This window comes from Vulpes vulpes, chromosome 6 (genome assembly GCF_048418805.1).
Source record: "Vulpes vulpes isolate BD-2025 chromosome 6, VulVul3, whole genome shotgun sequence".
Classification (NCBI taxonomy): Eukaryota; Metazoa; Chordata; class Mammalia; order Carnivora; family Canidae; genus Vulpes; species Vulpes vulpes.
The window spans coordinates 33414344-33991059 of NC_132785.1; the positions used below are offsets into that span (position 1 = coordinate 33414344).

Genomic DNA, 576716 nt, shown 5'->3' on the forward strand with positions numbered 1-576716 from the left:
TCTGCTTGGACTTGGGCCATTGGCCTATTTTGTGTTTCCAGTTTTTGCAAATTGGAACATGTATTAAATTTCAGAGTTCCTAAGCCAAAAGTATATTAAAAATCCCCATTTGCTCTTTTCTAATGGAAAAATAAAGTGATCTCCAATGGAGAGGGACTCCCTCTTCTGTGAGCTTGCCTACAGAACAGGGGAGTATTTGTATGTGAGCTCAGAATCACTGTGCCAAAAGGTGGTGTGTTTTGATATATTCTATCAATCATTTTGTTCTTTTGTTAAAATTTTTATTTTGTGTTTCACAGAATGTAAATCTGGCTTATTGCCTTTAAATATTCATGCAGAGCCATATATTATCTTTAAAATTTCATGTTTTTCTTGGCATAATTCTTAAATTAGAATTAAGAGCTTCTATAATTTATGAGCCAATCAATTGAGTTTCTGAATATAAAATGGAACCAATCAAACCACCAGAGTAAAGATGCATTAAGTCAAGTTGTTCTGGAAATGAAAATATAGTTGAGAACTATATTTTTCTGCTGGAACAAAGCAGAGTATCTTTATGTGAGTTATAGAGTAATCCAGTCAAATAATCAAGCAATTTGTTTTTGCTGTTGTCTCTACTGTGACTTCAAATCTGGAATTCTACTATTATGAACTGAATGTTTGAAGCTGCCTCAAAGTTCACACATTGAAGCCCTAACCAACAATGTGATGGTAAATTAGGGTTGGATTAGGTCATGAGGGTGAGGCCCTCCTGATTAGTGATCTTATAAAAGAGAGAGAGAGAGAGAGAGAGATCTCCTTCACCACCTGTGAGAACATAACCCAGAATGTGGCACGCCAGGAAGAGAGTTCACATCAGAAACAGAATTGCCTGTGCCTTGATCTTGGATTCAGCTTTAAGAAGTGTGAGGAAATAAATGTCTGCAGTGTAAGTCACCTAGTCTGTGGTATTTTTATTATGGAAGTCCAAGCAGACTAAGACAAATATAGTAGTCCCTTAGCTGGCTGTTTCCTTGTTTCATATTCAGAATTTTATTTCATCCTTCATATTTCAAATGCAGACAAATCAATAAACAAAATATTCAGAGACTGTGGGGTATTGTATAGGACATAGACAAGGTAATGTGATAGAGAAGTAGAAGAATAATCAGGGGAGATCTCTTTTTGGATATGGCACTGTTGTCGAGAAAAAGGTTAGTTAGTGTTGTGAGGAGTAAGGGTGGGAGAGTATTTTAGAAAGAGGAAACAGCCATCTCATTGGCCCTGTGTGCACCCTAGATGCCACTCTTTTTGTATTATAAATATTGAATAGAAATAGCTGAAAAGAAGTAGACAAAGATGAAGTTTGTTTTGGATTTGCTTAGGGATGGAGAGGGTCTTTGATAATATAAATGTTTTACTGGCCATGTATGCAAATTATTTAAAGAAAATAATGTCTGTGTATTTAAAATTGGAACAATTATTGAAAATATTGTTAGTTTGCATTCTCATTCTTCCTTTGTCCTCTACTTTTGTGTACGTGTCTCTGAATTTTGTAGGATCTACATTCATGACTTTGAATGCCTCTCTACAAATGGACATTGGAAACCATGAATGAATTTGGGAAGTCAGTATAGATTTGCTGGAGTGTGGTGTCTTATTTCTACCATGTAAGTTAAAGTCTAACCTCTGGAGCCAGATTTCTGCAGTGATTTTCTGGCTGAGGCTCTACAAATGTGGTTGGCACCACGCTAGGTGGCTCAGGTAGCCAGGAACTGAGATTATGTTTACCATTTTCATAAACCCTCATGGAATAAATATAGGCTCCAGTCACCCTTTCTCCTACCCCCCACTATAACTGTTAGCAGGAAGGAAGTATCATTTCCATCTCTTGGTACAATGAAAGCTCTGAGAATCTAGTTACAATTTCTCTTAGCAAATGGAATCCCAGAAGTGTCTGTACGTAGCTGAAATGCACATGTAGTCTCCTCTTCGAGTTTTTTTCCAGACCATGGTTGAAAAATATCTGCTCTTTAAATTATTCCATTGCTTTACAGAGGAAGTATTAATTACATGAGTGAAAGCATAGATCAGGCTGGGATGTAATTACAGGGCTTACTTTGTCTCTGTTGTCCAACAGAATTAGTCAGGAAGTGTTCATGATGCCAGCAGTTTAAGGTGTTTCGGAGCCCATTATGTTTCTGGTTCTCTCAAGAAATTAAGCCCGGATCAAATGACATTTCTGTTGCCCAATTGTCTGGAAAAATGACAAAGCGAGTATTACCTGAGATACATTTTTACAAGTTTTATATTTGCACATTGATAGGAAATGCTGTGTGCAGCCTTAAAAAGGGAGTCTTCACTCTTGTTATCTGACTTTTCTCTCTTTTGTCATAGTTTGAGTTCATTACTCCGTAACTGGGTATCACATTAAACAATGGTGTAGCTATGAAGATAAAAATGTGTTTGTTATTATGTAGTTATGCCTTTTTAACAATACTTCTGTATAAAATTGTTTTTTCAAATGTCTAAATTCAAATTGGAATGTCAGAATGAAAACCAAGGTCTCTAAAAATTACCCTTCTATCTCATTCACCCTTTTTTGGTGTTATTATTTCCTGTACTGTGATTTTTCATAATTCTTGTAAAATTTGAACCTATTCAAGTCTTTACTTCTTTTCTTGTAAGTTTCCTTGCAATGATCATGTTTACTCTCAGCTTTTGAGCTCTCCCAATAAGTTAAAGAAGTGTTTTCATTTTGCCACTGTTTCCTGCCATTTCATCTTCTTAAAATTCTTCTAGTTACAGATTTCCCTTTACCCACTCTCTCATCCCAAATATTATATTCTTGGTATTTTTCTTGTCTCTATTGGACAATATGTACTACATCCCTACTCTTTCCTCAGACTTTCACACTATTATAATGCTTGGTTTCCTCATAATTGGCTCCAAATTACATTCTGAGTGTATGTTTTTTCTTGGAGCATGTGTACGTATAATCACTTTTAGGGTCAGTTCCATAACTCCTACCTTATTTCTGGTTTTACAATCACTGCATATACTTCCTAGTCAAGGTTTCATTTTTCATATTCTTATCCTTGACCTTTTAAAACAGGCTGCCAATTTCTATTATATATCAGAGCAGGAGAAATGAACTTCCAGAGTTGTACATGCTTTCCCCTTTCCTTTTTTTGATCATATCGATAGAAGCCATCACTCCAGTGGCACACTTGGATTTTGGTTAACATCTCCATCCATTGCTAGCAAAATAATGCTAAATTTGATTGGTCAATTTGTTTCAGAAGGACATGAAAAAAACACATTTAATATACATTGTAAGACTTGAAGTGTAGGTAAATTTATGTGCTAATAAATGAAAGAAAATATTCAATGAGAAGACCATGTGTTCTCAAAGGTTCTGTAGCACAACAGAAGGTATAGTGATATAAAGTCAAAAAGGCCTGGATCTGAATCTTGGCTGTGCATCTTTCTTTCTGTGTGATGTTGCTGGACACATCATCCAACTTATTTAGGTCATAAGTGTTTCACTTCAAAGGGAAAATGTAATTCATCTCCAAGAGTTGTCATGTTAACAACCAAGTAGGATTACTGATACGGAAATGCCTAATTTTCTTTTATTAGCTTCTTCCTTTTTTTCTTCTAGTTAGTCTGGGATTATTTTCATTAAATTGGTTCTTCGTTTTTAAACTTGTACTTATTGTTGAGTGAGAAACAGTGATGTACCTCACTGATGAAGGCCACAGAACATCACAAGTAAGAGCACAGAATCTAGTCAAGTAGAATTGTGTTCATATCTCAGCTCTCTTGCTTCCTGTTGGTGTGACGTTGGCAAGATGCTTAACTTCTTAAATATCAGCTTCTTTACCTGTAAATTTGGAGTAATAATAGTATGGGACAGAATAAAAGCACTTAAAGCAACAAGTGCCTATTTCATAAGTATTCAATCAATATTAGTGATCACAAGTCAACAGTTTCATTAATAAAAGTCATAATATTGGTCAGGAGTATAGTGTTATAGCTGTTTTCTTAATATCTATACAATGTAATGTTTTAGCATCACCTAGGTATGCAGTTTAACTCCACTTTATAAAATAAAGTTAGTATATTTCTCAATTAGTTCAAAGTACAAATGTTGGATTTGGTTTAAAGAAATGCGAATGATATATTTTATACTTAGTTTTCTCTATTAACAGAATATGTGGTGGGTATTTGTAATGAACGTGTTAATACAAATGCTTGTTGCTAAATAATTAAGAGGCCAGCTTATTACTTAGGAAATTACAAACTTCATAACGGAAATCTTGGTTTTGCAAATCATTAATTTCAACTTCTGATAGTGTGACCATATCCTTATGTGACTAGATTTCGATCTTTAAATTTTCTATATATCTGCCTCCTTGCATTTACCTCCTTGGGTCAGAGAAAGTAAAGATAGTTTTATTCAGAAAAAAAGGGAGACAGCTCTGAAATGCTCTTTAATATTTCCGGAGGAAGAATGTACAAATAAGTGACAGAAATGATGTAAAAATTTCTTAGATTTTATTGTACATAGTTACCTGAGTTTTAAGTAAGTAGTATAGGAGAAAACCAATATAAAGAAATGAGATGTTTCAATTATAGATTATTTTTAAAAGTGATTGAAATATTAGCACTTTCCATTACAGAGATTGAACTCTTAAATGAGCTTTTTAAAAAAAATTAGAAATTACTTATATTGTTTTAAATACTTGGGTGGCTTTTGGCATAAATTTTGAGAGAAATTTAAATAGGTAAGGACTATTTTAATAAATATGAATTTTTGATATATTCATACTTTCCCCTAATTCTTGAAAATGATTTGACTTACTTAACATTCAATTATAATTTGTTTATATTATTAGTTTATTTAAAATATTTATTTTGCATAAGAAAATAAATATTTGTTGTGAAAGAGATGGCTATTTGCCAAAAATGAGTTTTCTCTTCCAAGTGCAGAATTGTCATTGGGTAATACCTACCCATTTTCCCAGTGGGAATGCTTCCCTGCTCCAACCCTTCTTGCAGTCACATGACTGCAACATACTCAATGGAATGAGAGAAATAAACTATTTCTCTAGGCCTGCCCCATAAATCTCTCCCAGGATTCATTCCTTCCCTTCTGTTCCATTTCTGGCTGGCTGGATTGGGGAAGACCCCCCGGAGGGGGGTAACCTATGTAGAAGTTAAGTAGATGCTGAATTCCTGGTTGACTGGGTGGGAAAGGATCTCCTGCTAGCCTGGATTTCAAACACTTGCATTGGTACTGAGAGTTTTAAATTAAATTTCAGCTGTGTGAAACCATTCAGTTGTGGGAGTTTTGTAGCAATTTACATTGGTATGCTTTCCTGAATTGTTACAAGTTAATACAGTCAACACTTGAACAATGCGCAGGGGTTAGGGATGCCAACTCCCCCCCCCCCCAGTTGAAAATTGGGTATAACTTTTGACTCCTCAAAAACTTAACTACTAATAGCCTGCTGTTGACTGGAAGCCTTACCGATAACATCAAGTCAATTAACACATATTTTTAATGTTATATGTATTATATACTGTATTATTAAAGTAAGGTAGAGAAAAAAATGTTATTAAGAAAATAATAGGAAAGAGAAAGTACATTTACTATACTGTACTGTTTTAATAGAAAAGAAATTGAGTGTATAAGTAGACCCATAGAATTCAAGTCCATGTTTGAGGGTCAATCGTATAATCCAAAATTAGGATGTCATATTCTTTATAGCTCTTACACAATGTTTTAGGCTCAACATATCAAAAACGCTTTTCATTTAACGGTGGTTTCACTTCAATGATAAGGAATCTGCATTCATAGATTTAAGAAAAATATTTCTTAATAAACTATTAACCCTCTTCTCACGTCCAGTTCAATTTTGTATAAGCCTTAATATTGCAAAGATCTTACACACCTTTCAACTACCTAAAATTAAAGAACTGACACTTCTCTTAACCCAGAGAATAAAACTCTTCAAATCTTGAACTCTCAGAAAAGAGGTCCCAGAATGATGTTAATTAAGCACTCTTTTCCTGACACTACCCTGATTTTTTTTTGGTAGTTTGCATAACCCCAGAAGCAAATCCTGAAACAAGTACTCAAGTTCAAATTATTTATTTGAAAGAAAATTTTAGGAAATGTCAGTAGAGAAAAGGAAAGTGAAAGAGGGAAGGAAAGGCAGTCGATAACAAATTCATTAGCAAGCAGGTTATTACTGGCCATCACCACATTTTGCTTTAATGAGAAAATCTGAATGTATTTCAGAGTTACCACCAGGTGGGGAGAGCAAGCTGGAATATTTACGCACCAAAATCCCTTCTCCCATTGATTGGAAGATGTTCCTAGGGAGTGTTAATTCTTGGACCACAATGGCTTTGGTAGCCAGATAAAGTGTATAGGCAACAAAAATACAGGTGTAGGCAGCTAGGAGTACAGACAGCAGGTATTGAAATGAGTGTGAGAAGATTTGAGTGGGACACCAACAGTAATTGTTCCCACTTCAAAATATTACAGAACAGGAATACTGAAATGGAAACTAAAAAGTTTTGGCATTTTTGGTTACTATTTTGTTTTATATTATGTAAATTGTATACAATATGCACACAATTCTCTTTTTAGACTATTTTTTAGACTATGTCCTGTGACATAAGGGCAAACTTTGCATTTCTTTGCATGACCATTTCTTATAGTCTCTTATTTCTAAGATATACCACCTGATTTTGTTTCCTGGAGATCTGTTTTTTTTTTTTTTTGTAAATAAAATAAACAACAAAACTCTTAGTTTTGCTCAGTGATTTTGGATCAATTTCTTTACCATAATCTTGATTTAGACAGTTACATTAATTTGATTTTGCTAAAAGAGTAATAGAGTATAAATAGACCCTGAAGAGGAGGAAGGAAATGTATTAAAAATCATCATGATTTCATCATTCCCTTTGAGAATGCCCTGAGCTTCAATTACATTTGTCAATATCATTAGTCTTGTGTCATATTGCTCTTCCAATGAATTCTTTCACAATTAAAATCACAAACTGATCAATTCAACAGCCTACCTTCTCCTCATCTATCTCTAGGCTACAGAATGCTTCTGCAGGAAGAGACAACATTCTGTACAATATAATTACAGAAAACAATAATAATAATTTAAAAAGAATGCTTCTGCAGAAATATGTGCACCAAGCAAATGAATACTGTTACCATTTATCTTCCCCAACTTCTTTTGGATCCTGTGACTTGACAGTGTCTGGTAATGTTTAGATTCCTCCCTAGTCAGCTCTATTGCTACTTCTCCACTGAAACAATTTTTATGACTTACAACCATTTTATTGCAAGTGTCAGAAAACCAGCTCGGACTAGCTTAAGCATTTGGAGGAATTTGTTAAAATCTTTCTGGGGTGTCTCAGAGAATAAAAACATGGGAAAAGGATAGGTCTGCAGTAACACCTGGAAACAGGGGATTACATTCCATCTCTCTTTACTGTGCATTTATTATCTTCTTTGTGAATCCATTCATTTTTTTTTTTTGTTGGTGCAGGTCACATCTTTTCTATATGGTAGGAAACATATGGGAAAGACAATGAAGGGACAGTAGGGCACGGCGTTCTGGTTTCTGTCGTAAAACCCAGATTACTAGAAATACACTGACTTTTATGGCCCAGTTTCAGAAATTCTAGGTGGAGATTCTAACTGGTTAGACTTGAGTCTGGTGCTCAAATCTGAGCTAATCAGCTGTGGCCAAGGGGGCATATTTGTGATAGAATAGTGGGACAGTTCCAGTGGGAACTATATAGACGAAGCAGAGCAGACAGGAAAGTTACTGGACCTATGATGGTGATGGACAAATGCTGCCGTAGACATGATTCGTCAACCCCTTCTACTTTTCTTAAGTTGTAACCTCAAAATCTTGTCATTTGTGACAACATGAATGGATCTAGAGAGTATGATGCTAAGTGAAATAAATCAGATAGAGAAAGACAAATATCATACAATTTCACTTATATGTGGAATCCAAAAATAAAACAGATGAATAAACAAACAGACAAATAAGTAGAAACAGACCCTAAATACAGAGAATAAACTGATGATTCCCAGAGTGGATGGGGTTGGTGAAGATGGGTGAAGGGAGTGGGAGATTTAGGTTTCTAGTTATGGAATAAGTAAATCATGAGAATAAAGGGTACACCATAGGGAATACAGTCAATAGTATTATAATAGTATTTTATGAAGACAGATGGTAGCTACACTTGTGGTGAGCATAGAATAACGTATATACTGGTCGAATCACTGTTTTATATACCTAAAACTAATGTAACATTGAGTGTCAGCTATTCTTCAATAAAAGCAAGTAAACAAATTATTGTAACCTCAAAATCCTTAAAAAAATGACCTTGCTTTCTATTTTATGAAATTAATATGAGCATGAACCTAAAACTTCATTTGTTTTTCCTTCTAACCACCCCCATTTTGCTGATAAAATAGTTGCACTTCATATTTTTGCTCTGTCAAGTTGTCCTTGAAGTGGTCCCCACAATTCTTAACCTTCAACTCACATACTACTGCTAAATGAAACTTCCAAATCAGTAGTTTTCTCCATAATGCTTTCTTGGGATATTTATTCCAATAAAATAAGTAAAAAATAAAAAAATAAAAAACCCTCCAATCCTATTTAGTTCAGCATTCAGGGCTCTCTAGTCCATAATATGCTGCAATCTACTTCCCAGATTTACCTCTTATTACTCCCCTATAAATATAAATATATATATTTATACCTTGATGCTATTATGCTTTCTTTTTTTTTTAAAGACTCCGAGTTTTCATATTTCAGAGCCTTTCTCTTTTTTGTTGCCAATATCTGAAGTTCTATTTTTGCATTCTGAAACTTCATTTACCTTTCAAGAGTAACCATCTCCTCTGAAATGTGTTTCTTCTTCACTGTACTGAAATAATACCATCCTTTTACAAAGGCCATGGTCCTTTGGACTCTGCTTATGTTGTGGTCACTGCGGTACCTGAGATAGCCTGGTCATTAATCTAAAATTTTAACTCAGACATTACACAGAACTACCTTTCTTTGTGTTAAAAAGTTAGGCTTATTTAGGATAGGCCTGCATAGACTTTATGTGATCCAATGAGATATAAATACCTTTGCAAGTTTTCTTCAGTAGAGTCCACTTGAATACAATCTTTGCCACAAATAGAGACTTTACTGAAGATTACATATGGGCTTCAGTTGAGGGGTTTACATAAAAAAAAACCCACACAGCTTTTATGGACACCAGAATTTTGACACACTTTTTAGGTAATGCACACACAAGCAGTATGTTCTCCACATTCCATCCTGTACACTCTCTTCTGCTCCTTTAGTTATTTCAGAGAGCAAGATATCAACATCCTTCATATCTTCCACTTCCTTCTTGAGTAAATTCTCTCCTCTGAAGCCTTGTCATGGGCCAACATCCTTTGTATGCATTTTACTGAATTTTAGGCAGGAGCTGGGTCTTTATCATCCTTGAATCTCCAGCAGTATCAGTAAACATGCCTTCTGGATACTTGAATGTCTAGGTGGCATTGAGTGACTTAGATGCCAAATGTTCCATCAATTCAACATATAGAAGCCAGGGAGGTTCAGAAACAAAACTTGAATTATGGAACATATATCAAACTTTCACCTCTGTCCCCTTTTTTTTATTGTTTAAGATTTATTTATTTATTTTAGAGAGAGAACAAGCAAGCAAGTGAGTGTGGGGGAAGGGAGCAGAGGGAGAAGGAAAGAGAATCCTAAGCAAACTCCCTGCTGAGCATGGGGCCCCACGAGGGGGCTCAATCCCACAGCCCTGAGATCATGACATGAGGTGAACTCAAGAGTCAGCAGCCTAACCAACTTAACCACCCAGGTGCCCCTCAGTTCTGCCTTTTAAACTTATAAAGATTCTAGCAATTATGAATGTGTCTTTCTATGAATTTACATGTGTAGGATAGGGAGAAAGAGAAGGGAACTAAATATGTGATATAAATTAAATTAATAGCTTGCATGGGGAAATATATTGGGGAGAACATTCATATTCATAATTTTTTTTTAGCTCTGTTGCTGGTTTCACTCACCTATAGGAAGTGTCTTCACTGCAAGATATTTTCCTGACAACTTAAATAGTCTTCCAGTTCTTAGAATGATTTTAATGAGTTCTCTCATTTTCTCCAATATAAGAAGAATTAATTCTTTATGATAGAATTAGTGATTTTTTTCAATGGTTTGGATTACAAAACTCATCTATGTCCTAATTAAGAACATTGTTCTCTTGTGGCTGAATTAATTTTTGCATGAATCTGGCTTTCAGAATGGCCTTTGGAGATAATCTTAAGTTTCCAGTAATTTCATATTATTTATAGCTTACCTGTGGAAAACTGCTTCAAAAATAAAATTACTTAAAAGGATAGAAGCTTTGAAATATCAATCTAAAACAATGAATGTGGAATTTTCTTTTGCCACTCCATATTTTAGTAGGTTACATGAGATAGGTTGTTGAAGCATATTTTGGTAGATATTATCCCCTTGAATATAACAGATATGCATATTTTATTAGTTAGGTTTGGATTGAAGAAACAAAGCTACTAGGAATAACAAAGACTGGGGGGTTTATCATAGGGATTTGACCTTACACATTTGTAGGAACTAGTTAAACAGTTTACATAAGCTGTTTTTCTACACTGGCTGCTGAGCCCGAGGTCAGCAGGGCAGGGCACTGGGGAGGAAAGACGGTGAAGTTGGCAAGGGACAGGACAAATTTGTGCCCATGAGGGAAGTTGGAACCCATATAGGCCTCTTGCTATAGCCAAGCATCAACATCAACACAGCTGGTGACTTGAGTGTGGGGCTGGTGCACTTTACCATGGATCCAAACTCAGGAAACTGGCCCAAAAGTCAGAGAAACTGGAGGAAACCTGGCCTATGTTGGAAGAGCGGATGCTCCTGCTGCCACAGGAGCTGTACACACCACTAGGATTGGGGGAAGCTGAAGGAGGAGAGCCGATGGTTGCTGGAATTGCTGCAGGCTGGCTGAGGTCCACTTGGACAGGGTGAGCCAGCAGAGCTGAAACAATGTACCACCGTCACACCAGCACCCTATGGCTGCAAGGGCCTTTGCAGTGTAAAAGGATACGGCTGCTGTTTCTTTCCACCTTTCAGCTCTCACCCTAAATTGCTCTTGTGGTTCACAGAAACTCAGAACTTGGAAAGGAATTCTGAAAATTATAGTTTCAACATAGATGAGCTGACACAGTACAAATCAACTCTCATACATTAAAAACAAAACATGAAATAAAAATCCAAACAATCCATCTTTTCCCCGGAACAAAGATTTAATAATATCTTTTGGTCAACATTATATTTTCATCAGAGCTTCACTGCCTGCATCAGATAACATCTTCGGAAGTCTCATCCAGGTCACCTTTCCTCCAGACACACTGGATAAGATCTTAATTACTGTGGATATTAAGAGAAGATAATAAGATAATAAGGGATGCAACACCCATATGATGTGGTAATGTCAGTCTGGCCCTGGAAGCCTGAAGAAAGATATTGGGTAATAAGGACTTGGAGACTTGAATGTTTAACTTCTCATTCGTAGTGACCTGATGTGTATGTTTATATGATGGTAAAGATCTTATGTTCCAGTTCAAACCTCTTCAGAGAGTACAGGAAGACTATTTAAGTTATCAGGGTAGTCTGATAATGAACCAGGGCTGCCTACTAACCATTAGTGAAAAGTGCAAGGATACGTGTATCTCACAGGGCAATAAACAAAGAGAACTTTGTGGGAGTGTAAGAGCAGCATAATGTCTACAAACTGCCCAAGGCTTTGAAAGCAATTTACTGAGAAAGCTTTTACAGTGGCCCACTTTGGAGCCATTGATAATTAACCAAACAAATAATTCAAAGTAGGTCCAACTGGTTTCAGCAAATTTCCTTAGGGAGTTGTAATACTTTAAATTCCATATTATGATTCTGTTGGATCAGTGTCTTCAACTGCAGCATGTAAACACACAGAGCTTGATTCATGATCATATGGGTAATAACAAGATCAATATTTTAAATGATGTAATAGAAAAGTGGCAAGGAATCTCTTATAAGTAATAAACAGCAATTGAACCTTAGTTGTGGGCATATGGGGTCATTATGAACTCTGCCAAGCCTATAGATTTATGCTTACACAAATTATTGAGTGATAAAAGAGATAACATTTCCTCATAATAGCAATGTAGTTTCATAACTTATTAAATACTATAGATTTATTCATGTATGAAACCAGGAAACCAAAAATATTATTCTCACCACTTATTCGTATGGGGTCTGAGGTTAGCAGTTGATGTCTCTGCCTGACAGGAAATCTCTGTGTTTTTCTCCATCTTGATACAGAGAGAGAAAGTTGTCTTGCTCACACTGTGTGGCATTCGGGAAGAAATTTGGCCTTGAGAGCCAGGAAAACCTCTGCTCTAGTTTCTACCTCTATATAATGGGGAAGGAGGCACCATTGTTTCTCTTCTACAGTGTTACTCAGAAGGTCACTGAACATCATAGAAGGCAAGTGGGTTGTAGACAGCAAAGTACCATGAAAATCATAGTTAATTTCTGATTTGCATCTTAGGTCTGCGGTACCTTGAGGGCTAGTGACAAAGGACAACCATTCATGTAGAAGAGATGTCTCTAAATTGAGACGTCTCTGTTTTATTTGTGAAACATTCTCACTTTCTGCCATAAACATACCCTTCTGTTTGATGCTCACTGAAAATGCACATAATTTGATCTTTTTCATAGATTGACAGTCTTTTCTTTTTTGATGAGCTGAAAAATATTGGAAGTAGCATCATATTTTCTTTTTCCATCTTCTTCAGTATCCTAACTGCTCATGTATAGCAGAAACTTTGATTGCAAGTTGCACGCTACCCATTTCTAGAATTGATTCGAAAACTGTTTTGGGACACAGGGTTGCCTTTTCAGGAGATATAACCACCCTTTTAACTCCTTTTCTTCCACTCATTCACAGCCATTCAGTCCCCTTATTCTTTGGTCTTTCAGCAAACTTCTGCCAACACTACTTTTTTTTTTTTTTAATCTTGTCTGGATCATTGTATTACTTGATTTTCCAACATTCCTGTTCAGCTAATATGAAATCTTGAGTTATTTTACCTCTTTGCTTTCTTTGTTCCTACTCCAGGGCCTTGGAGATTGTTAGAGAAAATCATGCGCCCTGAATCCATGCATACCCTTGCAAATGTCCTGTCTGGACTTAGCTGGAACTCCCCTAACCACAGGCAAAATGAATGTAGCAGCCAAATAACTGTGTTTACAAAATACATTCTCCTGAATCAAGCCTCTACTGCCCACAGGCTTTGTTCTCTTCTGTACTGCTCAGACTATGACCCTTTGCCTCCTCATTCCATCTGTGTTTGCCCTATTTCCAGTTTTGGCATCTCTGCTTATTTTTACCAGCGCCATCTGCTAGCTTCAAGCTGATCTCCATGAGTTGTTATGTTTAAACTGATTATCCAATATTTTGAATACCCTAGCTTGGCCCCAGGACTATATTTTATGAACTTGCCCCATGGATAGTCTCAAAAAGTTAGTGTCTTCAAGATGTGTCCTTTCCTGAGAGGATCAACAGTTGGAAATTGGTTTCCAACCCTAATTGAACCCATATTCTCCTTGGCAATACTTTTCCTTCCTATTCTAATCAACTTTTTTTTTTCCCCCAAAGCAGATACTGCAAATCCTACCCTTTCCTCAAACTGGGTTGCTCTTGGCCTTTCACTTTTAATCAGTGATTTTTTCTTTTACTTCCTAGGGAAAGTAGAAGTCATGAAAGTACACACTCCTGTCATCCAGCCCCTCCTCCCATAACTCTTATATCCTCACCAATCCAACTATTCTTTTTCAAATCTCAGAGGCAGAAATTTTCATTCTCTCATTGAAGGGTGCCCTTCTCTTTTATCCTGACTGTCATTTTGAAGCCTTATTTTCAGCCCATAAGCATGTTGAACTCTTTCCTATTGATTATAGTACACACACATTTAACTACCTTTAAGCCTGTTACTCTCATTCTATTTTTAAATTTTCTTTTACTCCCTCAATTTTTATAGCTTCCCTTAATGCAGCTTCACCTGTATACTTACCTTCTCCAAGATGTACTTCTTTTGCTTATATCATTTTTCTTTTGCTCATGATCGCATTAATCTAGTGGTATTTATTGAGCTCTTGTTATACATCAGCCTGACTCCATATGCGGCTACATCCAGTTCTCCTTCACTAGCTCCCCAGTGCTCCTTAAAGTCCAAACTTCCTGCTTAGCATGGCTTGTGAGGCTTCTCATGTTCTGGAACTCAACCTCCAGCCTAGTGTCATCTCTGAACATTGTACACCTTGAACTCTGTACACCAGACAAAATGACTACTTTCACTAATTGTGCCGTGCTATCTATCTCTTGTTGGTCTCCACACATGCTGTTTTCTCTGCCCAGAACACTCAACTATCTTTCTCTCTTTTTGCCTTGTATATATTTTAAGAACTTAGCTGACATGCAGCCACCCTCAGGAAGCCTTTCTGTCCCTTCTCCAGCTGATCTGGTACTCCACCTCTGTAGTCTCTCAGCACATGGAGTTTCATTTCTATATCTTATTACTTACTCTTTTATTAGCTTGTTTACTAGCTTGTCTTCACAAGACCATAAACCCCAGGTGAGAAGCAACTTCTTTATTGCTTACTGTTTTATCTTCAGAATGTGGCAAAGCCTTTACTCTTAGGCATGCAATAAAAATATGTTGTTGAATGGATGAATAAAGAAATGAATGAATGAGTCCTTGAAAAAAATCAAACTGCTGAATGAGAATATCACTTTTGCACAAAATGTTATGGAAAGTTTGGGTGCCTGGGTGGCTCAGTTGGTTGAGCATCTGACTCTTGATTTCACTTCAGGCCATGATCTTAGGGTTGTGGGAATGAGCCTGGGGTCAGTGCAGAGTCTGCTTGAGATTCTCTCCGGCTCCCTCTGCCCCTCCCCCCATTCATGCTCTTTCTCTATCTAAATAAGTGAGATCTTTTTTAAAAAAAGAATATTATGGAAAGTTTAAAAATTACACATGTGAGATTTTAAAGAACAGAGCTATTTCCCTGAAGTAAACATTTATGGGAGGATTGGCTTTAAGGAATTTTGTGAAATAGTAATATATTGACAAACTTCCTCTTCCATCTGCTCATAATTCCCTTCAATTCTGGCATTTTACAGCCCAGAGTCTCATGTTCCTCATGATGCCATTGATGGTCTAGTTCCCTGAGTAACTCCATCTAGATTTTCCCAGGTGTGACCTCCCCAAATCCCTCTCTGCCATCAAAATCTGCTGTCCACTTCCCTTTAGCCTTTTCACAAGGCTACTTGCCCGATCTCATACAGACTAGCGTAAGTGTTTGGTAATGGCTTCATGTACAGTGCCTCATGGAGAACAGTATTTTAATAAATTCCCTAAAGTTCTTTAATCCCATTATTATTATTATTATTATTATTATTATTATTACTTGAAATCAACATAAAGATTCTATGGCAGACCATGGAAGAGACAGATTCTTGGTTTGTAGGGTTTTTTTTGTTTGTTTGTTTAATGTCTTCTTAAATCACACTGTAGAGGCAGCCTCTTAATTTGCCCACAGGTTAGCTTCTTCCTGAGAAGACTGGGGGAAATGCATTGAAGAAGAGGTATAGCAGAAAAAAATCATCATGTTAATGAATTCTTTTTTGTTGTTGTTGTCTCATTTCCCCCTTACTTTCCCTAATTTTCCTCAAATTTTATTTTCATTTTGTAACATTTATTTCCTAAATAATCTACCTTCATGACTACTTAGATGTATTATAAAGTGTACTTGACTTCTTAGTAAGGATTCTTCATGAGGCTTCATAGAAACCCTCCACTTCTCCTTATTTTTCTTCTAAATAACAGGTCTCTAATATATTTTCTTTTTTAAAAATATAGGAACAAAATTGCTGTAAACAAATATAAGTGATCAAAAAGTGATTTGTAGAGAAATAAAATGCAGGAAGCATCAGCCAATGGCCCATTTATTTTAGTTGTCAACATTATAGCAACATTTAAGGCCAAAAAAATGTGGATTAGAGTACCTATTGACACCAACTATGGTTTTATTCTTGTGCAATGTGATCTCTCTTAGATACTTTTATTCTCATTTGTAAGTCTGATGGGAATTACATTATGCATGTGAAATATGCTGGAGGAGATCTAATTGTTTCCAGTTTCAAAACTGAGGCACTGAAAGGTTAAGAAAAACTATATCAGTTTCTACTGACTAGTGGAAGCACCTCATGGTTAGAGGACATGCCTTATCACAACCTGCTTTCCTGAACACATGTATCTTTAAATAGTTAGCACTTGATAAAAGCTTGTGGGTTTTAAATGTCCCAGATTGGTTCTAGATTTCCTGACCTAGAGTTCTTTCTCTAACACGATTTTTCTGTTTAAAGAGGATATTACAAATTGGAAATGGGCTCCTTATTAAACTTGACCTACTGCCTGTAGCCTTGGGCAATACAGGATTAAACAAAGGGCTTTCTAAATAGGTACAGGGTTAGAGTGGGTAGGGCATTTTGTATCAATCACATCAACCTGCCTTTTGCCTATGGCACTAGCCACTCCAGTTGATGATTTTTGGCTCCTCTCATTCTTAACAGAATCCATGTTGTAACCAAGGTGTGGATTATAACTAACACTGCAAATCCCCAGCCAAATTTGCACTAGCTAATGAATTTTTGTTGCCACTATGTATCAGTTTTAGCAATTAGACATAGCCAAGTTCCCTATTGCCTTTAGGGAAATATGCTAGATGTTGAAATGGAAATAAGTGGTGGTGGGGAGGATTATGGTGTACAGGGGGCACATTTTGGAAAGTGAAGCTCAAGAGGCATATATATCATTGTGTTGGTACAAAGAAATCAAGTCATCAGGAATTGCTCATAAGTAACATGGTTAGAGATGCCAACCACGTGGGCATGATGGTGTATTCATGGTGACTATCCCACAAAACACCTAACTGCAGATATTCATTATATTTCATTTACATGAATCCCAGAGAGATTCTCTTTTAATTCTGTGTAATTGCCCTGATTGCCTAAAGTGTACATACAAAACTGGCTTATTAATCCATTCTCTCAAAGGGGGTATTAGTCATTTGTATAACTGATGTGGCACTTTGAAATTTTCTCTCTTTATACAGTAGATGTTAAAAAGGCAACAATCAGACATTCTGTTTTTAGCATTTACATATTTAGTTTATAGGATGGGAAAGATAGGTTTAGACAATAGTGAAGTTTTTTAACCTTTTCAGTCTAGGGAGACTTTTTGGATAAAATCACTCTCTAGGGATCCCTGGGTGGCGCAGCGGTTTAGCGCCTGCCTTTGGCCCAGGGTATGATCCTGGAGACCAGGGATCGAATCCCACGTCGGGCTCTTGGTGCATGGAGCCTGCCTCTCCCTCTGCCTATGTCTCTGCCTCTCTCTCTCTCTCTCTGACTATCATAAATAAATTAAAATTAAAATAAAATAAAATAAAATAAAATAAAATAAAATAAAATAACTCTCTATTTTCCCGAAGTACAAATTAAACTAAACATTGGCAATAAGTTTCTAGATAAAAGCTTTTTATTGACAGAGTTTTAAGATCATTAGTCTAGTGTGTAACTAAAATATGGAGCACACACAGTAAATTCATAATTAAAGTTAAGGTAAGAGACTTTCTATGGAACTGAGACAAAATTGATTAAATTATTTTTCACAAACCTATGTGTCATAATACAGTATATAAGATAAATCTTGTCTTTAGTCTTCCAAATGAGAAAAAAAGTGTTTTACACATAAGACACCACTTTTAACTCCTTGCCTTAAGAACTATTTCTTTTTTTTTTTTTTACTGGTGCCATCACCACTGAAGTTTAAGTGATTTAAAATTCAAATTTCTCATAATTTTGTGCTAGTATCTTCTATTTATCCAGTTAGCTTCCATGGCCAACAAACATCCCATTATCTTGCTCAAGTAGTCACATACTCCTTGACCAGATGATTGAAATATGAGAAGAAAGTAGAAATTTTGTTATATTAAGGAATCACAGTAGCTTGTCCATTTTAAGCTTCATATTTTGGAAACCAGAAATCTTTTAGAAACAGTGCAGGAAAATCTGTAAGGAAAGAAAACACAAATGCAGTGTAAAAGCTAATCAATTAGTAATCTCACTTTCTTAGGAGACAAACCAGTATCAACTGTCTAATCATTAATGTCAATAGCTCACAGGTATTCATGAAAACTGCAAAACTGGATCAAACAAATCTATGTCTATACAGAAAAATAGATTTTCTAACACAAGGATGCTTCTTACCACTTAGCAATGTATTTAGTATAACTAGCTTTATTTTAATATCCATTTTCATTTAATTTATCAATAACATATAATATATTTCATTTGGAATTTATATAATGTATAAAGATGTATATACTTATTCTTTCAACACCTCTGCATGCTTTCTTTCTACTCTTTCAAAAGAATACTATTATAAAAATAAAGAAAATCCTAGCTTTCCATGAAATCTTTTGGTTTTACTAGTAACTGGTAGCAAATATGCTGACCATCAAACTAACCAAGCAGCTAAATGATAAGCCAGGGAAGAGTCTAGCGAACAGAAATGTTAAGAAAAGGAACCAAAAGAAGTCTGAGGAAGTGACGCCACTTTTTGATTCAATCAAGAGGAGATCGCACACTCTGATGCTGTCAGACCCTTCTAGGAAGTTGTAAGGATAAGGACAGGAGAGGCAATTAAACTGAGCAGGTAAATGGCAGTCGTGGTTAGGTGAACTTTAACAACAAAACAGTGTAGAGGCACCTGGGTAGCTCAGTCAGTTAGGCATCTGACTCTTGATTTTGACTCAGGTCATAATCTTGGGGTCATGGGATCAGCCCCACACCAGGGGTGTGGAGCCTGCTTTAGCTTCTTTCTCTCCCTCTTCCTCTCCTCTGTCCCTGCCACCCCTCCCTATTTCTCCCTCTCTAAGAATGAATGAATGAATGAATGAATGAATGAATAAAAAAATAAATAAATATAAAAACAAAATGCAGTAGAGCTTTGACTCAGTTGCAACAAAAATGAGCTTATTTCATTTACACTTAATAGGATAAGAATTGAAGGAGAAAAGGTGCAAAAGGAAACTACTACCCACTGTGGATCTGTTAATTTCTCAACTGTGCTCTGGAGCTCTGGCTATATACATACCAATCTTCTGAGTTTATCCTCAATCTGTTGATATACATTGCCTGGATGGCATGGCCAGTTAATGGCCTCCATTAACGGCATTCTGCCCATGCTAATGCCAACTTTATTCTCAAAACAATGAAAAATTCCTGCACTTGGTTTCTAGACATAAGTATATTATTTAATGTGAGTTGTTATAACAGTGCCTGCAGTTCTATTCTCATACCTACATAATTTACATTTAAATAGGCAAAGTGGCCACCCAGGGACGCCTGGCACAGGGACAATGCCACCTGCATAAAGAAAAACACAGTGTTTTATGAGACAAATACATCAATTATTTCCAGGAATGTGTACAACATGCTACACTAAGTAAAACAATATGATTCAGATTTGAAGAAAATGAGCCAGAGTGGCCATAAAGGTAAAAGTAAAGGAAGTTTCCTAGCAAGAAGATAGATTTATATTTGAAAAGCTTACATAAAATAATAAAAATGTAGTTTTTTTTCCAAATTTCCATGATACTCTCTTCCAAATTTCAAAGTCAGATGAGAGTGAAAGACTTGGAAAAAAAATAATCTAAGTGAATGGCCAGTTCCTGTTTTCAAAACCATTAGATTGCTTAATATTGTGGATATACAACTATAACACTTGTTTGAAATAACATTCATTTTAATATAAAATATTTGGAAAATATTACAAAAGTCCAAAGAAATACATATGCACAAAGAAATAAGGAGTAACCTCTTGATGATTTTGTTGTGTACATCTCTTTTTCATCATTTCACTTATCCTTTTCATAAATGTTTGTGCAGTAAAATTGCATAATAAAATAAATCAGAATATTTGGGAGAAAATAAAAAGAGATTTTGGGGGCAGAGACCTCCCTTTATTTTGGGAGATAGTTTTCTAAATACTGGGTAGTTGTGGAGTATCTCTTATTGGATGTTCATAATTGAATGGATTCCTTGGAAGGCATATACTCCTTTGAAAGTCCTTCCACTCTATCTTTTGTTCAACATGTGGACTCCACAGATAATCTTTCTTGGCTACTGCATTTTCAAACCCAGACTCATGCCACCTTGTTTGTGGCTTGAGCTAAATTGCAGATACTCTGTTCTCTGTTTCTGCCCAAGTTTAGAATATTAGGAGATGTTGCTAGAAGGGGGAAATGCTTACTTTTCCAAAAATTTAAGCAATTTTCTCTATCTATATTACATTTTTTTCTGTCATAGTTCCCCAAATAATTATGGTACTAAAAGCATAAAATTTGATATTATTTTTGAAGCTGTACTGCTTAATACTTTGGTAACTTGTTTTTTAAAAAACTTTTATATATCTTCAAATAAATTGATTATACATTTAGTGGATATACCAGAAAAAATCTATGCTTTTAAGTGAATCGACTTTGCCCTTAATCTTAATGATTAATCTTCTTAAATTGTTTAGATTTAAGTATGCAGAAACATGATGGGTAAGACCTGAAACCACTGGAAAAATTTAATTTGATAATTGATACTGCCTACTTAATATCTTACATAATTATACTAGCAGCCTTCTAGATAGCAGATGTATCTCAATTGGGAATACACTTTTTCTTAAAGATTTTATTTATCCATTCATGAGAGACACGGAGAGAGAGAGAGAGAGAGAGAGAGGAAGAAAGGCAGACACAGGCAGAGGGAGAAGCAGGCTCCACGCAGGGAGCCCAATGCGGGACTTGATCTGGGTCTTCAGGATCACGACCTTGGCCGAAGGCAGCGCTAAACCGCTGAGCAACCCGGGCTGCCCTGGGAATACGTTTAAAAAATTTTTCAGGGCTCCCTGCATGGAGCCTGCTTCTCCCTCTGCCTGTTTCTCTGCCTCTCTCTCTGTGTCTCTCATGAGTAAATGAATAAAATCTTAAAAAAAATTCATTACTAGTTCATGCTTAATAAGTTATAAAGGGGTCATTTCTTTTTTAAATTATATAATACTTTCTTGAGGAAGCAGATGTATATATGCGCAGTCTGGGGAAGTTGGTTAGCAAATTTATAAGGCTATATCATATCATATTATATTTAAATGTCTTCTACTTAATATATTGAGTCCCAGTTTTACTCTCTTCTAAAATTAATACCAGAGTAAGAAATTTAAAAGGGTATATGCAAAAATATTCATGTTGGACATTTGATAGGAAATTTCAACCTACATCTAATATTTTGAAACCCTATACACTTTATGTTCTTCATCAGGTATAAATACATTTTATCCTTTCATCCTCAACACAATTTTTAAAAGGTCATTTCAGAAGAGTGCCGAGGCATTTCCAAATGTTTTCTATTGAATTTTTGAAAAAAATTAATATGTTTGTAAAGCCAGCTTCTTTATAACTGCCTTTGCTTTGGATCTTGGTTATTATTGATTTACAACCAGTTTTTGTGACTCTAAACTTTTTCACTATGACTTGCACAAAATTTTGTCTCTAAAGAATCACCCTCTCTTACATCAATAGAGCGTTATTTCTATTACCATCATAACATGTCAGTCATCAGATCATTTTTGATGTGTGATCTCAGTGACCAGAAGGAACTATTATGGGTGCTAGTGATTTCTTGGTACACAAGGCGTGCCAAGGCCCTGCCTTTACAATTTAGTGGGAGAGGCAACAAGAACAAGTACAATGTTAGGTAATATCAGGAGGTGGTAAGGGCTATGAAGAGAAATAAAGCAGGGTAAGAGGATAGAGAGTGAAGGAGATGTTCCTATAGACAGGGTAGTCAAAGGAGTTCTCTAGGTGGTGACCTTTGAGCTAGAACTTATAAAATGAGGCATGCACAATGTAAACCTCCTAGTAAAGGAAAGAGCAAGCACAAAGGATGTAAGGTGATGTGTATTTTACATGTCTACTAAGACAAATATAGCCAAAGCATAGGGAGAGAAGGAAAAGGGGTAGAATATGAAACTGAAGAGGAAATCTGGGGTTAGAACACCCAAGATCTAGTAAGCCATGCCAAATTCAGTCTGTTTGCTATGATACAACCAAACTTGTTATTTAATCAATGAAACACTTCCACACTATTGAGTGAATAGCTTCTACTCAGAACTCCTCATCATCTCCTTGCCTTGGCAGATGCACTGATCCTTCCCTCAGGATTGATTCACCAGTAAGGTGTGGGCTGGTGGTGCTATTGTATTACTTATTTAATGTTTTTAATCTCTGACAGTGAAGATTTAGGCCTCTACTCTTAAGTGTCATGGAAAGCTACTGGAGGGTTTTAAGTAATGCGCAGAGAATATGTGTGGCAATCTGATTTATTGATTTAAAGGATTAGAACAATAGACTAAGGGAATGGATGGAGTAGAAGCAAGACATCATCTAGAAAGCTAGTGTAGAAGTCCAGACGAAATGATAGTATATTAGATCGAGGTGGTAGAGTGGAGAAAGGGAGGCTTGTTAAGACTTGGGATATATTTTGATAGTTGTATTTGATAAGTATGCTAGACTGGGTAACGAATAGATTCCAAATGTATAATGACTTCAAACAAAGCAGAAATTTATTTCTGATTTATAGAAGAGTCTGGGTGCATAAAATCCACATAGGTTAATAAGAATACAAAAGTTGAGTGGAGTAAATGAAATTATAGAGTGATTGTAAGGTTCTTATATTGTTTGTGAAGTATTGAGATTGTTTGTGGGTGGATTGATAACCAAGAGATGTATATTATAATCTCCAGGAGTTAAATATCAAAATATATTTTGATAATATATCAAAATAAAAGATAAAATGAAATACTAAGGTAAAAAGAAATACTTGATTCATAGGAAAGACATAAGGAAAGTAAAAGCAGAGGAACAAAGAACAAATGGGCTAAATTGAAAAAAAAATACAGAATTAAACCAATATAGAACAATGATTATATTAAATAGAATAGAAATAAGTTTCAAATAAAAGCAGAGATTGTCAAAATTGATTAAAAAAAATGAGACCGGGGGATCCCTGGGTGGCACAGCGGTTTAGCGCCTGCCTTTGGCCCAGGGCATGATCCTGGAGACCCGGGATCGAATCCCACGTCGGGCTCCCGGTGCATGGAGCCTGCTTCTCCCTCTGCCTGTGTCTCTGCCTCTCTCTCTCTCTGTGTGACTATCATAAATAAATAAAAATTTTAAAAAAATAGAAAACCTTAAAAAAATGAGACCTAACTGCAGCTGTTTAGAAGTATAAAGACTCTGATAGTTGAAAGTAAAAGGCTGAAAAATACATACTTCAAGGAAGACAGCTAGTATGATTGTAGTATTATCAAGGAAAAGTGACTTCAAGCATAAAAGTATTGTAAGAAACATTTAACACTGATAAAATGGTTGTTCAAAAAGTTGTAATAACTCTAAGCATGTATGGATCTAATAACACAGCTTCAAAATACATGAAGCAAACATTGGCAGAACTAAATGAGAAACCAGGCAAGCCATGATCATAGATGGAGATTTCAGGAACCTTCTTTTAGCGATCGACAGAATGCCAGAAAAAAAATCTTAGTAAGGATATAAAAGATTTGAATAACACTATTAACCACCTTCACCTAATTGACATTTATTAAACCTTCTAAATGATTGTAAAATACACATTGTTTTCAGACACCCATAGGACATTTACCTAATTAGACCATGTGCCAGACATAAAATAATTCTCAATAAGAATCATCAAAGTATTGAAATCATATAGAGTATGTTCTCTGAGCACAGTATCATTAAACTAGAAATCAGTAACAATACTGTATCTAAAACCCTCTAATTATTTGGAAATTAACACATTTCTAGGTAACCCATGCATCAAGGAAGAAATTTTGAAAAAATTTAGAAAATCTTATAAATTAAATGAAACCAGTAGCACTGTATACAAATATTTATATGATGCATCTAAGCCAGGGTGTAGAGAAAAATTTATAGCTTGAATCAATTGGCATTTCTTACAGTGGAAATTTGCTAGAGATGATTTTCTGAGTTATGTTTTTCTAAAACTTTTTTGTGTACTTTTATTTGTTTCTACTAATATTTCATCTGCATTTAGGAGTAGAAGTTGATGTTTAATTTTTAGTTTTTGTACTCTGAAGATGTTATTTCATTGTCCTTTGTCCTCTATTAATGCTAATGAGAAATTAGACATCATTTGTATTTTTCTCCTTTATTTGTTATATATCTATGGCTATAGCTATGGCTTCTTTTAAGGTTTCCTTTAATCTTGCTTTTTAGCTTGATTGAATCTGATTGGTTTTATTGTATTTATTCTGCATGAGTTTCTTTTCTTTTTTTTTAGTTTCTATGTCTTTTGTATCAATTTTAGAAAGTTCTTAGATATTATCTTTTCAAATATTTCTTCCATTGTTTTTTTCTCTAGTCATTTGAAGACTGTAATTGTATGTATATTAGATCATTTGAAAGTGTCCCACAGATCTTTCTTGTTCTGTTGTAGTTTCTGTAGCCTAACAAGAGGCAGAGATCTGAAACATGAACTTGGGTGGCGGTTAATCATCGCTTCACAAAGATAAGAGCTAAAGGGTTCTTCTAATATGAAATGTACAAGAAAGAAGTAAAGATCCTTGAACAGCTCAGTGAATGGTGGTGCCTTTTATTGAGATGTGGAAGATGGGAGAAACATGTTGAAGATCAGGGAAGATAACTGATAGTTTGCTTATAAACATGTTAGGTTTGAAAACCCTAAAAGAAATGGAAGAGATGGCAAGCAGGCAGTTGTATACCTGAAGCTCTCAGTTTAGGGCTTATCAGGATATACATAATATTCAAATTTATTACAATTAATGCAAATACTTAGGAAGGATCTTATAGAAAGAAAAGATGTTGGAAGACTGCTCCATGAGGCCTGTTGATGTTTAGAAGTTGGAAGAGAAGGCGGATCTTTCATAGGAGACTGAGAAGCAGGAGGGAAACTAGGAGTCAGTTGTGTCCTGGAAGCCACAGAAGGAAGATGTTTCAAAATTTGTGTGATCAAACGTGTAAGATGCTGTTGAGGGGTTGAAAGGTAAGACAGGAGTACTGACTAATGTTTTTGTCAATGTAGAGGTCATTGCTGACCTTTATAGGACATTTTCAGTGGAGCGGTGAGGATGCATGACTAGTTGGTCCAGGGTCTGAGAGAACAGGAGGAAAGAAAGTGGAAATGCCAAGTATAGATCAATTCTTTTGGATGTTATATTAGTTTTCTACTGCTGCTATAACAAATTACCACAAATTTAGTGGCTTAGAAAATACAAATTTATTATCTTGCCATTCGGAACTCAGAAATCTCACTAGATTAATATCAAAGCTTCAGCAAGGCTACATTCCTTCAGGAGGATGTAGGGGAGAATCTGTTCATTGCCTTTTCCAGCATCTAGTGGCTACCTACCTTCCTCAGCTCATGGCCCTCTTTCATCTGCAAACAGCAAATGCATTGGCCTCTTTGTCCAATGTCACATCTATTTTTCTGATTCTGTTCTTTTTTTTTTTTTTATGAATGAAGCAATTTATTAACCCAGAATTTGTTCTAATGCTTCTTGTTTGCAGCTGCCACCTGTCTGGCGATTCTGTCCAGGTCCTGCTGTCCCTGAGGTGTCAGTTTGCAGCCTCCATCTTGGTCCTTTTCCACCACTTTCAGCCCCTCTAGTGCTTGGAGGACCCTGCAGGCCACACTCTTGGAGCTTCTGCTGAAGTGGCTGGGCATGACCCCGTTTCTCTGACATCCCCCATAGATCTTTGTCATGGAGCCGACCCCAGCGCCGCCTGGGAGGGACAGGTGCATGCTGTGGCAGCAGCTTGTATGTAGAACCAGTTCTCATAGTAGGGAGCAAGCTCTTTATGCTTGGCCAGCTTGACAATGTCCACCCATTCAGGGCCCTTCAGCTTCCCAGACTTTCTAAGAAAGGCTGCCAGAGCTCTGATGAACTCCTGCTGGTTCAACTCTTTTACAGTAACTCCAGGCATCCTGGGGCCTTCTCCCTGCCAGCCAGGGGAAAGCTGACTCTGTTCTTATTAAGACCTTTGTGACCATATTGGGCTCACCTGTGTAATCCAGGCTAACTTTCCCATCCTCAGAATCCTTAAATTAAATCACAGCTGAAAACCCTATTTTGCTGTATAAAGTATATTCACAGGTTTTGGGGATTAGGAAGCAGGCAGCATTTGTGTGTCATTGTTTTGCCTCTTACAGAGGGAGTGTAGATGCCTTATCTATGTGGAAATGTCCCAGTTTGCAGACAGTTACACTTGGCGATATATTTCTAAATGGGCCTTGTCAACATTTAGAGAATGATTATTTATTAAAAATTAGGATTTTCTTAAATGAGTAGAAAGTGGTTGAGTACAGTTTTAAGGACACCCTTTTATTTTATTTTATTTTATTTTATTTTATTTTATTTTATTTTTATTATTTTATTTTATTTTAAATATTTTATTTATTTATTCATGAGAGACAGAGAGAGAGAGAGAGAGAGGCAGAGACACAGGCAGAGGGAGAAGCAGGCTCCATGCAGGGAGCCTGACATGGGACTCCATCCTGGGTCTCCAGGATCATGCCCTGGGCTGAAGGCAGCGCCAAACTGCTGAGCCACCGGGGCTGCCCAAGGGCACCCTTTTAAAGTGGTTTTTCATTACTATTGGTTTAAAGCACCACTTAAATATTTTCTAAACAGAATTTTTAGAAAGATCCATTTATCTGTAAGTGGACATATTTTAGGTATGTATTATATATCAGTATCTAGTAGAGTTGTATCCTGTTTTGGAGCAAAGTGTGATCTGAACAAACAACTTTTTGAAAAAGGAACATGAAGTAACATGCATAAGATAATATCCTTACCTGTAAATTCTTCTTTTTTAAAAAAGATTTTATTTATTTATTTGAGAGAGAGAGAAAGCATGAGTGGAGGAAGGGGGGCAGTGGAGAAGTAGAGGGAGAGGGATAAGCAGACTCCTCACTGAGCATGGAGTCTGATGTGGGGCTCGATTCTACGACCCTCAGATCATGACCAGAGCCAAAACCAAGAGTCCATTGTTCAACCAACTGAGCCACCCAGGTGCCCTTACCTGTAAATTCTTTTAACCATCATGACCAGTCTATATAATTACAAACTGTATATACTTTAGATCTCCAGAGCAACTAATTATAGATTTAACAAAGCAGCAAAGATGTGTGTGTATATGTATGTACATATCTATGTGTGTGTATTTGAGAAACAAAGTAACTGGTTTTGTTTTTATTTTTGTTTTTATGATGTTAAGTCCTTATTATTTATTTGTTTAGCGTGTCAGAAAAAGCGCCTTCCAAAAATACATGTGGGAGTGCCTCAGTCAGTTAAGCCACTAACTCTTGATTTCAGTTCAGGTCATGATCTCAGGGTCGGGAGCTGGAGCCCCACAGACTCCACGTTCAGCCCAGAGTCTGCTTGTGCCTCTTCATGCCCCTCACCCCACCCATGCTAATGCATGCATGTGGTGCATTTTCTATCTCTAAAGTAAATAAATAAAATCTTTAAAAAATATATATGTAGAACAATAAGATAAAAAACCAGTAACTGAATGAAAACAAGAGTAGAATAATAAGATGAAGCCAGAGGATAAGTTATAAACCACATATAAGACCCTAGTAGGTATTAACATGGGGTATAATACACATGTCTAATCTGTGTGTATGCATGTGTGTGTGTGCATGTACATGTGTTCCTCTTCCCCCAGTTATAAAAAAAAGGTAAACAAGTGGCAAGGCTTATGAAAGTCCAGTTTAGACTCTTCAATAGCATTAAGGATTGAATTACTGACCCAAATCTGAAGAACATGACTGAGACTGATAAGGTCAGAATCAATTTTACAAATGGTATAGAAATTGGTATGCTTGTTGAAATAAGGTTTCTATTTAACTTCCTTGAAAAGGAATCATATTATAGAATTTCCTGGTGCCTTAAGTGCGGAACTACCATGAAGAGGTAATATGCAATTTGTTCTCAATTTAATTTGGAATAAAAAACTCTAAGACAAAAGAAACATTCTAGCTGTTAGAAAATGATTCTCCGGGAGACTTGTGGGAAAATATAATTTCAAACCACCCATTTGTGGGTTCCTGTCTTTACCAAAGTCTGTACTTAACAACGATTAAAAAAAAAAAAAGTGTGCTCTACTGGGAAAAATGGTTTTGAAAACTATCTTTGATAACAAATGGGAATAATCATCATAAACCATATTGTCTTCTCCATTGCTATCTAAAGTTGTCTCTTGCCTCCCTCTCCATGCTTTATGAGTTTTTTAGGGTCTTCCCATTTTCATCACTTTATATAATTTCCTTACTTGTGAGGATTTTTGAGACTCATATTCATAAAAGAAAAAAAACTTGAATGTATAACATCTATTGTGGTTTTAAAAAGTTGTAAATGTCTTGTTTGTTTTATTTTCTACATTATTATAAAGCATTCAATTTTTGTAGATTGTTCGTATTTTGTCAATACTCATGATGCTTGATTCATTTCTTTGTGTGCAGAAAATAATGGAATATCTGACCATTTCACAGTGTAGAACAAAAAATTCTACAGCTTTCTTTGTTTATTCTGGTCCACTGAAGTTAAATGTGTTACCCTCTTCTCTGCCATCTCTTCCATTACTTTAGAAATATAGTAGAATACTAGTCAACCCTCTACCATGGCTAAGCCTAGACCACTTCCATTTGGGAAAACACAATTGAGCATGTTCTTTCTAAATGCTGAGGCTCTTTCCTGAAGTAAATGCAAATAGAGAAATTCAGAATGTCCTTCACAGCTCTAGACAGGCTTAGTGCCTTCTGTTTCCTTGATTCTGGGCTCTTATCCCTGTGTCACTTCAAGAGTGTATTGGCTATCCTCTTGGCTAAATTTTACTTCTAAATCTATCTCCTTAGGACTCCCATGGTAATAACAATAACAATTAAAACAATAATAAAATGATTAACATACACTGAGAGCTTAATATACACCAGGTTTTATGCTTCTTGTAAACTATCTCATTTAATTTTTGTAGAAATCTTAGTGAAGTATCACTATTGACATTTTAAGTATGAGGAAAATAAAGCTTAGAAGACTGAGATATACTTCCAACTCTTCCCTTTAAGTTTACATGGTCAGTAAATGGCAGAGCCAAGGTTCAAACCAAAATCCAGGACTGGCTCATCCCAAAGACTTGCTCTTAATGATGGTGCTTAAACACCATTTTCCACCTCAAGCTTATCAAATTTGTAAATACCCTCATATTTTAGTTATAGAAAATGTAGAAGCTTCTTTCTGGAATTCAAAATACAAATCATTGTAGCTAACATGACTTAAACTTACTACAGGGCCGGGCAATTTTTAGTTCCTTACATGCATTTTCCCACTTACATTGCACAACTTTTAAGGTATGTCCTTTAAAGTTTATTTTTGTTTTACAATTGAGGAAACTGGACCTCAAAGATATTAAATAACTGTACAAATGCATTCAGCTGGTAAATAATGGATCTGTGATTTAAACGCAGACCTGCCTGATGTCAGCAAGGGCATATTTTCATGTTTCTGCACATTTAGGGAAATTGGAAGCTGGGTTAAAGGAAGTAAAAGATTACTGAGTAGATAATGAGAAAGCTTTGGAGAGAGTTGAAGATTTATTTCTATCTGTGCTTGCTTTTCCAAGGGGGTAAAACCCAGCTAAAACCTGGGGCTATCTGTTCACATTCCAAAGAATTGTAAAACATTAGGGAGCAAAGGTTTCTTTCCCTCTCAGACGAGGGGAGAGGGCACTAGGTAGCTTATACAACCTTCCAGATTTAGAGTTTGGGCTTTCTCTTCTGTGGTGTAAGAAATCCTTTTTGTGCACATACAGGGTCTCATACAGGGTCACATACAGGGTTCTCTTCCAACACCCTGAAGAGGGAAAAATAGGTATCCTTTTTGTGCACATACAGGGTATATCTGGTTTTCTTCCAACACCCCGAAGACAGAAAAATAGGTACAGGGGACACATGTGTTTACTGCTATAAGTAATAATAGGAAAAATGCTATATTTCCTTTCAAAACTTCATAATTTAACTCTATCCTATGACCATCTTATTTTCTACTGTTTCTGAGATGAAGTCTTGGTGCTGGTTCTCACTATCCCATAAGAATAGATATTACTATATTTGGATCATTAAACATTGTATTTATTCGTTGTTGGTTTTATTTTATCTTTTTCTACCTTTTGTATCTCTATTTTCAAAGTCAAGCTCAAATCCCAAAACATAAAAAATCATTTTCTGATCATTTTGCTTTTGAAACCCATCCTTGGATTTCATGTAATTCTTATCTCTACTCTTACTTATAATTATGCTATGTGATTTTCCTACCTATGTGCTAAGTCTGGTTAATAACCAATAATAAAGCTCCACCCCCCAAAAAAAAACAAAAAACAGGGCACGATTTTAGCCTTCTAGAGGCTGTAGAACGAACACCAGTACAGGTTTTAAAAATTGACGTTGATTCTTGAAAGACAGCAGTGCATCCTCCTAATGACCTGGGTTTCTTAGAATTCAGAACCTCTAATATTTCTCTACTTAGGTTCCCTTTGAAGTCCTTGACTACTCAATTCAGGGACACAATAGATATGAAGAAATAGCAGTTATTCTAGTTATTGTATAACTAGAATATTATATAGCTAGATGATTCTAGTCCTAGATATTTATTTTATTTTATTTTTTTAAAAGATTTTATTTATTTATTCATGAGAGACACACAAAGAGAGGCAGAGACACAGGCAGAGGGAGAAGCAGGCTCCATGCAGGGAGCCTGATGCGGGACTTGATCCCCGGACTCCAGGATCACACCCTGAGTTGAAGGCAAATATATTTGTATTATTTATTTATTTATTTATTTATTTATTTATTTATTTATTTATTTATTTATGGCAGATGCTTAACCGCTGAGTCACCCAGGCGTCCCTAGTCCCAGCTTTTTAATTCTTAAAAATTAATTACATTGAAAATTAATGCTTTTTTAAAGCCAAGGACAATCAACTATTTATTTTACTAATCTGTGTTCATTCAGAGTAACAGAAGTTACTCTCAACTCAATAACTTTTATACCCGAAGTTCTTTTATTCTCACATTTGTCAGAAGCTTTTTGTTTTCAATCGTAATAAGACTAATAAAATCTTTATTATATTTGCATTTTTCCATGTTTTGGATCTATGTTCATGCTTTTTATTTGAACTGAGAATTTTCTGAAATAAAATATTTTTATTTGCTGCCTAACTTTTGAAAGCAAAAAATTTAGTACCTTCTAAAGTGTTTCAAATATTTGTCTTAAATACTCTGTTTTTTAATATTATAACTTTTTATTTTGTTCTACTACTGGCATTTTTTTTTAAACTCAATTCCATGTTACCTTATTTTTTTCATCAAAAGAGCACTTTGATACATTTTTATAGTTAATTCATTACTGCTGTTATTCTCATCTTTTTTTCCTGTTCTTTTTATTTCTCCTAAAAGTTAAAATACATATATTTTTAATTCCAATTGTGAGCATGTTAACTTAAGTATTTTTTCATATTTCAAGTATGTCCAATATATACTTTCTTCCACTAGAAATTCTTATGTAATAAACTGCCTAGTTGTAGCACTATTACCTTTCACTTACTTTATTAACCATACTGATCAATTCTGTTCTTAGTGCTTGTATTTAGGAATAGATTACATTCATATACTTTCTTTTAGATGTATACTCAAAGTATAGCATAAAACAATTAAAATTGAGTGAATTAAAATGTCATTTTTTCTAGCACCAAAGAGCCAGTAATCAAATTACCTTAATAATTTATTTTTCTGGGGATCCCTGGGTGGCCCAGCGGTTTGGCACCTGCCTTTGGCCCAGGGCACGATCCTGGAGACCCGGGATCGAATCCCATATCGGGCTCCCAGTGCATAAAGCCGGCTTCTCCCTCTGCCTATGTCTCTGCCTCTCTCTCTCTCTCTCTCTCTCTCTCTCTCTGTCTCTGTGTGTGACTATCATAAATTAAAAAAATATATATATTAAAAAATTTATTTTTCTAGGGCACAGTATTTGATGCCACTGTTCATCTTTGTGAAATGATAAAAAATAAGAGTGGCTATTTTAAGACAATGATAATATTTTGCAAAATATTTGGTATTGACAAATTTGGAAATTACAGAATACATTAGATAGCAGAGAAATAAACAGTTTTTAGGCAAAGGAAAATGCTGACCCAAATGTTTGCAGTTATTATTAGTTTGTTTGAACACTCAGAAAAAGTCTTATTAGGGTAAGAGACCATCCTCTCACAGGGAACAATAGAAATATCTTGAGTTTTGATAGAAGAAACTTCCCATGAAGACATGAGAGAATGACATACAGAGAACGAGATTTATAAAAATGTTTTGCTGGAAAGCCACCTAAAGACATCAGCAAATCTGGGTGGGCCATTGTTCACTCCTGTGGGGTTGGGTTAAGATAAAGGATATTTTGACAGTCATAAGACTGAAAAAAGGCAAGCACTTTCTGGAGGATAAGTGCTGGGAATGGTGTATAAAATAAACTTTGGAGGGGCTCAACCTCAAAACTTGTTGTCTTATTTTGTCTAGAACCAACGCAGCCTTGATGGGGACAACAATATGCGTGCACATCATAGCATGATCATCTTTAAGTAACTGGCCTATAAATCATTCAAGTTTTGCCCATTCTTACTTCAGTTACAATAGACTATAAGGATTTGGTTTTAAAAAGACTAAGATGATTACTCTGACAGTTTAAGTTTAAAAAGGAATGAATGAAATTTAAATTGTGCATGTACCTGCTATGTGTTATTTATTGTCTAGTGAGAAGAGTTTGGTTCCAATATACCAGAATTGGAACTCTAGATCTAAATCCTAAGCTTGTATGTTAGCTTGAGGGAGGTACTTAATTTCCCTGATCTTCAGTGTTCATATCTGTAAAATGTGAATAATATTCTTTATGTGAAAATAGTGTAAAGGTTATATGAATTTATATACACAGAGAACTTAGCACTGGGTCTAATAAATACTAGGTGATCAGTAAATATGTATTGTTATTAAGATCATATTATTATATCTTGTTAATAATCACAAGATACAATTGTCTGTGAAGCTAATTCTTTATGTTTTGCCCTGTAATAATGTTATCTTTTAACTACTTTATCCATTATTCTTGGTAAAACATTAGATTCTGTTGTGTGTCTCAGGTTTCTTTGAGTCCCTGCATATTGTGCTTCAGGTCCAGGTCAGCTATCATAATACACAGTTAGTTAATTTAGGAGTTTAGAAGCTAATGGCCCCATTGCAAATCCCTTGACATTTTAAACCAAGCCAAATAAAGCAAGCAGGAGAGTATTTTACACGAATTCTCCAAATAGGGAGGGTTATCAAGTTCATTTACATGTTTACCAAGGCTGCCAGCCATCCTGACTTGTTTGGTGGAAACCTGTTTTTATATGAACTGAACTCTGTTTCTGATGGTCTGTTGGCAGTAAAACAGCATGAAATCTCACTCATCATTATTACTTACTCAGTGGACCTGTTTTTCATCAGTAAAGCATGGCATTTAATCAGAGTTTGGGGTGCATCACTTCTGAACATGTATTTGGTGCTAGAGGCAACAAAAATCATTAAAGTTTGGCTCTTGGTATAATGATGAGGTGCATGAATGGGGGTGGAAGTTGTAAAAGACTATAAAACTGTTAAATTTGGTGTGTGGGAGGAAGAAATTATTTGTAAAACCCACAAACTTCTTTAGCCAAAATATCTATTACATGCTATATGGCACTAATGAGCTGTTCTAAAAGTCTGGGTCACTAAAAAATATATATGCATCTCTTTCTGTGTAAGTGAACATTAAAAGAAGGAACTTCAGGTTTTCCTTACTATTTCTGTAGGGAAAACAAAACAACCTTATACTACAAATTTAAGACCCAGGCCACATTAAAAAAAAAAAAAAAAGTATTAGTTTTAGAAACTGTGGCTTCAAAAGTGAAAATTTCGCATAGAGTTTTGGATTGAGATCTTCTAAACCATTTCCTTATTTTCAACAATATGATAAATTAAAAAAAAAGAATTCTCAAAGAGCCAATGTTTTTTAAATATTAATGCTAAGAGACACTTAAGCATATCAGTAATCATAAATGAAGCATACCACTAAACACTAGGACAGTTTACAGAAATTGATAAAATAAAAAAGCAGTATGTGTATATCTATAGGTATATTTCTATCTCTCTCTATATCTCAAATCTATACCTATACATATCTGTATATCATCTATATCATATCCATATTTATATCTATTTACATCTACACCCATACCTCCACATCAATATTTATATATCCATATCTATCTATCTGAAAAGAAAGGAGAAATGAAAACCAACTTATTATCAGCTACACATATCCTATAAATGAATATGAAATAACCAGATAGGAAAAAAAAAAGAAATTAAAATTACCTTATCACCACAAAGCCACCATTCTAATTATTCACTTTAGTGTATTCCTTTGAATAGCATTTATCCAAATTGTAATGTTAGTAAAAGGTACGGTTTGAAATATGGATTGATACGAGATTATAATGGGCTTGACTTAGATCAGACTCAATATTTTCTTTAGGAAAGTTAAATCCATCCATCCAATACCATTAGTAAATTAGCACTAGACCATCGTAAATCACACAGCTACTGTCACAAACAGCTATTTATGTCAAGTGTATAAGGACAACTCTGGCTCTGTTCCAGTAAACTACCAGTAAACTGATTCCAGATCTCAAGACGGAAGGCTGAGTCAATCAATCTTTATTAGGCATAGAGTCTGAGCAAAATAACAATAGCAAACCAACACATTAATTAACAGAAAGAAATTAAAATTTAATTAAAATTTAATTTAACATCTCTATTAAAATTGGGAATGATGACCAATAAGGAGATGAAAAACATTTTTAATAGTTTGGCTTTTTCTAAATTCTGGTGTGAAAGAGTATACCAATTGATATCTGACTGTTCTAAGTTGCTAAGAGAGGAGATTGAAGACCATATAAATCCATTTTGAAAATCTGTTCCCTAGACCTTTAAAAATAGTTTCAGATGTTGGCATCTGCTTTCTTTTATCCTTGACTAATGAACTAACCTAGTAATGTAATAGGACCAAAACTCATATTCTGGACTTTGCCCCCCAAAATTCATCTATTTGACCTTAATGTGTTGAGTAACTACTAAGTGCCAATAACTCTGGCTGCCAGGTGCTGGGGCAGCTGTGATGCTCAAGACAGACACATGTCCTGTTCTTTCTGAGCTTGTAGGCCACATTTGGATTAGCAAAACCAATTCTAGTAGAGTGTTGTTTGTATCGTGATATGAAAGTTCAAGTTAGGGGATCAGGCAAGACTTCTGGCAGGAAAACTTCTTGGTTGAAACCTGAAGGATGAGTTTGAATTAGTTGTAGGAGGAATGGAGGATAAATATATAATTGGGGGGCTACATAGAGAAACAGACTTGGAGAGTGTGTGATATTTCCAAGTTACTGGACAAAGGTCTATGAAGTTGGGGTGGAATTTAGTAGAGGGAAAGTGACAAAGGAAAGCTGGGATCTGGTTATAAAAATATTGTAAAAAAGTTTTGCTTTTGCTATTGTAAAATCATGTCAAGGAATTTGAATTTTTTCAAAGGGTGAAGTGATGCTTTTGAAACACTAAACTGTTGAGAAAATAGTTCTAGAGAGATTATCCTGTAATGTGAATGATAGATTGGAAGAAATAGTTCATATTTAGGAAACTGGGCAAAAATAAGGGTTTAGACAAAAGAGGATAGTAGTCTGGATTAGGGAAGTAATAGTAGAAGCAAAGATGAGTGGATGTGTGGGTGTATGGGGAGAGGTTAATGATATATACAGATCACCAGATTGGGCAATGAGGTAGAAGCTGATGCTATACCCTGGTTTAGGGATTACAATAGGAGAATGAACTAATGGGAGAAGATAATAGGTACATATTTAGATAAAATTGATTTTAAGATGCCTGTGGAATGAATAGGCTGTATCCAGTTAAAGGAGAGGTCTGGAGTTCAGGAGAAAATTTGAGGCTGTAGATTTGGTTTATGAGTTACCAGCATATAGATGGTTATCAAAACCATAGAAGTAGCCTAATGTGTATTTACCCAAAGAAAACAAAATCACTAATTAGAAAAGATATATCACTCATATGTTTACTGCAACATTATTTACAATAGGTGAGATATGAAAGCAATCTAAGTGTCTATAAATAGATGAATGGATGAAGAAGATGTACACACACACACACACACACACAGAGAATTATGCATTCATAAAAAAGGATGAGATCTTGCAATTTGGGACAATATGGATGGACCTAGAGGGTATTATGTTAAGTGAAATAAGTCACCCTGGTTTTTTTTTTTTTTTTATCATATTCCTTTCCCATATGGTTGATGGGAAAATTCAAAAGGGACAAATATATGATGCTTTAAATTATTTAGAAGAAAAATTGAAAGAATACAAGCACAAAAAGATATTAGAAGACAAGGACCTGGGCTTTGATGAAATTGAGAGTTCTGTTCCTTCAAAATAGTGGTATATGCATGAAGGGACAATTAATTCCATGTCTCTGATAAAGACACAACTAGAAATGTTCCAGAATTGGTAATTAGTCTCATTGTACTTACGATCCTTAATGAACTAAAGACAATATTTTAGGGTTTGATTTACAATTTCTATAACAGCAGTAAAAAGCCGATTTGCCTTAAGATCATTTCCTAAAAGATTCATTCATTCATTCATTCATTCATTCATTCATTCATTCATCATTCATTCATTTTTCCTAACATTTAAAACACAGTATTTCATGTTTCATTATAGATTTAAATACTTCAGAATAACTGAAATGTTTTTCAATTCCAGAACATTATTTCCCCAGTTGCAATAGCTTGTCAGTTTATAGAAAACTTATTACTCTGTGATTTTTGGGAAGCCTACCTTTCATTTTTAGGAAATAACTCTATAAACACTTAGTAAACTAACATTTGCAGTGACAATAGAACATAAGTCATACAAATAATCAGAGTCCTGCCTTTACAGTGAATGCATTCAGTAAGAGAATGTAATTTATATGTTTTACTTTAAAGAAGCTATGATAGAAATAGTTTTTATGAAGACATTAGCAAATGTTCTCAGAGAAAGATTTTTGCTACTATGAGATCTTAGGCAATCAGTCTGAATGAATTAATTTTACCAACAAGTAAGATTTCTCCTGTTAATCAAGCTAGGATGAAAACAGCAAACAGGGCTTGGCCTATATTGGAGTGAAGTACTTTTGAAAGCCTCCATTACAATCCTCTTGTATAATCTCTTTGTTCTCTCTGTTTTTGTAATATAACATTTCTTATCTCTAAATGGAGTAGTCCCTTCCTCTCCTTCTACTTTTCTTTTAGATGAAAAAGCATAAAATAAGTAAAAATATTGTGTCATTCTTCTGTTTTTCAGGACAAAAAATATTGCCTGGAGAAGTTACTTGATTAGCCTTTTATTCATTGGCTCATGATTCAACAAAGGTCACTCATCACTGGCTAGGACCTCCCCTAAAAGCCTACTCATACTAGCTCCTCACTTAAATTGTCATGTGGGATGACTGGTAATCCTAAATTCCCATCTCAGAGATTCTAATGAGCTGAAATTGAAAATGATTATCCTATTAATTACAGTGTAAGCATTCATGGGTAAGTAAGGGAAATTTCTAAAGAAATAAATTCAAGTCATCACATGAATATCCCCAATTCATTTTGCTTTTTTTTTTTTTTTTTTTACTTAAATTTAGAGGATTTTTTTTCTTGGTATATGTTCTGTTCAGTTGTTTTGCAGTATTGGGTTTTATTTGGAATTGCTGTATAATAAATGTAGGCATCATAGAAGAATTAAATACAACCTATGAGAAATGTAACAAATACAAAAAGTTGCCCACTGCTGATTTTATATTTGCATAGGGGTACGCATATTATAGGTAAAAACTTAGGATATTTCCTTATAGAATATGGATTTTTTTCCCAACAGGCATTCGAACATTTTCCTAGGAAATATTCGTTCTATTATTTACTTAGTTGTGGTAATAAAAGCTTTTGAAGAAAAATAGGAAAATAAAGTGAAAACAAAGAAAAGTATCCAAAGGGATATGGCAGAAATGTTTTTATAGTTAGTTCACCCACACAAGTAGAGAAAGCATCTAATAATCAGGCAACCAAGTGAAATGAAGAAATAATTGCATATTATGTTAGCACTATGGGATAAAGAAAAGGGATGATTGCTCTGAAGATCTCTAAAGTGAAAGCAACTATTGCAAGAATGAAGAGAAAGCAGTCGTTCTATATGGAAAGAATATGAAGGCAGATTAATAAATTACAGTATGTGCTTCACTTAAATGGCTGAAATGTGTCTTTAAGAAGGGTGAATTCCAGTTGGGAAGGAAAGGGTGGATTTTAAAGGGAAGGGGCTAGATGTGATGTTGGGGAAAAAGCATGGCAAGTGTTGTGGCATAGAGAAAAAAAATGTTTTCCTGGAATGGCAAGTCTTAGTGAAACTGTAAGGAATGTTTCAACTATATATAATAAATGGTTCTGGTAAAATGCTGTAATTCTGAAGACATCAGTTCCTTCACCTTAGTTTTTAAAGAAGCAGGGGAGGGGAACGTGTCTTCATTGAAATTCCTCCTCCTCATCACACATCTGTATCTGAGTCCTAACTGTGTTTTCCTGGATAAGACCCCTCAAATCTATCATCACCCCAACTCCAATGTCCTACTCCTTGCTGGAAATATTTAAATGTTTTTAACTTTTCTGAAAAAATTCCTTTCTTCCAATTATATTCTAAAAATAGATTTGCTTTGTAAAATCTAGGCATCCACAGAATATAGAAAAATGAGCTCCTATAAAAAGTTTAATTTTCTATAAGAGTGTCAAAATTTTGTTTTTTATAGATGGAAGAAAAAAATCATAATTCTTGCCAAAAATAAGTGAGGCTAAAATGTACATTTTAGCTCTGTGAAATAATTAAATTATAAATTCAAGTTTGGTTTATTAACTTATTTTGACTTACAACTTTGACTTCTAACTTGAATGAGAAATCATGGAATTTCTCACCTCAATGTACTTGACACACATTATATAAGAATATTATCCATAATCTAATGAATTTATTCATAGAAATATAGAATAATTGGGCCTACCAGGTCTATTAGGGTAGCTCAACCAATGGTTCCCCTTGAGCATAATTTTGAATTCCTTATCAAATACATCACCCTTTTCTGGAAAAACTCAAATTCACTGATGTCTTTCTGAAAGCACAGTCCCCAGAGTGGACAAATATTTCAACAATGATCTAAGTGGAGTAGAGAGAGATTCTTAGCTTCCTCATTTTAGATGTCATATTCAATTGATAAAGCTCAAGATTATATTAGCCTTTGCAGAAACAACTATTTTATTCAGTTAAAACAAAATGCTTAAGTCTTTATCAAATCCACTTACATTACCTCAGGGAGAAAAAACAAATTGGATTCCTCTTAAAGTAAGTTTAGTTCAAAATATAATGAAATCCTTTTGAATCTGTTAAAGATTTGTTATAATTATATGCAATTATATGATATGAAAGGAAACAATCAGGGGAGAAGGTAGGCTTATAAGCTATTTTCAGGATTAAAAAATTCATAAGGAATATTTGGTGTTAATTGAGAATGAGGATGGAAAAAACTAAAGTGTCACGTCAAGGGTTTTCACTTTTAGCTGGAATTCTCGCAGCTCAATGTTACACTGCTCATTTTATGCTGTTCTGAGGTCATATGTGCATACATACATATATATCTGCAATATATATTTACTTAATAAATATGGGAAAATAATGAATTATCCTTGCATTTCTTCAAATTATAGCTAATTTACTTTCCTGCCTTTATTCAAGAATAATTCACTTATTTTCTCATGTTTATTAAGCAAATATATCTGCTGCATAAATTCAGTGGGAAACATTTTGGAATTGGTATCTTCAACATATAGAAATCTAAATATATTTAAGAATATTTAGTAAATCTCCTTCTTGTACCCTGGTTTTAATATTTCAACAGGTGTCCCTCATCCACTGTGGCTGGCGGAATGTGGACTGTAAGAACCATTTATAGAGCTTACTGCATTTGTGGCTATTTCCTTATAGGGTGTGATCAAGTTTGCCTTTGAGATTGTCATACGGATAAAACCTTTTCCACATGCACCATCTGCAACAGCCCCTAGCTCTCTTCTCCAGTTTTTTACATTTATGCACAAATATTATGATTAGTCCTATGACAGAAGAGCAATTTTCTTTTTATTGCCTCAAAAAATTATTTGCTGTCCTGTCCGCCCCTCCCCCGCATCTAGTCAGACCACACAATTCCGTCATACATAATTTAAATTTCAGGTAAAGCGAATGAAGAAAATTCTGTGAGTTTTCACTTTGGAGGCTTGCTATGCCTCTCCTGGCACTTCAGAATTCTCTTCCAGCTTTAGTGTCTCTTTGTTTCAGAATGTGTGTTCAGCAATTTCAGCCACCAGAGTTTCCTTGCTCAGGGCTCCTGCCTCCTGTGGTTAGGAGCCATAACATCTGCAATTCTTTTCTGCTATTGATTTGAGATGCAATCATCATTATTCTCTTTCTTTTTGGTATAAGCATATGCTTAAAAATATGGCCCAGTTATTATTCATTTTGTGTACATGTTATTACTCATATAGAAATTATTTGTTGCCTTTGGGAATAGTATTTTTTAAATGTCATCTTATCATTAATTACTCACATCCCCATTTTTTTTGCTATTATGTCAATTAAAACAATTTTATATGTGGGGTTTTTGTTGCATTTGTGTGTAATCTTTATGGAATACCAAGCAATGAGTCTCCTATTAATAGCATTAAGATATAATTAAAGGAAATCTTATATTAACAAGTTGCAGTTCTTTTCTAAAAAAAAAAAAAGAAGAAAATCATGTTTTATTAGAGAAAATAATCTCAAAAGTTGTCATCCTTTGACTTAATGTAGGCCTTCAAGCTACTCCTCCGACTGCACAGTTTGGCAAAATTTCATTTTGATTCAGAAGGAAGTGTGTACAATGCTCATAACCATTTCATGTTGTGGCAGGTGAAGAGAAAAAGTTAATGACAGAAACTGAGGGCAGGCACATAAAGTGATAACTGCAGATGGAGTCCTTAGGATGCCATAAGATCTTAATGCTATGAAGATTTAATCTCTCCACCCCTCCTGAAAGAATTGAACTGAATCAATTGGCTGGAAAAAGAACCCTCTCTTTTGACGTTTTTACACTAAAGCAAACTAAACTAAAATATATTTATTAAACAAGGGTCTTACGATTATATTGTGAGACTTTGAGTCATCTTCAAATCCTGAATTCTGTTTTAAATATCTAAAAGTTTGTGAGGCACTTGGTATTTACACTAACTTATATAGTAACATAGCATAGGCACCTGGTAGATTTTTAAGGATTTTAGGCTGTTGCTATGAGAGCAAAGAGTGGCAAATTGAAAATACCTGTGCCATTCATAAGCAGTAATAATTATTTTATATGAAAATAGAATATCATGTTTGTAGGTTCTGAATGGATTGAGCTGATCAGGGCAAACCCAGATTTCACTACCACTTCTGATTCTGATTCTTCTGCATGTTTTGGTTTTCATTGCTGAAGAACTGGGATCTGTAATTTTAATCCGTGTTTTTTATTCCACTTCCTTACTGTCTCAGAAATGTTGTTTATTTTTTGTTACTATTTGATGTCTCTGTCTGAGATGCAGGTTGTGGTGTGGTTAGAGTCCTGGTGTAGCATCAATCCATGCTTGCTGTAGCTATGTTAAATATATGCTAAAGATACACGGGAACTTTGTGGCCATTTAAAAGAAAGTTCAGAAGTGCATAATATATACAAGTACTACATTTTGTTTCTTCTTTCCTCTTTGTTCCTTTTGGAGAGTTACTTTAATGTTTGGTTCTTTGGAGACATTTCTCTTTCCTGTCCTTTGATACTCAAACTATTTTATATAAATTTAGAGACAATCCCATTGGCTGTCTTTATTTCATTTCTTTGGACCTGATTTTCTCTTGATTGTAAATTTGTCATTGGGGAATCCTTCCTTTCCTTTAGGCCAAACAGCTGTTTTTCATTGTATCTTTTTTTCTTCTTCTTTTTTTTCCCCCCACTAAGGAGGTCAAGTTCCTTTGGGGGAAAAACTTCAGCTCATTATGTTCTTTCTTTTACATAAACATGTACAACAACAAAATACAAATTGCTTTTGGATTCAGAATTGCTATAGTAGAGTTAGTATTATGAATTTAAATATCTTTGCATTTCCAATTAGTAGGACTACTTCCTACTCTCAGTTAATGCTCAGTTAACAACTTATTATAGCTAATTTACTTTTATCTGCAGATATGGGAAATGCATGCTAGGCATGTATTAGTGGGCTGCTGGAAAGAGTGGTATCTGGTTAGCTTTTATTCCTATTTTGCTGTGCTTTTATATTCCATTCATGAGTACCTGGGACTGGTTAACACAAATCATTATTCAAAAGCCTACTTCAGATGCTGTCAGTGGTTTTGGCATTACTGATTCCATCCATATCATACCCTGTATCTTTGAATTAAATGACTCATTACATCTCTGGTCTTGAGAAACAATGTGCTCTCTTACTATGATACTATATACTTGGAATAGTGATTGGGAATGTGGGTGCTGTTCAAATGCAGAGAACTGATAGCAAAATTAGTAAAATAAATGTTATTTTACATTAAACTTGACAAAAGGATAATATATAAATAGTATTAGAGATTCATAGGAATTTCTCATATGTTTTTGAAAGGCAGGATACGCTCCAGGCGTAAGTGATTTTAAGTCCCTTCTCTTTGTGAAAGAAAATAAGATAAATATAATACTCATAATAAAGCAATCTATTTGCTCTTTCTTCTTTCTCTCCCAAGGATTTGATGTATAGACTAATTTAATTAACTCAACTATGTATTATGGAAACACAAATAGTTCAGTTGTACAATGGGTGGGAAAGCACAGATTAGTTTCTTGTAACTTTACAATCATGGGCAGAGAAATCCTGAATGTGTGTTTGCTGTGGAAAAAAAACATTGCTTTTATTCTATTTTTTCCTTTTTCTAAGGTTTTAGAGATCTAGATATTTACTACTTTTAAAGTTTATAATTCAAGAGTTATGATGAGGGTGGGAACTTGAGGACATGTGTGGTCTATCTTCTCTTCTCTGAAATACAGAACAAGAGACAACTTGCATTTATGATTAAAATCGCAAAAGTCACTAAATTGACAGTCACTTTGAGAATTTCAGCCATATACCAAGTATATAAGATCAGGCTGGGGAAAGGCACCTAAGGCCAACATGCTAATCAGATGCCATCATTCAGGTAACAGTAATAGGTGGAGCCATCTCAACAGTGGTGTTCATCCCTTGGGAGGGATGGTTTATCAATGTGGCAACTGGCAGCCCACTAAATAAGGCTGAGTTTTGGTGGCAGAAGTTAGCAAAAGACATGGCCTCAATATCAGAGAGAAGAGTCAAGAGAGTGGCTCCAGTGAACAACTTTCACAAGGTAAATTCCATCTTAGAGGTGACAGTGCTCTTCTTATACCAGGGAAGATGGTGATGCAGAGTGATGCAGAGTCTGGAATCTGGCACAGTACTTCACAAATTGAACAAAAATGCACACATGAGAACAAAAGAGAGAGAAGGCCATGAAGACATGTAATCCCCCATCTAGAATTACCCATTTATCCAGCAAAAAAAAAAAAAAAAAAAAAAATTGCAAAAAAAATTGCAAAAAAAATCATTTACAGTTCATATCTGCAGAACAAAATACTTCACCAGGAACCAGGGAAACAAAATTAATAAAAATAGATAAAAACAAAGACTTATCTTTGTGGCAGTTTTGTAGAAGCTTATTAGTTATCTCTTTGCCTACCCTTGATTTCTTGTTAATTGAAATAAATGCACGGGTCAATTGGACATTTGAATATAGCCTCAAGTTATGTCTTGTTTGGAGGACATTGGGTGTTTCATAATTTCTTTTCTTTTTTTTTTAATTTATTTATTTATGATAGTCACAGAGAGAGAGAGAGAGAGGCAGAGACACAGGCAGAGGGAGAAGCAGGCTCCATGCACCGGGAGCCCAATATGGGATTCGATCCTGGGTCTCCAGGATCGTGCCCTGGGCCAAAGGCAGGCGCCGAACTGCTGCGCCACCCAGGGATCCCTGTTTCATAATTTCTTAAAATGAATTTACCATGACCAGAGGTCAATGAGAAATTCAAAGGACAAAAGAAAAATACTGTGATTCAAGAATATGTGTTAATCTAAATAATATTTCATGTCTGAAAGCAACAAAGAAGATTTTTTAGACAGGCAAAGACTCGGCACACCATGCAATTCGGGTAAGAGGATGAAGTTGTTTTATGTAAATTTCTGCCTGAAATTACTGAAATGATCAAAAACAATGAAAATTAACCTTAACTATAATAAACTAAGGCATAGCCACCTAATCAAACCATATAACATCTTTCAGAAGTAGTGACAACCTGAGCCTAAATGAAATTGGATGTCAAGAACTAATGTGTACCTCTCCAGAAACAACTCAGATGGCAAATTTCTTTAAACATAAGTATGAAGACCCTACAGAGTCCTAATCAAGATTTCTTTAACCAGGTACAAATCGTAAACATAAAGGGAATGGAAAAATAATTGTGCAACAACTTGTAATTATAGTATATATTTAGATCTTTCTGAAAAAGTTACTTGGGAGACAAAGCCCAATAACTGAAATATTAATTCAAAGGAAAATGAACTTGTAAATGAAACATCTTTATATAAAGATGGGTAGTAAGCATTATATCCAACAGGGAATGCATCTCTTTGCAAAGTGCTCTTACAACATTTGCAAAAGTAATGAACTTATAATAGGCCAAAATAAAAGCATAAGTACATTTAACATTTGAAATAATAAAAATCAAATACATTGAGTACACTATAATAAAATAGAAGTGAAATTAGAAACAAACAAAAATATCTAACCATCTGGACATATTGAAATGTTTTCCATCTTTGATTTCCTCTTGGCTCAAAAGATACAAAAAATTCAGAACAAGAAACATGATAATATACTACATATAAAAATGTGTGCCATAGATTCAGCTCTACAGAGATAAAATTTAGAGCAGTAACCATCATAACACTGAACTACAAAGAATGGGATTGAATTAATTAAGGACTAGAGGCTAGTGATTTAAAAAAGAACAAGAAAAATAAAATTTAAAATCTCTGTAAATAAATGAATAAGTTCTGAGGGTTTAATGTAAAATACTGTGACCACATTAACGCTGTATGGTAGAATTGAAATTTGCTAAGAGAGTGAAACGTAAATCTTCTCCCCAAATAAAAGAGAACAAAACAAAAAACGAAACACGAAAACATATGTGGTGATAGATGTGTTAATTAACTAGATTGGGGCAATCCTTTCACAAGGTATATGTATATCAAATCACTACAAATCACTTTAAATATCTTAACAGTTTTTATATGTCAATTATACCTCAATAAAGCTGATTTTTTTTAAAGAAAGCACTAAAAATTATTGTAATAGAAATGAGCTTAGGCTGAGGTAAAAGCAGAGATGGTGAGAACAGAGAGTCCAGATAATAAAGGTTTATATGCTTGGAAAGTGACTACTTCTGCATCCCGAATAGTAAAAGAAGGCTGGAAATGACTGGGAATGATAGGCTGAACAGATCTGTCCCTGGAATGAAATTAAATTAGTTTTATGGCAAAGAGTAGATTAAGGATGCTATCTTCTGACCCACATGATTTTTTTTCAAATGATTTCAAAGTGGCCACAATTAAGAGAGAAGTAGAGCATCTAGAAAAGAATTTTGTAAGCAGTAATTAGCAGATGGAACTGACTAGAAAGCAAAAGAACAGAAGTCTCATAGACACTTGATGGAATGGTATGAACTTTGGCAAAATAAAAACAATCTTTCACTGCTTAAGCCTTAAAATAATCTTTGGGCTTCCCAAATGTCTGTGCAGGAATATTTCATAATTGCTATAGACTAGTAATTGCTCTGTTTCTTTTTTTAATTATTTTTTAATTGCTCTGTTTCTTTCTTAAGTTTTTCCAAATGATACTTTTCTTTTGTTCCCCTTAAAGTTGTCTATCTGTGAAGCAAGAAATTAATGGTCTTTTTGGTTCACAGGTTACTAGACTGACAAGGAACCTCAGTCCAGATCCAGATGGAGAGAACTGCCACTCATTGAGAGACCCTGATTTTGAGATGGGCATTTTGGTGGTTTCCCTGGAAGAGGGAGTGGGTGTGCTCTGCCAAGGGTGTGCTCTGCCAACAGTACCATTTGGAGCTCCAAAGGGAGAATGTGGTGCTACAGCTTCAGTTCTTCACCAATGATTTTCTTTCATCCAGTGTATATAGCTCAGGTCTCCTTCCCAGAGGCCCTGGCTGTGACAGGTGGCCATCTGAATCAGCTCCTGCACACAGAACATGAACAGGAGGACTGACATGTAACATCTCATATGTATGTTACTCCAAAGACTTTTCTGGCTTTTGCTAGACAGAGACTAGCTTCACTGGAAGCCATGGATTAAAAGTAGCAGAGTCACATGCTGGAAGGAGCATGGGTACTTGGATCACAAATAAAGAGCCATCACTGGTCAGAAACACTTGGTTTGTACTAAAAAGAAATTCATTTATATTTGAAGCATTGTGTCTGGCAGTTGCTCCTTGCAGAAGCCAGTATTCGCTTGTCAATATATGGTACATAACTTTTATTCTTTCCACTATTATTAGAATGTTTACATTTTTCCCTTTTTTCTTCTATATAAGTAACTTATTCAGTACTGTTTTTGGTCCAAATATCTGATTATTTTCTTAAGGGTTCTAGACAGGAATTTGCTGCATAAAAATGTAGAATATTTTAAATGATTTGATAAATATTGCTGAAATTCTCTCTGGGAAGATTGTGCCAATTTTATAATTCCACCAGAAATGGAAAAGAAGCCAAGATTATCTAGATTAATATTCTATGTTTCTACTGACAAGTCTACTGACTTGTGATGGAAAATCATATTTTTTTCTAATACAATACATGGTCTGCTTCAGGGTAATGAATTCTGATTTCTGTATACTCTAGACACAGGTCCCACTGATTACTTTGAAGTCTCATTGTGTCTTAGCAATTAGTGATATGAACTCTCACTTTTTAAAAAAGTCTTATCTGTTTCTACCAACATGTTTTTTGATGACCTTTAGAAACACTTTCTTAAGATCCTTAAAAAGTTTCATAGGTAATATTATATGAGAAACATTCATCTAATAAATATTTTTAGGAAATTTAATATATTTACAATACTTAACATTTCGAACCAGAAAGACATTTTTATGTTTGCTTTGTTAATCCACCTCAGTAAGTTTTGTACTTTTTTCATGTACTCACATACACTTGCTATTTAAATTTAAGCCAAACTATTTTATTATTTATATTGCAAGTATGAGTGGAATGTATGAAAGCTTACAGGGAAGCCATGTGTTTTAAAAATCAGTTTTGCTTGGAATCATTTTCTATGTAAAAGATTTTGCTATTTTTTTCATAAGTTAATGGGAACTAACACTGGCTAAAAGGAGAAAAAGCCCATCTGTTCTATTTTTAGGTTGATTAATACAGCTACATAGTTTAAAATTAGTTGTTCACTATTAATAGGAATGAATAGTTTCATCACTTTTTTTAAAAAGAAGATTTTATTTATTTATTCATGAGAGATACAGAGAGCCAGAGACTTAGGCAGAGAGAGAAGCAGGCTACCTGTGGGGATTTGAATCCAGGGCCCTGGGATCACAACCTGAGTCAAAGGCAGATGTTTAACCACTGAGCCACCCAGGTGCCCCAGTTTCATCACATTTTTGCTAGTCAATATACTTCTGGGGACATAGCCATAAGATGCTATGCTTTTTGGAAAGGCAGACTTGCTTAGCAAAGAAAAACACAGATTGTGAAGATTCTGGAAATCATGCCAAATATGAAATCATTGCAAAAACTGGGCATGTTTAGTTCCAAGAAAGGAAAGCTTGATAAGAGATGTCACAAAAAGTTATCCTATCAAAAGAATGGATTTTTCAGGTCTCTGGGGTGTGTGACAACACTAAGACCAACAGGTAAAGGTCCAATGATAGAAATTTTGATACAAAGTTAAATGAAAGCTTTTGACCTCCCGAGATGTTCAGAAGTTAGGAGTGCTGTTTTCTGAGGTTTTGAGTTTCTGATGGAGCCAGGCAGGCCATCTGTCAGGGACAAGGGGTAAGACATTCTTACACAAGGTCAGAGCCTGGTCTCCAAGGCCCTAGGGTCCCGACCAGCTGTGATTTTGTCATATGAATGTCAGGCAATGAAGGTGGTCCCTACAGTGAGTGGAACCTCATTTTGGCCACTTCGGCATCAGTACTAGGGCCAACTCTGAGTTTATCCCTCTATCTAGTACTTCTGTGCTGTGAAAGTTCTGCCTGTGAAGAATGACTTCCTATTGCCTGCACCTGCAGGTGAACATTCTAGTTATACAACCAAGAGTTTCCTTCTTGTATTCAAATGGTTGTTCCAAAAACAACACGATTTTCTTTGCTACGGTTAAGGCTTTTTTTTTCTTCCTAAGAAAAAAATCTTACCATATTACTTGTCAATCATTTAAAAATAATCTCTAGCTCTAAATACAGAACATTAAAAAATTGTGAAATCCAGATTAAAAATCAGCAGAACAATAGCTCTTTATAAGTCAGGGCATCTATTACATCTAATCTTTTATACTATAATAGCTTATTTAAAAAGGAATCTTATGGGACCATTGCTTCTATATCTAAACTCATGAATTTAGCTTCACTTTAGAATATTGTCCTCAAAAGTAGAAGAAATATCATGGGACATTTGGAATACTGAAATGGGCTTAGAGGTACACTCCCATCACTGGGGTCTGAGGGCCATAACTGGACTAGATAATACCTTAGGGTCTCTTTCGGCTCTATCATTTGGTAATTTTGGCAGTTGGTGGCTAGCAAGAGTGTCACTTCTGCAGGCACTTATTAGGCATGTAAATATCAGGGTTTTAAATAGGGAGTGGTCATCTGCCCAGGGGGAGTTTTGGGGGTGGAGGTAAGCAACTGCTGCCTTACTTGGAGCCAGTTTCCCTCAGAGGTCATAGTCTCCCAATAGTGCTCATTAACCCTGAATGCTGCAGAAAGAGATGAATGCAAAGGATTATTGTGCTTTCATGGTAGAAGAGTCTTTAGAAATCATGTGGTTCAATACTCTCCATGCATCCCTTTTCTCCAAGTAATTTGTCCAAGATCACATATCTGCTTAGAGATGGAACTATAATAAACAAACTAACTTTAAGAAAAAAATGTATTGTAAGGATACCTGGGTGGCTCAGCGGTTGGGCATCTACCTTCTAGCTCAGAGGTGATCCTGGAGTCTTGGGATCGAGTCCCACTTTGGGCTCCCTGCATGGAGGCTGCTTCTCCTCTGCCTATGTCTCTGCCTCTCTCTGTCTGTCTCTCATGAATAAATAAATAAAATCTTTTTTAAAAACAAAGAAAAATGTACAAGGATATTATAACTGCTGTAACACTGTCTTTCTGTCCTAATTTCAAGCACAAATAAAAATGAGGATCTGAAGGAACTGGCCTCATAAGACTGGATGCAGCTTTTTATTGATGGGGAGAGTAGCATACTGTTCACCACAAACATATTCAGTTGTCATATGCTCACTATACTCAGAATTCATCAAAGCCACAGTATGGTGTGGTTACTTTAAAAAAAAAATTAAGAAAAAACAAAAAAAGCAGAAAAATATTTTTTAGGATTTTCTTGTTTTCTATTTCAGTGATTATTTAATGATTCATTAAATATTTTATTTATTTATTCATGAGAGACATGGAGAGAGGGGCAGAGACATAGGCAGAGGGAGAAGCAGGCTTCCTGTGGGGAGTCTGATGCAGGCCTGGGTTCCAGGACCCTGAGATCATGACCTGAGCCAAAGGCAGAGGCTCAACCACTGAGCCACCCAGGCATCCCAATTTCAGGGATTTTTTTTTTTTAAGATATTTATTTATTCCAGAGAGAGACAGAGGAACAGAGAGAGAAGGAAAAACCTGGTTCGGGGCTCAATCCCAGGACTTGAGCTGAAACCAAAAGTTGGACACTTAACTAACTGAACCACTCAGGCACCCCTACTTTAGGGGCTTTTAAAAGTCATTCTTTTAAGTCCCTGACATATCTGGAAAACTTTGGATGATGGACATTCTTCTTCATGGTGTGCCTTGTGCTAACAGACTGTCTTGGCTCCCCTAAAAAGGAGACTGAGAATCCTGAATGCCTGGACTGTTAAGTTTCCCATTGCCTTTCCTGGGAAGTCTCTGTAGCTCTTTTTCCAATCCTCCTTGCTCTAGTTTCTAGGACATATCCACTAGGTCTTAGCTCATCATTCCATTATTTTCATCGCTTTCCAGAAAAAATTTGGGGAACATGCAATATATCAAAATGCGTATGTTCAATCACTCACTGCGATCAGTTTACTTGGTATGTAGTTTATTCTGGAAGTGCTAAAGGTAGAAGAATAAATAATCTAATGTATCAACTTATTTTGATAAGGAATTTTTTTTTATAATGCCAATTTATTTTGGTTTATTTAGACTCTAAGGGTAATTTTGAGAAATAAGTTCTGATATCAAGGTACATGAGCTTGTTTATTTATTTATTGATTTTTCTCTCTCTCTTTTTTTTAATAAATTAATTTTTTATTGGTGTTCAATTTACCAACATACAGAATAACACCCAGTGCTCATCCCATCAAGTGCCCCCCTCAGTGCCCGTCACCCATTCACCCCCACCCCCCACCCTCCTCCCCTTCCACCACCCCTAGTTCGTTTCCCAGAGTTAGGAGTCTTTATGTTCTGTCTCCCTTTCTGATATTTCCCAACATTTCTTCTCCCTTCCCTTATATTCCCTTTCACTATTATTTATATTCCCCAAATGAATGAGAACATACACTGTTTGTCCTTCTCCGATTGACTTATTTCACTCAGCATAATACCCTCCAGTTCCATCCACGTTGAAGCAAATGGTGGGTATTTGTCATTTCTAATGGCTGAGTAATATTCCATTGTATACATAAACCACATCTTCTTTATCCATTCATCTTTCAATGGACACCGAGGCTCCTTCCAAAGTTTGGCTATTGTGGACATTGCTGCTAGAAACATTGGGGTGCAGGTGTCCCGGCGTTTCACTGCATCTGTATCTTTGGGGTAAATCCCCAACAGTGCAATTGCTGGGTCATAGGGCAGGTCTATTTTTAACTCTTTGAGGAACCTCCACACAGTTTTCCAGAGTGGCTGCACCATTTCACATTCCCACCAACAGTGTAAGAGGGTTCCCTTTTCTCCACATCCTCTCTAACATTTGTGGTTTCCTGCCTTGTTAATTTTCCCCATTCTCACGGGTGTGAGGTGGTATCTCTTTGTGGTTTTGATTTGTATTTCCCTGATGGCAAGTGATGCAGAGCATTTTCTCATGTGCTTGTTGGCCATGTCTATGTCTTCCTCTGTGAGATTTCTCTTCATGTCTTTTGCCCATTTCATGATTGGATTGTTTGTTTCTTTGGTGTTGAGTTTAATAAGTTCTTTACAGATCTTGGAAACTAGCCCTTTATCTGATATGTCATTTGCAAATATCTTCTCCCATTCTGTAGGTTGTCTTTGAGTTTTGTTGACTGTATCCTTTGCTGTGCAAAAGCTTCTTATCTTGATGAAGTCCCAATAGTTCATTTTTGCTTTTGTTTCTTTTGCCTTTGTGGATGTATCTTGCAAGAAGTTACTGTGGCCGAGTTCAAAGAGGGTGTTGCCTGTGTTCTCCTCTAGGATTTTGATGGAATCTTGTCTCACATTTAGATCTTTCATCCATTTTGAGTTTATCTTTGGGCCTGGTGCAAGAGAGTGGTCCAGTTTCATTCTTCTGTATGTGGATGTCCAATTTTCCCAGCACCATTTATTGAAGAGACTGTCTTTCTTCCAATGGATAGTCTTTCCTCCTTTGTCGAATATTAGTTGACTATAAAGTTCAGGGTCCACTTCTGGGTTCTCTATTCTGTTCCATTGATCTATGTGTCTGTTTTTGTGCCAGTACCACACTGTCTTGATGACCACAGCTTTGTAGTACAACCTGAAATCTGGCATTGTGATGCCCCCAGCTATGGTTTTCTTTTTTAAAATTCCCCTGGCTATTCGGGGTCTTTTCTGATTCCACACAAATCTTAAAATAATTTGTTCTAACTCTCTGAAGAAAGTCCATGGTATTTTGATAGGGATTGCATTAAACGTGTAAATTGCCCTGGGTAACATTGACATTTTCACAATATTAATTCTGCCAATCCATGAGCATGGAATATTTTTCCATCTCTTTGTGTCGTCCTCAATTTCTTTCAGAAGTGTTCTATAGTTTTTAGGGTATAGATCCTTTACCTCTTTGGTTAGGTTTATTCCTAGGTATCTTATGCTTTTGGGAGCAATTGTAAATGGGATTGACTCCTTAATTTCTCTTTCTTCAGTCTCATGGTTAGTGTATAGAAATGCCATTGATTTCCGGGCATTGATTTTGTATCCTGCCACGCTACCAAATTGCTGTATGAATTCTAGCAATCTTGGGGTGGAGGCTTTTGGGTTTTCTTTTTTTTTTTTTTTTTTTTTTGCTTTTGGGTTTTCTATGTAAAGTATTATGTCTTCGGCGAAGAGGGAGAGTTTGACTTCTTCTTTGCCAATTTGAATGCCTTTAATGTCTTTTTGTTGTCTGATTGCTGAGGCGAGGACTTCCAGTACTATGTTGAATAGCAGTGGTGAGAGTGGACATCCCTGTCTTGTTCCTGATCCTAGGGGAAAGGCTCCCAGTGCTTCCCCATTGGGAATGATATTTGCTGTGGGCTTTTCGTAGATGGCTTTTAAGATGTTGAGGAAAGTTCCCTCTATCCCAACACTCTGAAGGGTTTTGATCAGGAATGGATGCTGTATTTTGTCAAATGCTTTCTCTGCATCTAATGAGAGGATCATATGGTTCTTGGTTTTTCTCTTGCTGATATGATGAATCACATTGATTGTTTTACGAGTGTTGAACCAGCCTTGTGTCCCGGGGATAAATCCTACTTGGTCATGGTGAATAATTTTCTTAATGTGCTGTGGGATCCTATTGGCTAGTATCTTGTTGAGAATTTTTGCATCCATGTTCATCAGGGATATTGGTCTGTAATTCTCCTTTTTGGTGGGGTCTTTGTCTGGTTTTGGAATTAAGGTGATGCTGGCCTCATAGAACGAATTTGGAAGTACTCCATCTCTTTCTATCTTTCCAAACAGCTTTAGTAGAATAGGTATGGTTTCTTCTTTAAACTTTTGATAGAATTCCTCAGGGAAGCCATCTGGCCCTGGACTTTTGTGTCTTGGGAGGTTTTTGATGACTGCTTCAATTTCCTCCCTGGTTATTGGCCTGTTCAGGTTTTCTATTTCTTCCTGCTCCAGTTTTGGTAGTTTGTGGCTTTCTAGGAATGCATCCATTTCTTCTAGATTGCCTAATTTATTGGTGTATAGCTGTTCATAATATGTTTTTAAAATCGTTTGTATTTCCTTGGTGTTGGTAGTGATCTCTCCTTTCTCATTCATGATTTTATTAATTTGAGTCTTCTCTCTCTTCTTTTGAATAAGGCTGGCTAATGGTTTATCTATCTTATTAATTCTTTCAAAGAACCAACTCCTGGTTTTGTTGATCTGTTCCACAGTTCTTCTGGTCTTGGTTTCGTTGAGTTCTGCTCAAATCTTAATTAACTCTCTTCTTCTGTTGGGTGTAGGATCTATCTGCTGTTTTTTCTCTAGCTCCTTTAGGTGTAAGGTTAGCTTTTGTATTTGAGTTCTTTCCAGTTTTTGAATGGATGCTTGTATTGTGATGTATTTCCCCTTCAGGACTGCTTTGGCTGCATCCCAAAAATTTTGAACGGTTGTATCTTCATTCTCATTAGTTTCCATGAAGCTTTTTAATTCTTCCTTAATTTCCTGGTTGACCCTTTCATCTTTTAGCTGGATGGTCCTTAACCTCCATGTGTTTGAGGTCCTTCCAAACTTCTTGTTGTGATTTAGTTCTAATTTCAAGGCATTATGGTCTGAGAATATGCAGGGGACGATCCCAATCTTTTAGTATCGGTTCAGACCCGATTTGTGACCCAGTATGTGGTCTATTCTGGAGAAAGTTCCATGTGCACTTGAGAAGAATGTGTATTCAGTTGAGTTTGGATGTAAAGTTTTGTAGATATCTATGAAATCCATCTGGTCCAGAGTATCATTTAAGCTCTCGTTTCTTTGGAGATGTTGTTCTTAGAAGACCTATCGAGGGTAGAAAGAGCTAGATTGAAGTCACCAAGTATAAGTGTATTATTATCTAAGTATTTCTTCACTTTGGTTATTAATTGGTTTAAATATTTGGCAGCTCCCACATTCGGGGCATATATATTGAGGATTATTAAGTCCTCTTTTGGATAGATCCTTTAAGTATGATATAGTGTCCCTCTTCATCTCTCACTACAGTCTTCGGGGTAAATTTAAGTTTATCTGATATAAGGATGGCTACCCCTGCTTTCTTTTGAGGACCATTTGAATGGTAAATGGTTCTCCAACCTTTTATTTTCAGGTTGTAGGTGTCCTTCTGTCTAAAATGAGTCTCTTGTAGACAGCAAATAGATGGGTCCTGCTTTTTTATCCAGTCTGAAACCCTGTGCCTTTCGATGGGGTCATTAAGCCAGTTCACGTTCAGAGTTACTATTGAAAGATATGAGTTTAGTGTCATCATGATATCTATTCAGTCCTTGTTTTTGTGGATTGTTCCACTGAACTTCTTCCTAAAGGGGAATTTTAAGAATCCCCCTTAAAATTTCTTGCAGAGCTGGTTTGGAGGTCACATATTCTTTCAGTTCCTGCCTGTCTTGGAAGCTCTTTATCTCTCCTTCCATTTTGAATGAAAGCCTTGCTGGATAAAGTATTCTTGGTTGCATGTTCTTCTCATTTAGGACCCTGAATATATCCTGCCAGCCCTCTGGCCTGCCAGGTCTCTGTGGAGAGGTCTGCTGTTACCCTAATATTCCTCCCATAAAAGTCAGGGATTTCTTGTCTCTTACTGCTTTAAGGATCTTGTCTTTATCTTTGGAATTTGCAAGCTTCACTATTAAGTGTCGAGGTGTTGAATGGTTTTTACTGATTTTAGGGGGGGATCTCTCTATTTCCTGGATCTGAATGCCTGTTTCCCTTCCCAGATTAGGGAAGTTTTCAGCTATGATTTGTTCAAATACATATTCTGGACCTCTGTCCCTTTCGGCGCCCTTGGGAACCCCAATTAAACGTAGGTTTTTCTTCCTCAGGCTGTCGTTTATTTCCCTTAATCTGTCTTCATGGACTTTTAATTGTTTGTCTCTTTTTTCCTCAGTTTCCCTCTTTGCCATCAACTTGTCTTCTATGTCACTCACTGGTTCTTCCACCTCGTTAACCCTCGTTGTTAGGACTTCTAGTTTGGATTGCATCTCATTCGATTGATTTTTAATTTGTGCCTGATTGGATCTAAATTCTTCAGTCATGAAGTCTCTTGAGTCCTTTATGCTTTTTTCTAGAGCCACCTGTAGCTGTATAATAGTGCTTCTGAATTGGCTTTCTGACATTGAATTGTAATCCAGATTTTGTAACTCTGTGGGAGAGAGGACTGTTTCTGATTCTTTCTTTTGAGGTGAGGTTTTCCTTCTAGTCATTTTGCTCAGTGCAGAGTGGCCAAAAACAAGTTGTATTGGGAAAAGGAGAAAAAGAGAGGAGAGAAAGAAGGAAAGAAAAGAGAAAAAGAAAAAATAAAAAAGGAAGAAAAAAAGAAAAAAGAGAAGAAAAAGAGAAAGAAAAAGGAAGAAAGGGAATAAAAGGGTGGGGGAAGCAATCAGAAATAAATTAAAAAAAAAACGGGGCAGTATCTTCTGGTTCTGTATACTGTAAGTCCCTTGACTCCCCTGGAACTTGTCCATCTAGGTGGTCTTCTGGGGGAGGGGCCTGCTGTGCTGATTTTCAGGTGTTAGCCCTTGGGGGAGCTGCTCTGCCCCTGCCTGGTGCAGGGCTCAGTAGGGGTTGTTTACCCCGTGAGGCCCCAGGAGGAACAACCGCAGTGGCGGGGCCAGCTCTGCAGCCCTGGAGTCAGCCCCCGCAGTAACTCCGGGGCTCTCTGTCTGCAGGGCCTGGAGGCTCCGGGGCGGGGCCGCTGATCTGCTCAGCTCCGGGCAGGAGCGTCCTTGCTGTCCTGGGCCCTCCCGGCCTCTTCCTGTCCCGGGGGAGGCCGGATCCTGGGCTGTGTCCTGGCGCCCTGTGCCCCGGGCCTGTGTTGTTGGATTTGCGTTCCCGCCCCGCAGCCCCCTCCGCGGAGCCGCCGCCCGAGCCCCTCTGAGCTGCTCTGGGTCCCGCCGTGCGCGCTACAGCCCTTAGGGAGCTCGGCCACAGGGTGTGGGGCTCTCCCGGGGTGCAGGTGCCTGTTAGTGTCCCCGGGAGCCCGAGGGCATCCCCGCCCCCCTGGGTCCTGCTCTAACTCCCTGAGCCCCTTTCCGCCCGGGAAGGTTGGTGCAGCTCCTGCTCCTCCGGGACGGGGCTCTCCTGTCCTGGGGACACTCGCCCCGGCCTCAGCCCGGCTCCTCGCAGGCCCCTTCCCCTTGGAGGCCTTTTGTTTCTTTATTTCTTTTTCCCCGTCTTCCTACCTTGATAGAAGCGCGAACTCTTCTCACTGCAGCATTCCAGCTGGTCTCTCTTTAAATCTCAGGCCGAATTCGTAGATTTTCAGGATGATTTGAAGGTTATCTAGGTAATTTGGTGGGGACAGGTGATTTGGGGACCCTACTCTTCTGCCATCTTGCTCCTCCTCCTTGATAAGGAATTTTGAAGGCCTGAATTATATTGGATTGAAAACGAGACAATGAATAGGGATAGTATTTGGAAGAAAATATTAGCAGATACTGATGTTGTTTTATATTCAAGGAGGTGAGTGAGAATAAGCATATGGAAAGCTAACTCTGAGGAGAGGTATTAAGTGCAAGACACATAATGAGAGTTCAGGGTAGTGAACTTAACCAAGTTCCGGGGCAGCAGGAAGGTCAGGGATGAGGAGGCATCCAATTTAGTCACTTGAGTGTCATTATTAAGAAGCAGGGTCAGATGCTGGATTTTAGGGAGTGGAGGTAGGGACAATGAGGGAAGCTGCTTTGTAAAATACTTGGTAATGAAAGGAAAGGAAGTTGTGAGGCAAAAATCTAGGAAGGTATATGAAGCCATGAAATTTTTTTTTTTAATTTAATGGAGTGACTTAAGGATATTTCTATGTTAACGTAGAAGACCCATTGGAAAGTGAGATTAAGTGCACAGGAATGTTGGGATCCAATTCTGGAGGGGCGAGATTTCAGGTACAGATATTTCAATAGCCTGGACATTGCTTTCTCAGTTACAGGGTCAACAATGTAGGGAAGCAGGAATGCAGAAGTGGGCTCATAATCTCCTCTGACCTTTTGTGTGATAATGAAAATGAAGTCATCTGCAATGAGTTCAGCGTGTATGGGGACAGAGCAGGAGGGTGAGTGTGAAAGCTTGGAATTGCCACAGAAAGTACTGGGAGGGGGAGTTTATTCGGAATATACAATCGATGGCTACGTAGTTTTGGAAGCTCAGGTGAAAACGCATAATCTAAACCTTCATTGGAATAATCTAATGTTCTGCGTAGTTGTGCGTGTACATCTGTCTTTTTATTTTGAGCTGTGTTTAGCATCCTAGTCGCGGATGTTTTGCAGAGGCACCCTTTGGATGAAGATCAGGGTGAAAGGGTGCAGATCATCTAAGATCATCTAACTAGAATTGAAATGGACTACACAAAACAGGGGAGGGGGGGATCTATCAGGGGATATATTAGGCAAGCTAAGAGGGTTAAAAAAGTCTTAGCATAACAGGAAATTATTGTTGGAGGGAAAAAAGGATATTGGAGTTCCTGTTTGTTGAGGTGGAGAGCGCTTGTTGGTTGATGATGGCGGTGGTTGCAGAAGTCAAATGAAAATCAAGTCATTCCAGTTTAGGGGTCCATAAACTGTAAAGCTATTTGGTCTCAGAAGAGCCATCTACATGACTTAGGAGCCTCTCCAAATTACAGCAGGGAGGAAAATGACGTGGGAGATGCCAAATATTTGAGGTGGTGTGAATCTCAGAGGAAAATTTGCTTTTGAAAGGTTTTAGTTGTTAAAAAATAAAATGAAGTATAACATTCATGAAATAGTAAACCCAGGATTATTACTGTCTCCATGCCTCAGTTCTCTCATGTAACCTCAGGGAAAAAAAAATGTAGTCAAGAAAGGATAAGGAATGACAACAGATGCATTTGGTGAATGAATGGTGAGCCTGTGAGGGTAATGGAAAAAAGAGGAAAAGAAAGACATGAAGAGGAACTCCCACATTTGTCAAGCTTCAGTTTCAACCTCAGTTCTGCCAGTTTCTGATTGATACAAATTGGCTAAGCTTATCCGTTTAATCGGATTCCTCAGCTATAAAATGGAGATGATATAGCGACTACTGTCCATGGTAGTAATGAGAACTAAATATCACATTTAGAGTACTTAAAGTAGTGCATGTCCCAGTGTTTTAAAGAAATGCTAGCTCTTCCTCTTCTTCTTCTTCTTCTTCTTCTTCTTCTTCTTCTTCTTCTTCTTCTTCTTCTTCTTCTTCTTCTTCTTCTTCTCTTTCTTCTTTCTTCTTCTTTCTTCCTTCTTCTTCTTCTTCTTCTTTCTTCTTCTTCTTCTTCTTCTTCTTCTTCTTCTTCTTCTTCTCATCTCCTTCTCCTTCTTTCTTCTTCTTCTTCTTCTTCTTCTTCTTCTTCTTCTTCTTCTTCTTCTTCTTCTTCTTTCTTCTTCTTCTTCTTCTTTCTTCTTCTTTTCTTCTCCTTCTCCTTCTTCTTCTTCATTATTATTATTATTGATGTCTTTTAACTCATCATAATTAAGAAGTCAAACCTACAGGGAGAAAAGAAAATGGTTCATTGTAAAGCTAAAAATATATCAATATTCATAGAAATGTTCCCTTCAATTAGCTAAGTAAATAGGGTCTTGATACAGAGTCTCTATTTTCTGAAACTCAAAGCATTATTTTTGGATAGTCTCAACTCCAGCTGTAGGATCAGCCTTTGGTTGTATGTGAATCACCAGCGTCAGAATTACCAAGACCCAGCTGATCATTTCAGAGTAGAATCTTTCTGTTGGAAAGGGGAGGAAAGAGAAGATGTCATTTACAGTATCAATTTGGAGATAGTTCATTCATTTCAAAAAGATCAGGCTCTCTGCTTTCAGAAAATCTTGGAATATTTTCTTCTTTTACTATTGTCCTTTTTACAAAAGAATGAATGTATCTAGGAGAGGAAGTAATATTCATAAATAATTTTCAATCTAAGTGTAAAGCATTCACTGTGATTTAAAAATATTTTTGCTAGAAAAAAATTGTTGCAAATGTTCATGAAAGTTGAGCCTCAGATTTAGATAAATAAAGAAAAAACAATGGACTATTCTTGACACTTTCAACAGTCATAAGTATGCATATTGTTAAAAAGTTAGTGTTGTTATTTTAATTCAAAGGTAAGAAACTGATGAAATAATTTTATCCTACATCTGAGCCAAGTACTGCATTCACTGCCGTGACATGCAGTGCATCTAGAATTAACCTAGCTTGGCATGTCTTATTATTACCCAAGGATACATTCTTTACCTAGGAACATTGCAAGAATCTGCTTAATGTGGGAAGAACTTTTTCCTTTAATAATCAATTTATTCACCAGTCTTTAAAAATACACATACATTTTTGGATATCATTCTTGTTCTTAGAACACTGAATGTATCCTCCCACATTTAGCCTACATCCCTACCTCTCAAATCAATTGTATCATGTGACAAAATTGTTAAATTTCTCCCCATCACTATATTACTTTACATGTCAGGAAAGGTCATCTGAGAAGCTAGAAGAGGAAATCTTAAAAGATTTTACATTTTCACTTAGAACAGAGTTTTCCATGTACATCTAGTTTTCCATGTACAATCTAGGGGATTCTTTCTCTTACAAAGGCAGATGGTCTTATGATGTGAGTGTATTATCCCCAGAATAGCTACATTCTCCTCGACCGTGTATTTACTTAACAAAACCTGTAGAACTTACTAAACACCACCAAATATCACCATTGTGGTAAGCACAACACAGTAGAAAGTTGAAAATGTTTTGCCTCTCAAGGAACATACTGTCTGGTTGACCTCCAGTTTGGGGTAGCAGGGAAGCACACAGCAAATCATATTATATAAACTGATTAATGTTCTTTGAGGATTCATGCCAGCTGATCCACCCACTTCTGACTCCTCATTTTGTAAAATAATTAAATTATTTGTAATATTAGGGCTGAAAAATAATTTTTTGTGCCACTGCTTTCTAGAATTACAAAAGTTATGCATGAATACATGGTTGTAAAAATTAGAGTAATGCAAAAACAAACAAGCTAAAGAATAAAAAATTTCAACTTCCACTTTCCTTCCATCTGTCCAACTGTCCTTGCCCAGAGGTGAAAAGTACTAACATTTTAGGATGTTATCATTTGTAAGATTTATTTAAAAAAAATAAATATCTTAATATTTGTCTTCCCATCTAAGAACATGAGGTTTTTGCTGCATTTGGATCTTTTTTATTACGTTTTCTAATTTCTTGTTGCTAATCTGTGGAAAGGTTAATTTTTATTTTTATTTTTATTTTTATTTTTATTTTTTCCCTTAAGCAACATTACCATTTGCTCATATTTTAAAAATATTTCTAAATTGAATCTCTCTTGGGATGCCTGGATGGCTCAGTGGTTGAGCCTTTGACTCAAGTCATGATCCCAGGGTCTTGGAATTGAGTCCTGTGTCAGGCTCCCTCCCCACAGGGAGCCTGCTTCTGCCTCTGCCTGTGTCTCTGCCCCCTCTCTGTGTCTCTCATGAATAAATAAATAAAATCTTAAAAATTAATTGAATTTCTCTTTGTTCTAGATGGATATAAGCACCATCTTCACATAATCATTATATATTTATTTTCACTATATATTTCTTCTATTCATTTTCTGTCTGATACCAGACTCCTTGAGTCCTGAAAATAATATTGAGTAGTAGTTGATGATATTTCAGTCAACATCTTTTTGGTTGCAAATAATATACATTAACTTGAACACACTTAGGCATAAAAAAGTAAATTTTTAGGATATTCACACACAGTTTGCAGCTGGCCTGAAGGACACTCTGAACCAGAAACTGAAGCACAGCCAGGACACATGCTCTTGCTAGCTCACTTTTAATTTTCTCTCCATTTGGGCCTCATTTTCTTTACCTGTTGATTGTCCTCTCATTGAGAGGGACCCCAGATACAGAGAATTTTATATTTTATGTCTCAGAATGTCTGCCACTAGATGGAATTCAATTCCTTTGTTCCGCTTAAGTTGGGGAGACAAAAACAAAAACAAAAACAAAACCTAGGAAAGAATGATGACTGCCTTGGCTCAGCTCAGATTTTAACCCTTAACAGTGAAATTAAAGTCCTGGCCCCTTCATCTCTACCATATAGTTGTCTTACTGTGGGGAGCAGCTCCCCATAGAAGGGGATTATTTTTCCTAGAGCAAAAGATAACGAAATAGTGTTAAATTTTATGTATGTAATGTGTTTTCAGCATTTGTCTGAATGATCTCATAGATTATATTTTAAAATCTATTCATATACCTTTAGTATTTAAAGGATTTTAAAAAATAAAACAAATGACCCTTGCTTCAACTTTTGTCTCATTTGCCTTTTTTTTTCTTATTTCTTTTTTCTCTTCCCCACTCTGCACCCTCCATTCATTTTTGTTTGTTTGTTTGATTACTACTCCCCATCTCCTTTGAATCTTGATAGATTATGAGATTTGGGAAATCAGACCTTAAAAGAATTGATCTGATGGTTGTTGGGGTGGGATTTACCAGTGATCCCAAGCAAGAGGCATGAACAATCTCCAGCTGTCCCAGCCACAAGTTCCGTGGCAGGCTGAGGAAAAGTGCATCCTGGAGCAGCCCCCAGGGACACACGGATCCCCTCTTCTCCTTGCCCTATAAAACTCCAGTCCTGCTTTAGCTCAGGAAGTTACATTCTCTTCAGGTACTAGGAGATGCAGTATCTGAATAAAACCTTTAGCTTCTATATGAATCTTACTATCAACTTCATATACTTAATAATGATCAGGAGTGCCCTACAGATGAGCAATCCTTACATACCTGGGAAAATTCCTCTTGGCTACAAGTACAATTTCAATCCACAGCTGGACTGTACTTTAGATTTTATTTATATATTTATTCTGTTTTTTTTTTCAGTGAGATTGGCCTAAAATTTTTTATAATCCTTATTAAACATTTACATTTGCCATGAAGATGTTGCCAACTTTGAGAAGCCTCTTCTATTTTTCTATTTTTCTATTTTCTAAGAACCTATTTATGTCATAGAATTTAACTCTATTTTGATGGTTTTGAAAGACTTGCAAATAAAGCTGTTGGGGCTTGATGCATTTAAAGTAGAATGTCTTTTAGTTGTCAATGACTTCCATTTTTATTGGGCCAATCTAGTTATTTTATGTTTTCCTCACAACTCAATGTTTGTGTTTTGAATTTATCGATGGAAAGTTGCAGGTAGTAATCTCCTATAATTTATGAAGTTTCTTCCATATCTGTAGTTATGTTGCTTTTCCATTCTGAAAGTTTTTTACATGTGTTTTCTAACTTTTTAATGAGGCAAAAACTTGGTCTGTTGCACTAATTCTTCAAAGAACTAGCTGTTGTTTTTATTTATCTATTATTGGTCTTCTTACTAAATTTTTATTTGATTTGTTTGGTTTTTATCTTCATTAATTCCTTCCATTTATGAGTTGTCATATTTTATTATTTTCCCTTGATCCTTAAAGTGAATGTCTAATTTTTGTCAATCTTTTTGTTTGTTTGTTTTGAGTACCACTTTAGCCCTAATTAGCAGGTGTTGATATGTAGTGATTTTCTGAATAATCTCTAATTTTAAAATTGATATTCTCTGAAATGCTATTATAATATTGAATGTGTTTTATGTTTAAGGAGATGTTTATTTTGGATATCCTTTGCTTTTATTTTCTAACAACTCACATTTCGACAAGGTGTTTGAAAAAGTCTGAATTTAGTTTAAATAATCTTTCTTCAGCTTTCTAAACTGTATTTGAATTATTGTTCTATTTCCTTTCCTACATTTTCCATTTCCCCTCCTGGAACTATTATTATGTGGATGGATGTCTGAATTGAGCCTACTCTCCATTTCTCTCATGTTATTTGACTCTTCATCTTTTTTTTTTCTTTCTTTTTTTTTTTTTTTTTATAGAGGAGAGGGATGGGGGAGAGGCGGAGGGAGAAAGAGAGAGAGGATCTTAAGCAGGCTCCACACTCAACGCAGGCCTCCATCTCTCAACGCTGAGATCATGACCTGTGCTGAAACCAAGAGTTGGGTGCTTAATTGACTGAGCCACACAGGTGCCTCTACTCTTCATCCTTTTAGGCTGCCTTCCTGCAGTAATCCTTGGCTCACTAATTCAGTGTTTAGTTAAATGCATATGACTTCTCCATATCTATTCATTTTTAAATCTTAATATCTTTTGTTATTCTAATTATTTTAATTTTTTTTCTTATTGACAGTTTTTTTTTTTATTGGAGTTCAATTTGCCAACATGCAATTGCAACATACAATTGCATACATACAATAACACCCAGTGCTCATCCCATTGAATGCCCCCCTCAGGCAGGTCTATTTTTAACTCTTTGAGGAACCTCCACACAGTTTTCCAGAGTGGCTGCACAGTTCACATTCCCACCAACAGTGTAAGAGGGTTCCCTTTCTCCACATCCTCTCCAACATGTGTTGTTTCCTGTCTTATTAATTTTCACCATTCTCACTGGTGTGAGGTGGCATCTCATTGTGGTTTTGATTTGTATTTCCCTGATGGCAAGTGATGCAGAGCATTTTCTCATGTGCTTGTTGGCCATGTCTATGTCTTCCTCTGTGAGATTTCTGTTCATGTCTTTTGCCCATTTCATGATTGGACTGTTTGTTTCTTTGCTGTTGAGTTTAATAAGTTCTTTACAGATCTTGGAAACTAACCCTTTATCTGATATGTCATTTGCAAATACCTTCTCCCATTCTGTAGGTTGTCTTTTAGTTTTGTTGACTGTATCCTTTGCTGTGCAAAAGCTTCTTATCTTGATGAAGTCCCAACAGTTCATTTTTGTTTCTTTTGCCTTCGTGGATGTATCTTGCAAGAGGTTACTGTGGCCGAGTTCAAAAAGGGTGTTGCCTGTGTTCTTCTCTAGGATTTTGATGGATTTTTGTCTCACATTTAGATCTTTCATCCATTTTGAGTTTATCTTTGTGTATGGTGTAAGAGAATGGTCTAGTTTCATTCTTCTGCATGTGGTTGTCAATTTTCCCAGCGCCATTTTTGAAGAGACTGTCTTTCTTCCAATGGATAGTCTTTCCTCCTTTGTCGAATATTAGTTGACCATAAAGTTGAGGGTCCACTCTGGATTCTCTATTCTGTTCCATTGATCTATGTGTCTGTTTTTGTGCCAGTACCACACAATGACAGTTTTTCTAAGGGTGCTTAGTTCTCCTAAATTCTTTTGTGGATACTTATAGCTTTTTTTTTTTTTATAATCTCATCTGGTTCTTGAATATAGTCATTCTGTTGACTATATTGGTTATTTCATAATTGTGGTTTCCTGAAATATTTGGAGATTCATGGCTAATTCATTTTTGTATGTAACTGTCTGTATCAGTTTTAATAGGTGGAATATTTATTCTAAATTCCAATTAAAATTATGCGTTCCTAGTGAAAGAAATATTTTCCATATCTGTAGTTATGTTACATATGCTTAAAGCTGTGTTTTCAACTTCTTAAAAAATGCAATTTGGCAGAACTTGTGTGTTTTATTAGATTCTTTAAAAAATCCAGCTTTTGGTTTTAATGATCAATAAAAATAACCTAGTTCCTGTGCATGTGTGTGCCCTTACATGCAAAAGCACACATGAGCATGCATGCACGTGTGTATTGGTAGTATGTATTCTGGAATGGAGATTTCTAGTCTCTTACATTGTTTCTGAACACTAAGTGTTCAGATCATTCACTCAATTTTTAGGATTGTTTAGGTCATAAGAAATAGTTCTATTTGGAGTACAGCTTCTCTGGTCAGTTGAGGAGCACCCTTCCAAGATTTATAATTCTGCTATTGCTGATTTCTACTTTTATATTTCTTAAGTAATTTCAAAAATAGTTTTGATAGAGTAAATTCATCTCTTCATTTATCTATATTGCTAAATTGAATTGAGCTTGATGTATGATTTTTTTCTCTATGAAAAGTATTTCCTTTAGTGTTAATGTTTCCTTTAGTGTTTCAGCATGTTTTGTGTTATAGACTGAATGTTTGTGTTCCTCTAAAATTCATATGTTGAAGCTCTAGCCCCCAACATGTTGATATTAGGAAATGTGGCCTTTGGGAGGTAATTAGGTTTAGATGAGGTCATGAAAATGGGGCCTCCGCGATGGGATTAGTAGCCTTATAAAAAGAGGAAGAGACACCAGAGCTTCTTGCACCATGTGATGGTGGCCATATATAAGACCTGCGAAGGACTATCACTAGGAACTAAATCTGCCAACCCTCTGATCTTGACTTCCCAGGTTCCAGAACTGTGAGTAATAAATATCTGTTGTTTAAACCACCCTGGGTATGGTACTTTTTACAGCAGTCCTAGATGACTAAGGAATTCTGATAAACTTTTTTCCAAGGATTTCTTAAATGGCTTAAATTACTATAAATATATTTTACCTTATATATCCCTGGCTGAAAAACCCTTTATTTTATAGGAATCCTAAGGCTGACCTTAATTTTATTAGACTTCTTTTTTATAGTTATTTAGACATTAGGCTCTACATGAAATGATGAGATGTTCTCTTCTTACAAATGACCCCTAGATCATCAGCTGCTTGTGTTGGACAAGTTGCTAAACTCTCTGAACTTTAACTTGGCTCTTGAATTAGAACAATGCCCTTTAAAATTTAGTATGAATATCAAGTATCTGGGTATCATTTTAAAAGGTAGATTTTGATCTATAGGTAAGGGATAGAGCCTCATAATCTGGATTTCTAGCAAGCAACCAAGTCATGCTGGTGTTGTGGGACACAGTTTGAATGCAAAAACAAATGTTTTCTATTATCCCTTGAGCCATCTACATACATCAGTTAAATGAAGCACTTAATAATATATGAAGAGGCAGCTGGAAGCAATGACCCCAATTTCTCATCTCTCCAATGTTTCTCTTCTGTTTTCCAGGGGAGATAATATCACAGGGTAGATGTGGCTAGTGACAGAGTAATGTTAATAATGTACCTTGCACCATAGTTTAATTTCAGCTAGGCTCTTGCTATAGTTGTTTTATAGTTATAGTTATAGTTGTTATAGTTATAGTTATTGGTCTCCCAAAGGAGATCATCCTAGAATTACAAATGAGCTTCCATTATCATGGGAGAAAGCGGAATGTGCACTATTGTTGTCTCACACCATCATATTGTTTTTGGGAGGAGAGACTTGGGCCTTTATGCCTCTTCTCCTCTAAGTAGTTACATTAAAGCAGAAACTTATGCCTATTGACTTCTTCCTTTTATGGCCTGTTTATAAGAATGAGTGTTTTATTTCCTGATGGCTCAGCAGCTATACCTTGCTAAATGACACAGATTTTGATTACTTGGAAAACACTTGTGGTTATATTTCATTGACCAACTCAAAAGTGTTACCTGTTTTCTGATCAAAGTACTTCTTGTTTGTAAACTAACAAGATACTTCTCCTTTTCTTTCTTTCTTTCTTTTTATTTATTTATTTATTTATTTATTTATTTATTTATTTATTTTTAACTTTTTAAATATTTTATTTACTTGAGAGAGAGAGAGAGAGAGAGAGAGAGAACAGAGAGGGAGATAAGGAGAAGCAGACTCCATGCTGAGCAGGGAGACTGATGTAAGACTTGATCCGAGGACCCTGAGATCATGACCTGAGCTGAAGGCAGACATTTAACCAACTGAGCCATCCAGGTGCCTCTGTTCTCCTTTTCTTATCTTTTAATACTGGGAACAACAAATAGAAATTTAAGGCATTCCCTTTATAAGCAATAGAACTAAAACAATCATAATTTGGATTTTATAGATTTCCTCCAATATTGACATATATCCCTAAGTAATTTTAGGCTTATATATTTAATATATATATATACATATATATATATATATATATATACACACACACATGTGTTGGCAAGGATTATACCTTTGTGTCTTTGATACTTCTCATAGCTTCTGTACAATGATTTGTATACAGTGGCACTCATTTTGTATCTTTAATCAAATGAATTTTAAATTTAGGTTTAGTAAACATTTTTCAATGATAGTTTATTGTCTTTAAAGTACACAAAGAATGATTATCAATTACCTGACAAATTGGGCATAATAATGATTAGATGGTATTGTTAGGTTTTCTCTTATTTTAAATATTATGGATAAAAACTAGAATATATTGTATGGTGATTAATTGTTTCTACAAATATATGTATGTGTGTGTATGAGAGAGTTTAAAAACAGATAGAGATGCTTTAAGTAAGGAGAACTTTTGCAATAGCTTCCTAAATGATACAGAATACTTAAAGTGATAAAATGTAAAATGAGGTTAAGGTTGTAAACACTTAGAGTGTGGTAATAAAAGTTAAAATGAGGCCTCCAAGTTCATGGATGCCCAAAAGAGAGAATAGTAAAGTCGATAGCACATATGAAAAATTTTCAAGTAATAATAAAAAATAGAAGAGAAAGAGAACACGTCATTTTCATTGGGGAGAAAAAGAGTCTACTAAATCCTGCAAAGTTCTTGAATCACATCAAATTTATGATTCAAAACCTACATAGAATTTTCCTAGATCTCACATCCTATAACCACTCCTTAGAGAGCACAGAGATTGTTAGAAAATCTCATTCAGTTGGATAATCCTGTGTCCTAAGCAGTCTTTCACACTTGATGACCCAAGATAATTATTTTTTTTTATTTTATTATTTATGATAGTCAGAGAGAGAGAGAGAGAGAGAGAGAGAGGCAGAGAAATAGGCAGAGGGAGAAGCAGGCTCCATGCACTGGGAGCCCGACGTGGGATTCGATCCCGGGTCTCCAGGATCACACCCTGGGCCAAAGGCAGGCGCCAAACCGCTGCGCCACCCAGGGATCCCGACCCAAGATAATTATTAAGAGCACCTCTTTTACTACCAAAAAGTCATTAGAATGGATGATAAACTGTTTAATAACCTAACCTTAGACTGAAAAGGAAAGTAAATAGAACTAATAGAAAAAGAAACATATCTTTCACCACTAGCATCCATATTAAAGTCTATTTTGTTCTGATTTGGAGCAAGAGTGAATTTTCTACCAAGCAATAACAAAGCCTGTACCAAACGTAAAGGGCAAGGCAAAGAGGAAGGCAATGGGAGGAAAAACTACAATATTTGCTGGAATATGTCTTTCAGTGAAGTAGTCTTTGCTCCAGATCTCAGTTCTTGACTCAACACCTTCTTCTCTTAAAAACTTGGAGCCAGAGATTCTGTCTAGAGCAGGCGAAACTATGTAGAGGTCAGTGCAAATGGAAGCAGATGAGGAAATATACTCCCACGCCTTAATCGCCTTCATTTTTTTCTTTCTTTTTTTTCTGGATGAACATCTGTTCTTGTCTTAGAATCAGGAGAGCTAGTATCATGGGAAGCAAAGGCTATTTCCTAGACTGGTCTGTTGCCCAATACCACATCCTGAGGTGCTGGGAAGAGAAAGAACAGCTGGGAAGATATCAGTGCCAGCTGCTAGAAACCTGTTTCCATGATATTTAATGATCAGATGTAGGTAGCTGGGTATGTTAGAGCTGCGTGGAGACTTAAACTTCCAAAGGTTTCCTTAAGAAAATGAAAGGCAGAAAAAAAAAAAAAAACCACCATATATTACAAGGAATGTAAGAGAAAAATCACTTTGTAATGGGAAGAAAATCATTCCATTTTTCATTTTGCAAATTTACCAGATAGTGTGTAAACAGGATTTTATGCTGAGTATTTATGTTTTGCTTCTCTAATATTACTTCTCATACTCTTAGGTGATAATAGTCATGGTTTTTCCTACTCTACAGTTTATACATAGATCAAAATCTTGGAGTCATCTTTGACATCTTCCTCTGATACTTTGTGTCTTTTTTTAAAAAAAGATTTTATTTTATTATTTTTTTATTTTAATTTTTTAAAGTGATTCTACACCCAACATGGGGTTTGAACCTATAACCCTGATATCAACATTTGCATGCTCCACCTACTGAGCAAGACAGGCACCACTTAATTTTGTTTCTTTATCATTCTTTTGAGGTTCCTTTGATTCTATCCTCACAGGTATAATCATTTTCCTTGAAATAACTCTAGACACTGTCACTAACTAAATTTCCTTAAAGCAACACTCTCTAAACTTTCTAGCTCAAAATGAATTGTCCTTGATTTCCAGATAATACATGAAATGTTTTAGTATTCAAAATCCTTCAAAATTTGGTATCAATAAGTTTTCCAGTGGTATCTTTTACACTTCCTTTACATATAAGTCATTTTCTATGCAAATTGGAATATTTAATATGGCAGGAAACACTGTCACAAGTTCATCTGTCCAAGTATACCACATATATCTTTTGTTCCAACCATGTAAAACCATCCAATCTTCTTCTAATGCTTTCAGACGACTCATGTGTTTGTGCCTTTGCAAAATATTGCTCACCTAATTATCTTCTTGCTCTCAATGTTTGAATTCCAAGACTTAAGAATACCCTGGGGATAAAGCTCCATGCAAAAGAATGAGACTGGACCACTTTCTTACACCATACTCAAAAACTAAAAATGGATTAAAGACCTAAATGTGAGACCTGAAACCATAAAACTCCTAAAAGAAAATACAGTCAGTAATTTCTTTTACATTGGCCTTTGCAACATTTTTTCTACATGTATCTCCTCAAGAAAGGGAAATAAAAGCAAAAATAAACTATTGGAACTATACAAAAACAAAGCAACTTTTGCACAATTAAAGAAACCATCATCAAAATGAAAGGAAATGTATTAGATGGAAGAAGATATTCACAAATGATATATCCAATAAGGGGTTAATGTCCAAAATATATATAAAAAACTTATGCAACCTAAAATCAAGTAATCGAGTTAAAATGGACAGAGGACCTGAATAGACCTTTTTTTTTTTCCCAGAAAAGACATACAGATGGCCAAGAGACACATTAAAAGATGCTCAACATCACTAATTATGTGGGATTTTAAATGCAAATCAAAACCCTAATGAAAAACCATACACCTGTCAGAATGGCTAGAATCAACTGTTGGCAAAGATGGAGAGAGAAAGCAACACTTGTGCACTGTTGGTGGGAATATGAATTGGCACAGCCACTAAGGAAAACAGTATGGAGGTTCCATAGCAAATTAAAAATAGAAATGCCATATGATCCAGTAATTCTACTACTGGATATTTACCCAAAGAATATGAAAACACTAATTCAAAAAGATATGTACACCTTATGTTTATTGCATCATTATTTACAATAGTCAAGATATGAAAACAACCTAAGTGTCTATTGTTAGATGGATGGATAAAGAAGAGGTGAGATCTATCATCTATCTATCTATCTATCTATCTATCTATCTATCTATCTATCATCTATCTATCTACCTACCTATCTACCTATCATGGAATGTTATTCAGCTATAAAAAGAATGGGATCTTTCCATTTGCAACAACATGAATAGATTTAGAGGGTATTATGCTAAGTGAAATAAGATAGAGAAAAACAACATCTCTATCAGAGATGATCATTTATCCTTTTGGGCATCCCTATATTCAGTCTTTTTTTTTTACATAATATACCACTGTACTAGGTTTACTCTGGTGTTTCTCACCTTCCAGACTAGTGAGGCACTTGAGGGCTAAAACTCTCTCTTGTTCAGTTTTGAAATTCTCAGTATTATAGCAGAGTTCCTAGAATATAGTAGATTCTTGAAATAACTCTAGACACTGTCATTAAGAGTTAATGTTGACTGCTTGAGTATTCCTTATTTCTTAAAATGCACTTTCTCAACTCTGTGCTATTTTAGGAGCCATTTTCTCTTCCTGAAAGTCCTTTGACTCCCACTCTATTTGTGCTTTCAGCTTTTAGTGGTGAGATAGTGCATGGGCTTTGAAACGAAGCAGTCTTTTGTTTGAGAACCATGTCTCCACTCCTAGCCTGAGTTACATGCTTTCAGGACATTGTAGGCATAAATATATCATGTGCCTAGCACTTGACATTGTAATTCTTTCTTTACTTCACAGTCCTAACCACCTGGCTGATGACTACATCAATATAGGAACCATACTTAAAAACTTCTTTGCAATTTAATATTTAGTATTTTGCTTTCCATACGGGAGGTGCTCAATAACTGTTACTGAATATGAACTGATGGCTTTATTTCCATCAGCCTGACATTTCACTACCTAGAATAGCTAAGTGTTGCTGACAACATGGTGGATTCTGTTACACACTTTTTTTTTTTTCATTAGTTGCATAAGCTCTGGAGATACTCACTCTTTAGTTATTTACATCTTATGGAAGATCTTTTTTCCCACCTCAGTATCTTCTTAAGTCAATTCTCAATCTACACAATGTTTCCCTTTTACATCCTCTCATTTTAAAATTATCTTTCTTTTGGAATCATATTACAGGTCCTTTGAAAGTCTAAACCAGCTATCTTCACTGATTTCCTCTCAGTCACATGTTTAGTTATTTTCAAAAGAATCCACATGTTGTAAGCATGATTATTGTTTTTTTTTCCTTTTTTTTCTATAGAAACTATTTGCCTTTTGCATGCTTACTATGTTTTTTTTTTTTTTTCCATTGGCCCACTCAATATAAATTCTGGATATTTATTAAATAAGAAATTGATATTCATTGGCATATACTTCTCAGACTAACAATTATAATTTTTTATTTGGATATATTTAGCAATCTTACAGCCTTACAGTATGGTAGAAGTAGAGTAATAAATTTTACCTCTCACCTAAGATTTTTACATTTTCATCTTTGTATTTTTCAATCACTTTCATGGATATAATCATATTCTGGGAAATTATGCTGATATACATGGTTAATTTTACACTATGGCTTATTTTCTTGACTTCTAATAAATATTTAGAAATAAGCATCTGTTACTTTTCCTCAATAAAGAAAGACCAAAACATGTAGTTTAGTACCAGTCTCTACTGGTCCATCTCCTCTGTATTTTTCTTTTCCCCTTAATTTTTTTTTCCCATGGTACACAGCAATGTTTGGGTTAATAAATACCTTATCTATTGTCTATCTTTCCTCATTGAAATATAAGGGCCATGTAGGTGGGGACATGAGGCTATTTTGTTCATTGTTTTTTTTAGACTCATATTCTAGAACCTTGAAAAGTGCTTGATGTAGAATAGTTCTACAATAAACATCTGTTGAATAAATAATTCAACTAAATTCATTTACTTTTTGTTACCTTTATTTATTCCTGAGTATGTCTTCTACATATTGATCATTAAATGCTACTGTTGTCTTTCTCTTGCTGATGAACTAAATTTTTCATATTCATTAACATATTTCCCTGCTCTTCTTCTAGCTGGTTATTTCCTTTTTTCTCTATTGAATATTCCACAGCATTTTCATTATTTATGTTACTAGAAAGAAATTTTAAAAGGAATTTGGAACAGAGGAAGTAAGTTAATATTTTATTTACATCTTGTGAAGAAAAAGCATCTGATAAGATTCAAAAAATCTATGAGCCAAAAAGCATTGCCCATCTCAGAAATGAGCTGTTTCAATCCATTTTGGATTTAAGTAAAGCAGAGTGGAGTGGAACACCAGTTGGTACTCAAGCTGTGGAATTGTCTTTGGACTTATTAAACACAACCCTGCTTTCTCCTTAGGAACTATCATCCTTTTTGTAGTTCTAGGATATTTGGTTCATAATATGTTTTTCATTCACTACTTATAGTTTAGAACTGGTTATTTTCAGTTCAAATGTGCCAGATAAAATGAGCCAGTGTTTCATGGTTCTTAACGTCAAAATCTAAGAAATAGGGTAGACATTTCAAAAATAATTTTTATAAATGTTTATGAATATTAAAAAATTCTGACTTTTTAACCCTTGATCACTTTGAATGAGACCATTCAGTATTAGAAAGAATTTTTTTGACTCGATCCATTCAAAATCTTTAAAATTTAAATACCAGGATCCAATCAAATTGGTTTCTTGCAAATAATTAAAGAGCCACATGAGATTCATGCTCTCAAAGTATAGCAGAGGCAAATAGTTAAAGTTAGACAAATTTTACATGCATAGCCAGAGGTAACTGATCTTCAGGGGTGCAAGTATGAGACACAGAGAATTCCTATTTGTCTCTTTGCCAATTTCGCGCTATGTTTCTTCATTCAACCCATAATTGCATTGCTAAAGATTCCACTGTGGCAAGTGAAAAGATGAATGGAATTTAGGTCTCTTTTGTGAGCTCTAAGAGGAAAGAGAAAGGACACAGTAAAGCTTTTATTGACCCAACTCCAAATCCAGTGTGTCTAACTAGGAAATTGTTCATTCAGATGAAAGCTAAAAAGCATCTCAGCCTAATGTGGCTTAGACAGCAAAATCAATTTTGAACACAACAGCTCTGTTTAGTAAATGTTTAAAGGAGCAAAAAAGAGCCTGCATGAATTAATAAATGATATTTAAGAATAAGACACATATATTCTATACCACACATCCTTTTTTATAAATGCTATTTACTGGTGAAGTAAAAAGGAGTATTTTCTTCACCCATTTAAAAAAATGTTATCTTACCAAACAGTGATTCTCCTGTAACAGTTATTTTTAATATCACAATTAATTTATGTTTCTGACCTAACCTTTCTTTCCAAAGACAGGATGGATATACTCTCCCCATGAATCATGTTTTATCCCACTCCTCTAGCATAAATAAATCTTGCGCTTATTTAAAGATAAGTCTTCACCTTTGTTTTGTTTTTTTGCTGGCTGATATTTTGCTTAATGTCAATATTTAAAAAGTATAAACAATATTTAAATGGATTTTTATAACTCATTCTAGGAAGAAAGAATTTTTTTAGGAAGAAAGGATTTTTAAGTGACTGATTGCATGATGCTATGAAAAAAAAACACCTCAATGAACATCTATTTTTATTAGATTTTATGGACATTGAATTAGAGTTTGTTAATGATATTCTAACTTCCACTATGAAAATTTTTTTGGCTACAGATAGATGCAATTTATTTCCACTGTACATCTGTTTGTTATATATGTTTTGATAGATAAGATCTAGATTTAGTAATTGTCAATCAATATAAGCCTTTAAAAATACCTTTATCTAACAATCACTGTATCATATTCTATTTTACCGAGAATGCCATCTCACCTGATTATGTTTTCATATGACATACTATGTTCTATATTCTAATACTCTTCACTGGATTTATGTTAGGGAATGAGGTAAGCACTGAAAATCATGCTTTTTTCTATAAAAGCATAAAATATTTAATATATTCAGCTTGGTAAGTATTTCAGGTTTCAGTATAAGGTAATCAACAAGGCTTTAAGCATTTGTCAAATAATGAGTTTACATTTACTTACATTGGAAGGAATCTGTTTTATAGATGTCAATATCTTGTTAATTTCAATTAAATAAAGACTGATAGACTGGACTCTGGGATGTTGTATCAATAAAAAATATCACAACTGATTCAGTTGAAATATAGACTTAACGTGCTCATTTGCTTCTTTGCACATAAAGTGTAAATAATAGATTCTCTTGCCAGCAAGTTAATCTAATATTATCTCTAAAATCACCAACATAATCTGGACTATTCTAAAGTGTCCATCACATGATCATTATTGTAATTGAAAGAAATAATTTGATTGCTATTATTTTGTTAAAATCTATGGCAGAAACAATTGTGTTGTGCAGTATTGAGCTATTTATGCCATTACAGTATGTAGTTTTGTATTAATATGTTAGGAAATAGGAAATGAACATACATGTAAATTCATTCTATAGGTCATAATGGCATCTTTATTTCAAAATAGATATGTGCTATTTGGTCTTTTCCCATTATACCTTTTATGTTCCAGTTATTGGTTTATATAGGACTTCCACGCACCATGCTTTTGCTTTTTTGCTTTTGCCCTTACTTCTGCAGAACCTTCCTCATATGCGCTCCTGGGTAATTTCTTCTCAATTTAGATGCTACTTTACCCACAGAGTGTTAAGACTCTGTATGTGATCCTGGGCTATGTACTCTAATAACAGAGTATTTCCACTGTTGCATGTACCAGATTACATACACGCATGTATTTATTTCTTTAAATTTTATTTTTATATCTTTGAAAAGTATAATTGTTTTTTATTTAAAATGTTCAATATGATGATTAGATATACACAATATTGTGGAATGATTACCAAAATCAAGGTAATAAACATATCTATCATATTTAATTGATTTTCTAGTATTTCCATTTCATCCATCAGCTCCTCAAATACTGACCGTTTTAGTCACCTTTGTACCTCAGTGTTTATGATAAGACCCATTGGAACCAAATTCTCAGGAACTGTGTTATTTTACTTTTTTGTTTCATCTTTGTTTTTGGGTTTTAACATCTTTATTATAAAATGAAGCAAATACATGAGGCCATGTAAAATAAATAAATTCAATGATTTTTTTAAGGTTAAAAACACCCATAATCACTACCCAGATTAAAAAAAAATAGAATGATGCCAGCCATCCCAGAAGACCCACCATTTTCCCCATCGCAGACACAACCCCTCTGCCACTCCAAACCTAACAAGTACAGTATTGTTTCTGTGCTTTTCTTTATATTTTATTATACAGATATACATCCTTAGATGGTAGTTCCTCTCACCTATTTACTTTAAATTTTATTTTTTTTGGTATACACATTTCATGTTCATTTACTTATTTTTCTTTCAATTTATCTGTTCTAGAACCTGGACTGTTTATAGTTTCCCTCACCCTGGATTTTGCTGATTTCAAACTGTTGAAAGTTCTTCTGTCCTTCAGATTTCCTGTATCTAGATTCAGAGGAATCGTGTGCTTAGTTAGCTTAGAGGTTATGTTGTGTTCATTCGTCAGGAGGCATGTAATTTCTAGTTTTTGCACTTTTATTTTATTTTGTTTCTTGTTAGTAGTCACTGATACTTATTGCCTTAAACTGTTGGTTCATTGAAGGTTTCAGAATGCTCTTATATAATTCTTTAAATTATTACTTGGTATACTTTAGAAGTGTTCTTGGCATACTTTTATTTAGCAATTTTCTAGATAATATATTTCTTACCCTTCAAAATTGACTAATTGGATTTTTAATAGCATTATTAGTTCTACAACTAACAATAGCATTATTGGTTTTACATATTGTTTGTCACCAAATGTATGTACCTTCATATTTATAAAACAAAATGTTTAGACTATTTATTTTATAAAGTTGCTCGAAGGAGTAAGCACAATAAATGTTTTGTTTAATAAAAAGGCAAACCAATAATTATCAATATAACCTGTTTCAGGAACTAAACTGATATTTTTAAAACAAAAACCAAACTATTTCCTTCCTAGAGCCATGAACTTTGCTATTGGTTTTTATCAGGATCTTCTGGGAGGCATTTATTATTTTATTTTTTTCCATCTTTTTGAGATATAATTGACATATACCTTAGCATTAGATTAAGATATACAATGTGATGATTTTATGTATGTGTATATTGCAAAATAATTACCGCAATAAGGTTAGTTAACATCTCTATTACCTCATATAATTATCCTTTTTGTGTGTGGTGAGAGTATTTAAGACCTACTCTCTTAGCAACTTTCAAATATTTAATACAACACCATTGTCTATCATTACTGTGATGTATATTAGATTCCAGAAATTATTCATCTTATAACTGGAAAACTGTACACTTTGATCAACTTCTCCCTATTAGTCCCACCCACAGCCCCTAGCAACTACGAAGAGGGGAGAGGTGTGGAGGGTGAGGGAGAGAGAATCTTAGTTAGGCTCCTTGCACAAAACAGAACCCAGCAGAGGCCTTGATCTTTCAATCCTGAGATCATGACCTGAGCTGAAATCAAGAGCTTGACAATTAACTGAGTTACCTGAGTTTAGCTTTTTAAGATACATGTACACCAAGTATTTGTCTATCTATATCTGACTTATTTCACGTTAGCATGATCCTCTCAAATTCTATCCATGTTGTTACAAAAGACAGGATTTCCTTTTTTTTTCGACTGATAATATGGCATTGTGGCTGTGTGTTTGTGTGTGTGTGTGTGTGTCACATTTTTTAAATCCATTCATCCATTCATGGATACTTAGGTTGCTTCCACGTCTTGGTTGCAGTTGTAAATAATGTAAATAATAATAGCAAATCCTGTTGCAACAAATATGGAAGTGAAGATCTTTGAGATAGTGATTTCATTTCCTTCAGGTATATACCACGAAGCAGGATTGTTGGATCATATGGTAGTTCTATTTTTAATTTCTTAAGGGACCTCCATATTGTTTTCCACAGTGGCTGTACCAATTTATATTTCCACCTACATTTTAGATACTTGATTATATAATTAATACATAATTGATTTTAGATCATTGATGATTTTGGATCATTGATTTGAGACTTTTCTCCTTTTCAAATATAGGTATTTTGTTACAAATCCTCCTCTAAGTAATTCTTTAGCTGCATCCTGCAAATTTCAACTAGCTGTATTTTCATTCTGTCAATTATAAATATTTTCTAATTTTCTTTAGAACTTTAGATACATTAGTTATTTAGAAGTATTTTTGTTAAATGCTCCAATATTTGGGGATTTTTCTGTCATTGATTTATACATTAATTACATTGTGGTCAGAGAACATATTTTGTATTATTTCAATCCTTTATAAAATCATTGAATTTTTCCTTTTTTGAGGGAGGAGGGTCCAAATTATGATGTATCTTGATGAATATTTTATATGCACTCAAAAAAAGAATGTGTATTTTGCTATTGGGTGGAGTGAACTAATGTCTGTTCAATATGTAAATTATTATATCAGTTACTGAGTGAGGAGTTTTGAAGTCCTTGAATTGTGCATTCAATCCTATAATTGTTCGCTTCATGTTGTAGGAATGTCACTTGTTAGATGTATACATGCTTTGCATTGTTACAGCTTCTTCTTGAATTAACCCCTTTGTCATTAAGACGGGGTTTTCATGAGAGACTCCTAACTCTGGGAAACAAACAAGGGGTGGTAGAAAGGGAGGTGGGTGGGGGTTGGAGGTGACTGGGTGATGGGCACTGAGGGGGTACTTGATGGGATGAGCACTGGCTGTTATTCTATATGTTGGCAAATTGAACAACAATATAAATAAATAAATAAATAAATAAATAAATAAATAAATTAATTAATTAATTAATTAAAAAAGACTTTGGGTTTTCCATCTAGTTTCTCTAGATGGGGGAATTTTATGGGGGGATTGAAAAAAAAAACCTATAGGTAGATACCTTTTCAGAATATGCAGGAAAAACTTTACATGAATAAAATGACCAAAAATATTGTAAGCCCATAGGTTGCCTTTATAAGTAGTAAAGAAAAGATATCCTCTCTTACCAGGCACACATCTATGAATATACATCTCAGTAAGCAAATAATGTGTGAATTAGAAAAAGGTGCTTCTTCCTATGGATATGCAGCCCCTGGCCAGGCACACAACTTTGTGTGAAGCATCAGACTAATTTTTGCTCCCTAGTCACTTTTAATGCAGGTCCTCTTGTGCTTGAATAAATGACAGAGTTATATATAACCATATGCAGTGGTCCTGGTAATTACTTCCAATGAATAAACTGCAAATAGTTTATGCTTCAATGTTATATTTTCTGTGACATACCCATAAGATAATACATGAAGTATGGAAAGGAAAACTAAAAACCCTTAGGTGGGATCAAGCATAGCATAAAAATCTCTGTGGTTATAAGTGAAATAGAAATATATATGAGTCAGATGAATTCATGGTTGTGCTGTACTTTTAGCATCCTGTGGTAGTCAGGAAGTTACTCCTGCAGGGTCATATGAAGTAAGTGTTTTGTGTGAGATGGTGGATATGAGCCAAGTTAGCTACATGAATATATAGGTTTGGTTGGCACTGCTCCCACCTTCCACCTGTGAATGAAACCTGAAAAAGATTCTTCTAGTTGAATTCTGTTTCTATGGGTTATAGGAAATAGTGAGCCTGGGGACATGAGAGGAAATAAGACAGGATCACCATCAGGTCTGAAGCTTATTTGCCCTCAGCTCACTGACTTGATATCTACAACACCCACAATATCATTGTATTGCAGAAGAGACCACACTTTTTTTTTTTATAAGGAAATGAATGTTTTTTTTTATAAGGGAAACTTTTTAATTTTTTATTATTATTTATTTATGATAGTCATACAGAGAGAGAGAGAGAGAGAGGCAGAGACATAGGCAGAGGGAGAAGCAGGCTCCATGCACCGGGAGCCCGACGTGGGATTCGATCCCGGGTCTCCAGGATCGCGCCCTGGGCCAAAGGCAGGCACCAAACCGCTGCGCCACCCAGGGATCCCCAAGAGACCACACTTTTATTCTAAGCTCTCTTCCTGGACTAGGGATCTAAGGCTGGATTTCTATGACTTTGCAGGAATTTACTTCCAGCCTCTCTGGTTTCCTTTATATGCATAGTAGAACAGGCTTACAGCTTAAAACTATTTACTATTTTACAGTTTTATTTTGGGGATACTTGGAAAATTCTAAGTGTGGGTGATATATTCAGGATGATAATGGCATTGTGTTTATGTAAGACAATGTTCTAGTTTTTAGGAGATAATATGCTGAAGTATTTAACATTAAGGAGTCAACAATCTCTGCAACTCCCAGATGATTTAGCAGAAAAATCATCCATCTATCTATCTATTATAATGTATGCATGTACATATATGTATATTATCTATCGTCTATCATCTCTGTGGAGAGATAAAGAAATGTGGTGATATGTTAACACTTGATATATAAGGATGAAGATATATGGATGTTTATTTTAATATTCTATGTAGATTTGAAAATTTTCAAAATAAAATCAATGAACCCAAAATATAATCTCTAAGATCTTCTGACATACATCTTTTTATTTCATCTTTCTTCTGGCCACAGAAGACAGAATAATCAGGATTAAGTTCTCAGTCAATACAGTGAATTTCTCTTCCTGTAGGCTCAGTGACATGAGAAGCCCCAAATGACCATGCAGCACTCTTAAATTTCAGTTTAATGTAATGGCCATTATGCCCCCTGGTAAAAGTATTCTCCTTGGCATCTTCACCAATAGAAGACAACGCTCAATGAAAAAAAGAAGTGCTTTACTGAAGGGTTATGTAAGGGTTTTTTGAGCAGTGAATTCTGATAATGGGAATAAAAATAATACTATAGATCAAGTGCTGATTTAAAGCACAGATCATATCTTGAAGAACCAAGCCCTCTGCCATTTTCCTTCTTTCTTCTCTCTCTGAGACTCCTATGATGTATATATTGGTTTGTTTTATGCATGGCATTACCAGTTAGAATCCTTTTAGATACAATGTGCAATGGAAGAGCAAGAACTTCACAGAGGGATGAGCCAATGTGTATAGAGGATGATGGAAGAAAGGAGCTATAACCAGGTAGCAGAATTGGCTTATTCAAGGAATGTTATCCCTCTTCAGGATAGATGAACCTCAAAATGTTTGCTTTGTGTATTTTAGAATTTTACATGCCTCAATCTGCTGTTTATACCCCATCTTTATTTTTTAGCAACAGCGTTGTTTTTTGAGGTCATCTTACTTCTATTTCTCCATTTTGCATTGGATGTGTGTGGGTAAAATAACATATATTTTTAGTTCATAGATTTCAATTCAAGAGGGACCACTTCTGAATGAAACGTGGATAGCTATGAATCATTTCCTAACAGAGAGACTATCATTACTCATCCAGAAATCCTGTTCCTCAAAGTTGATGAAGTGACTGGATGGGACTCATGTGCTATCTCCATTGAGTATACTTTGAATGCAAGAGGAAGAATGTTCCAAATATCAGTGACCAGAACGTTAGACTGGAATTCTTTGGAGATACAATTATATTCCAGTTCTCTTCCTTTAAAGTATTGATTAGTATTGGGTTCACCTTTCTACATGAGTAGAAATGACATGTATCATTTAGGAGCCACTGCATTATCATTACCATCCCATTCTACTACTACAGTAGTTATGTGGGCAAGTATTGAGGTGGAGCCTCTATCAGACTGGATCTTTAGTGATATGGATTGAGTATTTAGTATAAGCAAGAAATAAATGTGTGTGGTAATAAGACATGGAGGGTTGATTTTTTAAAACTGTACCTAAAAATAGGCTCTGCTGGCATTTGATACTACCTAAAAGTGAATATGACCTCAAAGGGGTACATATGAATAAAAACCTTTAGAAACAAAGAAGGTATGGTAAAGGAGCTGGTGGTGAGCCTTGAATCCATTAAAAAAAACAGAACCAAGATTATATACTGGTTGAAATTATGGTTTAAAAAGAGAAAAATAAGTATTTGAAGCCTTAATAAGATAAAAATATGAACAAAATTAACAAATTTCATAAGATAAAGAAATAGTGTTAAAATATTAATATTTCATAACAATAAGTGAAATAATAATGTATAAATTAAAATGTGAAAATGACTAACTTCTTAATATTTGAGGATATCTTGTGTGCTGAAAGAATACTTATTAAAGTTTGCAAATTTCTTTGTGTTTAATTCAGTTCTTCTGTTAATTTAAATGCAATAAATTTAAATAAAATTTACTTTAACTATAATGGCAAATATAATATTTTGTAGGGTTTTAAAAAATATTTTATTTATTTATTCATGAGAGACATACAGAGAGAGGCAGGGACATAGGCAGAGGGAGAAGCAGGCTTCTTGCGGGAAGCCCCATATGGAACTGGATCCCAGGACTCCAGGATCACGCCCTGAGCTGAAGGCAGATGCTCAAGCCCTGAGCCACCCCATGCCCCAATATTTTGTAGGTTTTATGAAACTGTATCAATCCATCCATCCACCTATCCACCCATCCATATATCTGCCATCCATTCACCTACCATTCTTGTTGTATATCCTTCTATTTAGTATGGACATAATGCAGATATAGGCCTGAAACGCTATTTATAGCAAGATAATTATAGTAATTTATGGGTATTGGGATTTGTAGTGATATTTCCTCATATGTCTTGTACTTTTCTGTATTAGATGCCTTCCCTCTATCATTTTTTCAAAACCATAAACTCTTAAATCTTCTTTTAAAAAAAGACAAATTTCTTGACCTCATTAGTTCAAGTACCCTATTTAGATTACATGAAATCAAAAATTCCTGTTATACTTCAGTTTCTATCAAAATTATTTTCACCTCGGTAATTTTAACATACTGAAAAAGAAGATTTCTAGGGGAAGTAATAAGATCTGTTGGATAATGTTCAAATCCAGTGTTTTACTTGTTGAAAAGAATACATGGAAATAATCTAAGAAGAGAGTGGGGTGAATGCCCGCATTTGCTTGAAGTCACACAGTAACTCAGAGCTTGAAAATAACTATTCTATAAGGCTTCATGTTCTCTTAACTTCACACCTAATTTATCAATGAATATATCCATATTGGATTTGGGAAATCAAATTATTACTAGTCTGGTGATTAAACTGCTCTATCCATCTGCTGGTATATTATCATTATTGCTTGAACCTAGCTCCATAATAATAGACATTAAAAATCACTTTCATTAAATTTGGACAGTGATAGTATAACATCTTTAAAAAAAATAGATGCTCGAATCAGATTTTTTTCTGTATTAAATTTAAAACAAAATATAAAACGCAATATAATTAAGTTGAAATCAAAGTAGATTTTCAGAAATGATAGTGTCTAATGATGTCTCCAAGGAGCGGTGCTTTTTCTTGGATGATCTTCTGGTTGAGATTGAATCCAGAGAGCTTTCCGGCCTAATGAATAGTGAAGCACATGTGAGGTTGTGACGTTTGTTTAATTAATGTGACTTATTTTATGCCTAGAATAATCATAGTACTTTAAGTGCACTTGTAAAACTTTTTTATTCAGTAAAAATCTTTGTTATCTTAGAATACAATATTTATTCTTGAAGTCATAGAACAATTGTGGCTATTTTCTAAAGTTATAGTTTGATTTCTGTGTTATTTGTATAATCTGCTAAGAACATTCATGTAACTGAAATCAAGAAGATATGGTAAAGTTGTATGACAACATTATTATTTGCTTGCTATATCATGGTTAAAAAATAGAATGAAAAGCAATTTAGTTGAACAGTCTTTCCACTTCCTTATTAGTATGAACTGAACAAGTCGTTTTCTTTTAGAAATATCTATCCACTTCGTAAATATTATTTGAATGCCTCCTGTTTATGCAAGGCACTCAGGAGGTGCCATAGTTATGTGGTCTCTCAAGGCATTTGCCACAGCAATGTTCTTTCACATAAATCACACAAACATGTTAGCTACAAGCTTTCATAGTATTCTGTATCCACTTTTATGGTACTTATTTATTCTTCATTATGTACTTATTTTCAATTATTTGTTAAATGTCCACCTTTACAGCTGGGTTTTAATGTGGATGGGAGCAATGTCTCTTTTGTTGATGGCTATATCCCTAGGGCCTAATGCAGTGATAGCCATGTCATTAGGAATGCTAGCTATATATTTTTTGACTGACTTATGCGGATTATGGGAACTGTTACAGGAGAAGTATGATCAAAAGGAAGGCTATTAATGAAGTATGAATTACTATGTGGGATTTGTGCTAGTTTGGGGAAGTGGTTCAGATTAAATGCATTGAAATTGGAAGGAAGAGAAGAGGTAGGCCCAAAAGGAATAGCATGTTCAATGTTTTGAGGCAATTGAGGAGGAATGAGTATTTATGAAATGGTGAAGTACTTGGTTCCACTAGAACACAAGTTAGATGTGAGGGAGTCATGCAGGGATGCTAGTGGGCATTGGAAAGAACATATGAATCAGATAATTAAAATCTAATGTTTAAGCCTAAGAAATGTTAAGTTTTTATTTAATGAGATGCTGAGGAATTTTAGTAGGACTGTATAACTTAGGCTAAATGACTAAAATAAATTACATTTTAGTTGCATATCCATAATCTCAATTTTCTAAAAAAAAAATTTAAGAGCAGAAAGATTTTTTTTTAAGGGCAGAAACTATACATTTTATTGGTTTAATCACAGTAACTGACATAGTCCCTAGTTCCTTTCAGGTGTTGGGCATGTGTTTTTGATTAGATGGTCATTTGAATTTGTTAAGTGAAGTATTCTATAAGGTGTGAATGATTCTTGATTTGGACTATAGATAGATAATAGGTAGGTAACTAGGTAAATGGATGTGAAGACAAATGTTTGAAGGTTGATAGTTGGATAGATAAATATAAACACTTAAACACTTGAAAACCTATATATACACCTAACCATACGCACATAGACTCAGAACACATACAAAGGCATACGTATAGACAAATCCTCACAAGTACAAATATTTTCATACAAATACATATTCAAGTACACAATCACAAGTGCACACAGACATGTTTGTGAGAGATAATAGATAAAATATTAGGAATCTCTTATAGGAAACACAAAGGTTATGGAATTATCATAGAAAATAGTATCAGAAGAGCTGACAAATAACAGATGGAAGAGGATAAAAAAAAATTAAAGAATAAAGAATTTAGTCTCCGTGAAGAAGAGGAGTACCCTAAGTAGATTATCACACTGTAGGCAGATTTCCCAAACCCATATTAAACATTGCCAAAAACTTACTTGCGCATCAAATATTATCTACTATAGAATCTGAGTCTGAGGACGGATTGCATATCATATTTACCAAATTTGTCAATGTTTTAATTTTGTTTTCCTTCATAGAATTCCAATGTTTGTTTTAGAATGGGAAATATAGACAAATAAAAGAAGAAATAAATTCCACTGCCACAAATCCAAAATTAAATAATATAATATATATATAATTTAACTTTTCTTTTAAAAGTATTTAGCTGTAAAATCTTTAGAGCAAGTGTTTTGACCTGAAGTATTGGGGTAAACTCTCTAAGGTTTAACTGGTTTGTCCACTCTGGGTCTCAGAATTTGTAATTTGTGGTAGTTCAAGAAATTTATCTAATCTGGTTAGCTATTTGTGACAATACCAGGAAAGATTACTTAGAATTATACTTCATGAAAATACTAAAATAATTAAACAAGAGTGATAAAACCAACATTAAAAAAAATTATTGTTCATTTAAACATAAATGTGTACAAAGGTGCCTGTGTCTGGGTGGCTCAGTCAGTGAAGTGTCTCCCTTTGGCCCAGGATCTTGGGATTGAGCCTCATGTTGGGGTTCCTGCTCAGCGGAGAGCCTGCTTGTCCCTCTCCTGCTCCCCCCTTCTTGTGCTCTCTTTATCTCTATCAAATAAATAAAATCTTTTTAAAAAAAGTAAATGTATACAATCAATTTTATAGTGATGCATAAATAATTAAAGTTTCTGTGTCTTTTCACTAAGAAGAGTAAAAAATATTTCCCCTGTTTAGGTAGATTTTGCTTAAGTGGGATGTTGGAGAGAGCACTTGAAGTCAGATTATTAGTTTCTGATGTGCAGAGTAGGTTGGATGGCAATTTTTCTTAGTTTTTCTTTATTTGAAGGTACTTTGATTTTTGCTAGTATCCGACAAGATATTTCATTGGATATAGAATTTGGGTTCTTGGTGTAACAAGTAACAGTCATTTCTTTCAGGTCTTAAAAAATGTGTCACTTCCTTCTGACTTCCGTGGCTTCTGATAAGAAATCCAGTGTAACTGATTTTTTTTTTTTTTTTTTTGCCTAAAAATGACATGTGATTTTCCTTTCACTACTTTCAAAATTTCACTTTGTCTCTACTTATAGAAGTTTGGATAGGATGTATCTTGATGTGGGTTTCTTTGAGTTTATTATGATTCATTCAACTTTGTGATTATATAGGTTTATTTCTTCTGTCAAGTGTGGAAATCTTTCTGCCATATTTCTTTGAGTATATTTCAGTCCCTTCCTCTTTATCCTCTTCTTCTGGGATTTTAATTACACAAATGTTAGACTTTCAATTTAGTCCCACAAGTCTCTGAAACTCTATTATTATCATTTTAATAATAATTTTATTATTTAGCCTACTTTCCATTGTTCAGATTTGCTCATTTCTATGTTCTACCTTCAAGTTCACTGATTCTATCATCCTCCCACTTTATTTTGTCTTTGAACCCATCGTGGCATTTTTTATTTTGTCATTATATTGTTCTGTTCCATCAGTCTCCTTTATCTCTTCTATTTGCTGAAATATTTCTTTTTTATATTTTTAAATTGGTTTACATGTGTTCATAACTGCTTGTTAAAGCAGTTTTATGGTAGCTGTTTTAGTCTTTTCAGATCTTTGTGGCCTCATTACCTGTAAGAGCAGGTGAAAGTCTTAACTCTCCTTTAGGCCTCTTCTGACACCGTTCCAGCAGATGGAGGGAAGGACACTTCATTACTACCAGTTGGAATGGGTGCTTAGGCTCTTCATTCTGCCTTTGCTGGTGCAGATGGGGATTAGGCCACCATTTTTCCTGTGGTGTTTGGTTTGAATAGAGCCTTATTGTCTACAAGTGTTTACCTTGCTAGGCTGCCCATCTTGGTTTTTTGATTAGAGAGAGCAGGCTTTTTATGTGGATTTTTTCTTTTCCTTTTTTTTTTTTTGGTGTGTGTCTGTTGGCATTTCTGGGTTGCCAGCTTCTTTAACTCCAAGTCTGGGATATGAAACAAACAAAAGTTCACTAAACCCAGGGAACTCACCATTATGTCAGTCTTTGAGTCCCAATGCACCTAGTTGTTCTGCTTTCTTTTCCCCATTTCTCAGTCTTTTATGTTTGGTTTTGAAAATAAGGCTATGGTATTTAGATGAACGTAGTGCAAGGAATAAGGAAAAGTATGTCTACTTCCAACATGATGAATTTTGAGGAAATGCTTTCAGATGGATTCACAGAAAATCAGCCAGAAAGTTACTTAATAATGATCTCCCAGTCAATTCAAACTCTGTGCAGAGATTGGTCATCATTCTCATTCATCTTCATTAAGAATGATCAAAACATAGATTGAGAGCCATAGATTCGATAATACAATTATCTGACCTGTTTCCTTAAGAGATATTTCTTGAATAGTCTTTCTTGGGGAAATTCTTTAAAGCAGAACAGGTTTACATTGGATTCTGCTAAAAGACAATGTTGTAACTTGAGGGAATCTTATGAGGTGCCTTTCAAGTTTTTATTTACATAGATAATAATGTGGCTCCCAACATGTTATAAATGTGAAATAGGCATTTAGTTGTTTCACTAAAGATCTTCTATGTAGATAACATTTCCTTTCAAAGTAATAGTTTTAAGGGCAATTTTGAGCGTGTTTTATTTCCTCACATTTCTTTCAAAGAGTAAATCATTCCATCCCTAGAATAGAAATGCTTAATCTCCTGAGACTCCTCGGATGAATAGCCAAAGGGATAATTGCTTGGCTACATGGATTTCAACATAATTTTTAGCAAAATCACAGATATCCAAATGCAGATTCTGGCAATTTGGGATACGTTGTCAGTATGAGAAATTCCCAGGGGGACTCTGGAGCTCTCATGCAATTACTAGGTTACAGCAGTAAACATGGGAAGCAGAGTTTTTCAATAGTCAAAACAAGCTATGATCCACATAACATATTTTGTATAATAAGTAATACAAGCATAATACAAAACAGGTGACTAATATTGCTATACTATTTAAATGTACCATATGTGATAAAATATAGCCAAATGGGAATTTAATTATTTCCATGAAAATACAGATAAATTCCAACATTTAAAAGGCATATGACCTACTGTGTTGTGACTTTAAGGCTATTCATATGATTATTATTGTGATGAACTCTTCAGTTTGTAATATATAATCAATTATGAAAAAGTAAGTTAATATTCAAATATTCTGGGAAAAAATAATTGTCTTTTTTATGTGAAGAAAATAGTCATCCAAAAAATATTTCCAAGAATTATATGTTCTGTTATGTTGAGTTGAACATTGGTACTGTTTAATTCACTGTTAGGAACATGAGGCTTACCAACCAGATCCAACCCTTAGGTTCACCTTGAGCTGCTTCTCTAATCCAGGTAATGGAATATGCTCCTATCTGAGACTGTCTCATGGATAATGCACTTTGTGGGAACCAGATGAGAAAATATATTCGAATAACTGGAAAATGTAAAGTATTTACTCTGATATTGGATCAGTAGCATTAATTTTCTTTACTATAGAGAAGATTTAAATAATTAGAAGGGGTAGCTGAGACATATGTAAGTGATAAATACAATGATGGGATTAATAAAGCCTCTGTTCCTGATTCGTTTTGGGCATTTGCCCCTAGGATACATCCATCTGTATGAGATACTGTTGGCTTAAATCAGTATCCAAAACTGTAATATTATCTTCCTTAAAATCCTCCAGTACCAATGCATATTTTCACTTTACCTTGTTAGCTAGGCCTTCACAGTACATATTGTTAAGTGAACAAAACCTTTGTGAAAGGTTCATACACTCCAATTCCAACTTTATGACATTCTGGATAAAGTGATATACTATAGAGACAGGAAGTAGGTCAGGGGTTGGCAGAAGTTCAGATGGAATGAAAAGAGGGATGAATAGACAAAACATTGAGAATTTTTAGGGCAGTGAAACTACTCTGAATTACTTTTTTTTTTTTTTCCTGAATGACATTATGCATTTGTCAAAACCTGTAGAGCAGTACAACACAAAGAATAAGAATGTAAACTCTGGCTTTTGGTTAATAATAACGTATTAATGTTGGTTTATCAATTGTAACAAAAGTACCATCCACCCTAAAGCAAGATGCTAATAAAAGAGGAAATAGTGTTTAGGAAGGAGGGAGCCATATGGGAACTCTGCATACTTGTACAAGCTTTTGGTATACCTAAAAACTGTTCTGAAAAATAAAGCCTATCAATTAAAAAAAATGTGAATACCAAACTGAATGAAATTGTAGTGTGCAGTATTTAATATATAAACTTTTTATTAACTTTCCTACTCTAAGATCTGGGCCACCCCTCCCTCCCAACTCAATCTGTCTGGGATCTTAGTCTCAGGAGTGAAAGATCTTATCCTCAACCCTATGAACACACAGAGGAGAAAAGCTAAAAGCCCAACTTTTCTTGCAGCAGATTTTTAAAACCAAGCTCTTGATTTTCTACCTTAACAATTTGCCTCTTACAGACCTTGAAACTGAAGCTATTTGTAATTCTATCTAAATTTGTTCACTGTTCTTTAGTATCCTCCTGTTCAGAGAGTTTCAATGAAACTTTTTCTGTTCTATTACTTCACTTACTATTCTATTTTCCATCTTCAAAAACTTGCAATATCTTGTCTACAGTTGTCTCTTCTTTTAGTCTTTGTCAGTTTAAACATTCATAAAAAGCTTTTTCTTCATTTTAGAGAAGCTTCAGGGGTGAGAAGGAATAAGCATATAGAGCCAAACAACCATATTTAACTAAGACTGTAGTCGGCTTTCTGGTCCTTTCCCTCTGCTTTTTGTTTTTGTTTTTTCATAGTCCTCACCTTTTCTTTTCTGGATACAACCACTATTAAGTAAAATTAAACATCATCTTTGTCATTATACTGCATAGTGATATGAACTACTTTAAATTGAATAATGAATGTTTTTGGCAATGAATGAATTCAACTGAATCAGGAGACAGTGTTGGATGTAATTATTTAATTAATGGAAATAAAGTATTGCAATATTGAGGGACTTGAATATATATTGAAGGATACTGTGGATAAGAACTATGGCTCTTAGCCAACTGAGAGCAATTCACATTTTGAATAATGAAATGATGAATTTTCATTGCTTTTTTTTTTTTTCCTTCTGTAAGCTTGCATCCTGATTGAAGCAAAGACATCTGTCTTTTCCCAGATAGCAACTTTGGTTGCTGTGGCAACATGTTGACTGGGGAACTTAAAATAAAGGTGGCTCATTTCCAAATCACTTTCCTTTTTTTTCTTCACAAAAACAGCACACATTGGGGAAAAAAAGAAAAGCTCTACTGGAATCTTTATAATCAATAAACCTGTTGTTTGCTGAAGGATTATATCCCCAAACTTGCACATTAAGTGTACATTTAATGTGAATAAGTGTACATTTGGCTTTCATATACTTTTAAACTATGAAAAATTGTACAACCTCATGTTAAACAAATTTTTCTTCCTCGTTCCCTCCCTACCTATATTCCTCCCTTCCCTTTCTCCTCCCTCCCTTTTTCCTTTCTTCCTTCCTTCCTTCCTTCCTTTCTCTCCCTCTCTCTTTTAAATTGGGATAGTAGGGTACATGGGTACACGTAGAAGGAGGAGGGGCAAAGGCAGTGAAAGAAACTCTTCAAAGGCTTTTGCTAAAGCACAGCCTGGTTGCTAGGGCTTGAAAAGATTGTTATTTGTAGCTAACACAAAGTTATTCCAAAATGCACTCAGCCTTAGAAACAAACAAGTACTAAATTTCTTAAGAGAGGAGTGGATTAAATCTTCCAACATATGAAAATAAAATTTTGATACTTTAGGATGCACCTATATTTGTGTATTAAATTTCATGGAACATTGGGCAGGGGCGGGAGGATGGGGGGATGGAAAGAACGTTTTAAAAGAATTCCTTAAATTGAGGATGTACATCTTTAATAATTCATCTATTTAAAAACACTTGAATTTGTACACTATTTATTTCTAAAATATCATTTTCTTTTGAGTCTTGTTATAAAGTTGGGTTCATCAACAAGCTCACCTGACAAGAAAATAAATGTGTTATTCTACTTTATTTTTGTTTAGACTTTCTTCCAAACCCAGGGCCTTGTAACTTGTTTCTTTCCCATTTATTCCATGTATTTATAAATTAGTAAATGATATTTTATGGGTGATCTATTAATATGCATTTCTTTTAATATAAATTATTTAAATTAATTATATAATTACTCTAAATTTTGCTATAGGATCAGGCAGAGGAAATTCACATAGAATGAATGATTTTTTTAAAAGATTTTATTTATTTATTCATGAGACACACACACACACACACACACACACAGAGAGAGAGAGAGAGAGAGAGAGAGAGGGAGGCAGAGACACAGGCAGAGGGAGAAGCAGGCTCCATGCAGGGACCCCGACATGGGACTCAATCCCAGGACTCCAGGATCAGGCCCTGGGCCAAAGGCAACACTCAACTGCTGAGCCACCCAGGTCTCCCTAAAATGGGTAATTTTAACATAAATTCAGTAAGCACAGGAGATAAAAGTGATGTTAACACATGAATACTACAAAGCCATCCTGGGTATTGGAACGGGAAGTAGAGAAATGCTTTCATTGGTCTCTGTGAAGAATGAGAGACTTAGCTATGCTACACTTTGGTGAATTTTTAGTTTGGTGAGTTTTATGCGTTAGAAAAGGCCTAGGGACACCTGAGTGACTCAGTCAGTTAAGAGTCCAACTCAGTTTTGATTTAGGTAATGATCTCAGGATTCTAATATTGATTCTTGCATTGGGCTCCTTGTTCAGCCTAGAGTCTGCTTGGGATTCTTTCCCTCTTCTACTCCCTCTACCCCTCCCCAGTTCATATTCTCCCTCTCAAATAAATAAATAAATAAATAAATAAATAAATAAATAAAACCTTAAAAAAAAGAAAAAAAAGTAAAAGCCTAGATACTCATTGTTGATAAAACAGAGACTAGAATAGTTGGGAAGGTAGCCATAGTATCAGTTGATAAATAAAGTCAATAGATTAGTATTACTCAAAATAGATTCTAACTTCTTTTAGTGTTTATTTAGTTATTTTTTGAGTCAGAAAGACATACCTCTTAAAGATGCAAACTGCAGATGAACTTACATGGATGACTAATATACTCTGTCACCCTTCCAAATATCTGAATGTCCTCAGATTCTTAGATAAGGAACCAGTAGAAAATCAGAATCCTGAACCAGTGGGCATAGAAAAAAGAAGATTATGGAATGAAAAAACTAAAGGCACATATTCGAAATTAACTCTCTTGACCTTGTAAGGTTCATAACACAATCCCTAGAAGTGTTCAGTTTTGAACAGAATGGCACCCTGAAGACCCTATGGAATGATAAGCTTCTTCCCATCAGCAACACTGTCATTAGAGTATTTCTTTCATCACCTACTGAAACAAAGCAAAAGAAAACAAAAAAAGGGGGGGCATGTAACTTAATACTGTTGTTACCTAAAGCACACAGGGCAATTTTTGATTTCATAAAGTATCCAGGTAGAATTAATTTTTAAGGATTAATTAATTAATTAATTTATGGGAGAGAGAGATCCCACACACAATTGGGGAGGGGGTGGTGAGGGGCAGAGGGAGTGAGAGAAGGAGAGACATAGACTCAGTGCTGAGCTTGGAGCCCATGTAGGGCTCAATCTCAGGACCCTGAAATTCTGACCTGAGCCAAAACCAAGAGTTGTATCCTTAACTGACTGAGCTAATTGGCCCCACAAACTAGAATTAATTTTTGTAAAAATAGTTATTTGCAATAGTAATATAAATAATTGTTGATCGTTTACTCTGGGCACTGTGCTGAGCATTTAAAAAAATTCTCATTTTAATTTTCTCAGTGGCCCAAGATGTTGGTCATCTTTCAGGTGAGAATATTGAGCTATGGAAGTTGGCTAAGTGTGCACAGCTAGTATACTTGGTGGAAACAAGATCCATCCAGACAGAGGTTTAACTCAAAGGTTAAGTTCTAAACTACCATACAGCATTTTCTTTTTGAGCTGAAGACTTTTGGCTAGAAGAATTTAACTCATTTATTTATGTGGTCAAAAGTTAAAATTTCAGATAAATAAAAAAATTTATTATAAATGGGAATTCACTGAATAATTGTTTGTCTATCAGGAATAGTTCCACAGCTGAATCACTTCTATTAGTTTCTAAAATTAAAGACAAGTCCATTTTTTAAAAGATCCATTTATCTTTTGAAATATCACTTAAATATTAGGCCAGTCTGCCAGTTATGGTAAATTAAGAATAAAACTAAATTCAAAGTTACATAGGATTAGTCTATTGATTTAACAAAACAACTTCCTGATACTTTACTGAATGAGTGTAACAAAACTAGAGTGTTTGGCCAGTTTCTTCAGCATCATTTAAGCTGTCTTTATATTATAATTTTGAAGTAAATGGGATACTCAAGTATTTGGTTCTATGTAAATCAAAGTATAAATTTAGTACATAAATTGTTCATTTTCACCAGGTTTATATTTGAAATGAAAAGTAAATGGTTATGGCAACTTTTTAAAGAATCGGTTTTCTTGATATTTTGTCATCCTGTGGACACCAGCATGACAAGGAGAGAATACGTTTTCTACACAAAACACTTAAAGCCAAGGAAGGGGAGAAGAGTTAGTCACAGCCCTCAGGTGCAACAGCTGCAGACTGAGTTGGCATTATTAATGCACTTCAGAATATCTGATTTCTAAAGTAGTTCTAACATGCTTTGTACACTATGAATATATTTGAGAAATTGATTTGGACAGGCCGGAATTCAAACTTTATGGTAAGACTTATAGTTCAAGTATAGTAGTTATTACTTCTTCAAAAAAAAATTACAAGAAAAGTCTATGGTTTCAATGCAAATTTAGCTACTTTGACATCACTATTCATCTTCATCAACTGATAATTATGGTTCTTGGCATCTTTGTACGTGCCATTACACTATATTCAATTAGGATTCAATCTTGATTTTTTGAGTGTTATTTTTCATGAAATAAGTAGATTGTTATAAATAGCTGTTTTTTTTTAGTATAAGTGGCATATCAAGAAAAGAAAATGATGTACTTATAGACACTTATGACATTTTAAATCTATTTTTTGCAATTTGAATGCACTTATTCCTCTTTAAATCCATTACATTTGAAACCATTTAAATAGTTCTCTGCTTTTTTCTTGCTTCTTTCTCTATTGCATATCTAAAAAAATGATAATAACCAAATCAAATCCATATGTAATGCCAAGTATAAATTAAATGAATATATATAATTATGAAACTAATTTATTCTTCAGTTTCAGACATATTGACCAGAATAGAGATTTCTAGAAATTTTTAATGCATCTATTATTTTACGAATTTTTCTGTGACTAATTTCTAGGCTTGAACATTTAGGTTTTCATATTTAATATTTTCTTGTCCTTCCTCTCGGCAGCTGCACACTGAATTAATGTCAGTCACATTTATAAGTCCCATGATGGAGAGAATTGGATTTTTAAAATTCATTTCCTTTATGCCAGTAGTTCTTTAGCAGGGGCGAGTTTTCTACTCAGGAGACATTTAGCAATGTCTGGAGACATCGTTGGTTGTCACTAATATTGTGTGGAGAGATGCTGCTGACATCGTGGGTCGGGGCTGGGATGCTGCTAACTCTCCTATGATGCACAGAAAAGCTCTACATCAAAAAATTATTCAGTTCAAATGTTAATAGTGTCACTGTTGAAAAATGTATCCTATTTAATAATAACCTTATAGTATGATTTTTTAGTTCTATAGTTTGGTAAAAATTTGGTAAAATTAATCTTTTTATCATGAGTGGTATGTTGTTGAATACAAGACTTCAGAAGCCTCAAAAAGGGCACTGCATGAGGAGAGAAAATCAATAAGTGGAAATAACAAATGTGAAAATTGAAAACTAACCATGTTTAATACCAAGAGTCTGAACCCTGTGTCAGGTAGAGTAGATAAGAATGAACAGTGTCCACTTGAGAGGGATGCATGTTGAACAAGGTTTAACATTTTATAAGGGAAGTGAGGTTTTGATTTAGGCAAGGAGATGTGAACACGAAAAGACTGAACATATAGATGAAAGCTATGGGAAGTAAGCATAGGAGAGCAGATAGGTGTTGTTGAGAGACAGGTCCTCCATGGAGGGAGAAATCAGGGCACATGGCTTATTTGGGGATGGTCTTCTTGTGCTGCATAGGATGAGGCTCCAAGGACTAAAGAGGTTTCAATATTTCATAACTCCATAATGTCAATAAGAACAAAAAATAAATTACTTGGATCTTCAGCATCATATATAATATTAGCTTTAAAAAATTAGCTGACTCTTCTAATTGAGGCATTCAGCTCAGAGTAGGAGATAAGAGTAAATGAAGGGCATTTTGGCACATGGCTCAGCCTGAAAGAGATAAAGGACAAATCTGGTTGTGTTTGAAAATATGAAAGATTTAATGAAAAAACAAACAATTCATTAGTACATTTCCTATATAGGTTGGCTTCATAAATTTCATACCACTAATGGATGCAGAGCAGCTTAAGGATGCTGGAAAAATATAATTTTGGGATATTGTTTAAAACTAATGACACCTAAAACAAAACAAACAAAAAAAAAAACAAACAAAAAACTAATGATACCTTTATAGGCTAGAGGAAATTGTTGGGAAGAGTTTTTCTAAAATATGTATTTATTCACACCAGAAAGAAAAGTACAATTATTTTTGTAATGCAAATGTTAAACCTCTAAAATGAACTAGTAAATAGTCTTGAAAAGGTTTAAAGAACACTCATTATCTGTCCACGGTATTTTGAAAACTGCTAACATAATAGTTGCTGCAATAATACAATTATATTTCAGTGTTTGCTAATTCATTTATTCTTGGGAAAATCTATGCCAAGTGCAAAGTTCAATATAAAACAGATTAGCTTTAGGATGTTGTTTTTACCCTGTAAGGAGTAGGCAAATAATATAACGTCTAAGGTGGGCTGTGTTCCAGGAATCTATAGGAAAAGGCGGAGACCGTGGTGAAATGAAAAGCACATGTCCTGGCTAAAGGTGACACCGTTTGCTCAATGCCTATAGATGTTGCCATCTGTAAATAAGGAGCCGGTGTGACATATCTGATTTTTCAAGCAAGATAAAAATCAAGATTTTTCAATGTATAGTTCCTTATTTTTTAAGTTGGCAATGATTGAAAACAAGTACAGATTTCTCATTTTTTTTTCTTTTAGGTATGAAATAAGCATTTCTAAGAGGCAAAATTTTATATCATCTTTCCTCTTGTCAAAAAGATTATACAAAATTTTCTTGACTTGCAATGGGGTTTTAGGTCCCAATAAACCCATCATAATCATAAATTGAAAATATCGTAAGTCATCAACTATATTAAATAAAAAAATATATAAGTTGAAAATGCATTCAATATATCTGACTTAAGCAACATCATAGCTTAGCTTAGCCTACTTTAAATGTTCTCAGAATGCTTACACTAGCCTACAGTTGGGCAGGATTATTTAGCACAAAGCCTATTTTATAAAACAATGTTGAATATCTTGTGCAGTTTATTAAATAGTGTGCTGAAAGTGAAAAACAGAATGGTTGTATGGGTACAGAACCATTGCAACTGTATTTACTGGTTGTTTACCCTTCTGAATGTGTCCCTGACTGAGAACTGCAGCTGCCAGTACCATGAGAGAGGATCATAACACCAATCGCTAGTTGGGGAAAAGATCCAAGCTAAAAATTCAAGGCATGAATTCTACTGAATGTGTTTGGCTTTCACATCATTGTAAAGTTGAAAAATTTTAAGTTGAATAATCCTAAGTTGGAGTTTGTCTGTATATTGCTTTGCAGTCCAGAATTTCTGTTCTTTCCAATTAAAATTACATTTTTCTGAAATCATAAACAGTATATGTTTGTAAAATATGCTTAAATATTGTGAAATATGCTTAAATGTTCCTGGGTCAGAAAGTATAGTATATAAATACTGCCTATAGTAACATGTTCATGATGGCAATATTTGAATTAATTTAAAAAATTGGTTAATGATGATATGGTAGGATTTCATTCATTTAATTTTTTAAAGTCGTACTTCAGTTCTACATTGTTAACTAAGAAGATGCCAGCAGGATATTTCCAACTTTAATAAAAGAGTTGGAAACATATTCATCCTCTTCTTTCAAAACTTACCCTTGCAAAAAAGGAGAATAAGAAAGAACCACAAATGACGTTTTTGTTCTAATTTGTCAAAAATGTGTAATATCCCCCAAATTTATGAAAATGGAATTCAGAGACGGAAATAGCAAATGATTCAGCAAAGTGAAGGAGGGTCAGAATTAAATGCTTACAGAAAGAGAATCAAACCAGTGGCTAATTCACTTCAAAACCATAGAAAATAAAATAATAAACATAATGGGCTTTGGAATATAAGGTTAGAGGGAAGGCCTAGAAACAGGTGAATTGTTGAAAAGTTTTTATTAGAAACAGTTCAACCTTCCACCTCACACTTTTGCCACATGCACTGAGATTGCTACCACTCCTTCCTTAGGAAAGACCATGTGTCTTTTCTAGGGAAACTTCATTCATAATCCTTCAAACTTACTTTTTTCAGATCCAGAGAAAGGCAGACATAAAGGTTCAAGTGAAAATAAAAACATACCTGCACATTAAAACATACCAATGTCAAGTTTGCTGGTAGCTAAGCAGTATCTCAGACAGGCAGCTAAATGATCCTCCTCTGAAGAAACTTAGTGCTCAAGGGGAAATGCATTCAGATTCTGATGTTTGTAATCTTCCAAAGTAAAGTTCATATTACTTTCTAGCCCTCTGACATTTCCATGCACTTAGAATTTATGCCTAGCTTTGACACCTATTTCTTGCGTATATTTGACAATAAAGGGTTACCAGAGATTTGAAGGAAAGGCTTCACATGAAAAAAGAGAGGTCCATTCCTATCTTTTTTACCTTATCTTATCAGAATAGAATGTAGAAGCTCTGCTTCCAATTGAGGTTCCATGAGTTCCTAGTGGATCAATCTTCTACTGATATAATAACTATAAACTCTAGACAAAATATTTGCCTTTACAAACTACTCAAAGGCATTAGAAAGTGGGCAAGAGCAAGAAAATAGCATAGAAGAGCTCATATTTGGAAGAAGGAATGCCATTATTTTAAAGTGCCTTTAGTCTGATATCAGGCTGAAGTCTGCAGTGCAGGGTGATTTGTTTTGGAAAGTTTTTCTGCTTAAGGATTTTCCCTTTTAAGGAAGAGTAGGGTGGAATGTCATGCAGTGTAGCCAGGAAGTCCCCTTGCATAAGAATTTGAAAGGCAGAAGGAAACACAAGGAAGGAAATTGATTTGTTTGCCCAGATGTGTAAAGGATAGAGAAATGAGAGGAAGTTAATTCTATGCAAGATATAATTTTATAATTTAGTTTGAGTAAGAATTTGTAGGATACTGTGTGACATACTCTTCTCTAAATGGTTTACACATATTAACTCATCCAATCATCTTAATAATCCTGGGAGGTAGGTACTACTGCATACACGTTTTACAGATGAGGCTATGAAAGCACAGAGAAGTTAAGTAACTTCCGCCAAGGTCTCACAGTGAACAAGTGCCAGAGAGCTTGGCTCTTTGGCTCTATTATGAATAAATGTCATAACCAAGCAATACTGCCTCCCATTTCTTACATAGTATATTGTACATTAGGAGCCATGGTTTCAAGACAAAGATTTTAAATAGATTCTTCTTTACTCACTTCTTTGAGTAAACAAGGCTCCTTCGCTTGTTGGCTTCCACCCCACTCAGGTTAGAAGCTCAGTTAGAAGCTACCTGACATTTAATTAAAATGCCAGACTATTTTCTATGATACATCTTATTGCAAATGCACTTTGCATTCCTTTCATATACCTTATTCCCCTTAGTCCCAACTCAGAGGGGACTTTGCAGCAGCCAGGGGCTGGGCACTTGCCAAGGAGCCCGTGATCTCTGCTCTGGCCCTTGGGCCACACCCGCAGGTGCTTGGCTAATAGTCAGCCTCGCAGAACCCTCCTTTCTCTATCATCTTAGAGTTTGTCTGCCTTTCAGGATCTCTCCTTGTCTCCTGCCTGCCTTGAGGATTTCCTATATTCCTTTGTCTGCTAGTCTCTCTCTGAGAATCTCTTGCCCACCTCTTCCTGCTTCTTTTCTCTTCCCCCTTTTCATTTCTTTCCTCTCTGCCCGTTACCACATGGACTCCAAGGTGCCTGAAACGTGGCCCATTGCCGGCTTTGCTGTTTTCAGCAATACTCTAGCTCTCAACACTGCTGTGGTCACCTGCTTTACTTTATATTCATGTCTTTGGGAAAGCCATTGACGATGAGAAAATCGACTATATTTTTGGAAAAGGTGTTAACAGCTTTCTTGATAATACATTTGTGTACATGGCTTTGACTCGCACAAACGAGTAGAAGCACAATTCGGTAGAAAACGAATGAAAAAGAGCCTGTCTCTTATAATAGACATAACATAAACGATCATGTAGTTAACTCACACACACAGAATGAAACTTTAGACCAATTCTTCATTTGTATTATACCGTAAGGAAAATTTAACTGAATTTTCAAATTCCTATAGTCTAATGAGGAGGTTTGTCAGCTTTAAGTTCCCACGATTATTTTTTCAAAAACTAAGATACTGCTAGGTAAAAATGCAGAATCAAGGCTTTCTGCACATACGTTTTATTTATATAAAGCATTTTTTCCGTTTAATCAGTTCTTGTAATTGCCGACGATAGGCAAGTCAGGTATAATTTTCTCTTGGTTATTGCACTCATATACTCATGCAAAAATAATAAAATGTTTTATTTTTCTTTCTTCACTTTACTGAAATTGGTGGCTTACATCATACTGAGAGGCCCACATGAGTATTTGTTTTTAAATTAGGACCATATTCTCAATTCGCTACACAATAAAGGGATTATACATTTAAAAGAACTGTATGCAATCAAGAAGAAATTTTAATTAATCACAAATAGAACTGGCCCAATGGAAATAATTTGACCCGACAGTTTGAGGTTTGATCAGCATAACACAGAGATTAAGAAGACTTTTGACCTGAACAGAGTCGGAATTGGTTCAGTCTGGAACTTTAGAAAGGGAAAACTAATGGGTTCAAATCACACAATATCATTGTTTCCCATAATGCTACCGACCCATTAGCAAACAGTGAGAAACTTGCTTAGTTTCTGTAGAAACCATACAGAAGCATGTATAGCTCCAGTCCACAATGAAGCAACAGAGATTACGCCATAACAAACTATAATCTTTCTCCCATGTTCTCCATGTGTAAAACACTGAGCCAGCTCCTTTGAAGCTCTAATTGACTGTCTGTATCAATTAGTGGCCTGATCACTTTCTAGCTTACATTTATGTTTCCACAGTAACCGATTGGCATTTGGAGGAGGATGAGAGTACTTACTGGGAAGTACTTAAACTTGTACAACAGAAAAGAATAACTGAAATTTTTAGCTATTTAGAGGAACAAGATTCAGCAACTCATATTCTGCAACAGCAACTTGGTGTGGAAAGCTGAAAGTTTTACACAGTTTTACAAAACTGAAATGGAATCCTTTACTAAAATAGCAACATGATATAATAAATAAATGGATTACACAGTAACACTAAGAAAAAATTCATCAAGTAAAAGCACTGAGAGTGAAAGACTTTGGTGATGGGTTTGAGAATCCTATCATAAAAAGAATGAATAAAGAAGCAGGATACAAAAAAAGGCAGAGTATATGGTGGGGCAAACATAGCTTGATGTCAGAGAAAACTAAGTTTGCTTCTCGCATGCCATTTTGTAACTAATAAGATTTCTAGAAAGCGATGCAATTACTCTGAGCCTCAGTGTACCCATATGGTAAGTGAGGAGACTAGTAACATCTGAATGGGTCTATTGGGGGAATTAAATATGCTAATGCATATCAAAGACTCTTGATCATTCCTGTCCATGCTATGTGCTCTGTAAATACCAGATATTATTGTCATCACCATCATTTCAGGGGCTGAAAAAGAGAAAATGCAATATGATAACTAATGCTTAATATTAAAAATAAAAAAAAAACACCATCTCCCTGAAAGATTATAGACTTTTTCTGTTACTTCAAAGGGCCAAACCAATTTCATCCAATGCACTGAAGTTATGATGAGAAAACTTTAACTTCATATAAACAAGTACTTTTCTATCATTTGAATGAAATGAAACCTAAAATCCACCTGATTGTGGATAATAAACTATCAGATTGTTAGAGATGGGATGATGCCTGCATTGAGATAGTGTGGGCCTAGAGTTTCCCTGAGCTAAAATATTTTATACTTACAATATTGCATATTGGAGTAAAAAGAAATCTACAGATAGGCTGACTTCCTGAAATGTTAGCTGATAAGTGCCAGTAATTACAAAGGTATCACCCATATAACAATGACATAAAACTGCAAATATAAAAATTTCTAAGAAATGAACTTAACATAGGATTAACACTAATAAGATTATTGAAGTTAATACTAAGATGACAATAAACAGAGATCAACAATACTATTATAATTTGACATTCTGAAATCATACAAGTAAGTATCAGTTATGGTAGCAATTAAAAGCCATTCAGCTATGAAAAAGATGGACAAATAAAAATATAAGCTAGAGATTGCATATAATTTCCAGATATAAAAATAGATTAAATTTTACTGATAGTAAATTGGTCAATAATTATGATTTTTCATAATTTTATGTCATTACAGTTCTGGAAAGTATAGTTCTTTCAAAAATCTATGAATGACTCCATATTTTTCATAGTGAATAGAAGGAACACACATAATCACTACATTTACTCTATCACCAATCAAAACCTTTGGTAATAAACTTCCTTAGTAAACAAGAAGGTACACAATTAGAAATACGATGTTTCTTGTACTGTCATTAAAAAGCAACCATAGGATATCAGTGTGGTTTATTTCTTTACATAAGTCCAGGAAATTAAGCAGACATTTTCATATAACTAATACACAAGGAATAATATGCTAGGAACCATTACATGATTTATTGGAGATATTGATAATTGTGAAAGTAAGAGGCAGGGGAAAGCGTAAGACTAAGATATGAGGTCTAGTCACGATTTTGGCACTAATTAGGTGCAACTTTGGGAAAACTACTTAAACTTTCTGATTTTAATTTCTTCACAAAATAAGCACTAGTTCTCTCAGATTAGAAACTTTTCCAAATTAAAAAAAAAATAAATCTTCTAATATAATACATTATTTTCTCTGGGACCAAGTGAAAATTAATGTCCAACTTTAAAATATACTGTGTTGTTTTTCCTTACTAAAACCATGAGTGCTTATTTGGTATTTAGGGGTCTAATTTTGAGAAAGATCTTTCCTTTGGAGATTGAAAGCCCAAGGTTTCCAGGTGTTGTAGCTAGAAAGTTGCAGAGGTAGAACGATTGGTAGAACCATTTCCTGAGGTTATGTCAGTAGGGAAAGGAGATCCCTTGAGCAAGTTGGTGCTATCTTTTCCCCAGGTCCATTAAAAAGCAGCATGGTTTCACCTCTATGACTTCTCTGAGATCCCTTGTCAAATACAGAGCCTTCTGACTTCCTTAAATTTAAGGTCAACATTACTCATTTAGCCAACTCCGGATCTCAGTAAAATTTCCAAAACACAAAAGTTCACATGAGAGAAGACATGTTTTTTCCAACATAATTGATCATAATTGACACTGATTTCCTCAGAGCACTTTTTTTGTCTATGGGTAATAGGATCATTAGCAGGAAGCACTCTTAAATAAAAGAGAAAAGAATAGCAATACACATTAAAAATAGAGAAAAACTTATGACTACTTCATAGTTGAATTATATTTCTCCCCCTAAAAAATCCTGACACACTATCTTTTTAGTCTTTGCTGATTTCTTGTGGTTTATAATTACTTTGAACTCTACCTCTGTATAGATACCTTCTATAGGATTCACACAATGTAAGATTAATATAAATCTGCTTAGAATATTGTCACTGCCCAAGCTTAAACCAGTTTCAAGTATAAAAAAGGAAAAAATGTAATTGGTTTAAGATAGTTCTGGTTCACTCCATGGAACTGGGGTATTCTTGTTGTTTAGCAAGATATTGGCCCTGTCAAAGAGATAGAAATAAAGTTGGAAGGGAGAAAGTTGGGAATAGTTGTTGCACAGATGCCCAGTGTGCTTGTTTCTCAGTTGTGCAAGCCAGTGAAGAAAGCCCATGGTCTAACTGGTGTAAAGCATGTAACATCATCATTATCCACCTCTGATTTCACAAATTAGATATACCTTCCATAGGAAAAACAAACAGACAAACTAGCATTTAGAGCTGTGTTTCTCAAATGCTTCGTGATTGTAAATTACATGAGGATCTTTTAGATTGTGATTCATTATATCTGGGGGGTGTAGCTTGAGTTTCTCTATTTCTAACAGCCTCCCAGGTCATGTCCGTGCAGCTGGTCCAGAGACCACATTTTGAATAGGAAGGCATGTGATGTCAATCTAACTTCACTTCCTTGCTAATAAACACCAACTGCTCAAAGAAAGTAATCACAGACAGTTCTGGAATTACAAAAGAAAGCATGGTTCTTTGAAGTTTAAGATGAAATCTTTTGATATCACAGGATGTTGTGAACCAATTATACCATTGCTATTTATATGTCTGTCATTGAATAGGATATTCTTTCAGGAGCCCAATGCATATTATTTTTCTGTAATCAATGTAATTAGAACCAAGAACAATTTAATCCAATTTCAATAGTTCCTAATTCCTAGATTGTGGTTTATGTTACTCATGCAGAATAAAACATAAAGAATGTAGAGCTTCAAATTTCTGTTTAACAAAGGAAGAATGTGGTTAATCTGAATAGAAATTAATGTATATAACTATTATTTTCTGAATTTTATGAACAGTATTGAGCAATCATTAAATAACAGATTGGCTGGTATTTCTTGACAAAAATCTAATTCAAGCATTTGAACTATTTAATAACATTAGCAACACAATATCCTATGGAGTTTTATAAACCAAGCTCAGGCCAGATGTTTTAGTAGACTATATTCAAGTTTTCAACCTCTGGCTTTGAGCTACAATGCACAACAACTGGTTAAAAAGGAAATAATTTAGGCAATCAAGATAGTTTAGTAGAATTTATTTTTTAAAAGGACTTCATAAATGTTACATTGAATTTACTTTCATTTTAATATTGTGAAAACATATTCATACATCACAACTCAAAATATGTGGGAAGTGAAAGAAAAGACAGGAACAATGGCTTAGGACCTGGTACATAGAAACCACTAATTCTGTGTAGGATATCTGAAGATCGTTTTTGAGAAATGGTAGCAGATGGTTTTGATACCCCCATGTCACACTGGTAGGTCCACTTCTAATTTGAACTGTAGAAAGGGGGAAGAAGTCCCTGTTCATTGAATGCTTTCCATCTCAAATGTTTATCACATATTTTTCTAATTTTCTGCCTCAGGTTCTTCTCAGAAGTTACCTGCAGGAGTCTGCTCAGACTATGTGCAAATGCAGCCTGAAAGGTTGGAGAGACAATTTTCTGAAATCTTCTACAGATATATTTTGAAGATATTGCAGGTTCAGTTCCAGACCACCACAATGAAACAAATATGGAAATAAAGTGAAATAAATCAAAATAAAAAAGTTTTTGGTTTCCCAATGCATATGAAAAATTATGCTTACACTGTACCTTAGTCTATTAAGTGTGCAATGACATTATGTCTAAAAAATCAATGTACATACTTTAATTCAAAATAATTTGTTTCTGGGCAGCCCAGGTGGCTCAGCGGTTTAGTGCTGCCTTCAGCCCAGGGCGTGATCCTGGAGACCAGGGATCGAGTCCCCGGTCGGGCTCCCTGCATGGAACCCGCTTCTCCCTCTGCCTGTGTCTCTGCCTCTGTCTCTCTCCTCTCTGTGTTTCTCATGAATAAATAAATAAAATCTTTAAAAAATAATAATAATTTGTTTCTAAAAAATGCTAATCACCATCTAAACTTTCGATAAATCATAGTCTTTTGGTTGGTTGAGGGTCTTGTTTGGATGTTTATGGCTACTGACTGATCAGGGGTGGCTACAGTTATTTTTAAAAATAAGACAACAATGACTTTTACTGCATTAATCAATGTTTTTTTCTTTCACAAACAATTTCTCTGTAGCATGTAATGCTGTTTAATATTATTTCACCCACAGTAGAATTTCTTTCAAATTGGAGTGAATCCTCTCAAGCCCTGTTGTTGTTTTATCAACTAATTTTATGTGATATTCTAAATTCCTTGTAATCATTTTGCCAGTCTTCACAGTATCTTCATCAGGAATAGATTTAATCTCAAGAAATCACTTTCTTTGTTTATCCATAAGAATCAACTCTTCATCTGTTAAATTTTATCATGAGATTTCAGTAATTCAGTCACATTTTAGGCTCCTCTTCTTATTCTAGTTCTCTTGCTAGTTTCTACATCTGTAGTTACTTCCTCCACAGAAGTCTGAACCCTTCAAAGTCATCCATGAGGGTTGAAAACATCTCCCAAACTGTGGCTCTTACTGATGTTTTGACCTCTTTTAATGAATCATGAATGATCTTAATGTCATCTTGAATGGTGAATCCTTTCCAGATTTTTTTTTAAAGATTTATTTATTTATGATAGACACACACACGCACACACACACAGAGACTGAGAGAGAGGAGAGAGAGAGGCAGGGAGAAGCAGGCTCCATGCCGGGAGCCCGAGGTGGGACTCGATCCGGGGACTCCAGGATTGTGCCCTGGGCAGAAGGGAGGCGCCAAACTGCTGATCCACCCAGGGATCCCCCTTTTCAGATTTCCAACTTAACTTTTCCCAGATCCATTAGAGGAATCAATATCTATAGAAGCTATAGCCTTACAAAATATATTTCTTAAATCATAAGACTTGAAAGTCAGCATTACTTCTTGATCCATCGACTGTAGAATGGATGTTGTGTTAGGAGGCATGGAAACACTTTTCTCAGTTTTTCTCCATCAGAGCTCCTGGGTTACCAGGTGTATTGTGAATGAGCAGTAATATTTTGAAAGGATTTTTTTTTAAGGGCCCTATGATTTTAAGAATGGTCAAAGAACATTGGCTTCAATTTTAAGTCACCAGTTGTAATAAAAGAGAGTCAGAAAAAAAAAAAAAAAAAAGGAGAGTCAGCCTGTCCTGACGCTTTGAATCCAGGCATTAACTTCTCTTCTTTAGCTATAAAAGTCCTAGATGTCACCTTCCTCTAATAAAACGCTTTTTTTATCTGCACTGAAAAATCTTTCCTAAGTCCAGCCACCCTCATTAATTACCTTAGTCAGATTTTCTGGATAACTTACCATAGTTTCTACATTGGCATGTGCTGTTTGACCTTGCACTTCTACTTTATGGAGATGGCTTTTTTCCTTAAACCTCATGAATCAACCTCTGTTAGTTTCAAGCTTTTTTTCTGTAGCTTCCTTACCTCTCTCAAACTTCATAGAATTGAAGAGAATTTAGGCTTTGGCTTAAGGTAATGTTGTAGCTAGCTTTTTTTTTTTTTTTTTTTTTTTTTTAAGATTTTGTTTATTTATTCATGGGAGACAGAGAGAGGCAGAGGCAGAAGCAAGCTCCCTGAAAGAAGCCAGATGCTGGACTTGATCCCAAACCCTGGTATCACACGCTGAGCCGAAGGCAGACACTCAAGCTTGAAGCCACTCAGGCATTCCTGGTATGGCTAGTTTGATCTTCTATTCAGACCACTAAAACTTTCTCCACATCATCAATAAGGCTCTTTTGTTTTCTCATCATTCATTTGTTCACTGGATAGCACTTTCAATTTCCTTCAAGAACTGTTCATTTGCATTCACAACTTGGCTAACTGGCACAACAGGCCTGTCTTTTGGCTTATCTCAGTTTTTTGACTTTCTTTACTCACTAAGCTCAATTATTTCTAGCTTTTGATTTAAAGTGACAGACATGGGGATCCCTGGGTGGTGCAGCAGTTTGGCGCCTGCCTTTGGCCCAGGGCGCGATCCTGGAGACCCGGGATCGAATCCCACGTCGGGCTCCCGGTGCATGGAGCCTGCTTCTCCCTCTGCCTGTGTCTCTGGCTCTGTCTCTGCCTGTGTCTTTGGCTCTGTCTCTCCTTCTATCTCTCAAGAATAAATAAATAAAATCTTAAAAAAAAAATAAAAATAAAGTGACAGACATGTGACTCTTCCTTTTACTATGGACATATAGAGACCACAATTTAGTGTTATTAACTGACCTAACTTCAATACTGTTGTGTCTCAGAGAATAGAGAAAACCAAATAAAAGAAGAGAGAGGGGAAAATGGATAGTTGATAAAGCAATTAGAATACTCAAAACATTTATTGAGTTTGCTGTATGATAATGGTGTGGTTTATGGTGGCCTGAAACAATTACTATGGTAATATCAAAGATTATGGATCACAGATCACCATAACAAATACAATAATAATAAAAAATTTTGAAATATTGTGAGAATTACTAAAATGTGACACCGAGATATGAAGTGACCACATATGTGGTAGGCAATATGTTCCACAGCAGAACTCCAGAACTTTGAAACTTGATATTCATTGAATAACTCCTCAATTATTTAATTACCTACTCTTACCAGCCTTGGCCATTATAATTGTATCCTCTGTTTCTATGAGTTTGCATTTATAGACATGTTATATAAGTGGAATCATATAGTATCTGTTTCTTCTGTGACTGGCTTGTGGATAAACCTGGAGGACATTATGCTAAAGAAACTGTTCTCTTGATGTTTTATTCATGCAAAATTTCAGGTATAGATCATTCTTCATTGGAACTCATATCATTTTTCTTCCCTTATTATCCTTGTGGGCATAGATATTTCCTTTAATCTCTTTAAATGATTAGGAGATGATATATTCTATTTTACTAAGTATAATTTACACAATTCAAATTAGTGGAATTTTCTTTATTAAAAAAAGGTTTTATTTATTTGAGAAAGAGAGAGTAAGAGAGAGAGTGCACGGGGCATAGGAGGAGGGGAAGTGAGAAGGGGGAAAGGGCAAGAGGGAGAGGGAGAAAGATAGCAGACTCCTCCCTGAACATGGAGCCTGAGGTGGGGCTCAATCCCAGGACTCTAAGATCATGACCTAAGTAGAAACCAAGAGTTGAAAAAAAAAAAAAAAGAAAAGAAAAGAAAAGAAAAGAAACCAAGAGTTGTCCACTTAACTGAGCCACCCATGTGTCCCCAAAGTAGTGTAATTGTTTATGGGATGAAAATAAATAACTTTTATGTATTGTCCATATGTAATATTCATTAAATTCTACAAGACAGTCACTAAGTCATAGTTGGGTGAAAAAACCTAAGAGTATTTGAATATTTTTAACTTAACTTTTTAAAAAAGGTTTTATTTATTTATTCATGAGAGACACACAGAGAGAGGCAGAGACACAAGCAGAGGGAGAAGCAGGCTTCCGCAAGGAGCCTGATATGGGACTCAATCCCAAATTCTGGGATCACACTATAAGCTGAAGGCAGATGCTCAACCACAGAGCCACCCAGGAGTCCCTTTAACTTTACTTTGTAAGCTTTAATCTTATACATTGCCAATGTCTCTAGTCTAAAATAAAGCTAATATCCAACTCATAAAAGTGATTCAATGGTATAAGGAAACTGAGTTGAAATAGCAGTTGATAAATGATGATGCTCTTTAAATTTTCATTTTTAATAACTAACTTAATAAAATTTTATCTTTTTATTCTACAATATTTATCAATTGCTTTCTACTATCCTAAGTATAATATGACATCAAGACAGATAAATTCTGGGCACTTGAGTGGCTCAGTCAGTTAAGCATCTGCCTGCCTTTGCTCAGGTCATGGTCTCAGGCTCCTGGGATTGAACCCCATATCGGGCTTCCTGCTCAGTGGGGACTTGCTTCTCTCTCTCTTTCTGCTTGTACTCTCTCTTTGTGAAATAAATAAATATTTGTGCTTGTACTCTCTCTTTGTCAAATAAATAAATAAAATCTTTAAAAAATATATAGGTAAAATTCTTAATATATTTAATAAAACATACTCTTGTATTGGTGAAATTATTTCTGATTGTTATTTTCCTTGGCTTATCCACCTGACAGCACTACAGTATTGAAATTGTAAATAGGTAAAATAAAGATAGAATATTAAGATAAGGATGAATATTGTTAGAATGAACAATATATTACACAGAATTTATGCAAGGTATTTCCAGATGATATTCTTTTTGAGCAAAAAAAAAGGCAAATATTCATGATTTGTTCCATGCTACATTCTAGAATTGCTAACATAGAAAATTTGGATATGTAATTTGTCACACATTGATTATATTCCTTGTTTTGGCATTTTATAAATGGAAATCTGTTAAATTGAAAGGGTAGTTGAATATAATTTTGATAATGGACTGATATTTTGCACCAAGACTTGATTGACACTAGCTAATAATTAAACATGTACTCGTAAAATACTACATTAGGTATCGTGGAGCATATTTAAAAAAATCTAAGGCATTCTTCAACATTGAAATCAGCAAAACTCAAGGATGAAGGGAAAGATACCAGATTTGCAAAAACAGGAGGCAATTGTAATCATATATGTATTTAGTGTAGTTTTTGGTTCTGTGAATCTGATTTTCTTTTATTTTGTTTTGTCTTCCTGGAGATAGGATTTTCTAAGGCCAATAGACAAGCTTACTATAAATAGGGAAATTTATCAGCCTCTCATTTTCTGGAGCAGGAAAACCACACATTTCAGATAAAAGATCTCTAAGTTTCTGTACCTGATTCCAATATGTGACAGGGGTGGGGAGGTTTCCCCACACCAACAAGCAATTTTCAGACACCACGTAGGCGTCCTATAGTTTAAGTCAATTCTGACACTATCTTCTTGAAGATAGCAGCAGATTACTCACGTTGAGGGTTCAGTCCAATGAAACTCTCTATCCCCATTCAGATGCTAGTTGCAAGCCCAGGTTGTCTTCTTTGCTTCTGACCAACTAGCTATAGATTGGAGGTTCATTAACCCCTTAAATTGGATTAATTTGCTAGAGTGACTCACAGAACTCATAGGAACATTCTACTTACTAGATTTATCAATTTATTATAAAAGGATATAAGTCAGGAATAGCCAAGTGGAAGAGATCTAAGGGCAAGGTATTGGGAAAAGTTGCCGAGCTTCCATGCTTTTTCCAGGTGTGCCACTCTCTCAGCACCTCCACATATTTACCAATCCAGAAGCTCTCTGAATTCAGTTCTTTTGAGTTTTTATGGAAGCTTCAACACAAAGGCACGATTGATTAAATCATTGGCCTTGGTGACTGATTGAACTGGATCTCCACCCTCTTTCTTTTCCCCAGAGGTCATTGGGGTGGAACTGAAAGTTCCAACAGTTTAATCACATTGTTGATTCTCCTGGGCAACCAACTCCCCATCCTTAGGTGCAGTCCAAAAGTCACCTTATTAACATAACAAAAGAAACCTTTATGGCTCTCCTCATTTAGGAAATTCCAAGGGTTTGAGGAGCTCTGCGCCAGGAAGGGGATAAAGAACAAATACAGTCGACCTTTGAACAATGCCGAGGTTAGGGGTGCCAACCCCCATGCAATCAAAAATCTGGGCATAATTTTTGACTTCCTCCAAACTTAACTACTAATAGCCTAATGTTGTCTGGAAGCCTTACAGATAACATAAACAGTTGACTAACCTATATTTTGTGTGTTATATGATCCATTCTTGCAATAAAGTAAGCTAGAGAAAAGAAAATATTATGAAGAAAATTTTAAGGAGGAAAAAACACATGCACAGTACTATATTGTATCAAAAAAAAAAATCTACAAACAGGTGGACCCATGACCATGAATCCATGCTGTTCAAGGTTAATTATATGTATTTTTTATGATAAATCACGCTATAACAGATCACCTTTTCAGAAAACACAGAGAAGTTGGAGACACTGTTATTTTGGGAGCTACAGAAATTACTGTTAGAGGATGGCCTTAATACTCACTAGATGTTGCATCAATACCTTCCATGAAACAAGGTCACTGTTTATACGGGCGCGCAGCAACAAAACACAACAAAAAATGGAAGGAGCTTGTGTCAACAACAACATCTTTCAAACTTCTATATTAAGCAAGCTAGATTCATGACAGTCATTTGTTTAGAATAGTTCTGTAAATGGCAACAAAATGATTGGTACACATATGAGTTGTTTAATTTCAGCAGCTGGACTATGAACTATAACATTTCTTAAAGTGGTTTGGTATTTCTTGTCCTATCCAGATTGAGTATATATGTACAGTCAGATGTTAATAAATTGATTTTTCCTTTTGCTAACTTTCATTTCTGACATCATCAACTTTAATTTCTAACACATATTCAAAAAGAAAATATAAATGGTAACTGAAACAAGAAAAACACGACAAACTAATTAACTTTACCCCTTATTATTAAGCCCCATATAGGAAAGTTTGCTGGAGTCAATGGCTGTTCATAGCACACTCCAGCCAAATCTACAGCTCATTGTCCTGCATGACAAGGAGAAAACACTCCATCTGGGCTAAGGCAGAAAGCTGCATTTACCCATGTGACTTATTTATTCTTGGGCCACCTCTCAGCTTTCCTGTTTGTTCTGTATCTTACACAGCAAAATGTGGTCTCTGAATTGGCCATGAAGACACCACTGACACCACAAGGGGACAAAAATCCCACAGCTTTCATTATGAAGCCACTATCACTGGACAGACTCTGGTCAATGCTTCCAGAATCACATGACAGTTACGTCGAGACTCTGGTGCCACTGCTTTTACCAGATTCAGTTCTGGTAAAACCTTGCTTTTCCTGCTTTACTTGTTTCTATTTTGAAGTCTGTACTGAGAGCATCTGATTGATTGCTGATTTCATGTGACCATACCTATGCTGCATGTAGGTTACAAAAAGATCTGGCACTTTCAACCTTCAATTCTGGGATATGTTTTGTCATATCAGATGGAGGATTCCCTCCACACAACAAATGCAGCCCAAGATGATAAAAAATGACCATTGCATCTCCTTAGCATTACAATGAAAATAATATTGTACTGGAACAGACTTATTCTTTACACCTGGTGGTCAGTTCTTTGGTTTTTCAGTATGACTAGTTAATTTTATTACTTTGGGTCTTGTTTTTCCTATTAAAAAAATGGGGTTGAAGGACATACCTATTTTCATATCTACTATTGATCCTACTTTGATCTAACACTTGTGAACTTTGAAAAGGTCTTACCTGTCCACTATCCCCTTTTCCCATTATTGATGGCTTGGTAATTGAGAGGGTGAAATTAATAATCACAGTAATATATTTACATCATCCTGCCCCATTTTTGCCATGGACATAAAAAAAAAATGTCAGGCTATTGATCTTACCAAGTTGAGAAATAGAATATAATGCTTTATATTTGAAATATTTATTTAAATTATTTTATTTCATAGATATTCACAACACCCAAATAGAAGCAATATTACCTTGAATGAGTTATCAAAATTTAGGAAGAAACAAAGTTCATTATTTTGCATAAAACTCTTTATGATTCTTTTCTTCTCCATTCTCTCGCCCTTAAAAAAAAAGATTTTATTTATTTATTTATCTGAGAGAGAGAGAGAGTGCATGAACAGGGGGACAGGTAAAGAAAGAGAGAGAAGGACAGACTCCCCACAGAGCATGGAGTCCAAACTTAGGCTCTAACCCAGGACCCTGAGATCCTGACCTGAGCTGAAGTCAGACACTTAATCTACTAACCTACTCAGGAGCAGTCATTCTATCTCTTTATAACGCTTATGTGTCTAACAGTCTGGTGAGGTTAATTGGGGATTTAATTTAAAAATTGCTTTGCCTCTTTTCTTCTATTGTCCTACTGGGACTCAAGGATAGGAAATACATGGAATCCAAAGCAATGACAATACAGGACATTTTGTGCTGTTCATGTGTGGGTCTTAAACTAGCAATAGTGATTTGCCCGGACTGTCTACTCTGTTTTCACACATGAATCTGTAGGAGATATAGAGGACTTTGGGGTTTATGACCCTGGCTATCTATTTTTGGTCTTCCTCGACAAGGTTTATGAAAGAGACTTGCTCTGCAGCCTCAAAACAACACCTTACCCATGAGAAATTATGTCTTTGTATTAGAAATAGATTAGGTCCAGGGTGTCTAATTAATGAGAATCTGGTTTTGGTGATGATAGAAGATTTGTTCCTAGGGTCAAGACCAATTCACTTTAAAATAGGCATAGCTCCAATGTGTAGGATTTTGGATTTCAGATTGGTGGTATCAGACAGATCTGAATGGTACAAAACTGGATGCCTAGATTCTATCGCTTGAGTTTTAATTTTGTTTCATTTCAATATCTTCTTGTTCCTCATCATTATCTTCACTAACTTATCGGAACAAAGAAAAGACTTTGTCAGGATCAACATATAAGCTTCAATGTGGAACTTCTTTAACAACCAACACCACAATATACTCTCAAAGAAACTCTTGTTTTGTTTTGTTTTTGGTTTTGGTTTTTTTTGTGAGTTTTGGGGATTGGATAAGGAGAGTGTGAGAAGGAAAAGAAGTGAAGAAAAATTAAGCTGTAGTCATAGTAATTCTCTTGGCTTGAACATCCAGAGATACATTTTTTGTGTGTGGTGGTAGTCTTCTATCCTGAGGACCCCCAATGGATGTCAGGTAGTAAATATTAAGATTTTAGCAGTATCATATGAATTAACCACAAGAAGTGAGCAGAATTAGTTAATAAATAAACAAAGATGAAGGGAAACTCAGACATATACTACATGGAAGATTTTCCATCAACTGAAGGAAAAAATTAAGCATATCACCAGAAACAAAGCCTCAATCTTATGGAACCATCTCAATCTGGGAGACAGGTTTAATAAGAATAAGAAAGAAAACTATAGTTAGGAAAGAAACTTCACAACTTTGTGAGTGAAAAACTATTGCTGAAGTTTTAGAAATTAGTAAAAAAGTTCAGTGAGGCACAAAAGCATCTTCACACACAGGATTTGATGTAGCAATCAAATGACAACCCATGTGAAATAACAAAGATGAATAGCTAGATGTATTTGTCCTTTAGGTAAAGGAAAAGAGGACCAGGATAAAAACCATGTTGAAGTTTACAAATATGACTCACTTAAAGAGGTTAAGGAGAATCTCAAAGTAAGTCAAGCTTTTCTAATACAAGGATATGGCTTTTGCATTGAAGAATATTTTCCATTAAATTACAACAGTTACCCAGGACCTAAAATATTCAAAATTGAGAAAATAACAAAGTTTAGAGAGAGCCCAATTAATCCAGGTTGAGCCACAGAAGATGGACAGTAGTCTTGGGGAAAACAGCTAACAACTGCAGATTAGGTAGTACAAATTTCCACTTTAAATATCTGTCCTGGAGGATGCTCCAGATTGGCAGATGTATGGAAAGACGGTTAACTCAAATACAAAAAAGAAAAAGAAAAAGAAAAAGAAAAAGAAAAAGAAAAAGAAAAAGAAAAAGAAAAGAAAGAAAGAAAACACAACGAAGATCTGAAGTTTGTAATGTCTTTGCTCCTCACACCAAAATCCCTGGAAGTCCCCATGTCGCTCTGAAATTCATCTTAGGAACACAAGTGTAGGTTTTAATGATTCAAAGTTAAACGCCTTATATAAATCATTTATCCTATCATGCTGGTTACCTTCCATCAAGTGCCAAACGAAGTAACCAAAGATGGGTGAAGAACTAGAGGAAATTGAAAGGAAGGGACTCAAAAGCTCAAGGAAGAGCTGACGTCATCCCTCTTTTTCCAAACTGTCATAATGCCAAGTTCAGGTTAAGGGTGAGAAGGAGGGCAGAATAACACAAAAACTTGGCTTTAATTTACCTTGTCAGAAACACAAATAACTTATTAAGAAGGTAATAGTGGGGCAGAGGTGAGGAGAGAGCAATGCCATGTAGGTGTTGGTAAGAAATAAGGGATTATTTCCTAATAATTCATTATACATGGGTAAAATTTTAATTAAGCAGAATTATTAGAAACTTTTACTGGATTTACATTTTTATTAAATGTGGCTTTGGTAACCTGCAGGAATATTTTGCATATATTGGCATAGATTTTTTTGGTAGGATTTCAAAATTACTGTATGTGGCTTTTCATTAGCTATAGGCTTTTAAAGTTCCAAGTTATATTTGAAAACAAAGTAATATTTAAGGTAATTATTGACTTTTTAAACTGATACTTTGACAAAATGGAATTCCAGACTTCAGAAAAATTTGTGAAGTAAAGACATACCTAATAATGAAAGATTTAAAGAAGTGTGATGGAATCTAATGAATTTTGAGGTAAGACTGAGCAAACCTGTGACATGTCTTTCAAAGCTCCACCTTATGTTATACTTATATACATTCTAAACTGTTCAGGTAGACTTCTTACTTTACTTCCTCAGTGTTCCTCAAATCTCTTTCAGTTTTACTTCCAATCATACCTGCATATCCCCTATACCAGTATCAAACTTTTATCCAATGTACCATTATTCAGTGATTTCTACAGGCCAGTCATTATCCTAGATACTGGATAATTTCCTGGCCAAACTTGCAAATCTAGAGATAGAGTCTAATGAAATAAAAGCTGACTTATAAAAACTGAAATATTATTTCACCAACAAGATAAAACTTCTATGTTCTTGTGAAGTAGATGATAAAAATAATAATAATAATATATATATATACTACATACAGACAAGTTTGTTACTAATATGTGGCATATGAATGGGTAGTACCTGGTTCTTTTTCATTTCTCATCTTCGCCCACCATTCTGTAGCATGTTTTAATTTTTTATTCCATTTTCACTCATTTCCATATCTCCTTAAATATATGCATTTCTCCAAATCCTCTTCTCTCTCATAATCTCATTCAGCATTAGGATAAAACTAAAACTCCTGTATTTATCATCAACTCTATTTTATTAGCATCTCAAATGAAATATATGAACTATTATGTACCTGTTTCCCAGCCAAACCAACTCTATCTCCATGCTTCTATTTATCCATGCTCAACTTTAAAGCCTTATTTAACTTTTTGCTCTCTTTGGCTCTCACCATGAATTAGTTCTGTTTTCATATGGTTAAGTATTTTTAAAAGTTTTTAAAATACTTCTCATCTCCAAAATCCAATGCTGTGCAATCTTATTTGGCCTCTATTATTTCCATATTTTAGGACTAGTTTCCCAACATCAATTTCTCCCAGCGACCACCAACTTCTTTGCAATTCATTGTGTCTGGGCTTCCAAAGTACTTTTCTTGAAGCCTATCTCGTATCACTTCACTGCCCCCAAACCAACACAATCAGACTTCTTTTGATTCCTCACTTTCGAAATTAGAATTTGGAATGCATTTTTTTAATAAGGAAAATTGTTTAGGCATAGTGAAATAATGCAATCAATACTATATTTCTGGGCACATAGATTAAAGAGACTACAGAGGACTCTAGGAAGCAAATTATCATTACCGTGATTTCCATTGAGAAATGTTTTCTAAATTTCAAAAAAATATTTATGATAAGCTTTTTTACTACAACATATTTATAACTTGGATTCCAAACATGCAGCTGAGATAAATAAAGAGGAATTATTTTATACATGGATTATTTTTTAAAAATTCACCAAAGACTCCTATAATCAAAAATTTGCTGAAAATATTATGGATTTTATGTAATTTCAAAAATACTGCTTCTGTTAAGTTTTTTAAACGTGTGTTGTTATGTTAAGTATAATATCCTTACCTCACTTTCAATTTTGTAAGGTTCTAGTATCTAGCTTAAATATAATTTTTTGAATTTCTATGTCTTAGCTCATATTTAGAAATAGCTCTTTGCCTACAAAAATAGACTAAAAAGGTAATTGTACTTTTTAAACCTTTAAAAAGTTTGCTCTGACTTTTGTTTAAACTTGTGGCAAGAGTCAGAATTAGTTCCCTTTTGGTACAAAGCTCATACCACCTACTCATTTGTTATTTTTAATATTTTGTTTGTTTTCTTTGAGAATATCAGAAATATCAGGAATCATTTTTGTGAATAATTTTCCAGATGTTGCTCCACTAGTTATCGGTATAAATGCGTTTGCAGGAAAGTTTAATTGGTGCTGTTAATTCAACTCAGGATCCTGTTTATTTTCCTAATTGCTGCCAGACATTGAACGGGTGGTTAATATATTAGAAACCTCCTGTTTTCCTGAACCTTTGCCTTACCCACTGGCAATTTTGTTAGGGAGAAAATCTGCTTTTCATTTACTTTCCCTACGTTGAAAGCCCTTGCATAAACCCTGGTAACATTATTTCTGAAGATAATACTTGAAAAACTTTTCCCTCTTGCATCTGTCTATATGACAATACACTTCATCCCGTTTCTCACAAATGTATGACTACTATTATTATCATCGCACATGTATTATATAACAGCATTATTCTCATGACAAAAAAAAAGCACTTGTAAGCTTAATAATTTTCCATTGTGAGTTACTCACTATAAGCTATGTATCTTGATAGCAGAGATATGGTGCTGTCAGTTGTGGGGGAGTCAAATGTGTGAAGGGATAATTCTAGGGTGGGAGGAGCAATGTTGTATAGCGGTCGCATGATGCCCTGGAGGAGACTGAGGAGATCAGAGAGGCTCTCCAAAATATTCTATCATCTAAAATTTAACAATAAGAGTTTTGTTCCATGTTTCACTCTATAAATAACTGAGAAATTATGTAAGAAAAAACAATTTTGATACTTTTTTTTTTTGCACACATATTTCTCTTCATTTCAATGTTTTAATTTTGAAGTGGTACATTCAAAGAAAAAATGGTTTTCCCTTCTCCCTACCTGTCACCCAGTCCTGGTGGATAAATATTTTTATCACATATTTAAAAGTAATATATCAACAAAGTTTTATTTCAGATACTCAACATCTTTTATTGCTGTCTTTTTCATTCAGAAAAGGAAGTAAACCTGTAATTAACTACTGGGCTACCTGCTTTGTGTCTAGTCAATTAAGTTGCACCAATAAGTACAATGTTTCCTTAGATTTCAGAAAAGTTGTTTCTCATTAGAGGAATTTTAATAAATGATTAACTAACATCACATTTGGTTTTTGTTGATTTATTGTGATTTTGTTCTCTGGTCCTTTCCTATTTTCTGGGACCCAATATACTCTCCATTGTGAATTTATTATTCACCCACCTGCATCTCCAGGCCTAATTCTTCACCGAGTTCCCTTCCTTCTGGGACTATGACAATATTGCTCCTCTCTTACTGCTTCTTCTCTCAGTTCCAAAGAAAGTTCTCCATCTTCTGTTGCTAAAAATCCCACCAAGCAACCTTCCTTCCTGATAGTTCTAGCTCTATGACTTTGGAAAATCACTTCATCTTTATGGCATTTGTGATTTTTATTTGTAAAAATGGGGTTTGAATTGTTTGACATGTAGAGTCCATTCTAAGACTAAAGATCAATCTTTATCCTACATTTTCTGTCTTTTCCTATTTTTTATACACCTATTCTACAAGGCTAATATAATGATACTGACTTCAGTCAGAAATGCTGTCACTTTCATTAATTCCAATAGCTAAATATTTAATAACTAACTTAATCAGTGGGTTCTTAAATAATATAGGAATAATTTATAATCATCATTTCTCTTAACACATTTTTATTTGATATTTTCCTTAGTAAACATTGATTGATTCTTTCACCTCTAACATTTCTAGTTGATGGAAAAGAATAATTTATACTTTCCTAAGTTCCCTTGCCTCTCTTCTTATTTCTAAACTATTGGTAGAATTCTATGCTTATTTCAGAAAATAATTTTTTACAGGCCTCCTGTTTTTAGTCATTGTGCTAATTAGATTTTCAGAGCCCTGTATTATTGTGTTATGATTTAATAAAAATATACAATCTTTCTCTTAAACACACACACATATTATACAAGTCTTACAGAGACATATTCAGGTTGCACTTTTATTTTTGCAACAGTAACAATCTTAATATAAAATAAATCACTTCCTTTCCCCTGCATATGTCAGTGCTTACCACTTGAGTCATTTTCTTCACACCCTTTCACTGTAGAAACAGATGTTATATGCCAACTGGAAGAAAAAGTGCTAGCAGGCATTTGTAGACCACCTGGCTACCTGCACAGGGTTTTGCACTCCCTTGGCTGGTTTTTCCACTTTTGTGATTCACTTAGTCCTGTTTCTTGTTCAGTTCTCTAATAATTTCCAACAGTCAAAAACAACTGACTTTGTGCAGAGGAATTAAAGAGGAAAGTGATGGATTCTGTTACAGGACAACAAGTCATGTGGACCCTTCCCCATTAAACATTTAGTCTGAAGACCGATAAAATAAAGGTATGTCAGTAATGTTCCTCAAGATTAAGTGTATATTTACAGATGCAACTGGAAAATACTGCAAAGCAATAGGATATATCTGAAAATACTTTGTGAAATTTGTCTCTGACATATGCCCAACTACCTAAGTCGATTATGAAAACTACCTAAGAAATAGAATCAAGGGGCGCCTGGGTGGCTCAGGTCATGATCCCAGGGTCTGGGATGGAGCCCATTGTTGGGCTCTGTTCAACGGGGAGCTTCTCTCTCTGCCCCTCCCTCATATTCTGCTCTCTCTCGCTATCTCTTTTTCTCAAATAAATAAATAAAATCTTAAAAAAAAAAAAAAAAAAGAAATAGACTCTAGGAAGGCAGCTGATCTCTAGAGCATGGTTAGTTGTGCTTTGTATACACAACATGGACACAACATGTTACACAACTTCTCCCTGGTGACAGGAAGATTGAATATGATCTTATCTTCCCTCCACTCTCACCATCCTTTAGTCATTTCTATTTCTATTATGAAATCTTCCCAGTTTCCAAAGCTCAGATCTTTAGTGATATTTAAATCCTTTCTCTTCTGTTCTGCATGTCCAATTAGTCATCACATTCTCTTTGAAATTACTTTCATATCCTTTCTTACATTCATTGTTCGCCTGGAATATGGCTACTAATTCTCTAATTAGTAGTCCTCTGTCTGGTTGTGTGCCTATTCAGATACATATTGTACGTTGATGCTACCGTCTTCCCAAAGTGCAGTGCTGATATTATTTTATTACTTGAGAATTACGTTAGTACAGACCCAAGAGTCCAGGTGCTTGAGTTCTGACTCCATTAAATGTGACTTTAGGCCAGTTACTTGAGCTTTCTGTGCCTCAGCTTTTCCAACTGCAAAACAGGAATAGTAACAGTGTCTCTCATAGAGTTTGTTAGGGTTAAATGAGTTGTCATATTTAGAATATTTAGAATGGTGCCTACCACACACTGAGCAGTAGATCAGTCTTTTCTGGTATTGTTTAAAAACTATCAAGGAGTTCCTGTTGGTTCCAGGACACCTTAATAGAAGAGCCAAGATTCTCTAAGATTTGATTAGACATTGTGTTCCAACATACAGCTTTGAGTTTGGATGAGCGGAGATGTGGACTAAAGGTTAACTGCCTTTTAAGATATCTTCTTTAACTGGTGGACTGTACAAAGGAAAGATACAATGTTAATAAATACTTCTTTGGAAGAGAGGGAAAAAAAAGCTTGCTTACTAGTTTTTTTTTCCTCATTATCTGCATAGTAGTGTTTTATTAGGATCTCATTAGGAACTGTGTCCTTATCACAATTTCACTGAAACATATTTCCAGTGCTTACACCACAGTTATTTCAAATGTTTGGTTGTTTGCCTCTTCCACTACACTGTGCAAACTTACAGGGCCTGCACATGTAATTCCTATCAACAAGCCTATTGTGTAGCATTATGCACAGCATAGAATAAGTGTGTGGAGAAAGGCATGACTAAATATTTGAGAGAGCAGCCATTTAGGTCACCTTGCTAACCACTTTTTGGTTAGCTCTTCTACAAGTTGGTTTCATGTATATTTATTTGTGAGATGCAATGGAATTGATTATTAAAGGTACTGAGTAGGGGGCTCTTTTTCTTCTTCTTCCACTTCTTCTTCTTCTTCTTCCTCTTCTTCTCAGGAGGCATTAAAACAAGATTTGGGAGTGGGGATAGCATAATGACTATAATTTAAGCTACTGCATTGGTCCTTACGAAGTGTCCGTACATTTAACACTCCATATGGTAATTATAACTTCCCTAGAATGAGTCAGGGTTGTTTATGCTTTCATAAATCAAGCAGCTGCAGCAGAGCAGAAAGACTCCATATTAGCACTTCCTCCTAAGACCATGAATGTGCTTAAAAGATTTTTGCAAATTTCTCTTGAATTCAAGTTGTTTGTTCAAAGTGATAGTTTTATGAGACTGCCACATGGAAAATGTCCTTCTTTCTCAGATTTTCCATTTGTGATATAAATCCACGTGTAGTGCCATTTTTAGAAAGGCATTAAAGCTTATATAATAACCCCCAGCTGAGTTTGATAAAAGGAGAGCTTAATTTACAGGTAAAAGTATGGTTATATGAAATGACAGCTAGGGAAGTTATGAGTAAGACTTGGAAAAAAAATACACGCCTACTGGTTGATAACTTATTTCCTGTATTCAATCTTCTGACTATATGGGGAAAATCCTGCCATAACAAATGCTAGCCATCCAAGTATCTTCCTTAACATAACACAGACTATTTTGAAACTATATTGGTATATGTGAAATTACACTTGCTTTAAATATCTTTTATTAAAACTATTAGATATCTTGATGGGAATATTTTTAATAATGATACACATATGTATCATTAAAGATTTAACCTTACTTCCTCTGGTGAATTCTTTTATGTCTCAAGCTCAGTTTTATCAGCCAGAAAACGAGAATATACAAATTCTATCATGAATTTTCAGACAAGAAAATTTGGAAAGAAAAGTAGCTGTGTATATCATAAAAAAAAAAAAAAATTCTTTAGGAGAAAAAGAAAGTCTGGTCACAAAATTTCAACTCCGAGAGTATGCTTTAGTAAATAGGCAGTTAAATAATTCAGAAGATATTCAAGTTTTTCTTTCTTCTTCTCTTTCTCCCTCTCTCCCCCCTCCTGCTGCTCCTTTTCTTCCGCCTCTCTTTCTTCCATTTCTCTTAGATAGAAAGGATCTAAAAATAACTAACAGAATAATCTCTCCTTATTTTAGAGTTGAAAAAGTAAAAAACATAGAGGTTAAGTGAAATTTCTGTGGTCACTTGTCAACAAATGATAAAACTGAGATTTTAAAGCAGTTCTGACTTTTTTTCATTGCTTCATTTCAAGACCTGGGGTCTATGTTATTGTACATTTCAGAAGAAATAGATGAGTTTCTGAGAAATTAGTGAGATAGTGGTCAGAAAAAAGATAAGGAAGGCAAATGACTACAAAATGTCAAACTGAATTATAAATTTTATTATTTATTTTCTATAAAAATAATATTCTAAGATGCATTAAACTAGTTCTCATTTGATCCATTCTTTCACGTCTTTGTATTTTCAATATATTAAAATTATCAAAATGTCCATATCGAGTGTTATAGCAACTATGATACATTTTGATTGAAGCAAGCATAACATTTTGTCGGATTTTAGTTGTATGTCCCTCTATATGTATAGTTATATAATATTATAGTACTACTCATGGGTCTAGCCTCCCAGGTAGAAGTCAAATCCAGCTATGCGCCTCTTTTGAGAACACTAAATTGCTGAACTTTGGTAGTTTCAGTGCATCGCTCTATCACTAGGTGGCTGTTAGAACATCTTGTGGACGATATTCATTAATGACCGAAAGTGTACATTAGTCTGTATTCCAAATATTTATTTGGATGTATTGACACTCACGTGTAAAAATTGGGCTCTGGCAGTTTTCTATATTGTATCTGCTAGGACACTGACAGAACCAAAGCAAATCATTGCTCATTTCTTTTTTTTTTCTTTAATTTTAATTATCTATTCATGAGAGACACACAGAGAGAGGCAAAGACATAGTCAGAGGGAGAAGCAGACTCCCTGCGGGGAATCTGATATAGAACTCTATCCTGGGACTTCAGGATAACAACTTGAGCCAAAGGCAGATGCTCAACCACTGAGCCACCCAGGTGCCCCAGATCATTGCTGATTTCTTGACCCGTTTTTTTGTCAATGGTTTTACGCTGGAGTTTCATAAATTGATGAGTTACTGATATTCTTTGAATTACTTGAAAAAAAGTGTGTGCATATTGTGTGAATTCTTAAATACATATATTTATCTATAGATGTCTTTATCTATGTAAATATGTATGTATGTTAGTATGTTCTTTTTGTTGATACATTCATCAAATTTCAAAGTGGTCTGAGTTCTCAAATAGAGTTAACAGCTCAATGTTCAAAAATCCACTATTAAGTATAAATCAATTCTATCATTAGATTTTTTAGGTATAATCAAACAGCAATGAATTTACCAAGATATATTATTACTTAGTTGCCCTTTTCTTCTTTATGTGTTGATTATAGAATGAGCTCTTGAAGTAGTTGTATTTGGAATATTTGTGTGAATGTAAGTCCTCTCACATCAATTCAGGAATCTTAGTTAGGAAGGAAATGAGATTCTGTGACTGGAAGAAAGACATCCTTTCTACTTCCTGTACAACTAGACCAGGATGGTGTTGTATCAGTTCACTTAATCAGGTTCTCCTAAGTATTTATAGTATTTTCAGCCTCAGATCTTAGAATGAGTAGCAGAGATTTCAGAATTTGGTTTGTCAGATGATGCCAAGGAAAATACAATCACTCCACATATTGTGTGTGTGTGTGTGTGTGTGTGTGTGTGTGTGCATGTGTATGTGTTTCAGTGTAGGGAATGGAAAAAAGGGAGATATTAAAGTAGGTAAACAGAGAGAAGAGAAAAGATGGTCCAAATATCATTGCAAACAGGCTAATAGACTTCTACAAATAGAAATTAAATATTAATTTGTTTACTTTCTTAACTGAAGAATGAAATAATATTAACAACTAATACTTATTGGACTTTTACTTTGTGCCTATTAATTGTGCTAATGCAACATGCCTTATCTCATTAATTACTTATAACAATTATTTGAGGTGCTGCTACCATTTTACGAGTATGTGACCAAGATCATATAAGCAGTAAGAGGCACAACTCTGTCTAATTCGTATTCTTATCTAATTCTTTTCTTCATATTCTTCTGCAAATTCCTTCCAGCTTTCCTGCCTTTAGTGTGTGTTCCACACACAAACAACAACAATTCCTACTGCTACAATTAGTAGTGCTTGTTAGCTTATTTAGGTTAAAACTAGGGGAAAAGATTGAGTTCTCTAATTGTATGTATTCCAATACAGAGAGAAAGATTTACTTTCAGAGGTAAAGAAGGAAAAAGGATCTTAGCAGGCAGAAATTGGAGCCAGAAACTCGAAACCAGAGATGCACTAGAAAGTATAAACTCCTCTGGAACTTTCAGAAACCCTGTTGAGTGCTTGAGAATTTCCACAAGACATGGATCTTTACATTATGGTGGCATTGTGAACTTAGCCAATATCTGAGTTACATTTGGAATTGCACAACTTGACCTTTGGGAACTTGTGCTTATCTTTCCTAATAATCTAGTTAATAATCTTTTCTGTATTCATTATCTGGCAATTTTACATGAAAATTGTCTAGGTTACAGTTTGAGACATAATATTACTCTTTTCTAGGGTTGTAGATTTATATCTCCCATTTTGGGAAAGATGGTCATATTCCCAGTTGCTCAAGATAGTCTTGGTTTATCCTTCTCATCGTAGAAAAATTATTAATAGAGTCCTAGTTTATATAGTCAATTACATGATCACTCTATTTTTTTATGCCATGTCTATTTCCTATTATCTATGAAGGATTCCTAATAGCAGTCTGTCAATCCCACCTTCAAATTTTCTAAGGTCACAATGATGCAATCTAATTATATGGAAGATATGAACTCATTACTCTTAATGCAACATCTCAGAAGTATGACTGCTTAACATTTACAAGTGACTATAAGGCAGATGTGACAGAAACAATCTCCTATGCTTTACTACTAAAGAAAACAGTGCAGACTAATGGATAAAATGTGGGCATTGGATTCAATGATTCTTGGGCTTGATTCTCGGTTTTGGCAATAATTGTGATTTTTCAGAACTCAGTTTTTTTCTTTTTTTTAAGATTTATTTATTCATTAGAGAGAAAGAGAGAGAGCAAGAGAGCATGAGTGGGAGGGGCAGAGGAAGAGGGAGAGAGAGTTTGAAGCAGATTCTGTAGTGAGCATGGAGCCTGATGCAGGGCCCATCCCAAGATCCTGAGATCATGACCTGGGCCAGACCAAGAATCAATGGCCCAACCGACTGCACACTCAGGCACCCCAGGATTTACTTCTGAACCATTGTTTCTGAGTCCTTTTTTATTCTTTATTTTTAAATATTTTATTTATTTATTCATGAGAGATAGAGGCAGAAACACAGGAAGATGGAGAAGCAGGCTCCCTACCGGGAGCCTGATGCAGGACTTGATCCCTGGACCCCCAGATCACGCCCTGAGCTGAAGGTAGACGCTCAACTACTGAGCCACCTAGGCATCCCAGGCTCTTTATTTATCTTTAAACTATGAAGGTCTAATTTAAGACCTTCATAATGTTGTTGTAAATTCAGCACTATAAAAAATGATGAGCATTACACATGCACAAAGTAGGAATAGACTTTGAAAAATGGTCACTTTACTATTGTTATATTCTTTCAAGAAATGCCCTTCAATCCCAATCAGGTAATAGGTGAGTCATGTCTGGATCAAGAAGAAAATGAACTTCTGGATTTAAATAAATAGGACACTTTTATTCACTATGTTTTAAGATACAAATATAATTTTTTTTAAATCTAAAAAAGTGAGCTCTATCATTGAAGTAAATAATGGGTGACACATTTGAAAATTTCAGAAATAGAAATTAACACTTTAAATCTATTCACAAATTTTGAACTTTTTATCCATAGCTTGATATTTGTTGAAAAGCATTTTTCTTCCTAAAATTAATCTGCTTTGAAAGATAATCAGAATTTTGAAAACAATATTTTCAATTTGTAATCTCTGTCTCTCATTTCATTCTCAAATTTTCAGATAAATTAAGATATCTTTATTTCTGTTAGGTTTCTCTCTTTTTTTAAAAAAAAAAACACAAGTTTATTGAGGGATAATTCACCCACTTAATTATAGAATTTAATGAGTTTTAGTAAATTTACCAAGGTGTACAAGCCTCACCATATCCAGTTTGAGAACATTTTCATCACCCCAATAAAATCCTTCGTATCCTTTTGTAGTTAATCCCCACTCCCACCCCCCCCAACCCCAGTCAAAAATGTTGGCTTTTAAATAAGCAATTATATTGAAACATTTTCCTCATTCCAAGGCCACTCTGAATCAGGAACACCATTAGAAAGTGAGGATATGACTCTCAACAAGAAATGAATTGAGTTGAGAGCAAATTCACGTCTACATGGGACAGTAGAGAATGGGCAAGAACCGTGGGCAGGGGAGGTGAGGATGGCACCACTTGATTGGAACTCAGCAGAGACCTGTACTGACGCAGGAGAGCATAGACCTGAAGACTTTCAGGGGAAGTCCATGCCCCACTCTTGTCTCTTAATGCTTTGCATAACATTATGATTTGTAACATATTTCAAAATTCATTGAGCCTATAAATTAAAATTACTGAGATTGGAAACTTGTTGATTATTATGGCATAATTTTATCAGTCAAGAACTTGCCAGAAAGCAGTTCTGATTATTCAAATTGAGTGCATTTAATGAAGAAAATCAATTGCATGTGGATGACGTAAAAATACAGAAAGTAAACTAAAGACAGCAAGGCAACCCAGAGATTAGCTACTAGTAGTTGCTACCCTTGGAACAGAGGAACAATGGGAGAAGATGGTATTAACCCAGACACCAAGGCCATATAATGAAAGCTAGAACCACACTGAGGCCAGTGGGATAGACACTGGAACCACAGAGAGCAGGGTATCTTCTGGGAACTGGAAACAGATGCAGTAGAGAGCAAAGGCCAGAGACTCTCCACCATTCTCCCTTCTTCTCTTCCCTAGTCTTTCGCCAGGCCTTCTGACTGGCTGCTCCTATCAAGAATCCAGAGGTAAAGGGAGAGAACAGAGAAATATAGCTCCTGCAATGTATAGCAAAACTGGGGAGAGGTAGTGCGAATCTTGCAAATTGGCTATTGATTGGCACAATAGCCTAGGATATTCAGTTAGTGGGCTGACTTTTGGGGAGAAGGTGGGCACTCCTCACCTCTGAAAGACTCATCTTTGGCTTTGTCAAAGTGAGAGAGCCAGGGCCATACTTTGGCCCACTCAACTCTTTTCCCTTGAAAAGAGATAGCTGGAGGGGAAAGGTAGAGGAATATTGGAATGATAAGGAGGAAGTAGAATAATGTCTTAAACTCCTTTTGGAGGCCAATATCTTTCCCAGCCTTTGTTTCTCTTTTAATCCAATGATCATAATAATAATGCCTTCATGACCTAGGAATGCTGATATTGCTCTTGGGGAGAAAATATCAAAGAACTAGAAAACCAGGGATTAAAGAGATGGGGGACTGCATTTTGTAACAGAGACTGTTGGTCTGAACCCAACTTTATTCAGATTGTAAAGGCATGCAGTTGATGGACACATTGAGCTGGCTAAAAGCAAAATGAGGTTGCATGACTGACTCACTAATAAAATTAGGAAGAGCATGTAACAGGAATGGATAGCTTAAAGGTGGGCATGTTTATTCTTCAATTCTTCCTCTCTCTTGAAATGCTGAATCAATTCTTAGAGCTCCAGTGGCCTTTTTATCCAAGAAGTGAATCTCAATCTCTCAACAGGTGTTCTGTTGTTGGATGACAGATCAGAAAGACAAGAAATCTGAATGCCTGATAGACAAAGGAGACACCAAACATTCCACAGACTATGTTCCTCTTGAGGTCTGTGTAAGCAGTACATGTAAATGTTTCAATTCTTGTTACTTTGTTTTTATTCATTAAACACAGTCTAAATTAATTATTACTGATTTTTTCCTTCCCAGACCCATGCCCCCAACAGCTTCTATTAATTTTCTCAGTCCAAGAAGAAGAAGAAGCATATTTCAAGTGAGGAAATCTTATACTCAGTTTGGCTAACCCACAAAAGAGGTGTCTGAAACCTGCCACCGAGTTGAGGGATTTTTGAATGCATTGTACGCATGAATCTCTAATAGAAAAGAATGAAGCAGGGTTGGTTTTTCATATTCTGTGGTCAAGTCATGCATATTAACAGAATGTTTTCTTTTCACATCTCTCTCTGCCTGTCCTCTGTAAGAGTTCAGAGAGGAAGGCTTATCTAACGGACTGGCCAGTGATGGAATGGATGCTTCACAGATATTTCAAGCAGGCTACAAGAATCCTCCCAGTTGAGTCCTGCTACAAATCCATCATTGATCCTGGATCCAGGCTACAGCTGGCAAAGGAGAGGAAATACAGAGTTCAAAATAAGGTGAGGAGGCTCACGGCCAAAAAATCCCATCTGCAGCGACTACTTATGGCCTACCCTGGCCCATATGGAAGTTCAATGCTTTTACCATTTAGAGTTCCCAGGAGAGCCTGTCTGGAAGGAGAAATAAATCCCCATCCCCACTAACAACAGACCCTGCATGCTGCACGTGGGATAGTGCTCAGCAGGCACAGCTGCGCTTGCAGTTTTACATAAACATCCGAGGCCTTTCTGAAAGCGTGAGTTTCACTCTTCCTTTTGGAGAGTTTTTCTCCTCATTTCAAGTTCTCTGCACATATATGATTTGCAGAAACTGAGCCAAATGGAAATCACGTTAAAGGGTGAAAAGAGATGGCATTTGGGCCGGGACCCAGGATATCAACCATTGAATCCCTCCTTCAACCCACACTGCCCCACATGCCATGTGCCTGAGAGATATATGCACAGAGGGCAAGGCCAGGCCAGTGCAAATTCTTCATCATTGTGTGGCTTTTGCCCTGAATCCCAATGTAATATCACCTCCTCAGGCACTTACCAAAGGGAACTGGCCCCAGACTGGTCTCACCTGTCAAACATGTGGAAGCAGATCCCACCTCTACTGACTTGGGACTTACCTTCACACCAAAAACTCTTCACCCACTAGGACTAAGGCCAAATAATATTTCTTGCCTTGACCCATTCTTGATGGAAGAAAGATGAGTAAGGAGGAGGCAGGAGCTTGTCCCACTTGGTTGGTAGATGTAAACGAGTAGGACAGGAGTGTTAGCTTCCTCTAAAAGGCCAAGGCTAAGATGTCCTGTTCATGCTATTTCTGTACCTTTGGTGAAGTATGAAATCTATGCACATTTTAGCAGAAAACTCTTTGTGACAGGATAACATTCCTTCTTTCTTTTGTTACAGTTCTTTAATTTTCCTTACTTTTTCTAATTTTATGTTAATCCTACCCCTTTGAATCCAGATGGATGGATATGATCCAGGAACAGACAATTAGTGTATTCGGCCACAGTGATTCAGAGATGGCAGTGAGACTCAGTGAAGCCCATGAGTCTCAATACTGGAACATTCATTTGAGCCCTTGAGAAAAAGGTCATACTTACAACTAAAGTTTCTGGAATGGCTGGCAGGCATTTGTCATTGTTTAAATCTGCCAGCGAATGGAGCCAATGCAGAGGAAATCAATGTTATTTCTAGATTTTTCACTTTAATGAGGAAACCATTTCTTTTCTTTCCTTCTTTCTTCCTTCCTTCTTTCTTTCCTTTCTTAGTCCTTTTATTTTTTTAACTTAGGTTACACTTATGTCACTCTTGGCTAATAAAAGTTTGCTACACATCATGTTTACCAGATGAACTACCTATTTTAATTGCACATATTTGGAAAATGCTTTACATATTTTATTCACATATGCTATTTAGGGGAATCTATAGGTTATGTTGGGCACAGAGTCCAGAGCCCACTCTCAGTAATCAAGGTTATAGAAAAGAACTCTCATAAGTAGGGAACTGAAGCTCCAGAGTAGCATTCATTGATTTCAGGAAATTTACCCTGATGCATTTGTCATTTCTGTCATTCTTATAAGATTAATGTTACTTTTGTTACTCTCTTCTCTTTGAGGTTTTCTCTTCTATGAAATAGCAGAACTACCTGCATCTCAGTTTCATTCATTAACTGAATTTGTTCAATATAGCCCAGAGGACTGGTTTGCTGTCATTTGTGGTACAACCTTTGGAAAATGTTCCAGATTATTATTATTTTCTGCACTCTCTATTATGCCATTAAATTCAATCCTCTCATTATATGATCCACTCTGTGGGAAGCTTGGGACCCATGAACAAGCATTGGTATCTATATTGCTTTCCTCAGGCCTTGAACTTAGAGTTGGCAGGACATCTAACCAACACTTAATAGAGTATATGCCTGTGAGACATATATCCATGGTGAACAAGTGAACCTTAAATACGTGCTTGAAGCTTTTCAGTGAATTGGAAGCAAGAACTTCGACTTGTAGGTGCATTGAGTCCCCGGTTGGCAAACTGAAGGGATCCTAGAGGCATTGTTTTCTGAATAAAATGCTTCTCTCCAAAGCCTTGTAACAGCTTAAGTTGCTTTCTTGGACACAGGGGAAACGTAATGTCAGGAGTGAACTAAGTTATCTTAAACTCTGAAGACTTGCCTTTCTGTTCAGAATATTCTGCTTGCCAGGGTCACTTGCCACACTCTGCTCTCTTTGTCTGAGTGCTCTTCTCTGCCCTAATCCTGCTTCTCTCTGTTCCTACAGTTAATCTGACAGAGAGTTAGAAGCTTCCTCTCACTTTATAGAAAAGCTTCCCCCACAGACTACCCTAAATTTGCAGTAGAAAAACAGCCCAGCCCATATTATTTGCTCTGTAATAAATAACATGGGAATTCTGTGAGCTTTGGGGTTCGGTGAGTGCCCTGATACTCCAGCACCCTGAAAAATCAGCCAAAGTTCTCTCTTAACTTCCTACTAAGCCTGAATTTAGAACAGGCTAAATCATCAGTTTCCAATCTTTCTATTCCCCAGATACTCCTTGGGGGATTTTGGATTTCATGAGCTTAGAAAAATCACACAGAGAAGCATATGATTTTTCCATTCTTCCACATATTTGTTCATATTTTAGATATAAGATGTCAACACAGCCTGAAGCAGCCCCCTCATCACTGAATAAAGGGGCCCCCAAACTTGCTGTTCTGTGGACTTTGCATTTTCTATGTATACAAGTCCTCTAACAATTTAGATTTTATTTTGATATATCATGTCCTATTATCATACATATTGAAGGAACAATAAAGCTAGAATCACATATTATTTTAAAACTAGTAAGATATGCTTATCCAATATTGTCTTTCGTGAAACAAAAATGTAAAAAAAATTTAAGTGATTCATGCCTGTAAAAGTTAGTCATATGATTTTTTTTCATGTGTTATGTCATTAACCAGGTAAGATTTGAGTATTTCTATTTTGTAGCAAAATCTGACCTTTAGGACCCATTCTCTTATCTCAGAGTTTTACTATTAGGATTACATAGCATCCTTCAGGTTTTTTTTTTTTTTTTTTTTTTTGATTTGACTATGGAAAACTCTGTCCCCAAGTTTCCAGATGTCTGAGCCCATGACTATCTGCCCAGTAGTTTATGATGAGTAGTGACTAGATGATATGCCAAAATAGGAAATGGGCAAATCTTTCAGGCTGACTTTCTCCCACTTGTCACTGCATAAAGAATCTGTTGTGATCTAACTTCCTGATATTTCGTCTCAATTTACTAGAATCCAGCTGTTCCAAACACTGTGCCTTCCCATTGCTTACTTGGATTCTGGAGCTTAATTCAAAATTTCCCTTGGGAGCTCCTGGGAACTGAGATCATCCTGGTTAGTGAGGTGCTGCTATAAAATCCAAAGATGGAGTTGCACATCCCCAGAAATATGGGACTTTCATGTCTGAAGGGATCAAGCAATTCTTAAAGGCTAAGCTAGCTGCTAACTATCAGGACTGGCTTGATATCTTTGAACTTGAAATCAGTATGAACCAGATCACATGTGTTGCTTAAAATTCAAGGCCAGGCATCTTGGGCCTTGTGAAACTAGGTGAGTGTACTCTGTTCTTCATGCACACTTACTGCACTGGATTCTTCATCCTGGGGCATGGGATGGGACATGTGGATTTAGAGGGAAATGCCTAGTTGAAGAAGACTAAGTGTTATCAAAGATCCTTCCAAGTCTTAAGGAAATATGTGGGGTTATTTGGATACAAGTTGGAAAGATTTTAGAAACCCTTTTTTCTCATTAATAAATGCTCACTGTAGAAAATGCAGGGGGAAGGAGCTAAATCTCATTAGGGTGTATCTTTATTTTTTTTCTAAAAGAAAGAAAAAGAAAAAGCCTATTTCTTTCTTTTTATAGCCCACCTTGTACCCAAGAGGCAATGTTGTAGTGAAGAAAATTAATGTCATTGAGAATAATATGCTGAAGTTAGCATGAGTCCAAACTCATTTTATGACTTCAACCTTCATGTCCAAATAGAAAGAAAAGATACATGGACTTACTGCTCAGCAGTATCAAGTAAGTACTGTACATTGAGTTGTATGTCTAAGATGTAAGATATAAGTAATTTCTGGAATAAGAGTCACTGTTTAGTGTTTATTATTGGGAAATTATTGGGACATAGTAGCTAAAGCAGTCCTTGGAAAATCTGGTGAGCAGTGCTACCATATTGTTGATGAAAGAGATTCAGAGGGGTTGATATTTCTTTACCATAACACTACTACAGTGCAAAGTTTGTGATATTCTATTGGTTAATCAAATCTGTAGATCTAGAAGTGAAGTGTTATTCACAGAGAAAATAGGTGTCAGGCTTTGGTTTCCCTTTAATTTGATTTTATTCATTTGTTCTCATTCATTTGACCATTCATTCAAAAATATTTACTAAGTGCCTCTTACAAGGCAGATTATCTGAGACAAATATGCAGAAAATGGTCCTTAAACTTTGAAGGTGATCAAAATTCCCTGGGATACATGTTAAACATGCAAACACCCAGGTTCCAGATTTAGTATATTAGACATTTTAGGGGAGGGGATGCACATACCTTGACAGCAAACTCTCTAGTTGATTATGGATTACTATTACAGTAATAACATATTATAATCTCAGCAGATAAACAAAAATTTTACTAACATTTGAAATTTCATAAGTTAATGTTATCACAGCTCTTTAAGATGTTATAATATTTAATTTATGATATACAAATTTATGCTAGTTTCTCTTCTTGGTGAACTCTTTAGCTGATAGCTTTGGTGTTTCAAGCCCTCTAAAAATCTCAGTGCAGGGGCACCATGGTGGCTTAGATGGTGGGGTGTCTGCCTTCGTCTCTGGTCGGGTCATGTTCTCCGGGTCCTGGGGTTGGAGGCCCACGACTGCTCCAGTTCAGCAGGGAGTCTACTTTTCCTTTTCTCTCTGCCCCTCCCTCTTCTCATGCTCTTTCTCTCTGTATCTCTCTGTCTCAAATGAATAAATAAAATCTATAAAAAAAAAAACAACAAAAATCTCAATGCGGGAAGAGAGAAAAATCATGTTACTTGTAATTTAATAAGAATCAGATTTGCTTCTAACTAAAGACACAATTCTTATGTCTCCAAAACTTCTTAAGGAAGAATAAACTTCTTAGGGAAAAATATTTTGATCTAAAGTTTTATATTCAGCTAGACTAACTTTTAAGTGTGACAGTGTGTTTTACACACATTCAGATATGCAAGGTAAGATATGCTGCCTATTATTCTTTCTGAAAAAAATGACTAGTGTAGTTACCTCATAAATATCAAAAAGAAATCCTAAAATAAGAAAACATTACCAAAACAGATGGCCATGAAAATAAATCCTAAGGAGTTACCTGAAGAATACAGGAAAATTACATAATTTGTGGTCATAGCTCAGGTCCTTATTCCAAGGGATCCACATTTCCCCTCAATTAACATAGGACTAACTTATGTTTAGAAACTTGGTCCGAAGCTATGAATTTCCACTCTAGTGACTCAGGTCACTTTCTACTCATCAGACCTAGAGTTTTGTATCATATTTTTTTAAAGATTCCATTTATTTACTCATGAAAGACACGGAGAGAGAGGCAAAGACATAGGCAGAGGGAGTAGCAGGCTCCCTGCAGGGAGCCCAATGCAGGACTCCATCTCAGGACTCCGGGATCATAACCTGAGCCAAAGGCAGACACTCAACCACTGAGCACCCAGGCACCCTGGTTTTTGATCATATTTGTCAGGATATACTTGACATATCTTCTCATGTTAGATTCTTAGAGGCATAGTGGTTAATCAGCCACAAGCACAGATCCTTCCAGATCAGAAACTGTTTCTTCTATTACAGTAATTTTTCCTATTTTATATGTGAAAGTTAGATGAGATCTCTGGTCCCTGCTTCTGTGGGATTCTCTCACACCTAATGTAATCAGTGAGCTCGATTCAGTGGTAGCATCTCCAGTACGCAGAGGACAGTCACCACTAAGCTCTACAATGAGGCTGATGCCCCCAACCCAATGTCTTCATGAAAGAAGTCTCCTCTGAATCCTCTTGGATGGATATGATTGATGCTGCTGAATATGTTGCACATATTTGACTCACCTCAACATTTCCATTTTCTTGAGCCTTCAGATTTTCTCCTGTACAGGATACCAAGGAAGTTTCAATATCTCAGACACATTGAATAGAGGCCATTATTGAGACTAGGCTTCAATTAACCAACCAAACTGCCACTAATCGCTATTCAAAATTTACACCTAAATCTAGAATTGCAATGAGAGCACCTATGATTTTATTCAAATAAATTTAACCTTATGCTCCATCTCATTTGATTATAATTTTCAAAAATCATTCATACACATATTCCCCAGACTTTTGTTGATATATATTAATGAGGTCTTATAAGCTCTTTGGCATATTCACTATCTCTTACTGGATAGCATATGTACCAAATCCTTTCTCCTACTGGGATATACTAGAATATGATTTTTGGTCTTAACAAATCTGAGGCAGTGAGGAGTGGTGGAACCTGAATGAGAAGTTAGGATAAGGCTTTCTTTGGGGCACAACTAATGAAAGTATTTAATGAAAGGAAAGCAGTTTCACTTGGGCATGTGAGGAGGTGGCTGCTTCTGGCAAAGGTGGCTTGGATAGATTTGGGAGAAAATGTTTCTCAGACTTGTCTCTGACTGCCCAAATGTTCTCATTCCAAGAATAAGGGCCATATTCCTTTGAAATCAGCGCCCATCCTTGGTATGGAAGACTTGGTGAGTCAGACATTTAACAAGCTTGTAATTTTGCAAACTACATAATTATATTTGGGGCTTTATCCTTAGCCATTATGTAGATAGAATAATGGTCCTCAAAGATGTTCATGTCCTTATGCCCAAAATTTGTGAATTTGTTACCTTACCTGGTAACGGGATTTTGCAGATGTGATTAAGTAATGATTTTGAGATGTAGAGATTATTCAGGAGAATCAAGGTAGGCTCACTGTAATCATAAGTTCTCATGAAAGAAGGAAGCATGAAAGTTAAGGCCAGAGTCAGAAAGAGAGATTTGGGATGTGACTGGCTAACTTTAAAGAGGAAGGAAGTGGCCTCTAATCAGTCTGAAATGAAGGAGGTAATCTGAAATGAAGGAGGTGTTTAGAAGCTAGAAAAAGCAAGGGAACATATTTTCCCTAGACTCTCCAGAAAGAACACAGCCCGGCAAACACACCTTGATTTTAGTGCAGTCTGACACATTTCAGATATCTGATCTCTAAATCCATAAGATAAAAAATTTATATTGTTTCAAGTGGTTAAATTTGTGGCTATTTGTTACATAAGTAAAAGGGAACTAAATACCTCCATGCTTTCCCTGCAGGGATTATTATCAAGCCATCATAGAAATTTTTCTGCCTTCCCAGAAGTACCTTGAGTTGGTGGTTGAAGTCTGAGGCTATCACTTTGATTTTGTCATCTTTACCGGGATAGAGAGCCTATCTCTTCTCTCTCACAACATTTGTCATCACCATTGGTGCCATAGTTGTCTTAATCTTCCACCAGTTGGTCACCGAAAGCCTTGACCTCCACTGGTATTTTATCCCATACCAGTGTGATGATTTCTAAGTAATCACAATGCCTTCGTGCCAGAAATTTCTCATGATGCATTTTTTCTGGACAAGGGTGTCATCCTTGTGTTCACCATAAAACAGCCTTATCTTTTCATCTAATTTAAAAGTCTTTGTTTCATTCCTAGAGCCCCTCCTGATACCAAATACTATGCCATTCCAGGGCTTGGCAGAAAATAGAATTCAGATGTTTTGAATGGGCAATGTTAAGGGACAAAGTACTGAGAGAATAGAAATATCAGAAAGCTGTGGATGGATGGATAGATAAAGGAACCAGGAGAGAAAAAATAGCCAGTGGAATTCAAGGAAGACTGTACATGTTAAGGATCGGCTGGCTACCAGTTGGTTAGAGATTCTGGATCAATTTGGAGGGATGAATGGAGAGAAAAAAGTCAGCCTCTCTCTTTTCCCACCCACTGATCTCCATTGTGTTTCTTGTTGGCCAATTTCAACCAGAATCAAGTTGGCATTTTGGTTTAAAAAAATGCATTCATGGAAATCAGCTTCAGAGGGTACAGAGAAAGACAATAAAGAGTGGGAAAAGGATCAGAAGTGTATCTTGAATAACTAGAATATTGTATAAACATACTATTTAGAGTCCACATAGTAACTAATAAAATAAATAAAAACAAACATGGTAAATAGAGTGTCATCAAGAGATTGTGACTCAGAGGGTTATGGAAGCTTGAGAAGAAATGGAGCAGGGCAACTTTTATGCTTTATTTAATAGTATTCAGTAGTATTGAAAACTTTAGAAAATGCCAGGGAATGACATTTCAAATTAAGAAAATAGAAAATATAAAGGATAACTCTAGTAATATAAAAAAATCTGAAAAACACCAAAAAGCATAGAGAAGGTAAATTAAAATCATATGTAATTCTATTACTCAGAGAAAATCACTGTTGATATCTTGATGTATTCCTCCATTCTCTTCTCCTCTCACATATGTGTATATATATGACATATTTATGTACACATGTATAAAAGAGTCAATGCTGCTTTATGAATTTTTAAATTTAATATACTTTTTCAGATTTAAAATATTGTTAGAAAAGATATATCAATGACTATATATATTGTTCTATGACATATACTTCTCCATACACATATCATATATATATGCATGTAATATGTATTTCTTATATCATCTATATGTATATAGACATATAGATCACTTTAAAATTTTCAGTATTATACCTGATGATACAACAAATTCTCTTGTACATGAGTTTTTGTGTACATTGTTGTTTCCTTACAGAAAATCTCCATATTTGCTTTTTTGTTTTTTTTAAGATTTTATTTATTTATTCATGAGAGACACACAGAGAGAGAGAGAGAGAGAGAGGCAGAGACACAGGCAGAGGGAGAAGCAGGCTCCATGCAGGGAGTCGGACGTGGGACTCCATCCCAGGTTCTGGGGATCATACCCTGGGCTGAAGGCAGATGCTCAACTGCTTAGCCACCCAGGCTGCCCTCCATATTTGTTTTTAATTTCCCAGTCTCCAAATCCTTGTACTCATTAATCATTGGCTTAAAGTAATCAGTATTTTCTTCTATTGCTCTGTCCGACCCCACTTCCCCAAATTGCCTTTTCAATTTGCCCCCCAACCCCCAACTCCAAGGACCTTAGGGCCAGTGACTTCACTGTTCTTCCTGGCGTTTCTCACAGCACCGAACATGATTCTGCATCCATTCTGGTCTGGTCTTGTGGCGAGTACTGGCCTGGCTTGCCCTGACTGTCCTGACTGGCATCCTTTCTTAGGAAAATTGATATCTTTAGAGCTTTTGTATAGCCTCTGTATTTCAAAGGGGCATGAGAAAATTTCTAGGCACAGTGCTAGTAAGAAGTATGTCACATAGACAAACCAGACCTCTCTACCCTCACCTCTTCTCAACCATAATTTCTCTTTCAAAAACTTCCTGTTACTCCATAGTTCAGACACAAAAGACAAATCTGCCTTGTTTAATATGCAAGAGCTAGTCCACAATCAGATGGCTGTTCTCTCAGAAAATACATTTTTTTCACCCTCATTAAACCATTTTACTCTTTCTTGCCAGTGATGTTGAAATTAAAAATCACATTGTAAAAGAAACACAAACACGTATGTAATACCTAAAAATTATTTCAGATAATAAAAGAAATTTAAAAAAAGAAATCAAAGGTACTGGCAATTCTGTTATATTGTAGACATTGTGTTTCATTCATTCAACCTTGTTTCAAGCACAGTCCCACAGTCCGTCAGTAAGTTTTATTGATCTTTCACATAATCGAGCTTGAGAAGAGTTCTATTATAATTTCCAGAGCTTGGGCAATTAATCACCTCCTGCCTGTTCTGTGGATTCTATGGTAGCAGAAAGCTCACTTATATTGATGGTCATCCTCCCTTAGGACCCACGAAAGGAAGGCACCATGTACAAGGAGGTCACGACCGGGAAGGGAGGACCTGCCCTCAGCACCTGGGGGCCTTGTCTGGCAGGTGGTGCGGTGACCTCTGGTGGAGCTGAGGGCCAAAGAGCCATTATGCTCTGTAAGGAACAGCTGGGCTGGAACTGCTGAGGACTTGTATTTGCTAATTCCTTAAGATGCACATCCTGCAATAAAATTTACAAATTCCACTGAGGATGTATCCTATTGTATATAGTTATTTCAAATTTATATAAACACACCTGACCTCATGCTTTTCTGACTCATTGAAATAGCTCTTTTTCATGTGAGGAGGAACTTGTATATTTACTTTTGAATCATAGCAAATATTATTAATTTTGCTTACCTTTTATATTTTTTACACTTTCAAAGAGGAAACAGATATTGGCTATAAGAAGGGTACATATAATTATGGATTTAGATTAACAAGATCATTATTTGTGTGTGAAATACTTAGTGACTAATAAACTTACCAATTCCAGTCACCGTTGAAGCACTTACTAGATATGTGAAATCCAGCTGGTTATTCATTCAGTTTCCTCATTTGTAAAATTGGAATAATAGTCACTTGCCCCAGGGGATTGCTGTAAAGATTCAAAGAGATAATGCTGTAAAATTTAGTACCTAGCACATAGTAATTCTAGAACATGATTCTGCATCCACTCTGGATAAATATTACTATTATTTCTTCTTTATTTTATTTTCACAATTTTATTGTGACTATACTTGTGCATATCAATATGTTGACCAGGATTTTTACCTACATTGGGTTGTGTAATCTTTTTAAAAAATCATTTATGTTTATTATTTTCCTGATTACTAACAATAATAATAACTAATATAGATTTTTTCTGCTTACAGAGCATTTGTCTCATCCTCACTACAACTATATGATCCAGATATAAGCTTGAGTTTCCTTTAATAAATAAATAGAGATGGCTTAACAAGTTTATTCTCTGAGTTATGCATATACCTTAAAGTTCCAATACTAATAGCTTTTGAACTATTTTATGAACTTCCCCAACATTACAAGCAAGGAAGTAGCAACACTAATATTCAAATTATGTTCTTCTGAATTCAAGTCCCATACCTCCATTGCCCGTTGGGGCACCCCAAAACTTGCCAGCCATCCATATTGTGGCCATGTGAAGTAATTTCAACTCATTTCCTGACTTTAGATTAGATTGCTCATAAGCTCTCTCAGAGAGGTGAGAACCTAACACTTTAAAAAGATTTCCCAACACAATTTCACAACTTCCATAGATTCTGTGTTTTTATAAAATGCCTCAAAACCCTATGATAAAAATTGTAATTAGAGCAAACTAAATTCCTCATGCTTCTGTTTCAGTGACTATGTAGCATACCAAATATAAAGACAAATAAAGCAAATGGGCTAGAAAAAGCTGGGATGCTGAAGTGTTATTTTAGCCTGAAGACAGCGAGGGAAAGCATCATGCAAAGATCTGAAAGAATAGCACTCCCGGTAGATGGAACAGCAAGCAAAAGCTCCAAGAATGTTTGGAGGACAGTGAGAAGTGCCCTGTGTGGGGAGCAGAATGGATGAGGAGAGTTCTAGACCCGCTCAGAGAGTCCAGAGGGAGGAGCAGATTTTTCGGAGTCTTGGGACCATTGGGAGGATTTTGTCTTACGCTCTGAGCTGTGAAGACTTGGATGGTTCTGGGCTGAGGAGTGTTGAGATCCATGTAAGCTTTCAAAGGTGAGAGCCAGGGTGTAAGAAGGAGGCAGCTGCCCTGCCAGCAGTGACTTTCCTCACTCATCTAGCACTTTGCATAGTTCTTATTTTTTAGCAGTTGTAGAAAATAATTAAAACAAAATAGTTGATGGCCTACCAAAAGCTGGCCTTCTTGACCTTTTAGGAGAGTTATGGAATCAGACTTTCTGTATATTACAGATCTTCTGGATCTGTAAAACAGGACTCACACCACTCTCTAAGTTAGTGGTTCCCTGACTTCTTAAATATTTTACCCCTCATCATTGTTTTCTTGGTCTACTGAGAACATTATTATCAAAGACACATATGCCTATGTGTGCATTATATATACTCTTGAAAAGTAAATCTGTACTTAGTTTTTCAGTTAATATTTATTTTGTGCCATGAAGACATGATAATCTCATAGCAGACATGAAAGAAATTCTCAAGTATTGCTAACATCCAATTGTAAGCACTTTGAGAGCAGAAACCATATTTACCTAGTTTTTATATTTCTCTATCTACAGGAAAGTTCTTTGTACAAGAACTCCTTTCAAAATACCTATGAAGATCCTTTCATTAATGTGCTAATCAAATCCAATAATACTAATGACTCGATTTTGCATGAAGTGCCTTTCCAGTTCAGCATGATTCTCCTTTTTCCAAAGACTATCTCCCATCAGATGGATATCATATCTCATGTTACACTGCCCCATTATTTGGGCAGAAGATAACCTTGGCCTCTCCTTATAAATAACTGGATCAGGAGGTAGTACTGAAAGGTTAAAAATAGCCTCTCCCTCATATTTAGAAGTAAGACCAAAGCTGGACTTACAACATGGAAAATCATGATCCATTTGCCCCCTAAATAAGAGAAACAAAGAAAGTTAATTTGCTTGGAAGGAATATTATAGCAGATGTCATATGGCAGATATGCAGAGGTAGTAAGGAGTCTGAACACTTTATTATCTTCTGTTTGTAGAAACTTCAGAAGCATTTACTTATTTCAAGAGAACTTTTGTGTTCTTATATTGAATTATTACTTTCTACATAAGCTAGCTCTGGATGGTTTCTGTTGCTTGTCCTAGTCAATGTAATTTTCCATTCCTCTGATAGCCCACTTAAATGTTATTAGGTCTAGTAATATTACTGTAAGGACGGATAGAGCACACAGGATTAAACCAAACTTCAGTAAAACCAAATATATTTAATTTTTTACTCGTTTTATTTCAGAGGCAATTTCAAATGTAAAAACGGGCAATTAATTATAAGAATAGTACTGATGATTTACAAAGACATCCTGGTTTTTGGTTAACCCTTTGTCCTTGACTTTGTATCATTAATATAATATTAAAATAAATATTCTGATCTTATCAGAATCAAAATAAAAAACATTTTGAATACTATACATTTCTATGCAATAGTTACTCTATTTAAATGGCAATAAAATCTGTTTGAATGTGGATAAAGAAAACAAAACATGAAAACATCAAAATGTTAATCTATAATGCATTGTTATAAGTGGAATAAAGTGCAAAATAAAGTTATAATACTGAGGGGTTTTCTTTACTCATGAAATCTCCACTTTTGTGGGGTTTAAATGAAGAGCTAAAAATATTCCAAAATATTGGAATTGTAACTAAGTTACAAACAAATAAATGGTCTACTCCTAGAGATCAGGAGTCTAATTGGATTTATTGACTCTCCATGGAGAGTCATTCTGCACACATTTGTTCTTTAGTTATAGGGTTACAGGCAGTCACTGTGTAGGTTTTGGTCTAGACTTATAAAAAGTTTCAATAAAGCTATGGAGACATTCAATTGCTTCCTGTCTCATGGAAAAAGTTGTAGAACCCAAGTCATGCTGCCTGTTATGAAGGAATTTTTAAGTTTGTGGCCTTTCTTTTAATGCTCCATCTGAATCAAAGAAAGGAAATCAGGAATTGTTGCTATTAATGATACAGTGAAAGAATTGTCTAGAAAGTTTGTGTTGGAGAAGATTTGTATCAACTATGAAAGTGAGAAAATTAATTGTTTTATAATAATTGGCATTATTATGAAACAGATTTTGGTGTTCATTCATTCATTTTGTGGGAGTATCTTCATAACTGTAAGAAATAAAATTTCAGGGACACCTGGGTGGCTCAGCAGTTAAGCATCTGCCTTCAGCCCAGAGCGTGATCCTGGAGACCCAGGGTTGAGTCCCACATTGGGACTTCATGGAGCCTGCTTCTGTCTCTCTGCCTGTCTCTGCCTCTCATGAATAAATAAATAAAATCTTAAAAAAGAAGAAGTAAAGTTTCATGGTAATAATGCTAAAACATTACAATGGGTTAGTCAACTCAAGAGATCTGTCCTCTATAATGTTATTATTTTTTTCTGTGAATTTTTAAAGTTAATATATTCTTGGAGTTAAGATAGCATTTACACTATTGAAACATTCAAAGTAGATTACAGACAGAAGACAATTATTTCTATATCTTAGAAGAGTTTCTCATTTTACCTGTTGCACTTAATATTTTTATTTTGCTGGAACAGTTACAGTAGTTATAAAATGCTCAATTCTTAATAGTTACCAGGTTGGATTCATACGCTAATTTTAAAATGCCCAGGCAGGTGAAAATGAGAGTTTAGAACAACAATTGGCTTTGTTTCATCTTTAATCTCCAATCAAAACAATGTTGGGAATGAGGATATAACAGAGGTTATAGAAGAGCTCCTTAAACAAGCCTATGTGTAAGGAATGAAAACATAAGGATCTATTTCAAAAGGAGAAAAAAGTCTCCAATCAGAAGGCTGTGAAAGTTTATGAAGAATTTTCATGTTGCACAGCATGCAACGTAAAATCAATAAAGCTAAGTTCATCATCCAGATGCTAGATCAAAGTAAGAATTTTTATATAGATATATATAGAGTGAGAATTGAATATTTTCATCAAGAGTTAGTTTCCCAAGGAGGTGTCTAAGGACAAATAAGCAGAATAAATTGTAGGACCCCTCAGACAAATCATTGTTGCAATCATACAGAATTGAATAGGCCAATTCTAACGTATCTGAAATATGATCATAGTTGAGTCCTTTCTTTTCCTCCTGGCCTGGTAAGTATGAACAAATTGGCAGGACAATTCCTACCCATCGTGTATAAATGACTTCTTTTCTCCTTTATACCCTAAAAGCTATGAAAAATGTATATAACTAATATAGATGTCAAAATAAAACAACTAAAATTCACTAAGTGATTTTTGAAAATATTTCGCAAATGCCTAATATGTGTAAGGCATTGTGTTGGGTACTATATAAGATTTAAGGATATCCCTTATGTTCAATGATGCAAATGCTGGTAGATAAAACAAATATTTATTCAAATAACATAAGGTACTTGATCACTGTAGAAGTAGAAAGAAGGCAATCAATTGAAAAATTCAAGAAGCTAGCCTCAAAGGTAAGAACCCTGTTATCTATCCCATGGAGATCTCCCATAAAGTGACTGCTATTAACAAAGCTCCTGAGTTTGTCACCAATTGTCACCCTCAAATTATATCTACAAAATCAATTATGTCTGCCTCACTAGAGGATTCAATTTGTTTATAACCATTTGTGAAAGTGCCTGAAAGTATAGATAATTTCTGACCAAATGGCCACTCTCTTTATATTGTATAGATGTAACAAAACCACTGCTAGGAATAATCTTAGAAATTGACATTTTGCAACAACATCAAGCCACAAAATCCAAGAAGGATATTTTTTCTCTTTACAGACTTTTGACATTTTTATTTCTGTGATTCCTAACATAATAATGAGAAAAACTTTTCATATGATACCAACTATTGAAAATTTTAGTTCAAAGTATAATATTAAAATCATTACTAAAGCAAAATTATTGACTTATTCATCAGAGTTCATGTGCTATGATATAGCAGTTTTTATATTATCACCATTCCCTATAACAAGAACTAATTTGAATGACAGTATTTCTATTCAATATTTATAAAATATGAGAAACATGACAGAAAGATTATTATGAAACCCAAGCATCACCTTATATAATTTTTGATTATTTTTTTAAATTTAGATAAACATAATGTTAGGTGTAAAAAAAATCTCTTATGCTTTTAACATTGATAAAAATAAAAATTAAAAATTAAGTAAAATGAAACTATAAAAACAGAAAATTAAAACTGTCAACATTAATTTGGTATAATTGATCTTAGCAATGTGGTTTATATAAACTGCAGAGCACAGCTGAATGAAATGTTGACTCCTCCGATACAGGTATTTTAAATTTGACACACTTAAATAGCATGTGATTAGTAATGAGTAAGTTATCATGCTCTTCCACATTTCTTTTGACTTTGTGAAACATATTACAATTCTCAATGCCATTTAAATATTACTTAGCAAAAATATGTAATTTGTCCATTGTGTTTTTGTCTATTATTTTATGGTAGTATGACTTGTTATTAGCTCAATAATAAACCAAAAAGCCAATGTGTGCACTAAAATCTCGTGAAAATGAAGTGAAGAGTATCCACAATGCCAGAAAAGGAGCTCCAGAGGATCAGGCAATGAGGTAGATAAGGATCCTGAGAGAGTGTTGTTTCAAGGAGGGAGTAAGCAGTGGTGTCAAACACTACTGAGATGTTACATAAGAGAATGAATGTGGATTGGCCATTGAATTTGTAATATGGAGCTAATTCAGCAAACTCACAGAAGGCTAGTCAGATCTTTTGACCTAAACAGCATCCATCACGAGTGGCATCTGGAGTTTGCTCATACACTTTTTTCAATATATCCTCTTAGCTTCTCAAAAATGTGGAGCCTTTAATCTCAGTTCTCACACTCAGTTTGCCTGCCCACTCTTCTCCTTACAGGAAGGAAACCATACTTCATTCTCTTTTAGACCCGCCCTCTTCCCTCTTCTCCTTTTTAACTGCTATACTTCATTCCATTGGGGCTGCACTGCTTCCCCTTTTAGCCTGAAGTTGTTATTCGTTTTGTCATTTAGCTCCACTATTGGATGGATATAGGTATATAAGGGTAGAGGTATATAGGTATATAAGGGTAGAGGTATATAAGGGTAGAGGTGGTAGAGAGGCCATTCTGGGTCCTGTGTTTGGATCATGTGCAATACAAAAAGACTTCTACTTCTAAGATGAGCATATTTACTTTAATCATATATGCTGTAATGAAAGTGTCTCAACATTTTCTTTATTTTGAGCTACAATCTTTTTGTATCCTCTTCAATATCATTGCATTATAGTTAGTTCAGGCTCCTGGATGTGTGGTGGTGGTAATTTGATATTTTCCAGGAAGATTTAGGAATGGAAAATCTTCCTTTAGTCACAGGCATGCAACATACAAAACACACAAGCTTAGAATTAAAATATGTTTTTATATACACTATCCCATTTTGTTCTCGCCACAATCCTTTACTATTGGTACATATGTGCATTTTTTAATGTGGAAAATAAGACAAGAATGAATTAAATAAAAACTAAGATCCAGACCTTTGAAGGAAAAGCACAGTTTAAAGCAGATGCGGACAAAAGCTCACATATTTATCAAAGTATGTGGAGGTCCCATGGAAAATATATGCATAGATATTTAATATAGGTTATATATTTAATATTTAATATAGGTTATGAGAGTTCAAGATGTGGTAGACTCTACTTTTTACAAAAAATCTTACTGGTTTCTTATAAAGGATATAAATGAAGAGCCAGATGAAGTATATAGGAAAAGGTCCAGAAGGTCTTGAGTGCAAGAGCTATGCTGCCTCCAGCCAGGTGGTTTTGTTTGCTTGTCTATAGTTTAGTCAAGCTGAGAGGGACATTAAATTCAGCAGCTTAAATGAAGCCCCTCCAACTCCCACCCCAGAAGGCCAATCAACTGCAAGAAAAGAGTGGGACCTGAGTTACATTGACAAACATGTTTTACTGCAGTTACCTGTGTTAGACAATCCAGGCTATCTACTGATGATCTGCTTTCTTCTTACCGTGCGTACTTTAGAATTTTCAGTTTCCACCACTGGGTCAGCTTTCATTAGTTTATTGATAATATCTAAATGAATCTTCCCATACATTCCAGACAATTATTTCATATTTTCATGGCCTATCACTATCTCATATTCAACATTTTCAAGATCACATTTATCTCTTCCCATCCACCTATTCTGGCTTCTCTCTTCTGGATTTCAGTGAATATTAAGACTTGTTAGAGCCAGAAGATCGGGGATCATGCTGACACCTCCATCTCTTTCATCCATAAATCTGATCAGTCTACTGACACTAATGGAGGAGCCTTTTACTAAAGTCTTGTATTCTTGTGCATACTGCTTTGGACAATGGCAAGCTGTGCGAAGAAAATGGCTCCAAGAAGAGGCTAGTTAAATATGGAATTAAGTTTTATTTATTTATTTATTAAAGATTTTATTTATTTATGAGAGAGAGAGAGAGAGTATGAGCAGGGGGAGGAGCAGAGGGAGAGGGACAAGCAGACTACAAGCTGAATGTGGAGCCCAGTGTGGGGCTTGATCTCAGGACCCTGAGATCGTGACCTTAGCCGAAACCAAGAGTCAGACACTTAACTGACTGTACCCCCTGGGCACTTGTAATTAATTTTTAAATTAATCTGATAGGTAATGATCAAATACCTATCTTATGGTAGGAATTGTGCTATGATCTTAGCTACTGACTGAATAGGACATACATGTAAACTTGTACTACCAAGTAAATTTCAATTCACACAAGGAGTTCAATAAATATGAAATTTTAATTGTAAAATTCACATTGTCATTATTGTAACACAAGTATTGATCAATTAATATTGATTAATTAATATCAATTAATATTTAGTTGTGATGCTAGAGTTTTTTTTTAATTGGACACTGGTAGTGGCCCTTAATATTCACTTAATGGAAGATGTTACTGTTTTTTCAGAGAGGCAAGCTTGAGCCATCTGTGAGTATCTATTGATATGGTCAGCAAAGAGAAAGAAAGAAATTCCATCATATAGCTTACCTCACAAAATGAAGCTGACTAAGCTAGGCAGAGTTGGAGATGCTAAAAAGCACGGTTCAGATATATTAACTTCTACAAAATACAATAATGTTTAATCAGATGTATGATACAGATATATGTAAGAATGTGACTCAAAAGAGAAGGACATCCATTAAAGACTGGTGTAAACACCATCTCCATTTAGAAGCCTTTCCTGAGCCCATCTGGATTTAATCTCTTTCCTCCAAGTAATTAATCCTAACTGGTATGACAATGATTACTTTTTATCATGCTCCATCTCCCACACTGGACTGTGTCATTTTTTTTAAGTATTGTCTATGGCACCCAAAACTATACCTCATGTCATGGAAACATCTAAATACTCCTTTGTAACTGCAAAACAAATGCATAGAAATTTATTTGGTGCATACTATTACTGTAAGTAAGATGATAAAAATTCTTGCTAAAAAGTTTCTTTTTGTTTTTTGAAAAGCACAGATTTTAAGGTATTTTGCAAAGATTTTATCAGCTTTTTTTGTTTTACAGTGAACTATTAATAGTATGTTTTGTCAGTCAATTGTATTTACTCATTATGGCCTTAATAATTTAACAAATGGATGATAAGTGGTATCAATATAATATACTTTCTCATAAATATACACTAATCAATGACAAATATAAGTCAAAATAAGCCTGGATATAATTATGAAAAACAAAGCACACTTGTTATGAATGTCCATATATCCCTTGTGAACAATGTATACCAGAATTGTATCTCATGTCTCCTAGGTGAAATTTGTCAGCTTAATGAAGTTATAAAGGTCCAGAGTATGGCTGTCAGATCTGAAGGCTCTGACACAGGTAAAAGACGTATTTTCACCATATCATACCATGAACTAGGGACTGAAGAGTGAGGTATAATACAGAATCCTAGCAAATTAATTTGCAATGTTATGTTGCAGCCGTGGTAACTTGCTTCGATGGGCCTTCTCAGCCTCAGTTTCTCATATTTTCCTTTAAATATGCTCATTACCTCTCTAAGGACTCAATATATCATTGGTTAATATTCAACATACAAACTCAGAGCATATACCTAAAGAGTGATCAAGTTCATCTTTCCTTCCTATTATGTCAATTTTTTTGCTTCTTATGACGTCTTACATGACAATAAAGGATTTTGAGATAAACAAAGTAGAGGGAAAATTAAACTCCTAGAAACAGAGTAAGAAAGTGGTTGCCAAGGGCCTGGGAGTGGAATGGGAAAAATAGAGAATGCTTGGTAAAATGGTAAAAACTTGCAGTTATAAAATGAATCAAGTCTGAGGATCTGACATACAACTTGATAACTATAATTGGAATTGTATAATTGAAATTTATTGAGAGAGTAGAGTTTAAATGTTCTCATCCTCCCTATCCCCAAAGGTAAGTATGTAAGATCATAAATGTGTTAATCAATTTGTTTTTAGGAATCCTTTCACAACATATATGTATATCAAATCATCACATTATATAGTTTAAATATCCTAAATTTTTGTCAATTATCCCTTAATAGAGCTGAAAAAAAATCCAAAGAGAATGTACTTTAATAAAAAAATGTTAATGGAGAATAGATAAATGGGGATTATTTTTAATTTTATAAATAATTACCTTTTCCTCTCTATTAATAAAGGGAATTGTGGTGTCCAACTTAGTGATGAGTTACACTACCTTCCCTATAAAGGTATAGGGTATAATATTAAAAAATAACTTTATCTCGACTAATATTTAGCATTCTTGTGTACTTTCTTTAAAGTAGGAATAGGAGTAGGAAAGATTTACATTGAAAGTTTAGAGTTTATGCTTCTAACAATTTTGTATTAATGTGGCAATTTTTAAACCACTGATAACTAGGTGATGGTGTCAATTTATTTATGCTCAAATACCTATTTTAAGTAATAAAATTTTAGTTTTGTTCATAAGTGAAACAAATGAGATCATACAAAATGGAAGATTATCATGCTGAATTTTCCAGATCCTATGTGTTCTTAAATGTTTATTTAGTAGTTGCTTCATATTTTTTTATCTTCTTTTCTATTTTTGGAATATAACTTGGGCTCCAGAGCTCAATGGACTAAGCATATCCAGATTTCTCCTCTGAAAAGGCTACTGTCCTTGATAAAGAGACTTAGCCCTTCTGTGTCCCTATTTTCCCATATGTAGAATAGGAAAATAATAGCAGTCACCTCATTGGGTTATTGTGATATAAAAGGCTGAGGTAACACATATAAGCCATTTAGCATTATACCCATTATAATAAATAATGAATGTTAGTAAGTGTTGTAATGGTCATTTTCACATAGTTCACATTTCTTTTCTCCTCAGAAAACCATGTGAAATGGGCATGGTTTCCCATTTTACTGATGATAAAGATGAGAATCAGAGAAATTAAGTAAACTTCTGAATTCTGTCTAAGCCTAGTTTTGTATGATTTCAAAATCTATCTTCTTCCCTGGTATCTGCCACACTGTCTTAAACAGAGTTTGAGTCAGCTCTCTTCTTGAATATATTTCATATCAACTTTAATAATGTGCTTAATCTAAAGGATGCAGAATTCTATTTCTTGTACTGAATAAGTTATTTTATGAAAAAATGCCTACATTTCCTCTTCCTGGTACTTCTTGCCAAGGATTATAGACATTAACCAGGATTATGCTTCAAGCTATGTAAAAATATTATCATGAATAAAATTCTCTAGTTTCTACACAATTCTCTCTTATTTGTAAGGTAAAAGTAATAGAAGCAGAAATTACTATCCAATGAAGTATTTTTTTATACAGAGGATGGTTTAGCGGAGTTTATCTATTTTCTCCCTCAATATGGTAAACAAATTATTTGTGCATTCTAATAAAAACATTCTTACAATCATTCCATTTTCATTCATTATTTATTAGTTTGAATCACATGGAAGCAACTCTTTGCAATATCATACTGGTCAATCTAATATTTGAGAATATGAAGACTTCAGTCATTACATTTTAAAATTTCAACCTTTGTTTCTTATGGTAAGCTAATTCTCAATCAAGTCTGTGTTAGGATATAGTAAGTAGAGATACACAGACAATCATACACTCCCCTACTGTAGAACCACATTTTTGTCCCACCCATTAGTTACTCTCGCAGTAGATTCTGGTCTTCTCTGTTGAGTTTTATGTCCATTTTGAAAAAGACAGTAGGTACAACCATTAGATAATGTCAATAAAATTTAATAAAATGCTTACTTCATTTTGGCAAGCTAAAAATCTGTACAAGTCTGTTGGAGGCCATTGTTATTTATTTTTCTCATTTTCCAAGCTAACCCTTACAGTCTGTCTAAAATAATATTTTTAAAATCTTTGTCAGCTTTTATTTATCTAGCAAATCCACTAGTAATGAAGTGGTCGTGGTTAAATGGTATGAAAGTATTAAATAAGAATAGTTATTATTTATTAAGACTTCAATAGTAAACACTTTGTATTGACTCATGAAATTTCCACAAGAACTGTATCTGTTTTATAGTCAAAGAAACTGAGTTTAAGGAGTTTAACCTAACCTAAGATCACACAGCCAGCAAGTGACGGAGCAAGGGATTGCACCAGCTTTATTTGACTCTTCAGGTTGCTTTCCTGATTACTAAACCAGTGATTCTCAAGTTTGGGCAACATGATTGCTTACACAAGGAGTAAAATCATGATTTCTGGGTAATGGGCATACATCTCCTTGATTTTGCAGTGTTATCTAGATTGCTGGCCTCTATGTATGTGTCACTGAAAATCATTGCCAGTGTCTAAGAGGTTAAGATTGCATCGGGGACATAAACCAGATATTGTCCAAACTTAGTCTAGTTTCCTCTGATTTAAATTTACTATTACTCATAGCAATTCCCATTCTCAATCATTAAAAATGAAGGAGAACAAAGAAAGGGAGGTGATAAGTAAAAGGAAGGAAATTCAAGATTGGATATATCTTCCTCTCCCATGGCAATCCTCTGTCCATCTCTTTTCAGTAAAATATCTTCTGTGAAACTATTTTTAGTAAAATATGACCATACACTTATTTGGATTGTTATATTTCTAGAATATGTTTAGATGCAGGATTATACTGTGTAAATTCTCCCCGATGAGAGTTGATGCATAACCTATTTTCTTAAGTTAAAAAAAATAATAATCCATTGATGCAAATTTCTAAGGGCATTTTGGTCACTTAGAAATGAACAGATTTTCTTAAGCAACAAATTCATCCCAGTTTTCAGCAGATATGAACACAAATACTGCCACATTTATAGAAATGTATAGAAATTTCCCATGTTAAGTGAACATGATGGAAACAGATTGGAATGGTGGTTACCAGGGGCTGAGGGGAAGACGACCTGGAAGGTATTACCCAAGGGTACAGTTTCATTTATGCAAGATGCATAAGTCCTAAATATCTACTATAGAGTATAGTGCCTATAGTAAACAATGTCCTATAGTATACTCAAAATTTTGATAAGTGGTGAATTTTATATTAAGTGTTCCTATCACTAAAAAAATGTAATAAATAAAAGTGGCAGGAGGGAATTTTGGAGGTGATGAATATATTTATGGCATAGATGATGGTGATGGTTTCATAGGTATAGGCTTATCTCTAAACCCTTCAAATCGTATCCATTAAATATGTACAGCTTTCTGTATGCTAGTTATGCTTCAATAAGGTGGGGAAAAATTTAAATATAGGAATAATCCCAAACTAAAAGTCTGGAAAGAAGCCTGGTTTAAGGTAAGCAGAGACCCACCAGGTAATCCCGAGACTCTGCACAATGCAGGAATGCTTGGACAGAGAGCTCTAATGTGAGAGCCATTACTTTGAGGGCCCAGGCAGAGTGATGATACTCCTGAGGGAAAAATGCATCGCCTGTGCGCAGCCCTGCAGTCCCCCAGCTGTGCTCAGTGCCTCCACCCCCTGCTCTGCTGTCTTGTGTCAGTCAAGCTTCTAGCCTCTGGGGCCTTGACAGTCTTGGCTCTTCACAAGAGAAGACTGGAGTATGGTAGAAAGGGTGATGGATAGGGAACAGGCTTAAGAAGACAAAATTTGAAAGTCACGTTTGGCAAGGTCCAGGACATAAGTGTTTCATATTTTATTAGCTTCATTCATTTACATTTGTTTTTATCCTGGCACCTGTCATCTTCCCATAACAAACTTGAGATGACACTTTCTGACAGAGTGGATGGCCTCTGCAAAGAGCCAAATCGGGAGTCTCAGAAGTCGCATTATTTATTAATGACTTCATCTTCAAAAAGGAAATGCAACTCACTAAAGAGCATCTTTGGTGAGGGTTGCCTTAAATGGGATGCTACATCAGATGCTGTGACAGGAGACATTTATTCATTCACAATGACTCACTTTGATTTTTTTTTTTATTAATTCCTTGAAATAAGAGGTAGAAAAAAAAAGTTGTGTACCTGTTTTAAACTGTTCTTATTTGAGTTGGGAATTGTGTTGTAACATTGAATAACAAATTAACAAAATGCTTTAATAGTTTGCTAAACAAATTGATTTAACAATCTCTTAAGTTAACAGAGTGATTTAATTGGCCATACTATTTCGTATGTATATGTAAAGAATATGTAAAATACTATCTTTTTATGTATATGCGAGTGGGAGGGGTAGTCTTTATTTTTTTTAAAGATTATTTATTTATTCATGAGAGACACACAGAGAGAGGCGGAGACATAGGCAGAGGAAGAAGCAGGCTCCCTACGGAGAGCCCAATTCAGGACTTGATTCTAGGATCCCAGGATCAGGATCTGAGCTGATGCTCAACAACTGAACCACCCAGGCATCACTTTTTTTTTAAAGATTAAAGATGCAATTTTGCCAAAGTAGAACAGTCTGTTGTCTAAAGTAAACCAATAGTCTTAAAGCCAAATACTTGATGAGCAGATTCACTTGACTTGGGTAACAAAATATTGGAGCACATCGTCTATGTGATTAAGGATTATGACTTGAATTTAAACTGTAACTTTCAACTTTCCATTCATGATATGAAAATGAGGTAGGGTATACTCTATTTTCATAGAGTATATGAAAATACTGTTTGTATTATAAACATGTAGATAAAATCTATATTAAAAACCTACTATATTTTATAGGAATCTCTATTAAAAGTAAAATATGAATATTCTGTTAACAGCTTGGTTCATATTTATACTTTATTTTCTTACAACAGAGAGAAGCAAAGTTTTTGTTCACCTACTGTAGCTCAGATACTCTGTTAGGATGTATTGCACATATTACCTCAATAAATTCTCACAGGAACCCTGATAGAAAAGTAATTCTTCCTAACTATTCCAAGTGAGAGAAATGAAGCACAAGAAGAATATTTATTCATATCACTAAGAGGTCTAAGATTTGAAAATAGAAACTGGCTCTATATGACTCCAATGGTGGTCTTTTCTATTTGTCCAATATTACTTTCAAAATCTCTTCTCAAAATTAGCCCTTTGATTAAAAAAACTTTGATGACACTCAACTCCTTATTACTCTAAAATTAAGATTTCTTAGCATGCATTTGTTTTTTTTAATTTTCTTAAGTTTTTATTTAAATTCTAGCTAGCTAACATACAGTGTAATATTAGTTTCAGATATATAATTTGGTGATTCAACAATGTGGGTAGGGCTACAGAATATTATGCCAACTGAAATAAGTCACAGATAGCATGACATTTAATAGCTTATCCTCCTTTATCCATCTCCCTCCATGTTTTTCTAAGTCTCTCTACTTTTCTTTACTTGTCTTATTATCAATATCAATACAATATGGACTACTTGACATTTCCTTAACAGGCCCTCTTCTTTCTCTGTTTAATGGTTCATCCTATTCACCTCTAGTTGTATTGTTTTCTCTCTTATCTGTATCTGTTGAAATCCTATATGTCATCCAAGTCTCAGGATAAATGCCACCTTTTCCATGAAGCCTCATATTTCTTAGCCAGCCCTCATAAACTATCGCTTGCACCTCTGTTTCAGAAAGTAGGCAATCTGATCCTATGCTATAGTTATTTGTGCATCTATCTTAGTTCCTTTATCAGAACCTTAGAAGAAAGAAGCCTATCTTTATATTTTCCATAGTGCCTGGCAGTTCTTGATATGCAGTAGAGATTCCCTAATTATCTCTTGAAAGAGTGGGTTAGAGTGACAGGAAACTTAAGAGTAATTTAGATTTGATGCTTTATTAGTGAGATCCTTTTGTTGTTGATTCTCATAGTACTTTTCAGAATTGTTAAAATGAAACTTGCTCACAACACAATCTCCAAATGTTATCCCCAGGATAGGTTCTGGAATAGTAATATATAAAACCCTCTTGTAAGCTCATGGAAATCATTTCAAAATGTCAAAGATCCTGGATTTAAAAACAATGATGATGACATTAATATGGAAAACACATGCAGTAATTAAGGACATATATGTATGTGTGCATGCAGTATGTTAGTTTTTTTATTGGATTGATATGCCTGTTTACCAGAGTAGAACCCGTTTGTGACGCAGGATGTTAAGATAATTTGTCAGTAACACATGCATTGCCACAAGTTATAACAGTAAAAAAAATATTATAAATTAAGGCACCCGTGGGTCATTCAGCTCAGCTGGCAATACACCTGAATAAAAAAGGAGAGCTGAACTTAATCTCCAAGCCTGTCATTTATTTCTTTCACACAAAAAGTATGGGACACAGGTGGCCAGAAGTCAAAGATCATACTCTGCCTAAATGCTTCATAAGGCACAGTACAAATGTATGAGACCTGCTGGGTGAAATCAAGAAGTCACTAGAAAGGGGTACAATTTTAGTGACCCAGGTCAAAGGCCATACTGCTTTTGGTGTTTTACAAATGTTTGACAGATTAAATACCCACCTCCTACGGATAACGAATAGGCCATGGAACTCAAAGTATTCATAAGCAATAAAGCTTCATTCAGAATTCTCCTTATGAAGGATGTAGGTCACCTAAGATTAGTAATATAGTTACAATAATTTTTTCCCATTGTCAAAACATTATACTCTGGACAATATCCCTGAGTGTAATTGCAGGTCACCCAATACAAAGTAGGAAAAAAAAAATAAAAGAACAGAAAAAAAGTAACACTTCCACCCAGACCTGACCATCCCTGAAACATAGCATTACCTTTTATGCATTTTTTTTCATATTTGCCACATTTTTTTCTTATATGCAGGTCATTTTCCACTAATTGGTATAAATTATATTACTGATATTCATCACTTTTTATAGTTCAATATCTTTATAAAATTCATGTGTTATAAGGATTCATTTTGACAAATAATCTGTGCATGTTACCAAGGCAATAATATGTGGTAATGTATGGAAAAGTGCTTTATACATATTGCAAAAAGCCCTGAAATTAAGGTAGCATTTTTATTTATTTTCTAAAATTGATACTTTCATGATTTATTTTAAACATATTGGTATCAAATTGACAAAAAATGGAAATTTTATGCTTCTGTACATATCATAGTTACTGTTTAGCAGCTGTTACCACTGTGTGAGAATAACCAGATAATGCTACAATCATATGCAGAATAACAAATAATTGATTTTTCCAACTGATACCAAAGTTGTAAGTGGTCCATTATTCACCACATAATTTTTATTTTATTTGGCATTCTTTGTTTCATTGTTGTATCGCCTCTTCAAATTTAGCAAACATGGAAAATAAAAGTGGGACACTGATCAACGTAAAGAATTTTCTTTAACTTTTAAAATCTTTTCTTGTATAGGAAATTTAGCTTATTTTTTAAAATAGCATACAACTAATTGTATGATTTATGTTTATTATTTCATGTTTCAGTGATACAGTTTGGAAAAGTTCATGTCCTTTTTTTAATGTTTCAAGTTTTTGTTTAAATTCTAGTTAGTTAACATATACTGTAATATTAGTTTCAAAGTGGCATTTTTATTTAACACAGTAGCTCTTTATTCTTATTTGAACTTTTTGGGAAAATATGCTTACAAAATTAGTTTTTGTTGTAATATACCTTCTCTTTTTTAGTGTTCTTTTACAATTTTAAAATAATAATTTTACAATTTGAAAATAATTTAATTTCCTTTGTGCCTTTATGTAAACCAATGGATTAAATTATCGTTGAGTGAGGATCACCTTGAGGACTTCGTAAAATACCCACCCCAGGATGGATCCGGGTGGGCTCTAGGACCTGACATTTTTAATAAATTCCCAAAGGATGCCAATGCTGTTGGTCTGGAGATCATACTTTGCAAACCACAGATCTAAACAATGTGCCATCATAATAGCATAAAAAATGAAAGAATGCTCTTGGGGTACCTGGATGGCTCAGTTGATTAAGCATCCAACTCTTGATTTCAGCACAGGTCATGATCTCAAGGCTGTGAGATAAAGGCCCACTTTGGGCTCCATACTAGTCATAGAGCCTGCTTAAGATTCTCTCTCTCCCTCTCCCTTGTCCTTCCCCTCATCCCTTAAAAAACAGTGAAAGAATGCTGTTAATAATATGGATATGATCAAATATGCCAATATTTTCTATCTTGTAGATTTAATAGTAACAATTTAATTTCTTTTATCTTGATGTTTTATCAAATAATTTGTCTTTCTTCCTAGTTATGTATCACCAGCAACATTATTTTCTTTAATAGTGACTCTTAGATCTAAAAATCATTTTAAATTAATTTTTATTAATTAATTTTTCTGAATCTGAAGTTTGCTAACAATATCATTGTTATTGTTCTTTGATATCAGAGATGATACTGATTATATTTACACAAAGAAGAATGTGACTGAAAACTCAAGCCATCCATTTTCTAAATTAAACAATGTTTGCTTGTACTCTTACAGATTAATTACTGTTTTCAAGATTTTACCATGTGTAATTTCCTCTTCATCAGAAGTGGTAAGAGTCACTTCTGCCCCAATGCTTTCATTTTATATTGGTTATTGTCTGCTTTTTTCTCAGAAGACAATGCTTTTGTCACATGGACTTTACATATCTTTACAGTAATCCTAGGTTACTCTAATTTTAACACAGAATATGGGCAAGACTCAGAGAAACTGCCTACACTACTTACTTTTCACATTCACATTAGCAGAGGTGAGATGTATTGAATCTATTGTCAATATCAGATTTTGTGTACCAGAACCTATTAATGTTGTTCTATGCAAAGAGATTGACAGAAGGAAGAAGAGGAGCTAGAGATTTAGGATGTGAGAATCACTCTGCATCATATAAAATGTGGTAGTAGGTCTTGCTACTGATTTGTTAGTGCAATTTGACCCTTCATTTCCCTCCCATTATGTAGTTTTCTTTGAAGCTATTTCTCTGTTGATTTTTTTAGATCAAGAGATAGAGGAAAGTAAGTAATAGTCTTGGTGCTCAAGGTTTCTAAGTTACAGTAATTCTAATTCTCACCAACTTCATTGTAGATGAAAAGCTGTGGTTGTTAGCTATTATTTCTTTCTTATTTTTTTAAAGTTTTTATTTAAATTCCATTTGCTAACATGTAATATTAGTTAGCTAGTGTAATATTAGTTTCAGGTGTATAATATAGTGATTTAACTATTCTATACATCACCTGATCTTGTCATGTTAGCTATTATTTAGATGTGGCATCTATTTTTAGATTTTCAAACTGATTTTTTAAAAGATTTTATTTGTTGATTTGAGAGAGAGAAAACAAGCTGTGGGGAAGGGCAGAGGGAGAGAGAAAGGGACATTAGGCTTCCCATGCAGCAGAAAGCCCAATGGGGAGCTCGATGCCAGGACCCAGAGATCATGACCTGAGCTGAAGAAAGATACTTAACTGACTGAGCCCCCCTAGGTGCCCTTCAAACAGATTTTTATTTTTAATCTAATTTTTTATATACACATCCACTCCTATATATATATATATATATATACACACACACACACATATATATATACCTCTGTATATACACACATATAATATATATGTATATTACATATATATGTATGTACATATATGCAATATATGTATATTTGCAATATACAAACATATATAAATATATATTATATGTGTGTGTGTGTGTGTGTGTGCGTCCCCAAGGGGTAAAAAGAATGGAGCCATTATAGAAAAAGCATTATGTAAGGGCAAAGGTATGAGTATGAGAAGTAAAAAGTAAAACAAACAAAACAAAACAAAAATGGCAGAATCATTGTTGAATTTGTTCTTATTTTCTTCTGAAAATGTTATCAAATACCTCTAATCTCTATGACTATATCTGAGTTCCCCAGTCTCACTTTTCTACACTCACTCAGACTCTTATCTGTTCTGTCAAAAATTGTAGGTAAAACCCTGTTATAATATACAATAAGTGTGAAAGAATCAACTGGCATTCCTTTGAGATTACAAATAGTTTTTCCATAAATTAAAAAATTTCTTCTTCACTATTATGACTATGAATTTATATGTTTCCTTTTTCAAATGATTTGTATTTTAAACTTATCTAGTTAAAAAGTTCTCTTTCTAAGATAAGTAATTCAAAACACAAATGAGCAGAAATAGGAAAATCATAGTTAAACACAAAGGTGTGTATGTGTGTGTGTGTGTGTGTGCATGTGTTCATATGTGTTTAACTGTGTAGGAGGTACATTACTGAGAGGAAGTCAGGAAGGGATTGCTTGTGAGAAAAGCTGAGTCTCATAGTAAGCTCCACCCTGACAGCATATGATTATTTTTCATCAATAATATAAGTAATGCTTATTTATTAACACTTAATTTTAATATGCTCCATTTCCAAACTGTAATTTATTTCCTTTGTGTTTCTTGAGTATTTTCCTCCATTAGACAATAAAGCTTGATTCTTTTTCTTCTCAAAAAATCATAGATCCAGTATTACACATATGGGATCTAGGCAACAAATTTTTGACAAACAGAATTATTGTCCCATTCCAATCTTACAGTTGTATTCTTTAAGGAGATAACAAATAGAATTCGGTATTAGATGGTTAGATATTCTCAGTCAAAAAAATAGGTATAAGGAATAATGTTAGTAAATGGAATATTGGGCTATATTCACATCATGGAATTTCTCTCTTGCTTCACCCACATTCTTCCTGCATCCAGACATCCAAATGGATGGACACTTTTTTCCAAAACTTGAAAGTTAATGTTAAAACTGATTTAAAGAAACAGTAATGATTTTCAGATTCAATATTTCTTTAAAAAATATATTTATTTATTTTAGAGAGAGGGAGGGGCAAGGGGCAAAGGGAGAGGGAGAGAGGAAAACTCAGGCAGACTCCCGCATCAGCACATAGCACCACACAGGGCTGGATCTCACAACCTAGAGATCACAACCTGATCTGAAACCAAGAGTCAGATGCTTAATCAACCACCACACCCAGGTGTTCCCAGGTTAAATATTTCTAAGAAAAAATAGGGAATCATTTTTTATCTAACTCATGACTCAGTATACTATTTTCTAATAAAGAAGTTTCCTGTGAATCAATGAAAAATATTTGGAATGTGATATCATTTCATAAATTGGCTCTCCAAGCATGGGATTCCATTTTTCAAAATTAAGAAAATAAAATCTGCCTAAGTAGGAAGCATATTGACTACTGTTGTTCTTATATAGTATTCTGAAATATCACTCACTGAGGTTTGAATACCTAACTCTTAAGCTATCTTTTCTCTTTTTTCTGCTTCCTGGGTTGTTGTGAAAGACTGCACTTTGAACAACTGAGAAAAACTGAGAGAATTAAAATGATACCAAGCAAGGGCCAAGATGGGGTCAAAACTTTGAATTAGCTACCCTGCGGTTGCCTGCCTCCAGGTGAATTGTTATCTCCTGAATGCATTTTAAAAAGCCAGTTCTCTCCTGTTACTTGTCAGAAAGCAAGATTCAGGTTATTTCAGAATAATATGAGTTTGTTTGTATTTTTAAATCGATGACACAAAGCCAAAGAAGATATCACTTGTAAAATAAGAAAATAATCTGGAGTTAGATAAGACATACCAAAAGAGTAAAGAAATTTGCATTTGAGTTGTAGTGTGACATTCAGGCACAGAAGCAGATACAAGATTACGGCAGAGACAGCCTGCCATTGGTGAAAACAGTTGGCCTCAGCAAATCTCTGCACTTGGTAGCAGGAAAAGTTCTCCAGTTAAGGTGAAGACATCCTAAAACCTGATTTATTACTTTTACTTTGTTTTTTCTATGTTTCATGCTTCTATAGCTTTGAGCTGTTTCCCCCAATGAAAGCTGCCTAGCAGATCAGTTAAGAGCATGGGCTTTTGACCTCTGCTTGAATGGGTCCACTGGCTCTGCCATATTAGTAACCATGTGACTTTGACACTTCAAAAAACATATAGACAAGAAAGAAGCCTACTTTGTAGAATTCAATAGAAATGAAGAGAAGTAAATATAAATCTAAAGTATCTTATGCATAGTAAGCACTTACTAAATGTTAACTTACAGCATTATGAGGGAAAAGATATTCTATTATCTATTTATCTCTCATCTATCTTTGTATCTATCTATCTATCTATCTATCTATCTATCTATCTATCTATCATCATCATCATCTGTTCATTATCCATCTGCCTTCTACCTTGTTACAAAAGGTTTCAATGTGAACAAAGTCATTCTACCAAAAGAAAACCTATATGTGTTCTGAGAGCTATTAGGGTACTCAGGAATTTCAGGCAACCACTTGAATTTGATGCTACCTGTCTTGCACTCTGCTCTGAAAATGGTCTATGCACACTTTAATGTGAAGGCCATATAAAAATAGGAATGCATCTCCATGAACTGAATAAATTACAATTTCTTCTTCCTGTGCAAAGCCTGTGGTTCTCTCCTCAGTGGAGTGGAGCATGTTTATTGACTGCCACCATCTGGATTTGTAAGATATCAAGCAAATCATTTCATTAGGTCTGCATTTCTCAGTACAGTTTTGGGGAATCCTGATAACAACTGTGATACTAAGAGAGGAAAGACAAATCAGAAAATACAAAAGCAGCCACATTAAAGGGTAGCTTAAGAAGGAAGTACAAGCTCAACAAACGTTGAAATTAGTGAGAAGTGGTCAGATGATTTCTTACGGTGGGAATCATTATTATAACTGCAATTCCACATGACACCATGCAAGTGTATCTAGATGGATGACTTTAGATATTAAGTGAGGACATAAAATATTGAAAGAAGCAGCAAAATTCCAAAAGAACTTTTGTGGTTGTAATGTACTTTTTTATTTTTGATATTTTTATTTCATGGCTTGCATGTTATTAACAACTCCAGATGGGTGGATTTGCCTCAGAGCCACACTATAAATCATCATCAGAGTTGGTTGTGATAGTTACTATTAATGCTTGTTCCACACTAAAATGTCTTTTTTGTGCTGACTTTCTCTTCTTCCTTTGCATTCTACTGATCATCAATCACAAAAGCAGCTTGGCCATTTCTCTCTGTCTTGCCTCAGTGAACTTCGACTTTCCTTGACCGTTAACCCCTCCCTGGAATGCACATGGCCTGTACGCCTCTCTTGGCTCCTATTCACCTCTCCCAATGAGCCTCTCTTCCTGGTACTGAGCTGTAAGGCAATATTTTCCATCTGTTGAATGAAGAGCATGACACAGGCAGTTTGATATGGTTTCAGAGACCACAGCAAACCAACGATGCACAACTCACTTTTATTCCACAAGCCTGTGGGAGCCCAGAGAGATAAGAGACCTTTCTGCTAGGCTGAACACAGAGCCTGGTATTCAGAAACAAATATTTCTTCCTGAAACACTCAATATGTTTTATATGCAAGCCAGAAACATTGTGGGTTGGAATAATCTAAGGATAAATCTAATCGGAAGTTATCTTGAAATGTGTGAGCAAGCTTCTCTTTCATACACCAGCTGTTTTCTTTCCAAAGAATGTTTACTGGATGGGAGATCAGCCTGTTTATTATGCAGTAGCAAGAAAGTTTTGTCTGTTCTGAAAGAACCTACCAGGCCTCTCCAGGAAGGAGAGAAGAAGAATGGTTCATCATGAGTTCAGAGAAATTTTGGGGGCTCTGATAATATCACGTCCTTAAATATGGGAAGATTTTTTTCTTTATTAAGCACCTAAAATATGTCATGACCACTAGTTCTCAATATCAGAATGTTTGTGGCAGGATTCTGAAAATAGCATTGTTAAGGGTACAAAAATACTTTTTACAAACATTTTGGAATGCTATAAAGGATTTGTGATAATTGTTAAATATATGATTTCTTAATTTACACATTTGGGGAGAAAAACAAGGACCATTAATTCTAAAATTAAAAGGAACATTAGATTTAAAAAACAAAATAAGGAAGGCATAAACCTTGGGAAAGGAAGAAATGTTATTTAATAATGTTTACTTGTTCAAAACAGGCCAGTTGCTTTTCAGTGCATCAAGAATCATGTTATTTTTCCTGGTGTGGTTGCCAAGATTTTATGACCAGATTTAAAATCCACTTTGGTCAAACAGTACCTTTTACCCATATTAAAACTTCCAAATATTCTAGCATTTTTTTTCCACTGTTCTCTCTGAAATTACCTTTTCCATCAATTTTACATATTAAAATTCTAACCACCTACTGAGTATACTTCTATTAGTTAATATATCTAAGTCTTCCTTCTTTCATCAATTTTTTCAACCTTCTCCTCCAGAAGTAATCACAGTTTAATTGTTTTTGTGCTGTGAATGGCAGTTGTGTTTGTGTGTGTTTCTCTCTCTCTCTCTCTCTTTTTTTTTTGACAGTTCAGTTTGCAACAATGCGAAAGCTACTTTTTATTATAACTACTTTTAGACTCTGTGCTAGATATAACGCATGTATTGCCTCATTCTATCTGTACAACAATTTTTTAAGGTTAGTATTGTTATAACAATTTTCAAATTAGAAAACAGAGTTCAATAAAGGCTAGGAAGCTTACTTGAGGTTACTCAATATTAAGTGGTGAAACTGGAATTTGAACCTGAATATGCCTGATTTCAAAGTCAAATTTTCTTCATCTCTGCCCTAGTTCTGTGGGTGTTTTTATGGACATGCACCAACTGAGAGGCCTGGTCTTAATCTTTTTAGACTCCATCTAGTTCTGTACCGATGTTGCAATCAGTTTTACTGGACTAAATCAAATCTGTAAAATTTATTGAAAAATGGATTATAAAACTACCATTAGTTCTATTTAGATATTTGTCTCAGATTCCATAATTGCTATATATGAAACAACAATTCCAATGTATAGACACAAAATACCCAGGCAGATGAGGTTTATGTGTGCATATATAGGTGTGTGGTATAATCATCCACTGATTTGCAGGCAAAAGACAATTTATTCTTTTAATACCTGTCACAGTTTCTCTAATTCACTGAATTCTTTATGCTAATTTTGGTAGTTAAAGCACTGAACTATGTTTCTTGTGGACAAATAAGACTAAGATCTTTGAGAACATCAATGTAATCCTAAGAAGTACTGGGGCAAAGTAAGTTAGAGACTATGCCAACTATGGCTGTTGGACCAAAGAAATCTTACAAAATTTTCTCTACTGAAAGTCAATGTGGCATGTGGTGCCTCCCAGGCATTAAACAATTATAATTATGGTTACATGGATGCTTAATACATTTATTTGTCTTTTTTTATTTATTTTATTTTTTTATATTTGTCCTTTTAAAGTTTAACAAAAATGTACTTTTGTCAAATTCAATGTAACACGATATATGTGTATTGTGGGTGTTTAAGAAGGAAAGTTATTAATTGTCGAAAAACCCACAATATTTTAGTTCCTCTCCACTTGAAAATGTAATAAATAAAATTTATGTAGATAATCACAGTTTAGTATCTTTACAAGTATACTTACAAGTCACTTGGCAATAAAATCCTTACATATAAGATGTAATCTATTCCACTAAAATACCTGCAGGTTTTTTTTTTATATATGTATAATTATTCAAAGAAATAAAATATTTTCCCTGGCTCCAGTCTTTCTTTCTTGCTTCCAGTGTATCCTTTATTTTTCATTAGAGTGATTTTTCTAAGATACAGGTAACATATAATATGTTCTTACTCAAAGTCATTTACACATTCTATGACTTTCATAATAAAGTTCAAATTGATTGTGTCAGCAATCCAAATAGTTCCTGCCTACATCTTTAGCATCAATATCACTTTATACCCTCAATATCAAGACAAACATCTTCCTGCTTCCTGAATTCATGTTTTGGGGAAGATCTAGAGATACTTAATGAAGAGGAAGAGCTATGCATGGGCAAGTAGCAGAAGAGGGGGGTGGAAGTGTGCTGGGTATGAGGTATTAGGATGGCATGAGCAGAGAGGGAAGCATGGGTTGCAGAATAAAGAGGGAGATTTACTATGAAAGTAAGTGGAACTAAGAACTAGAATCTGGAGGAAGGGTAGATTCTGCTGTTTCCTAACACAGAGATCATTCTACATCTTTAGAGTGAGAAGGAGTCTCAGAAATTGAAGAGATGAAGGAAGAATAAAAAGAAAGGAGAAGGAGAAAAAAGTAAGCTTAACCCTCTAATAGAACTTATCTTTACAATTCATTCTATATTAACTATATTTTAGCAAAAATATTCTTCTGTTAATATTACATCCACCTGACTTCATTACACTTTTGGTTTCTAGGTTATATCCTCAAAGGCATGCAAATCGGTTCACACTCAGTGTTGTAAAACAAATATTTCATGCTTAATACTTGACAGTTAGTAAATAAAATTCTGGGTATTTATACCCTTAATTCTTATGATTAAAACATGTATCATAGTAACAGAAAATCACAAACCCATATTCATATTTTTAATTGCTGGACAGTGATTCAGGTCATGGTTTTCTTCTTCTGGGAATTATTTAGTATTGTCAATAGAAATAATGGAAATACATACTGTTTAAAATATAATAATATATTTCTTTCCCGACATCAACTTAGCATTACATAGCATCTAAAACTTCCCCAATACATTTACAAAAAGTCTTGAGATGGAACAGGCAAAGGAAACGCTGATTCTCATTACTCTTTTGAAGTTGAGACTAAAAACAAAAGATAAGAGTCGGAAATTACTTCTATCCGAGCCAGCTTCCTATCAGCATTAATGAAGTTATCTTTATCTCCATGAGTTGTTTATTGTTCTGATTTAATATAAAAAGTTGATGTTTCTTAAAGACACTGTTTTCTTTTGAGGTTAGTAAAAAGTAGATAATAAACTACCCATAAACCACAAAAATGAATATATGAATCCACTGTGCAGTTTCTATCATGGTTCAGACTTTTTATATTCCTCATGCATTGATCATGAACATGTTTCCATTAAACTATTTTTCTAGGTTTTGACATTAAATTGATATTTAAAGTAGAAAAGTAGAATTTTTCAAAGGAAATTTTCCTTGGAATTGTAGAAATTAAACATAAGAAACTTTTTTTTATATTTTGTAATAACATATTTATGTATTTATAATGCAGTTAGCAATCCAAATAGATAATATTATATTTTAAAAAGAGTAGTTAATATACAGTGTTTAAGTCACAGGGAATTCTGAGGGTGAATCCTTCAACCTATGCAAAAAGTTTGACTTTGTTTCAGAAATTCAACCCTCGTAAATCTAACCAAATGAGTTATTATTACATTTTGGTTTATCAACTAAATTGCGATAGAAATAAAGCTAAGATAAAGGCAGATTTCTTTCCTTTTTAAGATTTATTTATTTACTAGAGAGAGAGAGAGCACAAGCGGGAGGGGCAGAGGGAAAGTGAGAGAAAATCTCAAGCAGATTCTGAGCTGAGCTATTGGGGCTCGATCTCACAACCCTGAGATCACAACCTGAGCCAAAACGAAGAGTTGACAACTCAACCAACTGTGCCACCCAGGCACCCCTCAAGACAGATTTCTTAAGAGAGCACTGACAGCCACCTGCTTAACACTATGCCAGTATGCTGAGAAACATAGAGTTGCATTCTCATTATGTGAAGTTTACATACAGAAAAATATGCGGAGAATACTGATAGTATATCATCAGGTACTAATTTTTGTGTAATGATTTATCATTTCTAAAAGAATTGAGCTGAAAGAAGATGTTAAAAACTGATACTGAGGAAATCTGAACAGTTTCTAAAATTCCTCAGTAACCGAATATGAGACTTAGAGTCAAATTTTATCAAGTCCCTTTATTTTCAGTCCTGCCGCTAAACCCAATTTTTTAAAGAATATAAATATAAAGGGTCATAAGCATCATGTGAAGTGTTTCTGGGTGACTTCATAGAGATTTCTTTCCCAAACATTATCTTAACATTACTTAGAGCCAAAACCTTTCCCAATACATTTGCAAAGAGCTTTAAGAGGGAACAGGAGAAGGAAAAGCTTGTAGGAAGATTTTAAGGTTTGAAATAATTTTTGAGGAAGAAGGAAAAAAAAACTCCTTAAGGAAAATCAGAGATTTTTAAGAAGCACTAAATCCCCAGGTGAGTTGACAATCACCCACTTATGTTCAGACAAATCTGTACATTTGGGAGAATTTCTTGAGAAATTCAGCAGCTGTGGTATGATAATATTAAAATTCTAAGTTCAGTAAGTCAGTCATATTATGTACATTTATATCCCCAGCCTCTTTAACATTCCTGGTGCTCAATGATTTTAAAATCCAATTTGTTTTTTGATTTGCCTCTTCTCCAACCACTTAAAATCCATCCATCCACTTGGAGATTCTCAAGAAGCATCATTTTTAACACAGTAGTGTCTCTTTCAGTGTTGTTCAGATGGCATCCATCATCACTGTGTACGGGACGCAAGACAAAGAGAACTCTTGGAGACCTCTCACATCTCCTCCTCTCTTCTTCTATTCTTGCCTCAGTCTTCTACTGAGAATGTGCTAAAGAGAGAGCATCTGTCAATGTTTTGCAAGTGTAAAATAAGATAAGCAAAGGGCCCTTTGCTCAGTGAAACCTCTACCTGTTGGCATTGTGATAAATAAAAATTTATCATTTGAGGGGTATTTTTCATCCTTTTTTATAATTCAAATAGAGAAGGAAAGGACTAAAAGTAAATGTGAGGAGGTGTCTTTACTGTTGTGGGCTCATCCATTTGCTTGTTTTCAGATCTTTCTCCAAAGGCGTATTTTACAAGGAAAAAAGGATAAGACCCCAGAGTACAGCACCTATGTGTTGGGAGACACTGAGAATTGGAAGATGAGCACAGACATGGATGAGAACAGAGAAAGGCAACAGAGGCTTCTTGATATTGCTTCCACTGCCAAAGCCAACCTCTGCCACTTTTACTACATCTGCTCCATTCTCCGGTTGCTGGCTGCTCGGATAAAGGAAAGAATTCGATCTGAGGGTTGAGGAAGATCAATTATAAGTTTTGTCTGAAGTCCGAATTTGTTTGAAGAAAAGGTGAAGCATGTGGGAGTAGACAAGATGGGGCAGTATTGGTATAGAGCGTATCAATAAGGTCAGAGCAGTTGTAGACGCTGGAAAACACAGCAGCAGCTTAGGAAAAGTGCTAAAATTTGGAAACAAATCTGGAAAGCATTCACATCGAAATAACCTCGTTTGGGTGACGTATTCAGCGTTATTTCTGCATGGGATGAGAGGAATACTAATACTAACCGCTGTAATTTAACACAGCAATTGAAAACTCAGGTCTTGGTCTCTGAGAGTTTGCTGTTGATCACTGCTATCGATTTGTCACTTTGGGCAAACATGTCTTAGCCTCTGTCAGAGCTCTGATAACTGGAGATAACACTCATTTTAGAGTTTCAGTTGAGGACTAAATGGGATAATACATGTAAAGTGCTGAGCAGATGCCTGGCTTTTACTATGCCCTCAACTGTTCCTTTATATTATTATTAATGTTATCATTATTACTGTATATATAAAAATTGGCAGGCTTGTCTTTCACCAATTGTTGGTTTCTGAAACAACTATAAATCATAGTTTTCTCCATTGTATACATAGGATACTTGATAAAAACATAAGGGAGATTTATAATTGCTTTTTAAAAAAATGACTAGAGTCAGGAAAAAGCACCTGGTGAATGTTAGCATATTCACAGTCTACAGGAAATTCAATTCAATGAAAAAAGGAAATCCAACATCAGCCTGGAACAACTGTCTCTAAAATTGATTTTTGTGAGTGTGGAGTGATAATCTTTTACCCAAGTTTCTTAGGGCGAGGGCTTTACAAGGGGGTTGTCTGATAGTTAAGTCTGTTTTAAAAGATATATCTGTAAACATGCTAAAGTGCTTCCTGTCTCAGGCTAGCTCTTGCTGAATGACATGGCATTGTACAGTGTTTGTGCCTGGAGCTTAAAATGCAGGAAGCTATAGATCATTCTTAATGAATAAATCATGTGTGTTCCTGCTGTCAATTCCGCTAACGCTTTTGCAGAAGCTAAGGCTAGTGCTGTGGTAAACTATCAATAATTAGGACCTCCTAGGCCAGCTATTTAGTATCTTGATATAGCAGTAACAGCTGTTCCCATATATATTTCTTTCTTTTAAAGCACTAAAACACAACATAGAAAAAATTAGTTTCTAGTATGTATCTGGGTTTTTTTTTCCACCAGTTTTGTTTTTTCATACGAGGCAATAAAGCATCCATAAAAGAAACTATTTTTGAATAATAAAGATAACCTTGTTCAAGTCATTGAATTCTCAAATTATTTATTAGATTTGGGTTGAATGCCTTATATTTGAAACTTCAGTACTTACTATAACAGTCTTGTCTAAGCGTCTATGACATTAGTAGGAAAAGGAGAAATGAGCGGAGAACAACAAAAAAGGAAAAGAAAAAAACAGTGCTTTATAGTTCTCAAAGACATCTAATTGACCAGTCCATTTTGGAGGGAAAATAGATTATTAGGAATGTATAAATCAAATACATGATTATAGCTTACATTTGTTTTATGTAAGATTATATGAATTCTATACACATCAATTTTATATAAGCAATTATTAATAATCTCTAAAGTCAGGGATACAAAAAGTAACTAAACATATAATTGGTATCTTTTAGAATAATATTGAATGTCTACTCTTATTTTCTTCAAATCTTATGTTTATTCAGTGTTTGTTTAGTTCTTAATTACACCAGAACCTTCTTCATTTAGCAAGCATCTATGCACTTTTGAGAACTATGGCTTTAAAACAGATTTTTTTTTTCATACAGTAATGTCCATTTAACAAACATATCTGTGAAGCAACTACTGTAGTTTTTATGAGTCTGTTTGGACCAATAATTATGTAATCTTTATCTTAAGGAAAGTTATTAAACTAGACAACACAGTTAAGTGAATACATCTTTGCAATCTAGTGGGACAATAGCTATGATAAAAGCATTTGCAGGATGCTGGGTGAACACAGAAGAGAGGCTGTTGAATCACACAGACGGGTAAAGAAAGTGTAATCTGAATAAGAATTTAGGTAGGAGAGTAACAGGATATTAAATTAGAGTGTTAGGGTTCTCATCACTAGTGGCCTTGTGGGTTAAATTAAAGCACTTGAATTTTGACTAGAAAGTTAAAGACGGGATCCCTGGGTGGCTCAGTGGTTTGGCAACTGCCTTCAGCCCAGGGCGTGACCCTGGAGTCCTGGGATCGAGTCCCATATGGGTGCTCCCTGCATGGAGCCTGCTTCTCCCTCTGCCTGTATCTCTGCCTCTCTCTCTCTCTCTCTCTCTCTCTCTCTCACACACACAAATAAATAATAAAAATCTTAAAAAAAAAAAAAAAAAGAAAAAGAGAGAGAGAGAAAGTTAAAGTCATCAGTACAGGTTACCGAAAACCTCAGAGGAGAGAAGAGGGGCAGAAAAATCAGAGAGGCATCAACAACTGAAAGATTATAAAATATCCAAACCAAATAGTACAATCCATTAACGTACCCTGAACCTGAGAGGGTTTGCAAAATAAAGTTTATAACATATCTCTTTACACTTTTTAATCTGTTTGAACTGTTTCATGATAAAATAGACCATATTAAAGAGAAACCGCTAGTCTTTATCAACTTCCTACTGGCGGATTTTTTAAACTTTATTTTACTAATAACAACAGTTTACAGCTGAAGTAGTTTCAGCTGGCAGTTAAGCCTATCTTATTCAATCTATTATCTTACTGTTATATAAAATGGATCCCACTGTAGTTATCTAACTGTAAAACTACAGCCCTTGAGGACAAAGAACTAAACCTGTTTCTATTACATTTAAATCACACTTTGTGTGCATAACCTTTTGCCAGTGGCCCATCCTCTTCAGTTAGCAGTTCTAAATCTATCTTTAGCGCATAAACTTGTTTTTTCCTGCCACATGAGACAAGGGACACTGTTTACATGCAGACGACTTAATGACAATTATTTTAATACCTTTTTTAAATGATTCTCTGTGGATGTTCATATGTCTTTGTCTGAACCAAGCTTCCATCAACTTAACAACTCGAGTTCTGAGATGGAAGGACCCTGTTATATTGTGAGAGCACTTTCACCTAAATGCTACCCTCACCATAAAAATAACTCTTGGAAAGTTCTTGTTCCATAAGCCAAAAAAATAATGAGTCCATGTGGAATATGTATGTTTTTTGCTTGGCATTGGCTTATTAAGGTGAATCAGTTGAGGAATGTAATATTGATTTTTTTAACACCATGTAAGATTGCTATACTTCTTTTGTTTGTCACATCCAGTGATCCTGTTATATTCTTTAAAAGTCTAGAAACCTGCGTTTTACTATTATGTGTATTTCCTTACTCTGGACTTCTCATCTCTAAACTGGAGGCAGTAATACTTACTTGATTTCAGAAAGCTTTACAGTATCCTAATATCTCTGATTCTGACTCTCAGGTAACAGTCTTCCTTTTTAAAAGGAGATATAAAGCAGAAATGTGAAAGTATTAATTAGGCATTTATTGAAGAATTCAGGTCTCTTGACTTTTCAGTTAATAGTTACATAGTACATAGTAACCCTAAAACTGGTCTCTTATTTGGGCAAATTTTAACAAGTTTTAAAATTAGGCAAGATCCCCTCTCCACTGGAGGGAAGAAGATTTTGGAATTTAATGGCAACAGGTTTAGTAGTAGAATAATCCATATATATATATATATATATATATATATATATTTATATATATGGACCCTTGAAAGTTGATATGCTATTTCATCCACAAAGACTCATTCCCTGAAAAAATAATTTCAATCTTCTGGGTCTATGTTTCAGGGAAGTGCCAATATCTCAATACAAAACCTCTTAACATAACATTCTGTCATTGTGGAGAAAAACAACTCTAATCCACAAATATCATAAACAATAGCAACAACAAAAAATCAAGTGGTTTCCTAGAAAGAGCTATTTGGGGTAGGGTTTTCAGGATGGCAAAACCTGAAAACTTGAGCCAGATGTTTAATAACCTAGATTGATTTGGGGTCTTTGTAGTGAAACAAAACTCAGGTAAATTTTTCATGACTCAAGATTTCATTACAAACTTTGCTGCATCTAATTACTGACAGCTGTTATTCAATCACATATCATGCTATAAATTCATACCTTCTGTTCCACTATCAAAATCAGTACCACAGGAGAGAAAATGAAAGAGAATCTATTTTACACCTAGGTCCTTTTCAACCAAGGCCTTGTGGCATTATAGGAATATTAATTTCCCATCAAATGAAAGTGATATCTAGTAAGTTAACACTCATGAGAGAGGCCATAATTTGGACATTATTTACTACTGTAAAGTCTTGGAAGTGGCAAATGATGCTTTTGCCAGTGCCACATAGAAATTAATTTTATTTTTCCTTTTAAATTGTAAATAACATGAAAAATAGTTACATATGGATGATATCCATGCACACATATAGGTATATGTACATACTCTGAAAAGAAAGTAGTAATTTGCCCCCCTGAGACAGACAATTCTGAGAGAGAGAAAAATAGCTAAATAAAGTAGTTAGAGAACCAGAGGTAGGTGGTAAACTTTTTCTACTTGTTACTTTTTCCTAGAGTTATGTTTTTTTTAGAGTGCTAAGGATTCTACGGTTCTTAAAATGCCATAATGGGGATTAGGCTTATATTGGAAGTACCCCTTGTAATACATTTGGCTTTTCTACTAGCATGTTTGTACTTTTGGAGAACTCGATGTGGAAATTTAATTGCCTTTGTGGCATCAAAAATCCACTGACTATGGTTCACATTAAGGCAGCTAATGCACAGAGGACACGCAATGTCCTGTGCTTGGAGTAGAAGCAGTAATTGTGTTAAACAATGCACATTCAAATAAATCATTGTATTTCAAAGTTCTTTACCTGGCAGTGTCACACTTTTCTAGGCTTATCCTAGTGTCAAAGCATAGACTTTTGGATATCTGAACAAACCCTCTGCTGTAATTCTAGGTAATATAACATGGAGTAAGGAATATCAAGAAGTCTAGGAAAGCCATTCCACAGATTCCAAGCAATGGGATAAGTATTACCCCAGGGAGTCTTCAACACACCAAGATAACATTGTCTCCTGATGCAGTATGTCCTTGCTGGAGCCAGATAGAACCTGTGTCTGCAACTCTCAGTTTGAAGGAAAAAGCTATTGTGGTAAGAGGGCCACACTGTTTTCAAATAACTGGAGACAGCTTTTCTTTGCTTCAGTCCAGGGCTGTTGTCAAAGAAATAGGCTTCTCTCAGGACCAGGATGACACTGACTTGTGAGAAGGAGCTCTACATTGCTGTTTGTGTTACAAGTGAAAGTCGACAGGTGAGTCTCATCTTTTATCTTGTCTGCCCACCCAGTTAAAACTGTGACAATGTGTCTGGCAAGGACTGGAGCCCTTTAGGTAAACTGTCAATCTGATCCCTGATGCTGTGACCAAAACACTGACCATGTCAGACTGATAACCCAGCCCTTCCAAAATGCTGAGTTCTAAGCAGAAAGCTAACTACAGGCATGAATTACTTCTTTACGTACTGTGTTGAGGTTTACCAGAACATCACTCTGAGTAAATCAAACTTTAAAACATTTTGTTCTTGCTGCTTCAAATTTTTTTTTTTTCAAATCATATCAGTGTTACAGATCAACTTGAGTAACTTTGTCTAGCTTAGAACAAAATATTCTTGGGACGAAGTTAAGCCATTTCCATGTCTATTTCTGTGATAAGTAATTCTTCCCAATTCATCTGAGAAAACATTAGCTATGTGATCTATAGCCTTTCTTAAGGAAACACTTGCCAGTTAAATCTGTAGTCATTGAGGTAGAAATAGGGTACCTCTTAGAAATCAGATTTCAGGTGTAATCCATAATTACCTGATTATAATTGTGTGAAATAACCAAATACTATCAAAGGGGAAATAGACACTATTTGGAATAACTAGCCATTTGAATATGGGCATGACAAGCAATCATATTTGAAATGGCTTATTGGTAAAAGGTAAATGACTTTTAGACCAGTTTTGTTGTTGTTGTTGTTGTTGTTTGATACTTGGTTCCTACTATGTAGTAAAATTACACACAAAAAAAATTAAGGTTCAGTGAATATGGGTCCCAACCCAGACTTACAAAATCAGAAATATCTGAGTTTTAAAATAATACTCCAGTGATTTTTATGTATAGCCAAATTTGGAGACCCAATGACCAAAACCAAATGTGGAAGATAATCTTATTTCCATCAAAATTAGGTGAGTTAAAAACAAGTCTCATCACAATCATGGAGAGTATTTCTAGCTAAAAGAATTGCAGATATGCATGTGCCAAACACATTTTATACTAGAGAAGTTGTACCTCCTGGGTTTCTATTATGTACAAGGGCTTAAAATAGAATAATTAGGAGAATAATTGCATTTTGTATTTAAAACATGAATTTTTATCAACCACAGAAAAATTAGAATGTATCGTTAATAAGTATAGCAATTTATTTTTATTTTTTTTAATTTTTATTTATTTATTCATGAGAGACCGAGAGAGAGAGAGAGAGAGAGAGAGAGAGAGGTAGAGACACAGGCAGAGGGAGAAGCAAGCTCCAGGCAGGAAGCCTGACATGGGACTGGATCCTGGGTCTTCAGGATCAGGCCTTGGGCTGAAGGCGGTGCTAAACCACTGAGCCACCCAGGCTGCCCAAGTATAGCAATTTAAATAACAATAATAATCACTGAAATTTATGAAATGTGGGGCAGTCTATCCAGGTGGCTCAGCGGTTTAGCCCTGCCTTCAGCCCAGGGCGTGATGCTGGAGACCAGGGATCAAGTCCCACATCAGGCTTTCTGCATGGAGCCTGCTTCTCCCTCTGCCTGTCTCTGCCTCTCTCTCTCTCCCTGTGTCTCTAATGAATAAATAAATAAAATCTTAAATAAATAAATAAATAATCAAATAATCAAATACATAAATAAATAAAATTTATGAAATGTTTACTCTCCACAATAATAAACTCAAAGAATATCAAGGGTCAGAGTTGGCCATATAGGAGGTCCAGAAAGCAGCAAAAGAGAATCTGGATTAGTCCAAATAAAAGCTATTATGTTAGTTATTCCTGGTTGCACACTTCATTTTTTAAAGCTTATTAGTGAGATGTTGGTTTACAATAGAACTTTGCTGCAAGATTCTGATACATCATTTATTGTTTCTGTGTAATTTTTTATTCCTATATATTTACATTAGTTCTAAGTATGGTTTACTCATGCTTGATTAGCTGAGCATCCTTATAAATTACCAAGGCCTCTAACAGATTGTTATAAAAAAGAGTTATCTAACTATAGAGAACTTCTCTGACATTTAAATTATATAACCAGATACAGAAAATCAGATAAGCATGTTTCTTATAAAACTGTTTCTGAACAGTGTGCATTATCAATCCAGTGTGCTGCATTTTATATAAATGAAGATATCTTAGTGTTCCCCCAGGAGCAGTTGGATTTCCACCTATTCCCTTCCATCCCTCAGAAATGTCAAGCATTTTGAAATGATTCTTGTTTCCTCTCCTATGTAGTTCTGATAGGATTACTTATAACCACACCCCATAAGTCTCATGTTTAGAAAGTACAGGTAGATATATTTATCATTATGTCATTATTTCCATAATACTGTAAATAAATAAGGAATGGCAAAGAGGATGATGACAATGTTGAGAATAACAATGATGATGATTGCCAAAAGGATAGGGAGGGAGGGAGAAAGAAGAAAAGGGTGATGAGGGAGAAGAAAAGAAAATCACAGCTTTAAAATTTGTACTTACTGATTGGTTATTATGACATAGATTCAAAGCCAAGCATTTGATATAATCTATCAAGCAGGTGCTACAGATTCATGCTGCCATATGCAGAATTATTTATACATTTTGCTCTAATAATAAACAACAACAAAAAAAGAATGCTAGATTTCAAACGCAGATCTGGCCCAATTCTCTAGAATAAGTTATGAGAACTATATGCTCTTGGAAAAACTGATGAACAGAAGTAGAAAATCTAGTTTAAAAAAAATCATATAGCAATAAATTCAGGTCTCTGTACAATGGAATTCTAGATATCTGCACAAATGTTTTTCTTCCATGACATTTAATGACAAAGTAAACTGATAGCAATACTTGATAAATACTTACTTAATTTTCAGAAGGGAAGGTGCATGTCTATTGAAATTCTTGTTCCATTAATAAAAAGACATTGTATTTTGTTTTTCCATCATATAATATTATGAACAAAAATATTCTATTTTATGTGTTTTCATAATGTAATGTTAAAAGTGTTAACACTAAAAACAAGACTGTGAGACCTAGATCTTATTAAGTTGTATCAAAATGTATTATAATTTAAAGTTAAGAATGTGAATATTGTCAATATTACAGCGTACTGAGTGATAATCTTATTTTTTTAAAAAAAGTACTAGTATTTACATTTTTTAAATGCCATAGAAGAAGTCATTATAAAGTTTTATGTTTCTTTATACCTGAAAAGTTAGATATGCTTATTAGGTGTGCATTTAACATATATTAAAAAAAAAGAGAGAGATCCCAGATGCTTTTAAGAAATATATTTTTCCAAAGAAAACTTCTTTAACACAGAATGTTTTTCTCCCTTTCAAGTAGGTCTAATATGGTATCATTAAAAAGTAAATGGATTTTATGTTCAAACTCTTTATTTCTTGACTTCTATTTAGAAAATTCCCAATTATATGGTCCCTCCCTTAGAATTCACAGATACACATTATGGATGTCCTGCCTGGAGATGATGCAAGTGCTGTCAAGTTTCCTAAGTTGGGTTTTATTTCCTTCAGGATAAGAATTGGAAGTACATAATTTGGCAGAAAGCAAAGTGATTATCCTGTTGCTTAAGAGGCAAATGTTTTAGTGATGTGCAAAATAAAAAATCATTACAAATTCCAAGCGATATGTGATGCTGCTCTAAGTGTGGGAGGTAAGAATATCTGGGGAAAAGGAATTGTTTGTGAAGGACGGGTGGGTCTGAATGAGTGGGATGTTGTTTCAGAAAACTAAGATGCACAGATGTAATTTGAATTTGGAGTATGACTTAGAATGAAATGTGCATCCAGAAAAATCCACTGTCCCTCTATTTTTTCATTTTTTTGATTCATTCCCTAACTTTGTTTTTTGTGTGCTTTTTGTGTGTGTGTTGCACTCCTGACCTTTCCTTTGAACTATTTTTAAAAACAATTATGCTTTTACATATCTTGATTGCTTTGTCAAAATACAAGCACAAACTGAAGTGCCTCCTATTTATACATATAAAAGCGCTAATGAACTATGAAAGGTCCAAGTGGTAAAACACTGCAGCCTGGACCAGCTGGAGAGCTTTATCTTGCTCCAGGTTTTACTCAAAGTTGGAAGATTTTAGGGTCAGCTTGATAAATGAGTCTGTTCTGGACGGTATATCCAAAGTGGTATATGTAACTTCTCAAATCCAAAGAGACATATTTAGCTGCAGTATTCAAATGTAGTATCTGTTTCTCACCTTACAGCACCTAACCTATATGTTTGAACTATTAGAACACTAGCAATTTTACAAAGGTTTCAGGTTCCAGGATTTATCTCCTTATTCACAAATATAATTTACAAAGTCATCCATGAAAACTGGTCATTATGAGTTGCCAAGTCCTATTGAAATGATATTACCATTGCAGTGTTTGAAAGATCCGTAAATGAATAATAGGTCATGGGATCTGTGTTGATTTGCAAGTGGAGTAAACAGCTGATTAAGCTTATAATAACTGTCTGGCATATACTAGAAATAATCATCACCTACACTTGCCAATAGTCAATTTAAATGAGAGTGTAATAGGAATCCTAACTCTTGCATCTTTTAAAGTTTTAATGATGACATTAATCATTGATTCCCCCATGAATATAATATTGCTTTTAGCTTACAGTTTTGAAAGGTAGGATAAATACCAGGAACTTTCAGTGGTCAAAATTGCTCTCATTCCATGAATTGGAATGGCAACTTGGGAATTATGCCAGTTATTAAAATATCCATTTTAGAGAAGTTTATATTTCTGTCCAATATGTGTGGCTAACATGCAACTAATATGACTGGATTTATCCTCCTAAGAGAAACAAATAACTGAACAGAATAAAGCAGTGCTTTTCAAAATATTGGCCACGAGGCAACAGGAAATAGAGACTTTTGAGATAGAGAAAACAAATGAGGTGAACCCTAAAATTGCCTAAGTTTACTTATTTGAGGGAACTTCCAGGTTACAGAGTGAAGAGAAAAAACCCAGGTAGAACTAGGCAGACTTCCTGAGTTGAGGTGACAGATCAAATAGTCCAGGGAAAACAAGGTAGCTAGATTTCACAAGTTGAAGTATTGGTATAGCAAAGCTGCACACAGAGAGAATACTATAGATCTGTAGAGGGATCCCTCAAGGTTCATCAGAGTGCTGATCAATGCAAGCATGTAAAAACTACCTGAGGCTTGGAAATGAACCACCTAAAAGGATTAGAATAGGGTAACTTGAGCTCACCCAGGCCTGAGAATAAATTCTATTTCCATCAGCCAGATTGGAAACCCTCATAATTCATTGAACATTTGGTAGTGTATTCAGAAGAATCTTGCCTTAATGCTGGGGAATAATTAGCTATAGACTGAGCACTGTTCCAGACCTTACCAAATCTCAAATATAAGTTTCTAAAGTCTCAAACTAGTTCTTAGAATCATAAACGTGTCTAAGAACAAAGATTGAGAATATAGGATTACAAAAATATCCAGCACCCAACAAGGTAAAATTAACAATGTCTGATATCCAATAAAAAATTATCAGGCATTCAAATAGGCAGGAAAATGCAATTCATAATGAGGAGAATATGAGATCAATTGAAACTGACCCAGATGTTAGAATTGGCAGACAAGAACATTAAAACAGTTATTACAACTGTATTCCATATGTCCAAAAAGCTAGAGGAAAAAATGAATATTTAAGTCGTGACAGAAAAGACATAAAAATATAGCCAAGCTTCTAGAAGTGAAAACTACAGTGTCTGAGATGAAAAATGCATTGAATGTTATTAACATCAAAGTATACATTGCAGAAGAAATGATTAGTGAATTCGAAAACACAGCAAAAGAAATTATACAAAATGAAACACACAGGGAAAAATATATAATTAAAAAATTAACAGAACATTAGTGAGCTTTTGAATAAATTAAAAAAAAAAAACCTTAATTATGATTGCAATTGGAAGCTTGAATTTGGCTGAGATGGGGAAAAGGAAGTGGCAGAAAAGAATAACTGAAAAATAATGACATAAAAATTTCCAGATTGATTATCCAAAAATTTTTATAGTTCCAAAAATTTCTACTAACTCCATGCACATTGCAGAAATATAGTCCAGCTAAGTGAAACATTGAAGCATCAGTTACTAAATCATCTTAGCACCATAAGTTAATGATTCGAACACTGAGTGCTTCAGATACTAAATTTTATCCTGATAGTTTCTAAGGAGCAGTTAAAAGCTTTATAATAAGTAGATAGTAATCTTAAGATTATAATTAACATTTTGGACACATAATTATATCTGTAAAAATGTTACCGGTCTTCATTAAAAGTAGAATATTTGATTTAGGATATTTCAGAATAAGTATTGATTATATCATTTTTGAAAAAAGTAAATCACAATTAAATTGGACCAAAGCAGTGATAAAGAGAAAACCTTAAAAGTAGACAGAGGGAAAAACACATTATGTTCAGGAGAACAAAGATAGTTTGCCAGAAACAAAGCAAACAACAAAGCAGCTGGGAAGGGGAGGTGACAGTGGAGTAGGACCCTAGGCTCACCTTGTTTCATGAATACAATTGGCTTGGAAAGTGAGAGAGGGTCCAAATTTTGTGAGTTCTTGCAACCAGCATGGCTTAAAGCTTGGAGTTTTAAAGGTCAGCATGCCTGGCTCTGGGAGAACTCAGAGGACATTGCAGCTGCTCTTGGAGAAAAGACAGGGCAAACAGTGTGAGACATACAGTGTGGAAACAGTGAGCTGAAGATCATTGGAGCACACATATTAGTTGATCATTGTGGAGCATGTCCCAGAAAGGCAGAGTTCACAGACAGACCCCACTGGGAACAAATGAAATGACACCAGTGCCATTTCCCTCCCTTGCCTCTCAGCATAAGCACAAAGACACTTGCAGGGACCAGTGCAGCACAGACACTGGCTACCTAACTTGCCTATATCAAGTCACCGCCGCCCCCCCCCCCCCCATCCTGTGTTCCAGAAGAACTGCCCTTCCTACTCATAGTTGCTTCAGCCCCAATGCAGTGGGCCCCCTCCCTGGGAGACTGACCTAAACCCCTGCCAACACTGTGTTTCCCCACCTGGGAGTTTTGTGAAGCCTCAGTTCCAGTGGCTGCAGTGACAGGTCTCATTTCACAAGCAAATTAGAGTATACCTAGTTAAAACTTGCCATATTCAGGCCAGGGATCAAACACTCCCCACAATAGGCAAAGTCATCTGCAAATGACTGCCCTGAAGGATAAAGGGGCCAGGAGAAAACAACAGAGCACATGCAACACACATTGGAGATACTCCTAGAAGCACCAGGCCTTGGGGAACAGGGGACACTACACAGCAGGGCACTGCAGTACTTCATCATAAAGCCATTACCCTCAAGAACAGGAGATGTAGCTGTCTTTCCTAAAACAGAGAAACAGGAAAAGAGACTTAGATAAAATGAAAAGACAGAGGAATTTATTCTGAATGAAAGAAAAAGACAAGGATGCAGCCAGAGATATAAGCAAAACAGATGTAACTGACACGACTGATGGAAAATTTAAAGGAATGATCATAAGGAAATTCACTAGATTTGAGAAAAGAGTGGAGGACATTAGTGAGACCATTAATACAGAGATAAGGGATAGTAACATGGCAGAGGGCTTAATATAAAAAAAAAAGAAGCATACTTTCTCCAAAGTAATCAAACTGAACAAAAGAGAGAAAAAAGAATTATGCAAAACACGAATAGACTTAGAGAACTCAGTGACTCCATCAAGCATAATAACATTCATATTATAGGAGAAAAGGAGCTAGATAATTCATTTGAAGAGACAATTTCTGAAAATTTTCCTCATCTGGAGGAGGAAACAGATATCCAGATCCAGGAGGCACAGAGAACCCCCAACAAAAGTCAAGAAAAGCCCATGCATACCAAGACATACTGTAATTAAAATGGTGAAATATAGTGATAAGAAATATTAAAAGCAGCAAGATGAAAGAAGAGAGTTACATACGAAGAAATCCTCCCCCCTCCCCTTCTAAAGCTATTAGCAGATTTTGGCAGAAACTTTCTAAGCCAGAAAGGAGTGGCATGATATATTCAAAATGTTGAATGGGAAAAACCTGCAGGCACAAATACTCTATCCAGCAAGGCTATCATTCAGAACAGAAAGAGAGATAAAGTTTCCCAGACAAACAAAAACTAAAGGAGTTCATGAACACTAAACCAGCCTTGCAAGAAATATTGAAGGGATAGAAAGGAAAGACCAAAAACGACAGTATGAAGCTAGGAAACACAAAAGCAAAAAGATGAATATTTCTGTAAAAAATCCATCAAGGAATTCACAAAATAAAAAAATATAAAATATGACACCATATACATAAAGTGAGGTGAAGAGAGGAGCAAAGAATGGGCTCAAACTTAAATGACCATCAACTTAATATAGACCACTTTGTGCAGATGTTACATACAAACCTAATGGTAACTGCAAAGCAATAAAATAGTTAAATAACACCTTTAAAGAAATTTATAAACTAAAAAACAGAAAGCTTCTCAGCCTAGAAACTATATATCTAGCAAAAATATCTTTAATAATAAAGCCAAAACAAAGACAACAGAAGCAAAAAGATGTTTAAATCTTTGTTGGGATCCCTGGATGGCTCAGTAGTTGAGTGTCTGTCTTTGGCTCAGGGCATGATCCCGGGATCCTGGATCAAGTTCCACGTTGGGCTCCCTGTGAGGAGCCTGCTTCTCCCTCTATCTGTGTCTCTGCCCTCTCTCTGTGGCTCTCATGAACAAATAAATAATATCTTTAAAAAATAATAAAAATTAAAATTTTGTCAACAGCAGTCTGAATTACAAGAAATGTTAAAGAAGTTTTTTTTTTTAGGAAAATAAGAAATTTTCTTTTTATTTAAGTTCATTTTAAAGATATTGAATGATTAAAGAAAACATAGTAACACTGTATTTGTGAAGGTTATGAAAAATATATAAGTAAACATATGACAATAATAGTGTAAAGGTCAGGAGAGAAAAAATGGAATTAAATCATTGTAAGTTTCTTATATCATATATGACATATTGTGTGATGTCAGATGGTAAAGCTTGAGACATATAAAATAAACTGTAACAGAACCACTAAAGTAACACAACAGTTACAGTATATAGAAGAAACAAAATAAAATTAACCAGGAAAAATATTAAGCTAAAAGAAAGCACAGTACTAAAAAAGAGGAGGGGGGATGGTTAAAAAGGCTATAGAGGAGACAAAAAGGAACATAGAACAGATGGGACAAACAAAATAAACAAGAAATTTTTAGATTTAACTCTAACCATATAAGCGTTATGTTAAATGTAAATAGGATAAAAATAACATATATTGCCAGATTGGATAAAAAGGCAAGACCCAATTACATACGCCTATGAGAAATTTGTATTAAATAATAAGTACACACGCATCAATACTAAAAGGATGAAAAATTACATGTCATACTAACATTAATCAAAGGAAAGTTGGAGTGGCTATATTGATATTGCAGGTTGAAGAATATTACCAGGGATTAAAGAAGTTCATTTCAGAGTGTTAATGGGATGACCTAACAAACCTAAATGTTTATGTAACTAGTTATAGATCTTCAAAATATATGATACTAAAATTGAAGAATGTCCAGGAGAAATGGAAAAATCCGTAACTACAAACTACAACAATAGTCAGAGATTTTAATATTCTCATCTCAATAATAGAAAAGTAGATGGAAATCAATAATCCTATGTAGGACTTGAACAACAGTATTAAACCTATTAACTTAATTGATACAGTAGAATATTCTATCCAAAACCAGAAAAACATGTACTCTATTTTTATTTTCATAGAAAATTTACAAAATAACCTATATCCTAGGCTATAAAACAAGTCTCAATAGATTTAGAGAGTCAAGTTAGATATTCTCTGAACAAAATGAAATCAGACATTATTAACAAAAATTTCTGGAAAATTTCAGATATTTGGAAACTATATAACATACTTGTAAATAATTCATATCTCAAATCTATTTTATTTTATTTTTATTTTTTTTTATTTATTTTTTTTTTAATTTTTTTTCAAATCTATTTTAAACTAAATAGTTCTTTTGGGGTGCCTGGGTGACTAGCGTTTGAGCGTCTGTTTTCAGCTCAGGGCATGATCCTGGATCCAGGAATGGAGTAGTCCCACATTGGGCTCCTGTGAGGAGCCTGCTTCACCCTCTGTCTATGTCTCTACCCTCTTTCTGTGTCTCTCATGAATAAATAAATACAATCTTTAAAAAATAGTTTTTTAAAGGTATCAAAATATATGGGATATTGCATATTTAGCACTTAAAGGAAAATTTGTGGCACTAAATGCATGTATTATGTGAAAAAAAATTGTCTCAAATTGATGGTTACAGCTTCTACCTTAAGAGTGTAGAAAACAGGGCAGCCTGGGTGGCTCAGTGGTTTAGCGCTGCCTTCAGCCCAGGGCGTGATCCTGGAGACCCAGGATCGAGTCCCACATCGGGCTCCCTGCATGGAGCCTGCTTCTCCCTCTGCCTGTGTTTCTGCCTCTCTGCCTTTCTCCCTCTCTCTCTGTGTCTCTCAGGAATAAATAAATAATTTTTTTTTTAAAAAAAGTATAGAAAACAAAGTACAAATGATGCCTACTGTAAGCAGAAGAAAGGAAATCATAAACATCAGAGGAAAATACAATAGATAAGAAATAATTTTAAAACAGAGAAAATATGACGCTGAAAGATAGTTCTTTGTAAAATTAAAAAATAAATGTCTAGCCAGAGTAATAAAAAAAAGAAAAGGTAGAAGAAACAAAGTACTCAAACCAGAAATGAGATAAATAACATTACTAGAGTTTCCATGAATATCCAAAGCATAATCAGGGATAGTAGAAACAACTTTATGAAAAGAAATTTGACAAAAACAGTGAAGTGAATAAAGTCTTGGAAACAGGAAGAAAACTCCTGAACTGAATGCGTTTACTGGTGAGTTAAAACAACAACAAAAAAGGGAAGATATAATTATTTTTTTAAGATTTTATTTATTTATTCATGAGACACACACACACACACACAGAGAGAGAGAGAGAGAGAGAGAGAGGCAGAGACACAGGCAGAGGGAGAAGCAGGCTCCACGCAGGGAGCCCAACATGGCTCTGGATCCTGGGTCTCCAGGATCAGGCCCTGGGCTGAAGGTGGCGCTAAGCCGCTGAGCCACCTTGGCTGCCTGGAAGATATAATTCTAATTCTACACACAATTTTCCAGAAAGTTGTAAAGAAAAGAATACTTTCCAACTCATTCTATGAGGCTAGCATTACACTGCTATCAAAAGATGGCAAGAAATATCCCTTATAAACATGATACAAAATTCATCACAAAATTTTAGAGAATAAATCCATAAATATATAAAGCGCAACTTATTCCAGGAATGCATAAATAATTTACCATTCAATAATCAAATAATACCACTGAATACATCAACGAACTAAAAAATGAGACTTTCGGTATATAAACCATATCCTCTAGGTTTGATTGTACTTTCTCCTCCAGGAGAAGGTTGGAGTTGGATTCTAGTTATATGTCTGGAAGTAATGAGTAGCGGTAAAAATGGGACACTAGCAGAATTGCCCTGTCCTTGTAAGGTAAATGCTTTAGGCATTCACTACAAAGACCTCAAACAAGGCAAGAAGAAACTAGTTGCTTCCTCAGACAAGCGAATCTCCATAGAATTTAGTGGTTCACAGTGAACTATTTTATGTAACCTAATCTTATAAATTTATTCTAATTCTCAGTTTACTGACTCCCCAATCCGCTTCCTAAGATCAATGAATATGTTCGCAAATATTAGTAATATATTATTTTGCTAACTCATTTTGCTTCCTCAAGCTTTTGCTACAAGTGATAAAGACTTATTCAATGGGGGCTTGAAGAATTAGGGTTTTGATCTTTTTGTTCTCATTCTTTAGGCCCTGCAAGTCAGTTACAAAAAGGAAAGCTGACACGACAGTTCTAGAATTTCATAATCAACATTTTATTTAATCGTAGCAGCTATTTAATCAAGACCTAAAATGGACACAAGAGAACACATAACAACAAGGCACTGTTTTGCCACCACGTGTCAGGGACTGTTAGAGAACTATTCTCTGATTGTGGTTGTTTACTCACTGTGTTCAGATCCATGCATTTCAAATAACCCGTCTTGGATTCTTATCATGGAATGTCTACTACCTTCAATCATTTCCAGGGCCAATATTCTTTCAGTCATTTTTATAGTTTAAAAAAGTGGAAATGTGCTGATCAGTTTAAGAAAAAAAATAAAATTCATTAAAGAATATTAGAATTTGACATGATAAACAGGATCATTGGAGGAAACAAAATTTGAGGTTAAACTTGTAGATTAATATATAAAAATATACTGCAAAATTCACCTCATAGAAAAATCTATTCTGGGCTTCCTCTCAAAATGAAATGGTAAAGAAAAAAAAAATCAACTTTACTATGATGCTGTTGTCTCTCATTATTCCCCATACTGATGCCACTTTTGCATGAGGAATATAATCTTGCTACTACTACCATTCCTCAAGTCTGGATTAAAAATTTCAGTTTTCCTGAGTAGAACATGACTTATGGTATGCTGATTTTTTAAAACACAAGCAAGTTATATGAAGATGGTTGGTGCCCAAGAATATGCAATGTTTTCCCCAACAGCTAGTTTGCTTCACCTATTTCTTCATGTATAAGTAGGGCTTATTTATAATATTTATATTCCTAATTTAGTACATATACTGTATGATGTAGGATCATGACAAAAATAGAGGATGGATTATCACCTACAGATCCTGTATTCTGAGCTACAGATAATATGTTTTTGGACTCTGTGTTGCTCCCTTTTTCTTTTTTAAGATTTTATTTATTTATTCATGAGAGACAGAGAGAGAGAGAGAGGCAGAGGCACAGGCAGAGGGAGAAGCAGGCTCCATGCAGAAAGCCTGACATAGGACTCGATTGCAGGTCTCTAGGATCAGGCCCTGGGCTGAAGGCGGCGCTAAACCGCTGAGCCACCCGGGCTGCCCTGTTGCTTCCCTTTTGACGGTGTGAGAAGATACTTTTAGCTGTCTGAAACTTGAAAGTATTATGTTATATGAAGGTCTTTACAGTAAAATGATTATGAAAACTAGAGGCATGTAACTATTGAGTTATCAAAAGATGGGATCTATTCAGGATATCTGTCATATTGTGGCCAGCTAGTTCTGAACTACCCTCTTATTTAGGAAAAACTTTATTATGTGACTTTTGGTGAATGGGGAGCAGATAATCTCTCACTCCCTGCAGCTAAACTTTTAGACACATAATTTAGGCTAAGTCAATCATATATTCCCAGGGGGACTTTGAAATTTGAGAGTGCTCCAAAGAGAGAGGGATTTAGAATTTATTCACAGTGGCAGAGATGGAGTTGAGATTTTGTTGATCACAGCAGGGGATGTCATCATTGGGTTTTAATGAAGATTTAATAAGTTGATGTATATAAACTGGTTTGAATAATTCACAGGGCATATCCTAGGTAAGTGTTTTTTATTAATAAATAAGAGGCCATTTCAGGCATTGCCAAAATTGGACTTAAGAGCGTTTTACTAGTCCAGGAATTCAGAATTAAAATCCTCCTTTGGTATAGTAATTTTTAGGCTTTTGTAATTTAGTTTGTATTTCCTTAGGTATGAAATAAATATTTTATTAAATTGGATGTTTACATGAATCAAATGACTCCATATAACTTCCAATCGGTATAACTCATTTACCCTTACAAAAGTTACCACGTGACTACTTTTTGTGTTTTGGGAGTATATTTGCAAAAAACAACATAGAACTAGTGCAGCAAATAGTTAACTTGACTCCATTAATTCTCTTATTGGGAAGAAAAGGAGAACTAGTGTGTGGTATTGCCTAAGCACAAAGCCAAATGCAGTAAGTGGAAGGCTAACTATCCAAGGTAGCAGATCTGTTCATTTCACCATATCGAGCTTTTGAGCTACTTGGAGACAGTCCTGAAGTGTTGTGTAATGTTTCAGAAAGTCCAGTATGAGGAGTGCTGTTTGCATAGTATATACCATCTACTGCTTTGCATTTTGCTCTTAGAGTTTCTGGAATTAGTATTCTTGAGTACTGCCAAACTGCAGTGTCAGTGAAGATAAATATATTTTATTTGTCTTCTCTCTGTAAATATGAGAATTATAAATGTTTGTTTTTACTTTTCCTTATATTTATGATAGAAAAAATAGTATAATATAACTGGATAAATTCTAAAATTGATCTCAATTTTTATACTAATAGTCTTCATTTTATACATAAGGAAGCTGAAATCTAGTAATTCTAATAATTTGTCCAAGGTCAGATATATAATAAATGGCAGATGTGTATGAAATCTGGATTTTGATAACACAGGTAATGTGCTTTTCACAATAGTCAGTCATTAAGCTGCCTCCTAACAGGGCACTTTATAGCTGACTAATGCTCATCACAAAAGAAGAGAATTTCAACAAGTCATCTGATTCCTAATTCTACCTTTTGATTAAGAACTATCATTTTGCAGAAAAAACAACAGCACTATAGGCAAAGTTCATCAAGCCTCTATACCTCTTCTTTGTCAGTGTTAACATAGACATATTATGAGAATGATCAACCTAATTAGTGTCTTCTCATTGTTGCCAAAGTCATGTGGTGAACAACCCATATAGACTTGGACACTAGGATGAGTCCAGCTATAATGAGCACACCTAATTCATGTTACATCAACAGATCGGGAGCTATTGCTTTCCAATAAAGCACAACTAAAACAAACATTTATATTTTCAAATATTACAAATTTCAAAAATTGTATAATGTGCTTTTTTGTAAATTGTAACTATTTATTCAGTATTGTTGATCTAAAAAGCAATTGCCATATTAGGACAAGATTTATTACAAATTTAAAAAAATTTAACAATTTAAGTATATTGTGAATAATAATTTTATTCCTGACATTTTTTTTTTAACATTTTGGAATTACCTACTCATAAATATGTAATTCAGGAATTATATCCCACTTCCATCAGTTTCTTGTGACTCAACTTTTTTTATATTTCTAAGCTTGGAATCTTGAATAGAATGCATAATTTTTAACTTTAAAAAATTTTATCCAAATTCTAGAATATAAGAAAAGAAGCATGGAGATCTGAAGTTTCTTTTTTTTTTTTTTTTTTTGCTATTATCTAAAGGCATGATACTATAATAACTTCTTATTCTATTCCAATTAAAAATAATCAGAAGCCAGTTTTTAAAAATTATTCTATCAATAATTTATAATTGATGTGTATTTGAAAACTCCTTCATTGTCTCAAGTCTCTTCTGCCCTATACCAATTAAGACATCAGAGCAAACTGAAGTATTATTATTATAATCTTCTCTGAATATTTCACCTATTTGCCTTAAGTGAAACTGGACAATTCATATCATTTTTTTCTACACTGGAGACTGTTTGCTGTATCATATTTCAATAACCAGAGTTCGCAACTGTATTCAAAGTCCCTCATGACCTCCAAACCTCTTCCAGTCCATTACTCTCCTTCCCTCCAGTCAAATCCCATTCTTATTTAAACATGTTTAATCCAACTATGTCTCAAATATCCTTTCATTTCTTTCTCTCACTTTACATGGCCATGGCAACTACTTTCAGGTTGTCCTGTTTTTGTCTTCTATTGCACCCAGTTTACAACAACAACAAGACATGGATCTGCAAAATCTCTCTGCCTTCCTTCTCTGAATCTACACAATGGTGATTGAGTGCTGGTAGGAATACTGATCACATACACATATATTCGTAACTCAACAGTTTATGGTTCTCTCCATTAAAAAAAAATGCTTTTCTGTCATCAGCTTCCTCTCCATTCTCCAGAGTAATATTTCATATCTTCTGTATTCTTAAACTTCTGCTCTACAACCTACATCCTTCCCTTTTCTTCACAGGTAACACAACCCTTGCTGAGGTCATAAAGACTTCAGAAGTTATCATTTAATATCTCCCTCACCTTTCTTCCACTTACGAGTTATTTGTACCTATTCCCATCAATTCCTATGGGGTCATGCTATAAGGAAAGTGAAAATATAGCCTAATGCATCAAACCTTTACTATGTGGTTGTCAGAGTTCTAAGATTTTTTTTTCTCATTAGCCCTTCTCATAAAAACTATAATTTATTATTACTTTCATTTTACATGTGAGGGAACTGAGGTACAGAAAAACTGAATAACTGGTTCATATCAATCAGCTAAAGTTTTTATTTTTTATTTTTATTTTTTATTTTTATTTTTTTTTACCAGGATTGTACCAAGTTCTCTTAAACAGAGTCAACACTATACTGTGACTCTTCTTACTAAAACTAACTCTTCTATCTCTCCTACTCTATATCTAATATTTTCCTATATTTTCATGGGTTTTATCTTTTTAAAAAGTATATTAATGTCTTAATGTTTCATGACATCTTAGGATTCAGTTCCTTTAATAAATATCAATATGCTGTCTATGTTTTAAAGTAGATGATATTTGACAATTAAGAGTCAAATAAGGCAAATTTATTTTATCAAATAAAAAGCATAAATTAATTGAAACATAAACCTGACTTTTGTTGTTGTTGTTGTTTTGTTGTTTGTTCATTTGTTTGTTTTTTGGTAAGTATGAAAAGATAATAGTAACCTGTAATATGTGCTAGGGTGGAACAATGTAAGACTGGAATCTAGAGGGACCATGGTGGCAGTGGCTGCGGTAAGGGGCTGGTGGCAGGGGGCTCACGGGGTCCGTGGTGCTGGCCAGGGTGGCCGGGCGACCCCTCGGTGCTGCTTCTGCCGGTGAGGAGGGAAAGCACCCCACTGTCAGACCACGGAATGATGTGGCCCACGAGCAGCTCTCAGCATTTGGAGAGTATGTGGCTGAAATCCTGCCCAAGTATGTCCAACAAGTTCAGGTGTTCTGCTTCAATGAGTTAGAGATCTGTATCCATCCTGATAGGGTCATCCCAGTGCTGACTTTCCTCAGGGATCACACCAGTGCACAATTCCAATCATTGGCTGACTTGACAGCAGTGGACATCCCCACCTGGCAGAACCATTTTGAGATTGTTTACAACCTGCTTTCTCTGCGTTTCAACTCTTGGATCCATGTGAAGACTTACACAGATGAGCTGACACCCATTGAGTTCACTGTTTCTGTGTATAAGGCAGCTAACTGGTATGTGAGAGAGATCTGGGACATGTTTGGAGTCTTCTTTGCTAACCACCCTGACCTAAGAAGGACCCTGACAGACTATGGCTTTGAAGGACATCCTTTCCGGACTTTCCAGTGTCTGGCTGCATTGTGTTACAGTATGATGATGAAGTGAAGCGGGTGGTGGCCGAGCCCGTCCAGTTGGCCCAGGAGTTCCCCAAGTTCGACCTGAACAGCTTGTGGGAGGCCTTCCCTGCCTATCGACAGCTCCATGAGAGTCTCAGGCTTGAAGCCGGAGACAAGAAACCTGAAACCAAGTAGCTTCAGGTATGGCATGTGGATACTAGAGTGTTTGACCTCTAACTAAGCATCCCTGTAAATAAAACCTGTAGACCAAAATCAATCAATCAATCAATCAATCAATAAGACTTGAATCTAGATATTTTAATTTTAAGGCAATTATTCACAATGCAGATGATATTTTAAAAGTCATATAAATACACATATATAAATAAATTTAAAATCACATGAGCATTATTATTTCAAAAACACTTAAATTTTTTTTTTAAATTTTTATTTGCATTTATTCTATGCAGAATTTACTCCCGGGCCATAAGTTTTTGTTTCTTCAGTTTCTTCTGGGATATCTTTTTCTTTTGTGCAACCTCCTCTTCTGGTTTAGGAACAATCTGTTCTTTTTCAGTAAGAATCATTTCATTGTCGCAAGGAGAGCTCATGTATGGGTTAATCTGGCCAAGAGCCCTGTAAATTCTATGTCACATCTTGGGGGCTTTGTTCACCTGTATGTGCTCAATGACCAGAGACTCTACATCTAAACTCTTAAGTTCAGCATTACTCTTTGCATTTTTAAGCATGTGCGGTAACAATTCAGCACTCTTCTTGGGTCACCGACCCTGTGTCCAGCCCCACTGTTTGGCCTGTGCACACCTACAAACTCCACCATTGTAGTGACAGAATGGCACACACTGTTTCTGCAAAGTGACATCTTTCAGATACTTGGTGGCTTTTCGGATATGCATACCCTTGATAGCCTGGGCAGTTTCACGTGTGTTCTTAAAGTGAACACGAAGATTTGAACCTCTCGATTTGCATGATTTTGTAGGGTTTTCTGGGTCCAGAAAGTAGCGAACTATTTTCGGAGGTCACCTCAGGCCCCGCGGGGGAAATTATTTCAAAAACATTTTATCCATCCTCTCCCCTCTTCCCTCTGGCAACTGAGAGTTTGTTTTCTTTATTTGTGAGTCTGTTTCTGCCTTTTGTTTGTTTATTTCTTTGTTTTGTTTCTTAAATTCCACATATGAGTAAAATCATATGGTATTTGTCTTTCTCTGGCTTATTTCACTTAGCATAATATCATCTAGGGTCATCCATTTTGTTGCAAATGGCAATATCTCTTTCTCTTTTATGGCTAAGTAATGTTCCATTGTACATATATACCACACCTTCTTTATCCATTCATAAATCATTATGGCTGAGATTAAAATCCTTTATACTAACATTCCTAATCCCAACTTCCTCTTTGCCTCCTCTTTGGGTAGTCATCTATTAAAAGGAATTTATCATTCAATATGATTTTCTAAGCATTTCTATAATATAACTTTGTCCAAAAAGAAATGTTGGGATAATCTGTTAAAGACCCTAAACTCTAGATATTCCTATTTAATTTGCTGTGTTTAAAAAATGATCTCATAGTATCAATGGATATAATTAACTATTTGATTTCAGCAAAGCATTACATAATATAAATTTATTTGGCCATTTTAATTTTGAAGTGATTTAAATTATCTACTTTCTTAATAGTGTAAATAATAGTTCTCAAATATTGTCCTTATACATAATTTGATTATCTTGTGATTAATTAGAGAGGGGAGGTAATTATTTTGTAAATCTCATCACTGGAGGCTATAAGAAGAAATGTTGAACAGATTTTTAAATTCATGTCACTACAAGAGTAATTTTATTTTAAATCAGAGTTAACAAATGGCTAATATATTTTCTGTTTTATAATTCTGTATCTATTTTTAAAATAAACTTCAGGAAAATAATAGTCCCATTCTATTATCAGAACCAAATAAGAGAGTGCATGCAGAATAGAAGAGTCCTAAAAAATAGTTTTTATAAGAGGAAATCAAAAGATAAATAAAAAAATTATTTTAAGATAAATGAAAAATTTAAACACATCATATCAAAACTTATGAGATGTAACAAAAGAAGTCCAAAGAGAAAAGTTTAAGGCTATAAATACATACATTAAGAAAAAAGAAACATCTCAATTTACTACCCAACATTATGCATCAAAATCTAGAAAAAGAACAAATTAACCCCAAAGTTAACAGAAGGAAGGAAATAATAAAGACTATGGCAGAAGTAAATGGAATAGAAAATGGGGAAGATTAGTGAAACTAAGAGTTGGTTCTTTGAAAAGATAAACAAAGTTGGCAAACTTTTAGCCAGACTAATCATGAAAAAAAGAGAGAGGTTGAATTAAGAAAAAATAGAAAATCTGAACAGACCAATAATAAGTAAGGAGATTAAAGCAATAATCAAAAGCCTCTTACCAAAGAAAAATTCATGATCAGATTGCTTCTTAGATTCATTCTACTGAACATTTAAAGAAGAGCAAATGCTAATTCTCAAACTCTTTCCAAAACATGAAGAGGGAAAAACACAGCTAACCTCATTTTATGAGGCCAGCAGTTACCTGGTACCAGAGCCAGATAGTGACACTCCAAGAAAAGAAAAACCACAATCCAATATCCTTGATGATTATAGATGAAAAAGTTCCCAGTAAAATATTAGCTAACTAAATTTAACAGCACATTAGAAGTATCATACTTTATGATCCAGTGGAATCTGTCCCTGGGATACAAGCATGGTTCAAGAAAATCAATCAATAAATATATTACATTAATAGAATGAAAGACAAAGTCCATATAATCATGTTGAGAGATGCAGAAAAAACATTTCACAAAATACAACATCTTTTCATGATAAAAACTTGCAACAAATTGGGTATAGAAAGAATGTACCTCAACATAAGAAAGGTCATGTATGACAAACCCACAGCTAGTGTCATATTTAATCCTGAAGGGTTAAAAGCTCTTGTAAGATCAGGAACAAGACAAGGGTACCCATTCTCACCAATTTTATTCAGTATAGTAATGGAAGTCCTAGTCAGAGCAATGAGGCAAGAAAAAGAAATAAAAGGCATCAATATTGGAAAGGAAAGGTAAAATTGTCTGTTCTTAGGTGACATGATTTTATATATGGCAAGTCCTAGACTCCACCAAAAATTTAGAACTAATTAATAGTATTAAGTAAAGTTGCAGAGCATAAAATCAATATTCAGAAACTAGTTGCATTACTATACCTAACAACCAAATATCTAAAAAAACAAATTAAGGTATTCACAATAGTCTTCTTTCTGCTTTTCTTCAGCTTCCTCTGCTTCTTCACCATCCATAGTTCTATCTTTAGGTAACCTTCAGTGACATCTTTTTACTGGCTTTCCAGTCTAATTAAATCTCATTGCTATCTAAAATTTTACTATATCTTATACTCCTCCTTTCTGATATTGATAACACTTGTATTAATTCTTCAGTATGTATCTTCATATTAGACTGTTCAGGAACTATTCTGTTGTGCTCACGGCTGTGTGTCCAGATCTGTCACAGGGTAGAGATCAATGATCAATTGTTGCTGATTTAATATCTTCACTATTTCAAACTTGGGTGACTTGGAATATGAAATAATTATTAATAGAAATATGAATCTAGGGATCCCTGGGTGGCTCAGAGGTTCAGCACCAGCCTTCCACCTGGGATGTGATCCTGGAGTCCCAGGATCAAATCCCACATTGAGCTCCTTGCATGGAGCCTGCTTCTCGCCCTGCCTGTGTCTCTGCCTCTCTCTCTCTCTCATTAATAAAAAAAGATCTTTAAAAAAAGAAATATAAATCTAAAAGAAAAAGCCAGTTTTTTCAGGAAATAAATGTAAGTTTTCATGCTCAATTTTAACTTATATAAGACTTCCAGGTATAGTCATTTAGAGGCAATTATAAGCATGAAGCTTTAAAAAAAAGTAGAAAAATAAACATTAAAATGAATACAAGACTTAAAATGCGAGTAGTCTTATACTGATAAGGGAAAAAAAAACACATGTGGCAGAGAACACAAAGTATGTTGTGTTCTGTGATGTGTGCTCACTAAGTATGAGCATCCACCATGAGAATCTAATCATTAAGGCTATGATAATTAATATGGTTGCTCAGGAAAAATACAGGAACAAAGCCAAGGACTAAACTTTTAAGAATGGCTAAATTTTGGCAATAGAATGGATAATAATAGCAAATAAAGGATATAGAGAAAAAAGAGGAGAGCAATGTTTATATGAAGTTACAGAAGCCAGAGAAGGGAGTGCATGAGTCAGAACAAGAGCTACAAAAGAGTTTGAGGCTGGAGACTGAGGAAATGATGGTGTTTGGTATGTAGGAGTATGAGTTCAATATGTTTTTCAAGAAGTAGTTTGGGTAAGGTAGGAAAGTTATGTTAAAGACTTTTAAGAAATATGTGGAAAAGATCAAATGGGAGCTAAAGCACAAATTTGTTCAAGGATTTTGGTCAAAAGTTGGAAAAATGGAGTTTTAGCTTGAAAAGAGGGCAGGCTTGTTATTTTTCTTTCAAAGGAAAAGGAAGGTTTTACCATGCATAAGGTAGAAAGAATAGCCAATGAACTGGGTGAGTTAGAGAATTAAGAAATAAAAGAGATAAATGAGGAAGAAACTTACTAGAAAACACATGGGGATTATTATTTACCTTTATCATCATCGTCATTATTATCATTGCCATCTTTATTAGGATGGACTTAAAAATGCAGGTTAAAAGCTTCAGCTTTTCAAATAATAATAATAGCTGTAATTTGTTAAATGTTTACAATCTGCCAAAAAATCTGTTAATTACCCTTTATTACCCTGTAAGGTAGAAAATTGCACATCCATTTTGGAGATGATGACATTGAGGCTGTGAAGCTGGAAAACATGTCAGGGTCACACCATGTCAACAAAGAATATTTAACTTTGTCTGACTCCAAACCCTAAGCACTCCACCACAGCATGATGCTGTTTTCCTGTAAAGGAAATGATTTCCTCAAATAATGCAAAAGCAAAGAGGGATTGATGCACAGATATTTTTTTTGAGTAGGAGCAGAAGCAATTGGTTAAGCTTAGGTTGGGATGGTTTCAATTTTCTCAGTAGGAGGTGAGGTTATGTGCTAAGAGGGGAGGGAGGAGCATTGGGATTAGGGACTCGAGTGCAGCGGAAACATTTGGAACAGCTGTAGTGAGGAATGCACTAGGGAGTCAACAAGTGATAAATAAAAGATTTGCTGAGATACAGTGAGAGCCTAGTTAAGGTCACTTGACTTGGACACTATAGTCTAGTGACTTGCTTCGGTTTACAAACATGGGAAGAGAAACCAGGCAGTAGGGGTTATTGAAATGTGGAGATTGGTAAAGTGGAAAGAGCTGAAGAACAAAGAGGAGGGAGATGTAGGTGGATTGAAAGTACATTATTGACCTGATTAATCGCATGCATGTTGGCAGAGTAGAGAGGAAGTGTGTGGCTCAAGGTCAAGAAGAAGCATGCATGATGAAGCCACTAAACAACATGACGAAGATAAAGACAGAAAAGACATCAGACAGAGGATAGCAGCCCATCTGTAGTTTAATAATGATAAAATAATTTAAAAACTAACTGCTAACATTTTATGATTGCCCATCTTGGGCTAGAATCAATTCTTGTGTTACAGCATTGAATTCTCATAGTAGCACCATCAATTTGATATTGTAATCTCAACTTTATATGTGGAGAAACCAAAGCTGAATAAATTAAATAACTTGAGGAGGATTTTAATCCTCCTGCTAATGGAAGAAAAGGGATTTGAGGATAAGTTGGAGGGCATCAGAGCCCAATGATCTTATCCAAGAAGGAATCTTTGATGAGGGTTGAGGTGCCTGTTTGTAACATATATTTACATGGTTGAATAACTCCAATTCTTTGAGATCCATTAGTAAGAACAGATATATATTTGCTTATGTGTAATTCTTATAAAATCAAAGTATTCTACTTTATGCATTTCATGTCATATGAAAACTACTGGAGAAGGTACACACCTGCTAATTGTTACTAACACCCTCAGACATATTTTATTGGTCAGGCTGTAGTGCTCTTGCAAAGTTTTAGTTCTTGCAGCTGGATGAAGCTGCACGTTTGGAAGGCCTGAAATTTGACCTAAATGGTGTTGACATTACAGTGACTGTGAGTGATGGAAAAGGAAACAAAAATCTTGGATTTTTTTCCTCTACAGAGACCTCTTCTCCTCAAATTAATAACAACAACAGACTTAGAAAATATCTCGTGAACTGTAGGCTGCAGCCAGTGGTACAGCTGCAGAGTTCTAAGAGGCCCACAGAGACTTCTGCCTTTCAGCCTAAAGCCTTCCACTCATAAAAATCCCCTTGTTGTTTTGTTAAAGTGTCCTCTCTGCTTGTTATTTTATTTATTTATTTTGGTTTTATTCTATTTTACTTAAGTTTAAATATCAGTGGAAAATATCTCCAAAGCTTGACACACATAGCTTTAGGAATCTATACTTGTTATGCTATGATTTCGCCGAAACAGAAAGAGGGAAAGAACTGAATTCAATAAGTGTATATTGACAAGTACATTAATGAGCGAAGTTCCAGATTGCTAGGGAGATTACAACATGATTTAAGCACAATCTCTGTCCTCAGAAAGTGACATGGTTTAGAGAGACAGATAGGCAATACTGAGTAATGATTATAATATGAATTACAAAGTCATATTATCTTAAAAAGTTGTTGAAAACAAGTTTTGGTAATATAGATGAAATGATTCTACATATGGTTAGTGGATCTGAAAAGTGATTGAGACATTAATAGCAAGTAAGATTTTGATAGGTGTAGGTAAGATTAAAATTCAATCCAGGTGGAGTATCCCAGTATCACAGTCAGCAAGGCAAGACAGTGAAGATAATTTTCATGAAACAATGCAGACTGTTCTGTAGAGTAGCTCGAACTATATGAATGAGAAACATGCATTGAGACTGTTTTTGAGAATTTCTTAAAGATGTATTTATTATTAAGAGAATTTATTATTATTAAGAGAAAGAGAGAAAGAGCAGGGGGAAGGACAGGGAGAAGGAGAGAGAGAGAGAACCCTCAAGCAGACTCCCCACTAAGCGCAGAGTTCGACAAGGGGCTCAGTTTCATGACCCTGAGATCATGACCTGACCTGAAATCAAGAGTTGGCTATTTAACTGACTGAGCCACCTATGTGTCCCGAGGATTTTTTAATGTATGATTGAGGAGTACAAGGAGCATTCTTCCTTCGACCGAGCAGTGAAAGATTTATGAACAATCAAGTCACATAATCTGATATATTCATTAGGCAACACATTTACTTAAAATATGAATGAAGCAATTATCTGGAACATTACACATTAATTACTTTTTTGTTGTTTACTTATACATTTTGCTAAAAGTAATATGCAAATTCTAATTACATTGATAAAGGTGATAACAGAGATAAATAATTGACCATATTTAATGACAGAAACTGAATGAAGGAACAGTAAGAGAGATGATCTAGATACCCTTTGTCACTTCCCTTTCTGGCAATAAGGTAGACTGACTTTGCCACTTGAAACAGCTAAAAACCTGGAGTGTGTGTGGCAGGAAGACTACACATGTTTATACTCATGTTGCTGAGGTGGCAAGATAACAAAGAATTCCACAGGGAATAAAAATGAGAAGAACATCCAGAAAGTAACGAATCATCAAAGGCTACCTTGACCTTACTGAAAAACTTGGATACCTTGAATTTTCTGCTCTGATAGTTGTATGGGAATTAGCCTAACAAGATAGCCTGAAGTTAGGAACCCAAATAAGGGACTCCTAGTAGAGCTGGGGAAAAAAAAAAAAAAAAAAAGTATCTCATTGGCATTGGGAGGATAAAAGGGAAATAAAACACCAAACTGAAAGTGAGAGAGAAACAAAAGAAAAATTAACAAAGCAACCAAAATCTGTCTTCAACTTGGCAACCGGAGGAGAGGAAAAACAATGAACTATCATTTTAGATTGTGTTCATACAGGCTATCTGTATGCTCAGAAAAAAGTAACTAAAGTGGTTTTTGGTTGGTAGTAAATTTGTGAAATAAACAGACCCAACTTCAACAAAATAATACCAGGGTATATGAAAAAGAGAAATTTGAAAAAAAATGTTTTTATTCCTAAATTAAATTTTTTGAGAGTGGCATAACTCCAATACTAAAATAAACTAAAATAATATAAGAAAGGAAACTTATAGGCCAACTTCTATCATGAAAAAAGTCTTAAATGGTAATAAACCAAATCAGCACTATTAAAAAAAAAAAGATTCAGTGTGGGATAACTGCATTTATCACAGAAAGCAATCTTGGATTAATGTTAGGAAATTGATTCTCATAGGTCACAACATGTGTCAAGACTAGTTAGTGTCCCAATATTTATTTTCCCCTTCTTCCATGTAAACAGAAATTTTGCTGGGAAATATGCATTTATAGAAATACATCATTTTTAAAAAAATTATTTTTAATTTTTTTTAATGTAAGCATGTCCTTTCTCAGAACAGCACATTAATTTACCAGGCTTCTTCACGAAGACATGCTGCCTTGAGTCTAAATTCTGGCCCAAAGGATGCCAGATGGTGTGATACACTTAACTTCCATTCAGTTCTCTTAAGTAAAAGGAGCTGGATCATACCTGATTTCAATCTTTGTTACTTTTTTGTTTGCAAAATGTTGATATCAATACATTAACCTTGTAAACACAATGTAAAATGGAGGCAAAGGCAGAAAGAATCTGGAACAGATGCTATAACATTCTTGCATTCTTCATGCCTTGTCTGCTAAATAAGAAAGAAAGAAACTTTATCTTCTATTTATTCTATCACCCTCTGATCCGAGTAAACCACTGATCTTATTCCTGCCTCTGTAGTTTTGCCTTTTCCAGAATGTCATATTATTGGCTAACAAAGTATGTGGCACTTTCAGACTTGTTTTGTTTAGCAGTATACATTTAAAGTTTCTTCATGCCTTGTCATGGGTTGATAGCTAATTTCTTTAATCACTGAATGTTTCATTATATGGATATACCATGATTTTTCCTTCACCTATTGAAGGACATTTTCTTTGATTCTAGATTTTGGTGATTTTAAGTAAATCTACTCTAAACATTAAGGTTTTTCGTAGACATAAGTTTTTTTTTTTTTTTTAAAGAAGGATGATTTTTTTTATTTTTATTTATTTATTTATGATAGTCATCACAGAGAGAGGCAGAGACACAGGCAGAGGGAGAAGCAGGCTCCATGCACCGGGAGCCTGACATGGGATTCGATCCGGGGTCTCCAGGATCACGCCCTGGGCCAAAGGCAAGTGCTAAACCGCTGCGCCACCCAGGGATCCCTGTAGACATAAGTTTTTAATTCAATTGGGTAAATACCTAGGATGTAATTTTTGGTACGTATGGTAAGACTACGTTTAGTTTTGAATGAAACTACCAAGGTATGAGTTGCAAGACTAAACCATTGTGAATTCTTGCCAGTAATAAATGATAGTTCCTGTTACTCTGCATCTTCACCAAAATTTGTAGAAGTTAGGGTTTTTTTTTATTGTTCTTTTTAATGTTTTGGATTTTAGCCATTCTAATAGGTGTGTAGTGATATCTCATTATTTTTTCGAATTCGAAATTCCCTGATATATGATGTTGAGTATCTTTTTATAGGTCTATTTGCCATGTGTATTGCATGTTCTTTGATTAGATGTTTCTTTTGCCCATATTCAAATTGAATTGCTTATTTTCTTATTCTTAAAGTGTAAGAATTATTTCTATATTTTGGCTGCATGACTTTTATTAGATATGTTTTGCAAAGTTTTTTCCCAGTCTGCAGTACACTCTTTAATTCTCTGAATAGTATCTTGCTCTATAGGAAAAAAAAATTAATAAAGTTCAATTTGTTAATTTACATTTCAGTCTATGGTCCATTCTTAGTTAATTTTTGTCAAAGGTATAAAATCTGTGTCTAGATTTTTTCTCCTTTTGTGTGTGTGTGTATGTGTGTGTGTGTGTGTAGATGTCCCATTGTTCTAACACCATTTGTTAAAAAGACAGTTCTTTCTCCACTGGATTGTCTTTATTTATTTGTAAAAGTCAGGCTACTTTGGAGCCTTGCAGCTAGAAACTGGAGACTCAAGGGCAGAAAGTATAGGTTGCATGAATCTAAACTCAGGAGAACATATTTTTTTTCAACCAATACATGGCACTGAACATCTGTATGTGAAATCTTGTGGAAATGAAACATTTTTTGCTCTCAGGGAACATACAGTTAGGATCATTTTGGCTGCTGTGCTGAGAGTATACTGGCAGAGAGCATGGGAAGAAGAATGAACAAATTATGAAGTTATTGCATAATTTGTTCATGTCACCTAAAATGCCTATTTTGGACTCAAGACAAGCCTGATGTAAGAAGACTCTGAATTAATCTCCTACATGGAACATGCCAAATTACACCTATTAATAGAACAACTCCCCCAGAAGAACTGACAGCTGACTAATAGCTACTGAACAACCAAAGATGAGAGAATGTCAAGAGAATAGTAAGAGATGGAGACATGCCATGCTTTAAGGGTAGCAAGCAATCACAGCTCCAGACAACCAGAAAAAGTCACTAAGCACATACAGTCTGCATAGGGAATACCATACATGAGGCCACTCCTTCAACTTTATGAGAGGTAGCCATTCCACCTAATGCATAGGAACAAATACAGAAAGTCAAGCAAAATGGAGAGACTGAGGAATATGCTCCAAAAGAAACAACAGCAAAACTCAGAGAAAGAACTAAATGAAAAAGAAATAAACAATATGCCTGATAAAAAATTTAAGGTAATGATCATAAAGATTCATACTAGGATGGAGAAAAGAATAGAAGAACTCAGTGAGAGCTTAAATAAAGAGATAGAAAATATTAAAGAGAACCAATCAGGGCTGAAGAGTACCATAACTGAAATTAAAAAGCATGCTAGATGGAATCAACAGTAGATTTGACCATAAGAATGTATCAGCAGTCTGGAAGATAGGGTAATGAAGGCGCACAAGCTGAAGAGCAAAAAGAGACAAAAATTAAAATGATAATAGATTAAGAGATCTCTTGGACAATATCAGGTGAGCAAATATTCACATTAGAGGGGTCCTAGAAGAAGAAGAAGGGAGAGAAATGTGGAATAAAGTTATTTGAAGAAATAGTAACTGAAAACTTCCTGATCCCAGGGAGGGAAGTAGAAATTCAAGTCCAGGGACTCCTGGGTGGCTCAGTTGTTGAGCATCTGCCTGCAGCTCAGGGCATGGTCCTGGGGTCCCAGAAATGAGTCCCCCAGTGGGCTCCCCACGGGGAGGCTGCTTCTCCCTCTGACTGTGTCTCTGCCTATCTCTATGTCTCTCATGGATAAATAAATAAAATCTTAAAAAAAAAAAAAAGAAATTCAAGTCCAAGAGACAAAGCACAGAGAGTTTCAAACCAGATGAACACAAGGAGGTATGCACGATGGCATATAATAATTAAAATGTCAAAGGTTAAAGATAAAGGGAGAATCTTAAAAGCAACAGAGAAACAAAAAGTTACCTGCAAGAGAAAGACTTACTGCTATCAGCAGAAACTTTGTGACGCAGAAGAGAGGGGCATGATATATTCAAATTGCTGGAAAACAAACAAACAAAAAAAAACCCAAAACGTACAATCAAGAATACTTTACCTGGCAAGGATATCATTCAGATTTGAAGGAGGGATAAATAGCTTCCCAGACAAAAGATAAAACAGCTTACCACCACTAAACCAGCCTTACAATAAATGTTAAAGGGACTTCTTTAAGTAGAAAAGAAATGGCCATATTAGACATAAGAAAAACATGAATAAAAAGATGTAAAATATAACAACACATACATAAAATATGGAAAAGGTAGTAAAAAAAAAAGGAAGAGGACAAGAAATAAGTGAAAGAAAGAAGATTTTTCCTTGTTCTGTTTTTTTTTTTGGTTGTATTTATTTTTAAGAATATGTTTGTACTTAAATGACTGTAACATTAATATGGACTGTTATTTACAGGATGTTATATAGGGACCTAATGGTAACCACACACCCAAAACCTAGGAACACAAAAGGAAAAGAGAAAGAAAGCCAAACAAAACACTATACTCATTGATCACAAAGAAAGAGAGCAACAGAAGAAGAAAGGAACAAGGAAGAACTACAGAACAACTAGAAAATATTTTTTAAAAGATTTTACTTACTTATTTGACAGAGAAGGAGAAAGAGAGAGCACAAGCAGGCAAAGTGGTGGGCAGAGGGAGAGGGAGAAGTAGGCTCCCTGTCAAGCAGAGAGCCTGATTCAGGGCTCAAACCTAGGACCTTGGGATCATGACTTGAGATGAATGCAGATGCCCAATCAACTGAGCCACCAAGGCTCCCCAAGAAAACAAAATTTTAAAATGGCAATCAATATGGGCAGCCCGGGTGGCTCAGTGGTTTAGCGCTGCTTTCAGCCAGGGTGTGATCCTGGAGACCTAAGATCGAGTCCCATGTCAGACTCCCTGCATGGAGCCTGCTTCTCCCTCTACATATGTCTCTGCCTCTCTCTCTCTCTCTCTCTGTGTCTCTCATGAATAAATAAAAATCTTTTTAAAAAAAGGCAATAAATACATAACTATTAATAACTACTTTAAATGTAAATGGCCTAAATGTTCCAGTCAAAAAACATAGAGTGGGCAGCCCCCGTGTGGCCCAGCGGTTTAGTGCCGCCTTTGGCCCAGGGCATGATCCTGGAGATACTGGATGGAGTCCCATGTTGGGCTCCCTACATGGAGCCTGCTTCTCCCTCTGCCTGTGTCTCTGCCTCTCTCTCTCTCTCTGTGTCTGTCATGAGTCAATAAATAAAAAATCTTAAAAAAAAAAAAAGACATAGAATGGTGGAATGGATAAAACAAAACAAAACAAAAAACAGGACCCATCTGAATGCTGCCTATAAGAGACTCATCTTAGACCTAAAGACATACAGACTGAAAGTGAACAGATGGGAAAACATTCACCATGGAAATGGAGGCAAAAAAAGAAAAAGCCAATTAGCAATTAATATCAGAAAAAAATAGATTTTATTTTATTTTTATTTTTTTAAAGATTTTATTTATTTATTCATGAGTAACACAGAGAGGAGAGAGAGAGAGGCAGAGACACAGGCAGAGGGAGAAGCAGGCTCCACACAGGGAGCCTGACATGGGACTGGATCCTGGGTCTCCAGGATCATGCCCTGGGCTGAACGCGGTGCTAAACCACTGAGCCACCCACCGGGGCTGCCCAGAAAAAAATACTTAAAATACTTAAAGCAGTTAATAACAAACCTAAAGGAAGCAATCCATAGTAATACAATAATAGCAGGGGACTTTAACATTTCACTTACATTAATGGATAGATCATCCAGACAGAAAATCAATAAGGAAATAATATCTTTGAATGACACATTAGATCAGATAGATATAACAGATATATACAGAACATTTCATCGCAAACAACAGAATGCACATTCTTTTCAAGTGCACATGGAACACTTTTCAGAATAGATCACATATTAGACCATAAAATAAGCCTCAATAAATTTAAGAACATAGAAATTATACCATCCATCTTTTTTGAAAACAGTAAAAAAAAACTAGAAATAAATCACACAAACACAAGCAAACTTGAAAAAAACACAAACATACAGAGACTAAACAATATACTAAACAACAAATAAGTCAATGAAGCAATCAAAAAAGAAATGAAAAAATACATTGACACAAATGAAAAAAGAAAAAAAAATGGTCCAAAATCATGGGACACAGCAAAAGCAATTATAAGAGGGAAGTATATATAGTTATACCGGCTTACCTCAAGCCTAGTGTCAAAACCACAGGAAACAAGTGTTGGAGAGGATATGAAGAAAAAGGAACCCACATGTACTGTTGGTGGAATGAAAACTTCTGTAGCCACTGTGGAAAACAATATGGGATATTCCTCAAAAATTAAAAATAGAAATATTAATTCCACTATTAGGTATTTACCCAGAGAAAATGAAAACTCTAACTCAAAAAGATATATGCACCCCTATATTTATTGCAGCATTATTTACAATAGCCAAGACAGATGGGTAAGGAAAAAATTGGCATATATACACAAAGGAATATTACATGGCCACGAAAAGGGGGGAGATTGTGCCATTTGAAACAACTTGGATAGATCTAGAGGGTATTATTATGCTAAGTGAAATATATCAGACTGAGAAAGACAAATACCATAGGATTCTGCTCACAAATAGAATCTAAGAAAAATGAATAAACAAAAAGCTGAATCAGACCTATAAATACAGAGAACAAACTGATGTTTGCTAGGGAGGAGAGGGAGAGGACGTTGGGCAAAATGGATGAAGAAAAAACAGTCAAGGATACTGTAGTGATGTAATGGGACAGATGGTTGTTATACTTGTGGTGAACATAGCATAATGTATAAACTTTTCAAATCAATAAAATGTATACCTCAGAGTACTGTAACATTGTGTGTCAAAGATCCTCAAAATAAACAAACAAATAAATAAAAATCAGGCTACCATGAGTAATACCAAGGAGCATGATTGCTGGATTGTATGATAAGAGTATTTTCAGTTTTGTAAGAAACTGCTAAACTCTCTTACAAGTGACTATACCATTTTGCATTCCCACCAGAGAGTTCCTGTTGCTCTACATCATTTCCAACATTTGTTACTGTTAGCCTTCTTTAATTATAAATTTTATATGATTCAATTTTCTTTCATCCCTATCAGTCATACCTCTTCTAAAATTTTTAAGCAATTGCTCTAAATTTTTCTGTATATATCTATAACTAATCTAAGGCTACCTATTGCAATGTAGTTACTTTTTGATATATAATATTCCCAATTTCTGTCTCCCCTCTCTTAACAAGTTGCTGTTATTTATTTTATTTATACATATGCTAGAATCACCTAATACAGAATTGGTATTATTTCTCTGGTCAGTTGTCTAGAAGATAATTAAGAACAAGAAACAAACATTTTAATCTTATTTATTCCCTCTCTGATGCTCTTCTTCACTGGATCCAAGTTTCCTTCTCCCTGAAGAATTTCTTTTACTATTTCTTGTAAGACAATTTGGCTGGCAGAAAATTCTCTTAGCTGTTGCTTGAGAAAGTCTTCTTCACTTTTGAAGAGTAATTTCACTGGATGAAGAATTCTGGATTCACTTTTTTTTTCTTTCAACATTATATTTTGCTCCACCCTTTTCTGGCTGGCATCGTTTCTGACAAGAAGGCTGATATATTTCTTTTCCTTGTTCCTCTCAGTACAGTATGCCCCCCAGCCCACCTCTGAATCCTTTCAGGATTTTTTTTTTTTCACTTTGAATGTATGTGTCTAGGTGCAGATTTTTTGGTATTTATTGTGCTTGGTGTTCTTATGAGTCCCAGATCTCTGGTTTGGTGACTGTTAATAATTTTGAAAAATTCTCATTCATTATTGATTCAAATACTTTTTTGTGCTCCTTCTCTCTTTCTTTTTCTTCTGTTACTTCTATACACATATTTTATACCTTTGTAATTGTCATATAGTTCTTGGATATTGTATTCTTTTTTTTTTATATGTATATACATTTCAGTTTGGAAAGTTTCTATGGACAGACATACAGTTTAGCAAATTGATTCTTGTTTTTTTTTTTAATTAATTTATTTATTTATGATAGTCACAGAGAGAGAGAGAGAGGCAGAGACACAGGCAGAGGGAGAAGCAGGCTCCATGCACCGGGAGCCCGATGTGGGATTCGATCCCGGGTCTCCAGGATCGCGCCCTGGGCCAAAGGCAGGCGCTAAACCTCTGCGCCACCCAGGGATCCCAGCAAATTGATTCTTTATTCATCTGTGCCCAGTCTACTGACAAGACTATCAGAGGCCTTTTTTGTTACTGTTATAACAATTTTTTCTTTAGCTTTTATTTTTGATTCTTCTTTCTGCTTTCATTAAATCTGTTCTTACATGCAGCATAACATTTCTTGCGAGTTCTTAATATGTTAATCATAGTTATATTAGTATTCCTATCTAAGAATTCAAACAGTTTTAACAGATTTCAGAGATGTTTGCTTTATCTCTACAGACTGTTTTTACTTGACTTTTAACATGTCATGTTAATTGTGTATGAAAGCCGGACATGATGTATCTGTTAATAGGAACTGGAGTAATTAGGGCTTTTTGTGACTATGGCTGGAAACTAAGCTGTGTTTCATGCATGATACTGCTATAGGTGCCAGAGGCTTTTTTTTTTTTATGGTTTTGTTTTGTTTTGTTTTTCCTCCCCCCGTTGTCTTTGGGTTTCCTTAAGAATTCCTTCTAAGGATAGGGTCTGTGTCTTATACACTCTAAGTTGTAATCTACTGTTATTATACTATAGTACAATTATTGTCTCCAATGTGTTCAACTTTTGGTAAGCTGATCTTAGATCTGACTATATGTATTTACCTCTCTAGGTCTTGAGGTTGTAGTTTGCCTTGTGTCCTCAATTCTCTGAGGGACCTATGGAAAATCATTGATTTTTACTTTGTTCATTTTTTTTCATTGTTGAAACAGTGAGAATTATGACTTCCAAGCTCTTCACATGTAGGAGCTGATACTAGACATCTCCCCAGTGAACATTTTTGAAGTCATCATAATTTTGACATCAAAACAAACTAGTACAGTATGAGGAAAGAAAGCTATAAGTCAAAGTAACCCACAAAATTGTGAGATATAATAAAATAATTATATCAATATATAAAGGTATGTTACTAGGATTATAAAGATAGTTTGGTAAAAATAGCTAGATAAAATCAATATATAAAATCAACTATACATCAACTGTATTAAGAAAATGTGACTAGCTCTTTAAAATAATGTGAATGCTCTTCAAAATAAAGAGCATTCAGATAAATCTAACAAAAGATATACAAGCCTTTTTATAAGAAAATTAACACTTTCCTGAAAGTTAATAATAAAGACTTTCTTGATGGATAAATATAATATTAACTATGAAAACTCGGTATTCTAAAGATATCAATCTTTCAAATTGGCCTACAGAATTACTAAAATCCTCCATCAAAACACTTAAAGTTTTTAGGGGAAATTGCTCAGTAAATTCTATAATAAAGATGAAAGAACAATAAGAAATAAAAAAGGGAAACCTGGGCAGCTCAGTCACTTAAGTGTCTGACTCTTGTTTTCAGCTGAGATCGTGATCTCAGAGTCATGGCATCCAGCCCCAAGTCCGGTTCTGTGCTAAGCACAGAATCGGCTAGTTTTTCCCTCTCCCTCTGCCCCTTATTCACTCCCTGTGATTCCTGTGAAAGAAAGAAAAGTTTTGGAGGTCTTTTCACGTGACTTGGAAAAAGTGGTGACTTTTTTATAAGGCAAATAGAAATCAAGGAAATTGTAGAATTGAGGAAGAAAGATCTAGGACAGAATTAGCAGAATACACTTAAGACATGTTTGTCTCAGGTGTTCGATTCAGCCGCTAAATCTCTCCTGTCCCTGATTCACACCCTGCTCTCATTTAATTTCTGGTAGAAACCTAAATTTCCATTAGTTGTTTTTCAAGACACGAATGTTTTGTTACCAATTTACTGCAGTGAATACTTAAGGGCATTGAGAGGTATACGTAGGTCTTATGAACAAGGTAGAAGAAAAACATTTTTTTTTTTTTACTTTGAGCATGTGAAGTCACATTAGTGAGCACTTCCAAGTTTGAAGTAGAGATCATGGCTTCTGGTCCAATAACACAATATTCTAATTTAGACTTTATAGCAATATTCTATCAGAACACAGGGAGAGAAGAATCATCTCTTCCGGTTCTCAGTTTATTGTTTACTCCTTTGTTTCCAAATGAATTTACTCAGAATCACAGGTATATTTCATGTAACACGAATTAAGAGGGGATGAGGTGGTGGAAGATTGGAAACAGGTTTGGTTTTTCTTAGATTATTTTGATATTAAAGCCTTCTTTTCCCCATTAAGTCATATTGATTCAATTTTAAAGAAGTAACCACTAAAGGTAACTGATATAAGTCAGAATTCAAGGCTATATGTTTTTTAAAAATACTTAAAATAGTATAAATACTATTAGTATTCAAAGTTTCAATGTTTGGGGACACCTGGATGGCTCAGCAGTTGAGTGTCTGCCTTTGGCTCAGGGCAAGATCCCCGTCTAGGGATCAAGTCTCACATCGGCCTCTCTAGAGGAGCCCGCTTCTTCCTCTGTCTATGTCTCTGCCTCTCTCTGTGTCTCTCATGATTATATAAATAAAATCTTTAAAAGAAAAAGAGCAAACTTAAAAAGAAAAAATCCACAAAGTTTCAATGTTTGGTCTCAATATAAAGAATCTGAATGGCCATATCTGAAAATCCAACATTTTGAAATCATTTTGAAGATATCCGATTACTGTAAAATAGGCCAATAATGAGGATCCCTGGGTGGCTCAGTGGTTTAGCCCCTGCCTTCCACCCAGGGCATGATCCTGAAGTCCCAGTATTGAGTCCCATATCAGGCTCCCTGCGTGGAGCCTGCTTCTCCCTCTGCCTGTGTCTCTGCCTCTCTCTCTCTCTCTCTCTCTCTGTGTATCTCATGAATAAATAGATAAAATCTTAAAAAAAAAAGGCCAGGAAAATTCTAACTCCTGCTTTTTCTCTGTTAGATAAAATTGATGTGATGAAAGGAAATGAGATGCAGTACAACTTACATAGATTTCCTTGTAGATTACATGGGTTTTATTTATTTTCTTATTGGTTTAAAATAAAATTCAACTATTGTAGGCATTGTCTACAACTTCCCTCCTCTTAATTTTTGGCAGTTCATCATACTGACACTTGTAGAAATGTGCTGTGTTCATTGGTATTTATCAGTGTAGCACACATCACAGAACACAGGGTTTTTATGATCCTGAGATGGTACTACAGTTGAATTCAGGAAATTTCACTTAAAACATTTTTAAGTGTAGATACATATATTTTCATAACTTATACTTGCATAATTTTGAAATTTATAAATATTTGGCAAAGGCACTTGCATTTATTAAAATTGCCCCACCCCCAAGCGTACTTAACCAAGACTGAACAAATATTCCAAGTGTCTTCATTGCTGGTCATTGGGGTCATTCCAATTGGAAAACAAAACTTCAGATGCTATTTCCTTTACCTAAGCTAATTGCAAACAAATGTTCCTTTTGTCAGAAAGGGAAGAAAAAAAATGCTAGGCCCAGTGGAAAAAACTGTTTGGTGCTAGTTTCTGGGAGCCAAGGTAGTCCAAAGATCTCACTTTTCCTTTTGGTTCTTCTCAGTCAGGATTGCCAATGCATAATTATTTTACTATGAATTCAACTTCAGATCTTAAATTTATCTTGAGGATATCTAATAACTAGATTTTAACTTGGGTACTAGGGATCATAATACTTCTCATTATTGTAATTTCCATGTCTGTTGCTTAAGAGGAAATGCAAGGCAGCCCCAGGAACTCAAACTGCTGGCCTGACAGGCTTCCAGAGGAACAATAAGATATAAAAAGTCAGAGAGAGGAAAATGCCCAGTTTACTAATAGAACTGCCCATACAGAAAAGAAGCCACTCTGAAAAAGTTGATTTGAGCCCTTAAGCCGTGCAAGGGAAAAGATTCAGAGCCCACTAAAGAAAGGAAGCCCAATAAATACAAAGAACAAGCTGCTTTATTCTTTATTTCATACTTGCATTACCAAGTGCCTATTCTGAGTTTGTTTTCTGTTTGAAAGGCCTTGAGGGTTAGGGAACTATTCACCACTGTATTAATTGGTAAAGTTAAATCACTTGCCCGCTGCATTTGCTATAACACCCACATTCTCTGCAAAGCCATTGGCCACCTGTACTCAGCATGTTCTCACACATGGTCATTAACTCTGAAAACTAATGCAAGCCAAACAAAGCCTGAGGAATAAATGGGTTGCCATAAGAAAACAATTAAAAAGTCACCTGTTGTGAAAAGACATATTTAATCAAACCTGGGCAAAGAGACCACCCAAGATTAAACAGAAGTTTTTCTAGCAGTCTGGTATTTACAATACAGGTGCATTTTTGTGAATGAGTGATTGTGATGAAAATGTATTTAGCTGATATGTGTGAACACTAAGAATAGAGGTTCCTAATATAATATAAAATATCCAATTAGTTTGTATTTTATTTATCAGTATTAAGGATCTATTTTTTCTTTTTAAGAGATCAAAAGTAAATTATGTTTTACACAAATTTGATCATTGATGATTCTGTGAAATATCTACAATTGCTGATTAGACTCATTGAACTCATCAAGATTTAATTACATTAAAATCTAAAGACAAATTCTTCCCTCATTTAGAAACAAATATTCATGGTGAAAATACCTTTATACTACTTCTGAATATTCCAATTGATAATTTCTTTCCTCAGGATAGATCCTTTCAAACACAGTCCTTTAGATTTCCAATAACAAACATTTGTTAAACATTTTGAAGCAAATTTATTGCATCATAGTTAGATTTTCTGTCACTAGATTTTATATTTCTAAAATTAATGGAGGATTTATCACATTGTTTTATAACAAAGACTAAGTCCATGCTAGAAGGTATGATTTGTATTGAATGCTTTGGGAAGAAAATATTCACACACTTTCATTCGGACATGAAAACACATATTAAAAAACAGAGTGCATTTGTTGCTGAAAGGTTAGTATAATGATATTAAAGAATATATTAAGTTGTAATATTAAATCAAGTATCATCAATGTTAGCTATTTTCCCACTTAAAAATGGCAAGAGCAAAAAAAATGGCAAATGGTAAATTATTATTGTCTCTATTCTAATAATTTTATTAAAAACTATTTTTAATACCACTTGTTTTGCACAGCCTTTATGCAGAACTTGAGTATTTTGTCTAAAATTATAAAAAAGCAACAGAAAAAATTTGGACTTGAGTTCCATATCTTAAAACGGAAGCAATTTTTTTTTTTTTTTTTTTTTTGCCTGTTGTCATTGTAGAAAGTGGTTACAAACATAGAGGGCCTGGGTCAAAACTTGCCATTTCTAAGCTGTGTGATCCAAGCAACTTTCTTAAGCTATTTGTGCCACACATTGTTTATCTGTAAAATGGGCATAATATTAACACCTACCTACTAAAAACATGAGGTTTAATTATTAACATATGCTAAGTGCCACTTGACAGTAATTAATGATATTTTGTTTCATATTTCATGGATTTCTGATGATTCAGAAGATAAAACAATAAAATCTCATTGTAATTTCCAAAACATTTATTTACCTAATTCATAATATGATCAGATATTAAAAATATGTTTTCATGATTCTGAGCTTGAATTGGCCTTTGGAAGGCAAAGATTAGTCATAAATATAATGCTTAATGAATCATAGCAATTAATTTACTACAATTGAAATAGCAAGAGGTGACAAATATTAATGTTTTAGAATATCTGAGAAGGGCATATATATGAAACAGTGTTGTTTATCACTTCTATCTCTTAAAGAGCATTCGTAGGCCACTCAAGGTCTTTTTGTTGTTGTCTTCCACTTTAGCTACAGGACAGATAGTGATATTCTGTAGATAACACTGCCCTTAAACCTTTCATGTTTGAAGTTTATTTACTATATTGCTTATACTAGAGTTAACTTTTTAAAATTATCTTCAACAATTACTACTGACTATGTTTCATCTCCCAGGGATTTCATTCATCACATTCACTTCATCACGTGTCCCTATGTGTTCTACCTTCTGAACAGCCCTTGAATAGTTTTTTCATTTCCTTTCTGATGCCTTCGTTCAAATTTTGGCCTAGTTCTCTTAAGTCTGTTCTCCACACTGTCAGCATGACCTCTCTAACTGGCAAACCTGCCATAAATCAGCATATTAAAAGGGGCTTCATGTGACCTCATCTTGGCTTTATTCCTCTTCCCTCCTCTTTCTTTCCCTCCTTTCCTCCTGCCACATCAAACCCCAGCCATTCTTGGGACCCGCCCATTTCCTTCTGTGGCTTTATGCTCTTGCACTGTTCCTTCTGCCTGGCATATTCCTCCTTTCATTAGACAATGGAGTCTACCCATCTTTTATAAACCAGATTAGTGGCACCTCCTTTTCAGATCTTCCCTTGACATTCCAGAAAAGATCATTCCTTCTTCCTCTATCCCAACACAGTGGCACATCTTCACTTCTAGGATTTATCTCACTGTATTGAAATTATTCTTATTTTTCCACCATTAAACTAGAAGCTTTATTAAGCTGGATTATTATTTGATTTTTAATATATTTTTCCTTTAAGTTTACCAAATTTTATTTTTTTTCTGGAAAGGAAATTAAAAATAAAATCTACCATTTATTATAGTAATTATATTATAAAATGAAGACTTTTTTTACGCTAAAAGTTGGAAGAACATACCCTTAGTAAAAATTCATAATACATGTACACTTTAGGAAGGACAAAATAATATTTACATAATGTTTGTACATTCATAATATAGACAAAATTTTGATTAATGTTTGTGAGACCATATAAAATCCTTTTAATAGACTAATACAGATTCAGGGACTTGCTATTGGGAATCACTGATTGATACATTAGTTTTAACTCAGATTCAAGCATAATTGCAAGGGGGCGCCTGAGTGGCTCAGTTGGGTAAGCATCTGCCTTCAGTTCAGGTAATGATCCCGAAGTCTGGTGATGGAGCCCAGCAACAGGCTCCCTGCTCAGTGGGGAATCTGCTTCTCATTCTGCTCATGCAATCTCTTTTGCTCACTCTCTCTATCTCTCAAATAAAATAAATAAAGTCTTTAAAAAAAAGGAATAATTGCAAAGGAATCCAAGAAGTTACTTGTGTAGTTGTTTTGGGGATTCTCTGCACTCAGCATAAAGCCAGGGGACTGAATATCCTTAATAAGTATCCACTGAATGAATGAACATGTAAATAATGGCCAGTTACTTAATTCCTATAATTTGTGAGAGGATGCATCTCTACAACAAGATCAAGTTACAGATGATTATTTTCAATCCTTTTGCTTCTTCTTTGTCTTCCCCTTTGTTTTCCTTATCCTACTTCACGTTTTCCCTATTTTTCCCTTATACTTGAAGAATTTTCATATTGAAAAAATATTTTTCTTTGACCTAAATATTTACTCTGTATTATTTTAGAATTTTTGTCTTATTTTCATTTTATACCAAATAAGCAGAGACGTTATTTCATATCTGTTCACAAATAAATGGTATTATTGTTTTGTCTATTGTCATAAAAGTCAGATTTTTACTCTTGGCATACCTTTATATATGTGACTACATCATATGTATTATTTAATTGTTTTGAGAAAAGAACAGGTAGCAATTTATGACTTTGAAAAGAGGAAGGGAAAAACACTTGAGAACGTTAGGGATCAGCTATAATTCTTATCTTGCTTTGGAATGTCTAGATTCCAATCTGAGTTATAACAAAGAGTAAAGAGAGTTGTTTGATCTCTTCTTGTTCAAGTTTATTCATCCCTAAATAGGGGAAAATAGTGTTCCTTTTAATCTTTCTCAAAGATAAGTTATTGAGCAAATGCATATTTTAGACTTCTCAGAAGAATCAATAATAAGAATGATAATACTAATGATAGCATTATCATAAAATAGTGAGGTATTTCATCAAGATACTGTTTAACTAAAGCCACACAGAGTTCAAAGAATCATTTTACACTATCATGCTATTATCTGGTTATTATTAGTTGTGAATAGTTCCAAACAACAGCCTAACTGAATAAAGAATTTAATCTGGATCAGTTGTGAGCTTCCTCAAAAATGCCTTTTCAGTGAAAGAATATATTTTATGTTCATAATGTCTTCTTTTGAGGGTTTTCTATCACAATTTTTTCTTGAATTATGATTTTAAGAGACTTAACATCTACGAAATAATTCAAATTAAAATAAAAGTAGAAAAAGAAAGTTGTTTTCCTGTCTCTCCTTTGGTTCTGAGAAAATGCAGAGGGATCAGGAGCAGCAGCAGAGACCACCAGCGAAGAACAGCTGTCTTGTGAAACAGCAGGAAGGAGCACTTCAGGAAGGACGAGAGGGACCCCAAATAGAGGTCTGTAACATGAAAGGGTGTGTGTCTGGAGAGCGAAAGGCAGAATGACTATGAACTTCTGAAACTGGTAAGTAAACTGGCATAGAGACATAAAATGAGAAAACACTCCAGATATAACATTAACCAAACACAGAAATGTCCAAAGGAAATGCAACACAAATTTAGAATATTCTTTAACTGCTCTTAACTAAACATCTGTAAAATGTTTTTTAAGTGAATGTTAAAAGTTATCAGACACCAATATTTCGTTTAGGTAAAATTTTCATGAACATTTGTGGGTATGAAAACAAAATAAGTGCATTAATTTGTATTCCCATTGATGATGACTGGTGATTCTCATGCACCATTTATATTAGGCAATATTTTTGCCTCTTCCCAACACATTCTTACCCCCTAGTTTTTTTTTGTTTGTTTGTTTTAAGTTTTAAGTCTCTTCTTAAAATGCTGCTCAAAAACATCTTTCTATTGCCTCCACCATGACATTCTCTGATGAGCAACCCCATCATTTATTTTATGAAGCTGTGTCCAGCTGCTTCTGAGTCTGTTAAATACCCAATATATTCCTACCCCACATATTTTCATGTATGTATGGGGCTTGTTTTATCATCTTCAATGAATTTCAATTTGTCATTAGTGGTTTTATATAGCCATTTTTCTTGAAGGTATACTGCATCTTTTCCTTTGTTTAGCGAATGGACATTTAAGTGTTCCTGAGATTTCTGGGCTTTCTAAAATGCAACCCCATACTCTGAGGAGCTTGTTTTTGGATATTGCAGATATAACTCTTCTGTAGGTAAGTGTTCCCATTGCTGCGTCCTTAAAATACACTCATCAAAACACATGTGTATTTATATCCATGTTTCAATACTTCTTCATGTATTTGATAGCAAACATTTATGAATTCTTTCAATAATAACCCATACCTTGTTTCCCCCATATAGCCTTTCTTGGCTGTTGCATCTAACACTAATATCTATCTCCTTCACTGCACTACTCTGGGAAATGTCCTGTACTATTCAGTAATAAGATCCTTTAATTGTGTATAAAGGGAGAACCCTCAACTCAGAGATGCAAGTTCCTGGGCTGGAATCATTAAATGAGATGATGTGTACAAAGTTATTAGTGTAAAGTAAGTACTCTGAAAGTTAGGTATTGCTATTGGTATGGTGGTAATTACTTAATAGAACATTTAAGATATTTTTACCTCCCTAATTAGACTCTATATCCCTTTAAAGCACTTACTGAATTTTTACTGTCTTGAATAGCATTTTCAGCTTAGCAAAGTGGACAAAGTATTCGTTAATTGTTTGATAAATGGCAGGAAGGCAGAAGACAGGGGAAAGAATTAGAGGAACTACAAAGAATCAAACAAATCCTACCAAGGCATAAAGTCTATAAGATTCAGATGGTTATAAATAGGAGTTGAGTGGAAGATGGAGGCTATTGGGAAAAGCTTCCCAGAGGTAATATTTTAAAAGCTGAAAAATCTAGTATTTTGACAGTTTCTGGCCCAAATCATAATTTTTTGCAAAAATAAAAATGTAAACATTATTTAGTCCCAAGACTGTGGAACTCTGATCTCTTATTTCCTTTATATTTTTCTATTAATCTATTCCATGCAAAAGAATGCATGATAATAGTACAAAAGATTAAGTATAATTGTTTTCTGAAAGGCACAGAATTCATTAAGAGAAAACAATATAAATGGAAACTGCAATGCACAGTTATAACCAGGAAAAAAACAGTCTACAAAATAGATTCCAGGAACATTACAATAAAATGTTAGACAAAGTGGGAACCAGGAAGGGAAATGAGTTTTAACAGAAAGAAAAGAAGTTTACAACCTCCTGTGGCTCAAGGGAGAAAAAGCTCACCCACATTGCTCCCTTTAAGAGTTTTTCCAGGTTTAACTAGCTGTGTGGAGGTTCCCATATGGCTATTAAAGAATTATATTATCAAATAGAAAAATAATAAGTATATTAAAAACAGTATATAATCATGCTATTAGAAGGGAAGGGCCATGTCATGAGCGCATTATATTTAAGAGTTTAGAGGAGTAGGTACTCAATAAACGCTACTCTCAGCTAGGCTTTGAGAGCTTACATTCTAAATCCAATATATAACTAAATAAATAATGCAGCCTTGATACCTCTCAAAATAGAAAGTAATGGTCCATTAAGAGAACACATTAAGAAGTCTTATTGACTTATACATGGACCCTTGAAGTGCTCATTATTAGCCAAATGCTACCATCAATTGTATTACCCACATAGAAAATAGTCTTCTTAAATATACCTTCAGGCCATAAATTCCCTCTTCTTAATCAGCTAGTGACCAACGTTTCTAATTTGAAATTTTATAATTTTATTTTTAAAAAAGCTACAGTTTTTGCTTTAAAGTTGCATTTTAAAGTGTATGATTCATTTTTAGAAAGAAATACCAATCAATTTTTTTTTTTAAAGTAGACCTACTGTCCAACAGGAAGGTTCGTACTTGTGCTGCTGCTCTATTCATGCTGTCACCACCACAGGGATAAAGCAGTAGGGTTCTTTTTCAGTGACACTGTAATCATATACAAATCAGCATGCTAAAATAAATCATTCAAGTCATTTTCTATCAAATGCCAAGGGTACAAAATAGACTCAATGGTTCATTTGTACATTGTATGAGGATGTTATTTCTGCTTTCTGAATGGAGGATTCATTTTATACAGATCTGGGAGACATGCTAATTAATCCAAATCCAAATGTGCTTTTTTTTTTTTTTAAGATTTTATTTATTCATGAGAGACACACACAGAGAGAAAGGCAGAGACACAGGCTGGGGGAGAAGCAGGCTCCATGCAGGGAGCCCAATGTGGGACTCGATCCCAGGACTCCAGGATCACACCCTGGGCCGAAGGCAAACGCTCAACTGCTGAGCCACCCAGGGATCCCTAAATGTGCTGGTTTTCAATTGGATTGATATCCAGGCTGCCTATGTTACAGTGTTTTCAACTTCTGGCCCTTTAAGCTGGGAAGGTTCTTCAGTCTGGCTCTCAAGCACACACACCTCCAAGTTAGTTAAAACTGTTCACTTAATTGCCCCCCTAACTCAAAACTCAAAGCTTCTCTTATCACATAGGTCATGTTTGACAGTTTCCTCAATTTCCAGCCTGGAATCTTTGCAAAATTCTTCCACCTCAGCTCTTCCTGATTGAATTTTAGCTCTACCTTTTTGATCTGTATTTCCCTGAGTTTATTGCCAGAGAACTTTTTCACTTTTCCTTTTGGTATCACTTTCTCCCTACTCCCCTCAAGTTAGCCTTTCTGTCATCTGGAGTCTTTTTCTTAGTCATAGATTCTCTTTATTCCCACCTACCGCTACTTCTAGAACCTTCCCTGGTGTGGACTAACGGTTACTATTCTTACAGCTCTTGTCAGACAGCTTCTGGCATGCTTCTGCATTAGCATTTCCCAACCTCTTTTTTCTATTAGTAGATAAATGATGGATTTTTTGTCTGTGGAAAGGAGGTAAATGTAATACACATTTAATTTGAGAAAGGGTTAGTCATCACATAAGTCATTATTCAGATATAGCTGCTCAGCAATTTAAACATCTGGGAACGAATGAAGTAGGTGTCATGTGGAATCTATTTGACACGAATTTTAATCTCTAAAACATTTGTGAGGAGGAAGTTGATGATATCCGTTCTTTAAGCGAAAAGGGCAAGGCTAAATGGAGGTTGTATGAAAAGGGATGGAGGAAAGTATCTGAAAGAAATATCTAGAGAAAGAGGAAAAGAAAGAAACATGAAAAAGGAGAAAGTAAGGGAGGCTGGGAGGAAATGAAGGAGAGGAGAGGACAGGTGTGAAGAGGGTAAGGGAGGGGAAGAAAAATGGTAAGAACATTAGTTTCACTGGTAGTGTTTAAAATATTTGTGGTATATAGTTTACAGGCTGGATGAATTGAAATCCTGAATCTGTAGCTGCAGAAGTAGAGCAGAGCTTGGATGGAAGGCCCAGAAGATGCATTTTGCTTCTCCCTCCTTTCTGTAATGCTTTTTTTGTAAAAAGATTTTTAAAATTTACTTATTCATGAGAGACAGAGAGAGGCAGAGGCATAAGCAGAGGTAGAAGCAGGTTCCTCTGGGGTACTTGATGCAGGACTCAATCCTAGGACCCCAGGATCATGCCCTGAGCAGATGCTCAACCTTTGAACTACCCAGATGTCCCCTGTAATGCCTTTTTTGACAGTGGCAGCCCAGAGACACTGTCCCTCTGTTTATGTTTCTCAGAACAATTGACAATATTACCTCATTCTCTTAATTCAGAAGTCTTTCTTTTCAACCACAGAAGAGGGCATTTCTACATTTATACAAAAAGAGAGAGAGAGAGAGAGAGAGAGAGAGAGAGAGAAAAGAATTTAACCAATGAAATATAATAAAAAGAGGATATTTATCAATTACCATTGAATTAAATATTTTAGCTAGCTTTTAAAAAATTATTTATTTGAGAGAGAGAGAGACAGAGATAGTGACAGAGTGAACACAAGCAAGGAGAAGGGGTAGAGGGAGAGCTCCTGGTGGAGCATGGAGTCTGATGTGGGATTTCATTCCAGGACTCTGGGATTACGACCTAAGCTGAAGGCAGATGCTTAACCGACTGAGACATCCAGATGCCATAATTTAACCAGTTTAAGATAGTTTCTTAATTAAATTATTAATAAAAGATTATGGTCTAATTTCAGTCTTGTTCTTAGAAGGCAAATAGTATAATATAACTCTCAATCAGAAAATGGTTAGATACAAACAGTCCATGTGTATTGTAAACTATTATGCCAGCACTGAAAGAATAATTTATCCAATTTAGGACTATTCACATGATTTAATAATAAGTGAGGAAAAACAAAGAGAAGCATATACAGTTAGTATTATTTTTATAAATCAATGACAAACCTCCTTCATATATATATATGTGCATATATTATAAGGCTATGTATTTTGTCTAATATATTTTTTTTAAATTCAATTAACTAACATAAAGTACATAGTTTCAGATGTAGGGTTCAATAATTTATCTGTTGTGTATAACACCTAAAGCTCATCACATCATGTGCCTTTTTTAAAGCCCATCACCAAATTATCCCATCCCCCACCCTATATATTCTTGTATAATGTTGCATATATAGAGAGAAAAATAGAAAATAATATCTACTACATTATCAATACAGATTTCATGGTTGGGGATGTGTAAGAGATGTGAGTGGGAAAAATTGTAGAGAAAAAAAGAATCAAGTTGGCAATCGAAGGGGCATCATTGGACAAAATATATATATGTAATTATTTATTTATTATATATATAATTTATTATCTATACACAACTATATCTATATATAAGTCTATATAAATGAATTCATGTGTGTCCAAGACATTTTTTTCAAAAAAGAACTGGAAAAAAAAGGACTTAGCTCTCTTTCATCCCTCCAACACCCACTAAAAACCACAATTACACAGTTAGAATTGCACAAACAGATGTACTATATGCCTTCATATAATTTATCTCGTCTCCTCATTGTACAACTCACATGGAGAGGTGTAAACTTACACTTTAAGCTGCAATCCTCCAAAGGGCATGAGTAAACCTGAAATGTCAGAACTCCACAATGGCAATTCAAACTTGTGAGAAATGCCAAGATAATCACCCCATATGTTTGGTGAAAACAGTAACCCCTGAAAGCAAAAGTTAGATGAGCAACAGAAAAAAAGACACTGAAGGAATAAAGGGATACCAAGTTAATAATCAAAACTATTTTTGTTGTTTTCAAAAGCGTATGATAATCATTAACATAGCTGAAAATTTTTTATTTTGAGAGAGAGAGGCCATAAGAGCAAGTGGCACGTGGGGGAGGGGCAGAGAGAGAGAGAATCTTAGGCTGACTCTACCACCAATGAGGAACCTGATGCGGGGTTCCATCTCACAACCCTGAGACCATGACCTGAACTGAAATCAAGAGTCTGATGCTTAACTGACTGAGCCAGGCACCCCTCAAGCTGATAATTTCTTTAAATGCATACTTGCCATTTGCTCTTTCAGCTTTTAATTTTATTTATGTTCTCTTCTCTTGTTTTTATGATAATATGTGTATTTTTCTCTGGTAAATTATTTTGAAATTGAAATTTTATTTTTATCTGATTTATATGTGCCTGATTCTAATATTTAAATAGTTCAATAAATCTTAGAATGAATAATAGCAGCCCCTTGCCTCTCCCCTCCATATCCTCTAGATTACAGCCACTTGGAAGTCCATTATGTTATTTTAGCTGTTCCTTTTAAGGATCTACCTCTATACATCTAAATAATATATTAAAATCTCTACATTTGGGGTGTTTGCTTTACACATTATCCACTGAATTCCTATTATGGAAGTTGTATATTTAGCTTACTTTTACCTTATATTTCCCCCTAACATTTAACCCAATGCCAATTCTTTGGTATTGTCGTGTAATGATTTTAATCAGTATTTATTCATATATGTACAATTAAGTTCTGCATCAGGCAACTACTTAGTTCATATTTTTTCTTAAGAGATCTTTGTTGAATTCTCCTGTCTGCTATTCTGATCTAAATTGGTCTCTCTGAGCATGTCTGCACCAATCTCATCTTGAAGCTTCCCTTACTATAAATCACTCTCTCTCTTAGATTGGATCTCCTATTTCCTGAAAGCCATAACTTCTTTCTTGGTGCATTTCTCTTGAGAGAATATCTTCTATTAGCTTTCTTTAAAAGAGTGCAAGGAAGATGATTTGGTTAAGGTGACATGTGTTAACTTAGTCTACACTTATAAGTGATAGCTTGATGAAGTGCTGAAACTGAGCTTGGAGATTGTTTTTCCTCAGAATATTGAGGATTTTGCTTCGTTTTCACTTGCCATCTAGCTGTTACTGAGAAATCTAACATCATGCGCAATCTGGTCTTTCCTATACTTTTTTTTTTTTTTTTTTTTGCTTTTCATCAAATATTTTATTTATTTATTTTAGGGAGAGAGGGAGAGAATGTGAGTGCGAGCAAGGGGATGTGAAGAGGAAGAGAGAATCTGCAGCAGATTTAATACTGAGTCCAGAGTCCCATGGGGAGCTAATCTCACCACCATGAGATCGTAACCTGAGCCAAAACCAAGAGTTAGAAACTCAGTCGACTGAGTCACCCAAGCACCCCTGTCTTTTCCTGTTTGGAAGCCTTTGGGATTTCTTCTTTTTCCTTGAGGTCTTACATTTTCATGATCATTTGCCTTGATGTAGCTATTCTGAGCATTTAGTGAGTCCTTTAAATTTGAAAAAGCAAGTCCTCAGTTTTGGAATCTTCCCTTGATAATTTCCTATTTTTGTTTTCTTTTTTCTGTTTCTTATGTCTGAATTTCCTAGTAGTTCAGAGTTGGATGTCCAGTGTTGCATCTCTAATTTTCTTATACTTTCTCTCTTATATTACATGTTTTATCATTGTCCTAATTTCAGATATAATCCTTTGACAATTTTTTAGCTATTCTAGTTTTTTAAATTTATTTTTCCTTGTTCTTTGATTTTTTATTTTTTCATGCAATCCAAAATTTTCCTTATTTTTCTAAGAATGTTAATAACAGTTTTTGTTTGCTTGTTTGCAACTTTCTTTTCCTCCCAGAAATGCTTCTATTTCGTCTAATTTCCACTTTTTCCTCCCTGTTTACTAGCATTGGTATCTACGACCAGATACTAGGTACTTGGATGTCTATTAATTCCTGCACATCCATTCACTTTTAAGAATGAGATGCTAAAATGTTAATTGGAGATTTGTTTGGAAAGGGACAAAGCATTTCAACAGATAGTCTACATGTCTACATAGTAGAATGAGCAAATGTGTATGTGACTTTTTTATTGTAAAATCCACACATATTGGTATCTGTGTCATTTCTCTTGGGCCAGATTCCTACAAAGAACTCCCTCTAATTTCCTACTTGAGGCTTAGATAAGGACAAGATAAAAGCTTGACTTATAAGTACTCAAAGATCCCAAAAGAGGAAAGGGGCTTGAGACTAGAGATTTTCTGTTTTTAATCAGTATCCTCCCTCCCTACCTTCTGCTATAAGTGTTAGCTGACTCCACATCCCCTCTCTTTCAATCTTCTTATGAAAGTAAATGCCTTCTCTTCTGACAGAAATGAAATGAAACTGTTTGTCTGTACCTAAATTAAGAGGGTGTCTGGGGCCATAACTTCTTTATGTAGTCTTCTAAAATTTTAAATTAATTTATATCAATGTTTCATATAATAAACATAGCAAATATTTTTAAAATATGTTACAAATATTCTTCTCAAGTTACTTGACTTTTTAATTATTTTTAGTTCAAGTAGAACCTCTAAAACTAAAGGAGAATCTACGACAACAGAGTGAACACCTGCTGAGTATTAACTACTAAGTATTAACTGCTTTTACTTAGTAAAATGCAGTATTAACGGCATTTTCAATTTTAAATGAATATAGGAAGAGAGTTTTTGTTGTTATTCATGATATGTACAGAGGATGTGACCCTAACTTTGTATAAAACAGAAAAGAAAAGGCTCGTTTTTAAAAACCTCTTTCAGAGTCTTATCTAATCAGATTGTGCTCTTTAATGCAAATTGGTTGGTATAAATGTACAGTAATCCAAGAAGATATAAACTGCCACATTATTGTGAATCTGCATCATTCAGAGGCCTTAATTCAAATACTAGACATGTAAGAATGAGTGAACACCTAATTATTTTTTATAACAATATTACAAGTAAAGAATACTGTAGACCAATATTGCTTATTAATATTTGTGCAAAATACTAAGTGCAATATTAGCAAACAGAATTAAAAGTAATATTTAGAAAATCATATACAAGTTGAATATGTTCCAGAAATTAAAGTTTTGTTTAATATTAGTATATCCATTAATATCTCATGTAATAAAGTATATAAAAATTCTTAGATGATAAAAGCCTTCAGGAAATTTAACATTTATTCCTGATTTACAAAAAAAAATTTTCCTTTAATTTTATTAAAGAGAATAGGACTTTCTAGTGTCTACAATACATGTTTCTTAACATATATTATAATACATAAACTTTAGTCCTAAAGTCACTTTCTTACTTAATGGGTAATCCACACAGATATTTCCACTAAATAAAGAACAAGGGAAGAATGGCCACAATTCTCAATAAGTTAGCAGGATATAAAATTAATATATACAAATCAATGGCCTCCATACACACAGATATAACCACTCTGATGATGCAATGGTAAGGAAAAGTCCATTTACATTAACAAGAAATAAGATAAAAATTTTAGGAGAAATAAAATACGAAATGTACAAATTTATATAAGACAAACTCTAAAGTACTCCTGAAAGGGTGGACTACTACTCCCATCTGAGAGTAGTAAAGCATCCTTCCCTCTACCTGCTGGGAGGGTGTCAGAGGAGGCCTAGTGGTGAGTCAAGACTTTCACCACCCCCAGAAGTAAAGATGCCACACCCTTTGTGGTGTAACTAGAAAGCACTAATGAGGAACACTCCACCAAGCCTAAGAGGTATCAGTGGAGACCTATCTGGGAACTAGAATTGTCACTCATATTCCATAGCAAGTAGGGGCTCCTTATCAGCTCAGTGTCAATGAAGACCTATTGGAGAACTAGACTTCTAACCCAGTAAAAAGGCTACCACCATCCTTTCACTGCTGGAACAATGTCAAAAGAAAAATCTAAAATAAAAGGTTAGATAATATACAGAGACTCACAAAATAATACTCCAAATGTCTGATTTTATTGAAAATCACCCAACATAATAAGAATCAGTAAGATCTCAAACAGAATGATAAAGGACACTCATTGGATGGAAAATAATTATAAAATGCTTCATATGAAATAACAAATACATGAAATAAATGAAATGATAGAAAGTCTAAGCAAAACAATGGAAGACATAAAAAAGAACAAAATGAGAATTCTAGAAATAAAAATACAATAATCAAAAGAATACTACTACTAAAAAAAAAATCATAAATGGAAGCAATAGTGGAATGGAGGAGACAAAAGAAAGAATCCATGAACTTGGAGATAGAATAATAGAAATGACCCAACTTGCACGACAGAGAGAAGACAGGCTGAAAAAAGTTGTTGCACAGAGCCTCAGTGACCTGTGAGATTATAACAAAAGATCTAACTTTTGTGTCATTGGATTCCCAGGAGAGGAGAAAGAGGAAGTCAAAAAAAATAGTACAAAAAATGGTAGAAAAATTTCCAAATTTGCCAAAAGACATAAAGTTCATCTTCAAAAAATTGCGTCATTCCAAACAGGATAAACCCAAACAATCCCACACCAAGAAACATAATAGCCAAACTTCTGAGAACTAAAGAAAAAGGGAAAACTAAAATAATATCAACATAACACCATGGAAAGCAGTGAGATGGAAAAGTCACCTTACTTCTAAAGAAAAAACAATTTGAATGACAGTGGTCTTCTTAACAAAGAAGAAGGCCAGAAAGAAGGGATTCAACAGTGTTTAAGTGTTGAAAGAAAAGAATGCTTAACCCCAAACAATAGCCAGGTAAAATATTCTTCAGAAAATGAGGAAAAACCAAGGCATTCTTCAGAGGCAAAGAAAATTTGTTACCAGCAGATATGAAAGAATGAATGGAGCAAGTTGTGTAAACAGAGGAAATGACAAAAGATGGAATCCTGGGACATCAAGAAGGCATAAGAGCCAACATATGCATAAATACATTTTCCTTCTCCTCTTGAGTTTCCTAAAATATAATTCATTATTGAAGCAAAAATTATGACACTATCTGATATGCCTTCTAAACAAATAGAGGGGGACTATTAAGAAATTATAAATAGAAAAAAAAATAAATAAAAAATAGAAAAAAAAGAAATTATAAATAGGGAAGATAAAGGGATGTTAAAGAAGGGTGGGTTTCTTCACTTCACTCAAACAGGGAAATATGGTAGGTAATGAGGGCCAGATTTCTGACTGTCTAGGGCAGGCACTGCACATAAGGAGAAGGATAAGGCTAGAATGAATCTTGTGGTGTTGTATAGAATAAAAAATATCAATATGAAACCATGTTTAAAAATTTTTTAAATATGCATATCGATATAGATGTATGTGAATATGTGTGCATACATGTATGTATTTCATAGTACAGTATATTCTAAAAGGAATAACATGCAAATAGCAATGAACAAAGCTAGTGCTCAGAAATTCATTTATAAATACTGTTTCCAACAGTAGGAAACTGATGCTCCTATGTCTGAGTCAGGAAAAGTATTAGATGAATTTGGAACATCAATCATGATTACAGAAAGTAAGAAGGTGCTTAAAAGAAAAAAAAAAAAAACTGTCATGCCAAAAGAACTCAGAAGGCAACTCCAAAAAGCAACTAGTGCCCAAATCTGGGACATTTTTAGGCACATAATAATAATGATAGTAATGTTTTAGAGTAATAGCCTTGAATTTGTATTAACATAATAAACAAACAATAAACAAGGCAGGTACATAGATAGATAGATAGATAGATAGATAGATAGATAGATAGATAGATAGCTTTATAGATTAAAGGGACTTTTCCTTATAGAACAATTTGAATATATAGAGAAAGAATCATAGAAATAGAAAATCATTTTGCAGACATACTGTAATCGCTGTTCCAATCAAGTATCATCATTGTATGCTAAAATTAGTTGAGGAAAGTATTATGAGAAACAGGATATTTGCAAAACTTCAAAGTATCTCCCCATAAAATGCTTATTAAAAGTGGAAAATAAAAATTTTATGGGGCAAAAACTTGGCACACACCACCTTAACAAGGTTATCAAAATTAATATCACTAATATGAGATGTCATCATGTACTTAATATGATGCACTGAGAAGGGTACAACTAATTTGTGTTACTCTTGTGTTACTCCAGGAGAAATGTAGATTAAATGCAACCACAGATCCTGGATTGGGTGTCAGAACAGTAAAAATAAATTAGTGGGACACTTGGTAAATTTGAGTAAGGTGTCTAAGTTAGTTAATAGTATTATATCAACACTAATTCCTTAATTTTTATAATTGTACTATGGTTATATAATTTGTTAACATTTGGAAAAGTTGATAAAGGATTTTTGGGAACTCTTTGGTATCATTCACAACATTTTATCTTTCTAAAATTATTCTAAATAAAAAGTTAACAAAAGCAAAAGCAAATAAAATCATTAGTATGACTTCTGTCACCTCATTACAACCTGAGTGGTCATTACCTATAGTTTCAAATTTGTTGCTATAAATACCCTGAAATATTTGGTAATTTATACAAACAAAATAGGAGTTACACTATATGAAATAAGTTCAATATCCTATACTTGTATTTGGTCCTAAAAGATTTTAAGTTAAAATATCTGAATTTACTATCATAGTTATATTATTAACCTTTAAATTTAGACTTAGATTACTTTGTAGCTTATAATTTCAAAGCTTAGTTACTTCTTCCTGTCTTTTATGTAAACTTCTCATGGCTGAATAAAAAAATCAAGGATAGATTAGGAAGTACTAAAATAGAACATGCCCTTATCATTTTTTTAATAAAGTTATCCCAGTATATAATCTTTACAGGCAAGCCCTATTTGGTAAAGAAACTATGTGTAAATATTTATGTTTCAGACATAGAATAAACTATAAGCAGTGTAACAATTTCTTATGATTGGCAAAGAACAGAGCATACTGGAGTTTTGAACATTCCACATAGTTTTATTAACATTTATCCTGATTTAAACATTTGGTACATGTGCAGGCAATACTGGAATTAGATAAAATATTTATACTTAATGTTTTGTGTAAAGCTAAAAGAAGATAATATCTTATTTGATAGCTTGAACTAGTTGGAATTTGACCAGTTAATATGAATAACTTTGCTTGACAATCTTTATCTAGATGGTCAGAATTTAGATGGGTAAGCTGCCTGATTAACTCCAGATTTCAAATATTTTCATTCCAAATTTTCTTCCTGCCAAGATAATCATCAGGAACAATATAGATCAGCACAAATGGTTTTGGAGATTTTATGTTGTTTGGGGTTAAAAATGAGTTCATGATATTCAAACTTCAGTTGTACCTGGTAAATGTATCCTTTGTCATATTCTAAGTTTTAAACATTTTTAGAAGTAATTCTTGCAAGGTTTTGTCACACTGTCATTTGGAAGATGAATTCCAGTTGGCTGCATTGCATAGCACCTGCAACTTTTGGAAATAACTAACATTTGAGTTGACATGTCCTAGATATCAATGTATGTTACAAGTTAAATGATTCTATCTGTATGCTTGTGAGGCAAGGTCCCTTTGTTAAGGAGAATATCTAATGATGAAGAGCAAATAAAGTCAAACAGTGATTAAAATCTTACTCAAGAGAGAAAAATAGACAAAAGTAACGCTTGGAATTTGACCTCAGCTGTTAAAAGGAAAATTAATTACAAGGATATGTAGAAACATGTATCTTAGCTTTTTTCAATGTTGCTGATGTTTCATAGCTAACTTAAAAAAATTATCTTTTGTAGCATTGCATGATATATGTAAATAAAGCAATATTTTGCAAAACTAATATTCTACAACTAAAGTTTGTAGCATATAGCTACATGTAGCAGAATAGCAAATTAATAAAATATTGAATAACAGAATCACAAACCAATCAGAAAATTTTGTATACAACCATACTCCCAGATCATGCTTAAATTTAGTTATTATTTGGAAATGTGGAGATGTTGGGGAAGTGGTTGCTTGAAAATTTACTCTGTACATTCAACACAAAGGGTTAGGAATGGACATTAGGATATTAAATGAGAATATATGAAAAGGTATTGGGGATATTGTCAAGTTGTGAGTTTACGTGACTTTGAAATACTTTTAGGTGATAACAATTGACTCTCTATAGTTGGATTTTGAGGGAAAAAAAATTCTAAAGATGCAGATATCTTTGATCCTAGATCTTCCTTAGAACAGAGCAACAGAAAAAAAAAAAAGAAAAAGGAATAGAACAAAGGACTGCTAATAGGGCAATTAGAGATGACAAATTATGGGCTTTTTGGCCTTGTTTCTCTAAAACAAACCTAGAAAGATAGAAACAAAGTTTGTTGCTAAAAGAGATGGGTAGTAGCACAGATGCCATTGAAGGGCCAGCGTGACCCTGAAAAAAGGAACTTTAGTTTCTGGGATGTTTCAGTGACAAGGCAGACTTTGAGAAACACTGAGAAATACTTGAGAAAGGCTGATAGAAATGTGTCCTTCCAAGGAGGCATGCATGGTCTATTTCTACCTTGCCGATCGTTATGTTTCCAGGCCATAAGGGAGTATTTGACACTTAGATAGGACTTAGAAAAAACGTTGTTTAAGAGAAAAAAAAAATTACTCACTTCTTTCCTTCCTTTACATTTTGGAACTTCAATTGCAGTATTTATTACAGTATGTTGAGTTATTATACAGCACGCTGAACTTTGAAAGAGAACTGAATTTCACGCTAGCAGGATAGAAATGGCTTTCAATCCAATTCTATTCACTACTAGTTTGAGAATTTAGAAATTTTATCTACCTTCATTGATTTTCAGTTTCCTCATCTGTGAAGTGAGATTAATAAAACCAAAACTATCTATAAGAAGTGTGGCACAATGCCTAACGTAATGTGGAGTAGATTGAATAACATAGATGATAAGTTCAGGTCAGAGAATATAGATTAGAATAATAACAAATTTGGGGTAATACATCTGCTGAAAAACTGGCCTAAATGAAGAGGTTGTCCTAGGAATGTAGCGAATTGGCATATTCATTCATGATTCAGGCAATAGTACTAGTTACAAGAAGAGCAAGCTGTTATATCCCCTAATAGTGGTGAATATTTTGGAGTTATTTGGGCAATGTTTTAGCCCAAGGGCATGGAAGATCATTTCTGTCATTGGCTGGTGCTTAGTACTCCAGTACTCCATCTCTAGACCAATGCTAGTGTTAGATTATGTAGAGACCTAAGCTGAATCTCTGTCCTACTCCTTCTCCAGTGAAAGTAGAACAACCAGAAGAGCACCTTTGGAATGCAGTAAACCTGAAGACTGATGGAAGAGGGAGACATAAGAGAGCAGTATGAGAATCCATTATTCTGAAGACAACAAACAGAAGCTACGGCAAGGCTTTAATTTGTACACCCAGGAAGAGGACAAGGAATATGGGAGGTGGGCTAAGGCTGTTGATGTGGTTTCTTTTTTATTTTATTTTATTTATTTATTTATTTATTTATTTATTTATTTATTTATTTATTTATTTATTTTTGTTGATGTGGTTTCTTCCGGGGTCATGTTGGCCTCTCTATGTCATTGACAAAAATGAGAGTAAGCTTGTGGGGACAAGGAGAATCTGACATATGTAATTCCAATTCCAGGGGAAACCAGAAAAAAATCAGATGTCTAAACACATATAGAATGTCGTATAATTTGGGCTCCTATTTCTAACACATTTGGCAGTGAGTTCTAGAAGAAAGGCAAAGCTTCAAGTTAAAAAAAAATGAGGGAAGGGAATTAATATTCAAAGAAATACTGTAAAATATGACTGGCTTTAAATTTAACAGGCACATTGAACTGAATTTGACCTTCTTGGCAATTTTTAACAAAAGATAAATACTTTCATAAAAATAGAAATTGTTTATCTAAATGAAATGAAAAACATTATTCTTTCTGAAGTCTTCTTTTCCTAGATCTATAATTCTCAATGATGAATGATGTCTTCAGATATTTTTACCAAAACCATTCCTTTATTCTTCTGAATACCCATTGTCTCCTTTGTGCCCAAAGGAAAACTAAGGGAATGGGACTGATGCACTTTGTAAAACAGCTCAATCACAGTTGGACATCTGTACGTGTAATCACACTTCATTATAGACTTTATGACTTTGATTTATCTATCTCATAACTCATGGAAACTAGAATTTTTATTCTCTTGATTAATAATGGATTTTTTGAAAAAAAAAGTTCCAAATAAGATTAAAGCTGTGTTTATTTATAAAATATAAGTCTGTGCAAAGCTTAAACTTCCCACTACATAACAACATTGTTTATACTAACAACTGATGAGTCTCATGTTAGTCTCATCAGTAAATTTAAGCTGTTTTGAAAAATTATCCAAAAGACATTCAGTATATGTATGTGTGTGTGTGTGTAATATATGTATATATATATATATATATATATATATGTATATATATATAATAGCATTTGTTGCAGTAGGCTTGGGAATATAGTCAGTAATAATTCTGGTCTTCCTCAAAGAGCTTCTGTAGTTTGGTGAATCATTCAGAATGTTGTATAAGGCAAATAACAGTAAACCAAGAATGCAGCGCTGTGGCATATCACAGGATAAAGAATTGTATCTCTGGGATTTTTTTTTTTTTTTTTAGGAATAACAAATATTTATTCAGAAATGGGTAAGTAACATATCGTCTTCTCCATCCCTTCATGTCTCTTCCTCCCCTTTTGAACAAGAGATACACACGAGGAACGTGGAGGGGTGGGAGGTGGAGAGGGACACGAGGATTGGCCCACCACCTTCTCTTCCATTTTCCATGATGACACCCTGTAGAGCAGGGCAGGCAAACAGGCTCCACCCTGCAATGTACCATATGGCTATGCAGAGGACAGGGTCTGGATGGCCAGAGGGTTGCAGCTGGGCTCAGTGAACTCTGTGATAGCCAGAGCAGCCTTGCACGGGGCTGGGGGACGGGGCGGGACAGGTTGGGGAGAGGGGAGGGTAAAGCCATGCAGGCAGGAGGATATTCACCATCCCTACTTGAAGCAGAGTCCAAGCAGTGATCCAACTGTCCCTAGTACCTGAAAAACCAGGTCCTACTGTCTTATGGGTGTTCTTGTGGAAGAAGAAGGGGAAGGTGTAGGAGGAATGTTTTCCGGCTGCTGAGAAGTAAGTTCGCACCCATTCAAAGGGGGAAAAGGGAACAAGGGAACAAAAGCAGCTTGTGGTGCAAACTTCAATGTTGATTTTTAGATGAAGCCTAATGGTGAATTTTAGCTAGAATTTCAAAGAGGGTAGGGGGGCAGAGCATTTTGTTTCATTCTGAACCAAGCCGTTGGCTGTTTGCCCTCCTTTTTAGTCCGCTTGTCCAACAAGTTGCTATGGTAAAGATATTTTGGGTGCTCTTGATGAAAGAAGTACTACTAAAGTCGAATAACTTAACTGTAAGAACTAAGATAGAGATCCAGGCCTCCTGACTCCATTTCTATGGCCAAAATATATACGAAAGGGCTTAAATAACTAAGCCTTTCCAAGAGAGTTAAGTAAATTTGGGCTTTATTTAATAATCAAGAAAGCACCCGAGTGTGGCTCCGTTAGGGAAAAAGCACTTCTTTTGACGTCAGTGGAAACAGGACTTCATGTTGAATTCAGGGTAGGGCTTTAAATGGACATTCCTGTTGCTTGATCATATTTCTTAGTAATCTCTTAATATTTGCAGATAGAGTGCCAAAAAAAGTTAAGTATGTGTTAATCAGTTCCTAAAAGGATTAGACCTTAACTTTAAGTATTAAACCTTTGCTTATCTTGTCAAAACGTTCAGTTTTGTTGGAATCCTAATTACTAACCTATTCCCCAGTGCAGATGGTCATGGAGAGGAAGTTCCTTCTCCCTTGACCAAAGTAATTTATTAGTTTGTTGACAGATTACACAAGGCTCAGCTCTCTGCTTATCACAGTTAATGTCTCAAATATGCCTGAGGAGTGTGTATTTTGTACTTGTAAGGTCATCGTGTTACCACAAGCTCTAGCCTGTTTGTTTGAACAAGGGCAAGAACATATACATAGATCATTCAATAAACTTATTAGTTAGAGGTACGGTGGTTAACAAACACTCTATCTACACAGTACCTGAAGGAAAGATCACAAAATTCCTAGCCTATCTTCACATTCTAACACCAATACAAATTTTATATAAATTTACCTGTCCTTCATTTTATATATATGCAAATAGTTTATATGCATGCAAATGTCCTTATCATGTATCTGTATCACATTACATTTAATCCGTGTAGAATTATTTGTTAGAATTAAAAAGTAAAAAGATATCTGGCACTATCACATCTACTACTCATGAAATGTCTCTAAATTTTTCTTAACATATATAATATTTTAGTGGAAAAGTATGGATTGATTAATTTCCAAAATTTGCTACCCTAGGAATATTTACTTTTATGTGTTCTAAATCACTTAATATTTTGCGATCTTTCATATAATTTTAACATTTGGGATTCAATATCCAGTCTAATCACATACCTTCTCATTAAATTTAAGAAAAGTAAAAAGGATGAAAAATTCCTTCTGATAGTCATATGGATTCAGATCAAAATCCGATTACTGCCTGATGTGACTCTAAAAAAAAAAAAATCAATTAAGCAATCATGAGTATGACTACAACTCAAAAACATTAGAGTTATGACGACATGATGTAAGCGAATGAAAAAAAAGGAAAGATCATTTGTACAAAGGGAACATCTCAAGATGAAAAGTACTAATTCTATTTCCTTGGGTTCTTTTTCCACATGCAAAAATTACACTTCACTGATAGCAGGGCTCACTGAAGAATGCTGAGTTATAATTTGCCAGTGACTGAGATAGTAAAAGCAATTCCTTCTCCCTTTGGTTGAATGACTGCTTACTTCTCAAGGCCAATTTGATCTATGAGGCCCTCCAGAGACTAACTCAGTGACGAGAGGAAAAGAATATTTGACCCATCTGCCTTGGGACTCTTCATCCTGAGTCAGCACATGCCTGGGACTCCTGTCACCTGCTCTTTTTTCACTGCCTATTTTTTCCATATTTACTAAAACTAAGTCCTGCTTCGTAGTTCAGCATTTAAAAGTTATTTCAATTCATTACCATGAAGAATGTTATATATTTTTATATTATTTTATTTTTAATATCAAAGTTTTAAATTGTTTTATTATTTACTCCTTTTGTTCTATACTTCTACTTTAAATCTTCTGTGTGGAAAATTTATATTCTTTTTACCCTTTATAATTTTATCTGGTTATGTATTTTTTCATTATTTTATTATTTATTCACTTACTTCTTTGTCTACTACCTTGTTATTCATCTTTATTTTTATATTTTATTTTACTCAAAACATGTGCATTCTTTGATTATTTAACTTTCTCTTTTAATTTCTTAATTTTTCTTTTATTCAATTGTGTTGCCCCTTTTGATAATGGCTATAGTGTAACAGCAGATGAAAAAAATATGGAGCATTTGTTTATTCATTCAGAAAGAAAATATATGAACACAAGTTACTAGGCACACTATTCAGGAGAAATATTGATTATTGAATAATCAAGTTTTGGAGTTTATATCATCACCATAATAATATGCCTTTCATGCAGTTTCTCTCAGCCATTTCTTTGAGAATGAGTGCCCCTAATACCAAATAAGAGATTATTCTCGCAATACCACCTGAGCACAGGTGATGCACATAGAGCTTTGGGAAATGCACTCACTCCCCTGATTCTCTCCTGACAAGAGAACAGGTAATCAAGAGTGCCCTTGCAGGGCCATAGATAAGCTGCTGATGAGCATGCATTTGCCAACTTGTGTGGTTTTCATGAGGACACTCAAGACGAATTTCTCAATTGTTCTTCTGAATAATGCTTTTTACTATATGTGCATTTGTGACCATATTTCCTACTTTGTTTTGACAGTTGAAATAGTCATAGTTTTGTGGCCCGCTGCTTACAATTTTGTGTCAGGGATTAATAGGATGAACCTGGTGTGATAGAATTCACCCTTGGCTGTCTCTTTCCTTTTCTTATCCCTATATTCAATTTGTGTTGATTTCTTTACTGATTAGTATCCTTTTTGTTGTCTTTCCTCTTCTATGAATTTTGAAAGGTGCTTTAAATTAGTTTTGAGAGTGAAACAGAGCCTTTTTTAATACTATAAAAAGTTTTTAGCAGATTGTGTATTTTTGAGCAGAAACTGTGCTCCATCTGCCTCTGCTAGCACTCAGTAGTATACTAACCCGATACAAAAAAGGTGTGAATTCTAGCTTAATTGATTCCAGAGCTAGTTCTGCGTTTTTATCGTCATATAGAAACCAAGTGTTTAGGATTCATATACACTCTCATTTCTGAATTTTATAAAATCATGCAATGAACATTGTTTTTTAGGGTTCATCTTCATTGAGCTGGTGTTCTCAGGACAATAGCTTAGAACAGCTTCTGGTTCCTATTCCTCTATCTCCTCCCATAGCTCAAGATCCATTAATCCAAGTCGATTGACATTCACAGACTTCTTGCCACTTAGTATCGTGAGGTTTTCCCTGTTGTTTTCTCTGTTACCTTGGAAAAAATGTTAAGTATTTTTCCTAAGACTAAACATTTCTTAGCGATATGTATAATGGGGAGCAGACTGCTGTAAAGTTAAGGAGAGGAACAAGAAGAAGGTTTTCAGGGAAATGTACATCAAACTATTTAAGTAGAAATGAATTTGAACTATTCTTATGGAGTAAAATAGCTTTATTATCCTGTAACTCCCTAAATGTAGTGCTATATCTGGGGAAAGATTTGATTTGAACTAAAGGCCAAATTCTTCAGGAAATATCTGGAGTATAACCTCTTGCTGTCTCTCACCCTGAGGATATAGGGAAATTATTCACATATGCTCAGTACAATGAGAAGATTCCTTTTCTCTTCCTGCACACAGCAATACCAACAGCCAGTTGAGAGTACAAACCAGAGAACTTTTTAGATGAGCAGATTAAACTTTCTATGGAAAGAGGCATATATATATCTATTTTTTAGAGTGCTTTTAAATAAATTTAAAAGCCTAAATGCAATGCAACCATGTTGAAAACAATCTGCAAAGGTATGTGTATTTTTCTGAAAGCTCTCAGAACTTCGGATGGAGAGGTATAGCATTATAGAAGGTAAATTACTGCATTGTATTTATATGAAACTGGAAAGCATATTCTAGAAGGAAGTGTTACAGGCCTACAGATACTCCTTCTAATTGTGTGTAGAATAGTCACCACCAGCCAAGAGGCAACTATATTTAAAAAATCACCATTTATCAAAGGTTATTTATTATAATTTAAATATGTTTTAGGGAAATTCAAGGAATATTATAAATGACTTAATGTACAAACCTTTAAATGTAGGAAATTCCATTCAGATTTTGATTCATGTCAGTTTAAAAATAGCCATCATAAATCATTTTATCCTAAAATCATTTTTTTCAGCAATAAACATGACATATTCTGTTGTAACCAAATATTTCATTGGGATCAAATTAAACAGTCTAAAATTTAATACACAACTTTAACTATACAAATAGTCTATTTTTGAATGTCTGATTTATTTAGCCATATTTGGCCTTTACTGTTGATTGTGAAATAATTAATTTAATTCCATCATACAAACATTGCTTGAGTGTGTCCATCAGATATTTACATTTGTATATGCTAATGTGAGACACCTATCTGTCATCTTTATACATACTGAAGACCAAACTCTAGAGCTATACATGGATACATGGTGGGTCCTGGCTAGAGCCCCATATATCTCCCTTCCATGACCACACTGACCCCTTCAACATGACAATCGATAGGTTGGTCTATCAGGGCTATCCTTTATGTATGCCAAATACCAAAAAGAACTGAATTTTCTTGGTCATCCTTGTTACCTTGAGTTTCATCCATAACATCTCCCTCTCCCTCTCTTTATATATATATATATATATATGGTCTAAGTATATATATATGATTTTACTTAAGGACTAAAAGAATCACTATATGGCAATGGCCAACTTTACAGAAATTTTTAGGCCAGTATCACCAAGATAGTGATTCTAAGAAAAATATATTGGGAAAAATTCCAGTTGTCTGTTAACCATTGTCTTGTTGATATTGGGAACAGGTGCCACTAGAAATAGTAATTTTTATACAATCCATTTTTTATAGCCTTGCAAAGACATTCTTGCTCATAGGATGTTTTTCTCAAAGTGAAACCAAGGTAATATCATAAATTTGGATATATATCATAGAATGCTGAGTATGAATTTGAATAGTTTAATGGATAAATATTGCTTATCTACAAACTACTAAATAGTTTAACAGATAAATTTTGTTTATCTACAAACACTAAATAAAACTAAAAATAAAAGTTTATTTTTTAACAGGCAATTTTTGAAATTTACTATAAATTTTTTTTTAGTGAAGGTATATTCTTTTTCCCTCAAAGCCTGCAGTTTAAGTCAGTAGATGATTTTTAGCTGTATGGAATAAAAGAAAAATGATTTTTTCCACACATGCATAAGATTGTAACCATATGCACCCAAAAGTGTAGTTTCTACTATGGGTTATATTACATCAAAATAAATGACAAAATTTCTGCCTGGAAAGTCAATATTACAGGGGAATAAGTAATGTAATAAAAATAACCAGAGTGTTGTCTGTTAACTTTAATTGGAATGTACTTTCACTGCAGTTTCCAGAATAAGATTGTTTAATACATATTAAGCAAAATAAAGGAAATTCAAATATATTAAATAAATTCAATAATTAAAAATATGTGCTATTTGTATTTTATAAACTTTGCTCCCTTTTTGTATAAGTATTATTTAAGTGAAATTAAATAGGAACTATGGTTGATTAATAAGCATTGATTAATGATATTTGTGGCCCCAGAATAAATTTTAAGGCTCTCCTCTCCTCCTCACTCCTTCATTTAAATAGTTTTATATGTTGAGATTTGCCTTAAGATTAACTTTTACATAAAGTAGTTTTAAGTATTAAGACTTACCTTGAGATTAAACTCTTTTAAGAAAAAGACTTTTTCTAATACAATGTTTGAAAACTACTGGATAGTGTTAGAAGAGAATATCCTTTCCCTAAATCTGGTTTTCTTGAGGAAGGATTTTCCCTCAACACATTGGTGTTGGTAGCACCTTCCCACCTCTACTACTACCCTGGAGTTACCAGGTGATTAGAGTTACTTAACTGATGGGTGACAAATTTGGTCCACAATTCTTAGTGAGATGGGTTAAGCTCCAGAAGTCCAGTGCATGGGACTTGATCATGTTACTGTTTATTTCTGTATTCAGATTACTGACCCAAATAAGTGTGTTGACTCTGAAGACTTAAAGCATCCAGTGGTAGAATGTTCCAAGGTTCAGGCTGGGGGTAGTCTCATTTATTTGTCTTATTTAGTTTTCATGTCATTATGTAACCTGGTTTTATCTGTAATAAATGGGAAATTGTGGGCTTCCATCTTTCTTTTAATTCTTAAATTGATCAGAATGTGATCTGAGGATTAGAATAATGGTTGCTTCCAAAATCCCAGTTAAATGGCTTTCAAGTGTTTCCTCTATACAGAGAGAATAAAATGTGCTGCCAACTAGTGATTGATTACTAGGAGTAATGTTCTATTTTATGTGATTTTTTTTTTTTTTTGAGAGAGAGAGAGAGAGAGAGAGCGCGCGCACAAGCAGGGGGGAGGGGCTGTGGTAGAGGGAAAGAATCCTCAAGCAGATTCCCCACTGAGCATGGAGCCCACGCAGGGCTGGATCCAATGACCCCGAAATCATGACCTGAGCCAACATCAAGAGTTGTTTGCTCAACTAAATGAGCCATCCAGGTGCCCCTAGTTTGGTTTAATTTTAAAGACTATCCTTTTTTTGGTATATATACACAATGGAATGTTACTCAGCCATCAGAAAGGATGAAGACCTACCATTTGCATTGACATGGGTAGAACCGAGGGTATTATGCTGAGTGAAATAAATCAATGGAAGAAAGATAATTATCATATGGTCTCATTAATATGTGAATATAAGAATAGTGAAAGGGACATAAAGGAAGAGGGGAAACAGTGGGTAAAAATCATAGGGGAAGACAAATGATGAGAGACTCCTAATACTAAGAAACAAAAACCAAAGAGTTGCAGAAGGGGAGGTAGGTGGGGAGATAGGGTAACTGGGTGATGGGCATTAAGGAGGGCACATGATGAGATAAGTACTAGGTGTTATACTATATGTTGGCAAATTGAATTTAAGTAAAATATTAAAAAATAAAGACTATCTTTTTAAATTATAAGACATTTAATATTAAAAACGTGATATGACAAGACATTCTTAAATTAACGTGAACTTTTTTGTATTGAGAAAAGTACAATATTAAAAAAAAAGGTCCCTGCGATTTAATCGTCTTCTCTCTGATCCCCCATTTAATCTCCCAACTTTGATCAATCTAGTGCTAATAAGTTGTTGTTTATCCCTCAGGATTTTCTTCTTGCTCTTATAGAACTTATAAACACATTGATAATTTGGGTTTTTAATTTATATATTCAAGATCACAATCTGAAAATTACCTCAAAACTCTTTGTTTCTTACTAACTATATATCTATATCCAATTCTATTTTAACTTATTCACATTTATTATTTTACATGAATTAGATTATGTTATACAGGGCTATTTTCAGAGTTTTATTTTTCTCTTTACTTCCCTCTGTCCCTTCATCATTCTGTGCAACTGCATACAGCAACCCCACTACCTACATATACATAGCAAAGACTGGCTGTACATAAGTACTCTTCTATGTGCTTATGTATTTATAGAAAAAATGTGAATTTATAATTTGAGTTTAGGTAAATCAGGTTATAAGAACTCAATTTTACAAGAAATTTCATTTACTACCCCTATTTGTCTTGCAAAGTTTTCTTATGACTTACAAGGCTTCTTAAGGATTTTCTTTGATTCAAGAACAAATGGGCACTATCATAGGAGAGGCACCCACACAAAGTTTTGTTGTTAATGCATTTCATGGCAAATTTTCCATTTGACATCTCACAGTTTATAAACTGGTAGCAATAAAGATATTGTGTAGCATGCATCCCAGGATGTTGTGCCTTTGTTGATGATGATATCATTTGCATTCTTTTCCTGGATTTCATTAGACTTTACTCTTTTTTTTTTATTAAATGTAGAATTACATAAACTATAGACATACATATTTTGCTTATAAGTATGGGTGAAAATGCAAAATAGTTACAAAAAATTTAAAGAGAAACATTAGCAAAATAGAATGATTAAAGAATTTACACAATTACTCAGCTTTTCTCTTTGATTTCAGCTTTGTAAGTTGTATTTTTTTAATGATTGTCCATTTCAAACTTGGCAGATAATTGCTTATAGAATTCTCTCATTATTTTTTATATGTCTGATGTCCTTATGTTGGCTAGTTGTACTTGTCTCTCTCTTTTTAAAATTTTCTCTGTAAATCTTACCAGAGATTTAGCAATTTTATTATGTTCTAAGAATTTTTGCTCTCTTGATTTTATGTATTATCGATATCTGCTCTTATATTATTACATTATTCACTTTTTCATTTATTTTATTGTCCACTCTATAATATATCGAATAGGTGCTTAATACATTAGTGTTATAGCCTTTCTTATTTCCTAGTATTTAGGTATAAAAATATAAGTGTTCCTCTAAATACTGCTTCAGTACATAAAAAAAAAAAAAAACTTTTGGTATGTAGTTACTTTATTGTCATTTATTTCAAAACATTAGTATTTTCTACATTATTATTTTCTGAATTTTTTATTAGATAGGCTATTTAGAAAACTTTTATATTCAATAAATATAGGCATTTTCTAATATGTTTTTGCTTATGATTTTAAATATAATGAATTATGGCTAGAATAAAATCTGTATCATTTCAATATCTTGGCATTTTTGTAGGACTTACTTTATTGTCTACCATATGGTCATTATTTTTAGTCAATAATTGCAAATATTTCTTGCATGTGTGCTTGAAAATAATGCTACACTGTATTTTTGATGGTTAGCATTCTACATATGTCCAGGAGATATATTTTTTAAATATATTGTTCAGACTTCTATATTTTAATTGTTTACATAATCTAGCAATTATTTAGTAAAATGTTTCACATTATTGTGGATCTATCTATCCTTTTAGTTTTATTAAATTAATAATAACCATTAAATTAATACCTTCTATATTTTATATTCATATTATCAGGTACAAATGCATTGATTATTATTACATATTTTTGGGAAATTGGAAAAATATCATTATGATGTGGCCTTTTTAATTTTAAATAAAGATGAAAAGCCTATTTTGTTACATTTCAATAAAGGTCTACCAGTTCATTTTTATTTGCTACTCTTTGCTATAATTTTCTGTCCTTAAATTTATGTTCAAACTTTCTACATCTTCATGTTCTAGAATATAAAGCTATGGCCCTTGCTGATGGCTTTTGCTGCTGCTGATGGTTTTTTTAGTATTTGATGGAATAAATGACAAAAATCAATCAACTGTAAGGAGATGGACAAGGTATGTAATAGGTCAGTGTTGCTGTGGCAGTGTGTTCCTTGTACATAGATTGTAGCTGCATATTTCTTCCTCAGCAGCTGCTGTGGGGCTTCCCAAACACCAGATCTTGTAGGATGTATCTGAGTATATTCAACACTAGTGATAAATAACTAAAGGTGACTGCATGATTTTTGAAATACTCCGTTCAGTGTTCTCTGTATGAATAGTTTGTTAAGGTATTTTTTTGAGAAAGCTGAGTTAAACAAAGTCTAGACAGATTATAAAGTAATCAAGTAAATGGTTATATCTATTCTTTAGGTTTAGAATGTATTGTTCTGTAACCTGCCGTTCTTTCTCAATCTTTTCTACTGCAAAATGCATTTACCAACTACATGTATAATAAATGCAATTGGTAAGAAATTCAGACATGGAAAACTTAGAAAAATAGTAATATATACAGATCATCTGAAGAGGTGCCTGGGTGGCTCATTCTGTTCAACATTGGACTCTGTTTCAGCTTAGCTCATGATCTTAGGGTCCTGAGATTGAGTTCCATACCCAGCTCTAGGATTTTATCTTCTTCTCCCTCTGCCCCCCACCCTGCCCCACACTCTTTCTTTTTCAAGTAAATAAATCTTTTTAAAAAATCAACCAGAACGTTGATAATTTAACTTATTTTTACTTATTTTTCTATTTTAAATAAATTTTCTATATTTTCTCTTCTTAAATCATAGAACAGGAAAATAAAACATTTGTAGAAAACTCCTTGTTTCAGGAAGGTAGTTAAATGATGATGCCTTTCTCCACTTTCTGGAGGAGACCTCCTTGAAAGATTTTTGGTTTTAGAAAGTCCTATCTGGAGATAAATCATTAAATGGGGTGTCCTTATGAATTTTCCTTTGGCATTAGGATAAGATTTTTACAAGATTATTGATATATTGCATTATAATTAATCATGTTGATTCAGTTGAGTCCAAATTATAATGAGATTACAGTTAAAAATAGATTAAATATTCCTAACTCTGAGAAATACACTAGCTTTTAAACATGATAATTTTATGAAGTACTAAATGGGCAGGAAATTTTTTTCTCATCATAGGTGGTGATTGCTTTTATTCTAAATCAAATGATGCTGAGGATGTAATATTTTGAAAAGTGTGTAATTAGAGAATATGCCTCATGTGATTATTTATCCTCCTTAGAAATTCTGGGTTGAGATGAAAATATATAAATAATAACATGGCCTTTATTATTTTAGGGTATCTAATTAATTATTTGATTGACCCAGATGGAGTCCCTACATCGTTTTGGAGAAATATAATAAGAAGACAGATTTAAATAATTTTATAGCTCACTAAAAATTTAACAGGCGATCACAGTTAATCATTAAAAATAAAATGAACACATTACTTGGATACAGCTAACACAGAGATTGGACAATGCAGACCAGATAAAAGAGAACAGTCACAGCACTCAAGATAGTAAAGCGATTGAGCCAAAGGGAGCAGGAAATCAGTGTGAAAACACAATTCCTCAGAAAATTCACTGAAATCGTACATAGGGCATTGGATATTTCATAAAACCAGCTATGAGGACTAGAGCCGGCTTGATCATTTGATCTAAATATCAAATCATATGGTAACCTCTGCTGATACCTTGGCTGAATTTTGACTAATTAATATTTAAATTGGAGTTATCTTGGTTATTCGACTAAAATTCTCCCAGGAAATCATAATGAAAATACTTAATTGCTAAATTTGACAACTAAGAGGATGAGCAGGTTACAAATAGAAGTATATAAAATGGGAACATCTGTCTTGTGAACTTTCAACATGTCAATGACCTTTTTAGAACATATTTATATTAAAAACTCCATTTGTTCCCATTCATAAATGCCAAAAAGCATATCTCACTTAGTTTTATTTCAGAAAAGGACTAAAAAGACTATGTTTCATACCCTATTTAAAGCTGGTGCAATAAAGATTATAAAAAAATTGAAGCCTTATTCTTAGGTACTTAGAGAAAAAAGTATTAATAAAGAAAATTAATTGTGAATGAAATAAAATTTTTTTCAGAAATACATATATTTTAGATTTTAAAATACTGAAATATATATACATATATACACAAATTATATATGTACAGCTTGATAAATTTTCAGAATGAACACACCAACTTGTCAGTGTACACACACACACACACACACACAACTTGTTGTGATTATCTGGATTGCATTAGCCCCATGGACCAAAGTAGGAATAGTGGTATTTTTATAACACTGAGTCCTCAGTAAACTGTAATGAAATCTACAATGAGAAGTTCTGGCTCTTCTAATTCATCCGTCCACCTTAATTATTTTTTAAACTCTGTATATTCATTTATTTATTCATTCATCTACACATACATTTGGAATATAATTATGGATAAGCCTATCTTTTGTTCTGTGAGTAGTTTTAAGCTAAAGGGATAAATGAGATATGCACATAAATGACAATAATGCAAGATGAGTCATTTTAAATTCTTGCAAATGGGACACATAAAGTAAAAATGAAATCCAAAGAAAGTATTGAATAGAAAACACAATCAAGAATGACTTCATGGAAGAGAAAATTTTTGAATAAGTCCTTGAAGATAAGAGCAAATTAAAATGTACAGCAAGAGGGTAATAACATCGGAAGTATTGCATAAAGTCACATTGGCAAAAATGTGCACAGCATGGGTAGATTGCTGGTTTTCACATTTAAGAGTTTTTGTTTCAATATATCTGGGGTGGTGGAGCCTGAGAATTTGCATATCTTGCAAGTATTCATTAGATTATGATACTACTAGTCTGAGGACTATATGGCTGCATTGTAACGTAGTCTCCCTTGGTGTAGGTAGAAAGCTCCCTGAACTCCTGGGATTACTCTAATCGATATGATCTGGGTTACATACCTAGCCTTAACAATACTTGTAGCTTGGATGCTCTTATTGTACAGGCCCGTATCCTGTTCCCATCTTTGTATTTTGGAGCACTTCACACGGACTGAGGGAAGTAAGAATCCAAAAAAGATATTTTAGATACCATTACAAAAGGGAAGGAGTACTTGGCAAGCAAATATTCATCAGTGTGCTTTAATTCACAGCTCTTCAAATTTATTGGATTATTTATACAAACATACATTAAACTCTCCATAAAAATAACTTTAAATGATTAGACAGCTTTACTGAAAAATGTGGCATTTGAACTTTAAAATGTAATATCAATCATAACATTGAAGAGTATTTACATTTTCAAAACATTTCAATATATAATGCATCATGGTTGAGAAGAAGCTTATTTATTTGTAAATTACATCCTGAAAATGAGGTTAGTTCCGTGTCAACATGTTGCCTACCTCAAGGTGGGTAGCATTCAGTTTGAATGTTATGTAAGTAGAAACCATGCAGTTGTGCAACACAGTGGACCCTAAATTATATTCAGAATTTTCCATAAGGTATATCTAATTAAGTAGATAACCATTTTTGTGGATTTAACATTTTTATTGGTCACTATTATAACAAAATTTTCTTAAAGGATTTTTTATTAATCGAAAATATTTCTTCCTTGGCAGGGATGATTTCACCCAGTCTAGATGGAGCCTGCTTTAAGAACCCTCAATGTGGATCTGGATTCTTTCATATGCATCCTTTCTGGAAACATGCTGAGTTGAGTCTCAGAATGTCTGCATTCTCCACAACTCTACAATCTCTTTATGGGACTGTGATAAAGTTACTCACTTTATAGTATTAACGTAAGGAGTTTTAGAGTAGCAAATTTTTTATTTCTTCGGCCATACATTTAGCAATGACATACCAGCAACAGATAAAAAGCCTTCTAACAATTTTCCTGCCAGCACAAATTGTTCATGGGAAAAAATATTAAACTCTACTTCAAGTTTAAACTTGTGAAAACTTGTTGTCCAAACACAGATAAAATGATTTCTGAATAAAACGACCGTGTGAGGGATACTTTAATTCTTATATTTTAATTCTTTGGGAAATGGATAATTTGAGAACAAATAGAGAAAGCAAGGGAATAATTCTTTAGGCAGACATGCTATCTGTGAACTTGCCCTTGTGGAAAAACTGCCCATGAGCATATTTAAGGGCCTATTGTTCTGTTTTCTGTGTGTATGAGGTATGATCATACATCTGGGGAATGAGTTATGAAATGGAAAATGTCCCCTGGCCTGAGACTACCGACAGAGCTGTTCCGGTGTTGCTTTGGCATAGTGACAACATTCAGACATTCTTCTTACTGCAGCCAGAATTGAAAGTCTCAATTTCTCTCAAGAAGTGAGGTAAAAACAGTCCGAATTTGCACATTTTATTTGCTTGATTTCTTAATTTTGGCCAAGAAATCACAACAATAACTTATGTTCAATTATATGATAATTGTGAAGCATCCTTTTGCATTTTTTGTAATTTGCTTTCAAATGTTATTTCATATCCAGCTAAACAAACAAGTAAAACATGTGTGAATATTTGTATCACTGTCCAAAAGACATAGATGAGTAGCAATGAAACAAATACCATGACTTTTTCCTTGGCTCCAGGTTTGTTGGTTATGGACAGAAAAAATTAAGAAGTGTGATTTTCTTTTTTTATAATGCTATGTCCCTGTTATTTGGAGATGATTTATCCAATAGTCAACTTATTTAATCAAATTTCCTAGTAGTTTGTAACTGAATGGTATGAAGAGACACATGAGGGGTTTTCAGCATAAACCTATTAATTTTATGTTATTACTACTTCATTAAGTTTGTTGGAAGAAAAATCAGCATGTACTAAAATATTTATGAAAATATTATTTTGTAATACCTTTTAATACTTTAAACTAAAGTTTAAATATTGTAAAACACTCGTGAGATTTTTTTAAAATTTAGACACACTTTTAAAAAATTTGCTTAAACAGGATATTAGTAAGATAGTGGAACAAGAGGAACAAGGGATCCTCTGCTCATATCCTCCCACAGTAAAAATAATTTGGCAGCCACTAATGGACAAAAGTGCTTCTGTGGGAGCTTTGGGATCCAGGTAGGAAGTTTGGAAGCCATGGTGAAGCCCATGACAAAAGAAGGCCATTTAAGAAGGTTGGCCCATGTCCAGACGCCAGGCTTATGGACCATGGTCCTGGTCCATATGAAATAGTCACATGCCCTATAAATTTGGCTACAACCCTCACTAGGTCTTGGTCCTGTTCATCAGCACCATCCACTAAGGGATCTAGCAGAAGCCATACCTGCTTATGCCTTGGGTAACAAGTCTGCCAACCTCAGTCCCAGCTGTGCACCCTGAAGCAGTCCATGGACCCTCTCCAGTTCCTGGATATGTATCATAAAGTAATGTAAATAGCAACATTAATAACATAAAATATGGTAGGGGAGATTAAAAGTATAATTTTTTTTGTGTGCAAAGTTAAACTGTTACCAGCCTAAAATAGATTGCTAAGGTATAAAATGTCTTCTGTAAGTCTCGTGGTAATTACAAAGAAAAACCTGTGATAGATATGCAAAAGACAAAGAAAAAGGAATTAAGGCAAAAACTAAAAGAAAAATCAAATCAGAAAGGGTGGTAATAAGAGCAGAAAGGAACAAAGAAACTATGTAATATTCAGAAAACAACAAAATGATAACGTAAGTCCTTACCTATCAATAATTACTTCAAATATAAATGGATTAAATTCTCCAGGCAAGACATAGCTACTGAATGAACAAAGAACAAAGTCAACAATATGTTGCCTTCAAGGGACTCACTTTACCTTTAAGGAAACACAGAGGCTAAAGGTGAAGGGATGGGAAAAACCTTTCTATGAAAGTGATAAACAACCAAAAGAGAACAGGTGTAGCTACATTCATTTCAGATGAAATAGATTTGTCAAAATCTGTCACAAAAGACAAAGAAAGTACTATAGAATGATAGAGGTGTCGATTCATCAAAAGTATATAATAATTATAAATATATATGCATCCAACGTTGGAGCACCTAAATATATAAATAAAGCAAATATTAACAGATCTAAGGTAGAGACAGCAATGCAATAAAGTTTGCAATGAATTTTTTTGGGTATGGCACCAAAAGCACATAAAAAACAAAAATAACAAAAATAAACAAGTGAGACTACAAGTTTCTACAAAGCAAAGAAACAATCAACAAAATGAAAAAGCAACTTATTGAATGGGAGAAAGCATTTGTAAACCATCTATCTGATAATAGATTAGTATCCAAAATATATAAGGACCTTATACAACTCAATAGCAAAAATTCCTCCCATTTTTTAAAAAGATTATATTTGTTTATTCATGAGAGACACACAGAGAGAGGCAGAGACATAGGCAGAGGCAGAAGCAGGCTCTCTGCAGGGAGCCCAGTGCAAGACTTGATCCTGGAACCCCAGGATCACGTCCTGAGCCGAAGACAGACTCAACCACTGAGCCACCCAGGCATCCCAAAATTCCCCAAAATTTTATTAAAAATCAGTCGAAGGACTTACATAGACATTTTTCTAAAGAAAGCATACATATGGCTAAAAGGTACATGAAAATACACTCAACATCATGAGGGAAATGCAAATCAAAACCACAATGAGATGTGTAACCTAACTCCTGTTTTAGAATGGCTTTTATCAAATCCACAGGAGATAGTGGATTGGTGAGGCTGTGAAGTAAATGCCACCCTTGTGTACTGTTTTTAGGAATGGAAATTGGTGTGGCTGCTATGGAAAATAACAGAGAAATTCCTCAAAAAATTAAAAATACAACTATCATTTCATCCAATAATCCCACTCTGGGCATATATTCAAAGGAAATGAAGTAAGCATCTCAAATAAAGATACTATTTTTGTACTCCTATGCTTGTTACAGTATTATTCACAATAGAAAAGATATGGAAAAAAATCTCAATGTCTATCAGGAGATGGATGGCTAAAGAAATTATGGTGTGTGGATGTGTATACACACACATATATATTATAACATAATATATATATAATGAGATATTATTCATTCATAAAAAAGAATGAAATCCTGCCTTTTGCAACAACATAAGACATTATTCTAAGTGAAATAAACTGGATATGGAAAGGGAAATGCTCATGATCTCGCTTATACACGGAATCTAAAAAAATCAAACTCAAAAGCAGAAAGCAAGACTGTGTTGCTAGGGTTAGAGGAAATGCGGAGATGTTGGTAAAAGTGTACAAACTTTCTACTATAAGGTGAATAGGATCTAGGGATCTAATATACAGCATAGAGACTATAGTTAATAATATTGCATTTATTGTATTCTTGAAATTTTCTAAGAGTAGAACCGAAGTGTTCTTACCACACACATACACACACACGCACATGCACATGCACACAGTAACTGCAAGGTGGTGAATGTGTTAAGTAGCTTGGTTATAGCAATCATTTCACTACTTATATATATGTTAGATCCCTTAAGTATTTATGATTTATATTTGTCAATTATACCTCTAGAAAGCTAAAACATTGTTTGAACGAGACATTAAATTTATCAGTTTGGTAAAAATGGCTCATTTTCCTTTTCTACTCTATGATTTCTGGAAAATGATTCTTCATGAATATATATTTTTCCGAAGAAATTAAAAAGTAAATGGAATGAAAATACAGAAACAAAATTATTAAAGTTAATAGAAAAAAGATGAAAAATCATTTTATTTTGTAATTTGCCCTGTATTATTTCTTATAAGACATACCAAAAATTGTAATGCTTGAAAAACTTCAATAATACCTTGGAATTCCAAAAATTAGGTACTTTGATGGGAAGATTTTTCTATTGCACTTATCTAAACTTGGGAACAACAAACATCAATTTCCTAAAACTGAGAGCTAATTTGCAAAAAAGGAAATTTTTGTTCATTGCCACTGTCGTAATAAAATTTAACTATGGGTATGATTAACAGAATTGACTAATGTATTATTTTATATGAGACAATTTCACAATACAAATACATATATAATGTAATACCTGGAGCTGTGATTTGACAGACAGACTCTTTTAAAATAAATGTATGTATTTAGTTATCCTGTATAGAATTGCAAATTTCTTTGGTAATAACTGCTCCTGATTTATTAGATTCCTAAATTTGAAATATAGACATTGAATTTCATAAATTTAAACATTAAGAAATGAAGGTTTTCCTCCCAGGCAGATTTTCAAGGTGGTAAATTATGTAAAGATTCTTTTTCTGTCGCTGGTTTATTGCAATAAATACTTCCCCTTTATTGGATGTAAAAGTAGATATTTTCTTAAAATCATATGTACCTAGATGCAGTACATTTTGAATAAAAAGAGATGTTCTGATATTTACAATGTGTTAAATGATAAAATCTCTCCTACTTCTCTCCTTTTTCATTGTTCTCCTTTTCTCAATTGTATTTACAATATCAATCATGTGGGAATTTTGAAAAATACAGGCGCAATGAACAATTTCATGACTAAAAATAAGAAATAAGGAATCTGGGGATGCATCTCAATATTTGGTAACAGAAGAACTTGAAGTGCTTTAGGTTTATAGAGAAAGTCATTACATGTTACCCTGCAGGTGCCCTTCAGGATAACCTAGAAATAGATGCTTTCATCAGAGAAATGGTCCAGGCAGAAGTCACTGAAGTCAAGATCTATTTGCACTACTTTTAGGGTAAAATTGTGCCGATACAAATAATGGCATCTATTTTTTTTTTATTTGAGCAATTCGATATTTTGATATGCTCAACAGTTTTGACTAACTTGGGAGTTCTCTTCACTACCAAATATTAGGTAAACCCTAACTTCAAAATTTTAATGTATTGGGTACTTTTGTGGGTCTTGAATTTTTGCTTCTTTTTGGCATACCAGGAATTGCTTGTATTTTACTCATCCATATGTGTGATTACCTAGAAGACTTCAAAATAAAGTATATTTTGCTTTTCTTTGGCTTTTTCTGGGCAGATATTGAGAATTAACATGTTGCTTTTTAAAAAGTGTGTTTGCCCTTCATGTATAAAGGTATAAATACCGTTTTCTAACTTGCTTTTATAATTTGTGCCCCACCTAAACACACTTCTGGATTTCACCTTTTTTTTTTTTTTTATTTTTGTCCCTTTTGTCAGGAATAAAACTTTCACAGTCTTGTTTTCAGCTTCCAAATATTAGCCTAAGAAATAGAGATGGGGATGTTATTATGTGGGATAGCATGTTCTGTTCAAGTCAGAGTTGATTCTCATAAGGAATTCAAACTGAGGAAGATTTTAAATGCAGATCATTAACTTTCAATGTTATGACTTAATTAGATATTTTCCCTTGGCAAAATACAAGCAACAACATACCTAGAGCGAAGATGAATCCTATCACTTGGGTCCATATTTGCAATATGAATGATGTCTTTCCTGAGGAGATTAAAGTAAATTTATAATGGGTCTGATATGTGTAAGCTAAATATTTTCCTTCAGAAAAGGAAGTCACAGATTTATTGATATGAAATCTGCTTCCTCTCCTTTCTATTCCCCTCTCCTCATGATAGTCTCAGAAAATTGACAGAAGCTGGCAATAACTGAAGTTGCTGTGAAGTCATCTATCATCAATTTTTTTTTCCACAAGCCAGTGAAAAAAAAAAGAAACAAAGAAGTTCATTGCCTTCCTTCCTTCCCTCTCCCTTCCTCCCTCCTTGCTTCCTACCTTCCCTTCTTATTTCTTTTCCTCCTACCTTCTTCCCTCTCCTCCATGCTTTCTTCCCCTCTTCTTTCTTTCTTTTCCATCTTTCTTGCAACTCTTTCTTCCCTCCTCCTTTCATTTTTTTAAAAAAATAAGCCTTATACCTTTAACTAGAAGGTCATTAATGGGATTCTGTTTGATGTGACTTCTGAAATCATAAACTATCTTTGAAAGCCAACCTAGGAATCTAATTCTTCTAGTGGTAAATAGTTCCCAGTTTTCCAAGAGTTTGAAGTGGTTATAGTCAAAATTACATCTTTGTCCTTCTCTCGTCAGGCATATCTATGAGAAATCTAGCAAGGGAAATTGGCTGATGATCTTTTCTAGAATCTGTTCATCTTAACGAGCCTATAGCAGCACACAGCTTTGATGTTCCTAATTAGTCAACATTTCTTTATATCACCCTGAAAGAAAAAAGCATTAATTCAGGTGTAGAGGCTAAATTATAATCATAAAGTGATATATATCTGATACACTAAAGTGAGCATTAAAGATTTGTCATTTAAACTTCAAATATAGTTAATGGATGGATTATTAAAAACATTTTTGAAAACACCCATTGAAAATTGAAGTTAAAAAATTCAACTTACGGGATCTTTTTAATAAATATTAACACACTGTAAATTAACACACAGAGACACTTTCTGTTTAGTAAAGATGTAAAGATTTTATAACAGAAAGCTTTGGAATATAAAAACGCATTTCTAGTACATAGCAAATAGTCTGAAAGTTTTAAAAACATGGAAATTAAAACCCAAATGACTCTGGATAGAAATGTAGGTCATTTATCAATTAGACTTGCAAACAGACTTTTTTTCTCAAGCAGAACTTCTAAATGAGTTTCTGTTTCTGGTTGAAAACTAAATCTGTGTATCATTTAATATTGCAAAATAAAACATGAGATAGTATTGTTATTAATTTAGCCTAGGTGCTAAAAATTGTCTTTAACTTTTGTTAACCTAATTATCTACTTTGTCAAAATATGTAGTGGTCAATATGCTTTTTTGTGTAGTTTTTGGTGATGTGCACTTCCTACCTCCCTCATTGTGTTTAGAATGAATGCTCTGTTTGTGTATACAGTAAAAGACCATCAGAACCCCTCTACTTAATGGAGTTTAGTCTAGAATTGCTTGCTGTAAACAAACATGAGAAAAAGGTCACTTGCTTTTGCCAGGAATGTGTTCTAGTGTCTGAAGTTTTGGTTTTATGAGCTTAGCATATTCCTTCAAATGAATTTCAATTTTGTAAAACAAGCTGTAGATATTTTTATGCATGATTTTTAAATGTGTGATAGCTCATTGCTACCTAAGACAGAAATTTGATTTTGATTTATCAGAAATATATATAATTTTTTTCAGTAGTATTGAGGAAACTGGGAAATACATGTTGTTTTTTAATTGAAGGTTGAATTCCAATCAATTATTTATGTGTGATAAACTTACTGTGGGCCAACTACTATCTTAAGTGATACAGGAACTTATGGCAGTAGGTTTTGTCACCAAGAAAGTGGCACTTTGAAAGCCCCAGTGGCTGGAGTCACAGAGTTAGAAATTACTGATGTTTAACTGCTTCCTTCTCAAAGCAACTTTTAGCTACATGTTGCATCCAGTGTCTGCCAGATGACTGACATCATGGTGAAAGTATGCTAGATGTTGCACTGCTTCCCTGGTGCTATTGTGCAGGTCTTTCCATTTTTCTGGCTTTTCCTTATTACTTCATATAGAGAAATAACTAAAGCTTGAAAATTCTAATGAGCTAAATAAAAAAAAATATATGGTTTCTATTTGAAAATATATATATTTTGGAAGTACTCAGCTTAACTATGCAGATGTTTCATTCAGGTCTAGTCACTTCTACTAGAAGCTTTTAAGATAGACAGTTGGAAAAATAATTAGGAAAATAAAACTACACATTTGAAGTAAGGCCTTATTTTTGCTAATTAGCACAGTGTGGCATTTCAACTACCTCTTAATGAAGTCATACAAAACTGATTTCTTACTCTATTTTGTCTCTTACTCTATTTTCTTACTTCTATATTGTCTCAATAACTATATTTTTTCAGCCTTCATCAGGAATGCATATTTGAAATAAATAAGTTCCTGGCTTAAATATTCTGAGAGGAGGATAGTGAGTAGCAAAATTGACTCAGTAGAGAGCTATTATGAATGGCTGCATTTTACCTCAGGGAATTTCTAATAATTTTAGGATCTAGTATTCCAGTGCCCCCTTTGAGGTTCAGGGTTAAAAGGGGATCACTGAATTTCTATGTCTTGAGCAATTGAATATGAAGTAGAGGTGATTTATGAGGTGAAGAGGAAGTAAACACATATGTTTTAAGGCTTAAGCAATGCACTGTATATGTTATCTGGGGAAAGTGAGTTAACCTTTTAGTTTTCCCACTTGTTAAAAAAAGTATGAAAATACATGTCTTATGTACTTCAGTGGGTTGGCATGAGCTTACATTAAAATATTAGGAAAAGGTCTTTGAAAACTTTAAAGCTTAACACAAAAAAAAGGTTCTTAAATTTTACCAATCATTATTATTATCAACATTTCATGCTTTTTTGTACCCAACTTTTATATTATTCTACAGAATATAATATTTCAAAACTGAGTCTCTGAAGTCAAAATGTAGAATGGGAAACTGTCTGAGAAAACAAAAATGTACTCTCATTGAGTGCTCCAGCACAAATCAGTTAGGTTGCACATCATCCCTGGGAATGGGGTTAAGCTGGCAGTGACGGCATCCCATATCCAACACTGTCCTAAGTGCAGGAAGCTGTAATGGTTTCAGCTCTCCCACTACTCAAAGCACTCACCAATTCTCTCTAGAAGGATTAACTATTTGATCTATGAACTCATTTCAATGGCCAAATTCCCACAGTTAGAGATGAACTAGTGATGTTGAGTAAAGTATTTTGGAACATAGGCAAAAAAAAGTCAAGAATGGAAGTTTTGAAACAAATAAATGAGTCAAAGGACTCATTACTTTATGCTGAGATTTTCCATTCACAAAATACTTTTTATTAAATTAATTAGTGTGAAGTATACTTTAATATAACTTTAATATAAAGTATACTTTAATATAATATAGTTATAACTACAATATTCATATCAAGGGAGCTTTTTCTATTTAACATATACAAGAAAAAAAACTTATTTTAAAAGACCATATGTATTTTAGAATTTTCTGAGTATTTAATCAATATGTATATATACAAATAGAAATATATGTATATATATTTCTATTGATACTTAGGAAAATAAAAATAGTGATTGACAGCATAAGTCTAGAATCAGAAAATTCTGAGTTAAATCTTGGGTCCTCTCAGTTCTACCACTTATAGCTATATGGATTGGGTCAACTTTTCCACTTCCTCATCCTTAGTTTCTCATCTGTAAAAGAAGGATAATCTAACCAGCACCTAACTAGTAGGGTACTTATCAAGATTAAATAAGAATATGCACAAAAAACTTAGTAAAGAAGGGCACCTATGTGTCTACCTGGCTCACATCGTGATCTCAGAGTCCAGGCACCAAGTCCTGTGTCAGACTCCTTGCTTAGGGGAGAGCCTGCTTCTCCCTCTCTCCCTTCCTATGCTCTCTCTTACTATCTCTGTCTCTTTCTCTCAAGTAACTAAATAAATAATATATTTATATAAATGAAAAAGAGTTTAGTAAAAAAAAACAGAATGTGAATAAAGTATAGTTATTAGCATGACTAATGATAATTTGACTGATACTTAATATTAAATTTTTAAAGATTTTATTTATTTGAGAGACACACAGAGAAAGAGACAGAGACACAGGCAGAGGGAGAAGCAGGCTACTCCCAGGGACCCCGATGTGGGACTTGATCCCAGAACTCTGGGATCTCACCCTGAGCTGAAGGCAGACGCTCAATCACTGAGCCACCCAGGCATCCCAATATTAACTATTTTTAAGGGGAGATTTGGAGAATTTTTTCCTAAACACCCTGAAGTTAAATAGCATATTGATGAAGACTATGATAACCTCTTTTTTTATTGACTCTATACCAATCTTTTATATTGTTACAGTAACTTGCACTAACTTCTTTTCAAAAGTTTTTCATCACGTACATGTTCTTGGTAAGAACTAAAGAAATACTGGATAATGTACTGAAGTAGAAAGTGAAATATTATTTTGAATCAGAGGGGAAAACACAAGAGGGCGTTTTTGTGCTTTTCCCTCTACTTCTGGTATTATTTTTGTTTATTTTAATAGGTGAAATGAAAATTTAATTTCCAAAATGTGGAAATACAATTAAGTAAAATGAAGATTAAAATAAATACTAATTTTAAACTACAAACTGGTAAAGGGCTACTAAGCTCAAGTTGTATATTTGTAAGGAAGAAGGGAATAAACATGTTGTTGGATCATCAACAATGCCAGCTTTAGGGAATTTGTTCTCACAAGGCTTTCTGTTAAAACACCGGAAAGTATGAGAAAGAATTCACTAGGTATCTCCCAGTTCAAGGAAATACATTTATAAATAAATAATGAAATAAATCCCTAAATATCAGACTGGATAATGTACTGTTGGACTAGCGTGATAGGATTTCTGTATTTTCTTCCAGAAAGTACAGAGAGGGATGTTATAAGAAGCTTTCCTGAACTGTGACCGTGGAGCTTTTCAGATGTCACTATCATACAGTAGAAAAGAGAAAAACATGCATAATTTTATACTTCTATATGTGGGCATAGCATTTTGGGGAATGTGGTGGTGCAATAATCAAGGCTGCTATTTTCTACATATCTTCACGAATTAAAATTACATCACACACCTTACATTGTTTAATCCTCAAACATCTTTACAAATTTTTAATAGAGGGATCCCAGGTGGCGCAGCGGTTTGGCGCCTGCCTTTGGCCCAAGGCGCGATCCTGGAGACCGGGAATCGAATCCCACATCCGGCTCCCGGTGCATGGAGCCTGCTTCTCCCTCTCCCTCTGCCTGTGTCTCTGCCTCTCTCTCTCTCTCTCTCTCTCTCTGTAACTATCATAAATAAATAAAAAAATAAAAAAAATTTTAATAGATAATATAATTCAGATTGAAAGCAGTCCAGTGACTTATTCAAGCAAATACATCTAACATCGTGTTTTTCTTATATTCTGAGAAAATATTTTAAGTTTTCTCAGTTTTTAAGAGTAAAATTGAGAGTAAGTTATAGTAAATTTAGACATATTAGTATAAAAAGAAAAATTATTCAAAGGTGATGAGGATATGGTTATGGATTTTAACAAAGCCTAAGATATGTACATATATATATACACAGTTATATAGTTATATAGTTATATAATGAAATATATATATATATATATATTTCCTCTAAGCTCTCTAAGTGAAGTCCTAAGTCTCAAAAGTTGCACCATAACATTTATTTAAGCTCAGCGTTGTTTTAAAATGTTATCAAAAGTGGCAGAGAAGTTATTTATTCTCTTTTCTTATTTTTCATTCCATGTTTGGTTGACTGGAGCTTCTCCCAAGAGAACTTAAGTGCAGAGCCAGCAGTACTACATCCTAAAATACTGTCAGTGAGATGCAAATCTAACAGCTCTATGGGAGAACTCTTTAGCTTTTCCTTCATTTTGCATGTTGGGGAGATGATACAACAGGTAAGTAGGGAGGTGGAGTCATAAATGTTATATAAGAAAATTCAGAAGTTATTTTCAGTCCCAGTTCTGCCATGAAAAAAAACTATGTAAACTGGAATAAATTATTTTATCTCTCATGTTTTCATCTGCAAAATAAAATCATTAGGCCAGGGATAGATTTTAAGATCCCTATTTCTTTTAATTTTGCCTTTATAAAAAGCTGCAGAAGGGTTTTGGCATGTATTTAGAAGTAATGGGGTGTCTTTTAAAATATAACTTTTGTGACAGTAAAAGAAAATGTTAGAAAGAGGAAGAAAAAATGTATTAGCAAGTCAACTGCAAAACATTTTGATTGTAAGCAATTTCCAAGGATGTGCAAAAAAAGAAAATACTAAAAAGCACTTAGGGGTCTTTTATTATATTGAACTTTGAAGAAGAATTATTTTATACTAGCACTTAAAAAGCTGGGAAAAGTAGATAAAGAGACAGAAGATAGAATAAGAAAATAATTTTTTGTACAGTTAAACTGTTTTATCAAAATCTAGTTAAAATTTGAAGAAAATATTTTAATGATTAGAAAGAAAATAAGAAGAGGATAAAAAGAAGTGATGCTTCAAGAGAGATTTTGGTGAACAGTGTCTTCATCTAGGGTTACAGGGAAAAAATAAGTGAAATATGTCTCCAAGACTAATTTTTAGCAAATGTACAAATAATTGCAGCACTAAAAGATATATATTTAACTCTATTATTATGGTTATGTTGCATATATATAAACACGGCACTTGAGTTATCTGATAGTTATAAAATATGTTTTAGTAGTGAAAAAAATGATTTGACCAATCATTTAGACTTCAAAGTGTCTGCACGGACCTAGAAAACAGAATTTGAACCTGCTTAGGAAAATGAGGATGAGTGTTTAGGAGAGAAGAGAGGAAGAAACAAGTCAAGAAGCGACTTAAGGAATCCTATCAGAAATGTCTTTATTCATGTCTGCTTCCTCTCCTGAGAAGGTAATCCCTGAGCTTTGGTAATTTTTATCCTGAGCATTGTTTTTCATTGCACTTGGAACCATTTTGGCACACAGTATGTCAACATAATGAACTAAGGATCTGTGATAGCAGAAATTAAGCCAGTTGGTGGAGAAACGAAATATAACAAGACAATAAATAAATATGGTAAAAATTAGGTGTGAGAACAGAAGTGAGGTATTCAAGAGCCAGGACTTTAATAAGAATGTCATGTGTGTTTGTTTTTAAAATCCAAGATGTGTCACCTGCTCTATGATCAAAAACCACTTTTTTCATTTTTCTAAGAGTTTCCAAATTTGTAAATGGACACAACAACGTCTGTCTATAGTGTTGGTAGGAGGTTGAAATGAATAATATAAATACTGTTATAGAGTAAATGCTAATAAAGTATTGTTATTTTTATTAACTGTAATTTCTACTATAAATTTCACTAGGAATACAAAAAATACTGAAGGGCTTCCCCCCAAAATTAAGTATATTAAAAATAATAGAAAAATATCTTGTGTCATGAAAAAATTTCTTTGGGATTTCAAAGACCTGTCAGTATCCATTCTGAAAAGTATGATATTTTAGTAATTGTATTATTTCAATATTACAACAGGGCTACTATATCTATAGTGTCTAGCACAAAATAAGTATTCAACAAATATTCTGTTGAATATGGGAAGCTCCTTCGTTACCATTTTAAAACTCAGAATATCATAACCCTATATGTTGGAAAGGAGTTTTCCATTCTTTTCCTTTTTCTTAACTAGTTAAACTTCATATCTTCTTTGAGAAGCAGGTTGTTTGATGAGTTGTTGGTGAGAAGAAAATCTACTAGAAAAATACAATATTCTTTCTTTTGGTCCATCACTGCAAGTTTCTACAAGGTGCATTTTCCTTTATGATTATGATAATCCCTCTCTTAGGAATCTAAAGATGGTTCAAGCTTGCGTGTGCATTTGTGCATTTGCGTGTGAGTGTTGTAAGGAAGCAAGTTCAAAAAGATTATGTAATTTGGAAGAAGAATAGATGCTTTGATTTGTTTTTCTCTTTTCTAAGAACCAGGGTGTTGCCTTTTCTAATACCAGGTTGAGAAATTTTCCTGCAGCTGTATGGGATGTACATCATATAATCACAGAGCACATAATGACAATGTGAAAATGTGCTTCCAGCAAGAACATCAGGGATGGAACATAGGAGCTATTTAACAACAGGTAGAAATTGGTTCTTTGGGGCATTCATTACACTGAAATGTCTAAAAAGTGATTTATTTGCTCTGTATCATACAATGTCTTCTTTTGTTTTTTAATCTGTACTATCTTAAATTTTTGGAAGCATCTAATTTAATGGCTCTTAACATATCTGATGCTTCCATATGCTTGAGGAATGAATATGTTTTTAAAAAAGAATGCCATCTAGAATATCTCCCAGTATCAGTGAGGGATATGTACATTATGTATGTATGTGCACTTAATGCATTTAGTGCACAATGAAAACTCTATTCCAGATGAATTCGATTCTTATTACCAGGGAATCATGACTTCTCACTCACTACTAAAATCACAACTGTAGCTTGTGGTAGTTGTTCATTCAATATCTATTCACATTTCCCTTTCTTCAATATATGAACTCCTGCTAAATTACTACATTTTCTAGTTTCTCTTATAAATACAGGTGACTCCTAACTCTGGGAAATGACCAAGGGGTAGTAGAAGGGGTGGTGGGAAGGGGGATAGAGTTACTGGGTGACAGCCACTGAGGGGGGCACTTGATGGGATGAGCACTGGGTGTTATACTATATGTTGGCAAATCAAACTCCAATAAAAACTATACATATAAAAAAGAAAAAAATAAATAAATACAGGTGGCCAAATCATATATTTTTAGTTAATGGGGTTTATCAAAGTCTGGTGGATATTTTTTTTAAGTGCTTTTTTTGAATTTGGTTCTACACTTCTTCTCTTGACTGGAATTCAATAAAAGTTTGGAACAGAAGTGAATATCTTACAACCATGAGGACCAATGTTACATGATAAGGAATAACTTTTGTAAGGCAAGAAGGAGTCTAGGTTGTTGAGATTTTCTCAAGCTGCCAAATCTGGTTTGGAATGCCCTAACTGGAGACTTCCTGTTACTTGAAGTAAAAAAAAAACTGGTATCTGACTACCATGGAGGGTTTTCTACATCATGCAGATGAAGCGTGTCTCTTATGTAACTGAAAAACTGTGTGTTTATAGATGTGGAGACTTAGTCCCATAGTATTTCATCATTTGTATCAAATAATCTATATATTAATGACTTCTATATTTATATCTCCATCTTGAATCTTTTAACTGAATTTCTGGCTGTCATATCCAACTGCCTACTTGGCATGATCGTGTGATTGTCTATGAGCATTACAAAATTAGCAAGCCCAACATGAAACCACATAATTCCACTTATATGCACTAGCAGAAGTTCATCCACTACAGTTCCCCCTCTAAAATATATTCTGAAAAAATAAAACAAAATAAAATATATTCTGATATAACCATTTTCATGACTTCCATTGCCATCATCATGATTCAAACCACTATATCTCTTTCTATGAATTATTTAACAATCCCCTAAATTGTATTCTTATTTCCAGCCTATCCTTCCAATGTGTGAAACAATAGGGATATTACTACAGAATAAATCAGTAATGTCATTTCTCTGCTCAGAATAATCTTATTCAAAGTAAAAATCAAAGTATTTGTAATTACTCATAAGGCTGATAAGATATTGCCCTCATTATCTCTGTCACATTATTTTCTCACATTATTCTCTACCTCTCTCACTCCATTCCAGAGAAATTTATTGGTGAGTGCCTCTAAAAGGGTTTAAAAATTGTGTTATTTCTATCCTTTTGAGTTTTCAAAGATGTCCTCTTTGAATTATTATTATTCAAATTATTATTATTTTACTTTTTAAATCAAAGCTATAATTTAGTAGGCTAAAAATTTAATTAAGTGCTATAATATATAAACCCATATGATAATAACCAACCAGATTTTCATTAATCCCAGCTCTACTACAAGTCTTGAGACCTTTTTAACACATTCACAGAAATTACCCCTTTGTCTTTGCCCTTAGGGACTTCTCTGGATCTGCTTCAAGTTATTCACCACTGCCTATGATCAGTAGCTACCTTATCTTGTGGTCTTCTGATCCATAATATTCTTTATAACTTTCTATGGTGGCAGAGCTTATGGTTCCAGTAAATAATTATTAATTATTTTATCACTGCACTTTATGCTGTCACTTTCCATTCTAGAAAATGAATAAAACATGTTTCCTTTCACCATTTATTGAAGAGGTAATTTCAAATATTGTATATTCCCTGAGGGTCTATGGCTAATATTCCATTCTCTCACACTCATTTCTGATTCATTTAGGGTTCATTGGTTGTAAGTTTAAGCCGACTTTGACTAACTTCTTGGGAAAAGCATAAATAAAAACAAAAAAGATGATCAGAGTTCTAAAAAATTCAGTCAAAGACCACAAGAGCAAGTGTAGAAATCAGCAAGAAACAGGACTAAGCAAAGAGCATTTTGGAGTATTCAGCATGATTTCCTAGTAGGAAAATCTTGTTAAGGCTCCATCACGAAAGAATGCAAGAGATTAACAAAAATAAAGAAAGAGAAAGAAAGAGAGGGAAAGAAGGAGGAAGGAAGGTGGGAGGGAAGGGAGGAGAGGTAGAAGGAAGGAAAAAGAAAGCAAGAAAGCAAGAAATCTAAATATTACTTAGTGGGCCACTTGCTCAAAATTCAAAGCCCAAAAGAGAGTATTCTGATGGCTGAACTATTTACGGATCAACATCTGGCTCTGTCTCTAGTGCAAGAACACACTTATCTGACTCTTTGGCATCCATAATAGAGGCATTTATCATCCTACCTAAATGGAGGAGAGAATTACCAAAGGATATATTGCTGCTTATAGGGGATGAAGTAAAATATGGGTAATCAAAAGATATCAAAGAGCTACCACTGAGATCCTATTCAACATTGGTGCCATAAGCAGCACATGGCTATTATTAAAATTATTATTTTAATCTTGCTGTTTAGGAGTTTCCTCATCAATGTTATATTTACTTCTTAACACTTGAATTTTACCTAAGGGAGAATAAACAAATACCAATTTTTATAGAGATGAAAAGAAGACATAGTAAAAAAAAATGTGATTTAAAAGATCTGCAAGAATTTAAGAAAACACTTTCATAGCAAACTATACAAAACAAGCAAAAGTGCCATCTTGAGATGTGTCCGTATATTATAGTCTGTTATTATTTCCAATTAGGGAAAATAGTTAATGTAAAACAAGTAGCTGGTAAAACTGCTACCATATATTACCTAATGGAACTATTGCTATTTATTTTTAGGTTTATATATTTCATTCTGTCATAATTACTTTCACTTTTTCGGTTTTTTTTCCCAGATCCATGTAATCTACTTAATCCACAAAAAGTTAAAATAAATACATGGCCCTGCTTACTCTATCTGCTTTGAAAAGTCAATAAAAAAGCTCATAGCAAATTGGTAACATTAATTTTAAAGAAGTAATTGGACTTATCTAGATAAAAGTAGTAAACTAGTACAAAGAAAAGAGGCATTAAGAGATTTAAATGCTAACAGGACCCATAATCATACTTAATTTTGGATGTCTTTACTCCTGAGCAATTTGTGGAGAGATTTTGAAGGACAAAGTCTTGATCCCTATAGTCAGACTCATTGAACTTTTCCTTAAGAAAACCCTCTGACAAATCAAACAAACAAAGAAACAAGAAACAACCTCTGACCTTACTAAAGACATACAGCAGGAGTAAGGAATGACGTTATGTGAGCAAGCAAAATATATCTTCTGTTGTCAATGTTTACATAAAGGGACAAGTAGAAAACACTATCCTTTCCAGAAAGTATTTGATAAAATTATAATATCTTAAACTACCATAATGGTCCTTTCTGTCCTTTTGTGGATCCTCAGTCTTTTGAAGCTCACAGATCTTCTCTTATTTTTACCACTATAAAGATGTTGTTTATTTTATGTGCTAATTGAATAAGAAAAATAGGATTCCAAAATAAAGTAAAACCAATGATTATTGTTTCATAGATATAATCATGGAATATTTAACTTATCTATATTTACGATATAAAAAACTGACACAAGTTTATTCACTCACCTAACACATTTTAATAGATATACTCTGCAGTTTTTTAAGGAGGCTAAAGAGATAAAAATATTTGAAAAGATGGGAAATTTGATTCTGATCACTACATTGCTGTTTAGTAAGTTCAAATGAGGGGGAACCTCAGTTAATAAGTCTACAGTCTATCAAAAGTTATCTGTTTAAGGTGAGCAAAGGAAAAATCACCGTCATTTTAAAAGGGGAAGTCAGGTGGAGGTAAAATTAGACAGTGTCATGGAAATGATAGAGGTTTAGTTGTATGCAAATCGTTTAAACCTCTTAGTTTCACTTTCCTTATGAACAAAGTGGAGTAATTTGACTCATGGTGTTTTCGTGTGGATATAAGATAATATACTTAAATATCTGTGGTCAATGTAGGAGTTCTCTATACTTCCTTCTAATGTGTATTGTTTTGCAAGCAAAGTTAAGATTTTTTAAAAAACTAATTTATGATAGACATAGAGAGAGAGCACATGAGGCAGAGACACAGGCAGAGGGATAAGCAGGCTCCATGCCAGGAGCCCGACGCGGGACTCAATCCCGGGACCCCAGGATCACACTTTGGACCGAAGGCAGGCGCTAAACCACTGAGCCACCCAGGGATCCCCTGCAAGCAAAGATAAAACAGCACCTCTCAGTCACCCTTTGAATTCTGGATATGATGCATATTTGACTACCTTATGCACTTGCTCAAAATCTGATGGAAGTAAAGCAGAGGTCATCTTTCCACTGCTGGGGAAATTTTGGCTATTTGCTCTTCTGGATATACCTGATTTTTACTGTGGCAATATTGGAAGACATTTATGCTGCATAAAGTCACTGGCTTTCTGTATGACAAGACTTAGACTGCAGCTAGTGACAGGGATGCAGAGGTGTGGCATGGTCTGGAGCTGATGATCACCATGACTTCCAGTTATATGGTGTTCTGGATTGTGGCAATGCCCTTGTGATTCTGCAGCTGGTAGCTGAAGGAATAGGTTCCCAAGTCCCTGTCCAGTTCTCAAATGTAGAAGACAGTAGCTTTCTTTGTGGCTTGGTAGTCATTCATGAATACCCAACCTAGACTTTCTTATACTCTCAAATAAATTTCCTTTAAATGGCTTGAGGGGATAAATGTGTTCTGAAAAGGAACTTGGATCAACATAATGCTGAGCAGATACTGATACACAGTTGATAATTAATGGTAACATTATAGCTGCAAAAAAGTACCCATATATACAAAAGAAGTTGCATTTAAAATTTTAAGTGCAATAAAATTCTTCAGTAAATTCTGAATGAACTTATCATGCTTAAAAAATCTCCAACTATTCTGTTTTGTTTTATCAAATAAGACATTATATACTAAAATATAATTGAACAGTGGATGCAGGCTAAATTAATTCTTCTCTGAATATAAAATTGGGTTCTAATCATTACACATTTGTATGTAGGTGTTCTTTTTAGCAAATACAGATAAGGAAGTTATCAATACATTATGTGTATAGTCTATTGAAAGTTCTCTGAAAAATGGTTTGATAGGTTGCATAGCTGATATAAATAAACATTTAAGTAGCATGCCCTCAAATGTATATAGAGTGAGAGGAGTTGTATCAAATCCAAATGCACTGTAGAAATATAACTTTAATAAAGAAATTAAATCTGAGCAACTTATACGTTGAAACCAATTATGTCCTTTTTCTCTAAAGAAGTTTACATTAACTATGGCTACATGTGTGTAGTCTACATTTGATTGCTCCCAAGTTATTTGAAAGTCTCAAAACAACATTGAATGTGCTTTAAAACACGTGTTGCTGTTAATGTCCTTTGGGAAAACAGCTATAGTAAGTCACCTTGTGGTCATCAGGAACCAGGTCAGCTTAAATAGCAATAACCGGCATATGTATAATAAAGACAGGAAAACTGAAAGTTTTTGGCTTCTGCCTCCAGCAAAGTAACAGGAAATGAACAGTTCAGGACACATGGGCAGACTAAATATTCCACTCTAATCTTTGCCTAAATCAAGAATTATTGCACAGGATACACTTCACGCTGTTCATTTAAAGCAGCTATAATCACCAATATTGCAATGTGTTGTTTCTATAAGCAACGCTTTTGTATCAGGTTAGAAAGACAAATGACTTCCATTGTTTTATGTATTTTCAGACTGCTACTCAAATTTTATGTATTCCAAGATTCCTTAAAATAAGGCAGATATATGGTATTTAGTTTATTAAGTTTATATGATGAAAATAAAATTTAAAATCAAATAAGTTTCTATAAAAGCCAGCATACTGAATCATTGAAGGAAAATTTAAAATTGGATAGGATCTTGCAGCTTGTCATGCTCCTCTCCCTTCCCCTGAAAAATTAAACAATTTCAAAATAAGGAATTAGGAGATCTAAGGTCAAGTGTATTGTGTGTTAATAAGCGATTTTCTTAAGCAGGCCACAATTATGGGCATTTATCTAGAAACATATATTTTCTTTACCTCACCATCTCACCTAGGAAGTACTTTTGCATAGAAAAAACTCTTACAACAATGCACAGGCACTTTTTTTTTTTTTTTTACTTTAACTTCTATAGTCATAACTTTTGAAGTCAAAGCTAAGCAATTAGAGAGAGAATTCTACATATTTGAAACCTGAATGGATTTCCTCACTGTCCAAATCAAGGGCTAGTACTGATCTTCCCTTAATCCCCACTTGGACAAGAACTAAGGTGACAAGAACTCTATCTTTTTTTGGATCTTCTGTCCTGTACCAGAGTAAGAATAATCATGGAAAAGGCATGAATAGTCTATGTGAAGTAGTTAGAAAGGGCTCAAGAGAAAGTTCGAGAAAAGACAACTTCCTTTTTTGCTAGACAATTTAGGTACAACATGAGAGGCTCTCAATGGACAATAAGAAGGCAACTAATGGGGTTCTGAGTTCATCAACACAGGATGGGAAAAGATGGTCTGCAGACTCTAGTATGCTTCTCTTGACTTCCTCATTCTAGATGGGAAGATAAGGTGGTCAGCCATTATTAATTCTCCACTACCCTCTTCAGGACTCACCAGGGACAGCCCTTTACTTTGATGACCTCTAGATACATTCTAGGACAGAATTTCTCTTCCTTTCTGGGTGACCTTTACTTCTTCTCCCCACTGAGCAGATAGAAATATTTTTCTCCCCAATTTCTCTCTTTAATCAATTATCAAACTCTATCCCCAGCTTTACTCCAGCATTTCCCTTTAGAATCCTTCAATTCTAAAAAGCGTATCAGTGGGGGCATCAAGTCGGTTGGGCTTCTTCTGCCTTTGGCTTGGGCCATGATTCCAGGGTCCTGGGATTGAGCCCCCACGTAGGTCTTCCTGCTCAGCTGAGCAGGGAGCCTGCTTATCTCTCTTCCTCTCCCTCTGCTGCTCCCCCTGCTTGTGCTCTTTCTTGCTCTTTTTCTCTAAAATAAATAAATAAAATCTTTAAGAAAAAAAGTGTATCTGTGAAATATAAAGGCATTTGTTTGTTTGTGGGGATTTTTTTTCATGCCTATGCTAATAACACTGATTTTTCTGCAGATAGTGTTGATGATGCTAAGTGATTATGAGATGCTGAATGACTATGAATGCAGAGAAAAACCCACAAAAAAACAAAGCATAGTGATTAATATTTCAAGACACATTTCTCTGCCTATATAAGCAGAAAATTTCTTTTTGTCAGCCTAAAGCCACTGAGGATTATAAAATTCCCACTTCAGCCACAGAAGGCATTAACTTTTATTTATAGACATTCTACAGCAGAGAATTTGGTACAAGTCATCAGCAGGATGTTCATCTTGAAGAAGATGGCATCTTCATGTTTTCACAGATTTATGAACCAGCTCATAGAAATAGCCTGAGGCCTTGGAATGTTTTTAGGAAATTGTGACTTTAATCACTATGTTGAGAGTGATTCCTGACAGAGATTAAAACTTTTTTGTGACTGTTGTACCAAAATAGATAGAAGCAGTGTAAAGCATGACAAGAGTTAGTGTGAGTAATGGAAACAGGTCAGAAGACAATGCAGAAGTGATTAGTTTCTGTGAAAGACATAGATGAGTACCAAGACATGCACATAACCACTGCTACTTGAACAATTCACCAATATCCTTGTGAGGGAAATATCAGGATCATGCTATATGTGCCCACTTTTCTTTCTTTCCACTTGTCAGTTATTAGAGGCTCTCTCAAGCACCAATCCATTAATCCTTATAACAGTATTCTGCATGTGTAAAATCCCCCACACATTTGAGATTAGTGAACTACAGCAAGGGTAGTCAAGATCACATAGCAAATGTAAAAACCAAAATCCTCAATATATTTTCCAGACTCCAACTTCAGTGATATTGGCAGAACCTCACAGCTGCCTCTGGAGCTGCTAGTAACATGAGAACCTGTGCTGCATGATGCATTTCCCTGAGGTGAGGTTTGCTTCAAGTAATAATACTAGACTTGTACTGGCCACTTACCATAAATTCTTGCCTGCACTTTGCATGCATTATTTTTATTTAATTATTTGAATAATCTAAAGAGACAGTCGCTGTTATCTGCTGAAGGAAATTGAAGCTAAGAATAGTTCAGTAACTTCCTAAGGTCATGTACTTATGCCTAGGATAGTGTAAGACATAGACAGTCTGACTCCAGTACACTCACTGTTAAACATTAAGTTATAAACTGAAAAGATAATCTCAAAAATGCCCACTGTCTTCCCTTTTGGTTTTTCAGGAAGTATTTGTATTACTATGTGCATTGTAATATGTGTTCTATATACAACTTTTTCTTTTTTTTACCAAACTCTTGAATGAAATAATTGTCAATTTCTTTTTTTTAAGATTATTTATTTATTTATTCATGAGAGACACGGGGGGTGGGGTGGAGGACAGAGACATAAGCAGAGGAAGAAGCAGGTTCCATGCAGGATGCCCATTGTGGGACTCGATCCCGGGTCTCCAGGATCATGTCCTGGGCCGAAGGCAGGCGCTAAACCGCTGAGCCACCCAGGCTGCCCAATAATTGTCAATTTCATTAGGAAAAGATCGGATTGAAGAATATATATTGGACTGATTTCACCTATAGTCTGTAAATGTATGGAGTAATTATACAAAATGCAGATAATGTATTTTAGATTCTGTAGCTTTGCTTATATGTTATTCTATTTCCATATTTCCTTAATACTATAAGATATAATGATTGATTATTGAAATGTAAACATATTCTGCGGCAGATCAGAAATCCTGGGAAGCATCCTCTGAGTGAGAGATTATCCTGCAGGAAGTGTGTGAGGGAATACCCTTGGTATCAACACCTGTGGAGACAGAGTTCATGAGGGAAAATTTGTCTCTGATGCAGCCACAACAAAGATCACAGTCTACCTCAAGAGAGACACTGAAGCCTGATTTGGTTCTTCAGATGTGGCAGGGAGAAGGACTTTTATATTCCTACACCAAGAAGTCATAAGATACAGGCTGCCCCCAAGAAGGAGGCATGGCGGTGTACAAGGCAGCAATCTGCAGGGAAGAAAGTTTCCAAGAAGACTGAGGGCTGAAGGCCAGCAGTATTCACAAAGCTGGAGCAGTGAGGCTAGGTTTCTCATTCTTTGAAATGGGAATTACAATTAGGTAAAGGGCCAAATATGGAAAAAAATAATAAATGTGATGAGAAATGCCTTCCTTAAAAAGAAAGAAGAAAGAAAAGAGAGGGGGAGAAATGCCTTCCATAAAAAAGAATGTTAACTAACGAATTTAGAAAGGATAATATAATGAGAAAATCACCATGTGGCAACCATCATATTAATAACTGATTTAAATAAAAATCATCAAGGGACTCTAAAACTAGGGAATATGGTTTTGATAAGGATTAGATTTTTGTGTTGCCTCAAATTAGATCGTTCAAAATACTTAAAAATTACAAAGGTGAAAAGAGTTCATTCATATTGGGTAAGATTAGAAACATTATTCAACTGATCCGAGATAAAAAAAAAACTTTGATGGGCAATTTGATATTATGTACTACCTCACAGGAGTAAGAATATGGCATCACTTCTGTAATATTTCTACCAGAAAAAGCATAATCAGAAATTATACTTGAGGAAACATCAGACTAATCTAAATTGAGAGAAATTCTACGAAGTAACTGGCCTCTAGTGTTCAAGAGTGTTAAATTTATGAAGATCAAGGAAAGTCAGAACCACACCAAATGAGGGATACTGAAGAGAAACGAAAGCTAAGGGCAATAATTGAGAATTGCATCCTTTTGCTATAAAATACACAATTGACAGTTGGTAAAATGTCCACGAGGCCTCCTGGTGAAGCATATATGAGAATTCTTTGTACTACTCTTGTTCCTTATCATTAAGTTTGAAATATGTCAAAAGGTAAAAAGCTAAATAAAAGAAAAACAGAGTTAGTCTTTTGAGTTCCTAGGGTAAAATAAATGACAATTACAAATCAAAGCAAAAATACTTTTGGCTTGCAAAGTTCTTTGAAAATTTGTTGATTATTTGCAGTTTACCACATTAATGGAGTCAAGTCATCTCTATGCCTGATTTTAAAAGGAAATAATTTATAATTCATAAGAAGCAGATAAGCAATCACTTTCAATTCCACTTTCAGATTCATTCTGGCTCTGTTTCTCAATCCCATGGCATCTAAGGATATGAAATGTATATGGAGAAAGGTTTTGTTGCTAACTTGTTCGTGAGCACTATTTCCTTTGATATTTTATGACCTACTACATTGTTAATATAATCAGTACAGAGCTTTCAGTATTTGATGTTATTTAAAAATTTATATAAGTTGAAATAGCTTTCTATTAGAATAATGCAGGAAATAGGAAGCATTATAAAGCCAATGGTTGAGGCAACAGAGAAGGAATAAGAAACCAAACAAGAAAGCCACTATATATGTATATGAACATATTAAATATGTATATATTCATTCATAACCATTCAACCTATGGGGGAAAATATCATTCCTAACAGAAAATGAGAGAAGTTAGAAAATAATATTTTTTTGCTAAGTGTAATTTTATTAATATCCTACCTACATATTGCTTCTATTAGGCCTTCATAACACTAGGCTTTTGTAAAAACAAACATATTCTTCAACTGTTAGTATAATTGGTTAGAATAAAAAAGAATTTATTCATAACCTTGACTTTTATCACCCTTTGATGAGATTCCTCATAAAGGTCTGATTGAGCATACTGCATGCTTTATCACATTTAATCCTCAAGCATTGTAGAGAATATACATATTATTGCCTCTGTTTTACTGAGGACTAGAGATAGTAGTAGTTATGTAGTCTGACCAAGGCCACACAGTAGTGAAGCCAATAATTGCACATGGGCAGAATTATACCTGAACAGCTTCCTTAAACCTCATAAGGAAATATATGCCTCTGTTAATTTGAAATTTTAAAAAATGATGTTACATTTTTTTCCCATTTTTGCATGAATCTTTGTGAGTCTTGGTCACTTTTGTTTTCATAGGCTTAATGTTCTATGTGTCATTGAACATTATAAATATACATTATAATCCTAGTACAAATATTAATTTCAAGAAATAAAAGGTGATGCAATTTGAACAAGATATAAATTTATTGAGAGCATAGTAAATATTGGAGTCTTACATATTCAGGTATAGAAATATTTTAATATATTATATATAGTATTATGTAATGTTATTTATAATGTACAATATTAATACATTATATATACATTATATGTTGTTTTATTATATATGACAACATATACATATATACTATACAGATAGGTAGATGTTTAAATATATGGAATTAAGTATGTTTACATTTTACACGTGTGCTTTTTAAGCTACCTACAACAACAACAACAACAGCTTTCCTACACAAATTTAGACACTGGAAGTATGGAGAGAGGCAAAAGACATAGAGAAAGCACAAACTAGATCATTACTTTGTGACTTACCAAGTTTTGGCAGTAGAGTTTTTTCCCTTTCTAATGAATAATATAATTCCATATTTCTAGAGGGAATTTAAAAGTTAATGATGGAAAATTGGTTTGTTCTTTTCCTAAATAAACACAGAACCTCTTAGACTTCCTTCAGATTCATAACCACTGTCCTATATGTGGTGTTCTACAGTTCAATAGATATTTGCTAGAAAGAATGCAATCACATACAAGTTCTCATTTAGATTCCAATCTATTGAAATAAGGTAGAGGTAGGGGGGCAGGTAAATTCTAATCATAATTTCATCAGGCTTAAGTCCTTTTTCAATTTGAAAATAGAAGGAGCTATACAAAAATCCAGTCATCCTCTTAGAGTTAGGTCCATTGATTCTTGAGCGACTATTAGAGCTAAGCTTCATAAAATTGAGTGGAGATTGAACAAAAGCAGAGAAAATAATTTATTTTCGTATATATCATCTTCACTGAACTGAATTATCATTTCTCCATATTGTCCATAAACAGTGTTCATTTAATGTTTGAGTGTCCAGGATGAATTTTGCCAGACACTGTGGAATCCTCCCACTTAGACATCCACCTAAGCAGCTGACGTCACCTTTTGCGGGCTGTGGAAGAAGAACTGCGTTTGTGAAAGAGCTGGTCTTCAGGACTGAAGATACTCAGGAAACAATTGTGAATGGACTTGGGCAGCTTTGTTTGTTCAATTTATAAGCAGTTTGAAAAGTTCTGAATCTTGCCCGGAACACTTTGCCTTAGAGACAGCTGTGTAAAATTTGTAAAAACAAGCTTAGTTTTCACATTGTCCTTCACAGTTGCAGTATGACAAATATTTTCCTTTTGATAGTTAAAAATATTTGTTTGGCTGTGTCATACAGATATGTCACGAAATATCTCTGCCTTCAATGATCAAAAAGTCATTCATACTATATAGAATGTTTTCCTAACTAGTCTAAATTGTATCGAAGAACAAAACCCATTATGTTCGTTTGTGAGTGTCTTTATTTTTTTAAGATCGACCTTCTAGAATGGTTTTAGATTTACAGAAAAATTGAGAAGATAGTATAGAAAATCCCCTGTTAGCCAATGCCCAGTTTTCCATATTAACAAGGCACATTGGTATGGTAAACTTGCCACAACTAATAAACCGGTGTTGATTCATTATTACTAATTAAAGTCCACAGTAATTGTAATCCACAGTAAGTAATCCACAGTAATTTAGGTTTCTTGAGTTTTTATCTAATGTCTATTTATGTTCCAGGACCCTTCCAAGACATAGCATTACATTCAGTTTTCATGTATTCTTAGATTTCTTTTGGTTGTGTCAGTTTGTCAGACTTCTCTAGTTTTTAATGACCATGAGAATTTTGAGTACTGGTCAAGTATTTTGTGAAATGTCTCTCAAGGACTGTCTCATCTCTCTCTCATTATTAGACTGGTTGTATGGATTTCAGGAATGAAAAAAATCATAGAGGTAATTACCATTTTCCACACATTCTAGCAAGGGTACACAGTATCAGTAAAATTAATCAAATGTTAATATTCACCTTGATCACCTGGCTAAGGTAGTGTTTGTCAAATTCCTCCCCACAAGAGGATTCCTTCTTTTTCTTTTTCTCCATTTCCAAATTGAAATTTTTAGAAAACACACAGTTTACCCTTAATGAGTGGAGATTTACTCCTTCAGAGGAGAGTACTTCCATACTTTATTAGGAATTTTTCTGTAAGGGGGATCTATCTCTTCTCTACCATTTATTTATTTATTTATTTATTTATTTATTTATTTAATAATTTATATCAGTATGAACTCATGAATACTTATTTATTACATTGGGTTTCAGTCTAGTGCTACTTCATTTTGTTGCTCAAATTCTGCCACCTATGGCCATTGGGAGCCCTTCTGGTTGGCTCCAATGTCCCTATGCCATGTACCCATCAATGGAGAAGTGGGCTTTATTACTGTTTTAGCACTAACTTTCTTCCTATTATTACAAGAAGATCCAGACTCATCTTGAATATTTTCTGCCACAGTTCTAGAGTCAGTTTTTTCAAAGAGCCCTAGAGACTCATTTTGTTGAAAATAGTGTTAGAGGGCACCAGGGTGGCCCAGTGGTTGAGCGTCTGTCTTTGGGTCATATTGTGATCCTGGGGTCCTGGGATTGAGTCCTGCATTGCGTTCCCTTCAGGGATCCTGCTTCTCCCTCTGCCTATGTCTCTGCCTCTCTCTCTGTGTGTCTCTCATGAATAAATATAATCTTTAAAAAAACTGGCAGGGGGGAGATTTTCTTTTTAAAAAGAAAGAGAAAGGAAAGTGGTGTTAGAAATCAAGATCTGGGGATCCCTGGGTGGCGCAGCGGTTTGGCGCCTGCCTTTGGCCCAGGGCGCGATCCTGGAGACCTGGGATCGAATCCCACATCAGGCTCCTGGTGCATGGAGCCTGCTTCTCCCTCTGCCTGTGTCTCTGCCTCTCTCTCTCTCTCTGTATGACTATCATAAATAAATAAAAAATTAAAAAAAAATAGTTAAAAAAAAAAAAAAGAAATCAAGATCTGGGGGTGCCTGGGTGGCTCAGTGGGTTAAGTATCTGATCCTTGATTTTGGTTCAGGTCATGGTCTTGGAGCTGTGAGACGGAGCCCTGTGTTGGTACTCCCTGCTCAGTGGGGAGATTCTCTCTCTCCCTCTCTTTCTGCCCTTTGTCTGCTCATGCTCTCTCTCTCTCAAATAAATAAATAAATATTTTTAAAAAAGAAATCAAGATCTGGGGGCTAGTTATGTTTGTTGCTACTAGACTGAAATTGCTTCTAGGCCCTTTTAGCTGATAGAGAAAAGAAATTTGTATACTAACCTGTATATACATATATCTGTCAATACTGCCATATGTAATCACCTGTATGCATATTGAGCTAAACATGAATTCATACTATGTCTCCAACTCTAAAACATTACCACACAGATCATTTTGGAATCCTTTCCTTGATTTACCATGAATTTATGTTATAATACTAAGAAACCTGTTTAATTCCAATATCCATGGATAACAAAATCAGATGAAAAACAACTTTATCAACTAGAGTACAGTGAAAGCATCTCATTTGCCTCCGGTATTACTCTCTTTTCAAAGTTACTTAGCTCATCACCTTTGCCCACACCCCCACTCACATTCAGTGATTTTGTTTCATGTATTTGTAATACAACTAGATTCTCTTAAAAGTCTGGGTCCCTTCCTTAAACTTCCCCAACCTCCTAAATATTTTTTTTTTTAATTTGTATACATTAAGGTTGACTTTTGTGCTATTAAATTATACGGGTTTTGACATATGCATAATATCATATTCCTGTGACAGGACCATACAAAACGGTGTTACTGCTGTAAACAAACAAAAACAAAACAAACAAAAACCCCAAATACTGTATTCTATTTCACCCTCTCCTCCTCCTCCAGAACTTCTGGTCTTTTGATTGTTTTTAGTTTTGTCTTTTCCAGAATGTCATATAGTTGGAATCAAACAATAAGTAGCCTTCTCTGACTGGATGCATTCACTTAGCACTATGCATCTAAGGTCTTTTCATAGCTTAATAGCTCATTTATTTTATTACTGAATATGCTTCCATTATATATTGTATCACAGACTGTTTATTCATTCATCTATTGAAAGACATACTGGTTGCTTACAGTTTTGGCAACTGTGAATAAAACTGCTACCTACATTTATGCAAGATTGTGTGTGTGTGTGTGTGTGTGTGTGTGTGTGTGTGTGTGTGTGTGTAGGTTCTCAAATAAGTTGGGTAAATACTTGGGTGTGTGATTGCTGCATCATATGATAAGATGATACTTATTTTTTTAGGAAATGAACAAACTATGATCCTATTAGGAGAAAAATGTCCAGTTTCTTACCATTAATCATAATTTGTAGATAGAGGTTCTTTATGAAATTGAAGATACCCTCTATTTCTAGTTTGTTGAAATTTAAAAAAATCATTAATGGGTATTGGATTATGTCAAATGTTTTTTATGCATCTATTGATATGATCATATGATGTTTCTTCTTTTCTCAAACATAAGATATATTAGCTGAATTTTTAATGTTGAACCAATCTGTCATACCTAAGGTAAAACCAATTTGGTTGTACGGTATAATTCTTATACACTGTTGGATTCAATTAGCTAATATTTAGTTGAGGATTTTTACATCTTTAGAGAGACTTGTCTTAGTTTTCTTTTCTTATAATGATTTTAACTATTTTTTGTATTGGATTAAGAACCTAAATTATGACTCCACCTACTCAGAAGCTGCCATATCTGTGGGAAAAACCAATCAGACAACCGGATAATTGCCCACTGGATAATTTTTATTGTTTTGATTAAGTCCTTATTATTTTTTTTTTTTTTACTAACCATCAATCTAGCAACCTGATTAAGACAAGTATGATGCAATATTAAGTTTGACTCTTTGACATGACTCTTTCTTATCAAAAGATTTATCACCTTATTATATTACACTTAGGTGTTGTTGTCATTATTATTATTATAGATAAGCTTCATAGAAAATGTCTCACAAAATATGAGAAAAGGTGAATTTGATGTAAGTATTTTTTTTTAAGATTTTATTTATTTATTCATGAGAGATACAGAGAGAGAGAAGCAGAGGCTTCATGCAGGGAGCCCGATGTGGGACTCGATCCCGGGACTCTGGGATCACTCCCTGAGTCGAAGGCACTCAACCACTGAACCACCCAGGCATCCCAACTGTGTTTCTCTCAACTTGTCTATGTCCTCAGGAGACTTGTTGGTGTTCATGTTCTATGAATCAATGATACACTTCTGAACACATAATTGCAGACATAATCTACCAAAAATACAATTTGTCACTGTACCATACATGTTTTATCTTTCAGAATAGTACAATTTTTAGTGGTATCTTGAAATTTTGCTTTTTTAAAAAAATCAGGTTTGCCACTAGTATGCTCAATATTCAATTTTATAGGTCACAGTTTGTTTTAATAATGAGTAGAACACACTAGCATGCAATAAACGTTAAAAGTGTGTTAAATCATTAAATAGAGAAAATTTTCTTCCAGCAAATTTACTTTATGTTTTCTCCCAGTACTGAAATGAAGAGAATGGTCAAGTAGCAACTCACACTATTATTTTTTGTCAATAACAGGAAAGATATCTAGAGAATTTCATTAGAACAACCTCTTTACATATACTTCTCTGACTTTCCTTCATATAGTGATTTTAATTTTGCTTTGGGGAAAACTAAAAGATTTTTCCATATTACATTTTAACAATTTTTTACAAAAACACTGACTTTTTTTTTCCTGTTCCTAGTTTTAAAAGTATGTTAGAAGTTACCATTTGTCAATGAATGATCCTTTTAATTTGATCTCTATGCTTGTCTGTATAATTAGAAACTTTTTTCATACTCTTAAAATAAACCAATTTGTGCTTTTCCAACAATTCTCTTTTCCAACAATTCTCTTTTCCAACAATTCCAACTGATTTCTTTTTTAAATTGGATTTCACATATACTTAGAGTCCAGAAGGGGGAGAGTCAAAATAACAAAGAACATTGCACTTAATGTTACCGAATATTTGTGTAGTTGGATTCCTTCAGAAAAAAAGGGGCATTTTTAAATTACTTATATTTTGCTTAAAAACATAATATAGTCATTTGTAATTTCTGATGACTCTTGAAAAGTGGGTCAGATAGAGTATCTTTGGTACTGATTTTCTAATCTTGTACGCAATAAACTCATTACCCTACAGGACTGAGGGCATTCAGTGCTGGGACCTTTCCCAGGCTCTGAGCCTCACTCTTTCAATGTGTGCTGCCAGTCTATCAGCCATTACCGGTGTCTTAAACAACAACTGCCAGCAACTGCAAACATCCGGCCTCTGGTGAGAGGTATAAAGGGCCAATTGATAGGAAAAAACTTCAAAATGCCTAGAATTGCCAGAACTATGGCAATTTCATTCTTTGTGTTTAGAAAGATTTAATAGAGAGCATAAAGGAAGAAAAAAAAGAAATTAAAGTGGACCTTATATAATATTCCATTTCAGTTTGACATAATTGCACAGATCATTTTTAATGTGGCTTTTTTTTTAATGCTAAGGAAATAGAAACTTCATTCTTTGAGTTAAAAAAAAATAATGGAAAGCACAAGTATAAAAAATTTAGAGTATGTTGTTGAATTTATTTATCATTTCCTTTTAGTTTGACACAATTGCACAGATATTTTTTATGTGACTTTTTCTAAACTTATGATTACTTCTTTGTTCATGTACCATTGAAGAAAATCTAGAAAATTTGATATGCTGATTAATAAGTAACCAAGTGGACTTTATAGAAGACTAGAGATTTTCTGGTTTGTTTGATTTTTGCTGGTTGGAGAGCAGCTAAGCCGCTAGGTGGGGTGGCAGTCATCAGTTGACTTAACGAATAAATACATCTGTTTTTCACAATTGTGGGTTAATGTCCTTTTTAAAAATTATCTACTTAGGTGTTCTTCCACTGTTTCCTAATCAGTTACAAACTTCTATCTCTTGATGAGATAACTATTACTACTTAAATTAATCTCTAATTAAAAATAAGGGAAAACAATAAGTAATATTTTGATTATATCATTATCTTTGGTAACACATCAAATCATATAGTGGGATGCATTACAATTCTTTAATAAACTATGAATATGTTAGAAGGGAACAATCTTTATTTCCTGAAATGAATATAGTTTCCAAATATACATTTTAAAGTTAATATTCTGTTACTATTAAGCAAAACTAAGAAAAGAATGAATTTAGGTTTACATTGTTTTCTTAATCTTGCTGTTAAGACTAGGTCAACATAATATTATTTAACAATGTAATGCCATATGTAACTATGAAGTTGCTGAAAATTCCTCTTAGAGTGTGTCCCATTTAATGAAAGTCTAACCTAGCATTGGTATATTGACATATTTGATGTTCAGCCTCTTGGATATGCCTGTGAATGTTGAAAAAAATACAATCATCAGAAAAAGTGTCTAGCTGACAATTAACTTCTAGTTATTTGAGGTGAAATGTTGGTTTAAATGGTTTGCTTCTTTTTCAGGCAGGCCTTGAGTGTAACTTCCTTTTTGCTACATTATTGACTGTTATAAGCAGGCCCAAAACCCCTAAAACAAAACAGAAAAAGCCACAGGAGTCCTATAATCATCACACTACTTTAAGTATCCTTCTAGCATTTGATTTGATTCTCTATTGGACTGTTCTGAGATTTCATTTGTTTGAGTTAGTGAAGATAAAGAATAAATCAAATAATTACCAAGATGTTCTCAAACATAATAACTTTTTCAAAATAGTTATTCTAAAGGCAGATATACAATAATGGCTGAAGAGACAAGGTGTGTTAAGAATAAGTGATAAATGTCCCTCTCAAATCAAGATAGTTCGAAAACAGGGAAAAATGTGGAAGAAAGGATGGAACATGGAAATAGAATAAAGGAGAGTGGGGAATAGGTTGATGGAATATATTGTTGATGGAAGATATCTCTCAGCTCATTGCTGAAGACTGGAAATCTTGGTGGGAGGGGGAGTATTTTATGTAAGAATTTCACTGCAATAGGAGTTGGCTACAATTCAAATTTAGAGAAATGTGACTATATCTTTTTATTTTATTGAAAGAACATGTTAAATACTCTATACTCCAAATTATCTAAAAAGAATGCCCTCTAAATGAGTGTCATAAATGTTTCACAGATTAAACTGAGTTTCTCTTGTTAATTCTCTTTCCTTCTCTGTACAGCTCTACATGCCAACAATGTCTCCTACTTGTCATAAATGAAAGTTTTCTATATTCATTTTAAATAAGTGGCAGAAAATATGCTTATTTCAACAAATAAATCATCTTATATCTTGAATTTTTAAATTTGGTTGATGTCTAGGTAAAGGGACAGCAAATTATGACCCATGGACCAAATTTGATCCACCATCTGTTTTTTGTTTTTTGGTCTTTTTTATGATGTGCAAGTTAAAAATGTTTCCCCTAATTCTAAATAAATAAAAACAAGAAAGGAAAAGTTGCTTATTTATTTATTTATTTATTTATTTATTTATTTATTTATTTATTTAAAGTTGCATATTTAGATGTAAATTTAATAAAACCCATGTTAAAACTACAAAATGCCGATAAAAGAAATCAGAGAAGATCTAAACAAAGAGATATATTGTGTCTCTCAAGAACAAATAAACAGAAAGAAAAAAATGTTGGATACAGTGAGAGACAACTGTTTAATTTCAAGACAGTAAATATCAAAGTAATCAAATATAGGTAGTATTGGTGAAGAGACAGAAATATAGATCAATGGAATAAAAAAGAGAATCTAGAAGTACCCACACAAATATACCCAATCTGATTTCTGACCAAAGTTCAAAAGTAACTAAATAGAGGAAAAACAGCCTTAGAAACAAATGTGCTGGAGCCACTGGAAATCCATTCATTTGAAACTAAGTAAACCTAAACCCAAACCAGATACCTTATTTGGTTAAATATTATATTCTTAGAGGAAAGTTAGTATAAACTTCCCTGAAGAATGCTTACCAAGTAAGATTTAAGCTTCCTTAGATTGACCCTGTATACGATTATTTTAATATTTTTGAAGAGGTAGGTAGTGTATTACCAAAAAGTTATAAACTCTTGGTAATACTAACTCTTCCCCAGATTTTTCCAGATGTGTGAAGAGCTCCAGATCTCTGCTGGATGCAATTGATTTCATTTTACCTGATGAGTTCAGTCTCAGTGATAACTCATCAAGAAAATTGTAGGCCATCGCCAATGTCTGTTTATAGTATGCTTTGTTTTTAAAAACATATTCTATGGAATTTCATAACATCAGAAGTAGAATAAGCAGGAAAACATTTATGTTACTTTTGTTGCTTTCCTTTATTTTCTCTCTTTTTTTTTAAGACTTTTTTTTTTCATTCATGAGAGACACACAGAGAAAGGCAGAGACATAAGCAGAGGGAGAAGCAGGCTCCCTGTGAAGAGCCTGATACAGGGACTTGGTCCCAGGATCCCGGGATCAAGAACTAAGGCAAAGGTGGATGCTCAACCACTGAACCACGTAGGTGCCCCATTCTTTATTTTCTCTTTAACAACTAGAAATAACAGTTCAAATTCTCAGTTAGAGATTTTGTTATTGTTTTTGTTTAGCCTGAATAAACTATAATAACTTCAACTATCCAAGGAAAATATATTTTAACTGTAATGGTATACATTTATTATTTTTTAAAGAATGTGATATTCTTTGCAAGTAATAAAAGGTTAAAATAATAGTAAAATGTTTGTACAGTAATTACCTATTTATTGGAAAATTAAAAGTGATTATCAATAGTATGAGCCTCTGCCATATTTATTTATGTTTAATGGAGAGTCAAATTTCTTTTCTCTTGGTTCAGTTTTAGTAATTTTATTATCTTGTAAAATAGTGATGAGGCTAAAATTTTAAACTCATTTGACTAGAACCGCAATTAATAGTGCTTTGTATTTACTTTTTCTTTAGAATTTATGGTTATGTATCTTTTTTATTTAAATATTTTATTTTTTTTCTAATTTGACCTTCGGGGTTTTTGTTATTGAATTTATTATTTTTATTTTTCCATTATTCTTTTCATTAATGTTTTGTTTTTATGCTATCACCATTGGGATTAATTTGTTGTTCTTTTCTGGCATCCCTACTGAATCTTAGTTATACATCTCAATGCTTCTTGTTAATTTGGGAGCATTCATGGATTTGAGTAGAGATTTGACAGCATTCTGAAAGCTGTGCAACTATTATGTATATGTCAGATTATTTTCTATTATATCTTCTTTGTCTCTTTCCTACATGTATAACATATACATGTTTATAATTATACATGCTGGCTTACAAATATATATACATGTATTTATTTTCTACACAGTCTGATTATACTCCTGATTTTCTCTTTTCTTAAAGAATTGTTTGAGAAGGTGTTAATGTTTGTAACTGACTTAACTGTTAATAATTTTATAAAATTAGAAACAGAAAATATGGTTGTATTATGGATTTATCACAGCATATTTTTAGTGTGTCATATATGTTTATTTTTTAATGATCTCTATGCATTTTTAGAAGTCATATCCTTACTTGTTGCAAGGTAAAAAGTTTGATACACATTTATTAAAATACATAATGTAGATCAATATTTAATTATTAATTACATGTAATTATGTAATTATAATACATGTCTATCAATTTTACAATCAAGATTATCAATACTGTATCAGATTGTTGTCTACCTGATCTAACAAAAATAATGTATATTAACACACTTATAAAGAATATATAATATATTAATCTACCTAGTACCATTGTGAATCCAACTACTTTGACTTTTTCTTAACTTTTCTTCTGAGATAATTGTAGATTCACAATTGTAAGAAAGAGACCCTGTACATCATTTACCTGGTGTATCACCTTGCAGGTCTATAGTACAATATCCCAACCAGTATATTTAGATTGACACTGTCAATATACAGAACATTTCCATCAATTCAAGGAGTCCCAAAGACTGCTTTTTATAGTCGAACTCACTTCCTCTCACCATCACCCCACTCTCTTTAACCAATAAGAACCAATAATTTGTTTTCTATTTCTATAATCATACAACCATTGTAAAATTTGGCTATTCTCATTCCTACATTTAATACATAGAACAACTTTATTATAACAGCTCCATATCCATTAAAAATAGACTGGAGAGTGTTTTCAAGTCATGTTAGTTCTGAAATAACTACAAATCTGATGCTAGACTGTTCCTTATCTGCACTTTGCTGTCTATAATTTTCTTGATTTTTTGATCCATTTAGGATGCACAGTGGGGTTTTTTTATCCTATTTTTTAAAAAACCCTCTCTTACATTTGTACTTAGCTTCAGAACAGAAGTACTTCTTAGGACTCATTGTGTGTTTCAATAGGATTTGTTTCTAAATTTCTCCCTTGTTTCTCTCTAATTTGTTTCTAAAAAACTCCCTTGTTTTGCATGACCCAGTCTCACTAAAAAAACTGTATCCCGATCTATCTGGTCCGCTTCAGTTAACCTTCCCTATAAGGAAGCAAAAGTAGGTTTTCCTATGTTAATTGCCAGAAGTATGCCAAGAAAAGGTCATTGAACTGGTAGTCAGGAGCACCAACTTAGTCTCAGTTTTACCTACTTATCTAACATATGGGCTTCTCTATATCTTAATTTATATAAGAAACATAGAAAAATAATATCCTTGTATTATTAATATTTTTAAAAGATCAATACTTTGGAAGACTTTAAGGCCCCAAAAGTCTTTAAAACTTTAGGAATAAAAAATAAGCCATAGTAATATGATGTTTAATAGGAGCATGGCCTTGAAGTAGAACCTTGGGAATAACATCACTTAAATACCTATATATTCAAGCTACATGTAAAATGTAACTTGAAGAAGTGCTCAGTAAAGACTTGTTGGGTGTCACAATGATCAAATTACATAATCGATGTAATAAAAAAAAGAAAAAAATTAACTGGATGTTTTGCTTATACAGTGCCAACTAAAATGAGTGGTGAAGTTAACCCAACATGATCAAATGTTTTTAAAATTTTATTTAACTTTAACTTTGGTTTCTCTTAACTTATTCAGCACAAATCTCTATGTAGAGCACATAAGAGAAAGGATAATGTGTTATAAGGTTGTTGAACTAAAAAAAGTCACATAATGAAGTTATAATTTATTGTCCCAATGTAATTTTTTGCCATTCAAATAAAAAGTTCTCCAAAATCAAAATATACATATATTTATCTTCTATTGTGTTTTAAAACAATAATATTGACAATTAAATAGGGTATTTCTTGAGTTTAATTGTGAAATTGGATAAAAACAGAGTTAAACTAAATGGTTACTCTGCAAAGAATGTGAAGTACTGAAAAACAAGGTAGGTACCACTATTTTTTAATAGATTGCTCTTTTGCTATTCTTCACATATAATAAAAAGATCTTTAGGTTAGATCATTTATTTTCCAAAAGAAACAGCTATTTGAATTTCATTTTATGATCCTTGGAATACAAAGGGTCATGGTTCTAGGGCACTAAAATATTTAGCTACCATCCCATGAGAGGTTAACAACTTTTTTTTCTTCCAGAAATCCCTTAGCATATGTAGAGAGAAAAACAGTTATTTTCAAAAAGCATATAGGCCTAACAGCCATATTTTTTGAGTATTTACTAAGTATAAAGGAAGTAAGTTACAGTTCCTTTTAAATGTGCATTATTACCGTAGTCCAACCCTTTAAGTTTTCTAAATTAGAGTTTGTAGTATTTGGCATCAATTCTGTTCTTTTGATAAGTACCTAAACAGGATTTCCTTGCAAATTAAATGAAAAAAAAAAAGCTCTGGAAGTTTTCCTCCCTCAGGAATAAGTATTAAGATTGGCAGATGGCTTAAGTGGAAATACACAGGAATGCACTTTACCCAACATTAGAAAAGTGTTCCAGCAGATATTACTGAAGTTCATTCATGAAGGCCCATCTCACTTCCTTCTGTACTGAATTGTTTTGATGGCCTCAAACTGAAGAGGCTGAATCTATTTGTCTAAGCTGTTACAAGACAGCCTCAACGAGGAGGAGAGCTTTCTTGTAACTAGTAAAATAAAAGGCTGATTTCTTACTGGGGAGGTTATATTCCTTGATATTGAAAAAAGAGAGACATCTCAACTTAAACATGTTTTCCAAATCTTGGACTACCCAAATATTAAGTCATTCTTCACACAACTTAAATCCTCTAACCTACTTTTTCCCCCCTATCTCTCTATCCCCTTTTTAGGCCCATAAAATTAATATGGCAGATATTACATTATCCTCTCATGATTAAGTACTCGTATTTTTTTTAAATAGAGTGCTCAGCAGCAATTTTGTAAAACCATTAGAAATATTTCAAAACTATTAATGATACTTTAATGTTTCAACTTAAAGATCTCAGGTATTAGAAATAATTGTGTGTGTGGGGGGGAAACTCCATGAAGTGGGAACTGGGGAAATAATATTTGAAAGTAAAATCCTATTTTTGTTTAAATAGTTCATGCATAGGAGGTATTCCTTTAGATTGTCATTATTTTTAATAGTCAACACTTCTAAAAATATGAGTATATATATTTAATGAATAAAGATCCTAGGAATAATCAAGTGGGGAAAAATGTGGGATTGTTCAGCATAACCCAGCAGTACCTTTTTTAGTGACATAAATAAGCTTTCCTAATCTGGTCATAAGTACAAATTATATCAAACATAATGAAATATGTATAGAAAATATTCAAAAAAATGCAAAACTTTTCTTATATTTTTAACTTCTTTTTTCAATCACCTTGTTTATCAAAACAACTAGATATCAGCAAGTTAGCTATCTACATTTTATTATTTGTCATGAGAAAGTACCTACACTTAGTGTGACTGCAGGTCAAAGAATTGAGAACAATTAAAAATATGTATTGATAATAGACATGTAATTTGTAGTATTTGCTTTTTTCTTGAACAATCTGTTATATTACACCATTTCCTTTTAATCTCACTAACCCCCTAATAGATATCCTGAAAATATATGTATTCTATTCCTTAACATTTCAAATACAATAGCAATAAAATAGAGTAGAACACAACTAATTGCTAAACCCTGAGTGGGCACTTATTATTATTTATGTACTAAACATTCAAAACCAAGCATCCCCTGATTTAATTTATCCTTATCTATATGTCCTTACCTTAACTCACTACAATCATCTCTAATCCTGATTTTTCTTTTGTATTTGTAAGATAGGTCAATGGCACTATCTTCTATCTAACTAGCAAATATGGAGAAATCAAACTCTCTGAGAGAAATCAATAATCTCTCATTATTCTCTCAAACCAATTATCCATCAATAATTAGGTTTTTTCAATTATGTTAATCAGCACTAAAATATTTTTCTGTTTAAAAAATAGGTTTATTTAAAAATTATTACAGTATCTACATGTCTAGTCTCTCTCTTTCCTGGGCTGCCTCATTTCAATAGACATTACATACTATGGCAAAAGTAATCTTTTAAAGCAAATATAATCACATCATTTCTATAAAAAAAAAAATCCTTCCAGAGCTTCATTGCCTATAGGAAAAAGAGGGAACTCTTCATTACAGTATATTACATCAAGGGCCTCTTAATCCAAGACTACCTATCTTCCTTATTCATGTATACAGCCACACTGAATCACCAAAAGATACAATCATATTTGTATCAAAATATTTTTTATTGTAGCATATTACAGTGAAATGTCCAAATTAAATCATCCTAAGATGATCTTGCATTTGTCTTTCTTCTTTGAGCTCTATCAATTTTTCTGGTTTATATTTTGATCCTAATCATTAGCTGCATTAAATAAAATTATAAAATTATATGTTTTATAATTTGTCATGAGCTGTATGTAGGTAGAATAAATTTTTTTCATATAGTCATTGTCAAAATGTAAAGGGCAGCCAGGTAGCTCAGCAGTTTAGTGCTGCCTTCAGCCCAAGGCATAATCCTGGAGACCCGGGATCAAGTCCCACATCAGGCTCCCTGCATGGAGCCTGCTTCTCCCTCTGCCTGTGTCTCTGCCTCTCTCTCTCTCTCTCTCTCTCTCTCTCTCTCTGTGTGTGTGTCTCTCATGAATAAATACATAAAATCTTAAAAAAAAGAAAGAACATCCTAAAGATTGTATCCATTGTAATTGAGTAGTGAAAAATCTTAAGCTATAGTCAACTGTACCAATTAAAATTTAAAAACTGATTTAAAAGCCCTCTTATAAGGTAGTCACAAGGGGGCCTTTTGGGCTTCAGCCATCCTGAGTCTAGAAAAGGAGAGGAGGACCATAGGGATAATTCTGGGCAACTGTACCCTGGGATTAGTATTCTCTGGATTAGGGGTAAACTCCTCTGAAATGTCCACCCTAATGCTTGCAGCGAGACACATGCTTTTATGCACTTTTATGCACCAGCCCAAAGAGGAGCAAGAATGTGTGAAAACCAGCTTCTTTCTTTAGCCAAACTTTGTGATTTTGCTCTCTTTGCCCTACCTTTTACCCTTTCCTTCCTGCTAGAATATCTATTTCCAGAGGCGGTATTCACCTCCACAGCCTCAAGTGAGTGGAATATGGTGGGGAAGAAATGTGCAAAGAAGAGGGTGTTAGACACTTCCATGCTTTCTTTTTTTCTTTCTTTCTTTTTTTTTCTTTTTTTGAGAGAGAGCCGTGATCACATGGGTAGGGTGGAAAGGGGCAGAGGAAGAAAAAAAGAGAATCTCAAGCCAGGTCCATGCCCAGTGTGGGGCCCATACCAGCTTTATCTCATGACCCTCAGATCACATGACCTGAGACAAACTCAAGAGCCCATGGCTTAAATTACTGAGCCAACCAGTGGTGGCTTTTTAGCATGTTTCTTTAAATGTTTATAATGCACCTTGTTCAATATTTTCATGAAATTTTATTATACGTTCACCTTTTCAGTAGCAAGCATAGTTTATCCTTTAGTACTAAATTATGTTCTTTTACCTAACAGAAAATAAGTATGTTTTGCTTTCTACTTGTTAATATGCTTGCAGTGGTAAGAAATGGATTTGAAGTCTCAGGAGATTTCATTTTATTTTTGCTGGTCAGATGTAATAAAGGCTAGGAGTATAAATGTTGTGTAACTTCTACTAGGTGTTGGGTATCTTCAAGAAAAGTCCTTTGATGCTGGACTCAATGGGGAAGATTATAGCTCAATATTGAATTACTTGCAACTAGATGTTTCTGTGAGAAAATGTATAGGATATGCATAAGTCACTTTTATTTATTAGGCTTTATTCTACTTATGAACCACAATTTAACTGTTCTGCAGCAGCTGGCTTATGATAATGGACAGATGCCCAGCGTGTGTTACTTTTTTCCAACTACCACTATAACACATTTAGTCACATAAATACGTGTAACTTCTTGGCTTCATATCTCTGTAGCTATTTAGATATTTTCATTATACTTTTGTCTTTAATGCTGCTTCTGTTAACAGTGATCTTTTTTTTTGTTTTCTCATTCTTATATTCATTAGTGCACTGGTGCATAAATCTGTCCAATTGAAGCCTTAGGACCATGGCAAGAAATGTTAGACAAAATTTCATGACTGAAGTATTTTACAGAAACACATTATACCAGGTTGTTCACAAGCTATAGGTTGTAGTCACTTTTTTTCCTAAAAAGAATCAGGTGTTGCTGTTTTTTTTTTTTCACATTTCCTTACCTTATTAAAATAAAAGTGCCATAATTATCTTTTATTTTTTTTTAAATCTTTTTTTTTAATTTTTTTTATTATTATTATTTATTTATGATAGTCATACAGAGAGAGAGAGAGAGAGAGAGGCAGAGACATAGGCAGAGGGAGAAGCAGGCTCCATGCACCGGGAGCCTGACGTGGGATTCGATCCCGGGTCTCCAGGATCGTGCCCTGGGCCAAAGGCAGGCGCCAAACCGCTGCGCCACCCAGGGATCCCCATAATTATCTTTTAAAGGAAGGACCTGACTTGCTTTCTCTTTGTACTTTATTAACCCTTCAAGTATTAAAAAAATATACCAATGATTTAGTAATTTTGAGGCATGGGTTAGTTTAGGTAGTGAAGGATATGCTTAATTTTGTCTTCAGGTGCCTTATTCTCAGCCAATTTACAACTAAGATAAGTGTCATCTGATTACTCCTACTATGGACTGAAGAGCTATATAGACCCAATAAATGAACTATTAGTATATGTCAATCCTTCCCAATAAAACACAATACTGGTGTGTGTTATGAATTATTTTCTTTTATGGTAGATCTTTTAATACGAAAAAAATACATGAATCAGACAGAATTATGTGTAGATTAAAATAGAACACTTACCTAAAGTTGGGTAGCCTGGATTGTAGTTTTGAATCATTTTCTAGCCAATTTTGTATCCCTGTGTCATGTGACTTTTTTTTTTTAAGATTTTATTCATTTATTCATGAGACACAGAGAGAGAGGCAGAGACACAGGCAGAGGGAGAAGCAGGCTCCATGCAGGAAGCCCACTGTGGGACTTGATCCCCAGACCCAGGATCACGTCCTGAGCCGAAGGCAGACATTCAACCATTGAGCCATCCCTACTTCACAGATTTGACAGAAGTTTCATTAAAACAACATTGTTTTCTTTCCCAGAAAAAAATATGAACTCTTACATCTTCTCTTTAGATTGAGTCTTTCATCATTACAAAGTGTATCTTTTTATCTCTGCTGTCACTATTTGGTTAAACTCTACTACTAAAAGAATCACCACACCCTTGGCTAGGATTTATAGATACAAACCTTACCATCCTTTCAGCCTCAGCCTTTTTTTTTTTTTTTAATCTTTATGTTTAAGGCATTCTATTGTAAGTAACAAATATTTGTGTTTTTAGTTTAATCAATGATGGACATTTTTCCTTTGATTAAATTTTAATATATATTTAATATATTTACTAATGTATTTAGTTTCAAGTTTGCCATTCTATTCTTGCTTTACTATTCATTCTTACTTTTGTTCTATTCTTTGTATTATTTTGAATTAATTAAATGTTCTTTTATTATTTCACTGGTTTTCTCTCTTAGCTTGTTGTACATTATTAAACACATCTTTTCAAGGTTATTTAATATTATAATTTTATAAAAGTTTAGTATATATCAGATTTATTAAAATCTAGCATATGTTATTATATCTACAACTTCCCATAAAATAAAAGGATCTGGGCACCTGGATGTCTCAGTTGGTTAAGAGTCTCCCTTCGACTCAGGTCATGATCCTAGGATCCTGGGATCCAGTCCTGCATCTCCTGCTTCTCCTTCTCCCTCTTCTCCTCCCCCTGTTTGTGATCTCTTTTTCTCTCTCTCTCAAGTAATTAAAATCTTTTTTAGAAAAAAAAATGATCTCAGAACATCTTCAATTCATTTTTCTCTTTTAAAAGACAGGTTTTTTTATGATAACATTTTTTGTAATTCTAAATTTGAAACCCTACAAGACACTGATTTTTTTCCCCTTATATTCACCCTGTCCTCTGTGCCTTACTTTTCTAGCTTTACTAGATTTCTTTGTTGGATAGTTTTTCTACTTCCTGAAGCATTTTCTTACATGTAGTTCTACTCATAACACATTATTTCAATTAATGTAGGTCTCAAAAATGTCATCATTTGCTTTCATTGTTGAAATATTCATAGTTCACAAAATTCCGAGTGGTAGTTATTTTCTTTAAATGTTCTAAGGTCTTATTCTTTGTCTTTTATGTTTTATTGTTTCTGCCTAGAAGTCAGCTATTAATCTTAGATTTGTTCCTTTTAAAATAATATGTCCCTCCCATCACCTGCCTGCTTTTATGATTTTCCATTCTGTTTTTCTTTACTTTTACAATGAGACTTAGTGTAGAGTTCTACTGGTCTACTTTACTTTTCCAGTGAGACTTAGTGTAGAGTTCTACTGATATTTATTCTAAAGTTTTGTACCACTTCATTATTATGTTCTTTGACATACTTACGGAGCTACTCAATTATCAATTCTTCAAATATTGCTTCCTGACTCATTCCCTCACTCCTGTTCTATTGGGACTCTAAATACATGTATATTTTACGCTCTTTTCTACATGTTCTTTCTTTTGTCTTTGCTTCCAAAGATATCTTTATTTTTTCCAATATTCCAATTAATTAATTCTCTTTTCATATGTTTCTAATTTTTGTTAAACCATTATGCTGCATTCTTAACATGTTACTAAATTTTTCAATTCTAGAGTATCAGTGTAATTTTTTAACAGTTTCTGGTTTTCTGTGAATATTCTTCCTGTCATTGAACTTATTGAATCTCTAGTGAAAATCACTTTAAGGTTCCTTTCTGATCACCCTTGCACCTCATCTTCAGTGAGTCTGTCGCTACTCTCTTGTCGTAGTTTCCGGCTCATTCCTATACTTTATGTGCCTGGATGTTGTTGATTAAATAGAGGACTTTTGGAATGAGAGAGAGAGACAGACTGAAAAGTTTAGTCCTTCAGTCCTGCACACTGCTCTATGTTCATCAATAAAGAATTTACTTTCTGCTTATGGAAGATAGCTGAATGTCAATTTCTTTAATTAATCAAAGATTGGGCTGATTCAAAGCAATGCTGGGCATAAGTTTTTTTGAGAGTTAGTCTATATCTTACTTATACAAATGTAACCCTTTTCATGTTCAAATTGTAAGCCCAGGGTGCTTATGAATCTTCTTTGACCTTAAACTATAATTCCTTTCATCAGCATAAAATAGTAAAATCCTCTCAAAATGCATTCTCTCAGGTTGGCACATATTTGAGGTGCTGGTGGGAAGAATCAGGATCAAATATCAAGATTTCCCTGTCAGCTGCCCTGTTCTCTGTTACCTTGATCCCTTAAATCTTTATGCTTTAGAAGCTTTTTCATAAGCTCTGTCATCCCCCTCCAACCCCCCCCTTTTTTTACATTGTGTTCAGCTATTCTATTTGCTTTTGGTGGTGGAATAGTTGCTTTGAAGTAAGCTAGCATAGTATTACTGGAAGCAAAAATTCCATAAAATTCTCTAGCATCGGGTCTGGGTACAGTGCTAATCATAACGGGTAACCAATACAGGGAAATTCTGGTCTAATGGATCTTATATTCTGAAATGGAAAGACATTTTTAAAAAGTAGGACTAGCATGTGGAAAACTCCTGAGAAATGAGTGAGTTTGTTGTCTTTTATGAGGACAATATTAGTGCAGTGGATGATGAGTGAGGTGGAGAGGTGGAGGGTGAGGTCAGTAAGGAAGGCCTCATTTACTAGTGGGAAGGCTTTGAAGATTTTAAACAGAGAAATAATGAGTTGATATATCGTATTGAATAATTCTGCTTAATATGTATAAAATAAGTATTATGGAAGAGCAGAATGAGAGAGGGAGGACAGAGGATTCCCATAGTGTTCCAGACAGGAGACAATCCTGGCTTGAATTACATGATAACAATAGAAAGATGTGTAAAGATTTAGAATATGTTTTGAAGAAAGCACCAATTAACATTGTTAATTGGTTTTAAATTAATGGAGTTGAGAGAAAGAAAATAATCAGGAGTAATTCAATTGTGGTGGTGTTGTTTGAACCACAGAGTACATAGTGGCATCATGTGGAGGAAGAACTGTTATAGGCAGAAAAAACTCGAGTGTTCACTTTTAATAAAGTTAAGTTTGAGATGTCTTTAAAGTAAGACATGTAAAATTGGAGATCATGTTTGAAACTGGATAGAGGAGAATGAAATTCAGTGTTTTGATCTTGAATTCAGAATGGCATTAAATGTTTATAAATATATAATGTTGGGAATTCACTAATAATGAATAACTTTTCAAGTACAAAAATTACAAGTTAAAAAGTATGTTTTGATTTATTACTTTACAATGTAAAATGCATAACTAAAGTAAATATATTATCTTTTCTTATTAGTTTTAATACTTATACTTCCCATATGGAAAAAAATCAGACAAAAATACCATTTGATTTGAGGCAGATTATGAATATTTCTCAGTGCATCAACCTGAACCTCCCCAGTGTGCCTGCCTTATCTACACGTATGCATCTTTATCTTTTTTCACCTGTTTCATATCTCAATGCTTAGATATTTGGCTTTCATCTTTAGTATGTTTCCAAAAATATTCTCTATAAAATCAGCAGTAACTTCTTTGTTGTCAAAATCAATGACCTCCTTCTGGTCATTTTTCTATTCTACTTCTCTGTAAGATTTTATAATTTTTACCTTTTTCTTCTGGAGGCTTTTTCAATCTTGTTCTTTATAATAGCAATCTATCTTATGATGTCCTTAGTCTATAGCCTCTAAACCTTCCTCACTTATTCTTCTTTCTTATAAATGACTTCAAAGAAAGACTTTATTAAAATCCCTCCCTGGGGCTGCTTTTCCTTTTCCTTGAGACACTCTCCTTGTGTAATGAGTTCTCCTTCAAATGCTTCATCTACCACTTCACTCAGAAACAGACAAAGCCATTTACCAATTCTTACAAAAACATTTATTGATGCCTGAGGTCTATGCAAGACTGTACTATATCATCCAGAAAAAATGAAAAAAAAAAGAGTAGCAAATATACAGGAATTGTAAGTCAAATAAATGGGACTGAAAAACACAGACAATGAAAATACTGTATGATAATTATTTACAGATTACCAAATGTTCTGAGAAGACAGAAAAAACATGGCTATTCTGGCAAGAAAGGGGAGGCCAGAGAAAGAGAAAGTGGATTCAGTGTTTAACAATAACTAAGAATTTACTAATCAGGATGACACATAAGCAGAAGAACAACTTGTACAAAATGATAAAGGTATGAAAGAACTTGGCATTTGTGAATAGTCCTACATGATAAAACTTTTCTACTGACTTAACCCAGTAAAAGAGCTAAAGGGCATCTTTACAGCACAGTCTTTAATACACTACTAAGTATTCCTAATCTCTGAAATTCCTTGATTCTATCTATGCACTAGTGCGAAAGATTCACTAATACCATACACTCATAATTCAGAGAATTTCTCAGGCTAATTGGACAGGGATGCTTTTCAGTGTGTCTCTCTGGGGTACCAGTCTTCCAGATGTCACTAGTTAAGAAATTGCAACTTGGATGTGTGTTATATAGGTGCATCCCTGTTTAATTATTCACTTTTCAAAATATGGTGAATACAGCTACCACACTTGCCCTATTGTCCTATTTCTCCTTCAGTGAATAAACATGAAACATGACACGAGACTTGTCCTGACTTTATGCTAGTTACTCTATGCTACTCTAGCTACTTCCTTTCTCAGAAAACGTAAAATAAAATATTTGTCTGCTTTTCCCATCTCTCCTTCTTTACTTGCTATTGACGTTTTGTATAATTATGTTATCACATGTATTGAAACAGTATATTGAATAACATAACCCATTAAACAAAACTCAATCATAGGTTAATAATTTTCTGTAATTACTTTTTTTTCCAAATCAGTAAAGCATGGAAATGAGGTCGCCCCATCATCCCCAATTCCTAAAAATGCATTGATATCTCATTCTAGAATATATATTCCATGAAGTTGTAGTGAATTTTTCTCTATAAATTTTTATATGCTTATTTATACCAAAACAATAAAGGTAATATATGAAAACAAATACATAATAAAGAACTCATACACTATTGTTTAGAGTGATTTCAAAATTTACATCAATGGTATTATAGTTTATCTACTTGTTGCTTTTCCTAATCAGTCATTGACTTTTTGAGACTTTTCTATGTAGATATACTTAGTGCTAATTTATGCATATAAGTTTCAGTGGTATGGTATGAATACTACTTTCTATGGCATGAATATGCCCTAATTCATCTCTTCATTTCATTTTCCCCTTCTAATTCGTTGAATGGTTCTGCTAGAGACACACTTGTAACCTTCTGTTTGTGCAAATGTCTTGTAGTTTATCTATGAACTTAGAATTGCATTGGCAGTTTGGAAAGTATTGCCATCTACTATTATATCAATTCTTCTTATCTCTAAGCATCATGCTAATTCACAAACTAGTAAATAAAAAATCTGCATTCGACTTGTGGGATCATGTAAAATTCATTGATTTTCCTCGAATTACTTATGAAGGTGTTACTATGATGGTCAGTTTTCTCAAATACTAGGATAATATGTTGTAGCACCAAATATTTCAATGACAATTATCATATAATTGTTTCACGTTGTTTTTATAAATATTTTATTTATTTATTCATGACAAACACACACACACAGAGAAAGAGAGGCAGAGACACAGGCAGAGGGAGAAGAAGACTCCATGCAGGGAGCCTGACGTGGGACTCGATCCTGGGACCCCAGGATCAGGCCTTGCGCTGAAGGTGATGCTAAACCACTGGGCCACCAGGGCTGCCCGAGGCTTACCGTTGTTAACCCAGGCAATTATAATATAATTGGTTCATCCTTGTTAAGCCAGAACTGGAAAAGTCCTTCCACGTAGCAAATGGTCCATTTGCATGCATTAGTAAAAGAAAGATTAATATAAAATAAAGTAACAAATGCATGAAACAAAGAAAACTGAAAGAGTATATTCTAATATCTTATGCATAAACTAATTAAATCCTACACACTGATAAAGGGAAAATTATAGTTGCACCCAAAGATAATATTAAAACTAATTTTGTTATTTGTTAGACATGATGCGCCTTTCCCTCCAAAACATGAATTACAATTTTCCCTGGAATTCTACCATTTGAGAATCCTGTTTTTGTCACCAGAACGAACACAGTGGAATGGCTTTCTGTTGATATATGCAACTTCTGAATAATACTCAGTATTTTCCAGTGATTAAAAAACACATTATTATTCATTCATTCATTCATTCATTCAATCATCTAGCATTTATGAGATGTGTAGTACTCGCAAGACATGAAGTTGTATTCTGAATTAGAAAAGTAAGAAAAAAAGATATATTCTTGATTTCAATTAACTCAGTTTACTGAGCAACAATGTTTCCTTACACAAGAGAGAGGAATTGAAATCACAGAATTAATGAAGCAAGTGAGCCAACAAAAAAGAATGAATGATGAATTCTAAGAGGTTATGAAACTAAGTAGGTAGTACTGAGAAGTGAGAGAAAAGCAGAAACAGAGGAATTTTAAAATATGAGGTCAGGTTCATAATTTCAGGTAAGTAAAAACGGATTCATCAATCTGATGCAAAGAATTTTTTTAAATAATTTTTTCAGCTATTATAATGATTTACTCCACATCTATTATTTGACATGCCCTACTTGATGCTTTATTGATACAGAAATTGAGATTGAGAGCCATTGGAAAATTTACCTTAGTCAACAGAATCCTAAATGACTAGTCAGTCTGGTTTTAATATCTATATTTTCTCCTCATCCTACATTGGCATATAATGAAGAATGGTAGTGTTGGTTCAATGATGAAAACATTATTGGCTTAACCTTTGTAGTATTAGTAATTCTCATTTTTCAGAGGTTCAGAGAGAAATAACTTGGAAATATTGCTGGTAAAACATACCTCCTTACCAAATAATGGTACTTGTCCTGTGGAGATCAGAAACACAAGAGGAAGTTAGTGACCAGTTCTATATTCTTAAACACCCATTACTGAGCTACTTCCCTCATTCCAACTCACTTTGCTCCACCCCTCTTAATTATGCCTGGTTGTATAGTACACAAGATCTTTCTATACTCCATTGTTTAAAGCCTAAAAATAATTATTTCAATGCTCAAAGTTCTTGTTTCCAAATGATAATAAAGAGTCAGAATATACTTAAATATTTTATTTTGTGATTTAAGATACATACCACAGATAGTTGAGACTATTTTAGAAGGTATGCATTAATGCTCTTTGTATTTTTATTTTAGAGGGCTCTTGAAGAAAATCATACTTTGAGTCTACCTTTGACCACTTTCCCCAAAACTAAATACCTTTGTCCTTAGCTTCAATCCCAATTACTAAGCACATTGCCAAGATCAAGTAGATTCTCAATAAATGTGTGTTGGCTAAACAAACTAATGAATTAATTACTAAGCGAACGGATATGGCATTTGATGTAGGATCCTTACCCAAATTTTTAACCCTGCAGAATAAGCAGGGTAGAAAAAAGTAAACACTTCTTAATAAGCGGTCAGTCAAGAGATCCATTATAACTTATTTAACTCCCTCGAAGGCACACAGATGTTCTTCTCCCATAGGGAGAAAAGAAGAGGAAAATGGAATTGAAGAGATAATAATGTGTCTTGTCAGCAGTTCTGAAGCAACTGCTAAAAAGATCTGCTATTAGCAATGAGGGCTGAGAGATAATGCAACATAACAATCGTGTCTTCACACAGGAAGTAGAAAGCTGGCTTTTTAAAAATCAATTCTCTACTATTTGCAATATACTTACAGATGAACTATGGCAGTAAAAATATATTAGTTTATTAATTAATTAGTTAATATAAGAGAGAGAGAGAGAGAGAGAATTCAATCGTTATCCAAACCTTGGGATAGATACTTGGTTAAAATTGTACTTCTTTATATTTCTTCTCTAAGTAAAATTTGGAAAGTTATAAAAATTTGGAAACTGTAGCCGGTTGTAATTCTCATGAGAAAATGGTAAAGAAATGTGAGTCTTTTGCTAAACTTTCTTCCTTTTCACATCCTTCTTCCCCCAGCTCTCTTTCTTATCTTCTCTTTGTATCTCTTTTTTGCTTTCTTTTTATTTTTTGCTTCCCCTTTTTCTATTCTCTCTCTCTCTCCTTCCCTCTCTTTGTTTCTAAGGCTGTCTTTTCATATATATGTATATATTTCAAACACCAATTAAATTCTTCTCAAGGTCATGGCTGGTAGCATCTGGTATTCTTGATGAAAGTGGGATCAGTAAAAAAATCTGTATATGGAGAGGAAGAACAGGAAGTCCCTGGGCTCTGTGAAGCAACAGATGCTTCTTCCATCTGGCTGTGAGCAGAATTCCTGGGGGACAGAGGACAGGAAAGAGACTGTAGTGCAAATTCCTTGATGCTCTAGGATCTGTCACTTTAATGCTAAGCTTTCTCACACCTAGATGATGAACACAGTTTCCATTTATAATTAGATAAGAAGGAAACTTTGTTATGTATTGTTTTCAAAAGCAGAAGTTGGGTGGAAGTTTTAATAGCTAGGGAAGAAGATAAAGGAGCTTCACGGTGTGCAGTTGCACCTTGTTTTGCTGGCATATTTTGCTGAAAATAAATTGTCAGTATTAAAATGAGGTTTATTTCAGACTTGTCAGGGGCATTATTCCTGCAGTTGCTATTTGTTTAGTATTTTCTAAAATGTAATGCCATATTATAGATATTCATGATACATTTCATTTTGTATATTGGTGACTAATAAGGCATTTAAAGAATTATTGTTCTCCATTTTAGAGAAGAGATTTATGTGAAATAGGTATTTATTTGAATTTATATACAGGAAGTCCTTGATCTGCTATATTCACCTGACACAAAGAATAGAGCTGTCTAAAGGGACACTAGCAGTTGAATTAGCAAATACAAGTAGATCAGAGTCAGATAAGTTTCCCAGGCTTTAACAAAATTAGCACTGATCGGAATTGGGTGGCTTATTCTAAAACTATATTTTAAAATATTATATTTTGGGGGTCTTGCCTCCCCATCCATCATGTAACTATACTATACATATGTTTCTGTGGTGGGGGACACAGTGGGGGAAGGTTGTGTGTCTGTGTTTGTATGTGTGTGTATGTGTTCTGATTTCCTGAAAGTTAGAGGCTTGGGACTGTCACAAGTTAATATGCATGTGTGTATGTTTTCTGTATGTGCATTAGCTTTGAAGGTCAAACCAAGGTTTCCAATAATCACATATAAAATAGAATTTAAAGTATTAACATTTGTCATTTTGCATACATTTCATTTTCAGTGCACTCTCATTACATGTAGAAGATAATAGAGGGGGGCAAAAAGACTTTCCACAGAACTAAGGAGGATATGGCTATTTGCATTTGGAAACAACTGGGGACTCTTTCAGTCTGTGACAGTAAAACCAGAAAGGCACCATTGCTGCTGGTAGAGGGTGACAAATCTCAGAGTATGGCATTCAGTTGGCACATGTGTCAATAGTGTCAACATAAAGAGTCTGTGTGTAAACACACTACGTCTGCTTTAACAATCACCTGAAATAAAACTAGTGATGCTAACTCATTTAAAGGACAGCAGCAGATAAGAAGGGTCACTATTGGTGGATGGCAAACAGTAAAAACAAAAACAAGAAAAGAGAAAAAGTAAGCTTTGGATCTCAGTGACACTATAATCATTTAAACAAACATAGTCAAGAGCAGAATTGGGGTGACCTGTCTCAGATACAGGCAGAACAAAATATAGGGAATTTAGATCAAACTTTTACAATCAATCCCAGACCATCTCCTTAGGATCTTATCCTAAGTGAGAACATAGTCCTGTCTAGAGATGACAGAATTCTGATCGCCTTAAAATATAATTTGATCTTTTTGGCCACTATTAAGTCTCGTAGAACCAAAGCCAAACCGAACAAATGAAGCATCAGAAAATAAAACCCCCAAATATTAGAAGCACATTTCTTCTACTGATTTTCTTGACAAGTATGGAAAAGCTGTTTTCGTATAGCCCTTTATTATATCCATTTTCTGACTTTTGGATCTGCAGGGATTTTTCCTGGTATTTCTCTTTTGCACACAAAGCTCATCATCTTGAATCTTTCTTTTTTATTCTTATATTTCTTTTAAATTCTTTGGTAGATTTGAATATTTTAAAGAAAATTATGTTTAAATTATTAAATAGTACTCATTGATATGATTTAGGTTAATATAGAAAAGAAAAGCTATTTTTAAAAAACTTGTGCTATTGATAAATTTAGACAATTTTTAGTATTTCAAAATCTTCAATGATAAACTATTTGTGAACTCAATTGTGAAAATTTTATAAAATGAGTAAGAAGAGAATCTAGAAAAAATTAATTTTCAGAGGGACTCTGTTAGTGTGTTGATAATGTTGAACTTTGCCTGAGTTCTTGCTACTGGAAAACAGCAAAGGTAAGAAATCCCCTACACTATAACCTTTTGTGTTCCAAAATATTTATCTTTGAAGAACTTCAATGTCCTCACATACTCTGAGTCAAGACTCACTTTACTCTTTTTCCAATGACTCAGATAGGATCCCTCTTCATCTTCACTCATGTTGTCTAATTTTATAAAACCTTAGGTTTTCAACTTAGTCCTTGAGACATACCTCATTAATGAAAAAATCTTTCTATCGTAATAACCCAAGTAAAATCATCTCCTTAATTGGTATATTTTGCCTTTCATATTGTTAAATTTATATCATTGTCATTGGCAGCAATCTATGAAGAAGGGTAAACACCATTTAAAATCTGCATTTCTCAACCAGCATGGAATATACCTTTTAAAAGTAGTGGGTTATTGTGGACATTGCTGCTATAAAAACAAGTGGGAAATATTAGAAATGGAGACAGAACATGAAAGACTCCTAATTCTGGGAAACGAACTAGGGGTGGTGGAAGGGGAGGTGGGCGGGGGGTGGAGGTGACTGGGTGACAGGCACTGAGGTGGGCACTTGACAGGATGAGCACTGGGTGTTATTCTATATGCTGGCAAATTGAACACCAATAAAAAATAAATTTATATAAAAAAAAGAAAACAGGCAAACAGTGGAAAAAAAAATAAAAATATACTTACTGAAAAAAATAAAATAAAAGTAGTGGGTATTTTAAATATTCTCAAAGGAACTATATATACTACATATGTGTACACAACATAAAGGAAAGAGGAGATTTGGCATTTGTTCTGTTTGTCACAAACTTCATTCAGAAAATTATTCACGTGGTAATAACTCAATCATCCTCAGAAATGAGTTATGTGACTCATTCGTTATATAAATTATTAGTAGCATAACCTTGAGGAAATTACTTTACTCAACTAAGCCTTTGTTTCTGGATATCCCTTTTTTCCTACCTCATCAGATGATTGTGAAGATTCAAATGAATAAAGTAAGGATGACTTAAATCCTGTGGTAGGATTGCCTGTTTTTGTAGGATCTATCATTTTATCAAAACTCTAAAATCCCTTGGGACATCTGGGTGGCTCAGCAGTTGAGCGCCTGCCTTTGGCCCAGGGCATGATCCTGGAGTCCCAGGATCGAGTCCCACATCGGGTTCCCTGAATGGAGCCTGCTTCTCCCTCTGCCTGTCTCTGCCTCTCTCTCTGTGTGTGTCTCTCATGAATAAATGAAATCTTTTTTAAAAACCTCTAAAATCCCTTATTTCAAGTCTCATCTGAAGAGATTTAGATATTAAGGTATCAAAAAGACTTCATTATAGTACCACTATGACCAGAAAAATGTTTGTTAGAAACTACTGTATCTTTCAGTGTAGAGTGAGTCACTACACCACACAACATTGCTAATTATAAGTACTTTTCTTTGTCATTTATAACATGAATTATACTGAGGTCAGAAGTGAATGGATACTGACTAGACATGCAATAGCTATTGCTTTAGAAAAAAACATTACTCAATAAAGTGTGAACAATAATTAAGTGAATCATTCAGTTTGGAATTAAAGTTTCCCTGCATTTATAAAACTGAACTATGCATGAAAACTTGCAAATTGTATGTACTTATATTAAGCTGTCAAGTCCATAACTTACTGTTGACATACCCCTCCCATAACTATCTCTTACCCTTTTTCCAGAGTAACCCATCCTTTAAGATGTGCTTAGAAAGAGAGGAATAGTACCTGGCCAGCCTGGATAAGAGCAGAATTAATTCTGCAAAATAAATAAGGCAGTGGATTTTTAAAACAAGGCTCACCATGGAGGCTGACTCTCTAGCGTTTATGATTTCAAATCTGAGACTATTAACAAGATAAAATAAAATGAAAAATATGGTGTTAAATACACATGTGGAAAACTTCTATATAGCTTATACATATCCTTCTATTTTTCTCTTCGTTTTTTTAAGTCATATATAACTTTTAAACTATATTACAGTAATATACCTAATGTATATTTCAGAGTCTCAGTAAATCCCACATCTTGCTAGATTCTCTTAGAGATTTATTTCATTTAATATTATCATTATGATATTACCCTTCAAAAGCCTGACTAAAGTTGTTTCTGAAAGAAACGTTTATAGAAAAGAATATATTTAGAGAAAGGTAATGTAAGTTATTTTTGATATGGTAATTTTAATATACTTATCACTTATGGTAAAATTTTGCATTTCTTTTCTTTTTCCTGTTTGCCAAGTTATCCTCAGCTAAGAACATTTAGATAGAAAATAGTTTATGGGAAAGTACCTGCCTAATGATGAAACACTAAAAGAATGTTTTATATATTTATTTTATTTATCCTTTTAACATTTTTGAAAAATAAATTTCCTGAAACTGAGAACACTTATATTTTATTTTCTCAATAATGTCTGAAATATAATACTGAGCACTGAACATTTTTTCTGATAATAATATGAACCCAAAAGTAATTAAGACATATTTTAATATGTAATTCTAAGCCCATGGGGAAAAATGGACTTATTCATAAATCTTTCATTAAATGTGTTCAGGTAGCAAAATGTATGACGATATGATGGTTTATGAACAATCCATCAATTATTAAACAAAATTTTAGGTATTTATTTTAAAAAGATAATATAAGACACAAATCAAAATTAGGATGCCATTTATTTACAGTTTTGATTGGAGTCATACATCCACTCATTAAATTGGACAATCTGGGGATCCCTGGGTGGCGCAGCGGTTTAGCGCCTGCCTTTGGCCCAGGGCGCGATCCTGGAGACTCGGGATCGAATCCCACGTCGGGCTCCCGGTGCATGGAGCCTGCTTCTCCCTCTGCCTGTGTCTCTGCCTCTCTCTCTCTCTCTCTCTCTTTCTGTGTGTGTGACTATCATAAATAAATAAAAATTAAAAAAAAAAAATTGGACAATCTATCATTCCTTCAGGAGTTTATCAAATTATATTAAGTTGTTAATAAGTATGAGTCACTTGTAAGTGTTAAAATATCACCTAGATGAATGATTCTAAAAGTAATAAAAATAGCAATAAGAGGAGCTTCATATGACTGTCAGAAGGTAGAGAAGGAGAAGGGAAACAGTGATGGAGAAAATGACAAAGATTGTTACATCTGCTAATAAGTGTCTATTAAAACAATTTTTATGGTTTCTATAAGTGATATTTGTTGTATATTTTTTAATGGTTTCTCCACAATGGCATTCAATTAAAGAAAATAATAAATAAATAAATAAATAAATATTTAAATAAGAATATGTATTTAAAATATTATTAATGCATCAGTCTGAGCTTTTACAAGAATTGTAGTGAAAAGTAATATCCTTTCTGAGGGTCAGTATCTTGATTGGACAAGGAAGAACTGAAAATCTGTAGAGTGATTTTCTAGGCTGCGTTTAATAGCAGGTTCCTTAGCTGTCAGGGGCTGAGTGACCACTAGAGGGCACTGAAAACCCGTACTCTGGTGATCAGCTTTCTCTTTTCTATCAACATGCTTTACCTGTTAAGTCATAACCACAAGAAAATAAGAAAAAATATATTACTCACTGAAATTGATTAAAAATTTGACTTATTGTCAAAGAACTAAAGTTTACTTGAAAGAAACAAAACAGGTTAATACTTTTCTAAGGTAAATAAGAATAAAATCCTCATTTAAAAAAAATTTTATTAAAAAAAAATAATAAAAATCAAAAAAAATTTAAGGGGTACCTGGGTGGCCCAATTGGCTAAGTGTCTGCCTTTGGCTCAAGTCATGATACCAAGTCCTGAAATAGAGACCCCTGGTCTGGCTTCTTACTCAGCGGAGAGTCTTCTCTCTCTCCTTGTGCCCTGCCCTATTGTTTGTGTGCACACTCATTCTTACTCACTCTCTCAAATAAATAAATAAAATATTAAAAAAAATTTTTAGAAGTTTGATTTGGAGCTTCTACATAAATAGGTATCTCTAAGTAAATTTCCACAGAGGTAAAATGATATGGCATAATGAGATGAGATGAATGATCACAGGATTTGGATTTCAGATTTCTGATTTAGAATCAGAATAATTATGATAGTTATCACTTATGATGCTTACCAAGTACTCCATATTGTCGTATACAGATGATATATATATATAAAATATATATACTATTTCATTTTGACTCAATATTGCCAGAGCTATGATAAAATACTATTTACTAGAAAACTTGTTTCTATCTGAAGCATAATATTTAGTTCAAATAAGTCTTCTACATTAATTAGAAATGTTAGTTTATAACAAAATTTATCACAAATATGACTCCCTATTTTATTGTCTGTAAAAGAATAGGAGAAATATCTCTCACTGTCTCTATTTGTGTTGTAAGACTCCAGACAAAGCTGTCAGATAGAAAATACTATTATCCTCTTCTACTTGTAAGAAAACTAAGACACAGGGAGTTTAAGTTATTTGTATTTCTTAAAAGTATCAAGCTTTGCTATGTACTAAAAATTTATTGCAATTTATATGTTGAAACATGGTCCTAAAAGTTATAGTATATTAGAGGTGGAGCCTTTTAAAGGTAAGCAGGTCAATAAGGCAGATCTCTCATGATGGGATTAGTGCCCTTTTAAGAAGAAACAGGAGACAGTTTGCCATTCTCTCTCTTTCTGTTTTATGAGGATATAGTAAGAGCCATCTGCAGAAAAAGGAAGAGGGCTTTCACTGGAGCCCAACTATGCTGGCACCCTCATTTCACATTTCTGGTCTTCAGAACTATGAGAAATAAATTTCTATTTTTTAAGTCATCTGGTCTATGATAGTTTTCTTATAGCAGCTTGAATAGACTAAGACAAGCACAAAGTGCCAAAGCACTTATAAAATGTTACCCTGTCCTTTAATTTATATATTTAACTTAATATTTAAGTGTATCCTGTTCTTACATTTAATCATATATATTTTTTCCCCTTTGGTTAAGAGGTGTAGGCCTCTAGTGTCATTATTTAACACTTGTTACTTTGCTGTGTAAGTTTATGTAACTTTGTACTTTCATCCTTTCCCTTCATTGTTAATATTACATTTAAACCAGTTTTCTCCCATGATAACTATGGCTCAGGAAAATTCTGAAATTTGAAAGTAACAAACTAGAGAGTTATTTTCGTAAGGTAGGAAGGTACCATTAAATAAAGACAGCAAAAAAGTAAATGTATAATTAAATCAGTAGGCTGAGATTGTGACATTTGGTCTCATATATTTAGAGGCCTGGCTCACAGGGCTGTTACATAAGAAAACGTCTCTGTGAGTCCTCACATGAATGTGAGGACTGAATCTCATTGAATAAAAATTGTATTAATTGTATTAATAGGTCCTAACTGTTAAAGTTATATTAATAGGTCCTTTCCTTTTGAGTAAACCCTCTTAATCCTAGTTTCCCAAAACAGTCTAGAAAAATTCCTGGACTGCAGCCTATGTTTCTACTACCTTTGAAAATTCAACAAAGAGTTATGATAGAAATCTAATCAAAAACACCTCCTGTAGCTGAATTTTGAGTTTTATGGATGCTCTAATGCTTGTTGCAGCAAAAATTATTCTGAACGAATTAACACAGTAAAGAGGGTGCATTTGCAGAAGTGTCTACTTTAGACAGGGTGGTCAGACTACACTTCCTCAAAGAGATGACTTTTTACAGTACTAAGTGAGGTGAAAGAAACATCCAAAATAACACCTGAGAGGAAAGTTTTTTTAGGCATAAGAACATGAAATGAGTGCAAAGGCCCTAAGGAGAAAATGAGTATGTAGTGCTCAAGGGGTAGAAGGATAATCTCTGTGGATAAAGCTCAGTGACAAAGAGGGAGAATTGAAAGATAAAGGGTCATAAAGGTTGATGGGGGCCAAATCCTATAGGAAGTTGTAGGTCATGGCAAGGAATTTGGTTTTTCATCTAATTGCTATGGAAACAATTAGAAAGAAATGACATATGATTTTATTTCAGTTTTTGAGACATTATTCTGTTGCTAAGGGACTGCATTGAGGCAAGAGTAGAAACAAAGAGATCAGGGAGGTTGCTAACATGCAGTCCAGGGAAAGATTGGAAGAGATTCTTTGTGAGAGGCTACTGGATTTTATATACTTTATACAGATGATGAACTAGAAGTTGTATATGCCGCCTGGGGAAGAGTCAAAGATGAATCCTAAGGTCCAGTCAGAGCTACTCAGCTGACAGTGAAGCTTTGCTTATCTAGGGAGGAGTGACAGGAAAATATTTACTATGTAAAGCAAGAGCTGTGCCATTTAGATTACTGCCTTGAATTCAAGTGCTGCCTGGTAAATACTTAATTGGTATTCCTAACGCTCCCATGGTTTACATAAAATACAAATATAAAAGTTTCCATTATTCAGATTGTTCGTGAAATAATAAGTAACATATTTATATATTGATAACCTATATAACTTTTCCAAAGAGATTTCAGAACTCAGAAGTAACCAAAAATGAAAATATAATCTGACTTAGAAACTCTAAATGAACTTGAATGATTGTATAAATTAGAAAATAATGTACTAATGGTGTAAAAACAGTTTTCAAAAACAGAGAAAGTTGGCTTAACCCATTCGATAAAAATTATATTGGACAGATTCTTTCAATTTACATAAAATAAGAACTACAAGTTAAAACCTTAGGAGTAGGAATGCCTAGGTGGCTCAGTGGTTGAGTATCTGCGTTTGGCTCAAGGTGTGATCCCCAGGGTCCCAGGATGGAGTTCTGCATCGGGCTCCCTGCAGGGAGACTGCTCCTCCCGCTGTCTCTCTCTCTGTATCTCTCATGAATAAATAAATTTTAAAAATCTTTTAAAAGAACATTAGGAATAAAAAGATCTGATGTTTGTACAAAGACACAGAGAGGGAGAAAAATAGACACATAGAAAAGGATTATTACAAGCACATGAGATGGGATAATTCAGATGTTTTGCTGTTGTGTGATTCTAAAGTATATGTGACAGATTTTTTTGTCATGATGCATAATAAAAATTGAGTTAGAAACAAAAAACACCCTTTCATTAATTTTTATTGCAATGATAAATTGTACTATTATGTAACTTCTTGTCCTTGTAAAACAAGAAACTGTCACTGGGAGTCAACATGGGAAGTTCACTGAACAGATCAAAGAAAGGGAACACTTCTGGAAGTAATAAATAATTATTAGAAGTGCTAAGGAGAGGAGTATCGATGCATTAAGTAAGATGTGTATGGAAAACTGGAAATAGTCAAGAGTGGCACACAATTGTAAACATCCACCTTCTAAAGAAAGGACAAATGAATGATTGATCAAATTAACAGATCTATTTCTCATGTATGCTTTGATCATCCACAGAAAAAGAGAGAGAGAGAAAGAGAGAGAGAGAGAGAGACAAAGAAAAAAAAGAGGATAGAATTAGAATTGGCACTAGCATGTGGTAGAGTAAGTTGAACTGAATTGAATTGAGCCGCTTTGAATTGAACTGCATTGAATAAAATTGAATTGGGGATTTGTACTGATTGTGAATAGCTGGCTGTGTGAGAGAGTGGCTGAGTGATTATCCAGGACCTTTATACTAAAGCCAAGTGTGTGAGATTGCTGCAGATTGAGTGGAAAAATAAAATGAAGGTTTGCTTCTAACAGGAATTGGATATTAAGACAGTAAAGCATAATCATTAAGAATGGAAGAATAAAAAAGTTATTCAGAGAAAAGAAAAGAGAAGAAGAAAAAAAAAGAAAAGAAAGAAAAGTTACTACAAATAGGTGCCAGAAATAAGAGAAAATGAAGACAAAAAGAAACATAGGAAAGAGAAATACAGGAATAGAGGCCTATTGAAAGACATATACTAATAATTATTTGACTTACTATTTACTGATTCTTGGATATTACCAGACTTAGGTACAAATTTAGCTCTCATTTCTTCTTCTAAGAGTTGACTACAATGTGTCAAACCCTATCTCCAAAGCAGATGAGCCACTAAAGAAGGAATTATCCATTGATGGCTCTTGAGCAATGGCAGAGGATCTTTGAATAAGTGCATTGAGGTTGACAATGTCCTGTGTCAGTTCTTCGTAGCTTCACATCCATTATCTTGCCAAACACAGAAGAGTGAGATTGGTAGTCTGTGGCATTTAACCATTTCATGGATGTCAACCAAGAGCAAAATATAGATAGTACTAGAGGTCCATTATGAATAAGAATATTGTTAAATGGAGTCTTCATTCTAAAGCCATTAAAATATAACAAACTATATTCTTCAACTAAGCCCTACTATTTCACAAAAAACAACTCTTTCATATGGGTAATAATTCTCCTTGCATCTAAAAATACTATATTTTGTGACAATCAGCCATCTGCCTCTTCATTCTGTGTAACTTGCAAACATGAAACATTGGGTTAAGAAGTCTTCTGCAACTCTGAACTGCAGTAGGCTGTACTAGCCAGAGGAAGCTGGTGGCATGCATCTTGTCCCAACTCTGCTTTCAGTGACTTCAGATTTGTTGCTTGAAATCAGCAATGGTGGGAGTATTTATACCTCAGAAGTCAATGAAGGCCACAAATAGAAATTCTTTCTAACACCAGTACCCAATCTTTGAACATTTATCAGCTCATTACTTCCAAATGAGGTTGAGGGCAATAAAAACCAGTAAAACAAGTGATAGCCACAAAAAGAATGTGTCTGTCCCTCTATCTTGTACTCTCTATTTACCACAGTGTGTTGGCAATGGACATTGTTAATGGCGTTAGAGAGATATAGATTTAAATGCCAACTGGTCATTTAATAGCTATGTGACCTTTGACACATTAAATAATTTTTCTAAACCACTGTTTCCACACTTCCTCTTTCTCATAGGACTGTAGAGAGATATACGAGAAATAATGTATGTAAAATATTTAACTCCATCCTTAGCAGATATCAACTACTAGTGCCTAATAGTAGGTACACTCATTAACTATTGCCTTAGCTTTGTTCACTATCTTTTTGATTCTTTGTTTCTCTCCATCAGACTCCATCATAGTACCTATCAGTACTTGGTTGGATGCTTGATTCTATTATTTTAGCTCTCAGCTAGGCTTATTTCTTCCAGCTAGATCATGAACTCTTGCTGGTAGATTATCCATCACCCATTTGGTATACCTGCCACCTTTATACATTTCAATCAGATCCTGTTTATATATCTTAGTCTATGAAATGAGCACAGTTTAGGGGTGCCTGTATGGCTCAGTTCCTGGGATTGAGCTGCACCTTGGGCTCCCAACTCACTGGGGAGCCTGCTTCTTCCTCTCCCTGTGTTTCCTGTTTCTCCTGCTTGTGCTCTCTTTCTCTGTCAAATAAATAAATAAAATATTTAAACAATAAAATAAAATAAAAGGAGCATAGTTTAAATGGGCATATTTATAATTAATTTTCACTTACAAATCATGTACTAAATAAGCATGCATGTATTATGATTACATTGAAGTGAAATGTCTCAAAGATAATAAACATTTAAAATAATTTTGTTAAAATATATAAACTTATTTATTAGTCTTTCTGTTTAATAGACATTTCTGATTTTTAAAATAACATTTAAATTCGCTGAGCAGTTTTTAAATTGTATTTTTACTTTTTTTAAACAATAAAAATGGGGCAGCCTGGGTGACTCAGCGATTTATCTCCTGCTTTTAGCCCAGGGCATGATCCTGGAGCCCCGGGATTGAGACTGCATTGGGCTCCCTGCATAGAGCCTGCTTCTCCCTCTGCCTGTGTCTCTGCCTCTCTCTGTCTCTCATGAATAAATAAATAAAATATTTAAAAATAAATAAATAAAAAATGTACTTATATATAAGACATGAACATAAGTCACTTATTCTTAAGGTAAGAGAATTACAAAAAGGAAAATTTATTTTTATTTTTTTCTAAATTTATTTATTCATGAGAGACAGAGACAGAGAGGCAGAGACAGGGAGAGGGAGAAGCAGGCTCCATGCAGAGAGCCCGATGTGGGACTCAATCTGGAGATTCCAGGATCAGACCCTGAGCTGAAAGCAGATGCTTAACTGCTGAACCACACAGGCATCCCAAAGAAATTTTATTTTAAAAGCAAATCATTAGGGATGCCTGGGTGGCTCAGTGGTTGAGCGTCTGCCTTTGGCTCATGTAGTAATCCCTGGGCCCCGGGATCAATTCCCTCCTCAGGCTCCCCACCAGGAGCCTGCTTCTCCCTCTGCCTATGTCTCTGCCTCTCTCTCTCTCTCTGTCTCTCATGAATAAATAAACACAATCTTTAAAAAAATAAATAAAACTATTAAACAAAGAGAAAAAGTTCTATGACTGCAAGTCAAAACCTTCTTTGTCACAACTCAAGAGTAACATCAACTTAGTTTCAAACTAGGTGTCTTATTTTTTATATTTAAATTGAGAAGTAAGAGTTACAATAATTTCTTCCATTCTTCTGCTCTCGCATTTTCTAAATCACATTATCTTTTGTATTTCTACCGAGAAAAAAACTGTCGTTAACCCAATAGAAAGACTAATATTAATACAACATAAGTATACTGTAAATATTATGGTGCCTAAAACAGGAAAAACTGTAATATGTCAGAAAGATATAGACATCCCCAGATAAAGTATTTTTAATTGAAGGATTTTAACAGATGGCAGCAAACATATTTCAATTTTTAAATAAAGCTTTAAATCAGTCATGAACAGTTATCAGAATTATAAATATAGGACACTTCAGGAAAGTATCCATCACAGAAGTCAGCAACCCAGGACTATGGGTAAAATGCAATCCTTTTCAAATTTTTATAAACTGCAGTTGGTGGCTCAGTGGTTGAGCATCTGACTTTGGCTTAGGCCATGATCCTGGGGTCCTGGGATCAAGTTTCACATCAGGTTCCCTGTGCGGAGCCTGCTTCTCCCTCTGCCTATGTCTCTGCTTTCTCTGTGTTTCTCTCATGAATGAATAAATAAAATCTTTTTAAAAATTTTTATAAACAATATTTTATTAGAACCCCACTACACACAATTCCCTATGGCTGCTTCTGTGCTACAGTAACAGAGTTGAGTAGTTGTGAGACTATATGGCTGCAGAGGCTAAAATACTATACTAGCTGGTCTTTTACAGAAAAAGTTTGGTGACTCCTATTCTTTATTATTGTGAAATGAAAGGCACCACCAGCAGGTTTTATCACAATAGGTAATGAGATTATTTTACAATAAAAGTACTAATATTAAAAAAAGTACTAATATTTTCTGAAGACAAAGGCTATATCAAAGAAGAATAGGTCATGATGCTATTCAATAAGATAAACACGCAATAGATGTGAACCTTTAACCTTAGTATTGTTCTGTTTTCTGCCCTTTTCCCAAATAAATACTCCAACTGCAAGTTCAATCAACAACTTAGACTTCTTCAAGTACTTTGTGGATTTCTTGTCCCTGGTCTTTGTTTGGGCTAGCCCATCATTTAATGGGCTAAAAGCCTTAGAGATTTCTCAGTTTAAAATAATAGACTATCCATTAATCTCCATTACATTTTCTTTTTTAAAAAAAATATTTTATTTATTTATTCATGAGAGACACAGAGAGAGAAAGAGAGAGAGGCAGAGAAACAGGCAGAGGGAGAAGCAGGCTCCATGAAGGGAGCCAGATGTGGGACTTGATCCCGGGACTCTAGGATCATGCCCTGAGCCAGAAGGCAGATACTTAACCACTGAGCCACCCAGGTGTCCCATCCACTACACTTTCTTTTATTTGGTTTTGCCTCTTGCTTTCTACTTCAAAGGAAATAGAGAGGTCAAATTTAATTTATTAAAAATCAAATCAGAGATTGTTGTTAGTAATACTTTCTTTGTCTTGAATTTTCTCAATTCTTGTTTTCATAACGTCAGTATTGGTCCATAGAAAACCTAAACTTAGCTCTTATGGTGCATTATACATTTAACTGCATTTATCTGGAGTGACCTTAAAGTTCACTGATTTGTACATATACAGGTTTTTTAAAAATCATTTTTACTCAATTAATCACTAGCTAATTTTTTTTTATCTCTACAGTCTAGTAGATCATTCTGAGGACTGATTTATTTTCTTTAAAAAAACGTGTTTTCTTCCACCACTATTACTATATAGTTGAAATACCCTCAAATTCCAAAACTACACAATGCCAGCAATTCAAGCATATTTAATACTAGGAGTGCAGTATTTCTTGTAATCTAAAAGGAACTGGACTACAGAATGAGTTTGTGTTGAGTTATACAATTCTTTTTACAGTTAGATCAAGTTAGAACGCATACAATAAAAAGAATGATACCTACAAACCTATACAGTGAATCAGCCTTGGGAAGCATAGGAAAAATCATTCACATAGCAGCAATACATATTTTCTTGTAAGAGGTAATTATTTAAGAAAGGAAACATGTCAGCATACAATATATTTTCATATGATTTGTTAAGTTCCACCTAGAGTGATTGCTTAAGTTTTCCTTGTGTAATTGCTTAGAAGCTTTATTTAAGTTCTTTGAAATCCTCCCTGCAGCCAGCAATTATGGCAAGTCTAGTTTCATCTGAAGTCATACCAAAAGAAATATTATGTTAATAATTCTGGCCATAAACACTTATGGGATGTTTGATTATAATAGTAATTCAGTGTGCTTCTTAGACTCTATAGGAAGTAACATACTTAAAGGCAACAACGCTTCGTCTATTATTCTAAGAGAGAACAGATGATTTTATGAAACATATTAAAATTGTTCTCATAGAAAAAAGTGGGTTATACATTCTGATACGGAAGTGTGTTATCTGTGGAAAGTAGGTTGATGTTCTTCCTGGATTCTCACTCTCTTGGTGAATTTTCAATGTCTATGGCTCAAGTCTCAACCTCCAAAGTCTCTACAGTTTGATTTTCACTTATGAATTTATTCCTTCAATGACCAATAATTGAGGGTCTACTACATGCCAGGAATCATTTTAGTTCCTAGACTAGTAGACCAGTAAAGGAAAAAGTCCTAAGTCCCTCAACTCATGGAGCTTACTTATATTCTATTGGTGAAATTTACAATATTTTCTATTAGGGAATCACTCTCTTCTAAACATTTAGTTGAACTCACTTATTTATCACTATGACTTATGGGATAAGATATTAATATTTTCTATTTTAAAAGTGTGGCACAGAGATACTCGGTAATTTGTTCAAGGTCAAACTAGTAAATGGCCATGCTAAGGACTGCAAAAGTTGGTTTCATGGTCTTTTAGGACATTTTAAAATTGGCAGCATGATATTCTTCGTGATACAAGAATTAATTCAATTGTCCAGGTCATATTATCTTTTTAGGGACTTAAAAATATATTGGTTCATACTCCTGTGCAAAAGTTCAATATTATAACCTTTAATTCTGGAATATGTCTATTCCTTGGCAAGGCTGACCTATAAATGTCACAGTACTTGACTTTAATAATGTTGTACTACAACTATAAATTTTGTAAATTTCAAAGAGGGAAATTCTTATTTTCTGTATACCAAGAGAAAACATTTAAGTAGTGGCAGGATGTCTAGATAATTATACACTCAAATATTACTTGTGGGTGTGGGTACCTAAAAGGTGCTTAAAATTGTACATCTGTTTATGTTGAATACTCTTCAATTACTCATGTATTCCCCAAGTAGCTTAATGAGTTACTGCTCAATATATCAATGAGGAGACTGTCTTGTCAGTAAACAGAAATGACCAGGTACTGTAATACAATTTAATATGAGGAATTGTTAACCAGGTTATTGAAGAAGCAAAAAGAGAACACTAAGGTATCAGGGGGGTAACAACTTTAGGAAGCAGCTGAGCTAGGATGCAGAAAACAAGGGAAAGAACTTGGAAGTTATAAAACTCAAAGATTTAGAGGAGGGGTCCCATGGGGATGAAAATCAAGTTTCTGGGAAGTGGGTTTTACTGTGCTAATGTTGGAGTCTCTGAACTCATGGGTCTGGGCTCCAGAAGGGGGAGGCAGCTGGCCAATGCCGATGTCCTCAGATAGAAACATGCTTACACTGAGAATTTTTTAAAGATTTTATTTATTTATTCATCAGAGAGGCAGAGAGAGAGGTAGAGACAGTAGAAACAGGCTCCATGCAAGGGGCCTGATATGGGACTTGATCCCAGGACTCCAGGATCATTTCCTGAGCCGAAGGCAGACGTTCAACCACTGAGCCACCCAGATATCCCTCTTACACTGAGAATTAATGTTTCCAACGAATGTAGTTTAACATTGTAGAGGCAAGAAGCAAACTTTCTACAAGAAATAAATAGCTTTAACAGTGAGAGGAGCCTCACCTACTACCTCACCCACTCCTAATTTCCAGACCAATGCAATCCCATGTATTCTGGCTTATGGAAAAGACATTGCCATACATTGGTTGCTGAGGCAAAAATACACACTACATCCTATAAGACATAATTAAATTCTTTTAGGGTGTTATCTTGTAAATGGCACTGTGATTGACCCTTGTATTCAAGAATCCATATCTAGGATTGTGTCCATTCCAGTGAAGACAAATCTCTGCCCCTTCCATAATGAAGGAATCCGCTATGAACAACTTGTCCCAGGTCCTGGCTGGTCCCATGGTAAATGGCAGCATGTCAGTAGGTCAATATTGGTCTCTGCTGATGGTATGTTTGGCCTTTATCAGTAGTAGTATCTAGGCCCTACTTGTGAGAGGAAGTTCATGTAATTGAATTCATGCATACTTATCAACTTTGCAACCATGGCCACTTTGTATTTGGGATTACTGAGCAATTATTGGGTGGCTGGAGAAAGATGCTGACTGACATGTCGTTTTATCCATTTTATTTCTGAGAGCTTCTTTTTAGTGGGTACATTAACATGAAACACAACTTCCCATTCTGTGCCCAATCTGTGAGGTCCAACCACATACACATCTTCACCAGATGCTCTTATAACCAATTTTAAAATTGCGTTCATGTTATGTTTTGTTTACTCATCCAAACTGACAATAACAGTTCAAGAATGAATGTATATGTGATTCTGTGCTACCCTAGAAGGTCATAGCAGTGGTACTGTTGTCTACAGAATTCTGTTGAGCAACAGCGCATAACATAGAACTCTTTGGAAACCAGGACCAAGTTTTACCCCCTTCAGTTAACTATCACAAAAACTGTCTTTGAGTCTGATACACAACAGTAGATTAATAAAATACTACCTTCCATGATAGAAAATATGAACAAAACAAAATTGGTGTCCAAACACCAATAGAATTATCCTCTAGAATCTTCAGAAGAAAGGCAACTCTGCCAACCCCTTGATTAGAGCTAGAAGATTCATTTCAGATTACTGAATATCTGAACTGTAAGATAATAACTTTGGGCTGTTATAAGAAGCTAAATTTATGGCAATTTGTTACAGAGGCAATCGAAAGCTAACATACCAGTTTTTCCACTAATATCCTCTTCCTTTTTCAGGTTACACTCCAGAACCCCACACTGAATTTTTATGTCATGTCTACTTGACATCTTCCAGAGACTGAAAATTTCTCAATCTCTGTATATTTTATGATTTTTGACACTTTTGAGGAGTACTGTTCAAGTATTTTCTGGAGTTTTCCTCAGTTTGTGATTGTCAAATATTTTCTCATAAATAGACGGAGGTTATTCTTTTGAGGAATAAATACCAAAAAAATTAAGTCTTCTTTTCTTCACACCATATGAGGATAGATATGATATCAACATGACAGATTGCTAGTGATGTTCATCTTGATCACTTGGTTAAGGTGGTATCTGCTAGTTTCTCCACAGTAAATTTACTTTTACTCTTTTTCCATGTTTTCCACATTTTTCCACAGGAGTCATTTTTGGACATACATTAAAACATTTAAAAAATATTTTGGGTGCAGCCCGCGTGGCTCAGTGGTTTAGCGCCACCTTCAGCCCCGGGCATGATCCTGGAGACCCAGGATGGAGTCCCACATCAGGCTCCTTGCATGGAGCCTGCTTCTCCCTCTGCCTGTGTCTCTGCCTCTCTCTCTCTCTTTCTGTGTGTCTCTCATGAATAAATAAATAAATAAAATCTTTAAAATAAAATAAAAATGTAAAAAAATGTTTTGGGGGAGATGCCTTGATGTTATGCAAATATCCTATTTCTCCTTAAAGCTCATCTGCTAATTTTAGTATTGATTAGAGGATTTTGCTGGCAGCAGTTATCACCATGGTATTCCAATGGTAATTTTCTATCTTCCTCATTTCTTTTCCATATATTATTTGGAAATCTTCTATGAGGAAGATTGTCCATTCCCCCCATTTTAAAGAAAATTATTCAGCCATCTATTTATATTGGTATAGACTCCTGGATTTTCACTGTATTACAATATAATACTATTATAATTTACTTTGTTGTTTAAATTGCTCCAGTTTTGAGTATTGGAGCTTGTTCAGGCTAATTCTTTCTCCTTTTGACAAGAATCCCGTACCCCTCATTTTTTTTTAACTTCTTTACTTTTAATAGAACTACAAGATACTTAAGGTTCATAGTTTATTTTTCCTGCCCAAATCCAAGAATTAACCATTTCTTCAAGGGTCCCAGGCTCCTTTTATTGAATAACTGGCATTTAGAAACTAAGGAATGACCCTATATATGCTCATATAAAACTTGAATTATTTTACTTTAAAATAAGCAGTTATATTTATGTTTACAAGTATTTATTGTGAAAAGTAAGAAAAATAGAAAAAATAAAATAATAAAAATCATGGTATATCCCATCATCCTGTGATAATCAATTAATTTCTTCATGCACTTTCCTGCTTGTATATTATTTGTACGAGGATATGATTATGATTTGAGGTAGGCCTTTAGTTTTTGCTTAAATGCTTCTTAATTTTTTATTATTATTCATTATTAGACATTCTTTGAGGATCTGTACTACGTCATGGTTCATTCTATTTCGGAACTTCTGTGTAAGAGATGTGCGGAAATCAATTCATGCACATGCAATGACCCAAATAAAAGAATAATACAAGAATATGTTCTTAATTTAGATGAAAAGGAAATTGATATAGTCATGTAGATACTTATCTGAGTAAAGGCATTTAAAATTAAAATCATCAGTATGAGACTTCTGGAGCACAGTATCATTAAAAAGGTCTGATCATAGCCACAAAAAGAAAAATAGAAAATTTGACAGTGTCTCCTGGCTTTACATATCTGTCTGTGCTTTGTAATTACTTATCTATTTGTGTTTTATAACTCTCATTGCTTTTTAAATTTTACATATAATTTCCATTTCAATAGTGAAAGAATACAAAGTGACACAAATTGCAAATAGGATTAGTGAATCCATTTATGCAACACCAGTTTAATGTACATATTTATTGATAATAATTTTTAGACTTTTAATCAAGGGACAAGAATTTATTCTAGTGTTGGATTTAGTTTAAAAGAAAATGAACAGAAGAATGATTAGAAGATTTCATCTGTACAAGAGATATGGAATAAATAAAGCCTACTATACTGAATCTCTTCAGCAGCAAAATAGAATAGAATTTGCAAGAAAAATGAAGGGTAACAATAAAAAAAGAAATCATTATTATATGATATTGGTGATACACAAATGCATAATTAAATGTTAGGCACAATTTGGCTTATGTGTTTCATAACTGGTGGAACAATGTCTGAATCAAGTTGAATCTTTATTGTCAAGGCCAAGAACAACTTTTTTTTTTCTTTACCTACTATACATTATTTATTGTCATATTTTATACACAATATTTTGTTTTTCCAAAATAATTTATTGGAGTACACTAAAACAAATAATAACCATCCCTACCCAAATAAATTTGAAAATAATTTTCTAAATAGACCTTAAAATGAATAAAACAAAAACGATTTTCACTTTTAATTGAATCACATGAAGCCATGCTATGTGAAGGTTTTGTAAGTGGATCTAGGCAGTATCATTTCAGTTTCTGGGGGAAAAGTCATCACAAAATATTGATATTATATATGTAAATATAGAAAAAATCAACATAAATGTATTTATTTTTTACTTCTGCATAGCAAAGTACCACAAACCTAACAACTTAAAACAATATACATGCACTATCTCTCAGTTCTTATAGGTCAGGAGTTCTGATATGTCTTAGCTGTGTCCTCAGTAAGGCAATAACCAAAGTGTCTGCCAGAGCTCAGTTCTCATTAGAAAGTAAATAATAATTTACTTGCAATAGATCCAGAACCAAACTCACTCTGGTTGTTAATAAAAATCATTTCCTTGAAAGTGAGAGCTTCTTTCTGACTCTTGGTTGGAGTTCTCTCCCACTCATACAGGCACCATAGTTCCCTGTCATGAGACACTCTTCATTGGCCACCTTACAACATGGAGACTTGCTTCTTCCAAGCCAAAATGAGATAAGGATAGCAGGTCAGCTAGCATGACTCAGTGATATAGAATGTACTATAATCACAGGAGAAATACTGAATTACCTTTCACATTTTCTTTGATTTAGAAGCAAGTCAAAGGTCCTTCCCATACCTAATGGACAAGATTATACACGTTTGTGAGCACCAAAAGCTGGGGATCAGGGAGGGGTATATTAAAATCTGTTTTCCACATTCTGATACTTTTCCCCCCTATGACTCATATTCCTCCCACATGCAAAATGCATTTACCTCATACCCAAGGTTCCCAAGACGGTAGTGTTATTAGAACATCAGCTCAAAAAAATATAGCATCAGCAATGTCTAAAATCTCATCATATAACTAAGATCCAAGTGCTGATAATTATCTCATCTGTAATCCTTTAAGTATCTCCTGGGACATTGTTTCATCTGTCCATGGACTTGTGTAACTGAAGACACAAGTTATCTGCCACTACACACCCAAAATACAATGGGGGGAGAGGCAAAGTCTGACAGCTGTAGACATCACCCTTCAAACAATGAAATGGAGAGTGAAAAGAAGTTACTGATCCATAGCAGTCATGAAATCTAGCCAGGCAAATGTTGGGAGTTCCTTGCTTAGATTTAAGGCCTGGGAATAACTTCAGTAAAAAGGAAACTCTCTTTCTCCTCATGATTTGTTTTGTATATAATATCATATGACTCCACTTTCTGGGCTCTTGACCCTGAATTCTGGGCTCTTGGTTCCACCCTCTGAGTAATCTTTACTTATTCAAGCTGTGGTTCCTTCTTTGTTGTTTACTTAAAGTCTTCAGTTAATTGATCACTATTCTCCCATATTTTATGATAGACATAAAGAAAAAAAAATACAGGTGGCATCTTCAACACTTTCCTTTGAAATCTCTTTAGACATATTACCAAGCTCACCACTTTTGTCCATTTTATTTTATCCCTCCCCTTTTGTTTGTGCTGGAATATTTCAAAGTAGCCATTACACCAATTTACCTGTCAAATACTGATGTTTATATCTCTCATCAATACAGATGCTCTAAAAATTATCCACTATGCCACTATTACAGATTATAAAATGTCTATCCTGCTTTTCCCTTTCTTAAAATTTTGTAAAGAACTTTCTTGAGGGTTAGGAAAGTAGAAGTACCAAGAACTCTTTTACTATGCTTATCTCAAATCTGAACTTGTAAAAAAATTCTCTCTGTAGAATAACATGTTAGCTTCAGTGGCTTTTTGCTGTCCATAGCAAAATACAAGGATTTTTATTTAAAAATAGTCACAAATGACTGAAAAATTTTCATTGCAAAGAAACCTTTAAGAAAAGCAGTGCTTTCTTTTAAACTTTCCAAATGTCTGTTGTTTATTTTGTGGGGTGTATGTGTGTGTGTGTGTGTGTGTGTGCATGTGTACTTACCTGTGTGTATGTGTTGTGAAAAGTTCATTCAATAGGGAGGAGACATAGTGAGTAGGTGCTCAGACCTGACCCTGATAAAGACTGAGGACCTTCATAAACCTGTGCCTTTTGGTAAGTTAAAGTCCAGTATTTGGCAAATATTTTCTACAAATTTCTGTAATTTTTTGGCCACCAAAAGGTAAGAATTCCCTCCATGGTAAGAATAAGCTGACATTTGAGGAGGCAGAGACTTGCACATAGCACTCAGTCTCTTTAAGCCAATTTGCAATTTTGTCTCCTTGTAGACATACCACATTTCTTCATCCCTTGTCAAGTTTGCACAACTACACTGAGAGTTCATTAAATCTGTGGCAGTATACTGCTTTAGGTTACACTTGAGTCCTTTTTCATCCCAATCTAAAAGTATTTGGGGAGTACATTTGTACTACAGTCTGGACTTCTGTTTCAACTTAAGTATTATAGACTAGATAGTACACCAAAGTGAATAACTAATTTCCTTCAATTTCTAATTGTACTATATTATAATTAGGGGATGCCAACATGCTTTGGTAATCAGTGAATGTTGTCAAGTTTACCAAGGATTAAAAATATACTCAGTTGCCCTCATCCTTTGCAAATATCACACTCCAATACAACTCCTATACCTACAAATAGACACAGAACCTCAAAAAAATTCTGATCCTTTCTCATCTATACTGAATAAAGTCAAATCTTCATAATTTTCTAAGATATGTAAATATAATTTGTGTTGAATTACCTACCACCCCTACTAAAATTGTATCTTTGTTATATATGAAATGAGAATAAAAATAGTAATAATGATTTCAAAAGATTGTGTCATCAATGAAATAATGTAAGTAAAACTGCTTAGATGAGTGGTTGACATAAATGGTGCCAAATAAATATTGGCAACTATTACTACTAGCTGGGTCCTCACTGAATCCTCAATTCCTATCCTTTTCTCCAGGCCAGTATCACTGCATTCCTGCTTAAAACATTTAGTTAAACTAGCAGTAGTATGCTATTCATTTGAGAACATAGAGAATAGGAAAACACATTTAAGACAACCCCTAAATCTAAACACAAGGATTTAGTCTGGCTTATTCTTATATATACCCTAACCAGTGTCAAACACAGACTTATTTTTATTCCTCATCGTGGCACTAGGAGAACATCTGGCTTTTGAGTAGGATAATTAATGTCTGTGACACTGACATTACTGGCAAATTATAATTAATTTCAACTACAAATAAACTAAATATTGTTTAAAACAATATTGTGACCTTGGAATCATCAAAAGTAAAATGAGTTGAATATTAAATCAAGTTCATAAAGTCAAAAATAAAAAGAATATTATTTTTATATGGCAGGAGTTTATGTTTCTACTGCTCAAGTCAGAAGCAGAATGTTTTTAACAGAAGGAAAGGGTGCCCTCTAGTGTTTTAAGGAAAGATGAACAGTTAGATAAACGATTCCTCTCTTATTTGAATTTATATATATGAGGTTCTCAACTGAAAATTATATTAAGTAGTGTGTACATTTAGAAAAAAGTAAGCAGGGCTATTAGTATAAGGTGTTAGGAAAATGCATAGTGTTCCTGATTCAATTTTTTTTGACATTAAGCATTCAATTTTTTTGACATTGGATGAAATATTAGATTCAGTTATGCTGATTCCTTCTTCTGTTACCTAATAAAAAAAACTCCTCTGCCTCTAAGTTCTGCCCCCAGTTTGGGATTGCTACACATTTACAAATTGTATTACAAATGTCAATGTAAAAAATTACATAGACACATTTTTATCACAAAAATGTTGATTGCGCACTACTATATTTCCCTTAAGTTGACTGCCTCCATAAAGCAGTAGCTGGTCTTATTAGATCAAAACAATGTAAATTACTTTCTGAAAAATGTATGTAAATTAAAAATTAAATATGGTGGTCAGAATCTCTATACCCCATTTTTTAGAGTAAAGATTAAGATCCTGTATTGTCAATTTTCCCCCTAATTTGAATATATTTTTTTTCCACAGTTTACTCAAAAGAGATTTACACAGGAGAGTTGCTATAAAACTATCTCCCTTATTTCCTTTACAGAAATGAGGCTGATGTATACTGCCTGTATACATTAAAAGATGAGCAGTAAATCAGATTATTTGCCATGTGATTTTTTTTAGCCCTACATTATCCTCTGCTATGGGCTGACATGTGACCCTGAAAATTCATATGTTGAATTTCTAATCCCTTAGTACCTCAGAATGTGATTGTATTTGGAGAGAAGACTTTCAAAGTACTTAATCCTAAATGGGATATTTGGGATGAGCCCTATTTCAATATGACTGGTGTCCTTGTAAGAAGAGGAGATTAGGACACAGACATGCAGACAGAAGGTCATGTGAGGACACAGTAGGAGGCAATTCACAAGCCAAAGAGAGATAGATGCCCCAGAAGAAACCAACTTTGCCAACATCTTGATCTCCGACTTCCAGGCCCCAAAACTGTAAGGAAATACATTTATGTTATTTAAGCCACTGGATCCTTGGTACTTTGCTATGGTAGCCCTAGGAAAATAATACATCCTGAATCTTTTCTTCTCCACTGTGTAAAAATCTGAAATTTATTTTTTCAGAAAACATTACTTTCAAATAATTTTTGTGCTCCAGTAAAGGAAACTTAAACATAAAATGGTGATAAATAATATAAACTTGCACACAATGGATGTTAATAACATATTCACCATCTTTTTATCAGCTGGGCCTATGGCTGTGTTTTTCCTCCACCATGATAGTGTCTTAACTGTATCCTCTTTTCTCCTCTTTTTGCCCAGGCCAGCCACATTGCCCCTCTCAACAAATCAATGTATCCACCTGACAGTAGAGGACAGAGTACAAGAAGTGTCCACCTTTAGTTATTATAATCCACTCCACACAGTTCTCTCAATAGAGGTCAGGGTGCAGAAGTTATAACTCACATCTCAGTTGAACTTCTATGTATAGTCATGCTTCTAGGGGAACTAGCCAAAACTAAACCAGACAAAGTATTCTCGCACCAGTCATTTCACATTTAAAAATAACTGCGATTAGGCAGCCCCCGCTGGCTCAGTGGTTTAGCACCACCTTCAGCCCAGAGCGTGATCCTGGAGACCCGGGTCGAGTCCCACATCGGGCTCCCTGCCTGCTTCTTCCTCTGCCTGTGTCTCAGCCTCTCTCTCTCTCTCTCTCTCTCTCTGTGTGTGTGTCTCTCATGAATAAATAAAATCTTAAAAAAATAATAATAACTGTGATTAAGTTGATAATAATTTGGAGAATCTTTCACTCAATTTTGATTGTAAAAAGCAGAAATATCTCCAATAGATTGAGGTATCTGATCTAGTTTCCTTTTGTTTATACACACACACACATACACACACACACACACACACACACACACACACATATATATATATATATATATTTTATTGGAGTTCAATCTGTCAACATATAGTATAACACCCACTGCTCATCCTGTCAAGTGCCCTCCTCAGTGCCTGTCTGATCTAGTTTGCCAAGTTAGTATTTTAAAGCACACTCTGTGAGACTGTATAGAAAATAAAAAGACATAATATTCAGGCATTTATTCTTCTATTCATTTGTCATCTCTTTCAAAAATAATTGAATTGAGCATGTATTCTTGGTCTTACATTGGAATACAAAGACAGATAAAACATTGTTGATTGATTAGTCTTAGAGAGAAGCAAAGGAATAGTGCCTGGTTATGTATTTCTTTCACGTAAAATGTGTTTTTTTCTCTCTGTGTGTGTGTGTGTGTGTGTACATAAATGCCTATTTCTTAGGGGTGCTATGACCATCATATAAGTTAACACGTAAAATACTTAGAAAAGAAACCTAATACATATTAAATGCTTAATCAACTGAGAAAGTGTCATAACCTGGGTAAGTCCCAGTTTAATGTACTCATTAAACAAGACAAAAATATATGCACTTCACAGAGTTGTTGCCAGGATTGAATATGTTAGTGACTATAAAGCAAGGCCATATATTATACCTATATCTATCTATATACATATATACACACGCATGCATACTTCATATATAGTCTATATAGTATATATTTAGTGTATACATATATATAGCACATATATAGTGGATATACATATAGTACATTATTTATGTAATATAGTTCATATTTAAAATAAATGTGTATTGTCTATACACATTTATATCTATCTATATACATATATACACACGCATGCATACTTCATATATAGTCTATATAGTATATATTTAGTGTATACATATATATAGCACATATATAGTGGATATACATATAGTACATTATTTATGTAATATAGTTCATATTTAAAATAAATGTGTATTGTCTGCTTAAGTTCTTTTAACACCAACAAATTATTCATTTTATTTCCTATGTAATTGATGAACTTTGAAACCTCAAAGTTACTTGGAATGTAAACATTGCTGACTTCTCAAACTTTCTTATTCTTCTATGAGATGAGATCAGTATCTTATGCTCCAGAAATAAGGAGCTCTTTGAAAAAAGTGTCTAGCTACTAGTGATGAAATGCTATTTTTGGCAGGAATATTTCTTTCTTTTTCTTGAGGTCATCAGTTTAACTGTTCAATTGGCAGGCTCATTATCCTTTTATGAATAAAAGTATCATACAAATGCAAAGAATATTTTACTCAATGACATTCTGTAGTAAGAACTGTCAGGTACATTACTGAAAGACAAAGATTATAATTACTACTAAATTATACTTGAACTACAAAATACTTGTAGTATTTTGTTAATTCAAATTAATTTTGTAGTTCAAGTATTCAATTTAATACTTGAACTACAAAAACCTCAAAGAACTCTTCAATTGATAAATCCATGCTAGGTCATTGGGAGACAGTGACTTCTGAAGTATGTGACATTGGTTGTTACTATTAGAGACTCTTTTTGTGTGTGTGTATATATATATATATATATATATATATGAAGATTATGTAAAAAAATCAGAAAAATTGGAGACCAAAATACAAACTGCTAATCATGAAATTGCTTTTACCTTAGAGTTTCCCCAAATAAGATAAAAATCCTCATAAAATGCAGAATAGATTCATTTCACATTAGTGTATATGACTAGATTGAATGGATTGCTTATTTCAAAATTAGGCATCTTCTGGCTACTGGAGCAGTCTGTGTGTTGATAAATGAGAGTAAGTGACATTTTTACTTGGCATATTGGTTAAAAAAATGGGGGTAATTTCATATTTTTTCAAATATAAATATTATGTTTTATATGTTTTATGCAACCTTTTAAGGTTAACATTTACTACATAGTTCACCAACGTAGAATTGGTTATGGGACATTCAAGAAATTGCAGCTTTTATACTTCTGTTAGTCATCATACTTCCTCACTATTTGCTTGTATTTTGAACAATACTCTCTTATGAATGGAAAAGATGTATGTTTTTCATAAATGTTTACATATTTACTCTAGGAATATAGTTTTATAAGGACAGAAGGAATGTCATGGCAATTAGAGCTTTTGGCATGCAAATACTGTTGTTGATCCTCTAACCCCTTTTGTTTAACATCTGCAAGCCTTCTGAGACTAATTTTACCTTCTAGTTCCCATTAAAACACAAACAAAAATATCACTCATAACTACTTATCTCGAATATATCAACCCCATTTTAGAAAAAGATGACTCTAGAAAATGATGACTACAGCTCCTTGGAGTTTTGTCTCATAAAAATACTAATATGCTTTGTAACTCAAGCCATATTGTTGAAAAATTTTTAAATGTAGTGTTTGTTTTTTAAATCTAATGAGAATAATTTTCAAAGTAGCCACGCTTTACCATTACAGAATTTACCACTGTATTTAAAAAAAAGACCTACATATATTATCAGTGTTATCAAGTTAAGGAGAAGTAAGAATTAGATATGCAAATCCCAATGAAAATGGTATACTAATTCATTACAATGTAGGGTAAAACCAGCACTATATAGTGCATTAGGTCAGGAGGTGGGAAATGATGGCACAAGAACCAAATCTAGGACTCTTGCTTTGTAAATAGTGTAATTGAAACACTGCCAACTTCACTTCCATATTGTCTATGGCTGTTTTTGTACTGCAACACTAGAAATGAACAGTTGCAACAGAGCCTATGTGGCTTTCAGAGTCTGAAATATTTAACCTTTAGAGAAAAAAAAAATACTGACCTTTGCTCCAGAGTTCCAAAGGTAACGGACCTCATAGAAACCTTGAAACTGTTTCAGAGACGCATTCATAGAGAATGTTTACTTTGAGGAGAATTTGAATGATCTTCAAAATTACATGAAGGAAACTTTTGTTTTGTTTTGTTTTGTTTTGTTTTGTTTTGTTTTGGCCTCCTGGTCTTTACCTCACAGCTAGATAGCTAGGAAATCTTATCAAGAAAATAAGTTGCCAAATAACTAAGAATTTTATATTCAGATGTAAATCTGCCAGTTATGGTGTGAACTCAGGTTAGTTACATAACTTCCCTAAACTTCAATTTTATTATCCAATGGAAGAAAAATACTATCTAACACATAAAGTAGTTTTGAGTATTAAATAAGCAAATGCATAAAAAATTTTTAGCATGGGTTCCAGCAAAAGGGTAAAAATTCACTAAATAGTAAATATTTTACTATACTGGAGGCTAATTCCGTGGTCTCAAAGAGGAAGAGGAATGTTGTGTCTACAGTCATTAGTAGTGTTTGTGTACTAACACAACAGATATTGAATGTTTTTCATATGCCAGGCTCCTTGCAATGTACTACAATGATATTTATTAAATATGCACCTTCCTAAACTATCTCATTCCAGGGATTTATTTCTCTCTCAATTCCTCTCTGTTTCAATTTGGAGATGACTTTGTGAGGCAAGGGCTCATCTTGATTATTTTTGTCTGATAAGTTTAACGTTATTAAATCAATTTTTCCCTAGTATTGACTTTTCAAAATAAATCCCCAGAAATCTGTGGTGAGATTTAAAAGTTATATACTCGTAATGACTCATCACATAAGATTAACTTTTTGCTTCATCTCCTTGCCTGGATTAACTGACTCCTTTCTTTACAGAGCAAAAGTTCTTAAGTGAAATGCTCAGGTATATCAATCTGGTTGATTTATGTTTTTTCTTTGATCTGATCTAATTATAAGTATTTGTTTATAATTAAGATGTCCAGGGGATCCCTGAGTGGCTCAGTGGTTTAGCGCCTGCCTTCAGCCCAGGGCGTGATCCTGGAGACCCAGGATCTAGTCCCACATTGGGCTCCCTGCATGGAGTCTGCTTCTCCCTCTGCTTGTGTCTCTGTCTCTGTCTCTGTCTCTGTCTCTCTGTCTCTCTCTCTCTCATGAGTAAATAAATAAAATCTTTAAAATAAAATAAAATAAAATAAAATAAAATAAAATAAAAAGATGTCAAAATTTGGAATAGCAGGAGCAGATATTTTTGAGTGGTTAAATGGTAGTATATATATATACTTTAAAAAAACAGCAGGGCTAAACTTGTCTTTTTATGATAAACTTAGTAACATTATGAATATAAAAGTGTATCACTTAAGAGTTGGTTGGGAACCATACTATGGATATACTGGACTCCATCTAGTAATATCATTTTAGAGTTTTAATGTACCACCTACATTAAAATTTAGAGTTTGTAAGCCAACATTATGTTAGGGTATAAATTTCCAATAATATTTCAAAAGTCAAGGTACAAAGAAATTAAACTGTTTTCTCAATATGGATAAGAACACATATGTGTAAGAATTTTTTTTAAATGCTGCTTAATCATACTGGTACAATATGGTACAAGAGTTATACCTAATTCTTGTAGTTTCCTGAAATATTGTTATAAAATTATTTTCAATGTTGGGAAATGGTAATTCATAGTTACTTAGTAATTGTTAGTATTTGTGAAATAAGTATATTTTGTAGAAGTAAATGCATTAAATTATTGAAAACCGCTCAACTCTAATAACTGTACCATGAAGTCTAATAATTGTATCTATGAAGCTTTCACCCAAAAAGACATAGTTCTTTTGATTAAAGTGATGCCAAAATTCAAGTCCATGGCTTTTCCACAAGAGACTATTGACAATGTCTCTGCATATTGGTAACTATAACCAGCATTCCATATACCTCCCATCAGAGCAAACCTTTATTTAACTCATTTATGCTGATATTTGTCTACACATTATATAAGGGGTTTTCATTCCCTAGAATATTTTACTGCATTTCCAAATAGTGCTGAGCACATTATATGCATAAATGTCCTTCCGAAACTGACCTCTATACCATTAGTACTGTCATTCTCACTCTTTTCTCTCACTTATTTTTCTTAACTTCAGTCAGGCTAAACTAATTCTGCTTTTCCAATTAGCCCATGCTCTGTAGTATACTCATGTATTTACAACTGTCTCCCCAACAGAACTCATCCCCACTTGCTACTGATGCTTCAAGATACTGATGTATCTTCTTGGGGAGGTTTCACCCACCATCATTTTTCTTTATCTGCTTCATAAAAAAAGTACAAGTTAAGGGCTTTATACATTAGTTAGTATAATATGAGCTCTATGTATCAATATACTCACTCTACCTGATTGTCACCCCATACTCTGTCTTCTCTACCTTTAGTATTCCATGAGGCACTATGAAATTCTATGTTTCCCCATAATCATCACAGACTTTCAATTACCAGAAAGCAAACTGTCTAATTTGCTTACTGGACAATTTAGGACAAGAGTTAGGAGATATATTTAGAACAAAAATAATGACGAAACTTATAGAGGGGAGGATGCTACACTGATAAACAGCAAAAAAATACTATAATAAACCTTTCTTTAACAACTTAATTAAATTAAATTTCTATGCAATAAAATTACCCCTTTTTTAATTTTAGAGAAAACATGAGCAGGGGGAGGAGCAGAGGGAGAGGGAGAAGCAGACTCCCTGCTGAGCAGGAAGCCTGATGTCAAAAGCCGATTCCCAGGACCCTGAAATCAGAACCTGAGCAGAAGGCAGACACTTAATGGACTGAGCTATCCAGGCACACCTAAAGGTATACAGTTTGGTGACTTTTGACAATGTGTGTATTCCTATCATCACCATCACAATCAAGATTTCCAGCATATCTATCATCTCAAAAATTCCCTTATGTCCCTTTGTAGTCAATCCTTGATCCCTCTCTTGACTACAAATACTATTTTATTTAATGTCACTGTAGTTGACCTTTTCTAAAATTCCATATCAAGGAGAATATACAGTATTAGCCTATCGTTCTTGGATTCTTTTCCTTAGTGTAAAGTTTTGCAGATTCAATCATTTTGTGGTATTAGTAGTTTCTTTTAATTGCTGGCTAACATTCCATTGTATGGGTATATCAAAGTTTATCCACTCATCAGTTAATGAACATTTAGGTTGTTTCCATTTGGGGGCAGTTATAAATAATGTTGTTATAAACAGAGTACCAGTCTTTTTGTAGACATATGTTTTCATTTCACTTGAGCAAACACATAGGAGAAGAATTATTGCTTCTGTGATAAGTACATATTTCACTTTTTAAGAAACAATCAAATGTTATTTTTTCCCCCAGAGTGGCTGTACTCTTACATTCCTAGTAACAATACATGAGAGTTTTAGTTCTTTTGTGTATATGTAGATTTCATGGTTTTAATTTCCATTTTCCTGCAGACTAATGTTTGACCTCTTTTAACGTGTTTATTGGTTATTCATACATCTCCATTTGTGAAATGTACTTTTTCTATTTTAAAATTAGACTGCCTTTCTATTGATTTGTATGTTTCATAAATATATATGAAACATATATGTTTATATGTTTACAAATATTTGTAAAACATATATCTGACAAGGAACATAGCATGTTTTACAAATATTTTCTCTTATCCTATGGCTTATTTGTCATTTTATTAATGACAAAGATCTTTAGAAGAACAAAATATCTTAATTAATTTTGATTAATTGCAATTTAGTATTTTATTAAATTGCCTAGCCTAATGACACAAAGATTTTCCTCTAAATTCTTCTAGGGGTTTTACATTTGTAGCATGATTGAAACTGTTATCCATTTCAAACTGTGATGCACAAGGCTGAGCAGGGTTCATTTATTCCCTGAAGGACATCCAATTGTTGCAGAACCATTTGCTGAATACTATCTTTCCCCCATTGAATTATCTTGGTATCTTTTAAAAAAACAGACCATAAAATGTGGGTATATATATATATATATATATATATATATATATATATATATATATCTTTACTTTCAATCATGCTCCCTTAATTTATATGTTATGCTTTATGTCAATACCACACTGTTTTGATTATCCTAGTAAACCAGGAGAGCGAAGTTCTTGTCTCATGGAGTTGAAGCATGAATCTTGTGGACAAAGAAGAGTGAGAAAAGCGATAGAAGTTTATTAAGCGAGGATACAGATAAAGCTCTCAGGAGTGAGAAGGGTCCCGACAGGCTGCCATAGTGGGCCTCCACTGACAGTCTTTTATTTAGAACTGGTCAGGGAGCTCGTGGCCTTATCATTCTTGTGATGTCTTGGTTCCAGTAAGGACTAGTGATAACATCTTTAATGGGTTACTTCTTTTTAGGGTCTAGTTATTCTTTGTTGGTTGTAGGTGACTGTCATAAAAAAGACATCCTCCCTACCCACACCGACGGCAAGATGGTCTGGTTTGTTCCCTTATCTCTGATTTCCTTATCTCAGCATTTTTGGGATTTCTGTGAGGCTGATCCTGTAGCCCCCTACCAATCTCTCCTTATCTAGCCCCACCTGTCCCTTACTTACTAGTTGTATAGTAAGCGGCAAAGCCAGGTAATAAGGGTCCCAAACTCTTTCCTTTAAAACAAACAAACAAACAAACAAATAGACAAACAAAAAACCCAAAAAACAAAAACAAAAAAACTATTTAGGATATCCTAGATCCCTTAAAATTTTTTTTGTTATAACCTAATGCTCTCTAAAAATAATTTTTAAATGGCCTAAATTAGAGATTAGCTATTGGTCATTCCTAATTACATATAAAAACTGGGCCCCCAATAAATTGCAACAGCAATACCAAGTTCATGGATTCTTAACAGTTTTTTCCAAATTCCAGCTTCAACATAGAAGAAAAAGGTTAGCATTTAATTCAGGGAAGAGCTAATAGTATAACTTTCATTAGCTAACACGTTTATTCCTAATTTTCCCTGGAAATTTGTCTTGAAAAGGACTTTGGTACTGTGTCTGAAGTGAACCATGGCTTATTGGTAATGAGTACAGTTCACACTGCTCGGGCACACTGACTATACAGCTGCTGTGTAATTCATGTCACTGACTGCCCTACTTATTTACCTTCCGTGAATCTTTATAGATATGTTGTTTACCAGATACAATTAGAAAAATGCTTGAATAAAAGTTTGATTTGTGAAGTTTTATGTAAAAACATTTTATAACATTAATTACCTTAGAAATGTTATAATCATACAAATGCTACATTGGAAATAATAAAGCTTTATTACCTTGCCATATTCAATACATATGGATACTATATTTAGGAATATTAATTTTTAAATAAAAGCCATGTTTGTACATATGTACAATGTCCTGCTTTTTTTGCGGTTTAATAAATAGATAGTATTAAGATTTTCCCATGAAGCTCTATATGACTATGATTTTTGTAAAAGTGGAGGATAAATACTTTAAAGTTTAATTTTTTTGGTTAAAAAATGATTATGTTCCTTGTAGAACTAAAAATATAAAAACATTAGGAAATTAACATAATCCCAATTCCCATATATAGGAGCTTGTTGCTTAATAAATCATCAAATGTTTTTAAAATGTGATATGATTTGTCAGTTTTCTATGTACCTATGTAATACAAATAATTTAAGATATTTTTGGAAGTTTATATAGCTTACAAAATCTTGTCCATTACAATAAATTATTCTTGGTAAATGTTTCTTTGCAACACGTATTGTTATTTTAAGGTGAAATCCTGATACAAGGATTGATAGGTCAAAGGGTATAAACTTTTTTATAAAGGCTTTTTATATATTTCCTAATTAACTTCCAGTGGGTTTCACCAGTTTACTCTTCCCTCAGGCAATAGGAGTATTACCTTTTTTCCAAGTGGGTGGTCTTATTGTTCTTTAGTCTTTGGCACTGAATGTGTGTTTAGCTTTTAGATTCTGCATACCCAAGTTTGTGTTGTTCTTGTCAATGTCCACACTAAATTTAGAATATAGCATATTTTTGAACATACAAAAGTTTGGCAAACATTTCCTTTTAAGGATATATATAAATATAAATAAATATAAATATAAATATAAATATAAATATAAATATAAATATAATATATCCCCACAAGCTTTGCTTGGAAGGAGGGGTTATATATAATATGTGTTTGCTAAAAGTGCTAGGCTTGTAATCTTACAACTTTATAATTTTTTTTGACATATTTGGGTTTGTATCTACTACTCTTTCATTTGTTCTATTTAATCTCTTTTTCATCCTTTCTTTTCCTTTTTTTTCATTTATTATTTTTCTCCTCTTAGTTTAGAATAATGCACAATATTTCCAGCTTGGATAGTTATCTCGGCAATTACAATATTCATACTTAAGCCAGGATGAACCTGAGAAGCAAGCTAGTCTGACACTGGCCATATAACCCAGCATATGTCCTTATATATATATTTTTAAGATTTTATGTATTTATTCATGAGAGACACACAGAGAAAGGCAGAGACACAGGCAGAGGGAGGAGCAGGCTCCATGCAGGGAGCCTTACGTAGGACTCCATCCCGGGGCTCAAGGATCACACTCTGGGCGGAAGGCAGCGCTAAACCGCTGAGTCACCCGGGATGCCCGCTTGTGTCCTGATATTAAAGGTATCTTGGTGGAATCTCTGGCAAATTGCAAAAGGAGAGTTTCAGAGAAGACTCCTTGGGACTTGGAGTAAGACCATTAATTCTTTTACTGGAAGAAAATTATCAGTTTGCAAAGCAGCTCTTGTCGTGCTATTGGCTCCTACCAGTTCTGTATGACAATGGGACAGTATAATAACTTAGTACTTATCAATGAGCTTTTCTTCACAAAATGATTGTTATTAGATTTGTTATGTCATATGTTCCAGAAATCCATTGTAAAATAAAATTGGTACATTTAAAATTAGGCCCAAGTATACATAAAAACATGAGTAAATCATGAACAGATAGCTCTTTTTCTCAACTTATAACTATGGCCTTACAGGGTATTCCCAAATATTGGGTGTTCCCAATAATTAACTGACAATAGAAAAAAGGTCTCATTCCAGTCAGGGTCACAGATAAGTTAGCTTGATATATTAGAGGTAGCCAGAAATGGAGTCTTGCTCCATTATATCTCCACTCAAGTAGCTCCAAAGAAGTACAATGGAGGGAAATCCTCCATGTAGAAAGATTTGGAATAGTTGGTTTTCCTTGCATTCTTTGGGGTACAGAGAGAATTTCAAATTTATTCTTAAAATTGTGATATCTTTGTGGTCTCCAAATTATATAAGGATCATATTTAATAGAGTTTTAACCTAGATAATCTGGAAGTTTGCTTTCTCCTTTTTTAGAAAATACCCCTCAGATAAAAAGTGGCTACAGGACTCAACTTACTACTTAGGGATTATAGACTTCACCAGTTCCCTAGCCTAATAATTTTTAATTACTCATCAATTTTATAAAGATTTTTTAATTATCACAATTTTTTTTTTGTTTGTAAAATAATATTGGTCTTGCTACTCAATCCACTGTATTACTGGAAATAGTCTGAATATCACTTCATCAATGACCAGTTAGACCTATTCAAAAGTCTGTATACAAGTATAGAATCCCAGAATCATACCAAGAGGATCAAGATTGTCTAGTGTTTAATCTTCAAAAAACATCCCACTGAAAGAGAAACTAGTCAGGTATGAGAATTGAATAAGAAATGTGATACTTTAAAGCAAGATTAAATAGTTTATTAGGCTCTTGGAAATTAGCAGGACAACTATGAAAGAATAGATGGTGGACTGTAGGGCAGTTTAAAAAATTATTCTACAGGTTTCTTATACAAGGCTCAGTGTACTCAGAGGAGCCAACCTATGCCACACATTTCCAGTAATTTAAATGTAAATTACTCACAAAGCATGTAATTTATAAAAAGCTGAGAATGAGTTTACAAGATTGATTTTCTCCACTATTCCAGCTTTAGCCATTAAAATATGTCTGTATTCATTCATTCTTTCATCTGCTTACTAGTAACTGAAATGTTTCTCATAAAGCAGTTTGATCCTAAGTCCCTTACTGTTCCTCAGGGAAATAACACTATATTTATCCTAGTATATATCTAGGCTACTGACTTGATGTGATTTATGGTTCTAGGGAACTATAAGTTTCAAAGTACAAACCTTGTATCTTTACTCATCTTTGTGTCCCTGTTTGTAGAACACAGCTGGTCCTCAATTGATGCTTATTTTACTTAATAGGTTACTAATTATCTTCCTCAAAAATGTTTCCTAGCTTAATTGTCTTGAAATGCCTCAACTGAGCTCTTTTTTGCATAAACGTGGCTTGCAACTCAAATACATATGTACTATTTTGAAGGAATAGCATATTGAGTCATGCCTCTTAAAGAAAAAAAATCTTATATTCTAAAATAAGCTTTTCAATAACTTAATGAGTATATCAGAAACAGAATGTCAGTGATTTTTGCACAGAGAAAAAATATAGATTAACGGATACACTAACTTCTGACACTACCTGGAATTAGGCTATATTTCACAGATTAAAGCACAATTGGAAGACTGTCCTTACTTCAAATAACTATCACATGCTTGGGAATCCTTAGGCTGCCCTTACTTCTGATCTGGCTCCAGACTTGGACATCCCATGACCTCCTCAGGTTTGATGAATCTCTAAAATTACTCACAGAACTAAGGAAAGCAAAATACTTAAAATTTTATAACAACATGATAAAAATCAAAACCAGTCAAAGGAAAAAATGAATAGGGCAAGGTCTGGGAAGGTTCCAAAGCTTTTGTCATCTTCAGAACATGTTACTGATGTGAGACAATATGTAGAGGATTGCCAATTAAGAAAACGCTGGTGCCCAGAGTTTTTATTGGGATTCAATCACATCCAGCCCATGTGGTTGACTTTTAGCTTTTTATCCCTTCCTGGAGGTTTGGGCTAATAGCTTTAATCTCTAGTTCCTCTGGAAGTTAAAAATGATATAGTATGCACCAAAGTCCAATCATAAATCACATTGTTAGACTGTCCAGTAACCAAAATTCTGAGGCCAACAAAGACCTATCTGGTAGAATATTTCAGGGGCCTAGAGATCCCCTTCCAGTAGCCCAGAGTAAAGGTCAGACCTGTCTTTGAGTGAAGTTAATTCCTCACTACACATGGGGAATTTATGACGTGGAGTATCATCTGAAAGAATGATGTCGTTAGAACAGTAGGTGGAAAGTAACAGATTTTTTTTTTTAAGATTTATTTTTTTTTGGGGGGGGGGTGGACAGAGAGAGAGAAAGAGGAAGAGAAAGACAGAGAAGCAGACTCTCCACTAAGCATGGAGCCAGATGCAGGGCTTGATTCCAAGACCCTAAGATCATGAACTGAGCTGAAACCAAGAGTCAGAGGATTAACAGACTAAGCCATTCAGGCACCCCATACAGCAGAGATTTTCAAAGAAAACATAAAATAATGGATACTTTAGCAAGTATCAATGACTTTGTGCTTTCATCTGGAATCAGACTTCCTTTGGCCCTATTTTCCCTGGTTATCATCACCTCATTTGACTAGTTGTTACCAGAACATGTACAGGACACTCTTACCAGGGAAACTTGAGCCTAGCAACCTTTTACTAGAGATATCAGAGACTGAGGCTGAGCAGTAATGTAAAACATCCAACAAAGGTGAAGTAAACTACAATAATTATCTTTTCTATTATTGGAGATAAGATCAAAATACATAGCAATTGAAACCCATCATATTAGTTTGCTGGGTTTGCCATAACAAAGACAAACTGGATGGCTTTAAAAAAAGAATGTTTTTCCTCACAGTTCTAGAGACTTGAAGTCTAAGATCAAGACAACAACAGAATTAGTTTATTCTGAGGTCTTTCTTCTTGGTTTGTAGATGGTCATCTTCATTCTATCTTCACATGGTCTTCCTTCTGTGTAAGTGTCCCAATTTCCTTATAAGGACACCAGTCATGTTGGATTAGGAGCTACCCTCATGACTTCATTTTAACTTTATCTCTTTAAAGAGCCTGTCTCCAAATACAGTCACATTCTAAGGTACTGGAGTTAGAACTTCAGCGTATGAATCTGGGGGAACATAATGCTAGCCTACAGCACCATGAATCCATTACTGAGTCTTTACCAGTCTTACCAGTGTTTTTTCCATCCTATTAATGAATAGTGCTCTCAATATCAAATTATTTGATGTTTCTGCAGGGTAAATGTTAAGTAGTTTGAAAATTATTATATTTTTATTTTAATCATGTATGTTATAACCGATAATACAAGTTTATTTAAGTATTTTGTATCTGATGTTTTTCTACAGTATTAATGTAGTGAGCTTTGCAGAGGTAATTAAACTAATAAGGATTATAATAATGGCAATTTGTAATTTATTTGACAATTAGCTATATATTTTTTTAAAAAAATACTTAAATGTATATTACTGAAATGCAAGCATTGATAAAAAATTGTATAAATAAATCTAGGAAAAAGCTTTAAAAATATTTCTCAAAGTGATGTTTATTTTTTTTTGTTTTTTTTATTTTTATTTTTTATTTTTTTATTTTTTGTTTTTTTTTGTTGTTGTTTTTTTTTTTTCAAAGTGATGTTTAAACAGCACCGTAGTGTGATTATTTCTAATCTAATAAAGAAGAAATGGGGGCTATTAAGATAACTTACTTTTGGTTATTGTTTTCCTATAAAAATTAATTTACACATACTTTTAAATTTATTATAATTTTTAAAATCTGGAATTCTTTCTTCCTATGAGCTATTTTAAGTTTTCTATAAAGATTGATTCCATAAGAATGCTTCATCTTGCCATGTTTAATGGAAATTTTATTATATGCTTTGTCTACCCTTCATTGTAACCATTAAATGGCATAGGATTAACACAAGATTTGAGCCATTTTAAGGGTGAAAGTACAAACATTCAACAAGGGTGCTCTCTAAGTAACCTGCAGCTAGAGTTAAAAAAAGGCAAAGAAATTCAGTAAGAACATGATGTATATAATAAAGTACTTTACCATTTTAAAAAGACAAAGGAACGGTCCTTATTAGCCCAAAAGGTAATTCTATACAGCTATTACAATTCATACATTACCGGTTACATTTTAAAACTCTGACATATTTAAAGGAAGGTAACATTTTCACAGACTGTGATAATATAAGAATTCTCACTGTAATAAAATGTACCATTAAGAAACACAATTATATCATTTAAGTTATTTCATTTTTGGAAAGAGAAGAGAGATACTTCCCAGAGATTTTTGCCAAAGTCATGCTATGACATTTTGTGAAACACATGGATCAGTATTTATTGAAAAGGGAGTTCTAATTAAGTCATGATTTCTGATGTTTAAGTACTGTTGTCACTAATCAAAAGAAAGTAACATCATATGCTATACTTGAATCAATAGACTATAATTTTCCAAGTATTTCTTTGTGCTATTTTTTAATGAAAATGCATCAATTTGGCAATTTATTATAATTAATTATTTGATTCCTTATTACAGGAAAGGAATTTACTAGATATTTTTCTTGTTGAGATTGATCAGAGTTGGAAAAATTGGATAGGGAGGAATTAATAATTCAAGTTGCTTTTCTTTGAAGCCTTTCAGGTTAGTTGGGAGTAGTTAGAAAGTATAGATATTTCAGAAGATCACTATGGCTCTAAGAGGATGGACAAGGATGAACGAAAGGAAACAATGAGACCCATAATGACACACTGATGTAGCTCAGATGGCAGGAGGTGGTGGGACAAGGAGAGGAATGTAGAATGGAAACAAGTGGATCAAATAGTTTTTTAGGTTTAAGCTGATGGAATTTATTGATGGATTCAACGAGTAAGGGAGGTGGAGGTAAAGAGAAAAATTTGGAATAGCTACTATTTTTTTTTTTTTGTCTACTACTTAGTTAAGTGTTACACCATTATCGGGATGACAAAATTGAGGAAATAGCAAGTCTGCTAAGAAGGAAACCATATGTTTTTCCTTGGATATATGAGATTTTAGATATAGAATGGTTATTTAAGTAGCTATGTCAAGAAAGTCCTAGATTCATCTGCTGTTTACATTATGAATCAGACCTGGCTGCAGAAATGCGTGAGTTGTCAGTGAACAGATATTATGTAAAGCTAAGTTGTTATCATATAGGGAAGAAAGGCAGACAGAGAGGCAATTAGGATTAAGAATGAACTTCAGGGCACTAGAATTCCTAAATAAGTACAAAAAGCAGCAAAGAGGATGAAGAAGAGGACAATGCATCAGAGAGAAGCACAAAGAACAGAGTAACAGTAAAGAAACAGAGCAAGTTTAAAAACTAAGAAGTCATCATCTGAATCAGAAAATGCCTGAAATGAGAACAAAGTGGCTGATTACACCCAAATCATCAACAAATACTCAGCTCAACATTCAAAATATAGCCAGATTTGACTACTTCTTGCCACCTTTGCTAGTATTACCAGCTTCCCAACCCATACCACCATCATCTCTACTCTGATATATTGTGATAGCTTCTTCCAAGGTTAATTTTTTTGTGTATATTTGGCTAGCCTATAGTTTCCAGCTGTCTGGCCAAGCACCAGTCTAGATGTTGCTATGAGGGTGTTTTTATTTTTTTTATTTTTTAATTTATTTTTTTATGAGGGTGTTTTTAGATGTGATTAACACTTAGCAATCAGTAGACTTTGAGTAAAGCAGATCACCATCCATAATGTGGATGGGCCTCTCCAATTAGCTGGCGGCCTTAAGAGGAAACACCTAGGTTTCCTGAAGAAGAAGCAATTCTACTTAAAGTCTGCAACAAAGAGACCCTGTCTGAGCTCCCCCTACAGATTTTAGATCTCCTAGTCCCAGAAATAGTGTGAGCTAATTCTCTCTAAAATCTCTCCCCCCCCCCCCCCCCCACATATTCTGCTTCTGTGGAGAACCCTAACAAATACACTTCTAAGGTGGTTTCTCTGTTTTCAGACATGTTTCTCAAGAGACTGCCACATATCAGTCACAGTAACACTTTTAAAATTTAAATTTGATGGCTCAATCAGTTGAACGTCCAACTCATGGTTTTGGCTCAGGTTGTGAACTCATGGGTCCTGGGATCCAGCCCCATGTCAGACTCCAGGGGCTCAGAACAGCATCTGCGTGAAAGATTCCCTCTTTCTGCCCCTCTTCCTACTCACATGTGCTCTCTCTCTCTCTCTCTCTCTCAAGTAAATAAGTACATCTTTGGAAAGCAAACAAACAAAGCCTTTGCCAGCCATGTCCTAAAAGGCCATATGCACGTAACATCTGACTTCTCCGTAACATCTCTGGCCACAGTTCCTACCATTTGACATCTGGACAAATCTATTTCAGTCACACTCACCTATTCATATATGCATATTTCCATCTCAGAGCCTTTTTACTTCATGTTTCTTTTACATGGAACATTTGTCCCCAGGTAGCCCCATAACTGACTCTCTTGTTTCTCAAGGTCTTCAGGTCTTTTCCTGGTGGCTCATTCTCATTGACAAAGAATCTCATTTTCTCAATGATGTGTTCCCTGACCATCCTGTATAAAATAACACCCATCCATATTTACTTTCTCTGTATATTATCTTTCTTTCTTTTCATTTTAATACTTACAACCACCTATTCCACACACACATTTATTTATTTATATTCCATTGTCCATTTATTGCCACTATAAATAACTAGATACTGAAAGAGGAAGCAGTTAATATAGATTGACTGTAAGAGTAAATACATAGATGTTTATTGGTTCTTGGTTCCTAGTATAGCTAGAGGTATTCATCTGTGGGGTAGAGTAGGCTAATAATTCAAATTAATGGAAAAAGAGGTGACATTAAATATTATTGAGTGTGGTAAATAGAAACATGACATACACATACTCATGCTGTTCACATACTAATTCCTAGAATCTGTGAATATGTTACCTAATATGACAAGAGGGATTTTGCAGATGGGACTAAAGGCTAAGGAATTTAAAATGTAAAGATTATCCTGTATTATCCAGGTAAGTCAAATGTAATTACATGAGTTCATGAAAGCAGAGAACCATTTCCAAGTGTAGTCAGAAAGATGCAATGATTGAGAAAGTGTCAGAGAAACTCAATGTTTCTAGTTTTGAAAATGGAAGGAGGAGACCAAGAGCCAATCAATGTAGTGGTCTCTAAAATCTGGAATTCTGACCTACAGAAATGTAAATGATACATTATTCTTGTTTTTTGTCATAAATTAAATGAAGGAAAAGAAAAGGTAGCTTTGGGAATATATGCCATGACAACTAAAAAGTAGAAAATAAACATGCAAGAGGAGGTAAAAATATAAAGACTGTGCCAAATCAGAGAAATAGTATAGTCAAAAGCTGTGAGTCAGGAAGAATAAAGTCAGTAAAAGGGAAATAATTTTCACATGGCTCGTGTATAGTGAAGGACAGAGGAGAGGGATAGAAGACGAAACTAAGGAGTTCAGAGCCTATTATCTGTATTAACTGTATTTGAGTAGTAAAGTTTTTCTCTCATCACAACCTGCTTTTCAAATTTAACTTGTAACATCATCACACAAATGGAAAATTGAAATTTTACCACTGCCGTAAAAATTGTTTCCTGATATCAAAATTGTTCAGAACTCTTAAAAGAACAAATTTGATTGCTTTTACATTATATTATTTATAATAATATTTAAATATCATATAAAACAGCATATCAATTTTTCATGCTTAAAGCTCTTACTATGCCTATAAAATATAAATTACTGTACAAATTAAAGGCAAACAACACAAAAAAAATGCATTGCAAGGTATCATTTTATTTTAATGTAAAATATAATGTTTAGGAAATATTAAGTTCAATTCAAGAACTTTAATAAATTGGGGATCCCTGTGTGGCTCAATGGTTTAGGGCCTGCCTTCCCCCCAGGGCGTGATCCTGGAGTCCCAGGATGGAGTCCCACATCAGGCTCCCTGCATGGAGCCTGCATCTCTCTCTGTCTGTGTCTCTGCCTTTCTCTCTTTCAGTCTGTGTCATAAATAAATAAATAAATAAATAAATAAATAAATAAATAAATAAAATATTAAAAAAAAGAACCTTCATAAATTGGGATGCCTGGGTGGCTCAGCGGTTGGGTGCCTGCCTTCGGTTCAGGTCATGATCCCAGGATCCAGGATCAAGTCCTGTATCAGGGCTTCCCTGCTTCTCCTTCTGCCTATGTCTCTGTCTCTTTCTCTCTCAGTCTGTGTCTCTTATGAATAAACAAATAAATCTTAAAAAAAAAACCTTTAATAAATGTAGAGACTAGGATATTTTGATCTTGGCATACCTATCCTTTCTTAAAATAAGTGTGTCAACAGTTCATGTTTTCAGTATTCTTCTTTACTGGAATTTTTTGAAAGCTTTCTTAGAATATATTTCTAGACTAACATCTAGTATTATTACAATGAAATTGTTTATATCAATGTCAATATCAACTACAATTCCATGACCATCTGTACTAGAGTCACCTGAAAAATACTCTGGAATAATATCATTCCTAACTACACAGAAATCATAACTACCAATAAACATTTTAAAAGTAACAGTTAGCAATCTACTTAAAATAGAAACATATTTTTCACACTTTTTGTGAGAAGTGGCAAAATCACTTGTTGCTTTTAATTCTGCTAATTAAAATTTGATTATCTGTAACTATAGCAGAATTTAACTTATAGATAGTGTGACCAATGGATTTGTTTTCTTAGAAGATTAACTGGCTGATGATCAAGTCCATGCCTCCCTAGTTCCCTCCCTTTCCATCAAAAATAGAAATTCCTAAACTTGACTGCAGAAATTTTAACTAGTATTTTTGTAATTTCCAAGAAATTGATTGCAATAGCCTTGGACTATTATGTGTTCTTTAGAAAGAAATTAGAGTTAGAAAGAAATTAAATTAGAAAAATTTTCAAAGAATATAAATTTTCAAAAACAATATTTGAAAATAACATTACTCATGTAAGTAATAGTTTATGACTCCTGAGTAACATGAAATGTTAGACTCAATATATATTATTACAATAGGCTTATGAGTCTTAAAAAAATCAAACATACTCGATATCAATGTGTGTCCTAACTTAAATTATTTGCCAAAGTGAGATCAGGGATCAGGAGACATGGGTTGTCTGTGATAGCTTATTTGTAAGTGAACCAAGAAACCGACTGGAGAAAGTAGGGAAAGAGAAGCAAGAAAGGAGAGAAAGACAATCTGAAGATGTATTATTGAGTGAGCATTTTGTGAGTGAGAGAAACTTGATCCCACTGGGGACACTTGAGGGAAGTGTGTAGAATGTACCTCAGACCGGCCTACCCTGAAACACCTATACCTCATCCCCTAATGGTCATGGGTTGCCCCTATAGGACTTAACTCTGCTACATTTTCAGGTTCACTCTATGCTCATGTCAGAGTTCATGAAAGAACAGCAGAAAAAAAACCTCAAGACAGAAAACATGAGGTTCCATGGAACTGAAGAGAGCTGCTATACCCAGTGGGCAGCTAGTTTTCCCAACAATGTCTGGTACACAAAATTTAACCAAGAGAGTCTGAGATGGGTCACAAAAACATATTGTAGAATCTCCCACTAGCACCATTCACATCTACCTTTGTCCTACCTGAAGTAGAGTGTTTCACAAAACTTTCAAAGTGCTAATCATTTACAATTGCTTCAAAAATACTTAGTATAAGAGGTTAGTGGAAGTAGTTATAATCCCCTCTAAAAATTTGTATGGTCAGAATTAATAGTCATCATCCCTGCTTTTCATCAACCATTCCAGACTTCCTTCACTGTAAGCCAGCATTTCAACATTTTTAGATTGTCAGAGTTTCATCCTCTCAGGGTTAAATTCCTTAGTTTCTTTACTTTTGCAAAGATTGTGGTTACTGCTAGGGCCTATTTATTCTTATAATTAGGCATGGAAATGCCAAAATATACTCCAGTGATTCTACTTTTGTGCTTCCAAATAGATTCTTTTCTAACACTAATGTGCAGTCACAACTATAGCTCATCATAGTAATTAGGATCAGTCACCTCTGTCAATGTAACTTATTTTTCTGTCTGCTGGTTCACTGGCATGGGAAAGTCAAAATAACTAAGTAGTAATTATAGCTTCTGGTTCAGTGGAATCTTTAATGCTTCCCAAGAGAAAGTATAGGTCTAGTATTCTTAGAAACTAGGCTTCCAATACAGCAGAAGGTAAAGATACAAATTGTAAATGATGGATAAGGGGAAATAAAGCCTACTTCTACATGTTGATAGCTAGACCTTGATAACTATTGTAGTTGTTGAAGACACAACCCTATGAATCAGCAATTGATTCAATGCATATCCTAAAGTCCAGGTCTAAGAAATATCTCTAAGATCTCATGTTGATAATTCAGACATTCTACAGTCTTTTTTTTTTTATTTTAGATTTTAGTTATTTATTCATGAGAGAGAGAGAGAGAAAGAGAGAGTGAAAGGCCGGCTCCATGCAATGAGCCGATGTAGGACTCGGTCCTGGGACTCCAGGATCATGCCCTGGGCTAAAGGCAGGCACTAAACCACTGAGCCACCCAGGGATCCCCTCTGAAAGTCTTTAGACAGTCGTGATGACAGATGCACTGCAGGCAATGCAGCTAGTGAGAATAAGCCAATATTAAGGAATGTCCATTCAGATGAGGAAAAAATGATTGATTCTTCCAATATGACAAGGATTTAACATAATTAATCTAATACCAAATGATTTCTTGAGAGATGGAGCCATACTGAAGGCTTAGTATCTATCTCTGTTGAAGGCTTGCTGGAGATTCAGCAATGGCATTACCTAGATCAGGCTTAGTAAAAGGAATCTCATGCTATTGGGACAAGATATGTGACACATTCCCTCCACCAAAATCTTTCTTTTCATGGCTCCTATAAGCTAAAAGGAGGGCCTGGCTAACATCTACAGAATGAGTCATGTATTCTGTGTTGTAGATATTTTATAGTAGGCATTAATATGAAACTCAACATTTACATATACAGTCACCACTTTTTGTGAGCCCATCCACCAATCTCTTTCCCAAACTTCCTAGTTTCCATTGTCCCAATCTTGCTCTTTACAAGCCCATGCAAATTCAGCCAGTCTATTCATCATTACGAGCATTTGCTGTATAATCATAACTTACGTACAAAGTGAATGGTCAAGTATACTATTCATAACTCTGCCCACTGGGAGGTTTTTGTTATAAGTGGACTTCAGCGCCATGCCTTAGTTGGGTTGTAGTATAGGCATTAGCCTATTTTCTACTACTCAAATATTTAACATTAACTCCTCTATAAGCTTTTAAAAATGTTTTCTTGATAAGTGTAGGAAGAGCCAAGGAATTTTTTGAGCTGAGGTTAAGTTTTTCTCAAGTTTTATCTGTATTCATATGATTGTTGCAGCAATGACTAGACTCCCAATCTTGGCTGAGAAGGCATAATAACCATCCAAGCAAATGGGAGATATTTATATTATCTAATTCATTTCCTTATCTTATATACATTTATTATTAAGCAGCTATTATATGAAAAATAATGTACTTTCTGTAATACAACATGTGTCAGGAATGAATCTGGCCTTCAAGGGTACTATAGTTGAATAAATGATTAAAATAATTGGATATTTTTTAGCATTATAAGGAAATGGGAAGTAGATTTTCAAAACAGTGTTACTTCCCAACTGTTAGAGTGCTTATATATAAAAGAATATCCATGTAAGTTCTAAAATACCTGTATAAGATATCACAAGATTATGGAATGATTTAATTTATGGCCTACCTAAATATGTTCTTGGAGAATTCATTAAAAAAAAAAGATAATCGTAAGTGAAAAGTGAAAGAAATAATTTTATGTGAACTCAGTACCATGATATATAAACATCAAAGAACTGGATATTATATCAAATGTTGTAATTACCTTTTGGTGGTGGAATTATGGACCATTTTCAATCTTCTTTATATTATTATCTATATGTTAATTATAAGCTTTATAATGCATATGTGGTTGCATTATACATTAAGTTATTATGTGATTACTTAATGTATATTTTAAATATAAAAATATTAATTGGATGAGAAAAAAAGATCTTCAACCAAAAAAGCATATTAAAGAGTGAGAACCTAGAGGTACAAAAGCATATCCCCTGCAGGAATTCAACAGACACTTTGCTTTGTTTTGTTTATGGAGTCTGCTTAAGTTTCTGTATCCTTCTCCCTCTGCCCCTACCCTCTGTAGTGCTCTCTCTCTCTTTCTCCCTCTCTTAAATACATAGAGATAAAACCCAGCCATTCCTGTCAAATGAAAGAGGTAAATGAAAGAGGCTATTAGGACACTAAGAATTAAATGTTTATTTGTGTCTAGATTATGAAGTTAAGTACTATGAATTCGTTGTCTCTTTAGTGCATGGTAGCTAGGTATTTTTCATAAAACAACAATGACAACAATAACCATGAGCTAGATTAGGCTTTCAGGCTGCTTAGAAGAATTCCATTTTTTTTTTTGTCTTTTTTATTTCCTTGCCCCTTTGAAAATAGACATGGTTTTGTGCATTGCTTAGTTAAGGGAATGTAATGAGACGTGAAATGTGTCACTTATCAGGTGAAAGATTTAAAAGTCACTGTGCTATTTACCATCTTCTAGTCCCCCCCACCCCCAGTGGAACAATGATTATCTTCCAGGCTGTGGAGGTTCTTTCAGCCTTGATTCCTAAGTCAGCAGATTTGGAGGCAACTGTCCCACTACTTGCAGTTGATCATTGATGATGGAGAATGAAAAAGAAACTTTTGTTGTTTCAAGCCACTATGTTTTTGTTTGTTTGCTTATTCATTTCCTAAAGTATCACATATTTGACACAGAGCAATATTTTAGAAATATTAATCTGGGAAGGGGGTTGGCTATATGACAAAAGAAGTGCTGGAGGCAGGAAGAAAGTTAGGAGGCTGATGATATATACTGATAAGGAAGAATAAGGGATTAAATTAAGAGAACAGCAGTGTAAGTAAAGAGAAACATGGGCTTAAGAAATTATCGGGATGTAAGATCAAGCATAAGTCTTGATGCTTACTTGATTATGAGCCTATGGTGAAGGAAAGATATAAATGAGGTATAATATACTGATTTGGGGTACCTGGAAGTATTTATAATCTATTAAGACAAATAAAGATGGCAAAAGAAGGGGCAGGTTTAGTATATTATATTCTTCTTTGTTTGGAAATGTTATTGTTTAGGTTCTGGTAAGATACCAAGATAGAAATGGTAATTAAGTACAGATATAGATTTGCTGCTGGAGTCACAGTGCAAGTTCAGGCTATTTTGAATAAACAGATTTGGAAGTAAGATGCATGGAGATGATATATTTACACACTGGATGATGTTATTTTTAAAAAGGAATTAGACTGTGAACATTTATGTTGAAGTTGAGGTTGAAGAACGAGTGAAGAAGGACATTTCTGTGGAAAGAGAGGCAGGAGAAGATCATCAAAGCTAACAGAAGAACTAAGTTTCAAAAGGGAGAAATTATGAAAAGTGTCACCAGCTGCAAAATAATGAAGGGAGATTAAGTATAAACAAATTTGGTGAGAAGAAAGTCATTGATGGCAGTAAGGAAAGAAGTTTCCAGAATATTAAATGAAGGTGTCAAATTTCCCCAAAACAGGAAATGGCTGGGTTTTATCTCTATTTATTTAAGAGAGAGAGAGAGAGAGAGAGAGAGAGAAAGAACACTCACAGAGGGTAGGGGCAGAGGGAGAAGGATACAGAAATTTAAGCAGACTCCATGCCTAGCCTGATGTGGGCTTGATCCCATGACCGGAGATGACTACCTGAGCCAAAACTATGACCAACTGTGCCACCTAGTGCCCCCTGAGATCTCTAGATATGTTTAAAAATGCTGAAGATCTGTATGATGTGGGAAATATTCAAATATGTTTTTCTTATTTTTTTTATCCTGTTACTGGGAGAATATTTATTTGCTAACTAAAAAAGTAATATAATTCAAAATCACTATTTTAGAAACCCATAAATAAAACAGTAACATCCAATTGACAGAAGTGTGTAGATGTCTACATGTGGGGAAAGATAATTAATATATCCATTATTTATTAAAGAGAAGGTTCAGCTATCTTAACATTGTTGAAAAAAAGAAAAAAATCAGCTTACCATTATTGCATTTGCCCTCTTTATAAATTACAGAATATTTTACTCTACAAAAATACCTTTACTTCATTTTTGTGATCTCTTGGAAAATTATGGGTTTTTTTCATCATAAGTATAGGTACCCAGAGATATCCTGAGATGAATGTTAATGCTTGAGCCACATGCCTCATATCCCATATTCAGTAAAATATACTAACACATATTTAATGTGCTACAAAAAGAAGGAATGTTATTCTAAAATATATGGGATTATAGGTTATCAATTCGTATTTTAATATTTCTGTTAAATAGATAAAGTGATTCAGTGGGAAGGAAAAAGTTTTGCCTTTAAATATAATAATTTTTAGCTAAGACTATAAAATGACCTCATTTTCAACAGTTTTATTTCCAGATACAAAGGTAGTGAAGTTTAGGCTATTTAAAATGGAGTAGTTTAGTTAATGATAGATTCCTGAAAGTCCATGTTACATCAGTGTATGCTGATTATGAAACTTATTGAACACAACTCCATGGAACATCTATAGGAATTTTCATGAATATATGTTGATTATGGAGTAGAGTAAATCATTATACTCAATCTTTGTGCATTCAAAATTCAAAGCCTGTGGTTATTGTTTAGTACTTTCTGAAGTAGTAGAAATTATTCACTTTCCTGAGTGACAGATTTTTACTTGTTTAGGCCATTTAAATGATTTGCCAAATTTATACCAAACTATAAATTAGAGAATTATGTAAGTATCAAAAGGATCTCAGGAAACAAAAGTAACTGAAAGTGCTTGTCATGTTTTGATGGCTTTGTTATTTACCCTTATGTCTTATCATGGAGTCTTTTACTCTTTGAAATTATTGTATCTATGGGGACACTTGGGTGGCTGAGTGGTTGAGCATCTGCCTTTAGCTCAGAACTTGATCCCAGGATCCTGGGATTGAGTCCCACATAGGGCTCTCTACAGGGACTCTGCTTCTCCCTGTACCTATGTCTTTTGCTTCTCTTTGTGTCTCTCATGAATAAATAAGTAAAATCTTAAAAAAAGAAAGAAAAAGAAATTATTATACCTATACACCATTTCAAGGGGACAATTAACTATTTCTATAAACTTAATCCTACTAAAGGGGAGACACTGAATATGACCTTTCATTCTGTTGGAATTCTACTACTGTTAAGCAAGTATATAGCTTTTCATAATAATGGTTTCCACCCTAAGAGAGTATCTAAATGTGAGGGATCATGTAACAGAAAAACAGCTAGATGATTTTCTCTAACAGAAATCTTTAAATACTCTGGGGAGGACCCAGAGAAGAACAACCTATATCTATATTTTTCTATTGGGAATCATGGACATAGTGAATTACTTTTTGATGAGAATGACATAGAATTCATAATAACTTCCATGATGGAGGTCTGTGCCCATGTAAGTGTCAAGGAATACATCAAATTTACTGAAGATTTTCCAGGAAATACTTTCTTAAAATCATTATAATTACATGGAAAAATAAAAGTTTCTGAAGTGCTAAAGATAAGAGCCCTAAAGTCAGTGGAAGAGTTATATATTTTTTTGTAAAGAAGTGGAATGTAAAACAGATGAGCTAGGCTCATAGAACATTCCCTTTTGTATTTTTTAATAAAAAAATACAAAAAAACTTTGGGGAAATAGGTATGCTTACCATTTCTATCATTTGTATTTTTCAAACAATGTTTAAGAACACACACACACAAAACAATTTATTATTCAATTATCAAATATTTATCACCATGTAATATGTACTGTGTGTGGGGCTAGTCATTGGGTATGCAACAGTAAACAAAAACAAACAAAAACAAAACAATTTTATTTTTGTAGTATTTATATTGTCAGAAGCTTTGCTAAAGCAAAGAAGGTTCTTTTTGATTGAAGAACATCTTAGTTTTTCTGTAGTTTTTGCTGTTGCTGGAGTCATATTCTGAACTAAACCATGAGGGGCACCTGGGTAAAAAGAACTAAACCATGAAACATAACTAACTAGGTAAACACAATTTTACATTTTCTGTTGATTCCAGATTCTGAAATCAGGTAAAGATGCTCCCCTGCTGGGACAAAAGTGAGTAACTCTCACTTTCATTCATGCATGTAAGAGAAAGATCTGGTAGAGAGACTGCCCAGATAACACAGAGTAGATCTCAAAGATATGGAATACAATTTGTTGTTCTTGTATTTCACCAAATGAAATTTTTGGCAGATGTTTGGAATTTGTAGGAATAAAACAAATTAGGCAATTGAGAGGGCAAATACATAGACTGTAATGCTTCTATACTTAGATGAATATGTATACCCAAACTTTAATAGTGGCAGCCGCCAGAAAATCCCTTTATTGGCCTAAGGACATTCCAATTCTCATACTGAGCATTTTCTTTATCATTGGAAGTGACACTAAAAGTTGCCCAATATTGTTTATATTCTTAAAGTGTTCACCTCAAACTACATCCAAAAAGAGCAATGTCTCCCATTTCACATTGTATACTGTCAATCAAAATATTCTCTGTTGTTTGAGAAGAGCTTTTCTAAATTATCTAAGAATTACTTCACTAAAACTCAATAATAAGGGATAAATGTAAAATTCTAGTAGTAGGCCATTGCAGATAAGTTGAATAAATGGAAGGGTATCACAAGTATTGAGTGAGATAAAACTTGGGAAATTAATTTCTTCTTTAAATAAGAAAAAACAAAAACCATCTTTTATTAAAAAACAAAAACTATAAATATTCTTTTTATTCAGTATTTCATATTTTTGACCTTTGATTAAACACCTTTAAATTAATTATGACTCTCCTGGGGTTACAGAAGCTTAAGTCTTGAAAATTGTAGTTTTTACCCTAATACAGAGAATACAGTCAATTTTTAAAAGACCATGGAGTTTCCTATAAAATTTAGAGTAGTTCTGTAGGCACAATTGTAAGTGTACCCAAGATTGCGAATCCGAGAAACCACCGAGGAGCCTACACCGATGCAAGTACATGAGGGTTTATTAACAAGCTCAAGCTTGGCTCCAATACCCCACACAGTGGAGCAGGGACTTGGACCCCGAGGTGGGTTCCAGCTTAGTTTTATGGGCTGGTCTAGGGGACCTCCAGAAGGGGTGGAGGAATTTCTCAAGTTCTGTTTACATTCTGATATGGTGCTTTCAAGGGCATTAAACTCTGTTTTCATTCTGATATGGGACTTTCTGCCACTGGCCTTGAGCTGTTCTCATTCTAATACAGGGCTTTCTAGGGTGTTTACCCCCTCCAACTGAAGTAAGGTAAAGTTCAGCTCTTATTCACAGGGGCCTGAGATGGCTGTACTTGTGCTAACGCTGAACTTAAGGTGGAATGGCCTTAATTTTAATAAGAAAATTTATTTAAGTGTTGCATGGACCAATTATTTTAAAAGATTTAAAAATGCAATATTGAAACAAAAGAAAAAGACAATAGGAATAACTATAATATTATCTGAAGTGTTATCGTTACAGTGAGAGCTACCTATACTTGAATTTAGGAAGGAAAATTCAAACACATGTGGTAATTTGTGTTGTTTCCAGCTTGTATATTCCCAATAAGGTTTTTTTGTTTGTTTGTTTGTTTGTTTTTAGAATTTCTGTCTTTAAGAGTCTGTTTATTCTTTTATTTTTTTAAATAATAAATTTATTTTTTATTGGTGTTCAATTTGCCAACATACAGAATAACACCCAGTGCTCATCCCATCAAGTGCCCCCCTCAGTGCCCGTCACCCATTCTCCCCACCCCCCACACTCCTCCCCTTCCACCACCCCTAGTTCATTTCCCAGAGTTAGGAGTCTTCATGTTCTGTCCCCCTTTCTGATATTTCCTACCCATTTCTTCTCCCTTCCCTTCTATTCCCTTTCACTATTATTTATATTCCCCAAATGAATGAGACCATATAATGTTTGTCTTTCTCCGACTGACTTATTTCACTCAGCATAATACCCTCCAGTTCTATCCACGTCAAAGCAAATGGTGGGTATTTGTCGTTTCTAATGGCTGAGTAATATTCCATTGTATACATAAACCACATCTTCTTTATCCATTCATCTTTCGATGGACACTGAAGCTCCTTCCACCGTTTGGCTATTGTGGACATTGCTTATACCAATAAGGTTTTTAATGAATATGCATGTAAAAATTTCTGAGTGGAAATAAATTCATTTCTTTGTAAGCAATTATGTTGCTGTTCTGTTTCTTTTCCTCATTGTTTTGTTTGTTTGATTTTGAACTGGAATAAATTCAACATATCTATTTTCAAGTTCAATGTTTTTTTTCCTCTGCTATGTTCAGTCTGCTGATAATCCATTGAGGATATATATATATACATATATTTATATATATATGCATTTTTACTTGTTTAATATTATACTTTCCATCTGTGTGTTGATATTCCATATCTGTTCATGCATATTCTATACTTTTCCACAGGTCCTTTATAGGGTTAAAGTTATTTTAAAATATTATTCCTAATAATTTCAACATCTAGATCCACTTTATACCTTGTTCTGCCAAAGGCCTTATCTATTGAATGTGGATGATTTAATCTTCATGTGTTTGTGTGTGTGTGCATGCGTGTGTGCAAACATTTTGTGTGTGTGTGTGTGTGTGTCCTGGACATTTTACCTGTATGAACAATAAAGACTAAGTTACATAATCTTTATGTCTAGTAATGCACATGCTTCTTCTTTTAATTTATTCAAAGGTTATATCAAAAGAACTCTGTGACATATTAAAGAGGCTGCCACTGGCCAAATGTGATACATTTTGAGTTTTAAATGAGATAATAAATAAGACTGATTTAAATTCATCAACTATCTTTAAATTCAAAATTTAGTAATAAGAAGAATACCTAATTGGTCAACACCAGAAGATGATAGAGAAGCAAATAATTATCTTTAAAATTCATATAAAGAAATAAAATGTTTGCCTTTCACATGTACTGTATTGCTATGAGAACAAATAGTAATTGAAGTATGTTTTTGTCTTTTTGACTCTTGCCATTTTGCTATGAATTATGCACCAACTTATCTAAGCACTTAAGAACAGAAAAACACAGAAAGAGAGCTAATAAAAACACAGAAAGAGAGCTCTTGATATAAAGCAAAACAAAACAAAATATATCACTACCTATAATTTTTACAAAAGGGATTGAACACAACTCTAATGAAACTTTGGATCCAACTGCCAGTTTGCAAGAAATATGGGTGACAGGGAACATACTGAACTGTACACGAGTATGCATGCAATCAGCAGAATCAGACTGTGGGAAACTCTAAATACAAAATACCTCAAGTTTTCCAATAGGTTAATTATAAGGAAATGAAAAAGATGGGAAGGATACTTGTAGGTTAAACAAGACTTAAAATCACATTAATTAAAAACAAAAGGAGAGGAAGGATTAAACTAAGGGTTGGAATGCAAACTTGGATGATAATAACATGAAGATATGAGAAGAATTGGTTAATATAAGAGTCAAGAGAATGGCTGCTCTTGATGGGAACAAATTTTGAGCTTGAATCTGAATCTATGAGGGACTTCTGAAGTTCTGGCTTAATTATTTTTCTTGACTTTGGTGGTATTTACTTTATTAAAACTTATAATAAACCTGAAGCTATACATTTTTGCATCTGTGACTTATTTTACATTTTAAAAGTCTTTAAAAAGTTAGATCATATTAAATATTTAGCTTTGATAATTCAGAAAGGAACAATGAAATTTATTGAGATAATAATATAGAATAAGAGCACATTTTTCTTTATGTGAGAAGAATCACAGAATATTAATATGGTCCTTTTTGTTGACAGTTTCCAAGAGTCACTTCTTGATGACTTGGTAGATCCTACTTCCTAATTATTTTGAATAGAACATATCATATTTTATTTATGGATGGCTATCATTTTCAATATTTAGGTTTCACCTGAAGCAAGTTATTTTTCTTTTTTAACCATGAAATGAACAAATAGGCCAATTCTACAAACTAAAGGTTTCAACTTGCTTTGAGGTAAATCAACTTTCACTGGATTAGCTTCTGTTCACAAGGTGACCAATACAAAAATGTCAATTTGTACAGAGGCCTTTTAAAAAAGACAACAAGAGTTTCCTACAGCCACTGAGTGTTTTCTTGTTCTCTGACATAAATTCACTCAATATAGTGGTGAGTGACTTTTCCATGTACCTTCCTTTATTTTCTTGCCTGATACCACACACTGTATACCACTGTTCAATTGGAATACACTTTGCTGAACACCGACAAGCAACAAAAATGACAACAACAAAATTTAGGCATACATTAAAATCTATATATCACTTTTTAGTCAAGATATGTGTAATTTTATTAAGTAACCAGCATTTTGATAGAACAGAAAAATACTTAAAGCATTATACCTTTTAATTTCATTCAGAATAAACAATAATCAGCTGGAAATGTTTGGAAGGAATTAACCTCTCCGTGGAAGTGACTTAGAATGCACAGTGAGTGCCCTTTTCTCTTGCTGTGTATGCAAGAAGGTGAGTAGAGTGTAGGTTAGGTTCTAATACATTTATGGTATTGAATATAAAGATCACCAACTTAGAAGAAATGTAATACAGTGTCAAGAGTTAGACACTGTATTCCTACACGTGGAGTCATAGCCAAAGAACTTCATGAGAGAGAAAGAGAGAAAATGATTTATAGGTAAAATTTATTTGAAAATTACTTATTGTCTCTATAACAAAAAGAATATCAATATGTACAGATTTTGACAAATAATGTATATCTCACTTGCATGTAGAATCTAGAATTGAACTAAAAAAATAAATAACCTGTTGATTGGTATTTGCCAGGGGTAGGAGAAAAGGGAGAAGATGGTCAAAGGATACAAACTGCCAGTTTAAGATAAGTAAGTTATGGGATCTTCTGTACAGCTTAGTAACTATAGTTAACAATACTGTATTATAGACTTGAAATCTGCTAAGAAAGCAGATCTAAAATATTCTCACCCCACACACAAACATGACAAAGATGTGAGGTGATGGCTATGTAAACTAACCATATTGGGGTAAGCATTTTGCAATATATGTGACTATCAAAGCATGTGCTTCTTAAACTTATGCAATATTATGTGTTAATTACATCTCAATAAAGCTGAAAATGCATGTTTTTAACTTTTTTGCTGGCATGTGGGCTTGTGTCCATTGATTTTTTTTGTATGTTATCTTTTTATCAGTATTGCTTATGTTATCTCTGTTAACAAGCTCAGTGGGAAATTTCACTGTCTGTGGAGCTTTTACACTATTTATTTACCATGTTATCATAAGTTTACATTCTATGCATAAAGAATTCACTCTCGTTTAATTTTCCCCCATTTAGGCGTCAGATTCTCTGTTTTCCTCTAGATGGCAGAGTAGTATTCGAAATGTTAAAGATATCCTTTGTGATAAACATTTTAAACATTTATGTTGTATTTTCTAGTCGTTTGAAAATATATTTTCACCCTTCTACAGTTAAAAGAAAATAGACTATATTTACGTTGTATATTTTAAAATTGATCAATACAAAACAATAGAAAGCAAGTAAATACAATCTTAAAAAAATTATTTTAACTATTACATACCTGACAGTGATTTTAGTAATATATCTGACATGTTTACATTTCCTGAAAGACCTAGAAACCATCCCAAATGTCTTCCAATAGTCTGTATCTTATTTCCTGTGTATATTCCCTGACATTCAGTTTTACAGCTTTTATTACTTGCATCAGAGTTCCTGATGAGAGACCTCTTAAGAAACCCCTCTCTAGTGGCCATTTGTATTTTCTCTGAGAATTTCCCAACAAGCTTTCAGGAAAATAATGTCTAAGAGCAGTGAATCCAGGATGGAGTTTCTGCAAACACCGTGAGTAAGTATTTCCAGAATTTTCTTTCTCTGAGTTTCTCAAACACTAAAAAGTAAAGCAGTGCGCTACCTGTTTATTTCCTCTGCAAATACACAAAGCAGATGTGACTCTGCATTCAGAGACTTAGAAACTGAGGGGATCTTTCATTGTTTCCCAACTTCTAGTCTGATAGCCTTAGGGATATTCTATAGCATCTATAGCCTCCAAATAGCCATATTTTACACTTTGCTTTCTGTATCATATGTGAGTTTGATTTGTATGTGGAGCACTTATCTCTTTCCTGCTTTCTTATATGGAACCAAAAATAATGATGCATAGTATTTGATAGCTATATGATGATATATTTAGGGAATGAGACGGTAATGCAAAACTTAACAACAAAAATAATGGTGGAACTCATGATAAATGTTTGAGACAACAAAATTTAACAAGCTTGAGAAACTAATTTTCCTTTTTAACTCATGAGCCAAATATATATTTTCAGTTGTGTAGTACCTGGAAAATGTAAGTAAAATAAAGATAATAACTATGACCGTAAGGAGAGTAAGTGGGAATTTCCGTCATACCTGAATAAAGCCATTAGGTAGAAAGCAGGTATTCCAGAGACAATTGTCCCAAATGGACTACTTTTGGCCTGAATATTTTAGTCCCACATGTCCCCATGCACAGGGAAAAATTCTCCAACTCTTAAATGAAAATATAATTTGATATGAAAAGCAATTATTCTTCCTTTTTTTGCAGCAATATGAGGGTGCGTTGCAAGACTACTTTATCTTCTTCATTCCAATAGTATTGCTTGTAGCAGACTGAATAGGTCTTATTGAGAGCAGCATGAAGACATTATTGTACAAAATATACCATACAGTGTGTTCATTTGCCTTGTCAAATTTTAATATGAGTATTTTGAAGATATAATTTCATCAAATAAGAATTTTTGTTTCAAATAATCGGATATATAGGATTTAGTGTTTGTTTTTTAAGAAAAAACTCAACTCTCATCTGTATGTACATAAGCATAGAAGTGATATATTTATCTTATTTCTAATTATATATTTCATTTCCAGTTATTTTTTCAAATCATATAAAATATTGTAAAATCTATATTTTTGGCTATGTTTTTAAAAGGTAATCAGTATGCACTAACTATTCATCAAGAACTTTCACATATTCCATTAGTGTCCTTAAGGATCCTGAAAAGAATATATGCCTATTTTATTTTCCTAAAAATGAAAACTGAAACTCAGAGAAATTAAATAACCTGCTCAAGACAATAGGGAAATAGAATAACTGGAATGTGCTTCCTGTAACTTCAGCATGGAAATTTAGTTAGCTTTCTATTATTCATTGTGGCCACATTGTAATGTTCTGACATTCAGGATATCTTCTTCAGGCAGCAATATTTTTAGTCATGGTATATTTTCCAAATTATCTCGATCTATCTGATGAAATCAGTAGAACTTCCAAATTAAGCAGCTCCAAGATTTTCCCGTGTTTACTATGTTTCTTAGGACTTTTACTTCCCTGTTCACTTGTCTTATTAGTTGGTTATTGACTTTGAAAAAAAGAATGTCTTCTATGTCTTTGAGAGAGAACCTAAAAGCTCCTTTGGATATTGCGAACTTCACATCTGGAGGAAATGTCAGGAAAATGGAAATTTTCATGGTTCGTGAGAACCTTGACCTTTCCGTTAGCTTTTCTAACTGGCTAAATTGTTCCTAATTTGTATTGTAACCCTACTTATGATGGCATTTGTGACTTTCCTCCAAAATCTTCACATATCACTTAACTTTATTGTATTAGAAATGCATGTAAACTCCTGTAATTACATTCATTTACTTGCTATAAGCCTTCAATAGGCTTTTAAAAAATCAGGATTCCTCCTGACCCGTAGGTTTTATAAAGTATATATTACCAATGATTCTTAGTAAGTTTTCAAAAAATATGCATTTTTCCCAAAGTTATTTTATTTTAAATTCGTTTAAATAGTGGAAATGTTTCCTTCTTACAGATTGTTTGAGTTTCATAGCTACTCATTTTTAAATCTCAGGTACCAAATCAATGAAATAAAGAAGCTAAATTCCTTGATTTATAAAGATTCTCCCAACTTTAAAATTCTATTCATTTCATAATTCAATGATTTTTACTTCCTTCATAACTCAGCTAAACAAATAGTAAAATTCCTTTTAAGTATCCATTCATGTATCTATGTTTCTATCTGATTTCACTGATAGGTTAAATGTTGATTAATTCATATACTCACATACACACACACTGATATTTACAATTATTAAGGATTTTACTCATTTCTTAGTACAACATTCTTCAATATTCTTATTGTATTTACAAAGCATTAATTATCTATACTATAGGCAATATAATACTCTATTCTACTCTTTGTGAACTGATTTTGGAGCTTCAAAATAAATTGTAGGCTTATCCTTAACTTAGAAAATATTTTTTACATTAACCCTTATAAGAAGATAAACTTTCAAAAGTATGTTGCTACTTTTCTCTCCTTTCTCCTAAAGTGGTGAAATTGATTTTCATTTTCTCTCTTGTGTAAAAAGCAACATTTTGGGTTCAGCTCCTTTATCCTGAGAAAATCATCTCCCATTTCAAAGCCTTGGACATGGACGATACTATATTTCCAAAAAAGGGAAATCTAAATTGTCAGAGAACTTTCTCGGTGGCCTATTTTCTGACTACGGTGGTGCCAAAATCTCTCCCAGTATCCAGAATGACATTCAGAGGTATACCAATAATGAGTCATGGTATAGGAATTAGAAGAAATGAGTGAAGGGTAATAGGGCTTATTGCCATCTTACAAATAGCATGAAAATACCAAAATACAGGGTAACACAGTTTAATTTTATTGCTGTATTCAAGATAAGAGACAAAAAAAGGGAAAATAAATAAATTTAAGAGTAGAGAAAAAAACAAACATTAAACAAATATTTGTTATTTAGGTGGTCTTTTATAGAATTTTTTATGATGACAGATTGATAAGTTTTCAACCTTTGGGGCTTGGGTTAAGTAGTAACTTTGTATGATAACATACTATATAATCATTGAAAGTGGGCAGCCCGGGTGGTTCAGGGCTTTAGCACCGCCTTCAGCCCAGGGTGTGATCCTGGAGACCCCGGATTGAGTCCCGCGTCGGGCTCCCTGGTGGAATCTGCTTCTCCCTCTGCCTGTGTCTCTGCCTCTCTCTCTCTCTCTCTTTCTCTGTGTGTGTGTGTCTCTCATGAATGCATAAATAAAATATTTTTTTAAAAAGTTTTAAAAAATAATCATTGAAACTAATATTATTAATACTACTTTTTGACTTAAAAATGGTTATATGTTGATAAATTAAAAATTAATGTATAAATACTAAAGTGCGTATTTTGAGCATGCATGTGTCACAATCCACTCATAACATTTATGATGTATAATATTTATACAGGTATGTAAACACAACCCCCACACATATATTAAATATAAGAGATGTATACATGCATGCATATGTGTATATGTTTTTACACATACACAGATTTACACATGCAATGAAAAGGTAAATAGAGAGAAAGCAAATAAAAGAAAATCTTAATGAAGTATATATCTAGGAAAAAAAATGAGTGATTTAAATTTTTTAATGCTTTATGGTATTTTAAATTTATTTATTTATTTATTTATTTATTTATTTTATTTATTTAATTTATGTATTTATTTATTTATTTATTTATTTATTTTTAAATTTATTTATTTATGATAGACACACACACAGAGAGAGAGAGGCAGGGAGAAGCAGGCTCCACGCCGGGAGCCCGATGTGGGACTTGATCCCGGGACTCCAGGATTGCCCTGGGGCAAAGGCAGGCGCTAAACTGTTGAGCCACCCAGGGATCCCCTGGTATTTTAAATTTAATTCAATAAAAATAAAATTATTGTATTAACAGATAAATCTATTTTTAAATGTATAGTAAAATAAAATTTAGTATTATTTCATAAATCCACCATGTAGATTTATGAAAGTATACTCTAGGACAGAAAATATGTTCGTAAAATACCATTGATATGTTATTCTTTGAAGGTTTTCAAAATTTAGTTCATATGCTAGCTTTTTAAAAATAGGATATTTAGATAGCTAGATATACACACACACAGTACATTTACCATAAACTGTAAATAATCTTTAAATCTAGCTACTGTGAAAAACAGTTTGTTAAAATCTGTGAGCAAATCATAAGATATATTTAAAGAAAAAAATAAATGTAACAGTGTACACTCAATGAAATACAGGAAATAGATCAAGAAAGCATATAGTTCTCCAAAGAAATCTTTAGAAAACACTGGCCATTCACTGAAAAATGCCCAAATGAACTTGTGCAATTTTTATGGTTCTGAGTAATAAATGTGGAACACACTATGTATAGCATGTACTACTAATTTTTAAATAATCTGAACTGCAAATACTTTGTATTTCTAACAACTAGTAGTATGGTTTATTTTCTGTTAGAGAATATAAAATGCTACTCTCTGCTGGAAGTTTTTTATTTATAATGCATTTTATGTCTAATTCAATTCAACTAGTATTTTTTATTGAGTATAGTCTGTTTAGCATTGCAGTAAGACACACACCTAGAAAACAGTCTGATGTATGAGTTTTAGTGCTAGAATATATAACAGAGAGAGTTCTATAGGGATCAGAGAAGGTCAGGACTACTGTGATCAGGATTTGTTTTTAATTTTTTTAGTTTGTAAGCAGGCCATTTTACAGAAATCTATTTTAAGTATGAAATCAATACAAAAAATTGTGCCCACCAAATTTAAGCTCCAGCAGATCATGACACTTTCAGGGTCCAATGGAAAGTACCAACAAACTTTTGAAGTAAATCAATGAAATCCACTTTTAGTCTATAATACATGACAAATGCTCTACAAAGTGCTTTACACACAGTACTTCATTTATTTCTCAAAATTATACTGGATGTTAATTTTCCCTGATTCAGTGATGAAGAAATTAAGACTTAAAGACAGATATTTTCCCGAATTTTACAGAGGTGAAAGTGGCATTTCAAAGCCACTTTCAAAGCATGTTCTTTTAGAAATGTCACAATAATTTCCTAAAACACGTCTAAATTAATAAAATATAACCAACATAATTAATGGGTACTACAAAGCATTCATTCCTAATATAAACATCCTTCTTATAAAACTTCAAGCATCCTAGATTTTTACCCAATTTAAATCTCCCATTAAATATTCAAAATCTTAAATTCTTTTAAATCACAAAGAGATTTAACTCTACAGAAAAATGAGAAAAGATTTTAGCATGTTTCCTATAACTTCTATGAATACAATGAATACTTCACAAATACTTCTTCCATGTACTCCAAGGCTTGGGATTATCATTTGACACTGGAGTCAAAAACTAAAATGCCTATATTTGACAGTGTTTTATTGGGGGTACAAGAGAAGTGAAGACCTATAGATAAAAACTTAAATGTTTCTAACTTTAAGGGAGTGCTGTCTAAAATGTCAGATCATAGAAAAAAATCCAACTGCTTATTAACATATGAATTTCTTGGCCTTCACCTTGACATACTAATCATTAAGTCTGTTATGGATCTCAGAACTCTAAAATATTAAAAGAGAACCAGGATATTCTAAAACACTAACTAAGACATACTAAGGCTAAGGGGGAAAAATGAATAAATTCAATAAAGATTCAAGTTTGAAGGAATAAATTTGAAGCAGAGGAAGAAATAGAGTAATATTAAAGATTATAAAAACTAAGAAAACAGACATAAATTCCTAGTGTATATTTAAACCTGTAATTAAAACTTTAAAAAAAGCAGAAGTACTGCTGGGGATTTACCCCAAAGATACAGATGCAATGAAACGCTGGGACACCTGCACCCCAATGTTTCTAGCAGCAATGTCCACAATAGCCACACGGTGGAAGGAGCCTCGGTGTCTATCGAAAGATGAATGGATAAAGAAGCTGTGGTCTCTGTATACAATGGAATATTACTCAGCCATTAGAAACGACAAATACCCACCATTTGCTTCAACGTGGATGGAACTGGAGGGTATTATGCTGAGTGAAGTAAGTCAATCAGAGAAGGACAAACATTATATGGTTTCACTCATTTGGGGAATATAAATAATAGTGAAAGGGAATAGAAGGGAAGGGAGAAGAAATGGGTAGGAAATATCAGAAAGGGAGACAGAATATGAAGACTCCTAACTCTGGGAAATGAACTAGGGGTGGTGGAAGGGGAGGAGGGCGGGGGTTGGGGGTGAATGGGTGACGGGCACTGAGGGGGGCACTTGACGGGATGAGCACTGGGTGTTATTCTGTATGTTGGCAAATTGAACACCAATAAAAAATAAATTTATTATTTAAAAGAATAAAAAAGCATAAGTAAACATTTATAAATACATTTTCTTTTTATCTTTTTTTTATTGCCCAGCTTTACTGAGTATAATTGAAAATTGTAATATATTTAAAATGTGCATCATGACAACTTGCAACCCATCATTCCATTAATTAACACAACCATTACCTCACATATTTACCCTTTTTTTGGTGTGTATGAAAGTGAAAAGTTCTTCTGTCTTCACAGAAGACAGCTCTAGATATATTATTAGCTATGAACTTTATCATTATTATAATAAATTCTCAAACCCCCTATATTCCACACACAAAAATTACTTTTCTCTTGTACAAAGTATAGGGATAATCTCAGAACTAGAACCTAAGGAATATTAGAAAAAAAATACAAGTGAGAGATAAGGTCACAGACAAGTGTATATGTCTTTGCAGAATGGATTCTAAAAATGAAGAATGTAAAACAACATGTGAGAACAGATCTAAGCCTGGATATCTTTGGAAAAAAATGTCTAAATCCTGTCATTTTTCATTTAGTATTAAACTTTGCTATGGATAAAAATATATCGATGTATATCTTCAAACTAGTAGTTTTTCCTAAGAGCTATAATCAACCATATGTGTTGTTTTCAGGAAATAATTATATAATCTCATGAAAAGTGAGTAGGAGAGTCATATTTCTGCTACAGTCAGTATTTGCCAATCCTCACATATTATATATGGTTATACTGAACTTGAGATTTTAAACAACAGAGAATAATTAACCTTTGGAGTTTCGAAGGAGTGAAGCAAAAATCACTAATTTGCTAGTTTTATTGGAAGTTCACTTTATAATCCCAAGTTTATTTAATTCTGAATATCCTCTCACCCTTGAATCAAATTTGGAGCCAAGAAATCTTACAATCTACAGAGTAGAATCTCTCTGGATACAATCCCAGAGGACACACTGTATTCTAATTATCTCTTTTCTGTTGAAATTTAATTTTACTCTGCTTTAGATGACAGCCATAAATGAAAGAACAATTACATTTTTTTAAAAGAAAAGTCATAGAGGCTGACATCTGATTCAGAATCATTGAGAATTAATAAAACTAATTTTGTGATAATATGCCTCCTTTGAAAACTAGTAAAATGACCAATAGCAAGTACCCAGTGTAATTTGGAGATTTAATTTTATTGACACTTCAGGGGAAACATTAATAGGCATACAGACATTATAATTGTTAGCTCACAGTATTTTATAACTACAATTTTAATAGAAATAATATAAAGAAAGACAGTATTACTTACAATAACCTTATGGACTCTCTACTTTCATTTTTTTTTCATGTTTGGATTGTCACAGGATGTCTGGGAATTTGGTATTTTAAAAGACCTGAGGTAGAACTATGCTATCATTAGTAGTCAAGTTCAGGTAATTGTATTATGAGAACCAAAGCTGTTCCAAGAATGGGAATCAATCTTGATATGCATAAATTCTCTATATATGTATAGACAGTCTCTGACCCCTGGACTTCTATCTTTATATTAATAACTCTCCCATTTACTTTGATCAATTAAGTTTGGTTCAATAAAAATTTATTGAGCACAATTTTTTGTGCTAGGATTCTCAGTAGACAACATATTTTTTTTTAGACAACATATTTGAAGAAGAATTATGGATGTACCTACAGTGGAAAATTTCTTTACACTTATTAATAATATAAAAGATGTAAAGAGATAATACAGAAGGTGGGATGATTAAGTGTATGTGTGTGTGTGTGTAAGTGTATATGTGCATACGTGTGCTCAGATTCAGAAGAGGTTACTCCAGATATGCCTTTGAATGGGAAAATAATTGTACCAGACAATATTTGGTAAAGAGAGGTGGAGGAGAGGGCATATAATTCTGTAAAATAGAGCCCTTTACCTTCTTTATAATATGTTTCACACTTTACTTTTCTGCAAGGTTAACTTGGTGTTATTTTACATCTATTAGTTGGGGTTTTGATGGATAAAGTAATTCTATCTGCATAATCTTATCAAAAGTTTTGAGGGGGGGCACCTGGGTGGCTCAGTCAGTTAAGTGTCTGACTCTTTTTTTTTTTTAAGATTTTATTTATTCATGAGAGACACACAGAGAGGGAGAGAGGCAGAGACAGACAGAGGGAGAAGCAGACTCCATGCAAAGAGCCCGATGTGGGACTTGATCCTGGGTGTCCAGGATCATGCCCTGGGCTGAAGGCAGGTGCTAAACAACTGAGCCACCCAGGGATCCTAGTGTCTGACTTTTGATTTCAACTCAGGTGATGATCTCAGGGTCATGAGATGGAGTCCCGTGCCAGCCTTCATGCTAGGCATGAAGCCTGCTTAAGCTTCTCTCTCTCTCTCTTTCCCAAGTTTTGAGGATCTTAGGCTCAACTACAAAAACAAGTTCATAAATAAAATCTGCTAATCCTCCTCCCACCCAACAAAATAAGTAACAACATTTTTTCAGACATACTTGTGCAGTCATTTTTAAAAGAAAGAATTAGAAATTTGAGAGACCAAGACATATGCTGTATAAGAGTAGTAGTAGAGATTGTAAGTTAACATCTTATGGGCAGAGCATCCATATTTTTCTCTATGAGTTAAACATGAAATTATGTGGTGAAAGTTTAGAATGCTTTCAGTAGTGACAAATAATCCTACAAAGAATAATAATAGCTAATATTTATCGTGAACTTACCATGTGCTAGGCATTGTTCCAAGCTATTCATTCACATACATTAACTTATTGAAGTCTCATTGCAGCCCTTTGGACATGTAATACAATTATTTTATCTCCTTATTTGTAAGAGAAGAAAATAAAACAGAGAGTGGTTAAGCAATTTGCCTTAGGCTCTACAGGTAATACATAGAGTCCAAAACCCAAACTCACAATTTAACCACTCTGTTATTACACATTTCATGATCATCTCCACAAATGTCTTTGCTTTTTCTGTTGCAGTTCTGAAAAATCGACTCTAGGAACACAGTTAGCTGCTCCATTTAAATACATTTACAAAAATAAAAAGTTGGTTGACCTTTAAACTGTTACATATACAAGATTTTTAGGCAAATAGAAATTAAGGTACAACCTGCACATATGTGTCTACTTTCTTAACACTTGTATAACCAGCCTTTGCCTGCTGCGCAGTTGGTGTTTAATAAGTATTTGCTGAATAAATGAATGAAGCATAGGTTATTTTAATAATACATTGATTTGTTCATTTACTGGTTATTTTATGCAGTGTTTATTGTTCACTGAGTCCCAGTACCAGCTGAGTATTGTACTGTACACTGAGGATGTAAAATCAAGTATATTGGTTAAGCCTTGAAGAACTCAAAATCAAACACAAGGGGAGGCAGATGTTATAAAAAGGTGATAAATAATAAAATAGGATTTGAATATGTTCTTACCAATGCTTTTCAGAGAAGTATGAATTTTCTGTACAAAAATATTGAGAGTTTTGAGCCATTCTTCCAAAGTTACAAAGTGTTTTTTAAATAAGTAGGAGTATTGGAGAAGATGTATACTCTCGATCAATTGTGAAATTTTGCTAAGACCAAGACTACATAAAAGTAAATGAGTTTTACAGAGAATTATGAATAGTTGAATCCTAAACAGCATACCAGAAGCATGAAAAGTTAAAGCGATTGCTGTAGGTAATAATTTAAAGAAAGCATTTTGGGTTGATATTGACTTAATCTGGAAAATTGTGCAGTATTGCATTTCCAATTGCTGATTCTTTTGTTTTGAAATAAAGTAGAATTTACCATAAAGGTAAATTACATTATGAGAATCATCAGAAGCAAAATTGAACAACCTGACCTGCTCAGAAGAAATGTGAATCACATAGGTAGTCTCATGAGATTTCAAAATATGTCATAAAGAAAGTATATATTTGCATATAAGAATATAGGCTAAAGATTTTGAATTGGCCTCTGACAGGTAAATAATAAAACACTAGATAACAAAGGGTGATTTTTCTTCAAGAAATAGTTTTCTTTTTCTTCCCTCAGATCATCTTGTATAAAACCTCCACCCAATATGTATTAATGATGCCTCATAAATAAGATATACCAGGAGAGAAATGAAAGCACAGCTCCTTGTAGAAAAGGTTTGCCTCATTTTCTCTCCTAGCTAGTTAGCTTTTTTCCTCACCATTCATCTTCTTCTGTGATTCTAAAGAGAATAATAAAATGCTGTTCTCTAATTAGGGAAGGGTTTTAAAATTTGTTTTGAAATGTGTGAACTGCTGACATTTTCCATTTATATTTAAAAACTATGGTGGCAATTACGAAGGCTTTGAGTAAGCTCAAAGGCTAATAAATATACCAGAACAAAGCCAGGCAAGCTTTAAAAGTCATAGCCCCCATTTCTTGGTAATAGATCAATTTATATTTTTTTCATAAAAATATTTTCTGTAAGTCTGTCACCCTAGTTATTGTGTTGGTTTAATTCTGTAACAGCTTGTGAGAACTATAAGATCCTTCAGGCTGTTCACTAGCAGAGAGTGAGGCAGATGCACTTATACAGTCAGAAGGAGGGGTTTGTAGTCAAGAAAAATGTAGGATTATTTCCAGTTTTTCAGCACACTTGAAACTGAACAGAGCCTGACAGAGAAGAGCATGTTCACTATTTCAACCTAGAATTTCCTTTAGTTCAGGAGAAAATTAGAGGACACATTTCTCAAGTTGAAGTAAGACAAAACAGTAAAATCTACTTCATGATATAATCCTGTAAGATGTTAGTTTTGTGTTGAAGTTATGCTCCTTAGTTCCAGGGGGCCCTAGATGCTGTTTGACACATGAGACAGTTAGGATGACATAAAAGCAGTTCTTAGAACACACCTGCAAACCCCAGAAGTAGCTGGCATCAAGAAAAGCTCAAAGCTATTGTAAGTTGTCACCTACTAGGAGAGAAGCAACTGTTTATGGCTAAAAGGTACTCCAAAAGTCACAAACAGGAATTTCCCCTGGTAGTTGCTGCTGAAATAATGCATCTTTGGGAGCTGAGGACAGAGGGTGAGGATCTGGGACACAGACTCTTTGATCTAAGATTCCTGGGTATCCCACTCAGGTGAGAGGGGCAAACTCAGCTTGATTTGTTCATTCACTGTGTAGTGGGAAAGTGCACACCAAGATAAAAGTAATAAATTTAGGGCTCAAGAGGAGAGGGAAACATTGGTCTTAAGAGAAGTTAGCCCTGCTTATGGCTCTTATAAAACTAAATCTTAAAGCTTAGAGATTTTTTTGTTACTTGTGCTAGAGATGCTCTGACATTGGCATCATTCCCAAGAGCAAGAGAAAATGATTTGCCTCTGAGCAAGGTGAGAGGTGAGAGGACAGGAATGGAACTTAAGTGAGCTGCAGTGACTTTGAACTGTAACCTAGTGATCTGGGTGCAGAAGCTAAAACCCAAAGAATAAAACTGTGGTAATTCTTGTTATAAGGTTATTGATGTTGGCTAAAGAGTAATTTCTGTCTAGCTTATTTTCTCAGAAGTTTGGGGGAAAATACATTCAGAATCTTGAGATACATCTTACTTTATTTAATAATGCATTTATTCCAGTAACCAATATTAGCAATTGTTTCAAGGATTCTCAGAATAAAATTTTTAAGAAACTGAACTACTTCCTAGAAGATTAAGAGGAAGTTGTTAATCAAATTATGTTACAGAATCTAGTTAAACAAATATTGTTTTATTATGAAATGCCAAAAGAATTAGCTTTTCAGATTTAATGAACACTATACTGACTACCCGTAAAGGCATTTTTTAAATTTTAAAATTTTTAAATGAAATTTCCTAGAGTGATCAACACATGCCAACAGATATTCTCCAAACTGAACAGATTTTTCAACAGATTCATTCTTTTTTACACATTCACCTCATCTATGTTCCAAGTTCTCATGGACTATTTTTTTTTTACAGTCCTTGTTGATTTGCCTTTGTGAAACCATACTAAAAAAGATGAGTAGAGAAATTTTACTATCACGCATCTATTTAAATAGGGTTGTAGTATGTTGTTGTTAAGATGCTATTATAAAACTCCCAAAATAAAATAAAATATTATATATTTAACAGGACAAAAGAGGGCCCACCTACAGAAATCTGCCCAAGAACAGATGATGATATTTACCAAAATTAGGAAGAGCTGATCATAAGGCTTCAGGACACCATCACATGATGTTGCCCATTGTATGAAAATTATTTTGATATCATTGCAGTTGGACTAGACCATGCTCTGTATGATTTCATTTTTTTCTTCAATTTGTTGAGGTTTGTTTTATGGCCAGGAATACAGTCCACCATGGATGCTTGAAAAGAATGGTTAATGGTGTTATGAGTTGTATTCTTCTTTAGTTATTCTATCTTATTTTTAATTTTTTAAAGATTTCATTTATTTATTCATGAGAGACACACACAGAGAGAGAGGCAGAGACACAGACAGAGAGAGAAGCAGGTTCCATGCAGGGAGCCCGACATGGGACTCAATCCCAGGACTCCAGGATCATGCCCTGGGCCGAAGGCAGGTACTAAACTGCCAAGCCACACAGGGATCCCATTATTCTATCTTAAATCCTAGCTATAGCACAGTCCTGTGATTTAGGAAAAAAAAAACATCTATTCTTTGAAACTCAATTTCTTCTTCTTTAAAATGGGCTATAGAATACCTATGTTTCACGATTCTTAATAAAAACCAAGTTATTATAAAATATTTGGCATATTATAGACACCTCATATAACTGTAGCCTCTACTATTTTAATCACTGGTATCTGCTAGATAAGGTGATTGACTAATCTGCAAATTGAGTCAGTCTATAACATCTTCCTTTTGATGTTTGCACATAGTTAGGTGTAACTTTGTCCATTTCTTCCAGGAGTTACTTCAAATTCTATTAATAACAACATATTACTATCTGGAGCAAACTCACTTTTGTATTAGAAACAGAAAATATATGAAATGTCCTTAGGAAAGAACAACTTATAATCAAATTGCAACAGTGTGGACAGGAAACCGTTAGAAAAAGTAAAATAATTTTTAAAAGTAAAATATTCTTCCAGGAAAATGAGGAGAAATTGCTTTCATCCTTGATTCAATTAAAAATGTTATCTATCCCACAGAAGCTGGTATTCCAGTTTTTTTCTTGAATAGTTGATAACATTATGAAAAGAAGTATAGGGCTAGAGGTATTGCAAATGAAGAAAGCATAAAGTATGTAAAGAAAATCATAATTCATTTTGGCTTCAGTATATGGTAACATAAAAAGGTAAAATGAGTTTAGTTTGAAGAAGTAGTAAAGCATGGTAATTTTGTCATTTAATATACCATGCTAAGAAATCTCATCCAAATTTTAAAAGAAAAAAGATCATAGAAAGCTTGTCAGCAGATGACTTACATTGTTAGGATTGTATTGTACTTACTTGAAAAGTCATGAAAAATGAGAATTAACACTGTAAATGTGCATGCTTAAGAGAAACATTTAAAAATAAAATATAGAGAAATGATTCCCACCTAATGGTATATAAAATTGATAGTGTCTTCTTAAAATGTTCTTATTTAGTAACTGTGCTTTGAAATCACTAATTGGCTTACCCACTTAAACAGTATAAGGTAATCTAATACCATTTTCTTAATTGCACACTTCAACAAATTGAAAAGTTAAGTGTGTCACTTGAAATCATGACTGTTTTGCAGATATGGAAATGCAAATGAGAATGATTATTTTCACTTTCTGTGTTCAAATTTCTTAACTCTTTTCCCTAACATAACACAATATAAAATTTTAAAAAATATTTTATTCTAAAGTGACTTTACTTACTGTAACTAATAGTGGTATGAGTATGAGCATGGCAGAAAAAAAATCAATTGATGACTGGTCTTCAGGTGCTATGTGTATGTATAGAAAACCATTTTTTTCTTTTTTATGGAGTGTAGTAAGAGAAAAAAGAAGATAAGATTTAGGAAAAGAAGACTAGAGGTAGCAGCTTTGAATCCCAGCTAACTCTTACTGTGTTTGACTTGGGGGAAAGCAAATAATCTCTTTGACCTCATTTTTCTTACTTTTAAAGTGATGGAAAATAATACCTGCTCTCCAGGTAAGTGTGGATATCTACAAGGAATGAGTTAGAAAGCATAGAGCAATCTGTAATCACATGCTACTTATGTTATTGCTAGTTAATTCTCTAGATTGTTTTTGCAAGCATTTTCACTGAAAATGAATTTATTCTGTACCAAATTCTTAATACAAGTTCTATTTAGAAAAATATATTTCTGTCTTGCCTGCTACTCATAAGGCTTGTCTAATTATTGCTTTTGTTATCCTCTAGTTTATAATTTTGATGTTTCTCATTCTTCATTTGACCATCTTTCTTCTAATAAATAAAATCCAATTTTTGTTTATTTTTCTATTTTTTTTAAACTAAAATAGGATCTCCTAAAAACTTACTAAATGGGGCACCCGGGTGGCTCAGTGTTTGAGGGTCTGCCTTCGGCTCAGGTCATGATCCAGGTTCCTGGGATCGAGCTCCACATCAGGCTCCCTGCTCAGTGGGGAGTCTGCTTGTCCTTCTCCTTCTGCCACTTGTCCCTTCTCTCTCAAATAAATAAAATCTTTTAAAAAATAAAAAAAAAAAACTGACCAACTTACTCTGACCAATAAATTGATGATTCTTTCCTGTTATTTAAAATCATTCTATTCAGAAAATGATGCACATGCTCCAGGTATATACAGCCTTTTAGGGTTTAAGCCAGGAATCTGATTCTCTATAGGACACTTAAAGATCCAAACTAATAACCTCATTCACTACGTATGGGATATTATACAAGAGGAATACTTAGGCAAAACCTCAGTTCTGAAATTAATTTCTAAATTCACCACTCCCATAAGCTATAATCTTTTAAAAATCCTCTTTGTGTTTCTTATGGCTATTTTTGATTTTCTATTCTTCCTTTATCCTTGATTCTTGGCTGCATTTTCCCAGCAATGAAACTAGCTCAGGTCTACAATGATTTGGATTTCCTTTCTTGCTCTTCTTTCTTCTCTTCTTGTCTACAGCAGACAGCTTTGGACCACTGTGGTCAGAGAACACTCATGTCCCAATAGTAAACTTTACACAAAGCACTGCTAATAGGCTTACCTTAGCCACATGAATAGGAACTACATAAATACAAATCTATGGTGTCCTATACTTTCCTTTTGATTCATGCATCAATGTTATAATGATGCTCTATTGTTTGCTGTACTACCAAGATACAGTTTTTCTTATTTGTTCTTTAGAGTATATAACCTTCTCTAAATTTAGAAGTTAAGTTCTTTTTTTTGTCTGCAACATACTGGAATATCTCTGATATACATGTTTAAGTTAGGAGTAATATAAAATGGGCTTGCATCAAAGTTCAATTTTATTATGTGGAAGCAGTAAATCTGTTTTATCTACAAGTTACTGCTTCAACATGATGTGAGTTTGATATTTTATACTTGAGAAATAATGAAGCTCTATATTTTTGCCTAATATAGTAATTCTAAAAAGGCATTGCAGAAAATCTAAATTGTGTAATAAATTTAATATTCTTTATTATATTTACTCATTTATCATGATTATCATTTATTACCCTTTCACTGGTTGCTCTGCTTTGAAAATCTCAGTAGGATCTTTGAGTGATCTGAGTTATGGTTTAAATAATAATGATACCTTACATTTATATTGCTTTACAGTCCATAAAACATTTTCAGATACATTATCTCATTTTATTTGATGCTCAGAACTACACTGACAGAAAAGAGAGCCGATGTATCTATGTTACATAGAGGAAAACTGAAACTCACAGATGATAACTTAACCAAACTTACTCAATTAAACATTGTATACTCCTATTTACTTCATAATACAAGGTAACTACAGTGAAGCTTCATTTTGACCTCAGTGCCCAGTTAAAGAGGCATAAGACTATCAGGACTACCACCATGGTTTTATGCCTATATTTTTCAGTATATCTAAAACCCAATACTTCAAGACCTAGAATAAATTCTTCCTCTCCTATGGTCCCCCTTATTGTTTCAGTTTGTTTTTTTTTTTGTTTGTTTGTTTGTTTGTTTCAGTTTGAATAAATTATCTCTCTATTGGTTTATTTCCAACATTTAAATTTATAGTAACTTTTTAAAAATTACTTGCATTACTTACTCCATAATTTATCTTTATTTCTCAATCTCATTCTTTTAAGTTTTTATTTAAATTCCAGTTAGCATACAGTGTAATGTTAGTTTCAGGTGACTGAAACTAATATAGTGACTCCACACTTCCATACATCACCCAGTGCTCATCACAACAAGTGCACTCCTTAATCTCTATCACCCATTTAACCTATACCCCTGCCTACTTCCCCTCTGGTAACCATCAATTTATTCTCTATAGTTAAGAGTCTGTTTCTTGGTTTTCCTCTCTCTCTCTTTTTGTTTCCCTTTGCTCAATTGTTTTGTTTCTTAAATGCCACATAGGAGTGAAATCATATGGTATTTGTCTGTCTCTGACTGACTCCTTTCACTTAGCACAATACTTTTTAGTTCTATCCATGACTTTGCAAATGGCAAGATTTCATTCTTCTTTCTGGCTGAGTAATATTTCATTGTATATATTTACCATTTTTTTAAAATTTTATTTAAATTCAATTAATTAACATATATTGTATCACTGGTTTCAGAGGTAGAGGTCAGTGATTCATCAGGCTTGTATAATATCCAGTGCTCATTACATCACATGCCTTCCTTAGTGTCCATCACCCAGTTACCCTGTCTCCACACTGCACTTCCCTCCAGTGACCCTCAGTTTGTTTCCTATGATTAAGAGCCTCTTATGGTTTGTCTCCCTCTCTGATTTTGTCTTGTGTTATTTTTCCTTTCTTCCCTATGATCCTCTGTTTTGTTTCTTAAATCCACTAATGAGTGAGATAATATGATAACTGTCTGTTTGACTTAGTTCACTTAACATAATAACCTCTAGTTCCATCCATGTCATTGCAAATGGCAAGGTTTCATTTTTTGATGGCTGAGTAGTATTCTATTTTACATATATACTACCTCTTCTTTATCCATTCATCTCTTGGACATTTGGACCCTTTCCAGAGTTTTATTATTGTGGACATTGCTGTTACAAACACTGGGGTGCAGGTGTCTCTTTGGATCACTACATTTGTGTCTTTGGGATAAATATCAGTAGTGCAATTGCTGGGTCATAAGGTAGCTCTATTTTCAACCTTTTGAGGAAACTCCACACTATTTTCCATAGTGGCTGCACCAGTTTGCATTCCCACCAACAGTTTATGAGGATGCTCCTTTCTTCACACCCTTGCCAACATCTGTCATTTCCCAACTTGGTAATTTTAGCCATTCTGACTGGTGTGAGGTGGTATCTAATAGTGGTTTTGATTTGTGTTTCCCTGATGCCAAGTGATGTGGGTATTTTTTTTCGTGTTACCAGTTCTTCTTTGTCCAGTAATCAATTGGTGGGCATTTGGGCTCTTTCCATAATTTGGCTATTGCTGATGGTGCTTCTATAAACATTATGGTGCATGTGAACCCTTGAATCAGCATTTTTGTATCCTTTAGAAAAATATCTAGTAGTGCAATTTCTGTATTGTAGGGTAGTCCTACTTTTAAATTTTTGTGGAACTTCCATACTGTTCTCCAGAGTGGCTGCACCAGTTTCCATTCCCACCAACAGACTAAGAAAGTTCCAGTTTCTCTATATCATTGCCAACACCGTAGTTTCTTAGCCATTCTGACTGGTGTGAGGTGATATCTCATTGTAGTTTTGATTTGTATTTCCCTGATGATGAGCAATGTCAAGCATCTTTTCATGTGTATGTTGGCCATCTGGATATTTTCTTTGGAAAAATGTCTATTCGTGTCTTCTTCCCATTTTTTAGCTTAATTATTTGTTTTTTTTGGGTGTTGAGTTTTTTAAGTTCTTTTTTTAAAGATTTATTTAATTATTTGAGAGAGAGAGAGGGAGAGAAAGAGAGACAGTGAGTGGCAGAGGGCAGAAAGAGAGGGAGAGAGAGAAAGTCTCAGCAGACACTGAACTGAGTGTGGAGCCCAATGCAGGGCTTGGTCTTATGACCTTGAGATCATGACCTGAGCCAAAACCAAGAGTTGGATGCTCAAACGAGATGCCCCTATAAGTTCTTTATATATTTTTGATACTAACCCTCTATCAGTTATGTCATTTCCAAATATGTTCTCCCACTCTGTAAGTTGCCTTTTAGTTTTATTGTTTCCTCTGCTGTATACAAGCTTTTTATTTTGATGAAGTCCCAATAGTTTATTCTTATGTTTGTTTCCCTTGCTTCAGGAGACATATCTAGAAAGAAGTTGTTATGCACAATATCAAAGAAATTATTGCCTGTGTTCTCCTCTAGGATTTTGATGGTTTCCTGTCTCACGTTTTGATCTTTTAACCATTTTGAATTTATTTTTGTGTATAGTGTAAGAAAGTGGTCCAGCTTTGCTCTTTTGCATGTTGCTGTCTTGTTTTCCCAACACCATTTTTTGAAGAGGCTTTTTCCTTTTGGATATTCTTTCTTGCTTTGTCAAAGATTTATTGATCATATAGTTATGGATCCATTTTGGGTTTTCTTCTTTGTTCCATTGATCTATGTGTCTGTTTTGTGACAGAACCATACTGTTTTCATCACTAAGCTTTGTAAATAACTTGAAGTCCAGAATTGTGATGCCTCCGGCTTTGTGTTTCTTTTTCAAGTTGTTTTGGCTATTTGGAGTCTTTGTGGTTCCACAGAAATTTTAGGATTGTTTGTTCTAGCTCTGTGAAAAATGCTGGTTGCATTTTGATAGGGATCACATTAAATGTGTAGACTGCTTTTGGTAGTATAGACATTTTAACAAAATTTGTTCTTCCAATCGACAAGCATAGGGTGCTTTTCCATTTCTTTGTACCATCTCCATTATCTTTCATCAGAGTTTTATAGTCTCCAGGTCTTTTACTTCCTAGGTTTATACCTAGGTATCATATTGGTTTTGGTACAATTACAAGTGGGATTGATCCTTAATTCATCTTTCTGCTGTTTCATTAAGGTTTACAGAAATGCAAAAGATTTCTGTATGTTAATTTTGTATCCTGTGATTTATTGAATTTGTTTATCAGTTCTAGCAATTTTTTGGTGGAGTCTTTCAGGTTTTCTATATATAAACATAGTATCATGTAATCTTCAAAGAGTGTCAAGTAGACACTGAACTGCCTGATTTTTTAGTTTTACTTCTTCCTTGATGATTTGGATGCCTTTTATCTCTTTTTGTTGTTTGATTGTTGTGGCTAGGACTTCCATGACTCTGTTAAATAACTGTGGTGTGTACACACCACTGTCTTGTCCCTGACAATAGAGGAAAAGCTCTGTTTTTTCCCTATTGAGGATGATATTAGTTGTGGGTGTTTTTTTTAAGATTTTATTTATTTATTCATGATACAGAAAGAGAGAGAAAGAGAGAGAGAGAGAGAGAGGCAGAGACACAGGCAGAGGGAGATGCAGGCTCCACGCAAGGAGCCCAGCTCGAGACTCGATCCCAGGTCTCCAGGATCATGCCCTGAGCCAAAGGCAGGCACTGAACCACTGAGCCACCCATGGATCCCAGCTGTGGGTTTTTCAGATATGGCTTTTATTATGTTGAGGCATGTTCCTTCTAAATCTACTTTGTAAAGGGTTTTTATCATGAATGGATATTGTACTTTGTCAAATGTTTTTTTCTGCATCTATTGAAAGGATCATATGGTTCTTATCTCTTATTTTTTTAAAAGATTTTATTTATTTATTTGAGAGAGAGAGAGAGAGAGAGAGAGAGAGACAAAGAATGAGCAGGGAGGAGGAGGCAGAAGGAGAAGGAGAAGCAGACTCCCTGCTGAGCAGGATGTCCAACAAGGGGCTTAATCCCAGGATCCTGGAATCATACCTGAGCTGAAGGCAGACACTTAACTGACTGAGCCACCCAAGTGCCCCTATCTTTTCTTATATTAATGTCACGAATCACATTGATTGGTATGGTAATATTGAACCACACTTCCAACCCAGGAATAAATCCCACTTGATCATGGTGAATGATTTTTTTTAATGTATTGTTGGAATTGGCTCATTAATATTTTATTGAGAATTTTTGCCTTCATGTTTGTCAGGAAAATTGGTTTGTAGTTCTCTTTTTTAGTGCAGTCTATCTGGTTTTCATATCAGGGCAATGCTGGCCCCACAGAATGAATTTGGAAGTTTTCCTTTTTTTTTTTTTTTTGAGAGGGGGGAATAGTTAAGGAAAATAAATGTGAACTCTTCTTTAAATGTTTGGAATTTGTCTATGGATCTATTTGGCCCTGGATTTTTGTTTGTCAGGAATTTTTTGATTCCTGATTCAATTTCTTTTCTGTTTATTGGTCTGTTAAAGTTTTCTATTTATTCCTGTTTCGGTTTTGGTAGTTTATGTTTCTTGGAATTTATCCATTTCTTCCAGGTTATTCAATTTGTTGTTATTCATATAGTTTTTCATAATATTCTTTTATAATTATATATATATTTGTGATATTGGCTTTTTCCTCCTCTCATTTGTCATTTTATTTGAGTCCTTTCTCTTTTCATTTTGATAAATCCAGCTAAAGATTTATCAATTTATTATTTTTTTTTCAAAACCCCACTTCCTGGTTTCATTGATCTGTTCTATTTTTTTTTCTTTTAGTTTCTATATTATTTCTGCCCTGATTTTTATTATGTTCTTGTTTCTTCTGGGTATAGACTTCATTTATTGTTCTTTTTCTAATTCCCTTCAATGTAAGGTTAGGTTGTTTAATTGGGATTATCCCTAATTCTTCAGTTAGGCCTATATTGCTATGTACTTCCTTCTTAGGACTGCTTTTGCTGCATCTCAAAGATTTTGAACCTTTGTGTTTTCATTTTTATTTGTATTTCTTTCTTTCTTCCTTTCTTTCTTTTCTTTCTGTATATCTTCTTTTATTTCCCTGTTGATCCATTCATTGTTTTTTTTTTTAAGATTTATTTATTTATTTATTTATTTATTTATTTATTTTTTATTTATGATAGACAGAGAGAGAGAGAGAGAGAGAGAGAGGCAGAGACACAGGAGGAGGGAGAAACGGGCTCCATGCCGGGAGCCCGACTCGGGACTCGATCCTGGGACTCCAGGATCGCGCCTTGGGCCAAAGGCAGACGCTAAAACGCTGAGCCACCCAGGGATCCCCCATTCACTGTTTAGTAGCATGTTGTTTAACCTCTATGTGTTTGTGGTCTTCCCAAATTTTTTCTTGTGTTTGACTTCTAATGTCATAGTGTTGTACTTAGAAAAGTTAGAACCAGAGCACATCATATACTATATGATTTCAATCTTTTTTATATCTTGAGGCCTGTTTTTTGACTTATTATGTGATCTATTTGGAGAATGTTCCATCTGCACTTGAAAAGAATGTGTATTATGCTGTTTTAGGATGGAATATTCTGAATATATCTGTTAAGTTAATCTGGTCCAGTGTGTCATTCAAAACCATTGTTTCCTCATTTATTTTCTGTTTTGATTATCTGTCCATTGATGTAAGCAGGGTTTTAATGTCCCTTACTCTTACTGCATTATTAATTATTCCTTTATGTTTGTTATTAATTGTTTTATATATTTGGGTGCTCCCATGTTGGATGCATGAATATTTACAATTGTTATATCTTCTTGTTGGATTGTCACCTTTATGATTATTTAATGCTCTTCTTTGTCTCTTTTTACAGTCTTTGCTTTAAAGTTTTGTTTGTCTGATATAAGTATTGCTATTCTGGCTTTCTTTTCATATCTATTTGCATGATAAATGTTTCCCCACCCTTCACTTTCAATCTTCAGGTATCTTTAGGTCTAAAATGAGTCTCTTGTAGGCAGCATACAGATGGATCTTGTTATTCTATCCATTCTGACACTCTATATCTTTATATATATAGATAGATATAGATATAGATATAGATATAGATATAGATATATATACCTTATGTCTTTTGACTGGAGCATTTAGTTCATTTATATTCAAAGTAATTAATTACTGATAGATATGCATTTATTGCCATTGTATTACTTGTTTTGTCATTGATTCTGGAGATTCTCTTATCTTTTCTTATCTTTGTCATTTTTGGTCTCTCCTTTGCGCTCAGAGTCTCCTTTAATATTTTTTGCAGGGCTCTGTAGTTAGTGATCACAAAATCCTTTAATTCTTTTTGTCTGGGAAACTCTATATCTTCTCTATTCTGAATGATGGCCTTGTTGGATAGAGTATTCTTGTTTGCAGATATTTTTCATTTACCACTTTGATTATATCATACCACTCCATTATGGTTTACCAGGTTTCTGTTGAAAAATCTCCAGCTAGCCTTATGGGTCTTCCCTAGTAAGTTAAGGGCTTTTTTGTCTTGTTGCTTTTAAGATTTTTCCTTTATCACTATATTTTAAATACAACGTGTCTTGGTATGGGTCTAGTTTTGTTGATTTTGATAGGAGTTTTCTATGCCTCCTGGATCTGGAGGTCTGTTCCTTTCCCAGATGAGAGATGCTTTCTGCTATTATTTCTTGAAATAAATTTTCTGCCCCCTTTCTCGCTCTTTTTCTTCTAGGATTCCTATGATAAGAATGTAATGTTTGATGGAGTCACTGAATTCCATAAGTCTGTTCTTGTATTGCATAATTCTCTCCTGTGTTCAGCTTCATCATCTTCCATTATTTTGTCTTAGAGGTCACAAATTCATTCACTGCTTCTTCTAGCTTGCTAGTCATTACATCAGGCCTGTTCCCAATTCTGTTTATTGCATTCTTCATCTCTGATTCTTTTTGATTCTTTTATCTCTGGGGTTAGGGTCTCCCTAATGTCTTCTATTCTTTTCTCCAACCCAGCAAATATCCTTTATTATTATCCTTTATTATTTCTTTAAATTCTCTATTAAGCATATTAATTATGTCTGTATCACTTAGATCTCTGGCTGTGGCTTTTATTCTGTTCTTTTATTTGAGATAAATTCCTCCATCTTGGCATTTTGTCTATGTCTCTACCTTCTTCTCTGTGTTAGAAAAGTCAGTTATGTGTCCTGCTCCTGAAAGTAATGGACTCACCAAGAAGAAGTCATGTAGTTTCCAGGTGCCTAGGGAGTGTCTCCAATGTGTGCTGTGTGTGCTCTGTTGTTATGTTTGACTGTTATATCCTTCAAGCCAGTCATCTGCAGAGGCCCTCCTTGCCTGCTGTGATCAGTGTTTGATCCCTGGCCTAAATGTGGCAATTTTTTTGGGGGGGTGGTGGTGGTGGTTATTATTTATTTATTTATTCATTTATTTATTTATTTATCTGTGAGAGACACAGAGAAAGGCAGAGACACAGGCAGAGGGAGAAGCAGGCTCCCTGCAGGTAACCCAATGTGGGACTCGATCCCCAGACCCTGGGATCACAACCTGAGCCAAAGGCAGACACTCAACCACTGAGCCACCCAGGCACCCCAAAAGGTGGCAAGTTTTTAACTAGGTATGTTCTTGTCTGCTTGTGAAATGAGACCTGACACCAACTTCACCAGAAATAGGGCCCTGCAGTACTCGCTGGTCAGGAAATGTGGCATGGGCAGGGGATTATGCTGGTCTTCTGAGGTGGGGCTGGCTGTGCTGGAATGGAGGCAAGTTTATGCAAGAGGGGCAATCCCGCCAGAGCACAGGGGAGTGGGGATTGGTGCAAGCAAGTTAGGCAAACTTGCTGAGCTGCTTCCTGAAGGAACTGATTCTGCGTTTATACTGGGGGTAGGGAAGGATAATGGCACCAGCCAGCTACTTTATTTCCTAAAGGGTGTCAAGGTGAATGTTGCCTCTTAGTAACAAGCTCCAAGAAGAGCAAATGATCCCCCCCACTCCCTGGTGGAATAGTTCTTCAGATCACTGTTTCCAGGCTTCTGCCAAAGTATTCTTTGCCTCCTTCTCTGTAAGAGCTATGCAGTACCCTCTGGATTGTGTCCTTAAGCCCTACTGGTTGCAAGAACTCATGAAATTCAGTCCCTCTCTTTCCAAGCCAAGGTTTTGGGAAAACATTCTCCTTGTGTGTTAACCTGTGTGGTTCTCTCTCTATTGCCTTTCTCCATGACAATAGCTCCCTCCCCTCTGCAGCCCATGAGATCCATTCCTCCCCTAAATCAAATCTCCACACTTCAACGTGGCCTCTTTTGTCCCTTTAGTTGTGGAGTTTGTTCTGCCAGTCTTCAGGTCAATTTTTGGAGTATTTAAGATGATTTGATATTTGTCTAGTTGTGTTCATAGGATGAGAGGAACCTAGTGTCCACTTAATCCATTGCTATGTTCCTCTCTCCTTTCTTATTGTAGTTTGATTTGCATTTCCCTGATGATGAATGATGCTTAGCATCTTTTCATGTGTCTGTCACCACCTGGATGTCTTTTTTTTTGAGAAATCTCATTTTTGACAAGTTTTTTTTTTTCATATAGACTCCATACACATTCTGTCTTTCTTTTCCTCAGCCTATATATTTGCTGCTTATCTGTCCTAATCCTGTTGTCTTTTTAAAATATCTGTCTATAACCATTAATCTGTTGCTTATTTAAAAATCTCAGTAAAAATATCCTGCCTGACCCACAGATATGGCAATGTCCCTCCTTGGGAATGCATATTTTCCTATGCATTTATTTCTCAGTTCAAAGGCTATGTGTGTATTAGATTTCCCTACAAACTGTACATTTATTGAGATAATGAATATAGTATATATAATATCAAAATAATTAAATACATGTTTATTATGCAGTCTCTGATACATACAAAATACATAATGGTGATTATCATATAGATATTGAAAAAATATCAAACTAACTTTGATAGTGTAACTAGTTTATTATACAAGTTGGACCATGTGTTTGTGGAGAAACGAACTTTAGACATTCTCACTGCCAACTCTTTACACTTGCTGTCTTAGCTTATTTCTCTTTGGACTACTGGATAAAAACATGGGCAGGTGTTCTGTAAGTCAAGAATCTCATTTAGCTCAATGTAATATTTCCAAAACAACCCCAAATTAAAATTTCTTCTCTTTACTAATTTAAGCCTTTCCCATTCTGTGAATTCTGAAGTATGGAAGGGAGGTATAATAATTCTATTTCTAAAAAAAATAATAATAATAATTCTATTTCTACTTCTTGTTTCTTTCCTGCCTATGTGCTAATGTTTTGGGTCCTTTTGTAAGCAGAGTGGGGGAGAAGGAAAAGATGTAAGGTATAGGGAAGATCTTGCTAAACTGATACTTATCAACTGGGCTTGTGTTACTGTGGATTCCAAAGGTAAATATTATCTTTTTAAGGTATCTTAATGGGAAAAAAAAAAAAGGTATCTTAATGGATTTCTCAGATATATTTTTCTAGGATTCAGTTTTTCTTCTAGGTCAATTTATATATATTTTTCTAGGATTCAGTTTTTCTTCTAGGTCAATTTACCTCACCATGCTGCCCTTGCCCATACCTGTCCAAGGGGAACCTATCTTTGCTCCACTTTTGGTATATATACAATTGTAGCTAAAATATTTCTCTTGCTCTATTCAGCCACCTCAACCACATTTACTTTCAGGTTCTTAATCGTAGACTTTTAGCAACAAATATTGGTGACCAGTGTTGGAATCAAAAGCATAAGTCCACTTAAGATTTGAGGTGGCTCTGGTGGAGCTTCAGAGGCATGGGGGTGATTGTACAATGGCAATGGTCCTAAGAGCAGTGTCTTGGGTCTATATCCTTCCCTTGTTTTTAGACCAAGACTAGTTTTGTGAGGTACTGAATATCTTTTCATAAAAATACTTTTTACTCTATGCTAACAGTTACTGGTTTTATTTTCCTTTTTTTTCCCCACCAGGAAATACAATAAAAATTGTTAATGAGTGGATACAAAAGGAATGTTATACAAATTTCCAATTACTTTTCATTATTTCTTTTACTTCTCTTAGTGTTGCAAGGTTATTCTATTACACATTTGCTGAACCATCACTCTGACTTTATTATTTCTTATCATGAAGATAAGAAAACACAGTAAACTAATAAGGTATAATTTGGTTACTCCAATTCAGTGCCCATTTTTTTCTTTCAATTACCTCTATTTATGCAAAGAGCATTGGCCTGTATCTTAATTTTTATACATAGCAAGAAGTTCAAATAAGCAGTGTGATGTTGAATCAAAACATTTAGAAATTAAAACCATGCAGAAATTAAGACAGTAGGACATTATTGTTTAACATAACACAAAATATACATAGAATTTAAGACTTCATACTCTGTAACTACATGCCACATAGAAAATGGTCATATGGCAGTTTCACAAAATTGAAATAACTGTATTGCTTCTAAGACTTGTAAAGAGAAAAAATATTCAGTTTTACAACTGACCTTTATGGCATGTTCATAGCTTAGAAACAAATGACCTAATTTTACTAAATTTCTGGTCCCATGATAGTCATCCTTGCCCAGACAAGTTTGAAAGTGCTAAAGCTTATATAATGTCAAGCCATTTGTAGTCTAATCTCATTACAGATAACAAGTTATAATGGCCCAAATTATAATGAAAAGGATTTTAAATCTCTACAAAAGAAATTCTAAATGCCAAAAATGTATTTTTAACACAAAGGAACTTCTAAAATTCTCCTTTGTATTATATATACTACACACATTAGAATGTCCCTAAATTTCTTTTTCCTTTACAATCTCCTTTAAATTTTCCATCTATATCAGCCTGAGCTGAATTTAAAATATTCAATCTATTCGTCTAAGACTTCTGAATCTTTTCATTTGTTTTCTTGCCAGTAAATATGCCCTACTTAAATAAATCCATCAAGTGAGCCTTAGAGATTCTCAATTTATCTCCTCAAACATTATCTTGATTTTGCACATCAAAGGCTTACAAATAGAGAAGGCAAAAAATAATTCTCCTTAATCAGCACAGGAATGAAGAAGCTGTGAAAATCATGCAATAGTACTTGTCTTGTCATATTAGGGACAATAAATATTATTATGAGATAAGGATGTGTATTGTTTTGCCAATAATATAGAGTTCAAATAATGTAGAATATTATATGTATATGTTTGTATGTGGTTGTGAGTGTGTCTGTGTGTATTTGTGAAGGGCAGAGTTTGCTCCTCGCTTCTATAATGGCTAAGATTCATTACAGTGGAGTGTACAGTACAGTAGTGTAAACCATGCACACTATGCAGATCTCTAAAAGCACACATTTTGCATTACTGAAACTTCATATTGTTACACAACTTTCTATTTCTCCTCCCTCCAGCACATCCCTGGTAACCACTATGCCACTCTCTGCCTCTATGAGTTTGACTATGTTAGATACCTCATATAAGTTGGATCATGCTTATCCTTCTATAACTGGCTTATTTCATTTAGCATAAGGTCCTGCTCGTTCATTCATGTTGTCACATATGGCAGGAATTCCTTCTTCTTTAAGGTTTTTGTTATTATATAACAAGAATATTGAAAAGAACACAAATTTTAATGCAAAATAAGTAAAACTTCTTGTCACAAATATATATGTCATAAGAATTAAATCCTCACTGTGATTAAATAAAAGTTTATTTTAAAAAGTAAAGAACTTGAAGAGGTTGTTACAAGAACTGATGAAAAGATAGAGTTGGAAAAACAGAGAAAGATATAGAAATGAACATAATGAAAGAAGTCTACAAACAGGAAGAACAGACTTAAAGGGCTTGAGATATATGTCTGAGAGGATACCCTGTAGAGGGTGATAGAATGAAGTAATATTTGGGACAATAACTGTGAGTTTTCAGGAATTAAAGCCCCGTGGGGATCTCAGATTTTTAAAACAATTAACCAAGGTCAAAGAACATATAAAATGTACACACTGATTCACCTAGGAGCAGAATATTAAAGGCAGAGTGGGTATATTGTGTTAATAAAATGAAAATATAAGAAAGTTCATTAGCATAAATACAGACTTGCCATGTGTAAATCAGATATTCTAGAAGAAAATGAAATTAAATTTTTGGGTGAAAATAATAACTGAGAATATTAACTTTAGGGCAGTGACAGTAATATTTGAATCACGTTTACAAAGTCTTATTTGTTTGCTATCAAAATGAACTGTTGTTTATGGTGAAATGATGTGAATACTAGTAGCATCTTTCAAATACTGCAGCAAAAAAAATGCTTGTGTGAGGAACAGCAACAACAAAAAAGAATGCTGTCTAGCATCTAGTGGTCACTAACACTTGGCAGCAGTTATATGGGGGCTCATTTTACTATTATTTTGCTTTGGTATGTGATTGAAATTTTCTATAAAGTCTATCAAACTAAAATTCCATAAACATTAATTATAAATTCATAACAGGTTTCATTTGTGGATCTTTAATAACAAGATAGGACTAAAATAACAAAGGTACTATGAGAGATGGGGAGAAATAGAATCTATTTTTTAATGTTTTTTAAGATTTTGTTTATTTATTCATAAGATACACAGAGAGAGTCAGAGACATAGGCAGAGGGAAAAGCAGACTCCTTGCAGGGAACCTGATGTGGGACTCAATCCCAGGAACTCGGGATCATGCCCTGAGCCAAAGGCACTCAACCACTGAACCACCCAGGTGCCCCTAGAATCAATGCTTTTGAGAGATAATATCATTGAACTATGATGCATTATGCATGTTTATTAAAATCGTATAGTTTTAGCTATATAAGTAATAGAAAGCTGAAGTATAAGTTCCACAGTAGGAGACATGAAGGTAATGAAGAAACCTAGTTAAATTATATAAAAGGAGAAAAGAGGAAAAGAAGATAGAAGAAAAGCCTACTATGGAGAGAACACAAAATAAGATTAGAGAAATGAATTCAATCATAACTGCTGACAAATTGTAGAAATATTAAAGTAGCCTCTTCAGCATTGAGATTATAATGTAGATTTTTTTAATCTGTTACTTAATCTAAAAAAGATATATGGAAAACATGAATGCATACAGAAAAATCGTGCATAAGGGTATAGAGTTTGTATCAGAAAAATATTAACAGAAATACTGTGGATATAATATTCATAAAAAATAGGTTGTAAGACAAAGGCCAGTAAAATTATTTTTCTTAATGATGAAAAGTAACTGTCTAGAAAGAATTATAATGTCTAATCTTTTTGTACCCCAAAATACATACACAGACAAAATGCTCCAGAGACATATATAAGTAAAGCATTTAAAATTTATTGGCTTATTCATTGGGGGAATATAAAAAATAGTGAAAGGGAATAAAGGGGAAAGGAGAAAAAAATAAGTGGGAAATATCAGAAAGGGAGACAGAACATGAAAGACTCCTAACTCTGGGAAACGAACTAGGAGTGGTGGAAGAGGGGGGTGGGCGGGGGGTGGGGGTGATTGGGTGACAGGCAATGAGGTGGACACTTGACGGGATGAGCACTGGGTGTTATTCTACATGTTGGTAAATCGAACACCAATAAAAAATAAATTTATAAAACAATTATTGTCTTAGACTCTTATAAGTCAAAAATTAAACAAAGTATTTAAGATCCAAATATTTAACACAACATTCTATTTAATAAACATTCATTGAACACTGGACAAATTGAACAGAGAACACATCTTTTTAAAGTGCATAAAGTATGATATATACATAGAAAGAGAATATATATATTTATATACCTATATGTGCACAGAGAGAGAATGAGAGAGAACAAGTATTGTGTGTGTGTGTGTGTGTGTGTGTGTACGTATAGATCATAGACTATGTATTAAAGCACAAAGGGAATATCGATAAATGCAGTTATCAATAACTTAGTGTCCATGCTCTCTAAACAAAATGCAATACAATCTGTCACAACTATATGTCTGAGGCCCCTGAGATGATACAGTAAGGAGCAGAGACAAAAACTCCCAATACCTCTCTTTCCACTCTTTGCCACTAAATTACTTGGATGATTTTGGATAGTCATTTAACTTCCTTGTGGTTTATTCTTCTTTGCAAAATCAAAATGTTGCCAAATAAATGAAGCATTAAGCCACGAAAATATGTGGGATTTTATGTCTTAACTCTAAGAGAAAAATTCTATTAGATTGGTGGACATTTATAAAACAAGGATGGTTCCAGAAGTAGTGATTAAATAATGCAAGCTTTAATAGATCACAGATTTCATAGAAAGTCTTACTTTTATTGTAGTCAAATAAAGCACAGGAAATAATGCATCTTGAAAATCACTGTGTTCTCAATTCTTACAATTGCTTTAATAATTTATAGAGATAGCATGTAAGGTGACAGGAAATTGATACTCAGACAAATATGTCTCCACAAACTACTGTCAAATGAACTGCCCCCTAGATGTGTCCTGAATGGCATGGCAGCTGAAGCAGTCCCTAAAGAAATCACTGAGCTTTAGCAATTTGACAAAATGACTCTGCAGAGCACGCAACCTTTACAAATTACTCTTTGTTTGAATACTAAAATGAATAATATCATTTTCAAAGAGCATATGGGGATAATGCTGTATATCTTTTACTCCCTCTGGATCAAAGTGTATCTATTTTATCCATTATTGTGGAGTAAATTCTAATTTACTCAGTTCTTAGAGAAATGCTCCAATAAAAAAGAAAAGTGCTGCTCAGCAACTTTTGATTCACAAAATGTTACTCTTGCTGCAACTTAGAAAAGCAGTTGTTATTAAACTCACACCATCCTCATCCAAGAAACAAACTGGACTTTTGATTACTCACAAACAGAAAATATTTTAGTAATTATGGAATTGATTATAGAAATACCTAAATTTGAAATTTTTTTCCTTTATTTTATTTTCACTGTTATTATTCTTCCACTCCATTCTATTTTTCTGCCCCCTTATTTTCCCCTTTCTAACTAAATGTTACACAACTGCATATGGTTCAAATGTATAAACCTAAGCTAAAAGTTTTCATAGTAGACAGTGGGGAAAAGAATGTTAAATAGAAATAGGATGCATTTGCTTTTAGTCATACAGAGATGACTTGGCGGGGCATTTTAAAATATTTTTGTGTTTTGATTTCTTCATTGTAAAGTTTCTGTTATGATACTTATTTTGTCATCTTACAGAAAAGCTATGATTACTGAATAGGTTGTGAAAGCATCTAGAAAATTCCAAAATGCTATTCAAATATAGTGTCAGATTTTTTTTAAAAATTGTGTTAAAAATGTTAGGATGGGAGAAAAGGAAAATGAACACTCTATTTTTATAGTCATTTCTGTTCTTAATATGCAGTGTGAGATCATGTATATTCCATGAATTTGAATTCAAAAACCTAATAAACTTTGCTGCATATCCAGATGTAGAGTCGTTAAGAAATAACAATTTGTTAAATAGCTCTTCATCTGATAAGTAATGCCATGGTAATCAGTTCTTGGATCAGGAAGGTCTTTTAAAAGGAGTATTTATTTTAATAATTGCTAATTATAAAGATTCAATAATTATTGCATGGAAAAACCATACTTCGGTGTGAACAATCAAATTATGTTCAACTTCATGATGGAAGAGCCTAATAGACTAAAACTAATTATCTCTAATCAAATGACTAGAAGTTTCCTAATAATCAGCCTGTGAACTCAGAATCTAAATATATTTAGATGCCAAACAGCCCTAATGATTAAGCTTTTTAAGCTTTTAGCTTTGTAAATTTAGCTGAAATAGATTATTCTAAGGACAGTAAATTTTTGCCCCTATTTTCTTATAAAATTCTTGTGCTTTCTCTTTCAAGTAAATTTACACTGAAATTAAAGAGCTAAGGCAGGGCAGGTTCTGTATGACCTGCTTATCTTGAGCTCTTACAACCCAAAGGTTAGGAAAAATAAGAAAGGAGTATAAATTTAGATTTTAGATTAATGCCATGGTAGACTTTCTGCCAGTTTTAGCCTAAACTTCTGTAAATCAATACTTGAACTGTTCCTTGGACCATAGTTTTCCTTCTGGTTAGTGATGACTTCTGAGAGTGCAACATTTCTATTTTTAGCAGTCTGCTTGAGCTCTTGACCTTTCTTTGTGTCCTGTGAACATTTTGCGGTGGAAGAAAATTTCTACCAATATTTAGGACATTTTAATGATACAATCACAACCTTACTCTGATGATTCTGCTGCAACACATTTGCTTTACTTTTTTTAATGAAAAAAACAAATTCTTCTGTCTCTAGTCAAGTGAGTCCTTCTGCTCCTACCCTCCCTCACAAAAAACTCCATGAAAACAAAAACAAAAACCAAAGAAACAAACAAAAAACCCCACAGATTTGTCCAGATAGCTACATCCTAAAGTAAGGCCCGTTTTTTATATGATCTTCATAATCCATCTCCTTATTCATCACAGCACAACACAAATGATCTCTCTGCAGAATATATATGTGTAACTTGACACACTCTGTGACCCCAGTTTTGTGGTCTCTCCACTGATCAGAACTTATTAGGTTTACTACATCTATAAGTACACTGGTAAATGTTCAACAATCAGCTCTCAAAAAAAAAAAATGACCCTTATGTGTCACGTTTGTAGATGTCTATGGTTTAAACATTCCTACCACAGATGATTACAGGTTACCAACATAAAGTAGGACATTTCTGAAAATTTAATATTGCACTCTCGAGTATCATTACAAACTGGCTTTCTCATTTTACTAAAAAGTAGGATATTGAGGAGATAAAAATACTGGTTTTAGGTATTTCAAACATTGCTCAGAATCCTGCCTCTAGCACTGTGAGAATTTGGAAAAGATTTTTACTACTTTATACATCTGAACCCTTATTTGTATTATGGAGATAGTACCAAAAATCCATCAAATTGCTATGAAGAAAAATTCAATAATCCAGGTAAAATCTTTTCCATGGTATTTGCATATCAAAAAATCTACAAATATTTACTGCTATCATTAGTATTATAAATATGTGACATAGGTAATATACTTAGAAACATGCCTTCATTACTATGTAATTATTTTAATCATTATGCCACCCCTCTGTGGTTCCATCTAAGCTATATATCTGGGATACATCAGAAGCTGCCTTACTTTTCTTGTTTTACCCACACATATGACATCTTACTATTATCCTAACATTTAAACAAATTATTACACTTTGATTATAATACGATGAAATATGACTGAATTCAAATCTTATCTCATTACATTTCTTTAACTTCCTTGAATATGATCCCAATTCATAAACTAGATGGTTCTACTGAAACTTCTCAGGTACAAAAGACAATATAATGTACTATGGCCCTGGGTAATTTCTTTTTTTTTTTTTTTAACTTTTTTTTAAAATTTTTATTTATTTATGATAGTCACACAGAGAGAGAGAGAGAGGCAGAGACATAGGCAGAGGGAGAAGCAGGCTCCATGCACCGGGAGCCCGACGTGGGATTTGATCCCGGGTCTCCAGGATCGCGCCCTGGGCCAAAGGCAGGCACTAAACCGCTGCGCCACCCAAGGTTCCCGGCCCTGGGTAATTTCAATGAATACTGCAGATCATTCTGACTCTTCAGCATGACATTCAGATTTTCACAAGATGACCACACCAATGACATTCATGCTACTTTCGGGAGCCTTTTTATGTTATTTATGTTCAATTTCTCTCCACTCCTCTCTTGGATTTCACTTACCTATTCAGTAGCAGGCCTCAGATGGAATATCTGATTTGAATAACTCAATTCAGTTCTTTCGAACTTCATACAATTTCTTTCACCTGGATAATCTTCTCCATACTCTCCCCAGAAACACTGCCTCAGGCATCAAGTCACACATTCACAAACTTGACTTGCCATCTCCTATTCATTCCTCAAGTGTCAGTTCAGAATTAAAGTTTCTTTGAGGCTTTCTCATTGGGGTTTGTCTTGTCATACTTCTCACTTGCATAGACAACATACCTATGTCACACTACAGTATTTTCTTATTATATCTTTGCTTTCCCTACTAGTCTACTAGGTCTTTGTGACAGAAAACATGTTTGTATTATTCTCTTTTATATTTTCAGCAAATAGTTTGCTAACAGTATAGATTAGAAGCATCTACTTATTGAATAATTAAGTGAATAAATATCTTCTTACATGTGCTAAAGGTTTTAGTTCGAAGGTCATTTATTTTTCAAGTTTAGATGCAACCTATACATACATACATACATATTATAATATTGAAAGAAGAAGGAAAATCACCACATTGTCATCTTATATCATGCAAGAGAGACTAATGCAAATTGGGACTGCAGCACTTGCTGCACATAACTCATTAATTTAGAATAGTATGTCACTTCTTTCATTATAAGATTGCCAAGTTACAAGATATGTGGGATGAAATATCAGCAAACAAAAGTCCTTCACTGGGGGGTTATAACATTGGGGAGAAGATAGTCACAGAGTGAGCAAGAGTTTTATGAGTCTGTCAATTGACTGATTGGCAGGCCTCTGTAAAATGAGCCTTGCGGGATTTGATACTTGAATTTTAATTAAACCAAAATTATTCATTGTTCAGTTCTGAATCCCTAAAGAGAAATTGAAAATCTTGCAGAGGGACTCCCAACAGTAATTACATGTTCTGCTGAAATTTAATTGACTGGCATTACCCAGATAGACCTGACGAATGGAGAGCTATTCATGGCATAGATTTTTTCAGAGGAATTAGATCAAAGGCAAAAATCTACTAAACAATAAAACAATGGCAAAGATTCTGCACTGGATGCTTTAATACAAGAGAAGAAAAAAGAAGGGCCACCTAAATATGTTTATAATAACCAGAATAATTTGTTTGGCATTCCTCTTTTTCTTCTAAGCAATGTGATTTTTAAGCCCAAAACACCTTGAAAAACATATTAATCTGGACCAAGAGTTTATGTAAAGGACTATATTAATCTTCAAAATAATATCTAAAATACCTCTTTTCTTACAAAGTAACAATGACTTTCAGTTGAATTTCTCTACCAATTTTTCGTGGATTTATGGATTTATTAACTCTAATGTTATTCTCCAGGTAGAAAGATGACACTTTTGATTAACTATCTGTTGAAATGTTGTTTGTAAGTGTTTTCTTCTCATGGTGGTAATTAACTGAACACATTAAAACCCTCTCTTGCTTAAGCTTCTCCTGAACCTCTTACTATTCAGGCCATGCATAAAGTGAAACTTATTAGTCCCACAGGCACAGAATCTACCCAAGAGTAAAGAATGCAAGATAGAATTATGGGCAATCTTATTTCACTAACTCCACTATCCAGTCCTTCAAGAAAGCATCATACCTTCTCTTCTAAGTTTTCATAATCTTCATGCCTCTATTCCTTTCTATGTCCTGAGAGAGGCCCCTCTATGAGATATAAAAGTGGAAAAGCAGGCAAAGTCACATTAATTAGAGGGAGTTGAAGGCAGGTGTGTGCAAGGATAGCAGGCAGGAGGTTCTTAACAGCTTTCAAGAGAGCTTTTGGGACCCTCTGTATTACTGGGGCAGGAAGCTGAGATTGTCCTTGCTGGTTTCTATGTCCTTCACCCTTAGAATCTTTTCTTCTAAAGAATGCATGTATTTCTAATTTCCTGTATTAAAATACTTGACATTTGAGATGCATAAAGTGGCTCCATTTTTTTCTTATTAAACTCTAATAAAATATACATTTCTAAAATTTATCTAATAAGGCAAGTAAAACCTGAATAGATGATTGTCATGTGGTAAGTTGAAAAAGTTATCTAGGAATTATCTTAAAGTAATGGTACATGTCCTGATTTCAATTTCCCCAATGAGTTTCTTCGAAGTAGAGGCAATTCTCATTTATTTGATTAGAAGCAGGTCTATAAAATAATGAGAAGTTATTCTTTTCCTTATAAATATTGCAAAATATGATTTATAAAAAGAAAAATAACACAAAGTTTTTATGCATCATGTGGAGACTTGCCATCTGGTTGGCCATGTTCTTATATATCTGCATTTCTAGCACAGGTACCTCCAACTGGAGGTCTCTTTATGCGGAAAAAGGGATACATCTGGAGAGACCTCCTTAATTAGGAGCAGCATTTGAAGACACTTCTCTCTACTCTCCGTGTCCAGGACTTTTTAACTCCTAACCTTTCCCCATCTCTCTTGAGCAGACTTATGGATCAGTGCCCAGGACTTTTTAACTCCTAACCTTTCCCCATCTCTCTTGAGCAGACTTCTGGGTCCATAAAACTGAAGGAGCCTTTTGTTAGGGGATCCCTCAACAGTGAGATTACCCATGGTTGTGCTGATTCACCTGCCCCATGGCCAGTCCAGTGCCATTTTATGGGATAGGTAGCTGCTAAGAGCCAAAAGTGACTTAAATTAACAATTTACAGTCCACGCTTTCTCTGGAAAGTTGTAATTCTTCAATAAACTCCAGAGTTCTACAATAGTTACATTAGATTCTGCCATAGAATTTTTGTCTAAGTGGGGAGAAGAATTCCTGGCATATCCTGCTTGGACATCTTCCATCTCCTTCTCATTGTTAAAGTGTCTATTCAAATAATTTTTTCTTAGTTTTTTAAAGTGGAGTTATTTTTGTTCTATGTATTCTTCTGGATTACTGTCTTTTATTGGATGTGTGAATGGCGAATCATATTTTCCATTCACTTGTCTTTTTATTTTTGTGACAATGTCTTTTGAAAATAAGTTTTTAATGTTGACAAAATCCAATTTATCATCTTTTATTTTATGGTTGGTTACTTTGTGTTCTATCTGACTTGACAAAGGGTCAAAAAGAATTCCCTCTATATTTTACCCTAGATTGCAATTGCATTGTCTGAACTGCACTGCTCCTCATATTGATAAGGTCATCCAGTTAATTTTGATTAGCATTTTTATGGCATTTCTTTTTCCACATGCTATGGTCTAAATGTATTCCCCCCAAATTTATATGTTGAAACCTAATCCCCAAGGTGATAATATTTGGAGACAGAGCCTTTGGGAGGATATTCAGTCATGAGAGCTCTGCCCTCATAGGATTAGTACCCTTTCAAAAGAGATCCAAGACTGATCCATGGTCCCTTCCACCATGTGAAGACATGAGAAGAAGGCTAGGAAATGCTGGCAGTTTGATCTTGTACTTCCAACCTCCAGAACTGTGAGAAAAAAAAAATCTGTTGTTTATAAGCTACACAATCCAAGGTGTTTTGTTATAACAGCCTCAATGGACTAATATACCCTCCTTATTTTAATCTCTATGTGTCTTCATTATTAAAGTATGTTTTCTTTTATTCAACACGTAGTCAAACCATTCTTTTTTGTACACTTATCAAAAGTCGATAAGTAATTTTATTTTTTTTAATTTTTTTCGATAAGTATTTTTAATACATACATTTGTGTAAATGTAAATAAGTATACACAATTTACTGTGACTGATCCTTGACATTTCTGTATCTTATTTCTCCTTACATTTATTTCTTTATTTTTTATGTCTACATTTCTTTTTTCCTTCCACTACTTTATTTTATGTAATAAATTGATCACTATTTATAGAATTATACAATCAAAATGGTAGGCAACTTCTTTTACCTGAATATTTTATCAGACCACTTTTATTTTGCACTTTTCCGGACCTTACATTGTATAACTTTTAACTCACACCATGAAGATCTACATCTTGGGTAATTTACTCCACCTATCTGTGCCTAAGTTTCTTCAGCTGTACAATAGAGATAATAATAATATCTATTATACAGTTGCTTGAAGATTAATTAGGTAAACATTCATAGAGTGATTGAATGGCACTTGTCACACAGAACTGCTATAGAAGTTTTTGCTGTGGTTATTATTAATTTAATATTCACTTTATCATTTATGTACAGTTAGAGCAAAGCTTTAAAATCTAAAATTGTTTGCAATTTTTGTTGCTACTGTTTCAAATTCAAAAGGCATGTAGTTTCTTGCATTTGGTACAACTACTCTGCTGATTTAGTAATATAAAATAAATTCTGTTTAAGCAACAAAGACAAATAACTTTTGTTATTTGTTATTAAAGATATTAAAGATATCTTTAATATCAGACTTGCAATAAATTGTAAAACATTAAAATACATGTATATTGAGGTATCTTTATAAAACATTGAAACATATATCATTATTTTTAAATGAAAATTCCATTTATCCATAATAGACTATACAAAGTTTTTCTCCTATTATCTGAAAGATTAAGTTCACATATAATTAATAAATCTATTTCTCCTATATGAGTATATACTATAATAGTGTCCAATATATATTATTGGTATTAATCATATTATATGCCATACAAGTCTCAGTACTCATGTTACCCTGAAAGCAGATCTGAAAATCTTAATGATTTTTGAGCTAAAGAGAGATTGAAAACAGAACTGGCAAATTTATGTTGCTTTTTCAAGTTCATAAACTATCAATAGCTAATCCCCCAAATAGTAATGAGTAAGGGATAGATGGAGCTAGGTAGGGAGAGATAGGTAGGGGGCTAGGGGATCAGGCTCACAAAAATCCCAAAAACGTGGAGATGAAAGGAAACCTGAGGTAAACAAACCAGACCATCCTGTCCTAGGTGTCAGAAGTGGGGTCTTGTTATAACAGCTTCTTTTGACCAACAAGGAATTCCCAGACCCTAAAAAGGAAGTAAGCCATTAAAGATATTATCACTAGTCCTTACTCAATGGTGCTATCAATAAAGATGGTAAAAGAATTTAGGTTCCGTGGTTAGCTTTCAATAAAAGACCAATACAAGCCTCCAGTGGTAACCTTGTCAGGACCCCTCTCACTCCTGAGAGCTTTTTCTGTATCCTTTCTTAATACATTTCTATCACTCTACTCACTCTCCTTTGTCTGTGAGATTCATTCTTTAACTCAGTGAGACAAGAACCTAGCTCTCCTAGCATTTCAATAGTAATTTTCTCAATTATAAGTACTTGCTATTATGATGAATTTGGCCAATCAACCATTTTCTCATATTTTCTCAGGTTGTCTATAACTCATACTTCTCATTGTTTAACATCGTTAATAAAATTATTTCAATTTGAGATAATTTTATATGAAGTAAAAGAATTAAGAGAACTGAAATTTATTTTTCCCAGAAAGTAAAAGGAAAAAAGAAAAGTGGATGTATGACTGGAATTTTGAGTAAAAATCGATTAAACACAATACTAAGCTTTACTGAGTGTGTACTAACAATAGATTCAGTTATAGTCTGTGGGGAGACACAAATGAACAACAGTATGTAATCCCTGGTCTCAAAGTGCATATAGGCTTGAACAGAGAAAATTAAAATGTAAATACAAAAAAAAATTAAAAAAAAATAAAAAATAAAAAAAAAATAAATAAAATGTAAATACATATGTCATTCTTAAACCTTGGTACTTACAATAAAACTATGACCTAGTTGAGGAAAAGGGTGAGCAGAAAGGAAAGTCTATCAAAGGCCTGAGTGGAGTTTTTTTCTTTTTGTTTTTTTTTGTATAATTATATGCAGATCATTTTACTCTTGATGTCATTACTTATTAGTATTAAAGCAATGTCTTATGAAAATATTTCAAATAGATATGTGCTGGAAGAAAGAATTTTACAGAAATATTCTGGGAATTTAGTGATTACTGAATATCCATGAACTATATTTCATTTCCCAGCTGGTCTCAGAGTTGGTCCACAGGGTCAGGAGAAAAGTACTGGCCAGCAGAAAGAGATGTGATAGATGCTCCAGTGTAGTCCCCGCTCCTTTTGTTCTTTCTGTAGCCATCCCAGAGGACACAGATTGAAATTGCAGCATCAAGAGCTGGAAGAAACCAGCTGAATCCTTAATCATATGCTGAGAACTACCCTGCAAAATCTCAAAATTTTCATTGTCTTTAGATGAGCAAGAAACTAAGTTTTGATGTGCTAAGCCACTGAGCTTTGGTGTGATGTTAGCACAATGAAGCATAATCTAAGCCAACGAATACAGAGATGATAAAAGTTCACATTCCTTTCTACAAAGCTCCCTTGCCTGTATTGTTGACAGGTATAATGCAATTCATTTTGTATATTTATGAATGATTATAAATCTTTTCCTTCTTAGTGTGTAATAACTAAGGGCTTTGTGAGACTCAGTGAAAGCTAATGTGACTATCAAAGGAAAATTACCTCAGCCTTTAAAAGTTTAGTACTGTAAAGAATATAAAATGCAGCCCATTGCTAGTAGTTTGTTCCTTCTGTGGCACTAAACAAAATAGATCATGTCTCTCCTCTTGCTTCTATCTTATTTACTCATTTACTCACTAGGGATTTGTCTCAGACATTTCAAGGTTATTATCTGCAGAACAATCAAGGAAGTTTCTCTTGTTTTTATTAATTTTAATTAAACTTACTTGTATCCCATTTTATTGCTCTCAAAGATACCTTTTCCACATTTGAAGATCTGTGAAATTGAGATGCATGTAACAATAAGTATGTGTTACAATTACACTCATTCTTTGTGATCCATAAAGTAATGGTGCATCTTAAGGTTTACATTATATTAAATATAAAATACTGCAATATTTTTTATGCTTAAGAATCATTAATTTTTAATTTTCTTTTTTAAGTCATTGTAAATTAAGTATTTAAAAATATTTAGATAAAAACAACCAGTTTAACAGAAAATTAAATAATTTCATTCTCAAAGGGGTCCCTACATAATTATTAAAAGGCAACAGCAAATGAAGGTCACAATATCTAGAGACAATGCCAAGTTTCATGTTAACTAATTAAGAATATCTAATCATGATTCCAGCTTCTCTAATATCATTTAAGTGGCCACATCCACCCTGCCAAAAGCTCCACTGTATTTCTGTAGGCTGTTTTCCTATTTGACTCACTCATATATAAATCATCTAGATTACTCTGTATCCTGTGTACCGGTGTGTCTATGAATTTAATATCTCTCTTTGAAGTGTAATTTTTATATTTTATATAGTGGATAACACATAGGCCTATTAGACTTCCTATATAAAACATTAAATTAGCAAAACTACTTCTACCAAAATAAAATATAGCAAAAGTAGTGAACATAATTATATAAAAATGAAATAAAATAAATAGGCATTGGAAACAAATCATACTAAAGTTAAAAACAAAAACATCTTTTTACTTTCACACCAAAGCTGAGCATGTCGAACTAAACTAATGGCTTTTGAAATCATTTCAATAAAACCAAGATTCTCAGGTAATCTGCTCTGCTTTACAGTGTGGGAAGTTTTAGGTAACAAGTATGTTTACTGAAAATAAGTGCACTGATCTTACTTCTACATTAAATCATTGTGTTGTAGACATATTTCTGATACAGGCTATTCACGTGACTCTTCGTATTTCACATATGTATGTCAACTAAAGTGATATATTCTTATATTTTTCAATGATAAGTATGTAACTCAGGATAGATGTCAATCATTTAATATTTTAATTCTTATTTGCTATCATTACAATTTAAAATAATGATTGCAATAAACGTTATGAATTATTTCAATTCCCATACTTGTTTTCTTCTTGTTACATACAAAAAATAAACCTGATAACTATTATCCTCTCATAAATTATCCAGCCACTGAGAAAGACAATATAATAGAAGGAACATGGTACTGAAACTCAGTACAAGTAGGAGTAGATGTTGACCAAATAGCATATTCATTTTACAAATGAGAAGGTTGTTTCAGAAGCATATTGCACTCACAGGCCATACATATTTTTAATCATAAGACGGCTTATGCTTTGGTGCTCTTCAAATATTAATGAGTTTCTGTGCTAACAACTCTACATGAGATAGAACAGAATTAAGTGGGTTAGACTTGTGAAAAATATGTCAGCTAGCATGTGAAAGTGCTCTGAACTACATCAGGAAACCTTCGTAGAAATAACTTTTATCCATCAATACATAAGGTACAGAAAATTCAGAAAGCTTGTTTTTCATAATACTGAAAAAATATACCCAAATTTCTCCTTGTATTTCACGTACATCAGATCCAGGATCCAGTGATGTGTTCTTCACTTTTTTGTAAAGCTAATAAGGTGTATGTATACATGTGAGAAAGAGGATGAGAAAATTCAGCTTTCTTTCACATGATGTGGTCTTTAAATTGAATGATTTGATCCCAAAGACTCAGGTCATCATTTATTTTTCTAATATTCCCATGATTAGATAACAATAAAAGACACTCTAACTTCACGTATTCTCTAATAAGTCACTTCTTTTATGGGACTTGTGATTGGACACTAGCTGGCCTCTCCAGCTCATCTTTTGCTAGTCAGCCATGTACAGTATAATCTAGCTGCACTCAGCTGGTAAATTCCTTAAACATGCCCTGATATCAGTTTCATCTGAGTTAATGTGAATGTATGTTCCCATGCTTGCAAAGTTCTTCTTGCTTATTTCTTGATAAACCTTACCACATTTCTGGTCTCAGCTTGCAGGTCTTTTCCTCCAAGAAATTTTTCCTGATCCTCTCTAGGATGCTTCCATAGCACCCAATATTCTAGTCCCATAGCATTTACTACATTTTTGTGAAATTGCCTGTTAACTTCTCATTTTTTCCCCCTCAAAAACTCTGTGTTTATTATCTACATTGCAGATAGTGATCACACTATTGATCATAGTACAGTCAAGTCAGTTCTTTGTGTGGATTAAGACTTGGATAAATATTATTTATAATAACTGCATAAATGAATATTGTTCATGTGCTGGAAGGTATCTCTAATTTTTAATGTCTCTCAATAGATTGACACAGTATTTTGACACAATGTATCTAGATCCAGTATATATATCTCCATATATATATATATACATACATATCCATAATCTAATAGAAAAAATGGATTACAAAAGTGCAGGCAAACTGTAATAACTATCAGTGAAATGAATAATGCTCTGAGGGATTATAATTAAGGGAAGAGTGCTACCTGGATGGCTCAGTTGGTTGAGCTTCTGCCTTTGGCTCAGTCATGATCCCGGGGTCCTGAGATAGATCCCCACCTCCAGCTCCTTGCTCAGCAGGGGGGCCTGCTTCTCCCTCTCCATCTGCTGCTCTACCTGAATGTGTTCTCTCTGTCAAATAAATAAATAAAATCTAAAAAAATAATAAAAATAATAATTAAGGGAAGAAAGCACCAGAGAAGAATTTACTGGGGTTGTGGTTTTTAATCTGAAAAATAAAGAATGAAAAGTAAATATTATGAGAACGGTCAATGGAAGGAGATAGGACACATATAAAAGCTCTAAAATGATAAAGAGAACCAAACACCATACTCTCCAAACTATAATATTGCAGAATGTTTTAAATTGCTCTTTTTTTTTTAAGCGCATTACCTATCATTTCAAAACTAGAGATTATATGAGTAGAAACGTAGAGTGGAGACACATATTCTGGAACCTAACATTTCAGTTTTAGAATTATAATTTGACTGTTTTAATAAGAATTGAAATGATAGTTTGTAAGGCTAAAATAATTACTTTTCACAAATTAAAAAGCAAAAACTTATCAGACAACATAAGTCCTGTATTTATGATATGTATTTTCTTAGATAAGAAGAATATATGTATCTGTTGGGCAAAACATAGCTTTCTGAATTAAAGGATTTTGGAAGAGTCTTTGTTTTACTGTCATAAAATGCAATTTGTGGATTTCACCATTAGGGATAAATGTGATTCTATAAAACACATAGAGAATGGTGAGAGTTAAAAAAAAAAAAAAAAAAAACAAAGTTGATTTTTCGGATTTTTCTTTATGATAGTTGTTACACACTAAGAAAATCATACGAGAAGGCTTGAGAAGGGAAATACAAGCCAGGTTTAAAACAAACCCATGATATTGACAAGTGACAACAAATGAGCTTTTTCCAAAATAAAGATACAGATAAGTATTATTTGATGGCAAGGGCTTTGTTGAAAATTAGTGACACACAATGGTTTTGATAGGAGGTAAGGAAATAATGAGTAGAAGAAAGAATGGTGTTTATAGTTGTTGATTTCACACAATTTCTGGTCACGTAAGATCGTATACAGATCTTTAGTAGGAAGATTAGAGAACACTTATTACTCAGGCAGTTTATGAATCTGCTGGGCATTTTTTGATATGGGAAGCAAATATGTTAGAAGGGTAATGTATTTTATTAAATTTCTTTTCAATATGCATCTTTAAAAAGGCTTGCATATCCTGCCAAAAAGGGGGCATGCATAAAATTTGTTATAAAACTTGACATCTATACTTAAGATAAAATGAAGAATAAATGCAAAGTTGCTGCAATTTTCTTATCACTTGTTCTTTATACATCTCTATGATTGATAGATTTGTTTTTATATTCCTGATGTTTTATACTCTTACTTGGCATGGAGACTCAGATTTGTAAACTTTGCTGAAACGGGCTGCTAAGGCCAAAGTTATTAACATCACAGAGACTGATAGCCTAATAGTAATAATTGTTACTTAACTTTTATTTGTTACCTAGACTGTGAGAGCACTAAGTAGTTTTATAATTTTTGTTTCCATGGGAAACCAGGCTAAGCACAATGATAAGACTGTTATTTATGTGTAGTCCATTAAATTACAGTCCTTTCATTTTGTATTTTTACACATGATTGGTTCACCATTGATAGAGTATAATGCTATGCTTCATTATCTGCATTAAATTTTCATAAATATCCATTTTGGGTACAAAATAAGATAATGCAAGTGGTTTTGAGAGAACTATCAGGATTATATTCAGGAGCTTATTTATCATTTCAGAGAAAATAATATTAAAATGCTACCATATAAAAAGATACCCTGCTTATCTTTAGAAATAAATATATCTTTAGAATAAAACTTCTCATACAAACTATGATGTATTTTATTATTTGTAAATTCATATATATTTCTCTCCCAAATGTATGTATGTCACAAAGTGTGTGTACACATATTTGGGAGATATGTATACACACACACATATATATATATATTTATGTGTTTAAATATACTATACATAATAAATATATTTATTAATAGAAAATTATAAATAATTTACAAATAAATTATAATAAAATCTATATATTTATATTTAGAAGAGAGAAAAAGAGAATGAAAGAATTCTCATTTTATAACAACTGAATAGAGCTGGATGATATATGAAAATAATTTGATAAAAAGAAAGCTAAAAACCCAAAAGGCAAAAATCTATAATATCCCAAGGGAAAAGAAATTTTACACATCAAACACATACATATGCACACACACATTTATTTAATCTAATTTGTCATATACTGTTCCAGACTCCAACATCTTCAAAAGTCAAAAGTATTATGTAATAAAGTTATATAGTATATATTAAGAACAGATGGAGTAATAAATACTTGAATTTAACTGAATTGACTTGAAACAATAACAACGTGAACTTCCTTCTTAAAGCACATTACAACATTAGAACAAAAAATAATAAACCATTTCATTTAAATATAAATTGTGGAATAAGCTAATACTGTCTTAAATGAACATATATTTAAATTTTTAGAGAACCATCAATAAGTCCAATTTTTGGAAGGATTAAATCTTTTAAAATGAATTTTAAAAAATATCTTTAATATGTCACTATGTCAATATGCCAATGGCAAGTATATATGCTATAATGAATATTTGTATTTTAATTTTTTTGACTTTCTCAGTTTTATGTTTTAAGGCGACTTTTTTTTTTTTTTTAGGGCAATGAACTTACTCTGAAGTTTTATATTCTTAACAATAGTAAAATTTATGGTAGCTGTCTCTAAGTTTGGATATTAGGAACAGTTTTGTACTTCTTACTTGTATAACTAGATTTCAGACAATTGAATTGAGTTTATCAAGCCATCAATCCCTCACAGAACTCTGGATCTTTAGCCAACAAAGTAGGGATTGAGGTGAGGCTAGACATTAACCACTGCAGCTTTGGGCAACAGAAGTAATGGTCTCTGTCAAGTAGACTCTTCTCATTTTGAGATGGATACAATATTTCTGCGTCTTTTTTATTGCCTTCAGAAGCTTCTTTGCTTCCTGTCTTTTCCTAGGTTGGTGACCTGGAGCCCATTTCTCAATAAATTGATATATTCTTGCTTATTTAAATGTGGTTATTATTTGAAATCATCCATTCATTCAGCTATTCCACAAGTATTTGTTGAATATGTGTGTGTATAGAGAAATATACAGTCAAGATACATCAATGAAAAAATGAAATATTCTCACCCATGTAGAGTTTACACTCTGAGAAAGATAAACTATAAACAGCAAACATAGTAAACTATGCCATATGTCAGAAGTTGATTAAGGGTTAGGAAAAATTAATCAGGGTAAAGGAGATCCAGAAGACAGGACAAGCAGGAGCAAGAAGTGTAAAGTCTTTAATTTCTTTATTGATTCATCCATAAAACCTGTTGTGATCCCACTATGCTGAGAAATCAAAGCACAATAATATTTATCAGAAGCCTAAGCTGTTCATCATAAAAAGAGATGTTCAGTATAAAATGAGTGGAAAAAACAATGTTATAAAATAATAATCATATATTATTTCATTATATAAATTATATCTGTAGAGTGTCTTGAAGAAGGTGAATCTGAATGTTCTGAGAGTTATTTTCTAGTGGTAAAAATGTGGGCTATTTATTTAATTTTTGTTTTTGCTTCTTTGGCTGTCTCAGACTTCCCACACTTATATATATATAACTTTGTAACCTGAAAATAATAAAATTTAATTCCCAGGCAAAATGTTTGCTGTTTATAGCTATTAGGAGGCTAATAGCTATGATATTCTTATATCAAACTTCCAAATAAAGTATCAAAGAGTCACCAAAAAAATACAAAAATTTATGTCAATGCACATCAAACAAAAATTAAATCGATAGCAATGACTTATGTATTAGAAACTGAAAAATTTCAACTAACTGAAACACTCAAGGGAATTGAGGCAAAAATATCCAGATCTATATAAGTACCAATTTTGACCTGGCATAACAATAAAAAGAATGGAATTGATGTAGTTTTGGAATATAGGTGATTTTTGGTGGGGTGAGATCAGGAGCCAATGACCAATAAAGAATTCTTGAGATGTCTTTGGTACGAAATGGTGGTTTTATTAAAGCATGGGAATGGGACACATGGACAGGAAGAGCTGCTGCCCCTGGCTTCTGAGGGGTGGTTGATTTGACACTTGGGAGTTGGGGAGGTAAGGAAAAGGTAGGTTTCAAAAGGATTTTCATATGCTAAAGGAGACACTCAAGGATACTAGAGGCCTGCCATTATCAATTTAAGATTGTTTTTCCTTCTAGCAAGGCATTTACATTAAGACAGTTGGGAACTTCCTGGAGGAATGTCACACATATCCTACCCAGAAGTGGCCAGCTGGGATGGTGGTGATGGTGGTGGTGGTAGTGGTGGTTGCGGGTTGTGAGCTTGTGCTTTGTCCTCAGCTAGCTTTCTTTCTGTCTTCAGAGTGAACAATTATTATATATGTACTATCCTGAACAGTTATATCTGTTAAACCATTTTTTTGACAGAGACAGTCCATATTATTTGAATAAACTGGTGGGCCTATGATTTGAAGTAAAGTCTGGATTATCAAAACCTCATGTCAATCACCTCCCCATAGTCATGGCCATGGGAGTTATATACAAAACTAGAAAAAAATGCAAACTAACAAACTCAATAAAGCATCCAACTGTCTCCATTACTTGGAAAAAGTTATTCTTCCAGGAACCACGTTAGTGTTTTCCCAACCCTCATTTTAAACCTTGCCCCAATTCAAATAAATGTGTGTAAAAGAGATATGTAATAATATGTTTGGCAGTTGATTCTGAGATGTTGGTCCTTTGTAAATGTGGATGGGAAAAACCTTCATTGCCTGTCTGAAAGAAGAACAAATCACAGGAGATTGTTGGTAGCTTTGTGTACTCATAAAGTAAAATACATACACACACACATTTTTTTACACCAGCTAAAAACGACAGAAGATAAAAATCTTTCAATCAAGTTTAATCAATAGTAGATTAAAATGCTTAAATATGTGGCTATTTCAAATCAATATCAAAAACACTAAATTCCCGATATATTGTAAAAGGAAATTTTTCCATTTACATTAGCACTACCTTAGGAAATTCCAAACTGGGTGTTGTATTCTATCACAACTGGTTCTAACCTGCCATCTGACAGAACCATGTACTTTGGGCAACCTCAGTTATGCCAAACCTTTTCTGGACCTAACTAAAATAAACATTTCTGACCAATAAACAATGGTATTTGTTTCAACCAATTTTGTACATATATCTGGACTCATTCTGACATATTTAGAATTTTATTTTTTCCCCTTAATTGAGTAAGGGACAGGCAGGGCTAGGTAGGGAGAGACAGGTAGAAGACTCTGGAGGCGGTCTCATAAAAATCCCAAAAATGTGAAGATGAAAGGAAACCAGAGATAAACAAACCACACCATCCTATCCTAGGTGTCAGAGGTGGGGTCTTGTTATAATAGCTACCTGAGACCAACAAAAAATTACTGAATCCTAAAGAAAAAGTAAGCCATTAAGGATTTTATCTCTAGTCCTTAATCAATGGCGATATCAATAGAGATGTTAAAAGGATTTAGGTTCTCTGGTTAGGTTTCAATAAAAGCCCAACCCTACAAATCTCCACTGGTAACCCTGTCAGTACACCTCTCACTTCTGAGAGCTTTTTCTGTATCCTTTCTTAATAAATTTCAATCACTCTACTCACTCTCCATTGTCCTTGAGATTCATTCTTTGACTCCATGAGATAAGAACCTAACTCTCCTGCTTCATTAATGAGTGATTTTTCCTATTTTTATTTTTCCTCCTTTTAAAAACATAATAAGCCCCTTGTTTTTACCTCGGCCAACTACTCTGTGAATTTTTTCACTACTCTGTGTTCTTTTCCTGACAAAATAAAACACTTTTTTCTCTTGATAGTCTTTGTTTCACATTGTAAGAGAAAATGTGAGAATAGATATATTATTTTTAAAATTGAATGATGATTAAACAGATTTAAGAAAAAAACCTATTAACAGTGAGACCAATAAAAAATGAAATAACGATTATTTCTTTCATTAATTCACATATTTATTTGACTCTTACCACCTGCCAGATTTAGAGTAAACATATATGAACAAAAAAGATAAAGTAACTTCCTTTAACTCTATTATCAATTTTAAATATGAAAAAAGCTAATGGAAGTCTGGAATATGGAAAAATAGGCACTGTTAAACAAAATTTTAGATATATATTGGTGCAACAATTTGGAAAAGCAGTTTGATGATATGCAACAATAGCTTTAAGTTCTGTGTGTTTAATAATTTCACTTCCTGAGATTCTATCTATCTTTAGGTAATTGGTATAAAGACAATATGCAAAATTTTTCAATTTAGTTTAAAAATAATGAAGAATTATATGGAATCAAAAGATTACTGTGGAGGAATTGTACAGTAGATTATGATGAACTTGATGAAGGAACAGAAGGCTAGCTGAGGACAAAGCACAAACTGACACCCCACAAATGGCAACCCCCCCAGGAGGGAAATGTATGACATTCCTCAGGCACTATTGGGTGCACTAAAGCTAAGGGAAAGGGAAAACAAATAGTTAACTTACAGAGATCATAGTCCTATACACCTGAGTCTCCCTCTGTTAACAAAATGTCTCAGTGATTTACAAGAAAAAAACATTTTATCAATAACCTAAGTTCCAGATGGAAACTCCCAACTGTCTTACTGTTAATGCTTTACTAGAGGGTAAAACAATCTTAACTTGACAATGGCAAGGCCTTCAGTATCTTGTAGGCCCTCTGTAGCATATGAAAGTTCTTTTGAAATCTCCCTTTTCCTTACCTCCCCCAACTCCCAAGTATACAATCTGCCACTCTCACCACCCTGGGGCAGAAGCTCTTCCAGCCTGTGGGTCCAGTCCCATTGCTTAAATAAAACCACTATTTTGCACCGAAAACATCTCAAGAATTTTTTCTTGGTTGTGGGCTCCAGACCTCACCCCACCAGCCTCACCTAGGTTCTAAAACTACATCACTACAACTATGATAAGGCAAGGGCAATATCAGATTAGGAAAATTTTGACAGCCATGTAACCCAAAACTTTTAAATTAGAACCAAGTAAGATACTAAGTAACTCTTCTCCCTTGACATAGCAAAATTACTGAAGATCTAGACATTTTGGTTCCCCTGCATTCCATATTTGGGGGAAACTACACCACTTTTAGTAGGAAAACATCTTAAATATTGAAACTATGAGATACTTTATGCATGTTACCAATACATCCTACATTTACAAATGCATTCTATATAAAACAAATGATACAATAAATATGTATTGATGTATTTATATAATTATTTTCTAAGAGCAGTAAGACAATAAAAAGTCCATAATGTTGTGGAGGCCAAGAAAATTAGGGCCATTCCACCTTAAGTTCAGTGTTAGTACAGCCATCTCAGGCCCCTGTGAATAAGAGCTGAACTTTACCTTGCTTCAGTTAAGCTCCATATTTGAATGAGAACAGAGCTCAGGCCAGTGGCAGGAAGCCCCACATTAGAATGAGAACAGAGCTCAACACCCATGGTAGAAAGTCCCATATCAGAATGAGAACAGAGCTTAATGCCCTTGAATGCCCCATATCAGAATGTAAACAGAACTTGCGAAATTCCTCCAACCCTTCTGGAGGTCCCCTAGACCAGCCCATAAAACTAAGCTGGAACCCACTTCAGGGTCCAAGTCCCTGCTCCGCTGTGTCGGGTATACTTGGACCCAAGCTCGAGCTTGTGTGTACCTGCATTGGTGTCGGCTCCTTGGTGGTTTCTCGGATTCGCAATCTTGGGCACAACAAATGTATCTGTGAATATTAATTTTGTGCTTTGCAATTCTTCTAAATATTGAATTTCTAAAAGCAATGTAAGGATTCTGACAGAAATTTTTGTTCATGACATTGAAAAAAAATGATATAGGAAATGCCATATTATCTCAAAGAGTGGATTTTTTTTCCTGATTGTTGTTTTTATGATACCAGAGCAATGAACTCCTGGAGAAGAGAATGCTTTTTATGAAAACCTTAAATTATTGATTGGCAAGATAAACTCAACTGCTCAAAAGTCCTTAAGGCAAAATTTGAGGAGAAAGAAAAAAAAAATCTGAGAACAGTTTTATAAAATACAATGGAGTATAAAATATAGTATTAATGTAAAAGAAAAGAAAAATGATGAAGACACAAAATAGCTCACAAAAGGAAGTATAGGGATTAGGTAAGATACTTTTAGTATATATATATATAAAAAACAAATCTAAAATATAATAAGAGAGCAATGTGCAATACTCTGATGAATTTATATAATATTTATAATACACATGCAAAAATAAAGCTATTTCCAACAACGTATGGGATGGGTTTACTGAAGATACTATGTCATTAGATAAATGCTTAAAATTTTTTTCATCTTTAAAATCACCTAGATGAAAACAAAATTTTAAAAAATCAGCTAGATGAGCACTAAAAATTATTCTCATTAAAAAAGGCTATGATTAATTACTTTTATCTTAATTTTAAATTATTTTGTAAATAAATGTAGATGGAGTAATGCTATTTGGCAAGGATGCATACAATTCTATAGAAATCTATGTACTACTAATACAAGCATTATTGGTAAATCAACTGGTCAGATAGGTACTGAGATTATTTTCTTACACTATTTTAAAAATGTGTGCCAAGAAACATATATCCATAATTAAAATATGCAGCTAAATGGACATATTATTACAAAAGCCCATCAAAACCATCGTTTGAATTATTTCCCGACTTACCAGAAATTAAATGGTACTCAAATAGAGGTAGGCAATACTCCCTCTTTATCTGGAGGTTAAGAGTGACTAGTATTGTTTGCACATTTATCAGTTTTGGAGGTTATCATGACTGCAGAGGGTGAATGGCAAGCAATACTCAGAGGCCACAAATGCAAACTCTGTTCTAGGTCCCAAGGAAGGAGATGAATCACTAAACCAAAATGCCAATAATGACCTTGTTGATAACACAATTAGCAAATAGAACTGATTCTAGTCAATTGGGATCAATGAAAAAATGTTATTAAAAAAAGTATCATATGTTTTAAAGTCAGGAATATGTGGCTATAAATAATAATAATAAACATAAATAGGAAAAATAAACATATATAATACACTAGATTTCAGAAAAAAATACATTTAAAAAAAGTGGGGAAATACAAGGAATGGAACTATTTTCGAGAATCTACAGAGTCATAAGATCACAACAGATGGAAGATTAAAAATACTTGTTAGTGAAAACATTAGTAATTCATCAATCTTCCTCAAAAGGAAGACTTTACTTGTATTTTTTCTTCATGTTTGTGTCTATTCATATGTTATCCATGTCATCCTTGCCTCTCTAGTTCCAATTTAAATGCAGCTTTTCCCATTAAAAAATTACCTTTGATCTTTCAAGTAAATTTAGCTCATGTGTCCTAAAATATCTTATAATTTTCATCTATTGTTCATTCTACTAAATAAATGTTTATTCATGTAATAAATGGTTTGCTTTTTTGTTTTTTGCCTAAAATGTTCCAGGTGCTTTACTAGGCACTCAACATACATGGCAATCACAGTCCATGTTTTTGCCACATAAAACATCTACCACGTTGTCATGGGGCTTACCCTTTGCTTGGGAAAGTAGACCCTAAACCTATAATTAAAATCAACATTAGTGAGAGTTAGAGGAGATACTCTAGTATTCAGAATTTATAAAGAACTCATCAAAATCAATACCCCCAAAATAAATACATGTAGTTAAGAAATGAGCAGAAGACATGAACATACATTTCTCCAAGGAAAACATACAAATGCCTAACAGACACATGAAAAAATGTTCAACATCACTCATCATCAGGAAAATACAAATCAAAACCACAAGATACCATCTCACACCTGTTAGAAAGGCCAACATTAACACCTCAGAACCAATAGATGTTGGCAAGGATGTGGAGAAAGGGGAACCCTTTTTTGCACTGCTGGTGGGAATGCAAACTGGTGCAGCCACTCTGGAAAACAGTATGGAGGTTCCTCAAAAAGCTAAAAATAGAACTACCCTATGAACCAGCAATTGCACTACTAGGTATTTAATCAAAATATATAACAATGCTGATTCAAAGGGCACATGCACCCCAATTTTTTTTTAATTATTTATTTTTGATTTTCCGTTCCGTCAGTCTTTTTTTTTTTTTAATTATTTATTTTTGATTTTCCGTTCCGTCAGTCTTTTTTTTTTTTTTTAATTATTTATTTTTGATTTTCCGTTCCGTCAGTCTTTTTTTTTTTTTTAATTATTTATTTTTGATTTTCTGCACCCCAATTTTTATAGCACCATTATCAACAATAGCCAAATTATGGAAAGAGCCCAAATGTCCATCAATTGATAAACAGATCAGGAAGAGGTGGTACACACACACACACACACACACACACACGAATATTACTCAGCCATCAAAAGGAATGAAATCTTGCCATTTGCAATAACACAAATGGAACTACAGTGTATTATGCTAGATGAAATAAGTCAGTGAGAAAAAGATAAATATCATATGATTTCACTTATATAGAGAATTTAAGAAACAAAACAGATGAACATAGGGAAAGGGAAGGAAAAATAAAATAAGTTAAAAACAGAGAGGGAGGCAAACCATAAGAGACTTTTAACTATAGTGAAAAAGCAGGGTTGCTGGAGGGGAGATGGGTGACTAAATAGGTGATAGGCACTAAGGAAGGCACTTGCTGGGATGAACACTGGGTGTTTTATGTAAGTGATGAATAACTAAATTCTACTCCTGAAACCAATATTTTATGTTAACTAACTTGAATTTAAAGTTTAAAAAAAAAGAGAGAAAGGGAGAGAGAGGTCCTTGGAAGTCTAAAGTATTTCCACTTAATCTATGCAAGGAAGCAAAAAGAATCTATGTACATAACTGATATGGAGCTGAAAAATGATGGATGATGCAGCATCAGCCAAGCAAAGAATAAGGATAAGTGTGCATGGCTGATTGGTCAGTGGATTCAGGAGGCCCAGAAGAAAGAGCATCATGCACTGTAAAAACTCCAGAAGTCCCAATGGTTAGGCTAGAGCACAGTATGAGATGAAGACTGGAAAGTACTGAGATTGGACCAGAGCTGAAATCAGGACATGAGAGTCCTCTTAACCACCTGAGGAAATTGAATTTTATCCAAAGCCAATGGGAAGGCATTGAGGGATTTTATGAAGAATATCATATTCATATTTGTGTTTTATAAATATCATTATTTTCTTCTTCTGAATGATTTTTTTTTTTGTAGTTTACTCATGAGATTTTGTAGGGTACACATCTTCAACTATCTTGAATGATTATCTGGAGAAAGAAGAACATCTTGCCTTTCTTTTTATCCTCCACTCAGACACTTGAGTCCCTGACATTTGGTACATTTACCAAATCAGAAATTTGGTAATTTGGATCAGAAATTTCTAATATTATAAAATACAAATTTATTTTCAGTTAAGTGGATTCGATTTTTTTTAAATAAATAAGTTGGAATGTTTTTATTGAAGCAATCTAAAATACTGAGAGCTATGAAAGGAAGTAGATTAAGGCTTTAGATGATAGCTGTGTTCAAACATTTAACCAGCTGCTTGTCATCTGTGTATGTGTCAGCTGTGCAAATCCAGTGGGCAGAAAAAGGAACAATGATTAGAAATTTCAAAAAAAGATAAATAAGCAGAATATGAGAATTGCCAAAAACCTTCTAAAATTTTGATTTTTTTGATAATAACAAATGAACCTTTCAATCAGAATTATATAAGACATGTTAAACTTGATGGAAAGTTGAATGAGATGAACTGATTTTAATTTTCACAGTTAAGCTATCGTTATTGAGTTCATTTACCTATCAAAATAGAAAATTCTAGAGATAAACATTAAAAGCAATGTCACTAAGACCAAAACTATTGTAGCATATTCCAAATTATCTCCATTTCAATCTTTTGAATCTGTATATATTCATCTGTAACTCAATTAGTCTGCATCCTGCCAGGGAATATAAACAACATCAAACAGAGGGAATTCAGTATGATAGGTTGGTTAAATAGATGATAATGTTGGAAAGCTGAAATAGCAAAAGGGGAAATGGTGAAATAATCCAAAGATTAGTAACTCCAAGAAGCAGTTACCATTATGATGGCTGAGGAAATAATAAAGGGAGAAATGATGTTACTAGAACAAAAGAGCTCAGCTTTTGTTGATTTATATTATGGCAACCTGCAGAATATGAGTGGGAATACATTCTAAGGATGTATCTTGAAAAAATAGAGTATGTATTGTTGGATTGTGCCAGAATTGTTGATATGGCTACACTTCTCAGAGCCTCTGGATTTAATATGTTAAATCTGCTCTAATAATTTGTTTGCTTTGTTGACTGAAATCTGGGCTTAATGGTTGCCAACACTCAGTGAGCCTGAAATATCAAATTGTCTAACATAATATAGAGGGAAAAAATCCAAAAGCTTAGGGAAATAGGAATATAGAACTAGATGTGTCCTATGCCATCTGCTCTCTGATTATATAGCAAAAGAGGGCTGAGAGGACATTTCCTCCTCTAAGGCACTGGTAATAATGACTGAACAAAAATGGAGGGCAGTATCACTGAAGTGCACAACATCTTGCAGTCCCATTTACACAGTTGAACAAGATGGTAGAAATGGCCCCTTTGAGATAGGTTTCCTTTAACAGTGAGGACGAGGGATCCCAGAAAAGCAGATGATTGACAAAACATTTACACGTTAAGGAACAAGGGGCATACATGTTCCAAAATGACATTAGAAAAAAAGAAATAATGAGAATGTTTTGAATCTCACAGATCTTTGGCAAATGCCAATTAATTGCAGGATTCAAAGATTTAACTAGTTTGGCAATCTACTAAAGAATCACATGATCTATGTGACTGACATAAGCTCTGGAAGGTGGAAATCTTATTTGAATCTTCACAATAGACAGTCCCAACCTCTCACTCAGTTTTTAGTTTATTTGAAAGAGATGTCAATGTTTCTTCAGATATATATACAAATTATAAATCTTCCTCTAAGCTTCTCCAAAGGGACTTGCAATCTTTTCTATGTTGTTACCATGCATCATTAAAAAGGAAGATTTCATAGATTTCTAGACATTGACTCTGATTTTGACACTAGTACCTAGAAATTAAAAATGGCATTATGGCCCATTGTCCCCATTGGGGTTTATGGAAGTCAGTTCAAAAAGGTAGTTTTGACTCCAGTTTGTCTTATACTGTGTCCAGTGTGTCTGCCCAAATATCTTATTGTTATGTAGACAGTTTCTAATAACATAGTTATGGTTAGAAACTGCATGAATACCCACATTTGGTTCTCATACTTGTGGGGTGAATTATGGCAGAAAAAATCCACCACTTGAAGCTTCTGAAAGTGTCTCTGGAGAAAGCATGTCACATCTCACGGCAAATTACCAAGATTAGTGCTGCTGTCAAAGACTTCAAAATGCAGGGCTAAGGATTCCTATCACAACTTTATTTAAATTGTTTTTTTTTAATAAAATAATAAAGAAATAGCTCTTTTACCTGTGCTGTAGGTGAATGGATCTTGAGGAATGATTGTGGAATAGTATAAACTTATACTGGGAATGACATAAATTGTAGCTGTTTTGTCAGCTGAGGCAAAATTTAGAAACAAGTCAATACAGCCTCTGGAATATACATGTAGTTATTGATTTAGCCTATATTTTTCTGGACAAAGAATGCTAAAGGTTGAATTGTGTCCCCAAATTCAGGTGTTGAAATCCTAACCCCAAGTACTCAGAATGTGACTTTATTTGTAAATAGGCTTGTTGTAAATTTTGAATAGAATATGAGTTGAGTGGGACCCTACTCTGAAATGATTGAGATTGTTATGAAAAGGGGAAATTCAGAGAAACGCATGCATGCAGGAAGAAAAACATGGAAATTGGAGTTATGTGGTCAGAAACCAAATAAGTACCAGAAACTCAGAGAGCCTTGAACAGATTCTTCCCTAGTGCTTCAGAGGAAGCATGGTGCTGCTGACAACTTGATCTCAAATTCTAGCCTCCATAATTGTGAGATGATAATTTTGTTATTTAAGTTGCCAAATCTGTGGTACTTTTTTATAGTAGCCCTTAGGAATTTAACACAAGGACTCTGTCTGTCTGTCTGTCTGTCTCTCTATATATAATAAATACATATATATTTATTATCTAAATATCTAAATATTATATCTAAATATTTATATATATCTAATATTTATATCTATATATCTAATATTTATATCTAAATATATAAATATTTATTTGTGTGTGTGTGTGTGTGTTTGTGTGTGTGTGAAGGACCATAAAGGAAATATTTTAAGATTTACAGGATATTTGGTCTCTAATAAAACCACTCAATTTTATTGCTTAAAAGCAGCCATAGACAATACATAAATGAATAAAAGTATAGTAGTGTTCCAATAGAATTAAAAAAAGAAGCTGAGTTCTGGATTTGGTTTGGTGGCTCTAATTTGCAGATTCTTGTTATAGACCAATAAGCAAGGGCTAGCAAAACATTTGTTCTTACCTGAAGTAGTATCTTCACCTTCTTACTTCAGGGCTATATCAACCTTTTACCATATTCTAGTCTCCCTTAGGCACCTTGATATCCCACAGATCATGCTTGTTCACTACATTTCTGACATCATGATCATTGAATCTAATGAGTAGAGGGAACAACTATCTTAGATCTCTTAGCACGCTGAAGAGTAAAGGATAAAGCCTAATTCCTCCACCAAATACTTTAGAATGATGGATGTGTTAGTTAACTTGAGGTGGGGAATTCTTTCACAATGTATGTGTATATAAAATCACTACATTAAACACTTTATTTTTTTATTTTTTAAAACACTTTAAATGTCTTACAATTTTGTCAAAAAAAGCTGAAAAAAATCCCATATAACTAATTTAAACAAAAAAAAATTCTAAAGAGGGAATGATCTGTATCATATAGCAAAGCTGGAAGATAAAAATGGGAGATTTTTATATAACACGGATATTGTTTTCTTAATTTAAAGATATATTTCTTTATGGGGGGGGGCAGAAGGAGAGGAGGAAAGAAACTTAAGCAGACTCTGGGCTAAGTGTGGAGACCAATGCAGGACTTGATCTCATGATCTCTGCGTCAAAACCAAGAGTCAGACCCTTAACTGACTGCACAACCAGGTGCCCCTATAATATAGATATCATTAATGGAGGAAGTAGTTACCACATCAAGCCTGAAAAAAAGAAAAACAAAAGGAAAGGGTTGGGAACCATACTGTAGAAACTGACCACAGGAACTATTCATCATGTTATGTGATCAGACATCTGAGGAACATACAACATAGCTAGTTCACAGATCTCTGATAACATCATGGCACTATTGGTTCTTGGACCTAAAATCTCATACAACAACAACAACAAAACGTGGTTGGCAGGTGTTAGAACCTCTGAGACTATAACCATGACTATTGCTAGCAATGACAAAATAACTAAAACCTGTGCTCTACAGCTGGTATGATGCTTAGAGACAGGAAGTTTCTTCTTTTCCCATAAATTTATTAACCAAGTGTCTGTAATTATCAGATTCATAGAAGAAGGCAGCAGGCAATGTAGTGCAAACTCAACCACAGAATCACAGAGCAGAGTCTAAAAGAGAGGCTTTAGAGCTGACCAAAAATAGATAAAGGATAAGCATGCTAAACATAATTGTTCTTTCAAATATTTCAACTCTAGATTGCTAGATTGTAATGTACATGGGAGTTCATGTGGCACCTTTAGAGAAAATGCACCTTTAGATTATTTTTTGAATGTGCATAGATTCTATGAGAAAGAGTAAAATTGTGAAGGACAAATTCATAATTTGTTTGTTTTGTAGCTGGACAAAACATAAGAAAATAGATCATATGTATTCTGGCTTTTAGCTGTAAATCTGCTTTGTGGACCAGCAAGAAAACATATTGACAGTGCAAAGGCATGGGAACTCTTCTTCATTTATCAGCTTGGAACAAGCATATAAAAGAGATTTTTCCATTAAATATGTCATTATCTTTAAGAAAATATGAAAATAAGTTTTGTAGGGTAACTATTCACCTATTCACTGTTATCTGACATCAAAGTGTAACTAAAACAACCCAATTGACATTCACTAAGGAAATAAGAATTTATCTATGTTGAAAACTATCCACAAATTTACAGGTTCTACAAAGTTATATATAGAGAGTTATAGTTCAGGATAATTATGAAATAACATCCTAGAATTTTACTGTAAATTGTAAATAACACAAACAACAGCAACAACAACAAAACAGGATGGATAACATGCTGTTTAAAAGATCATTTTAGAATGGTGTGCAGAAATAAAAGAAAAAAGTTTATTACCAACAAAAATTATATATACACATAAACATGTATACCTATCCTATGCCACTCAATCATATATATACATATCAACATAATTCATATAACTGAGGATTACTCTATTAGTAAAATAGTCAAAGAAATAAATGTGTGTGAAGGCAGTATTTTGCCAAAAATGCTATTTGCCTATCTCTATCATATGTACCAGAATTTTTATTTTAAAGAAGAAGTAAGTTTTGTTAATTCATGCATCTGTATTTGATATTTGGGGCATAGGTTTTTCAACACAGGATACACACAAAATATATTGACAAGTACTGAATTCTTAGTGAGTAATGTTAACTATATACATTTTATTATATCTCTAAATGATAAATGTATATATTATGACATAGTTAGACATACAGTTTTTAGTTTCCTACTGGTAAGGAGCTTGAAATTCTCTAGGCCAGTTTGAACCTCAGATCAATTTCACATCTATTGCAGGCTACCTCTCTTCACATATCTGCAAGGTCTTGGATTCTTTCCAACGTGCCCCAAATTATTCTTCCACCATATCCTTTTTATTGTGATGTCACTTTCTGTTCTTTGGGTCCTCATTACTTATTCCAAAGAAATGCTTTGTGTTTTCCTGGGCACTTGTTCACTGTTTTATTTTAATAATGTTTTATCCATGGCTTTAGTTTCCTATAAGATAGCCTGCAGGACGCTGGTTGTTGGTTTTGCTTGTGATGACTGCACCTGTCTCCTTCCCATATAACCCTGCTGTCCTCTTGGTTCTATGCCCTCTACTATCTCTACAGTTGGAGGTGGGGAATACCTGGGAATCTCTTTTTTGGAATTCATATTTTAATGAAAATAACTGAACACCAATTTCATAGAGGACACAGAGCACTGAAATAGGCGCATTGAAAAACAGACACTATGGACAACATCTAAGGGCACAGGCAAAACTTGAGTATACTTATATAGATGTGAAAAATCTTATCTGTAAAATAAATTCTTTATTCAATATGGATAAAAATATACAAATAGAATTCTTCAGAATAAACTTAGTTATTTACAAGTAGCCACTTTGAATGCCAAACATTCATTTAAAATGGGAAATTTTGGCTCATTTGCCAAAATGAATCAGTATGTAGGGGACACAGTTTTGAGGTCTATAGTCAGGATCTGTCCTGATGACATATTTTGTCTATCAGAAATAGTATTAAAATATGAGTAACATTTAAAATAATTCACACCACAATCTAGATTTCCACTATATCATTTAGAATATAGTTGGCTTAAATCAATGGAATAATTGACTAATAGTAGCTTACCTTAATACAGTTCATTCTTTCTCTCACTCTCTTTCTTGCTCTCTCTCTCTCTCTCTCTCTCTCTCTCTCATACACACACACATACACACAAATCCAGAATTAAGAGATTGTTGATGTTGATTTAGTCACTCAGGAGTATCAATTTTAATGGACCTTACAATGCAGGTCTAAATATCCCCTCCTATTTAAGAAATGAAAGGGAATAAAGAGAAGACGCTAGCTATATTGGCCATCTTTTGAGGGAAGCAAAAGCTTTGCCACAGTCCCAGAACCCAGTACAGCTGATTTACTCTCACTGTTCATAATTGATTCATGAGGCTATCTCTAGATGAAAAGACCCAGAAAATAATTACTAGAGTTGAACACTTGCTGTCTCCCCAAAATCAATATTTTTATTTGCAAGGAAAAAGAGAAGAATAGATTTAGAGTAGGTGGCATAAAATGTCAAATGCATCCATTTACTCTGGAAAGATAAGAAGAACTGAAAACACTGGCTTCATTCCTACAACGGCATCAATTGACTATAGCTGGAAGCGTATTCTCTGTACCAGATGTCTCATTAATTTTATTGCTTGTGAGGCTCCTTTAGGATTTGTGATTACAGCTCCAGTATTGCGGGAGTATCCAGGGACTTGGCTATTTATTCTATAGCATATAAAATATAATGGCCATATTTAATGAATATGTGTAATTGTTCTTTGGGTAAAAATTTTCTTCATTGTTTTCAGTCTCCCTTTACACTTACTTAGTTTCCCTATAGGTTTCCTCTAGTCTTTTCTTTATATTACTTTCTGTCTTACACTTTTACCTACTTTCTCTATTTTTTCTCTTCCCCAATTTTTGCCTCTTGCTTCTGACCAGATCCATTTTATGCCACATTTCCTTTTTTCTTACCCTCTGTATTATCTTTTCATCTCCATTTTCCTCCCTTTTCTCACACATTCTGTGCTACTAATGTATGCTTTTATTTTTCACTTTAACTTTGAGAGTATTCTCTTTTTGTTTACATGCTATATTTCATTGTTTTCCTGATTGTTTTTACAGCTTGTTGTTTCCTTGTTTTTATAGCTGATTATTTTTCTACACCAATACAAGTTTAGAGGCTTCATTTAAGTTTCTCATAATTTTCTTTATTCAATTTCTATTTTTATTTCTAGTCAAAATTAACATAAACTTTATTCTGATGTGAGAATTTCAAATACTTAAATGCATTCTTTTACTAATAGAAGAATAGCCCAATGGCCTGTAACTGTAAATATTCAATATAAGTAAACTGAACTTGAACACATTCTTAATGAAAAATGTGATCCCAACACTGTATTGTTTCAGTGTATATGTAAGTATTGCTTACATCAAACATAAACTCCTCATAAACCATACAGAAAGTCCTGAGAAGGTAAGCTGAGAATGATAATGGTAAGATAAAGACACTGAGAAAAGATGTAGATGGAGGATAGAACGATTAATGGTATATCTACACAGTACAGGTGTTTGGTACTTGAGCAAGTGGTCAGAAAACAAATTGAACATTTATTTTTCCTGACAAAGGGACTAAGAAATGTGGTTGATTATACTTTTATAAATGAAACTTAGAGTAAATTGCTGTCTTGATTGATTTCTTTGGTATTTGCTAACACTGTAACTGAATATTCTGTTGGGAATTTTTTAATTTGTGTTTGTTTTCTGAAGATGTGAATTAACTTGAAGTTAATGGGATTAATAAAGACATTTTGAAACAGCTGTGATAGTTTTATTAATAACTACACTGAAGGCTAACCAAATATAAAATATTTTAGAGATAATGATGGTGTTTACATAAAACTTTCTCAACATTAAAATGCCAGGGCTTAAAATAACATTTTACTAGAACCTGATGGATAAAAAGTAGAGTGTTATCTAATTCTTTGTCCACCACAATCCAATTCTATTGTTCATTTGAAAGCAAAGAGATAGATTTATTCATTCAGATTTATTCAAATTAGGGATGCCTGGGCGGTTCAGTGGTTGAGCATCTGCCTTTGACTCAGGGTGTGATCCAGGGGTCCTGGGATTGAGTCTCACATCAGGCTCCCTACAGGGAGCCTTCTTTTCCCTCTGCCTGTGTCTCTGCTTCTCTCTGTGTCTCTCAAGAATAAATAAATAAAATCTTAAAAAAAACTCCTAAAAAAAAGAATTTTTTGAACTAGATTTCATCATTTATCAAGCATTCCTACATCTTCTACATACTAAGCATGATAGGCATATAAAGTTGAATAAAATATATTGAGAACGTTAATACATTGAAAGATCTGGCTTTGTAGTATTAGAAGCAGTAGTAAAGATTATAGAGGGAGCAAACAGGATGCTCTGAGAGAGAATTACATGAGCTTTTTTGGGATATATTGATCACAAAAAACCATTGTGAAAAGGTACTACTTAGGATGAAATCTGAAGAGTGACAAGGGAACAGTTGCATAAAGAATGGGAATAAAGGGGATCCCTGGGTGGCGCAGCGGTTTGGCGCCTGCCTTTGGCCCAGGGCGCGATCCTGGAGACCCGGGATCGAATCCCACATCGGGCTCCCGGTGCATGGAGCCTGCGTCTCTGCCTCTCTCTCTATCTCTCTGTGACTATCATAAATAAATAAAAATTAAAAAAAAAAAAAAAAGAATGGGAATAAGAATGTTATTGGTAAGGAGTTCCAAGTATGGCAAATTATCTCAGGAAGAAAGAAGTTGGCTGTGTCATTAACCTAAAAGAATTACTAGTATAGGGGTGCCTGGGTAGCTCAGTGGTTGAGCTCAAGTCTGAGTCTTTGGCTCAGGTCAAGATCCTGGGTTCCTGAGATTGAGTTCCACATCAGGCTCCCTGCAGGCCTGGTTCTTCCTCTATGTCTCTGCCTCTCTGTGTGTGTCTTTCATGAAAAAATAAATAAAATCTTAAAAAAAGAAAAAGAATCACCAATAAAGCGGGAGCATAATGAAGGAGAGGGACTGTGGTAAGTCAGGCAAAGCTAGATCAATTAGAGTTTGAAGTTTAACTGTGGTAGAAAGAGGACCACCAATGTGGATTTTGGATCTACAGTTTGTGGTCATAGATGCATTTGTTTTGAACTTTTAATACTTATAAAACCATTCATTATTAAAACTTCCAAATATATTTTTTAGAAAGTTTAATAATCTCTTGTATACCCATCACTCATATCAAACTACTAATGTTGCTATAAAAATTTGTCCTCAGCCATTTGATTGAACACTGAAGGGACTATCACATATCATTTTTATGTATTTTCATACATAAAGAAAAGAAGTACATGGAAAGAAGTACATGTGTCTTTCTTTTCACAAATACTTCTTGCAAGGGTGTCAATGAATGGTATATTCATTTTTTGTAAATATAACTGTATAATAAAGGGAACTTTTCCTATTGCATCCACAACTAAATATGATCCATAGTAAAAACACATGGCTTTAAATATCTCAGATTCTAAAAATAAAAGGAAAAGAAAAAGAAAACCTAAAAATAATCTGGGAGGATATCTTTTCAGGACTTTAAAGTCTTCCCAGCCAGTGAGTCTATATCTACTTCTTTAGGCCTCATATACCAAAGCTTGAAGCAAAAGAAACAATCATTGCTCATAAGCCATTACCATAATGTTTGAGTATTTTTCCCCATATACACAACCAAATCAAATAAAGGGTAGAGATAGGGAGAGCTTCAACTAAACATTTTAGAGATTGAGAAACCTGCTGGTTGAGAATCACAGCAACAAGAGGGTTTGGACCAGTTGGTTAAAATGATGTGGGTTGTTAAGAGTTGCAGCCAGGGAAGATCTCTTTCCACCTTTGCACTACTGGAGCCAGGATGTAGACAGCACCTGTAGCAGCCAGTTGGCATGGGGAAACAGCCAACCCAAGAGTAAACTATGACACCAAAGGAGAATACTTGTCCTTTTTCTTTAGCCTCTTTCCCATCTAACATGTTTAAGGAGAAAAGAGGTGGAGTTAAACTGAATAACAGGAACTATTTTAAAGTATGAAACATCAGAAAGTTGTGAGATCTTCTGACAACTTATTTTTATCAGTCAGGTCCTAAGAGAAAAATGATGGCACACTCATTTTAGTATAATTTCTGGAGAATTTAATTATATAATTATCAACAGCATGGACAAGTTGTAAAAATAAAAATAAAAAAAAAGACACCAGGATACCAGGATAGTGCAATAGTCTGGATTAATAACAGCAAAGTTGTTAGTAACTCAAACATGAAGGGTAGAGGGAGAGCATGACTACTAGAACTAGCAGAAGAATCCTATGGAGAGTCCACTTAAGAACAACTGTGACAAAAAAAAAAAAAAAAAGAACAACTGTGACCATCAATCAAGAGTGAGTCGGAAAATAAGTGCATGGACCTAATTCTCATTCTCCTAACTCTGTTCTCCTACTTAGTTTTCCAATATCCAGCCAGACTGGAAGCTGTAGGTCAGGAGATCTCACTATGTAGCACTACAAGTCAAATCCTTGAGAAGAGATGAGTGTGGGGCAAAGGTGAAGAATGGATGGAGAGGCAGGAATAACATATCTGAAACACTATTAAAGAAGGGGAATTGAGGCAGCCTGGGTGGCTCAGCGGTTTAGCGCCACCTTCAGCCCAGGGCATGATCCTGGAGACCCAGAATCGAGTTCTGCATCAGGCTCTCTGCATGGAGCCTGCTTCTCCCTCTGCCTCTCTCTCTCTGTCTCTAATAAATAAATAGAATCTTTAAAAATAAAAAAAAAATTAAAAAAAATAAAGAAAGGGAATAGAATGTTCCACAGAGCATAGATGAAGTAAGTGATTACAGGGGAAAAAATCTTTTCTCTAACTCACCAAATTCAAATTATTATTATTATTTTTTACCAAGTTCAAATTATAAATGAATATCTAGATTTACCAGAATCATGGCCTCTGAAACTTTATTGCCCAGAGTTTAAGATAATTAGTTTCCAGAATGTCTTTCTTATTTTAGATCAGATTTACAAGAGAAACAATTAGATATTGTTAGGTTAAGAATAAATGATATAATCTAGTCAAGTAAAGAAAAAAACTAAACTCCTGTTTGTAAGACATATGTTGCAATAGGGTTTTTAGAAAAATAGTAAAAAACATGTAATAATAGTAGAAATGAAATTGCCTTTGCCATCAAAGAGAGTTGGGTTTGATGTCTGGCATCATTAAAGTCACTTGTCCTTTTGAAGTCTCAATTTCTCCATTCATTAAATATTATTATCCATCTACAGGTTTTCTGTGCAGATTCAATGAGCCATAATAATAGTAAGTATATTATCATTTTGACTAGCCTATGGTTCAGTCTTTAATATTCATATAAAAGAGTTTAAAAATTTTAAAAAGAGAGAAAGAAAAGAAAGTTGGTATATGGAGGTCATATTGAACACATCATAATTGAGTACTTTGATTTGTCTTGTGTCTTCAAAAAAGTTGACCTTTTTCATTTTGGTATGAAAGGATAAATGAATCATTATTTTCAGATATACATAGACATTTCAAGAAGGGGTTTAATGTTCTAGAAATTATGATGTAACAAAACTATCTGTGACCAATTAAGACCATCATTTTCTAAGATCTCTGCACATTCTGTCATTTAGAAGGACAAACTAATAAGCTCAATAGACATCCTGAATGACAAAGTGAAAATTTGGGGCACTAGCAAAGGGTGGCTCCAAACAAGATGTAGTTTTAGGGGATGACAATGAGTTTCCTGAAGTAAAATTACCTATGAAAGATAAATACAAAGCACTGGTGGCAATCAAAGTAAGCACAGCTAAGCATCCTTGAAGAAGTATCAAGATCTGCTAAATCATCTTTGCCCTACCCTTAAAGCATGCAAAAATAATTGTAATTCTCTGAAGCTGTCATGTCCTTTCTTACTTCCATCTTTTGAACTTCTCCCCTCTCTTTCGAATGTCATACATTTTCTGTCACCTTTCCATCTGCCTAGATTAGTTCCTGCTTTTCAGTCATAATTTAGCTCATGACTTGGCATAGCTAAGTCTCCCTCTGAATAAAATATGCCAGTCCTATCAGCACATTGCTCTATGCATGTATCTTTTATAACTCTTACCACACTATATTATTATTAGATTGCCAATTAGAGCAAGAGAAAGAGAAAGAGTGAAAGAGTTATGCCTGTTTACTATCAACCTCTAGCAGTTTGCTTGCCATATAATATGTTTTTCCTAAATATGTTTGGATGACTAAAAATAAATGGATGAACATAGAAGATTGATAGTACCCGACCACTAATTTAAAAATTGATAGAGAGTTTTCAGTAAATCATAGTAACCCTTAACCTGACTTCCAAAAAATGTGACTAAATATCTTTCAGGTTGCTAGTATAGCCCATACTTCCTTGACTGTGTTCTTTTCTATATAACTGGTATAATATACTTCAGTTATCTTTTTAAAAATGCAGATTGTATTTAAATTTTTGAATGAATCTAGAAGCATTTCGTAGTTTTGACTACAGAAGAGAAGTATTAACTCATTTAGCAAGATTTATGATTCAGTCATTCCTGTATTGATTACACCATGTCTGGAATATAATATGCTAAAAATAAATGCTTAGACATTAATGAGTAAGTTGATGCTCAGATTCTTTCTCTTCTATGTAAGTTACTAGGCACATATTATACCAATACAATACCAGGACAGACTTGAGATTCTAATGTTATCTGGGAAAAAACTAAGGAAGTTTATACTTTATATTATCTATTGGGTTATTTATATAAATATAAAACAAAAAGAAGAGATTTGTTCATATAATAATTATAAAGTATGTATTTAGGGTTTTTATTTAGTCATGTATTCTTATAATTATTACCTTTTAAGATGTATAAAATGGAACTCTATTATTTATTTTCTAGATATACATTTTAGGAGTATATAGAGCATTTTATTTTGTATAAAGTACTATTTGTTTATTATGGTTTATAAAGTAATGCCTTTACACTAATAAAAAGCATCATTTATATGAAAGAGATTTGGTGTATTTCATAAAACATTCTATAATGATGGTTTCAATGGTTATAGAATGAGGGGTGATATAAGAATAGAGATGAAACTTGGTAACTCTCACCCTGTCTGCATTTAAGTGTTACTGCTGATCCATAAAAATAACACATTACCAAATGAAGAGAAAATAGAAGAAAACATCCATAAACCACTACTATAAAAAGAAAAAATAAAATGAGAATCTTTTTCATTAATGAAAATCCTCCCAACTGTGAAGCAAAAGAAAACAACACCTTTATCCAAATTATGTACCATTAAACAAAAATTCTGTTATATAACATCTCCTCAGATCATAATTAAGCTGGATAGACAGACCAAAAAATGTAGGAATATTAAAGTATTTATGCAGTGAAACAGTCATTGAATTTACTCAAAAGAAGAATTTTACTTACTTACTTTATTTTTATGTTCATGCTAACCAAAGCAAACATGGGACACTGAGGCTGATATTAACATTTAAGCGGTGGTGCTTTATCAACTCTGTTTCCTTCAGCACCCAATGAATGATACCTATTTAATTTTTATTTTTTTAATTTTTATATTTTAAAGATTTTATTTATTTATTCATGAGAGATATACAGATAGAGAGAGAGAGAGAGAGAGAGAGAGAGAGAGGCAGAGACACAGGCAGAGGGAGAAGCAGGCTCCTTGCAGGGAGCCCGATGTGGGACTCTATCTCAGGTCTCCAGGACCACGCCCTGGGCTGAAGGCAGCACTAAACCGCTGAGCCACCCCGGCAGCCCCCAATTTAATTTTTAAAATGTTTCCTAATGATTTTTCTAAATCATTAGAATATTAAAATAGGATTAAGATTAGCAAAAAAAGATTTGATGAGAAAAGAGTTACTAGAAATGCTACCCTTTTTAGGAGAGTTAACAGACAGTTGGAAACAAATATCTTGATCTCACATTACTTAAGACATACATGGATTAGTAATACTTCAGTCTTTGCCAAAGACATGGCAGAGCATTCCTAAAATATTTTCTTTTACTCAAACATTAAGAATCATGGACAAGAACTGGTAATAAGATTTTCTTCTACTTTATTAATATCCTATGAAAAAGCACCAAGAAAACATGTTATATCTTATCATATTTATATGCACAATCATGTTTATGTCAATATATCAAAAGTTTGGATAGGTTTTGCAATAATCAAAAAATAATAAAAATTCTAGAATAAAGTGGATGTGTTAATCCTTTAGAACAACAACTTACCTTGAGAAAGTGCTGGGTCTGATATTCTTCACTGGGGACTGGATTTGCTGATAAGACTCATGGTAAATTAAGGGTAATATTTGTTCCTGGCAAGAAAATGAAAGAATATCAAAACTCTAAACACCACAGGGGCACCTGGGTGGCTCACTCTAAGTGTCCCACTCTTGATTTTGGCACATTTCATGCTTTCAGGGCTGTGGGATCCAGGCACACTTTGGGCCCCACGCTCAGCCAGGAATCTGCTTGAGATTCTTTCTCTCCCTCTTTTTCAGCTCCTCCCTAGCTCCACACACACATTCTCTCTCTAATATAAATAAACTTAAACATTGATTTATTAATTTATTCATGAGAGATACAGAAAGAGAGGCGGAGATACAGGCAGAGGGAGAGAAGCAGGCTCCCTATGGGAAGCCTGATGCGGGCCTGGGATGCTTGGGATCATGACCTGGGCCAAAGGCAGATGGTCAACAATGGAGCCACCCAGCGTCCCTAAAATAAATAAACTTAAAAAAAAATTCTGAACACCACAGATAAAACTCAAAACATTATAACTCAAAAAATACTTTCATGATATGACTTCCAAATGAACAATTTTGGAAGCAATAATCTTTGGAGAATGATTAAAGAAACTGGTGTCACCAAACTGGAGATAGAATGAGGTAAAAGGAAAAAAATATAAGATAAAAGGTAGAATAGAATAAACTAGAGAATAAGATAGTACTGGTTTTTACTTATTTTTCAAGATAAATCAAACAAGAAACAAGCTTAAAATATAATGATTAGGGAATTTTCAGTGTAAGAATATTTAAAAATGTGCTTTGTTATTCTGGATCTTTTATCCATTACTGCAGAGGGCTGTGTACGTTCTTTGAGGCATTTACTTAATGACTACACGAGATGTCCCCAAATGGCTGGGGAGAGTTGGTATTCCACCAACTTCCTACTTTCTGAAGACAATAAAATGAATTTTTTTAAATCAGTTTGGGCATATTTCATGAGCTTTCTTACAGATCCCAATATCCTACATAGCTATAACAATGCTTTCTATTTTGAATGATTCTATTTCTTTTAAAAAGATGCTGTCAACTCTGAATGTCTGTATTCTATTATTAGTTTAGACCTTTTTAATACTAATGTTTTCAATTCCCTTAATTCTTTTTCAGATAAGTGAGGTCTATATTAAAAGAATTGCTGTGTTGACTTTGTAATATTTTGTACTATCTGCAATTTAATTCATTCACTTTTTAAACTTGGCTTTAGCGATTGTTGGAAAAAAAAGTAAAAGCCAAATGTCATCTTACAAACAGGCAAAATCATTCTTGACTTGAAAAGCAGTCCGAAGCTTTTAGCAAGCACTCTGTAATTATTTCAGCTTACTCAATGTTTAAATAAACATGACACTTAATCTTGTCTAATTTAATGGCATAAAAACAAATTTTATGCATGTTTAAACTTCTTAACAATAATGTTTGTTCCTTTTCTAATTTTAGATCAGTGATTAATATAGGATTTAATAAGGCAAAAATAACATTTAATACATATTTTATCATCATGGTTCTCTTAAGATTACAAGTTGAGCAAATTTATTAATCTGTGAGACATTGTTAAAATGTACCCTTATTTTTAAGGAATAAGCTTATTTAACAGGGAACATTTGAATGTCAGATTTCTTTGTTTCACTTGACCAAATTTTTCTAATGATTTCTTTTCCTTTTTTTCTTTTTAAGATTTTATTTATTTATTTTGGGTGAATGAGCATGCGAGAATGAGAGTGAGCATGAGCAAGGTGGAGGGACAGAAGGAGAATGAAAAGCAAACTCCTCTCTGAGCAGGGTCTTTAGACCCTGAGATCATGACCTGAGCCAAAGGCAGATGTTTAACCGACTGAGCCACTCAGCTGCCCTAATGATTTATTTTCATAAGAAGTATTCAGTGTTTATATACTTCTGCTTATGTGTCGGACTTTAATGGACATTTTAAAACTACTAAAAAACACAATTAATGCTTGTCCCATTATGTTACAATGATAAAATATATCTTTGTGACCAAGATTATAATTAGTCTGTTTATTCCTAAATTACTATCACAATATTTAAAAATTGCCATTATTCAGTTTAATGCCTTTCACCTTCAGCAAACTGATGAATTTCCTGTCTTATAATACTACTATTTTTAACGTCTGAATTGCTTTTTACATTGTAATTGTACGGTTTTAACATTTTTTCTTTTGAATTTCCCTATATCAAGATGACCTGAAAAACACTTAAAAAGTAAACAGATAAAATCAAATACATATATATATTTGGTAGAGTGCCATGCATTTTACAATATAAATGTATCAATCTATTTTTGGTTTCAAACGTCACCTAAAATTTTACCATCTTACACTGCTGTTACAGCAAATAACATAATTAAGACAAATAAAATCCAGGCAGGACATTAATAATTCTTCTATCAGAGATAGATAGATATAATTAGGTCACATAGATTCAAAAATATATATATAATGCATATATGTATACAAACATAAAAATATCCACACTTGTATACATAACATATATACATATATTATACACACACACACACACACACGCAGAAATATATACACAAATATAAGTAAATGCATATATACATATAGTCATAGTTATCCAAAGGAATATGAGGAAATTTAACATTTAAACAAGATAAAAGACAAGATACAATATAATATAGATACAATATGCAAAAAAGGGATAATGGATAAAAGCTTTCAAGTACTTCCGTTTATTAGAATTGACCATAAAATTTATTTATTTAAATATATTTAGTTTCATTCTTTTTAGAGTTAGGGAGGTAAGTTAATATTTTGTCTAATTTTTGCTGCAGTCATCCTCTGTAAAAATGATTCAGAAGATGTTCTTATCACGATTAATGTTATTATTATAGGTTACACCAAACTATCATCTTGATAAGTGATTATTAGTTGAGCCTCAATAAAACTTCGGAAAAAATATCGTAAGCTTTACAGGGAACCTAGCTAGCAGGTCTAACAGAGCCTTTTCCTGTTATTTCATTATTTTATCTTTTGCACCTAGCACTGATCCTGGAATAAGCTGAAGGTAAGGGTGTGAGTAAATCACTAAACTTACCAGACTGGGGAATAGAAGCTCCACTTTGAGGACCTGGCTCATGGTGTAAGTAGGAGATTTTATGAAATATAAAATTAAATAATGAATATTTTCACAAAATATGTCTTATGAAATGAGTGATTTGGAGGGGTTTCTCAATGGCAGTGAGTGGTGTGCTATTGCTGGGGCAGGGAGAGATATTTTTTTTCCTTTTCTTAAAAGCAGTAGATAAATTTGTTATGTGAAAAATGTCCTGACTTTTCAAGATAAAAATTATCTTCTTTCTTGCTGGTGAGGCAGACTGCAAGGAGTGGTACATGTGTGAGAGCACCATCTTCAGGGCTTCCTGATGCCATTTTTTTTAAGATTTTATTTATTCATTTATGAATAAATAAATTTATGAAACACAAAAAGAGAGAGGCAGAGACAGAGGCATTGGGAGAAGCAGGCTCCATGCTGGGAGCCTGATGTGAGACTCGATCCCAAGACTCCAGTATCATGCCCTGAGCCGAAGGCAAAAGCTCAACAGCTGAGCCACCTAGGCATCCCCTTATGCCATTTTAAATGAGGTTACCTTTATTCATTTTCCCAGGGGATATGATTATAAAAGCTCAGCAATGCACAAGTGTATGTTGTAGCTAATATGGTATGTATATGTTGAAATATTAATTGGACATATACCTGTGAGGTATTGACTAATTTCCAAAAACTGCTTATATCACTAAGGATAGATCAGTGAACAAATCAGATAAAACTCCTTACTTCCATATTCTTTACACTCTACTAAATTGTTTCCTGTTTATAAACTAAATTTTTTATTGCAAAAATAAAATGAATGAATTTAGGGGCACCTGGGTAGCTCTGTGGTTTAGTGTCTGCCTTTAGCTCAGGTCATGATCTCAGGGTCCTGGGGCTAGGCTCCATGTTGAGGGTGGGGAGAGTCTGCTTCTACTTCCCCCTCTGTTCCTCTCACTCGTGTGTTTTCTCTCTCTCTCTCCATTTCAAATAAGGAAATAAAATCTTTTTTTAAAAATGAATGAATTTATAATAATTTCAATTTTGTCTTCATAGATAACAGAAAATAAGGCAGCATTCCTTAAATAGGTTCTATGTGTCAAGATATACATGCACACACATATATATAATATATATAATATATATAATCCTATATATAATATATAATATATATACATATAATCCTAAGAACAATCCTTTATAGCAAATATTATTTTTATTCTCATTTGATTAGCTACAAAACTGAGGCATGAAGAGGCTAAGTAAATTTGCCAAATTCAGAAAACAAGTACTGAGGCTCAGATTAAAGCTCAGGGAGTCTGACATCATAATCAATACTTCTCAAATAACTTGCTGTAGATATACCCTCTTGGAGAACAAGAACCTGTTAATATGTTGCATGGATATGTGTAACAGTAAAACAGGGAACAATTATGGTCATATAACACTAAAAAGATACATAAAAAGAGATTGAAGGAGGGAAGTAATTTCATAGCTCATAGATGATAGGCATGTAGTAAGTACCAAACTCCCAGTGAAAACATACTAGAAGTTACTGGCTGAATAGTAGGGTTGATTTACTTATTTTTAAATATAGTAGAATATCTGCTCTATCAGTTTTCTATTGATGTTATAACAATCTATCACAGATTTAGTGACTTAATACAACACAACTTGATTCTCTTATAATTCTGGAAATTAGGAGTCTAAAATTAATCAGCAGGGCTACATTCCTTCTAGAGACCACAGGGATGAATTCATTTCCTTGGCTTTCCCAGGTTCTTTCTTTCTCTCTTTCTTTGTTTTTTCTTTTTTTTGAGATTTTTATTTATTTACTCATGAGAGACATAGAGAGAGTGGCAGGGACATAGGCAGAGGGAGAAGCAGGCTCCATGCAGGACTCCATCCTAGGACCCCAGGCTCACAATCTGAGCCAAAGGCAGATGCTCAACCACTGAGCCACCTAGGTGCCCCTTGGCTTTCCCAGGTTCTAATGTCTGATACAATCCTTGGTTCATAGCCTTCTACCTCCATAAACACAGTTAAACATTACGACCTTCTGCTTCTGTCTTCATAACAACAATAACAAAAAGTGTCCAGGATCATATACCTTCATTGGTGAATCTCACCAAATGAAAAAGAATTAATATCAATCTTTCTCTGACCTGCCCCCCCCCCAAAAAAAACAGAAAAAGAGCAAATATATCCAAATTCATTCTGAGTTTAGCACTACTTTGATATTAAAGCCATACAAAAATACAATGAAATAAAGCTATGGACCAATATCCCTTATGAATTTGGATGCAAAAATTCTCAACAAAGCATTAGTAAAGCAATTCAACAGATAATATTAAAAGATAATACATCATAGGGGTGCCTGGATGGCTCAGTTGGTTAAGCATTTGCCTTCGGCTCAGGTCATAATCCCAAGGTCCTGAGATTGAGCCATATGTTGGGTTCCCTGCTCGGTAGGGAGCCTGGTCTTCCCTCTCTCTTTGCCCTTCCCCTATTCATGCTCTCTATCATATAATTAATAAAATATATTTTTAAAAAAGATAGTACACCATGAATATGTGTGTGCATGTGTGTGTGCATGTGTGTTTTATCCTAGGGATGCAAGGGAGTTTTAACATGAAAATCAATCAATGTAATACAACACGTTTATAAAGGGAAAAAAACACATGATCACCTCAATCGAACTAAACATTTGTCAATAAATATTTGTTGTAGAATATACATTTGAAAATTTAATACCATCCATGATATAAATACTCAATAAATTAGGAATAGATGGAAACTTCCTCACTATGATAATGGACATTTATGAAAAACCCACAGCTAACATCTTACTGAATAGTGAAGAACTGAAAGCTTTTTTTCCCTAAGACAAGGAAGAAGATAAGAATGTCTACTTTCACTGATAGCTCTGGTTAGAGCAATCAGCAAAGAACAAAAAATAAATGGCATTGAAACAGGAAATGAAGAAGTAAATTTATATTCACAGATCACATGATCTTGTGTATAGAAAGTCCTAAAGAATTAAAAATTATTGGAGCTGATGAACAAGTTCAACAAAGTTGCAAAACACAAGATCGACACCAAAAATCAGTTGTATTTGCATACAGCAGCAATGAGCAATCCAAAAAGAAAATCAGGAAAATAATTCCATTTACAACTGAGTCAAAAAGAATAGATGCTTAGGGATAAATTTAAGAAGCTGCCAGATTTGTATGCTGAAAACTATAAAATGCTGGTGAAAGTAATTAAATAATACACAAACAAATAGGAAGGTATTTTGTGTTCATGTATTGGAATATTTAATATCATTAAAATGACAATATTCCTCAAAGTCATCTACATATTGAATGCAATCTCTATCAAAATCCTGATGGCTATTTTGCAGAAATGGAAAAGCTTATTCTCAAATTCACATGGGGTATGAGGGACCACTGAATTCTCAAAACAATCTCAAAAGAAAATACAGTTGGAAGACTCACATTTCCTGATTTCAAAATTTACTACAAGGTTGCAGTAATCAAAACACTGTGGGACTAGCGAAGGATAGACATAGCTAAAAGGAATAGAATTGAAAGTCCAGTACTAAATCCATACATCTATGGTCAATTGCTTCTCAAGAGGGTGCCATGGCCTTTCAATGGGAAAGACTAGTTTCTTAAACAAATGATGCTGTGACAACTGAATATTCACAAGCAGAAAATTAAAGTTGGACTTTATCTTAAACTATATACAAAAATTTACTCAAAAAAATGAAAGACTTGAAAAAGTGGTATATCCATACAAAAATGTTACAAAATGAATGAACCTTGAAAGTATCTTAAGTGAGTGAAGCCAGACACAAAATGCCACATGCTTATTGTATGATTTATTTTATATGAAATATTCAGAGTAGACAAAGCCAAAGGCCTAGAAAACAGCTTAGTGTTTGCCTGGGATGATGGGGGATACAGGGAGAGAATGAAGAGTGACTGCTTAATGGGTGGTTTCCTTTTGGGGTGATGAGAAGTTTCTGGAATTATATGGCAGTGACAATTGCACACTCAATTCACACTTCAAAATGGTTAGAATGGGAAATCTGTATGTTTTACAATTAAAAGAAAAAAAATAACTACACACACTGAAAAACATCAGTGAAATACACTCATACATTCATCCAACAAAAGTAACCTCTTCCAAGTATTAAATTGTACATGTATCCATTACACAATTTTGTTTTCCCTCTTTTTAAAGATCTTATTTATGTATTCATGAGAGACACAGAGAGAGAGGCAGAGGCACAGGCAGAGGGAGAAGCAGGCTCTCCACAGGGATCCTCATGTAGGACTCGATCCAAGGACCCCAAGGATCCATGCCCTGATGCTTAATCTTAATCACTGAGTCACCCAGGCATCCCACTGTTTTCCCTTTTTTAAAACCTGTTTACCAAATCATCAGCTTACTAACCTCTAGCATGCCCCATTTGCTAAAAGGGTCTCCTTTGTTGTTCTGTTTATATGACTTTAATGAAATTTTATTTATAATATTCTCATCCACTCTCCTCTTTGATAGTCTTTAGATGGGAGCCATTGTTGTCAGTCCATTAATATCTTTTTGTTTGGACAAAAAAAGATAAATAATTAAGCATTTTAAACATAACTAAAGCAGTATTTTTAAAATATCACCTTAGCAACAGAATATTTTCAGATATAATTTTATCCCTATCTCATTTTCTTAACCTACTTACATTAATTCCCTGATTCCATTATATTACTGATTAAAATATATATAATTTTGTTTCTTTTCACCTTAATTAGTTTGCCTCTGCCATGGGGTAAAATTTTATCTCATGCCAGATTGACCACATTATTTTCTTGTTCTCTTGAAGGCCTTTTCATTTCAATGTATTTGATATAGTTCTGCTAGATTAATCTTCCTAAACTGGGCTTTCACATATCTTTTCTCTGCTTTAAATTCTACAATGATGTGCCCTCACAATCAAGAATTTTGATTGTGTGGTATTTCATGTACTTTTTCAAATTGCTGTTTTTACCTATACAACTTGTGTCTTTTTGATCTTTTTTATGAATTCTCACTTTATGATGGCTAGCTTAAACATAAGACTCTGCACAGCATAGTTTATTTCCAGAGTCAAAAGAAATATAACTAAGTTTACCTTTAGGACATACTATTTAGAACAGTGAATCACAATTTATCAGAATCAGTTTCCACACCTCAAAAATAGAAATAAAAAAGGTCTCCTTCCTATTTCCTATTGTTGTTGTGAGATTGTGGCGAGTTACTATATATTTTTTTAAGTATTTTATTTATTTATTTGAGAAAGAGAGAGACAGACAGAGAGAGCAGGGGGAGAGGCAGAGAAAGAGGGAGAAGCAGACTCCCAGATGAGCAAGCAGGGAGCTGGAGGCAGGGCTCAATTCCAGGACCCTGGGATCATGACCTGAGCCAAAAGCAAGACATTTAACCCACTGAGCCACCCAGGTGCCCTGTGTTATTATATGTTAAACACATTAAAAATATGAGTTGATATTTGTATGCACTTACCTTCAGCAGAATATCAAATGTTTTAAAGATAATTTTTAAAATATTTTATTTATTTATTTATTTATTTATTTATTTATTTATTTATTTATGAGACAGAGAGAGAGAGAGAGAGAGAGAAGCAGAGACACAGGCAGAAGGAGAAGCAGGCTCCATGCAGGGAGCCCGATGTAGGACTAGATCCAGGGTCTCCAGGATCAGGCCCTGGGCTGAAGGTGGCGCTAAGCAGCTGAGTCTTCTGGGCTGCCCAAAGACACTTAATTATGTCTCTGTTCTTTATCTTTTCCCATCATGGTACATTCTTTTATTAAAGAAAGGAATATTTATGAAAATGGACTTGATGTGAATGCTCCTCAGATCAGAAGCATTTTTATTCCTGACCATTAGGGTCATCACAGGCTGGTCTTCACATAACCAACACAAAAGATAAATGATGTCAAAGCTTAGAAACAGCTCCTACAAAAATAAAATTATGCTGTAAATACATTCATTAATATTCTAAACTATAGAATGTAGAAAATCTGACTCATTGATTAACTTTTCTTTTGGTTAGCATTGATAACACCTCAATGTTAAAAACCGTCCAGACTAGTTAATTAACTGATTTTGAGAACAGGGCTATTTCTATAATATGGAAAAGATCATCTTAACATTTACTTACCCTGAAATTCTGTTCATATGCAACAATCAGGTTGGGCTAATAACTGTTTAGCTTAATATCATAATATTTTTTCTTTATATTTGTATATAAAATATAAAAATATTTATTTTTTCTTTATATTTGATTTAGTCTCCTTCACTGAATTAGAACTATGTTCATTGTGCCATTCACCTCCCTTTTAATGATGAGGAAGTGAAAGTGAAGACTTGGCCTTCTACATCTACAATATGTAGTTTGTCAGTTACAGAGACAGAAACAAACACACTCTATTTCTGACTTGCTGTTTATTTCCTTTGTTGCTCCTAAACATAAAAAAAAAAAAAAAAGTCTGTCTGTGGCCTGAATACACCTGAAGTTGGAATCCCTTTCTGCTTAACATTTTTTCATTCTGGGTAAAATCCAAAATGATGGATAAGCAGGTAAAATATTTTCTTTATGCTTGTGTTAGATGTAACACTGTTGAAAAAGGAAGACTAACACGGAGTTCCTGAATGTGATGCCGCCTTGACTCAGGCCACAGCTATTTTGTCACTTCTCCTAGTGTGAGGGGACTTTTTTCAAACAGTTCCTTCCTGAGATATGAAATGTAATAGCAGATATAGAATTGAACTGAAAAGGCATTTGGCATTAGAAAAGACCTGTCTTAGGTATGGATGGAAAAGGGTGATTCTTACTGAAATCATCAGCAAATCTAAGACCCAGATACTTCCCATTATAATGGGGTAAACAACAAGAGCAAATAGCCTAAGGTTGGTTTCAATTCCAATTTGTTCATGTTCTATTTTGTGCATCCTATTGAAAGCTACTATTTTATCCTTCTCATAACTTGTCAAATTTTTGTTTATCTAACAATTACAGAATGATATTTTATAGGTGTAATTTAAAACACTATGATTTCTTTTTTTTAAAGATTTTATCTATTTATTCATTTATTTAGACACACAGAGAGAGAGAGAGAGGCAGAGACACAGGCAGAGGAAGAAGCAGGCTCCCTGCAAGGAGCCCTATGTGGGACTGGATCCTGGATCCTGGGATCACACCCTGAGCCGAAGGCAAAGGCTCAACTGCTGAGCCACCCAGGCATCCCAAAACACTCTGATTTCTTATGTGTGCAATCATTTCTTCACAGTTCTTCTCTCCTGTTACATTTCCTACTCTGAATTAACCTGTTAATATATTTGTCCATGTTTCTATAACATTATTGAATTAACACGTGTGTGTGTGTGTGTGTGTGTGTGTACATGTGAGTGAGAGAGGGAAAGAAATAGAGGAATTGTGGATGTTACTTGTGTTCACCATAATCTATTAGCATCACATTATATTTGGTGTTATGAGTAATTCAAATGAGGTAAGGCCTGAATCCTATCCAAGCAAAACTATTATTTTGTTTAGAGATACAAAATTTTCAGACACATATCTTTTGTAATTAGAAGGCAGTATGCAAAACTATACTGTACAAGTGGAAGAATAGTGATTGATAGAGATCCCTAGTACAGAAATGGATCACTGCCCCCTAGGTTGGCCAAGGAAGGATCCTGAACAAAGTCCACACCAAAGTCAGTATAAATTGAGCCACTGAAGAGTTTAATGTTTTGCTGTGCAAAAGCAAAAACAGAAAATAGCATGTTTATCCTCCTTCCTCTCTTTACTTCTACCCAAGCTGTTCTTCCAATATTTTTTACCTCTTTTCATTCAAATCCTGTTTTTTAGATTGATATGTTTAGATTGATAAGCTTCTAAATATATTTTTAGCAGCAGAGCACTTGACCAAAGAAAATATGTATGTAAAATTTAATTATACTTTTATCTATCATCTATCTATCTATCTATCTATCTAATCATCTATCTACATCTCTTTCTCTCTCTATATATATATATATATACACACACACACACACATACACATAAACACATACATACAGACTTATCAGATCAAAGCAGTTCCACTCTGATTGTGTGGGAGCCAGGGCAAGTACCTTAATGATTACACTGTCGCCTGCTACTCCCTCCCTTTAGGCGCATCCTGGGAACTTCCTAGGAAAACGTGTCCAGCTCAAAACTATTTTAAAAGAGATAGATTTGTTCAGATTCTAGGGAATAATAATGTACTTTAGCCTTTAAATAGATATTCTAATATAACTTGCATCCCAAAGCATCTAAGTTAAAATGGAATAAAAAGTAACAGAGTTTCATAAACTTGTCAGAACTCTAACTGAATAGCCAACAATCTCTCTTCCAATTTTATTTAATAGAGGACATTAAAAAAATAAAGCACATTTTATTCTGAGTTTTTTAAAGACAGAATGGGATCGATGGGAGCCAGTCTTTGATACTGCCACAGACCAAGCCAGACATTTTATTTTGCTAAGGATGAGCACAAATTTTCCTATGGTCAGTACAGACATTAGCTACCAATAATTTTAGAACTTTTAAGAATGTTATTTGTCAGAATGAAGGATACATTTGAGCTTCCTGTGCAAAAGTCAAACAAAATCTCATCCTGGACTGTACTTTCCCTTTTTCAAGCTGTTATTCCCCTACATTTTTCTTGCCTCTTTCTTTTCAAATTAGACACTTCCTTCAAATTTCCCCCTCCTCCACAGCCATACCTTTATTCATATCTTAAAATATGTATGGAAACTACCCTGAGCCAACTACTTATCTATATATTTGTTCAATCTGCAAGCTTTAAGCCAGGAACTTTTTTCTATATTTCCTGTTGTCTATGTTTTAAATGCCCTGAATTTTGTTGAAGCTTTCAACATTTTTGAGCACAAAGTGCATTAAGTGTACCATATGTGCAGAACATTGATTAAACACTTGAACTTTTGACATTATATGTATAATATATATTATATATATTATAATTTAAGTCACTAAAATGATCTTGCCTAGTTAAAGCATCTCTTCTTTATTCTAATAATGAAAAAAGTGCTCCAAAGTGTGAGATTTCCATTAATTAATGACACTGCTGATTCTTTTTTATTCCTTAGATTAAATCTAAGGAATAAAATCTTCATTTGGGACAAAATGAGAAAATCTTCATTCGGGAATACCTCATGAGATCACACCTGTCAGGTGTGTATGTAAAACCCAACACCTCCAGCCCTTAGCCCTCATACTATTGTGACAAACAAAACCAGTAGATGGCACTATCACTTAGCAAAAACTAATACTGAATTTTTTAGGCCTTTTGTACAATAATCAAACTATTCTTAAAATTCCCCAATAGTATGAGCTGACAAAGACCTTGCTTAGCCACAATCAATCTTTATTCACTGGTAGATTAAAGTGGTTAGATATACTTGATTGCACCAAGCTCAGGATAAAACTTTGACATAATTCTGTATTTGTTGAGCATTTATACCTTTAGCACATTGTTGCCTTTTGTGTCCATTTCACAAATATATAATTCTAGAATCACATTAAAATTTGTTTTTAAATTTCTCATTTGATAATGTAAATTATTATCCTTAAAGTTGTGTTCTCAAATTTAGAAAGAGTAGAGACTGTTTTATATAACTATAAATGCTGCATAATGTTCAAAACCCTTATAAAGCATCTGGGTTCTGACAGATGTTGCTTGTATTGTAGAAGTTCTCAAGCTATTTTTTTTTTCTAACTTGTTTTGCTCAGATAATAATAATGTGCTTTGTTTCATGGATCTATCTTTACTGGCACCTCAATGCCGCTTATATTATAGTTTACCTTACCAGGTTAAGTAGCAAATTTAAGTAGTCATAAATGCTAAAAATAACAGAGGTTACCATATAATAAGCATTATAGATGACCTTGTCTTATATTTTTGGTTTTGCCTATCAACATTCTTTTAATTCTTGCTGTGTAATTCTTTAGAATGATTGACATGGGCAGCCCAGGTGGCTCGGTGGTTTAGCACCACCTTCAGCCCAGGGCCTGATCCTGGAGAGGCGGGATTGAGTCCCACATTGGGCTCCCTGCATGGGGCCTGCTTCTCCCTCTGCCTGTGTCTCTGCCTCTCTCTGTGTGTGTCTCTATGAATAAATAAGTAAAATCTTAAAAAAAAAAAAAACTCTAGAATGATTGAACATAAAATTAAAGCCCTGATAATATGTTCAGAATTGAATGTAGAGGGCCCTGTAAGAAGTGAATTAGAGTTTGTGATGGTGGTTGTGGTTTTACTGCACTTGTTCTATTTTCTCCAAAATTCTCAAGACCAAACCGAATGCATAGTAGCTAGCTATTTTTATGTTTATCATCATGCCCCTTTTAATAAAGTACAAATAAAAATGACACTTTATGAAAACATGTCATGGAGTGGAAGCAATATATATAGTATGTATACTTAGAAATATAATGTGTATATAAAAAATGATCTGCCTACCTCTAATAAATATAACTACTAAGTTGGGTGCTTAATGGAAATGAATTGAATTGAGTAAAGCTCCAAGTGTATCCACTGGAGTAAATCAATGTTCTAAATTCTGTAGAAACCAACTGGAGTGTGTCACACAAGCATCCAAAGAAAACAGGTGGTGATTTCAGATTTCCCAGGTGAGGATTACAATCAAGTTGCAATTGTGGATCTCTCCTGTGTCAGAGCAAAACGGATTGTTCTTTATAGTCATGCTCTGCTGGTGTTCTGTTTGCTGCAGACATTGGCTTTTCAAGCGACATCTCCTTTACAGGCAGATAAATTCATTTTTTTTTGCCAAAGACATTCATAATTGTCAGAGCCTTTGCTGGTTATCTTTTTTTTGTTTTTTAACTGGGGTAAATCAATTGTTTAACTAAATAGTGAGAAAATGCTCACACATTTCTTCTTTCTTCTACTAGCTGTAGCTTTCTTTCAGGCTTTCTGAAATGCCCCCCTGCTAATCAAAGCCAAACAGTGCATAATGGACTTTCTTGAAAGCTGAAATGTATTTATCCTAAGTATGAATGAAGCATTTGAGAAGCCTCTGATTTAATCTTTGCTATTTGTTTTGCCTTGTCAAGTGATTGACAGGATGAGGCAAGCACAATCCATTTTTCTGATTAATATACTACCATGCACTTTGATTTGCTCCATATGAAGGTTACAAAGATGAGGTGGTGCCACCAAAGAAAAGACAAGTTCTCATAAAGGAAAATGCCAAATGCATTCTGTTTTGTGGAAGATAGCTAAGGCTGTAAAGTTTAATGCAAGAATCAGGGGCTTGGAATGGAAGAACCAGAGAAGCCTGGGAATAGGCTTCTGCTGGCTGACTTAATGGTTAGACAGGTGCCTCAGCATATGGGATCTTTCTAGGAGGCACTTTACCCACCCACCCCTCCATCAATGTTAATATTATTAAATCAATATCAGTTTACTGGCAAATCTTATTATTATACTTGGCAGCATTTCTGTTTCTTGTGGGAATAAGAGGATATGTATCTTCCAGTGAATGAGGTTAGTTTTAGATTCATTCAAATAAGGTAATCCTTATGACCTTCTGTTCCATCACTAGGAAATATATTTATTAGTTCTTACCTAAAGGGGTTATGGTAAACATTGACTCTGATGGCATATGTAAAGTGCCTGATACATGACAGGAGTTCATTTAACATTAATCGAGATCTTGCATTCTTTTGCAAGTGTGATCAATGTAAAGATTGTGACATAACAAATTATTTTAAGAAGGAGCTTTCTTATACTTCCACAAATGAAAAAGAAACTACTTCCACAAATGAAAACACTCTATTTCATGAGATTAATGTAAACTAGTATTCAAAATTTCCTTTTGAACTAGGAAAGCTGAAGGGACTCCATTTGAGAAAGGCTCCATCTCTGCTATTTTTAGGCTGGGCCCCATTTACTCGTGTTTTATATTTTACCTCTGAATAAGCCAAAGAAGTTATGTTCCCATTTTAAGGAGAAAGCAAGAAAGTTCATCATTCTTTGAGTTTTGTCCAGGCCTCAAACACCTGATGACACTTAAGAAAAGCCAGATTCCAAACATGTTCCTGAAGATTAGCTTCAAATAAACCTCTGCTGATGTTGGCATCAATACCTCCACTTTCAGTAATTTATGGAATAACACCTAATGTTCACCAGACACTCACTTTTCATGGGACCCTACTGTGGATTCTTGAAGAAACACATACTCTGGGCCCTTTTTTGGCAAAATCTCCTAGATGAGACTCATGATGATGAGGAGAATAATGAGACTCATTTTCCTTTCTTTTCTGAGTCTTCCAGACACTCCATATGCTATTCTCTGTCACTCACACTGTTTAAAGAACTCCATTTTCACTTCCTCTGGCTTGAGTTTGGTTTCTGTCCTGCATTGAGCCACGGACCCTCTTGGCTGGTCTGTGGATCCTTCCTGGGTTCTTCGATCCAGCCTGCCTGCACCACTTTCTTCTCCTAAATCACTCTTCGATAACATTTAAAGAAGGAATAGTTTGCTAATTTCCAGTTAATTTTCCCTATGTAAGTAAATGATTATAGTATTTCCAGAGCATAAGACAGACAATTATAATTTTATAACTTATTGCTCAGACATCATAACATGACATTACTTACTGTATTTCCCAAAGGCACATCACCATTAGTAAATTATTCAAGCAATAGACAAAATAGTGTTCATTGGATTCAACTCATTATTTTACTACCGAATTGATATTGACTCAATGGTAAAGCAATTTAACATTCTATAGCCCTGTGACATACTTAAAATGAGAAGAGTGACTTATTTAATATGGTTTTGATATGAGAATTAATGGCTTGAATATGTCATTCGAAACTTGGAAATATTCTACAGTGCCAATGCGTAACATTATTTAGGTAGAAAGGATAGGCATTATAAGGAAGATTATATTTTGCATTTATTAGAACTTGCAATTCACATTCAATGAAATTCCAAAGTTTATTTCCAACACTACTCATGTTTTACCTATGCCTTTATCTCAAAAACAATTAACTCCTTGAATGAGGTGAGCAGATCAGGGTGCTTTGGGGTTATGCATGGATAAAATAATCATTTCTAAGACAAATGATTTTGTCCATCTTATTAATTTTATTCTTATTTATTTTTTTCAATTTGAAAGTAGTTGTTTATTAACTGACCACATTTACAAAAATAATCATGGTAGATACCTTACTTCATCTTTCTAGTAAGCCTATTGATCTGATCATCCCTGTCACCAGCATCTCTACCTTCTACAGAATGGTGGTCTCTTCTTTGTTCCCCCTCATGGAGAAGATAATTTGAAGGGCCATAAGAAATTGAAGGCTTCTTTGAAATGTTCTCCAACAGAATAGATCTCGTGAATCAGATCCTCCAGGCGGAGGATGACATGTTTACCAAGAGATTGAGCAATTAATGTGTTATTTGTCACGGTAATTCACTTCTTATCGATTTTGCCATAACCACGCTTATGGATCAATTCTTTCATTGACTTCAGGTTTGTGTACCCCCATGCTATCTATGGTTCCATAAACCTTAGCATGCTAAGAGAAGTCTTGTTGAGCTTAACAAAAATGACACTGAAGATCTTGCAGAGGCAAAGAAGCTGGCAACACCTTTCAAACTTTAGGCTCATATCGAGACCTCTAATCCTGGTGGCAAATGACAATCTGGGTTTCCCCAAGTACATAGAAGTTGCCATCTTTTCTTGACATCCCAGCCATTTGAATCCTAGTTCTGTACATCTACTTATATTCCTTGTGGTAAAGCTTAGCTTTTTCATAGAAAAGTTTTCTCCTCGCCATTCAAAGCACCTTTTCGGCAAACTTCTATCTCAGATGCTTGATCTTCAACTCTAAAAAATTCCTTTGCTCTTTCTTAAGGGTTTCTAGTTTAAGGAACCTTCTTTTTCATCTCTTCTGCACCCTCTATGGCTCCAGTAAGAAAGGTCATTTTATTAATTTTAAATAAAATTAAACTATATTTAATCATAAATAAAATTTCAAAGTTGATAAATCCATTTTAATATGTGGGGATTACTTTCTACCAATAATTTTAGTACTGATGATAATTACGTGATCAACAATTATTTGTTGGTCAAATTATATGGTTAGTAACAATATAAACTTTTCCCCCATAAATGTTTCTTCTAAGTGTTATTTTAAGTGTCTAAAACTTAGAATACAAACACAAATTCATTTTTATATTTACCCTGAGACTATTTCTTCTGTATATGGGAAATGGAAAAAAAGAGAGAGAGAGAGAGAGAGAGAGAGAGAGAGGAAGAGAAGGGAGATACTTGGAAACAGCAGCTATCTTTAAAAATCATACTGTTTTAGACAAGCTGTTCTAAAATAGTGAATTTTAGGATGGAAGCTGAACAATCCTAAGTGAATGAAAATTACAGAATGGCGGCATGAATGGGAAAAGGAGTGTTGAGAAAAGAGGACAAAATAAGAAAACGAACACTTTCTCTGCAAGGAGTACCTGATTGGGAAGGGAGATAAACGCAAACCCAAAGGAATCCTAATTCCAGCTCATGACAATTTACATTTTTTTCCTTTTCCTTTTATCTTCTTACATCTCTATTTCTGCTCTTTCTCTTTCTTTCTCCTTATTGCTTTAGTTTTCCCTTAGGTTACTTCACTCATGATCTTGCTGATTCTTCATATTTCTGGTGTTCTTTTAACCTCAGGAAGATATTCAAAGTAGTGGATAAATGAAGCTAGAATGGCTATTTTATTTGGTTTATGTTGCTAGAGAGACGAGAGATACTCTGGGGCTTACAATTCTGAAGCACTTAAATTTATCTAGTAGGATACATTGTTTAAAAAGATTTTATTTATTTACTTGAGAGAGAGATAGAGAGAGAGAGAGGTAGCACAAGCAGGGGGAGCAACAGAGGGAGACGGAGAAGCTGGCTACTTGCTGAGCAGGGAGCCTGATGCAGGCTTGATCCCAGGTCCCGGGGTTGTGACCTGAACTAAAGACAGGTGCTTAACTCATTGAGTCACCCAGGTGCCCTGGTAGGATACATTTTTGAAAATGTTAGTGGGTTTGATTTTCCTCTTTTTATTCCTTTCTTTTCCTTATTGCTTAGTCTTTTCTATACTCAATTTCAAGAAAAAGGTAGATGAAAAATAGGCTTCACAACACTGACCTTCACAGATCCCAAATTAACCAGTAAGCCTCCTTACACACAGGCACACACATATACACATATAAATTATCCACCCCTATATCACTTGTGGATACAAAATAAAAACCTTAAATGAAGAGTCTAAGATTGCTTATTTTTATCTCTGTAGTAGGATGAAGTTAGTTGAGTGAGAGAAGAAGAAGTACATTATTCATATGCCTATTATTGATGGTGATTGATACGACTTCAGATATCAGGTACTATATCTCAGACTGACTACTATCCCTACCATGTGAGTAAACTCTGAGGAAATGGTCACATCCTAATGGATAAATCAATGTATAGAGAATATGTAACTCTCAGAACCAACTGATAATTTTTTTTTAAATCTGAAAATACTGGATTGAGAAGGTACTAATAATGCTTGAAATCCATTAAAGAGTTACCAATTATTTGTCAGAAGGAAGTTTGCAAATGTATCTAAACTCTGACTTGATTTTATTCCTAGATATATACTCTAGAGAAATTCTTGCTCCTATGCAACAGGAGACAGGCATAATATTGTCCAAGTATCAAAGTAGATAATATAACAAAATTAGGAAACATTGCTCAACAAAATCATGGATAAATTGTGGAATATTACCAGAATGGAATGCTATGCATCAATTAAAATGAATAAACATAGCTACATGAATTAAAAAAACATAATATTGAGTCCCTAAAATAAGTAAAAGAATAATATAGCTTAAACCTTTAATATACATATAAACACTAGCTTAATGAAAAATATAAAAATGAAATATATATTTATATTTATGTGTATACATACATGTATACTATATATAGTAAAAAATGGAAATAAATTGAAGGAAATAATGAGCAAGAAATTTAAGACCTTTACAGAACAAAACGAGGAACACCTTGTGGATTTCAAAAATAAGCTTGATTTTAAAAATATGAATGTCATCATTGAAGCTGAAGATTTTCTTAATAGTATTATTTTTAGTTGCCATATATATTTCATATGCTTTACACATACAAAATGTATAAAATATTTTTTAAAAATTAAGTGAAAGTAAAAGCAGTGTAAATCCTTATAAAATATATATATTAGTGAAAGTATTGATTTGATGCTTATGGTAGTAGAAGTTGGAATAATTTCTTCAAAACCAATTTTGCAACATGGATCAGAACATTTAAAACATTTTTAAATTTAAATTCAATTTAATTAACATATAGAGTATTATTAGTTTCAGAGGTAAAATTTAGGGATTTATCAGTTGCATATAACACCCAGTGTACATTATTTCACATGCCCTCCTAAATGCCATTACCCAGTTTTACTTCATCCTCCCCACCCGCCACCCCTCCAGCAACCCTCAGTCTGTTTCCTATAGTCAAGGATCTCTTATACTTTGCCTCTCTCTCTGATTTAATCTTGTTTATTTTGCTTTCCCTTTTCCTATGTTCATCAGTTTTGTTTCTTAAATTCCACATGAATGAAGTCATGATATTTGTCTTTCTCTGAATGAGTTACTTCGTTTAGCCTAATACTCTCTAGTTCCATCTACATAGTTGTAAATGGCAAGATTTCATTATTTTTGGTGGTTGAGTAATATTCCAGACATATATATCACATATTCTTTATCCATTCATCTGTCGATGGACATTTGAGTTCTTTCCACAGTTTGGCTATTGTGGACATTGTGGCCATTAACATCGGGGTGCATGTGCCCTTTTGAATCACTATGTTTGTATCCTCTGGATAGATACCTAGTAGTGCATTTGCTGGGGTGTAGGGTAGCTATACTTTTAACTTTTTAGGAATTTCCATACTGTGTTTGAGAGTGGCTACACACCTTGCATTCCCACCAACAGTATCAGAGGGTACCTTTTTCTCCATATTCTTTTCAACATTTGTTGTTTCCTGTCTTGTTAATTTTAGCCACTCTAACTGGTGTGAGGTGGTATCTTATTGTAGTTTTTATTTGTATTTCCCTAGTGTCAAATGATGTTGAGCATTTTCATGTGTCTGTTGGCCACTTGTTTGCTTTCTTTGGAGAAACGTCTGTTCATGTCTTTTGCCCATTTCTTGACTGGATTTTTTGTTTTTTGGGTTTTGAATTGGATAAGTTGTTTATAAATTTTGGATACTAGATCTTTATCTGATAAGACATTTGCAAATATCTTCCCCATTCTGTAAGTTGCCTTTGAGTTTTATCAACTGTTTCCTTTGCTGTGCAAAAGCTTTTTACCTTAATCAAATCCTAATATTTCATCTTTGCTCTTGTTTCCCTTGCCTTTGATGATGTGTCTAGCAAGAAGTTGCTGTGGGTGAGGTCAGAGAAGTTGCTGCCTGTGCTCTCCTCTAGGATTTTGATTGATTCCTGTCTCACATTTAGGTCATTCATCCATCTTGAGTTTGTGTGTATGGTATAAGAAAGTGGTCTAGCTTCATTCTTCGGCATGTGGTCGTCCAATTTTCCCAACCACTTGTTAAAAAGGTTTATTTCCACTTGATATTCTTTCCTGCTTTGTCAAAAACTAGTTGACCACAGAGTTGAGGGTCCATTTAAGGGTTCTCTATTCTGTTCCAATGATCTGTGTGTCTGTTTTTGTGCCAGTACCATACTGTCTTGGTGATACCAGCTTTGTAATACAGCTTGAAGTCTGGAATTGTGATGCTACCAGCTTTGGTTTTCTTTTTCAGCATTCCTTTGGCTATTCAGGGTCTTTTCTGGTCCCATACAAATATTAGGATCATTTGTTCCAGTTCTGTAAAAAACATTTACTGGTATTTTGATGAGGACTACATTGAATGTGTAGATTGCTTTGGGTAATAGAGACATTTTTACAATGTTTATTCTTCCAGTCCATGAGCATGGAATGTTTTTCCATTTCTTTACGTCTTCTTTCAATTTCTTTCATAAGAGTTCTATAGTTTTCAGAATACGGATCCTTTACCTTTTCAGTTAGGCTTATTCCTAGGTATCTAAAGTTTTTGCTGCAACTATAAAAGGGATTGATTCTTAAATTTATCTTTCCTCTGCCTGGTTGTTCGTGTATATCCTGAGACTTTTCTGAATTCCTGTATCAGTTCTAGCAATTTTGAGTGGAGTCTTTTGGATTTTCTACATAGAGTATTAAGTCATCTGTGAAGAGTGAGAGTTTGGCTTCTTATTTGCTGGTTTGGATGTGTTTTCTTTTTGTTGCCTGATTGCTGAGGCTAGGACTTTCAATACTATGTTGAACAACAGCGGTGAGAGCGGACATCCCTGTCAGGTTCCTGACCTTCCTTACCTTAAGAGAAAAGCTCTAAGGTTTTCCACATTGACTATGATATTCACTATGTTATTTTTGCATATGGCTTTTGTGATATTGAGATATGTTCCTTTTATCTCTATAGTGCAGAGAGTTTTTATTAAGAAAGGATGCTGTATTTTGTCAAATCCTCTTGCCATAGCCACTGAAAGGATTATATAGTTCTTGTCCTTTCTTTTATTAATGTAGTGTATCACATTGACTGATTTGCAGATGTTGAATCACACTTGCAGCCCAGGAATAAATCTCACTTGGTTGTGGTGAATAATCCTTTCAATGTACTGTTGGATCCTATTAGCTAGTACTTTGGTGAGAATTTTGGCAACTGCGTTCATCAGGGATATTGGCCTGTAATTCTCATTTTTTAGTCAGGTCTTTGTCTGGTTTTAGGATCAAGGTAATGCTGGTCTCATAGAATGAGTTTGGAAGTTTTCCTTCAATTTTTTTTTTGAAACAGCTTCAGAAAAATAGGTATTAATTCTTCTTTAAATGTTTGGTAGAACACTGGGAGCCACCTGGCCCTGGACTCTTTTTTGTTGGAAGAATTTTGATTATTGCTTCAATTTCTTTGCTGGTTATTTGTCTATTCAGGTTTTCTATTTATTCTTGTTTCAGGTTTGGTAGTTTATATGTTTCTAAGAATGCATCCATTTTTTCCAGATTGCCTATCTTGTTTTAATATAATTGCTCATAGCATTTTCATTTTCATAATTGTATTTCTTTGGTGTTGGTTATGGTTTCTCCTCTTTCATTCATGACTTTATTTATTTGGCTCCTTTCTCTTTTCTTTTTGATAAGTCTGGCTAAGGACTTATCAATCTTTTAATTCTTTCAAAGAACCTGGTTTTGTTTATCTGTTTTACCTTTTTAAAATTTTCTGTGTCATCAATTTCTGCTCTAATCTTTATTATCTCTCTTTTCCTACTAGATTTAGGCTTTATTTGCTGTTCTTTTTTTTGCAGCTCCTTTAGGTGTAAGGTTAGGTTGTGTATTTGAGACTCTTTATTTCTTGAAAAAAGACTGTATTGCTATATACTTTGCTCTTAGGACTACTTTTTATGAATCCCAAAATTCTGAAGTGTTGTGTTTTCATTTCATTTTCATTTATTTTCTGTGTTTTTTTTTAAATTCTTCTTTAATTTCCTGGTGGACCCATCCATTCTTTAGTAGGGTAGTCATTAACCTCCATGTATTTGTGTTCCTTCCAAATTTTCTCTTGTGACTGAGTTCAAGTTTTAAGGCTTTGTGGTCTGAAAATATGCAGGGAAAAATCCTAACTTTTGGTACCGATTGAAACTTGATTTGTGACCCAGTATATGATCTATTATGGAGAATGTTCCATCCATGTGAAATTGTGAAGAATGTGTGTTCTGTTGCTTTGGATGGAATGTTCTGTGTATATATATATAGTGAAGCCCATCTAGTCCAGTGTATCATTCAAAGCTCTTGTTCCTTGTTCATTTTCTGTTTAGAATATCTGTCTATTGCTGTGAGTGGGGTGTTAAAATCCCTTACTATTATTGTACTTTTACCAATCTGTTTTAATTTTGTTATTAATTGGTTTATATAGTTGGCCACTTCCAAGTTAGGGGCATAAGTATTTACAATTGTTAGACCTTCTTGTTGGTCTTTTTGGATAGACACTTTTATTATGATATATGTCCTTCCTCATCTCTTATTACAATCTTTGGTTTATAATCTAGTTTGTCTGATCTCAGGATTACTACCCCAGCTTTCTTTTGATGTCTATTAGAATAATAAATTGTTCTCCACTCGCTCATTTTCAATCTGGAGGTGTCTTTGGGTCTAAAATAAGTCCGCTGTAGACAGCATAGCAATAGGTCTTTTTTTAAAAAATTCATTATGATACCTTATGTCCTTTAATTGGCTCACTTAGCCCATTTACATTCAGAGTAATTTTTGAAAGATATGAGTTTAGTGCCATTATATTACCTGTAAAGTCATTGTTTCTGTAGATTGTCTCTGTTCCTTTCTGATCTTTGTTACTTTGGGGCTCTCTCTTCACTAATAGAATCCCCTTATGGCAATACCAAGAAGAGAGCTGGTGCCTGGACTCAAGTGTTTTCAGCAGGCTTTCCCACTCTGATGCCTGGGAACTCTGCCAAACTCAGGCACCCCCATTCTTCTTGTGACCCAGGAGATCCTGAGACCACACTGTTCCACCTGGGATTCCTCATAGTTTTGCCACCTGAGCATCTTTAAACCAGGGATGTCTCCCACTGTAGTAGACTTGTAAAAGATCCAATTTTGTGCTCTGCTGCTTATAATACTTTGCGGTAGCTTCCTTAAGCAAGCTCCCACTCTTCTGCCCTACCTTTAGATATATTGCCCTGGATTCATATCTCTGCAACTCCTACCTTCCAAAAAGTGGTTGCATTTCTATTTGTAGAATTGCAGCAATTCTTTTCTAAGATCTCTGGCTTATTTCGTGAGTGTTCAGAATGATTTGATAACTATCTAGCTGAATTCCAGGGACCAGGTGAAATTAAGGTCCCCTACTCCTCCACCACCTTAACTTGGATTGGAGCATTAAAAATGTTGCCAAAGTTTGCCCCAACAATACAACTTCCATTAATTTTTCCAAAAATGTAGTTATGAATACATAGAGAGGTTTAATTATAGGTTGATTTATCCCCTTGTAATGTGCATTGTAATAGCAAAAATTGGAACTAAAATAAATGTTTGACAATTAGGGAGTGATAATATAAATAATGGCATTCCTTTTCACTGGATTATTATACCATCATTAATATAATTTTTTAAAAATAATGCAGCATGTAAATATTGTCAAGTTCAATGTCCACATTCGCATCAACATTCTTACAGCGTACCTTGCTCTCAAATATATTCCCTTTAAATTACCGTTTCTTGTTTGTACTTGTGCTTATGTATTTATTACATGCTATAACATAATACAATATCTACTTGCATGTCTTCTATTTTTCCTCCAATTTACTATCTCATGTCTGTGTATGCATTTAAAATAATTCTAATATAATTAAAAATATATTTCAGATAGTTGCCTATTTTTATCACATGTAGTAGGAATTACAAATAATATATCTTGAATGCTTTTAATTGGGTATAAGGCCCTGATTAACTTTGGTTTGTAGGCACTTAGTATATAATGCAATAAAGTATCTCTTTACACCTTTTGGGTAGGCATACTCAAGAAAACTGGGTAAGGCTGAGGGTTGTCAGGATGGGAGATATGGAACATTCCCAAATATCTAGTGTTATGATGACCTAATGGAATCAGTCTGGAGATCAATATGGCAAAGACTAATCAAATGAGTAAATATATGATCCAAACATTTAACTACTGTATATGATAACCAGAGAAACTTCTAGATGGTGTAACTGGGAGTATTGTATATTATATGGCATTAAGGAGTTGGAATTGATCTGTGCTCATGTCTGGGGGAGAATACAGGTAAAATGTGGTAAGGGCACAGCATGCAGTGCTTCTCTGTGGTTAGAATCAGTGGAATAAACAAACCTGTAAATATAAATGAACTAAACATACAAATAAAAAGTGGATGAGGCTATAACAAAGAGATCTAAAACTATGGTACTTTAGAAAACAGACATTATTTTTCTCTCTTGTGTAATATGCCCCATGTCACTTTAGCCATTTTACTCTATACTAACCTAATTTTGTACAACCTATGTACATGCTCATGGTTTTTAAATTTTTAAAAAAGAGTTTTTTTATTATTTGACAGAGATGGAGATAGAGAGCATGATCCAGAGAAGAGAGGGAGAAACAGGCTCTCCTCTGGGAAGGGAACTCAAGGTGAGTCTCCATCCCAAGATCCTGAGATCACTACTTGAGACAAAAGCAGATGCTTAACCAACGGAGTGACCCAGGCACCTCTAAATTTTTAAGTGATTATTAGAGGAAGTAGGAGAAGAAGCAAGAGGAGGAGGGAGAGAAAAGCAGAAATGGGGAGAGGAGAACAAGAAGAGCCTGAAATTTACTACCTGAAACTTTGCAGACAATGATTTGTTGACCTTGGCTATAAACTCCTTCAAAGACTGGTCCTTCCTATGATAGTGCTCTGTGGTTCTCAAACTGCTACCTGTATTAGAATTGCCTTTAGGGTTTGTTAAAACACAGATTGCTAACCCTATCTCAAAGTTTCTGATTTGTAACACTGGTCTGGGCTTGAAATTTTGCAATACTCACAATTACTAGCAATTTTCAAGGTGACTGGTATGTCTGGGAAGAATAGTTTGAGAAGCAATGCCTTGGAGTATTGTTGTTAGTTGCTTAATTGAAACTGTAACATTTCCACATCTGGATACTAGACAGCAGAAAGTCAATAAAATCAAACACCTAATATTTAAAGGCTCAGACCTAGAAATGTTTCATGCCACTTCTGTTTACTATTACACATGCACACATCAAAACTATAGAGATTCTGGGAAATGTAGTGCATAATTCTATTACTATTGAATAAGGAGATAATGAATTTTGGTAGAAAATCAGCAATCTCTGCTGCTATACTCTATGTAAATTAAAGGTGCATAAACAGAAAGTAAAAATACCCATTATATAAGAATATATGGGAACAATTTTAAATAATTAAATTGACCACTTGTGGAGAAGGGAAATTTATAAATGTATCATATCTTTATCTATATATCTGTCACATACATGTATGTGTGTATATCTATATATCTTTTACAAACTATTTATATAATGCAAACTGAATAAAATATTGTTAATTTAATTCTCAGCCCATGAGGTTCATTTTTTAAAAGTTTTTATTTATTTATTTACTTGAGACACAGAGTACACGAGTTGGGGAGGGGCACAGGGAGAGGGAGAAGCCAACTCCATCTGACCAGGGAGCTCTATTCAGGGCTGGATCCCAAGACCCTGAGACTATGGCCTGAGTGGAAGGCAGACTTTGACTGAGCCACCCAGGCAACCCTGTACCTCAGGTTTAAAATAAAAAATCAGTCACCCTAAAAATAAGCATAGATTTACTTCAGAGAAATATATACAAATTTGTCTTGAAAAATTAATTCCTTTTTATAAGTTTATTATAAAATTTAAGTACTTATTTTTAAGTATTTATAATACTTAATTACTATAGAAATTTGAAAATTTCTGCCTTGAGCAAAATGATAAAAGACTGAATCACAGATAGGCTTATGGTTTAAATAGGTTTGTTGTTGGCTGAAATGTTAAAACTAAAATGTTTTGATAATGCAGAACTTAGTGGTAGAAAAAAATACAAATCTGTATTATAAGATTTGATTCAAAGCCTAGATCTGAGCCCTAAAAAGCCATGGGAGATTTGACAATTTTTCATTAATGAAAAATAAAACAATAAGAAAAATAACTGGCATTTCTTGAAAAAAACTAATAATATAAGGCATACTGGTATTGAGTTTAGCACACATTTACTATTAATCATTGAAATTACCTACTAGGATAGGTACTATTACAATCAGCATTTTATTTATCAAGAAACAGAGGTGCACATAATAAAATAAATTACACAAGATCACTAGTTCTTAAAAGACCCAGGTTTCAAATTTATGTCGGCCTGCTTTCTAAGCCTGCATTTTCCAGACACTATGTGAAGAAAATGAGTGCTGTTCTGCTGTACTGTTATCAGAGAAGGGAATAATAAAGTCATGGTCACAGAATGAATAAGAATACCCTTTATATTCCCCACAGTCTTAAGATAAACTGTACTATTCTGTGATGTCATAAGTAGAGAATGGTTGCTTAAAACCAGTACAGTAAATTTTACTTAAATAATGGTACCTGTGTAAGTCAGAGGTGGCTGAGTGGCTTCTCTGAATGTAAAACCCTGAAAATGAAGTTAAATTTATCAGAGATGAATTACCAAGTACTACAGGCTTCTATTTTTTTTAATTTTCCATATTTTGAAGAAGGGGGAGAATCTCTGGTCAACTCAGGGAGAGCTGGAGGCTGATTATTTCATCCAGGATTGGCAAACTATTAAGCCCCCTGACCAAACTTACCCACTGTCTATTTATATGAACAAGGTTTTAGTGGACTATAACCACACCCAGTATTTAGTAATTGTCTATGGTTGATTTCCTGTTACTATGGCATAGTTGAATAGCTTTCAGGGCATCAATATTTATTATATGGCTCTTTAGAAAAATAAAGGTCAAGTCTTTTTTTAACCCAACAAAAGCTACTTGCCATGGGGATTGATTTCAGTAATCTAGGTTTAATCCAATAAGTGCTCAATAACAATCTCTTGGCCAAATGGATGAGGTTGAGAATGAGCAGGTGGCCCAATTCAGACAATGAAGCAAAAGGGGGAGTTTGCTGAAGGCATATGGGAAATAGCCCTTACGCAACATGCAGTCAGTTGAATAGTGTCATCCCAAAATTACTGTCTCTCAGTATCTCAGAATGTGACACTTAGAAACAGAGTCTTTACAGACATAATCAAGGATCTCCAGAAGACTCCTAATGAATTTAGGGTGGGCCTTAGATCTAGTAACTCATGTCCTTACAAGAAGAGGAAGTGACAGACATTCAGAGGGCACAAAGTATCAAAGCAAAGGTTGCATTAGTCAAAATTAAATAGACAAGGAAGATTTTATTAAAGGACATTGTAATAGGGGAAAGAGGCCAAAGCTCAGTCTGAGTTTAGTTCCGCTGAAACAAATGGCAAGAGAGTTTTTAAGAGTTGAGGTGGGGTGAGGTGGGATGGCCATTCAGATGGTGTTGGCTAACTGGCATTACACAAAGGAAAAGTAAACTTTCTCATACACACTGGACAGGAGGTAATGTTGCTACTTGGAGCAAGGTACGAACTGAAGTTCAGTTCCTAAACTCTCACAGAGACTGGGAATTAAGGGCTCTATCTTCCTTGATTATTACCTTTCATAGCACTGGCTCCCAGGTCCTAGAGAAAGACAGTCCTCGGTTATAAAACTGTCAAGAAGCTATGAAATAGATGTATATTTTAAAGTATAAGAGAAACAATTGCAATTACAAGTTTTCTAAAGCCAAGGCTCTAAGAAAAGTGAGACAAGATACCTCTGTAGTTAGGTCATCTGGATTCTGTAAGGGTCATGATAGGAGGAAAGTCAGGGGCCTAGAGACAGGAAGAATCTTGTCAAAAACTTAAGTCAGAATGAGGGAAACACAATGGCTGGATTGGTCAAAGGCCATGTAAATACAGGCAGAGATGAGAGCTGTGCTGTCACAAGCTAAGGACTGCCAGAAGCTACCAGAAGCTGGCAGATAAAGAAAGAAAATTTCCCTAGAACCTTTAGAGGGACATAGCCCTGCTGACAACTTGACTTGGACTTCTGCCTGGCTGAATTGAACGAGAATGAATTTTGGCAATTTTTAGCTACCTAGTTTGTTGTGATTTGTTATGGCAATCCTAGAAAATGAATATACCTGAGGACGTGAGCTTTATTTCTTTATGTAGGTGGATGCAGTCCTGGAAGTTCTTGTAGCAATCTTACACTGAAATTAATCTGACTCACGGTGGAAATCCAAGCACAGAGGAAACAGGATCTTAATGATAGCCAAGAAATGCTGAATCAAATTAATAGATCAATTCTGATCTCTCCATGTCCTTTATATTCTGTCAGACAATAAATCCCATTTATATTGATGCAATTGTGAGAAGAAATTCAATTACTCACAAACAAAAACATTTTAATTAATACTGTGTACTGTACAATTCAAGAGAGCACCCCACATAGACTGCAGTGTGAATTGCACTTCCTGGAGTTGTTCTGCAGCTCTGCTTATTTCCTTGGAATCACTTTGTATTTTTCAGCATTAAACCAAGCAAAGATGCTTGAAGGCTCTGTAGACCTCAGGGTTACCAGCAGTATCTCCTTGAGATGTGCAAAGTGAGAATTAAATAGCATATACACATTATTTTATGAATTATGTAATGTCTGCCAAAAATTATTTAATTTTTAGAATGTATAAAATGACTTGTTCATAGTCATGAAAATTAAATAAAAAAGGAAAAGTATAATCATACATTAAAAAGTAATAGATTTACTATGAATCAAAATTTTGCTGGTACTGTTACTTTGATGATGATTACAGTTTTTCTTCACCCTAGTCTTATTGACAGTATACAATCACTGCAGGTTCTACAAGCAAGAGGCACCATAGTTCTATGAAAGGAGAACTCTATAGCCACAACACTTAATTCACTTTCAAGTGAATTATCACTTCATGTAGTGTGACTATCAAGTCTGGATACAATTAATAAACAATACTTACCACTTTGGGGATGAAAAAGACACTGGGAAAGAAGGCTAACATGTTCCATTTTGTATTAAGCAGACAAATGACCTTGAGAAAGTAAATAATAAACTAATACCAATACAATCAGTGTTAACAGGGACAAATGGAGAATCTTACTTTTACAGAGATACAATATTGGGGGAATTGCATTACTTGATTTCTAGACTTACTAGAAACTACAAAAATAAGAAAAGCAGAAGAAATTATTATAAAAATGGGTAAATAGACCCTAACAAAGTAAATACAGAGTTTAGGAAGGGGCCCATATGTATGCAATTATTTGAACTTAACAGATGAGCCAACATAATCCATTGAGGAAATGATGGTTTTCAGCCAACAGTGCTAGTTATCTCAATACCCATATGGAAAACAAAAACAAAAGCAAAAACTATCCATGTCTCACTTTTAATGCCAAATTTAGTTCAAAATGAAGCATAGACCCAAACACAAAAGCTAAAACCATCACACTTTAAAGGGAAACACAAGAAAACATCTTATTTTCATGGGAGTGGGCAAAGAGTTTTTAACTTCATTACAGGAAGCAATAATCAAAAAAGAACAGATAAATTAAGCTTCATTAAAATGGAAACATCTGTGTACTATAAGACCCAATTGGGAAAAAGAATGGTCAAGGCAGAAACTGGAAGAAAATATTCACAAAACATGTATCTGACAAAGAACTGAATATCCACATATACATATGAAATTTAATTCAATGATAAAAAGACAAAACACCAAATAAAAAAGAGCTAATGATTAAAAAAGAAACTTGACAAAAGAAGATATAGAATAGGTCAATAAGCATATGAAAAATTTTGAGTATCTTTAGTTATCGATGAAATGAAAAAAAAAAGCCACAATTAAATATCATTGGATACCCACCAGAATAAAATTAAAAAGACTGATGACCCTATATGTTGATAAGATTATGGAGCAACTAAAACTCCCTTTGCTTTTTTTTGTAATAATGCTAAAAGAGAAAAAAGAGGTAGGAGAAATGGAAAATGTTATAGCCTTTTTGGGAGAAAGCTCTATCAATTTCTTTTAGAAGTAATTACATTCTAGAAATTCCACTTTTAGGTATTTACCAAATAGAAATGAAAACATATTTTCACAAAAAGATTTTGTACAAAATATACAAAACAATAGTATCCAAGAGAACCCCAAACTGGAAACATCCCAGTATCAATCTTGGAAGAATGGAAAGCAAGATGGATTAAGCTATGAATAGTAGGACAGAAAGACAGATAAGCAAAAAAGCATTTATAGTAAAACCATAGCATTAGTGCTGTGTGGCTCAATCTGTTAGGCAGCTGACTCTTGGTTTCAGCTCAAGTCATGAGGTCAAACCCTGTATGTGGCTCCAAGCTCAGCTGGAGTCAGCTTGAGATTCTTTCCCTCTGCCTCTTTGTCCTTCTCTGCTCCTCTTCCTGCTCACAAGCTCTCTCTCTAAAATGAATGAATGAATGAATGAACGAATGAATGAATAAAATATTCTTTAAAAACCCAGTAACATTAGAATCTTGATGATAGCTTTATAGGTTTTTACTGTAAAATTTCTTAATTTTTACTGTATTTTTGTAAGGTTCTATAATAAAATAGCAATGGCAAACCACTGCACACCTATAAAAATGGCCAAAATCCAGAACATTGACAACACCAAATGCTGGTGAGGATGGGGAAGCAACAGGAACTCTCATTCATTGCTGGGTCAAATGCAAAATGCTATAGTCACTTTGGAAGACAGTTTAGTGGTTCCTTATAAAACTAAACATGGCCATACAGTACAGCAATTATGCTCCTTGGTATTAACCAACTAAACTGAAAACTAATGTCTATGTGGAAACCTGTGTATGAATGCTTCCTGCAATTTTATTCATAACTGGCAGAACCTGGAAGCAATCAACATGTCCTTTAGTAAGTGAATGGATAAATGTACTATGATACATCTAGCAAATAGAATATGACTCAGTGCTAAGTGGAAATGAGCTATCAAGCCATGAAAGTTATGGAATAATCTTAAATGCCTATTGCTAAGTGAAAAAAACCAATCTGAAGAGGCTACATGCTGTGTATTTCAACTATATGACAAATTGGAATACATAAAACTATGGAAACGATAAAAAACCATCAGTGGTTTCCAGGGGTTAGGGAGGAAAATGGGATGAAAAGGCAGAGCACAGAGGATTTTTTGGGCTGTGAAACCACTTTGTATTGTAGACACATGTCACTAAAAATTTGTCCAAACCCATAGACTGTACAATACCAAGAGGGAACCCTAATTCTAACTATAAACTTTGATTGATAGTGATGTTCACTGTAGGTTAATTAATTTTAACAAATTCACCACTCTGGTGGAGAATGTTGATGACAATGGAAGCTAAGTATATATAGGAGTAAAGAGTTTATAGGAAATCTCTGCATTTTCTGTTCAATTTTGCCATGAACCTAAAACTGCTCTAAAAAGCAAAGTCTATTTTAGAAAAGGTAAAATCTTGAATTGCCTTCTCAAAGCTATCTTCTTCCATAAAGATATAGAATGAAATATTGATCACATTTTGCTCTTAAATATTTGAGTTTACGTTACATGAAAAACTCATGCATCAGTTAAGATCTTAAGAGTTAAAAGTTCTAAATAATTTGTCTTAAATTGTCTATAAACTAAATTAACAATGGATAAGGAGTATTATTATGCAATTATAACTATTTGGCAATATTTCTATTTCTTCTTTTAGTATTAAAAGAGTAAAGCTGGATTTTTCACAAAAGCTTTTTTTTTTTTTTTTTTTAATTCTCTTTTCCTAGATACATTCATTGTATTTGAGGAAACAAGACTAAGGCTTTAAAACTTTCATTTTACTTTGATTTCTAAGATTCAAACTTCATTTCCACAGAGGCAGAAATTGCAAGGTTGGCTGGTACCTAGTAACCAGGTGTTAGCTATTCACTTTTTTGTTTCTGCCAAAAAAGCTGGAAGCAATAAAATGAAATGTCTGTTTTTAGGGAGAGTATCTACAATTTTCATCACAGGGAGAAACTATGAAATTGATAGTCTATTTTCAAAAACTCAAATATCTTTGGGAATATTTTGGTAATATAACTTTCTGTTTATACAGATCAGGAATTTTCATATTAGCTATGCTGTGGTTGTTAGATTAAGAAATAAACATGACCCACATAATGACTTCTTTTTTTTTAAATTAAACATGAAATGTCAATTTAAAAAATAGCTTATTTGGAAAAAAATTGTGCAGTGAATGAAAATTATATGCTTTCTTAAACATCTGCAATATTTACTATTATATCTCAAATGTTAGTTACTCTTAAGATATCATTATTGGAGATCAGAGGATGTTTTTGTAGATACAGCAGGATTTCTTGCAACAAATCAATTCTTAGACACAATTTAAATTACATCATGTTGAATTCTTACTTTTGACCTTAAAACCTTTAAATTTCAAGCCCAACCAACAATGAATATCTTATAATAACTCTTCTTACTATAATGCCCTATTGTTAAATGATTATAACTATGTGAGGCTAGGAAATAGAATGATTTACAGACATTGCATATTTGATATTTTGACTAATAGCTCACTGAAATATAGATGATCTAATTTATCATCACAAATAATTATTTATCATCATTATATCCATTATTGGAGGGAACTTAATGTGCTCTATAGGACTCACTATTTGGACTATATTCTCAAGTCACCAACTGCAAACAGTACTTGGTAACTTTCTCATTAAACCGATCCCATTTAAGTAACTGTATCTGACTTCTGTAAAATTAGTTTTCTTCAGGAAGAAATGAAGGTTTGATCAAATATTAACAACCTCTTCCCTTGACTCTCTGTTTTTGGATACTTGCATAATAACACCACTGACATCAACTAACCATTAGTGACTAAAGCACAGACATGTCTGTTAATCACTGGAAAGATTAAAACCAATTGATGACTAAAATGGACTTCATTATAGCTGAAATTAATGATAGAAAACAAGGAAATTGCATCTTTTCAGGAGGACTGCTAGAGTTGAGTCAAGAGATTTGTTAATCTAGATCCAGTACCTAAGAATTCATTGGAAGGCTGCACAGGACTTTGGTATTTTAGCCACAGCCTTTCTCCAGCTGATATAAAAAATTATCACTTCCTTCCCTGGCTTGAATGAGAACACCAAAATATTAAATTATCATGCTTATACATCCAGCCCTGAACCTTTCCCATGTTCCAGATCTAAATTTTGCACAACAAGCTAGACCATTCAGTTTGATATTCCAACACAATGTTGAAAGTGACATGTATAAAATTGAATTTCTTATATTATTTATTCTCCCAAATAGTTCTCCTTTTGAATTTCCTTCCCTACTGGTACTAATATTATTATTCCTGTCACATAATTTTGAAACTTCCAAGTAATATCTGTCTGTCCTTTCCCAAATTCTCCACAGCGACTTAGTCATAAGTCCTGTTACCTCATGCTTACATTATCTTAATATGCATAACAACCACTTTCAAATTACATAGAATGCTGGAGAGTGTAGTGAACTGAGTCATTACTCTTCACTTGCACCTGGTATTGAAATGGCTCTGGGAAACATCAATAGAAGCAAAAAAAAAAAAAAAAAAAAAAAGACACTTACTGCAACTTATTTATTCTGCACTTTCATTCCAATCTTCTTCTGAAACAGAACACACACAGGCACACCTACCCTATATACCACACACACACACACACACATGATTCACTATCCAGAAAAGAACTCAGCTGAATGTTCTATATTCATATATTCAACAAATATGAATACCTCCTATGTGCCACGCATTGTGCTAAACAAAATTGATAAACAATTTAATAAAACAAAATTGATTCTACCATCACAGAAATGATTTGTTTCATGATCTAATAGGTAAAACAAAATTAAAAGGCAAAACTGATAAGAGTTCAATTTGTAACAAGTTCTGTGAATAAAACACACAATGGGTGGAGATAGATAATGATGTAGCAGAAGGATGGCTACTTTTACTACTGGGGTCCTTGGCAGAGGTGACCACTAAGATAAGACCTAGAAGGTGAAATCATACAAGAGAAGATATGAAGGAGGAAGGAATTCTATGCAAAAGGATGAATATGCCCAAAGCTCCTCTTGTTGTAATAAGCTTAACATGTTCCAAAAAAAGAAAAAAGCTGAAATAAAACTAGTACTGCTGGAGTTTGGTGACTGTCCACAGTGGTGGTGTGTGTGCGTGTGTGTTTGTGTGTGTGTGTATTTAGGGAAACCTAGTTGGCATATATATATATATATATATATATATATATATTAATTTGCTAGGGCTGCTGTAACAAAGGTCATAAACTGTGTGGCTTAAATAATCAGAATTTATTCTCTCATGATTCTGATAGTCTGGAAGCCCACAATCCAAATGTTGGCAGCAGATTTTATTCTGAGGCCTCTCTCCTTGACTTACAGATGTCTATCTTTTCCCTGTGTCTTTACATGGTCTTTCCTTTGTTTGTGCTGGTGTCCTAATCTTTTCTTGAAAGTACATCAGTCATATTGTATTAGGACCCATCCATAAGACCTCATTTTACAGTAATCACTTCTTTAAGACCCTATCATCAGATGCAGACACATTCTTAGGTACTGAAAGTTAGGACTTTAACACATACTTTTTTGGGGGGGGGCACAATTCAACCCAAATAGTATGTGTGGGTACCCATATATAATGTACTATGTGTGTATGTGGGGGAACAGCTGTATTGGTGTATGTGTACACATGTGAGTGTTCATATAGATATCTAGATGTAAGAGTGCATGGGTAAGCATGCCTGAGTGTGTGTGCCTGTGCCTCTGTGTGTGTGTGTGCATGTGTGTGTGTGTGTTTATGCATATGAACTTGGCATGACAAAAAGTATGATCAAAGAGACACATAGAATCTCCGATATATGATCCAGGAATCTATACTTATAAAGATCTCTCAAGTGATTCTTATATGTACTAATTTGGGAAGCACTAAGATTTTAGAGTTCAAGTCAGAGGAATAGGACTTTGTGAGATTTGAGTTGAGAAACCTTCTTCAAAGAGGTGAAGGCAGGAGAAAATGGATAAAAAAATATATAGGCTTTTGAGTTTGGTGGTGGCAAAGTTGAAGATCCCCCCCATATGCTGTCTTCCATTTTCAAAGTGGATAATGTAGTGTTGTCCTCAGACATGAGAGAAGAGGAAGCATGTGGGAGGAGGGTTAGAGTGCAGGATAAAATCGTCAGGAGATACTATTTGTGGAAGTTGTGAAAGCGAGTATAATTGAAAAAAATATATATTCATGAGACTTGTCATGAACTATCTGATGTCAATTTCAGGTCATAAATTTGTAAATGAAACCAAGAGACACACATACACGTTCTTTTCTCCAGCATATTCCAGGAAAGGAGACTATAAGTTTATCAAAATTGAGGTTTTGTGACTAAAGTGAAAGGAAAAGAAACACAGTAGTGAGGGTATTTACAAAGCAGTAATAATAATAATAGGCTCTGGGATTTCTGCCAGAAAAGAAAACAACTGGAGCCAAGATGATTTGGGAATTAACTTTGCAATCTCTCTCCACATCTGCAGTTTTTTCTGCTGATTTTCTGAAATTATGTTAGCTGACTGATTGCTCATATGCCTCTAGCTTCTCTTTCCAGGTTTTAGCCAAGATTTACTTGTCTTTATCCCGTTACAAAATACCCCCAGGTTTTACTTCGTACTGCTTTATCTTGGAATATGCTATATGCTGTATGGCACTACATTTTTTTTTTCAGAGTACACACGTGTGTGTGAATGAGTAAGCCAATCTTCTTTATTATGAATGACAATTTAAAAGAAAATATAAAAGGAAGTAGAAAATAAAGTAAAAATGTAAAACACATATTCAAAGTACTAAGATAATAACATGTATTTAACATTAGGTTCATTATTACTACATTCTTGACACTGTATAAAACAGCTCTATAAATTTGATAAGTAATATTTTTATTCTTACTTTGTTTTCAGAAAAGGACATGACGTATTAGTCAATTAATCTGTGAAATGCTATATGCAGCAAATCACAGCTGGAATTTGAATTTAGCTTATCTACTTTAAAAATCTAGATGTTCTATTTCTTCTCAGTACACACACGCGCACGCACACACACACACACACACACATATATATACATATACTAAAAATTATAAATAAAAATAGACCCACTTCTGTCTTTATGTGGTGCTACTTCACCTTCCATACTTGGTTTTGTTTACTATTTAAAATTCTCATGTTATTTTCTGTACACATACATTTAATATATTTTACTCCCAGAATAAATCATTCTGAAAAAATCATAAAAGTTAATATTTCCCTGGCTTGCTTCCTCTGAATACCAGAATCAGGTAAGTTCTGCCTTGTTCATATATGTACTGAGACTGTGGAATCTCTGATAAATGTATGACTGAAATGAGAGGGACTGCTTTAGAATGATAATATCCCCATGGGATGGGAATTATGTGTAATCCATGATATGGATAATCATTCTACTGAATGTAAGTGATGTACGGTGGGGCCTCTGCATAGTGTTTTTATTTTCTCTGTACAAAAAAGCTTTTGAGGCTCCTCATCTTGATCTATGTACTTATCCAGTCTAGAGTGCTCCATTTTGTATTTTCTGTGTCGTACACATCATTTTCCCTCAAGTCATTTATTATATTGTAATTTTCAATACACTTTCCAAAATCCTTCTTATTTCTGCTTGGGGGAAGTAAATCAAGGAAATTGTCTGTTTAAAATTCACACTAAATCCAAAGTCTTAAGTAATTATATTTGAGGAATGCTTCCTTTTAATACAGCATCCAAAGAGTCTTCACTGGTTGTTTGTCAATCACAGAATCCCTTTCTCTTTTTCTTTTTTTTTTAAATTGGATGTACATTTTTCATTTTTTTAAATTTGGAAGTGTTTCCCCATCAAGTTAAGTCAAGGATGGCGTGATGCTTCCTAGAGTAGCAAAATCCACTCTTCTTCTGCCCCCACTTCCCTCTCCTCCTCTTCTCCTCACTGTTTTCCTCCTGATCATCCTCCTCCATCCTCCTCATCTGCTGATACTGCTGCTTCTTGCTCTTCTTGCTCTCCTCCTCCTTCTAAACCATGCTGTATGCACTCTCTGATGGCTTTGTAATTATTCTATCTAGAATTTCAGTCATAAGCCAATCTGAGAAGCAGATCCATGGCATCATTAGAAATAGACATTGATATTTATATTGGTATTTATTACAAGTACATGCCTTACCCAACTGTGGGGGTTGACCCCACAGTTCTGGACTTGCAGTGAGGAAAGGAACCTCACATGCAGGCCAGTTCCACAGACCTGATGGCCATTTGAAGTCTTTACTTCAGTGGAAGCCTAAAGCCCTTTTAAATTGGCCTTCTTACTGGGTACATGAGCTCCCTCCAAGATTATCTCCCTTTTGATTAACTTAAAGTCTCTGATTAAGGACTCTAATCATATTGCAAAAGTCCCTCCAGCACCACCTATATTACTGTAGGTTACATAACTGAGTACCTGAAAGAAGGGGTGGGAATATTATAAAGTGACTGCTACTCCCTTTTGTCCTTTGGCTATCCCAAAAGAATGTCCCTGTGGCTCAACCTAAAAAAAAAAAAAAAAAAAAAAAAAAAAAAAAAATTCATACTAAATGGGGTATTATGGGGACTGTGGTGCAGTCTGGCCAAATTGATATATCGAAACCAATCTATCAAGAGTTTAAAGTCCTAATATTAAGTTAAATTATTTTTAAAAACAATGCACTGGAATTGAATTATAAACTAGTTTGAAGAACTGAAAGTGGTTTTCATTAATCTTTACTTAAGAAACAACAAATGAGCAACAACAGATTCCTGAAGCTATACACATAATGAGCTCTCTCCTTTCCAATGACTGCCTTCTTCCCCCCTTTCTCATACCTTGCATATACATACGTAATGCCAAATGACATGGTCTTGGTCAACAGAGGTAAGAAAAAGATTTTGGAAGAGTTCCTAAGAATAGTATCGCTTTGTTTGTTTTGCTTCACATTGGCTTTCTTGTTTCTTTCTTTAAACATAGCATGAAAGCAGGAGTTGTAAGAGCTTTTATGTGTCCATCACAGAAAGTTTTTAAGAGTCACAGAAGTTTCAGCTCTGGAATTTTTGAGGTATTAAATCCCCTTCTTATCTAAGAATGATGAATCGTATTTAAAATCCTGTAGTCAGGCTTTTCTGTTACCTGCAGATGAAAACGTATTTATCTGTAGTATATGCACACTCTTTTATCTATAAATCTGCCTCTTAGCATTATTTATGAGAATTGAGTGAACAATTATGCACACAAACATATCTGCACAAGGCTGTTTATTATAAAATTTATAGCTTATAATACTAAACACGGAAACCCTGTACTTCCTAAGATATTGGAATTAGTCAAATAAATTAAGTTACATTAAAAATATGGAAGCAGGTTTCCATTCGGTAAGAAAGGTTACTTAATGCACACTATGGTAATAACTTGCCAATAGTTGAGATAGGAGTCAATGCAAGTGGTTTAATTTTGGATTCCATGCTTCTAACTCCACACCACTTTCTTCTTTTTAAAAAGATTTTATGTATTTATTTGACAGAGAGAGAGAGAAGAGACAGACAGAGAGAGAGTGCACAAGCAGTGGGAGTTGCAGGCAGAAGAGGGAGAAGCAGGCTCCCTGCTGAGCTGGGCTGTCCCAGGCAGACCCTGGGATCATGACCTAAGCTGAAGGCAGATGATTAACTGACTGATCCACCTACGTGCCCCCACACTAATTTCTTCTATATTCATGAGCATAGAAATGTTTTATGATAAATTATTAAGTGTAAAAGTAAATGATAAAATAGTATGATTTGTATAAACTTATTTATACAAACTATATGCTTACATATTATTAAGAAACATGCATTTATAAGCATGCATAGAATGAAAATTTATCTATATATTCTATTTTTTTAAATCTATGCGTAAATTTTGAGATTCTGTTGAAGTACTGAATTTTGTTTTGAAACTTAATATGTTAGAGTCACACTTTTATTTATTTATTTGTACTTGCATAAACTTGCAAGAAGTAGTATGTTCAAATAATGTTTTAAATAGGAGCATATATAGTTTTTATTAAGTTATTTTATAAATGCTTCAGTAACATTATAATAATTTGTGTAATTATAAGAAAATCGGTGAGTTCAAGTATCTAAGAAACATAGTTTAAGTTAACAAACACCATTTTTTGTGGTTAACTGGTACTTAATATTCTCAAAATGCATTCCATCTCTTTCTAAATAAAGAATTTTATTCAGGGATCCCTGGGTGGCGCAGCGGTTTGGCGCCTGCCTTTGGCCCAGGGCGCGATCCTGGAGACCCGGGATCGAATCCCACGTCGGGCTCCCGGTGCATGGAGCCTGCTTCTCCCTCTGCCTGTGTCTCTGCCTCTCTCTCTCTCTCTCTCTCTCTCTCTCTCTCTGTGTGACTATCATAAATAAATAATAAAAAAAATTAAAAAAAAGAATTTTATTCAATATGTTGTATTATAGTTTCCAAAGACCTTTTATCAATAACTCCTTTGCTGAAATTTTCATTTTAAAAAATTGTTAGTCTCATCAAACCCTCTTACTCCAACAGTTTTTGATGTGATGCGGTTTTCTAATTTTTAGTTTCCTCTTTATATATTTTAGGCCTAATTTACTAACCTTTCTCAGAATAGCTGACATACAGAACTGAACACAGTGTTACAAAGTTCTTTTTGTGTATTTCCATAAAATCTTGCTAAAATACTGTATTATTTAAATGTTTAGAGATCCACCTCCCCCATGAGAATGAGAACCCAACAAACAAGTGTTTTGCTCTAGTCCTCGTTGTAGAGACTCTTAATACACGGTTTATATTTTATGAACTAATCATGAAATAAATGACACATTTTAATATCAGTCATTACTTTGTTCCTGTGTATTATTTTTCATTAGATTGAGAAAACAATATGTCTTTCAGCCAGAAAATGTGAGACACATTCTGACATTATTTATGACCTCCCTACTTTTATCCCTCACCAAAATACCTAAAACCATATCTTTCCTATCTGAGTTCATATTTTATCATATAGGCATGCTTTCATTGCCATGCACTATTGGCAAATCATGTACATTATTTTGAAAAATGTCCATTTTCTAATCACTATTCTCAATCTGTAACATTTAAGTGATACCCATTTAATCATAATCATTTCTCTATTTTAGAATTTCTGGAACACATTGTTTCTTAATTTGGAACAGTACCATATAAATCATCTTAGGCAAAACAACAAACAAAAAGAAACAAAAGTGTTCTTCTGATCTGTGTCAACATCCCCATGATATCACTTCTGAGAAATACTGTCTTGCTTGTGTTTATTTAGTTGCCTTCCTAATTATTTATTTAATACTTGTAATGGAGTATTGGCCCCTTTCCTTTTCAAATATAAATTTGAGTAAGTTGGCAATTTTACTGACCTATATTTTTGATTTGGTTTTCTCATGAGGTGAAATTTTTTGGTAAGGAAACAATAAAATTCTCTTTTCTGATATCTAGATGTTTAAATCCCATGTTTTTGATCTTTGTCAAAATGCAAAATATTTTAGCTATTAGAAAGAAATATAAATATTATCCCAAATAATTATTTTCCTGTCTTAATTTCAAAATCATTGAAGACATTTTCAGAGAAGACTCATAGAATTCCCAGTATATCTGATGGTTCCTTTGACAATTTTCTAGCACTTTTATCTAGTATAGTAGTTGAGTCTTCAAATGCTATTATGATTTTCTTTTTATTGATCTAGTAATGGCATTCTTTCTATATGATAATACTATTAGTTTTTGTAGAATTAAAAAAAACACTAGATATATATAAAGCAAACAGAATAAAGCTCAAAAATGAAAAACAATGGTCTCTTATTAATTTACTCATATTAGCTAGTTTTGAGATCTCCAGTCTATCAACTAAAGGGGAGGCTAGGTCCTTTGAGAACAGGTTCTGCAATGTTCTAAAAGAATATGGAATAAACATTCCCCCAGTCTTTTTCCTAAATATACCTGCATCCATTTACCAACCTCAATACACAATGGGGAAAATCATGAGGGGTCTTGGATACAGGTGCAATCTGAAGCTGATGATAGGAAATGTGAAAGGCCATCATGATCTCTCAGTTGGAGTGGAGGCATGAGGAACACCTGATAAATGAAATCTTGACCAAAGCCCATATCACAGTCATTCCAGTGAGTGCACAGATATAATTGTTATATAGTGATTTAATTTTTAAATATTTTTTATAATATTTTATTTATTTATTTGAGAGAGAGAGAAGCATGCAGGTGATGAGGGGAGGAGCAGAGGGAGAGGGAAAGAGAGAGAATCTCAAGCAGACTCCACACTAAGCTTGGACTCCAAATCAGGGCTCCGTCTCAGGACCGTAAGATCATGACCTGAGCTGAAATAAAAAGTGTGATGCTTAACTAACTGAGCCACCCAGGTGCCCCATTATATTGTGATTTATAATAAGAAATATATATTTGGTCTTCATCCCTGTTTCTGGCTCCTAAAACCCTTGGAATTTCCTAAGTGATGAGGTAGGGAAAAGAATCTTTTGTTATGCTAATGAAGTGACTTTTGAACACATCAAAGGATAACAACTTATCACCAGAGGAATCAACCCTGTGGTTAGAGGGTTGGCCTCCCCCTGACCTCAAGGAATGGGGGAGATGCTGGAGTTTGAGCTCAATCACTAGGGGACAGGGATTTAATCAAGCATACCTTTGTATAGGATTTGGAGAGCTTCTGGGATGGTAAATGTGTGGAGATTTGGGAAGACTGGTGCTCAGAAAGGGTATGGAAGCTCTCTGCCCTTTCCCCATACCTTGCCCTATGTATTTCTTCATCTGGCTGTTGATTTGTAAGTATTCTTTAATATCCTTTGTAAATCAGTAATCTAGTGAGTAAATAAGTTTCCTAAGTTCTGTGAACTGCTCTAGCAAATTAATTTTTGCTATAACCCAAGAAGGGGGTCATGGGAACCTCCAATCTGTAAGTGGTTGTTGGTCAGAAGCACAGGTAACAACCTAGTCTTGCAATTGGCATCTGAAGTGGGTGTGTGTGTGTGCTGGGGTGGGTGGGCAATCTCATAAGATGGTTTGTGGGATCTGATGCTATCCCAAGTAGACAGTGTCAAAAGTGAGTTTAATTGTAGGATATCCAGCTAGTGTCCAGAGCTTTGCTTTTTGTTTGGAAGGAACCTCAACTCCGTCAAATCAGAATTTTGTCATCACAACCACATCCACTACTCTTAGGTTATTCCTTGTATTTAAGAACAAAATTAGGGCAGCCCGGGTGGCTCAGCGGTTTAGCGCTGCCTTCAGCCCAGGGCCTGATCCTGGAGACCTGGGATCGAGTCCCACGTCAGGCTCCCTGCATGGAGCCTGCTTCTCCCTCTGCCTGTGTCTCTGCCTCTCTCTCTCTCTCTCTCTCTCTATGTGTGTGTGTGTGTGTGTGTGTATGTGTGTGTGTGTGTCATGAATAAATAAATAAAATCTTTTTAAAAAAAGAACAAAATTAGAGTAATTATATCAAACAGCTGGCAGAACACTTGTACAGTTTCCTTAATTTGTAGTATAGGAGTTTTGGGGGGAGAAAGGAGTAAGGGGCTTGAAACTCTTCTCCACCCCTACCCTTCCGTATCAGTCAAGTCATCACTAAACCAGAAGTCATGCTATGTATCCTTGGCCAAGTGGTAAATATGATGAATACTCCCAAATACTTTAAGGAGATATAATTTCTTGTCCTATTATATCTGCTTTTGTTCATTTGTATGTTATCCTTTTTTGGGGGAAGGGGCTTGGAGTGTGGTAGATTATTCTGCGTTGAGGTCGCTTTTAGGTAACCAACATGAGCAGTGGAAACTTGAGTCAGGTAGAAGGGCCCACAGTGACCCCCCCCCCAGCCCCCTGGCTGAATATGAACAGGCCCATTAGATGACCCATCTCAAAATATCTAGAAGCTCTCCCCCCCCCAAAAAAAATCCAGAAGCCCCAGTTGACCTGTGGGTTACTTACACCCAGATACAGGTACCAAAAAAGGAAAATTTCATTCATCCCTATGTCTCCTCACTTTCTCCCTTAACTACAGCCCCCTTCCACTGTCTCCTGGCAGACAGTCTCTCCCTTGTTATCCTGCATGCCACTCCCTTACTTCTGTCTGCTTTGTTCTGCCTTGGGTGAAATCTTCCATGGCTTGCTCTGCCAGCCTCTACCTGTCAGGTTGCCCTACGTTTGGTGGCCTCCTCATCTGATCAGGATACTACCATATTCCACATTATCTTATATGTAACCAAGCAGCAGACTCAATTCCATTTGTTTTGCCAGATGTGGCATCTTTATTGGAACAGATCCACACGGCCTCTGGCAACTGTTATACAGCTATTAATCTAGTGAATGCATTCTTTTCAAAGAATGTAAAAGGATCAAAATCAATTTGCTTTTATGTGGGGTGGACATAGTGCTTTATCAATTTCTTATTCTTTAGCTTTAGTAATGCTCCTTCAGGTCATTGTTAACCTCGATCGTCTTGACATGAAAATCATCATGCTGATACTATATACTCTGTCACGCACATACAGCTACACAGACAGAATGTTGGAACAGCCTATGATAGGCCAGGCTAACTGGTCAGGTTAGGGATGGAACCATGCAGGATTGAGGCACTGTCCACCAGTATCTAGTATATGCTATGATCAAATGGCCAATAGAGGTTACAGTATCCCTAATATCTAGAATATCCAAGTCTGGAAACAAAGTGGTAAACACAGAATTGGCCACTTTCATTCATTGCCAGTGACCTAGTTGCCAATTTTGTGCTTCTTTTCCTTGCATTATTAGGTCTTATCGTATTAGGTATTTTAATTCTTGAATTTGGAGTAAGGGGTCACATTACAAGGAACACAAGAAGCATTTCAAAGAACTAAACTATATGACTATCACCTAGACACTTTTGACTTCTTACCCTGGTGAATCAGAAGGATCCACCTTGGAAAGAAGTTTTTATACTGACAATTGACAACTTATAAGAGGAAGTTCACACTGATTATCATAAGAGGCTAGAGCTAATGATAAATAATGGGCTTAAGGAAGACCTGCCTAAAATCTATGGAGTTTACTGTAAGAAGACCTGGTTTTCAAACCCAGTAATAACTGCAAATGGGCATTTGCAGGAAATGGAATATAAGAAAGATAAGACAATTAAGGGTCTGGTTTGCTCCCACCAGGCAAATAATTCAGACAAACTGAAGTACTGAACAAGGAAAAAAGGGATCTAGGATGATGATTGAGGAAGAAAATGATGGAGAGCAAATTATGGACTTGGGACTGGCTACAATAGTGGGAACCATAGCTCATTGATAGAGACTAGGACAAACGGATTTGTATTTTGCTTCTCAGGAAGGTAGTGAAAATATGTGGTTTTCATCAAAAAAGATCTATATTATAGAGTGGGTACTGAGTACTGGGAGGTGTGAAGTTGATTTCTGTTAGCATAGACTATATGAGCAACTTTTATGTACTACCACAGGTCCTCTTGAAACTGGAACACTTGGCAAATTGTGTCATCCTAGCTGCCATGGAGAATAACATCATGTGTGCACAACCATCAGCACCATGTCTCTCACCCCTGCTGCACACCCGTATGTTGCAATGTTAGGTATCTTTCTTTGGCACAGTCAGTAAGATACCATAGAACTTACATTGTGCTCATGCATTTGCAACCAGAATTGCAAGGAAGTTATCTCATATAGAAAAATATTTGATCAATGTAACACTAAAGTCACAAGATAAATTATTTCTCTTTTCCTCCACCAGGAAAGAATGTCCAGAAATTAATATAGCTTCCCAGATAAAATTTCTGAGATGTTTAGTTATGTTACACACATTAAAAAGTAGTAGCCAGCTCAATATGTGCCTCTAAAATTGTTTCCCTTCTTTCTCAGTTTTACTACTTCTTTCAATCAGTACTGCATCCTTGGGTTCTGTATCTCCTTATAAAGTATTAACTTATTTTCCTCAGACTATTTTCTAGGGCACCTATTCTTCTGTTTTTTTAAAGATTTTATTTAGTTATTCATGAGACACACACATACACACACAGAGAGAGAGAGAGAGAGAGAGGCAGAGACACAGGCAGAGGGAGAAGTAGGCTCTATGCAGGGAGCCCAATGTGGGACTCGATCTCGGGACTCCAGGATCACACCCTGGGCCGAAGGCAGGCACTAAACCGCTGAGCCACTCGGGGATCCCTGGGGCTCCTATTCTAGGGCACCTATTTTAAGACAAACATGTGCATCAGTAGATCAGTTCTCTTTTTGAGTAAATAGATTCATATACATTTTTCAGATTTTGTAGATCCTTCTCTGTGCCTCCATTTGCCCTTTTAAAGAAGATCAGAGTGCGTTGAACTCTATCTTGTTCGCTGTAATTTTATTTATTCTTAGAGGCCTTAAATGATTCCTTTTCTGATCTCTTGTATTATTCTTTCAAAATATTTTTCAGAATCTATTTTAAACATTTTATAAATTGTGTTGATATCCTATTTTTCTATCTATATTTGGAGTTTATTAAACCTAAGGAGTATACCTATTTCTTCTTTCTGGTACTCATCAGACCTATTAAGAGTCTGATAAAAGTGTAGTGTGAATGTCTATTTTGATGCTAATTTGTTTTCTTCTATGTAATTTTTCCTCCCCTTTCTACTCCATTCTAATATGGTAGCAAGTTCTTGGATACTCTGGTACTTCAGAGAATATTAATTAATATTTAACAAGTTTTCAAGCTTTTATATTATCTCCTTTTCTGTCCTTTTCCCCTTTAATTCTTATTTTGTGGGACATTATTTACAAAATAAGAGAATTTTTTGTTTCATTTTTCCTTAAAATGTATTTTAGAGTAGCAAGAAAGATAATAGATTTCTATCTTACCCCCACTTTTTTTTTTTTAAAGATTATTGAGACCAGATAGGCTTGTGATATCATTGACACATGCCCTGTTTTATATGCACATCCCAAGGAGGTAACAAGGCCTCAGAGGGAATGGTGCATAATGCATCTTGTTAGACTGGACATTAAGCTTCAGGGGTAATAGGATCAGTCTAAAATTTTATGCATAATTGTTCCACTGAAGCTGTACTTTCCAAATTATTGCACAGGCCCCAGGGAGGACAACAGAGTTCTAATAGTAACACTAGGTTTTCCAACAAGTATGCAAGATTATAGTTCAAAGTGAAGATTATTAGATTAAATAAAGAATTAGAATTTGACATTTATTTTTTCCCCCAGCATAGAGAGTAAGAGTCATGCCCATAAGACTCAAAAGAGGCAATGAATTGATTGGTCATACATCCCAGGTATCATCATGAGCAGTCATTCTCCCTTTGTCTCCTTCTATTGGGCTATTCTTTTTAGCAGCTTCAACTAAGTTATTTGTTTGCTGTAAGGCTCTGAATAATGTGGAATCTTTTCAGAATGCCTCTTTTAAGTACCTAGTACTTCTTTCTCCCTTCAAATGTGCATTTATGTTTATCCTTTAATTTTCTATTACCTTTTTATCTAAAGGGGTCATATAAGTCTTGCTCCAGTTCTATATCAAACGTTGATTAGTAAGACCACATTCAATCCTCCATATCTTCTGATACTAGCACCTTAAAAATCAATCAAAAGCCATAATGTGTTTTTTCCCACATTTATAATTTCTCTTTATCAGTTATTTAATTCGATAAGTCTCTTATTTTCACACGAGTATAGCAATTTCTTACAGCACAGGAAGCCATATGGCTAATGTGGACACCGGGAGTACATCCTACCTACCAGCATTTGCAACATTTCTTTCAAAATAACACATGAAACTATTTTTAGTTAGCATATCTTATTTTAATAAATTGTTTGGAAGTAGGCAGATTTTTAAAAGGCAGAATAATAATTATCTCTGGAATTTATACAAGTATTTAATATTTGAAGTCTGAAATTATAGGAAACAGAAAACAAGTGCCTTTTTTCTGAGACTGAAAATTTGAAGTCTATACAATTTTATGTTTGTATAATGTATATGGGAACAATATAATGCCAAAGTACTAAGAGTTCTATTTCTTAGTAATTTTAATTCTTATCAAAATTATAAAGAATTAGTTTGAGATCTCTTATGGGTTTGGTTAATCTGAATCCAACCATGTTGAATATATTTTTAAGTTGTAAACTCAGGCTGTGAGAATAACTGCAAGTATCTGGAGGTGTGCAATTTTTTAGATGTCATCATTGGAAAAAATTAAAACTAGCATCGTGTAAACAACTTCTATTAGTTATCTATTTTTGCATAATATATTACCCTAAAACTTAGAAGCATAAAGGGCTATTTGTTATATCACAGTTTCTGTGTATCGGGATCTGGGCAAAGTTTAGCAAAGTATCTCTGGCTCAAAATCTCATGTATTTGTGCTCAAACCAACAACCAGGGTGATAGTCTGAGCTGAAGGCTGGACTGGAAGAGTATCTAATTCCAGGGCTCATTCACATAGCTATTCACAGTATTTACTCCTCGTGAGCTGTTAGAATGAGGACTCCTGTCCTCATTGGCTATAGGACAAAGGCTTCTTCAGGTCCTTGTCATATGGGTCTATCCATAGGGCAAAATATGGCAGCTGGCTTACCTTAGGGAAAGTGTGTGTGTGTGTGTGAAAGAGACAGTGGGAACTAAGATGTACTGTATAGTCCTTGTGTAACTTAATCTTATTAGGGACATCACAAACTTTTGGTATCTTCCAATTATTAAAAGTATTAATAAATCCAACACATACTCAAGGGAAAAGGATTACACAAAGCTGGTTAAATACAATGAGGCAGAGTTCATTGGAAGTCATCTTAGAGATGCCCACCACACAGCTGTTAAAATGGTCTTTTGCTCAACTGTTGTAGATATAATGCAAAACTACAAATAATAATAATAATAATCATCATCATCATCATCATCTTACAGAAGGAAAGATACATGGATTCCTTTATGATGTCCCTGTTTAACATTCAAAAAACTCATTTACTCAACCACAGATTCTTGACATCTTGTGGGAGTTTGGGGATTAGGAGAATACTAGAGATGGAAATATAAATGTTAGAAATCTATAAAAATTCTGAAATAAAAAATGCAAGTTGTGAAAAGTAGGTCATAGTTCTATTTTATTTGACCATTTTTATTCAAAGACATTAAATGAATACCTACAACTGCCATATTCATGGATGTGGAATTCTATAATCTGTGATGTACAGACTCTGTAGCAAAAGAAAACATTTACCTCTATTATTCTTTTTACCTTTAGAAAAATGTTTATCCTCTGCTAATTAATAAGTTAAATATAGCTACTTGAGGGTATAAAGGATTTTGGGAGCATTTTTAGTTTAACAAATTGCATCACAAATTTCACATGAGGTTTTGCCAAATTTTGTTGAGTAATCTATTAAAGGAATGCTCAAAGGAGTTTATTAGTATGGGCTTCCAATATTTAAATTTCTTCATATAAAACAATTGTTACAAACTTGTTTTTTCATATGATAGGATTGAGTCATATTTAGATTTAAAAAATTTTTTCTCATCTTCCTGTAGCTACACAGTTATTTATTCTGTGGATAATTTGGGACTTGAGCTTGATTGTGAATGATGATTTGAACATAAAATTGGCTGAATAAATATATTTTTTTCTGAACCATGACATAGCTGCCAGCTATTTTAAACAAATGTTTATAAATTTAGAATCTTACAAACATATTTTATATTATTATTATACTCATTGTATTATAAGAGCATATGCTGGCATGTAGGCAAGAATATTGCAGCCAAATTATCTCTTGACTGAAGTGTTTGGTGTCTGTCTAATGTTAATGGGCTCTTGCTCTGTACTCAGGATCTCCAAGTTCTAGAATTTTCTGTGCAAATGAGCCATGGTGAATACATAGCTTCAATGCTTTGGTAGTCCCTTATTTGTCTGCATTCATAGTGAAATGAGTAGTCTCCTAAAATATGCTTGGATATCTTCACTGAGGGCCAATGAACAATGTGTTCTTACATTTACTAGTGTTGATAAAATGAAATTTTAACAAATGTTGACAATATTGGATTTTTGGGAAATTTGATTCTAATGTTTTTGCCACAAAGAATTTATTTTCTTTAGTTAAGTACTATAAAATTTATTTATAGTTGGATTTAACACATTAAAATCTATAAAAGAAGATAATATGATATTTTAATATGAAATAAACTGTAATATGTTTGTTGACAGGAAACATTTTTAAATAATTTTTTTAAAGATTTTATTTATTTATTCATGAGAGACACACACACAAAGGCACAGACACAGGCAGAGGGCGAAGCAGGCTCAACACAGGGAACTCGATGTGGGACTCGATCTTGGGACTCCAGGATCATGCCTTGGGCCTGGGCCCAAGGCAGGCGCCAAACTACTGAACCAGCCAGGGGTGCCTCAATAATGTTTACATTGCTTAATCAAGGAAATATTTTTATCACATGCTGCCACCATTTGGTTTATGGAGAAAGAAGCCTTGAAGATTGAGCTGTTGTTCTCAGGTTAACTTAAAGTTATGATGTAAACACTAATTTATTTGTTTCTCACACTCATTGTCCAACCATTCATCATTTCTCCCCCAATTCACCTTCAAGCCCATTTATGTTCAAAATTTCACGTCACCTGGTTTTAAATTTGTCATCTTTCAGTGAACTCATAATATATCGCATGAAAGAAGAAATATGACTTATTGTTTGTAAAATTTCAAAAACAGCAGAAAAATAAAATAAATTCAAATATAAACAAATTACTGATAATGTTCTCTGAAATAAAAACTTTTCAATAATAACCAAAACTGTTGTGCACGTCATATGCACTGTTTTATTCACCACCCCTAGCACTATTCATGGCAGCTAGAAGTCACCTGGTATAGATTTTGGATTTAAATTGCTGGGAATGGGACGCCTGGGTGGCTCAGTGGTTGAGCATCTGCCTTCAGATCAGGGCCTGATCCTGGGATCAAGGGTCGAGTCCCGCATTAGGCTTTTGCATGGACCTGCTTCTCCCTCTACCTGTGTCTCTGCCTCTCTCTCTCTCTCTCTCTGTGTGTGTCTCTCATGAATAAATAAATAAAATCTTTAAAAAAATAAAAATAAATAAATTGTTGGGAATATACACCTCACTCAAAGTACTGCACAGACCCTTTGGAGAAGCTAAGGTTACTGTTGTGAATATAAACATAAGAGACCAGACTTTGGAGTGCTCTGGTAGTTTATTTTCAACATTCCTTAAGGATGTGATGGCTGCCCGCCTTCTTCACTGCAACTAACACAAAACTTTATTTTCCTCCTTCCCATTCCTCGGTAATCATAAGAAATATTCTCTGGTCTCCTGTTAGGATAAAGGGCCAAATCATCTCAGTGTTTACTTTTTAATGGGTGTTACATGCCAGAATATTTCATTGCGAAATATTAAGTGATATTAAGAAAATATCTTTATGGGGATGCCTGGGTGGCTCAGTTGGTTAAGCCTCTGCCTTTGGCTCAGATCATGATCCCAGGGTCTTGAGATCAAGCCCAGAATTCGGCTCCCTGCTCACTGGGGAGCCTGCTTCTTCCTCTCCCTTTGCTGCTCCTCCTACTTTTGTATACACACTGTCTCTCTTTCAAATAAATAAATAAAAATAAAATCTTTATTAAAAAGAAAAGAAAGTATATTTACAAAAAAGAATTTTGTCCCCTAATAATAGATATTCAAAACAATGATATTTGGCTTGGGAGAAGTGCCACTCAAATTATATTACAAACCATTATCATAATAGTGACTACTACTATATTCCTTACTTCTAAAATGCCTAGGGCAGCCCGGGTGGCTCAGTGGTTTAGCGCCTGCCTTCAGCCCCGGGCGTGATCCTGGAGTCCCGGGATCGAGTCCCACATCAGGCTCCCTGCATGGAGCCTGCTTTCCCTCTGCCTGTGTGTCTGCCTCTCTCTCTATGTCTCTCATGAATAAATAAAAATCTTTAAAAAAATAAAATGCCTATATTACATGCACATAAGGAGAATGAGGCAATTTAACAAAACAGACTAGGGTTTGAAGTAGCTTTTACTTTTAAATTTCAATTATTTAATTATTCTTAGTTTTTTAGAGAGAAGAGGTAGGTGAGGAGGGACAGAGGGCAAGGGAGAGACAGAATCCCAAGCATGGAGCCCAACACAGGGATCGAACTCACAACCCTGAAATCATGACCTGAACCAAAATCAAGACAGATGCTTAACCAACAGAGCCACCCAGGCACCCCTGAAGTAGCTTTTAAAGCATTGCTAAAAACCAATCTGCACTCTGACAATTCAAAATCCAAGTTTTGCATTATAATTCAGTTTAATCCATTATTAGTAAGAACCTGGTTTCTGAGTTTGGATCCTGCCCTGGGGTTTGGGCAGGATCCAAACTCAGATCCAAGCTATTCCCAAAGCTTGGGCAGTCTAACCTTTGCTTCCTTCCATTGCTGCTAGCTAAACTCCACTTCTGTTTCTTTTCCCCCAGAGAGAAACATAGATTCCCTCACTAAAACTATCTTAGCTTTCCTAAGAGCAAGAGTCTACTTCTGGTTTATACTTGAAGAGGCTTTTTTAAAAAAATGATTTTATTTATTTATCTGAGAGGAAGAATAGATCCCCCACTGAGCAGAGAGCCAGATGTGGAGCTCTATCCCAGGACCCCAAGATCAGGACCTGAGCTGAAGGCAGACAATCAACTAGGCCACCTAGGCACCCCTGGTTTCTACTTTTGAATGATATTCAAGTGATATCCATTTGTCTACCAGTTATTCCTTAAGATTCCTCTTGAAACGGTGTGGCTGGGGAGACATGTGCTATAGGATTACTATATTTTACTGCTGGGAAAGGTCATCGTAGTCTTCTCCCCAAAGTATCATTAGAAAGAGATGTCAGTTATACATGCAGAAGCTGTGGATATCTGAGTCAGTCCTCTCTGGATCACATAATGATGCCCATGAACTATACATTATCCCACAAACTTTCTCCTTAAAACCTGTGGTCATCAACAAATACTTTCCTGGCTTTGGATCTGCATATTAAAATCAATTTGATGTCATGTGCTATGCATGTCTATTTTTCAAAATAGACAACCCACCTAGGGCCTTAGCATATGATATTTTACAAAATCATGTGAAAACTCTGTATGATAAGATACACATATATTTATTCTATGATATTTTAATTTTTTTAATATTTATATATAATTTTTTTCTGTAATGGAAAAGTAATGATAAATCCCAACAAGGAAGGGAAAAGAGTAGAGTAAGGTAAAGTCAGACATTTTGGAGTTAGACAGAATTTGCTAAAATACAGTTCACTTTGGGCCAGTTATTTAAACCACCTGAGTTTTATAAATCAGCATAATAATTTCTTATTTATAGAGTTATTAAGCTAATGCATGTAAAAATAAACACAATAGAAGAGTCTCTTTAGGGATCAATATGTTTATCTGTTTTTACTTTCACTTTCCCTAGATTATTTCCATGATAATTTCACTGGTTAGGCTGATTGACCCTGGGAGGGTAGGGTGTACTGTTTTAATCATTAGTAAACACATTTCAGAAGACGGCATTCAAAAGGGATGGTCAGTTAGCCAGATACTTTATACTTTAGTGCTTATTTTCTTGGAGAAGATTTATTTTCCTCTCTCTCTCTCCCACTGGATTAAATAGAAAACCACCAAAATTGTTTTCATTTTTGGTTTCCTCTTTTATGTCTTAAGAAATAACTTCCTATTCTACCTCACATCAAACACTGACATTTGGGATGCCGAAACCATTACTTGTCACTCTTTTAGCTCTCCCCACACGTTGTGAAACAGTTCAGATCCATTTATTTGTAACAGATGCTTCCTATATCCTTCCCCTGAGTCTCACCCCTCCTGGCTTCTATATGATCTCTTCTCTGAGGAAGAAAGCAGAACTTCCAAGACATACCATGGAAAATCTTTGTACATCTGTTCCTCGCTGTTTTCTTACTTGGTAAATAATCTTTGGAAGATCTATACTATAGCTTACAAAAAGTGTGATATTCTTGTAGGCAGGCCTTATTTTAGTTATTGACAACGTCACATGTAAAGGAAAAATAATTTAAAAATGTAAATTTGAATTGCCAGATCATATTTTTTCAAACATGGAAAGTATCTCCTGGTGACCTGAAAAATCTATCCTCGTATAGATGATACTTCACTAAATCCTGCATGTAAGAAACTTATTCTTATAATTTTACTTCAGAAACAGAATTACCACAATTAAAATATCTGAGATCATTTGTGGTTAATATTTCTGAGAGTTAGAGTGAACATCCTTTTATTACAAACAAAACAATCACAAAATCTTAGCTATTAGTTTTAGTGGAAGACCAATCTAATTCCATGATAGGTAATTCCATACCTTTTCACGTATGACTTCTGGCACTTTGTCTTTATAAAAATTTAAGGAATAACAATATTCATCAGTATTACTGATCATGAAGCAAAAACAAAATTTAAGAAAGAGACAACAAAACATTCATAGTTGAAGATTTGAATACATCATAATCAGTTTACACAACTGAAAAGATTATTAGTTAGCAAGAATATGGTAGACTAGAACTCCATCAGTCTGACCTAACTGAAGTTACAGCAACCTTTTGCCGAACAATAACACAATACATAGGATTTTAAACAGTTCATTTACATTCAAACACTCTGTAATGTGTTTAAAATAACTAAAATCATTTAAAATGTTTTAAAAATGAAAGGAATTTAGAAATAAGAAACAAATAAATATGGGAAATCCATTAATGTGGGGAAAAAACATGCATGTTGACCAAATTAGAAATTACAAGAAAAATTAGAACATATTTTGAGCTAAATAAAAGAAAAGCAAACATACCCAAATTTATGGAATGCAGCTGAGGAAACACTTACCTGAAATTTATATCTTCAAACATACACACACATATATATATATACACATTAAATAAAAGACTGGTCTGAAGTGAATTATGTAAATCTCCAGCTTAATAAACCAGGAAAAGAAGAGAAATCCAAACGCGAATTGAGCAGAAGCAGGGAAATAATAAATATTAGAGTAGAAATCATGAATGTAGAAAAAAGAAAAACAACGGAGGAAATCACAAAACCAAAATATAAAGCTATATTCACAAACTTTTACATAGTCTGACTAAAAATAAAAAAGAAGACACAAACTACAAAAATAAAGCCTGAAAGAAGATATCACTATTGATAGTACAGAAAGTAAAAGGATCATAGTGACTTCCCTTGAAAAACTTTATGGCAACGAATTATACAATTTATATAAAATGGAAAAAAAACAAATTATATAAAATGGGAAAATGCTTCTAAGATAAAATTTACCAAAGCTTCATCAAGAAAAATATGAAATATTTATATACCTACAACCATTAAGGAAATATAATTAATAAATAAGAAACTTCTCCTAAAAGAAATCCCAGACTCAAAGAGCCATACCGATTAATACACTGACCATTTAAAGGAAACAAAACAGTTTTTCACAAACCCTGCCAGAACAGAGATGAGCAAATACTTCCCAACTCACTCTGTGAAGCCAGTATTACCCTTGTACCTAAACCAGTCAGATATCTGATATATATCTATATAGATAGATAATATATAATACCTACCAGATATTAACAGTATAAATACAATAAAACATATTTTAAAAGACTACATCCATGGCCAGTTGAATTTACTGCAGCAATAAAATATTTCTGTAATATTTGAAAATCAGTCAGTATTAAGTCCAGTACTGGAGTAAGCTCAGTGCAGAGTCTAGCATGCTGATTTTAAAGAAGTAGCCAATGTTTCATGACCCTGGAGCAATCTCAGTTTATGCCCAAGTACTCTGCCTAACTCATCCCAACCCAGGCACTAATTATTATTTTGTACCTAATTAATAGAATAAAAAACAAACAAAAAGATGATCATATGATCATCTTGATAGATGTGAGACAAGGACTGGAGAAAATCCAACACCATGTTTAAACAAAACAAAAAACAAAACAAAACAAACAAACAAAAAAACTGTCAGTAATCTAAGAATAGAAGGAAACTTTCTCAACAATTCTACCCAAAAAAGAGCATCTATTAAAAAGACCCACTGCTAAAACCATACAGAAACATTGTACTAGAATTGTAATTCAGTTTATCCAGGCTACAGATCACAAGCTTTCAATATATAAAAAGCAATCATATTTTTTGTATTATCAACAATCATAAATTAAAATTCAAAATAATATCATTTTAAAAAGCACTGCAAATATTAGATGTTCGAGGTGAGTCTGACAGAAAGATAACCTAGAACCTGTACCCTAAAACTAGGAAACATTTTGAGATAATTTAAAGGATTAACATTAAGATATCAGTTTTCCTCAAAATGACCTAAAGATTCAATGCATTAGAAACAAAAGCATAGTGTTTGTTGTTAACAGGCTGACTGAAAAATTCATACAGAAATGCAAAAGAACTACAGTGGACAAAATAACTTTATAAAAGCACAAAGTCAGATGACCAGCAGTATCTGATTTCTATTTTAATCACCTAGCTTGGAATATCAACTGTATTTCATTATATAATTGTTTTAGTGATTGCCCTAGAATTTTCTTTTTAAAACTATTTTTTTTTTAAAGATTTTACTGGACAGACTGGGTGGCTCAGTGGTTTAGTGCCGCCTTCAGCCCAACGCCTGATCCTGGAGACTCGGATTGAGTCCCACATCAAGCTCCCTGTGTGGAGCCTGCTTCTCCCTCTGCCTGTGCCTGTGCCTGTGCCTGTGTGTGTGTGTGTGTGTGTGTGTGTGTGTGTGTGTATGTATGTATGTATGTGTGTTTCTCATGAATAAATGAAGAAAATCTTTAAAAAAAAAGATTTTACTTGAGAGAGAGAGAAAGAACAAATAGTGGGAAGAAGCAGAGGAAGAGAGACAGAGAGAGAGAAAGGGAGAGAGAGAAAGGTAGAGAGAGAAAGGGAGAGAAGCAGACTCCCTGCTGAGCAGGTAGCTCAATATGGGGCTTGATCCAAGGAACCCCAGATCATGACCTGAGTTAAAGGCAGACACTTAACCAACTGGGCCCCATCAGGTGCCCCTAGTATTTTCAACATATATTTACAACTAATCAATGTCCACTTTCAAAAACACTATAGTATTTCATGAGTAATGCAAAACCTTATAATATGGTCAATTCTTCCTTCCCAGTCTTTGGAAGATTGCCATCATTAATTTAATTATAGGCTATAATCACCTAGTACATTTTTACCATTACTTGAAAATTTATCTATCACATTAAAAATAGGAAAAATAAAAGGTTTATTTGCCTTAATTTATTCCTTCTGGGATCCAATCTTTCTTTTTTTTGTATGGATCTGTGTTTCTGTCCCATGTACTTTTTCTTCTCCCAAAAAAATTTCTAACATTTACTGTAAGATAGGTCTGGTGATGATGAATTCCTTTAGATTTTAGTGGTCTGAAAAAGTCTTTATTTCCCCTTTTCTTTAAAAGAAATTTTGGTTTATAAAGAATTTTAAGTTGGTGGGTTTTTGGCGTTTTGGGGGGTTTTTTGTTTGTTTTTAATTCTGTATTTAAATATTTTACTACTTCATTCTCTTCTTATTTGTATGGCTTCTGAAAAAAGTCCGTTGCAATTCTTATCCATTTTACCCTATAAGAAATGGTATTTTTATAATCTGTTTTTTTTTTTTGTATCCACTGTTTTCTGCAGTTTGAAGAGGATATATTGCCTACCTATATATTTTTTGGATAGCTATCCTGCTTAAGATCTCTGAGCTTCTTGGATCTATGGTTTGAATCTCCCATTCATTTTGGAATGTTCTCTGACATTATTATTCAAATATTTCTTCTGCATATTTTTATCTTTTTTCTCCTTCTGAAATGCCAATTATGTATGCTACATCTTACAACTTATTCCATGGTTCTTGAATATACTCTTACTCTTTACATTCTCTTTTCCCTTTGCATTTCAGATGGGGTGTTTCTACTGACATATTTTTCAAGCTCACTGATTCTTTCCATGGTCATTTCAAGCCTACTAATGAGTCCATCAAAGACTTATTTTTTTATTTGTGCAGAAGCATTTTTGGTTTCCTGTGTTTCACTTCAGTTTTTTTTTTTTTTTTTTTTGAGTTTCCATCTCTCTGCTTCTGGTACCTGTCTGCCCTGCTCACTGTCTACTTTTTAAAATTACTGTTTTAGCATATTAAGTCATGGTAATTTTAATTTCCCTGTCTGGTAATTCCAACATCTATGTCAGCTGAGTCTGGTTTGATGCTTGTTTTGTCTTCTCAAACTGTATTTTTTTTTAGCATGCCTTATAATTTTTTGTTGCAAACTGGACATATTAATTGATAAATAGTAAGCCAAATAAATATTATTTCAGTGTAAGATTAATGTTAATCTGGTAAGGAGTTGGGCCAGGTTTATTTGCTATGGTAATAGCTGTCAAAGCTTCATATTTCCCTCATGTCCTTTTTCTACTCTCCCCTGTTGTCTTTGGGTTTTTCTAAAAACACCTCCCTAAATACAGGCTGAGCCTTGTGGCTTTTTTAGCTATAATTCAATGTTATTATGCTAGAACCCTGCTGATATAATGGTAAACTGTAGTAATGGGCAGCAATCTGTAATCTTACTATTAAATCTCAGTGTTTTAGTACAATTTTGTTCCTGGCTTGACCTTTACAAGTGTTTTGTAGCTTCCCACTTTCACTCTCCTTATTTGAAATAGTTTGACTAACAAGAGCTTTAAATGATACACTGGACCAGATGGATTTTGCAGATATTTACAGAACTTTACATCCGAATGCAACTGAATACACATTCTTCTCAAGTGCACATGGAACTTTCTCCAGAATAGACCACATATTGGGACACAGATCAGGTCTCAAAGATGCTAAAAGATTGGGATTGTCCCCTGCATATTTTCAGACCATAATACTTTGAAACTTGAACTCAATCACAAGAGAAATATGGAAGAAACTCAAACATGTGGAGGTTAAAGAGTATCCTGCTTAAAGATGGAAGGGTCAATGAGGAAATTAGAGAAGAATTAAAAACATTCATGAAAAAAAAATAAAAACAATCATGGAAACTAATGAGAATGAAGATACAACTGTTCAAAATCTTTGGGATACAGCAAAAGCAGTCCTGAGAGGGAAATACATCGCAATATAAGCATTCCTCAAAAATTGGAAAAAAAAAACTCAAATACACAAGCTAACCTTGTACCTAAAGGAACTGGAGAAAGAAGAGCAAATAAAACCTACACCCAGCAGAAGAGAGTTAATAAAGATTTGAGCAGAACTCCATGAAATAGAGACCAGAAGAACTGGAAAACAGATCAACAAAACCAGGAGTTGGTTCTTTGAAAGAATTAATAAGATAGATAAACCATTAGCCAGCATTATTAAAAAAAAGAGAAAAGACTCAAATTAATAAAATCATAAATGAGAAAGGATAGATCACCATCAATACCAAGGAAATACAAACGATTTTTAAAACTTATTATGAGCAGCTATAAGCCAATAAATTAGGCAATCTAGAAGAAATGGATGCATTTCTGGAAAACCACAAACTACCAAAACTGGAACAGGAACAAAGAGAAAACCTGAACAGGCCGATAACCAGGGAGGAAATTGAAGCAGTCATCAAAAACTTCCCACAACACAAAAGTCCAGGGCCAGATGGCTTCCCAGGGGAATTCTATTAAACGTTTAAAGAAGAAACAATACCTATTCTACTAAAGCTGTTCCGAAAGATAGAAAGGGATGGAGTACTTCCAAACTCGTTTTATGCCATCACCTTAATTCCAAAACCAGACAAAGACCCCACCAAAAAAGAGACTTATAGACCAATATTCCTGATGAACACAGATGCAAAAATTTTCAACAAGATACTAGCCAATAGGCTCCTACAGTACCTTAAGAAGATTATTCACCATGACCAAGTGGGATTTATCCCTTGGATGCAAGGCTGGTTCAACATTCGTACAGTAATCAATGTGATAGATCATATCAACAAGAGAAAAAACAAGAACCATATGATCCTCTCCATAGATGCAGAGAAAGCATTTGACAAAATACAGCATCCATTCCTGATCAAAACTCTTCAGAGTGTAGGGGTAGAGGGAACATTCCTCAGCATCTTAAAAGCCATTCATGAAAAGCCCACAGAAAATGTCATTCTTAATGGGGAAACACTGGGAGCTTTCCCCTAAGATCGGGAACAAGACAGGGATGTCCACTCTCACCACTGCTATTCAACATAGTACTACAAGTCCTACCCTCAGCAATCAGGCAACAAAAAGAAGTAAAAGGCATACAAATTGGCAAAGGAGTCAAACTCTCCCTCTTTGCAGATGACATGATACTGTACATAGAAAACCCAAGAGCCTCCACCCGAAGATTGCTAGAACTCATATAGCAATTTGGCAGTGTGGCAGGATACAAAATCAATGCCCAGAAATCAGTGGCATTTCTGTACACTAACAATGAAACTGAAGAATGAGAAATTAAGGAGTCAATCCAATTTACAATTGCACCCAAAAGCATAAGATACCTAGGAATAAACCTAACCAAAGAGGTAAAGGATCTATACCCTAAAAACTCCAGAACACTTCTGAAAGAAATTGAGGAAGACACAAAGAGATGGAAAAATATTCCATGCTCATGAATTGGAAGAATTAATATTGTGAAAATGTCAATGCTGCCCAGGGCAATTTAAGCACTTAATGCAATCTATCAAAAAACCATGGACTTTCTTCAGAAAGTTGGAACAAATCACCTTAAGATTTGTGTGGAATCAGAAAAAAAAACAAATAGCCAGGGGAATGTTGAAAAAGAAAAGCAGAGTCAAGGGCATCGCAATGCCAAATTTCAAGTTGTACTAAAAGCTGTGATCATCATGCCAGGGTGCTACTGGGGCAAAAACAGACACATAGATCAATGGAACAGAATACAGAACCCAGAAATGGGCCCTCACTCTACGGTCAACTAACCTTCGACAAAGCAGGAAAGACTATCCACTGGAAAAAGGACAGTCTCTTCAATAAATGGTACTGGGAAAATTGGACAGCCACATGCAGAAGAATGAAACTAGACCATTCTTTTACACCATAAACAAGGATAAACTCAAAATGGATGAAAGATCTAAATGTGAGACAAGAATCCATCAAAATCCTAGAGGAGAACACAGGTAACACCCTTTTTGAACTTGGCCACAGCAACTTCTTGCAAGATACATCTATGAAGGCAAGGGAAACAAAAGCAAAAATGATCTATTGGGACTTAATCACAATAAAAAGCTTCTGCACAGCAAAAGAAACTCAACAAAATTAAAAGACAACTTACAGAATGGGAGAAGATATTTGCAAATGAACTATCAGAAAAAGAGCTACTATCCAAGATCTATAAAGAACTTAATAAACTCAACAGCAAAGAAACAAACAATCCAATCATGAAAGGGGCAAAAGACATGAACAGAAATTTCACCAAACAGGACATAGACATGGCCAACAAGCACTTGAGAAAATGCTCCGCATCACTTGCCATCAGGGAAATACAAATCAAAACCAAAATGAGATACCACCTCGCACCAGTGAGAATGGGGAAAATTAACAAGACAGGAAACAGCCAATGTTGGAGAGGATGTAGAGAAAGGGGAACCCTCTTGCACTGTTGGTGGGAATGTGTACAGCCACTCTGGAAAACTGTGTGGAGGTTCCTCAAAGAGTTAAAAATAGAGCTACCCTACGACCCAGCAATTGTACTGCTAGGAATTTACCCCAAAGATACATATGCAGTGAAATGCCGGGACACCTGCACCCCAATATTTATAGCAGCAAAGTTCAGAAGAGCCAAACTGTGGAAGGAGCCTCGGTGTCCATCGACAGATGAAAGGATAAAGAAGATGTGGTATATGTATACAATGGAATATTACTCAGCCATTAGAAATGACAAATATCTACCATTTGCTTCTTTGTGGATGGAAGGTAGAGTATTATGCTGAGCTGAGTGAAGTAAGTCAATCAGAGAAGGACAAACATTATATGATCTCATTCATTTGGGGAATATAAAAAAATAGTGAAAGGGATTATAGGTGAAACAGGAAAGAAAATGAATGGGAAATATCAGTGAGGGTGACAGAACGTGAGAGACTCCTAACTCTGGAAAATGAACAAGGGGTAGTGGAAAGGGGGGTGGGCAGGGGGTGGGGGTGACTGGGTAACGGGCACTGAGGCAGGCACTTGATGGGATGAGCACGGGGTGTTATGCTATATGTTGGCAAATTGAACTCCAATAAAAAAGAAAATAAAAGAAACAAGTTTGGCTAAATAGGCCTGCCCTGTAAAATTGTCCTCCTTCCAATTGGGATAAGGCTCTGATAAAGTCCTTTTCTTGGAAAAGTAGGCCTTCGTTTTGCAGAATTATCTGGATGTATTTCAAAGTGGTTACATTTCTCCTGCCCTGCCAGGATTATGAAATATTTCTTGTCTCCTCACTATTCAAATGTAGTGGGTTCTTGAGGGTGAAACACACAAAATTATGGAGGCCCATCTACCAATGCAGCCTCCACCTGTTTGCCCATCTCATGCTAATCCACCCTTGGCCTGCAGCAAGTCACCAAAGTTACTATTTAAATTGTCCTACCAGTTTATGGTTCCAGTAGCATCTGCTCTAGGTAAGTGTATCTCTAATGTGATTCTCTTTAATTGCAATCTCTGAATTTTGGGGTGGTCAAGTGCCATGGGAATCAGAAATCTCTCATGAGCCTAAGAAAATCACTGAACTTCAATTTATTCAATTTCTTTTCTTGGTGTAAGTACAAGAGTGCTAATATCCAAGTTCTTTTCATGTTGTAGCTGAAACCCGAAGTCACAGATGGAGTTTTTATTCAAAAATAAATCAGTGTTCAATTTTTCAACTTAAAAAAATCTTAATATGGAACTATTCACAAATCTGCATGCCATCTTTGTTCAGGGGTCATGCTTCTCTTCTCTGTGTGGTTCCAATTTTAGTATATGGACTGCTATAGTGAGTGCTTGTTTTTTATTTTATACAATGCTGTTTGGGTGAGCTGAGTTTAATAGTCCACTTATAGTTGGCTTTATTTGATAAAGAGATGAGGGGTCAGAAAAGAGTTTTATTATATTGCCAAAAGTAGAGAAAAGAAGAAAGAAAGCTCATCAGTTGAACGATTGGCAGAGACAGACAGAGCAGCTGATGGACTTATTTCTCTAAGGAGAAACACTGAGGATGAAATTGGAGATGCTCAGATTCAAAGCCAATGATGTGTAAAAAAGAGAAAATGAGAGGGTCATTTTTCCAGTTCTTTTAGTCCTGCAGAGTTATTCTAGCATTTGAGAGAGATTTGGGACCATCAATGATTGCACCTTCTGCATTGATTCCATTTTCACCATAAGCATCAGAAATAATGATGGAAGCAAAGCACATTTTGGTAACATCTTTATCGGAATTCATCAATAATACAGTCAGTAAAGGGGAGGAGAAAATGGCTATGGCAAAGTGATGATTATTGCCCGATTTGGGGGTTTTTAGTACACTTGTAACATTGACTGGAGATTAACATAAATAGATGACTCAGCATGGGGCTGATTTCCTATAACAGTAAATGAGATGAGAGACAATAAAATTTGTGCTGTAACTATTACTCTGACTTTAAAATACTTACAGGCTGGCATGACTTGGAAAAATTTAAATTTTCAACTTAACTTCTAAATAGAATCCAGTTCTACTTTGATATGTAAATGTTAAATCACAAGTCAAAAGAAAATGACGGACATTAAATTATCCTTAAATTAAGCATCTGCATATGATACTGTTCTTAATTTCTTTGTCTGAATTTTCCAATATATACTCAAAAGTTCAAACTAAATGAATCTTTTAATTATAGAAAATAGCTACATGTATTTAAAAAAATAATCAGAATATAACTTTTAATGACATGTTGATTTTATATTTGAGTTAAATGACATTTGTATTCCACAATTTCTCATCTTAAGAAAGGAAGCAAATTAAGAATGAATGTGGATACATAATTGTGATTGCCATTTTAGTAGGACAATTAGGGAAATGCCAGGAACTTTTTATCCTGTGTAGTATTAATGCAATATGCTAATTAAATAATACCCTGAGAACTCTAATAATAGACAACTTTGTCCTTTAGAAGCTACAGATGGGTGGCTGAATATTGGTATAAATCAGAATGACAAAGTTAAGTAAAAGATATGAAGACACATTATTTTCATAAAATGAGGTGTCTAAGCACATTTTAAATATTATTTTTCATATATTTTGTCCTTCTTTCCATTCTAGATCATATATTTGCCCTTTGCTTTCATGAAATGTTTTATGAAATATACAAGAATGTTTCAAATGCTTTGCTACTAGATGATTAAGGGTACAATCCATTGAATTTTGTTTCTTAGAGAAAATACTCATTTTTTCATTGCTTGATTCTGAATTTTTATTGCAGAATTAAATACCAAATTTATTAAATTTTCTGCTGCCAATTTGAAGAAAATAAAGAGAATAGTGACTTATGTATATTATATAGTCATTTTCAAAAAGAATATTGCCTATATTGAGTAAGAGCAATGAGAAAGCTTAATATCCTTCTGTTTCTTTACACAAGATTTACTGTTCACTAAACAGAGTAATTACCACAGCAATTGTTACAACACAAATACACTCAATACACATTAATGAAGCACATAAGAAGGCAAAGGTATTGCTATTTATCTTTATTAAGCTTTTCAATTTAAAAATATTCAATTCACATAATTTAGAGAAAATATGCAATTAGTGAACTTTTGTTTACCTTTGACAATCTAATTAACAGTAAAAGTATGTAGGAAGATAAAAGTCACTGAAGTTTATGTTAGGTACCTGCTTACACTTCAAATAAAATTATTAATTTATTGAGGCTTGGAGAGAAGTGCACTGAGTTTTAGGAGATTTGAACTTTAACCTCAATTGTACAACCATTTTTAGGTCTTCACACTCCTTTTACTGCAAAATGATTAATAATGTAAAATTACTCATTGATGGGAACTAACAATATGATGAGTGGCCTCTTTAAAATAGCTCTTAGAAAGAAATATTAATGGTTCCAATGCTTCATTGGAATTTTTTTTCAATTCTTTACGTGGGTTGAGAGGTTTTGAAGACCTACAATGTATTCATTCTAAGGGGCAAAAATTGAATAACTAGATTATTATAGTTACAAAAGTTAAATGAATTTATGTGTTTTCTGTAAAACGACTTACCACCATTGAAAATTCATAAAATTCTGTCATTTGTATTTTTTCTCATTGTGCTTCAATACAGAAATATCAAACTATTGTGCAAGTACTTATAATTTTTAAAAGGTCCTATTTAAAATATTCTTAAGGTATTAAGAGTAGACAATAAGAATAATGCATGTACTATAGAGAGTTGCAATAAATCTTTTTAAATTTGTTTAATTAAAGATAAAGCCTTAGAATCCTAGCTCTTAATATAATGCATCGTATAGTCCAGGTGATTTGTAAGTAATACAATGGCTTTTGACTTTGAATTGCAATTCGGAACATTACATGTGATTTTGAAAAATGCATAGTACATAGAAATAAATTTAACTCCTTAACTTGAGGAACACTAAAGATGTATTTGTCCAGCTATCATACCTGCTCAGATATTATTACTTGTTCTTCATTTCACACTAACGATGAACAGTATTACTTATGGGAAAAAGGACAAAATATGCTCCTCACTTTGTATTTTCCTTGAAAGTTGCCATCTATGAATTCATTCATGAACTCAAATTGCTATATTTGGGATATGTTTCTCTGCTACGTACATACGAATTTCCACAGGGATGCATTCCCCCCACTCCCCCAAGATAACCCTCGTTTTCTAAAAAGTTTCTTTTTCTGATGGGGTACACTGAAGATGAAAAAGAAAGTGAGCTACTTTTTTTTAATTGAGCATATATCTCACAAAGTAATCATGGAACAACATTATTTCCAAATAACACAATTGAAAGAGAAGATATATCTTAAACACCTCAGAGATTAAAAATAATTAAAATACATTTCTATTAGATCTGATATACTAGATCAGAAATCTTTCCTGACCATGTCATTTTTATTTTATTTTAGCACAGGTAGATACACTCCATAAATTCTAACCATCTTTGCAATTTGAGTTTATAATTCATAACCAGCATCATTTTATGACATAGAAATGACATCATAAATTGCTAAATGACATTTCTATATTTATAGTGCAAATGACAATTCTTAAGTGGATATATTTTACATTCCCTTGTAAGAGTTTGAGATTAGAATTAGAACATGGATCCGGCTTGGATCCTAAATACTTTTCTTACTATTGAAATGTCTTTTATAAAAATTACTATAAAGTTGGATTTTCTTTAGTCCAGAATAATTCATTAGTCTGAAAGGTTTTTACATAATTGTAAAGCAATTAGGAAGATCTGAGGTTATATGAATGTTTCATTAATCCTAGGATCTTGTCTTGAAATCTTAATACAAACTGAATGCATAAATGAAAAAGCTAACTCAGTAGGAGAAAAGAAACTTCTCCAAATCTTAATCTGTGAACTAAAATCCAGGCATTTTTATCTTATCATTTCCCCAATATATCTTTCTATATTTTGTGGTAGTTTACATTGATTATTCAAAATATTTACTGCCTCCCCCCCCCACCATACCAAAATTTTCAAAAGGAAAACTGTTTTTTGCACACATTGATTTCAGGTTTGTCACGTGGCCTGCTTTGTCCAATGGGATGTAAACTTTAAGAGCTATCATATAGTTTTACCATTGCTATTTTCCTTTTGACTTCGAAAGTCAAGGTTCCAAATGGCAGTTGCTTCTTTACCATTTAAGTTCTGGAGTGAAGAGGACATGAAGCTTATGCTGAATAAAAAGTACGTTTAGCAACAGGAACTAAACTTTTCTTGTTATAAAACCACTAAAACACAGTGTTTTTGTTTTTAATAGTTGTATAACTTAGCCTAAGCACATTGACAAAATACTTAATTTATCTGTATTTGGCAGCACTTATTTACATACTTTTGGCATAGTTTATTGATATAAAGTTAAAAGTTAATGTCCCCAATTGGAAAGCAGGATAAGATCTATATATTTTCTTAACATCATATACACATAATAATTAAAAGCTAAAATATACTTACAAGTTTGATGACAAATCTGGTTTTACTTAGCCTCCTCTTATTTTACTTTGTTGGAGTACCTTATGATAAAAAATTGACCACAAACTACATTATTCCCAATATGCCACTGAATCTCAGAGAATTAGTAGCTCTCCTTGATTTATGGTTCCAGTCTAATTTCACAGAGCTCTATCAGCAAACTCATTTTGACACTCTTGAGCTACAACTATAGCAATTCATTTACAACATTCCCCAAACAAATTTCAACTTCACTAACAGATTGTGCTTGGCTGAAGCTGTTGGTAATTTAAAATAGCTGGAATCCTAATGTAAGTTTATAATGAAATGTCTGACAAGACTCTAACATGGGAGTCTCCTAATGATTTTGTAATGTTTTGACAATCTTGAAAATATGTTTTAAAAAAAGCTAGCAAATGCAAGTTTTCCCTAAGCAAAATATCCCATCTGTTCAAAAAAATCTTTCAAAATACCAAAAGCACTAACCACAGTGCAGGAAGAAGCAGTTGTGTGATTTCATTTCTTTAAATAAACGATCCTTTGATGAGATAAATAATAGGAATTGTAGAAACCTTTAAAAACTTGAGTTTATAATGCAATTGCCTGGTAACCTTTAAAGGTAAGTGACTGAGGGAATTGTTAAAGATCCCTCAACTGTGGCCAAATGTGTCCTGAATTCTCCGATTAGAAGAGCTGAAAGGCATATTTAAAACCTTATTAGTTTAAAGCACAAAGAAAAAAGTGAGTTTTATACTAAATAGGGTACTGAATGGGCTCCTTTTACACAGTTATCATGAACATTAATCATTTCTCGCTCCAGTTGAGGGGATTTTGACAATTCCCCTTACAAGTCACCTTTAAAGCTATTCTATCAAGTGGATGAGACCCCAATATTGATTTGAGTTCTCCACAGGTTAGCTCAGATGATTGCAAATCACTTTGAGTTCCATAGTCTATTGTGAGATACCCATCTGTATAACCTAGATAAGGTTAAAATTAACACCTTCCTTTTGTATATGGAGATTTTTCCAGTTTTCAAAGTTATCTCACATATTCAATTCTATATAATAAATATACAGTCCTAGGTTCTCTGTTTCAAATGTAATGAAACTGAGGCCCGGGAGCTTAAATAATCCATATGGTCAACTGTATGAGAATTTTTAATGCCGATTCATTAAAGTGCCTTCCTTCCCTCCCACTTTTCTCCCTTTCTTCTTTCATTCTTTCTTTCTACAGAAATAGCTGGATTTTTTCTCTATAATCTTGCTTTTAAAAGATAGCAAAAACAATGGTTCCTACTATCATAAATTACTAAAAGGGATGTATAAAATTATTAATTTAAATTTATCTATTTTTAGCAATTAAGAAAAATGTTACATGCACTTCATTTAAGTTAGACATCCCTATTAAAATTCAAAATAAATATTTCTCTTATTTCTTCATTTCAGCCAACACATTTCAGACAGCTATATTTTTCTGCTTATGTTGCATGTTCAAGGAAAATTACCTATGGATCTTATAGTCTATCTGACCATGTTTGCAATTCTACCTTAAGAGACTTATTTTGAAGCAAACACATATTTCCATTGGCAAGTTTGTAGGTTTTAGTTGTTGATTCAGAGAGCAGCAGTTAACATTCAAAGCTAGATTCAAATTGAACTGAATGCATCTTAAGCTATAGTGCCCCTCACTTATCAAGGTCCCTTCTAAATTAAGTCACTTTCATACCTAATTTTATAATTCGGTGTTTTTCTTAAAGAGATTGCCCAAATTATAATAAACTTTAGGTTCTAAAATATGGATAATCCATTACTTATCATCCATATTAATACAAATGGAAAATTCCTCAGTAACCTTATTATTTATTTATTTATTTATTTATTCATTTATTTACTTATCCCAGTAACTTTAAAGTTTGTCATATGTATTTAACTTTAATACTCTTAAAATTGCCATCAGTATTAAGACAGATTAAAGAGATTATTTCTACAGGTTAGCACAAAAGGGGTGACCATAAAATTTCCAATTAAAGCCAGGTTACTTTTCAGATATAACATAAACCATGTTTATCCCAAACTGAATATATAATTTCTTATAGTAATCAAGAATGTAGATTTTCTGAAACTGTGGTATCTCAGTTTCCTGTTTCTTTGCACACAGGTATAGACAATTGGATAAAGTTTAGCATTTAGTGCATAAACTAGAGAAGTAAAGATTCAGGAGGACTTGCCAGATGTTTTCAATTGTCAATGCTGTGTGAATTAAAGGTGCACGTGTCCCATGTCTCTCATGGTCATGCAACTAGAATAAATAGAAGTCAAGAACTGAAGTTGAGTTCATTATAAGGAAGATTTGTGCCTCCCTTTTCAGAACAAAAACTCCTATGTGCTTTGTCACAGGTTTATATTTTCATAGAAATAAGATGTCCCATTAAAAGACAAAAAAATGTGAAAAAATTGTGTCCACTGGGAAAAATCATAGAAGTTCTATGATTTGAAGTAGATCATATAATGGTTTGGCTCCACAGTCAGACATCCTAAACTTGGATTTTATCTTTTCCCTATAAAGTCCTGAATTTCTAAAAGGAAATGTAAGTTAATGCCTAGAGAATACTCAGATCTTATTTGTATTATTGCTAAGATATTATTTAGAGCTAATTAGAGCACAACACATATATACTCTAGAAATGATCATTTTCTGTCTAAGAAGCAAAACTTTTGAGGGTACATTGTTTAGGTGGCCTTGTACTGCGACACATCACACACAGCACATATACAGACACAAACACACATAGAAAATCAGCTGGCTTAAGAAAACAAGAACATGTCTCACCTCACATGCAAATAAATTATTTTTTTAAAGATTTTATTTACTTATTAATGAGAGACATACAGAAAGAGGTAGAGACATAAGGCAGAGGGAGAAGAAGGCTCCATGTAGGCAGCCAGATGTATGACTTGATCACAGGATCCCAGGATCACACCCTGAGCCAATGGCAGATGCTCAACCACTAAGGCACCCAGGCATCCCACGTGCAAAGAAATTTAAAGTAAAGGATGGATCCAGAGAAATGAAATAATTTTGGATTCATAAACTCTTCAAAAAGTCATGTACTTCTATATCAGGTATTTGAATCCCCAGGCACCAACTGTTAGATATTTGATCATGATGTCAGTTTACACTGGGAAGGAATACCCATGAACCTTTAACCTGTAGCATCCATAGTTATAAGTATGTGGTGCAGGTCTTCCCATTAAGGAGAGAAAGGCATGTCATGGAAATGGAAGACAACTTCAAGTCTCCAACGGTCTTCACATTGCTCAAAGGTATTTGAAATTTGGGAGTGAATTCTTATTTGTATGTAGAATTTAAGGAAAAAAAATAAACAAGCATATTGGGGGGGGTGGGGAGGCAAACCAAAACAAAGGTCTTAACTGTAAAAAACAAACTAATGGTGATGGGGGGTGGAATAGGTGGGGAGATGGGTTAAATAAATAACGGGGATTAGGAATACACTCGTGATGAGCACTGGGAATTATATGGAAGTGTTGAATCACCATATGGTACACCTGAAACTAATATTACACTGTATGCTAACTGGAATTCAAATAAAAACTTACAAAAACTGAGAATGAAATCTTGCATTTCACGCCTAAAATAAACATGAATGTGTTTCTACAACACTGAAAAAAATAATTAAATATATTAATATAATAACAGTAACTTAAGGTTGGTTTGAGCTTTACATTTTGATTTTATAATATGTATTCCACATATTATGAAGTTAATAAATATGACAGATTCTACCAAATTTTTGAGCTAGCAATCACTCCTCTACTATCCTTATTTATATACTATTTTTTTCTGCCAGCTTTGAGGTATAATTGACAAATAAAAGTTGTACTTTTTAAACAGTACAACTTGATGAAATGATTACCACAATTGGGCTAATTAACACATCCATTACCTTACATAGTTACCATGTTGGTATGAGAACACTTAATATTTACTCTCTTAGCATATTTCAAGTAACCACATTCACCATACTGCACCTTATATCTCCAGAATTTATTCATCTTATAATTGAAAATTTGTACTCTTTTACCAACATCCCCCCATATCCCCCACCCCCAAGCCCCTAGTTACCAATATTCTATTCTCTGGTTCTATGAATTTGACTTTTTTAGATTCCACATATAAGTGAGATGTATTTGACTTATTTCTCCAAGTTTATCCATGTTGTCACAGATGACATTTTTTTATGGCTGAATAATATTTTATTTCATATATCACATTTCATTTCATATATCACATTTTCTTTCCCATTCATCTGTGAACAATTATTAAGGTTGTTTTTGTATTTTGGGTATTCAGAATAATGCTACAGTGACCATGCTAGTACAGATGCCTCTTGGAGAAACTGCTTTCATTCCTTTAGAAATATATACAGAAGTGGTACTCCTGTATCATATAGAAGTTTTATTTTAAATTTCTTAAGGAACTGCATACTGTTTTCCATATTGGCTGCACCAATGTATATTCAAGCCAATAGTGCGCAAGGATTTTCTTTTCTGCACATCCTTGACAATATTTGATATCTCTTCTCTTTGTCATAACAGCCATCCCAACAGATGTGAGGCGATATTTCATTGTGGTTTTGATTTGCATTTCCTAATGATTAATGACTTTTGAGTACCTTTTCATATTCTTGTTGGCTATCCATATGCTTTTTTTTTTAAAAAAAATAATGTCTAAATAGGTCCATTGCCCATTTTTCATCAGGTTATTATTTGCTACAGTTGTATTAGTTCTTTTTATATTTTGGGTACTAACCTTCTACCATATGCATGGCTTGTAAATATTTTTTTTCCCATTCTATAGGTTGTCTTTTCATTTTTTGATTGTTTGCTTGCTGTGCAGTAGCTAAAAAGCTAAAAACATTTGATGTAGTCCCACTTGTTTATTTTTGCTTTCGTTGCCTGTGCTTTTGATGTCATATCCAAAAATAATTTCCAAGACCAATGTCAAGAAGTTTTCCCTTATGTTTTTCTTCTAGTAATTTTATGGTTTCTGGTATTACATCTTGCACTGCTAGGTCAGGAAACAAGTATTTGATGCCAGTTAGCAGCTATGTGGGGGACACCAAAGATGATATTGGCATAAGCAATACCTTGTTACTTGTATTATTCTGAATATGAAATTTAAGCAGGATCATCAGATAACATCATACATGCCTTTAAAAAGGAAATGAACTGTTTATTTAAACTGTCCTTTTTATATGTATTTACTAATATATGTATTTATATATGTATTGGTATGTTTATGTATGTAAAACTTGGGAATCTTTACTTCTCTAGAACTGAAGCATCTTCACTATGATTTTTTTGTGTTTGCTTATTTTTACAATTGTCTATAGCTGCAAAATGTTTCAATTGCAACTTGAGAAAAAAACTGAAATGTTTCTAATTTTCATCATCAGTTCTTTCCTTTCAATTACACATTAAGTGTCCTATGGAAAAAATTCTTGATATAGCTCAGCAAGTATGTATGTTAGACACATATGTACCTATGTAATTATTCCATATAATGATAAATAACTACATTATTTAAAGATTTAAAATTTACTTTTCAGATGTATTATACAATATTTTTACATTGATTTTACACTTGGAATTAAATAATTTTGAAAAAGGAATTACTGTGTATATAAACAATTTTTTGGAAGTTATGTTTAATTGTCTACTTTCTGAATATTTTTCTTCTGTTTTAATCCCACTGGGAAGGAAATAATTATTAGTGTCAGATTTAATTTTTTAATTAATTTTTTCATTTACTTTCTGCATGCTATTATTATTTTACTTTATTGTAACATTTCATTGATAAGTAGTATAGGTATAAAAAATATCACCATTCCAAGGTTATAATAATTATTTTCCATTGAAGACTATTTGATAAAGATCAAACCAGCATTCTTCCATGATCTTTCTTTCTTCTTTCTTTCTTTTCTTCTTTCTTTCTTTCTTTCTTTCTTTCTTTCTTTCTTTCTTTCTTTCTTTCTTCTTTCTTTCTTTTCTTTCTTTTTAAGATTTTCTTTATTTATTTGAGAGAGAGTAAACAAAAGACCGAGCACAAGCAGGGGGAGGGGCAGAGGGAGAGAGAGAGAGAGAGAGAAGCAGATGCTCTGCTGAGCAGGGAGCCCAATGCAGGGGCTCCATCCCAGAACCCGGGGATCATGACCTGAGCTAAAAACAGATGCTTAACTGACTGAGTCAGCCAGGCACCCCGTTCCATGACTCCTTTCTGTTATATATCCTGTCTGTGTGTCTATGATCTACTTATCAAGCCAGTAAGAGATCTAATTTGATTTGTATCTTCACTTTTTTCTTCTTCTTTGAATTAAATTGTGAGCATCTTTTATAAAATGCATACATATGTTAATTAATTTATAGTAATTAAATTATTTGGGAAGACACAGGAGATTTTTAAAGATATTTCAAGAAATAGTAAGGCAATTCAGTTGAGTTCCTCAGGCAACACATCCATAACCATTAAGGAGTAGTAGGAGAATAAACATTCTGGGAACTCCCATGCTTGATTGATAAGAGAGGCTGAGAGAGACCTTCTCTCCTAAGATGAATTCAGTGTGTTTCCCACATGTGGTTATGGAACAATTAAAATAAGAAAATCAAGAAGTAAGCAATATTTTATTCTTTACTATATTTTGTTCTTCGCTTTTGTTAGGACCAAAATACAAAATTTAAGGACTCACTGCATGGAATGAAATGTGTCATGCCTCAGTATTTTAGAAAAATTAGGCATTTGAAACATTATCTATAGAATTACTTCATTAATAAAGTGAGTAAGCCAAGCCTACAACAGTTTCTACCATCAGACAATAATCCTCATAAATATCTTCAGTAAGACTTGTATCCAGTTTTCTGAGAGACACAGAGAGAGAGGCAGAGACATAGGCTGAGGGAGAAGCAGGCTACCTGTGGGAATCCTGATGCAGAACTAGATCCTAGGACCCCAGGAGCCAAGGGCAGATGCTCAAACACTGAGCTACCTAGGTGCCCCACTCTGTTGTTTTTAAACGGATTGTTCCATTCAGTCTTCAGGTGAAATGATAGCTAATTGATTGCCACTATACTGTTCCATTCACCATTAAGGGAAGTGGATCTTTACTGCCTGCCTATAAATAAAACGACTTAACTATACTCAGAGAACCTCTCAGTGATTAACAGTCGCTCTCCTTTGAGTAGAAAAACAGGTTTTAAATATGGAAATATTGTTACTTTTCTTATTGATTAAAATAATTAATGTATCAGTCTCCAAGTTTTTATTTTAATAGTTATTTTTATCCAAACCAGATTAAGCTTTTAATAAATGTCAGTGAATTTACTTTTAAAGGAAGAATTTTATCTTTGTTTAAAGGTAAGTAAGTGTACCAAATGAATTTCCAAGCAGTGCAAAATAATCCATAAAATTTATAGTAATCAATGCTTAGCTTGCATATAATTCTTTCTAATTAACCTGTCTTGTTTCAGGCCCTTCTGATGCACTTGTTTAAGTGCACCTGCAGTGTTTCTGAATGTTTACATTTCTACTTCAGAATCTTTTAAAAAAGTTTTTCATCAAATGTTTTGGTTCTGAAAGCAATCAGCCTCCATTGTTTCCTGCTCCACTTGCTGGTGACGTTAGGTTTCTTATCTAAGGCCTTGCAAAGGTTTTCAATTATTATGTTTGTGGCACAATTCTGCATTCTCCTTTATTTGTGATCACTCTCATATACCTCTCTGCTTTCACTGGAGTGATGTTACTCAGACTCTTTTCTGATTTTGGTAACCAGGTCTGTGATGCCAAGTTATGTGCCCTAAGAATTCTCCTTAGGCTCAATCCATAAATACCTCTTCTTAAAGGTTTTGCCATAAGTCATCAACCTTAAAACATTAAGTCCCATTGATTAGAAATACAACCAGCATACAAAACATAATCACATTCAATAGATTATTTCAGACAGAATTCACATAAATGAGTTGTAGCATAGTAATATTCACAATACCTGAAATGAAGTTAATATTTAGTAATGCTTGTTAAAAGAAAGATGAACTGAATGAGCTACAAATCAATCAGTATTCTTTATACGAATATCACAATATCTTCATATAAAGATATCTCCTCAAGTAGATATCTTTTACTTTCAGATTCTTAAATTTTTTAAACCTCTATCCTTAAAATTATGATTAAAAAGTGAAGCTTCAAAGTAAAGGTGTTCATATTAGCTCCCACAATATATAGACTTGTCTTCCATGAATATTTAGGAACTAGACATGTGACATTTATTGTTATTTCATCATTATATATTTCATTTATCTATAGACAGAGTGATAAAAATATTTTACCTTTGTAAAAGAGCCTTTTAAAACATCTATATTTATAATTTCACAATTTTTTATTCTATTTCTCTAGGGGCTTGGAATGCTTTATCAACAGTTTTGCTTTGTTCTGTGTTTTTTTTTTTTTTTTAACTTTAATGAGAAGCCACATAGAACCCTCTTGACACAGGAAAATGTGCATAAAGTCATGCTCAAGACTGCTTTCTCTGTTATAAACTTAATGTGTCTAATAAAAAAGAAAACAAACAAAAACACTGAATCTCTTAAAAACCTAAGAAAAAAACATTCAATATATCATAAATTGCCCCTAAAAAGCTAATATCAAAGGGTATTTCTTACTGTCTTATACTAGCAGTAATTATACTCTTCGTGGTTTTCTGATCCAATGGATTTACCTAAAGTTGGAGTGAAAATGTTCAATTCAATTTTGATGTGATGAATTTGTTTAAATTCTACTCAGTTTTTACTTTAATAAAGCAGCATACAGTTAAGAAGTTAGAAAGTCCAATCTTTCAAAATACCATGTGCATAAAATAATTTTAGAAGTAAAGTTATGCATAATTATTACTCATTACCATATATACTAAGTGATATTCTATGATGTTATATAAACACTAAGTAAACAAAAGTAATTTTTCTTCCAATCATGTTAATTAAAAAAGAGGTACAATATAGATGAAGATTTTGAGATTGTGGGATAATTGGAAATTTTTATACATTACTGGAGGAATGCAATGTGGAAATTTAAGAATTCTAAAACCATTCAGAACTTTTAACCCCAATCTTATATTTCTTACTCCTGGGTTAAGGAAAATAAAAATGAAGAAAAAAGTATAAAGACATTCAGCAAATCTTATAAAGATGAAAAACTAGAGGTAAACTAAATGGTCAGCAGCAGAGAATGGATTAACAAAATACAGATTAGTATGACCATTTAATGGAGTAGTGTGTAAGCTATTATAGTAATAACAGTAAACTCAAGAATGTTTAGAATATATATACCATAAGCAGAAAAGAGTAAATTACAAAATCTTATTACACTATTATTGAAATAGTGTAGAGATTTTATAAGCCCATTTACAAAACTTGAAAGAAGTTACTGAATTTCCTAATCTGAATAATTACCTTTTCCCTTAACTTCAACATCTATTTGGCTACCACTCCATATCAATCTGTTTCCTTAAAATTATCTCTTTAATTTAACACATTCCCTCTGCTTTTGTTATAGTTTTATACATTTTAAATTCCATAGCTTGGAAGGAAGGCCCTCCATTAGCTGGTAATGTCTACCTCTTTATCCTAATCTTTTTCCTCACCAACAAAACACATCATACTCTGATATAATGAATAATTTGGAATTTCAGGAAAGAAATAGACTTATATTCAGGAAAGTGTTGAGCAGTCCCATCATTTTGGGGTATTGGACATATTATAGCTGCTCTTTGCAGTTGTATTATTTTCAGCTTTTTGTTTAGCTAATTCATATTAACATCCCATTTTGAGCTAGAAGGGCTTCCTGGGAAATTGTTAATATTATATTCTCTATATTTCTAAGTTCAGGATATAGGCAGCACCATAGCAAACCAACAAGATATTTTTTTATCATAATTAATGCAAATAGGGACAAGTAGAAAGTTTTATGTCTTAGTATACTGCAATATTACTAAGATATGTTTCAATATACCTCTTATGGGTTTATAAAAAATATTTGAAACTTAATAAAACTTGAGTGACTTATAAATAGAATGCTTAACTCCAAAAATCAAAGCAAGATAAAAGGTCAAGATAAGGAGAGAAAAATAAAATCTATATATTCTCAGTGAGCAATGAGCAATTTAAATATTATTTTTTAATTAATGTATTTATTCTAGAGAGAGAGAGAGAGCACATGCATGAATTGGAGTTGGGGAGGGATAGAGGGATAGAGGGAGAATCTTCAAGCAGACACCCTGCTGAGTGTGGAGCCTGACATGGGGCTCATCCTGAGCCTTATGAGACCATGACCTGGGCTGAAACCGAGTTAAATGCTTAACAGACTGAGCCACCCAGGTGCCCCAGAAAGTACTATTTGTATTTTTAAAAGTACATCAAAAGCACAAAATAATTAGTTGTGCATTGAATCACAATGTATTCTAGTAACTACAGAATATTGATGAAAGAATCAAGAAGGCTTAAATAAGTAGATAGCCTATGCTCAGAGATTGTAAGGCTCAGTATTGTTAAATTGTAAATTCTCCCCAAATTGTTCAACAGATTAAACACAATCATAATTAAAATCTAAGAAAGAATTTTGGTGAAATCTGTAAGTTGAATTAAGAACCCATATGGAAGGTTAAGGGATCAAGAAAAACAAAAATGTTGCAACTCATACTACCTGATATCAGTATTTACTAAAGTGACAATTATCAATGGACTATAGTTGTGTCTTAACAATTTACAAATAAATCAGTAGTACAGACTAGAAATACATCCACATATATGTGGTCACTGATTTTCGACAAGGTTGCTATTATAGCCTGTTTCAACTGCCATAACAGAATACCACAGACTGGGTGGTTTAAACAGCAGAAATTCTCCTGACACACACAAAATTCTGGAGGCTACACCAAGGTGTCAGCAGGGTTGGTTTCTGATGAAGACTCTCTTCATGTCTTCAGAAGGCTGCCTTGTTGGGTCCTCACATGGCCTTCTGTGGTACAAGTGTTGGGAGAGAATGGTCCCTAGTATCTCTTTTCTTGTAAGCATGCCAGTTCTAGCAGACTAGGGCCTCTTTGTTCTTACCTCCTTCAAGTGCCTATCTCCAAATATGGTCATATTGGGGATTAGGGCTTTGACATGAGTTTTGGAGGGGCATAATTCAATTTCTAATAGGTGCCTTGTCATGGCATATAGAAAACTACCTGGCTCCTCCACTAGGACTCAACTTAACCTCTGCCATTCCATGCTCCTAGTCACTCAATGCTAACGAGATCTCAACTTGCATAGAGTCACAGAACTTGCCTCTTACTCAACCGTCCCACCACGCAGGGGGGCAGGCAGACACAGCTGCTGAGTCCCTGCATTTGTGCCTATCCACACTTTTTAGGTGTCACACCAAAAGCCAACTTTCTGGCTCCCTTTCTGGAAGCCACTTGTGGCCATATGCATGTGGAAAAGATATACAGGTGTACAAAACAGATTCTATTTATTGCTATTGTATCTAAGGCAGAAAAAGTTTTCAAACCTTTTATTTCAAAAAAAGTTGTTATCAAAGTTTTCAGGATAAAAAACTCCTTGTGGTATATAGAATTTTGTCCTAAATTAACTTAAAATCCCTACTTCAAGCCATTCTCTCCTTCTTTACTTGATATATGTCCTATGGTCTAGTCACTCCAATATATTCCTTATTCTTTAAATAGGAGATAGGTATTAAATGTTCATTTGATGCTTTTTTTCTCTACCCTTCAGATATCTACTTACCCATTATGATTCTATTTATTTTTTTCTAAGATTTATCTATTTGTTTGAGAGAGAGGAGGGGGGGGAGGGACAGAGGGAGAGAGAAAATTCCAAGCAGACTCCCTGCTGAGCTCCTGAAATGGGGCTCAATTCTATGACCCATGAAATCATGACCTGAGCCAAAACCAGAGTTGGACACTCAACTGACTGAGCCACTTTGGTGTTCCTGATGCAATTTCTTCTGTAAGTCTTATTTGTATGTCTCCTACAGTGAAAATTGACTATTTTATCTTTGGTACAACACTTTGTGTTTATCTCTACACAAGTACTTTCTTTCCATTATACTCTCAATCTCACAAGCCTACATCCACTACAAATCTATTATTTTCCTAAGTCGGCCCTGAATATTCTTTTTAAATCTCCCTCCACTTTCTAGGTTAAAGCCTGGAATAGATGTCTAGGAATATCTGTTAAATATGAAGTTAAGTTATGAAAAAAGATGTGATTTTTGCTTCATTGAACACACACAAAAAAATCTATTTTGTCATCTCCATGTTTAGTGCCCTCCGTATACTTCCTTGATGTATAAGAAATGATTGCTGATAACTCTGTAATAACTTGAGGTAATTGTATATATTCTATGCTTGAAACCACTGCGGCAAGGAATTGAAGTATATCCAAATAGTTGAAGTGATCCACTGTTCACAATTTCTTTATTTTTCTCTGAAATTTTGCTTCCTTATCTCTTATATGTCTTATTTGGGTTTTCTGCTATGAGTTGACAGTTTGGGTAATGACAGAAGAAAAAGAAAATTAAAAGTTACTGCCTATTTAGTGCCATCTGCTATTATATTTCTCTCTCCTAGTTACCCAAGGAAGTAAGCTTTTAAAATTTTACTTTTGGCAATGCTTTTTTATGCTTTTTTCAGCACCCTTTCCTTTCCTTTTTTTATATTCTGTAAGTCTCTGATTTGGCTTCTCAATTATATTGCTACATTTCCTGTTCTGATTAAAAGTTTAAGATGCCTCTCAAAGCAGTTACTTGTCAACTTTGATAGGTACGACCTGGACTGGATAAGTATTTAAGATTTAGTCTGGAAAGTAGGTCAATTGAGATTCCCCTGCTTTCTGTATCCTTTCAGGCATCTTGGTGTCCAAAGATTTAAATCACAAAGGAAGTTATACTAAGTATTACTAGACACATCTTTTCCCCTGAATCCTTTTATCTTTCATTTCCTCTAACTTAGATATATTATAAAAAATGTCCTGAATTTCCCAAAGTAAATTAGCATTGTAGCCCTGAGAACAATGGCTATCAATCTAATAAGACTGTTTTACAATTATGGGTCCCATCTCTATTTTGGATGACTTAATCTACTGAAAAGGAAAAAAGAAAAAGGTATATGAATGCTAAAATATTCACTACAGAACATTTTTTTAATTTGTTTTTACATTTCCCAGTATTTCGTTAGGCATAAACTGCACACACACACACACACACACACACACACACTATTGTACTCTGTTTTTCCTCATGGTTTGTCTGGCCAAATTTATATTTCTATGGGAGTTCTGAGCTGCCACACCCATTTTCCTCAAATGAAATGATAAATCCTGAAGACCAAAGAGGACTCCCTGAAAAAGAAATTGGCATGGGAATGAAAAGGCTTATGAAATATTCTATATGTTGGCAAATTGAACACCAATAAAAAATAAATTTAAATTAAAAAAAAGAAATAATCAATTTGCAGATAATTTTGAATGCCAGTTTAGGAAGTTAAAACATAGCCATTAAAACAATGGAACAGTATTCAATATCAGGAAAATGATTTAGGAAAATTGGTTTGTTGTGAATGTAAAGGAGTTGGAAGACAGACAAAAGTGAGGAAATATCAATCAGATGGTTGCATTGGGGGTAAAAGGAGAAGTGGTATAAAAGTTATACTGGCTATTTTAAGAAATTTAACTAGAATGCTGACAGGTAGAAAGAAAGAATGAAAGAAAGAAAGAAAGAAAGAAAGAAAGAAAGAAAGAAAGAAAGAAAGAAAGAGAAAAAGTACTAACAGGTAAGAGGAAAGAAGGGTTTAAAGATGTCTGCTTGAAAATCTGAGTCATGACAAGCCCTATACTGTAATTAAAGAGATTTCAAAGCCATGTTCCAAGATCGTTTTTATTAAAACAAAAGCTCGTTGGATTCTTGATCTACCAGATATACTAGGATAAAACATGATTAGAATAACACAAGTTTGGGAAATATACAGAAAATGACATAGGATGAGGTGTGAAATCATTACAATTTTTGAAAATTTTAAGAAATTTCATGCAAATGACACTGCTTTCCTTAAAATAAGTTATAATGATCAAACATTTTATGGTTGCAAAAAGAATATCATTCAAATATTTATTTTAGAGAACAGAGCTACACACTTATACTACCCATGATCCCTTTCCCTACAACATTATAGGTTAGAGTGAGCCTCAAGAAACATTTTGGTAATGCAATTTGAAAGATAATTTTAGAGGGGCACCTGGGTGGCTCAGTGGTTGAGTCTCTGCCTTCCGCTGAGGTCATAATCCTGGGGTCCTTGGATGGAGTCCTGCATCAGGATCCCTGCAGGGAGACTGCTTGTCCCTCTACTTATATCTCTGCCTCTTTCTCTCTCTGTCTTTCATGAATAAATAAGTAAATAAGTCTTAAAATAAAAGAAGGTAAATTTAGAAAACACTCATTTTCATTTGCACCCTAAATGTAGTTCCAGGCATCAGAGGCTGCTACGGTTTGAGCACATGGTCAGGCTATGCTGAAGTGGGCAGTGTCCAGGCCCACAGTTCACTGAGTATCAGCCAGATATTCTCTTTCAGCTTCTCTGGATGATATACAAGCATTTCATCTCCCGGAGCAACAAATGGGCCTACAACTTATTTAGCATCTGCCAGATTCCTTGCCTTAGCTACTCTGATTCCACGGCTAGCTGTACTTTTAGCTCCATGACAGCTTGTCCTGTAAATCTCAAACCTCCTCAAAGGTGGAGGCTTGGTAGTAGTGAGGCACTCAAGTGGACTCCAGTTTGTGAATATGGGATTGAATTTGTCTTTGTTCTCCCTCATTTATGTCCACCTTTCCTTCTAAACTGCCCATTCTGTGTATTTTAGGCCTGGCATCCGGTGTATAAGCAACAGCTGTATATTAACTGGATAGATAGTCCCTGCAATTAATTGAGGTCAAATACCTCAAATATCTAAAATAAATATTTTATTCTGTATCACTCTTGGTGGTCTTGTTTATTGGATTATTCAATATGTTGCTCTGAGGCAATTAACTATATTTAAACAAAAGGATTTTATAGATATTATCACACCATTAAAATAAAGAGATTAAAATAACATTTCTGCATGGAAGAATAATTTGTAAGCTTAAAGTACAAGGAAAGGGGGTCCCTGGGTGGCTCAGCGGTTTAGCGCCTTCCTTTGGCCCAGGGCGTGATCCTGGAGTCCTGGGATCGAGTCCCACCTTGGGCTCCCTGCATGGAGCCTGCTTCTCCCTTTGCCTGTGTCTCTGTCTCTCTCTCTGTGTCTCTCATAAATAAATAAAATCTTAAACAAATTACAAGAAAAAATTAATAAAGAAAGTAATTAAAATCTCTAATATAAAAATTGGAAACTTCCAAATATTTAAATATTATAAATATAAAATGCCAAAAACAAATTGTAAAAATACTAAATTTATATTTGACAAGTGTTAATACTTTTAATATGTGTGCTGCATTTATACATCAGTACAAAATATAAATGTCATTTGATGAGCTTATTAGGAAAAGCAAAAAGCACACTTTTAATGAATATAACTTTAACTTAATATATTAAATTCATTCATTCTAAAAATGTTGCAAATTAAAAATATTTGCCAACCAATTAGAAAACAATGAAAGTAGGAGCCAAATTATTTCCTTAATTGTACATAAAGGCATATTGGAATATATAGCTATAGACTTATATGGAGTACGTAAGTATATACTTAAATATAGTATCCATTGACTTGCTGAAAACACCATATATAGAAAACAGCAAGAGTTCCTTCAGTAACCTCAGTAAATTAACACACTTCTAGTATGTTGATTGAACCAAATTGTGCAAGTTGTAAGTGGGCTCAACAAATTAGCATAAACACAACATAACCATATGATAACCACTAAGAATGAAAACATGAAAAATATTCCAGAAACCACCCTATATGCCCTCCCAGTCAATACATTCTCCGTCCTCCCACTATCCAACCTTTAAACACAATAGTTTTCTCTTTTGGAGAACTATATAAATGTAGAAAACCCATAACTTACACAATACAAGGCATTTGGCAATAAAAATCCCTGTGTTATTGAAAGGTATGGGAAAGCATGAAATAAGATTCTTCATTGGGGATTGCTGCACAGTTCAATTAACCACTGTTAAATTATAAGAGAAGTTAAATTATTCTTACATTTGTTTAAGTCACAGTTGTCTCTTTCATAATTCATGGGAGACAATCCTGGGAATCACTGTAGTACATTTCTAAGTGATTAAATAGATTTAAATATTCCTTTTTAAAGACACTTTTGCTTGTTTCCTAGAGTGTCTGAGGCCAACATTCACACAAAATTCATCCAGAATTATGTGCTAGGTTGCTAAACTTAGAAAATGACCATTTGCTTAGGCCCCTTTTAGGATATGGTTATAGATCTTTTTTTCTTTTGTATAAGCAAAACAGAGTTCCAGCATAGAAAACTTAGCTCTGATTTGATTTATCTTTTTTCTCCTAATTCTAGATGTAACTGATTATAAGAAAGACTGCAATAAATGAAAGGTTTTATTACATAATGGGAAAGAAATACTTTAAATACCAATTTTAAGACATATAGTTTAAAGATAGCTAAAATAGAAACAAAGGTTAGTTCCATGTCTAGCTTGATGAAGTAAAAGGAATAGAGGATTTATCCTCCTACCTGAAAAAGCAAAAAAGGGACAAAAATGAAACAACAATTTTCAAAACACCTACTATGGGCAAGGAAGAAAAGTAATCCTTGAGAGAAGAGCAACAGACAAGGTGCCAAAATTTGCCAAAGTTCTACTCACTAGAAGTGAGTGAAGTTAGCAAGGATACATGATAAAAGATCAATACACAAATATTATTTTCATTTTATGCATTAGCAGTGAATAATTGTAAAAGAATAGTATTTACAATAGTATAAAATATATTTCAGGATAAATCCAAAAATATGTATTTCACTATAAATGCAAAAACTAATGTGAAAGACCTGCATACCGAAAAGTACAAAACATAAATAAAACCTATGTCAATGAAGAAGTAAACCCTGTCAATGAGTAATGTAAGACTCATTACTGTTAACATATCAATTGCTTATGCATATATAGGCAATCCCAATCAAAGTTCAACAGACTTTTTTTGGCATGGAAATTGAAAAACTTATTATAAAATTCATGTGGAAATTCAAAGGAACTGAAATAGCATAAACAATCTGAAAAAGCAAAATAAATTTGGAGAGTTTATGCCACCATTTCAAGACATAATATGAAGCTACGACCATCAAGAAAATGTGGTATTGGCATAAAAATATGATCTGGCAAGAAGAGAGCTATGATAAAAATGAAAGAAGAATGTGTTACCATAGGCTTAATGGGTTGCAAAAAGAACACCTTTTCTGAAGAAATCAGATAGAATATTGGGCTCTTTCTGAGTAGTAGGGACAAAGCAGGAATGGTCTGAGTCTTATAGAGCTGGTAATGGAACAGGAGGATCACAGAGAAACTGCACAGCTCTGAGAAATGGCTATGAGTATACATAAAATAAGACAAACAAACCCCTTTCACAGCATAGGGATCTTCATATCACGGTAGATATATAAATGAATAAACAGAACTCTTTTATCAGCTGTTGGTAATTTTTAGCATTATTTGAGAATAGGAATCTTTGGAAAAGAGTAAACTTCATGTTATTAAAACAGAATTGAAGTAATACATTTATTTGTCATTTAGTGAATCTTGGGATCGAATATTTTTTATGTGAATTCTAGTGTTATCATTAAATTATTGCTGAGCTTGGTGAATATCTAGAGGAGCAGAGAATTATAGTAAATTGATTTGTTGATTTTATTCATGAGTAGCCTGCAGGACCAATGGCATAGAAATAGTCCACAAGTGGTGATATTAAAAATAAAATATAACATTAGTATTTTGTAGCTTCCTATGTATAAAATGGTTTTAAATCTTTTAAAACTAGCATTTCTTTTATTGGTTTTTCATAATTTCTAGAAGTTATTGCAAATATTCAAAGCTCATTTCTAGTTTTACCTTAATTTTCCAATTCTATGTCCCAATTCCTAATTTTGTAACTTTATCTCTTCCATTTCTCTTTATTTTGTAGCTTTAAGATGTAAAAATAGTAGAAGATTCAAAATGTGAAAGGTAATCAAAAGAATCTTACAAATGTTAAAGGCTATTAATAGATTTTATCAAGATATATGCCAAAAGGGAGGGGAGAAGCATGTACTGGTCAAAAATATATGGCTTTAAATAGAAATTTATGGGTTAATTTTATAAAATATTTGACCATTTTACTGACAAAACACCTTAGATACCATTTTTAATTTCTATTTATCTAATACTATTACTGAAATGTAATATATATTCCATTTACTGTAGAATTTATCAATTTTTGCTAAATTGTTAGTATTCACCTTGTACTACAACTGGCAGGGATATAGAACCTAGCTCTACAAAATATCTCCCATTTCATAAATGTGCCTATTTCTTTTAAATGTCAGTGCTCCTGAATATGCTCTTTATCTGGAATGCCATCCCCTTACACTCTCTAACTGGTGTATTATTGTTCACCTTCAACATATTTCATTTTTCTCATTCTTAGGCAAAGATACTTGCACTTTTTTATTTGCTTTCACTGTACTTTACAAATCATTGCTATAGTACCTTATTTCATGGTTGTAAATTTTTAACAGCACTTTAATGTGCTTGGAGCTATGTGAACGCAGAACACTTTGTTTTGTTAACAATGGTCAATGACATTTATCAAGTATGTGCCTGCTGTGGTGCCAAAATAATTTCTGAATTACCCATTGTATGCTGCTGAGTAAATGGAAAGATTGGCTAAATGATAATTAGTGGTGGATTAATGGTGTTCTCCAAATAAATAGTTTGGAAATAATATTTTTTAATGATTTAGATGAAGGAATATATTCCATTTTGGAGGGAGAAATGTCTATGATTTTTAGAATATTTAATTTTGAGAGGCATTTGATGATTTAAAGTACTTGAATTTCTGTTCTAGAAATATCAGAATCTTTAAATGTCTCATTCTCATGGGCAACTAACTTGCAATCATGTTTTGGGGAGTAGAAATCTCCATTTAAAAGTCACAATCATTTGAGACACCTGGGTAGTTCAGTTGGTTGAGTGTCCAACTCTCAATTTCGGCTCAGGTCATGATCTCAGGGTTGTGAGATGAAGCTTGTGTTGGACTCTGCACTAGTCATGGAGCCTACTTAAGATATTCTCTCTTCCTCCCCTTCCCTGTGCCCTTTCCCCCTCTCTCTAAAAATAAAAAATAAAATAATATAAGTATCAGTTTATATAGTCAAGCATTTTGGAGTTTAAGCATGAAGACAAAAAGAAGCTTGGGTAGTTTTGGATAACTGTAGTCATTCATAGGAGTTTCAAGTAGATATTATTTAAATAAAGCACAATTTCCATAAAAGGCAACACAAAACTTCTTTCATCAATGATACTAAAATGTATTTTAGCATGAAGATCAAAACGTGTATTCAAAATAATTCTGTAAACAACAGAAACCAATTTGCAAAAATTAGTCTTCAGTAAGTATTTACCTACTTTGCTAAACATCATTATAATATACAATACTTTCATTTCCTAAAATTTTCAGAGGGATGCCTTCTGTCCAGAACGTGATTGAGCTATTTGTTTTAAAACTGTATTTACAAATTGAGTTATCACGTTTATAATTCTCTGATGAGAAAAGTTAATTATTTATTCAGCATTTCAATGACCTTACTATTCACATATAATTTTTTTGGCAAGCTTCAAGGAAAGATTCTATAAAATTCAGAAATATATAAAATTGAAATTAATAAGCAAACTAACACTGAAGAATAAATACATCTGTCCAAAAGGCAGACATTTATTATAGTGATCATGGATATGTCTATTTTTAAGACCATGTTATTTTATTTTATCTAAGTATTTATTTTTACATTAATTATCCTAATAAATTATCCATACTTTAAAATCAAAAGAAGACATAGCTATATAATAATTAAATATGACAATATGCATGTTATTTTTTCAAATGCTAACTTTCATCATCACAAATTTTATTTGTAGTCAGTATTCTGGACATATGAAGACTTAAAATAATCACTAAATGAAATCATGCCTATCCTTCTCTCTCTTTTTATTTTAAGATTTTATTTATTTATTCATGAGAGACACACAGACAGAGAGAGGCAGGGACATAGGAGGGAGAAGAAAGCTCCATGTAGGGAACCCGATGTGGGACTCCATCCAGGACTCCAGGATCGCACCCTGGGCTGAAGGCATATGCTCAACCACTGAGCCACCCAAGCATCTCATGCCTATCCTTTTCAGTTAGATGTAGATTATGTGAGGGCATAAACCCTTTCATTTTTCCATTTGAAATTCTCAGTTCTGGAAAGAAGACTTGTCACATGGTAGGTAATTAGTAAGTGCTTTGTTGACTGACCAATTTTTATCAATTAAATTTCAAATGGAATACCCAAGTAATTTAAACAAAAAACATTGTTAATGGAAGCAAATATGTTAATTTAAATGTTGTAGTGAGTTTGTGGAATCCATATCATTTTGTTACTTGAGCAAAATAATTTGTAAATATACAAGGGGAAAAGGCACGGTGCTTTTTGATACATACAAATCATGCCATTTATATAAAAATGCCCAAATCGCCAAGATTTGTACTGGGTTTCATTAAATGCCCATGACATTTGTGAATATCATGTGAATATTTGGAATCAACTCTGAAAAAAATATATAAATTTTATTTTTACGTGCAATTATACTGAATGTACCATTCTTTCTCTAGTATTCCAAAGAGGTTATTTTTTTCTTAGAACACTAATAAATACTAAGTAAAACTGAAGTTTTAAAACTACACTTTTTAGTACAATAAAATTTTTGATTCAGCAAATCAAAGTAAACAAAATAAGCAACTCTACTTGCTTATTCAATTCTGCTCAATTTTGCATATTGCAAAACATACACATTTGAGTTTTTAAATATGTTTTCTCTGGAATATGTTTAACCAGCTCATGATCATCTCCTTGTAATTATCACCTTCTATATATCTAACAAAGTAATTTCAGGTGTCTTTTGTTTTTTAATTAATTTTTATTGGTGTTCAATTTACCAACATACAGAAAAATACCCAGTGCTCATCCCGTCAAGTGTCCACCTCAGTGCCTGTCACCCATTCCCCTCCACCCCCCGCCCTCCTCCCCTTCCACCACCCCTAGTTCGTCGTTTCCCAGAGTTAGGAGTCTTTATGTTCTGTCTCCCTTCCTGATATTTCCCAACATTTCTTTTCCCTTCCTTTATATTCCCTTTCACTATTTTTTATATTCCTCAAGTGAATGAGAACATACACTGTTTGTCCTTCTCCGATTGACTTATTTCACTCAGCATAATACCCTCCAGTTCCATCCATGTTGAAGCAAATGGTGGGTATTTGTCGTTTCTAATGGCTGAGTAATATTCCATTGTATACATAAACCACATCTTCTTTATCCATTCATCTTTCGATGGGCACCGAGGCTCCTTCCACAGTTTGGCTATTGTGGACATTGCTGCTAGAAACATCGGGGTGCAGGTGTCCCGACGTTTCATTGCATCTGAGTCTTTGGGGTAAATCCCCAACAGTGCAATTGCTGGGTCGTAGGGCAGGTCTATTTTTAACTCTTTGAGGAACCTCCACACAGTTTTCCAGAGTGGCTGCACCAGTTCACATTCCCACCAACAGTGTAAGAGGGTTCCCTTTTCTCCACATGCTCTCCAACATTTGTGGTTTCCTGCCTTGTTAATTTTCCCCATTCTCACTGGTGTGAGGTGGTATCTCATTGTGGTTTTGATTTGTATTTCCCTGATGGCAAGTGATGCAGAGCATTTTCTCATGTGCATGTTGGCCATGTCCATGTCTTCCTCTGTGAGATTTCTGTTCATGTCTTTTGCCCATTTCATGATTGGGTTGTTTGTTTCTTTGGTGTTGAGTTTAATAAGTTCTTTATAGATCTTGGAAACAAACCCTTTATCTGATATGTCATTTGCAAATATCTTCTCCCATTCTGTAGGTTGTCTTTTAGTTTTGTTGACTGTATCTTTTGCTGTGCAAAAGCTTCTTATCTTGATGAAGTCCCAATAGTTCATTTTTGCTTTTGTTTATTTTGCCTTTGTGGATGTATCTTGCAAGAAGTTACTGTGGCCAAGCTCAAAAAGTGTGTTGCCTGTGTTCTCTTCTATGATTTTGATGGACTCTTGTCTCACATTTAGATCTCTCATCCATTTTGAGTTTATCTTTGTGTATGGTGAAAGAGAGTGGTCCAGTTTCATTCTTCTGCATGTGGATGTCCAATTTTCCCAACACCATTTATTGAAGAGACTGTCTTTCTTCCATTGGATAGTCTTTCCTCCTTTATCGAATATTAGTTGACCATACATTTCAGGGTCCACTTCTGGGTTCTCTATTCTGTTCCATTGATCTCTGTGTCTGTTTTTGTGCCAGTACCACACTGTCTTGATGACCACAGCTTTGTAGTACAACCAATTTCAGGTTTCTTTGAAATGCTGTCTATGATTTTTGTTTCTTCTGATTAATGCTTTGTGATATGATTTTCATTTCCTAGCTCTGTTGACTGCATTTATTTGAGTTCAATTGTACAGTAACATTTTTATAAATATCTAACCTCATATTCTATACTGAGATTCATGTTCACAATCAAAATTTGATATTAAAAATTTCAGACACCACATAGAACTGCCATATGATGTATTAAGTAGAAGTTATGTGTATACAGAGTTTTACATTCAAATGTTTGGGTCAGTTAATTTGAGTGAATTATACCTTTCTAAGGCAGTAGAAAAGACATTTCATTAATACACTAATAACTTTATGACTAGGATTAGCATTCATTGATTCCTGCTGTTTTGACTCTGGGACTCTTCCTTGTCTGACATTATTGGACATAAGGATGAATAAAACATGGTTATTTTTCCAGGTAGGCAAAATGTGTAGTGGAGGCAACTACATATTAACAAATGTCTACAATAAAATGTGTTCTGCTACAGTGCACTAAAAATGAGAGATTAATGTAGTCTCTGCTAGAGATAGTGTGAATGAAATCCTGAGAGAAGGTATGATGACTTTTTTATTAAACTTAGACTTCAAGGATAAGTGCATGTACCATCTGTTTTCACATATTTCATAAATCAGATATGATATAACTTAGCATTTGGCCACTAAGCTCTGTCCAGAGAAATGTTTCCATCCATAACATTAGCTTCCAATGAATTAGAGAAAAGTTCATGCACTAGATATAAGAGACCTGGGGGTGATTGCCCAGTCATGAGCATATAGCTTTCTAGCAGCTAGAAGTTAGGGGAGAAGTAATGGCTAATGTATTTTATAACAATATAAATTTCAAGTGGAATAGAAAGGTTGCTGAAGTTTTCAGCTTGCATGTTTGGATGATGCTTTCAGTCCAAATATAACCTAAAATTATGTCATTAAAAAATCAGCTAAATAGCAAGAAAAAAATATGGGCCCAGAAATCAGAAATGATGACTCAAAAGATTTATTAATATTCCAGATATGGCCAGACATAAACATTTTGAGGAATCATTCACAGGTCATGAGAACGTAATCTTTTGAGTAGTGAATGGCATCGGGAAGATGTCAATTGTTGTTAATAATTTCTTTTCTTTCTTTTTACACCAAACTCAATAATCAGTGCTGTTTTCCTTCTTCATAAAAATTCATAGTACATACAGTTCACAGACATGTTGAGAAATATGAGTGAGGAAAAGAGAATTTTAATAGGATGTTCATTATATTGATGGTGCTAGTTCTGGAGCCATTTGTTGATGTTGGCAAGATGCTAAATTAAGAACAGGCTAAAAGTGTTTAATTTATTGTTTCTATTTCCTTGGGCTCTGAAAAAAGAGATCTTAGATAAGGGCTTTAAAAATAAGTAATGCATTTAATTGCTTCTGCAAGGAAAATCTTTCATGTTGATAACCATAAATATTAATGAGTTATAAGAATAGAAAATAAGATAATGGGAGTATAAACCTTCATCAGAATAACAATGTATTAAAACCAATTTAGGGACTTCTAATTTCAGCCCTGTTTGCATAACTTTTACCTTACTAATCTCCTACTGAAAGTAACTATGAACACTGGATAAAGAACATAAAAACTGGTTAAATGCATCACAATATAATCAAGGCAAACTGATTTTAGTGATTAAGGGCACAGAAAAAAAGTGAAATTCACTAGGGTAAGCTTTCAGTATTTGCCTCTGACTTTTCTTTTGGATTTATTTTCTGTTTGTCTTCTAACTAACACACAAAAGTATGAAATTGTCTTTTAAACTTAGTCATAACAGAAAATGGTAGTCTGAGCATATAAACCATTTGCTGAGATTAGGAACCACCATGCTGTTCTGGAGTACACCAGGCCTTGTTCAGCAAAATTTTGTACTGCAGAGTAAGGCTAGCCTGCTAAAACTGACAAAAGTAAAAATAGAAAATAAGAATAGTCTTATATTTATTTTGGAATTTGAGTCAGTAATTTAAAATGTCTCCATAAAGAAAATTCCAAACACAGACAGTTTAACCAGTTATGTCTGCAAATAATTAAAAAATAATTAATTCTGGTCTTATCCAAATCCCTGAAGGAAGACACAAATAAAAAGAGGATCTTCCCATTTCCCTTTTTCAGGTAAGCATAATTATAACTAAAACTTGACAAAAACATAGTAATGAAAGAGGAAATTATATTCTAGTCTTTTATCTGAATATAGATGCACAATGACTAGAGAAAATATTGGCAACTTAAATGAAGACATAAAAAACAGACAATATCTCAAGAGTAAGGTTGGTTACTCCAGGAATTCATTTTTGGTTTAATAGTCAAAATTAAATTTAATCACACTTACAGAATAAAGGAGTATTGTATATACTCCTATCTATATATGTAAAAGCAACAACTGACAAAATTCATGTTTTATTTTATTTGCTGAGAGTCAGCTCTACAATCCATTTTGTAGATTCATGTGATGAAAGTTATGACACTTTCATCAATACTTATTTTAATTCTACATTTTTTTCATATTGACCTATATTCTCCATTAATTTGTTTATTTTTCTGTCTCTTTACCCATATTTGTCCTACTATTCTAAAACATTAAAAGTCCAGATATACCTTATAATCATTTCAGTACAAAATACTTTTTTTTATTTTTTAAAGGGATTTCGTATCTCAGTTTTGTTCCATTAGTCTCTTTATGTTGTTTTGTTTTGAATTTTTAAGTGTGCAATGTATAATGAGTAGCTTGTTAAAATATATTTCCTGAATTGCAGGTTGAAGAAAGTTTTTTTTTTTTTAATTTGTTCTTACAAGTGGTAAGGATGTTAATGAAATTTGTACATCTAAGATATTAATAAGAAATGGACTAAAAGAATGTTTCAAAATGTTGTGTTAGATACAAAATTGTGTCAGAATAAAAAAATATAAATTCAAAATGATCAAAGACCTAAATGTGGGATAGGAAACCATCAGAATCTTTTTTTTTTTTTTTGTATATTTTTTATTTGAGTTCAATTTGCCACCAAAAAGTATAATACTCAGTGCCCATCCCGTCAAGTGCCCCACTCAGTGCCTGTTACCAAGTCACGCCGTCTTCCCTCCCACCTCCCCTTCCACTACCCCTTTGTTCATTTCCCAGACTTAGGAGTCTCTCATGTTCTGTCACCCTCTCTGATATTTCCCATTCATTTTCTCTACTTTCCCCTTTAATCCCTTTCACTATTTTTTATATTCTCCGAATGAATGAAACCATAATAATGTTTGTCCTTCTCCGATTGACTTATTTCACTCAGCATAATACCCTTTAGTTCTAGGGGCAGCCCTGGTGGTGCTGTGTTTTAGCGCCGCCTGCAGCCCAGGGTGTGATCCTGGAGACCCTGGATCGAGTCCCGCTTCAGGCTCTCTGCATGGTGCCTGCTTCTTCTAAGGCAGAGGTCTCTGCCTCTCTCTCTCTCTCTCTCTCTCTCTCTCTCTCTCTGCGTGTGTGTCTCTATGAATAAATGAATAAAATCTTTTAAAAAATACCTTCTAGTTCTATCCACATTGAAGCAAATGGTAAGTATTCGTTCTTTATAATGGCTAATATTCCATTGTATACACAGACCATATCTTCTTTATCCATTCAACGTTTGATGGACACCGAGCCTCCTTCCACAGTTTGGCTATTGTGGATATTGCTGCTATAAACATTGGGATGCAGGTGTCCCCGCGTTTCACTGTGTCTGTGATCTTTGGGGCAAATCCCCAGCAGTGCAATTGCTGGGTCATAGGGTAGTTCTATTTTTAACTTTTGAGGAATCTCCACGTAGTTTTCCAGAGTGACTATATCAATTAACATTCCCACCAACGGTGCAAGAGGGTTCCCTTTCTCCACATCCTGCCAACATTTTTTTTTCCTGTCTTGTTGATTTTCACCATTCTCACTGGTGTGAGGTGACATCTCATTGTGGTTTTGATTTGTATTTCCCTGATGGCCAGTGATGCGGAGCATTTTCTCATGTGCTTGTTGGTTATGTCTATGTCTTCTTTGGTGAAATTTCTGTTCATGTATTTTGCCCATTTCATGATTGGATTGTTTGTTTCTTTGCTGTTGAGTTGAATAAGTTCTTTATAGATCTTAGATATTAGTCCTTTATCTGATACGTCATTTGCAAATATCTTCTCCCATCCTGTAGGTTGTCTTTGAGTTTTGTTGAGGGTGTCTTTTGCTGTGCAAAAGCTTCTTATCTTGATGAAGTCCCAATAGTTCATTTTTGCTTTTGTTTCTCCTGCATTCATGGATGTATCTTGCAAGAAGTTACTGTGGCCAAGTTAAAAAACGGTGTTGCCTCTGTTATCCTCTAGGATTTTGATGGATTCTTCTCTCGCATTTAGATCTTTCATCCATTTTGAGTTTTTCTTTGTGTATGGTGTAAGAGAACGGTCTAGTTTCATTCTTCTGCATGTGGCTGTCCAATTTTCCCAGTACCATTTATTGAAGAGACTGTCCTTTTCCCAGTGGATAGTCTTTCCTGCTTTGTCAAATGTTAGTTGACCGTAGACTTGAGGGCCCATTTCTGGGTTCTCTATTCTGTTCCATTGATCTATGTGTCCGTTTTTGTGCCAGTACGATACTGTCTTGATGATCACAGCTTTGTAATACAACTTGAAACCTGGCATTATGATGCCCCCGGCTCTGATTTTCTTTTTGAATATTCCCCTGGCTATTTGGGGTCTTTTCTGATTCCACAGAAATCTTAAGGTGATTTGTTCCAACTCTCTGAAGAAAGTCCATGATATTTTGATAGGGATTGCACTGAACGTGTAAATTGCCCTGTGTTGCATAGACATTTTCACAATATTAATTCTGCCAATCCATGAGCATGGAATATTTTTCCATCTCTTTGTGTCTTCCTCAATTTCTTTCAGAAGTGTTCTATAGTTTTTAGGGTCTAGATCCTTTACCTCTTTGGTTAGGTTTATTCCTAGGTATCTTACATTTTTGGGTGTAATTGTAAATAGGATTTATTCCGTAATTACTCTTTCTTTAGTCTCATTGTTAGTGTATAGAAATGCCACTGATTCTGTATCCTGCCACACTACCCAAATGCTGTATGAATTCTAGCAATCTTGGGATGGAGTCTTTTGGGTTTTCTATGTACAGTATCATGTCATCTACAAAGAGGGAGAGTTTTCTGACTTCTTTGTCAATTTGAAAGCTTTTTATTTCTTTTTGTTGTCTGATTGCTGAGGCTAGGATTTCTAGTCCTATGTTGAATAACAGTGGTGAGAGTGGACATCCCTGATGTGTTCCTGATCTTAGGGGATTGGCTCTCAGTGATTCCACATTAAGAATGATATTTGCTGTGAGCTTTTCATAGACCATCAAAATCTTAGAGGAGAACACAGGCAACAACCTCTTTGACCTCACTTGGATCAACTTCTTACTTGACACATTGCCAGAGGCAAGGGAAACAAAAACAAAAATGAAGTTATTGGGAGTTCTTTAAGATAAAAAGCTTATGCATAACAAAGGAAACAGTCAACAAAATTAAAAGGCAGTCTACAGAATGGGAAAATATATTTACAAATGACATATTTGATAAAGGGTTATATCCAAGCTCTATAAAGAACTTGTCAAAGTCAACATCCAAAAACCAAATAACCCATTTAAGAAATTGGCAGAAGACATGAATCAAAACTCTTTCAAATAAGACATCCAGGTGGCTAACAGACACATGAAAAGATGCTCAACATCACTCATCATCAGAGAAATGCAAATCAAAATCTTGATGAGATACCACCTCACACCTGTCAGAATGACTAAAACTAACAACACAAGAAACAAATGTTGGCAAGGATGTGGAGAAAAGAGAACCTTCTTGCATTATTGGTAGGAAAACAAACTGGTGAAGCTACTCTGGAGAACAGTTTGGAGGTGCCTCAATAAAGTTATAAATAGAACTACCCTACAATCCAGCAATTGCACTACCCAGTATTTACTCAAAGGATACAAAAATATGGATTCCAAGGAGTACACACCTACCCTGATGTTCATAGCAGCATTATCAACAATAGCCAAACTATGGAAAGAGCCCAAATGTCCATTGACTGATGAATCAATAAAGATGTGGTATATACACGTAATTGAACATTTTTCAGCCATAAAAAAAGAATGAAATCTTGCCATATGCAACAATATGGATGGAGCTAGAATGTATTATGCTAACTTAAATAACTGTCAGAGAAAGACAAATATCCTATGATTTCACTCATATGTGGAATTTAAGAAACAAAACAGATGAACATATGGGGGGACAAGAAAAAAGAGAAAGGGAAACAAACCAAGAGAGACCCTTAAAGATAGAGAATAAACTGGAGAGTGATGGAGGGAGGTGGCTGGGGGGATGGGCTAGGTAGATGATGGGTATTAAGGAGGGCACTTGATGTGATGAGCACTGGGGGTTGTATGTAAGTGATAAATCACTGAATTCTATTCCTAAAACCAACATTGCACTATATGTTCACTAACTAGAATTTAAATAAAAATTTGAAGAAATAAAAAAGAATTTTGTTAGAATGAGTTTAAATATTTATTTTTGGAAGGATATTTTTAAATATGTGTTTTAATGTTTATAATTTAATAAATATTCACTTATTATAAATTTCAATATTTTTGTACTATATTTATATCCTAGCATGTATGTTGGATGTTGAGTTGCTGTAATTTTTCAAAATTCTGATATTTATTTTTATTTATTTATTTATTTTTATTTTTTATTTTTTTTAGCAATTAGCAAGAGGGTTTATTGGACGTTTGCGCAAACGGGCTCTCCGCCTCCGAAGAGGAAGAGAGCCCTGATTAGCAATTACAGGTATCTTTTAAAGGCAAAAGGGAAAAAAAAAACCGCTTAAAGACAAAAGAACCTCGGGAGTCGCATAGCATTCAGGTTATTGATTTCACAGAGGGTCAACATGAACCTATTCAGGGACATTCCAATCAGGGTGTGGGGGGAAATGGTTTTCTTATTGTAAACAGAATGCTTTTAGTTGCTAAAATTTCAGGAAGACGCCTGGATGGGCTGCCTCTGGATTAGGGCTGGCCCTACTTACAAGGGGGGAGGTTTCTTCATTCCCTCCTCTTGTTTGGGCTGATTTTAACCTTAAAATCTTAGGGAACATTTATTTCTTCAGTTTGGAGGGCCCGACATTGCTGAGTTAATACCAGAGCTTGGGTAATAAACAATCTTTCTCGGATTAACTGGAGCGGCCAGTTGAGGACTCAGGGGCCGAAAGTTAGCAGCAGGAGCAGGATAACTAGAGGGCCCATAATGGTAGAGATTAGGGTGGTTAACCAGGGAGACTGATTAAACCAGCTTTCAAACCAGCCCTGCTGGGCCTCCTGGTCCCTTTGTCTTTTATTTAACCTTTCCCTGAGTTTGGCCATGGAGTCTCTGATGACTCCAGAATGGCCTGCATAGAAACAGCATTTTTCTCCTAGGGCTGCACACAGTCCTCCCTCTTTCAGGAATAGTAAATCCAAGCCTCTCCTGTTTTGAAGTCCTACTTCTGAAAGTGAGGTGAGGGACTGTTCTAACTTAGAAACGGACTGCTCTAGTGCCCGTAGATCCTCATCTACAGCTGCCTGGAGTTCTATATGACGTCGTGAGCCCTGGATCAGAGCAGCTGCGCCAGTACCCACCCCAGTAGCGACCCCTAGTCCCAACATAACGGCTAGGGTTAGGGAGACAGGTTCGCGCCAAAAACGGGTGGGATGTTCATTATACTGATTTTCTAGAGTTTCAGCAGGGTGATAGAACACCCTGGGTATGATCTGCACCATGACACAGAAGTCGTTTGAGCTATTTAGAACCTTAGCTGACACACAGGGGGTGAGGACTTTGTTGCATGCCCACCAAGTTCCCGGCTGGGGCTCCAGGTAAGAGTCAGTCCCTAAAATCGGGGCGGTAGTATTGCAGAGTTCCTGGTAACCCCGGGTGAGTATAGTTAGCCTTGACAGTGATGTAATCCCAGGAGGAGGAGGGCCTCTCATCCTGTGTCTCCCTAGTCTCGCACCCCAATTTTTACAATAGAAGTGTTCCCCTTCTCCACAGGTGGGATTTAGCCTGCGATCTCTGTGGTACCCGGGACAGACATAAAAGGGAAGAGTGCTTAGCATGGCCCTTCTGTCAGGCGTGCCACATCCTCCCCATGGGTCTAATCCCAGTCGCCCTGGAGGGCTTTCTCGGTTAGGGGCTCTAGAGGTGTCGAAGTATCCCTCTAGGTCCCATGGGCTAGGGGCCCCTATGGTTAGCTTGCATAGGTCAGGATATAGGTTAGGCCACCAGGTTCCCACGGGGGCGGTCTTAGTTATAGACCAGACCTCGTCACCCCCAGACGTTAGTACCTGCCAGGTTAACCTTTTGAGGGCATGAGGGTCACCTTTGGCGGAGGTAAAGAGCGCTAGGAGAGGTAGGAATATAACAACTGTCATTGAACAATTTTTTGAAAGTCTTATCTTGAGCGGGTTTTGGGTGCAGTGGAGCTTCCATTGGAGTGGCTCGCCCGGTCCGTCCTGGCTGGCGTCAGCGGTGCTCGTTGATGGGGCGCGCTTGACGTGTGAGGCGTGGACCCAAGCAGCAATGCCGTCTGCCTTTAAGGCGGTTGGGGTGGTCAGTAGTACAGTGTATGGGCCCTTCCAGCGGGGCTCAAGCGTCCTGGACTGATGTCTCCTGACATAGACGGAGTCACCGATCTGGAACAGGTTGTGTCTCCGGGGTGGTAGACAGCCCCGCAAGGGGTTTCCAGATCTGGCGCTGGATAATCTGGAGGCCTTTAGCCTGTCCTGTAAACCGGGAGTGTTAGCAAGAGGGTCAATAGCAGAGTCTAGCAAGTCCGTCACTGGTGGGGAACCTCCATAGAGAATCTCGTAAGGAGTTAGCCCATGGCGCGCGGGAGTGTTCCGGACTCGGAACAGAACCATAGGGAGGAGTTGGACCCAGTCTCTAGTGCCAGTCTCCAATGTCAATCTGGTTAGGGTCTCTTTAATTGTTCTATTCATTCTTTCTACCTGCCCTGAGCTCTGGGGTCTGTATGCACAATGTAATTTTTAATTTATCCCCAGTAATCTGGCCACCAACTGACTTACCTGGGAGACAAAGGCGGGGCCGTTGTCTGACCCTATTACCTTGGGCAGTCCAAACCAGGGGAAAATTTCTTCTAGGATTTTCTTGACAACCACCTGGGCAGTTTCTCGTTTGGTGGGGAAGGCTTCTGTCCATCCTCCTGTGGGCCTAGTGCAGCGGCTCGTGCTGTTTCATCGGCCATCCTGTTCCCCTCTGCTACTGGGTCGTTGCCTCGCTGATGCCCCGGACAGTGAATTATCTACCACGGCCGCCCCGGCTTTAAGTTCACCATTTCGTAGAAAGCTACTCCCCTCCGTGTACCAGGTTGCTTCAGCATCTGGCAAAGGCTGGTCCATCAAGCCCCCTCTGGTGCCATGGACCTCGGCTAGGATCTGGTGGAAATCATGCATTACTAGGGAGGGGGACTCGGTTTCTGGAAGCAAGGTGGCCAGGTTTAGGGATGTAGCCGTTCCAAACCCTATCCGCTCAGAATTCAGTAACATGGCCTGATAATGGGTGACCCGGGCGTTTGAGAGCCATCGATCAGGGGGCTGGCAGACGACTGTCTCTACGGCGTGGGGGGGCCACCACAGTGAGGGGTTGGCTGAAGGCCAACTTATCTGAGTCTTTTACCAGGACTGCCACAGCCACTATTATTCGGAGACATGGGGGCCATCCTGCAGCCACTCTGTCTAATTTTCTTTTGAAAAGTATGCCACGGTCCTTTTCCAGGGTCCCAGTTTCTGAGTTAGGACCCCTTTGGGTATTCCTTGGTGTTCATCAGCATATAGCGCAAATGGCTTGGTTACATCTGGGAGGCTCAGGGCAGGGGCGGTCAATAAGGCCCTTTTTATTTTGTCAAAAGCCAATTGTTGCTCCTTTCCCCAGTGGTAGGGGGTGTTGGATTTCGTGAGAGGATATAGGGGAGCCGCCAGCTCTGCAAACCCAGGTACCCAGAGGCGGCAGAACCCGGCACTGCCGAGGAACTCTCATAGCCCTCTGGCATCAGTGGGTGCTGGGATCAGGGCTACAGCCTTTTTGCGGCCCTCCGTCAGCCACCTCTGGCCTCCTTCCAGGAGATATCCCAGATAGGTCACTCGTCTCTGGCCTATTTGGGCCTTTTTGGGCCTTTTTGGCGGAGGCCCGAGACCCCAGTCCTCCCAGTCTCTCGAGCAGGGCCCCCGTACCTTTTACACAATCCTGTTCTGTCTTAGCCGCTATGAGCAAATCATCCACGTACTGCAGGAGAACGAGGTCCGGATGGCCAACTCCGAATTCTGCCAAGTCCTGATGCAAGGCTTCTTTGAACAAGGTGGGGGAGTTTTTGAATCCCTGTGGTAGCTTTGTCCAAGTGAGTTGTCCTGAGAATCTCGTCTCAGGATCTTTCCATTTAAAGGCAAAAATAGGCTGGCTTTGAGAGCTTAACTTTAGGCAAAAGAATGCATCTTCTAGATAGAGCTCAAGGGTCCTTCTGCCTCAGTTAAAACTGAATGTTGAGCTCCCGTAGCAACCAGGAAGGTCACTGGTTGACCCCACTTTAAGGGTTATCCGAGGCTTGGTGGGGGGGGGCTCCTGGCCCTGACATCCCTAATCTTCATCCTCTAGGGACAGTACGGGAATGGGCTTCTTCTTAGGTCCCTGCGTTTGGCCCTTCTTTGGACAATCTTTAACCCAATGTCCTTTTTCCTTGCAGTAGGCACACTGGTCTCGTTCAACCCGTGGTCTTCTTGTCTCCCAGGTCCTTACTCTGTCCTGACTTACTCTGCCCTGAGCCCTGTACTATGGTGGCCAGTATCCCAGTCAGTTCTTTATTGCGTTTCCTTTATCTCTTTTATTTTGTCTCTCTCTCTCTCTCCTCTCTCTCTCTAAGTATACATATGGTAGCCTTCCATTAATCTTTCCAGAAAACCTGCACTATAGCACGTACCTTTGCCAAATTGGTGGGGCATCGCCCTGCCCCTCTGAGACCCGCTAGGAGTACCTGGCGATAGAGACGGAGCCACTCCCTCCCAGCAGCAGTGTCGTAGTCCCAGGTCGGGCGAACCAAGGGGAAAACGTCCTCGATTTCATTAGGCAGCTGGGTCGGCCTCCCATCCGCCCCGGGGACGTTTTTCTGTAGACGCGGGGTCTCTCCTCCGTGGTGAGGAGAGTCTGCAGGAGCTGATCAGGGTGCCCATGGGGTCCTGGCTGAGAGACCCGGGCCTTCACCTGCAAGATAATATCAATATTAAAAGTTCCATTCCTGGGCCACCCGACGTTGAGAGTCGGCCACTCTGAGGAGCAGAAGGTGACCCATCTTCGTCTTCTGACTTCGACAGAAAGGCTGTGTGCCCGGCCGGCGACTTCTTTCCAGTGATCTAGAGCGAGGCTTAAAGGGGTGGTTACAGTTTGTCCCGCGGGTGTAGAAAAGAGGTGAGCGGGGAGGAGGAGGACAGGAAGAAAGACACAGAACAGACAGACGCACACAGATGACGGGACCGGCACGGCGGATTCAGACGGGAGCGGTCGCCAACAACGACCCTCCCCGAAGAGGAGGGAGTGCGGGGCTCCCTCCCTCTTCCAGACCACTCCGGAGTGGGACCAGAAAGACACAGAACGAACAGACGCACACGAATGACAGGACTGGCGCGGCGGATTCAGATGGGAGCGGTCGCGAACAACGACCCTCCCCGAAGAGGAGGGAGTGCCGGGCTCCGTTCCTCTTCCAGACCACTCCGGAGTCCGACTCCGGAGGGGGACCAGGGGTCTCGGGCACGTCTGCCTCCCCCGCTGGTCCAAATACAGAGTACAGCGTCCTGCAGGCACAATACAGACCCGGCCAGTCAGACAAACGGACGAGACAGCTATGACATTAGCGAGCTCGGTCTTACCTCCTACCGGTCTTAGGATTGAGCCTGGGGCGTCTCGGATCCCGGACGAGCCCCCAAATGTTGGACCCTGGCTCACGGGTGCCAACGTGTCCCGGTGGACGCCCCAGAGACTCAGACCCCAGACAGGCAGATGCAATTAGCAAGAGGGTTTATTGGACGTTTGCGCAAACGGGCTCTCCGCCTCCGAAGAGGAAGAGAGCCTGATATTTATTTTTAAAGGTATTGCTTAAGATAAATTTATTTTTCTTAAAAATGGGAAATACGCCCCCAAACACACATATATATTTGTGTAGGTATATATTTACATACACAGATATGTATCTCTCTTTCTTTCTAATCTATAGTTTTAAACAATATTAATATTAGAAAAGTATAGCACTAAGGGATACATTCCAAAGTGATTGATAATAATTAAGAACATTAGTCCTGTCTTAGGTATTTTCTCTTAGCTTATATACTAAAGACACCATATACTCAATGTATATACTAATTTTGGTTTTGTTAAAAACATTAATTCACTATGTTTTTTATAATTACTATACCTAGTAGGGCTCCTATAAAATAGTAATTAAATAAATATTCATGATTAATAATACTCAATCCTCTAAAAAGTATAATTTTTTTTGTCAGTGGATGTCGATGACATTCATATATTTTAACATCAGACACATATATCTAATTATTTTGAGACAAAACAGTGACTTTTCTGACTTACAGTGATTCTTGAAAAATAGCTCTTCCTCGCAGGTATAAATTTCTGGATGTGACTGGAAGAGCAATGCTAATAATCTTGATTCCCTGCCTCCTTGGCATTCAATACATGAAAAGGAAGAAATGAATTATTTGGATGGTGGACTCAACTTAAGTAACTTACCTGGCATCTCATGTTTGGCTGCTCCTGGCTGTTTTTATACCGCTTACCTTTGTAAGTGCCACTAGTTTTGCCTATTTTCTTCTGTTATGTTCAATCTTAAATGAATGTGCACATAGTTCAAGTATTTCTCCTCATAAACATGCAATTTTAAACGACTGCATTAGTTCTTCTTTTTTTTCTCACTCAAATGATACCTGCTATTTATGACGACTTAAGTGACAACACATCTACAGAACCGTGAATAAAATAGAGGTATTTGGTCAATGGGTAGAGGGTAATAGAACAAAGATTTCCCCCATGGCTTCATTTTTCATCTATAGTGAGAAAACTACTTAATATGGTGAAACAGTGTAAATAAGAAAGAAGAATTTTCATAAAAACAGAAACATTACAGAATTTGGTATCATTTTCTTAAAACAAAATCCTTTTCTCTATAAATAAAGGAAGCAAATCCCTGTTTTTTTTTTTCATTCCTTTATAATCTACCCTTATTTCAAAGCGTGCAACTCAGCCCTAAAAGTTTCATCACTTTTTCCAAGAAGCAAAGGTGGTCTTTGGTGAACGTTAATTTCCAAGTTATGCTTTTCATAGCTTTTTGGATATAAACATGAGACGTCATTAAATTCACAGTTCCACCCTTATTCTTTGACCTTTTAATTCTCACATTTTCTTTTTGCATTACAGGATCAAAGAGGATGCCTTCAGTAAATGTGCCCTGTTATAATCCTTTAGATTTAATCTACAGGTTCCCTACCCCTGCTGTTAAAGCATCTGCTTCTCTAGTAAGCTGTGCTTGTTTGCATCAAACTTGAAGAGCATTTCTATTAGTCTTTTCCTGAGTACACTAATAAATTCTTTCTCTGTACTTTTATAATATAGAAAAATAACAAGAGGTCTTTAACACTTCTCAAAAGAAAAGACTGTTTTGATAACATAAAAATAATATATTCATGAAACAAGCAAGGGTAAGGAGGTTAATCACTTCAAAGGTCTAATTTAAGATGCAATTATGGATCACTCAGTCTGCTTCATGGGGGCCAAGAGAATTCTAAATCAGAGTGGATATAAGTTATAGCTCTTTTCTATTTAATTTAATTTAATTTCACAACATAAGTTTTTTATATTTAATGTGGCTGTATATCATTTTGTCATCTGAATAAAATGCTCTTTTTGTAGTTTCATAAAAATAAAATTGTTTTTAATAATTTTTGAAAAAGAGGAAAGTAAATGTTTTATTACCTTTTCTGAAAAAAAAAATGCAACGTTTAGATAATTATTTCTAAAAAGAAATGTCATGGAATTATTTTAAGATTTTTTTTAAATTTTTTTTAAAATTTTTATTTATTTATGATAGTCGCAGAAAGAGAGAGAGAGAGAGGCAGAGACATAGGCAGAGGGAGAAGCAGGCTCCATGCACCGGGAGCCCGATCTGGGATTTGATCCCAGGTCTCCAGGATCACGCCCTGGGCCAAAGGCAGGCTCCAAACCGCTGCGCCACGCAGGGATCCCCTTTTAAGATTTTTATAAAGATTTTTTAACTCCTAGGTAAAATGATGATCTCTCTAAAAGATCAAACACAAAATTAGATATTTTCATAAATTTGGTCATAAGCAATTGCTTCATTAACTTCATATATCTGATTTCATGTAACAGCAGGCAAAGATGTGCTATCTGCATAACTTTCTACTTATCTAGTAGTCAAAACAATTTATCAGGGGCCAGAATTTTCTTTCTATGGAACAATAACAGCTTTAGAAAGTGACCACTTCCTCAGAATGAAACAAATCTTTACAGATCCAACCAGGAGATTACTATTGCTACTACCAAATCTGCCAGAGGCTAATCTTGCCTTCCCAGTTGTTTATGCTCTTATTCTAGTAAAATAGTGTCCATCTTATGGACTGAGAATTCTTCCTACACTTTTTATGCTACTTACACGGCAAAGGTATCCAATTAACACAGCACAAACACAGGAAATATAGTAGCATAATATTCCTGTAATCTTCAAAGCATTAAGTCAATCATTCAATTTTATTTTTTTTAAGATTTTATTTATTTATTCATGAGAGACACACAGAGAGAGAAGCAGAGACATAGGCAGAGGAGAAGCAGGCTCCACATAGGGAGCCAGATGTGGGACTCGATCCTGGGACTCCAGCATCTGGCCCTGGGCCAAAGGCAGTTGCTCAACTGCTGAGCCATCCAGGCATCCCAATCATTCAATTTTAAATGAAAGCAAATGCTTTATTATTCATTGAGTATATACCAAATGTGAAGTAAAATAATCTAGAGATTCATCTTTTTTAACTCACAGTAAGATCTATAGGAAGGAAAGAAATATATACGATGAAAATTCTTTCTGAACTTATTAATGTAAATTTGAGTTTCATTTTTTATTGCATTCCTAATATATGAAGACAATTAAAATCTAACCTTGTCTCATTATTTATTAGCATGGGTATTCCTTTGCATTTTCTGCAAATATAGTTATAATATAAACAATTCATAGGCCGTATTTTAAATAAAACTATATGAAAATGTTACACTTAAGATGTATTATTGAAGCCTTCTGGGATATATATCTTCCCTCCTGTACATCATTTATTCAATTGTCTCGATGTACTTACCCGTATAACTCAAAGTTCTGTGACATAAATTAAAATGTTGACATAGAACTTCAAAAAATTCAATCATTTAAAACACCAAATTTTCAAGGATGATTTTATAACTGTTCTTTAAAAATATTTATAATCAATTCTGATGAATGATTTCCATCAGTGACTCACACTAAATCAAATATTTGACAGGTGGCTTGGGCAATAAGATTTATTGTAACTCACTAATATGTGAAAATCTGGCTCTCTGTATGACTTGATCAGTAATTTCTATCAATTTCTATGAGTATGATTCATTTGCAACTTCATGCAGCTATGATTAAAAAAGGTAACATATCTCAGGTAATGTAAACCTGATTCACCTAGATAATGAATCACAAAGATGATTCATGGCAAGTATGTATCAGAAAGTCAAGGGTGGCCAAAGATGATGATAACAGCACAGATCTCCTCTTTAAAAAATAATACACTCAAAAGCCAAATTACTAATGTGCTGCCAGTAGTATATAAAAGAAGCTTCATAAAAATGCAAGAAGGAATACAACAGGGAAAATACACCAAAACAAGACATTCTGATCTCTGATCAGAGTGTGATCTTTGATACAAGCACACACTTGAAAATAAAAAGGATGGCATTTCAGAACTTCCCAACTTGAGATTGCAGACATATACTGGATTTATCACAGAGTATCATTTGACAGACAGCTAAGCTGTTATCCATCAAGTAATTGTCAATGCCAATTTTTTGTGTTTTCTTTTCTGGTTTTTCAGGTTAGAGAATTGGCAATCAAAACCAACGATGAGTTGAGATTGAGTGGTGGATGCTGACTGATGACCAGTGGCCTTTTGGGAGGTCCACAAGCCAGGAGCCAAAAAGGAATTTGGGCCTGAGATCAAATATATCAGTCAGACAACTGTCAGGTGATGAACTCATGGGAATACGGTCACAGATCTATGATTTGTCAGGTCTCCCATGCGTGATACCAGGAATGAGTGAAAGCTGTCAAGAGACATGCCAGGTAGATTCAAGGGTCAGGGTGCCAACATTCTAGAAGTGACATTAGTCAAGTTATTGTCAAACTGCTGTCAAATAATTTAGAAGCATCTAATGTCCTTTGTAAGACCTAGAAAAGAAAATACCTCTAGGTCATTGGTAAATAATTCTGTAAATTCATATAATGACTAGAATGGGTATAAAATTTTGTATGTTAGATACAAAAGAGATTCTTTTTACCTTTGAATAATGCTAGCACTCAGGTGAATCCATTAAAAATTTTAAAATGTTGAATATCATTAGAAATCTATAAATTTAAAATAAATAAAATTTTTAAGTCATGAAAAATCTAGCTTACAGACTGGGCTCCTTTCATTCAGACACTCCTACAAACTCTGGAAGACCCTCATCAGCCACTGAACTAAAATCTATAACGGTAGGCAGTCACCTCTCACAATGACATTTGAAAACTTTAAAGGAAAATTTTAAATTCCAGAAAAGTGTTTTAAAGATTAAACTTCTGGAAATTTTTTATAACATTGCTATATAATATGTTTTCAATGTTATTTTTATTAATACGAACCCAAAAGACCTTGTGCTCATTAATTCCCTTGGAAATTCCTTATATTTTTATTATTTTTACGAACAAAAATGGAACAGATATGACTGAATTGTTTTAGGTTTCAATGAGCGGCTGTTTTCCCTAAAGAGACTTAACCTTCTCACATATTCAAGTTCACATACACACAAAAACTGAACCAAAGGGGAAATCCCAGATATTCATTGTCCTTCAATTATTTATGGCATTTTGGGACAGCTAACTAGCTGTCCACAAACCATACTACCTAGCCCCCATATTTCTTGTCTAGAATCACTTAAAAATGAAATGGAGATATAATCACCAAAAAAAAAATAATAATTTTAAGGAAAGCCCATGACTCATGTTCTTCTTAGTCAAGCTATATGGACAGTCCTGAATCAATAATTAGCAATGAAATCATGCTTCTCCTTGCTCCTTGAGCCTTGTATTTTTGTTTACTTATTCATCAATTTTATAAATATTCTTTAAATAACTAATTTGTGTCAGAGGACACAGTAGTGAACAACAACAATAAAAACAAAAACCTGGGGCTAAAACAAACAAACAAACAAACCTGGGGCTTTTATAAAGCTTCCATTTGTCTGGAAAGGAGACAGCAAATAAATATAAACATTATATAATAACGTTATATAATATGCATTTATGCTAGTGATCAGAGCTCAGAGAAAGTACATTAGGAAGAGGAGAATAAGGAATGCTAAAGGATTGCAGTGTGAAATAAGGTTAGGAGGAAAGGCTTCAGTGAGAATGTGTTTTTTTGAGCCTGAAGGAATAAAGGAGGCAAACATTACAGATAAATTGGAGAAGAGGATTCCAGACAAAAGTAACAAATGCAACAGCCCGTACATAAAACTTCACAGGTGAATTCTGGGGACAGTGAGCTGATAAGATGGAAGGGCAAAAGAATTAAAATCAGCAAGAATGAAAGGAGAGGAAGAAAGAGTGGTGATAGAAAGACAAACCAGAAGAGGTACATTTTGACTTTTATTCTGAGTGCTGTGGGAAATCATTTGTTGTTTTTAACTCTAGGGAGCCTGATTTTATTTTATTTAACATGTTACCTATTATGAATAATGCGTACAACTTAACTTCTACATAAATATATATTTTAATAAACCACAAAAACACAAAACACACATTTTCTTCACATCCATCCCTTTTGAAAAGAAGCAGTGATTTTCACGTAAAATTTTTATAATGGAGACACCTGGGTGGCTCAGTGGTTGAGCATCTGCCTTCAGCTCAGGTTGTGACGCCAGGGTCTGGGGTTGAGTTCCACATCAGGCTCCCCACAGGGAGTCTGCTTCTTCCTCTGCCTGTGTTCTGTCTTTCTCTCTGTGTCTCGTGAATAAATAAATAAAATCTTAAAAAAAATTATAATAGTTCAATAGCTTACACTAATATATGGCTGTGTAACAATATTGGAATAGTAATACTGTTTACAAAAAATCAAAGTTTAAAAAATCAGTTTTATTATGTATTTATGTCCCCTTTCCACTAAAAAAATAATTTCAGGTATAAACAAAATGGACCGGAAGATAAGTTACAAAAAGATTTGTCTTGAACTGTATTTATCTTAGAAATACTTGAATAAAAAAGTCCTTCTAGGTTTAAAAAAACAAATTCTATTTGAGTGTTTTTCATTTAAAAAAATAAATAACATAATGTTATATTTAACTGAACTAATCTTTTTATCTTTAGTGTTAAAGTCTTTGATAGTCCTTTGCTATAATAAACATTAATCTAACTGACATTAAGATCTTTCCAGCCATCTTCATAATGAGTGCTGAATTCTCTAGGTTATTTTCTGTAGAGATGCTATAATAACAAGTCTCATTTTCTCACAAAATTAATACTGATATTGATAATATAATTTAATTTTAATATATGTTAGAACATGTAAAACAAAACATTCTTAGAAATAACTTCATATTTAATATACCACCTGCTTTTGACTTAGGAAAAATGTATTTTCAAATGCATTTTTAAAAATAATTTTGTCCTTTACTGGATGTGGAATTTAATATTGATATGTTAAAATGAGTTTGTGTAAACAAAATAATAATAATAATTAAAAAATAAAATAAAATGAGTTTGTGTTAAAAACAACAGTAATTGCATCTTTACAAACTGTATAGATTTTGTCTAATCAAATTATTCCAATTTGAAAATCAAGAAAGATCACAAATACTTATACCAAAACTATAAAGGCCATGAGACTATGAGTTAATAACCATATTCAAGAAATTATGAGTAATTTGTCTTTATGCAAGCTTATACTTCATAGAAATCTAAAATGCTCCCAGATGCCTCTGTCATCCCCTATCAAAATTATGAGACACAAATGTTACTGTTACCAGATCCATGTGGTATAGGTGTGACCATCTATATAACAGCAGCCAAATCATTAAGGCCCAGATTTATATATCTTAATATTGAAATATTCTCATGTAAAATAGACCAGTAGATTTCTTGCACTTGTTAAGTGGGTATATTAATGTTTTCAACCTCCTTGAGAATGTCAAATGCTTATGCCCAATATTGCTACCTACTGAGACAGCATAGAGGTGGCTTCAGCAAGACTAGAACCATATTCACCTTTTTCTTGAGAAGGAAAGACCTGATGAAGGGAATACATGTCTTTTCATTCTAGGTAGGCCAACTTTTGGCAACAAGCTATTAAATTAGTAAGGAGCTGTAAATGAAATGTTAAAGAAATACAAGTCAAATTTGACTCCTAAAATTTACTCTTCCATTCCTGTTTTTCTTTTAATAAACTAAAATGTATTTAGTTATTATTTTATTTTCATGATCTAATTATCCTCAGATGTTACATTTTCCTAGATAAAAATGACAAATCTAAGGAAAAGATAATGGAATCAAAAGCCAAATCAATATTTAAAAATTAAAGTCCAAAGTAACTAGATCAAAACTTAATATTTTATAATTTTATTGCTATTGTTTCTTGCCCAAAAGCATTCCAAATGATGACTAACAAGTGAATACTTAATTCTAGGATTGTGGAACCTCTTACATACACCATAATGGCTCCCTCTATTATTGGATCCTACATGACTCCAATACTAATAACAATTTTGATAGGGAAACAATAACAAAAACAAAAAACTCTTCTAAATTTTATCTCTTATGATTTATTAAATTATTAACGAAGTCATTCATCCTTTATCCAATGATAATCCCTTCTGAGTTACCTTGATGATAACTAGTGCCAGCAAAATGGCACAGAGAGGCTACTCCTATCTAAATGTTTCTTCAGTACTGGGAACTATAAAAATCCCTGCCCAGGGATTCTACCCAGGAATTGCACTGACTAAATAACCATAAGTGACCATATAATGTCTTTTCCTAAATTTGAAAAGTAAATGTTTGATAGTGCTGTGGAACACAATACTGAAAGTTTTGCCTAACTTAACCTAACGTACTAGGTCACTAATTTTCGTGAAGAAAGAGAACATATTGGGCATTAAAAACAACCAAAAAGGGGATCCCTGGGTGGTGCAGCGGTTTGGCGCCTGCCTTTGGCCCAGGGCATGATCTTGGAGACCCGGGATCGAGTCCCCCGTCGGGCTCCCATGCATGGAGCCTGTTTCTCCCTCTGCCTATGTCTCTGCCTTTTTCTCTGTGACTATTATAATATATATATATTTCACATTTTCCTAATAGCATAAAAATTTACATACAGAGATCCTATATATACATATATATATACTAGAAAAGAGTGGAGAAAAACATCCATTTTTCTTCTTGTCCACTTCATAATTAAGTTTTAATTATAAGCAGCATGAGGGCTTTTCAGGTACAAATTGAAGCATGGCTTAAGTAATCACATAAAATCAAATAAATTTGATTGCAGGTTAGCTGATCAAGAAGATAGTGTTTGTTAATAAATTAAAATTTTAATACCTTCATTGCTCAGGAAAAGTATATCAAAACCAACATAAGCAAATCATAGCCAGTAAAAATTCTTAACATTAAATAAAGCTGTCCATTTCAAACCCAGCTCACAGATTCACATTTAGTGTCAGAACACAAAGGCATTAATAATGTTTCTCATATTGTGTTTTCTGATTACATTGTAAAGTGTTTCCCTTAACAGTGTATGTGTTCCTGGTGGCCAGTAAAACCAACCTACAAAAAGGAAAAAGTTCTCCAGATATAATATTAAACAAGGGAACACTAACAGGATGCTATTTACATAATTTGTATTATGTTTATAACCAGCTATATATTAACAGTTCTTGATTTTATAGTACTTATAGCCATTGTGTAGTGATTGATGCCTAATATAAATTGGCCTTTGCCTTTTCCAGTAAAAAAAGAAGATCCCCAAGATTTTTGAAGGATTAGATACGGGAGATGAAGAAAAAAAGTCAAGGATAATTTTACTATTCTAATGTGTGTAAGAGAATAAATGTATCTTCCACCAAATGAGAAAGTATGGAAATATAAACCAGTTTGGGAGCAAAAAATATGAATTCGCCTTTAGAGATAATGAGTTTCAGGTGTCTTTGATGCATTCAACTACAGGTGTCCAGAGCACATTAGGCATTCATTTCTTTTTTTTTTTTTTAGGCATTCATTTCTTAAGCTCAATGGAGAATCCTCAGCTGGAATTTACATCTAGTAGTCTTCAGTATACAGATGGAAATTAAAACCAGGACAGTCAATTACATCATTTTAATACAGAGGAGAGAATAAGACCAAAGTTGAAGATAGAATCCTGAGGTAAATTAACATTTTAGGGACTAGACAAAGGATGAAAAAGAGCTTTTGGTTTTCAAGTTAAGCATATGATATAATAAATCTAGAAGAGAGTGTGTAACAAAATAGATACTAGATGCGAAATTAAAGTAACATCAAGATTCAATCTGAACTCTTCACTGATTAAAATATAATATGATTTAGATTAATAATGGATCACAAATAAGGGAGGTATTTACCCCACCTTGAGAAATATGTGAAGGCATATTCAGATGAAATAGTAACAAGGAGTACAACTTATATCAGTGAGCAAGTCCAAGGATGCCAGGAATGGACTAGATAGCCCCACATCATGAACAATCTGCCCTCCAAAATTTTTGGTTCTGTGTTTAAGAAGATTATCAGAAGCCATTCTTACTGGGAGACAAAGCATTGCTCCTCCCCTTCCCTTTCTCTTTGTCTCTAACTAAAGAAGGATAATTATTATACCGAGATTTAAGAAGTAGCTGTATGAAAAAAATCTTCCCACATTTTTTTTTCTCCAAAGGATAATTTCTGTGTCAACTAGGACCAAGAAGTGACATGTATGCCACTTTGTAGATAGTTGCCTGCAGTGTCTAGCACAGTAGTGTAATACTTGGCATGGCTTGACATCTTTCCTTGTCTTACTTCCTTATTTCCCCAGCTTTGCTCCTCTGATTTTTCATCTTCTTTTTAAGGTATGAGCACTTTTAATCCTTGCCTCAGACTATGTTTTCTAGAGAATATGAGCTAAAATAACTGGTCATCATTTTCTGTCTTTATCAAAGTTATATCACTATCCTGTGTGTATGCATCTAGCTGTTCTCTCTCTCTCATGCACACACATGTATATGCATACAAATGCATATATACACAAAATCCAAGGTATTCATTTTTCCATACACAACATCATTTATAATGAGAATATTTTTTTCATACAAATGGATAAATAGTTCATTTTAAAGAGATATAAATCTTTATAGGAAAAAAACCAAATAAATGTGTTTCGGAAGCTCTGATCCTCAAGAGTTAGAGAGAAAGTAGAAAAATACAATAGAGAAGATAAATTGTAGTTACAGAAGAAAACAGATGGAAAGGGTAATGCAGGAAGGAGTTGGCAAGAGGGTAACAGTGATTTGTAAGATGACAGAGGGGGTGCAATAAATGGCATGACCCTTTATGGATTTCCCTGTGACTTTCAGTTGTTCATGAATAATTCCAAATGCATAGTAAGATGGATTTCCTGTTGAACCAGTGAAAGTGCTGAGTTCCATGTTCAAATAAATATAGACTCAAACAGAAATAAAATATATGGGTAAAAAAATGACAAGACAGTCCCCAGATGACATGTGGTGGCAGAGATGTGATTTATCTAAGGAAACTAAAAAGCAATCCTCAGCTGTATCTTAGATTACCTCATTACTATAGAAGTTATCTAAATCTATGCCCTTACAATGTCTGCTAAATACCTGAGTGTACGTGCAGAAAAGTAAAAATAAATAATGCTTATGCTACATAACCTTAGAAATATTGAATTCTGGAATAGCTATGGAAACTCCTCTGAGATTCATAGTTTTATGCTGTGCAAGAAATATATATGAGATACTATATATTTCAGAAAAAAATAACTCTGAGATTAGACCACAAGTTTCCACAATTATCCAAAAATAGAGCATTCTTATGAAACCCTCTATAAGCTGAAGTGACACTAAGAAAAGAAGCAGTTTCCATTAATTTATATATAATTTTTTCTAGTATTCCCAAACCCCAAAAATAATATCTCTTAGGCTTTTCTAATATCTTAGAACACATTTTGCTAATGGATGCACAAAATAAATGTAAATAAAGCACAGATGCTCACATTGTTCAAAGCTGTGATGGCTTGATACTGAGATTCTGAATGTAGTTCCTGGGAAGGAGCTTGGCAGAGCCACTCCTGTTCATGGTGCATGATGTTTCTATAAAGGCTTATTGCAAAACAAAGACTGATGCTATCTTTGCTTTTTGTCCTTTACCATAAAAGCAAAATTTTCTTCAGATTCCTGTCAGTTAGTGAAAACAGGTACTAATGTATGTATTTTGTAATAACAAAATGGCATAATACAAACTTGTGAGAAAAAAAGAATGTTAAAAGCAGTGAGAGAAAAACAACTTGCTATGTACAAGGGAACTCCCATAATGCAATCAACTGATTTTTTAGTAGAAAATTTTGCAAGCCAAAATGAAGTGTCTTGATATATTCACTCAAAGTGTTGAAAAGAAAGAAAGAAAAAAGAAAAACTTTTATCCAAGAATACTCTACCTGGCAAGACTATCAAGTAAAATTAAGGGAGAGATAAAGAATGTTCCAAACAAGCCTAAAAAAAAAAAAAAAGAAAAGAAAAAAGAAAAGAAAAAAACTAAAGAAGTCCAGTATTACAAGAAATGTGAAATGTTGAAGGGACTTCTTCAAGCTGAAATAAAAAGGCACAAACCAATAACAAGAAAATATATGAAAGTAAAAATCTCATTGGTAAAGTTGAATATATAGTAACAAACTATAGAAGTGATCCCTGAAAGTACAGTCTTTCAAGTTGAATCTATAGCATAGGTGATGGATTAACTATTTATAAAGCTAGTATGAAGGTATGAAAGTTAACAGACAGAAGTCATAAAATTAACTATAACTACAATAGTTTGTTAAAAGACACACAAAATAAAAATGTGAAAAGTACATAAAAAATATGGCAGAGAAGTAAAAATATTGAGTTTTTAGACTGTGTCTCAGTAAATTTAAGAAGACTGAAGTCATATCAAACTCTTCCTGACATTATGGTATGAAACTATAAATCAATTAAAAAAAGAAGACTGGAAAAATCACAGATATATCGAGAATAAAACACCAGGGTATGGAAGAGTCAACGAGTCCACCAGTCTACTGAATACTCAAAGGATCAATTAGGAAATCAAAAGGGTAAGCTTTTGCTGGACTCACTTTGAATTCCTCATATATCCATATGTTAAGACAAATTAAACAAAAATAGAATAATCCAAACTATGGAATTCCAAACTATGGAATCCAACAAAAAAGTTCTAAGATGGAAATTCACAATACAGGCCTACCTCAACAAATAAGAAAAAAGTTCAAATAAACAATCTAACATTACAACTAAAGGAATCAGATAAAGAACTAATGAAACCTGAAATACAAAGGAAGAAGAAACAAATAAAGATCAGAAAGGAAACAAAGGAAATGGAGACAAAAAAAATAGAAAAGATCAATGAAGCTAAATAATAGTTCTTTGAAAGGATAAAGAAAACTGATGAATATGGGTGAACAAAGTGAAGGGAATCAATTATATGTTGATACTGGTAGCCAGACTTACTGTGGTGAGTACTCTATAGTATATAAAAATATCAAATAATTATGTTGTACACTTGAAACTAATTTAATGTCATATATCAAATTTACTAAATAAAAAAGGAAAAAAAAGTAATAATTACTATATTAGCTTAATCTATTTTAAGTTCAATTTCTATAACTTCCAACTCACTAAACTTGTGCTATGTAACAAAGAGGAGAGGTATGAGGGAGTTTTTGTGAGGAAGAAAAATTTCTCAAAATGAATGCCACTTACTTTTTGAAAAAAGTTTGGTGGTAATGAAGTTTTCCATAGATACTTAAGGAAACTGCCCAAAGCAGTTCTATAGCCAGACATCTGGCACTGTGTCTACATGAAACTATTTCTAATATGTTTGGAGACAAAATCAAACTTAATTTGGATAATATGAAGGTCTTCCTACTGTGGTACTCCCAATTTCTTTCTTTCATTACTAGGTAAGAAGTTAGAATTTAATGGAGTAATCCGTAAGAGGATTTAACAGGTGAGATCTGATCTGTTCATCTGGGAGTGTTCACAAAACTAAATGTGCTTTCAGTTGGAGCTCACCTAGGCTACTCATCCTTTGACAATGGGATTATTTTAATGGAAAATCTTAAAACACAGAGAGGCAGCTAAAATTCCTAAAATGACTTACAACATTAACATACATTTTTATATACTTAATATGGTTAAGGTCTATGCTAAAAACATACATTATCAAAGAAAAAAAAAACATACATTATCCCATCTGATGCTCAGAAGAGCCTGTGATTTTGCCTAGTTTCCATCTCTTCTATAGTTAAAGAAGCATGCTTACACAGAAGTAACATCTCAAAGCCATGAAGAAAGTCAGTGACACACTAGCACCCCAGCTTCATCATGACTGGTGGTGAAACCCACATTCTTAACCTAAGGTGAGCTGTTAAAGACATTTGACTAGCAACAAAAGATAGCACAAAAGATTGTGACTGTAATATTTTACCTCTAGGAACTTTATTTATCCACATCTCTACAGGAAAATGTTGAATTATAAAATATTTACTGTATATTTTGGAGTAATGTAGCCATATACAGTGATTATTTAAATGAAGATATGTAACACATAAAACATTCATATGTTCATATATTCTACTTATTAATATCTATGGGTAGTTAAATACAACAGGTATAGTTGATGGGATCTTCATTTTATTCAATATACAAGAACAAAAAATGAATATTTGGTGAAATAATTTTAGAATATGTCACTGGAAATAAATAAAAAGGAAGATTTTATGGGGCAGTATTTTTATGCAGTGAATGGAGAGTATGTTTGTGCATGTGTTTAAATGGTAGTTTTAAATATGATTTTCATTAGCTTTCCTTGGTGTTGTTAAATACTGTGCATGCACTGTATTTGGGTACTTTTTTGTCAAACAAAATACAGATGCACATCACAGCTAGTGAACTACTCTTTCAATGTGGTGAGTGTGAAGCTTTTTTTTTTTTATAATAGTGGTAATGATCCTGAACCGATTATGACATTGATACATTAAGCATTTCTTGGCAGTCAGCAGCTCTTTATCAAATTGAAGAATTTTTGTGGTTTCATAAGATCTTATTTGATTGGAGACTATAAAAGACATACAGTACAACTGCATTCTTTTCACTGTCAATTTATTTAACTACAAACTCTCTGCATGACTGGAGAAGGTAAAAGGGCCAGAGGTTAGTATTTTCAGTTGGCTCATCATGTCTACTGAAATGAACATTATTACTTTTTTTTTAAAATCACAGTACATATTACTTTTATAAAATCACAGGACAAATAAAAAGAAGGGTTGATTGCATGAACCTCATTTAAAATATTACCTTGATGAGTCATGCTTGGTCAAATTCACTGGAGAGAATTCAAGAGCCAAGGACTGAATATAACAGAGTAGATTTGGTTATTCTTACATCAAATGATGCTGCCTCTTGTTTTGGCTCACCCTGCAATTTGCACATGCAGTATTTTTGTTTGTTTAAGCTGTAGTTTTCAAAAACTGTATATGTAATATGTATAGTAAATTTCACTGGTAGGGCAAATCTCTAAAACTTCAGCACATCTCCAAGCACCAAGTAAAAACCTTGTTAATAAAACTCACATTTCAAATATTAATACATTGTAAACAAGTGTGCTAGGAACAAGTGACACTCATGAGTAAATCTGCTGGACTCACTTTGAATTCCTCATCCCCTCTGAATCAACTGGAAACAAAAGGAAGTTATGATGATGGCTGTGATGCCAAGGGGAAACTCCACAATGAGGTAAGGAGGATTATGTCTGTAGTACAGAACATCCCTTAGGGTATCCTTTAATATTGCCATGTCCTATGAATAAGATCAACAGAAAACTATTTACAGTTCAATCCAAGTAAGAATAATAATGGCTCACACCCTTCAGAATGAAGGTTTGGATCACCCAACCAGCTAGTTGTTAACTAGCTGAGGTGTAAGCTAAGAGCTAAGGGAATGCAGAATTGGTAATAAAAGAAGAAAGTTAAAATACCAGTTATGACCACATGACCAGTTACAGAATTGAGAACATAATTATCATATTTCCCCCTTTGCTATAAGTATGGGTGTATAGATTTGTTTTACTTTTCTTATCCCTTTATCATGTAATGTAAGAGTATTGATTTTGTATCATAGTATTGCAGTATTGTTAATTTACACCATAGCTTTTATTTATTTATTTATTTTTATTTTTTATTTTATTTTTTTTTACACCATAGCTTTTAAATTACAGGGTATCAAGGAGAAGAGTAAACATGGCTTCAGAATTTTGCCTCCTCTTCTGGAGAAGGTATTAGTATATTTTTGATTTATATGGGACAGTTTGAATCATGTTAGGCAGAATAGTATCACCTATCGTTGTATCATGCTAGACAGTGTATTATGTAAGGCAGAATGATGACCTTGTTGTTGTCTTTATTTGGTGATTAAATGTGGTGTAGGGAGATGTATATAGGTGTCAAATTGACAAAGGTTGGATTTGTGATTTTATGTGTCAACTTGATTGGTCAAAGGGTGCCCAGATTAAACTATTTCTAGATATCTCTGAAAGAGTCTTTCTCGATGAGGTTAGCCTTTGAATTCATGAATTCAATAAAGCACATTTTCCTCAATAAGGGTAAGGATCATCCAATCCCTTGAGGGCCTCAATAGGACAAAAGACAGAGGAAGGAGGAATTCACTTATTTTTACGTCCTGAGTTGTCTCATCTCATCTCTTCCAGTACTAGGACTTGGATTAAATCATTGGATCCCTTGATTCTTAGGCCTTCAGACACAGACTGAGTTATACTGCCAACCTGCCTGGATCTTTAGTTTGTAGATAGCAGACTTGTGTATATACACACACACATATGTATTTGGGTTTGTTTCTTTGAAGGACCCTAATATAGCACATAAAAAAGTTGTTAAGAATGAAAATAAGGATATGATAAGTATCAAATTATTATTATATTCAATCAATGTAAAAAGAATTTGGAGAAGGAAGAGGGGAAGAGGTATGGTTGGTTTTAACATTGAGATGGCTTCATTAAAAGATGGATTTGAAGTTGATGTTAAAGAAAGGGAAATCAAAAAGTTAAGATTATTACAGTTAAGAAAAAATTAGAAAAAGCTCAAGGGCAGGAAAATGCCTAACACGTATGGACAGAGTATATCGTGCCTGTAAGCACTAGACTCAAATTACTAATGTTGAATTGAATTGAATTGTTGAATTTTAGAAACAGGAGTATAGATTCAAAAAGAATTTGTTTTATTTTGATAAAGGAAAATAAGCTAATCCTAGTCTATTTTTTTAAAAATAAAAGATGTTCAGATAAACATACATCAGCAAGAAGGAAAGATATTACTTGGTGAGGAAGCTTTGAAAGACTCACTAATGCTATTGCTGGTTGGAAATCCTTTGGACCAGGGAAGCTTTAAGCCTTCTTTGCTATTTTTGGCTGGTTGAGAAAAGTCGACTTAAAAATACCTTCTCAGAACCTACAAAAGGGAATCTGCTTCAAATTCCACAAATTGATATAACTCATATATTCTGGAGATTCTGATGATAAAGAATAATGGAATGCTGAGTGTTTGGTGTATGTGTTGGGGAGGATGGAGAGAACAGTGAAGTGGAAAAGTAGGCAGGAGTTCCAAACGAAGGGCCATAAATGGGTTATCAAGGAGTAGAACTCATCCTCACAACAATCCAAAGGCTTTATAGCATTTAAAATGGGGCATTAACATGAATCAGTTAGTGCTAAAAAAAATAAAATAAAATAAATGCATGTGTACACACACATCCCTTCAGGATGTTTAGTTAAATATGATATATTAAACATAAGTATATAATTCTTATACTAGCTAGAATTGCTTGTTCTGGATTTACATTCCCCTGTACTAATTAATGCCCAGCCCCTCTTATGCACGGCCTCAACACGCTTTGCTGATGGTATGTTAATACACTTGGCATGAGCACAGCTGGACTTGCTTCCATGCACAGCTGCCATTATCAAGTCTGTGAGTTTCTGAGAGCAATCAGCCCTCAGGCTGAAAATGAGCCCCCCAACTGACCTGCAGACATGTGCCTAAGAAACACGATTTTGTTTCACTATGCAGTTCATTGTTGTGTGGTTGTTTGCTACAGAACAAATGCTGATCGACACACTTCTACATATTCCTGGTATCTTATTAAAAAGGACAGTAAAGGAATAAAAATAAAGGTCTACCTCCAAATATGCAATAAGAATCAGAGAGAAAATCATCGACTGGAAGCCAGAAAACAGATTAATGAATAGCCAGGGACTCAGCAGAGTGGAAGAAATGGAAAGCTAAGAACTCATAGTAAGGGAGAAACAAAAAAAGAGGGGCGCATGGGTGGCTCAGGTCCTGCTCCTGGGATCCTGGGATTGAGTTCCACATAAGGCTCCCCCAACATGCTTCTCCTTCTGCCTATGTCTCTGCCTGTCTCTCTGTGTCTCTCATGAATAAATAAATAAAATCTTTTTTTAAAAAAGATATTTTGTATGTTGGCAGGCTGTAAATGCTTTAAGTAGTTTGAAATTCAAATTTCTCCTGAAGGTGAAGGCATGAATAAGACAGAAAAGCAGAAATTCCACTGAAGGTCTTTAAAAACAACAAGAATTGGACTCCTAGATTTCTGGCATCATTCCAAATATTCAATCAGATACTCACTCCTTGCCCACCTGGCAAAAGATTCAGTCATGTTAATCAAAGACAATGGAAACAAGTAGACACAGGGGCAGGAGAAAAGCAAACAAAAAATATCATTACATGAAGGAAGAGAATACTGTTTTTAGAAGTAGTATTATGTACCACACAGAGATCAAAGAGTTTAAGGACTGAAAAGAATCCTGGGCATTTAAGAATACTTAAATGTATTTTCTCTTTGGGACCTGCATTTTTTAGTGTGATTGAAGTGGATTGCACTTTTATTTATTTATTTATTTATTTATTTATTTATTTATTTATTTTAAGTAAATTAGGTTGAGAAAATGGATATAGTGTGACTGAGTTTAGCCTATTCCTGATGCCCGGAAGTAAAGAAAGAATAAAGATGCTGTGGTGCCTGAAGAGAGCAGTGGAATAAATAAAGTATTTTTATTTACTTATTTGTTTATGTAAAAGAAAGGCTCAGACAAATTTAAATGTTGATGAGCAAGAGAGAATAAAAGGAGTAATTTATGATGCAATAAAAATATATCAGTTCTCTTTTTCTATTTTCCATTTTTGGGGTTTTATTAATATACTTTTACATCATCAAATTTCCTTTATATGTCTCAAAGACTTTCAGCACGCTTTCTTAATTTTTTATAGAAATGTTTTTATTATTGCTATTGTTTGCAATAGCAAAAATTTAGCTCCACTTTTTGCTTCACTGTAACAATGTTCCAAATGGGGAAGCCCTGGTGGCCCAGCGGTTTAGCGCCGCCTGCAGCCCAGGGCGTGATCCTGGGGACCCTGGATCGAGTCCCACGTCAGGCTCTCTGCATGGTGCCTGCTTCTCCCTCTGCCTGTGTCTCTGTCTCTCTCTCTCTCTCTCTCTGTGTCTCTATGAGTAAATAAAAAGAAAATCTTTAAGACGCTTAAAGAAAAAAAAAAAAAAAAAAAACAATGTTCCAAATGTATTCTTTTCCCTATAAGTACTATCTTCTTTTTATGTTCCACAATGTTTTTGCAAGTTCCCTATATGTAGAAGAAAGTATAGATCCTCCACCTGTAGGTTTCTAGCCTTATAACTCAGTGCTTGCAGGAGAATTAAAAATGCCAGGAAGAAAAAAAAAAAAAGCCAGGAAGTGCTTCTGTTTGCAGTGTCTTCAAATTAGTGTTTTTGTATTTGAGTAAATACCCAGCAACGGTGATTACTGGATTATTCGGTAGTTCAATTTTTAATTTTTTGAGGAATTGCCATACAGTTTTCCACAGTGGCTGCACTAGTTTGCATTCCCACCAACAGTAAATAAATATTTTTTTTTCTCTGGATCCTCACCAGCACTTATCTCTTGTGTTTTTTTATTCTAGTCATTCTGACAGGTGTGAAATGATATCTCATTGTAGTTTTGATTTGCACTTATCTGATTATGAGTGATGTTGGGCATCTTTTCATTTGTCTGTTGGCCACTTATATGTTTTGGAGAAATGTCTGTTCATGTCTTTTCCCCATTTTTTAACTGGATTATTTGCTTTGGGGGCATTGAGTTATATAAGTTCTTCATATATTTTGGATACTAACCCTTTATCAGATATGTTATTTGCAAATGTCTTCTCCATTCAGTAGGTTCTCTTTTAGTTTTGTTGACTGTTTGCTGTAACAGAATCTTTTTGTTTTGATGTAGTCCCAGTGGTTAAATTTGGTTTTGTTTCCCTTGCTTCTGAAAATATCTATAAAAATATTTTTATGACCAATATCAGAGAAATTGCTGCCTATGCTCTCTTCTAGGATTTTTATGGTTTCAGACCTCACATTTAGGTCCTTAAATGTGTTTTGAATTTCTTTTTTTTGTATATAATGTAAGAAAGTGTTCCAGTTTCATTCTTTTGCAAGTAGCTATCTAGTTTTCCCAAAACCATTTGTAGAATAGACAGTATTTTATCCAGTGCATATTCTTGTCTCCTTTGTCAAAGATTAATTGATCATATAATTGTGGGTTTATTTTTAGGCTTTCTATCCTGTTCCATTGGTCTATGTGTTCTATTTCTGAGCCAGTGCCATAATGTTTTGATTAATACAGCTTTGTAGTATAGCTTGAAATAATGTTAACTTTATAGAATGAATTTGGAAGTGTTCTCTCCTTTTCTATTTCTTGGAATAGTTTGAAAAAAATAGGTATTAACTCTTCTTTAAATGTTTGGTAGAACTCAGCTGTGAAGACATCTAGTCCTAGACTTCTGTTTGCATGTTGTTGTTGTTGTTAGTGTTTGATTATTGATTCAATTTCATTGGTCTGTTCAAATTTTCTATTTCTTCCTGATTCAGTTTTGGTAGGTTATGCGAAATGTATCCATTTCTTCTAGGTTATCCATGTTGTTGAAATATATTTTTTCATAATACTTTGTTACAATATTTCATATTTCTGTGGTGTTGGTTATTATTTCTCCTCTTTCATTTCTGAACTTGAGTCTCTTTTTTAAAATTTTTGTTTTTTTTTATGAGTGTGGCTAAATGTCTGTCAATTTTATTAATCTTTTTAAGGAATCAGCTCCTGTTGTCATTGATATGTTCTTTTGCTTTTTTAGTTCCTATATCATTTATTTCTCCTCTAATCTCTATCATTTTTTTTTCATTCTACTGGTTTTAGGTTTTGTTTGCTCTTCTTTTTTCTAGGTCCTTTAGGTGTACCATTAGGTTGTTTATTTGAGATTTTTCCAGCTTCTTGAGGTAAGCCTGTATTGCAATAAACTTCCCTATTAAAACAGTGTTGTTGTTGTTTTTGTTTGTTTGTTTTGTTTTGTTTTGTTTTGGCTGCATCCCAAAGACTGTGGACTGCTGTGTTTTCATTTTTATTTTTCTCCATGTATCTTTCCATGTATTTTTTTTATTTCTTTGATTTTTTGGTTGACCCATTCAGTATTTAATAGCATGTTATTTAACTTCCATGTGCTCTTTCCAGATTTTTTTCTTTTGGTTGATTTCTAGTTTCATAGCATGGTGGTCAGGAAAGATACATGGTATAACTTCAATCTTTTGGAGTTTGTTGAGACTTGTTTTGTGGCCTAATATGTAATTTATTTTGGAGAATGTTCCATCTCCACTTGGAAAGAATTTGTATTTTTCTGTTTTTAAATGGAATGTTCTGAATTGATCTGTTAGATCCATCTGATCCAAAGCCACTGTTTCTTTGTTGATTTTCTATTTGGATGATCTGAGTGAAGGGATTTGTACCACCTGGATTAAGGAAGGCTTGGCTGGAGGGTGCATTTCCACCTAAGTACATGGGGTGGGGGATACTCACAGTATTAGCAAGTTAGGTAGGATATGTTGGCACTGCGCTGGTTCCCACAGGTGGTGTACATTTATGTTGGAGGCAGAAGAGAGAAATAATTCCTCTCAATTTATTTGTTCCTAGAGGGGTTTCCCAATAATCTCTGTCCCCTGAGGACAGTCTCCTAGATCGGTAAACAACATTCCACCCCTTGTACACCAAGGTTTTTCAAACTGCTACTTCTATGCTGTATATCCATTAACTGCTTGTTGTTCTGTATCTTTAAGAGCAGAGACTCAGTTTCCTCTCACCTTTCTGGATCTCCTACTGAGCTCAGTAATTTTTAAATTTCAGGTTTTAAACTCCACTGTTTGTAGAAACTCATGAAATTTGAATCCTCTGGTTTTCAAAGCCAAATATTATGGGCATTCGTCTTCCTAGTGCAGGCTCCATGATATGATAGTGTGTTTCTCTCTCCTCTTGGAGCCTGCTAGTCCTTTCTTCCCATGGACAGTCCTTCAAGTCCTTTTAGCTTCCTACTGTTTCTCTACCTGTCATACCCTCTTTGATGGCCTCTTCTCTACACTTAGTTGTGGAGTTTGTTCTTCCAGTCTTTGGGTAATTTTCTGGGTTATTTACACTGATGTGAGTGTTACTTAGCTGAATCTGTAACAAGAGGTGAGCTTAAAGTCCTTGTACTCCAGCATCTTCCCAGACATGCTCTCTTAAACCGTTTTTAAGATATTAGGCTCCAGTCACCCACAGTTCTAGGTGACTTGAGAACACATCCATTATAGGCTGTTTTCCCATCCCTTTCCCTTCTTCACTCCTGTATTGGTATTTGCTATACCTCTCAAATAAAATACTTACTCTAGCATCCTTTTTTTAGGTTTATTTCTGGAGGATCTAATTTTTCTTGATTTTATTTTCTGAATGCTATTAGAATATATGCCTTTGATTTTAAGAATACAAATGGATATGGTAAATTCATTTAATGTGTCAGCAGTATAGCCTGAGGGGTTTGAGTAGAAAAAATGGATAACTGAACGTACTGTGTAATTTGTCTTTGAGCTGCATGTGATATGTATGTATGAAGTCACTTGCTGCCAATCAGCTTAGTCAATATTTTGATTGACTAGGTTGGTCCACCCAGATGTAGTATTAGCCCAATTTAATTCTTCCTTATATTACTTCTCATCAGGCTATAGATTCCTTTGTCATTTTCTATTTTCCATAGGCAACATAAAGATCTTGCAGCTTTTCTCTCTGCTAAATTGCTAATGACTACGGCAGTAAAAGGTGTACTCCCAATATGTCTTAAACCTTCCATCTATCACTTGCTTTTGTTACTTCTACATTAGTGATTATAATGAATTTTTTTCGGGATCTTTTGTGGACATACGTCTTTTTTCAAAAGAATGTTATGTTTAAGACTAGAGAACTATACTGCAATCTTTTCCTGTGTGTGTTATGCTTAGCATAAATTATTCACAATTTCTGAAACACTGACCTTACTTAGTTTTGTGTAACTAAATGTAACGCTTTAATTTTCTTTCATTTATTCTAATTTTGTATTCATTTCCATGGGAATCATCAATGGGGAAGAAAAGTTATAGAATTTGGATTCTGAAAAGCAAAAATGAAAGAAGGCCAGAAAAAAATAAAAGAATAAATATATAAAGTGAAAATTCAAAAAATCATATCACACATCACAAACATGATGAGCTAACCAGTTAACTGTATTTCAAAATAACAGGCTAAGGGTCAAAATCATGACCATCCTTGAATGCAATATCCAGTAATTTGGGCTTTGCCTATTAAAAATGAGAAGCTTTAGAAATTTTGGAGTAGAACACATACATGAAAAGAACAGTGTTTCCACAAAACAGGATAGCAGGTAAAGCTATTTGGAAATTTAAATTCATATGGGAATAAATGTGGAGATTTTAAAAGGAGCTTATTTAAGAAAAAAAAAAAATGTTTCCCCCAATCAAATTCATGACAAAAGAAATGAACATCAAGTGACTGTTGGAAAAACAAACAAAACCCATAACTGAGGGTTACAAATTAGGTGAATGGAATGTCCTCTTTAATAGATTTCAATCCAGAATAATTGGGATTACGTTGGAAATAGGATGCAAGGTCCATTTAGTGGCATGTCAAACAGAAAGATCCAGGGATTTCTATCATGCTATGAAAAGTAAATCAGAAATAAATAAATTGGGCTTTACTGCTCTGTATGCCTACTGATGGTTGGAAAGGTATCTGGAACTCAGTAAGATAAATGTGAATACCTTTCTTAATATCCAGCAGTCATTTCAAAAAGCTAGGATTTGTGGTGTTGAAGAACACAAACTTGGGATCCCTGGATGGCTCAGCAGTTTAGTGCCTGCCTTCGGCCCAGGGCCTGATCCTGGAGTCCCAGGATCGAGTCCCACATTTGGCTCCTTGCATGGAGCCTGCTTCTCCCTCTGCCTGTGTCTTTGCCTCTCTCTGTGTGTGTGTGTCTCTCGTGAATAAATAAATAAAATTTAAAACAAAACAAAACAAAACTTGACATAAGGGTCTAATCCTCCAGTTGCAGTTTACTAGACAATCACATATAGATTACTTACCTTTGTGAGCCTTACTTGCCTTATCTTTTAACAGGGATGTCAGAACCTATAGCATGAGTTTATCATGAAGATTAAAATACAAAAATGTACTTCTAACACTTAGGAAACTACATTACACCTAGCAAGATCTCATTTCATAATGAAATATTAATGAAGTTGACAATGATGATTATGATAATGATGATGGTGTTAGCGATAATGATGATAACATTAATTTTTATTTCGTGTTTAGTTGGATAAAATGTTCCATACTATATTGTTAAATAGCAAAATAGAACTCTTTGGACCAGAGATAGCACTTTTATTGATTCCTTATACTTTCCTTATGAAATTATCTAAGCTCATAAATGAATGGAATGAAAAAGACACTCAGTATCAGTTTGACAGCTACATTTCTGATTCTTAAGTGATGAAGAAATTTTTTCCAATTAATAGAATCCTATAATACATAACAAATAAAATCATGTAATGTAATCATGTTCCATTAGAGCAATGTTATAAGCACTAAGTATGCCACAAACTTGTTTAGCAGTGTTGATAACAATTCTTCTATACATATCTACAAATTATATTTAAATTTTTAAAATCACTGTACTGTATTTAGAAAAGTCTTACATGTATTTAGAATATATTTCCATAAATAATTATCAATATTGGCAATAGCCATTCCTACATCTTTCCTTGAATGGTATCATTGACTTTGCTGTCACCTTAGAATTTACATCAAAGATTTTCATAGTAGCAATAGTTTTCAGTTCTTTTTAATTTGCAAGTTTATGAGGATGTAATGGTCCATTATTCTCTACTGATTTGTTTGAAATTCATTCTGACTTTAAAAAGCAGAACTTTTAAAGTTTATGAACATTATATATAGGAACTCCAAACAGAATATTAATGAGAGCTGATAATTAACAAACCAAATAGTTCTCCCTTATGCTTAAAAATAAATACATTTGGTTAGTGTTATTGTCTTTGAAACACATACCAGGATAATTACCAGGATAATTTACTTCATTTCAACTTGCAAAACACTTTTATTTCAGAAAATCATGTCCCTTATCAGGAACTCTTTTCTAAAATTTCTCTCCATTGCTTCAGGAGAAGCAAAATAATAGCTTCTTGGAATTTGTGTATATTTGTAGAAAGGGCATTCTTATTTTAACACAGTCATCAATGCCTCATTTTATTGTGCTTTGCTTTACTGTGCTTTGTAGATACTAAAAATCTGTGACAATCCCACAATGATGAAGTCTACTGGTGCCATTTCTCCAACAGCATTTGTTCATATCATATCTGTGTGTCGCATTATGTTAATTCTCCCAATATTTCAAGCTTTAACTATTATTATAGCTGTTGTGGGGATCTTTGATGTTACTAATATAATTGTTTTGGTGTACCACAAACCATGTCCACATAAAAGGGCAAACTCAATCGATAAATATCATGTGTATTCCAACTGTTCCACCAATCTGCCATTTCCCCATTTCTCTACCTCTACTCAGGCCTTCCTATTTCCCCAGACACAATAATACTGAAATTAAGCCAGTGAACACATGAATAATAAAGGGAAACAGTCTTATTGTTGATATGGAGAACAATTTACTGGTCTTAGATAGAAGATCAAACAAGCCGCATTTCCTAAACCAAAGCCTAATCTAGAGCAAGGCCCTAAATAATCTCTTCAATTCTGTGGAGTTTGAGAAAGGCGAGGAAACTGCAGAAAAAGAGTTTGAAGCTAACAGAGGTTACATGAAGTTTAACCAAAGAAGCCATCTCCAAAATATAAAAGTTCAAGGTGAAGTGGCAAGTGCTGATGTAGAAGCTGCAGCAAGTTGTCCAGAAGATCTAGCTAAGATAATCAATGAAGGTGGCCACATTCCACAGATTTTTTTATGTAGAAGAAACATTCTTCTATTGGAAGAAGATGCCATCTAGGACTTTCATAGCTAGAAAGGAGAAGTGGATGCTTCAAAGAACAGGTTACCTCTCTTGTTAAGGATTAACACAGTTGATGACTTTAAGTTTAAGCCAGTGCTCTTTGAGCACTCTAAAAATCCTAGGATCCTTAAGAATTATGCTAAAATCTATTCAGCCTGTTCTCTATAAATGGAACAACAAAGCCTAGATGACAGCACATCTGTTTACAACATGGTTTACCAAATATTTTAAGCCCATTGCTGTGACCTGCTGTTCAGGGGAGTGGAGTGGGGGTGAGGGTAGGGAAATTGCTTTAAAATATTACTGCTCATTGACAATCTACCTAGTCACACAAGAGCTCTAATGAAGATCTAAAATGAGATTAATGTTATTTTCATGACTGTTAATACAACATCCATTCTGTAGTCCTTGGATCAAAGGGTAACTTTGACTTTCCCATTTTAATATTGAAGAAATATACATTTCATAAGGCTATAGCTGCTCTATATACTGATTCCTCTGATGAATCTGCACAAAATAAATTGAAACTTTCTGGAAAGAATTTATCATTCCTGATGTCTTTATAAACATTTGCAATTTAATTTGTGAAGATGTCAAAATATCAACATTACCAGAAGTTTGAAAGAAGTTGATTTAAACTCTCATGGATAACTTTGAGTGATTCAAGAACTTCCATGGAGGATGTAAGTACAGATGTGCTGGAAATAATAAAAGAACTACAATTAGAAGTGGAGTCTGAAGATGTGACTGAATTGCTACAGTCTCATGATAAAATTTAACAGGTGAAGAGTTGCTTCTTCTTCTTCTTTTTTTTCTTTCAAGAGTTGCTTCTTATGGATGAGTAAAGAAAGTGGTTCCCTGGGGAAGATGCTCTGGAGACTGTTGAAATGAAAACAAAGAATTTAGAATATTATATAAACTTAGTTGATAAAATAGCAGCAGGGTTGAGAGGAGTCACTCTGATTTTGAAAGAAGTTCTACTTTGGATGAAATGCTATTAAACAATTTTGCATGTTATAGAGAAATCATTTGTCAAAGGAAGAGTCCATAGATGAAACTTCATTTTTGTCTTATATTTAAAAATTGCCACAGCCACTCCAAACTTCAACCACCACCACCCTGATCAGTCAGCAACCATTAACATAGAGACAAGACCCTCTACCAGAAAAAGATTAAAACTTGCTGAAAGCTCAGATGATGGTTAGCACTTTTAGTAACAAGGTATATTTAAATTAAGGTATGTACATTATGTTTTTAGAGATAATATTACTGCTGACTACCATATGATGTAAACATTATGACTTTATATGTGCTGAGAAACCAAGAAATTCATTGACTCACTTTATTGTGAAATTCACTTTATTGTGATTCTCTGGAACTGAACCCACAATGTCTCCATGGTATGCCTGCATAACTGTACATATCCTAGATATTTGTGAATAATATTTTCCCAAATGAGGTCAAATGATCCTCTTTCCTAATGTATCATCTTCAATGAATATTTCATTTTAAAGAACCATCTCATTTTATTCATCATAACATAAATTTATTACATATACCGTATTCTTTAATGGTAATGACTAAATCCAAATCATATAAGAAGTTTATCATTACCACCTGTCTAGGAAGATCAGCAATGAAATGTATTGAATAACTGCTATTACCTCGCACCTCAGTTCTCTAAATGCATCATATAATTTATTTAGAATATTACTTGAATTGATTTGAAGGTAACCTGATGCATTTTCATTTATTTCTAACTGTTGCTTCTGCTCTTTTGGGCCATATACTGTTTTAAATGAGTAACTTGAGGTTATTTCTTTGAATAATATCACATACAATGAATATACAGCAAAGCATGGTTATTGCTTCAATGTCATACTGAATGCAATAATGGAAATTTTGGTATAAAGAAAAGCATCTTCCAATAATTATATCTAATTTTAAAGTACCTTTTCGACCGATTTTATCTATAAATTTCTGTACAGCTCCTTCTCATTAAAATATCCAAGGGATGGAATTTTGAATAAAGGCAACAAAATAATTAAGCTATACTTCAGGTTAATATTTGTTTTCTGAGAAATGCTTTTTCGTTTTTTACGTTTTTATCTACTTATTCATGAAGACACAGAAAGAAAGGCAGAGACAGGCAGAGAGAGAAGCAGACTCCCAATGAGGGACTTGATCCCAGGACCCCAGGATCATGACCTGAGCCAAAGGCAGATACTTAACCACTGAGCCACTCAGGCATCTCTCTGAGAAATTCTTAATAAGACTTACATTTATAGCTATTAAGACTGTCCACAACAATGACTGTGACCTCTGTTAAGGATGTGTAAACAGAAAAGTATTAAGGCTGCCTTCTAGTTTATATTCTATAAATTAGAAAGTGTTCTCTAAATATAAAACTGTCTCCAAATTAACTTTGTGCTTACAAAACTACTCTAGGGATGTCAAACTCCATTACTAATGTTAGGAATGCTGCTCTAAATTAGCCTGAAAAGAACAAATAGAAAATAAACATACAAAATTACCGACCCAGAGAATCATAACAAAAATACACCCATTTAATAATTCATAGAAGTATTTTTTAAAATTGCAATAATTTTGTACCAAGTTCTTGCAATGTAAAATGTTTTACTGCCAACAGAAAAAGTGGAAAAGGAAAGAAATACAATCAAAATTGTGTATTTGTCTATTCTAATTTGACCATCAAAGTACTGTTATTTAAATTAGTATGAAATTAATTAAAAATAATTATCGGTTACCTACTATGTGCAAATCCAAGATTAAGTTTTAAAGTAGAAAAAAGTAATGACACTTTTTGACAGGGCGTACCTAACATATAATTCAGGAAAATGAAGACATTGAAATTTTTTATCCCACAGGAATGTCAAGCAAGCCAAATAAATATTTAGCACTATTGTTGGAGTGAATCTAGAATTGATCAATCAGAGATTTAGTGAAATTTTTTAAAAAAATAGGGAAAAAATGATAAAAAGCAGTATGTAGGAGATTGGGAAGTAATGGAATAGCTTAGAAACTATTTCAATGTACAAAAATAATAGGTTCTGAGGGCAATGGGATTGAAGCAGCTAAATATAGCAAAAAACATACTTCTTACTCCATTTGCCACCTTTTCAGATTTGCCTCCACTTACTTCATTCAAATTTATCTTCATTTATGGTAGATATGTGAAAGCCATCTTATTTCTATCATTGAGAATACACGGTAAACAAAACAAAGAAAGAATATGAGCTAAACAGTGTTGTGAGAACACACATGTAGATATATGTAGATATATATTATGTACCTTCAAAGATTGGGGCATATTGGAATAATATAAGCATAGTTCCCATTACTGAGGAAGTTTTTCTTTCTTAAAAATTAACTTACATGCTTCATTCAAATAAACTCTTATGTTTATTAAATGCACATATAAGTTCCTTAAATGTTCCCCACTTTCAACATGGTAAACTTATTCAAAATTAATGAAGAATAAGTTATTCATGATCATACGGTTTCTAAAAATGATCTGACAAATGCCAAAAAAGGATGTATCCAAAAGCATTTAAGGAAAATTTATCAAATCCCAGGATTCCAGAAGCTATGTTTTCCAAATCTGCCCTCAATAAAAGTGACAAGTAAAAAGCTACTGTCTATCTGAAAATAAATCTCTCAGAGTAATTTTTAGGATAGTTTTGGTTGTTGGTATCAACATAAAATTGAGCCTAGATTTTAGCAGTAGTAGATTATTTTATTCATAAGGGAATAACAATTTCAAGCCCATATATCATGCCCTGAAAAATACTGACTTTGTTTCTCTTTAGATTACTATGATGTGAAACAGTTCAATGAGCTCTTTATTTCCCATAGGATCCTGTTCTCTACAGATGCAAATTGTTCTTTTATTACAGGGCTTTGTGGAAGGGAAGAGAAACTCATTCAAAAGATAGTTTTAACATTTTTAAAAATTAAGCATTTAAGCTCAAGGTGACTCTGTCCAGAAAACTATCCTATAATTCATATCTTCCCAGACTGAAAAATGTTATTTTGCATTTATATTAGCAGGCTTACTGCTTGTGACAAAATACTGAAATCTAATGGAATGTAAACTAGTACTATTTTTTTTTTCCTAGCAAGAAGAGTTAAGTCTAGGTAGAGAAAAATGGCACATCTCCAGATAAATGTAGGGGTCATTTCCTACTCTTCTGTATCATCCTGGCTTTTTCATTTTGGCACTAGATGATTTAACTGTTAAATTTAATATGGAACATTTCCTATTATTTTCAGAAAAATAACTGTCATACAAGGTAAATCATTAAGGTGACCTAACCTGTATAAAAAATTACAAAAGACCTTCTCAATTCATATGAGCTTACACCTCTCCCTTTAGTTCTCCAAATATAGACAGAAACTGAGAGGTATTTTAGGGTTTGATTCTTTGTGGTCATGAGTTAAGAAAAAAAGAACCGTGCAATAAATATATCACTCCAATGGGGCAGGAAATAAGTGACTTATATCATCATAATAATGACAAATGTTATATCATGCCTGGTTTAAGTATTTAAATTAACTAATTCAATCTTAATTACCCTGAGACACTACTGTAGTTGCCCACTTTTCTAAGACTACTCATATTATGATTTGTACTTATAGCTAAATGCTTAATTTTTTTTAAAAAAATGGATCAACAAAAGTCTTACAAAAGCAATATTTTGATATCTTAACATTTTGAACCTTAAGAGAAATTACAATTATTTTCCTCAGTATATATATGAGCTCACCAGAAGATACCTAATAAAGGCCAGTTGGAAATTATTTTTAACTGTTTTTATGGGTATTTTTTGCCCAAATAATAAGTGCTCTTTTGTGCAGTTGGTAAGAAATGTTTGGTCTTTGTCTCTTGTTTCTGCTATAGTGCTCCTAAAACTCGTAATTTTCTGAGTAATAGATGGGAGAATCTATTACTCCAATGTGGTAGCTCTTGGCCAGATTCTAGAGAACTTCGGATGGGGGCTCCTCACCAGAAAGACCAATCCTGGTTAAAATCCTAGGAATTTCAGTCCCACTTTACTCTCAATCTGAAAGGGGAGAGGGATTGGAGATTGAGTTAATAATTGATCATGCATCTGTTCTGAAACTCCATAAAACCCCCTAAACAACAGGATACTGAGAGCTTCTGGGTTGATGAATGCTTCAAGATGCCAGATGCCTGGCAAACCCCAATTTACAGAGACAGAAGCTACCTGTGTGTAGGGCCTGTGCATCTATTCATCCGACTGTTCACTTGTATCCTTTATAATAAACAGTAACCATAATTAAAATGCATCTCTGAGTTCTCTGAGTTCTCTGAGCCCTCTGCCTCCCCTTTTTAAAGTAGGCTCCATGCTGGGCCTACTTAAACACCGTGTCTGAACTCATGACCCTGAGCTCAAGAGTCGGTCACTTAACTGACTGAGCCACCCAGATGCCCCTCTATGAAACTTCCAACAAATTACTGAGCTTGAGGAGGGGATTGTGGGGACCCTCAATTTATAGCAGTTCAGCCACAAGGATAAGAGGCCCAGAAATCATTAATGAAGGGGGTTGGTGTTGTGGAACTGACCCTTTACTATAAATTCTGTGCTGACTCCATATTAGAATCAGAACTTAATTGTTGACCACTCAGTGTCTCCAGAATCAAATAATTAGTGGTGTTAGAAAATGCCATAAACCTTAATTTACAAAAAGAGAGATTAAAAGGTGAATGGCGAACAAGACCATCCTAGACTTAGTGGTGTTCTGGTGACTATGGTGGGGCAAGCATTTTTGGAACTGTTAATAGATGAAAAAATTATTACAAAGAGGATCTTTTGTTAGAAATGGAGGGGGGGGGGCACTTTGAGCCATAGACTGACAATCCAGTTGTGGCAAGCCTCCAGGCAAAGGTATGCAATACAATCAAAGCAGTCTTGAGGAACCAGAATTGAGGTGCCCTTAACTCCCTAAAACCAGTGTTCAAGAGATCCAGATAATTGGTCCTCAGTCCCAAATAAGAGACTTCTTGGAGGTATCTGCTCTTTGATAATAGCTTGCCACCAAAACCACTTCTAGGTTGTCAAGACGTGTTCCAAATTTGCTGTGACAATTCAGAAACAACCGAGTGGTGCTAGATAGAAAGGGTTTTGAAAATTATTCAATAAATTCCATTGATTTCCAGAAGTTTGTTTTGCTTTACTTATGGGAAATGTTTATTTCAGATTTGAGACACAGTGACTGTACATTTGTGAATCAGGATAGTAAGTGTTACCTAAATAACACTACTAATCACTACATGAGACTGAATGCTTTTCATAAATTAGACCTCTATCTCCCATCTAATATTTGGTTAGTTCATAAAACACTATGCTACAGCTGTACTGGATTAGTTACAATTCTTGTAATACTCAGTGCAACGTCATGTATAATTCTCACCTGGAATTCTTTCTCTCCCCTCATCATCTCCTTGTTAAGGGTCTATTAATCCTATAAAATCCAGGGTAGGCAATAACCTCATTTTAGACATTTCCTGGATTATCAAGTCTGCAACTTTCTATATAACTCCATCAAGGCACTAAACACCTTGTACTGTAATTATTGTCTATGAGGTTATCTTCTTTACCAGACTGTAAATTTATATAGGATTTGTTATTTATTTGTATACCTTACACAAAGCCCAGCATCTCACATAGAAAGCATACCATAGATGCTTACTGCATTGATGAAGGAATGATTAATTAATAAAGCACTTTAACTCGTTTGACATCTGCTTCTTTCTTTATAAGCTACTTAAAGGTGAGTACTATGCTTTACTTCTCTTTTTATGTTCAGTATCTGAAATAAGCTTTATACCTTTAGATTCTCAATAATTGTTTTTATATGGGTGAATAAATAAAATTACTGAGGATTAAATTCTTCCTTAGTTAACTAAAATGATTTTTAAGTTAATAAAACCTAATTATTTAAATGTAACCAATATACAGTGGGTAGACCTCTTAGGCTATCTGTGGCCAAAGACCTTACTGGAAAAGAAAAAGCAGATCCACTAACAAGAATAGCCTTAAAAAGTAAAATCCTGATGTGGAAATGATCTAAGATTTGATCTGTTGCTAAGCACTGTCACCAACTTGATTAGTCTCTCCTAACATTTTGTCTATCATCTTAAAAAAAAAAAAAAAGGTGGGCAGAGGAATAATCCATTTAAAGTACTGAATGCCATAGGCAAGGCTTGATTTTGTTAGGATTTGGGGTACTTGGGAAAGGCTGGCAATCTACATATATATGAAATAGATTCCTGATAAGGAGGTATAGCCAAGGAACACATATATATATATTCTGCTTAATTGTTTGTTTTCCGGAACTTTACAGATCATTATGTAATTTCAACTGGCCCATAAATACTGCTCAGACTTTACTTATTTATCTATTCACTCCAGACCATGAGAATGCATACATGGATATAGAAATAGGTCTTGCAATAAAACATTTAGGCCCTGTAAGATTTCAGATCTCATATAATACTCTCAGATATTAATGTGATTTAAACATGTTATTACAAATAATTCTGTGGTGCATGAAAATGGGAAGATGAATGATGATAGTGAGAATTCTGTATTATATTTGAATTTCACAAAACACTGTAATTCTTGACATTTCATGTTTTCCAGCATTTGTACGACTAATGTTTTAGACTTTTGTGCTCTCTATTTAAAATCTGATTTCTTTGCAGTGTGTTTTCTGTTGTTGTTGCCACTGAAAAATGATACAGACTTCTTGCTTTCTTGTTTCAGGAAGTAACAACTGTTTGAGACTGAAAATGTTTGTTCCAAATTTCAGATAGCAAGATCTAAAGCCTTCAAAAACTGTGTTTGTAATGGAAATTCCTATGAAACTTTTACATGACACAAGGACATTGAAGGTTTAAATACAATTTTATAAAAGCCTCTTTTTTCTTCATTGATAACTAGACTTTAAAAGCAAAAATTGTTTGAAAAGTAAGGATTTATTTTCCTTTGAGTCTGCAGACAATCACGATTCATCAAGAGATTCTGGCTCAAACACTAAACCCACTTCAAATGCAAGTTTTGACAAAGAATCCTCCATCTCATATACAGGGCTTTAAAATAATTCTGGTGATTGGAAAGGAGTATGGTCTAATGATACTTTCACTTTGTTTTCCTCTTTCATAAATAATTCATATATTGACAGAATATTCCAAAGCTACCTCACCTGACAGCTCACTTAATTTTAGGCTAAATGTTGTCCTGTACTAATATGGAGCTTTGGTAACAGGTGACAACCCAAGCAGGTATTGAATTACAATGTGAAAAGAACTAAGTCCAGTATAAAGTAGGTGCTTAATGAGGTGCTATAATTGAATGAAATATCGATAAAATGCCTTTGTAATTGATTATTCATGAAAAATGCACCATAAGTTTCAAATTAAAATCACAGCAATAAAATAAATTCACTCATAAGCAAATTTTCTGAGTTAAATAATTAGATTGATTGTGGCAAAATTAATACATTTTATGATTTAACATGTATATATGTATTATTTAAGATGTTAAGAAGTGGTGGAAAGAAAGGAGAAAATGTAACAAAGAAGGAAGTCTGTAAGAAAATATAAGCTGGAGTTCAAAGCCAAAATATAAATGAAAGGATCTTTGATTTTAGACATAAAAATGATTAAATATATATATAATACATACTTCATAGACTTCATGTATATTACATAATATATAGAAGTTAGATATATGTAGAACAGAATAGAAAAATGATAGGAAGTATAAATGCTAGAGCCACTTAAAGTTTTATAATAGTAAACTAGCCCAGTTTCTTTTCTCCATAAATAGTAAAGTGAGAAAATTGGTTGAAATTATGAAACCATATGCAAAGCAATTTAAGTTTGAAAACAGGAAACTATTATTGCATGCTTTTTGGAGATTATGTTATCACTAATAATGTTTCTAATTATTGAAATCTAGTGAGGAAATTATGTATTACACCAATTCTTCTGAGAGCATATAGTGAAAAAAGTACCTCTGACAGCGAGACATTGCTAATAAGCTCCCTTAGTGTTGCACACAGCTATGCGTTCATTCACATGTACATTCATTCACTTATTTGTTTATTTATTTTTAACTAAACCATTCTGCACAAAACATAAATTAAAATAATTTTAGTGCAGGAATTATTCCCTGGTAAAATTTGTTATACTTCAGCACTAGTTTAACAAATCAAATTGATATCCTTACCTTTCTTTTTTTTTTTTAAGATTTTATTTTTTTATTTGACAGAGAGAGAGAGAGAGAGAGAAATCACAAGTAGGGAGAGAAGCTGACAGAGGGAGAGGGAGAAGCAGATGCCCCACTGAGCAAGGAGCCTGATGCAGGGCTCAATCTCAGGACCAGGGATAATGAACTGAGCTGAAAGCAGATGCTTAACCCACTGAGTCACCAGCGTGCCCTTATCTGCTTATCTTTCTAAACAAAAAATGTCTCCTCTCCGTTCTAGATAGCTTAGTCAGGATTGCAAACAAAACCTTAGGAATGCAAATGGATTCAGACAGGTATCATTGGGTGTCTTTCCAAAGCTACATTTACTTTCATGGCATCATAGACTGTAACTTCATTTTACCATTTCCACACAATTGAATAAGCCATGGGAATAAACCTAATAAAATTACATATAATAATAATAACAATGGAAAAGATTTTTCTTCACAGCATGCTTTTTACTCAATAACAAAAATGTCAGGAAAATTATAATGATATTAATTTTTACTAGATATAATCAATGTTATTTTTTTACATTTATTTTCTCTATATGTAATAAAATTCTAAAATCCTCTGCATTTAAAAATATTCATTGGGGCAGCCCTGGTGGCTCAGCGGTTTAGCGCTGCCTTCAGCCCAGGGCCTGATCCTGGAGACCCAGGATCGAGTCCCATGTAGGCTCCCTGTGTGGAGCCTGCTTCTCCCTCTGCCTCTGTGTGTGTGTGTGTGTGTGTGTGTGTGTCTCATGAATAAATAAATAAATTCTTTAAAAAAATAATAAAAGTATTCATTAAAATACCATTAAATACATTGATATGTCATCAAAATTGTATGCATATTTCATCATTTTTTTCTTTATCACTGTATGTGCATGTATTCTCCTACTACATGTTGAAATCACTTGAGAAGAATCAGTTCTCCACAGCTTTGTTGAAGACAGTGTTTTACCTTTAATAGTCTTTCTTGAATAAGCTGCTGTGCCACAAGCAATGTTTTATAACAGCTTTTTCTAAGTAAAGCATAGGTAAAAGTAAATAATTCATAATTGGATATATATTTTTGAATTATTATCAGTTTTTATTAGAATAGTTCACAAAAATTTATATTACAAAGGGGCACAAAGAAACTAGGACATGATGGATATATTATTTATTTGGTTATGGTTTGGTACTTATATACATGTACTGAAGCATATTGAATTTTGCACTTTATTTTCTTTCAAGATTATTTTATTTTAGGGACAGAGAACATAAGCACATATGGGGGTGTGAGGAGGGGCAGAAACAGGGGGAGAGAGAATCTCAAATGCAATCCCATGCTCAGTGTGGAGCCAGATGGGGGGTGCTCTATCCCATGACCCTGAGATCATAACCTGGGCTGAAATCAAGAATTGGATGCCTAACTGACTGAGACACTCAGGCATCCCAAATTTTGTACTCTAATTATGTATGGTTTGTCAATTGCACACCACTAAAGTTGTAAAAAAAAAAAAAAAAAGTGACCAGTACACTGAAATGTGTGACTATTACTTCATTTAAATTATGACCCATAAACGTAAAAAGATCAAGAAAATGAGACCTCTAGCTTTTGTTCTTATTTTTAGCCCTCATTCTCCCAGTTTATGTCACAGTAATAGTAACATATATTTAAATATGTGCCTTCAAGTTTGAAGAGTGAAATGTTCAGATATTATATATAATTATAGATTCACATTTAATTATAGTACTTGCGAGTTCTCTATGGTTACAGAAAAAAGCGTAACAATGTCAGTGATACGATGGTCTTTGTGGCATATCCTGACTAAACCCAACTCAAAAATTACTGTTGTCATTACCAGATTGCAATTACCTACATTTTCACTTTCTAAATAAAATTTATATATTTTCTAAAGATTTTATTGACTTATTCATGAGAGACATAGAGAGAGAGGCAGAGATAAACAGAGGGAGAAGCAGGCTCCCTGAAGGAAGCCTGAAGCGACACTTGATCCGAGGACCCCAGGATCATGACCTGATCCAAAGGCAGGTGCTCAACAACTAAGCCACCTAGGTACCCCTACAATTTATATCTGAAATACTAATTTAATTTCTATAAACACTTTTCTTTAAAATGAATTGTTTATAGTCAAAGTATCCCTTTACTTGACAAAAACAACTACTTTCTTATTTCTTAAAAATTATTTTTCTTCTCCTTTAATTATATATATACTTATATATATTTTCTTCTCCTTTAAAAATATATTTACATATATATACAAATACATATCATTTAACATATAGTATATATACACATACACACAGAGAGCAAGTTATTCAATCTAGAAGTATGGTGGTGGTGTTTTTTTTTGTTTTGTTTTGTTTTTTTTTTACATTTGTGTTTCTTTAAGTTTGATTTGCCAACATAAGGTATAAAACCCAGTGCTCATCCCATCAAGCACCTTGATCAGGGCCCATTACCCAGTTACCCCAACCTCCCACCCATTTCCTCTTCCACAACTCTTTGTTTGTTACCAGAGTTCGGAGTCTCTCATGGTTTGTTTCCCTCTCTAATTTTTCCTACTCAGTGCCGTCCTTTCCCTTATAATCCCTTTCACTATTTCTTATATTCCATATATGAGTGAAACCATATGATTGTTCTCCAATTGACTTACTTCACTTAACATAGTATCGTCCAGTTTCATCAACATCAAAGCAAATGGTGGGGATTCATCCTTTCTGATGGCTGAGTAATATTCCATTGTATATATATACCACTTATTTATCCATTCATCTGTTGAAGGACATCCTGGCTCCTTCCACAGTTTGGCTATTGTGGACATTGCTGCTATGAACATTGTGGTGCAGGTGTCTGGCATTTCACTACATCTGTATCATTGGGGTAAATATCCAGTAGTGCAATTGGTGGGTTGTAGGGTAGCTTTACTCTTAATTTTTTGAGGAACCTCCACACATTTGTTGTTTCCTGTCTTCTTAATTTTCACTATTCTCACTGGTGTGGGGTGGTATATCATTGTGGTTTTGATTTGTATTTCCCTGATGGTAAGTGATGCAGAACATTTTCTCATGTCCCTTGTTGGCCATGTGTATGTCTTCTTTGGTGAAATTTCTGTTTGTTTGTTTGTTTTTTGTTGTTGTTGTTGTTCATGTTTTTTTGCCCATTTTACAGTTGGATTTTTTTTCCTTGGGTGTTGAGTTTAATAAGTTATTTATAGATCTTGGATACTAGCCCTTTATCTGATAGGTCATTTGCAAATATCTTCTCCCATTCTGTAGGTTGTCTTTTAGTTTTGTTGACTATTTTGCTGTGCAGAAGCTTTTTATCCTGATTAAGTCGCAATAGTTAATTTTTGCTTTTGTTTCCTTTGCCTTCATAGATGTATCTTGCAAAAAGTTGCTGTGGCCAAGTTCAAAAAGGGTGTTGCCTGTGTTCTCCTCTAGGATTTTGATGGATTTTTGTCTCACATTGAGATCTTTCATCCATTTTGAGTTCATCTTTGTGTATGGTGTAAGAGAATAGTCTAGTTTTACTCTTCTGCATGTGGCAGTCCAATTTTTACACCATTTATTGTCTTTTTCCAGTGAAAATTCTTTTCTGCTTTGTCGAATTTTAGTTGACCAGAGTTGAGTGACCATTTCTGGGTTCTCTATTCTGTTCCATTGATCTATGCGTCTGTTTTTGTGCCAGTACCACAGTGTCTTGATGATCACAACTTTGTAATACAGCTTGAAATAGGCATTGTGATGCCCCGGCTCTGGTTTTCTTTTTCAATATTCCCCTGGCTATTCGGGGTCTTTTCTGATTCCACACAAATCTTAAGATTATTTGTTCCAACTCTGTGAAGAAAGTCCATGGTATTTTGATAGGGATTGCATTGAACGTGTAAATTGCCCTGGATAGCATAGACATTTTCACAATTTTAATTCTTCCAATCCATGAGCATGGAATGTTTTTCGATATCTTTGTGTCTTCCTCAATTTATTTCAGAAGTGTTCTGTAGTTGGGCAGCCCTGGTGGCCTGGCAGTTTGACGCCACCTTTGGCCCAGGGTGTGATCCTGGAGACCCAGGATCGAGTCCAGCGTTGGGCTCCCTGCATGGAGCCTGCTTCTCTCCCTCTCCCTCTGCCTGTGTCTCTGCCTCTCTCTCTCTCTCTCTCTCTCTGTCATGAATGAATAAATAAAATCTTAAAAAAAAAAAAAGAAGTGTTCTGTAGTTTTTAGTGTATAGATTCTTTACCACTTTGGTTAGGTTTATTCCTAGGTATTTCATGGTTTTGGGTGCAATTGTAAATGGGATTGATTCCATAATTTCTCTTTCTTCACTCTCATTATTAGTGTATAGAAATGCAAATGATATCTGTGGATTGATTTTGTACCCTGCCACACTGCTGAATTGCTGTATGAGTTCTAGCAATCTTGGGGTGGAGGCTTTGGGGTTTTCTATGTGGAGTATCATGTCATCTGTGCAGAGGGAGAGATTGACTTCTTCTTTGCCAATTTGCATGCTTTTTATTTCTTTTTGTTGTCTAATTGCTGAGGCTAAGACATCAAGTACTATGTTGAATAACAGTGGTGAGAGTAGACATCCCTGTCTTGTTCCTGATCTTAGGGGAAAGGCTCCCAGTTTTTCCCCATTGAGAATGATATCCACTGTGGGCTTTTCATAAATGGCTTTGAAGATATTGAGGAGTGTTCCCTCTATCCCTCACTTTGAAGAGTTTTAATCAGGAACGGATGCCATACTTTGTCAAATGCTTTCTCTGCATCTATTGAGAGGATCATATGGTTCTTTTTTTTTCTCTTGTTGATGTGGTCTATCACGTGGATTATTTTACAAGTGTTGAAACACCCTTGCATCCTAGAGATAAATCTCACTTGGTCATGATTAATAATCCTCTTAATGTAGTATTGGATCCTATTGGCTAGTATCTTGCTGAGAATTTTTGCATCCATGTTCATCAAGGATATTGATCTATAATTCTTTTGGTAGGCTCTTTATCTGGTTTTGGAATTAATGTAATGCTGGACTCATAAAATGAGTTTGGAAGTATTCCATCAAAAAAAAAAAAAAAAAAAGGAAGTATTCCATCCCTTTCTATCCTCTAGAGCAGCTTTAGTAGAATACGTATTGTTTCTTCTTTAAACATTTGATAGAATTCCCCTGGGAAGCCATCTGGCCTTGGACTTTTGTGTCTTGGGGGGGTTTTGATGACTTCTTCAATTTCCCAATGAGGGTATCAACCTGTTCAGATTCTCTATTTCTTCCTTTTTCAGTTTTGAGAATTTGTGGTTTTCCAGAAATGTCCATTTCTTCTAGATTGCCTAATGTTGGCATATATCTCTTCATAATATGTTTAAAATCCTTTGTATTTACTTGGTATTGGTTGTGAGCTATCCTCTTCCATTCATGATTTTATTAATTTGAGTCTTTTTTTTTTCTTTTTTAATAAGACTGGCTAGGGGTTTATCTATCTTATTAATTCTTTCAAAAAACCAACTCCTGGTTTTGATGATCTGTTCTACAGTTCTTCTAGTCTCTATTTCATTGAGTTCTGCTCTAATCTTTATTATCTCTTTTCTTCTGCTGGGTGTAGGCTTTACTTGTTTCTCCAGTTCTTTTAGCTACAAAGTTAGCTTGTGTATTTGGGTTTTTTACAATTTTTTGGAGGATTGTATTGCAATTGGAGGTCTCTCTTAAGAACACTTTTGCTGTATCCCAAAGATTTTGAACGGTTGTATTTTCATTTTCATTTGTTTCCATGAATCTTTTAAATTCTTCTCTAATTTCCTGGTTGACCCATTCATCTTTTAGTGGGATGCTCTTTAACCTCCATGTGTTTGAGTTTCTTCCAAATTTCTTCTTGTGCTTGAGTTCTAGTTTCAAAGCATTGTAGTCTGAAAGTATGTAGGGGACAATCCCAATCTTTTGGTATTGGTTGAGACCTGATTTGTGACCCGGTATGTGGTCTATTCTGGAGAAGATTCCATGTGCACCTGAGAAGAATTTGTATTCAATTGTATTCAGATGGAAAGTTCTGTATATATCTGTGGAATCTATTTGGTCTAGTGTATAATTCAAGGCCCTTGTTTCTTTGGAGATGTTGTGCTTATAATATCTGTCATTTGCTAAAAGTGCCATGTTGAAGCCTCCTACTGTTATATATTATTATCAAAGCATCTCCTTACTTTGGTTATTAATTGATATACTTGGCCGCTCCCATCAAGGGACATAAATATTCATGATTGTTAGGTCTTCTTGTTGGATAGATAGGTCTAAAATGAGTCTCTTGTAGACAGCATATACATGGGGCTGCCTTTTTATCAAGTCAAATACCATGCATCTTTTGATGGGATCATTTAGCCCATTCACATTCAGAGTTACTATTGAAAGATATGAGTTTATTGTCATCATAATACCTATTCAGGCCCTGTTTTTGTGGATTGTGTCTTTGGGCTCCCTCTTTCTTTTACAGGGACCCTTAATATTTCTTACAGAGCCAGATTTGTGGTCACTTATTCTTTCAGTTTCTGCCTATTGGAAGCTCTTTATCTCTCCTCTTCTGAATGACAGCCTTGCTAGATAAAGTATTCTTGGCTGCATGTTCTTCTCATTTAGGACCCTTAATATATCTTGCCAGCCCTTTCTGGGCTGCCAGGTCTCTGTGGAGAGGTCTGCTGTTAATCTGGTATTTCTCCCCATGTAAGTTAAGGATCTCTTGTCTCCTGCTGCTTTAAGAATTTTCTCTTTATCTTGAAATTTGCAAGTTTCACTATTAAATGTTGAGGTGTTGCATTTTTTTTTAACTTTTGGGGGGAACCTCTCTATCTCTTGGATCTGAATGCCTATTTCCTTCCCCAGATTTGGGATGTTTTCAGCTATGCTTTGTTCAAATATACTTCGTGGTTCTCTTTATCTCTCTTTTAGCCTCTTCTGGAATCCCAATTAGATGTATATTCTTCCTCTTCAAATGATCATTTATTTCCCTAAGACTTTCCTCATGGGCCCCTAATTGTTTTCTCTTTTTTCCCTCAGCTTCCTTCCTTACCATCAACTTGTCTTTTAGGTCACTCACTCTCTCCTCCACCTCATTAACCCTAGCAGTGAGCACATCCAGTTTGGATTGCATCTCATTTAATCTATTTTTTATTTTGATCTGATTCGATTTCAATTCGACAGTAATGAAGTCTCTAGTGTCCTTTTTTTTTTTTTTTTTTTCAGAGCCACCAGTAGCTTTATAATTGTACTTCTGAATTGAATTTCTGACATTGTATCGACATCCAAATTCTGTAACTCTGGCAGAAAGTATCATTTCCAATTCTCTCTTTTTGGTGAATTCATCCTTCTAGTCACTTTGTCCAGTGCAGAGTGATTGCATCAGTGGGCTGAGTCAAAAATATCCACCATGACCTTAGTAAAATACACCCTGGATGATTCTGAAGAGGTCAGAGACCAGAAAAAAAAAAAAAGAAAAAGAAAAAGGACAGAACAAAATAAAACAAAAGGATCACTTAGGTGGAAAACAAATTTTAAAACAAAGTAGTAAAAATAAAAATAAAAAAATCAGAAACAAAGCAGAAAAAAGAAAAAGAAAAAAATAGTAAAGAAAAGAGGGGGAAAAAGTGGGGGGATGGTGGTGGTGAGGAAGTGGTAGTGGAGGGAGAAGGTAATCTACCTGAGGGGTCCTAGAGAGTGATCCTCTCAGTTCTGATTGTATTTTGTTCTGTATGTTAGAAGATGTTCAATCCCAAATTTCTATAAACCAGCAATACTTATATAAAGTCCCAACATTGACCACAAAAACATAAACAAGATAAAAGAGGGGTCCAGAATCGGAAGGAAGAGAGAATATACTCTTGCAGAATGAACCAGCATGGTGTTCCACTTGGTTCTGGGTGTATATTGGTCATGTTTTAGAATATACTAACTTCCACCATTGTAAAACAAAATGAGGCAGAAAAAATAAAAAACAAAAAACAAATACCCCTATCTCATATAACTACCAAAATTAAATTAGATACATTGAAGGGAATACAGAAGCGAAAAATATATCTAAGACATGTAATTGTAGAGATATGAAAGTCAAAAAAGCAAAAACTTAAAAATGAAGAGCTGGTAAAATATTGTAGTGGAGGTGAGAAAAGAAAAAAAATATTGGAAAATTTTAATCTGATATAAAATGACTCTCAATGGAAAAAGTAAAAAAAAAAAAAAGAAAAAAGAAAAAAAGGACCCTCTAGTTCTATATCCCCTCAGTCCTGGACCTTTCCACCACTGCTTGGTCCAGAACTTGCTCTTCCCCTGTCCTTCCAGCTGGTCTTCTGGGGGAGGGGCTGCTGTGCTGACACTCAGGTGTGTGCGCCTGGGGGGGCTGCCCCACCCCCCGCCAGGTGCTGGGCTCAGTAGGAGTTGTTTACCCCATGAGGCCCCTGCTCCCTGGGACCCTGCCCCTCCCAGGCACAGGGTAACACTAGGAGGAACAACACCACTGGCAGCGGCCAGCTCTCCAGCTCTGGAGTCGGCCCCCCCCGGCCTGCGCCACTGGAATCGCGCTCCCTGGCGGGGCAGCCAGCCTCTGCGGTAAAGGCAGCTCGGAAGCCACCCGCCTGACCAACTGGTTTCTCCCAAATGCCGCCCAGGGCTACAGCGCTCTGGCTTTGTATGGTGTGGGCCGCGGTGTGTGGCTCGCTTTCCCCAGGCGCCTCTCCTCTTATAGTTGTTGTGCCCAAGATTGTGAATCCGAGAAACCACCGAGGAGCCGACACCGATGTAGACACACAAGGGTTTATTTACAAGCTAGAGCTTGGATCCAAGTGTACCCGACACAGCAGAGCAGGGACTTGGACCCCGAGATTAAGAGGTGTAGCAGCTTTATAGGGGCCAGTGGCCCATAGGATACACAGAAAGTTGCACAGTCATGTGGGGCCACACGCAGGTGGCCGATTGAATTACACCTTACCCTGTAGTATCCACTTGAGCTGGCCTATTACTTTGGTCAGATTGGGCGTGCAGTTTTGGCGGGCACAATGCAGGGTTATGTTGTTATGAGCTGATTTCAGGTTAGGGTGTGCCCAGCGGCTTGACTAGGGTGGGGCAGCCCCTTAAGCAATAAGCAGGTTATGTGGGGGTGATACAGGAGGTGGCGGGTGTAGCACAAAATGGAATCAGTCCTGCTCTGCTTGTCCAGGGGTAGGGGATTTTTGTTTAATTTCCTGGGTCCCACAATAGTGACTCCGTGAACCTACCTTGAGGCTTCCCTGCACCTCCTGCGATTCTGTCAATGTCCCTGCTGAGCACTTCTCCCTCAGGGAAAACTCCGGTGTGGATTTTAAAGTTCCCGCTTCTCCAGGGCTGGGCTTTCCTGCCCGGAGGCTCTCACTGCTCCGCTTTAGCCCTGCTAGTCACGGTTCCATCCCCCATTTTATTCTTTTTATTTTATTTTATTTTATTTTTTCGCCTTCCTACATTGTTAGAAGCGAAAAATTTTCTCTCTGTAGCGTTCTAGCCATTCTCTCTGTAAATATCAGGTCAAATCCGTAGATGTTCAGGATGTTTTGAAAGGTATCTTGGTAAGTTTGTGGGGCCAGGTGGGTTGAGGACCCCTACTCTTATGTCACCTTGCCCCTCCCTCCCTAGAAGTATGGTCTTAAATGTAGGTAAAATAAGTATTTGTTTTCCTTGTTCACTTTTATATTTTCTAATTTTGGAAATAATACTCTGTATAAGGTCTGCAGAATTTCAACACTGAAAACAAAATTAAATAAATGTATATTTTTTCAACAAATTTTTTTGAATATATACATAATGCAGTGGTAACTTCTTAATAAATATCTACTGCTTTAACAGTAATATATTAGCTGCTAGGAAAGAAAGCCATAGAGACATAAGAAAAACTAGAGATTACTCATTTTTTAATTGGTGCTTAGGCATATGGTGATAGCCTATGGACCCGATGTCTTTAGCAACGGAATGCCTTCAATTTCTAAAGACTGAAATATTAGAGAGATGAGCTGAATCATGCTAAGAATTGTTTGCCTCATTATGATAGTGAAATTATTCCATTGGTCTTTATTGGAAAGACTAAGGCATGGCATGACTAGTCAATAAACTAGATTAGAAAACACTGCAGGAACACTACTTTACCAAGGAAACTGATGGTCATGGAAGAATTGCATTTAATCTTATGCACAATTTAGCACAGCAGTCAACCACTAAATACTCTAGAGTAGGGCCTTCATGTTTTACAATTTATTTAGAGTCTGAGAAATTAGGCATGGTGGTCAATTGCCTTAAAATATATAGGCATGTATTTGTATATATTGCTGTTTTTGTCATGGATAATAAAAGCTACCTTTAAATATAGGGGATTAGTGCTTTTGTGTAATCTTTGTCTCATTCAGAGGAAAGCCATAAGGAAGCCAAAGTAGGTAGTTAAAATTATGAGTGCTTTATCATTTAAATTCTGTTATACCCTAAAAAGGAATGTTGTTAAAGTTGCTAATGTGTTCATTTAAAAATATTTTAGTCATCTAGATTCTTATTTATTGCTATGTTGATTTTCATAATCCTAAAACTGGCACCAAAAAGTCAAATTCATATATGAAAGCTATTCATTTACTTTTGAGAAGATACCTAAAGGACAGATTGTTTGGACCCTTTTCAGCAAACAGCATGCTTAATTAATCGGGGGTGAAATTCAGATAAAAAACGTAAGTTCAGAGGCTTTTCCATAAGAGTAGTATATGTAATTTTACTATTAAATTGTGTTTAGAAATATATACTGGATATCAATATTGGAAAATGGAGGAAAAAACTCTCTGAATAAAATTTTACTATCATGTTTCAAAAGGAAAAATAATATTGGGAAGAAAATTTCAGCAGAGTTACAACATAATAATAAAATTTCATATTCTTATTGTCTTTTACATCCATGTTCATCTTGATAACTGATATAAAAAATACATCACTGAATAAGTGTATTATCTTAAATTTTATAAACCTATATGTGAACTCAGTGTTTCTTCCCTATGACCCTCAAAACCTCTCAGAAGTATATTATTGATATTAAACTTTTCTGAATTTCTTAAATTTGAAAGTGTAATAGCAGTGCTTGCATAATCACTTACTAAGCACTTCAGCCTAACATTAAACTTATCTTGTATTCTAGGTTATATCATCGACTCATATGGCTTAAAAAACATGTATATACTAATGACTGCAAATATATAACTCCAATTGACTTTTTTTTCCATGAACTCCAGGCTAAATTAACCAATCAACAACATAATATCCCCACCAAGATACCTTGTTTAAACATTTGCTTTGTGTAATGTTAAAGATTTACAAAAAATGTGTTAAAAAATGGCTAGAAATTTTAAAATAAGTATTTTTAAAGTGTAAAACTTACCTGTTGCAAACACAGAAATACATCAAATAATTTAAAAATCAAGTTACAAAGCAAAACATACCCAGTGATTCCGTTATTGCAAATAGAATCACACACATTCACAAACGGAAATAGGAAACACAATTTAAAGGCCTCCCAGATGCATAACAAATGGGTAAGGATGCTTACCTATGGGATATGGAATGACATTAGGGATTTCAGCAACTCAGCTTTTAAAATTGTTTTCTAAAACTTATAAAGTAAACATGAAGTTAAAATATTTTGAAAGGGAAACAGTACAGATTTTCAGATATCTTGGCACTCAAGTGCAAAGCCTATGACTAATAATGTATGCTGGTATAATGTGTAGATTTTGATTACTCACTTGCTCCTTTTTCCTGGGCACAGCAATTGATTACACTTCAATAATATGTGGTCAATTGGCTAAGCAATAAAAAAGTTCAGTGATTTTTTTTCATTTTTTTTCTCACTTATAATTTTAATCGAAGCATTGCTATTCATTGTTTCTTAACTCTTATAAGCACCAAATTTTAATATCTAGGTCAACTTTTCGGGAAAGAAACACCATCAAAGAACTTCCCTCCAGGATAAAACAATGATAGTCATTCCTCCAAACAACCGAATTTGAAGTCTACTCAAACAAAACAACCCCCCCCACACACACACACACAGAGAAAAGTAACAGAAATCACATTCTAGGGGTTCAGTGCATTTAGCAGCCTTCACTGTGCTGTCTAATCACCCTTCAGCTGACTCAAAAAAATTAACACCCTAGCGCATCAAAATATACATTTTCCATTTGCTTTGTTTAAATTAAAAATAATAATTAAAAAAAGAAAACTTGAAGGGATTCACAATCAATTGCCCGACTCATTTCGATGTCGCGTACAGCATGTGAAGGTCAGGAAGGCTATTCAGCTCACATTGGTCTTCAAGGTTTAGCTTTCTTCCAAACAGTGTAAAACACCCACAATTCCAAGTATGAGGGAACACAGGCGATCTCCTTTGAGAATTCCACAGGACAATACAGACGGCCGAGCTGTTCTTCATAGAGCGACAAGGCTTCCGTCAGATTCACACAGTTACCCTGTGTAAAGTGTTTCCCAACCTGTTTCAGTACGCTCATTGAGAGGTCAAGAATCAGTCTGAGAAACTCCCATGTGGAATCTTCTTCCGGGGTCGTGGAGATGGGAACCGCTGTCAAATCATTAATCACATAATCAAACTCTCTCCCTTCTTCCGCGTACCTCCTCAGTCCTGGGACACAGTCTTCTATCAGGACCTGACAGCAGTCTCCTTTAAGGTTGTCTAAGACGTCGCCACATGTTTTCCGCAAGTATTTCTTACATCCGTCAAGCACCATTTGGTCGATCTCTACCACAGCGGCCATCTTTGGTTTCCGTTCGACTATTTCACGTAACATGCCGCCATCTTTGCCACCGCAGTCTGCTTTCCCGTTGCCCGTGATGGCCTGGGCGTACGCCAGATCACTCTCCGCCAGATTAACATCCCCACTAAGGACGAGGATATTTCCAAACTGCTTCGAGTGTAGAATTTCAATGTTCTGATACGGCGAATCTTCATCGTACACCACTTCGTCTATGTCATACTCAACCAGGCGACCGTCAGCAGTGGCCAGTACCTGTCGATGGCCCCTCCTCGGACGATGGGTGGTAATCGCTTCACCCGCCCAGTACCGTCCTCGCTCAATTCTTTCATTCTTTCTTCGACTTTGTTCAAAAGACTGTCAGCTTCTTGGCCTTGCGAATCACCATCGTAACTCTGAAGATCCAACAGCACCAGTCCATGTGGGTGAATTCTCAAACTGGCAAAGCTGCCATTTTTGTTTATGTAGGTCGCTAGATAACCATGGTCTGGCCAGGTGTGCACCGACTCCGTCATCCCTTGCCCCTGGAAAGTGGACCGGAGGCCTTTTAGAATGGTCTCGCCATCAGCTCTGGCGCCGAGCTGGAAGGCAGCGCGCTGTGCCGTGCTGCTGCCATAGCGAGGCGCGGCCCTGGGCTGCGGACTGCGCGGAGGGGGAGGGGGAGGGTGGTGCGCGGGCGGCCGGGCGAGGAGGTGGGAGGGGCCAAGGGAGCGCGGGGGCGGGGCCGTGGGCGGGGCCGGGCCCGCCTCCGGGATGGAGGAGGTGAGGATGCCTGCAGCCCGACGTCCCAGAGATTTTTTTTCAAGGAGACAATAAATTCAGAATTAACTTTAAAAGTTAAAGTTCACACTGTCCAATAAATAAATAAATAAATAAATAAATAAATAAATAATAAAATAAAATAAATAAAAGTTCACACTGTTAAAGAAAAGACAGGAAGATGGTGGTAGAGTAGGAGGAACCTAGGCTTGCCTCATCCTACCAGTACAACTAGGTAACTATCAAAGTATCCTAAATACCCAAGAAACTGACCTGAAGACTGTGGAAGATGCTGTACAACTAAAACTAAAAGTTAGAGGAAAGAACACATCAAAGAAAGTAGAAAGTTCAGAGACACAGATTGTGAAAGAAACTGATTGTGGCTGCTGTGGTGGGGAGGAAATCCCGGAGAAGGGTGAGAGACAGACTAGAACATAGGAGAGTGCATCAGGAAAATAAACCCCCCATAGCAATTGACTTGGAAAGTGAGAAGGGGTTCAAATTTCATGACTTCAGGCAACCAGTAGGGCTTAAAGTCTGGAGTTTTAAAGGTTGGCAGGATAGGCTGCAACTCTCTAAGGCACTACACTTGCTCTTAGAGAGAAGGCAGGCAAACAACTCAAGGACACTAGGTTGGAAACAGCGAACTGAAGAGTACCTGGAGCACACAGTAAGGAGATTATTTGCTGATCTCAGAGCACATCCCAGAAAGACAGCATACCAGAGGTCATCTAAACAGAAAATCCATGACACTTGGCTCAGGCACTTAAGTGTCTGACTCAGGTCATGATTTCAGAGTCCTGGGATTGAGCTCTGTGTTGGGCTTCCTGCTCAGTGGGGTATCTGCTTCAATCTCTTTCCTGTCCCTCCTCTAGTTCATGCATGCTCTCTTTCTCTCTCTTGAAATAAATAAATAAAATCTTTAAAAGAGGAGAAAAAAGGAAATTCACAAGGTAACAATGGCTTTGAATGACATACCAAACCAGAGAGATTTAACAGATATATTCAGAACATTCCATCCTAAAACAGCAGAATACATATTCTTTTCAAGTGCACATGGAATATTCTCCAGAATAGATCACAAAAGAAGCTTCAAAAAATTCAAGAAGATGGAAGTTATACTGTGCATCTTTTCTGACCACTACTCTATGAAATTAGACATCTATCAAAGAAAAAAATCTGGGAGTAGCATAAATACATGGAGGTTAAACAACATGCTACTAAACAATGAATGGGTCAACCAGAATATCAAAGAAAAAAAAATTAAAAGTATATGGAAGCAAATGAAAATGAAAGCACAATAGTCCAAAACCTTAGGAATGCAGGAAAAGTGGCTCTGAGAGGGAAGTTTATAGCAATACAGACCTACCTCAAGAAGCAGGAGAAATCTCAAATAAACAATCTCACCCTAAACAGGGGCCAGAAAAAGAAGAGCAAACAAAGAAACAACAACAACAAGAACAAAAACAACAGAAGGAAGGAAATAATAAAGATTAGGGTAGAAAAAAATGATGTAGAAACTAAAAAAAAAAAAAAAAAATGAAAAGACCAGTGAAACCAGGAACTGGTTCTAGGAAAAAAAAAAAATAAAGTTGATAAACATCTATGTAGCCAGACTTAAGAAGGAAAAAAGAGAAAGAGCTTCAATAAGTAAAAACACAAATGAAAGATGAGAAATAAAAACCATCACAGAAATACAAATAATATATGAGAATAATATGAAAAACTAGATGCCAACAATTTAGACAACCTAGAAGAAATGGATAAAATCCTAGAAGCATATACACCACCAAAACTGAAAGAGGAAGAAATAGAAATATGAACAGTCTGATAAGAAGTAAAGAAATTAAATCAGTAATTAAAAAACTCTCAACAATCCAAAGTACAGGACCAGATGGCTTAACAGGCAAATTCTATCAAACATTTAAAGAATTAATTCCTATTCTCAAACTTTCAAAAAATAGTAAA

General features: G+C 34.4%; 1 non-coding gene and 3 pseudogenes across 1 annotated transcript; 1 reads left to right on the top strand and 3 right to left on the bottom strand.

The window, feature by feature from the left end:
- Positions 1–25822: 25822 nt before the first annotated feature.
- On the bottom strand, positions 25823–26276 carry LOC112907198 (uncharacterized; annotated as a pseudogene).
- Positions 26277–190607: 164331 nt separating this feature from the next.
- On the top strand, positions 190608–191384 carry LOC112907187 (NADH dehydrogenase [ubiquinone] iron-sulfur protein 3, mitochondrial pseudogene; annotated as a pseudogene).
- Positions 191385–486687: 295303 nt separating this feature from the next.
- LOC112907208 (U6 spliceosomal RNA) lies at positions 486688–486794 on the bottom strand. The gene has a single exon (XR_003232740.1). It is a non-coding gene; the product is annotated as a U6 spliceosomal RNA (small nuclear RNA).
- Positions 486795–573533: 86739 nt separating this feature from the next.
- LOC112907194 (spermine synthase pseudogene) lies at positions 573534–574605 on the bottom strand (annotated as a pseudogene).
- Positions 574606–576716: the final 2111 nt, after the last annotated feature.